The sequence below is a fragment of the Saimiri boliviensis genome, chromosome 5 (assembly GCF_048565385.1).
Source record: "Saimiri boliviensis isolate mSaiBol1 chromosome 5, mSaiBol1.pri, whole genome shotgun sequence".
NCBI classification, from domain to species: Eukaryota; Metazoa; Chordata; class Mammalia; order Primates; family Cebidae; genus Saimiri; species Saimiri boliviensis.
In genome coordinates, this window is record NC_133453.1 from 55,071,075 (window position 1) to 55,647,790 (window position 576,716).

The 576,716-nt window shown below is 33.6% G+C and overlaps 1 protein-coding gene across 1 annotated transcript; it reads right to left on the reverse strand.

The window, feature by feature from the left end:
- Positions 1–156,921: 156,921 nt before the first annotated feature.
- Positions 156,922–473,510, reverse strand: ZNF804A (zinc finger protein 804A). The gene is made up of 4 exons (XM_003921789.3): positions 472,934–473,510; positions 234,068–234,211; positions 173,645–173,775; positions 156,922–171,587 (listed from the first exon to the last, which is right to left on the reverse strand). The coding sequence occupies exons 1-4, from the start codon at positions 473,042–473,044 to the stop codon at positions 168,344–168,346; spliced, it is 3,630 nt and encodes a 1,209-aa protein (XP_003921838.2). The 5' UTR covers positions 473,045–473,510; the 3' UTR covers positions 156,922–168,343.
- Positions 473,511–576,716: the final 103,206 nt, after the last annotated feature.

A 576,716-nucleotide genomic window follows, 5' to 3' on the forward strand; every position in this document is an offset into this window, starting at 1 on the left:
AATGAGAAAATCCCATTTAATGTCTTCTACTATTCACTTTTATTCACAAACATATTCCTCCTCTTTCATTAACAATGCAGTATCATATTACCATCCTTTTTTCCTGAGAACTACTAGTTTGATCTATGACAGACTCTCTGAGTGTAAGTTATTTTACCTGTAAATGGGGTAAATAAAATATTTGTATTACAACAATATTTTGAGAATTAAATGAGTATATTGCCTGCACTTTAATAGTGGTTAGCTACTCACCTGGATGATTGAGAATCATCTTTCATTTTCCTTATGCATTGCTTTCAATCATCTGCTTATATCTCTTTTAATCCACATTGTCTTCACCCCTATTGCTGCTGCTTTAAGTGTATTTCCTCAAAATATTACGGGGTTAATAATCTCAGTGGCCTTCAATAGAAAGCATTTCTTTTTCTCTCATGTTAGAAGTCCTCAGATGCTAGTGGATGCCTGTATCTTTTGTTGCATATGTTTTCACATTTGGTACTTAGGGAATAATCAGTCCTTCTTTGGGACATGCTGTTTTTGTTACAGAAAGAAATGAGTAGGTGAAAGGAGGATATATCTAATTGACACTTAAAGTGTTCACAGAAGTGACACACTTTTACTCCATTCACATGTCAGGGGGCCAGACAATAACAGGGTCAACTCATTCAGTGGGCCAGGGAAGCACACTTTCCTAACAGGGAATCACATCCAGTCACATGGCAATGAGTAGGAATATATAATTTTCCTAGATTGAAGAATAAGACAACTTACTATAATCAGGTTCCATTCCAGTCTCATCCAAGTTATGGTAATAACCTTTAACAGTCCTCTCTGTCTTTACTTCAGTCTTACAGGCTTTCATTCTATTCTGTCAAAAATAAAGAATAAGATAAATTAAACAAATTTCTAAAACACAAACCTTTTCATACCACTCTCTATTTAACATCTTACTTTGTTTCCTCCATCACCTTAAGACTAAAATTTACATTCCTTTTGTGGACTGAACTTCGAGTTTACTTACTTTGACCTGTTGACTCTGCTCCATATGTTCAATTCTATATTTTAAATAATTTGCATTACTTTTATCTTCATGATTTTGCATAAGTTTCCCCTCTACTTGAAATGTCACCTTCTCTCATGTCTACTCCTTTTGTTTCTTTTCAAGGGGATAGGAGGTGAAGATAAAAACTTTAAAAACAAATGCACTTATTGTGCTTTTGATGACTTTCTAACCATTCAAACATTGTGATAGCCATTGGCATAATTAAATCTTTCTTCCTTAGGAAACAAGTCAAAGATTTCTACCAGTTTCAATAAATGTTTGCATCAAAGAATATTTGGCATTAAGCTTAACAAATAACACAATAGAATCCAACTTGGACCCTAGCAGATCATCTTGTCATTTTCATGGTGTTAAATTGCCAACTTTGATTGAAAATCTAAGTATTAATAGTATTTTCACATTTAACTTGTCGCCATCCCTACTTTGGGAATGCAGTAAAAAATAGCTTTTAATTTTTTATGTGCTACTTGAGGAAATATTTTCCAATTGAGCCTAAAATTGTCAACTAACTAATTGAGATTCTCTAAGTATATATAATATACTTTTCCTGTTTCCTGATCTGTTTTCTATGCTATTGTTTTTCTGCCCTTGGTACTCAGTTTCACTCAGTTAGCTGCTATTCTTATTTTTGATTTATATTCCAAAAGACAGTTCACACTGATAAAGCATTTACTAACTTAAAAGCAGATTTTAATCATTATTATAGGTTCCCCAAACCACCTCATGAGATCGGTTCTCTTATTATCCATGTTTAATTGATGTGGAAATTGATTTAAAGATATAATTAATTAACTTGCCCAAGACGAGGTAACCAGTAATCTTTAGGAGGATAACAGTAGTCTCCGAGGAGAATAATTAAACATTTTCTTTGTTCCTTGATTCTGTTCTAAACTAAGTAACCAACAAGACAAAGGAATAATAGATGGAAGCTAACCCATCATCTTTGTTCATGGTGAAGTCTAAGTTGGAGGACAAAGCTTAATATTCTCAAACAAGAAATTCTACTCATAATAAATTTCATTGTGTGGCAGACATACACATATTATTAGCACAGTGATGAGGGACCAGGACAGATCTTAAGTTTAAAATAGCCTAGCCCAGTTAAGTTTACTTAGACTATTAATGTTAGGAGATTGCCTGCTAAATTCAAAGAGGTTACTGCCAAGAAGAAACTCCACTGTAACTAAAGTATACATGTCTAGTGATTTACTTCAAAATTTGCCAGAAAGCTATGATTCTGTGGCTCGCAAGGGCAGACTAGTACAGGATCAGAGAAGGAACAGTGGAGTCCCACAAGTTAAGATTCCTTAAAAGAAAAGGCAAAAGAAAACCTCTTGAAGTAAAGAAATATAACTTCCAAACTATGATTATTTTATTTTTTTCTCACACCTTTCCACCCCCTCTGTTATTTTCAGCTGATGACTTTGCTTCATACTTCATTGAGAAATATTAATAACTAACAATTAAGTTATACCTACCCAGGGCCAAACACTGTTCTAGGAGCTTTATACATACTGAGTCTTAATGAAATAGAAGAAATCAGGCAGAAATTCTCTGTACTACATAATGCCAAATCTACAAAACTACTTTTCTTTTTAATTATGTAATCTGCCTTGTTTATATCACAGTCAATAAGCCTTTCTCCCTCTAAAATAGGTCAAACCTACCACTCCAACCATTCATGCATTTTTGTAGTTCAAATATGCCCTAACTCTCCTAAGAATTTTACTCCTAAAATGATTTTATTTTTATGGTGGAATCATTAATAATTTCCATGCTAATCAATTATGACCATAAATCTCCCTTTATCAAAATAATTTTTCTTAAATTGTATGTTTTTAACTTTACTTTAAATTGAAAAAAAAGAATACATTTTAATTGAAATGTGTTTTTATGCACTTGTTGTTTTAAATATATTATATTGTGGAATGGTTAAACCAAGCTATTTAACATATACAGTATCTCACATACTTATCATTTTTTTGTGGTAAGAACAGAAAATATACTCTTAGCCATTTGGGAACATAATACATTGTTATTAATTACAGTGACTATGTTGTACAATAGATCTTTGAATTTACTCCTCCTATATAAATGAAATTTTGTGTTCTTTGACCAATGTTTCCCCCACTCCACCCTACTCTTAACCCTTGGTAGCCACCATTCTTCCTTCTTGTATGAATTCAACTCTTTGAGATTCCATATACGAGTAAGATCAGTCAGCGCTTTTTTTTCTGTGCCTACCTTGTTTCACTTAACATAATGTCTTCCAGATTTATCCATGCTGCACAAATAAAAGGATTTCCTTCCAAATTTTGTATTTTGAAGGACTGATGAAACTTTGTTGCCATTCCTTTGACTTTGGTGATATTAATTTAGCCTCAATTTACTTTCCTATCAGTTATTCCAATGAAACTAATCCTGTCAGAGCCAGTATATCAAATTCTGTGTTTTTCTTTTGGTATATTCCTTAGTCTTAGTATCACTTGCCTCATTTAGCATTTCCTCTCTTAAAACATATTTCTTTCTTAATATGACAGGTTCACATGACAGTGTTTTTTCTGATTTCTTTTTTATATTTTACTCAGTGACCACATATGAATTATCTTTGCTGTATTCTGTATCTCCTAACTAAAGCTTACTGTCAGGGTGCCTGAGAATACATATCTAAACCCACCTGCATTCAACCAATGATTCTGGAATAAGCAATATGCCTGTGTCTTCAAAATATCTATCTAATATTTTGAAATGTGTTTCAAATAGTTTTTTTCTAACTAATTCCTGAATACCTCCAATTGTTTTTTATATTGGCATGCACAATAGCACATTCTTGATTGCTTGTCCCTCAAAAATGCTTCTTCCCATATTCTTATCTTACTAAATAGCTCACCATCAACAATGCTGAAGAAAAAACTCAAGTGATTTTGATTATTTTTGTTTTCTTTTCATTAAACTGCTATGTCCTGTGCAACCAACAAGTCTTTCAGTTCTCTCAAAGTATAACTCAAGCCCATTATCCTTCTATCTCCACTACCATCTTCTTGGTTTAAGTTGCAAGTATTGGTGTAGTAGCCACCTAATTAGATTATCTGCTTTCCCTTCTGTACTTTTACAGTCAGTTCTTCACATAGTATTGAAAAGGACCATTTCAAAATATGTTTGTACTTCTATGATAAAAAGTCTGCTAGTTAAAGAAAAATGTAAGCACCTTTTTATAAACTACATGATACCAATTATTTAGCCACTGAGTAAACTTGGGCTTTCACATGACATTTTATCATTTGGCTCACATGCAATATGTTCAGAGAAGCTTTCTCTGGCCATTAATTAGATGGTATTCTACTCGTCAAATCACTCTGTTATATCATTAAGTTTATTAAGAGCACTTATTTACTCTCTGAAGTTAGAATGTTGATATATTTGTTTACATATTTTGTTGTCTTTTCCCAATAGAATATGTAATCTAAAGTGACAAGAACATTATCTTGATATTAGATTAATATCTAGTTCATATATAACCATAGTTCCAGTAGCTAAAAATAATTTGGCATATTGTAAATACTGCATGCTTTTTTACTGGGCAAATAGATGAATATGTATGTACAGTAGTTGGAAGAGTGTATGCAAGAAATAGCTTCACTTTTGCTATTGTCATGAAAAAAGAATTATTTAGCAATGTATTAATGTTTTTAGAGTAAAGGTATTACTACTTGAGTCATGTGCAATTCGAAGGCAAATAATATATTTGTGATAATAGCTTTTGAAAACAGTATTTAAACTAAGACGAGGGATTGAGTTTTAAAAAGTAGGAAAAAAATAAGCAAGATCATAAAGATAATTAGATACTTGAATAAAATAAATAAAACACAAATTTTTAAGCAAATTACTTATTGGATATATGCTTTAAGCCTTCTGACTAAATTTTTTTTTTTTTTTTTTTTTTTTTTTTTTTTTTTTTGAGACGGAGTTTCGCTCTTGTTACCCAGGCTGGAGTGCAATGGCGCGATCTCGGCTCACCGCAACCTCCAGCCTCCTGGGTTCAGGCAATTCTCCTGCCTCAGCCTCCTGAGTAGCTGGGATTACAGGCACGTGCCACCATGCCCAGCTAATTTTTTTTTGTATTTTTAGTAGAGACGGGGTTTCACCATGTTGACCAGGATGGTCTCGATCTCTCGACCTCGTGATCCACCCGCCTCGGCCTCCCAAAGTGCTGGGATTACAGGCTTGAGCCACCGCGCCCGGCCTAAATTTTTAAAGTTATTCGACTTAAGCATAAAGATAGGCAGACAGTGAGTAGTGTCATGCTTACATCTACAATTTGTAGTGTTGCTGGGGCTGAAAATTCTTTTTATTTATGTTTTATCTTCTAAAATTTACTTTAATTTTTTTTTTATTATAGGATCTGGAGTTCATATGCAGATCGTGCAGAATTGTTACATAGGTATACAGGTGCCATGGTGGTTTGCTGCATCCATCCCCCCATCATTTACGTTAGATATTTCTCCTAATGTTATCCCTCCCCAATTCCCCCAGCACCTGCTGTCCCTCCCCTAGCTCCCCCACCCACAACAGTCCCCTGTGTGTGATGCTTCCCTCCCTGTGTCCATGTGTTCTGATTGTTCAACACCCACTTACAAGTGAGAACATACGGTGTTTGTTTTTCTGTTCTTGTGTCAGTTTTTTGAGAATAATGGTTTCCAGCTTCACCCATGTCCCTGCAAAGGACATGAACTCATCCTTTTTTATGGCTGCATAGTATAAGACAGTTATTCTCTTAAAACATCTTCCAACAAAACATTTTCAAGACTAAAAAATAAATTTAGATATCTTCTATTAGTTATTTTCACTTTGTTTTTTTACACACAAAGTTAGTAAACTAATTGAATTATGTATTTTATATGTTGCATAAACAACATGTTTAAAGCAAAAAGGATTCCTTAATCCTCTGCAAAGAAATTGTAAAAAGATTCAGGACCATTAGAAAAAAATTCCTTCAATTTGACTTGAAATGTAACCATGACTTTTTTTCAAGAGAAGAGTGAGTAATACTTTAAATCCCACTGAGAGAGAAATAGGGCATATTTTTTGAGTTTTGCAGTATGGATGCCACTGATGGCATATTGATAAACAATTGGAAGGAAGGGAGAAGATGGAAGGAAGAGAGATTGTAATAGATTGAAGATTCAATGTTGACACACAGAATAATTCTGATTCACCAATTGCCATGCATTCTTGCATGTTGTATTTACTTGGGCTCAGATTCTGATGGACATTTTTCTTTCTTTATCTACTGTAGCTGCAAGCATTAATTGCTCCTTATATTCTGCTGTTACTCTTCACACCTATCTTTCTGTACTTGCATACATTGTCAAATCCAGAGTCATGTAACTATCTTTGGTTTTCTTCATTGTCTTTCTATTATCTAATTACGATTGTTCTATCTCTAATGTAAATTGTATATATTTAAATGTAGTACACTAAATTATAGTATTTTAAGAAGCTAAATTAGGTAATCTAATCAGCCCATTTGATCACAAAAAATAAATGGTTGATAGCATTACTCTAAGACTTCAGTTATAATTTCAAGTATTCTATGATTTGCTATCAATGTCTTTTATTGAAATTTTCAAATGGTATGAAGAGTTCAAAGCTAGACTAATAAGAGTTAAATATAAACTGATAAATAATATATACTTAGGCAAGTAATATACCAATGCATACAAATAGTTTTAAACCAATCATAATTATCTGGGTTAACATGAAATACAAATGTATAATTGTCATCTCAATATATGCATAGTACCTAATTAATATCAGAGAAAATCAGGCCAATTATTTTATTGATTTATTGTAGGAAAATTGAGTTAATATTTAAAAGAAATTACAGAGAAGAGATACTCTTAAACAAAAATTTGTTGTTTTGTTTATTTTAATTTTATACTTTTGAAAGACTGAAATTTTCCTCAGGGCTATTTACATAAATATATATTCATGTGAAACCTCCTAGTTTATTTCTCATCACAAGCATTCTGCTTAACTCTCTTAGGAAGAATCTCATTAAGAAAATGTAATTGCCCCTAATTTTCTATCATTATAGATAGCACTGGATGATATAAAATTAATGCTGTCCCAGTACACATCTGAAACTCAAACCAATCAAGCTTTTCAGCTGTTGAGGTACATTTAATTGACAATATTTAGCTAAAGATAAAATGAATGATCTTTGACATTCTCAGTATAATAACTCAACATCCTTCAAGCAACACAAGAAAATGATTTCTTTTTTTATGTGAGTCATATCTTGGATATTACCAACATATAAAACCTGTGATCCCAGCACTTTGAGAGGCCAAGGAGAGTGGATCAAGAGGTCATGAGATACTGACCATCCTGGCTAACGTGGTGAAACCCTGTCTCTACTAAAAGTACAAAAATTAGCTGAGGGTGATGGCGTGCGCCTGTAGTCACAGCCACTCGTGAGGCTGAGGCAGGAGAATCGCCTGATTCCAGGAGGAGGAGGTTGCGGTGAGCCGAGATCTCACCACTGCACTGCAGCCTGGCTGAGGAGGTGGGGTGGGGGTGGATGCCTAGTGACTTTGTCATTGATAAATATATTGCAGATTGTTACTTTATCATTCTTTTCACTTCATCACTATATAGTCAACCGCTAATAAAGATTTCTTCATAGGAAAACTCTGATAGAAAATTGTGTACTTTGTCAGTTACACTGGATAGGGTCCTGGGAAGGTGTTTTGATTATCCATTTTCCAATCCTCTAACAATTTCGAGAAAAAGGTAGGGAAGCTTCCCCATATTTTAAAGTTCTGTTTGAAGAAAAAAAAATACAAACCTCCACACAAATGGACACATACATGCATGTGTGTGGGTGTATATGTGTGTGTAACATATTTTGTTTTACTTTTGATAATCATACAAAAAAATGTAAACATTTTCGGAGTCACTTAAATGATCAATTTAAATCAAGTGGTACAAAGAAACTTCTGTTATTTTTCATTTACAGTTACACCGGTTTTATTATCAACTTAGTGTACATAGTAAGATATAAATGACAATATAGATGGTAAAAGAACAGAGGTGCTATTTTAAGGAAAACAATGTATTTCAAATGAGTAAGGCCAAGAAAAGTCATACTTTGCTTAACACATATTTTGATTTTGCAATGCATTACATAGAAAAAAGTCATGTTTAAAAGCCTCTCGTGTTAAATTGATGTTACTTAGTATTTTTGGGTTTATTAATTTGTGTTAACATTAAGTAAATTAAACTTAGTTTTATATTTCTACATAATCAGAAAATACTACAATTAAAATAATTTGAAGCAATACTGGATAAGCAATGAAATACTTCCCCTTTAATGTTTAGTGCATATATTGCTCAAAGAAAGTAGCTTACCTACATATGAACACAGAATAGGTTGGCTAATGATTAATAGGTTTGACATTGTCCTTGGTGGGTGATAGATGCATTAAGCTGATTGTACCAATCACTTCACAAGGTATATGTATAACAAATTATTATATTGTTCACTTTAAATATGTATAATTTTATTTGTCAATTATACCTCAATGAAGCTGAAGAAAATCAAACTCAAAAAACAAAAACAACAAACAAGATTAAGAAAAGACAGAAGGGGAGATATTTTCTGATCTGGTTCTCATCCTCAATTATGTACGTATGTATATCTGTCTATCTATTATGTTTATATGTATCTATCTATATCTTATATGTAATTCAGTTATTTAATTTAGTCCCACACCATCTAACCAAAGGTTCACATTTTTCTGAAAAGGTCTTACGTAAGTTGAAGATTTGCTAGATGACACATAAATGGAGAAAAGTAAGTAAATTGCCTTGATGAATAAAACAATGACAATACCTTTTATATTTACTTTTCATTTATGTGCAATTCTTGATGGCATTCTTCTGCTATTTAACATTATGCCTAAGTTGATAAAAATATTTGTTTTTCTTTTGTTTGGTTTTGTTGCAAACTATATCATTTGTTCCTTAAGCAGCTTCTGTTTCTCAGTATTATATAACAGAGTGGCAAAATTCATTCTAAATCATATCTATTGAAATTTTACTTAGAGATCATATTATGATAGACAGAAGAAAATGATATTTCACATAATTTCACAAGTGACTCTCATAGAAGTTTCTCATTTAAAACTTGACCAGAATCATCATGTTTACCTGACCTCCTTTCAAGAATCCCTTGAATGAAAAAAAGTTTATTTATGTTAATAACACACCATCAAAAATGAAATAAGTAATTATGCCACTGGTAGATGAGAAGATGTAAAGAACTTCTATAAAACATCAAAAAAGATAATACTTTATTGAAAAATGAATTAGGACAGATGAAACTATTAATATCATCAAAATTAGCCAGCACAAAGGAGAGTGTACTTCTCAGCTTCTCACGAGGAGATGCCCAAAGGATGTTAACAAGCTGGTGAACAGGGTCAGCATTATGGTCATCATCTAAGAGATAATGGATGAAGGGACTTTTCGAAAAACAGAGTGTGGCCTGTGCCTAACCTTCAAACTCAGATCGCCAATCAAAATCAAGCAATAAAAAGAAACAAGAGGTGTTGGGCAAAAGTAGGAGGAGTAATATAGGCATTAAAATGCAATTAAAAAAAAAAAAGAAATACTATAACCAAGTCTGGGGAAAGATCTGGTTTTCAAAATTAAAGTGCAATTTTAAAAACGCATTTCTGTGTATTAATTAAATCACAAAAGCTGTCCCTTATGAGTTAAACTATATAAGGGCATTCATTTTACTGTTATCTACATATGCTTCTTAAACAAAAGTGTGTTAATTAGAACACCTTGCTCAATCCTATGCAGATTCCTACATCCCTACATTCCCATATTTTTATGGAGGGATCAGGGTCATGGAAAGTCACTTACAAAATTATCAAGAAACTTTTGTTCCCATATCCACATTGTGTAATTTTGTTATTCACATATAATAGCAAAGCAACAATGATTACCAGACACTTCAGGGAAGTAACCAAAAAACAATACACAATACACAATACACAATAACAAACTAACCGATGAACAAGAGGGTCAAAAAGCAGCTACCCTATCAAAATTTAAACATAATATTTTTAAATAGTTTTTATATTAGAATAGTTTTAGATTTACAGAATTATTGTAACAAGATGCTACAAAGATATTCTGCTATACTCCATACCCAGTCATCTCTATTATTAACATTTTACATGAATTTGGTACATTTGTCACGATTGAATCAACATATTAGCATATCATTATTAACTAAAGTTTATAATTTATTTCAGTTTTCTCAGGATACTTTTTCTAATCTTTTATTGTTGTTCCAGGGTTTAATTCAGATTATCACATTACATTTAGTAGTCATGTCTCAGGTCTTTCCTTGTGAGAGTTTCCCAGGTGTTTTTTTTTGTTTGTTTGTTTTTGAGGACCCTGATAGTTCTGAGCATAACTAGTGAGATGCCTTGAAGAATATATCTCAATTGGCATTTGTATGAGGTTTCCCACCTGATTAAAGTAAGGTTATTTGTTTTGAGAGAACAACTATAGATACACATTGTCATTTTCATCAGATCCTATTAAGCGTAGATTCTGTCAATGTGACCTATTACTGTGATGTTAGCCTTGATCACCTGGATTGAGATAGTATTTGTCAGTTTTCTCTACTGCACAGGTGCTCTTTTATCATTTTCCATTTCCATATTGCACTGTTGGGAAGAAAGTCACTGTGTACAGCCCACACTTAAGAAGCAGGAAATTATTGTCTAACTACTAAAGGACAAAGTATCAAAATAAATTATTTGGAATTCACAGAGATTTTTCTCTTCTCCTCCATTTACTCATTTATTATTCATTCATTGATATATACCTAATAGTATGAACTCACAGACATTTATTTCATACGCTGGGGTATAACTTAATACTACTTATTTATTCTATTGTTTAAATTGTTCCTAGTATGGTCATTTGTGACACTTTCAGTGGACTCCTGTATCTCTTTGAAATACTGCCATCATGGTTTAATTTATTTGTTTCTTTGCTTGTCTGTTTGTGGGTTTTTTTGGTTTTGTTGTTTGTTTTGTTTGTTTGTTTGAGGCAGAGTTCACTCTGCCACCAAGATGGAGTGCAGTGGTAATCAGTGACATGTTAGCTATCTCTATAGTTTTGTCTTTTTTAGACTATCATATAATTGGAATTATGTGGTATGTGGCCTTTTCAGATTGTATTCTTTCAATTAGCTATATTAATATACCTTAGAGAAAACTCAAACCTGGTATTGTCTGTGTTCCTCAGGCTTGTTTGTTTAATTTTCTTTGGATAAATTAAATGTAAATATTTATTTAAAAATAGAATTCTATAAGAAACCTAGCAACTAAATATTTCAAATATTAACATTTTAATAAAAAAGAATAGAATATTTTTATTGGATATATGAAAAATATTATTTTAAAATCTCCAGTTATATATCTTCCAAAAAAAAAACAGTTTCAGAAATAAATCAAAATTGCTTTATCATTTTTCAATTCAGCCAACGTACTTGACTATATAGGCCAGACTTATGTTTGTTAACATGACTTGTTGCTACAAGGGACACGATTTCATTTTTTATGGCTGCATAGTATTCTGTGGTGTATATGTGCCACATTTCTTTATTCAATCCACCATTGATGGGCGCCGAGGTTGATTCCATTCCTTTACTATTATAAAAGCATGACAAAGAACAAATGCATGCATGTGTCTTTTTGGTATAATGATCTATTTTTCTTCGTATGTATCCAGTAATGGAATTGCTGGGTTGAAGGGTAGCTCTGTTTTAAATTATTGAGAACTACTTTTCATGGTGGCTAAATTAGTCTACATTCCCACCCATAGTGTTATAAGCATTCCCTTTTCTTTGTAGCCTTGTCAGCATTTGCTGCTTTTTGACTTTTTAATTACAGTCATTCTGACTATAGTTCTCCTTGCAGAGATATTTCAATTCCTTGGTCAGCTGTATTGTCCGGTATTTTATTTTCTTTTTGTGATTATTGTAAATGTGAATGTATTATTTATCTGACTATCCACCTGGACAATATTGATGTATAGAAATGCTACTCATTTCTGTACATTAATTTAGTATACTGGAACCTTGCTAAACTCATTTATCCATTCTAGTAGCCTTTTGGCAGGCTCTTTAGGGTTTTCTAGGTACAAAATCATAGACTCAGCAAAGAAGGATAGTTCGACTTTTTCTTTTTATGTTTGGATGCCTTTTTTTTTTAATTTATCTTGCCTGACTGTGCTGACTAGGACTTCCAGTGCTATGTTGAATACGAGTGATGAGAGTTCCACTTCTTAAGGAAAATGATTCCACCTTTTGCCCATTCAGTGTGATGCTGGCTGTGAGCTTGTCATAGATGTCTCTTATTATTTTAAGGCATATTTCTTCGATGCCTAGTCTATTGATGATTTTTATTATGAAGAGATGTTGGGATTTATTGATGATTTTTATTATGAAGAGATGTTGGGATTTACTGAAAGCTTATTTTATATCTATTGAGATGATCATATGACTTATGATTTTAATTCTGTTTAGGTGGTCAATCACCTTTATTGTTTTGCATATGTTGATTCAACCTTGAACCCCTGGAGTAAAGTTTACTTGATTATGATGAATTAATGTGTTGCTGAATTCAATTTGCTAGTATTTCCTTGAGGAGTTTTGCTTCTATGATCATGAGGGATATCTTGTTCTTTGTCATATCTCTACCAGATTTTGTTGTTAGGCTGATGATTTTCTCATAGAATACGTTTCACAGGAGTCCCTTTTCTTAATTTTTTTTTTTTAATAGGATTGTTACAAGTTCTTCTTTATACATCTGGAGTAATTCATCATGAATCCATCTGGTCTAGGTATTTTTTGGTTGGCAGATTTTTTTTATGACTGATTTAATTTCAGAGTTTCATACTGGTTTATTCAGAGTTTAAGTGTCTTCCTGATTCAATTTGGAGAGATTGCATATTTCCAGGAATTTATCCACTTCCTCTATATTTTCTAATTTGTTTACATAGATGTGCTCAAATTGTTCCCTGAGCATCTTGTGTATTTCCGTGATATCAGTTGTAATACCATTTTTATCATTCCTGATTATACTTATTTAAATATAGTCCTTTTTTCTATGTTAATCTAGCTGATAGTCTACCAATCTTGTTGAATTTTGAAGAACAAATTCTTCGTTTCATTGAACTTTTTTCTCCTTCCCTCCCTCCACTCATTGAACTTTTGTATGTATGTTTACATCTCAGTTTCATTAAGTTCATATCCTATTTTAGTTATTCCTTTTCTTCTGCTAGCTTTGGGGTTGGTTTGCAAAAGTGTAAGTAAGAAGTAAAATATATGTGCATTAAACAGAGCCTATTTAAACTGTCTTGGAGGTGATAAAAACATCACACAAAAATGTTTATTGTAGAAATATCAGAACCCCTTATCTCAAATTAGTTTAATTTTAAATATTTAGATTTCTTTCTTTTATGGCAAAGCAATATTTTTATTTAAATTTTGAAAATATATTTCTTATTTAAGTATGTTCTGGGATGCTTTGCATGTAATAAAACTTTTTAAAGTGGATCTACTCCAAGTTTAATTATATTAACATAATATCAATAAACATTTCAAACTAGAAAAGTTGTAAAAAATAGGAATCTAGAGTCGGAAGTAGCCTTAATGTTTACGTAGCCCAATCCTTTCATTTTACAGACCAAGAAATTAAAGGACAGTGAGAGTACTTGATGTCAACCCAAGATTATGACAACAAATTATCAGCAAACCTAGGACTTGACCCAGACCTGGCAGGGGCCTGGCATTTAAAATCAGTGCTCCTCCCACTATATGAAACAGTAGCAGAAGTGTTTGTAACAATATATTACTAAATTAAATCTATAGGTTATTCTCATTTCTTAGGATTAGTTATGTTTTTATTAGATTTCTTTTTTTTTTTTTACATATTTTATTGTATTTAAGGTTTTGAGGTACATGTGAAGAACATGCAAGATTGTTGCATAGGTACATACACGACAGTGTGATTTACTGCCTTCCTCCCCGTCACCTATATCTGGCATTTCTCCCATTGTTATCCCTCCCCAACTCCCCACCCCTCACTGTTCCTCCCATAGTTCCCCCCCACAGACCCCAGTGTGTGATGCTTCCCTCCCTGTGTCCATGTGTTCTCGTTATTCAGCACCCACCTATGAGTGAGAACATGCAGTGTTTGGTTTTCTGTTCTTGTGTCAGTTTGCTGAGAATGATGGTTTCCAGGTTCATCCATGTCCGTACAAAGACACGAACTCATCGTTTACACATATTATTTTTATTTCAGTATTAGAACCTAAATTTAACTTTAAAAAGCATGAAAGACAAATTGCATGTTAGCCGGGTGCGGTGGCTCACGCCTGTAATCCCAGCACTTTGGGAGGCCGAGGCAGGTGGATCACGAGGTCAAGAGATCGAGACCATCCTGGTCAATATGGTGAAACCCCGTCTCTACTAAAAATACAAAAAATTAGCTGGGCATGGTGCCGCATGCCTGTGATCCCAGCTACTCAGGAGGCTGAGGCAGGAGAATTGCCTGAACCCAGGAGGCGGAAGTTGCGGTGTCCAGCCTGGGTAACAAGAGCGAAACTCCGTCTCAAAAAAAAAAGTATGTTAAAGGCATATTCATTTTCAAAAAAGTCATAATTTTGAAAATTCAGATTTAAGTAAGTCAAATAAAATCCAAGTTAAGTATACAACAAATTAAACTTCTAATATTCATCAGTAGGTCTCCTTAATTAGAACTTTTATGTGGAAAGAGACAAATTTTGGAAAATGTCCAAGTTATCTTTTTGTCATTTTCTGCTCAAATCAATTAAAAGACTCCTAAAGACAAAACAATTGCTATTTATTGTTCAGTGAAATTAATGTTATATTAATTATATATAATGTTTTTCATTGGGACACATTTAGAATAACAACACATTAATTTTTTAATATTATAGATTCCTAGTATTTGTACCTCAAAATGCTGCAGTATAATACCCCAATTCTTGCTATTACTTACCAACATGGAAGTACTAATAGTTTAATTTTATGTCTTTAAAAAATGTTTATAATATGTTGTTTTTAAGTAGTCACATAATTATGTGACTATTGTTAATTTTCTAATTTTAGATTATTTTATTTATTCCCAGAAGAAACTTCATAACCATTACCAGTCATTCCCACACATTCACTCCCATCCACTCCCTAAGTTCACAGCAACCATTAATATATTTTGTGTCTATATGATTTGCCTATTCTAGAAATAGTGCATAAATAAAATTATACAATACGTGCTCAGACTAGCTTCTTTCCTTTAGTATAATGTTTTGAAGGTTCACCCGTGTTGTAGCATATATTAGTATTCTATATTATGTTGCAAAATAGTACTCTATTGTATGGATATGCTGCATTTTATTGATTCATTAATAAGTTTCCTAGATACCTTTTAACAGGTTGAGAAAGTTCCTTTCTTTATATCTATATTGAGCATTCTTATTATAAATTGATATTTCTTTTTCCACATTCATGAAACGATGTGTTTATTTATTCTGTTAATATAAGGCATTAAATTTATTTTATGTATTAAACCAATCTTAGATAATCAAGATAAGTGTCATTGACCATATCACCGTTACTGGATTCAGTTTGCTACTATTTTGATAAATATTTTTGTGCCTATATTCATAAGAACTATTCATCTGGAGTATCAACTAATCAAGATATCTTTGGTTTTTATATCAGGGTAATACTGACCTCATAGAATGAGTTAAGAGGTATTTTCATTTTTTTTTCTATTTTATAGAAGCATTTCTAAAGAATTGGATTAATTTTCCTTAATACTTGGTGGAACTCACCAGCATAGCCAGGGGTGGGGCTGGACTTTTCTTTGTGGGAAGTTTTACATTTGTGAATTTAATGTATTTACCTGTACAGTCTATTCAGATATTCTGTTTGTTCTTGAATCAGCTTTAGTAGTTTATATCTCTTTAGGAATATCTTCTTTTCATCTAAGTAATCTGATTTGTTGGCCTACATTTATTCAAAGTACTCAACTTCAAATTTTTTTGAAATGGAGCTTTTGTGGAACTCCAAACCTGATGTGTCTCTTCCAGTTTCTGTTAGGTCACTGGTCTGTACAGCTGTCATATTTGAGAAGCTGCCTGTTCAAGGATGACATAGAGCTGGAAAGATAGAGATTGTGATAGAACAAGCTAAAATGCCCTAAAGCTAATAATTTTCACTTAATGTAATTTGTATCAAAATTTTCCAGGAATCCCATTATGATAAAACTCTCTCAATAATGATGGTTATTAGTAAACCTGATGTATAGACATTAAACAACAACATATTAAAGGTAATCATTAGATTCAAAAAAAGTCTAAGACCATTAATCATCTGATTGTAATTACTTTTGAAACATGTGAATGCAATAATTTTGGCATTCAAGTTTTAAGACCTAACGTTCCAGATGACATTATTTTATCCTTAAACTTATCATAATAACAAAACAAAAAATTTATCTCACTTTAAAAATAAAGAAAATAATTTGGGAATCTTAGATTTTTTTTCTAATAAAACTTTATTTTCTAAGATTGAATTATCTATAAACCGTGTTCCTGATGTACTCAGTCTTTTGCATGAGTAACAGTTTGCCTGGAATCAAAAGCAGCTAAAGTTGGGTTTCTGGTGAGAAACCTTTCAGTTAATCTTTTCAGAAGCATTATTAAAATACTATAACCTCCAAAGGAGTCAGTTGGCCTTTGGGAAAAGGTACTATTTTTAAGAAGATCTGGGTCTGTTGGAAATTTCTATGCTACCTCATTTCTACTTTTTTACATAATAGCTATTAAAGTGAGTGGTGCTGTGCTGAATGACTGCACAGCAAAATCTGCTTGTTTTAAATACTATGCAAACTCTACTTCAGATTACTGGCTAATTGCAGTAATTCTTTTCACTGACCAGTGAAATTTCACTCTCCGTGGGAATTACTAATCTCTGCAAAACAGACCATACAACCCTCTCTGAGTATTTATGACCACCCACAACCCTAACTCCCTGAGTTTGTTACTACCTGTTAAAAATCTCCGTGACCTAAAACAGCACTGGCATCTGTGAGTACTCCATGATGACAGCAGATGCAACAGTGTACGTCTTCATTTCTGCCTGCCTTTGAAAGCTTTGTTTGCACAGACAAAAATACAGCTTTTCAATAAAGCTTCAAACACAAATGACATCTATAGAGTGTGATAATTAGCAAACTGAATTTGAAGGAATTATCATTAAAACAATATTACTTAACATTGGCTATATACCTAGATTCACCCCTTATGGTTATTAATGTCATCAACTGATTGCTGATTTTGAAAAGACAAATGTGCTAATTAGAAAAAATACAGAAACCCAAAAAATAAAATTATAACAACCGTAATCTCACTCTATAGAAGCTCCTAATATTACCTTTATTGCTATACAGCTCTTAAATCATGAAATTTTATATATTAATTAGTAGATGAACAGAGAAATGGAAAGACATGTATCTGTGTACATAAGGCATCTATATAAATACATTTATATCTTGCTTTACTCTCTACAAACAAAATTCTGACACTGTATTTCTTGTATTTACAATGGCTGCATGTTATTTCAATGCATAAGTCTACCTAATTTATTCAATAATTTCCTTTTTCCTGTGCTTTAGAATTATTGTTAGTTTGACCAATTATAATGAAGGGTTGGATATCTTTGACCATACATTATGGATAACACTTTGCATTGTTTTCTTAGGAGAAATTCCCAGAAGTAGAAGTTAGGGTCAAGGCAATGCTTAACGAAATGCTGTTGTTAATAGCAGGAGGTAGTTATTCCATACTGTCACTTTATTTGTCCTTGAAATTTGTTCTATGTTGAGTTACCATTTTTATTTAAATAGAAGATAATATTTATTTATTTTCATTTTCAGCTACTTGTAAAGCTTACAGTTTATTTACTCATATTTTTCTTTATGATATTACCTACTCTTAAAGATCAAATGAATTTATGTGTGTAAGGTGCCGTTTTCTTTTCTTTTCATGCTGTTGGTAACACAAAATTTTACACCAATTCAAAATTTTGCACCAATATAAAGATCATTTTATTATCTTTACATTGTCTGTGGGCTTTATAATGTGAATTCTCTATTAAATCCTGGTGTAGATTACTTGTGACTTCTCTTTTTAAAATAAATAAATAAATAAATTTATCCAGAAGTATAGCAATTGTATTGGTCATTTAAGTAATCTACACTTAAAAATTTTGGATCATCAATTATAAATTTTTTATTAAAAAAATATTTTGGGCTGGGCGTGATGTGTCACGTCTGTAATCCCAGCACTTTCAGAGGCTGAGGCCGGTGGATCACCTGAGGTCAGGAGTTCCAGGCCAGCATACATTCAATTTTATATGTGTTTGTCAATTTTTCAGTATTCTTGCTCATTTTATCTGTGATCACCTATCAGTTAACTGAGATATATATTAAAATCTGCCATGAAGATTGCATATGATCCTGTAGTTCTGTTTTTTGGCTTAGAGATCCTGTAGTTTTGGCTTTATAACTTTGAACTTTCATTATAAGGCACAAAAATATAAATTCTAAATTTTCATGAAATGAAAGTAAGAGCAAGAAGAGATGAAAAAAAAAAAAGAAAAAAAAAAGATGATTGAGCAAGGCCTTACCATAGCTGACAACTCTTTGCTCTGCAGATCTATAATAAATTACCTATATTAGTAGTAGGACCAATACCTAAAAGCTCAGTGGATCATCATATGGATTCCAGAAACATATTTTTTAAATGACATGATAAATGGTGACATCAACAAGTTGGCCATTGTGAAGCTCCTAGTGGTCTTTCTCCTCCCCCACCAAAAAAACAAAGCAACAAATACACAACTATATTTTAAAAAAATAATAATTAATGAAGAGCACCAGAGAACAACATAGAAGGAGCAGAAAATGTTTAGAGCACAGAAACCCATATGGATGCATGGAAAAAAAAAGAATCTTGGCCTCTACCACTCCATCCTCCAAGTCAGGATTAGCTCAAACAGGAGGGACTTCACCCTGGAAGGGAAGATGCAAGGGAAAATGGTAAGCGAGAGAACCCATCACCACCAGACACGTGTAGTCTTTGCTACTGGAAACTCCTGCAGTCCTCTCAGGCTCTGTGCCAAGTTAAGGAAGCTCCTAAAAGATGAGAGTCGATATACTGTGCTACCCCTTAGAGAAGGAACAATACTGTTCCCTACCCCAATTTCTATGCTGCTACTGCTCTGTGCCATGTTGAAACCAGTACATCCTATTCCTGGTGCTAGCAGCCATTGCACCCAGAGGCTTTGCTGCCACTGTACCATGCCCACTAGAAAGTGCATCATTCTTGAGCCTAGCTGCTGCTATGCCCTAACACATGGAGTCAAGCTATCTTAGAGTTTTCCATGCCCTCATTCCAGGCCATGGTTTATTCTCCCATTTGTGCCCAAGATGAAGTAGAGGCTTGCCTTTTGGGGACCTAGTTGTGCTCCTAGTACCATAGCTTGAGAAAGCACCCTACCTTATGGGGAATTCAAACCTTGAGCACAACACAATAAAGGCTATTTATGAAAAATTCAGAGCTAAAATTATAAACAATGGGGAAAAACTGAAGGCTTTTTCTGTAAAATCTCAGAAAAGGTAAGGCTGTCCACTCTTGTTACTTCTGTTCAACATTGTAGTGAGCAAGAGCTATCAGACAAGAAAAAAGAATAAAATACATCTAAATCAGAAAGGAAGAAATAAAATTATCTCTATTTGCAGATGATATGATCATATATGTAAAAATCTTCAAAGATTATACATGTACACAAACACATACATAAACTGTTTGAACTAGTAAATGAATTCAGTAAAGTTTCAGGATACAAAATTGCCATATAAAACTCAGTGGGACTTTTTTCACTTTCATTTTAACTATGTACAACAAATTCCCATGACACAAGTTTCCTCAAAAACCTAAAAACAGAAATACCATTTGACCCAGCAATCTCATTACTGGGTATATACCCAAAGGTTTACCTATGTACAACAAACTCCCTGTACCTACATAAGAGCACATAGGGGGAAATCTCCTGGGCATTGATTTTGGCAAAGATTTTTTCCTATATCACATCAAGATCTCAGACCACAAAATCAAAAACAAATGAATGAAACTATATTAAATGAAAAAGTTTCTTCACAGCCAAGAAAACAATCAAGTAAATGAAATGACAGTCTACAAATTGGAAAAAAAAATATTTGCAGACCACATATATTCATATGTCACTTGGCAAGAGGAACACATTCTAAAAAATGCAGTGTTATAAGATTTTGTTACTGTACAAACATTATAATATGTACTTCCAAAGCTAGTTGCTATAGCCTATTATACACCTAGGTTATAAGGAACAGCCTTTTGCTCCTAGTCCACAAACCTATACAATATTATTATTATTGTACTGAATACTACAGGAAATTGTAACACAATCGTAAATATTTGCATATCTAAACACGTAAGAGGTAATGTGTTGTGCTAAGATTTTACAATTACTACAATGTCAGTAGACAATGAAACATTTTTAGCCCAATTATAGCCTTATGGGACCACCATGATACATGTGGCTCTTCATTGACCAAAACATAGTTATGCAGTGCATAACAGTATCTTATAAGTGGTTGATAACCAAAATGTACAAAGCACTTACCAAGCTCAATAGCAGAAAAATGAATAACAATTTTAAAATGGGCCAAAGACCTGGACAGCCATTTCTCTAAAGATAACATAAAAGTGGCCAACAGATAAGTGAAAATGTGCTTAACACCATTAATTATCAGGAAAATGCAAATTAAAACCTCTATGAAATACCACCTTGAACCTTTTACAATGGCTGTTACCAGAAAGTCAACAGATAACACATATTTGCAGCAGTGCAGAGAAAAGGGAATTATTGTACAGTGTTAGGAAGATAAATCAATATAATCATCATGGAAAAGGACATGGAGGAGCAATCTCTCTTCTGAGCATATGCCCAATGGAAATGAAATCACCACCTTGTAAGCATATCTGCACTCTCATGTTTATTTTAGCGTTATTCACAACAGCCCATATATGAACACAACTTAAGTTAACATTGACAAATTAGTGTATAAAGAAACTGCGATATAAGTATTCAAGGGAATGTTATCCAGCTCTAAAAGACCAAGATTTTTGAGACTGGAGGACATTGTGCTTGGTAAAATAAAGTAGACACAGAATGAAAAATATTGTATGATCTCATTTACATGTTGAATCTTCAAAAGAAATAAACCAAATAAACAGAGAGAGAATAAAACAGAGATTACAGTTGAGGGATAGATATAGGGAGATTAGGTCAGAAGATATGACATAGTAGATATGCAGGATGAACAAATCTAATGATCCTATACAACATAAGCATTATGGATAATGCAGTTGCACTGCATTTGAGATTCATGCTAAATGAGTAGATTTTACTCACTCGACCACAAAACACAAAAGGATAATTATGTGAGTTAATGGGACTTCAATATCGTGTGACTGTTTTACTATCTATATGTATCCCATAATATTATGTTGTATTCCTTAAATACACACAATAAATACATAGTACATAGGTAAAGTGTGTTTGGCACCTGTCATTTGTGCCAATAAATGACAAAGCTGCATATACCAGCTAACTCATTTTTTAAAGTAAACAAATAACCTAAGCTTTCATGAATTATTTCCCATAATGGATTAAATATTTAATTGTAAAAAGTTAAAATTGTAAAAATTGGGTGAATAAATTTATTTTGATTGGGCATAACATTTCTTATAAAGTAATACATATATCAAACTGAAATAATAAAAAATAAACCTAAGCTAAATATAAAGTAAAATAGAGCCTGGGTGTGGTGGCAGACACGAGTAATCCCAGCACTTCGGCAGGTTGTGGCAGGAGGACGTCTTTTGCCTTGCAGCTCAAGGCTGCACTAAGCTGTGATTCTGCCTCTGCCCTCCTGCATTCCAGGCAACAGAGTGAACCTCAATTTCTTTAAAAGAAAAAAGAAAGAAAGAAAAAGTAAGAAAATATTAAAACATAAATAGAATAATATTACTTAAATTTCTACTATGCAAAAAAAATCACTTGCAATTTTTTCACATGCATTCTTTAAAAACTTTGTTTATGCATCGTTATATACTAACTCATTGAATGAATACATATTTAATGTACTGCATGCTAGTTAATGGAGATTGGTGATATAATATTAAATAAATAATAAAACAACTTATGTTTAATATTCTGGATACTATTCCAAGTCCTTTATGTGTAATAATTTGTTCAATACTTACTCTAACTTTCAAAGGTACAGTATTTTTATTATATGCAAATTGCAGATGAAGTCTGCAGTGGAACAGATGCTTTTGGTAACGGGACTAAGGTCATCCAGCTGGAAAATGAATTTAGGACATCTGGAGAGATTTGCCATTCTGAGCAAGCATCAAGGGGTGAAGACAAACTAGTAAAAGACATTTATAAATGCTTTGATCTGGTAATTGTAGACCATATATATAGAAATAGCATTAAAAATATAGTTTTACAATAAAGGAATTCCAGACAAAATGATAGCTAAACTTTTAAAATGAGTCAAGGAAGAATAATTCAGCAAGTAGTTATCTTGTATTAAGGACTAGAGGTGAAAGAAAATATGGACATTTGAAGAGTTGTTATGGTATAAACTCTGAATGAGGGAGAAATATGAAAATAAGGATACTTCACGTGTATCTTTATTATCATATTATATATATTGTGCTACATTGAATGGTAATTTGTACATACCTACTGTGATTTACTTATTTGTATAATATAGACACATTTTATCATTTAAGTTTTTCACAAAATATATCTTATTATATTTTATATCTAAAAACATTCCCATTCTTCTATTAATATCTCTCTTCCTTATTCTCCTCCATATTCTCAGCCTTTTGAAATATCAGGGTGTTTTAAGACGTTTATAGACTTATCATGCAACAATTTTAGTTCCTGGATCCCAGGATTATCTATCTTAAATAAACAAATGATCCCATCAGTCTGGTAATTACAAGAAATCTGAAGTTACAAAATATTGCATGAAAGGACTAACCATTTATGTTTATGGATGTTGGTAGAAGATGTTCTTGTAAGTTAGAATTTTTTTCCTGAAAATTAAAAAAAAATGTTTTTGTAAGAAGAGGTTATAATTGTCATGTGAAGCTAAAGCAATTTGAGGCCTGGGATTAATGGATATTTCTGAGTTTCCCTTACAGAAACCAGGACATTACCTTTTTCAGGATCTTTACTCAAAAATTATCAAATAAATATTTATGTCTCTTTGATGTTTTTAATAATAGTGACAAAAATATAAACATAGCTATCATTTATTAAAAATATACTATTTTCCAAATTATGTTAATAGGGCATTAGTCATTTTATCTCCTCTACTAGGGTACCAGCATTGGGGATTGTTAGTGTATTGAGTCCTGCAGTTCCTACTAAATTATATGGATGTCCTTATATAAGCACACATGGATGTGGCAAGTATTGTGTTATATGCAAAAAACAGTTTTCGACTTTCAGTGCAGGCAGATAACATAAATTTCAATAACAAGAATTTTCCGTTTTACTGTATTTCTCATTTAAGTTTGCAAAAGAAAGCCTGAGAATTATTAGTTTTCAAAATTTTGTGTGTATTCAATATTGTATTAATAAAATTTTCATAGCTTCTTTAATCTCCTCATACATGAGAGACTAACCTAAATGTTTAGGTCTGAAGGAAATCACTACCAAAAACCTGCATTCATGCAAGTAATTTAGGAACCTCACTTATATCATCATAAGTGTAACTTCCCTGTTACTGAGACTAAGAATAATAAAAAATTTAGGAGATGAAATTTTGAGTAGTATATGCTATGGGCAATTAACACATAGGAGAATTGATTTTGACAACAGTTACTTTGGTGTTTACTATGAAATGTAACTTTCAAAGAAATTTTTTATTTTTATCATCACTCTGGAAACTTCACCATGGGAGACAGGAATATTAAAACTTGGTGTATCCTATTGTCATTTCATCTCACTGCAATCCCTATAATGAACTATATTGTGTGTGTGTGTGTGTGTGTGTGTGTGTACAACAAACTCCCAAATGCATCCACTAAATTAAGATTTCCCCTCAGATTTACTTATTGTAAGTAATAAAATGGATACATTATTTATTGATAATTAGACTCCTTTCTCTTTCTCAGAAATTAGGTTGGGAAGATGGAAACTGTGTAGTTATTGACTGGTTTACAAACATTTTTCTCCTCCTAACTTTAAGAAAATCATTGAATCATAAACTCTTCAACATAGAATGAAGATATTAACACAGAGTGTTTTTACCAAGATCATGAAAAAGACTTAGGGTGACACTCATCTTCTTAATGTTTGAGGTTCAGAAATAGTCCACCTTTGCAACCCTGAAAATTCCCAAATCACTGGACTATCAGTCAATTTTGATTGCAGGATACCTACTGAGAACATGTTTGATAGCACAGCTCTACTCCATTTATCTCTGTTCTCAAATTGGTGGATCCCTTTCTGATTTTTTTTTCTATTTTATAATAACAAACATACACATGTTCAGACCTTTAAAAATCTCTATTGCTTTATCTTTAGGCTTCTTAATTAATTTGATCTGCCTTTGAAGTTACAGGAAATGAGAAATATGCGACAACTTTTAGTATAGCATAACAAGGGAATCCAGGTTTCCAGCTTCAGTATTTATTTCCCAGTGCAAGAATTTCAATTTGTGATAAATATTTCAAAATTTTGCAGTCGCAGTACCTCCGTCCTTCTAATATTAGATGAATTGTTATGTAAGGGTATGCTAATTTAACAAAGATATCTCAAATACAACTCAAGTAAATTGTTTATTTTTTTCATACTTAACAATCCAGAGGAGACAAGTTCAGAGTTTGCCCCATCATCTTAAGCATGCGGCATTCTCCTCTGTGTTTTAAGCATAAGTTCTGTACACTTCACAATAAATAGATAAGGAAACCTGAAGGAAGAATCTAATACTTTTCTTTTAGAGACTGTGAAGAAACTTGGCATAATTCCTGGTCATAAGCCTTTGGCCAGAAGCTGGTCACATGGCCAAAACTAGCTGTGAGCAATGCTGGGAAGTGCTGTTTCTAGGCAAGCTGCCAGCCTCCCAGACAAAACTTTGGAAAAAGCAGGAAAAATAAATATTTAGTAAATAATCGACAGTCTTTGAACATGCAGGAACTTATTATTTGTCTGTCTTTACAGTGCCTTATTTATATACATAATTTTGTAAGCATATTTAAAATAATAATGATATAAATACAAATTAAAATGATTATAAACAGATAATATACAGAAAATAATAATAATTTAATCTTACTTGATTTTTTATTTTTAAATTGATGTATTATTATTTTACATTTAATTTTAATTTTTTAATTTTACTTTAGGTGGATACTATACCTGGCATTTCTCCCATGTTATCCCTCCCCACCCTCCTCTCCCTCCCCCCACCTCCCCCTGTCTCCCTCCCTTACAGCCCCTGCAACTGCCCCCAGTGTGTAATTCTCCTCTCCCTGAGTCCACGTGTTCTTATTGTTCAACACCCGCTTATAAGTGAGAACATTCAGCGTCTGGCTTTCTGTTCTTGTGTCTTAAGTTTAAAGACAATATTATATGATTTTATTGTGTACCACCAATAGACCCAGTACAAAGCTTCGAGACACACCCAGCTGATCTCGGCCAAAATAAATAAACCAACCTCAGTGGAATGATAGATGTGTGACCATGGCATTAAATGACTTTTGTTTTATGTCACTGAATTTTGAAAAGGTTTTGATGCACATTAGTTTATAAATAGGTACTGTAACAGAAACAGTTCTATAGAAATCAGCATGGTTAGATTATCTGAGTTCCCCAGAGAAACAGAATCAATACAAAATTTGATAGAAAGATGAAAGATAGAGAGACAGATAGATGATAGATAGATGGTAGATTGATAGATTGATAGATAAACAGGTATATATACATATGTACACAGAGTGAGAGATACATATTTTAAGAAATTGACTCATGATTTTGGGACCTGTGAAGTCGGAAATCATTAGGGCAGCCTGATAACTCAGACAGAATTTGATTCTCCGATCTCAGAGCAGAATTTTTTTCTCAGAGAAACCTGAGTTTTTGCTCTTAAGGCCTTCAACTGACTGAATGAGGCCTGCCCACATTACTGCATTTAATCTTTACTTAAAATCAGCTGAATGAAGATGTTAACAATGACAACAGAACACCCTCACTGCAGCACCTAGATTAGTGTTTTAATAAATAACTGGGTACTATAGTCCAGGTAAGTTGACACATAAGACTACCCATGATGATTACCAAGGAAGACAGTTGATAAAATATTGCAATGTAGGTAAGCCCACAGATAATAGAGGGGAAGCAGATTCTTCAATTTATTTTCTCTTGTTGCTCTTTCAGTTTTAGTAGATGGAATTAACTTTGATATTTAAAGACAAAAATAGAAAAATATAAGTTCAGATATGAAATTACAGCTCATCTTCTTGATTAAAATTTGAAGACTGTTTTTGCAATAGAGAGTATAATGAAATTAGAAGCAATGGAGAGGCAGACAGTAATTTGCCCCTTCTTTCCTACAAGAAATGCTTAATAATCCATGCTGAATCCAGTTACTTCATTAAAAAAAAAAAAAAAGAAAGAAAGAAAGAAAAGGAACAGAAAACTAGAAATATGCATAAGATGACCAGCATAGCATTTTATTTTTCTTAATTTCAGGATTACAACAGAGCAAAGCAGAGATAAAATGAGTGGAAAATTGAGCTGAGTATTTTGGAGAATAAGTCAGTAGGAAGGAATTATATTTTATTAATCTTCTTAATAAATTGAGAAACTATTTTTAAACTATAAAATATAAAGCTATTGTAAATTTATTAACTCTAAGGGTTCTAAAAGAAACCTATGCCAATGACATAATCAAGAAAGCTCCTAAATAAAATAATGAAAAATTTGTTTAAAATAAAATATAGTTGAATAAAATTGTTCAGATGGATAGTAATTATACAAATAAATTGTATTATGCATAGCTACAGATCATTTGCGATAGAATAGTAACTCAAATTATTAATTTATACATGGGAAATAATTACTTACATTAATTTGCTAAGATCTTAACTTTCATATGTTCAGAAAGTTAAAATCATGTTCTAATCCTAAGGCTTGAACTGAGATGTGTCTGGCTTCACAGTTTCTCTTTTTTTTATATACTGCCATCCTGTTAACTTTATTTTTTACTTACATTGTCCTTTAAAATCTGGTTCTTCCCTCTTTAGCAACTTCATCTCCTGCAATCTCCACTGCATGAACTGCACTCCAACCATACTACACTGTATTATATTAATAAAATGGGCTGTGAGTTTTACCCAATCTTTGTGCTCTTCTTGAGACAAACTTCTTCCACTTTTCTATAAGGCAGTCTTTCTCAGACTTTAACACAGATTAAAATTATTTGGATGGCTTTTTAGTAGACATATTGATTAATGTCATTTCTATGGTTTTTGACTCTAGGTTGGTGGCCTATTAATTTGCATTACTAAGGATTTCCCTTGCAACTTTAATCCCTCTTGCTTGGGGAACATACTTTGACAAACACTTGCCATATAGGACACATATTCTTCAAGCTTCTATTTGTTATTGTCTTCTCTGCAATTTTCATCTTAGTCCATTGGCTTCTTCTACATTGTAATATAATGCTTATAATGAGATAATTTCTGTCTGTAAAATAAGATTCAGAATTTTTATCTGTAAAATAAGATTCAGGATTATTATTTTTAAAATATTTCTCAAAATAAGTGTTCAAAGTCACATAACTAGTAAGCAGTGGAAAAATGTAAGGCAAATTTAACTATGACAATACAGTATACATACACAATAGAAAAGGGGTGTATGTATGTGTATTGGGATAGCATAGCAGAAAAGAGAAAATAAGTTAAATGTCACAGCTAGATAAATGATACAAAAATAGTGAATATGGCGAAATACTATAGTACTCATGTCTGAAACTGACAATCTACATAGAGAAGATGCTTTTCAGATCTTTGATGTCCTGCATATTTTTGTTTAAAACATCAGAAGATTCAAATTTTTGCGTGCAATAGAGTGAGCTAAATATTTATTCTTAATGAATCTGAACCTAAGTTTGTACTATCTGAGTAGGTTTGAAGAAGACTCTGATAATTGTTTTCTGAAGACTCTAATGAATGTGTTAGTACAAGGTGAAATATTAACTATGCCTAAATTTTCATCCATATACTTTCCTTCCCCAACTTCACAGGCATAACTCTGTTAGGGTCAATCACTTCAATAAAAGTGCATAACTAACCTTCTTGCCTCATTACCTGTGATGTGTGTATTTTAAATAACCCAATGACCATCTTGTCATCTCATTTCCCTGAAACGTATCATAATTATTACCCCTACTGAAAATATTTTTTCTTAAACTCTAAATTCTGTAGTTGAACTAGATTGGCTAGTATAGTAAGAAAAATAGTGATTATATTTGAAAGATTTAGGAGACCCTACTCTTTTTTTCAGTGGTTTATAGTATCATTCTTCAGGACAGCATTTCAAACGCTTACAAAATTGCCTTCCACCCAACACTATACTAAAACACTGAGTCATCAAGCGCTTAAGAATGTCTTCTGCTTCTGATTGATGAAATAGATAATAAAACTATTGCATCCTAAACATTAATCCATTGCCTTACATCCTTCACTGTGAATGAGGTTAATATTGCAATGTTTTGTTGGGTACAATATTGTAAAGTTATATAAAACAATCATTAAATACCTGAATGGCAGTACTTGTGAAGCCAAGATGTCTGAATAAAAGCAAATCTAGATTCCTGCTACCATATTTCTAGTGGGATTCCTTTATCTATGCAGTATTCCCAGGCTTAGAGACATGAAAAAATATTGGCTAAAGAAATTATTAGGGTTTTTTTTTCCAAAAAGTTATTTTTATTTCCTTATCAATATCCTCATTTTCTCATATGACACTTAGAAACCTATCACTTTTACTGACATTACCTCAAAATAATAACCCTCAAAATCAAACCCCAAGTTTGTTTTTCATGAATTGGGAGACTCTGTCTAGAGATCACTTTAACAATGTCATAGAAATTCAGAGTTATGGTTTATATCTTAAAAGTATGAAAAGTTAAGGTTATTATTCTCTTAATTTTTATCCATTCTCATCAGTCATAACCTCCCTAATCTCCTAAGATATTCAAAGTCAGAATCTACCTGACTACATAAACTACAGACCTCAGTAAACCTTTTGTGTCAAGTAATGGCAGTTGATACTACATTTATCATTTTTTTTTTTTTTGCAACAGGATACCAGCTATTGTTAAGATCCCATCCAAAAATATTGATTATATTTCTGTTATCTGTTGCCCTGTTTACTCCATGCAACATAATACCTCATATTTCCTGCAGACTCTGTTATCTTCTTAATCTCTAGCATATGAGAAAAGAGCACTCAATCACACTGTAGCCTTTCTGATAAGTCACACAGAAAAATACCTCTAAATTGTCCCACAGAAGAATCAGAAGACTGAGGCATTTGTCCATTTACAACTAAACACATTTGGCTAAGGGAAATGCTTCTGGGATTTATTTGCATGCAGATTAGAGGTTTCCTATAGCTTGAGGAAGTCAGTGGTGCATGGAACTGTCACCTGTAGCATAAAATTGACAACTGATGTCTAACAAATTATTTTAAAATTAATGACTTTTAAAACAGCACAGATTTATTTTAGCATTTCTGTGGGCTAGGAGTTTGGCCATAGCTTACCTGAGCCATCTGCTTCAAAGACTCTGAAAAGTTGTGCTCAAGATGTCAGCCAGGGCCTTTGTCATCTTAAGGCTTAAATAGAGAAGGATTCACTTCTAAACTGACTCATATGGTTGTTAGTGTTCAGTTCTTTGTGAGCTAATTGAATTAAAGGTATAATTGAACAAAAGGTCTCAGTTTATATCTGACTGATAGTTGAAGGACTTCCTTAGTTTCTTGTCATGAGGACCTTTTCAATATTGCAGTTAGCTTCATCAAATCATTCAAGCCAAGGAAGCAATAGTCAGAAAAATTATGGAAGCAAATTTAATTCATAACCTAATTACAGGAGTTTTTGTTTGTTTTCTATTCTCTAAAAAGTGAGTCACTAGATTCAGTGCATGCTCACAGGGAGGAAATTACACAAGGTGTGAATACTAGACAGTGATATTTTTGTACACCATTTTAGAAATCTGCATATGATACTGTATTAGTCCATTCTCATATGGCTGTAAATAACTACCTGAGACTGGATAGTTTATTTTTTAAAAAAAGAAAGATAGAAGTTTAATTGACTCACAATTCAAAAGGCTGTATAGGAGGCATGGCTGGGAGGCCTCAGTAAACTTACAATCAGGGTGGAAGGGGAAGCAAGCACATCTTCACATGGTGGCAGGAGAGAAGGCGGAAGGGCTACACACTTTTAAACAACCAGATCTCATGAGAACTCATTCACTATCATGATAACAGCAAGAGGGGAATATGCCCCATAATCCAATTACCTTCTACCAGGGCCCTCCAGCAATACATGGGGACTACATTTCAATATAAGATTTGGGTGGTGACACAGAACCAAACCATGTCAGTTATATAAGGTGCTTAAATTGTATGGGCTGAGGAAGTGTGGTCCAGTGCACCAAAACCACCTGCTAGAATTAACTAAATTATTTTAAATGCCTTTTTAGAGCAGATGAATATACAATCTCATTCCACATAAACAGATTAGTGAAAAAAATAGAGGCATAAGGAAAATTCAAGATACATTTACAGAGTGAGATTCTGTCTCAAAAAAAAAAAAAATGTGACAACATCCATTCTTACTTGCTATCTTAACAAACAGAAAGAATATAGGGAAATAGTTATTATCTGTGTATATTCATTAGAAGACACTGAAGTCCAGGAATTGCCTGTGGTTTTATGCTGACTGTTTTACGCAACATAGAAAGGCACATTGAAACAGCCAAACTAAAATAATAAAGCAATTATGCAATATCATTCATTACTTGATTATAATCAAATTAATCATGACTAGCAAAAACACCAATCAAACCACATAAAACAAATTATATGCTAGAATGATTTACAAGTGAGTCAAGCTTAGTCTTGCTTTTAAAATTTAAACTCTCATTAAAGGATTTTTATTTCAGTGAATTTAAGTAACAGGAGAACAGGACATGTACTTCCGTTCTCCTTAAGAAGAATATAGGTCAAATAAAGGATTGAAGCTATGATTTATTAATTTTAATAATGTAGGCAAATTAAAGTGCTGACTCTTGCTTTTTGTAATTTAAACAAAAGAACAACATTGCATGGCCATGCAAAAAATTTTTCCTAGAATTTGTCAAAAGAATATATAACATCATTCTCAAATAATTTCCTACAGACTTGTTTGTGTTTTATCCCAAGACTAGAAATATGTAAAATGTACCAACCTAATTTTGTCTTTAGGATTAATTATCTGGGAAGTAAGTGTTAAGTAAATTCAAATTGCTTAAAAAATCAACTTCACTTTGAATCAACTTATTAATTGTATACATAGATTCAAGAAACGTGTTTTTGTTGATATAGATTAATAGTTTCTAACAATAATTTTAAAAGCCATTCCTTTCAAATAATTTAACTTAGGGATTTCAAAAAGCTGCATTTCTATTATATTAGATATTATGTTTGCTGGTTTGTATTATACTCTATAAATAACCTACTTTCACATGAAAGATGTTACAACTTATTATCCTAGTTAATTATGAGCATTTAAAATTAGATCCTAGGTTGTGAATTTTCTTTATGCCTGAACCACATTCTAATTTTTATTACAAGCTAAATCTCTTAATGTAGATTATACATAATATTTCATGGATTAGAAATGTATTTAGAAAATACCATGAAGTAAAACTGAGTCAACCTGAAGCATTTGCTTCATTGATTAAAAAACTGTGACTTTTAAAGTGAGTTTGATTGTCGGACTTACTGAATAAATTGGATTTTTAGAAATATTTTATAAAGTTAGCAATTTTCACTGGTTTTCTCCCACAAAATCATTTTCAGACAAAACATTCTAAAAAGCATATTAGGTATATTGCTAGAGGTTGCTGCTCTGTATATAGAGCCTATGAGAGAGCATTTTTCCTTATACTACTGATACTAGTTACAGACAGGGAAAAATAGATATCATGACAGGAAGTTCAGAACACATGAAAAAAATCAAGGAATGCATGTTTGGAAAATGCGTATTTTTTCTGTTTCACCTTTCTCAAGTTCAAAAGAACAATGAGTTAATTAGTTCAGGAGCTGAATATTCAGTTCTCTAAAATATGAAGTAATTAGTTGAAATGTCTAGAGGATAATAACTTCATTGAAATATTTGTTTTCAATGTTTATTTTTATTGTTTGCATTTAAGGCATACAACATGTTTTCATATATACTATGACATATACATAAGTGACATAATTACTATAGTAAAACACATTACAATATTTACCATCCATGGTTACTTTTTATGGTGAGAGTACCTAAAATCCTCTCTCTTAGTATATCTTTAATATACAGTACAATAATATTAACTCTGGTCTTCATGGTTACATTACATCTTCTAGACTCATACATACTATATAAGTGCGAATGTGTACACTTTGACCTTCTTATTCCCCATTTCCTCCACCTCCCTGCCTCTGGTAACCACCTTTCTGCTATCTGTTTCTATTAACTCAACTTTTTTTTTTTGGTTCCACATATGAGATTATGCAGTACTTTTATTCTGTGTTAGGCTTATTTTACTTAACATGAGGTACTCCAGGTTCATCTAATTGTTGTAAATGGCAGTAATTTCTTCCTTAATAAGGCTGAAAAATAATATATTATTTATACATATGTATATACACATATTCCATTTTATATATGTGTATACACACACACACACACACACACACACACACACACACACACAATTGACCCTTGAACAACTGGTTCTGAACTGCATAAATCTACTTTTACATGTATGTTTTGCAACTGAATGCAAATTGTTAGGAAGGTGAGAGCCATCTCAGGCTGAAATGCCTTGGACATCCAATTTTACTAATATTTAATAGGCTTTCTTGAATGTTTCTCAGTTTATTGAATCTTTACACTTGTTGCTTTTGATAACTTTGCTAAGTTGGGGAATAGCATCAAGATTAACCAAGCTTCTTACTCCGTCATTCCAAAAGTCCTCCTCCTCCTCATTCTACCTTTTTTTTATCCAGAATTATCTTGCCTCCAAATGTTTTCTATCGCTGAGGTTAGAAAGGCCATTCATGTTGCTGCTCAAATTATTTTTTTTCTTTTTCCTGTTATTTAGGAAATTATCACAAATTATCACAAATGCATTACTAAATATTTTTTAATTAGGACAGTCCATTTTATATTGCCTTATTTCAGAAAAGTAAAATATCTCCTAAATAATCTCCCTGTTTGAATTTCTGAAGCAGTGTTTCAGTATGAACATCATAGAATCTGGATGAAATAAATCTGACCACACCACATATTTAAATATTTAATAGGAACTCTAACACCTCCCCAAATTTACAACCTTCTGCATATCTAAAACTATATTACCTCTCTGCCTCATCTTTTACTCTTTAATTTGTAGTTTATCTTTGAATTACATTGAACAGCATGTAGTTCCTTGCTGTATACCATACCTCTTCAAATCTCTGCAAATGATTGGAATGATTAGATTAAAATGCATCAATTACCTTTAATGTTTATCTCATTATTATTTAGTAACCCTTTAACAGTTGACAAGTATGCACTGTCAAAACACCCACATCTAAGGTTGGTTTAGTCACTTCTTTCACCTCTCCAGTAAATCTTTGTGCATAATATTTCACTATTGTTCAGAAGCCATTTTGTTAAAACTATCACTGCAATGTGCATATTTGCTCCTCAAAGGCACAGAATCTTTTTATTCAAAGTACTTACCTTAGTGCTTTGAGTTTTATTAACGAGTTTTATTAATATTTGTGATAAAATCCAATTGATTTTTGCTGACATAAATGTAAATTATAATTTATTTTTGTATATATATATATATTTACATATATTGCTTTACATCATTCCAACTTTTTAACATTGATTATTTGAATATAAGCCCAAGACTGTGAACTTCATTCGTAAGAAGGCAGGGATGGGCAGATGTACAACTCCATGAGCACAACTATCTTTTGCCTTTGAGGTAAATATAAGTTGTCAAAGGGTACATTAGATGATCCACTGTTCTTTGCACTGAGTTGGAGAAAATTACTAATTTCATTATATACAAGACCAAAACTGCTTGATGTCACTGTATCATATCATCATATCCATTCTTAGTTAATTCCTTCCTTTATTTATTTACTCATTCAATACAGGTACATGTTTCAGTGTTTAAAATATGAAAAAAAAACTTATCTAGATGCTGGAAAATAAAATCATTTTTAAAATAAATAATCTTCATGAATTTCATTTATTTATTAGATGAGATCTCACTCTGTTGCCCAGTGTAGAGTCCAGTGGCACCATCATAGTTCACTGCAGCATCTACCTCTTGGGCTCAAATCCATCCACCTCAGCCACTTGAGTAGCTACCATGCCTGGAAATTTTTTGTATTTTCTCTAGACATGAGATCTCACTATATTACCCAGGCTGATCTCAAAACTCCTGGGCTCAAGAGATCCACCTCCCTCAGCATCTTGAAGTGCTGGGATTGTAAGCATGAGCCACCACAACAGGCCATCTTTATGAATTTTAATACCAGGTGGAGAAAAGTAAATTGAAATGAATAACTGCATAAATACCCATTAAAGACATAATTAAATACAGACTGAAAGTAAATCTATGTAAGATTTTATTCAACAGTCTAAATAATTCAATAAGATAATGAAAAAGATGAAGGTCAGGGGAAAATAACTAAAGCTGTCATTATTGTACATAAAATGTTTGTCTACATAGAAAGTCGGTAGAATAAATAACCAAACAATCATCAAACTATTCCAATAAAAACCTGTTATTTTAATTGATCTAATACAAGTTCCACATATAAAAGCAATAGCCCTCTATTCACAATCAATATAAAAACTCCAGATGAAGAAAGCTTTTAAAGTTTGTTGTTGGATATTGATTAATACCCATTAATATTCCATATGCTGTGAAAATTTTCATTTTAAAAAATGAAAAGAATAACAAACATTAAAAACAGAAAAAGAAATGGAAGAGGTAATTCTTCTAGTGAACGTGGAGTTAAGCGTTCTATGGATTTACTATATAGCTTTGTTACAAATATACACTTTCCTAAGCAATACATTATTTTGCTAATTATCTATTGATTCATTATAATTGTACCAATGAATAGAACCACTGCATTTTACGGGTGTATCTGTTAAAACTTACTAGGTTATACCAAATTACTTTCCAAATTGATTATAAAAATAATTTTGGGATCAGCACGTTATAAGCCTTTTTGACTGATCCAATCAGGAAGATGTAAAATGTCTCATTTTGGTTTCAATTTGTATCTTCTGTTTACCAGCAAAGTTAGCTAATTTTTCTATAATAATTAACCATTTATATTTTCTCTAAAGGAAATGCCTATTCATGTCTTCTGTTATTTTTCTTTTGGGCTCCTTCTTATTTATTGAAAGGATTATTATTGTTCATTGACATTTTTTTAATTTTCCCTCAATTTTCTTAGTATTTTAGACACATTTAATATAGCATACTGATGCATTTATAACAAGAGGGGTCATTGTATATGTAAAACAAAATGTCAATCCCTTTTAAAGTACAAAGAAGGAAAGAAGTAGAGAGAAAATAGAGAAGGAAAGAAGGAAGAGAGGAAGGCAGGTAGGAGGGAAAGAAGGCAGGCGGGCAAGCAGGTGGGCCGAGAATATCACCAAGCAAATCTAGTTATCGGCATCTGCTCTAGAAAGATTCTTTTACTCGTGCATGTATTGGATGAAGGACTGACTTGTGTTCTAATATTTCCTGTCCTTTCCTTTCCTGTCCTGTCCTGTCCTGTCCTGTCCTGTCCTGTCCTCTCCTCTCCTCTCCTCTCTTCTGCTTTCCTTTCCTTTTTTTTTTCTTCCAAGACCCTCAATTCTAATTTTAGCTAACTATATGTTTGCAATATTTATTCTTTGTGCTATAATTAGCTGTCAGTGGATTATGAATAATATTTATTTATTTCATATTTATTTGTTCTTAATCTCAATGGTTTGAGGGATATGCTGAGAGATTCAGATTTTGGTGGTCACTCTTATACAATCAAAAATTAATTGAATTTTGAGTCATTCATTGTCTTTTTCCTTTTGTAGAATAAGATTAATAATAGGTTTTCAATATATGAAATAAATGTGTTAAACAAGTAAAACATTTTGACCTTACCTCTTTCTCACAGATTACCTCTTTTGCTTAGATGACATGCTGTTCTGTTGTTTGATCTTTTCATTAAAATTTTGTTTCAAATATTATTTTAAATTCTCTAATTAAAATAAAATAGTTTTAGCCAAATTTATTTTTATAGGTATTTAAAAATCCAACGGTGTCTGTGGAGATACATACACCTGGATTTTTAAAACTGAATTTTATGAATCTGTTTGTTTCATTTTGTTTTGAGACAGGGTTTCTATCTGTTGCCCAGACTGAAGTGCAGTGGTACAATCGTAGCTCTCTACAGCCTCAAACTCCTGGGCTCAAGTAATTCTCCTGCCTCAGCCTCTTGAGCAGCAGGGACTGCAGGTGAGCACCACCACACCAAGCTATTTTTTTTTTTTGCACTTGTGATTATACAGTATGCATACAATAGAATTAGTAATAATAATACTATACAATTAGTAACCAAAAATAAGACAGGTGTCCTTTACATATTTTCAATATAAGTAAAATACAGTCAATGACTGTATTTATAATGCCATCATGAAAACTGGCATCATATTGAGTCCTCCTTATGATTTTACTTTATAAATCATGTTGATAAATTATTTATATAATTTTTGCAAAAATATTTGAGTACACTTCAACAAATGTCTTATTCACACACAATATTCATATTCACATAATGAATGAATGAATATTGAATATAATATAATTTTAACATAATAAAATTAATATTAGAAGGATATTTATAAGGATAACATATTTTATGTTTACTATGTATAATAGTTACAATGAATACACAAGCATATAATATTGTCTATACTAATACTAAGGTAAATGTATATATGTAAGAGATGGCATATATTAAGTAGAACAATTCTTTCATTATGGGATAAAAGAATAAACAGTCATTTCGTGTTAAGCCATCCACTCTGAAAGATTTAAGAGAATACATTTATCAAAAAAAAAAACAAACAAAAAAAAAACAGCGTATTTAGGCCAGGTGTGGCAGTTCAGTCAGAGGTGGGAGGATTGCTTGAGGCTGGGAGTTTGAGACTAACCTGGAAAACTCAACAAAACCCTAGTTCTACAAAATTGCAAAGCCGTTCAAAAGTGGGTGAAGAATATAAACAGACACTTTTCAAAAGAAGATATATATGAGTCCAACAAACTATGAAAAAAGATCATCATCATCGATCATTAGAGAAATGCAAATCAAAACCACATTGAGATATCATCTCATGCCAGTTAGAATGGCGATCATTAAAAAATCTGGAGACAACAGAAGCCTGGAGAGGATGTGAAGATATAGGAACACTTTTACACTGTTGGTGGGAGTGTAAATTAGTTCAACCATTATGGAAGACAGTGTGGTGATTTTTCAAGGATCTAGAAATAGAAATTCCATTTGACCCAGCAATCCCATTACTGTGTATATACCCAAAGGATTATAAATCTTTCTATTATAAAGACACATGCACATGTATGTTCATTGTGACGCTGTTAAGCATAACAGAGACCTAGAACCAATCCAAATGCCCATCAATGACAGACTGGACAAAGAAAATGTGGCACATATACACCATGGAATACTATGCAGCCATAAAAAGTGATGAGTTCGTGTCCTTTGTAGTGACATGGATGAATCTAGAAACCATCATTCTCAGCAACCTGACATAAGAACAGAAAACCAAACAGTGTGTGTTTTCACTTATAGGCGGTTGGTGAACAATGAGAATACATGGGCACAGGGAAGGGAAAAATACTCACTGGGTTAGGTGGGGGGATGGAGGGAAGCGACAGCAGTGGGTGGGGAGGATGGGGAGGGATAACACCGGGAGAAATGCCTGATGTATGTGACGGGGTGGGGGCAGGGGCAATGGAGACTGCAAACCACCATGGCATGTGTTATGTACCTATGCAACAATCCTGCAGGATGCAGGATGTGCACATGTACTCCAGAGCTCAAAGTACAATTGAAAATAAAAATAAAATTAAAAAAAATAATAAAGTAAAGCCAATTGTAAAAAAAAAAAAAAAAAAAAAAAAAAAAAAAAAAAAAAAAGCTTGGTGTGGTGGTACTCACCTGCAGTCCCTGCCACTCAGGAGGTTATTTGAGCACAGGAGTTTGGGGCTGTAGTGAGCTAAGATTGTAAAACTGAATTCCAGTCTGGGCAACAGATAGAAACCCTATCTTGGGCCGGGCGCGGTGGCTCAAGCCTGTAATCCCAGCACTTTTGGAGGCCGAAGCGGGTGGATCACGAGGTCAAGCGATCGAGACCATCCTGGTCAACATGGTGAAACCCCGTCTCTATTAAAAATACAAAAAGTTAGCTGGGCATGGTGGCGCGTGCCTGTAATCCCAGCTACTCAGGAGGCTGAGACAGGAGAATTGCCTGAACCCAGGAGGCGGAGGTTGCGGTGAGCCGAGATCTCGCCATTGCACTCCAGCCTGGGTAACAAGAGCGAAACTCCATCTCAAAAAAAAAAAAAAAAAAAAAAAAAAAAAAAAAAAAAAGAAACCCTATCTCAAAACAAAAAAGATTCGTAAAATGAATATTGCCTTTTTCTATTAATGTGTTTCAGTGTACATTTGAACAATGATGACCCATTATCAACAGTCTTAAAACTGCAGCATAACTTGACTCAGGCTATTTTTATATTGGGATGGTTATTTTTAGTCAGCATGTCTTGTATGTTACACCAAACTTAGAGTGCAACAATTTTTTAAAAAATTCTTATAAATGTACACATCCTTAATAATCACACCGACACATTTTCACTAGAATTTTAGCTTTCAGTCACATATTACTCTTCCTTCTGATGTTCATCTGTTAGAGCAGAGTTCATGATTATTTCTTCCTACCCACACATAGACAATGCAATGCATTGACAGCTTTCTAATACTGTTGATTGTCTTCTCTATACATGATTTATTACACTCCTAAAAATGTGGGTTGAAATGAAAGGCTAAAAGTTTGTCATCGCACATGATATTTTTTCAAAGACATCTTTTGGGGGATATGTATTTTATGACATTTTTCTTCCTTTTTAGATGCTCACAAAATTGTTCATTTAAAGAATTGGTGGTTTTAGAAGTTGACTTGCCATTGGTAAAAAGGTTTCTATCTATGCTAGAGTATAACAACTTGACATATTCATTTATTATGAATTTGAAAACTCTTTGTACTTGGTCAAGATTTTATGTTTTAGAACTCTCCAAGCACAATAACAATGAACAGCATACACAAAAAGGTACTAATATATCTCATTAAGTTCAACAACTTATCAGGATAGGCATTTTAAAATTTTATTTTTAAAATTAACTTCTCTTTTGAATCCACCAAATTTTAGTTGTTAATATGTCATTGTGTTAAAAGTTGTCAAAACAAGAAGTTTACACTTAAGGATATTTTTTTCTTTATTTTATTTTTGTGGTCATGATATTTGTTATTACTCTCTGATTATATTATGCTAACTTTTTATTCCAGAGGATATCATAATGTATTTAATTGATTTTTGAATGATAATAGGTAATTATTAGAATGGATAATTTTACTAAATATGTATTTTGAATGCCCCAAATGATTTTAATAAAATGTTACCTACCTTTCTGGTTGGTTGTGACAATTTTCCTTTTTGCATAACGTATCATACATGTTCCCATCTTTTAAACACAGGTGGCCCAGGGTAACTCAGAAACAGAATAATATTCCCTATGGAGGCATGGTACTGAAACAAAGGATGTAAAATGAAACACCAAAGAAGAAAAAAAATTCATTTTCTCACATGCTTGTGTTGGTTGGAGAAGACAAGGAATAAAAAGAAGGGGTAGTCAATTTCAGAGAAAGATATTTTCACTCAAATTAATGTAACTAATTTTCTTATTTACCTAAATAACTTAGAACATTATGTTGATAAAGGAAGATTTGGGAAAATAAATAGGAAAAGCATGCCAAATATAACCAATTATATTTATGTATTTCAGGGAAAAACAGCTTACGCAGTAAAAATCTAGACATCTGGGATAATAAAGAGAAATTTTGACACAGAATTTCCAGTGATAAGTTCCAGTAAATGGGAGGAAAATGAGTGAAATAATAGTAAACTTTGTGATGTAGTAGGTATTTTTCAATTCCAGATACAACTTAATTTTAATTGGATGTATTTGTTTCAGAGTCTGTTTATTCAGCTAAATAGAGTTATAGTATTTTGTGTTAGAGTACACAAAATGTCGTGGATGATTTAAAGAATGTGAATTTCACCTGGCACTAGAGTAAGAAGGAATTAAATGTAAGTTGAAAGGTTTTTTTCTGTATTATATTATTTAGCAATTGTTAGTTGATCAAATTGATGATTCTAAACATTAGATTCTGAACACCTTTTTCTTTTTTTTGTTTTTTCTTTTGTTTTGTTTTAATTGCATTTTAGGTTTTGGGATACATGTGAAGAACATGCAAGATTGTTGCATAGGTACACACATGGCAGCGTGATTTGCTGCCTTCCTCCCCTTCACCTATATCTGGCATTTCTCCCTGTGCTATCTCTCCCCAACTCCCCACCCCACACTAGTCCTTCCCTATTTTCCCCCAACAGACCTCAATGTGTGATGCTCCCCTCCCTATGTCCATGTGTTCTCATTGTTCAACACCTGCCTGTGAGTGAGAATATGTGGTGTTTGATTTTCTGCTCTTGTGTCAGTTTGCTGAAAATGATGGTTTCCAGGTTCATCCATGTCCCTACAAAGGACACAAACTCATCATTTTTGATGGCTACATGATATTCCATGGTGTATATGTGACATATTTTTTCTGTCCAGTCTATCATCGATGGGCATTTGGGTTGGTTCTAGGTCTTTGCTATTGTAAGCAGTGCTGCAATGAACATTCGTGTGCATGTGTCCTTATAGTAGAACAATTTATAATGCTTTGGATATATACCCAATAATAGGCTTGCTGAGTCAAACGGAATTTCTGTTCCTAGGTCCTTGAGGAACGTAAAGGACCTCTTCAAGGAGCACTACAAGCCACTGCTCAATGAAATAAGAGAGGACACAAACAGATGGAGAAACATTCCATGTTCATGGTTAGGAAGAATCAATATCGTGAAAATGGCCATACTGCCCAAAGTAATTTATAGATTCAACGCTATCCCCATCAAGACACCTTTTTCTTAAGGCTTACTTTCTTGTTGCAGTATATAAAGGCTTACATAAATAGTAATACCAAATTGCCATTTTCTCTTAACTCTCATGTGTTGCCTCAGGGCTGCTCATTATCATGGTCTGGGTGTGCAACATGATGGTGGATACTCTTACTGAGAACTGTATACTAGTGGGTTCACTTAGATCATAACCTCATCATGACTTGGCAGCTCTCTTTATTTGCTTCTTCAAAAAAGAAAAACTCAAGTGTTGATACAGCATGTGGCATGTTATTTTAACAAACAGATGTTCAGACTGAGAACTTGTGACAGGAAAAAGTCAACTAAACCACTATTGCAATCACTATAATTCATAAACAATACAAAAATTAAAAATTCTCAAATTAATGAAAACAATGAGATAGAATATCTCATGAGTCAATGCTTTATTCACAGATAGCAAAACTTAGGAATAAATTCACCAAGATATGTGCAAAATCTCTATGGAGAAAATGATAATAGTTTAATGAAGAATAAAAATAAGCTCTAAAAATATTCGTAGAAATGCCATGGATGAACCTGGAAACCATCATTCTCAGCAAACTGACACAAGAGCAGAAAATCAAACACTGCATGTTCTCACTCATAGGAAGGTGTTGAACAATGAGAACACATGGACACAGGGAGGGGAGCACTACACACTGGGGTCCGTTGGGGGGAAATGGGGGAGGGACGGGGGGGTGGGGAGGTGGGAAGAGATAGCATGGGGAGAAATGACAGATACAGGTGAGGGGACGGAAGGCAGCAAACCACACTGCCATGTGTGTACCTATGCAACAATCTTGCATGTTCTTCACATGTACCCCAAAACCTAAAATGGAATTTAAAAAAAAATTTTTTTTGAGAAAAAAAAAGAAAGAAATGCCATGTTAAAGAAAGACTCAACATTTTAAAGATTACTGTTCTCCCTAAATCTGATAATGGAGGTATAAGTTGCCAGAAGAAAATAATTTCAGAATAGAACAAATAATAATACAATATCACAAAAATACCCAGATATATAATAACAATATGTAATGAAGTTATTATTATTATTTTTTTATTTTTTTGAGACAGAGTTTCACTCTTGTTACCCAGGCTGGAGTGCAATGGCGCAACCTCGGCTCACCGCAACCTCTGCCTCCTGGGTTCAGGCAATTCTCCTGCCTCAGCCTCCTGAGTAGCTGGGATTACAGGCACGCACAACCATGCCCAGCTAATTTTTGTATTTTTAGTAGAGACGGAGTTTCACCTTGTTGACCAGGATGGTCTTGATCTCTTGACCTCGTGATCCACCCGCCTCGGCCTCCCAAAGTGCTGGGATTACAGGCTTGAGCCACCCGCCCGGCTGTAATGAAGTTATTTTAAAGCAGTGGTTAGAAAGTAACCTTTAATGGCAATATGAGTAATAAATACTTGTAAAGTGCAAGTATGTATAAATTTTTCCAGCTAGTGAATATATTAGAGAGGACAATATAAAACATTTCACCTTAGATATTAAAGTTTTAATACATAAGACCAGAACACAAAAATAAAAGCAACAAAATGAAAAAATAACTGCTATATAAATGTATATACATATATGCATATTATATATCATATCATAAAGGAGTATTTATAGCTAAAATATAAAGAAGCTATGCAAAATATGAATAAAGATTATTACATAAATATGCATAGCTTGTGCCTTGTACAAAGGAGTTTGTTAACTGGCAGAAAGGAACTGAAATCCAGTCTACATTGTGCTCATCAAGACTTGCTGGCATGGGGGCATGTCCATCTGGGGACACACTTTCTTTGTTGGGCAAAGGTGTTCAGTAAGTGGTTCACAGTGGCCATGATGAAAGCAAAGGATATAAACGGAGTTCAAAGAAAAAAACACAAAAATGTTCAAGTTGCATGTAAAAATGATTCCATTGTACTTGTATTTTAAGTAAAGAGATACTAAGTATACAGGAGGAAAATATTATATCTATCTAATAGAATAATATAAAAAATTGAAGTAGCCAAGTTTGATATGGATAAAGAGAAATATTGCCCTCTTTACAATGTTAAATTGGAAATAAATATAAAATTTTTAGAAGTTATCTGTAAAAATACAAAATATATACAAATATTAACTCAGAAATTCATCTCTTAGATATGTATTACACAAATACAGATATATACAGGGAATGATGTACAAAGATTTTAATTGTAGTCCAGTTTCTACAATTAAAATAGAAAAACAACCAAATATTATTAACATAATGGATAATAAATTATTTTACACCAATTTCATGTAATAGTGCCTATATAAAATATAGTTTGTGTTTATTTACTGACATTTAAAAATTAATAAATTTTGGTATGTTAAAAACAAATTTCAAAAAATTGCAATCATCTCACAAGTATTTATTGTGTTCTTACAAGGTGCCAAATACTAAATATCAAGGACAAAGGCCTTTGCATTTGTGTAGTTTACATTTTCATGGGGAAAAATAAGCAATATACATGTAATAAGGTAACAAGTGTTATAAAAATACAATAAAACCTGCAATGTGTATAGGAATGAAGATAGAAGTAGAATTGGTTGTAATTTAAATGGGGTGACCAGGGTAGATTTTACTGAGAATTTGGTATTTGAGAAAATACTTGAAGAAGACAATTGAATAAATCCTACAGATCTCTAAAGAAGAGTGTTTTGCTGCTAGAGGAACTACGCAGTACAAAAACCCTGAAGTATTTGCACGCCTAACTATGTGAAAGGTGAGAAAGGAATGTGGCTGCACTAGAGTGAGGGGAATACAGAAATAACAAGAGTCAAAATCAGTATAGAGATGGGCATCAGAGTGTCTAGAGCTTCCAAGACTTACAAGAGTTGAAAGATGGCGTAATTGTAAAGTGAAAGCTCATACAAAATAATGAAAATAAAATTATGTGTGAAACTATATCCTGACAAGTTAGTTTGATCATAAAACAGCTTATTAAAAAATTTTAAAAATAAATTTTTTTCAACAGTACACAGCTATAAATTACACGTATTTTACATTAAAATGTAAATATCATTAAATGGACAGCAACAATTGGAGAGCTTTGATTAGAAGAATGGCATGCTCTGATTAATTCTGACAGGATCATCTTGGTGAGTTTGTTGACAACCCTGAGATAAAAAGTAGAAATGAAGGGACCAGCTAGGAGGCTGGGGCAGTCTTCCAGGCGAGAGAAGGGGACTTACATCAGGATTTGGCATGATTATACTTCGATAAGGTTTTTTTAGAATTAAAAAACAATAAACAAATCAAATGTAGGTATTCATGTATGTACAGAGAAAGTTTGTAAATTCTTAGATAAGAATTTACAGTAGATGTGCAAAAATATTAACAGTAGATGTGCAAAAATATTAACACATTTCACCTCTAGAAATTTAAAAAAATAATAATTTAATTGATATAATTTAAGTTTTCATTTGGATTTTGCTTAGTTTATAAGAGTGAAGCAAACACATGTAATCAAGTTAAATGTTTATGGTATATCACATTTGACCCCAACTATTTGTTTCCCAATCCATTACCATGCCCCTTGTATGAAGATTATCCTTCCCCACTCTACTAAATGATGAGCTTGATTATTTAACTAATGGAATGTGAGTGGACATTATATATGCTCCAATGCAGTATAAGCTTTATAAGTGATATCATAATTGGCTTCTCTTTGTTCTCTATTTGGCTTATGACAAAGATTCTTTGCTTGGTCAAACTCAGGTCAGGCTTCTGGACCTTCTCGGAAGCCTATCCGTACACTTCCTTGTAAAATCCATTTTTAGCAAAGAACCCTGCAAAGTCACTTTAGCCAGAACCACTTATCATGCATATTTCATTTTCCTAAATATGTGATCAGCTTCCTCATTTACCAGGAGATGCTTGATCACCCTGGCTTGCCTTCAGCAAGAATCCTGTTAAATCAGTTTAACCAGAGGCCCACTTACTGCTGAAATTTCCTCTTAGAATTTTGTACCTACTGATCCCCACCCTCCTTCATGGCTAAAAATTTCCGCTTGCTCAGTGTATTTGGAGTTGAGTCCAGTATCCTACACTGCAAGACCCCTACAATGCAATCCTACATTGCAGAGGTTCCTATATCTGTTACAATGGTCCTCAATAAAATATTTCTCACCATGCTTTAACAAGTATAATTGAACAATTTTTTCCCTTTAACATCTAGACAATAAAAATAGCATCTTCTAGAAGGAAAGCTATTTCTTCATTGCATGTTATGGAATGAGAATACCTGGTGAGAAAACCATGTTTTTGCTATTGTTCTTTAACCTCTTGGCAGAGAGCAACACATCCTAGATATCAGTCAGTTGAGGCAAAGAACATGAGGTAAGGAATGAAGAGGTTACTGATGATTCTGATGACCATTCTATATAAGGAAGTATTAGAAGTGTCTCCTCTCTTATGCAGATAATCTGATACTTAATAAAAGTTTGTACTTGGGATACTTAGGGACATGGAAATATTTTTCTCAATTAAAAAAATGAAAATGTTCTTTACAGTAATGTGAGGACAATTAACTTTATTATGTCTTTAAATATTTTATAGTTATATTTCTCAAATATAGATGATTAGAAAGCAAATAAACAGATATGAAAAGTTTACTCTTAGATTCCTTTCAAAATATATATACTTTGCTAAATTTATTTCATTTTTGAAAGGTTATTTATCCCAGTTCTTAAGTGAATTAATTTTCTTTATTTGTTTTTGTCTGTCTGAATAATAGAAAGTACTCAGCTATTATAATTGGAATATGCTGGCTGGTATTAAAGAAAGAGATTGATTAATTTATTTTGCCTGAAAAAGAGATAAAAAAAATATTTCTCTAACCAAAAATTGTATAAACGTATACATTATTTAATTTATTGATTGATTTCTTGAAGTTACTATTTTTCAGGGAATGGTATTTAGCTAAATTTGCTCTTGGATATCTGAAAGCAGACTTTCCAAAACTTAAATATCTGAAAAGCAAAGATCAATAAGTACGAGAAATAAATTCATTTTAAGCACCAGACATAAATGTGAGATACAAGCTCTAAAGCGAATTAAATTCTCTAGAGCTGCCCATCAGCCAGCCACGATAGGTTTGAAGGTCATTGTTGCTGGCTGTTTGGCTAAATTTCAACTCAATTTCAGCTCTGATCAGTGATTCGAAACTGACCCACACAGATGGGTAACCATGTGGTGCCCCAGTGCATATTAATCAGAAGATTCCCCTACTCCATAAAGGAATAGATCAGATGTTTGAAAAGAAACTGTGTGAGGACAAAATGCAGAAGGCTTGAGAGATGTGCCAAACAATTCTGAGACACTTTGCATATTGACCCTTCACTCTGTGATGCCGTCTTGCCTGTGGGGAATCTAGATCCTACATAAATAATTTTTTCATGCATGAGAGGAAGCGATCAAGGAATAAACGTCCAGTTCAAATGATTTACAGTTACTTTAGCTTTGTAGAACACAACACATCCAAACTTTCTGTTTTATTGATTCTCCTTGGTGAAATATAATTTTTAGTTATTCATTTGTTTTGTGCCTGATTTTTGGTTTGTAGTGCCCTAAGGGTATGAAGAACTAACTAGACATAGGGAAGTAATTGAAGCATGAAGGTACGTGACTTTGAGGATTCTATCTCATTTTGAGTTAAAATTTAAATAACATCTACATTGGTTTAAACAACTTACGTTTCCTCTATTATCTAATTACAAATATCTGAAAATGGTTTCTATTTCCTCGTTATACTTTGCTAAAAATAGCTGTGTATAGGCAAATAAGTGATAGATATAACCCAAAATATACAATACAGAAAATGCTATTTTTATACTTTCTGTTTTTATAAGTTCCTTTATTTCCTCATTAGATGCATTTAAAAGAGTAAAAACTAGAATTTTTTTTTTTTTTTTTTTTTTTTTTTTTAAAGACGGAGTTTTGCTCTTGTTACCCAGGCTGGAGTGCAATGGCACCATCTCGGCTCACGGCAACCTCTGCCTCCTGGGTTCAGGCAATTCTCCTGCCTCAACCTCCTTAGTAGTTGGGATTAAAGACACATGCCACCATGCCCAGCTAATTTTTTGTATTTTAAGTAGAGACCGGGTTTCACCATGTTGACCAGGATGGTCTCGATCTCTTGACCTCATGATCCACCCACCTCGGCCTCCCAAAGTGCTGGGATTACAGGCGTGAGCCACCGCGCCCGGCCCAAAACTAGAATAATTTTAGTCAAAATCACCCAATAAAGTAAAAAGTAGCTGTCCTATCTACATCATGTGAAAAGAAAATATAATTAAAGAAATACTGATTTTTAATTACTTAATATGGATTATCTCATTCCCAAATTCTGACACTCCCTCATTTAGACAAAACTTCCTTTAAAAATGACCTATTCAGATAGTTTGACTAAGTGATCTATAGAAAGGAATTTCACAGTTCTTTACCAAATCAACTGTATTAAATCTTTGTCCTTTTAAATCCTTGCAGTGCAACAAAAAAGCACAGTAGCATTCTGAAATGTAAATGTTCAACCACTTTAATAAATCCTAGAATCTGACTTTGTATACTACTCTGGACTTACTTTTTCCTGTTATACCAGTTTGCTTCTATTGGTATTTCTAGGGTATTTAATTTTTTTTCACCATGCATATATGACTACAATTAATATTCCTATTGAAAAATCACCATTTTCTGTCTCCCAAGTTTTAGTTATTTTATTTTAAAAAATGAGATTTGTTTTAATAATATTCTCAAAGCCAATATGGATAATCATAACTAATCTTTGAAATATTTATCCTTATGGATCTGTTGTGTTGGTAACCTGTGTTTCCATCCAATTTGGAATCACCAAATATTTCATTTTCTCTAATTTGCTTTGGGTTTTAGGGTTTTTTGGTGACTTCTATTTCTATAAAGAATGACATTGGAATTTTGATAAAAGATTGTATTAAATTTGTTGATTGCTCTGGGTAGTATGAACTTCAAAAATTCCATTGTTCTAATCTATAAACATGAGACATCTTTACATTTATTTTTGTTACCTCAATTTCTTTAATTAGTGTCTTACAGTTTCCAGCTACATATATATCTAGACAACAGATATATAAAAAATATTCAATGCCCGTAGTCTTCAGAGAAATGTAAATTAAATCCACAATTAGATATTACTTCACACCTGTTAGATTGACTATTATCAAAAAGATAAAAGGCAACAAGTGTTGGCAAGAATATGTAGTAAAAGGCATTCTTAAACATAACTGGTAGTATTGCAAATTCATACAACTATTTTGAAAAACACTGTGGAAGTTCCTCAAAAACCTAAAAACAGAATTACCATATAATCCAGCAACCCCACTATTGAGTATATGCCCAAAGGAATTGAAATCAGTATGCTGAAATGTGTCTGAACACCCCTGTTCATTATAGCATTATTTACAATGACCGGAATATGAAAACAACTTGAGTGTCTATCAACAGAAAAGTGGAATAAAAATTATGGCATACAGTACATACAAAATAGAATACTATCCATTCTTAAAAAGAAAAAAATAGACAACAGGAAATTCTACTTTTTGTGACAACATAGATGAACGTAGGGACAGCAGGCTGAGTAAAATAAGCCAAGCAGAGAGACAAATACTGCATAATGTAACTTATATGTGGAAACTAAAAAAATAAAACTCATAGAAGTTTAGAGTAGAATGGTTGTTACCAGAGGCTGGAGCCAGAAGAGGTAGACAGGGAAAGAGAAGACTCTGGTAAATCAGAAAAAAGTTACAGTTAGGAGGAATAAGTTTTATTTCCCAGTAAGCTGACTATAGTTAATAATAATGTATTGTATATTGTTTAAATATTTATATTTAAGTATTTAAACAATAATTTAAATTGTATAATGTTTAAAATAGCTAAAAGATAGGATTTTTAATGTTAACCATAAAGAAGTGATACATAGCTGAGATGATGGATATGCTAATTACCCTGATCTGACCATTCCACAATATATATATTTATCAAAACATCACATTGTGCCTCATAAATATATACAATTATTATTTTTACTTAAAAGCAAAATAAAAATAATAATTAAAATTGTAAAATTTTAGTATTCTGTTCCTCATAAAAACACTGTTTTCAAAAATAGAAAAACATAGTGATGGCACCAAATGCTGATGAAGATGGGGAGAAACTGAATCACCCAAGCATTACTGCTGAGTTTTATACATATTTTTTTGTTATGGACTTACTTGTGTTTCCCTAAATTTTATACATTGAAACCCTAACCACCAATTCCAGTATATCTGGAGATAGGGCCCTTATAGAAGTAATTAAGGTTAAATGATTTCACAAAAGTAGGTCCCTAATCTGCTAAAACTTGTGTTGTTGATAAGGAGAGGAAGAGAAACCAGATTGCTCTCAGTTGTGGAAGGGCAGAAGAAAGGCCATCTGAGGTCACGGCAAGAAGCCAGGAAAGCGCTTCATGAAAAACCAACCCTAAAGTATTTTGATCTTGGACTTTCAGTTCCTATAACTGTGAGAAAATAAATGTCTTGTGTTTAATGAAGCCAACATGTCTGTTGCATCTTGTTATGGTAGCCTGAGATTATTAATATAATCTTTTGAAGTGAAAGAGATCCCAATTTTTCTAACTGTATTAGATACGTCAAACATGTTATAGAAGAAATAATGTATCCAAAGATGAAAATCAGCAAAAATAAAAACAGAGCTCTTTAAACCAAAGTAATATATCTTGATCCCTTGATATATCTTGAATAAATATTTCGCTTTCTAAATTTGCTGGTACAATGGAGTTCCCACATCCTTGAACCACACAAGATGTTAAATTCCAGCAGGCATGAGAGGAGAAACCAGAGTTCTCCATAGAGTATAGAATGTGAAAAGCACATGATACAATGGCATGGACCACCCTCTCTAGTGATTGTGAGTCAACATCTTTGTTTCCTTCTTATACTGTGATTTTTGAGAGGCAAAACATGAAAACATCTCTTCTAAAACTGAGCAAATGAAACAAGGCAGGTTGACAACAGAATGCATACAGAATGAGTGAACAATAAATTTTGTCTCCTTATTTTGTGTAAGACATAGTGCAAAGTATCAGGGGGAAGTTTATTTTCTAGAGTTTTGCATTCTGAGAAAGGAAGCAAATGTTTCAAAAATACTTAAATCTAATACTAATAAAATTGAAATAAAATTGAATCAATGCTAAAAAAAATAAGAGCCACTTGTGTGCCCTCTTGCCCCTGACTAATTCTAGTCTGTGGGAAATGTACGCCTTTCTCCCTAGGAAAACCACCTGTATATAACTAATTAGGACTTGAGCTTCTTATAACAGTGAAATATCAATGTAGAAATATTAAGTAGAAGATTGGAAAAGAGAATCCAGTTTCAGAAATATTTACTGGGTTAGAATTTTTAAAAAATGAGGTGGTAGTCCCCTGCATAGAAAATACCTACTTAAAAATAGATCAGATAGAGATAACAGAAACCTTTTACAAAGCATAAAGATATTTTAATAAAGTACAAGAGGAAAAAATTCAGTCATAATGACTAAACAAATTACATAAGAAGGTCTTATATAATCCATACATTAATTTAATCATACATCTGTATGGGCTGGTAATACATGACATGATCAAATAATTCTTGTCAATCTTCCCTTGGACCTTTTCAACATTATGCTGTTATCAAAGTTCTCTGGCAGATGGTGAGGAGGGGAGCCCACTGGCAGAAGGGGGCATGTTTTCCATCATGAAAACCATTGTGTATGTTCATAGCCAAATAATTTGCCTCTGTATAGGGCCAGAACTGTAAGGAAATAAGTCATTTTTAAACCATTAAGTCAAATTATCTTACTAGAATAAAATTACTAACATAAATCACTAATAGAGAATGGAACAGCATGAACTAAGGTTCTTTATAAAACTTGTAAATGGCATGTTTCATTCATTTGTGTACATACTCCCCAAAATTGATCTTTTCAAAATGATTTACTTTATATTCTCAATATTTTTTCTATATATTTTGTACTAAATTTTATTAGAACATACTATTTTTTAGGTAAATTCTCTACTTCCTTTATTCTGCTCTCTCCCTGTCTTTTAAAAATGGCATAAAATTATGAAATTTTATCATATTAAAGGAATCCCAAGTACTCACATATTTATCAATTATAATTTCACTTTTAACTTATTCTGAGAAACAGAAGGAGAGTACAAGTTATCACACAGTGGTACAGATATCAGCTTTCTCCCACTCAATGACTTTTAATGTGTTCATCTATACTTTATTTTTAGAATTTAATTCTGGCATAGAAAAACGATTCATCTGTTCTCTTAGCAGTAGCAGAATATATTCCAAAAGATTAATGGATTGAGATTATTTCCCAAAATATCAACCTTAAAATGTTGTGCAGGAAAGTAAAGCAGATATAATACTGTTCATTTGATGCTAATTTATCTAATTCACCATACATGTACTTATTCTTCACAGTTATTTCATGTTTGATATTGACTCACTCTGAATAACTACATCATTTCAAAACATTCTGAAGTCAGAACTGTTCTTAAAATGTAAGTCAATGTATATATTTAATGCATTCAAAGTAAATGAAATTCCTAAAATTTAATGACAAATGCAACAACTGGAAAACAATAGATTGTTCTTTATTTCTGAATGTATATTGAAAATAAATGTCACAGTTGTCTTTGTGATTATAGTGTAAATAGACAAAATAAGTACATCAAAAACATGCTGAATTGTGAGAAAGCTGTATTAAGTCACATGCTTTAATCAAAATGACTGATATCCTTAAATCCAATAACTTCTTTTCACACTCGTAAGAATAAAGTTAACTTCTTTTTAAGCTATTTGTCAATAGCTCACAAAATTCAAATATTCATATATTTAATGGAGCAATTCTATTTCTATATATAGGTTTTACACATACATTCATACATACACATAAAATATTCAAACTAGCATTTATACACACATGTATGTGTGTGTGTGTGTGTGTGTGTGTGTGTAGTGAGAGAGAGAGGGAGAGAGAGACAGAGACAGAGACAGATGTTCCTTCTGCATTTCCTACTTTTCACTCTTACATATCCCTCTTACAGCTTCATTGATAATTACTTTGCTTTTATCAATCATTTTGTCCTGCCTCTGCTCAGATATGCTATAGCTTTAAATAGACATATTTATGGAGATAGCTATGCCATCGCAATTCTAAACACAACACTGTTACTTTTCACTATTACATATAGAACGTCTCCTTTGAAACTGACTTTGAAATTCAGCACTGCTAATGTATGATTACACATTAATTCTTTCCGATTACTTACACGTATTCATCCTTTATATGCTCAATTTACATTTCAAATTTATAACTGATGGACATTTTTCTACTATAGATGTCTTGTCAATCATTTTCCCTTATATAACAATGTTACAATTGAGAATGGACACCGCGTTTTGGAAACCTCAATACTTAGTGCAGAGTACCACTCAAAAGGTTGGGAGAAGAGCTCAGTGGACACTGTCTCGGTGAAAACAATCTTGACTGGTGAAAACTACAAAAACAGCTGTAGTTTGCTGCCATTTTTCTAAGAACAAACAGCAAATAGAGAAATATGCATTCAAGAATACATATTTAATTTCAGTAAAAAAGAGTGAGAGTCTGTGGCATTTAAGCCACAATCCACTTCAATTTTCTGTTCCCTTTCCCAGCTCATTGTTGCTTCACTAGGCAGGTGTGACCTAAAGACCAGGCACTCTTCCCTCACTCATTACTAGTTAAGGTTATATTTTCAATTGAGGGCTTCAGTTTCACACTGGTAGAGGCATGTTGCTGACATCTCTTAGCCTCAATTCTGAGATGTAGAAGCTCTATTTCAAGTAGATGTGGCCCAAAAGTCTTTGGTTTTCTTACTCCACTCACAGGGCAAAAGTTCTACACCAAGTACAGCAGGCTGAAAATGCTGAGCCCCAATTGTCTCTACTACATGTTGCTCATGAGGTAGAGGTTTCACATTGGGAGGGGCAAGCCAATAAGATCAGAAACTACTATATTTTTGGCCAATACCCTGCTTAGAGAGCAAGAATGTCACTGAGGAGAGGTAGGCTGCTGTCCTCAACCTCAGCTACAGTACAGTAATACACTAAGACTGTCTTTATTTGGAACAGAGAATGGGCAAGTTCATTGCTAAGGGAAACTAAGAAGTGAATCATAGCTCTTTGATACAAATACCAAGAAAATGATAGACCACATAGAAATTTAAAACAGAAAATACTAGGGAAAGGGAAAGTTTAAAAGAAACTTTTTGGGGTCTAACTCAAAATGTGGAAACACCCTGGCTGTGCAAAGTTGCCCACATTTTACTGGATTCAGACTATGGATAAATTTATGCTTCACAGTGTGGCCAAAAACAATACAGCATCTGCTCGCTATTAGTGGAGATTACCAGCTGAATGTGAAACAATAGAGACTGACCAGCAAGAAGCTTAACAGGGAGATCAGGGAAAAAAACAATTTAAAGAGATCCAAAATAAAATCAATACTACTCTGATGGTCAGAGAAATTGTGTGCAAGGCCAAGACTGAACTCTCTAGGGAACATCAAAGGAGGCATACTGTGGGAGGAAATAAATTTCACAAATAAATAGTCCAGCAGTCACTAAATAAATAACAAGCCCTAAAAATGTAAGTTGAATCAGTATTTAGAGTTGATTTAATATATTATCTAAAATGTCCACTTATCAATGAAAAATTATGAGATATTTAGAAAATAAAAAGAAAAAGTAATTTTTTTTTTTTCGGAATAAAAGACACTAATAGAAACTATCTTCAGGGAGTCCCAGATGTTCGACTTAGTAGACAAAGTTGTTAAAGTAGCTATTATAACAATGTTCAAAGAAAGAAATATCACCATGCTTAAAGAACTTAAGAAGGGGGCTAGGCATTGTTCATGCCTGTAACCCCCAGCATCTGGAAGACCAAAATGGGACAATCACTTGATCATAGAAGTTCAAGAGCAGCCTGTGCACCTTGATGAAACCTAATATATACTAAAAGTACAAGAAATTGGCCAGGCATGGTGGCATGCACTTGTAATTCTGGGTACTCAAGTGGCTGAGGTGGGAGGATTATTGGAGCCTGGGAAGTTGAGTCTACAGTGAGCCATAATCATCCCGTTGCACTCAGCCTGGGCAACAGGAGTGAAATCCTGTTTCAAACCAAAAAACAAAAGAAATTAAAAAGAATTAATTTAAGAAAGGTATGATGACACTGACTTATCTAATAGAGAATACTTATAAAGAGATAGAAATTCTAAGAACCAAATTGAAGTTCTAGAGTTGAAGTTTTTATACCAACAAAAATGAGAATTTATGAGAGTAACTCAACAACAGATTTAGGCTGTCAGGGGAGAGAATAAGTGAACACGAAGATAGACTTAGAGTGACAAATTGAAAAACAAAACAGAAGAGAAAAAAACTTAAAAAACAGAAATGAACAGAGCATCTAAGAAATATACTGTAGCTAAGTAAACCAACATACAAGTAACAAGAGTGTAAGAAGGAGGAGAGCAATTGAGAAGAAAATATTTCCGAGGAAATAATGCCTTAAACTTCCTAAAATTTTATTAAAATCATTTTTTCTAGACATGCAGGAAGCTCATTAACTTCAGGTTCGTGTATATAAAGAGACCCATGCCTCATCATATCATCATCAAAATGTTGAAAGACAAAGATGAAATCTTGAAAAGAACAAGAGAAAAATAAGTAATCACATATAAGGGATAATGTATGAGATTATTATGTATAAGATTAAGGAATGACTTCTCAAAACAAAGAATGAATACCAGAAAGCAGTGGAATAATGTGTTTAAAGGATTTAGGGCCAGTGGATTGTCCACCAAGAACCTTATATACAAGAAAATAATCTTCTCCATTTAGAATAAAAACACAAATTCTCATTATCAACAATTTCTAAGATACTTTATTGCAAAGCAGATCCAATTTACAAAACAAAAAATAAATATAAACAATGTTTTGAGGCATAAAGGAAGTAGCATCAGACACTAATGTGATTACACATGAACATACAGAGCACTTGTTATGAGCTGAAATATGCCCTCCAAAAATGTATATGTTGAAGTCCTGACCTCAGAATGTAGTGATATTTGGAAATAGGGTCTTTGAACTGGTAATAAAATTAAAGTTAGGTCATTAAAGTGAATCCTAATAAAATATAACTGTTATCCTTACTAAAAAGAGAAAATTTGGACACAGACATATACAGAAGGAAGGCAATGAAAAGATACAGAGAAAAGCTAGGGAGAGGGACTCAGAACAGTTCTCTTTGTCTTTTGGTCCTTAAAAGAAACCAACTTCGCTAACACCTTCATCTTAGACTTCTAATTTCCAGAGTAGAAAACATATTTTTAAACTCCAGAACAGAAAATAAATTTCTATGTTTAAGCCACTTAGACTGTGCTATCTTCCCACCTCAGCCCAAGCAAATATTAGTGTTGCTAACTGCAGTGCTTGTAGAAGTGATTATGTAGTTAATTATTAAAAGTTATTTAATTGTGAAGTAGAAACAGCAGTTTTTGGGAGGCTCCCATTGAAAAAATATATAATAAACATGTGAAGCCTTCACCAGCAAAATCAAGGTATCCAGGTTCTCACATCAGAACTGACTAGGAGGCTGGTGTGACCCACGGAGAGAAGAAAGAATAGTGTAGTGTAGCGGCTCACCTGAGAACCACACGGGACAGGGAATCTCCCTACTCAGAGCCAAAGGAGGTGGTGAGTGAGCATTCTACTCAGCCAGGAAAACCATGCTTTTTCCATGGAACTGTGCAACCCATAGATCAAAAGTTCCCATTCGTGAATGCACACCACGTGGGCTTTGTATCCCAACCCTGAAACATACAGACTCAACAGTCTTTCAGCGGGATCTGCTTAGGCCTACTTCACTCCCAGTGAGAGGGGCAAAAAGCACCTAGGCTGCAGCTGCCTGCTGTCTAAGCCATTTGAGCTCCTTGACGGAGGGGCAGCAGCCAGCACTGAGATTCACAACTCCTTAACATGCTAAGCTCCTGGGTGGGGAAGTGGGGCATCCATCTCTATAGCTCCAGGCTGTGCTTTTCCCCTGCTGGAGCCAGGGAGGATGGAGGGCTTGGTCCCAAGACTTGTCCTCCACAGCCACAACACACAGGCTGTGGCAGTCTGTGGTGAGAGTGCTTCTTCAGGCACTCTGATGCATCTTTTTCTTCATTGGGCAGGGATTCTCTGCAGGAACTCCAATAACTCCAGCCAGAGGCTCAGGATCAGAACCTAGATCTTCCTGGACTTGAGCCATTAAGGGGAGGGGAGGCCACAGTCTCTGCAGACTACCATACTTAGCCTTTTCTCCCGGTAGTTCCCAGCAATCTGGACAGCCCAGACAAGTAGATTCCCCTGAGCAAGGCACACTCCCTCCACTAAGGGACAAAGTGCTTCATTAAATGGGTCCTGTTCCCAATGTCACCCAACTGAATGTGACTTTCCAACAGGGGTTGTCAGACACCCTATACAGAAACAATTCTACTGATATTAGATTGGTGACCCTTGAGGTCAGAGGTTCCAGAAGAAGAAGCAGGCACCCATGTTTGCTGTTCTCCAGCCTCTTTGAGTGACATCTCCAGGTGCAGAAGTGAGTCAGATGAATAGGGCCTAAAGTGAACCTCCAACAAACTGCAGCAGCACTATAGAAGAGGAATCTGATCATTGAAAGAAAAACAAACAAGCAGACAGCAACAACACCAGCATCATCATGAACAACAACAAAGCCCCCATAAAAACCCCATCCAAGGGTCAGCAATCTCAGAGGCCAAAACTAGACAAACTCACAAAGATAAGAAAGAATCAATGAAAAAATGCTGAAAACCCAAAATACCAGAGTGCTTCTTATTTTTCAAATAATTGCGAAGTTTCTCCATTAAGGACACAGAACTGGATGAAGGATCAGATGGACGAATTGAAAGAAGTAGGCTTCAGAAGATGGATAATTAAAAACTACATTGAGCTAAAGGAGCATGTTTTAACCCAATGCAAATAAGCTAAGAACCTTGATAAAAAGGTAGAAAAATTGCATTGAGCTAAAGGAGCATGTTTTAACCCAATGCAAATAAGCTAAGAACCTTGACAAAAAGGTAGAAAAATTTCTATCTAGAGTAACTATTTTAGAGAGGAACGTAAATGACCTGCTGAAGCTGAGAAACCCAGTACAAGAACTTCCTGAAGCATACACAAATATCAATAGCCAAATTGCCAAGCAGAATAAAGCTTATCAGAGTTTAAGGACCACCTTGCTGAAACAAGGCATGCAGCAAGACTAGAGAATAAAAAGAATGAAAAGGAATGAGGAGCAAAACCTCCAGAAAATGGGGAACTTCATAAAAAGACCAAACCTACGATTGACTGGAGTACCAGAAGGAGACAGGGAGAATGGAAGCAAACTGGAAAACACATTTTGGGATATTATCCAGGAGAACTTCCCCAGTCCAGCAAGACAGGCCAACATGCAAATTCAGGAAACACAGAGAACACCATTAAGATACTTCACAAGAAAATCAACACCAAGACACATAATTCTCCAAGGTTTAAACAAAGGAAAAACTGTTAAGGGCGGCCAGAAAGAAAAGTCAGGTCACCTACAAAAAAAAGTGCATCAAAGAGCAGACCCCTCAGAAGAAACTATACAAGCTAGAAGAGACTGGGGGCCAATATTCAACATTCTTAAAGAAAATAATTTCGACTCAGAATTTCATATCCAGCCAAATTGAGCTTCATAGCAAAAGAGAAACAAAATACTTTCCAGACAAGCAAATGCTAAGGGATTTCATCATTACCAAGCCTGCCCTGCAAAAGCTCCTGGAAGAAGCACTAAACATGGAAAGAGAAAGCCAGTACCAGCCGCTGCAAAAACACACCAAAATATAAAGATCAATGACACTATACCAAATAACAGCATGGTGACAGGATCAAATTAACACATAACAATACTATTTTTTTTTTCTTGAGACAGAATCCTGCTCTGTCACCAAAGCTGGAGTGCAGTGGCAAGATCTTGGCTCACTCCAACCTCCATCTCCCAGGTTCAAGCAATTCTCCTGCCTCAGCCTTCCAAGTAGCTCGGACCAAAGGTGCATGGCATCATGCCCAGCTAATTTTTGTATTTTTAGTAGAGATAGGGTTTCGCCATGTTAGCCAGTATGCTTTTGATCTCCTGACCTCATGATCTACCCCCTCTGGCCTCCCAAAGTGCTGGGATTACAGGCATGAGCCACCATGCTGGGCCAACAATACTAATTTTAAAGGTAAATGGGCTAAATGCCCCAATTAAAAGACGCAGATCGGCAAATTGGATAAGGAGTCACAATCCATTGATGTACTGGATTCAGGAGACTCATCTCACATCCAAAGAAGCTCAAAATAAAGGAATGGAGAAAATTTACTAAGCAAATGAAAAGCAAAGCAAAACAAAACAAAACAAAACAAAAAAACAACAAAAAAAAAGCAAGGGTTGCAAAACCAGTCTCTGACAAAACAGGTTTTAAATCAAGAAAGATCAAAAAAGACAAAGAATGGCATTTCATAATGGTAAAAGGAAGACTTCAATAAAAAGAGCTAACTATTCTAAATATGCATGCACCCAATACAGAAGCACCCAAATACATAAAACAAGTTCTTAGAGACCAACAAGGATACTTAGATTCTCACACTGTAATAGTAGGAGACTTCACCTTCCCACTGTCAGTATTAGGCAGAACAATGAGACAGAAAATTAAAAAGGGTATTCATGACTTGAACCCAACTCTTGATCAAGTGCACCTCATAGACATCTACAGAACTCTCTACCCCGAATCAGTAGAATATATATTCTTTTCAGTGCCAAGTAAATCAAAACACTCTCTCAGATCACATTGCAATTAAATTAAAATTCAGGATTACTAAACACACTCAAAACCACACAATTTCATGAAAATTGAACAACCTGCTCCCTAATGACTCCTGGGTAAATAATGAAATTAAGGCAAAACAATCAAAAATTTTTTTGAAGAATGAGAACAAAGAAACAACATACCAGAATCTCTGGACATAGCTAAAGCAGTGTTAGGGGTAATATTTATAGCACTAAATTTCCACATCAAAAAGCTTAATATATTTCAAATTGACACCCTAACATCACAATGAAAAGAGTTAGAGAGGCAAATCCAAAAGCTAGCAGAAGACAAGAAATAACTAAGATTAGAGAAGAACCAAAGGGGATAGAGACAAAAACACTGAAAACCCTCCAAAAAAATTAATGAACCCAAGAACTGGTTTTTTGAAAAAAATAACAAAATAGATACGCTACTAGCTAGACTAATAAAGAAGAAAAAAGAGAAGAATCAAATAGACACAACAACAAAAAAAATAAAAAGTATATCACTACTGACTCCCAAAGAAATACAAATTGCTATTATAGAATACTAAATACTCCTACACAAAAAAACTAGAAAATCTAGAAGAAATTGATATATTCCTCGACGCATACACTGTCCCAAGACTAAACCAGGAAGAAGTCACATCCCGGAATAGATCAATAACAAGTTCTGAAATTGAGGCAATAATTAATAGCCTACCTACCCCCACCCCCCAAAAAAAGCCCAGAACTGGTGGGATTCAGAGATAAATTCAGCCAGAATACAAAGAGGAGGTCATACCATTCCTTCTGAAACTATTCCAAAAACTGAAAAGGAGGGAATTCTCTCTAATGCATTTTATGAAGCCAACATCATCCTGATACCAAAACTGGGAAGAGACACAACAGAAAAAGAAATCTCAGGCCAATATCCCTGATGAACATTTATGCAAGAATCCTCAATAAATTACTGACAAACTGAATCCAGCAGCACATCAAAAAGCTTATCAATCACTATCAAGTCAGCTTCATCCTTGAGTTGGAAGGCTGGTTAAACAAACACGAATCAATAAATGTAATCCACCACATAAACAGAACCAGTGACAGAAACCACAAGATTATCTCAGTAGAAGAAGAAAAGGCCATTGATAAAATTCAACATTACTTTATGCTAAAATTTCTCAATAAACTGGGTTTTGATGGAACATATGTCAAAATAATAAGAGCTATTTAGGACAAATTCACAGCCAATAACATATTGTATGGGCAAAAGCTGGAAGCATTCCCTTTGAAAACCGGCACAAGACAAGGATGCTCTCTCTCACTACTGCTAATCAACAGAGTATAGGAAGTTCTGGCCAGGGCAATCAGGCAAGAGAAAGACACGAAGTATATTAGAGTAGGAAAAGAGAAAGTCAAATTGTCTCTTCTTGCAGACAACATGATTTTATATTTAGAAAACCCTGTCATCTCAGGCCAAAAACTCCTTAAACTGATAAGCAACTTCAACAGTCCCAGGATACAAAATCAATATGTAAAAAAATCACGAGCATTCCCTTACATCGATAATAGACAAACAGAGCCAAATCATGAATGACCTCCCATTCAAAATTGTTACAAAGAGAATAAAATACCTAGGAATACACCTTAGAAGGAATGTAAAGGACCTCTTCAAAGAGAACTACAGACCAGTGCTCAGGGAAATAAGAAAGGACACAAATGGAAAACCAATTTATCCTCATGGATAGGAAAAATTAATATCATAAAACTGGCTGTACTGCCCAAAGTAATTCATAGTTTTGATGCTATTCTCATCAAAATACCATTGACATTCTTCACAGAATTAAAAAAAAAAAAAAAAAAAAAAAAAAAAAAAAAAACTCTTTTCAATTTCATATGGAATCAAAGAAGACCTGGTATAGTCAAGAGAATTCTAAGCAAAAAGAACATAGCTGGAGGCAGCACACCACCTAACTTCAAACCATACCAAAAGATTACAGTAACCAAAACAGCATGGTACTGGTACCAAAACAGACATATAGACCAACAGAAAACGCAGACCTCAGAAATAACCACATGTCTACAACCATCTGATATTCAACAAATCTACCAAAAACAAACAGTGGGGAAAGGATCTCCTATTCAGTAAATAGTACTGGGATAACTGGCTACCCATATGTGGTAAACTGAAAGTAGACCCCTTCCTACACCTTTTACAAAAATTAGCTCAAGATGAATTAAATACATAAATGTAAAACCCAAAACCATAAAAACCCTAGAAGAAAAGCTAGGCAATACCATTCAGGACATAGGCAAAGGCAAAAACTTCATGATAAAAATGCGAAAGCAATTTCAACAAAAGCCAAAATTGACAAATGGACTCTAATAAAACTAAGGAGCTTCAACACAGCAAAAGAATATGTAGTGAACATGCAGTGAACATGCAACCTTCAAAATGGGAGGAAATTTTTACAATCTACCTACCTGACAAAGTCCAATATCTAAAATTTACAAGGAACTTAAAATTTTAAGAAGAAACTAAACAACACAATTAAAATATGGGCAAAGAATATGAACAGACACTTCTCAAAAGAAGACATTTATGTGGCCAACAAACATGAAAAAGTTCAACATCAGTGATTGTCAGAGAAATGCAAATCAAAACCACAATGAGATACCATCTCACACCAGTCAGAATGGCCATTATTAAAAAGTCAGGAAACAAGAGTGTTGGTGAGGCTGTGGAGAAAGAGGAACACTTTTACACTGTTGGTGGGAATACAAATTAGTTCAACCATTGTGGAAGACAGTATGCCAATTCCTCAAGGATCCAGAGCCAGAAATATCATATGATTCAGCAATCCATTACTGAGTACATACACAAATAAATATAAATCATTTCACTATAAAGACACATGCACAAGTATGTTTATTGCAGCACTATTTACAATAGGAAAGACATGGAACCAACCCAAATACCCATTAATGATAGACTGGATAAAGAAAATGTACATATTCACTATGGAATACTATGCTGCTGTAAAAATAATGAGATCATGTCCTTTGTAGGAACATGTCTGAATCTGGAAGATCATCCTCAGCAAACTAACACAGGAACAGAAAACCAAACACCACATGTTTTCACTCATAAGTGGGAGTTGAACAGTGAGAATACATGGACACAGAGAGACTAACAACACCTGTCATGGTCTATTAGGAGATGAAGGGTGAGGGGAGGGAAATTAGAGGATGGATCAACAGATGCAACAAACTACAATGGCACATGTATATCTATGTAACAAACTTGCACATTCTGCATGTTTCCCATTTTTAGATGAAATTTTTAAAAAGACATGCAAACAACCAACAAACATAAAAAATGTATAATTGTATTTTTTTTCTTTTTCATATTTATTGATTTTAAAGCAATTTAAAAACAATATGTAGGCTGGGCATGATGGCTCCTGCCTGCAATCCCAACACTTTGACAGGTCAAGGTGGGCAGTTTGCCTGAGATTAGGAGTTTGAGACCAGCCTGGCCAAGATGGTGAAACCCTGTCTCTACCAAAAATACAAAAATCAGCCAGGCTTAGTGGCACAAACCTGTACTCTCAGATACTTGGGAGGCTGAGGCAAGAGAATTGCTAGAGGCTGAGAGGCAGAGGTTGCAGTGGGCTGAGATTGCACCACTGCACTCCAACCTGGTGGCAGAGAAAGACTCCATCTCAGGGAAACAAATAAACAAACAATATGTATACAGTTGTAGTGTTGAGACTAACTAAATATGTAAACCTGTAATGTACTAGAGAATAACATCACAAAGAAGAGGAGAAGACTCTTGTGTGAAAAAATTTCACAAGTTTAGAAAACAAATTCATAAGAATAATTAATAAAACCAGAGATGGTATTAAGAAAGTTACTACAACAAAGTCTGTAAGTATATATTCCCTTTGCTTAGCTCCTTTAGAAGGCAAAAAAATTACTTACAGTCAACTATTGTCTTCCATTTAATATATCTTCATTTTGTTAATTGTTTCCTTAGTTGGACAGTAGCTTTTTAATTCAACATAGTCTCATTTACCTATTTTCGTTTTTGTTACCTATACTTTTGAGTCCTTAGCCATAAAATATTTGCCTATACCAATGCTCCTAGAATTTTTCCCCTATATTTTCTTCTACTAGTCTAATCATTTTGAGTCTTACATTTAAATCTTTAAACCATTTTTAGTGTATTTTTGTGTGTGGTGAGAAATAGAGACTTGGTTTCATCCTTCTGCACCATTTATTTAAGAGGAATTCCTTGTCTCTCTGTTCGTTTTCAGTGTCTTTGTTGAAAATCAGTTGGCTATAAATACATAGATTTATTTATTGGTTTTCTGTTTCATTTAGTTCTGCTCTAGTCTATTACTTCTTCTTTCTTCTAATTTTATATTTGGTTTGTTTTTATAGCTTCCTGAGATGCATCATGTGGTTGTTTATTTTAAATTTTTCTACTTTTTTGATGCAGGTGTGTATTGCTATAAGCTTTTCTCTTAGCACTGGTTTTCCTGCATCCCATAGGTTCTAGTATGTGTGTTTACATTTTCATTTGTTTCAATATTTTTTATATTATTTTCCTATCTTCTTCCTTATTTCTTCATTGACCCATTGATTGTTCAGGAGCATGTTATTCGCTTTTTATGTAATTAAACAGTTTTCAAAGTTCCTCTAGTTATTGATTTCTAGTTTTATTCTATTGTGGTCTAAAAAGATATTGATGGAATTCCATTTTTTTTTTTTTCAATTTGTTGAGACTTGTTTTCTGTCCTAACATATGGTCTATCCCAGAGAATGTTCCATGTACTGATGAAAAGAATTTGCATTCTGCGGTTGCTGGATAAAATGTTCTGAAAATGTCTGTTAGGTTCATTTAGTCTAAAATTCTGTTTAAGATAAATGTTTATTTATTGAATTTCTGTTTAGATGATCTGTTTAATAGTGAGCATGGAATGTGGAAGTTCTCAATTATTACTGTATTGAAGCCAGTCTCTCTCTTTAGATCTAATCTAAATCTAAATCTTTCGCTCGCTCTTTAGATCCAACACCAGAGCCTAGTGCTCTGGTGTTGAGTGCACATATATTTAGAATTGTTATATTCTCTTGCAGAATAGATCTATTTATCATTATATGATAATCTTCTTTTTCTCTATGATTTTTTTGACTTAAAATCTGTTCTATATAATTCAAGTAGAACTACTCCTGTTCACTTTTGGTTTCTGTTTGAATGCAATATATTTTTTCTATGTCTTTACATTCAGTCTCTATTTTTACAGATGAAGTGAGCTTCCTGTAGGCAGCATATAGTTGGGCAATGTGTGTGTGTGTGTGTGTGTGTGTTGTTTTTAAAAATCAGTCTATACCTTTTCATTGGGAAATATAATTCATTTATATTCAAGGTTATTATTTATAGGTGATGCCTTATTTCTGTCATTTAAAAAAATGTTTTCTTGTTGTTTTGTGTATTTTTTGTTCCTGTCTCTTTCTCTTGTTGTTTATTATTATAGTTTGTTGGTTTTCTGTAGTGATAATATTTGAGTCCTTTATCTTTCCCATTTTTATGTCTCTATCCATGAGTTTTATACTTCTGTCTTTTTTATAATAGTAGATAGCATCCTTTCACTTACAGATGTAGGATACCCTTAAGAATTTCTTGTATGGCTGGTATAGTGTTGATGAATTTCATCAGTTTTTGCTCGTCTTGGAAAGATTTTATTTCTTCTTCATTCCCAAAGAATACCTTTCCTGTGTATAGTATTTTTGGCTGGCAGTATTTTTTTTCTTTAAGCACTTTGAATCATTTCATTATCACCCAGCCTGTAACATATCTACTGATAAATCTGCTATTTTTATAATGAGGGTTCCCTTGTATATGCCTTGACACTTTTGCTGATTTGAGAATTCTCTCCTCGTTTTCAACTTTTGACAGTTTGGTTGTAATATGCCTCAAAGAATACATTTTTGGATTGTATCTATTGAGGGATACAAGACTTACAAGGTTTTCAGGTATTATTTGGTTAAATAGATTTTCTATGCCACTGATCTCTTCTTTGCCTCTTTTGAATGCCCAAAATTAAAATTTTTAGTCAGTTTATTACGTCTAATATGCCACATAGGATTTTTAAATTATTTTAAAAATTATTTTTTGCTCTGACTGTATTATTTTTAAAGACCCATATTTAAGTTCAGAAAATTTTTTTCTGCTTAATATAGTCTATTAATGAAGCTCTCAATTGCATTTTTTATTTTATTTATTAAATTCTTCAGTTCCATGATTTCAATTTGGTTATTTTTTGTAGCTATCTCTTTGTTGAATTTCTTATTTGCATCTTGAATTATTTTTCCAATTTCTTTATATTATTTGTCTATGGCTTTTTGTATCCTACTGAGCTTCTTTAATATTATTATTTTGAATTATGTTCATGAATTTACAGGTTTCCTTTTCATTGGAATCTGTTACTTGGAGAATTATTGTTTCTTAAAAGTTTTCCTGTTTTCTTACATTATCATGTTTCTTATGCTCTTATGTTCATATCTATTTAACTCATGTAAGAGTCACTTCTTCCAGTTTCTTTCATTGGCTTTTAAGGGGAAATATTTTTTTTCCCAATAGCTATATATATACTGTTAGTTGAGGATGACCCTTCAGCTTTGATTCTCAATTCATGCAGTAGTATCATCTCCTTTGATTTATTTGGCTATAAGAAGCATCAATAGTGCCTGTGATTTATTCAGTGGCTTAGGCTAAGTTGCTAGTGGAGGTTATGATAAGGCTTTGCTGGGGATGAGGATATAGGGTGGACTAGTTCTCAGGCTCCACTGATGAGAACAGCAAACTGAGCATATCTGTTCTTTGGCACCCAAGTGGCATATCCAGTCTCTAAGGTCAAAAGGTCATTAGGGTCAATATTTTCACCTCCATTTGGATTGCTTAGATGCCAGCAGTGACAGGAGCAGGCAGAGTGGGTGGACACCTTCTTGGGCTGCTAGGTGGTATTCATGGTATTGACCATGACAGTAATAGTGGTGGGCTAATCCTGAGGATTTCAGGTGGAATGCATTGCTACTAATAGTAGTGACAGTGGGATTGTCAGTCAGTCCTGAGGCCCCCCAGGTGGTCGCTGTAAGTGGTGCCAGTGATGATGGTAATGTTGGCAGGTTGGGTGGGTGCCCAGCCTCAGGGCCTCAAGAGGAGTATGCAGATGCCTATGATAATGAATGTGGTAGGGTAATTTCCAGGTTCCTACATGATGCACTTGGCAATAGATGGGGTGATGTGGGTCTGTCATCAGGCTCTCCAAAGTTGCATTTAGTCACAGTCTATGGTGAGTAGGGTGGGCCAATCTCCAGGACTCCAGATGGTGTGCTTCCATACCTGTGATAGGTGGGCTGGATCTTTTGTCTGGCCTTTTAATGGTGTACTTGTGCACCTAGGGTTGCAGATGGGGTGAGGACAGGTGCTTCCTATGCTTTCAGACAATATGCTTGAGCTGATGGGGTTGCTATCAGTGGCAGGGGCCCCAGAATGGTGCATGCTTTGGCTCTTTTTGTCCCAGGGCAGCCTCTTCATTGTGCTATGCTAGCAATTTTCCATATATATTTAGAATCTTCCCTTATAACACATATTAGTTGGTAATAAATTCACTCAGCTTTCCTTTGGCTGAAAAGCCTTTCCTTCCTTCATTTTTCAAGGCAGTTTTGCCCTGTATAATTTTGAGTTGAGAAATTATTTTTTATTGCAGTATTTGAAAAGGTCACTCCATTTTATTTGGGCTTGTATGGTTTTACAATGAAAGCCTACTGTTTTTCACCTGCTTTTTTTTTTTTTTTTTTTTTTTTTTTTTTTTTTTTTTTTCCTGTATGCGACTTGTCATCTTTGTCTGGGTTGTCTTCATATTCTCTATATCTTTGACTTTCAGCAGTTTAAAAAATAAAATATCTGGGTGGTGTGCTTGTGTGTGGTGTGTGTGTGTGTGTGTGTGTGTGTGCATGTGCACACATTTATGTGTTATGTATGTTGTTTGGGGTTCTCTGTGATTCTAGGACCTAAAGTTTGATGGAATTTTAAAAAATTATTTTTGGAAAGTTATTAGACATTCTGTTTTTAAATATTTCTTCCTCCCCATTCTCTCTCTTCTGCAATTTTGATTACATACCTGTTACAACATTCTTTTCTTAATTGTTCCACAGCTTTTGAATGCCTATTTTATTGTTTTTCTTCACTTTTTGTCTCTGTGTATTTCAGTAAGACAATTTTTAATGACTGTATTAGTCCATTCTCATACTACTATGAAATACCCTAGACTGGATAATTTATAAAGGACAGATGTTTAGTTGACTCACAGTTCTGCATGGCTAGGGAGGCCTCAGAAAACTTTCAATCATGGCAACAGGCAAGGGAGAAGCAAGCACCTTCTTCACAGGGTGGCAGGACGGAGTGAGTACCCACAGGGGAAATTCCAGGCACTTATAAAACTATCAGATCTTGTGAGACTCACTCATTATTATTATAACAGAATGTGGGAAACCTCTCCCCCTGATGCAGTTACCTGGTGCAATTACCTGGTCCTGCCCTTGACATGTGGAAATTATAGGGATTACAATTCAAGGTGAGATTTAGGTGGGGACACAGAACCAAGCATATCAACAACCTATCTTCAAGCTTCCTGATTCTTTCTTCAAATAGGATGAGTACTATTATGAGACTTTCAGTGTAATTATTCATCCTTGTTACAGCTTTGATTTCTAGCATTTCTATTTGATTTTCATTATTTCTGATTTTCTAAAATTTCTCATAAAATTATGACTACTAACCATTTCATTAGCACCTTTAGCATATTCATAATAGTTATTTTAAATTCCCTGTATTATATATCCAACATCTATATCCTTCTATGAGTCTGATTTCATTATTTAAATGTTGAAAGTGAGTTGGAATTTTTTTTGGACTTCTGTGTTTCTTGTGATTTCATATTGAATGCTGAATACTGACTTCTGGACATATAACAGCAGAGTCTCTGATCTGAAGTAAGTAGCAATCGTGCTGAAAAAGGGCATACTTTTTGACTGCTTGATGAATATTGTGGGGGATTTTGTCAATTTAGACAAGATTTAAGCTGAGTTTGGGTATTTTGCTGCTTTGGTTTCTTTCAATGGATCACCTGCAGAAACTTCTAGAGTTGCTCTGTATAGCTAGGGATGCTTTTTTAAAAAAAAAAAATATTGTTTCTTTTCCACCGTGAGTTCATATTTATATGTTTCCCAGAGTCTGTCTTTGTTTATGCTTGTAATCTTCTCCAGGGGTAAAACATATTACTCATGACTGTGTTCTTGAGAAGGTAATGATGGAAGTTAGCTGAAGTTTTCTTTTATTCTTTCCTTTTCCAATTTAGGCAGGACTTGTTTCTTTGTCCAAATAATATATTCAAGAACAAAATCAAATACAAAATTCTCTCCATGAAGATCTCTTTTTCCTTTTCTTCTGCTGAATGTCTGTTTTTCCTCTTTTGAATCTCATATAGCTTAATTTATCTTCCCCTTGGTGAGTTCCACATCTTATTTTCTGATACACATGCATAAGTTTTATCTAATCTTTGAGGTGTAGGGGCTTTAAGAATTTACATTTGTTTTGTATATCTTAAAATTCTTAAAGTAGATGAATACACTTTGTTAACAAGAAATACCTGCAGAATGAGATCATCTTTAATATAATCTAATATGTGATACATATTTGGGAAATTGCAATAACGCTATTAGTAGTTCTAGCTTATGCTAGTCATCATAAAATAAATATTTTAATGTATAATAAAAACAAATATATGAAAAGATATCTGAAGATTGAATCATACACTTTCTTCATAAGTTATTAGGTTCATGCGTTAGGCTAATTACTTTATTAAATCAAAACTTCTGGGTCACTCTATGTAGGGTAAGTATTTAATTTTTTAAGAGGGATAGCCTCACAATGTATTGCTGACTCTGCAATGCTACCACATTTTATTTCTTTACAGTGAAGAAGAAAGATGACATAGTACAAATATTTGATTGATATTGGAGGGGCACTAGAACTCCCATAATAGTAAGAGTTGAGCACTTTCATTATGGATTAGCGCCAGAAGTGCACATAATATACTACAAACTGATGTCTATTCTCTTTCCTCCTTTCCATTAGCATTCATATGCTATTTCATTGTTCATGGTGTAGAAACTTACTTTTTAATTATCAGTGAATAAATTTTTGTACATGCAAAAATCACTTATGCTTTTGTCACAATCACCTTTAAAGGACTACATTATTATACTGGGTGTGTTCTCTACGCATTTAGAGGCTGTGACTATTTGAAATATAGTAAGTATGTTATCTGTGTGAAAATTGATGCAAAAAGTTTCATGCTTAGAGTATTTTCAGCATGAAAATATGAATTCCATTATAAAATAATATAAGAAGGAAAATATTTGAAGGAGTCAGCTAATTTATAAAACATTTCACAATATGTTTTTGTTTACTTCCTGGAAAATTTAAATGTATTACTGGGAAGTAAAATAAATTCACCTATTAGGGAAGTGAGATACATACTATTTGTAATAAAAGATGAATGAATTTTGTTTACTATGAAGAAAACACATGAAAGAAAAATAATCTTTTGAGTAAATTCATCAAAGCAACCATTACAAAATGAAAAAAGAACTACAAATTATACATGAAGTATATTAATTTATAGGACTTTTTATCTAACTTATGCTACATGGAATGATTTATTTCAAACAAGTTATTGATACAAAAATCCAAACACACTTTTCCTAAAGAAATGCACACACACACACACACACACACACACACACAGAGTTTCCTTTTCCCTTTCTCACTTTTATTTTTATTTGTGTATTTATTTATTTGTTTTGAGACAAATTCTTGCTTTATCACCCAGGCTAGAGTGCAATGGCACTATGTCGGCCTACTGCAACCTCCACTGGCTGGGTTCAAATGATTCTCCTTTCTCAGTCTCTGGAGTAGATGGGATTACAGGCACATGTGACATCATCACACAGAGTTAATTTTTGTATTTTTAGCAGAGTCAGGGTTTCACTATGTTGGCCAGGCTGGTCTTGAACTCTGGACCTCAGGTGATCCACGCACCCTCAGCCTCCCAAAGTACTGGAATTACAGATGTGAGCCACCATGCCTGGCCTCTTTCTCACTTTTAAAATATGTTCTATAATGCTTAGTGTTGTCCCATGTGGAAATAAATTACTGTTGTACTAAGATTACCACCATCACTTTACAGTTATTTTATATGTACAAATTTATTTTGAGTATATGTTCATCTGAATATACCTGCTTATTACTTTCAGCTCAAAATTGATAAATGTCTTGTTTCATTATCCTAGGTAATTTAAAATGTCTTCATCGTGCTTTTCCTTAGGGCCTCTCTTTAGGTAGATTGGGTGTCATCGTCACTTATGACAACAAATATAACAGTGAATGTGAGATTCCTATAGATGTGGCAGCAGTTAGTAAAATGTAAAATCTGCTGTCTTTGTAGTTATTATTCTTTGGCATTTCTACCCTGATAAAATGGTGCAACTAATTTACGAATAGGCAGTTTGCCATTCAGACAGATGGCTCGGACTGCAGTCCAGAGATCATGTATAGTCCAAAAATGCTGGTGTTGACAGGATTTTTAGACATAAAAAATCAAATGACTGTCAGTCTCTTCTGAAGATATGTCATCACTAACCCACTACTTACTGGACTATGTTCTAATACAATTTTTTATTCCCAGAAGGAACGATTATAAAAAGAAGCATTTTAATGAAAAATAAAAAGTTGGGTTTCCTGTTTCAAACAAGGCAATATTTTATCCAAAAAAGGTAATAAATTCAAACTATATGTTACTGGTACATATAGACACTATCTTAATTTATACTGTTGTTTTACTATAAAAGGAGACCATTCTGCTGAAAATACTTCTGTTTTGATGATTAGCAAGGTTAATGGCATTTGGTGCAAACCCACTAGTGTCATGGGCCTTTCGTGAAAAAAAAAAAAGAATTGTTATGTGATATTCTAGTGAATTTAGGAGAAAAGCTGTTTTATAATTCAGAGGATATTCTACTTCATCTAAATATAACTATGTCTAGATAATAAACTCACCTTCAAAGTTATTTGGGATTACTTAAGAAATATAACTTTTCAAAAGATTGCTTAAAGACAAAAATGGGTAAAAACGAGATAATATATTTAATGTGCATACATTAAAATAATCATTTTCAATTTCACTGCAAGATAAACAAAATAATAAGTACTGAAAAATAGCAAATTTTGGAATCACATGCAGGGTTATCAGCATTTGTAAGCATTCAGCATTAGAACAATCATATCAACAGGCAAGAGTTAGTAAATAGAGACTAGTAAATGGATACTTCATTTAAGTAATCACAGTTTTTAATCTCCTCTATGAAGTGGAGGATGGGGAGGGATAACATTGGGATAAATGCCTAATGTAGGTGACGGGGGATGGAGACAGCAAATCACCATGGCATGTGTGTACTATGCCATAATCCTGCCAGATCTGGACATGTACCTCAGACCTTAAAGTATAATTTTAAAAAAAGGACTATCATCTTGACATCTGCTTCAGCATAAAATACTGATGAACTAGCTACAGTAGTGGAAACATAACAGTTTGTAAATAAACTAGCTATACTTACCAAGAAAAAAGCAAGGATATACTCAAACAAAATCAGAAATAAAAGGAGAAACATTACGACGGATACCACATAAAACAAATAATCTTAAAAGACTAATCTGGACAATTATATGTCAAAAATTGGATAATCTTGATGCCAGAAATTAGATAACCTGATAGAAATGGATAAATATCTAGACACATACAACTGAAAAAAAACTGAATTATGAAAACAAAACAAAACAAAAAAACCAGAAAACCTCAACAGACCATCAGTGAATAAGAAGATTGACAGTAAAAAGAAGTCCCCTATCAAAGAAAACCCTAGGATCTGATACTTACACTACTGAATTCTGCCAAACACTTAAGAACTAATACCATACCATTTCTCCATAAACTTTTCAAAAAATCCAGAAAGAGGAAATATTTTCAAACTTTTTGCAATGCTATTATTAGCTTGATACCAAAACCAGACAAGAACAACATAAAAAAAGAAAACTACAGGCCAATATACTTGATGAATATAGATGCAAAACATTATCAACAAAATACTACTAGCAAACTAGATTCAACAACACATTAAAAGAATAATTCACCATTGTCATGTGGGATTTATTACTGGAAAACAAGGATGGTTTGACATTTGTAAATTGATAGCTATAAGACATTACAATAACAGAATAAATGAAAAATCATGTGATCATTTTACTACATGCAGAAAAAGGGTTTGACAAAATTCAATATGCTTTCATGACAAAAACACTCAAGAAGGTATAAAGGAAATGTACTTCAACACCATAAAGACAAATATAATAGTCTTACAACTAATATTATACTGAACAGTGAAAATCTAGAATTCTTTTCTCTAAGAACTAAAACAAAACAGGGATGCCAATTCTTGTCACTTCTGTTTAATATAGTACTGGAAGTCCTTGACAGAGCCATAAGGCAAGAGAAAGAAACAGATTGCATCAAAATAGGAAAAGAAAAGCTGAAACTGTCACTATTTGCTAACAACACAATTTTATATAAGGAAAACTGAAAATATCCCATCAAAAGACTGTTAGAAATGATAAAGAAAAATGTAGTAAAGCTGCAGGATATAAAATCAACATAAAAATCAGCAGTGTTTTTATACACTAACAACAAACTTTCTTAAAACTTGATCAAGAGAATAATTCCATTTATTATAGATATAAAAAAATAAAATACTTAGAAACAAATTTAACCAAAAAATTTAAAGACCCCCACACTTAAAACTATAAAACATTAATGAAAGAAATTGAAAAAGAATTACACAGATGAAACACTATTCTATGTTCATGGATGAAAACAACTAATGTTGTTAAAATGTCTATACTACTAAAAGCCAACTACAAATTTAATGCAATCTTTGTTCAAACTTCAATGTCATTTTTTTACAGATATAGAAAAAAACATTCTAAATTTCATATGGACACACACACACACACACACACACACACACACACAAAACAAATAGCTAAGGCTCGCATGAGCAAAATGTATAAACCTGGAAGTATCACACTATTTTGCTGCAAACTATATTACAAAGTAATAGAAGTTTAAACAGAAGTGTACTAGCATAAAAACAGACACATTGACAAATAAAATAGAGCCCAGATGTCTGTAACTATGGTCAATTAATTTTAAACAAATGTGCCAAGAATATGCAATGGGAAAAGAACAGTTTCTTCAATATATGGAGTTGGAAAATCTGGGTATTTCTATATGGAAGAATAAAATTGGAGCACTCTCTCATTCCATGTAAAAATCAAATCAAAATAGGTTAGAGACTTAAACATAAGATCTGAAACATAAAAAGTATCAGAAGAATACCACATGACATTGGTTTAGGCAGTTTTTTCTTTCTTTCTTTTTTTTTTTTAGATTTAATCTCAAAATTACAGGTAACAAAGGCAAAATAGACAAATGAAATTACATAAAATAAAAAGGATTCTGCACACCAAAGGAAACAACTAATGGGGTGAAGAGACCACTTATAGATGGGGAGAAAATATTTGCAAGCTAAAGTATTAATATATAAGATATATAGGAAAACTACAGAAAGAAACAAATTTCCTGATTGATTAAGAAATGTCAAAAGACCAGAACAGGCATTTCTCAAAAAAGACATTTCTCAAAAGAATCAAAATAATCTTCTTGTCAGAAGACAGATACAGAAAAAAGTTCTCAAAATCACAATTAGGGAGACAAAAAGTAAAATCACAATGAAATGTCACCTCACACCTGTCAGAATAACTAGTATCAAAAGACGACAAGTGTTGGTAAGGTTGCAGAATAGGGAGCCCTTGTCCACTGTTGGTGGAAACGTAAATTAGTACAGCAATTATGGAAGGCATTATAGAGATTTATCAAAAACCTAAAAGTAGAATTACTGTATGATTCAGCAATCCTATTAAACTCATAAAAGCAGAGTACCTTGATGATTTTCAGAGGATGAGGGATGTGGAAAGTAGAGAGATTATATTCAAAAGGTACAGGGCCTCAGTTAAATAGGAGGAACAATTTGTGTTTTTTTAGATTAATTGCAAAATGTGGTGAATAGAGCTGATAATTGAATACTATACCTTCAAAATCACTAAGAAACTAAATTTCAAATGTTCTAATCACAAAATGTTAAATATTTGAGATAACAGGTGGTTAATTAACTTAATTATTCCACATTAATATATACAATTATAATTTGTCAATGTGTAATAAAAATCACGCATTTGCCAAGAAAGTATTTTTCAACTTTCCATTAAATATGAGATTAATATATAGTTCATTTTTTAAAAGAATGCTTCAAGTGTTTTTTATTTCTTGTCATAATACCCTTATTGAATATAAGATTAAGAATAGTGAAACTGTGAGGCAGGAAAATTTGTTGTGACGATGAGCACTAGGGGTACTGAGTATATGTGACTTGAGCGTGTAAGAAGTTTGCAAAAACAAGTGGCTGCTTGTTTTGGATTTGGTACATATTCATTGCTTTAGGACATTGGCACTAAGCATGGCCACAGATTAAGAAGATGGATTAAAAACAGAAAACAGGTTGATTGAAAAATAGAAAATAAGTAAAGTTAACATAAAGTAATATTAAGCATCAAATTTAGTCAGTGTTCCTGAATAGAGAAGACCAAAAAGCAAATTATCACTTTTTCATACATACCCCATTTCTAAAATTTTAGGAACAGAATGACCAGGTCTCTGAAGGACAGTTTAGAGACTTATTTCAAGAGTTGGATGGAGTCAAATCATATGCAGAAAATATCACGTATTCATGTTGAAGAAATTTCATATAGTAAGTAAAATCAATTATCATGTTAATGTTTCTAGGTAGGCATTTTGTTCTTTAACTCTAAAATTTTGATTTAATACTTCTATAAGCTTTAAGCAATTGTATTATATATAAAAAAGATGTGTTAAAAGTTTGCTGTAGTTTGGGAAAATTACAATTGTGAAAAAAGGAAAATGCCTCAAATAAGCATGTTGATATAGTTTGGCTCTGCCCTCACTCAAATCTCGTCTTGAGTTGTAGCTCCCATAATTCCCTAATATTGTGAGAGGGACCCAGTGGGATATAACTGAATCATGGGAGTGATTCCCCCATACTGTTCTGATGGTAGTGAATAGGTCTCATGAGAGCTGATGGTTTTATAAGGGAAAATCCTTTTTGCTTGGCTCTCACTGTTCTCTTCTTTGTCACCATATGATGCATGCCTTTCACCTTCCACCATGATTGTGAGGCTTCCCCAGCCACGTGGAACTCTCAGTTCATTAAAACTCTTTCTTTTGTAAATTGTCCAGTCTTGAGTATGTCATTATCAGCAGCATGAAAACAGACTAATACATATCTCATGTTTAAAAAATAGAATAGCTCTTTGAAATATTAATTATTTCTTTCATATATATATATATATATATATATATATATATATATGCAGGAATGGGATTTCTGGATCATACAGTACTTTTATTTTTGGTTTTTGGAGGAAGCTCCATACTATTCTCCATACTGGCTAAACTACTTTCCATTCCCACGAACTATTAGAGATTCCTTTTACCTGCATACTTGCCAGATTTTTTTGTTTGTTTGTTTTGTTTTGTTTTTGTTTTTTTGATAATGGCCAGTCTAACTTGGATGAGATAATAATCCATTGTGGTTTTGATTTTCATTCTCTTGATGATTAATGATACTGAATTTTTGATTTTTTTTTTTTTTTTTTTTTTTTTTTTTTTTTTTTTTTTTTTTGAGACGGAGTTTCACTCTTGTTATCCAAGCTGGAGTGCAATGGCGCAATCTCAGCTCACCGCAACTTCCGCCTCCTGGGTTCAGGCAATTCTCCTGCCTCAGCCTCCTGGGTAGCTGGGATTACAGGCACACACCACCATGCCCAGCTAATTTTTTGTATTTTTAGTGGAGACAGGGTTTCACCATGTTGACCAGGATGGTCTCGATCTCTTGGCCTCGTGATCCACCCGCCTCAGCCTCCCAAAGTGCTGGGATTACAGGTTTGAGCCACCGTGCCTGGCCAATACTGAAAATTTTTTATATACCTGTTGATTATTTGTATGTCTTCTTTTGAAAATGTCTATTCAAGTCTTTTGTCGATTTTGATTGAATTATTACTCTGTCCTATGGAGTTATTTGAGCTCTTTATATCATCCATACATTAAACCCCTATCAACTGCATAGTTTGAAAATGTTGGCTGGGCATGGTGGCTCACACCTGTAATCCCAGCACTTTAGGGGGCCAAGGCGGGTGAATCACCTGAGGTGGGGATTTTAGACCAGCCTGACCAACATGGAGAAACTCTGTCTCCACTAAAATTACAGAAATTAGCCTGGTGATACATGCCTGTAATCCCAGCTACTCGGGAGGTTGAGGCAGGAGAATCGCTTGAACCAGGAGGTGGAGGTTGCACTGAGCTGAGATCCTGCCATTGCACTCCAGTCTTGGCAACAAGAGCAAAACTTCATCTCAAAAAAAAAAATTAACAAAACAAAATAAGATAATACGATATATATACTTTCTCTCCCTCCACAGCTTATCTCTTCACATTATTGTTTCTTTAGCTGTGCAGAATCTTTTTAATTTGATGTAATCTCATTTGTCTTTTCTTGTTTTCGTTGCCTGTACTTTTGAGATCTTATTCAAAAAAAATTCACATCCAGTACAATTTCAGTGTTTCTCCTATGTTTTCGTTTGGTAGTTTTATGTCTTACATGTAAGTCTTTAGTGAGTTTAGAAATCATTTTTGGATATAATGAGAGATAAGAGTCTGGTTTCATTCTCGTGCATGTGACTATCTAGTTTTTCCAACACCATTTACTAAAGAGGCTGTTGCAGCACTATTCACAATAGCAAAGACATGAAATCAACCTAAATATCCATCTACATATAAATTGGTAAAGAAAATGTGAGTATTATTCAGTCATAAAATAGAATGAAATTCTGTCATTTACAGCAACATTAGTGAACTTGGATGACATTATGTGAAGAGAAGTGAGCCAGGCACAGAAAGACAAACAAACACCACATTAGCTTATTCATATGTGGAATCTATAGAGTAGAGGTTACCAGGAGCCAAGAGCAGAGAATTTATCAGGAGAGTTTAGTACAAAGTTACAGTTAGAGAAGAAGAGTAAGCTCCTGTGTTCTATTACACAGTAGGGTGACTACAGAAAATAATAATCTAGTGCACAGTTCAAGATAGCTAGAAGAGAAGATTTTGAATGTTGTCACTACAAATAATTGATAAATATTTAAAGTGACAGATATGGCAATTACTCCCAGTTGATCATTATGCAATGCATACATGCTTGAACCATCACACTCTATCACATAAACATGTATGATTATGTTTCATTTTAAATTAAATAATAATTAATAAAATAAGGCTGGGCACATGTTTCACATCTGTAATCCCAGCACTTTGGGAGGCTGATTTGGGTGGATCACCTGAGATCAGGAGTTTGAGACCAGCCTGGCCAACATGGCAAAACCCTGTTTCTACTAAAAATACAAAAATTAGACAGGCATGGTGGTGTGTGCCTGTGATTCCAACTACTCAGGAGGCTGATGCAGGAGAATCACTTGAACTCCAAAGGTGGAGCTGTCAGTGGACCGAGATCATGCCACTACACTCTAGCCTGAGAGACAGAGTGAGATTTCATCTCAAAAATAAATAAATAAATAAATAAATAAATAAATAAATAAATAATAAAATAAAATAAAAAGCCTGTCCTAAGAAAAGAATTGACATGGGAGTGTTAGAATATATTGGGCTCCATAATGTCCATGTAAATTTTCAAGTCCATCTCTTATGGAAATTATACCAAAAAATGGAATATTACACAAACATACATAAGAATTTTCAACATGCTTTTTCATCAAAACTAGGAAGAAGTACAATTCAAGATTGCAACATGTAAATCCTATCCAAAAGGTACAAGATCAGGGGGTGGAGGTTGCAGTGAGCTGAGATCACACCATACATTGAACATCACACACACACAGACACATACACACACACACACACACAGACGCACATATACATTAGTTTATTTCTACATATACACATATGTTTATTTATACATATACATATATATATATATATATATATCAGTTTATTTATCCACTCACTGATTGCACTAGTTTACATTATCACCAGCAGTGTGAAAGTGTTTCCTTTTCACTGAATCCATGCCAATATCTATTATTATTATTATTATTATCATTATTGAGACAGAGTGCCACTCTGTTACCCAGGCTAGAATGCAGTGGCATGATCTTGGCTCACTGCAATCTCGTCTCCTGGGTCTAAGCGATTCTCCTGCCTCAGCCTCCCGAGTAGCTGGGAATACAGGCACGCATCAACGTGCCCAGCTAATTTTTATATTTTTAGTAGAAATGGGGTTTCACCATGTTGGTGAGGATGGTCTCAATCTCATGACCTAGTGATCTGCCCACCTCGGCTTCCCAAAGTGCTGGGATTACAGGTGTGAGCCACCACACCCAGCTCTATTATTATTTTTATTGTGATCATTCTAGCGAGAGTAAGGTGGTATTGCATTGTGGTTTTGATTTGTATTTCCCTGATTATTAGTGAAGTTAAGCATTTTTTAAGTTTGTTGGCCATTTGTGTATCTTCCTTTGAGAATTTTCTATTCATGTCTTCAGCTCACTTTTTGATGGATTTAAGACCAAAAGGGTCAATTTCTATGTTTATCGAAAAAGTAAAATAAAGTAAAAAACTGTCTATGGGACTATTAGATTGGTTTCATTTGCAGAAAGCAGTAAGGTCTGTGGCTCCAGATAAGTGATTTTTTTTTTTTTTTGATGTATGTGTGAAAACAAATCATCTTAGGACAGTTCCCTGATACCTCGCTGCCTCTCAAACTGGGATATTCTAGCAAATCATTTATTTAGAAATAAAATTCAGGTAATTCAATTTAAACAATCAGAAAAGAAATTAGTATAGCATCATGCATGGATTCATCACAAAGGTATATTGAACAGTATCAAATACTATTAATAGATGAGGAACATTTATCAGAAGAAATACACCCATCTAACAAATAAGTGTCATGATTAAATGTTTTTCTATGAATTTAATATAGCTAATGGAATAATGCTTCTATGCTATTAATGTTGGCAGTACTAGACTCACTTTCCTGGAGAAAGAGCTCTAGGAAACTTGATAAATTTCCATAACGACAGCAACAAATAAATAATAAAACAATAAAAATAAAGCACTATTTGAACAAAAGCCCTTACTACTGAAGGCATTAAGGAACAACCAAGAAAAGAATTGAGAAGCCAAATTTATTAACAGAAAATAATCACATTATAGTTTGCTGGATCTTTTCACAGCCTTCCTCTACCTCTCCCAAGAGAATATGCCTGTTTATAAGGCTTAACATTTAATAGAGAAAAAGACTTAAGGAAGTATTCCTAGGCTTCAGAGAACAAAATCTCCACTTAAGAGCAACCATATGTATATCATTATCATCTTTACTCTCTTCTCCCATATGACAAGTGCACTATGACTTTTTATGTTACTTAAAAATGCACTTTGTTTTTGTTTTCAATTTCACATTGCTAAAAATCAAGTCATATTTCCTCTTCTTAGTTTTTTTGTTTGTTTGTTTTTGTTTTTTGTTTGTTTGTTTGTTTGTTTTTCGTTCTATTTTACTTGAGCTTAGTTTGCAAAAAATTTTCTCACAATGAGCTTTCTAAACTGGACATTCTCTTTTAACATAGCCCTTCAATAACTTAAACCAAAAACCAAGTGTATCTGACTTATGCATATAAGTCTGCTATAAGCATAAAGCTATCAGAAAATAAGGCTATCAGATAATCAAGGTTAAGACATGTGCCTAGACAGCTTTATCTTTCAGGCATTGTCAATTCACATCATTTCAATCGCTCTGTTTTCTACTGCGCCTTGCAGTCATATTTGATTTTATTCTAAAATAAAATGTAAGAATAAAATAAGGCAATTGACTTTTGGTTATATTTCCCCTTCTTCACAATGCTGTAGATTTTTTTTTCAATTAGGAAGCTAACATTTATTCAATTAGAGTAATGCATTAAGGACATTAGACAAATTTGCTCAATATGAAGCCCAGTGGTTGTCTGTTTGTTTTCTTCTAAGGATGTTGAACACGTCCATCCAAAAATCACATATTTTTGTTTCTATTATATGTTCTATTTTTATCTCAATATTCAATTATATATTGCTAGTAAATAGAATTATGACTAAATTTTATTTATTAACCTTATATCTTGCTACTTTGATTAACTCACTTATTAGTTCTAGTGTGTTCTTTGTAAATACTTAAGGATTTTTCAAAAGTGTTCCTATCCAGATTTTCCAATACCATTTATTCAACAGCTCTCTCTATTCACAGATGGCATTTGTAGACACACAAGCAAATGTAAACAAATAAATTTTGCTTAGCTGTATAGATATGAATAAAAAATCACATACAAAAAGAAACACTCTGGTCTCAGCTTTGTCCTACAAATCATTTACCTTCAGTAATTAGTGTAGCAATATCTTCTAGATCATCAAAGAAGCAAACTATAAATTGAGGATTTTGTATTTAATATTCATCAAAATTCTTCTTAAAGTATAAAGGTATTGAAAGCTTGAGGTCAGATGTGGCGGCTAATCCCAGGACTTTGGGAGTCTGAGGCAGGTGGATCACTTGAGACCAGGAATTCAAGACCAGCCTGGCTAATACGGTGAAACCCCGTCTCTACTAAAAATACAAAAAAAAAAAAAAAAAAAAAAAAAAAAAGCTAGGCATGGTGGTGGGCACCTTTTACCCCAGCTACTTGGGAGGCTGAGGCAGAAGAATAGCTTGAACCCAGGAGGCAGAGGTTGCAGTAAGCTGAGACTGCACGACTGCACTCCAGCATAGGTGAGACAGAGTGAGATTCTGTCTCAAAAAAAAAAAAAAAAGTAAATAAGTAAATAAAATAAGATATTGAAAGCTTAATACTATATTCTTATCAAGGTTAAAAAATGGCATTCTCATATATTGCTGGAGGAAAACTTGATACAAGAATAATAGCAAGGAATTTTCGGCATTATCAGAATTACAAGCACTTATGCCTCTTGACTCTGATGAATTAAAAAAAAAAAAATCCAACCGTTGATCCTAATGTAGGCCAACATCAAATTGTTCATACTCAATTTATATTAGGAAAATGCTAGAATAACACAAAAGTCCTGGTGTTTCACATGCTACCATGTTAGCATTTTGTGCAATCAGGAACCAGCAGCTGAAGACAAAATACTCTAGCTGAGCACATCATGCTCCTGAGAAACAGTATTAAACACAACGCCCAATCACCCTAGATCCTTCATCTTGGTTCGTTTTGTTTTATAAATGTTTAATTTGTGATTCTTGCTGATTTTGCCCATTTATCCTTCTCCCAGTAATTGAATAACCTCAATTCTTTCTTATTCTCCTTTCTACATTTCTTACTTTCCCTAAACTTTAATATGGAAAGTTCTTAATTTACTATTAATTAATTAGAATTTAAGAAGTATTTAAAATTTTACCAATAGTTTACTTGTCTTGTTATTTCTTATATTAGCACTCTAGTTAAAAAGGTTAATTAATTTGGAACAGTGTGCATTTAATGCCATTTTTTCTATAAGTATTTACTGTCAGTGTCCAATGTTATAAAATACAGGGTTTTGCAAAACAGGTATTAGGCTTTTCTTTTTATAGTCGATTAAAATAGTCAAGTCCTGCCTTCTTCTCCTGTTTTTTTTTTTTTTTTTTTTTTTTTTTCTGATTTATCTAACCTTTGAAACTCAGTTTGTAGTAGTTTTCTCACATTTCGAAGTATTAGAAAGCAGTTAAATTATCAGAAAACAAAGGTTGGGAAGTGTTTTTGGGGAGATGTATCACTTCACTTCAAATCACTCTATTTAGATGGGTACTGCTCCTTGCACTGACATTTATATTAATTCCCAAAAGAATGTTCAAGAAAATGTGAAGAACAAATAAGGCAACTGGCTTTGGTTATTTTTATCTTTGTTTGCGATCATTTAGAAATTCTGCTTAATCAGGAAGAGAAGCTTTCTCAATCTGAAGTCCAGTTTTGCATTAAGGATGTAAGGCAAATTTCTGATTTAATTCTAGCAGTGACATAAAAATATTGAAGGACAACCAAGTACATAATAGTACATTAACTTAGATGTGTTGGTAGACATTAAAATATATTTTTATACTTTAGTAGTTAATTTTACTGTAATTAATGTTAACTCTTCTTGAGTTGCCTTTGAATCTTTTAATTTCTGCAATTATGCCATTAAAATTATTGTATTCAAAATTGTGTCAGAAACACAAAAAAGATTGATTGCCACCAGTGGATAATCAGCAGCTTCCTATTTGCAATTGAATTTTGAGAACATGATTTAAAATTTATCTGAAATCTCTAGACCAATTTCACATTGTTTGCATAATTAAACTCTCAATAGCTGTTAAATACTAAAAGCCTGCATGTGTAATTTAGGCACTAAATTTGGTGTCATAAGCTCTTTTACCATGTGCATGTGAACAAAGTGCCACCATCATTAAAAGTAATTCTGTCTACTTTCATTATTGTTCTAATAACTTTGAAATCTCCCTTGGCAATATCATTGGATAGTAAAGAGGTCGATTAACCAAAGTTCTTGGATATCTGAACATAGATATATTCTCCAGAATACAATAGAGGGTCCTCTCTTCCGAGTTAAAAAAAAAAAAATTCTTAGGCTATATATACACATTCTAGGGTGCCTATCAAGTAGTTTATGACACCACATTATGGGTTGATTGAAATTTTTGACAACTTTTAGTTCTTGTAAGCCTATTTTATCTGCATCTATAGATATCAACATGCAAAAGAGGTAGACTTTCCTCAAATTTTCAGCAGTGCAGAATGGATAATGATTGAGATTTCTCCTTCATTCTAAGACAACCTTTAGCCAAAGTTACACATCTCATAAATATCTCCTGTTTCTAACCTATTGTGTAGAACATTTTAAATATTTGTATGTAGTCATTTTAATTATTATTTAATAATAATATTACATGATTTAACATATATATGAATATTAAATATTTCCAATGATCCCACTTTTAAGCCAGGTCTATAGAAATTCTCTTGTCTATGTCATTTCTCTCTTATTTAGGCAATTCCTTTGACTGAAATTCCCTTGCTCATATTCTTTTTCACAAAGATAAAAATGTTTAGAAAATGATATCTTACCTGAGCTACTAAGTTTTACAATCACGTAAAGAGAGAGGGGTTTTTGACGTTGAAAGTTTCATATCTGAACTTTCAATGAAATTATTCAGAATTTGAAATAAACTGTATTTAAATTGCCTTTTAATGTGGTTTTATCTTTTCTATGAAAAATCAAAATTAAAATAACATATTACCAATATTTTCCAGAGGTAGGCATTTTATCATGTTTCTTGTGTAATTTCAACAGTGTGTGCTTGACCTAATGTGACTTTATATTATATATAATAGTGAATATGGATACATATTTAGATTAACTCTCTGTCAACACTGATTGTGTTTTCAGATTTCTCAAGAAATTACATAATCTTAAACTTGAATAGAATTCATATTTTAAAAATAAATTTATAGTACATATGATAATACTCAAATGCATTAAGTGAAAGGAGAACCCCTCAAATTTATCTAGTACAGTTATAAGAGTTTTGAACAATATTGAAACATGGATTTATTGTATTTCTCTAGATCTTTTAGTGAAGGATTTTAATGTAACATATTTAATAACTATTATTATTTTGCTATTATACTTAAGTATATAATACTGTACATGTATTATTTAAAAATACAGATAAATGTGTGCAACCATACAAATATATGCAGTTTATTATACTCTTGTATACTGAACCCCAATGGATTCTTAGTTTCATTTGACCAAAAGCAATAATACATCAATTTTCATATTTTAAAAATATATTCATATATTTTCACCAAAGAAATAATGTTGAAAAAGTAAGCTGTTAAGCCTAGCTGAACTAATTGTTATTTTAAAAAAAAAGCAATATTTTTAATGTAAAACATCAGATGACCTCAAAATGGGAATGAGTAGGACAAAGAGGACAATATTTTTCTAAAAATGTTGCTAATGTTCTTGACTAGTATTATATGCAGGGAGGACAGATACACATTAATTCTATAGATTGCTAAAAAGAAAGTTAAAATGCATGTTTAAATTGTCAAAAGCAGCTGACAAAATAATAGAAAAAATATGCAACCATTGAGGAAAATGTATTGAGGAAAATGACAGTACATAGACAAAGCAACATAAATCTAGTGAAACATATCTCAAAACAGGAGTCAAGCAAAATAAAAACATAAAAGTGATAAAATTCAATTTATTGTATCAGGAACCATAATAAATGAAGATGAGTTAAATTTGTCTATTACAGGTACAAGATTTTAGCTAATATGTAGTTTAAAATTTAATATCGTACTTACAAAGGAAATTCTGAAGTCAATGGAAGACTAAAGCAATAAAGATAACCAAGAAAATCAGTAATATCAAATAGAATATTTTAAAATTCTATTTATTCTGCTATTTTTATATCTGGTAGAACAGTAATAATTCTAGTATCAGAATAGAATTCAAGACAGAAAATTTACAAAGATCAAAATAAGGATATCACATTCCAGTAATTCTAAAGGCTTAAATAGAGGAAATGACAAAATTGATGTTAAGTTAAAGCTCTAATATAAGTGGGTGCAGTGAATACATAGATACATACCAATAACTAATAAATAGTCAAAAATAGATATGGTAATAAAAGAAATTTGGTAATAAAAGCAGTACCATTAGATTGAAGCTTAGTATAAGTGATAATCATTTTGTTTCCTTACGTAAGTATGTAATCAGTGTACAGCCCACTATTTCAATTGTAAAACATAGTTATTGATATCCAATGCTGCAGAATAACCATGGTAAATAGATTAAGCAATAGAATGTTTCATTCAGTGGTATGTTGATCATGAGTTAGATTCTATTCTCAAATACACGTAAAATTATATGTTAATTAAATAATATGTAAGCCATTTTATACGACTGAGATTTAAAAAGCTTTGTTTCTATGAAAATGAGTTAAATACCTTCAAAAGACTCAAGAAAACATTCTGATTCATTTTTTAAAGATATCAAATAAGATTTGGTTAACAGAACTGTAGAAAATGTACAATGAAATTTAAAAAATTTAAATTTTTCTAAAAATACGATTGCTTAAAATTTATATTCAAGTTTTGATACCATAGGGAGAAAAAATAACTGAAAATTGGAGATAATATATTTGGGGTAGTTTTGTAGACTGTAAACCAAATACAATAATAAACATAGACCAGGAAAGTGTATGAATCAAACAAAAATATTAATATTAATGAATACTACATGGTTACCCTATATATATATATATATATGACATTCAAGTTACATAAATTTTTGTTTCTTATGATTTTCTTTTTTAAAATATTTAAACCATGTCATGTTTAATAAAAATAATTTTATTTAATTTTAAGATTTAATTTTATTAAACATGATATGGTTTAGATAATTTACAATATTATAAAAATTTATAATATTACTAGTTGCTGAAAATAATGTATATGGCTTTTGAATATTTATATGATTGCTGATGGATATACATACATTTGTACAATATACATAGGAATTAATTTATTAATATATACCCAGAAACTTTATGTGATTATGCTTTGTTTCACTGATTGTTATTCTCAGAATCTGTTCCTGAGAAAACATAAAATTTAGAACAAATATCACGAATAAAGAGGTAAACTATAAAATATTAAAAACAACTTATACCCCCAAATTCATAGAATAACTACCTATAGTAAGATATAATAGAGTCAAATTAGAGTATATTTGTGAAAATGTAAGTGATACAATTCTACATTAAAAAGCAAGAAAGAATTGAATATAGCACAGTGGTTGGCAAACTTTTTACATGCCAGATAGAAAATATTTTATGCTTTGCTGGCCATGCACTATCTTTTGTAACTATTCAGTTATTCTGCCCTATGCTAAAAACAGACAAAACTAATACATAAACAAATGACTGTGGCTGTATTTCAATAAAACTTTATTAACAGAAAAAAATCAGTGGCTAGATTTAGCCCCAGTTAACCTAGTTTGCCATCCTTTGATAAAGATAATTATTTGTAATATAAAAATGCCAGAAAAAAAGCACAAATATTAATTGTGACTACTCTAATCTGTGATGTTAGTATGGATCTTTAAAATATTTTACTAACACATAATACTTTAACCCTTATTTTAGTCTGCAAGATATTCTAATGAGAATTAACAGCAAATTATCAGAGGATAGATTATTAAAATATCCTCAATATCCTAGACACACTTAGGTGATTTCTGTATTTCTTAGACACCACAAATCAAATATCTTCCCTACACGTGAAATCTCTCAAACGTGGCCACCAACTCTACAAACTTGCTTAGATTTAGTCAACTCTTCCATCTTCCGTAAAGACAATAATTTCATGTCTGCTTCCTGTAACTTGTTTTACATGTTCTCAGACCGTACATTAACTTATATCCTTTATTTCTCCAGAATATTTAAGATCTCTCGTCAATTGGATCTTCATCTCCGGCCACTTTTTTTTTTTTTTTTTTTTTTTTTTTTTTTTTTGACATGAAATCTCACTCTGTTGACCAGGCTGGAGTGCAGTGGTGCAATCTCAGTTCATTGCAACCTCCATCTCCCAGGTTCAAGTGATCTTCCAGTCTCAATCTCTTGAGTAGTTGGAATTACAGACATGTGCCACCACACCCAGCTAATTTTTGTGTTTTTTATAGATATGGGGTTTCACCATATATGGCAGGCTGATCTCAAACTTCTGACCTCAAGTGATCCACCCACCTCAGCCTCCCAAAGTGCCGGGATTACAGGCATGAGCCACCGCACCTGGCCTCCAGCTACTCTTACACATGATAAATTCTTTCCTTATTTAAGTAAAATATTTTTCTTGACCCAACCCCTAGCTCAAACCTACTTTACAGTTATCATCTTGTTTCTTACTTTCTACTTTCTATTCAAAAGCTGTTCCTCCAGTTGTCTTAAGGAGGTATAACTTGTCAATCACTAATTCAGATTTAGAAAATGGGCTATTTTTTATTTTTAGAACTGGCTTCTAACTTCTGACTCACCCAGTCTGCTTAATGACAGATAACTTAATTGCTTTCAGTTAAATTTAGTCCAATCCAGTGATTAATGAATCAATTTGAGATGTATAAATTAGGCACAGTCTAGTTAAACCTTTCCGTTTTTGTTCTCTTCCTCAGGCTCCAGGCTTTATATTCAGGAATGACAGAATGGATGAGTATATAATTACTCTCCTGGCACCAAAGGCTTCTAAATCTGAGTCTATCATGCCAGCATCATTCTTGTTGTCCCTGTATCTATTAATGTGGCATGCATGTAATAGTTACCATTTCTAACTGCAACCTAGACATGGTTGTCGTGTGATATAGGAAATTTTTCTTATTTCTCTTGTTCCAGAATCCCTAAACTTTGGAAAGTAGGTGAGTAAATTCAAACTGCTCCTATGTTTACCTTTTTATTTTCTTCAACTGCGTAGGGAATAGCATTAAAAATGAAATCCATTCTTCTGATTCACGTAAGATACCTAGTTTCTACTGCTTATCACCTAATTCATTAACAATTCTCTTCATATTTCAAAAGTCAACATGTTAAAATCTTTTTTCCCCATCTTTAATGATTGTACATACTACCTCATTCACATAGTGAACATATGTCTTGTGCTCGTCTTTTTTTCATTTACCACTCACACCTTATAAACCTTGATGCAGCCATGTCTCTGTTCACTTATCTGCTATAAAATGACATAAAACACAGTACCTTTCAGTGTCCCTGAATATATTTCGCTTGAACATTCATCAACATCCCTTTTGCATTTTTACCTTATTATGGAAATTTTCTAACATATACAAAAATATAATGGTATAATGGTTGCAGGACTTTTCCTTCGTTCAGGTAAAGACAGGGTTCTTGACCATACCACAGCCAAAAAAATTTAGGCTCACAGATAGTTTAAAGGGTAAGCAAAGCAGGGGCTTACGGGGTGAAAAGGAAGAAAAGGAGGAAACAGGTACTCTCGTAAGTCCAGAGTCCCGTGCTGGAACGCTTCCCACCCTCAGCTGCAATCTCTGTTTCCACACAGCAAGAGAGGGGGTCAGGTTCCTCCCTGCTGCAAACATTGTGAACTTCCTGAGGCTCCACCTCAGTGGGTAGGCTGACTGGAGTTTCTGCAGGGGTTCCCTCCCACCTGACTATCTTCATTCTCCTCTCTAAAGAAGGACATCTAATTGTGGTTAGATTAAGGATAAAGAAGACCAGTCTTAACTGCTTCCTGCTGATAGAGGGTGCTGTTCTGGAAAAACGGCAGCCAGAGCTTCCTCAGAGGCCTAAGGGTTCCCAGCAGAAGGGGCCATCATCTGAGTCTTTAGTTACATGACTGTTTATCTCTTAAATGTTTGAGATTTTTTTTTTAGAGTCAAAATCCAAAAGAGGGTATACATTTCAATTTGTTGATCTCTTACGTCTGTATTAATCTATAGGTTCTCACTTATTTTTTTAAATTTTTTTTTACAAATTATTTGTTGAAGAAAGTGCTCATTTCTCTCCACTTTTAAGCAATAGTTTTTCTTAAATTCTTGATGAATCATTTATTTGTGTTTCCTATAATTATCTTCCAGCTTCTATTTTCAATCTTAGCATTTCTTCCATCTTTGCAGTGCAGAGCTTAAAGGTCTGAGAGATAAAGAAGATCCAGCAAAGAAGATGAGTCACTAAAAAGAAAAAAAAAAATTTTTTTAAATGACTTTGTTCTGGAGGCAAAGAAAGGAAAAAAAAATTTAGAGAGAAAAGAAACTGTTCAACTGTGTCAAATGCTATGAAGTCTACTAACTGAAGTACTGATAACTATTGGATTTAAAAACAGATTTTTGAAGACATGAAGAAGACAGTTTCAGCAGCTTTTTAAGTGTGGTGTAGAGTGGATTTAGGGATAAATTCAGAGTAATTAAAAATCGTCCATGTAGAAAATCTTTTTGAGGAGTTTTACTGGAAACAGAATTGAGAAATAGAGTAATGGTTGTAGAGGAAGTTGGGGCTAAGTGCCCCACCTTCATTTTTTAAGCAAGATAGTTCACCATACGGTGATATGAAAGCCCTGAAGTGGAGGAAAAGATTGTCAACTCAAAAGAGAGGGAGGTGAGAATAGTTTTGTCCAAATTTTTGAGTAAGTGATAACTAATGGACATTTAGTAACAAAGAGGAAGATTTGGCAACAGATCGGAACAGAGAGAGTCAATTCACAGTAATAGAAGAGAAAGCACTACTTGCAGGTTGGTAGATTGATAGTAAAAGAAGCTTTCAAATTTTCTTTTTTTGAAATGTTCAAAGTGAAAGAAGTCAAGATGTGAGAAGAGGTACTGGAGATGTGCAGAAATCTGAAGAACAAATGCAATAGTTATCTAAGAGAATAAGAAAGTGAACAAAGTAAAATAATTGAGTATAATTATGAACCATCATAAAAGATCTATCTGAATTTAGTAATCATGGAATTAATGTGTAAGCAGTTAGTGTGATTTAATTTTCTACAGTTTGATCAACTACATTGGTCAAATGTATATATAAGCAGGGAGTTGGATAATTATAATTGTCATTTTGTGAAGCACAAATGGGAAGAAAAAAGAAATACATGGACACAAGGAAGTTGAGGTAATACTTGAGTTGTAAGTATAATTATCTATAATGTCTGAGCTGGGAAAGGAAAAACAAGAGATGGCATGAAGGAAGTTGGGGATTGTATAAATATAAGGAGATGAATGTATTGTAGGTCACAATGAAATGGAAGGAAAGTGGCCTATTACAGTATAAGCACATTAGAAAGTTGATTCGTAGTTGAGATTATAGAGATTGCAATTATAAATTTTAGGGGAAAACTATCCAAGAGTACTTTCTATGATGATGGAAATGCTCTCTTATTTGTTCTGTTCAATACATTTGCCATTAGCCATATAGGACTATTGCAGACTGAAATATGGAACTATAAATCCATTCCTAAAAGCAAATCTGGGAACTATATTTGTCTTTTTCCTTAATGGCTATCCACACATGTGCTCTGTTCCTACAATAGCTTTCCTTATTTTTCTTTATATTTCCAGAGGAGGCATCAAGCCTCAGCCTAGAGACAACTGCTATTTTTCCTATTCCCCTTTCCATAACTGAGTCACCTGTATTTCCAATGTGTTTATATAGCATATGTAAAATGCATTATGTTTCACTGATCACTTATCTCTTTCCATAATTTGGCTAATATTCTTGGAAAGAGATGTTCTATTTTAATTATAGCATCCAGAGCATCTATTATGATGCCTAGAACTTAGGAAGTATTTAGTATATATTTGCAAAAGAAAGTCAAAAGAAGATAGAATTAAGAAAGTAAGGAGAGAGAGGGGAGAGAAAAGAAAGACAACAAGAAAGAAGGAAGTATTTTTTTTTAAAAAAAAAGAAAAAATAAGAAAGGCAGGAAAGAAGGAAGGAAGGAATGAGATGGAGAAAAGAACGAGGGAGAGAGAAAGAAAAGGAAGGAAAGAGAGAGGGAGAAAGAGAAAGAAAGGGAAAGAAAAAAGGAAAGGAAAGAAAAAGACAAAGAAGAAAGAGAAAGAAAGAAGGAGGGAGAGATGGAAAGAGGAAGGAAGGAGAGAAAAAATGTTGGACTGACAATGAAAATTAATAGAATTAAATTATGGCTAACTCATATAAAAAAATATTTTCTTAAAATTAGAAGTGCTCACACAAGGACTGAGCTGTCCTGTGATAAAGTGAGTTCACCGATGAAAGTATTTAAATGGATACTATATAAGTGCCTGTGAGAAATATATAAAAGATGGTTTTTATATTAGATGATAGGCTTAATTGTGCAAGTTCTGAGGTCCTGTATGAGTTCCAAGGCTTTTCTATGACAGATTACTGCAATATTAAGGATTCATTAGAAAATATTCCTTTTTTTTTTTTTTTTTTTTTTTTGAGATAGGTTTTGCTTTCATTGTCCAGGCTGGAATGCAGTGGTGCAATTTCACTCTCTGCAAACTCTACCTCCTGGGTTCAAACAATTCTCCTGCCTCAGCCTCCCGAATAGCTGAGATTACAGGCACCCACCAGGCCTGGCTAATTTTTTTATATTTTTAGCAAAGATGTGGTTTCACCATGTTGGTCAGGCTGATCTCGAAATCTTGACCTAAGATAATCCACCCCCTCAGGCTTCCAAAGCGCTGGGCTTACAGGAGTGAGTCACCACACCCAGCCAGAAAATATTCTATTTCTGTTTTTTCACTTTTCTACCTTGCCACATAGTCTTCCTTGCCAGTGACTCACAACAAAAATGTAGTTAAAGATTTCTACTTGGTAACATAAAAAAATTAAGCTTCACTGATTTGAATTTTAATAAATGACATGAAGTAATAAAGAAGCATATACATTTTCTGATGATAAAATATTAAAATGTTTGTTTTAAAATTTCACCAATAAGGTAAATTTACTCCCACAAGAATTTTAATAATTTCTGACAAAGTTTCATATGACACAAAAATAATGTCTCTAGGTAGCTACTGTCAGTCAAACATTAAAGTCATAAGAAATTATTGAGTAGAGTGACAGGAAAGATAATTTTTATGAAGATTGATGATTATATTAATTTTAACATCAGAGAAAGAATGACATGTATTGGAACATTTTTACTTATAAAATAACTAAAATATCAGAAAAAATTGCATAGAAACAATAGAGGGATGAAATCAGAATAGCAGCTCCAGAAGAAGCTGACATTTATTAAGGAACAGGGTAACCTCTGTTGAAATCTTCCTAACTTTATAAATTTGAGGCAAAAATATTCTGTTTAGTGCAGCGAGAGTTTGGAAAAGATGTTTACTAAAGATAATTAGTCTTAATATGATAGTTTTCCGTTAAATGTTAAATGCTATATTACTGACCTCTTCTTGATGGAGAACATAATTAATTTTTCAATGAAGAAGATGTACTTATCTAAAACATTCCACATTCACATAGTTGTTTGTATAATTAATGGAATCAATTTGTGATAGATTATAGAAAAGGTAAAAATGACACAGAATGAAAATCAGAAAGAGAAGACCGATTCACATATACCATATACACACACATGCAAGCATGATGACATGTTCATGATAGGCTTGTGCCTGCATGTGTCTGTGTCTGGGTGTGTCAATTACATGTTCTCTCCAAAGGGTTTCTGTATGTTTGTGTGTCATCATACAATTATATAATTCTAAAACGTATTTGCAGATATTAAATTAGCTTTAAATAAGAACACTAATATTGTGTCAGGATTTTATCATAATGCATATGTATTCTGAATAGCCAGCTTTAATTTGACAATCGCTATTGATATCACAACTCTGTGTTCCATTATAATGTGATTATAGAGTGATAAGTGCTTTGAGAGCTAGAGTGAGTTTGGGAGCATTGACCAGGCTGATAGCAATGGAAGTACTCCAAGGAAATCAGATCCTGAATATCGTCTGAAGTTTGGGTCGCTGGGAGTTGCTGATTGATTGAATGTAAGGTGTTGAGAAAGTGAGGAATCAAAAATTGCTCCAATATTTTAGACTCTTGTAAAGATATCTAAGAAATAGCAAAGTACTAGTCTAAACAGTTACCAATATCAAAAAAATCAACAAAACCTGAGCTAAATAAATAATTTAAGTGATTACTTACTGAAAAAGTTATCAGAAAATAATATCCTATAAAATGCAAAGTAATTATACTTGCTCATCCATAGTAGGTAAATGTTTTATTTGTTTTCCTGTCTCCTTCCAGGATTTTGTCTCTGACTTCCTACAGTTTGCATTTGTTATGTCCAGGTGTAAATTTTTCGGTGCTTATACTACTTGTTGTTCATATTCATAGAGTTTCCTGGATCTGTAGTTTGGTGTCTGTCATTAATTTTGGAAGATTCTTGGCATTTCATTATACCAAATGCCTTTTCAATTCTGTTCTTTTTTTGCTTTTTTTTTTTTTTTTTTTTTTTGTATTCCAAACACACATTATACTTTTTGAAATTGCCTTATACATTTTTGTTATTCTGTTTTGTTCTTTGCATTTTATTTTCAGAAATTCCCACTTACATTTCTTTATTTTCACTGATTCTACTCTCATTTATGTCCAGTCTACAGACAAGGCCATCAAAGCCATTTTTTTTTAATTTCAATTACAATGTTTTTAATTTCTATCATTTGCTTTTAACATATTTTTTAAATGACACCTTGTCCTTGGGCCTTCAAAGTGTTTTGTAGCTTTCTCTCTCCCTTTAGGTAAAACTGGAAAATGCTGAAATCAGGAAAATGCTTTTTCCCTTAGGTGAAATAAAGCTCTGGTAGGTTTTTTTGTTTTGTTTTTTTTTTGTTTGTTTGTTTTTGTTTTGTGTTTTTTTTTTGTTGTTGTTTTTTTGTTTTTTTGTTTTTTGCCTGGGAAATTAGCCTTTTTCATGGAAAACATTCTAAGCCTATTTCAATTACTTTCTCTCTTACTCTGTCAGAGACATGAGATGACCTTTATAGATTTTCACCAAGAGACCTGATGTGGTCCCTGTACATAAAAAACCATGAAAGTTTTCCCATATCTTCTCCCACCGAGAATTGCAACCCAGAAATTTCCCACTCATGCTGCTTCACAATGAACCCCCAGAAACTCCTCACAACTAGCATTTAATGTTTGTACGAATTTATAGTTCTAGTGGCTTACACTATAGGTAAATTAGCTGTAACTCTGTGAGTTGACTTGTATCTTCTGATTTCAGGACAGTGCCTTGCTTTGCAATCTAAGTTCTAAGAGATAGGCAAGAAAAATTGTTTTTCAGTTTTTTCAACTTTCTGTTTGTTCTAAGGATGGAAGTGATAAACTTCTACCCTCTTCTTTTAGTGCTGGAGATGAATCTAGAAGTCTGTACAATCTTTTTTCACACAGCATTTCCAAATCCAGGACTTTATCTTTAAAACATGAATGAAGAATTATACAAAACTGCCCAAAGGGGTATGTAGAGAATTTCCATTGAGGTATTATTTAAAATAGAAATATGCAAACAAAATAAAGCTAAAGACCAAGAGATGAATGTGAAGCGGCTGATAAATACAAGTATACTATATATCTGTTAGCATCAATTTTGTGTGATAAGGTTTATGTTATATCATCAATGTTTTTAAAGAGCATTTATGTTTACTGCCATATGATTTGCCTGAAAAATATATGAGTGGTCAGAAAAAGAAATACGGGAAGGACATTTTTTCTTTATTTTTAAATAGATTTAGCGAGATTAAGAGCAGTTAAACTTAGACATATATGCAATGGGGAAGACGAGTTTAGTGTAGCCATTACCAGAATCATGTACATTGTACTCATGAAATAATTTCTCATCTCTTCCCACCTGCCATATCCTTCTGAGTCTCCATTGCCTATTATTCCACTCTCCATGTCCATGTGTACACACTGTCTCCCACTTAGAAATGAGAACACGCAGTATTTGACTTTGTGTTTCTATGCTTTTTCACTTAAGATAATGGCCTCCAGTTTCATTCATGTTACTTCAAAAGATATAATTTCATTCTTTGTTATGGCTGTATAGTATTCCATTGTTTATATACACACACAATACTTATATATATATATATATATATATATATATATATATACACACACATATATATACACACACACAAATACATGTGCACACATTCTTTTTTATGGCTGAATGATATTCCATGGTACAGATACATACATACATATATATACACACACACACACATATGTATATAACATATTTTGCATATATATAACATATATATGTTTGTGTATATATATGTTTTGTGTGTATAACATATTTTGTATATATAATATATATATGTGTGTGTGTGTGTGTGTGTGTATATAATATTTTCCTGATCCAACCATCTGTTGATGGGCACTTAGGTTGATTCCATATCTTTGCTATTACAAATAGTGTTGTTATATATATATGAATGCAGGTGTTTCTTTGAAAGAATAAATATTTATTTTCTTTGTAGATATCCAGTAGTGGAATTGCCACTGAATGGAATTTTTTCATCTTTTATACTTTTCTGTTTCACTAGTTTGTTTAGTATTAAACCTGATTTGTTTCTGCAAGTAGCAAAATGAGGTAATTAAAAATTATAGTGTGAAATTCAGGCAGATTGAATTAGAATTAATTGAGGCCATATATTTATTATTTTTGTTTGCAAAATTATGCTTCTCTAATAACAATTTAGAGCTCTCAATGGAGATGTCTGTTTATTTTCTTATTTTCAAGAATAAGGAGTTACATTAACTATATTCCTAATTTACAATGAGTTGAAATTTTAAATGAGAGGAAATTAAAAGTTTAGTTAAGTTTTGGTTTAGGTCTGCCTATGTTGCTCAGTCTGGTATCAAACTCAAGGCTTCAAGTGATCCTCCTGTTTTGACCTTCCAAAGTATTGGGCTTATAACTGTAAGTCACCATGCCTGCCATTTTTTCTTTTCTTTCTTTCTTTTTTTTTTTTTTTTTTGATTCAAGGTTTTATTATGTTGCCCAGGCTAGAGCTCAGTGGCTATTCATAGGTGTAATCACAGAGCAGCCTGGAACTCCTGGTCCCAAGTAATCCTACCATCTCAGCTCTCTAAATAGCTAAGACTACAGGCATGTTCTCCTATGCCTGGCTATAGTTAAGGTGTTTTAAAATCCAAAGTCAGTTGAACTTTCTAATCAATCTTTTTCCATCTGTATAACTTATAATATTTAATTTAAGTTTTTATAATTTTTTATTCTGTATATCACTTTAATTTTCAAGCAGTGAAACAGTACATGAATATTTCAATATCTGAGGGAAATCAATCATGACCTTGATTATTATTTCTCAAATTATCATCATTATCATAATTATAAGCTTTTATATTGTATTTTATAAAATCATGAGAGTTTAAAAAATAGGACCATTTTTCCAAAATAGTACATATGTAGTTCATATCACCATAATATTAGTAAATTGCTCACCATAGTAACTACTTTTGAAATTTCACTTAATAAACTGCAAATGATATTATTTTTTAAAATGGCCACAATAATCAAGAGATCTGGCTATCTTTTCTCTTTACTTGAGGTGAGTATTTGAGACCTCAGTAGTTTTTTGTTTCATTTATTCCTTGCTTTTTCCGCATTTATGCAAAACAAAGATGAAATAGGGTCTCAAAATATTTCAAAAATCCGACCATGTAAAAGCTTTACTTACATATCTTCAATTCAAAAGGCAGAAACCCTTTTGCAAAATTCAGTGTTTATATATTCTATGGACATATTTATGCAAATATTTGCAAAGCATAGGCATTAGGAAATAATTTAGCATTAGTAAACTCTTCATGAGGCATATTACAAATCACTGTATTCATTTTTAGAGCATTAGTACAAGAGTGATTAAAGTGAAGAAATTTTTTCTAGTGGACTGAAGGAGTGAAAGGTTAATGGCTTAATGAAGTCTTACAAAATAAACAGTAAGACTTTTGCCATCTTTCAACCAATTGGTGGTTAATTAACAGGTAATAAAGTTTGCATTTAATACACAATCACATATCAATAAAGTATAGTAAGAGATTATTTTAGCCGACGTCATGCATTACTTGAACTACATGATTTCTCTGCAACCATACAAGCAAAAGAATATTGGACAGGCAGAAATTAATATTGTTATACTATGACTCTCTACATAGTCATTTCATGATACAGGCATGTATTTCCAACCACATAAGGTAAAGTTAAGAACATGTCACAAAGGCATAGAAGGAGAGGTAACTGGAGGTTAAGAGGAAGGAGAGATCCAAAGACCAATAAAGTCATTAGTTCAAGGACCTATGCTGATGAAACTGAAGGCTCAAACACCAACAGGCTTGAGCTTGAACTTTGTATCGTAAAAATTCTACCGGATACAGCAAAAACTAAGATCTGAGGTGTCGAAGTTTATCCAGGGAAGAAAGGGGTTGTGATATATAGGGATTTGAAGTTTATAAAGATATATGGGCAAATTAAGCTCTTTGTTATGTTTGGGGAAAGTTAGGTTAGTAAAGATTCTTAGGTATTTTTTTAAAGGAAATCCTAGCAAGAATATTTATATAATTGTAGAAATAGCTAATTGGAGCCTGAAGGATACTAAATTACAAAGAGTTGGAGCCATTCTTAAACTCCATGTTAAATGAGGAATGTATGGGATGGGATGGAATAGGATGCCTTGGTTAATTCAAAGGAATTAAAGAGCATCATGCCATATTTTGTGTCTGGCTCCATGATTTGCTTATAGGATGTCATTGTGGGGGACTCTGGATGATCATGGATGAATCCCACAAGCAGATTTCAGTATTGATGTACGTGGTGAAATTCATAAATTTAACATAGGATGTAATATGTCCTACAGCAGAAATTTTTGTTGTAATAATGGAAAGTTACTATTTTTGATTACCAGTGTAGTCAGCAACCATCAACATTGAGACAAGACCCTCCACAAGTAAAAAATTTACAATTTGCTAAAGGCTGATATGATTTTTCAGCAATTAAATATTTTTAAATTAATATATGTACATTTTTCAATATAAGACTGTCAACATAACTAAGGTAGACTACAGTATAGTATAAACATAACTTTTATATGCATTAGATAAACAAAAAATTCTGTGACTTGTTTTATTGTGATATTTGATGTATTGTGATAGTCTGGAACTGACTGCAATATCTCTGAAGTATGGCTCTATTAGCATGTTAACTTATATAACAGAGTAACAGTTGTTGTAAAAGAGATCATTTATTTTATTTACAAGTAGAGGTGGTAAAGATATATAGTCAAAGCTAAATAAGTTAAAACATGTCAGTGTTTAAGAACATAAAGTGATTATATGCTTTCTATAATTAAATCAAAATAATACGTAGCATAATCCCCCATTAATTAGTGTTTTTTCTTATGTTTTTGAAAATGAACTATTTGATTTCATTAGTATTGGTGTATAATAGCTGTATTTGTAAAATAGATTTTGTATTTAGAAACAGCTTAGAAATTATTATGCCCAGTCTGTAATACAGAAACGACTTCTACAGAATCCCAGAAGTGTGTCTTTATGAATGTGTGTGTGTGAGGAGGGGGGTGAGCAGGAAGTAGAACGAAGGAAGGAGCTGTCATTCCATCTCTTTCTTAATAACAGAAACTTCCATGCTTCAAATAAAAACCAATTACAATCTTCAGTCATATAATTGCAAAAAGTTCCTTCTCATAATGAACAAAAAATTGTTTTGCTGGAAGTTATAACCACTGGCCCTAATTCTGCCCTTTGGAGTTAAGAAAACAATCTAATCTCTCTTCCATATGGTTCTAATAAAAGTATTTATTAAAAAGTGGAAAATTTTTATTTTCTTGTGCTGTAAGGGAATAGAGAGAAGAGCCCGAGGGAATTCTTTTTTGTTTGCCTGAATGCCAACACGAACTGCTTTTAAAAAAAATCTGTGCTATAACGTGGTCAGGGATCAACGTAATGAATACTGGTGCTATAAAAATGACTAGTACACAGGAAACACAAAATCAAGTGCAGGGAAAATCATCTTGGGAATTCAGACTAAAAGGAATTCTGGCTACTGAAGAAAATACAGTTCTTCAGAGGATTCACGCAAAATTCATTTTACCTTTTTCAGAGTCAGAAAATCAGGGAAAGTTTGTCAGAGCAACTTTAGAAAAAAATCACTGAAACCAAGTAACATTTATTGAAATATCCAAGTGTATATATGTATCACTTGGATTATAAGCAATATTTAAAATATTTTATTTGTAGTACCACAAACCTGTAGCAAAACTAAAGAAAACAAGACAAAAATATATATGTATGAAACATTTAGATGTATTAATATTAACCTTTTGCTGTATTTTTTTTATATTGGTGTATATTATAGAATATAATATTAAGAATAAGGTTTACCAGTGTGTTTTACCCTCATTCTATTTCACTTACTTTCCTCAAAGATAACCACTGCTTTGAAGTTAGTTACATATTATTTCCAATAATATTATTATATTTGCTATTTATATATTTATGTATTCATAAAAATGTTATTTTTTGTATTTTATAATGAATTGAGCAGTATCAAATTAATTTTTCTCATTTAATATTCTGTTTGTATGGCATGCATACTGATACATTTAATTTTACTATTACAGAAAATTATAATGAAATTATTTATTCATTTTCTTCTTGATGGATAGGTACCTGCAAATTATTCCCACTACAGATATAGTTACAATAAAAATTGTACAGATTATAAAATCATATTAGTCAGTACATTTATCTCTACAGAAATCTCTTTATTAGAGCATTTCTTTTAGTTTTTACATGATTTAGTATGTATTATGTAAGCTATAATTATATTTGTATTTGGCCAGAAATAATTATAATTTAATACTTTTTTATAATTCTGTATACAATTATAAAAATTTCTATTTGGGAAAAATGAATCTTTGACAATCCTTATTTTCCTTGTTTTGTGGTTATAAAATGGTAGTAGGTTATTAATCCTCACATCTTTTGCATGGAATCTTCTATTTTGGGCATACTAAATTATCAACTTCATTATATTCTGCTTAATCTAGGCCTGGAGCAGACAACTGAATGAATTTAATGTGACAGGCAATGAAACAAGCATGATTTGAGAAATATTTATGCTCATTTTTGTGGCTTCTGACCTTGAACTTCTGCATCTACCACAGTCTGGGACAAGACCCAGGCAAATTCACTTTGAATCATTTGGAAGTTCATACTTACTGGCTTCTCTGGCTCTGTACAGTTAGACTGAGGTGGATTGCAGGGCAGTTCAATCTTGTGGTTGAAGGGTCAGATGTAGAATAATCTTTGCAGCCAGATATTTTATAGTTCAAATTAGGGTTCCAGCAATTAATAGTTTGTGCCCTTGGAGAAATCATTTAACCTCCAAAACTCAGTTTCCTATTCTACGAGCTAGAAATCATGATTTCAAGTTTAGCCCAGTGGTAAATGATAATGATAGATAATATATATTGAATGTTTATTTTTTCCAGGCAGGACAGTATGTTATTTTAATAAATATAAATATTTAATGCTTTCATAACATTATGAAGTAATTGTTCCTAAAATTCTTTTGAACAGATAGGAAATAGAAGCACATAGAAACAAATTAAATTGTGGGAAGTTACAAAGCTACTATATGGCAGAGGTGGAATACGACCCAAGATATCCTGGATCTATGGCCATCAGTCTTTATCTGTTGAAACAGTGTGTCTCTTAACTTGAATCATATATTAGTCCTCTATATAAAAATGAATTGTTTACAGCCTACCTATACTCAGAAACCTCTGAAGTAGAGGTCCACCGAGTAAGTTTTATTTATTCAAATAATAGTGGAAAAAAATATTACTTTAGGGATCTTAAACCAGGTATATTAGCCTGAAAATTTTCCTATTTCACAAAAGGCTTTGAAAAATGGTCTTAGCATTTTGAGTCTCAAATTTTCTCATTTATAAAATGTAGAAGTGAAAACATTGTACTTTCAAGCCATCTTAAAAATGTCTATTAAAGTCGTACATATTTTCATTAAACTGTATACTTAATTTATGATCTTTCTGCTGTGTTTTTATAAATAAACTCATAATTTACAAATGTCATACAAAGGCAACAAAAGCCAAGATTTTAATATATTTTTTAAACTGACTGTCTTACAACTTTTATGTGATACATAGGAGACATTCAATTTTCTTCTCAATACAATCATTCGATTTTATGAACAAATTGCATTTCTAAACAGGGCTTTATACCAACATGTTTTTTTAAATTAAACATGACTATATTTATTCATATCTTCCATCATGAAATTCTGAAAATCTCTTGATTGTTTCTTCACAGGAAAACATAGAAATGTAGTCTTTTCTCCAGTGATTGGTGTTTAAATCTTATAGCTGAATTTCAATGTTCTTTTTGTTTTATAATTTAACTGTAGTGACAACATTAATATGACATTTTAAATAACTTTGGAGAATACAAGTATAAATATAAACTGCATGAGATTTTATCATTGCTGGGAGTGGTTCTATAAACTTCATTAAAATAAAGCAGGGAAGAAGGGAGGCGGAGACATGAAAATTGTATTCCATGGTATATATGTGCCACATTTTCTTTGTCCAGTCTATCATTGATGGATATTTGGGATGGTTCCAGGTCTTTGTTATTGTAAATAGTGCTGCAATCAATGTACATGTGCACATGTCTTTACAATAGAACAATTTATAATTCTTTGGATATATATACCCAGTAATGGGATTGTTGGGTCGAATGGTACTTCTATGTCTAGGTCCTTGAGCAATTGTCACATTGTCTTCCACAAAGATTGCACTAATTTAAACTCCCACCAACAGTGTAAAAGTGTTCCTATTTCTCCACATCCTCTCCAGGATCTGTTGTCTCCAGATATTTTTTAATGATCGCCATTCTAACCGGTGTGAGATGGTATCTCAATGTAGTTTTAATTTGCATTTCTCTAATGACCAGTGATGATGAGCATTTTTTCATGTTTGTTGGCCTCATAGATGTCTTCTTTTGTAAAGTGTCTGTCCAACAGCAATATGTTTTTTTTAAAAAGATTTTTTTAAAAAATACACATGTTGGTGAAGAGTGTGAGATCAGTTACAGATTTTCCATATTATGATGCTTACTGTGAAGAACTTTGTTAACCTTCTTACTGCTCCTGATTTGACAAATTTATTGGCAATGAAGTGCAGAAATCCAAGAAAGATAACAACCTCAGTATTTTGGCCTGAAATTTCACGTTCAGACATACATACTTGATGCTCATATATGGTCTCTTGGATGCCCACACGTGAATGCCATCTGTTATATTGATATCATGTTAAACAAAATGGATTTACATTTTGGCAGTTTACACAGCACCAAGAATAACATTTTTAAAACAGGCATTAAGCCCATTTCAAAGGCTGAAGCTATTCTTTTTTAACTAGAATGTATCTGCAGATTCTGGAAAAATGATTTCTTAGAGTTAGGGAAAAAGAAAGATGTGATTTACAGCATGATTTGCTTGCCAAAACAAGTTATAAATATGCATTAAAGTATTAAAATTATATAAAATTTCAAATGGCAAGAGCATAATAAATCAAACAAAAGAGTGCAACCCACCCTAAACCAGGAAGAAGTTGAATTCCTGAACAGACCAATAACAAGATCTTAAGTTGAGGCAGCAATTAATAACTACCAACCAAAAAAACTCCAGGGCCAGACGGGTTTGCAGCCAAATTCCACCAGAGGTACAAAGAGGAGCTGGTACCATTCCTTCTTATACTATTCCAAACAATCCAAAAGGGGGATTCCTCCCTAGTAGGCCAAAAAGAAAAAGAGAAAATAAGGAAGGTGAAGAGATAGGGAAACCATCATTACCAATAGGAAGAGAGGCAGTACCTCTCGAAAACTGTTTTGAACTCCAATGACTCCACAGATGAATGGAAAAGGAAACACCATTTAATGTGCATATTGGAGGGCTTATGGACTAGGGTCAAACATCTTAATTACTCTAAGCTGTTCACGACAGACCAAAAGCCAGATGGGAATCCCTCAGCCTTTATGAAAAGGCTGAGAATGACAGTAATAAAACACACCTCCTTATCCCCTGATTCTGTAGAGAGACAGCTGATCCTAAAGGACAAGTTTATTATACATGCAGCTCCCAATATTAGAACAAAACTGCAGAAGCAGGGGATAGGACCAGACAGAACCTAGGAAAACCTCCTGAGAGTGGTCACCTTGGTCTTTTATAAGAAAAAATATTAGAGGCCAAAGAGAAAGAGAGGAAACACAAGAGAAGAAGAGGCTCTAGTAGCTTCTTTGCAGTTTTGCAAAGTCCAGGGTCCTCAAGGTGCATCTACTAGTTGCTACCAGTGTGACAAGTTAGGACACTTTAAGAAGAAATGCTGAGGGAGCAAGAGAAAGCCACCTCAACCCTGTCCAGCCTGTGGTGGGGACCACTGGAGATCAGACTGGCTCCAGAGATGAAGGTCAATGGGTTCAGAACCAGTCTCACAGACAGTCCAACAGGACTGATGGGTCCCAGGACTCAAACCCCTGGCTCTGGTGGCTCAAACTGCCATTACTAGACAGGAGCCCTGGGTGATTTAATTTCCTTCTGGAAATTGAAGGAAAGAGGGCAAACCTCCTTCTGGACACTGGAGCCAGGCTTTCTCTTCTCCTTTCTAATATAGGCCTCCCCTCTTCCCTTAGCATTACCATGTTGGGAATCTCATATTTCAAGACAGTTCTCACTTGTTTGGACAGTCACTGTCAAAGGACCTATCTGAGTTTTCCCATCCTCAGGTCATGGTATTGCAATATGTATAACCTACTGCTCTGTGCCCCAACTGATGAAGCTTCTCATAAAGGCACTGAAGCTTTTCTTAATTTCTTAGCTGACAAATGATAAAAGGTTTCAAAATCTAAGGCACTGCTTTGACAAACCTCAGTAAAGTGCCTGGGTATAGTGTTGTCTGAAGGGACCATAGCATTAGAGGAAGAGAAGATTAAGCCTATTTTCTTTTTCCCCCTCTCTAAAATCCTCAAGAAACCAAGAGGATTTGGGGGCATTATAGGATTTTGTAGTCTATGGATACCTGGATAGTAAGATGGCTTGCTCCTTATATCACCTCATAAACTCAAATGGCTAAAACTCATCTTCTAACATGGGAAACTGAAGCTTAAAAAGCCCTTAAGCAGCTAAGCAAGCTTTACTTAAGGCACCAGCCCTCAGCCTTCCCAGAGGGAAGGAATTCAATTTTTATGCATAAAAAGGGGAAGGAACGGCCCTGAGAGTTTTAACTCAGGACCAGAAACCAGCTCAAAAGCCATTGGGCTACTTTTGTAAGGAACTTGATTTGGTGGCTAAAGGATGGTCAGCATGACTCTGAGCCATTGCCACAGGGGCCCTACTGGTACCAGAGGCAACTAAATTAACCCCAGGAAATGGCTTAACTGTTTTTACCCCACATGATATAACAGTGTCGCTGTCTTCTAGAAGTCTTTGGCTAACAGGCTCTTTAAATATCAGACTCTGCTGCTAGAAGGGTCTACAATCTAATTAATAACTTGCTCTTTGTAAATCCAGCCACTTTCTTTCCCAAGGAAACTGGGGAACCTGAACATGACTGTGAACAAGTTGTGGTACAGACCTATGCTGCCAGGGAGAATTCTGGGAAAACACCCCTAGAAATTCCAGGCTGGATGCTCTTTACAGATGGAATTTCCTTTGGAGAGCAAGGCATCTGTAAGACAGGATATGTAGTTATCACTCTGAATGATGTTACTGACAGTGTGCCTTTCTGTCCAGGTACAAGTGCTTAACTAGCTGAACTGATAACTTTTATAAAAACACTTGAATTAAGCAAGGGAAAGGTAGGTAATATCTCCACTGACTCCAAGCATGCTTTCTTATTTCTTCATGTTCATGTTGCCATTTAGAAGGAAAGACAAGTTGTTATCATAATGGATTCCCTATAAAATACCACCAGGAAATTAACAGGTTGTTATCCTCAGTTTACCTTCCATGAAAGGTAGTAGTGATACATTGCAAGGGACATCAAAAGGGAACAGATGATGCAGCTGGAAGAAACAAGTTAGCTGATCAGGCAGCCATGTCAGTGGCATGAAAGCCTCAGGATCTTAACCCATTCAAAGTCCTTCTAATCTGGGAAGGCTCTATAGGAGAAATTAAGTCTCAGTACTTCCCTTCACAGATAGAATGGGTCATCTCTCCAGGGTACACTTTCCAGAACTCATGATGGCTACAATTAGAGGATGGCAAATTCCCCTTGCCCCACCTCCAGTGGAAAGTCCTTAAGACTCTTCACCAAGCTTTTCACTTGGAAAAGGATAAAATCTATCAGTGTGCCCAGAGATTGTTTTCAGAAGACAGCTTATTTAATAAATAGCCAAATAGATTGTTAATGTTTGTGAAGTCTGTCTGAAATGTGGCACATATACACCATGAGATATTATGCAACCATCAAAAACAATGAGTTTATGTCCTTTATAGGGCCATGTATGAACCTGGAAACCATCATTCTCAGCAAACTAACAAAAGAACAGAAAATCAAACACTGCATGTTCTCACTCATAGGTGGGTGTTGAACAAAAACACATGGACACAGGGAGGGGAGCATCACACACTGGGGTCTGTTGGGGGGAAATAGGGGAGGGACAGTGATGGATGGAGAGTTGGAGAGAGATAGCATGTGGAGAAATGCCAGATATAGGTGAAGGGGAGGAAGGCAGCAAATCATACTGCCACGTGTGTACCTATGCAACAATCCTGCATGTTCTTCACATGTACCCCAAAACCTCAAATGCAATAAAAAAGTGCTATAATACACACTTAAAAATAATAATAATAATAATTCCCTCAACAGGCAGCTCCTTCCTTCTCAAACACAAAAGATGGGAAGGTATCCAGGGAATAACTGGCAGATAGACTTTAGTCACGTTTCAAAGACAAAGGGCATCCATTACCTCCTGGTATGGGTAAATAATTTCACTAACTGGGTAGAAGCATGTCCCTGCTGTATAAAAAGACGACTGAGGTAATAAAAGTGTTAGTTAACGAAATTCCCCACTTTGGGTAGCTCATCTATACAATCCACCGCATTTCACTGTGAAAGTAGAAACTCACTGGAGACCCTTCTCTCTCAGCAGAGAGCTATTCTCTTTCTTTCACCTATTAAACTTCTGCTCTTAACCTCACTTTAGTGTTTCAACATCCTAGTTTTCCATGGCCATGAGACAACAAATCTTGGGTATTTACCCCAACAATGTTTAATTGACTCACAGTTCCACGTGGTTGGGGAGACCTAAGGAAACACAAATATTTCAGAAGGGGAAGCAATATAATAACAAATACTGGGGGAATCTGGAGAAAAATGGTATACACATGTTGTTGTGAATGTAAATTCATACAACCATTACAAACAACAGTAGAAAGGTTTCTTAAAAAATTAAAGATAAAAATACCATATGATCCAACAGTGGTATATATATCCAAGGGAAATAAAATCAGTATGTTGAAGAGATAACTGCACTTCTGTGATTATCACAACACCGTTAACAGTAGCCAAGATATGGAATCAACCTAATTATCCATTAATTGTTAAATGGATAAAAAGAAGTGTATATATAGATGATGGAATACGATCCATGTATACACGGCAAATTAAATTCTGTTATTTGAAACAACATGGATGAACCTAGAGAACATTATATTTAAGAAAAAAAAAAACGACAGAGAGCACTTGATCTCACTCACATGAGATCTTAAAAAATTAATCTCATAGAAGTAGATGGTATAATAGCGGTTACCAGATGCTGGGAAGAGTAGGATGGGAGATGGACAGAGGTTGGTCCATAGGTGCAATGTTATAGTTGGTTAGTAGCAATAAGTTTTTGTGTTCTATGGCATAACAAGTCCACTATAGTTACCAATAATGTGTTATATATTTCAAAATAACGAGAAGTGATAATTTTATATGTTTTCACCACAATAAATGACAAGTGTTCTAGGTGAGGGATATGCTAATTACTCTGATTTGATCATTCTGCAATGTATGAATGTATCCCAACATCATCCTGTATCCCCAAAATATGTATAATAATGTGTCAATTAAAATATCTTTAAAAATGTATTCTAAATGACCACTTTAACCCTCAAATTATATATTTTGACTCCTCCAACTGAAAATATTTCAATGATGCCATTATTTCCCTACTTAGTTATTTTGAGGGCTTGCCTTACTCATTCACTGCTAATCAACTTTTTTTTTTTGACGGAGTTTTGCTCTTGTTACCCAGGCTGGAGTGCAATGGCACGATCTCGGCTCACCGCAACCTCCGCCTCCTGGGCTCAGGCAATTCGTCTGCCTCAGCCTCCTGAGTAGCTGGGATTACAGGCACGCGCCACCATGCCCAGCTAATTTTTTGTATTTTTAGTAGAGACGGGGTTTCACTATGTTGACCAGGATGGTCTCGATCCCTTGACCTCGTGATCCACCCCCCTCGGCCTCCCAAAGTGCTGTGATTACAGGCTTGAGCCACCACGCCCGGCCTAATCAACTTTTATAAAAATCACTTTAGGTATTGCTCCCAATATTTATATGCCTCACTTTGAAAAATAAAGGCTAACAAAATAATATGTGATATGTTATGACTGCAAAAAAAAGGTTTTTTCACCTCAGAAGTATCATGACTAGTTAATGTCATACCTAGACACATTAAAAATAAACAAATAATGAAGAAGATGCCTTTAAGTAATAAGTACAACTATAACCATGCTGTCAATACATGCTATTTTGTTTATTTAGAAGAAGTGGGGCATAAATTTTTAATGAAAATTTGAGCTAATTGTATCCTATAATATACTGGATTGTAGCACCAATGATGTGACAATGAATACTGCAGAGGCATTGCAAGTATAGATTAGATAGTAATGGGTGAAATCATTATTTTCATAATAAATCTAAAAGATTGATTAAGCCAAATATGATGACATAATTCTCATGTTACTTGTGCTATTACTAGGTGTATTATGAGAGAACACATACTCAATACTAAAGTAACGAAGCATAGAACACTGTTTAAAATATTGTGTTTGTTCAGAATTGTTTAAAATATTGTGTTCAGATGGTGTAGAAATCATTTGCTCCAGCTCTGGTACTAAAATTGAGCATATCACCTTGGCTTTGTACACAAATGCTATGAATGCAAATCCAAGTGTCTATAAAATACTTCTAAGTCATTCAAGTTTTTATACCAAAGGATAATTCAGGTGAACTTCGTTGACATTTTCCTCCATTCTCATCATTTGTATGTTCTGCCACTGGATGTTGTTGCTTGAGCAATCCATGGAAACACTCCTGCAAAGTACTTCATTTCACTGCAGTTGACGTGTATGAAATGGAAGCTCTTATGAGATGTCACTAAATTTATAATTTATAATATTTGATATTATTGCTATGACAGATTTTAGGATAATGAAGGAGCAAGCAAAGTGTAAATTAAAAAGATACAAGAGTTTAGTCTGTAAGCATTTTTATTTGAGAGAATAGAAGGAACACGAACTAGAGAGAAATGAAGAAAGATAAGCTGGAGTTTTATAGAGGATTAATTATTTTGTTGTCAATGTCATCATTGGGGAGGGAAAAATTATTTTACCCCCTTACGTTTTGTCATTGAAGTCTGATAATTAAACTGACAGAAGAGAAATTAACAGGAGAAAGGACAAAGTTTACTCATATATGTTTGTAGGACCTTGCAAATATGGTGACTGGAAGAAGTAACTACAAATTAATTTATATAAAATCTTAATGGGGAAGGAGAGTGAGGAAAGGAAAAGTTATAGAACAACAAATAATTTCAGGACAAAAATTGGAGTCTTTAGGAGAGTAGATAGAAGGTATGACTCTTGTGACCATGTTTATTTATACTACTACTTATCAGAGTGCCAGCTTCTCTTCAGTGATGGGAATCAGTTTCCTCAGCTCCAGTACAAGAAGCCTCCATTGAAGAGAAATTTAAGAGAGTTGAACTTAATATTCTTATTTTGGATTGTTATGGGTACATAATTGTTGTATATATTTATGGGATACATGTGATATTCTGTTACAAGCATATGATGTGTAATGATCAAAGTAGGGTAATTGAGGTTTTCATCTCCTAAAGCATTTAGCATTTCTTTGTGGTAGGAACATTTCAATTCCCCTCTTTAAGTTACTTTAAAGTATATTTTTGTATTTTATTTCACCCTGTTGTGGCACTTGAAATTTTTTCCTGAAAGATTCTGTCTTTAGGCAGATGTTCTAGGGGTGGGGACACAGGTCAGACAAAATCTCTTGCTGTATCTGCTCATTCTCAAATGTCTTCAGCTCAAAATAATTTTTATGTCACAATGGCATATTCTGGATCTCTTTATCATTTTATCATATTGCCAATAGAACTGACTTACACTGTGTGAATAAAAATGAAAGGGGAATATATTAATCATGTTTCTTGCTGTCATCAACATGGGACACCTTGATTTCACATTTATTGTTTTCCTGAGGTGATTTCTATCCAAACATGATAATTAATAATCCTGATTTTCGTAACAGTCTTGTCTATATTCACCTGTTTTTCTTTCCAGACATTTAGTCAGCAGTATAGGTAATAATAACACAAACAGGAATCTGTAATAATCTAGTAATCTTTAGGTTTCTTCCAGTAGTTTATGGACTTTTATTTTCAAACATTTATGTCAAGAAAGTGTTCTAATGAATGGAAGAAACTATAGACAATAGTATATCCTGACAAAATATACATATACAATGAGAAATGCAATATTCTCTCCTTTATCAATAATTTTATACTGCCTAAATGACTTGTATTTTTCACTGAAACCTCTTAAAGCATTCATGATTTTTAGTCACTGAAAATAGTGTAATCATACAGAAAAAAATCCAAAATCATTGACAATGAACTTTAAAAAGAAGAATATAATCTAGTAGAATGACTTATTTTCCTGTCATTGGTATTGCAGTCGGCTTATAAAATTAATCACAAAATTAGTACATCAACGTGCTGATTATTTTGTCAGAAATTTCATGACATATGGAAATAAAACCTGGGTGGAAATTCATTTCCATCACCTGGAGAGAAATATATGAATTACTGGAACAATCTGTTAATTAAAAATTCTACAATGTCCAGTAAAGCTATTTAGTTCTAAATTGCACAGTTTCTAGGTTTGAGCAACATGATAAATTCAATGTGATTAGAAGTTCTTTTTCTTTTGTGTCTCAATTGTTTCTGAGTGCAATGAATTTGACAAGTATCCCATGAGTTACCCCTAGAGCAGATGCTCTCTACATTGTCCTTATCAGCTGTCCAGAGCTCTTAGTAAATGAAGACAAAACAATTTCACACTTGTCCTTAAGATTCTCAGACACACTATTGCATTGAATTATTTTCAAATATGTTATTATTTTCAGAAAGCAAATGTTCCAGTAAAAATACATAGCTATATGAACAGTTGCATAGGGTTCCAAAGACTGTAGAGTTGCTTTTTAAAAGTCTTTAAAACTCTGTAATAGTGGTTTATGGTATCTCTTCTCTTTATAATATACTTTTTTTTTCTAAAGACAATATCATGAAGCATACTAATCTATTGAACAAATTAAATTGTTCCAAGAAATAAGTTTCATTTTCTACTCTGAAACAACCCATTAAACAACCCATAATTTGTTAAGGTAATGCTCAGAAATTGCTATGTTTTACTGCAAATACTTTAATAATCTTGAACATGACTATTTTAATATCCTCACCTGTAGTCTACTGGTTTAGTTTTACTTTAGCAGACAAAATAATGAGAGTAGAGTTAAGAAGATATCTTGAATTGTTCTATAATCCTCAGTTTACACAGAACAGTAAATTACATTTTACTAAAAGCAGTAGATTAATAGTGAGGGCAATTTTCAGAGAAGGCAGACTGGATTTCAAGTTCAAGGGAGTAAAAATGTTCTTATAATGCAATAAAATCTTCAGCAACTTAAAAATGCTTTTAGTAAAAACACTTAAACTATTGAAATGAAATCCACATTAAAGATTACAATTGCATGTTGAAAGGGCAAAAATAATATCAGTTATTTGCAAGTATTTTAGAGAATAATATTACTTATTAATAGAAAATTAAATCAATTTCCACAAGCTAACAAGTAAATTATCAATCCCTTTGCTCACCTTTCATTCTACTCTATTTCTAATTCAGTATTTTAGGTGGTTTAAAAAATGTAAACCAATGGCAACAATTTATAATTGAATTGTCCTTGTAAATATGTAAATATGGCATTTGCAGTAAAAAAGAAAAGATTCTGCTTAACTTTTCAAGACCTTCTCTTTTCCTCATATGCATATTTTCAACCCCAGAATGTATTCAGGAGATAGCAGCTTGAAAAATCAAAGATGTTCAACAGATGTACACCCACATCCCTAATTTAATCATGAAAAGACAAAGAATAAAGCATGATTCTGTTTGCCTTCAAAATTTACATCATTCAGATTGAAAAATTTTCCAGAAATGTTTACTTGATATTTCTGTATAGTTGAACTACCTTTCCATTTAAGAATAATACCAATAATTGAATATAATTATATAAAAATTTTTAAATAAACATGTTAATATTTTCTGAATGGTGCTTAGGCAAGATGCTAATGTATTAGATTTGTCTTAGTTTATCTTCTTTCAGAGGACACCTAAAGGCAGGGTTTTCAGAGAAAGTTGTTTACTTAGAAGATGACCGTAAGAAAAGTCAGTAGAATACTAGGAAATATAAAGAGAACAAGGACAGTAAATTATCAAGCAATACCACACTAGGTAGCTGGAACTTTATCCCACACAGGAGCTCTGAGAGCCAGTACAGAATATTGACTTTAGAGTCATTCTGCCTGTGGGGCTGGAAGGCTGATTGATTATTGGTTGAGTGCTATTTGAGAGAGATTCGTTATCTATCCATCTGACTTTGCCAGCCTGGCCACATGCATGGGTAAGCTGACCTCTTTCCACCAGGAAAAAGTCCTGTGTTATTTTTTTAATGTGTTGACTTAACTAAACTACAGTTTCCAGTTATTTAGTAAAATATGAATATAAATACTGCTCGTAAGGAATTTTGCAGATGTAATTTAGCAGACTCTTAGTTGACTTTAAGTAAAGATTATCCTGGATAATCAGGCTGATCCTGACTAAATCTGTTGGAAAGCTTTACCTGTGAGCCTGAAGCTTTCCTGAAAGAGAAGAAATTCTGCCCTTATGCAAGAGCTTTGACCCCACTCATGTGTTCCAGCCTACCATGTTTTTCCTCGCTGCATTTGCCTGCCCTGTACATTCCAGATTTGCTTGGCCAACTCCTGAAATTGTGTGAGCTAAGCCAATGCTAATCACACACACACACACACACACACACACACACACATAAATGTATATATATGATTCTAAAGTTGAACTCTGATTGACACTCCTGACAAACATGCATTTGCTGGCAATTGGAAATTGAGCTGATGTACATGGAAATGAGGTTTAAAGTGAGCACAGGTGGGGCACTTATAGAATCCTCAAACTAAGCAGATGCATTCATACCCCATATTAAGTTCTTTCTGATTAATTTTTCAAGATGACTGCTAGTGACATTCTCTGAAATACAGATTTACATTAAGAGATTAAGTAGGATAAGCTATAGGAAATATTTCTGTTTTGGTCCTGGGGAGGCAACTGATATTTACTATCTTCCCCCTTTGCCACCGCCTACTCTAGGTATTCCTCCTCTTAATGTCAGGTGCTGATCTCTGTTTCTTGTCTTATAGTGTAACCCAGATTTTGATCCCTAAGGACTGAGGCTTTGGTTAACATGTCCTTGCCATGCTGTGGTTGATTTGTCACTAATCATTGCTCCAGAAGTAACAGTGGTAAGGGTTGAATTCCTATCTAGAGAAAGACAAGTCATTGCTTCAGATGTTGCTTTTTTGAGTCTCCAATCAAAGGTGCTTTGATATCCTCTAGCATGAGAAAGAAAGTCACTTATAACAGCCCAGAGAGGTTGTGAAAACCTAGATGTTCAAGATTCTCAATTGCATTCACTGACGTGTCTCTATTTCAGATACCACTATCCCTATCAGGATCATTGCTTTTATGTAGAAGATGCATTGGTCTAGAAATGCATTTTTTCTGTTTTGTTTTGTTTTGTTTTTTTTTCATAATCAGATATTAGGAAAGTTTTCTGTGCACATTTCCCTCCAGCTGCAGGAAATGAGGCTTTCCTTGCTGCAGAGCCTATGACCTTGACTCTGAACTCTGAATGCGTATTTGGTCAATAGATGACATTTTTGTTTTTTCTCTTTTCAAGAACTCAATGACAGTTAACAACAAAAAGCTCTATCCTCTTTATAACTTTCTTTCTCCCTGCAGGGCTTCAGTGTTAGAGATTTTGGGTAAAGGAATGTGTCTTCTTTTATCTGCACTGTATCAAACCATCATGCCAGAGTTTATTACCCCTTCCTTGTCTTTAATAATATGGTCCTTTCTAAAATAAAATATCTGGCCAAAAAGTGATCAAATTCTAGAACCCAATCCTGAGGTTTTGCTTCCCAGCATCACATACAGTACTGTTTTACTATGGTTTCACAAATATCAGAACCCGAGACAAGAATCTAAGTGCTAGCAGTATATTCAGGATAACAATGATAGGAAAGTGGGGAACTAAAGAAGAAAAACCTTCAGCAAAATGCATTATCAAGGAAGTTATATTTGGGAGGTAAAGCAGACCATACACCTCAGAGTCATTCTCCTGGAGAAGTAATGAATTATACACCAGTTTATGTCACTCTTTAGTTGTGTTGATGGAGAAAGACCTTTATTTCTTAGAATTTCTGGCTTTTCATTCATACTGTTGGTGCATTTTTCTTTCTACGAGAATAAACTCTTTTACAAAGAGTCAAAGATGCTGGCCGTTGGTAGTCACGAAGGCCTGCAAAAATCAGTACAAAATATAAACAATATGTAGTAATTAACTAGAGAATATGGACAGGGCATTCATATCAATCACATTTATGTTAAAAATACTGTATACTCGAGATAATATTTGTCAACCTTTAATTCAGTTGGAAAAGTAAAATATGCAATTGTAGTAATTATTAAGAAAGCACAATAACAACTTTTGAGAAAGTCATTGGAAACTAGTATTCATGATGGATGATACAGCCTTAGGAATAACAATGTGATCAGCACAGCATTACACAAATGTTAAAGGAAACTGAAATTCAAGAAAGTCTATATTATAGTTGATACATAAATATCATTGTGCATATGGGGAAGAAGAGATGCTTTAAATAATGTACACAATAATATAAGCATAAAGGAGATTCTCACGGAAGTGGTCCAAATACCACAATATTTTTCTTTAAAGTTTTCTTCATATCTCAGACTCATAAAGATATTGTGTTGTGTTTCCAAAAATGTATAATCTACTAGGAATACATATTTTCTACAGAATGAGAAGTAGAAAAGTGTTTACTTTTAATATAGATGTCCTTCCTACAACTATACAGAATCAACTCTAGTTTTTGAGGTCCTTGAGATAACAGTTTTATATAGGGCTCCTGTCTATATAAACAATTATTTTCAAACTGAAGTATAATATGCATGTATCTATGTGAAGAGTAGTTAAATGACAGATTTGGATAGCTAGAATAGAGGTATTTAAGAATTTGTTTATTGTCCAATTAATGCATGTGAGCACTATCTGTAAAGTATAGGAATTATTGTTTACATCCAAATATAAGAACCATGTATTCATGTTCTTTCTCACTAAATGTGTGTATCTCCCATCATGACCAAAGAATACCAATGCAGTTATTATTCATTAATTCATGCCACAGATCTTATGAACCTGTTTGTATTAAACCTATAATACAGATCTTCTTGCCTTTTCAGTTCCTTCTAGGATTCACTACCAATGCTGATTACATCAATACTCATGGCACTTCATCATCCACCATAAAAGCTGGTTTCCAATGATTCTCTCAAAAGTTGTTACTGTATTTTCTTAGTAATAGCCATAGATGGATGTCTTACCAAAAATAATAAGAAACATATGAATGAGAATTCCTATTCTGGCCATGTTAAATTTACCACTGAGGTTTCATAACTATGTAGAAAAAACATCTTCCAACCATGTCATCTCTTAAATTCTTTAGGACATAATCACTTCATTTTTAGAATGCAATCTTTTTCAGTGATGACCACACCTTAGTCTTCCACAGGACAGGTGGATAGCTGTGGGCACAGCAAAAAGAGTGGTCTCATTCAGGAAGTAATGTTCAACCCTTCTTTGTCGTGGCTTAAGACTGACTAGAGAGATCATAATATCGCCCATACATATTAAAGTCAAGAAAGGATAACAAATTAAAGAGTCTGTTGGCTTTGTGGAACAAGAGTGTCAAAAGCTTTCAAGATAAATGACACTATGTTTGAAAACTACTTGACACATGACATGAAGTCTGCTGAATGAATGAGCTGTAAATATCACCAGTTAAACTATACAAAGAGAATTAGGATAACTTAACCCTCAGATATTTTAAACCAAGGTGATACTCCAGTGAAAACATGTGTGAGTAGAGGCCAACCAAATACCTCACACTCAAAGCTCTAACCAAAGAGAAAACAGTAGGCAAATAGCCCAAAGTTCTGAATGAATCTTGTGTATAACTTTGAGAGTAATACAAAACCGGTATGTTGGTACCTTTCTGGTTACTCAATAGCACACATAATTCCATAAAAGAAATACTGTCAGTGGAAGCATTCTACTTACCAGGCCACCCTATTGGATGTGACACATGTCTATGGAGCAGAAGAATAACTCTTAGGCCTATCAATATCCAAACTCCTAAGGATATATTATATATTTCATATCTAGGAGTATAAAAATAGGAGCACAGAGTATGTCTCAAGGGGAAACTTGGGCCCAAGTAGTGAGGTTGGTCTACTGTCATTTATGGAGGTGACTTTATTTGACCAAAGCAGTCTCTAAAGGGAGATGACAGCAGGGACTATTTGGGAACAGAAATCCCATTACCTGAGGTTATTTAATAAGTACTTTATTTTAGAACAGCAACATTGGCAGGAGATCAAAATATCCCTTAAAGGAATCTTTAAAAAAATATTTTATAACTTAGTTGTAGGTACAAAATAATAAAATTGGCTTTTACATTTCGATTATATATCTGGCATATCTACTAAACCCTCTTATGAATAAACCACTTCGTGAAAACTTTGATCTGTTAATCGTATGAATTTTTTATTTTACATTGAACCAACTGTAAAATCTTTGAAGAATATCCAACATGGTCATGATATGTTTATTTCTATGAATTTTTAAGCTTATTCTGCTGATTCTATGTTTATGATTATGATTGTAATTTATACAATAGTATTACATTAGTTTTAAAATAATTTAGACTGGTTTCTATTTTTCTATTCTCTGAAAAACAAGATGAAATATTGCAGTTATCTGCCTCCGAACATTTGTTACAGCTAACAATAAAACAGTGAACTTTTTCTTATTTTTTATGGCAGAATTTATAATAATAATTTGCTGTTTTTTAGTGATTCTGTAAAATTCAATCACCTATAATTTTCTACGATATTTTATAGTACATAAACTAAATTTAATAGTATACAGTTCATGTTGCTTTCCTTTTAATTTTGATGTCTTTGCTAATTTTAATTACATAAATATTCTAAAGTAATTTTATTTCTTTTTAAATTATTGGCTCACCTCTTAAGTTTTAGCTAGTTTGAATACAACTTCTCTTATTTACAGTTAACACCTTTTTTTTTGTTTTTCAAGTTCACAGCTATGAGTGGAAAGTCACATTGAATACTTTCTTATTAGTCAAGGTGTTTATATGTTGAGTAATACATCTTGATATATGTTATCAGATTAAATGCAGACTTTAATATTTTTTAAGAAGACAGAATTTGTCATTAGCATTGTCTCACTCTTAGCAGTGTTATTTTGAATATGCATGACCAAATTATAATTAAATGATTGAATTTCTCAATTATCACATTTTTTAACTTGTAGAAATTATTTGGTGCACAAATCATATATCAAACAGGTTCTTATATGTATAACACATTATATGTAGTCAATAGGTTGAAAAGAAAAAATAATAGTCTATAAAATATGAGGCCCTTGTCTAAAGTCTTTATGGTAATATCTGTGTGTTTGATGTTGCTGGTATTCTAATATCAGAAGATGAGATTCTATGCATCTGCAATACAAATTAATTATGCTTTCATTACATTCAACTTACGAAATGTAAGTATGTTGATGACACTTGTTTATGGTATGAACATTAACCATATTTTATTTCATAGTAATAATTTTAAGGAAGTATAAATATTTGGCAATAAAATAATATTGCAATATATTGTTTAATGTATCTTAATACCTAATTCTTAGAAAATTAGTGGCTAGTGGTTTATGTTTGTAATAACTCCATTAAAAATGAGAAGAATCTGGATAAACTATTTCTGATCTGATAAGTAAGACTGCTTTTTCTGTAGCTTTTCCAAATTTCTAACCAAAGCTGAAGACGTTTCAAGTTAAAGATGAAGAAGGACAATGGCAGATAGGTTTTATTCTACCCGATGCAGACTACCCTGTTTAGCATAGGAAAAGAGCAAAGCCTGAAAGAAAGAAATAAAGAAGAATACGTAGTAAACTTTCCACAAACCTAGTTCTTAGAAATTTATTATTAGATTATACATAATTACTTGAACTACACTCTATATTTTATTTCCATGAAATAATTTTTGTTGTGTTGAATTTGTGGAATTTTGAAAAAAGTTTTCCCTTACAAATCATCTCTTATTTGAGCTAATTCTTGAAAGTTTGAATAAGTCAGCATAGTTTTTAATCCTCTCAAGATGTCAAATAAGTGAGATGCTTAGGGAATGATGAGTTCCTTGAAAAGTAGTCTGCATAAAATAGAATGATTTAGATTATCTAATTCTATGCTATTACTTAATATAGCTATATGAAAACGATTGTCTAACAGCTAAATCTTCTGAAGCAGTAAAACTCAGAATTTATAATGGATTTATACAGAAACAGCTGTATAAATCCATTACAATGACAGTTCTAAATTGCATAAAAATAGTGCAGAACAATTCACCAAAATAAAATTTAATCACATCTCTTCCAAACAGCAAATATGTGTAATTGTTGATTAAAAAATTAAGTCCAACTAAAAGAAAATACAATATTATTGTCTTTACTTATTTTAAAGTAAGTAACATTAGATAACAATCTAAAAAAAAAGAGCAGGTTAATTTAAATATGTGTCAAAAGAAATATAGTAAACCATATTGATTATAACATTATTTTTTATTATTTATGAATCTTACATTATGCAGATAATATAAAGAGATTTTTAAAGAATCACCTAAAGTCAAAATAGCAAGTTTCTAGCAACGTACTCATAGAAAAAAAAAATGTTTAGCACGTTCTGAAAAAATAAAAACTAGGTTATTGTAAAATAATGAAATTGTAGAAGTAATATTAAGTATACAGTTTTATATGATTATAAGTTCCATACTGTAACATAGCTAATTGCAATGAGATGTTTAAAGCATGACAAGAAAATATACAAAATTATCTAAAGAAAATTTAAACAAAATTGAAATGTAAGTGATTGAGTCATGACCTGGCAATGTCTTGCCAATGTAACTGCACAGTATAATAGTGTAAATTACTTGTAACCATGAAAGAATTCTGAACTATCGTGACTCAATCTATTTGGAAACAAATATAACAATGTTAGTGTTCTCACTAAAGGCATTAATTTCCTTAATATCCGCAAATAAAATATTATGTTGTAAAAAGAGAAAAGTTTTTTTTATTTCAATTTAAAATGAAAATTTGAAGAAAGATACATGATTTTTTAAACTTAGTTTTTCATTTTTGTGGGTGCATCATAAGCATATGTTACAAATATTAATTATCAGATAAGATTGAGCTTATTCAGGGAAGTTGATTAATAGGTAGAAATATAGGTTTGGACAGAAGAAATAATCCTAGGGTTAGATCGATCAGTAAGATGACATCGTTTACAATAATATATTGTATATTTCAAAATTGCTAGAAGAAAAGAATTAGAGTGTTCCTAGCATAAAGGAAAGACAAAGTGATGGATATTACTAAGTATACTGATTTCCTCTTTAGAAGTATATAAATGCAGTAAATTATCACATATACCCTGAAACTATGTGTATCTATTATACATTAGTGAAAAATATCTAAGCTCTTAATTATCAAAATACTATGATAATTATTAATGAAACCGGTAATATTTTTACATATAATTTTTAATGCAATAACAAAAGTTTAAAATTAAACATTTTTGATGCCAATTTTTGAAAACCTAAACCTTGTTAATCTTGTAGATTAAATAACAAGTTATAATGGCAGCTAGGGAGCCTGGGATTAAATAAAGAGCTAAATAGCTGTTAAGGGACACTCAAGTCTTCTCTTTATTTTCCGGCCTTCACATCTCATTAATTGCCCCTACTGTAATTCATGTTTAGTAATAATCAAATACATGATTTCTGCTGCCCTTGTGGGTACAAATAAACTCACAGATAGGTGGGTACCCCAGGGAAGAAGGTTAGTTGGAATTGTTAGCCATCACCACTGACAAACCCGTCCAAAGGGTGAAATGTGCTATGGTAAAGCACCTATAAGTACTCCGCTGTAAACCCATCAGAAAAGTTGCCCATTAGCTTTTCGTGAGGTAAAAACAACATACTCTACAGGACCTCAACCAAACAAGCCCAAGAGGACCAGAAAGAGACCTTTTCTTGTCTAATATCTCTCTTTTGCCCTCTATAGATAATGCTGGATATTGGGCCAACTAAAAAGGAAAAAAATACTTAAATATTCAGAATTCATTACTATTATCACAGAACATGCAAAGGAGATTTGGAATTGAGAGACTATAAATTGGTAACTGACACAACTGTTCAATAAACTAATATAAACCTGTTTCAATTCTCTTGACATCGAATATCTGTACTGTAAGCAATTTTTAATGCTTTTTGGAGGTTCCAACTGTATCTGGACCAGGTTTTTAATGACAATTTTTCTCTTAGCATATGAATAATCTTATTTGAATTTACACATAATGTTGATTCAATAGATCACTTTGCCCTTTTCAAGAGGTCATACTCACTTAAGGAAAATCTATGCAAATTAACTCATATGCCCTGCCCTGCAGTTTGAATACAGATGCATAGCATTTTAAGGTAACAATTATAAATCTCCTTTTATATAAGAGGGATTAAAGAAGTACTTCATTAAAGAATCCCAAGAGGCAAGAAAAGCACAAATTTTTTAAAGATACTTTTAATTTCTCTTTTTCTGGAGTCTATCATCTTGCTACAGACTACATTGTGTTCACCCCATCATCCCCTCACCCCTCAAAATCATATCTTGAAGACCTAACTGTCAGGGACCGGTCCAGGACGGCACATCTGCCGGGGTCTCTCGACCTGCAAGAGGGTCCAATACCTGGAAGAGAGAGTATGCGGAAGAAAGGGAGACAGAAAGCAAGGCGTCTGGAGGGCTGGATAGGCCGTGCCTAAACAGCGAATTTTATTTTTCAAAAGCCAGGAATAAATACACTTTCTTTGTTCTGGTTTACGTCATTGCAAGAGGAAATGCAAATCTATACCTTACATGGCCTATACAATAGAGAAGTCAGATACACAATCAGTGGTTGTAAAAAGTAACAGAATTTCCTGTGATCACAAAGCTTGTTTACATCCGGACATTATTCCTCCTGGCTGCAGGTATTTCTGGTTTGATCTTGTTTTAGAACTGAGATGTGGAAAGGTTTTCTGGTTTTGCTCATCAGAATATCTTTTAATCAGATTCTCCTTTGTCTGCTCCTGACTCAACTTATCTCAACTCCCCCTATTCAGGAGTCTCTGAGTCAGGGATCAAAGCCATCCCATATGGTGGCATTTGCTTTGCAAATATCCCCACAGTTAAACCATTATCTAGGGTACAAGGCAGCCAGGCAAGTAAAGAAAAGGTTAAAGCTATACTTAAAGAAAGTCATAAAGATTAAAAGCAGAAACTGGTTGCTGGTAGGGAGTCACTCTGTCTAGCAGCACTGCATAGTTTTAAGTCCAAACGATATAGTGGTTGACATTAGAAATTGATCATCCATCTTTCAGTTCCTTTTTTCCCCGATAGCTCGACTGCCTCCAGTAGGAAACTGTGTTTGGGATCAAACTCATCGTATAGTGAGACCCACGCCTTTTGAGGGTATCACACGGGAATGTTCCCCACACCTAACTCTTAATGTAAATGTATTTGGATATAAGTCCTGTAAGAATGTAATTAATGAAATTAAATAAGATCAAAAGGGTGTGGCTCCAATCCAATAGAATCAGTATTTTTATATGAAGAAACACCAGTTATTTTTTCTGTCTTTTCCCTGGCATTTCCCAAGAAAAGTTTATGTAGGAACATAGAGAAAACATGGCCTCCTGAAAGCCATAAAGAGAGCCCTCATCAAAAGTCAAACTGGCCAAAACCTTGATCTTAAACTTCTAACCTCTAGCAATGTGAAAAAATAAATTTTTATTGTTTAAGCCACCCAGTCTCCTATTTTGTTGTGGTAACCCAAGCAGACTAATACATCCCTGAATTAAATTGTTTTCATTTCAAATATTCATATAACTAATATGCAATTAATAGCTACTTTATTATATAAAAATCATTGGTACTTCAAAGAAAATATGGCCTGTCTATATCTTTTGAGGCATTCACAGTCTTGTGAACTATCACAGGAGAATTACATAGCAGTGAAAGATGTGAGCTATAGAACCAGCTTTTCTCATTTCACATGTGTGGTAAAATTAGTAGTATGGCTTTAAGCAAAACATGAAGTCTATACAAAGATATTAAACAACTATTTCTAAAAACAGATTCACTCCTTAGAATGGATCACACTGTTACTCCTATTCTGAAGGATATTCTTCACAAATGTTTTGATAATTGTTCCATTTATGTTGACATAGAGTCAGTCTTCTGTCTTGGATCTTTCAATAAAGTGGGAGTTCATAATCCTCCCATCAACATTCAAAGCTTCCTAATATTCTCAGGTTATCTCAAGAGAGTAAATGTTCATAGTCAGTGGCATATTTTAACTAAGAGACATTTTATTAATCTTTAAAAGTCATACTTTATAGGAGTGTGTGCAACAGGTAAGTACAATGTAACTACTTAATAATCACAGAATATTTTTAACCCTTAGTCATGATTATTATAGGAAACCTCCTCCTCAATGCAAAACTAAGGAGAGTACTGTGAGTTGCTTTTTTCCATAAATTAATGTCATTATCTGCCAGCATAACTTCAGTCATTTATTAATTGCCATGTTAAGTTAACTTACAAGATAATTTAGGTTACTATTAGGACATTAAGAGATATCATACTAGAAGATATATGAAATAAGTTGGGATTTCTGGAAAGGAACTACATGAATAGGAGAGGAAAGCAACCACAAAACTAATATCTAAGCAAAGATGTCCATTTATCTAAATCATTATGCCTTATGTACATCATTAAATTTCAGGTGATAAATGATACTAGGGAAGAATCTTAAAGTGTTTCTGTTTAACTGTATCATTTTATAATGTTAATTTTCTTTTTTCTGTTTTCTTTAAAAGCTTATGGATATTAAACTTATAGGTAAAAGTAATGAATACACTCATTGCCAAGATACACAATATCTATCACAAAAACTACTCTAATTTTTCTTCAGTTGAGTGATACAAGGGTGAAATTATACATTTTGGGAGCATATTTTAATTTGATAAGTTACATATTTTTTATTATAATGGGTGGATTTATAATTAAAACTCAGAACTAATCATTTGTTTTACGTAAAACCAAAGCAATCTATATCCCAACTCAAGACTGACAAGCTTCTGGACAGCAGAAAACAAATGAAAACATACATTCCTATTTTAGTTTCTGTGTTTTCTGCAGCATACTTGCCAGACTATTTAGAGATATTCTAGAAAAATAACACAGACACATGAAAAAAGGAAATCCCATTTTTCTGACCTGAGATAAAATAATTTAAAAAGTCTTTTGAAAAAAAGTTTACCAAGGCAAATGAATAATATCATAAAGTCCTCGGCTATACTTTAATATCAATATAATATACTTGGAAGTTTGCAAAGAATGATCATCTCATATGTTTCATCTAGAAAATGCTTATTATTGAAATTTTAAGACTGTAATTATTTTTATTTCATCTTGGAAACTGAGAAAAACTAAACATGCCTATTCTAAAACTCTAAAAAATAAAACCATAATCTTCTTCATTGCAACTGTATTTTTTTTTTCAAAAAAAAATAAATGATTTGCTCCTGAGATAAACACAATAATTTTACATTTATTCTTGGGCTCAGTTTAATATAAATTAAGATATTTTATTAATTCTAGAATTTAATACATTATGTTTCCCCCATGGCAAATACTTTAAACAGAATAGCTTATACCACTAATTAAAACAAATTGATGACATATGAGAACAAAATAAAAAGATAGTGTAAAATTTGTAATTTCATGCATTGTTTAGAAAAATCATGAAATGATTCCAGCAGATGCTGTGGTCATTTACAGCAAGATCCAGACACTATTATAAATGATAATCTTCCGGGAAGAAATCATAGCAATAGATTGCCCAATTCATTTTCTTCATTGATTTGTTTAGTGATGTGTATGCCATAGTTGGAATGTTGAAGTGGTGAAGTTAAAATGAAGTGAGAGGGAGAGGTGAATGTGGAATCATTTAAAGTGAAGGACATATGGGTTAATTGATAAAAATTCATCTCAAAATTCTTTGTGATGCAAAAATTTTAGTTCACCAGGAGCCATCACTGAATGATGCTTATTATTTATAACTGTTATGAAACTTATAGTTTAGATAAGATAAAATTGGAAACCAAAATATAAAATATTCAACCAAAGAAAATGTATTTTTTACTCTGTGTTACATGCTACTTAGGTATTTTAAAGTAAGAGACGTCTGACATTTCCTTCCTTGGCATGCATATTTGAGGCATTAAATGAAGTAATTTATTTTGATTATAACAACTTGCTTGTTGCCACAGTTCTTGAAGATTCATGTGTTTTCCCCATAGAAGTTCATTTTCACATTGCTAACTCTCCCTACCCTTAGCCATCCATTCTTATCCTGGGAATGAAAGAATGTATACTGCATACATGACATTAAATACTACCCTATGGCTGGCATGGTGGTTCACACCTGTAATCTCAGCCCTTTGGGTGCCTGAGGTGGGAGAATCACTTGAACCCAGGAGTTTGAGGCCAGCCTGAGCAACATAGGAAGACCATGTCTCTACAAATAATTATTTTTAAAAATTACCTGGATGTGCTGATGTGCACCTGTAGTTCCAGCTACTCAGGAGGCTGAGGTAGGAGGATCACGTAAGCCCAGGAGGTCAAGGCTGCAATGAGCTATGATCACTTAACTGCACTTTGGGCTGGGCAGAACAGTGAGAACCTATCTCAAAAAAATTACATATTACCCTAATATTGTAAAAACAACAAAATACTAGAATTTAGCTATAAACGAAAGACTTAGCTTCTGAAATTGGGGACATAGACACATATTTAAACAAAAATTGCAACTATTTCTCTGGGACTAACACTATAATTTAAGGCTAGGCATCTTTGGCCTTATGGAAAACTGCAACTTGCTCAGAAGACAAATGCTTAAGGAGCTTCAGAAGGGAGAACACTGTCAAAACCTGTCATAATGCACCAATAAATCAAATCTGCCTTAGCCAAGGTGATGTGCTGGGTCCATGAGGACATAATGTACACCATGCATTTAACTACACAGTTTGTGCTCTCTTACCACTATGTCAGACTACTCTCACTTTGCTTAGAATGGAGACCCAGTCAACTATCATATATTATGAGTTGTTTCATTTCAATCCATTGCAACTTCTTTATAAGTCATAAAGTAATAAGTTTAAAACAGATCCGTCATTCAGTAAGTATCTCATTTGGCAACAGATATAATATTATGAGGTAGTTCTATTTACAAATTCCCCATCATAGATGCTGTAGAAGTGGTCTCACACCACCTCATTTCCCTCAAGGCAGAAAACTCACAGATACGTATTTCTGCTATATGTGCTTATTTTCAGATTTAAAGTTGTTAGTTAACATGTCTGGATTTTAAAACTTCCCAAAGGCCGGGCGCGGTGGCTCACGCCTATAATCCCAGCACTTTGGGAGGCCGAGACGGGTGGATCACGAGGTCAAGAGATCAAAACCATCCTGGTCAACATGGTGAAACCCCATCTCTACTAAAAATACAAAAATTAGCTGGGCATGGTGGTGCGTGCCTGTAATCCCAGCTTCTCGGGAGGCTGAGGCAGGAGAATTGCCTGAACCCAGGAGGCGGAGGTTGCGGTGAGCCGAGATCGCGCCATTGCACTCCAGCCTGGGTAACAAGAGGGAAACTCCGTCTCAAAAAAAAAAAAAAAAAAAAAAAAAAAAACTTCCCAAATATTCCCCAACATAACCATTTTCAGAAGAAATAACTTGCACATTTCTCTACAACTTTTCCTAATTGGACTTGAACTTGTGAAGAATTAGTATCAACATAGAAATGTTCAAATTCTTCCCCTTTGAAATTAAAAAAAGAAAATTTAGAACATACAATTTTTACACTAATAATAAAAATAAACGGAATTAGATTATCCAAACATTTAAATACATGAAGGACAAACAACATGTGAATAGATCACTGATTAAAATTGTCAAAATGAGATTGTTTACTTGTAAGGTAGTCTAAGGAGAGATTGAAATATCCTAATATTTGTGATCATGATCACTCAAGATATCTCTAAAGTAATTAATGTAGCCTCAAACAAAAGCATTAATCTTTCTATAAAGTGATTTTCATCATTTTAGAAACTTTAAAACTGTTTACAATAGCAAAGACCTGGAACCAACCCAAATGCCCAACAATGATAGACTAGATAGGGAAAATGTGGTACACATACACCATGAAATATTACACAGCCATCAAAAACGATGAGTTCGCGTCCTTTGTAGGGACATGGATGAACCTGGAAACCATCATTCTCAGCAAACTGACACAAGAGCAGAAAATCAAACACCGCATGTTCTCACTCTTAGGCGGGTGTGGAACAATGAGAACACATGGACACAGGGAAGGGAGCACTACACACTGGGGTCCATTTGGGGGAAATGGGGGAGGGACGGGGTTGGGGAGGTGGGAAGAGATAACATGGGGAGAAATGACAGATACAGGTGAGGGGAAGGAAGGCAGCAAACCACACTGCAATGTGTGTACCTATGCAACAATCTTGAATGTTCTTCACATGTACCCCAAAACCTAAAATGCAATAAAAATAAATAAATAAATAAATAAATAATAAAAAAATTAAAAAACCGTGCACTATATTAATTCAATAGTCGACAGTCAGAAAAACGTACATTTTTTCTCGATTTTAAATACATTACATCCCTATATTCAACTAAAATAGTGAAGAATATTTTGATGTTTTATGAGTTTACTGTAAAGGTATTTGCTCAGATTTCTAGTATTTAACAAACAATATAAAAAAGACCAGAACTCTTTGCACTATCAGAGATATTGAAGTGCTTCAGGTAATTACGTTCTGCTTCTCTCATAATTTCCATAAATATAGCTAAAAGTACACAAACAAAACAAACAAAAACAGAAAAACTATGTAGCTAAGGAAAAAGAAATTTCCTATAATTGTATTCATTAGTTGTATGGACCATATTGTTAGTGTTATAAAAACGCTGAGAGGCAGCAATACTAACGAGAACAGTTTTACATGGTTAAGAAAAAATATGTGGAAGTTGTAGGAAGAAGATAGGACAAACTATTCTGTTTATGGAAACATAAGAAAGTTAATTTGGTAGTAGTTAAAAATCAGATGTTGATAGCAATTAATAACGAATTTTTAAGTCAGTGGCTTCCATGGTGAAAGCCCAATTTTAATATTCCTAGTACGGCTATAACACAGCATAAATTGTTGAAAGGACATATTTCAAATTTATTTTCTAAATGTATGACTCTTGGAGAAAATCTCATAGTTAATCTATCAATACTGAGTCTGCAGTTTGGTTTATTAGAACATATATGTTGAATATTTGACTAAACAAATGAATGAGTGAAAACGAATAATTTCCATTCTGTCTGGTTTGTAGCTATGTGGAAAGAGAATCATCCTTACCTTAATAATAAAGGATAAGTGATAAAAACAAATTAGTAAAATTTTTTGAAATAATAAAAAACCTAAGTTCTAGTTTGAAATCCGTGAAGGGACAGCAGAACAGAGTTTGCAACCATTTGCAGTCTCTTTTTCTCAGAACTCAACTGTATAATGAGTTGGAGGTTGACGTGCAGATGGATTGCTTAATCTCAGGAGTTCAAGATCAGCCTGGGTAACATGGCAACAGAAAAAGGAAGGAAAGAAGGAAAGAAGGAAGGAAAGAAGGAAGGAAGGAAGGAAGGAAGGAAGGAAGGAAGGAAAATTCGCAGAGCATGATGCTTGTGCCTGTAGTCCCAGCTACTCAGGAGGCTTATATGGTAGGATTGCTTGAGTCTGAGGTGGAGATTGCCGTGAGACAAGATTGTGCCGCCGAACTCCAGCCTGGGTAACAGAGTGAGACTCTGTCTCAAAAAAAAAAAAAAAAAAAAAAAAAAAAAAAAAAAAAAAATTCTTTTTTTGTTTATTCAAGATTTCACTTTCTTCTTGATTCTATCTTTGGAGATTGTGTGTTTCTAGGAATTTCTCCATTTCCACTAGATTTTCTAGCTTGTGTGCATAAAGGTGTTAATAATAATAGTTTCTAAGGATCTTTTGTATTTCTGTGGGATCTTTGTTGCTTGTGACTGCAGTTGTTTGGATCTTATTTTCTCGGTGAATCAGATAGCAATTTACTGGTCTTGATTATCCTTTCAAATAATGAGTTTTGGTTTGCTGGTTCTTTGAGCAATTCAGAGGTCTTAATTTTATTCAATTGTGCTCTCATTTTAGGTTTTTTTTTTTTTTTTTCAGCTAGCTTTGGGGATAAATTTTTTTCTTTTTTTCTTTTGTAGCTTTTTAGGTGTGACGTTAGTTTGTTAATTTGTTATCTTTCTAACTTGTTGATTTAGGCATTCAGTATTATAAACTTTCCTCTTAACATGGCATTAGCTGCATTCCAAGGATTATCATATGTTGTGTCTCTATTTATATTTATTTCAAAGATTTTTAAAATATCTGTCTTAATTTTGTTGTTTACCCAAAAGTTATTCAAGAGAAAGTGGTTTAATTCCCATGTAATTGTGGGAATTAAACCACAATTCTGAGTGGTCTTCTTGGTATTGATTTGTATTTTTATTCCACTATGATTTAAAAATGTGGTTGGAATGATTTAGATTTTTTTGAATGTTCGAGGCGTGCTTTACTTCTGAGCTTGTGTTCAGTTTAGAGTGTGTTCCAAGTGCAGATCAGAAGAGTGTGTATTCTGTAGTTGTTGAGAATTCTGTGGATGTTTATTAGGTTCAATTGGTCAAGTGTAAAATTTAAGTCCAGAAACTCTTTGTTAGTTTTTTTTTTGCCATTGATCTGCTCACTACTGCCTGTGGTGTGTTGAAGTCTCTCACTATTATTGTGCCCTTGCATATGAAAATCTAGAAAAAACATAATAAAAAGGTAACTACAGGCCAGGAGGTATATATAGATGCAAAAATCCTGAACAAAATACTCACAAATTGAATCTAGCAACACATTACAGTGTTAATTTACTATGATCAAATAGACTTTACTCCCAGGAAGCAGAGCTGATTCAACAAAGGCAAACCAATAAATATGATTTACCACATAAACAGAATTCAAAACAAAAACCATTTGATCATCTCAATAGATACAGCAAATGCTTTTGATAAAATGTAATATCCTTCATGATAAAAATCTTCAGAAACCAGGCATCAAAGAAACATACTTCAAAATAATAAGAGTGATTTATGACAAACCCACAGCCAACACCATCCTGAATGGGCAAAACCTGGAAGCATTTTCCTTAAGAACTGGAACAAGACAAGAATGCCTACTCTCACCCCTATTATTCAACATAGTACTGGAAGTCCTAGCCAGAGCTACCAGGCCAGAGAAAGAAACAAAAGGCTTCCACATAGAAAAATAAGAGGTATAATTATCTCTCTTCACAGATGATATGATTCTGTACTTAGAAAGCCCTAAGGACTCTGCCGACATGCTTTTAGAGCTGATAAAATGCTTCTGCAAAGTTTCAGAATACAAAATCAGTGTACAAAAATCAGTAGCATTTCTACACAGATTCAATATCAATGTTCAAACCGAAAGCCAAGTCAAAAACATGATCACTTTTACAATAGCCACACACACAAAAATGCCTAGGTATATAGCTGACAAAAGAAGTGAAATATTTGTAGAAGAGAACTACAAAACATAGCTGAAAGACATTATAGAAAATACAAACAAATGGAAAAATACTCCAAGCTCATGGACGAAAGAATCAATATCTTAAAATGATTGTACTGCCCAAAGCAATCTATGGATTCAATGCTGTTCTCCTCAAACTACCAATGTCATTTTTTATAGAATTATTTTTTTTTAAATTCTAAAATTCAAATGGAAACAAATGAGGCCAAATAGCCAAAGGACTCACAAGTGAAAAAAAGATAGAAGCATCACACTACCCAACTTTAAAATTATACTACAAGGCTATATAGTAAACAAAACATCATAGTATTGGCACAAAATACTTACACCGACCAATGGAATAGGATAGTAAATCTAGAAATAAAGCCAAATGCCTACAGCCATCTGATATTCAACAAAGTTGACAATAACAAGCAATGGGAAAATGACAGTAAAGCATAACTGTGATAACTGGTTAGTCATGTGCCAAAAAAATGAATGGACCCCTGTTTTTTACCTTTTGCAAAAATTAACTCAAGATCAATTAAAGATTTAAACATAAAACCCCAAACTATAAAAATGCCACAAGAATACATTGAAATACCATTTTGAACATCAGCCTTGGCAGAGAATATATTACTAAATTCTAGAAAACAATTTCAGCAATAACAAAATTTGACAAGTGAGACCTAATTGAACTAAAGAGCTTCTGAAGAACAAAAGAAACTACCAACAGAGTAAGCAGACAACCTACAGAATAGGAGAAAATATTCACAAAACATGCATTTGACAAAGGTCTATTATCCAGAATTTATAAGGCTAAAGGGTGCCAATGTAGAGCTCAGGCTGTGACTTCAAATAGTGCAATCTCTAATCCTTAGCAGCTTCCACATTGCGTTGAGCCTTGGGTGCACAGAAGTCAAGAATTAAGGTTTGAGGACCTGTGCCTAGATTTCACAAGATGTATGGGAATCGCTGTATGCCCAGGCAGAAATTTGCTGCAGAGGTGGGGTCCTCATGGAGAACCTCTGCTAGGGCAGTGCAGAAGGGAAATGTGGAGCCCCGACACCAAGTCCCTACTGGGGCACCACCTAGTGGAGCTATGAGAAGTGGACCACCATCCTCCAGACACCAGAATGGTAGATCCACTAAGAGCTTGCACCGTGTACCTGGAAAAGCCACAGACGCTCAATGCCAGCCCATGAAGACAGCTGGAAAGGAGGCTGGACCCACAGGGCAGAGCTGCCCAAGACTATGGAAACCTACGTTTTGCATCAGCAGGACCTGGCAGATATGAAGACATGAAGTCAAAGTCAAAATGATCTTTGACTTCATGACCTGGAGACATTGAGTCAAAGATCATTTTGCAGCTTTAAGATTTCACTGCCCTGCTGTATTTCAGGAGATGAGCATTGGGTGAGCTAGCAAAGCTTCATCTCTATTTACAGCTATTCCCCATATTTGGCATTACTGCCTGAGCCCCACCTCCTGTTACATCAACAGTGGCATTAGATTCTAACAGGAATATGAACCCTACTGTGAAATGTACATGCAAGGGACCTAGGTTGCATGTTTCTTATGAGAATCTAATGCCTGATGATTTGTCATTGTCTCCCATCACCCCCAAATGGGACCATCTGGTTGCAGAAAAACAAGCTCAGGGTTCTCACTAATTTTACATTGTAGTGAGTTGTAGAATTATTTCATTATACATTACAATGTAATAATAATAGAAATAAAGTGTACAATAAATGTAATGCACTGGAAACATCCCCAAACCATCCCTCATTCTATCCATAGAAAAATTGTCTTCCATAAAACCTTTTCCTGGTGGCAAAAAAAGTTAGAGGTTACTAGTTTAAGTGACAATATCCCTTAATATCTCCAAATATTTTTGTGGATATAGTTTTGGGGATAATATCCCCGAAACTCAACCTCCTTTGTAAAGCTAATGAGAGGCCACCAGGCTAGGAGGAGGAGAGAGATCTGAATTCTGACAAAGCGTAGATATAAATAATTACCAGTCATTATTCTGGAGGTTCCAAGATATGCAATGTCCCCAGTTACTCCAGAAAATAGTATCACTATTGTACAACCCAAGATTGGCCTTTTGAAATATCTTTTCAAGTTTTTTGCACGTCTGACACCCATGGCTCTACCTGGAATCACCAACTCCTTCCATGGCCCCACTTAGAAGCAACTCAGCGAAAAATGACAACTTCGATTTCCTATGATTTTATCTCAAACCCAGCTAATCAACAGCAAGTACCCATTGCTTAGCTACAGCAACTTCTTCCTGCAAACTACCCTTTGAGAAACACTGAAACTATGAGCCTTCAAAATTAATTTGAGTAATAATTCTGTCCCTTGTATGGTGTGGTCAGCCTCACAGCAAACTTTCACTACTTTGATGGTGTGGTCTTTGTGCAGTGGGCACGAAAAACTTGTTTAGTAGTTGAAATACACTTGTCTCCTTTGCTATTTTCAGCATATCTCTAATCAAGGGAGGTCTTCTCTAATTCTTCTATTTAAATTTTCACTCTTCTTTCAAACCACATATACCTATCCTCTCTTGATTATCAGATAGTAGTAAAAACATTACCTGAAAATATTATTTGAAATATTTCCAATAAGTTTTCAATCAGTTTTCAATCATGGTGACTTTGAGATCTATTGACTGTCAAGCTATAAATGAGTCAGATTTACCTACATGAATCTATGGTCTGTCATAGTCATAAGTCTAATACATAACGGTTTTTAATTGTTAGAGAAGAAATGAAAAAAAAAAAGAATAGCATTTTTCAGAGTATGGGCTAGTTTTCCAATAACTTAAATGTGCCTTCTGTATACTAGAAATAAAATTGTACAAAGTAGTATATACAATTATTTTTATTATAACTGATATTTTCTGCAAAACTGTGAATTTTCTCATTTTTTGAAGTTCAACTGAAAGCCTAGTGGCTGGAAAGGGTAGGCAAGACAGTAGGAATAGATAGAGAAGAACTTTAATCTTGTCCACAAGATTAAAGCCTGCTGCAGAAATTTATATATGTAACAAGGAGCTGAATGTTAATCACCAAGAAAATTGAAAAAATGTCACCAGGATATGTCAGAGACCTTTATAATAGCTCCACACATCAAGCTCCCAGAGATCTAGAAGGAAAAGATGGTTTCATGGGCCAGGCCCAAGAACCCCCTACTCTGTACAACTGAGGAACTTTGTGCCCTGCTTACCAGGTGCTCCAACCATGGCTAAAATGTATCAAGGTACATCATGGGCCATAGATGAAGAGTGGGCAAGCCCCAAGCCTTGGCTGCTTCCATATGGTGTTGAGCCTGCATGTACACAGAAGTCAGGACTTAAGGTTTGGTGACCTCCACCTATATTTCAGAGGATGTATGGAAACACCTGGATACCCAGGCAGCAGTTTGCTGCAGGAGCAGAGTCCTCATGAAGAACCTCTGCTAGGGCATCATAGAAGGAAAATGTGGTGTTGGAGCCCCCACACAGAGATCCCACTGGGGCACTGCCTAGTGGAGCTGTGAGAAGAGAGCCACCATCCTCCATACTCCAGAATGGTAGATCCACTGACAGCTTGCATCCTGCACCTGGGAAAGCCATATACACTCAATGCCAGCCTGTGAAAGCAACCTAAATGGGGACTGTACCCTGCCTAGCCACAGTAGTGGACCTGACCAGGCCTGTGAGAGCCCACTTCTTGTATCAGTCTTACCCGAATGTGAGACATGAAGTCAAAGGAGACCATTTTGAAATGCTAAGGTTTAATAACTCCCTATTGGATTTTGAATTTGTATAGGGCCTATATCCTTTCTGTTTTAGTCAATTTTTCCTATTTTGAATGGCCGTTTTTACTCAATACCTGTACCCTGTTTGTATTTAGGAAGCAACTAACTTGCTCTTGACTTTATAGGCTCATAGGTGAAAGGGACCTGCCTTGTCTCACATCAGACTTTGGACTTGGACTTTTGAGTTAATGCTTGAATGAGTTATTACTTTGGGGGATTGTTGGAAGGACATGAATGAGTTTTGAAATGTGAGAACATGAGACTTGAGAGGGGCCAGAATTGCTCCATGTCCCCACCCAAATCTCATCTTGAATCGTAATCTGAATTGTATTTCCCATATGTTGGGGAAAGGACCTCCTGGGAAGTGGTTAGGTCGTGGGCATGGTTTCCCCAGGCTTTGTCATGATAGTGAGCTCTCAAAAGATCTGGTGGTTTTATAAAGGGCTTTTCTCCCTTTGATCGCAGCACTTCTGTCTCCTACTGCCATGTGAAAAGGAGGTGTTTGCCTTCCCTTTCACCATGATTATAAGTTTCCTGAGGCCTTCCCAGCCGTGTGGAACTGTGAGTCAATTAAATTTCTTTCCTTTGTAAATTACCCCATCTCTGGCAGTTTTTATAGCAGCATGAGAACAAACTAATACAATATTCATCAAGAATATATTATTATATTCACTATGGAACTGTATCATTACAATCGAGCAGATTATTCAAGTTCTCATTCAAATTACCTGGAATTCTTTATTGCTACTTCTTACTTTAAAATTCTATTTTAGCAGCAGTTTCTATCTCACTAGTTTTCAGTTAATTTCATTCAAGAATAATTATTAAGAGTTTTAATGCTTCAAATATGCCCATTCTTTGTTATTATAATTAACGAATAGATTATATTTAAAACTTTATTAAAACTAAAATGTTCTTCTTTTTTTCAAGGATATTTTTCTTATTCTCTGCTTCTTTCATATTACTAAGCCCTTGTATGGATTAACACCAACTTTAATCTTTGCTGCAGTTCAATAATCTCAATTCTAAGTCCACATAAATCCTGTCTGCTATTAATGTGTCAACAAACAGCTGCTTGTTTATCCCAAGATTCCTAGGTTTTTATATTTGATTTTAATTATCATTTTCTCAAACTTAATGAGTTATATACAGGTGCCCTTCTTAAGACACAATCGAGCTTTTTCATTAATTAATGTACAGCAAATTTAAAATATTTAATTATAACTCTGAACATTTTGATATACAGATTCCAATGCCCTTCAACATGCTGTAATTTGCAAAATAAAAATGCTGATAACGAGATAGGAATATCACAGTGGTCGCAAGAGGATAGAAAATTCCAGGCAGCAGTTTCGCATGACTAGTGAAAGGGAAAACTGTGGAAACAGCTGCATAAATTAAAGGCTGATAAGAAGTTGAAAACAATGTGAGTCAAGCTAGCTAAGAATGGGCCAAATATGGTGCTGGATTTGACCTGGGTTTCACGTAGGACCTCTTTAACATATGAAACTCATTAACATAGGAAATAACACACTACCAGTGCCATGACAGTTCTGGAAACATGCATGTTTGGTGTAAAAATGGGAAACACCGCATAAATATTCCACCTCTTGGTTAAAGAAACCTGTAAAAATAGAAACTCAAATCATTGCTGGGCATGATACACTCTTGAGTACAGCTGTACTCCCTTTCTTGAGTGTGTTCTTTTGCATTGCAGTACATCTATGTACTGTCACTATTACCTGACTAGACCTTGAATCTTGAATTCCTTCCTCTGACAGTGTCAAGAGCCTGGACATCAGCAGGAGGTAAGGTCCTATTGGAGTCTGGGGACTCCTCTAGCCCACCAGTACCCATAAGTCAAATTCTTCCTGGACTAGAATGATTTGTGTACTCATTGTATTAGGTTTCTCCAGAGAAAGAAAATCAACAGGATGTATAAATATATATACATTTATTTTAAAGAATTGACCCACTCAACTGTAAAGAGAAAGACATTTATTTTAAAGAATTGACCCACTCAACTGTAAATATGCAAGTCCAAAATATGCAGGATAGGCCAACAGGCTGAAAATCCAGGGAAGAGCTGCAGTCCAAGTCTAAAGGTACTCTGCTGGCAGAGTTTTCTCTTGCACAGAGGAAGCACCTCTTTGTTCTAATCAAGCCTTCAACTGCTTGCAGGAGGCCCACCCACATTGTGGAGTATCATCTGCTTTACTTGAAGTCTGCCTATTTAAATGGAAATGCCAACCAAAAAACACCTTTAGAGTAACCTTCAGAATACTGTTTGACCAGACATCTAGGCACCATGGCCCACCAAGTTGACAGGAATAATTAACAATCACATTCATGCTCTCCTGAAATCCTTTATATTTTAAATATGAAGTATATAGACTTTGTAATTGTTACAATCATATGTATCTATGCATCTTTTCTTGTTCAAATAGTGAGAAATATAAGAAATAACCACTTACTTTATTTTGGCATCTTTAAAATGGCAAAGACCCTTTGTCTATAGACTCACTTTGCAGAGAGTATGAAGTAGTTTTGCAAACATCATTTACATGTACTAGATTGAAAGCTATATGAAGTTTGCAGGTAGTAGGCAATGTCACAGAATAGAGATCACAGAGAATTCCCTTTCCTTACTCTTTTCATGAAAATGCCCCAAACATAAACATCTACTGTTTGAAAGTTACTGCAGTAGAAAATGTACACCATTAAAAATACATTGTGATGGCATTTTATAGACTGTTGCTACTTCATGTTTTTTTCAATAATTTACCAGTTTTTAGCATAGGTAATATTATAATGATCAATGTAATTTGAGTAATCACTAAGATAATTGGTAGGAATGGTCTGGGATAAAACTATGATGTAGAAGCTTTTAAAACATCATTCTTAATACTACCTTTCAAAATATTTTTTTATTTGTCAACATTTATACCAACCTCTCAGATGATTTTTTTTTTCAATCATTTTATTGGTTACAGTGGATTTCAGTTGTTTTCAAAATTATTTCACTCAGCACTATAAGTTCTGTGTTCCAGAAAACCATTCAGTCCTGGCTAGCACCAGTAACTGATTAAATAATGACTCTTGATGTTGGCAGGGGATCAAGGGCAGAGTTTATGAAGAAAAGTAGGAGAACATGAAGCTGTAGCACTCAAACTTTAGATTTTATAACTTTTCAAAAAAAGATTTGGCAAAGCCCCACGTAAGCATTTTACTACGTAAGATTACAAAACAAACAAATACCCACACTGCTGTCATCACTATCAGTTAATAGAAGAAATCAGAGTTTAAGATTTAAATATGGCAAAATATGATATTAGATTAAAAGACAATCCTTAAAATTATGAACACTGTATTTTCTCATTTGATCACAGGTGGCTAAAAAATTCCCCCAGTGACATATTGACCTATATTGGTAAATTCTGCTTTATTTAATTAATAAGCTCTATATTTCTTTTCCATCAGATGAGCCAGCCTCTTCTCCTCAGGAATATATTATTTATTTATTTATTCATTTTTGACAATGCAAGCACTTTTTTTTTATTATACTTTTACAGAATGAGAAACGTCTAGGTGAGTAACACTTGGGGTAGGGGAGGGTATGTAGCCATAATACATTGGAACTTCTTAATACTTTAGGATATATGTGGCAATACAAAAGACTTTACTCCTTCTTAAAAAAAAAAAAACTGTTCATCTGTACAAATATATAAACTATTGCCTATTTCAGGTGCTTTTCATATTCTATGGAGCCCAGGGATCCTGGGATCAGAACTCCTGTTCAAACATAGCTGACAAATGTTTAATTATCTTCTAGTCAAATACATTCAAATGGCTTCCTTGAGTCTCACAACAGCAGTGATGAAAAAATGCACGTGCCTTTCTGAGGTCTCCACTGACACATATCCCTGAGATCTGCCACATCAAATATACCAGCGAGGTTAAGCTCATAATACTACAGGATAAGACACAGTGAATGAGGCTTGGATAAATGTTGTCACACAGCAGTATTACAGTGGAGAGACTTCAAAACATTTAAATTTCAAATAAATATTAGTCTTAGACATGCAGCAGCTTTCTACATGTGTTGTTAAAAGAGCTTGCTTTCTGTGAAAAAGATCCTGTAGGTATTTGCTATTTAAATCTTTTCAAGTAATTAGTCCCTATGGTGCCTTCCATTTCAGGCTCCAGCTGTTCATGCTAATGAGATGTTACCTGATGTCAGGAATTCTCATCCTCCAGCATTAAGTGGTTAACCAGTAATGGGGTGCTTGAGAAGTTGCACACATAAAGGGAGGTGATGAACAACTTAAACTTAATTATCATTGCTTTTATCTTTTGAAAAAAAGCAAAAAGAAAAAAGCAAGTGAGAGCTATAGTATTAATAGTGAGTCCTTCTCCGATGAAACATATTTTAAAACTAGAAGGAGGAAAGGAAAAAGTTAACATTTTAGCTATAATTAGAGCAAAGTTATTTCTTTAGATATGCAACCTGATTTGGGAAAGTATTCTCACAAAAAAGATCAAATGTTTACAAAACATCACCTCTTCACTCCCATTTTTATGTAAAAATCTCTAGTTGACCAATGTAAAAAGCCATAGAAGGCAAGTCCTGAGTTCTGCATATAGTGTACAGTGCCATCACAACAATGTTTTGCCTGACTTGGTCTAGCAGTGAGTGTTTTACAGCTTTAGAAATTGATCATTTATGTACAAGTCTTGAATTTAGTTCTCAATTTATAATACAAAGATGATACACTGTCACAAAGGCACATTTAATTAATTCCAAATAGATAAGCTGCAGAGCACATTCACATAAAATTGTAATAAAACTAGAGATAAAGTTCAATTTAAGAATATATGAAAATATTGAACACCATTGTACTAAAATAGTTACTATATGAGTAAATCAAATCAAAAGAAAAGTGTTTCAAGTTTGTATATAGGAAAAGTTGCATTTTTATTACTAAAGATAAGTTTTATTATTAAACAAGAACATTTAAATTAAATTAAGTAAATTTTAAATGTAAAAACAAGAAGAAAAGTGCAATGAGTTTCTTTTATATTGACAAATATAAAAGAAAATTAACAAATTACAAAATACGGAAAAACTGACAAAAATACAGAGATAGATACTCTTAAAGTGGTTAGAAAAAGGTACAAAGAATACATTGAAAAACACATATTTTTTAAAAAGCATTATGAAAGACAGAAAAGAAACAAAATATACGTAAAGATAAAGAATGAGATAAAACTACATACAGATAAAAATGAAAATGTTGACAAAGGAAGAAGATGAGTATATTTGGTCAATGAATTTAAAAATATAAATAAGTTATTAAAATTTTGACCTATGAGGAATGATAAAATAGATATAAACTCAAAGATGAATAAACATTATAGCCCAATGTATATATAATTGTATAAGGATATTTTTGTGTTGGGAAAGTCTACATATTAGTTTGTGTTTGCATATATGTACACAGATACAGATCTAGATGCGTGCTTTCACAGACAAGAAAACAACCTACATAATTTCAAACATCAGGCAATGTGGTAGGGTTTGATAAGGAGAAGAGACTTCCACATTTTTTTTATGGTTTAGGTGAAAATATTTTTAATTCTTTTGATTTTTCATTCATTAAAAATCATATTTAAAAAATATACATCTGGAAAACTGTTGCTAAGTTACTCACCTGAATTTTACGTGTGGAGATCTTAGTTCTACTTATTATTATTATTATTATATAGCTCATACCATCACTAGCAAAATCTTTTAAAACAAATTTTAAAATCTCTGCAATTGCCAGGGCCATAGGAAAATTTTCCCATTACCTTCTGAAGGTTTGCTGAAAAATCACTGACAAGAGGCAGATTAACAGGAGAAAAGGAATTCAAATGTATGTAACGTATACATGGGAGTCTTAAGAATGAAAACCCAAAGATATAGGAGAAACCGTCTGTTTTATGCTTAGGTTCAACAAATGATGGGCAGCCTGGTAGAAATATGATTGGGGAAAAAAGGGGATGATCTAATGTTAACAGATGGGAAAATCCAGCAAGGCCTTTCTGTCTAGATTCTTCTTGGTCCCTCTAAACATATATATTTTTTTCTTCTGGGTGTGGGGTAGGAGGGCTTCTTTGACTTACAGTAAAACATGGTAAGTTAGATAATTTATCTATGATCAGTTTTTACACAGAAAGAGAGAGGACGATTAGAGTAACATTTTTCAGGTTTTATGGCTAGCTTTGGGAGAGGGTGTTCTGGTTTCTATGATCCGTTTTGGGGAAGAAGAGATTCTAACAGGAGGGCAGCAAAAGGTGAAAGAAAAATTTTGCCTCTGAGGCCTTCATTTTGGAGTATTCTTTTCTGAGTCCCAACACAATTATACAATATAAACTAGGGAGAAAGTGTGCAGGAAAATGATGAGTATTGTACTATTTCTTAAATATCCTAAAAAAATTCCAGTCCTGAAAAATCAACTGACATTGACTCAGCAATAGATCTAACATCATGATGAAGTTTGCTATTAAAATCTGAAAAAAATAATTTGTAAAGTCATATAAAGATTTGCTATTTCAGAAAAATTGGGAACCTATTGTTTACAATACACAATTCTAGAAACCCTTTTTGTCTTTTTGTTATCAGTTCTGGGTAATTTTGAATAGCCAATAATTTCTCCTTAGCTAACATACTATCTTCGCTGACAAATCATACCAAGATGACAGACTTCAGCTTTGTACTTTCAGAAACTTCATACTCCTTCTTAGCCAATTTAGTTTCTCTGTATAGCTCTATAGATATATAGGTATAGAGTCAGAGACACAGAGAAATGGAGACAGAAAGAGTGATCATTTCTTTCCAGATAAGCATAGCTTGATTTAGAGATATCCAAATCAGCAGATCATAGAAGACTATCAGTAATCTACATATTGAATTAACAAAGATTAAGAAAAATGTTATTCTTAAATTTAGAGAAATAAGGCAGAGACTGTAAATTCTGAGCCATTACTTTTTAATATTTTATGTTTCCCAGATAAAGGCAAACAAATATTTATTCCTTTTATCTGTTATGTAATTCTGTTAGAATGCACACCAAAAATCACAAACAAAAACAAAAAACCTAAAGGCTCACAGGAAACTATCACTGAGAAGAATTTAGCTTCTGGAAAGACAAAGCTAGTATGGTGTTTGAGCTAGACATTAACATAAAGTGAAGTCTTAAATTGTTGCAAATTTTGATGGTATTTGTTGTTTTTACTAGTTTGACTATTTATTTTATAGACAAGAGAGGAGTATTTCAGGAAATAGTGAAAGGAATAATTAGTACTTTCCGTGCTCTAAGGGTCAGTCCCAAAGTTTTCTACAGCTTCAGTATTAGAAAACACAGTAATCTTAGAAAATTATTTGGAAGAGTCAAACCTAAGGTTCTATAAACTTAGTTTCTGATGTTCTACCTACTTCAGTAGATGTTTTTATCCATAAATATTCCAGAACAGTAACTCACTCTTAATTTCTTCTTAAATCATATTTACAACAAACATACGAATATCTAAATCATATGTAATTTTGTTAATGACAGGAGAATTTTATGAAGCCTCTATAAATAATGCTAAAAATTATTTTGATGGTGTTTTTAAAAAGTAAATCTCTGGTATTCAACTTACAAATTTAATATTTGCTGAGGCAGTTTCATAGAGAAGAAAGAAGTGATCTGTTGATAATGGTCCCAAGGAAATAGTCACAGGAGGAAAAGTGAAAGAAGCTGGGACTGTTAAAAAATTCATACTAACCAAGGAACTTTAGTGCTGTAGGAAGTCTGTTATTCTATAGTAACAAGGTTTGTAAAATAAATAGTGACAATATTTCCATGAGGAAAATTAATCACTATCCATATATACTTATAATTAATTCTTCTGGGAAATGTAGTGAAATGACATTGAGTACTTGGTGCTAGATTCTTCATTAAAGCAGCATCATTGGGACAAGGCACTAGCATCCATAATATGTAAAGAACCCAATCAACTCAACAGCAAAAAAAAAAAAAAAAAAAAAAAAATCAAATTAAAAGATGGGCAAAGACCCAAATAGGCATCTGTCAAAGGAAGAAAGAAATATGAATTACCAGTGTTATGTAAAAATATTCAACATCACTAATCATTAGAGAGATTCAGATCAAAACCACAATAAAATGTCACCTTACCTCAGTTAGAATGGCAATTATCAAAAGGACAAAAGATTATAGATGCTGGCGAGGATATGCAGAGGATGTGTAGAAAGGGGAAGTCTTAAACACTGTTGGAAATGTAAATTAGTACTGCCACTATGGAAAAATTATATAGATTCCTCCAAAAAATTAAAAATTGAACTACCATATGATCCAGGCAATCCCACCACTGGGTATATACCCCCAAAACTGAAATTAGTATGTCAAATAGATATATGCACTACCATGTTTATTGCAGTATGATTTATAATAGCCAAGCTATGGAATCAACTGAAGTATTCATCAACAGATGAATGGAGAAATAAATCCTCTATATATTGAATACTATTCAGCCATTAAAAGAATAAATTCTTCTCATTTGCACCAAGGTAGTTGAACCTGGAAGACATTAAGTGAAGTCAGGTAGGCACAGAAAGATATATGCTGCATGATATCACTCATATGCAGAGTCTAAAAACGTCAATCTCATAGAAGTAGAGAGTAGAATAGTGATCACTAGAGGCTAGGGAATTGACTAGATGGGGTAAGGGGGAGAGGTTAGCTTAGGGTTACAGGATCACAGTTAGAATAGAAGAAATAAGTGTTGGCATGCTATTGTGAATAAAGGTAATTAAAATTAATAATATTTGGTAGTATATTTCAAAATAACCAGAAAAGATGATTTTGAAAGTTCTCAGCAAAATAAAATTATGAATCTTTGAGATAATAAAAATGCTGAATACTCTGATTTGATTATTATACAATGTATATATGTATTGAAACATATCACTTTACTATATAAATATGTACTATTATTTTGTGTCTATTTAATAAATAAATAGATACAGCCCATTGGGTAAGTTTTTTGCCATTATACATTTTTTATTTTTGCTAATGTGAATTAATGGCTATTCCAAAGCTGTCTCCACACATATTTTTATGAGTAGGTGTTCAATTTTTAGAGGAGGATCCATTGGTATAGTTCCTATTTGAGAGTTCAGCTGTTTTTCTGAGAACCCACAAATTTATTTGGTTCTTAAATTATCAGTTTCTAAGGCCCACTGAAAATATTTAAACATGTTTAATTTGTTAAAGTCTACAAATTCCCATTATTATTTAGTTCATTAAATCATTTATTAACTTAGTCTGTTTACGAAAACAGGATTTTTTTCCATCAGCTCTTGGGGCTGAATAGCACTTTCTTCTGGTTTGTGGTGTTGCTGTAGAGGCCCTCCTCATTGAAGTGGTCATTGAGCCGAAGCCAAACTATTAGATCACTGAAGGGTGGCTGTCTCTGGACTTATGATTGGCAGAATGTAAACAGATATCTCCCAAATACAACACTATCATCAGTGAAAGAGAAATAGGAAGAATCAAAATAGGAGTACACAAGCTTCAGGAAGAGATACTCTTTTCTCCAGCCATGTACTTACATGACATGATACTCACAAAGTTTAGCATCACACTCATATAATATCACTCATATGACATCACACTGTCTACAAAAGAGAAACGCTTACAGTCTAGCTCTATTATTTCAGAACAAGGTAAACAAACTAGATTTCAAACTTAGAGATAATATTAAAAATTGATGGCTGGCATGTACATAATCATATAGAATTACCAAACATTATGACTCACCTCCTTCCTCAAGGGGATAGACAAAATGCATCCTGATCACAAATTCTGATCGCCTAGCTACAGCCCAGCCTGCTATTAGCTTGTTCTTGAGACTTTCAAGGTAAGTTCAATATTGATCTTTGGCTCTAGCTAAATTGAGTTGCACTTCTGAACTTTGTATCTGGAAAAGTACTGATTGGTACAAAATATTATTTAAAAACAAATCTAAAAGGCAAAAAGAAAGATTTTACATTTTATCAGTAAATTACATTTAATTAATTACATATCAGTATTACATTTAATCAGTAAATCTTAGATCTAATATTTTACATATTGTAATTATTCAGAGACTTTCATTCTCTTTATAGGGAATTTCTCCATGAGCTATTTGGTATAGTGTCATGATTCACAATCAAACAGAGTTGAGATTAATGTACTCTTTTACAGTCTTCTGATTTTAGTTGAGTTATATAAAGAGTGGGAAATCTTTGTTTTTATTCATACAGCAAAAAAAAAAAAAAGAGAGAGAGAGAGAAAACCAAAAATCACTGACTTTTATAAGATTCTCTAGAGAATTGAGGTCACAGGACAAACTCCCTCCCTGAAATCTGTAAAGACAATCACAACCATAATCAGTTTACCTGAAGCAAAAATAGCTGGAGCCAGTGACTTGTAGGAACATTTCATGGTAATTTTAAGGAATTGCTGTAGGCTGAGTATAGATTAGCTTGACAGAGAAAAAGTTATAGTTGCTTACTTACGGAAAGTAACCATTTTTAGTCTTACTGTGATGCTATATGAGTCCTTTTCACACTGCTGTAAAGGTACTATCAGAGACTAGGTAATTTATAAACAAAAGAGGTTTAATTGACTCACAGTTCAACATGGCTTGGGAGGCCTGAGGAAGCTTATGATTATGGCTGAAGGCTAGGGGAAGAAAAGCATGTCTGAATGTTGGCAGGTGAGAGAAAGTGAGCAAAGGAGAAGTTCAACACTTTATTCATTTTTATTTATTTATTTATTTATTTATTTATTTATTTATTTATTTACTGTTTGAGATGGAGTCTCATTCTATCATCTAAGCTGGAGTACAGTGGTGCAATCCTGACTCACTGTAACCTCTACCTCCTGGGTTCAAGTGATTCTCCTGTCTCAGCCTCCCAAGTAGCTGGAATTACAGGCATGCACTACCACACTGAGCTAATTTTTATATTTTTAGTAAAGAAGGGGTTTTACCATGTTGACCAGGCTGGTCTGCAATCCCCAACCTCAAGGTATCTACCCACCTTGGCTTCCCCAAAGTGTTGGGATTACAGGCATAAGCCACTGTGCCCTGCCAGCCCCACACTTTAAATCCATCAGATTTTCTGAGTACTCATTCACTGTCATGAAAAAAGTATGGGGAAAACCACCTTCATGATCAAATTACCTCCCACCAGGTTCCTCCCTCGACATGTGAGGATTGCAATTCAAGATGAGATTTGGGTGGAGACATGGAGATATTAATCTTCAGATTTGCTTGGATTCCAGCAACTCTACCAGCTCACTGTGAAAACTGGAAAAAAATACATCCTTTTATATTTTAGTCAAAAGGAAAGGGAAAGTATCCATTTTGAAATACACTCAGAGAAAAAGTAGTCATTGCAAAATAAGTTTAGAGCTGTCTCCAAACAAATATTTCTCCAGGAGAAACTTTTTATTTTTTTATTTTTTTATCAGAGTGTTGTCTGACTTGAAAGAAAAATAATTAAATAACTCTAGACCCCTCTATAAATTCTGTGTCATGTAATAGGTGAAAAATCTTGAAATGCTTCGGAGTCACAGTCCAGTGACCCAGGCTCACTAAAACTGATATTCAAAGTATTGAATTATACAGAATATTTCCCCTCCCCAACACCTTAATGCCCCATCTACAGAGATTCAGAACAATAATGATGAATTACTACCAAAACAGACAATTTAAGGAATTCTTAGGGATAAACAAAAGCAACAGGGGAGGGAAAAATGAGGAAATTGAAGCCTCTGAACCTAAATCTATAGCAAATATTGAACACAGTCCAGCACTAGCCAGATAAACAAAAAAAACCTCACAATAAAAGCCTAATTACCTGAATTTCTATTACTTGATGCATGATGTTCAGCTTTTGTCAACTATAAGCATGCTAAAAGACAAGAAAAAACATGACCCAATGAGACAAAGCAAACATCAGAACCAGACTCAAATATAAAATTTATTTTATACTGATCATGTAGAGAATTTAAAATCACTGTGATTAATATGTTTCATGCTAATGGAAAAATAGACAATATGCATGATCAAATGGTCGACGAAAAGTGAGAGATTGAAATAGTAAGCAAGGATTGGAAAGAAATGCTAGAAATTTTTTTAAAAAAACCTTCAATCAAAATTAAGGATGATTTTGATGAGTATATTAACAAGCTGACTATCACTAAGGAAAGTATTAATGAGCCTGAGGGCATGTTAAAAAAATTATCCAAACTGAAAAGCAAACAGATAAAAGATATACTCTTTAAAAGGACAAGAATAGCCAAGAACTGTGGGACAATCACAAAAGGCATAACATGCATGTAATGGAAATGCCAGAAATAAAAGCAAAGAAAGCAGAATAGATATTTGAAATAATAATGACTATTTTCAAAATAGTGTCTCAGTATTCAACAATTAATTAAAGCAAACTTGTTGATAACAGGCTAATGAAAAAAACTAGCTTGAAGAAACATTTAGAAAAATTTGAACATATTTCAGGTGACATAATATTTAAGGTGAGAAAATAGATGCTTATCTTTAAGATCAGAAACAATGCAAGGAGGCCCCCCTTAACACTCTTATCCAACATTATACTGGAAGTTCTAGCTAAAGCAATAAGACAAGAAAATAAAGTTATAAATATTAGGAAAGAAGATACAAACTTGGTTCACACATGATACTATTGCTTATGTAGAAAACCCCAAAGAAGCAATGAAAAATTTAGTAAACTGTCAAAGGTAGCAGGGTACAAGGTTAATATAGAAAATTCAATTGCTTTCCTATATACTAACAATAAATTATTGGAATGTGAAGTTAAATAATATTACTGTGTTAGCCTTCTTGGACTGCCATAAAAAAATCATAGATTAGGTGGATTAAACAACATGAATTTATTTTCTTATAGTTCTAGAGGCTGAAAGCTTAAAATCAGGGTCCTCTCAAATTGGATTTCTCCTGAGGAATGTCTCTTTTTGCTTGCAAATGGCCGCCTTCTTATTGTGTTTTCACATAATTTTTTTCCTGTGTGAACACACTTTTGATATCTCTTCCTCTTTTTTGTTTTTCAAAAAATTATTTATTTTTTATTAGTTGAGATGAGATTTCACCGTGTTCCCCAGGCTGGTTCTGAACTTCTAACCTCAATCTGATTTCCTCAGCATACCAAAGAGCTGGGATTACAGGAAGAAGTCGTGGTCCCTGACTTCTTCTTTTTATAAAGACACAGGTCCTACTGGATTTGGGCTTTGCCCTTATAAAATCAGTTAACCTTAATAATCTACATAAAAGTTATATATTCAAGTACAATCAAATAGGTCTTCCACCTGTGAATTTGAGAGGAGACAAATTGGTCCATTAACAATCGCTTACATCAGCACAGTAAAGATGTAATATTTATGTATAAATCCAACAAGATATACAAAAGATCTATAGGAAGAAATTACAAAACGCTGTTTGAAGAATCAAAGATGATATGAATAAATGAAGAAATGTTCATGGGTAGGAAAACTCAAATGCTGTTAAGATGTCAATTTGCCCACCTGGATCTATAGATTCAATCCAATTCCAAACTCCCAGCAAGCTAGTTTGTAGATATTGATGAACTGTTTCTAAAGTTTTCATGGAAAGCAAAAGACTCCAAATAACCAGTACAATACTGAAGAAGAGAAGAATTAAAGAATCAACACTACCAGACTTTAAAAATTAATGTAAACCTACAGTAACCAAGTCAGTGTGGTAGTGGTGAAAGAATAAACAAAGAAATTAACCAAACAGAATAGAGAGCTCAGGAATAGATCTATGCAAATACAATCAACTGATCTTTGACAGAGACTATTAGGCAATCCAAATAAGTCAAATAGTCTTTATATTGAAAATGGGTCTGGAACAACTGGACATCGATATGCAAAAAACAGAATACACAGACTTTTTGCTTACACATAAACTGATCAAGAGCATATATTACAGAAAGTTTCTATATACACCCTTTTCCTAGTACACAATTTCTCCCATTTTTAACCACTTGCATTAATGTAGTATACTTGTTAAAATTAATAAACAAATATTGATGCATTATTATTAAAGTCTAAAGATTACATTAAAGTTTATGTTGCATTTTATAATTCTGTAGATTTTTGCAAATGCATAATGCCATCTATCCATTACAGTATCTACAGGATCTATACCATTATAGTATCTAATCAGTTCACTGCTCTAAGAAATCCTCTAATGATTTATCTATTCATATGTTAGCTTCCTCCCCTGAACCACTGACAACCAGTGATCTTTTTACTTTGTCTACAGTTTTGTCTTTTATAGGATGTCATATGTAACTAAAATAATAGAGCATCCTTTTCATACTGGCTTACTCACAGAGCAATATGCATGTCAGTTCCTTGCTGTGATTTTCATGACGTTGTAGCTTATTTTTTTAAACACTGACTAGGACTCCATCATATGTATATACTACAGCTAAATAAACACACACACACACACACAGACTCTTTTGTACTGATTGAGCATGTGATTTAGAAAAATTACTTAATGTCTTGCTTCAGCTTACTCATTGATAAAATGACACATTAAAATACATCTCATAGTATAAACGTCAAATCTGTTAAGGTTTTATAAAAGTACTAACCCTTAGTTAATGTCAGTGTACTATGAATGACATGTCCTTATCCTTATCATACAGACCTATCAAAGAGGCTTTCTTTGAAAGAAAATTTGGCCAAAATGAAAAACTCAATTTCAGAGGATATAAACAATGAAGAGGATTATTATCTCATGCAGTAAGAGTTATAGGAGTAAGAGTGGTGCCCTGGAAAAAAAATGACTATTGGGTAGACATCCAGGAAGTGTCCATAACTTCTATCTTATCCAACATTTTGGCATTATGTGAAATATGCTATTACTGCTATAATTTGTTTCAAAACTAGCTTAATAATATGTGTTTGCCCCTTCCTAAACAGCTTTGTGGAATTACAGAGAATTACCATAATGCTTTTTATTTTAATCTCCTCATCTATTTTTGCCTCCAGAGAAACAATGATGCTTTTGTTGACACACAGTTGTGCCTGATTTTCAATCATATTATTTCTTGCAGTATCTCAGTTGGGGTTGCCAGAGATTGATAGCAAAGTAAGAACGCCATTATTAAATCCATTATAGTTTTCTAAAAGCATCAGGAGACTGAAGCTAAAAAGAATAAAAGCTATATGGCTTTTCTTAAAAACATTTCTTTTTCCTTTTTTTTTCTTTGTGTGTGTGTGTGTGTGTGTGTGTGTGTGTGTGTGTGTGTGTGTGTGTGATGGAGTCTTGCTCTGTCACTCAGGCTGGAGTGCAGTGGTGTGATCTTGGCTCATTGCAACCTCTGCCTCCTGGGTTCAAGCGATTCTCTTGCCTCAATCTCCCAGTAGCTGGGACTACAGGCGAATGGCACCACACCTGGCTAATTTTTTGTATTTTTAGTAGAGACGAGTTTTCACTGTGTTAGCCAGGATGGTCTCCATCTCCTGGCCTTGTGATCCGCCTGCTTTGGCCTCCCAAAGTGCTGAGATTATAGGCATGAGCCACTGCACCCAGCCAAGTATTTCTTTTTCTAAATGACTATTACCAATGCTGTTATTTTGTATTCATTTAGAATATACTTTTATGCCCAAACTGTTAAGGGTAAGAAATCGCTTCAAGTAAAAGTTAATAAATTTTGGATTTTGGAAAACTTATATTTCAGATGAATAGAATCATCTTTAATTGTATATTTCTAGTTTGTTAATTATAAGGTGATTTTCAACAGAGAGTCACCTAATACCTACTCTAATCTGTGTATAAGGCATTGATGTTCCCTCATCATTAGAGTCAAGAGGGTACCAGAACTGATTACTATTATGGTCGTATCTTCTCTTTTAAAAGACTTGAGCCAATTATTTTAAGTCAAGTAAGATTTTTTAAATTATTATAATTTATTTTTATTAAATATAATTTCAACTTTTATTTTAGATGCAAGAAGTTCATGTATAAGTTTGTTGCTTGAGTGTATTGTGCGATACTAAGGTTTGGGTAAAAAAATGATCTCATCATTCAGGTAGTGAGCATAGTACACAACAGGTAGCTTTTCAGCCCTTGCTTCTCTCTCTCACTTGCTCCCCTAAGGGTCTCCAGTGTCTACTGTGCTCATCTTTATATCCATGTATACTCAATGCTTAGATCTCACTTATAAGTGAGAACAAGTGGTATTTGGTTTTCTGTTCCTGCATTAATTCACTTAGGATAACAGCCTCCAGTTGCATTTATGCTTCTGTAAAGGGCATGATTTTGTGTCTCTTTATAGTTGCATAGTCATCCATGGTGTATACATACCAAAGTTTTCTTATCCAATCTACCATTGATGGACACTGATGCATATACCTAGCCAGCTATTCCAGCACCATTTATTGAATAGGTAGCCTTTTCTCCATTGCCTATTGTTTGTCAACTTTGTTGCAAGTTAGACGGTTATAGATGTGTGGCTTTATTTCTGATTTATCTTTTCTCTTTCATAGATTTATAAGTCTGTTTTTGTATCAGTATCATGCTGTTTTGGTTACTGCAGCCATATAGTACAGTTTGAAGTAGGGTAATGTCATACTTCTGGCTTTGTTCTTTTTCCTTAGATTTGCTTTGGCTATTCAAGCTCTTTTTCAGTTCTATGTGAATTTTACAATTGTTTTTTATAATTCTGTGAACAACAACATTGGTAGTTTGATAGGAATAGCATGGAATCTGAAGATTGATTACTTTGGGTAATATGACCATGTTAATGATATTGATTCTTCCAATCCATGAGCATGGGATGTTTCTCTATTAGTTCGTGTCATCTTTGATTTCTTTCAGCAATGTTTTGTAGTTTTCTTCATAGAGACCTTTCACCTCCCTGGTTATTTGCATTCCTAAGGGGGTGTGTGTGTGTGTGTGTGTGTGTGTGTGTGTGTCTTATAAGTGGCATTGTATTCTTGATTTGGCTGTCAGCTTGAATGTTATGGTATATAGAAATGCTACTGGTTTTTGCATATTGGTTTTCTATCCTGAATCTTTACTGAAGTTGTTTATTAGCTCCAGGAGACTTTGGGTGGAACCTTTAGGATTTTCTAGATATAGAATAATTTCATCAATGAAGAGAGATAATTTGACTTCTTTTTCTATTTGGAAGCCTTTTATTTGTTTCTCTGGCCCGATTGCTCTGGTTAGGACTCTGGTACTATGTTGAATATGACTAGTGAAAGTGGGCATCCTTGTCCTGTTCCAGTTTATAAGGGGAATGCTTCTAACATTTTCCATTTAGTCCAATTTGCGTTGAGGGTTTGTGTATTTGAGATATGTTCTTTTGATGTCCAGTATTTTAGAAATTATTATAATTTCTTATTAATTGTCCCAGAACCATAACACATAGTGGTGGGTAGAGATCTAAGTTAGAAAAAATAATGTAATTTTTGCAAAATATTTTATTTATTCAATTAGGAATCATTTAATTCAGCTTCCTGTTAATAATGGGAGAAATCTCTAAATTACAGGGAGATTGGTTTGTTAAAGACCGTATTCCTAGTTAGTATGATAGTAAGAGTATAAACATTATGTTCCTGATTCACTCCCAGGTTAGGTTTTTCTCTATCTACAAAAGAATAAGCAACTGTTGTACTAAATGAATAACAAAAAACATGTTAGTTTGTGTTAAGTGGCCTATAAAGAAACTTTTTAAAGATCTAAACTTTGTTATCAATTGAGAGAATTCTAACTTACAAGGCTTTAGTTCTCTTTTTCACTATTTCTCATAAACTATCTCCTCTGTGTGTCTGTCCATCTCTCTCTGTTCTAATTGCTTTTGTTGACATTTTATAAAGAAAGGCTTGCTAATACTTTCAACAGGTTAGGAAAGAGGATCACAACGTATTCGGGTATATTTGTGTATTCTTCTTTGTAGTATAGACACCCAGTCTTATTTATCCATATAAGTGAATGCTTTTGCTGTGATCTCACCATTTCTTCACACCCTTGAAATTATTATGTCTGTATCTATAAACATATGCATGCAATTAAATCAAAAGATGTGTTAAACAGATATAATTATTTTTGCATTTTTTTCTATTGTGATTAAACTATGTATTCCAAGACATATAAACACCTTTTGTTCAAATATTTAAGATTAATATTTTCCTTGTGCTTTATTCTGGAAAAGATACTGAAGACTATTAGAGGAAGTAACTAAAATTTAGAAATAAAAATAATGTGAACCAACAATAAGTAATATAAACAAATTTACATGAAATTAATGTAAATCAAAAGTTGTGAAGGGTCTGAGATTTTGCCCTTCTTGAAAGTTAACAAGTAAGCATGCACAGTTTTCTGTATGTAATAGAAGTATGAGACAATTCAGCAATGAGGGGAAATACTTATTACTTAAAGCAGTATCAGAACTATTGTGCAGGTTCTCTGATTGTAGACTCTGACAGACTAATGTCAAACAGACCTAGGTGACACCGGCACACCATCGGTTGCATTAGAACAGAGGAATGCTGATTTAAGGGCACCTGATTTTACCTTTTTTCTTTTTTTAAATGAACAATAATCATGCCTACCTTTTGCTTCAGAAGAAGAAACTGCCACTATCCCCCAAGGGTGTTCAGTATTCTAGCATTCTTGAAAAAAACAATTTAAAACCAGAAGTTACTGTCTCACTTAGAAGGAATGCAGGAATATAAAAACGACATGGATAATTGCTTCTCAATATCTTCTACTTTACAAAGATGATATCTTGGGGTCTCCTTGTAGAGTAATTATTGGAAATTTGAAGATGGAGAGAACATCGAATAGACACCATTTGAGAACAAAAGAGTGCTAGATGATTCTAATGATGTTGGAAAGGTAAACTATAAAATAACAGTAGAAAATAAAGCAGTTATAGCAGACACTGGACTTTTACTCTTTGTGTGTGCCCTCCATTCAGATTCTATTTTTTTATTTTCTTTCTGAGGTCCTGTAATTTTATTTCTAAGGACATGAACTGGCAAGTCTGTTCATAGAACCTCACTCGAGATACTGGTACCACTTTGCCTACACTTGCAGAGTTGGAAGAAGTAGGGAGTTTGATTCCTGATGGCTGCTCTTAGCCAATCATAGATTGATGCTCGAATTGAATGGTCACTATGCTTCTAATCAAGATAACACTCAAATGGAGCTTACATTTCCATGTTTTCCTGAGGAATCAGGCCGAATTTACCCTCAGAATTTTCTGGAAATAATATTCTTCTTGACTTCTTCCATTCCTTTCCTGGTTTTCCCTATTTTCTTCTTAGTTTCCTTCTGGAAGCTCTTTTTTTAAATAAATCATTTACACACAATTCACATCTCAGATTCTCTTCTGGTTAACCATCTGAAGACAGATAGGAAAGATAAATGAAAGAGATAACTACACATTTTTATTAGTGCTACCGTATACCTGTAGTGTGTAAGAATTTTATTTCATTCTTACAACAACTCTATGAGACAGGTATTATTATCTTTCCATTTTACTTATGAGAAGCCGAGGTTCAAAGAGGCTTAACTAACTTGTCTAAGTACTGAGCTAGTAAGTGTTTTAGTCTGCTTAGGCTGCCATAACAAAATGCCATAGAGGGAGTGGCTTAAAGGCAGAAATGTATTTTCTCACAGTATGAAGGATGGAAGTGAAAATCAGGGGGCCAGCATCCTCAGGTTCTGGCGAGGGCTCTTTTTTCTGGCTTGCAGATGGTTCCTTTCTCACTGTGACCTCATATGGCATTGAAAAGGAGAGAGATCTCTCACTCTTCTTCTTCTTATAAGAATGCTAATCCCATTATGAGAACTCCACTTCCATGACCTAATCTAACAGTAATCACCTCTCAAAGGTGCCATCTCCAAATACCATCACACTGGTGCTTGAGGTATCAGCATATGATTCTAGAGGGACACAAACTTTCAGTCCATTGCAGTGGTGAAGCTCAGTTATAGAGCTGTCTCCTTCCAAAAACTGTGTTCCTAAATATTTAATGTAAGTCGTAAGAGAAATGTATGTCTTTTTCCCTCCTGCAGAGTTTAGAAAATGTAGTTCAGCGTCTAGGCTTCTGAACTGTATTTTTGTACCAAGTGAGCAGCTCTGAAGAATATTTTCAGGAATATTTTATTCCTGAAATAGATATACTTTAGTTGGAGGTACATGAACAGATCTTGAAATGCTAGATCAGGCGTCCCCAAACTTTTTACACAGGGGGCCAGTTTACTGTGCCTCAGACCGTCGGAGGGCTGCCACATACGGTGCTCCTCTCACTGACCACCAGTGAAAGAGGTGCCCCTTCCTGAAGTGTGGCGGGAGGCCGGATAAATGGCCTCAGAGGGCCACATGCGGCCCGCAGGCCATAGTTTGGGGACGCCTGTGCTAGATTATCTAACCTATATTTGAAAATCTGTTATCAGTTTCTTAGCTTTCCTGCATTTTTTGCAAATAGGTGTACCTCAGGTAAATAGAGGCCACTGAGATGAGCCATTCTGAGTGTTCAAAAACAGTCTTTCCAAGGTGCAAGGGAAAACATACATTTTCAGAAATAATGCTTAGAGACTGGATCCACCCATGGATACTGAAAATTAATTTATCTATGTGGATATTTTGCTAAATTTTGAGTCACTGGCCGACTGATTGACACAGAAGCAAATTTTTTTTTTCTTTTCTTTTCTTTTTCTTTGAAACAGAGTTTCACTCTTGTTGCCCAGGCTGGAGTGCAATGGTGCGTTCTTGGCACACTGCAACCTCAGACTCTTGGGTTCAAGCAATTCTCCTGCCGCAGCCTCCCAAGTAGCTGTTACAGGCATGTGCCACTATACCTGGCTATTTTTTTTTTTTTAAAGAGATGGGTATTCACCATTTTGATCAGGCTGGTCTCGAACTCCTGACCTCAGGTGATCCACCTGCCTCAGCCTCCCAGAGTCCTGGGATTACAGGTGTTTGCTACTGCACCCGGCCAGAAGCTGAATTTTAACAAAATATCTTTGTTTCAGCAAAAACTAACTAAAATAACTTTATTAATTCTTAAATAAAAATGTTTTCTAGCTTCCTTCCTACTCTGAACAGGAGTTTGCCTTTATTTGCTTATAGTACTTTGGTGAATAATAAAATAGAAACCTTCCAGTCTAGTACAGATGCAACCATTCCACAAAGAATTAACAAGTTCAAACTTCCGTGTGTGCATGGCACATCAAATATAACTTATTTAAAATTATATTCTTTTTAATGGCCAAAAACCATTACGAATTATGACAAATTATAAAAATGTCTTAAGGTATAGTTCACTAATAGAAAAAGTCAAAACAGCAATAAGGACGGTAAGGAGAACAAAGTAAACTTTTCTGTTTTCTAAGAAATAATATATAAAATTAATCTTGCCATAGAATTTTTCTTAATATTTTGTTTCATTGATAAATTAGTAAAGGGAGAGATATATTATTAAATGAAATAGAGTACATCATATAAATTTGAAAATGAAAAAAGTCCTGACTTTATAAATCATTGATAAAATTGTGACTGATTTTAATTGAATAAGTTATCTCTATCTAAAGAATGTTAAATAAAAGGGAATATGGACCATTTGATTCTCATAGCATGATATTAAGTACAATATATTCAACACATTAAGATTTTTGTGTGAATTATATAAAACAGATATCCCATATAAAGTTAAAATATTAGGCCTTTAAAAATGTCTCAGATTTCCTTATGCCTATTTCCACTATTTTTTTTTTTTTTTTTTTTTTTTGAGACAGAGTTTCACTCTTGTTACCCAGGCTGGAGTGCAATGGCGAGATCTCGGCTCACCGCATCTCCGCCTCCTGGGTTCGGGCAATTCTCCTGCCTCAGCCTTCTGAGTAGCTGGGATTACAGGCACGCGCCACCATGCCCAGCTAATTTTTTTTTTTTTTTTTTTTTTTTTTTGTATTTTTAGTAGAGACGCGGTTTCACCATGTTGACCAGGATGGTCTCAATCTCTTGACCTCGTGATCCACCTGCCTCGGCCTCCCAAAGTGCTGGGATTACAGGCTTGAGCCACCGCGCCCAGCACCTATTTCCACTATTATTCAACTAATAATTTTTGAACATATGAATACCTACAGTCTTTTTTCATATTGTACAGTATTAGTCTTATCCATGTTTCCTTATATAATTAGGTTTCCTCACATTCAACTGTATCCTAAAGGAAGCATGAATAATGATACTAAAGAAAAATAATTAATGTTATATTTGTTTTACTAGGAAATTTCCAAGAAAATACATAAATAATATTAATGAACAACATGGAACTGCTTTACAGAATTCAAGTTCAAAGGATATTCTAAAATACATTAAAACTCTGTATTAGTATACAAGGAATCCAAGTTGCACATAAATTAATTGATAACATGATCTTATACCTAGTCAAATCTTCATATAGAATTTAAACCTGTTTTTGTAGTTTTTACAACCATAGTTCTGTTTCTTTCTGCCCCTTATTAGGTATTCTAAAAAGCTTTGCGTATATTTTCTTGCCAACAATTCTCTTTTAAAGTCAATGCAGTATGGTTTCTAGGTCTACCATTCTTTTAGAACTGCTATATCAGACTCAACAGCAATGGCTTAGGTCATGAATGAAGAATGCATAATTCTCATTTACTTAAATACTTAGAGCTATTGGCAACTCTTAACATACTCTTTAACTTAACACTGTCTCTTGCCACCATTTTCAGGGTGCTATAATTTTCTAGTTTATATTCAAGCTCTATTGATGCTTTCTGTGTCCTCTGTAGTTGTTTCCTCCTCTTCCCAAGCTTAAATGCTGGTTGCTACTTCCAGGATCCACTTCTCTCTGTAGTCTATACCTGTTTTCAGTGGGTAATCTCAAATCTTGTAAGATTTTAATTAAAATAAATAGAGTGATGATTCCAAAATACATTTCTTTAGTATATATCCCTTTTGACTTTATAGCTGTATGATAGATTTTTCTTTTTTTTGTAGAAAGCGATTTACTTAAAGAGAGAGAAACAGGAGAAGGAGAGAGAAAGAATCAGCTAATTCTCACACTGAGTGGGAGAATCCAGAAAGATGGAATCCGGGAGAGGAAAGCAGCTTCTAAAAGAGTGTTAGGGATTAGAGAGAGACGGAGTTTAGAGGAAAAGACAGGCTTCCACTAGAGAGTGTGGAAGGGGACTCCAGAGGGAAAATTCGGGAGACAGAAAGACAGCTTCCACAAAGGGAGTATTCCTGGAAGGGCACCCAAACATGGAGTCTCTATAATAGATTATTTTTAAATAATCTGCATTTAATATGTCTTCAGAGTAGTTGAATTCTAGATTCCCTATAAAACTGATTTCCAAGGAGTAATGTGTAACTGTTAAGATATGCTTTAGGATACCATTAAACTTACCATCACTACTGTTGACAATTTGCTTACCAAGATTCAGATACATTTGTTCTCAGATCACTTTGTTCATGTTGCATTTGTTACTATTATTACATAATTTAATTCAGTGTTAAGTGAAATGATGAAATGTGAATATAAACAAGTAGGGTTTATTCCTTAGCATGCTTTAGAAATTCTAAATTAAGTTAGTTGCTAAATATATTATTTTATCTGTGGTGTGAGTATAGCTATATAAGATAGGATAAAAATAAATAATTTAAAAACACAATCTTAATTTTTTCAGAAATGTATTTAAGTCCTCAGTACATTTTAAATAAGAAATCCTAGAAGTCCATAGATAATTTGATTATGGATTATATAGAATAAGATGACCAATAACTTCAAAGGATTATGTAAGAAAAGATGACCAATAATGTTGAATAAATTCAAAGCAAATGCATTGGACCTATAGCACAATATTAGTAAATTTAAAATGCAACAAGAAAATGTGGGTTATATATGATGCTTATACTGTGCCTGTGTGCATATGTGCCTTAATGTGTACTTAACCACTTTCAGCAAGTGATAGTTTCAAACATGTTTTTATTGTTTTAGTTAAGAGTTTCTACCACAGGTTGAACTATTGATAAGACTGCTCTACTTACATATTGTCTAGGTCCCTCAAATTTCTCTTTTGTCTTTTTATTTTGAGATTATAGTAGATTCACATGAAGTTGTAAAAAATAATACAATATCCCATGTACCTTTGGTCTGGTTTCCCCCAATGGTCACATCTTACAAAATTATTGTATTTGAACGTGTTATCTTCCCTTCCCCAGCTTTTGTTCACTGTCTTCCACTCCTATCTTCTGTCCTGTTATTATTTATGAATAACCACATCAACCTCATTGTGCAGGCCAGAAACCTAAATTTCATTTGTAAATCCCCTTTTGCCTTCCTCCAAACTTCTCCTATAATATCAACCCCTACAAGAGTTATAGATTATCTAACCTTTTGATTATCCATATATTACTATTTCTACTTGCTAGCTGCAACTTGCAACTTCCTTTACTTTTAAGGTTCCTCAACAACCACCAATGAACACACACGTACAAATCCACTTTTATATAATCCTACAGATATTTCTAATCTGATACTCTCCAAGGGAGTTATTTACTTTGCTATTTAAAAACTATTAATGACTATCATTTTACACATAAATTCCTTAATGAGCTCTCTGACTTTTGCCTTCCTTTTCTCTTGCTCCATTTATCAAAATTTCTTTTTGTAATCTTAATGTGTCAGATGCTATCTCAACATATTATGTTTATTACATTTATTATATTACTCAGCCCATTTTATGAAAATTACCTATTTGTTTTTCAAAGTTCCCCTTTAGACTCTTAGCTCCTTGTTGATAGATTTTCTTTCTATTCACTGTTTATTCTCCAGAGCCTAGGAGAGTGCCTGGAACATATTAGACTTAAATGATCATAAGAGACAAGTTTGCCTATAAAGTCATTTAATTGAATAGGTGCCTCAAATATGACAATAGCATGGTTATAGCCAGCATGGTAATACATGGTTATATATTAGGCATAGTTTATCTCCTTCTCCTGAGCACTCATCAAACCTGAGGACAAGTGACCTTGGCTAAAGAATTATTTATTCAATAATTTACTAGAATAGTTATCATGCCATTTTTCTGGTATAACTATGTTTGCCTCCTTTATACTGGAAGACATAGGGAAACATGAGATTTATTGATGACGTAGAAAAGGAAGGTGTCTTATAGTTTTCCAGTAATTGGGAATTTTTTCCCATCTTACACTATAATGTACGTGAGATATAGTCCACTCCATTTCTTGACTGTGACTCTAGAAAGACAGAGAGTAGTGTTTCATTAAGGAGAAAGCATCCAGGAATTCCATGCACAACCATCAAGCACCCCTTGGGAGACGTGCATGTATGTGTTGTGTTCCATAAAGTAGAAGACTGTTAGAGAGATGAAACTCATCACAGACTTCCTGCAGACGTGGAATACAATGCCTCTAGATCTTTGAAAATTCACTTTTGTGAAAATAGGAGTGATAATGAAAATAGGAGGGTAGACTGCCAGGTTCTTCTCTGTTTGCTAGTCCTTACTGAATGATTTGGACTTCAGAACATTTGTTGTTTGCTGAAGCAGGAGTAAAAGTTTGTATCTCTCAAAATAGTATGAAGATTTGAAGATATTTTGAAAGGATGCAGCATACCTGAGGGCAAATGAGCCAGGTTAGGAACTAAAATATTACCTCTTTGTGAATGAGATTCTTTTTTTCTTTTTAACCAGGGAAAATCATACTCAGTGTCTGATTTAACATTTATACTCCCACTTTGTAATTTCTTCTTCTGCCTCAAAATGTCCTAAGCCATTAATTAAGAAAGCCACATACTTGTTTCTTTCCAAAGGCATTACGGGACAGTGTGACATAGGAACAGTGTGGCCTGCTTTACTCAACCTCTTGACTTTGACTGTAACAGGAGAGTAGCCTTGTGAAGGGGAGAATGTTCAGAAGTTGCAGGCAGTTGCTACCATATAGTACAATGAGCACTGGTTCCTGGGAAGGAAGAGAGAAAGCATTCAGTACTGCAAAGCAGCTTCCATTTAGCAAATTTTGAGATAATTTTCTTAAGCCACTTTCTCTCACTAAGTTCAGATCTCACATGTAATTTAATTTTAGATTTGTATGCTGATATGCTATAATGACTTATTTTTTATATAGAGTTTTGTTTTTGTATTCTATCCAAAACTCTCTATCTGTAGCCAATTTTTAAACTTCATTGTTAATAAAGTCTCATTCTAATAAAAATGGATAAAGCAGTTCTTAACATAGATGAAACCTCTAACAATTTGACAGTATAACCACAATGAGCTTTAATAGCTACCTCTAACAGTATCTACATGTAATTATACACAAATGCATTGCTGTAGAGTCTTTTCTATGCTAACACGTTTAGGCAAAGATTATCTATATGGAATAAAAATGTTATATTATGTTTGTTTAGCTATTTTAAAAGATAGTGTCAAGACAGTGTTATATATTAGCACAGAGGATTGGCAAGCACATAATTAATCCTTAGATACTATAAAATGCAATTATAGTTGCTAATGTGTAAAATATATTTAAAATATTACATTGTGTTTCACACTAGCTAAGAAATTGTATGGGCTCACAAAGGTCATGGTCTTAAAAGTTGCATTGCAGGACAGAAAATAAAAGATTTCACATCTCAGAACATATTAATATTTCTCCCATTGTTTTGTTTCAGTACAACTGTTCCAGGAATAGAAAGACATTTAATAGAAACTATAATCTGTTTGAGACTTATCGTTTTAATGTGAAGATTGATTCTCTGCCAACTGACCTAAGTTGAAGTAATAGTCCCTAGCAAAATCATTAGATTAAAAAGCAAGTTGAATGCAGTAAGAAGATTAATCGAAACTCAAAGCATTAATTTGAAATATAGTTGTCTTCAAAGATGCATAGAAAACATGGGTTTCAATTTTAAGGCATCTTAAATGTTGAATTTTTAAAAACTCAAATCTCCTTGAGTTTAAAATGTTATAATCTTCTCAGTCAAAAAAATATAAGGGGAATTGTTCAACGGGAGGATGATATGCAATATAAGTCAATAAGCATTTAGAACAAACATAATTTACTCAGATACAAGAGTTGATTTCAACAAGTTCAACTAGAAGAATCAAGGCACAGTGTCTAGGTTGCAAGTTTAAGCACTAGCAAGATGTTGTATTTATTAGAAAAAACAACAGGAACAAAACCCAGACAGCACTTAAATACTACAGAACACAATAGAGTGCCAACAGAAGCTAGGAAGGAACACAGGGTCTAGTCTTATTCTCAAGGGGAATGTGAACTAAGTAGAGTAATCAGGGAGCTTAGTCTATGAGAGGGTTTTCCAGTTAGAACCTAAGCAATTGCACTAAGCTACTGGAGCAAAAGGAAAATGATTACATGATTACTCAAGTTTTGCTTCTAGTTAATTGAATCTTGGTTCTTGTAAGGTCCAATAAAAATTCAGGTCTGGGTAGAGTTGTTGGCTATGGAATTAGAGATAGTAGAACCTATTTGGAAAAACCTAAAGGTTTAAGGTGAGGGCCGTCATAAAAACTCCTTTACCTAATACACGGGCCCTTTGCAAAGAATGTATGTTTTATGTCTATACCATCAATAAACATATTGAAAAAAGAAATAAAATTAATACAAAGTGAAATAATTAAAATAGTCTTAATTAATACAAACTCGTTATGGAAGGTAACAACACTAAACAAAGTATGCTTTGTTCAATTGAAATGTAATACGATCTATTTTTTAAAAATCTAAAATACATTATAAAATATTCTAGATACTGTGAAGAAAATAGGATAATAAAGGTATAGAAAAGCAGCAATTAAAACCAGAATTCTTTTTTTTTTTTTTTTTTTTTTTTTTTTTTTTTTAAAACAGAGTCTCACTCTGTTACCCAGGCTGGAGTGCATTGGTGCTTTTTTGGCTCACTGCAACTTCTGCCTCCCAGGTTCAGGTGATTCTTCTACCTCAGCCTCCTGAGTAGCTGGGATTACAGGCACCTGCCACCATTTCTGGCTAATTTTTTTGTATTTTTCAGCAGAGAGGGAGGTTTTATCATGTTGGCCAGGCTGGTCTCGAACTGCTGACCACTCACCCCAGCTTCCCAAAGTGCTGGGATTATAAGCATGAGCCACCACACATGTCCTAAAACCAGAATTTTTAAAAATAAAAATATTAATACTAGTTAAATATGTAAACACATATATTCCAAATAATGATTAGCACAAAAAGATACAATCGATAAAAATAATGAGGTTATTACAAAATAACATGTTGGTCCAAGTGTTGTGGGTTATTGTTAAGCTGATAAAAACAACAGTTTAGGAGATTAAAAAAGAAAATAAAACGTGATTATTTAAAAGTCACAGTTTAGGATATTAAATAACAAGAAAGCTGATTATACTTTTAGTTTTCTACTGGGAATTTCCAGGCTCAAGTAGATCCAGAGCTCACATTTTTGAAGGTTGTAAAATTAGGGCATGTGCCAGTCAAAAAATGCTTGTATCCATAAGTAAAAGTATCTTGCTGTAGGCATTTGGCTTGGAGAGCAATAACATCTTTGTGTAAAAAACAAAAAATGATCTCTTCCTCTGAACCAATGCCTGCCATTTTGGATGGGGTGATAGGGATGTAATCCACAAGGCTGGTAGATGGTGGCCTATATTTCAACCAAAATCAGCACTTTGGAACTAATTGCACAGTCTTTGATTAAAGCAGGACTTTAGGCATCAACTCATGATAAAAATACGTCTCAATCCTTTATCCAATTTTACTTGTGAGAGAAGGTAAACAGCTTATTGCAAAACTTCCCATAGGCAACATTCTCTCCAAGTACACAGAAGTGACAGTGAATTAGCTAGGCAAAAAAGTAGAGAGAAAAAAAGTAAATAAAAAGATGAGGAATGAGGAACACAGGACAGTGGTGAAATGCAATGTTGAATATAAATTCAATCTATTTCAATTGATTGATTAGTTGAAATTTATTATTCTATTGATTAATAATGAAATCTCAAACTTTGGATGGCCAAATTCAAGATTTTGCATGTCTGCTTTCCTTACTAGGCTCCAACATCTGAATAGCAAGTGTGTTCTATTCACATCTCTGGCCCTTAAAATTAGTTTAATGTCTGACACATAATAATATGTTATGTTTGGTAGCAAATATTAACAAATGATAGAAAGATGATAGACACAGGATAGATTACATAAATAATAAACAGATAGATTATACTTAGGTAGGTAGGTTAAGTTGATACATTAACATTAAGATTAATCCAGTAAAGTTTGTACCTTCCTCTTGGGCCAGGAGAAAGAATTAAAGTTGTGCTTTAATTTTTAGTAGTGGAGTTCTATTTCAAGTGATCTATAGTTTCATTAGAAAACTAAGTTCTATGTATTTAACTGTTTTGAAGCTTTATTTTGTTTTGAAAAATTATCTTTTTATTTAGGAGGATTTAGGACTTGTTTGAAGTAAAAATAGGTAACAATTCTGGAACCCTAGTACAGTCTTCATTGATTTTAATTATATTTTTTTCACTTCATTTTATTCTTTACTTAAAAAAATCTATTAAATGTTGACTATGTGTTTCATCCTACAGAGACTCAAAGAGCTCTCAGTCTAGTGATTTTGACAAACAAGGCAATATATTCAACATAGAGAATACTTTATAACAAAATGTGTGCTCGGCATGTTACAGAAAGAGAGAAGACAAGATGACATCTCATCAGCGAAAGAGAGAACCTGGGAGAGAATTCCTAAAATAAATTGACACCTTGAATTTTGGCTCTTTGTGGTTATCCAAGTGAAGAAATATGTAGGGAGTAAGGCATTGTGGAAGAGCAAAACATTTTTACACAAGCTCGAAGATTTAGATGAGTAGATTAGAGTGACTGGCCCAGAGGGGTGCTGGAAGAAGTGATCCTGAGAGACCAGAACCTACTTCAGCACAGATTTTACAAGACATGCTATGGACTGTGGTGTTTGTCTTGAGAATAAATGCAAACTCTGAATAGGTTTTAAAGTATAGAAATGTCATAATAAGACTATATGTTAAAAAAAAAAAGGGGGAGACTAGGAAAATGGAGACACTGATTTAAAACAGCAATTTAGCATATGGAAAACTACAAGCAGGAAAAGTGGAAAATACTTGAAAAAAAATTAAAGAAATAGAGCCAAAGTGGTTCCTTGATTGCTTTGATGTTGGCATAACCTGATGGTTTATAACTTGAATAATGATTTTATTATGATGACATCCACAAAGTTTACAAACACAGAAAAAAGAATAGATTTTGGTAGTATGTATAAAGTAAGATGATGAGTTTGAGTTTTGAGTTCAAATACTTAGAAGATACCAGGTTAAGATGTCCTGTGGAGAGTTTGATATAGGTCTTCAACTTATAAAAAAAAAAAAAAAATTGGAGAAAATGTGTAATTGACACATGCATCATAGTTGAAGCTGAGGATGAGTTTCCTTTCTATTACCCAATGTGAAACCTTTGTTAATTGGCTACAGTTACTTTCTACATTTAGGTTTCATTGCATTTTCCAAATAATTCATCCTTACAATAACACATGGTATGATAATGCCTGTAACTAGCAGACTAGAGATGGTGGGTAAGAGATAGCACTGGAATCATTTAAATTTCCAAAATATATAGGATGTACAACAATTTATGCTAGTAAAGAAATGGAATTTTTTCTCCAGGATACAACTTACAGGCACACTGTCAGCCAGCATCCAAAACTGCTTTCAGAGTATGACTGGCCTCATGGCTTGACTCTTGCTGCCATTAATATGGGCTTGCCTGGTGGTCTTCTAACAGCCTCACTGCCTAATGACACCTCTCTGACTTACCTGTTTGGTTGCTCTGGTCACTGGTGATCTTCCGCCCATTGGCCTGATTCCTTTGATTCTGGGGTTAGTATTGTCGGAAAAAATGAATATGTGTATCTCACCATTCATTCATTCATTATGAGTCCTTGACACCTAACAGATGCCCAGACCATGTAAGCAATATCTCAGCAAAGTATCAGAAAACTGGATGAATTGTTTATAATCAGACTGATTTTGACAGTGATTAACTAGATTCAAGTTTCTTGTCCAGACCTGGTATCCATGAGAACCAATTATTTTATCTGTCAAGCTGAGTTTTGATTAATCTTAACTGAGAACTCTTCTCCTCAAAGTTTTTAGAAATTCCTGTTGCATATCTAGCAATCAGGTGTATTCTCCTACAACTAAAAAGTTAAGCATACCTAATCATATCATTTAACAAACAAGAGAGAAACGGAATTTCAAAAACGTGAATGATATCATGGAAGAAGAAAAGGAGACACATATACACAAATGATGTCTGCAATAACGTAAAAAGGAGAAAGATCGGGAAACAAAAGAATTATAGGATTAAAACAAGAGGTAAGAGGTGAACAACCAAGATGATAAAGGATAAAAAGAAGAGGAAAACATGAATGTTTTAAAGTCAAACACTTGGTTTGGTTTTTTTTAACATCAAAAACAATTCTGCTTTGACAAATTAAAAACAAACTGGGTCAGCATTCCCCAGTAGATATCCCCATCTATTTTATCTTCAAAGATAGTTTCAAATATTTTGCCTGAGGAAAAATCATCCATTCCAATTTTAGTTTCCATGATTGAAACATATTATCTTACAGCATTTGAGATGGAATTGAATCCCTACTATTTTTATCTACTTATTAGTCAATTATTAAATGATATACTCAGTCTTTCATAAGCCTTTTTCAGGTGAACATTCAAATAAACCAGTGATTATTATGGCAAATATCATGAAAGTAAATGACCTAGATTTTTCTCTCTTATTTCTCTTACATAAGATATAATAAATATTGATTATTTTTATATGGGAACATACATTTAGGTCCCAAATTATTTAGGATAATCCAGTTTTCCATGCTAGACATGTGAAATATTTCCTCAGTACAGCATCATTTAAAACTTGCTTTCCATCCAGAGCAACTCAATTGGGCTCTGATACCCTGGATTTATTCCCAGGCTACTATCATGTGCTATCATTTGCACATGGTGAGGACAACCCACTTTAACAGGCATTTGTACTTTGTCTTGCAATGGTATGGACTGGGGAAGGTACAAGAAATGTTCTTGAGGAAAGTGTGCTATTTCTTAGTTCTCTATTAACTCATTGTAGTTTTAAGTACACATAAAAACACTTGAGTGAGCAATCATGCAGAAGTTGTTAAAAATAAAGCAGAAGCTGTAGTCTCAGCACTTTGGAAGGCCAAGGCAGGCTGATCACCTGAGGTTGGCAGTTCAAGACCAGCCTGACCATCATGGAAAAACCACATCTCTACTAAAAATACAAAATTAGCTGGGTGTGGTGTTGCATGCCTGTAATCCCAGTTACTAGGGAGACTGAGGCAGAAAAATCACTGGAACCCGGGAGGTGGAGGTTGCTGTGAACTGAGATGGCACCACTGCACTCCAGCCTGGGCAACAAGAGAGAAACTCTGTCTCAAATAAATAAATAAATAAATAAATAAACAAAGATAAAATAAATAAACCAGAATCTGGAAGAGTGATACAGACTTTTTAACTGTTTCTGGGTGACTTTTTTTTTTTTTTGAAAATATAATACAAGCATAACTACTAGAAATAGTTGCAGATAGAAGGGCTATTTATTTACTTTCCATCCTCCTTCCAGATTCTCAATTAAGAGTTAACATCCTTATACAGATTGTATTTATGCCATTCATCCCAATATATTATATAACAGACAGTGACGTATTAAAGTTAAACCTATTCCTTAATTCATGCCAACATTTCCAAATATTTCCCACAATAATTAAAAATGAACACAATAAATTTGAGAACTTAAACATTATAAGCACTTACATTGCTTATTTACCATTGCTTGTCTATTAGTCCTGTTCTAGAGTTCCTGGGGAATACTACATACTTTGTATATTTTTGAGCTATTACCCAGCCAAATACTAAAATTACTTTAACATGAATTTATGTGGCTTATTATCTAAAAAGGAGGCCAACTGTTCAGGAAATACAGTAAACTTTGGGCATAAGTAACATACGAAAAAACAGAAAACAAATGGACCCTCTGTTATACTATTCTAAAAGATGGTATCATAGTTGAAATATAGGTAGAGCTCCAAGGATATTTTGGTGGGCCTTGGAGATTCAGAGATTCCTGTGTATGAGAAAAGTAATATAAACTCAACACCTACTGTTACTATACATTCCTAAAACAGTGAGAACCAACTAAAAACAAAAGTTTGATTTACTTAAATAGTTAAACAAAAATTTATTGCAAGAGATATTTTTCACTGAATTTACAGTTTCAAGGAACATGGTACAAAACATAGTGCCATCAGCTTTGTCTAAACATTAAATAGTTGCAAATACACAAAGATTAAGAAAAACCCAGAGAGCATACTTTACAACATAAATTATAGTACTATAAATATATTTTATGTACATTATACATACTCTTAACACATAATTTTAATATACAGCATATATTGTATTGATTTTCAAACTATTCAGTGCTTTAATAGTATTATATATCAGAAACTTAGGGATTTATTTGCATCATTACACTTACAGTAAATGATTTCAAACCAATGAGGCCATGTATCAGCCAGTTTATTTCCACCAGTTAAATAGCCAAGTACCCACATTGATGAACACTTACGCATATAGCAATAGTTTTCACAAGAGTAGTTTCTTTTTCCATTATGGTGATGACTAGAAGAGAGGCTGCAAAGGGATGACAGTAGGGTGTGGGGAAAGCAGGGAAGGAAAGAGTGAATGAGGTAAAGGTGGGAAAGTCAGATGGCTAGGATGAAGAACAGAAGCTGGAATGATGGGCATCTGAGTAGGAGCAACAAAAGTTGGCTGGTTCCCAGGACAAAGCCTGGGTCCTACTGGTCCTACTGAGAGCTGAGGTAATGAGGTTCTGGTGAGAGCTGGGATTTGGGAAAGAAACTGTTGGTGTGGCTGAAGCACTTTAAAGGTTCCTGCAGCTGCCGCTGCAGCCGCAGCTGCAGCAGCCGCTGCAGCATGCTGCTGCAAAACAGTATGATGGATAGTGGTTACAGAGGTAGAACATAAGGACTGCTGCAAAGGCAAAGGCTGCAGAGGTGTGCTTGGGGGTGGGAGGCCAGCTGGAGGAAAGGTAAATTTGACCTTGTTGGTCAGCATGTTTGGCTGTAGAATGTGCTGGTAGACCTCACATGGTACATTTTTGAATTTGTCACTGTTTTCTAGTGGAATCAATAATGCCTGCTCCGGTAAAGCTAATGGAGCCAGGATTTGCTCAGTTGTTACAAAGGTATGACCACTGACATGTGCTTCCTTGAATGGTAATGGTGGTTGTGTGTTAAGGATTCCTGAATTATAACGTAGCCACTCAGTTGGCGTCTCATTCATCTTTCCTTGTGGAAGGGCCTCAGCCAATTCATAATGGCAAAGATAGGATTTAGGCTGTGACTGTCTAAAGTTCCTTCCAATGTTAGGCACCTTGAAAGGAATTTGCTTTTCATTAAGATTTATATTCTCACTTCTTTCTTTGTGTTCAAGCAAAGTACTGTCGATTGCTTCTTTTGTTGGGGCACTAGCTACATAGAGAGATGTGGTGGGATCATTGGAAACATCTGACAGTTCACCAGAAGTGGTCTCCATTTCTAAATGCTCAGTTTCACCGTTCGTTTCAGCAAGAAGGAGATTGCTAGGGTGCAAAGGCAGTTTGTTTCTTAATTGGTCTGTTTGTTCTGAGTTCCTTTCGACTTTTGCAACTTCTTGTGGTTTCATTTCCTCTTTTTTGTCTTTGCTTATTAACGTATCTAGAGGATTTAGGGAAGAATTGTCTTTCATGGGATTATCGGTATTTTCTTTGAGTTCTAAAGTTTCAAATCCAGGGTGGAATTTGCCTCTTTTTCTCCTTCGTTTCTTTTTAGGCTTGCAGGGAGCAACTGAAGTACTTGGGGGCCTCAAAAATTCTTCTGGTAAATGATTCTGTCTATTCAAACTTTCATCTGAAGAATAAGAATGTGAATGTTGTCTGCGTTTTCGATAGAATCTTTCTGATTCATTCATGACAGAATTGTAACCTCTTTTAACAGCCTGATTCTGACTCACACATTTCATATCATTGTGAAGAACTAAGCGTCTGTGATCCTGACTACAGCTTGATATTTTGGCTTTCCAACAACAGTAAGTTCTAGAGTATGTTAAATTATGTTTCCCAGAATGTATCATTGTTGGGTTTGATTGTCCATTTAAAAGTATTGTGCTCTTTTTACAGTGGTTTTTAGAGCTGATAGTATCAGAAGTGTTGCATTCAGTATTCTGTGTTTTACACGTTTCTTCATTTTCACTTAAGGATATGGATTCTGATTTGAGCCTTTTATCAAGTAACTGATGTGAGTCTAATAATTGCTCTGCAGCTAAATACTGCTTTTCTGAAATTGGTTCCAGTAGATATTTCCCAGCATTATCAGTGTAAATATTCTCTGCTTCCATTTTGCAGTGAGTTTCCGATTCTTTGGTTTTCTGTATTTGATGACGCTGACATAACTTTTTTCTTTTTTTCTTTCTTCTACTTTTATGGAAACAGTATTCATGAGTCTCTTTCAACCTTATTTTGTTGTATTTTTCATCTAGAGTGTGCTGTTTTATTTGACTTTTAGTAAAATTATTATACTTTTCTGTTTGTCTGATCTTACAGGAAATGTTTTTATACCTCTGACCCATATTCTCATTTTTTCCAGAATTACAACTACTGAAGAGAATATCATCAGCCAAAAGAGGAGGAACTTGGATGTATTTATCTTTGCTACCTCCAGTTTCATAATCAGTGAGTCCTTCTATAGATACATCCTTGCTATCTGAAACTACTCCCATACAAATGCCTTCTTGCTTCTGCTGAGAATAAAGATCTTTTAAGGGTGGCTTATTTTTATCTAGTTTATTGTTTACTTTACTAGACTTGAAGTCAAAACATAGAGGATTGCAGCTATAGGAAATTGATGGTTTAGTGGTTGTATAAACCAGCATTTCTGATGGCCACTGAAGAACTGTAGATCCGTGTTTGTTAAGCACAGGTACAAATGGCTCACATTGTCGTTTACAGAAATCTGTTTTCTTATGTGAGGTTATATTAACCTCTTCAGTATTTGAAGGGGTCAGTATCTTGGGACCATTTTTATTTTCAACCTCAGTTGTGGATGCCTCGTTATTCTTAACATTTTCTTCTGTGGGAGCTTGCACAGATATGCAATCATTAGACATGTCAAGAACTGTGGATTTATTTTCTAACAACTCAGAACTGTTACCACTCGCAGGTATGTCTTCATTAATAACATCTTCCAGTAGTTTTTGATCTGCTAATGGGACTGAATTTTGACAATTATCTGCATCAGAAGATAACTGAAGTTGAAGCTTACAAAATGAAGGTAATAATAATGTATCGTTTTCTTTAGAGACTTCTTTTATCTCTCGATTTTGAACAGTTTCTTTGTCTGTACACATTGCCTCTGGTGGATGAAAAGAGTTAGTTTTCTCCTCAGAACTCAAAAGCACATCTGTTGGTGAAGAATGTTGAAGATGACAAGCACTGGGGACAAATCTACTTTTTCTGCTAAATCCTTTTCCCGCTGAGGCATCATCATTGTATTCAGAGAAGGCTGCAGCTGAGGACTCTAGCTTCACGGATGCTTTTTTTGGAAATGCAAAAGAAAAGCCGATTTTGTGTCTGTGAATCCCCTGGGCTTGATCCCCAACTTGGTTATTTTTTGCTGTATCATTATTTGCGCTTTCTGGATCTGCAGCAACAGTGGTAGCATCTTTAGTATTCTCTTCACTATGCATCAAAGTGTATTTGAAATCTTGCTGGTTATTAACTGAATCCACAACTCTATGGGAAATGTCATTATAGTTTTCTCTCACAGTAACAGTTGTTGATTTGAACATGGGACCACTTCCAGGAGCACTAGAAAAAGAAACAAAAGTGTGTATTAAATAGCACACTTTTGAGAAAAAAACAGAAAAATATTTACATCTTAAAAATGTCATTAAAATATATTTTCAATTTTTTAAATATTTGTAACAGAATTGCCTTCATATTGTGTAAGTACTTTTACTCGTGCCACAGTATCATTTACTTATTGGTAACTATTCGGAATAACTTGGAGATACTGTCCTGATGTTCCTTTATAGCTCTTAAGAGCACTGTTGAGGATATTTGTATGCTCTCAACCAGTGCTTTATGACCAAAGTTTCCTACCTTCATGGCCTCTTCAGTGTTATTTTGGAGTGTTATATTCTCTAAGGTAAAATTACTTTTAATTCACAGATACATAACATCATTGATGCTATATGGTAAATATGACGAAAGTTCTAAACAAAACCCTTAATCATGACTTCAGAAAAGCTGAGAATTCAGTTCAACAATTCAATCTACCCAGCATTCACCAAGAGTCTACTGTAGCCCAATTGATATGTTGCAATGCAAAGGTAATTAAGAGATAGTACTAGTTTGATGAGAGCTTGAATCTTTTGAAATTGCTAGTCTCAATATTTAAAATTATCCTCAATTTACACATTATATCATAATGTACAGTAAATACAGGATAAAAGACAATTCACTTGAAATACAATTTATTTGGAATTACATTACACTGTAAATAGTGAGTTGTGATGAAAAAACCATACTGACAAACATACAAATATAAGAAACCCCTATATCTTATCCTTAACAGAACCATGTGTGAAAAAAATTCCCATGCTATTCTAAAAATTCAGCATTTTAGATGATTATAAGTGGACAAGAAAATTTTAGTTGGACATTTTCTTTAACCACTAACACAGTATATTGCTCCATGGTTTTATCTACTAAGTAGCAGAAAGACTTTCTGTTCCCATCTTTTAAAGCATATAATTAATGGAAAAATCATATATGCATGGCTATGTGCATATATAATGTAAAATATGTGCTTTATACTGAGGAAAATAATTTAGATATTGATTTTTTGTTTATATCATTAGCTCTATTTCACTTAATATAATAATTTATATTTGCAAGTGCTACTTATAGAGCATTAAATTGCATAGGTAACATGATTCTTTATAGCTAAAATTTGTATCTTTTTTTATGCATTACCACACAAAGTAAACATATCTTGTTTGTATAACTGAACAACAGTATTGTCTGTTTTTAACAGTTCCATGTAGGATTCCAAATACATATACATTTTAATTTGGTTTGTACAAATTTGGCACCCCTAACAATGTTTCAATATATCAGTGTATCCCCTAACATTATTTAGCAAATAATAGATTTGGAATGAAATAATCTTGAAATAGGCAATAATAAGAGAGGCCTTATTTATTGGAGAAACAAAGACTTCTCTTTTTTTTTTTTAACAAAAGTCTTCTTTTAATAATGTTGCCCTGGCTCGAATGTAAAGTCTGAATTATAACACTTTTCACATCTAATAGTTGATCACCGTTAGATGCAGGTCAAAGTTTAAGAGCTGTGAAGCTCTAATAGCCCAGATACAGTTTATTCGCAGTGCAAGTAATGTTGATCTGCTTCTCAAGCAAAATTCTTAAGCTTTTTAAGAAAAAGAATCTTAAGCATAATTTTAAATAGAAGTTCTCCAAATTTTTATTGTAAAAGGAATCTCTAAAACTATTTTTGTAAAAAGGGTCATAAGATACTGCCTTGCTGTCTTCCTCAAACAAATGTTTGAATATCACCAAGATGGAATAGCTTTCAACTAAGATAGCTTAAATAACAACGTAAAGTTTAGTTTTTTAAATCCAAAATTTCAATAATTTTGGTTTTTTATTGAAATGTGCATTAAACAGATGTTTGCATAAAATTCTAACTCAAATTATTGTTTACAGCCTACAGAAGGCCATGAAAACATGTGTGCTTTATTCTGGGTACAGAAATAAATAGACTTGTGCCCTTTATTTCTTACACCCCCATACCCCTTTTATGGTCATGTTTTTAGAAAACTTAAAATTTCATTGCATACTAACCATACAGTTTCCTTTCTTAGCTCAGCCAGCTTGTGCAGGCGTTGGAGTGCCTTTTCCTGTTTTCTTTCGTCTTTCCTAGATTTAGATGCTACATTTCGAGCAAATTCCCTTTGTTTCAGTTCCTTGAGCCTCTGTTAAAAAAAAAAAATGGAAATGATTAATTGTATTTTGGTCTATAGCAGTTTTAAAGTTTCATTGTTATTGTTGAAAGTTTCCAATGCATCATCTTTGACCTTGTCAAAGGTAAACACAACATTCATGACAACCCATTTCTAACAAAAATATTTTCTTGCATTTTGGCTTGAGAAATAGCCAACGCATATTATTACATTATAGTAAAATTTATATCTATGCCTTAGGCAAACTGAAATTGAAAACTTTAATCTCCTTATTGACTGTTTCCTGCTATTTCTCTACCTAATTCATATGAAGCATTTATGTCTTATAAACCCCAAATTTCCACAAAAAGTTCAACTTGCTTATGTATATCAGTTATATATCTACACAAGTTTTCTTATACTTGGATGTACCGTACATTAGAAAGTTATCTAGTCGTGTGTGTGTGTGAGTGAAAAGTTTATTAGGAAAGTAAAGGAATAAAAAATGGCTACTCCATAGGCAGAGCAGCCCTTTTTGTGTGTTCTAAGAGTAAATGATTTACGTTAATCCATAAGGCAAATGATCTCTACTGATGTGATTTAAAACAGTCCTTTCTCTCAAATAGCAGGCACATTTTCAAAATAATTCAAGATATTAGAAGAAAATTAGTACTGTTTTTCTAGAAATTCTTACTACATTGGGCATTATTTTTCATCTGTGTTAAAGAAGTTCATTTTCTGGATTGATGGCCAGAAAAACAGCATGTCAACTTGAACATAATTGATAAATAGCCATGTGTGTGGTATAATTTTAGAGACATCAAAGTTGTCTTATGCCTCAAGTATTTTCACTATGTACTTTCATGATGTGTACCATTAAAAATAGTACCTTAAAAATAATTAAGGTACTATTTTCCCTAATGGTTCATGTTGTTATGCAATTGTAATATGTTTGAATCTTGAGTAGGACTCGAAGATAATAAGATTTATACTAGTGATATAGTGAGGCTGTGTCCCCACACAAATCTCATCTTGAATGGCAGCTTCCATAATTCCTATGAGTGCTGGAAAGGACCCACTGGGAGGTAATTGAATCATGGAGACAGGCCTTTCCCATACTGTTAATGTGAGCATGAATAAGTCTCATGAGATCTGAGGGTTTTATAAAGAGGACTTTCCCTGCATATGTTCTTTTGCCTACCCCCATGTAAGACATAACTTTTCTCCTCCTTCACTTTCCACCATGATTGTAAGACCTTCCCACCCTTATGCATCTGTGTGTCAATTAAACCTCTTTCCTTTATACATTACCCAATTTTAGATGTGTCTTTATTAGCAGCATTAGAACTAATATGGTAAATTGGAGCTGGGTAGTGGGGTGCTACTGTAAAGGTATCTGAAAATTTGGAAGTGCCTTTGGAATTGGGTAGCAGGCAGAGTTTGGAACAGTGTGGAGCACTGAGAAGACAGGAAGACATGGGAAAGTTTTTAACTTCCTAGAGACTTCTTGATGCTTTTAACCAAAATGTTGACAGTGATATGGACAATAAAATCCAGGTTGAGGTGGTCTCAGATGGAGATGAGGAACTTTTGGGGAACTGGAATAAAGATTACTTTTGTTATGCTTTAGCAAGAAGACTGATGCCCCTACCCTAGAGATTTGTGAAACTTTTCTAAAGAACTTTCTAAGCAGCAAAGCATTCAAGTGGTGATTTGGGGGCTGTTAAAAGCTTTCCATTTTGTTTATTCACAAAGTTATGGCTTGGACTTAGAACTTATGTTTAAAAGGGAAGCAGAACATAAAAGTTTGGAAAATTTGTAGCCTGATGCTGTGATAGAAAAGAAAACGCCATTTTCTGAGGAGAAATTCAGGCTGGCTGTGAAAAATTGCATAAGTAACAAGGGGCCAAATGTTAATCACCAAGACAATGGGGAAAATGTCTCCAGGGCATGTCAGAGGTCTTCACAGAAGCCCCTCCCATCACAGGCCCAGCAGATTAGGAGGAGAAAATGGTTTTGTGGGCTGGACCCAGAGCCTTAGTGCTTTGTGTCATCTCAGGACTTAGTGCCCTGCATTCTAGCCATGGATAAAAGGGGCCAATGTATAGATCAGGCCATTTCTTTGGAGGGTTCAAGCCTAAAGCCTTGGTGGCTTACACATTCTGTTGAGCCTGTGAGTGCACAGAAGTCAAGAATTAAGGTTTTGGAACCTCTGCTTATATTTCAGAGGATATATGGAAATTCCTGGATGTCCAGGCAGAGGTTTGCTGCAGGGGCAGAGCCCTCATGGAGAACCTCAGCCAGGGCAGTGCAGAAGGGAAATATGGGGTAGGGGCCCTGAAACAGAGTCCACAGTGGGGCACTGCTTAGCAGAGCTGGGAGAAACGGTCATGTCCTCCTCCAGACACCAGAATGTTAGACCCACTGACAGCTTTCACTGTGTGCCCAGAAAAGCCAAAGAAACTCAACACCAGCTCATGAAAGCAGCCAGGAGGAGGTATTTCCTGTGCTGTTCTAGTGATAATAAATAAGTCTCATGAGATTTGATGGTTTTGTAAAGGGAAGATCCCCTGCATCTGCTTTCTTGCCTGCCATCATGTAAGATATGACTTTGCCCTTCCTTCACCTTCTATCATGATTGTGAGGACTCTCCAGCCATGTGAAACTGTGAGTCAAGCCTTTTTCCTTTATAAATTTCCCAGTTTCTGGTATGTCTTTTTTTGCAGCATGAGAATGAACTGATACGACTAGTAATATTTTAACAAACTAATTGGATAAAGTTTTGATAAATATCTTATATGTATGCCCATATATGTACCAGAAGCTTAGAACAATACCTGGTATATAAAATGTCTGCTTCATAAATATTTTTAAATTATTGTGTGACTCATTTAGATCCTCCAAATTAGAATATTTTCCATCTACTTTAAAAAGTTAGTAACTATGAAAAATGTTAAATAATTCTGGATTGTAAATCTTAATTTATCCTACATAGCATAAAGTAGCTTGAGTGATATATAACATTGACATAGTTTAAGCTTCAAATGATACCTAATATTTTAATTGATATGATTTATAGAAAGTGTCTTTGTATGTGTATATGTATGTGTATATATATATATATATATATATATATATATATATTCATCTATATCTATGTCATTATTTTAGAATAATTTTTGAATTATACAGAGATATTATAGGAGTGCTTATTTGTGTAGAAGGTGACTTTTCAGAGTATAATTTAGATGATAAATAGATCATATCATAAATGTCTCAATTGTACAATTACTTCACAGAAAGCAAAACTTTGAAATCTTTTCCTTGATATCATTATTAAAAGTGGATACAATTGCCAGGCGCGGTGGCTCAAGCCTGTAATCCCAGCACTTTGGGAGGCCGAGGCAGGTGGATCACAAGGTCAAGAGATCAAGACGATCCTGGTCAACAAGGTGACCGTCTCTACTAAACCCCGTCTCTACTAAAATACAAAACCCCGTCTCTACTAAAAATACAAAAAGTTAGCTGGGCATGGTGGTGCATGCCTGTAATCCCAGCTACTTAGGAGACTGAGACAGGAGAATTGCCTGAACCCAGGAGGCGGAGGTTGTGGTGAGCCGAGATCGCGCCATTGCACTCCAGCCTGGGTAACAAGAGCAAAACTCTGTCTCAAAAAAAAAAAAAAAAGTGGATACAATTACATATATGCATTAAATTATTAATTGATTTCAATACAACCAATGTAGAATTACGAAACTGTGGATTAAGAATATTTTGTTATAAATTTTAGATATAGAACTATGTAACAAATCTGCATGATCTGCACATGTACCTGAGAATTTAAAGTAAAATAAATATTTTTTTTAAAAAGTAAAAAATTTATACAATAAAAACCTATAAAACACTGATGTAAGAAATTCTAAAGGAAACCAGAAAATGAAAATATATTCCATGTTCATGGATTGGAAGATTCAATATTGTTAAAGTGTCCATACTACCTGAAGTAATCTACAGATTTAATGCAATTCATATTAAAATACCAATGATATTCTTCACATAAATAAAAAAATCCTAAAATTTGTATGGAACCACAAAAGAAACAGAATAGCCAAAGCTATCATAAGCCAAAGGAACAAAACTGGAGGAGTCATATTACCTGGCTAAAATTATAATATTGAGCTAAAGTAACCAAAATGGCATGGTACTGGCATGAAAAAGACAGACCAGCAGAATAGAATAGGGAACCCAGAAATAAATTCATACAGCTATAGTAAATTCATTTTCATTAAAGCTTCAAAGAACGTAAATTGAAGAAAAGACAGTCTCTTCAATAAATGACACTGAGCAAACTAGATATCCACATACAGAAGAAAGAAATTAGATCCTATTTTTTGCCATATACAAAAATCTCACCAAATGGATTTAAAGACTTAAAGCTAGTACCTCAAACTATAAAGCTACTAAAAGAAAACACTGGGGAAACTCTTCAGGACATTGGAGTAGGCAAAGACTTCTTGAGCAATACCTCATAGACCCAGGCAATCAAAGGAAATGGACAAATGGGATCACAACCAATTAAAAAGCTTCTGCACAGAAAAAAAAAAAAAAAAAAAAATAACGAACTGAAGAGACAACTCATAGAGTCTGAGAAAATATTTTCAAACTATCCATCTGAAAAGGAGTTAATAACCAAGATACTCTATAAGAAAAAATCAAATAATCAGATTTAAAAATGGGAAAAATATCTTAATAGACATTTCTGAAAAGAAGATGTAAGAATAACAGGTAAATGAAAAGGTGGTTAACATCAATGACCATTGGAGAAATGCAAATCAAAACTACAATGAGACATCATCTCCTTCTAGTTAAAATGGCTTTTATCCAAAGGACAAACAATAGAAAATACTAGTGAACATTGTGCAGAAAAAGGAACCATTGTACATTGTTGGTAGGAATGCAGATTTGTACAATGACTCTGGAGAACAGTTTGGAGATTCCTTAAAAACCTAAAAATAGAGCTACTATACAATCCAGCAGTCCCACTATACTCAAAAGAAAGGAAATCAGTATATTATAGATACCTGCTCTCTATTTATTGCAGCACTATTCACAATAGTACATATTCGGAAGCAGCCTAAGTGTCCATCAACAGATAAATGGAAAAAGAAAATGCTGTACATATACACATGGAGTATTATTCAGCCACTGAAAAGAAAGAGATCTGTTTCTTTCAATACATGGATGGAACTGGAGATCATTATCTTAAGTGAAATTATCTTTAGGAGCTAACAAAACAGACTCATGGAGACAGAGTAGAAGGATGGTTAATAGAGGATGAAAAGGGTAGTTGGGGGTCTGCAACAAGAATAAAGTTCTACCTCATATGTACATCTAGAAAGTAATTTTGAAAGGTGAATAATGAAAACCAAGTAGAGGTAAGTTCCAAATAAGGACATTTGGTCAATGACGGACTGCTTATATAAATGTGGTCCCACCAGACTTGCCAACGTGATGAAATCCCGTTTCTACTAAAAATACAAAAATCAGCTGTGCATGATGATATGTGCCTGTAGTCCCAGCTGCTTGGGAGGCTGAGACAAGAGAATTACTTGAACCTGGGAAACAGAGGTTGCAGTGAGCCAAGATCATGCCTGTACTCCAACCTGGGTGACAGAGTGAGACTCCATCTCAAAACAAACAAACAAACAAACAAACAAAAAGGAAAACAAACAAAAAAAAAGAAATGTGGTCCCAGAAAATTATAATGGAGATGAAAATATCCTGTTGCCTACAGATATTGTAGATGTCATAGAATCATAAGGAAATGCACTATTTTTTCTTTGTTAAAATATGTGATACACAAGTAACATTGTGTTACAATTGCCCACAGTATCTGCTATAGTAACATGCCATACAGGTTTGTAGCCTAGGAGCAATAGGCTATAGCATATAGCATACATGTGTAGTAAGCTGCACCACCTAAGTTAGTATAAGTACACTCTATTATTTTTGCACAGTGATGAAATTGTGTAATGACATATTTATCAGAATGGATTCCAGTTGTTAAGTAATGTATGACTGTAATATTTTTTAGAATACCAAGTGGAAATAATATCATTTAATTTTCACACAAATAAATCTATAAGACATTATCAATGAAACTTATGAAAACATCAATGATATTTCTAAAGTTTCCTCAACAATTTACTGTGAATCATTTGTAAGGAATTCTTAGTGATAAATGTCAAGACAGAAATGGCAGTTAGCAAGAATTAGAAAATTAGAAAACTATTAAAAGTAATTTGTGATGTAAAGTGATATAGCAATTTTATTCAAAAAATATAATATACACTGGCATATAATTCAATATATGCTTTGGAAATATGCAAGTTGCAAATGAAAAAGTGTAGAGAACTCAATATTTTTTGGTTATGATACCGTCTCAGAGGGTCTACTCTACTTTTTAATGTATTTACTTCTCTTAGTTCTATATAGAATCAAAGTGTCATAAGGGCAATGTAGATCAGACTAACATTAATTATCAGATATATTCTCAGGAAATGCATGATTCTGGAAACTTTATAATGATTCTAGCCTCAGATTAGTGGATAAAGTTGAGAGATTAGCAAAGGTTTAATCAATGTAAGGAGGAGAGAGAGACAGAGAGAATGCAGATTCACCAACAATAAGAGAAAATATAAAAAGTAACTGTATATTAGTTACTCCTCAGTTTGTGCTTTGACATTTAGGTTGATTATGTTGTTTTACAATTGCCAAGTAAATTTTCATAAACATCCTTATACCTATACTTCATATACCTGTCTGATCACATACCAAAGATAGATTCCTACAAAGAGGACTGCTGGAGTGAAAGAGATATGTGTGCTCTTCTTGAGGCTTTTGATGTTTTCCAAACAGCAATTCATTACACCATTTTCACACTACTCTCAACATATATAAGAATATATACCATGTCCAATATTGGGTAGCATCACTCAATGTTTTAATTTATTGTCAATAAGTGATTTATCATTAATGTTTTGCTTATAATTTATTTGTTTACTATGAAGGCTGGGATTTTTTACATGCATATTAGCCATCTGTATTGTTCATTTGGAATACTACTTCTTAAAATTGATTATGCAATATATATATTACCTTGTTTGATAATGATAATAAATATGTAACTAGACAAGGCTTGCATTATTATCCATATTTAGAAATATTAAAACTGAAGCTAAGTAAATTTGAAAGACTTGTGCAGAGTTAAATGAAAATGGTAGATCTAGTACTGGAATCAAGACTTCCTGGATCATACCCTGTGATCTATCTCCTATATTTAACCTGCTGTATGTTACTTAAGCTGCCTAACTCTTCAGATCTGGCTGATTTCATTGTAATGCATATATACATGTCTCTTTTATTGTGTGCTCTTTATTTGTCAGGTGCTATTCTAAGCATAGTTGATATGTCTGTGACAAAGTAGAAACAAATTCTGCTTTTAAAAATAAAATTTTTATTATAGTTGGGAGGAACAGATATTAAAACATATAAACAAGTTAATTATATAGAATATCAGGCAGTGAAAAGTGCTGTGGATGAAACAAAGCAGAAAGGCCCAAAGGACATGTAGTGAGGGAAGGTCTAGCAATTTCCAATAGAGTGATTAGGGAAGGTGTATGAATTTCCTATTTCTATGTAACAAATCACCACAAATTTAGCAGCTTAACCAACCCACATTTATTCCATAGTCAGCATACCTGTCCTTTCTTCAATCAAGATGTTGGGTATGGTGTATTCTCATCTGGAGGATTGTCTGTGGAAAATGTCCACTTCCAAGCTTTCTAAGGCTATTGGTGAAATTCATTTCCTTGTGGTAGTGGTAGTAGGAATGACAGTCTGGGCTTCTTACTGGTTTTCAGCAATTAGAGGCTGCCAGCAGTTTCTTGGCCCAGGGATCTTTCACAAAACCCGCTTTATACATGACAGTTGCTGAGACCAGCTCAGTTGTGGAGACCCCAACCCAGGCGGTGTTGAAGGAATTAAGAAAGAGTAACAAAGATAGATTGTAAAATGGGATTAGAGTGGGATGTCAGGGGACTGACGGCATTTCCCAGCTGAAAGCCCAGAGAGGACTCTGACCTACATATTTATTCTTTGTGAACAATGATTATTTTTAATAAGCAGGTGCTCAGTGTTTCTTTATAAAATAAGGATACACTAAACAGGCAGATAGTGCCTGTTCACTACTAAAATAGAAATAAGCTAGAAAGCACTCCCTGCGAGTCAGCAGTAGGGACAAGGGTATATATCCTGTGTTTTGGGAACTGGCTTAACTAGTGCATGACCAGTACAAATTGCTTACTATTCTAGCAGTTTTCTGCCTGGGGGTGGCTGCGTGTTTCTTGCCATTGTCCCTCAGCAAACAACATATCCTCCATCACACACACGTTAAGACCTTCTCCCAACACAGCTTATTCAAAATTATCAAGGAAGAGTCTCTCTCTCCATTCTGCTAAGTATATAAAGCAACCTAGTCAATGGAAAACTATCTCACCCATTTTTCATATTTCATCAGTTAGAAAGAAGTCACAGGTTCCACCCACATGCAAAGGAGGGGAATTATATAAAGGTATGACCCACTGGGAGTACTTTAGAGTGTGTTCACCATAGAAGTCCACATTGAGAAGGTGACATTTGAGCATAGACTTGTAAAAAATGTGAAATAAGCTGAACAGATCTCTCAGGGAAAATTCTCCAGACAGAGAGAATATTCAGAGTAAAATAATAATGAATTGCAGGTCTTTTTTTTTCCCACTGCTCCTAGTTGCATGGTAACACAGATGCTCTTTAGCTGCAAGTTTTTTTTTTTTTTTTTTTTTTTTTTTTTTGAGACGGAGTTTCGCTCTTGTTACCCAGGCTGGAGTGCAATGGCGCGATCTCGGCTCACCGCAACCTCCGCCTCCTGGGTTCAGGCAATTCTCCTGCCTCAGCCTCCTGAGTAGCTGGGATTACAGGCACGCACCACCATGCCCCGCTAATTTTTTGTATTTTTAGTAGAGACGGGGTTTCACCGTGTTGGCCAGGATGGTCTCGATCTCTTGACCTCGTGATCCACCCGCCTCAGCCTCCCAAAGTGCTGGGATTACAGGCTTGAGCCACCGCGCCCGGCTAGCTGCAAGTTTTAAAAGAGTTCTCTTAACCACAGCATTGGGCAAGTGACATTTGATGAAGGAAAAGAAAACTCAACCTGGTTTACAGATGGTCCTATGTGACATGCATGCACCACTTGAAATAGACAGCTGCAACACTACAGTTCTTTTTTTTTTTTTTTTTTTTTTTTTTTTTTTTTGAGATGGATTCTTACTCTGTTGCCCAGGCTGGAGCACAGTGGCATGATCTCAGCTCACTGAAACCTCCACCTCCTGTTCAAGAGATTCTCCTGCCTCAGGCTTCTAAAGGTGCATGCCATTATGACCAGCTAATTTTTGTATTTTTAGAACAGATGAGGTTTCATCATGTTGGCCAGGTTAGTCTCAAACTCCTGACTTCAGATGATTCACCTACCGTGGCCTCCCAAAGGCTGGGATTATAGGCATGAGCCACTGCACCCAACCTACTGTTCCTTTTTAGGACTACCGTGAAGAGCAGTGATGACAGGAATTCCTCTCAATGGGAAGAACATCAAGTGTAAATTTTGAAATTCACATCAAATGTAAATTTTGTTGATTGATTTTGGAAGGAGAAATCGCCAGGTGTAGAATTACACACCAATTCATGAGCTGTGGCCATTAGGTTGGCTGGATGGTTAGAAACTTGCAAAAAACATGATTTAAAACTTGGTAACAAGAAAGACTAGGTATGTGGATAGACTTCTCTGAATGGGAGAAAAACAGAAAGACATTTGTGTCCCACATAAATGCTCATCGAGAGGTTATCTCAGCAGAGGAGAATTTTATTAATCAGGTTTGACCTGGCTATGGCCATTACTGTGTGCTCAATCTGCCAGCAGCAACAGAGACTGTCACTGATCCCTGATACAGCACCATTCTCTGGAGTGTTCAGCCAGCTGCCTGGTGGGAGGTTGAGTACATTGGATGGCTTTCAGCATGAAAGAGGCAGTGTTACCTTCTTCCTGGAAGAGAAACTTATGCTGAGTATTGATTTGTCCTCCCTGCACCCAATAATTCTCACAAAACTATCATCTGTACACTGCCTTATCTGCATTTATGGTATTCCGCACACAACATTTCTCTAATCAAGGTACTAATTTCACAGCAAATGAAGTATTGCAGTGGATGCAGGCTGAAGAAATTCACTTCTCTTACCATGTTTTCTATTATCCTGAAGAAACTGGTCTGATAGAATGGTAGAATGGTCTTTTGAAAGTTCAGTTACATAGGAAACTCTTCAAAAGAGCAAAGAATAAGTGAAAAAAGATATTTTGCTCTCTTTATATGCTAAAACCGATACTTTACACTAAACACTTAGTTTAATGTACCATGGTGGCTGAGAATTCGGAATACCATAATATATATAACCCTCCCCTACTGGTGGATGTCATTTGTTTCTCATTATTACAAACAGGTATATAGCGGTGAAGTATTTTTACATGTATCTGTGTACATGTGCAAATATCTCTAAAGAATAAATGACTTGAAAGGAAAAGTTGTTGAAACAAAGTATATATATGCATTTTGAATTTAAATTTTAAAATAAATACTGTTTGATTACCCTCCTATACCCCAAGAAAGAAAATTGAGTTACAACTCCAGCCAGGTGGCAATACCAGGCAAGGTTTTGGTAAGATGCTCCAGAAGGCTGTATATGTTCTGAATTAGCATCCAATATATGATGTTGTTTTCCTTATGGCCAGGATTCATGGTTCCAGGAATCAGGAAGTTAACATGGGACAGGCACACTCCCTATTACCACTATTGACCCACTTGCTAGCAAATTTTTTGCTTCCTACTTATGCAACCTTATGATCTGCTGGCCTAGAGGTCTTAGTTCCAAAGAAAGGAACCCTTTCATCCGGAGACATATTAATTATTCCACTGAATTGGAAGATAAGACACAGTGGATTAAGCTACAGCTATCCACTTTGAGCTGCTATGTCTCTGAATCAACAGGCAAAGAAGGGAGCTACTGTGCTGGGTGGGGTGATTGACTAATTACTAAGGTGAAATTGGACTGTTACTGCACAAGGGAGGTAAGAAAGATTATATCTGGAATACAGGACCCCATAGGGCATATCTTAGTATTACCATGTCCTGTGACTGACATTAATGAAAAAATACAATTCAGGCAAGACTAATAATGGAAACGACCTTCAAAATGAAGTCTCGAAGCATCCTACTAGTCAAGGAATGACTATCAGTTGAGGTGCCTGCTGAGGGTTAAGGCAATGGGTAATAAAAGAACGCATTTGTAAATACTGGCAATAACCATGTGGCCAGTTACAGAAATGAGGACTTCAATTGACATAAGAATATTTTCCTCATTTTACATAAATATTTGTGTGTGAGTGTGTATGTGAGTGTGTGTGTATGTGTGTATGTATATATACTAGTTGCCCCTTATCTGCATGGGATACATTCCAAAAGCCCTAGGGGATGCCTAAAACCATGCATAATATAAAATACTATGTTTAGTGATTTTTCATATATATATACACACCCCCCATGATATGGTTTAATTTATAAACTAGGCACAGTAAGAAATTAACAATGAGGGAGAAGAGCATCACACACTAGGGCCTGTTGGGGGTGAGGTAAGAGAGGAACAGTGTGGGTTAGGGAGGGATAACATGGGGAGAAATGCCAGATATAGGTGACGGGGGGATGGAGGCCGGAAACCACCTTGTCATGTGTGTACCTATGCAACAATCCTACACGATCTGCACATGTACCCCAGAACCTAAAGTACAATAAAAAAGGGATTAGCAATGATAACTAATAATAAAATAGAACAATCATAACAATATACTGTAATATAAGTTATGGGAATATATTTTTCTTTTTTTCCAAAATATCTGATTGTACTATGCTTATCTATTTTTAGAATACAGTTGACTGCGAGTAACTAAAACTGCAGGTAAGGAGAGACTACACACACACACACACACACACACACACACACACACATACACACACATTTGTTTTTCTTTTCTATCTTTTTATGTGATGACATAATATGTATTGAATTACAACATAGTATTTAAGTGTGGTTGATTTTATATCATAGTATTAAAGTTATGGGATTTTAAGGAGAAAAGTGAATACTACCCAATGACTTTGAATTATCCTCTGGGGAAAGGATTGGTATGTTTTGGGTACTATGCAGGATAGTTGTATCATGTTAGACAGAGTGTGACCTTGTTATTGTGTTTATTTGGAGATTAAGTTTGGGTTAAGGAGATGTGTATGGGTGCCAAGTTAACTTAGAAAGAGGTGAACTTGTGATGATTAATTGCATGTGTCAGCTTGACTAGGCGGTGATATCTATATATTGGTCAAACACCAGTCTATATTTTATTATGAATATTTTTTAGATAAGATCAATATTTAAATCAGTAGACTTTTAGTGAAATAGATTACCCTCCATAATGTGGTAAGCTCCATTTAATCAATTAAAACAGAACAGAAAAATCAGAAGGTTCTTAGTCTTTTTTATTTTTTCAAACTCTTAGGAATAAATTTATTGAAAGGTTTCCAAGAATTGTACTCTGGCAACTACTAATATTACTTAGAAAAATTAAAGACCTAGATAAATGAAAAGATGTATTGTAATCACAGATTGGAAAAATTTAGTATTTTTACATGTTAATTATCTTTAAATTTGCCTATAGAATCAATCAAAATTCCAGCAGAGCTTTTCATGGAAGTTGATAACTTGATTCTAAAATTCATAATGAAATGCAAAGGACTAGCCTGGAAAGTCTTAAAGATTAAGAAGAGTTGAAAACAACTTGATTTTGAGATTTACCCAGAAGTGTCTTTAATAGAATCACTGAAATACAACAACAGCCTTTGACAGATTACTTAGGCAATTTTTTTTTTTTTTTTTTTTTTTTTTTGAGAAGGAGTTTTAGAATGTCGCCAGGCTGGAGTGCAGTGGCATGGTCTCGGTGGGTCTAAATAATTCTCTTGCCTTAGCCTCCTGAGTAGCTAGGACTACAAGCACGTGCAACCACGCCCTAATTTTTGTATTTTTAGCAGAGACAGGGTTTCACCATATTGGCCAGGCTGAAATCGATCTCTTGACTTGTGATCCACCCACCTCACCCTCCCAAAGTGCTAGGATTACAGGCATGAGCCACCACCATGCCCAGCCAATGTTTCTTAGAGTCAAATTTGAGATTTTTCTTATTTACAGTTGAATGTAATCTTATCTCACATATTCACTTACACCTGGATAATTCTCCTTATGTTTTTAGACCTCTGTCTCCTCATATGATATGTAAAATTCCTTTCAGTTTTTATATTCTAAATTTTATATTATAAGTTATTCTAAGTTTTATATTGTGTTTCCAATGCCATCTTTCAAAATAGAGTTAGTGTGAAATAAAATACATATTTCAATTAACAACAAGAAGTACCTTGTTAAATGTTTTCCCTACCACAAGTAAATACATTACTTTCTTGTTCCAATTTTTTGTTTATAGTTTCATATTTCTTAGTAAGTTAATATATTTTCCACTATTACTGTTTCCACAGGCTTAACGCTTCCTTTGAATCCCAGAGAGTTGTTCCTGTCAAGAACTATTTTTATGTGCTTTTGAAAAACCTAAGTGTGATTTTTGCCTTGTAGAGCAGTAGTACCCTCAAAAAATCACAACTCAATCACTCTATTTCCTGAATCGATTCAGCTCTCCTCAATGACACTATGCAGAAGGTTCTATTAGAATGTTAGCAAATATCTTTCTTCAGAGAAGGTTAAGATATTCTAGTGGATGTTATCACACTTTAATGTGCAATTTTGTTCTAGTCATTATTTAATCAATGGCATTATGCTGAGTGAACCTGTGGACGACTCTAAAATTTCCTTTCCCATTACTACCATGAATGTGTATCATTTAGATTTTTCTCATGGCGGCTTTAAAAGCATCTAATCTCTTAATGACATATCAGATGTGAACAACATCTTTCCCCAAGGCCTCTCGTTCTTTAGATTCCATTAACTCAAGTTTCTCTTTGTGTACAAAATCTCATTCTAGTTCTAATATAAAAGTCTTTGCAATCTGTGCATGTTGTCTGAAACTGATTTTCTGACCATTCAGTTCATTTTCTTAAGTGTTGGATCAGAAGTGTCTCATGCATTGTAAGTGCTCATGAATACTTTTTAAATTGAATGCACATGGGATGGCAGTGATTAACTTCTTCATAGAATAGGAGGCTTTCAAAATTTGCTAACAAAAATATTGGATAGTACATTGATAGTAATAGAAACTCAAGTGTAAGAGGTATTGATGCTATCATTTTTTTAAAAACAATATACAAACAACTAGAATGCCCAGTGATTGAAGAGACATGGCATAACTTTATACAGATATACTATGCAGCTATTACCAGTAATGTTAATAGCTGTAAAATATTTGGGATATTCTTTGACCATAATGTTATTTTTTAAATGCAAATATTTTACAATGTATTCAAAAGTATCTGCCTCTACAGGAATAGAACAAAAATGCCAGAAAATATGTAAGATGTTAATCTATCTCTCTTTGTAAAGATGGAATAATTTTACTTTTATCTTCCACCGTGTTATTTCCCATTTTATTCTGACTAGAATGTTTTACACAGATAAGAGTTTCTTAAATTTAAGTTTAAAATATAAAAATAAAATTTATTGTAAAACCAAAATAAAAATATGTCTACTTCAATTATATTTTCATATATATGACTTAATAAATAACTAGGTTATTCCAAAGATTCCAAATTCCTTGAACATATTGCAAGTAAATCAATATATCAAATAAAATGGATAAGATCAAGCTGGTGAATTTTTGTTTACATAATTTTTAAAACCATGAGATATATGTGGGTTAATTAACATTCTAATCATTTATTTGGTGTAATGGGAAAATAATATATAGACACAGTTGGGATAGCAGTCTGTAAGAAATATAATATTATACTATATAAGTTTAAATATATCATTTATTCTTTTTATCTTTTTCAAAAATGTTGAGTATATATAGTTACAAGTGATTTATTGCTTAATATAAAATAAATAAATTGTAACAGTTTAGCAAGTGTTTTCTTCTTCTTTATAGAGGAGTTTAAACCTGGTGTAACTTTAGATTTCCAATTCTTAGATATGTAATAAAGGTGGAATATTAATTCCTGTTATTAGGAAATTTGACTTGTGATTTTTAAGTTATGTTTACAAATAACTTCAAATTGATTTTGGACTGGGAAGTATGTGAAGGATTTTTTATTTGGTGGGAAGCCATAGCTGGGATTTTCCTAAATACAAACTAAATTTGTCCCTTGCCAGAACAATGGAAGTTATACCTAGAGAGTCTCTTACAAGATATATTAGTTCTTATTTGTGAAATGGAGCTTCTAACCCACAGAGGCTTTCACATCCACCCACATTATCTCATCTTTCTGCAATTAAACTATAATTTGGAATACCAGAGAAAAGAGCCTTAAAATTACTGTGAGAATACAAGGACTCCTACTAAAGCGGATGTGAGATGCTGGCATGTATCCTTCTAAGTTGAATAATCATTCAAAAATGCATGTGTGGCAGGATGGGCCAGACCAACATAAGCTGCGTTTTCTAGGCAATGAGACCAGAGCCTCTGACCTGCATCCAGCCTCCGACTTGCGTTCCAGAGGCCATATGCAATTATGAGGCAGTTGTTGCTAGTGGACTTGCTTTATTAGAAATGCCATTCAGGCTGAAATAATGAACTCTAGAGAAGAACTTGAAGCCATACAAAAAAATAAAGTATACTGGCAAAGGTAACTACATAGATACATATAAAGTCAGTATAATTTTATTTTAACTCTTCTTTCATTCCTATGTTCCATTATTCAATAATTATAAATCTAAGACAATATATAAACAATGAAAATATAATGTAATTTATAACAATAACTACATAAAGAAGGAGGTATAAAGTTATGTCAGAGTAAATTTTGGAATATAAGTTAAGCTAAGTTTGCAAAAGAATGATATTGGACACCTACCTCACACCATTCAGAAAACTTAGCTCAAAATTGATTACAAACCTAAATATAAAGCTAATTCTATAAAAGTCTTAAAGGTGAGTATAGGGCTAAATCTTCATGGCCTCAGATTTAGCAATGGTTTCTTACATACAATACCAAAAACATGAGCAACAAAACATACATATTAATGAAACTTCATTAAAATTAAACAATTTTGTGCCTCCAAAGCCACAATCAAGTACTTCGAGAATACAACATAGAGAACAGGTAAATTGTTTGCAAATAATATATCTTACGAAGGCCGAGCATCCAGAATATGTAAACAAAAAGACAACCAATTTTTTTGCAGTAGGCAAAAAGATTTGAATAGACATTTCTCCACAGAAAATTTACAAATGGTAAGTAAGCATATGAAATGATGTGCAATGTCATTAGCAATTAGGGAAATGTGAATCAAAGCCACAATTAGAAACTATTTCACACTCACTAGGATTGTTAAAATTAAAAAAAGAATAGAACATAATAGATGCTGGCAAGGATGTAGAGAAATTGAAATGCTAGTTAATTGCTGTTGGCAATGTAAAATAGTGCAGCCACTGTTGAAATAGTTTGGAGATTCTTGAAAATTAAACATATAATTACTATATGACCCAGCAGTTCCATTTCTAGGTATACGCCCGAATTGTTTGAAAAATGGATATTCGAACAAGAACTTTTACACAAATGACCATAACAACACTATCTGTAACAGCCAATATGTGGAGACAACTTAAGTTACAATCAATAATAAATGAACAAAACTGTGATATATCCAAGTAATATACAATATGGGTGCACCATAAAAATAATATTATATGGGAAAGAAGCCAGACCAAAAAGGTCATATAGTGTATAATTCAATTTACACGCAATAGTCAGAATAACTAAATTAATAGACACAGAAAGATTAGTGGTCACCTGGGGCTAGGGCTATAGGAAAACAGCAATTCCTGTATGAAGTTTAAAGAGTTGTTTTTTAGGGAGATGAACATTTAGAACTAGAAAAGGATAGTGCTCACACGATGTAAATGTACTAAATGTCACTGAATTATTCTCTTAATTATGGTGAAATTTTTGGCGTATTTCACCTAAAAAATTACAAATGTCTTTATTTTCTCACCTTTTCTAAATATAATCTCAATTTTACACAAATGTTTTAAGTGAAAACAAAAGCGGTAAGCATTGTTTCAGATCATAACAAAGTTTTCAGAGGAGAATTTGTAGGGAGAAAAGGAGAAAAATAAAGTAAGAAAGAAAGAAAATGCAGATCAAAAGCACTCGGTTTTTTTAGCTTACTCACTGTAGCATTCAAATGCATGAATAACAAGAATATAATCCCATTTACAGTAGCCACAAGAATACCTAAGAACATCTCTAACCAAAGAGGTGAAATATCTCCACAAGGAGAACTACAAAGCATTATTGAAAGAAATCATAGGTCACACAAACAAAAAAAATTCAATGCTTATGAGTTAGAAGAATCAACATGGCTAAAGTGTCCATACTGCACAAAGTAATCTATATAGATTAAATGCTATTTGTATCAAACTACCTATTAATGCCATTCTTTGAAAATTAGAAATACTATTCTAAAATTGATATGGAACCAAAACAGAGCCTGAATAGCAAAAACAATCTTAAGCAAAAAAGAATGAAGCCAGGGATATCATGTTACTAGACTTCAAACTATAGTATAAGGTTTCATTAACCAAAACAACAAGGTACTGGTACAAAAACATAGACACATAGACAAATGGAAGCGAAGAGATAACACAGGCATAAAGCTGCACCTACAGCTGTCTGACCTTTAAAAAGCTGACAAAAATAAGAATGGGGAAAGGACTCCTTATTCAATAAATAATGCTGAGATCGCTGGCCATCTATATGCCAAAGAATGAAACTGAACCCCTATCTTTCATCGCATACAAAAATTAACTTAAGATGTATTAAAGATGTAAGACTTCAAACTATAATTAGCCTAGAAGAAAACCTGGGAAACAGCATTCTGGAATTGGCCTTGGGAAAGAATTTATGACTAAGTCCTCAAAAGTAATTTGCAAGAAAAGCAAAAATTAACAAGTGGACCTAATTAAAAATAAGGAGCTTCTGTACATTAAAAGAAGCTATCAACAAAGTAAACAGATAACCTGCAGAATGGGAGAAAATATTTACAAAGTATACATCTGACAAAGGTCTAATATCATGAATCTACAAGGAACTTAAACAAATGAACAACCAAAAAAAAAAAATCCTATTAAAAAGTGGGCAAAAGACACATCCAGACACTTCTCAAAAGAAGATATACAAATGGCCAACAAACACTTGAAAAATGTTCAACATTACTAATCATTAGGGAAATGAAAATCAAAACCACAGTGATATACCATCTCTTACTGGTCAGAATGGCTATTATATAAAAGTAAAAAAAAAAAAGAGAGAGAGAAAAAAAGCCTCTGGCAAGGCTGTGGAGAAAAGAGAATGCTTCTGCACTGTTTTTGAGAAGGTAAATTAGTTCAGCCACTGTGCAAAACAGTTTGGAAATTTCTCAAATAACTGAAAGCACAATTACCATTTGACTCAGCAATTTCATTATTGGGTATATTTCCAAAGGAATATAAATCCTTTTACCATGAAGACACATGCACGTGTTATGTTCATTGCAGCACTATTCATAATAGCAAAGACCTATGTGCTCATCAACCGATGTGCCCATCAACAGTTAACTGGATGAAGAAAATGTGGTATATTTATGCCATGGAATACTACACAGCCATAAATAGAACAAAATCATGGCCTTTGCAGCAACATGAATGCAGCTGGAGGTCATTAAGATAAGCAAATTAATGCAGCAACAGAAACAGGAAATACCAAGTGTTCTCACTTAAAAATAGGAGCTAAACATTTGGTACTCATCAATACAAAGATGGCCACAGTAGATACTGGGAACTACTGGAGAGAAGGAAGGATTAAAAACTAATTGTTGAGTACTGTGCTCACAACCTGGGTAATGAGATCAAATCTCAGCATCACACAATATATATATGTAACAAATCTGCACATGTACCTCCTAAATCTAAGGTAAAATTCAAAATTATAAAAATAAAAAACTTTTAAAATCCGAAAAGATAGAAAATGAAATTACTGAGACCCAAACTACTACATTGTTTTATTCCTCTTTTGTTTTAATAAATAAACCATGAACAGTCCAGAAGATTGCTTCTGATCTGAACAATTGCAGGGATCACATAAATTTTTGGCATAGCATATATGTAAAGCACATATACTGCCTATTACTCAATAGCAGTTGTCTTCTTATTAAATATCAGTTTCTTTCTTTTCCTTATTGAAACCGTATGGCTAAAAGGTAGAATTCTATGTATTGAATACAAATCTCAATTGAGATTCAGATAATTGACACAGTGGTTACCTTATCTTGAAAATTAAGACAAAAAACTTTTTCAAAAATGTGATTTAAGAATGTGGCATTATTGCTTAAAGGAATATATACCATGAACATTTTAAATAAAACCAGCTTAAAGTTGGAATAAATATTTCTTTATCAATAAATATGGTGACATTTCATTTGTATAATATAGATATCAAGTGAATTTCTGAAGGTAGAAGACTTTAGAATGCACTTTATGTTTTAGAAAAGCACTTTACATTTTGTTTGTGTTGTCAATTTGGTTTACGTGTTTTGAAGCAATGGATCATATATCTGTTTTAATAAGTTTAAAATTATTTAAAATACATGCAATTTTTTGCCTATTTATATAAATAATTATAAATAAATGCCCTCAGCAGCTAATAAAGTAATTAACTTGTCTTTTGAATTCATCTGTTAATTTTGCTACATTTTTCTCAATAAAACCAGTTGGGATGATGCCAGTCTCATTTCATTGTTTCTGTCTGTTGAAAACAGACTTGTTCCTAATATAACACTACAATAGGCCAGATATGAATTCTAAAAAGACCTAGGGAAAAAATAGCAGTTCATAACTTAATCAGCTTAAGAGTTTGAACGGTTTCCAAAGGAGCTATTGTATAAAAATTTCAAATTATGGAACTGTAAGAAAAAAATAGTGGTGGCATTTCACCTCCAAAAACTGAAGTTAGCTGTTAACTTTCTAAAGTCACAAGTCTCAAGACAGAGCGATGCTTTTTACCTTTATTTTTATGACTCCAGTGCTAATCTGTCCTTTAATCTTTTACTGGATATTTGCTTAAGAATAACCAACATTAGGCCGGGCGCGGTGGCTCAAGCCTATAATCCCAGCATTTTGGGAGGTCGAGACGGGTGGACCACGAGGTCAAGAGATCGAGCCATCCTGGTCAACATGGTGAAACCTCGTCTCTTCTAAAAATACAAAAATTAGCTGGGCATGGTGGCGCAAGCCTGTAGTCCCAGCTTCTTGGGAGGCTGAGGCAGGAGAATTGCTTGAACCCAGGAGGCGATAGTGGCGGTGAGCCGAGATCGCACCATTGCACTCCAGCCTGGGCAACAAGAGCAAAACTCCGTCTCAAAAAAAAAAAAAAAGAATAACTAACATTAAATTGAAATAACAGAGTAGCAATTTGCATTCAAGTATAACCCAGTTTTGTATAATCATGAATAAATTGTAGAGTTGTTTATTAGTAACATGTACTTACCAGTGAATTCCTTAAAGTACATTTTATAAACTGTTTCATCTTTTAAGTACAATATATGGAACTGTTTAAAATTTAGTGGTGTTGATGAGGAGTTGGAGTTTTAGAAGTCTGCTAATCTTAATATTGAATAAACCTATTGATTTTAGCTATCTTATAACCCGTGGATGCCTGTGGTAGTCTTAATAATATCCCCCCTAAAATGTTTATTTCCTCATCCCCAGAACCTACAAACATATTACCTTACATGGCAAAGTGACTTTGCAGTTGTGATTAATTTAAGAACCTTAAAAGAATATTGTTTTAGATTACATGGTGAGCTGTATGTAATCGAAGGGTCCTTAGAGTGAGTCTGAGTCAGAGAAAAAGATGTGGTAATTTATCAAATCTTTATGATTTGATAAATTACATTATAAATAAGTCTGTATCCTATCTATTAAATGTAAACTTCCTATATTTAATGTTTTTTTGGAAAATCAAAGTAAAATAATAAACATGATAATGTTTCCCAAACTACAAAACGTTAATGCAATTACATGGCACAATTATTGCTGTTATTATCATTTAAATGATATAACCTTTGACCATTTGTATCTGCAAGCCTAAATATCTATCATATTCCTTTATTTTAGCGTCAATAGTATAATAGTTTCTATTCAAATCTCTCCTCCATTGAAGGTGTATGTTAAACTTGTTACAGTTCTATCTTGTCTCTATTGAGTCACAACTTAATTCAACCATGTGATTTGTCTATTTCTGAGGTATACAACACTATTGAAGATGCTATAGAAGCAAAGTGATGGAAAAAGGAATGCTCCCAGCAATAAAAGTATAATCGAATAAAATATGTTGTATGTGGAATATGTAATACTTTTTTCAGAAGAGGATGGCATATTCCCAATAAATAATTTACAAAAAATTGTAAATAAGCTTTGTGTCATTGTCAAAAACAAAAGACAACCATCTTTAATAGATAAAAGGAGAGCCATCACAGACAAAAGTATATGAGAATGTAGAAGTAATTTTTAGAGTTTAACATAACAAATATAGGATGGTGAGAGAATGTGCCAGTTTTATACAGCTGTGTAAAAGGTCACAAGAAACTAAATGGCTTAAAATAATCCAGGTTTATAAGTCACAGTTTCACAGATGAAAAGTGAGGCACAGTGGCTGTGTTCTCTCCTCAAGGCATCTAAGACTGGGATCAAAGACCAAGTTCTCATCTGGAAGCTCTGGAGAAATATCTGCTTCCAAGCTTATTCATGATGTTGGCGGGATTCAGTTCTTCATGGCTGGAGTTCCCAAATACCTGTTTTCTTGTTGGTTGTCAGTCAGAGACTTCCCTTAACTACAGGATGCTGCCTCATTCCTTGTCATGTTGCTCCTTCCATCTTCAAAGCCAGCAATGGAGAATTTCTCATGTGTCAAATTCTTCTCATGCGTCAAATCTCCAACTGCCTCTTTTGAAACCAGCCAGAGAAAACTCAGTATTCTTAAAGGGCTAAGGGAATTCGATTAGGCCAGATGGGATAATGTTAAAGTTAGCTGATTTAAGATATTAATTGTATCTCCAAAATTACTTCACAGTGGAAAATAATGACTGATTGAAGATGTGTGCACATTAGGAGTACTGGTAATCTTGATGGCCATCTTAGAATCCCACCTACCACAGAGAATATAGCAAAGATGACATTAAAAAGGAAATGTTCCAGGCACGGTGGCTCATGCCCATAATCCCAGCACTTTGGGAGGCTGAGGCACATAGATTGCTTCAGCCCAGAAGTTTGGGACCCATGTGGGCAACATAGCAAAACTCCATCTCTATAAAAACATAAAAAATTAGACAGGCCTGTTGGTGTGTACCTGTAGTCCCAGGCACTCAGGGAACCTGAGGTGGGAGAATTGCTCGAGCCTGGGAGGTTGCGGGTACTGTGAGCCGTGATTGCATGACTGCTCTCCAGCCAGGGTGACAGAGCAAGATCCTGTCTCAATCAAACAAACAAACAAATAAAAAAGAAAAGGAAATGCATTTCTTTTAAGGATAGAAAGGCTTGAATATTATGTTCAAATAGTTGAATTATATTCTATACATAGACACAATGGGGGCAACTTACCCTCCTGTATATTATTTTCTGAATCTTATAGAGAAAACCAGCAATTTCAAGTGACTTGAAACATGTCTGATAACCTCAAATATCTCCTTTTCCTTTATTTCCAATGGTCAAATATGACAAGTAAATGCACTTTTAAACGTTAAAACCATCACTGTTCTTCCAACCAAGAAGATTGGCCAGAACGTAACCTGATGTTTGAAGAACTATGAATCATTGAAGGCCAATGAGATTGGATATACAAGAAATACGGTTAAGGAGCACAGCAGTCCAGAAGACTGAGGTAAGAGTGGTGATTCAAAAAAAAAAAAAAAATATTCAGAGAATCAGCAAGCTGCATCACCAAGTACATAAGTGATGAATGAGCTTTGATGTAATTATCAGAGGATTCAATTTTAAGTTGGAATTCTGAACAGCTAGAACAGTGGTTCTCTTTCAGAAAAACAAAGGCCTTTTCATTTAGTAATAGTAGAGGTGATCATTTTCTTTAGATTCACCATAAAATCACCCTAGACGGAAACATGCCTATAGACACATTGTACTCATAAACACAAAGCCCAGAGTCCCTATGCCATTTTCTTTAAGATTCAGTTCAACGAAAAGTAACAATGGAAACAAACATATTACAACTGTCTGTATTAATCATACAGGTTCTACTACAGAAAAAATAACACATCACCTATAAAGAAATAAGAATGAAACTGAGATAACTGGTAACACTGAATGATAGAAAAGAAAAGTGACACATGCAGATCCCACAGGGAAAGTGATTTGAAACCAGAACTCTAAACTCAGGCAAATGTTAAAATCAAATAAACCATTTTTAAACGTAGCAGAACTAAAAAAAAAATGTTGTTATATGATTATCCTAAATATAACATTTTTTGTTAGGAAAGACCACTGTAAAAGAAAAAGAAATAGATAAGAAAGGAAAACATTAAATAAAAGAATCAGTGGTGGTTGAGTATTATTGAAAAGAATCAAAGAAAGCTTACAAGAAGTTAAAAGAAAGTCCTTTGAATCTTGAAGCCAGGGATAGTCTGTTTCAAGCAGCAGGACTTAGTGACAAAGGATTACTTTCCTTTCTTTATGTTCAGTTACCAACTTGGTTCGGTAAAAAAACACTGACTTAATCATAATGACATATATATACACACACATATTCTCTCTCCCTCCCTTCCCCCCTCTCTCTCTTTCTAGTCTAGTGTTGAGTGTAAAATGATTCAACCTAGAAATAGTGCATTGATAATTGTAGTTGCAGAACAGAATAATTTCAACCATGTCCTTCTAAAATGTTCAAATTAACATAACTATGAAGCAGGAAAAATTTAAATTGCAGGCTATACTAAGATTTCTATCTTCTGTATAAATGGGTCACTAGATAATAATGTTAGTGAATCCAGAGAGACAGAAGAAAGCATTATCTACAGTTATAAAGACAATGACTAGATATCATATGAATGGATAATAGTGTATTTTATAAAAATCATAGGTGGGTGGGGAAAAATGTGAGATAAACTAAATTCTTTATCTTTCATAAAGGGACATCAGAAAGTAGTCTAAAATTAATAAATCAATTAAAAAGACATATTTGTAAATAATGTATCATTTTAATGATAAGAATAATGTTTTAAAAAATTAAATTTTGTTTCCTCTCAGATATGAGAATGAGATTGAGAGTAATGGGCAAGAATTTCATCTATCATTTTGGATCATTCTATATGTTTCGGTATTTGTAATTTTCCTACTAACAACTTGAAAAACCATTTTACATATAAAAATTACCACAAATTCAAAGAATTCAAAGATGGCCAGGAGCAAACTTTAGAATGCAAAAAAAAAAAAAAAAAAAAAAAAAAAGCTATTACATGGTAAAACTTAATTATTCCTATAGAATACCGATTGTCTTTCTTGCCTTTAAATATATACTGGATCTATTTTAAAACCTGGCAACGATGGAGTTTCATTTCTCAGTTTCAAAGAAAACTGATAAACTCAGACTATAAGCAAGCCCTCTCTCTTGGTCTTATAAGACAAGTAGTACCAAGACTAAGGCATGCCTTAAAATTAATGATTGATTAGTAATAAACTAACGACTTAATTCTGTCATTCTTTTACAGGTAGTTTACACTCTTAGAAGATTCGAACTCCTTCTAAGTTGATAAAGTCTTTCTTCATTTACCCAAAGAAATAGATTTTACACCCAGAATATTGTGTCATGGTAAGTATACTGTGATAATTGTGCCTGTTTCACAGGCAAAAATGTATAATTAACTTTTAAATGTGTAATTAACTTATAATGCCATGCATTAGAACCATGGTTGATCAACTTAATCAACTATTTAGCCTGTGTCTACACCTCTAAAGTATGCCATCTGATAGTATGGAACTAGGTTTTAACAAAGCTTTGTTCAAACTCCTTATTCTACAACACTTTAACTGTTTAACTAGTTACCTTATCTGTAGCATGCAAAATACAGCTGTAATAAAAATTAAGCTATGCATGTTGTTGTTTTCTTTGCTGTTTCTACTTATTTTTGTTTGATGTATATTTATCAGTGTTTTATAGTTTTTAGTATACATATCATTCACCTCTTTAAGTTTATTCCTAAGTATTTTGTTATTTTTGATGGTGTAATAAATTGAATTTTTAAAATCTTCCTTTTAGAGTAGTTTGTTGTTAGCATGTAGTAATGCAACTAATTTTTGTATGTTGATTTTATATCACGCAAGTTTACTGAATAAATTTATTAGCTCTAACAGGTTTTTTTCTGGATTCTTTTGCATTTTCTATATTTGAGATTATCATCTGCAAACAGAGGCAATTTTAATTATTTTTGTCATATTTGAATGTATCTCATTTCTATTTCTTGCCTTATTGCTGTGGCTAGGAGGTCTAGCATCATGTTGAACAGAAATAGAAAGTGGGCATCTTTGCCTCATTTCAGATCTTAGAAGAAAACCTTTCTATTTTTCAACATAGACCATGATGTTAGCTGTGGGCTTTCAATATACAGCTTTTATTACGTTGAGGTAAGTTTCTTTTATACCTTATTTATTGAGAGTTTTTATCATAAAATTGTGTTAAATTTTGACAAATACCTCTTTAATGCCTATTAAGATTATGTGATTTTTTATTCTCCATTATCTTAATGTAGTGTATCCATTACATTTATTTGTTTGAATATATTGAAACATTCTTTCATCCCATGAATAAACATTACTTGGACATGCTATATGATCCTATTAATGTGCTGTTGGATTTAGTTTGCAAATATTTGGTTGATAATTTTTGCATCTTTGTCCATCAGTTGTATCAGTCTCTCATTTTTTTTCTTACAGTGTCTTTGATACAAGCGTTTGTATCAGGATGATGGTGGCCAGGAAAATGTATTTGGAAAGGTTCCCTCTTCAATATTTTGAAAGAATCAGGGAGAACTGGGATTATTTCTCTATAATGTTTAATAAACGTGAAGTTAACCGGTCTTGAGCTTTCTTTTTCTGGGAAGATTTGGATTACTCATTCAATCTTCATATATGTTATTGGTTTGCTTGGGATTTCTATTTCCTCTAGATAAGTTCTGGTAGGCTGTATGATTCTTGGAATTTATCCACTTTTTCCATTGTTTCAATTAATTGGCATATAACTTCTCACAGTAGTACTTTACGGTGTTCTTGGCTGGAGGCAGTGGCTCACACCTGTATTCCCAACACTTTGGGAAACCAAGGCAAGCAGATCACTTGAGATCAGGAGCTAAAGGCCAGCCTGCCCAACATGGTGAAACCCTGTCTCATGAAAATTACAAAAAAATAGCCAGGTGTGGTGATGCGTGCTTATAATTGCTGTAGTAGCAACTCGGGAGGCTGAGGCAGGACAATTACTTGAACCCAGGAGGAAGAGGTTACAGTGAGCTGAGATTGTACCACTGCACTCCAGCCTGAGTGACAGAGGAAGACTCTGTCTCAAAAACAAAATAAATGAATAAACATAAGAAAGTGAATAAACATGATACATCACATTAATGAAGAAAAAAAGACATAATCATTTCAGTAGATTAACAAAAAGCATTAATAAAGTAAACATGTCTTCCTGATAAAAACTCTCAATAAATCAGGTATAAAAAGACTGAATTTTAGCACACTAAAGGCCCTATGTGACAAATCCACAGCTACTATTATACTGAAAAAAATAATTTAAAAGTTTCTTAAATTAATCAAGCATTTTTTAGTATTTGCTACTTGTATGTGAAGACAGTGATTGAACTAACAACTAGAAATAAAAATAATTGTATTTATCGTTAAAAAGTATCACGTTTTCAATTTAAAGAAAAACTTTACTTTTGCAACATTAGAAAAAAATCACAACCTAAATGCTTAGTTATATCAATTTGTAAGAACATGAGGCATAATTTGCACTTGACTTTCATTAACAATATATTATCTAATTTGTTTATATTCATCTTAAACAGAAAAAAATAAGATTCAAATTTTAGAAGAAAAAATAAAAAATATAAAATATATTTTAAACGTTACCCTTGTCTTTGAAATGTATTATTTTTCCAATTTATTTTAGAATGAACTAGACTATTACATGAGGAGTCAATATGTAAGTATATTTTTCTTTCTACTTTGTTATTGTAGAACATAGTTTCTTCTAAAGTGTTTCAACTAACATTTTCTACTTAGAAAAACAAAACTTTTATTTTTTAATCACTCAGAATCCATAATATCTGCATTTGAGCACCCATGAAAAAGACCATACTTTTGAAAAATGAGTGTGACTAATTCATTTACAAATTTCTTTCATCATTAGCAAGTAAAATAAAAATATATTCTATACATTTAAAAATGTATCCTCTGAAAAATACATTTTGGAAACAATAAATGCACTTCTATGCCTCTCAAGTCTGTGAGCCTCATACTCACTTCAGTGAGTGATCTGTCTATTATTAAAACTGCTAAAGACAAAATTTCATGCCTACAAATAGTCACACACATACATATTATATTTAAATACTTATAAAATGGGCTTTTAAAAAGTTAGAACTTCTAGTAAACTAATTAAAATAGAAAGTGGAAGCCCATTTAAGATGATAAATATGAACCATGTACCATATATTAAGTCAAATCTTTAAGATGATGATTGTAATTATATAAAAATATTCAATAATCTTACCATTTGTCAATGATTATTTTAATAAATATAAAATTAAACACATATTTAGTACAAAAACATGTTTAACCACACTTGCAAATGCAAGGCTTATGAATTACATTATAATGACTTCTAATAATAAACATTATCATAATTACACAATTACAAGTTTTACCATTTTGTGTGCATGTAAAAAATTTATGTTGTAAATAACCAAAAATTTTTCACATTTGTAAAACTAGAAATGATGGAACATAGAAGTACTTTTCATAGATATCTCTTCTTTGGAAGAAACGAGAGGAGTTAGGTGATGAGAAAACAATACAATTAATATACTCTTCTCTCCTTAAGAAACTTCTGTCCTATATAAAAGTAAACTATTAATTATTTTCAAGTTCTATCTTTATAAGCTACTTAAATTCAATCTAGAGAAAGGTAAATATAAACAAATAGAATTTTCCCAAATTCTTCTTCAGACCCTTTAATCTGTGTATTATTACCTATAAAATTTTCTTACACTTTTTAACAAATTTGCAATTACATAGGAATCCTTTATCACCTCCCCAGGCCTAGTATAGGTATAAACTGGAAAGGTAATGAATTTAGGTAACAAAATTGGTGACTTTGGAGTTGGCATTCTATATTCCATGAACAGGTTATTAAGTAATTTTTAACACAGACTTCAAAGTAAAGAGCTATTGAACTGGAAAAGACAGTAAAAACATAATTTTCTTCACTGTTCATCACTGTTATATTCACTATTAAAGTATCTTCACAGTCTTTTTGCAGTTTATATGAAGTATGATAATATAACTCACTTATATGCAGATAGCATCGCAAAAGCACATACAAGAAATTTCTAATGCTCTGCCATTCTTTATCTGTATGTACATTAATAACACAAGGTTAATATAGTATGTTTTCAAAAATAAAAACTGACATGTTTAAATGTTAAGTTAAAATAGTAAAACATTTAAGTGGTTTATGATTTATACCCCAAATATACAGTAATAAAAGAAATGACAAAAATTTTGAAAAATGAGCTATCTTAGCTGAGAAGCCTAGCAATAACCCTGAAATGTTAAGGAGCAGAACTAGAGCCCAGATCTTGGTTTGTAAAAAGCATTCTCCAATAAAAGTCCTCATGGCCTCTGGGAGAAATGGATGATTCTTGGCTTGAGACAGAAAATTAAGAGCCTGGACTATATTCCAGTGTCATAAAGAAAGAAATTTCTATAAACAAATAAAGAAACAAGCAAACCAAAAATGGAAGTATGGGGTTGTGTTAAAGGAATACCAAAAAAATGAACAAAGTTCCTAATGGCCAAATCTGGAATAATTTGAACAAGAAAATATGGTAGTATTAGATTATAAATGAAAGTATAAGATAAATGTCTATACTGATTATAAATTAATGATTGAAACAAATAAGCATGGGAGAAAGATCAAATTCCCTAGGAAGATAATTTCCAAATTGTTATTTCTGTAGATACTTTCTTTTGAGGAGGTAGATCATAATACTTTACTCACTAATCACAAGCTACACATAGTGACTTGATTCAAAAATTGCTGTATGGAAAGGGGAAAGGAAACAGCAAGTTTACAGAATCCTGACATATTCGTTTGTCCAGGCAACCACGTGAAAATCAATCATGACAATTTGTGATAATAATACATGCCCTTGACATTATGTAATAAAAGTAACATTTTCCTCTCTGATATTTCTTCCTCTCAAAACAGCCCTTTTTAATCATGAGAAAATCATTAGGCAAATCCCAGTTGAGCGAAGTGTACCAAATAGCTAATACTACCCTTATGTATAAACGTAACTACAAATATCCTTAAAAATGGCTAACATATATCAAAAAGATAGTGCAACATGAGCAATTGTACCTACTCCAGGAATTTAAGTCAGAACTAACATTAAGCGATCAGTTAATAAAATCCACCACATTTATAAGTTAAGTGAGATTAATAATCATATCTACACATGTAAACATAAGATAAAATGTATAAAATGCTTCCTAATAAAACTATTTACAAAAAAATGAATAGAATAAAACTCACTTGCCTGATAAAGAATATCAAATCCGAACTCACAGCAAATACCACTTGTAATGGTGAATTTGGATCTATCTCTTATTTTTATGTGTAAGGATGACTTTTATTCTACATTTTACTGTATTGACAAACTAATCTATCAAGCAAGAAAATGAAAATATATAGCTTGTAAAGAAAGAATTAAAACTGTCATTATTAACCAATAGTGTTTTGTCTATATGAGAAAAACAGCTAAGAGGTAGGTTTTCAAAACAAGGAAATGCAGGCCTATCCTGTCAAATTTCATTACAAACATGCTAACCACAGACCTCCTGGCAAACAGGCTCATCATATTTGCTAATAAGATAATACAACTTTTATTTACCGAAAATTTTTGGCATGATGAACCTGGTTATTCATTATTGGCTATGACAGATGAAGCAGGAACCTATGATTTATGGGGGCATGACTCCCTGGAAAATTTCAGGTAGAACTCTCCCTATCTGAGTATAACATGAAGATATTTCATGATATGAGTGGCTCTTTATGTGTAAGTGATACGAATCACACATATTATTTAGACTTCATATATAAATTTGGGACATAAATGCATCATGTAGGAAATTAGAGTACCTTGGGAGCTGTGTTAGAGGTCCCAGATTTCTTACTGCTGCACTTATTATCCATGATTATTTGTATTCCTGAAATTATTAGAGATGATTGATACTAGGTAAGACCTGTATTGTGTGAATCTGGCTTGAGAATCCATCCATTTTTATTATTTCAAACATTCAAAAATTTGCAGAAAAATTATAAAAAAGAGATGTGACAAATAATATTACACAATGTCCAATATTTTAATACACTACAGATTTCAGTATTTTATTCAAATATGTTCATAGTATGAATAACAATGTGTTTTTATTTTAGCACATATAATATTTCTAATTTAACTTTATTGCATTCTAATTTAACCTTATGCTGAAGGAATAGAGAACTATATATATTTTTAAAATGAAAGTCAATGCCCACATAGAATAAATGCAGAGCAAAAACAATACTTTTTGTAAAGGGAAAGATTATTAAGATGCTGAACTAAAGACTACATTTTACATTTACTTCAGACTTACCTTTTTACAGTGAAATTCCTAAACACTTTAAATTTGAAAACAGAAGATAATCAAGGTTGAAGTAAAATCCCATGGTATTTATTTTCTAGAGCTGAGAATTGCAAGTACATTTCCTTCTCTTACTTCAGAATCATTTTAATTAAGTGACTTGAGAGACTTCTGGGAAAGATTAGGCACAGAATTATAACTGTGTTTTCAGACTAGTATCGAGTGGGAAAATAGCACAATTCCTTTGAATGACCGTATCTTGGTATGTATTTATATCTCTGTTTTAATGAGTACCTAGTTCCCTGATTTTGGTGTGTATGATCTCTCTGTTTTATTAATGATTCGGTATTCATTTGAACATTTGAATATTAGAGTCTGTGAACTGACTTTATTCATAACAATAATTCTATCTTAAAATGCTTCTTAAAGATTCATATTCAAGTTATTGAGTTATTGTTTAATCAGGCTTTGAGGTCCCTTTCCTTTGTTCCAAATACATAAAAATATAAAATAGAGTAAGTTAAAAAAAATATATAATTATCTCTATGTCTCTCTCCCTCTCCCTCTCTCTTTCTCTCTCTCTCTCTTTCACACACACACACACACACACACACACACACACACGAGCATATAGAACACCAATTGTGTTGTTTTGTGTATTATAAATAGATGGAACTCAAATTTTAGGTAACACAGAGAAGGTTGGTATGAATTTGTACATAAAGATAAGTCTATTAGCTTAACTTATAAAATAATTTTATTAATATAGTAATATATAAATGTGTATTAAAGATCAAGGGTAAGGAGTATATAATAAAAATATAACCTAGATTTTTGAAACTAGCCAAAAATAAAAAGGTAGTAGAGATACATAAAAACAAGCCAATAGAATTTAAAGGAGGAAAAGTAAGCTAATAAATATATTTTAACAAATAAATTTTTATTAGTAAAAATGACTACAAATACATGAGTAATGATTAAAATATATGTATTCAAGTCATTTAAGAGACAAAATATTCATATGAAAGCATGTAAATTTAATAAATTTGGCATATATGAAGTAATATTAACACATATTAAACAAACCTTTGATTAAAGATCAAAGATAACAAAACACTGTTTTTTAAATTTTTTATAGCATCAGTAACTGAAACGGGGTAAGCTTTGTTCCCTTTCTATATCTAACATATCTTATGTTTAGGAACACTTTGTTAATATCAAAACATAAACTTTTTGTAATTAATATGGTATTATTGTCCCCAAATAGAGTGTCATAAAATGATAAAAAATTTATGACTGGATCTTTTTATTTATGGAAGAATTTTATGAGCACAGCATTATGAGCACTTGCCAGGCATTCTGAATCTACTTCTTTCTTATATTTAAAGATCATCCAGTCTCTTGAAAGAATGGAGATATAGACTCAGTTATCATGTATCAATTAGACAGTGATCCAGGAAATAAAATGAAACTATACCTAACACATTTTGTAAATAACAAAAAAGGTTCAATGTGTATCAAATAATTGATGCACACTCTCATCAATGATATTTCAAACATGGTCTTCACAAAGTCAGTGAAGAGTCATACAAAATATGAGCAAAATTCAACCCTTTTTAAATGTTGTGTACTTCACAAAGAATTCGAGAACATTATCCATTATTAATTAGTAGTTTTAAAATAAAAATGTAATAAGATTATGAAATATTTTAGAATATCTTTATTTTCTCATCTTTCATTGGTGAAATTTAGTCCCTCGGGGCTATTGTAGGCCGTGTCTGAGCAAAGGTTTGGGAAAGTATTAATTTAAGTTATAAAATAAAAGTTTAAACACCTGCATTTGAAAATTTAACATTTGATGCATATAATGATCCTAGCAATTTGCAGACAATAAAAATGATTATATGATATACTTCTACAACAAAAGAATTGAATCTTACAAGCTTATAAACTCAGTGCTTGAAAATTTAGAATGTAAATTAAAATTCTATAATGATACAAGCATTTAAACAACAACTGAATATATAAATGATCGGCAAATTGCTTTGAGTCCTAAGTAGGTTAGGACTTATACTAAAGCAAGTTACTTTACCAAATTTTTCATATATCAGGGAGCAAACACATTTAAAAAGTATTATCAACAGATAAAAATGTTTATTTTTTTACATAATGTTACCTAATTTTTAGAATGGAAGTACTTTAATATATAATTGTAGATAATGTCTTTTATGTATTAAATTGAAAATTAAAAATGAAATATTTTCAAGTGACTATCACAGCATATTTTACATAGTGTTTCTAAATTTTAATTTAGGCGTGATAAATGTTTATCCCGTTACAGTGGAAAAATATAATATATTATTTTTAACTACAAACTTTAGCCTCTAGCTTTCCTTTATATAATTTTTGCTTTATGAAAAAAACAATAAAACCATAAATATTGATTATAACACAGACAATAATGGAGAAAATATAATCATAAATACAACCAGGCAGAATTAAAACATCCTTATGATAAAGAGACATGAGGTAAGACCTTCAGGTTTGTGTGTATATCTGCTTTAAAATAACAGGGCCGGGCGTGGTGGCTCATGCCTGTAATTCCAGCAATTGGGGAGGCCGACCAAGGTAAATTACCTGAGGTCAGGAGTTGGAGACCAGCCTGGCCAATATGGCGAAATCCTGTCTCTACTAAAAATACAAAACAAATTGCCAGGCATGGTACATGTGCCTGTGATCCCAGCTACTGGGGGGCTGAGGCAGGAGGATCACATAGTGAGGCAGAGGTTCCAGTGAGCCGAGATCATGCTACTGCACTCTAGCCTGGGCAACAGAGCAAGACTCTGTCAAAAAAATAAAAATAAAAATAAAGGCACAACAATGTGAGGAACAGAAAGTGGAGGCAAAAAGCGGTTATGGTGTCTTTCCTCTTCTCTCATTTCTCACTCTCTCCTTCACTCATTCAGCCCACAGAGTCTTTCAACAACCCCAAAAATGCACATTACTCTTGTTTTTCTCCTACTCTGAATGCTGGCACACCATGGGGCTGGGCTTTGCTAAAATTACTGAACAAAGATTGGTATTTTAGAAACATTTTTTCAACAAATATTTATTAAGTGACAAAAATTTGAGAGGAAATTAGTTTCTATATGACATATTAATATTCTTTCTAATAGAACCTCATTGAAAAGAGAAAGATTAGTGTGGAAATGTTGCTTTGATTTCTAAACTAATCATTATAAAATAATGATGAAGAGAAGTAAGGCAAGTTCCTGCAGAAAACCTATGCTACCCATATATAAAAAAATTCAGCAGTAAACTGTCAAATACTTTTTTGTTTTCTCATTGTAATTTATTTTTGTTATTTCCACAACTTGAGTACATGTTTCTACTATGAGTAGTTTTGATTTTTCTAGAAATACTGATATCAGGTCATTTTTTTGTTTTAGGATGAACATTGCAGTGTGACTAATGGTTTGGTCAAGGTCATGCCAATTTATACTTTTAAATTAATGAGCTTTTAGATAACTAAGAAAGACGCTATTCCTCTTTAAAATGTAAATATTATTAATCCTGGATAAAATTAATTCTTTGCCTATTGTTAGGTATATAAAGAATCTGGACAAGACTAACAAACAAGAAAATATGTTCTCTGTTAATTTAGTTTCAGTACCCTAGAGTCTAGGTAGAAAAAATGTAGGACTGTGCTTTGAAATTAGAGAATAAAAGTGGACCCTTTGTCAGGTAGAGTGGAGGCTGAGAAAATAGAATAACAGTAAGTGGTTCCCTATAGACCTGTAAACATCAGAAATATGTCAAATGTTGGGTTTTTCTTTTTTACTCTGTAATTTCTTTCTATTATTTTCAAATAGCAGAATTCAGCAAAATTTTATTGAACATTCCATTATGAGTGTAACTACATTGAGGAGACTTCTGAAGAGCCCTCTGCCACCATGGGTATAACGTAATGGAGTAAAAGACATAACTGTCTGAAGAAGATACTCTGAGTTCAGATACCAGGACTAAAACCAGAGTATACAGCAAGACTAAAGTGACAAAGAACAATCTGGGCAGCTTTGTAAATATTTAACTATATATTAGAAACCATTGCAATACATTTTTCAGGGGACATTCCTGTCACAAGCATAGTAGGAGCTATGGAGAATGTCAGCTTGGCATTAAAGAAAGGTAAATTTCCAAAGCCTGCAGAAACAAGGTTTCTGAATTATATTAATTTGAATTTTTTATACACTATCTAATTGTGGGAAATGTAGGAACTAAACCAAGATTATGGTTATATTGCTTACTATTTTACCTTTTGTTCTCACAATGATGGCATCCATGATGCAAAACCTCCTTAAGTGTTGGTATCTGTGTGTGTGTGTGCAACATATAATGTGTACAAGAAAAACATGTAGATGTATAATATGTAATATATATATAAGACATATATACTACAATGCAAATTTTATGTTATATATATAATAAACCAGATATAGAATATCATACATCAGATATAACAAAATATTTAAAGAATTATATAAAATATCAATTTTTTTTAACTAAAGGGAATTTTAAGGAATAACTAATTTTGAAAGGAAAGCAATTTATTCTCATGTGACTGTTTTAATATGTTTAAATTGTAATCATTTTAATATGATTACAATTAATCATTATTTAGTAGAGTGAAGTATCTTTGAGAATTATAGTTGAAAAATAGAAAGTAAATATATAATTGAGAAAAAAATGGCTTCCTGCAATATATCCAAGATTAATGAGGTTTAAAACCTCTGCATGCTTTCATTTTCTCTTTGCTTCTCATACATTCTCTAGTGTCATTCAGTTCCAAGAAGCATTTGCTTCTAAGAAGCAGAAACTGAACTCACTTCACTTTTGCAGTCTTACTTGAATCTACTATGTGAATGACATTTCAACTACAACACTGTTGATAGCTTTCCTTAAGGATTCCAGGGCAAAAGAGCTTCTGCAACCCAGAGCAATGTCTGTGGTGAAAACAAATTTGGGGTTACAATCTAGCATTTCTTCTTGTCAACATGTCATATAAGCTTTTAGTAAATATATTTGTTGACTAAGACAAAACAGTTATATTTTTAAAAAATACCAGTCTACTACAAAAATAAGTTTTTTAACATTGTGTGGAGGATTTTGTTAGCAGATTTTTGTGACTTAAATCTTACTTTCTTGATTGGAACATATCATGCTAATGATTTGACCTTTATATTTCCCAAGGAATATCACTAAAGTGATATCAACTTCTCCACATTAATAACAGCTTATTTTACAAAAATACAAGTAGTTATCCTGGACTGAGCAAATGGGCAATATTTTCCAAATTGATACAAAAACACTTAGAAAAGATTTGAGCAGGTGTGAAAATGGGGGAAGAATTGTGTCATTTCATGTTTAAGTTTCCTATTTAGTAAAAACCATATGAAGAAAATGATTTTTGGATTAAGATAGGTGCTGTGATCGATTTTTGAATTTAATGTCTTTTACATGCATTTCTGGTGTATATTTGGATACAATGTATTTAGTGAAGCATGCAATTGAATAAGAACCAACATTAAAAAACAGTGACAATGATTTTCCTACCAAAAGATGCACTCACAACTGTATTTGTGTATGTGTGGAGGTAGCTTTAATATACAGTAATATATATCTATATCTGCACTTAAAGAAGCAAATGTATGTATGTTAACATGCATATTTTCAATATAAAAATATTTCAAATGTTATATATGTTTTTATTTTACTTTAAGTTCTGGGATGAATGTGCAGAACATGCAAGCAGATGTTATTTTTTTACTAGTAAAATTTCAGTAATAATTTACCAGTATACTGGTAAATTAAATTTACCATCATATGATACATGGTCCTTTAAGAAATTCTTTTGAAAATAATAAGAATAAAATTGCTTATAGAAGTTCTGACACATGTGATCATATTTTAAATTTCTTTCTAGAAAATTAGTACACCAGATCTTAATTAGATTGTTATACATTTTATAAAACGAAGAAAAACTAACATAATTTCTGCATTTCATATTCATTTTTAGAGACTTAAAACAAGGCTAAAAATTTAAGTCTGAAGTATCAGTACCCCAGAATTTAAATACTGAAAGAAACTCAACTTAAACAATAGAAATGTTTAAGTAAAAAAAAAAAATGCATGAAGAGAAATTGTGAATCCATTAACATGATTATTATGAAAATTTTGCAAAAATGAAAATACATGCTGTTGACAATGATGGAGTAAATAATGTGGAGTGCAAAATTATATGTATCTAAAATATGCATACATACACAGAACAAAAAAAAAAGGTTTGTGTTTAGGGTAAAAGAATTTTTTTTTTCAGATCACAAATTGGTTATACACACATACACACAAACACTTTTTATAGAAAGTGAAAAGAAATAGCACTTCATGAAATATAAATACCTTTAAAAATTTAGTCTTTGAACAAAATCAGTGTATAGGAGCAATTTGATTTACTAAGAAAAGCAGAGGATATTCTCTTCCCCCCCTCATGTTCTATCTTTTCTGCTATTATTTCTTTTCATATTTCTCCAAAAAAATTTAAAAGAAATAAACAACAACAACAAAATTCCTGAGTTTCCAGTGCCCGAAACTCTGTTCTCTTTTTTCTAGGCAGCATTTAGAACTTAGAATTAGTTTTTGACTCCATGATTCTGACATACTGATATTTGAACTTGATGGCATTGTAGTATAGATTCAGGTAAAATTCTTCAATGTTTGTATTCATCACTTTGGAATGAGATTCTTATGCTTAGAATATACACCAACAGAGAGATCAGAGAACCAAGCTGAGCAAGGGATTTAAATAATAAGAGGAATGTTTTAGTGGAGCCCAGAGTAGAGCATACCATGTCCTGAAAATGGTTTCTGCATGTGCTTTTCAATGGCCACACATATATTACATCTCTTACACATTTGATTTTCAAAACCTAGGCAGACAATGGAAATGAGTGGTAGAATTTGAGGTGGGGATTAGGAAAAATTCATGGATAACTTCACCTGAAATTCTGCTTTACTTCTCAGGTAAAATTTTATAATTACTTTCATGTGCTAATTATCATAATTAAATATTCATATTTAAATATAACCCAGAGTAAATTCTATGCAGAATGACTTTACATAGCAAAAGTTTTCAAATTATCCTGAAAAAATGTTTAATTTTTAAATTTTAGGTTCAGAGGTACATGTGCAGTTTTGTAATATAGGTAAATTGCATGTGGTGGAGGTTTGCTATTCAGATTGTTTTTAACTCAGGTATTAAGCATAGTACCCAATAGGTAGTTCTTCAATCCTTATCCTACTCCCACTCTTCACTTTCAAGTATGCCCTGGAGTCTGTTGTTTCCTTCTTTGTGTTCATATATACACTATGTTTAGCTCCCACTTATAAGTGAGTTCATGTGGTATTTGGTTTTCTGTTCCTGGGTTAACTCACTTAAGATAGTAGCCTGATATGGTTTAGCTGTCTCCTCACCCAAATTTCAACTTGAATTGTATCCCCCAGAATTCTCACATATTGTGGGAGGGACTAAGAGGGGAGGTAACCGAATCATGGGGACTGGTCTTTGCTGTGCTATTTTTGTGATCGTGAATAAGTCTCAGGAAATCTGACGGGTTTATCAGGAATTTCTGCTTTTGCTTCCTCCTCATTTTCTCCTGCTGCTCTCATGTAAGAAGTGCCTTTTACCTCCAACCATAATTCTGAGACCTACCCAGCCATTTGGAACTGTAAGTCCAACTAAACCTTCTTTTCTTCCCAGTCTCAGGTATGTCTTTATCAGCAGCATGAAAACAGACTAATATAGTAAATTGGTACCAAGAATGTGGTGATGCTGAAAAGGTACCTGAAAATGTTGAAGCAACTTTGGAATTGGATAATAGGCAGAGGCTGGGAAAGGTTGGAGGGCTCAGAAGAAGACAGGAAAATGTGGGAAAGTTTGGAACTTCCTAGAGGCTTGTTGAATGTCTTGCCCCAACATGCTGATGATAGCAATATGAGCAATAAGGTCCAGGCTGAGGTAGTCTCAGATGGAGATGAGGAACTTTTTGGGAACTGGAGCAAAGGTGACTCTTGTTATGTTTTAGCGAAGAGACTGGCAGTATTTTGCCCTGCCCTAGGGATTTGTGGATCTTTGAACTTGAGAGAAATGATTTAGGGTGTTTGGCAGAAGAAATTTCTAACTAGCAAAGCATGCAAGAAGTGACTTGGATGCTGTTAAAGGCATTCAATTTTATAAAGGAAGGAGAGCATATAAGTTTGAAAAATTTGCAGCCTGACTAGGTGATAGAAAAGAAAATCCCATTTTCCAAGGAGAAATTCAAGCCAGCTGCAGAAATTTGCATACATAGTAAGGAGCCTGATGTTAATCCCCAAAACCATGAAGAAAATGACTCCAGGCCATGTTAGAGAAACTCATGGCAGCCCCTCCCATTACAGGCCTGGAAACCTAGGAGGAAAAAGTGGTTTTGTGAGTCATGTCCGGGGTCCCCATGCTGGGTACCGCCTAGGGACTTTGTGACCTGTCTCCCAGCTGCTCCAGCCATGACTGAAAGGGGCCTGCATACAGGTTGGGCTGTGGTTAAGAGGGTGCTAGCCTAAGCCTTGGAAACTTCCACATGACATTGAGCCTGCAGGTGCACAGAAATCAAGAATTGAGATTTGAGAACCTCCAGATAGATTTCAGAAGATGTATGAAAGTGCTTGGGTACCCAGGCAAAAGTTTGCTGCAAAGGCAGGACCCTCACAAAGAACCTCTGCTAGGGCAGTGCAGAAGGGAAATGTGGGGTTGGAGCCCCCTCACATAGTCCCTAGTGAGGCACCACCTAGTGGAGCTGTGAAAAGGGGGCCACTGTCCTCCAGACCCCCAAAAGGCAGATCCACTGACAGCTTGCACTGTGTGCCTAAAAAAGCTGCAAATACTCAGTGTCAGCCCATGGAAGCAGCTTGGAGGGAGGCTGTACCCTACAAAGCCAGAGGGGTCAAGCTGCCCAAGACCATGGGAACCCACCTTTTGCATCAGCATGACCTGTATTGCAGACCTGGAGTCAAATGAGATCATTTTGGAGCTTCAAGATTTTACTGCCTGGCTGGATTTCAGACTTGTATAGGCCCTGTAACTCTTCTGCTTTAGCCAATTTCTCCCATTTAGAATGGCTGTATTTACCCAATACTGTGCCCCCATTGTATCTAGAAAGAAACTAGCTTGATTTTGGTTTTACAGGCTCATAAGCAGAAGAGACTTGCCTTGTCTCAGAGGAGATTTTGCATTGTGGAATTCTGGGGTAATGCTGAAATGAGTTAAGACTTGAGATACTGTTGAAAAGGCATGATTGATTTTGAAACATGAAGACATGAGACTTAGAGGATCCAGAGGTAGAATGATATGGTTTGGCTGTGTCCCCACACAATCTCAACTTAAATTGTATCTCCCAAAATTCCCACGTGTTGTGGGAGAAGTAATTGAATCATGGGGGCCAGTCTTTCCTGTGCTCTTTTTGTAAAAGTAAGTCTCACAAGATGTGATGTGTTTACTGGTGTTTCTGTTTTTGCTTACTCCTCATTTTTTGCCACTGCCATGTAAGAAGTGCCTTTTCCCTCCAGCCATAGTTCTGAGACCTCCTCAGCCACAAAGAACTGTAAGTCCAAATAAATATCTTTTTCTTCCCAGTCTCCAATATGTCTTTATCAGCAGCATGAAAACAGACTAATGCATAGCCTCAAGCTCTGTCCCTGTTGCTAAAAAAGCCATGATCTCATCCTTTTATGTGGTTGTGTAGTATCCCATGGTGTATATTTACCATATTTATTAATTCTGGTCTACTTTTGATGGGCTTTTAGCTTGATTTCCTGTCTTTGCTATTGTGAATAGCGCTGCAATAAATGTATACATGTGTGTCCTTTATGGTAGAATATTTATATTCCTTTGAGTGTATGCCCAATTGTGAAAGTCAAATTAAGTCAAAGGTTAATTCTGCTTTGAGTTCTTTGAGAAATTACCAAACTGTTTTCCATGGTGGCTGAACTAATTTACATTCACAACAGCAGTGTCTAAGTGTTCTTTTTTTTCAGCAAACTTGCTAAAGCCTGTCATTTTTTGACTTTTAGCCTTTCTTACTGGTGTGAGATGGTATTTCACTGTGGTCTTGATTTGCATTTCTCTAGTGATTAGTAATGTTCATTTTCTCATATACTTGGTGGCTGTGTGTATATCTTTTTTTTTAAAGTGTCTATTCAGTTCTTTTGCATACTTTTTAATGGAATTGTTTTTTTCCTTGTAAATTTGTTTAACTTTTACAGATTCTGAATATTGGACTGTTTTCAAATGCATAGTTTGTAAGTGTTTTCTTCCATTCTGCAGGTTTTCTATTTAATTTGTGATAGTTTCTTTTGCCATGCAGAAACTCCTTAGTTTAATTAGATTCCACTTGTCAATTTCTGGTTTTGTTATACTTGCTTTTGGAGTCTTTATCATAAAATCTTTGCCAGGGCCTAGTTACAGAACGGTATTTATTTCTTCAGTTATCTTCCAGGGTTTTTTATAACTTTTTATGTTTTACATTTAAGTCTTTAATCCATCTTGAGTTGATTTTTGTATATGGTGTAAAGAAGGTTGATCCGAGGTGTGCAGCATTATTTCACGGTTCTCTATTCTGCTCCATTGGTCTTATGGGTCTGTTTTTGTATCAGTACAATGCTGTTCTGGTTACCACAGTTTTAAAGTACAGATTAAAACTGGGTAATGTGATATCTCCAGCTTCGATTTTTTTTTTTTTTTTTTTAAGTACGATTGCCTTGACTATTTGGGCTCTTTTTTGGTTCAATATGAATTTTAAGGTAGGTTTTTTTGTTTGTTTGTTTGTTTTTTGTTTTTTTTTTCTAATTCTGTGAAAAATATTATTGGTAGTTTGATAGGAATTGCACTAAATCTGTAAGTTGCTTTGGGAAGTACGGCATTTTTAACAACATTGATTCTTCCTACCTATGAGAATGAAATACTTTTCCACTTATTTGTATCATCTCTGATTTCGTTGAGCAGTGTTGTATAATTCTCATTGTAAAGATCTTTCACCTCACTGGTTATCTGTATTCCTAGGTACTTTATTCTTTTTGTAGCTATTGTGAGTGGGATTGTGTTCTTGATTTGGCTCTCAGCTTGGATTTTTTTTTTTTTTTTTTTTTTTTTTTTTTTTTTTTTTTTTTTGAGACGAAGTCTCACTTTGTCACCAGGCTGGAGTGCTGTGGTGTGATCTTAGCTCACTGCAACCTCTGCCTCCCAGGTTCAAGTGATTCTCCTGCCTCAGCTTCCTGAATAGCTGGGATTACAGGCATGTACAATCATACCTGGCAATTTTTTGTATTTTTAGTAGAAATGGGATTTCATCATGTTGGTCAGGCTGGTCTCAAATTGCTGACCTCATGATCTGCCCACTTCAGCCTTCCAAAGTGCTGGGATTACAGGCAAGAGCCACCATGCCTGGCTGGGCAACTTAGATGTTGATGTATAGAAATGCTATTGATTTTTGTACATTGAGTTTGTATCCTGAAACTTTGCTGAAGTTGTTTATCAGATCTAGGAGCTTTAGGGCAGAGACTAGGGAGTTTTCTAGGTATAACATCATATTGGCTGCATAGAAGGATACTTTGATTTTCTCTTTTGCTATCTGGATGCCTTTTGTTTCTTTTTCTGGCTTGACTGCTCTGGCTAGAAAAACACATCTAGTTTCATGTTAAATAGGAGTGGTTAATGAGTACATCCTTGTCATCTTCCAGATTTCAAGGGGAATGTTCCCAGTATTTACCCATTTGGTATGATGTTCACTGTGGGTTTTTGATAGATGGCCCTTATTATTTTGAAATATGTTCCTTCAATTTCTAGTTTGTTGAGGGTTTTTAACATAAAGTGGTGTTGAATTTTATCAAATGGCTTTTCTTCATTTATAAAGATGATCATAAGTTTTTTTTTTTTTTTTTTTTTTTTTTTTTTTTTTTTTTAGTTTTGATTTTATGTATGTGGTGAATCACATTTATTGACTTACATATGTTGAACCATCTTTGCATCCCAGGAAAAATGTCTAATTGATTGTGGTGGATTAGCTTTTTGATGTGCTTTTAGATTTGGTTTGCTAGTATTTTTGCATCTATGCCAAAGGATTTTTCATAGATTGCCCTCACAGAAGAGTTGGGGAGGAATTATTCCTCTTTTGTAATAGTTTCAAGAGGAGTGATACCACCTCTTCTTTATATGTCTAGTAAAATGTGGCTTTGAATATGTCTGGTCCTGGGTTTTTTCTGGTTGATACACTTTTTATTATTGATTTAATTTCAGAACTCATTATTGATCAGTTCAGGGATTCAATTTCATGCTGGTTCAATCTTAGGTGGTTGTATATGTCCAGGTATTTATACATTTCTTCTGGCTTGTGTGGATACAGATGTTTGTAGTGGCTTCTGAAGACATTTTGTATTTCTGTGAGGTCAGTGGTTACATCCCTTTTTTAAATTTCTGGTTGCGTTTATTCAGATCTTTTTTTCTCCTTTGTTAGTCTATCTAGTAATCTATCTTATTTATTCTTTCCAAAAAACAAATTGTGGATTTGTTGATCTTTTACGTGGCTTTTCATGTATCAATTTCTTTCAATTCAGCTCTGATTTCGGCTATTTCTTTTCTTCTGCTACCTTTGCAGTTTGTTTTCTCTTGTTCCTCTAGTTCCTTTAGTTGTGACATTTGGTTGTTAATTTGAGATCTCTCTAGTTTTTTAATGTTGGCATTTAGTGCTATAAAATTCCCTCTTCGCACTGCCTTATCTCTGTCTCAGAGATTCTGGTATGTTGCATCTTCTCATTAGTTTCAAATAGTTTCTTGATTTCTGCCTTAAGTTTATTATTTACCCAAAAGTCAATCAGGAGCAGGTTGTTTAATTTCCATTTAATTATATAGTTTTGAGAAAGATTCTTAGTATTGATTTCTACTTTTATTTCAGTATGTTGCAAGATTGTGGATCATATATTTTTTTTTTAATCTGCTGAGGATTGTTTTATATGACTGTGAGTTTGTGTCATGTGAAAATGAGAAGAATGTATATAATGTTGTGTGGAGTAGAGTGTTCTATAGATATTTATTAATTAGGACCATTTGGTGAAATGTTGATTTCAAGTTCTAAATATCTTTGTTAATTTTGTACCTTGATGATCTAACATTTTCAGTGGGGTGTCGAATTCTCCCAGTATTATAGCATGGTTATCAAAGTCTCTTTCTTCATAGGTCTTTAGGAACTTGCTTTATGAATCTGGGTGCTCGTGTGTTGCATGTGTACATATTTAGCATAGTTATATCTTCTTGTAATCTTCTTGTTGATATGAGCCCTATACCATTATGTAATACCTTTGTTTGTCTTTTTTAAAATATTTGCTGTTTTAAAGTCTACTTTGTCTGAAATTAGAATAGCAACCCCTGCTTTTTTCTGTTTTCCCTTTGCTTGGTACATTTTTCTCCATTTGTTTACTTTGAGTGTATGGGTGTCATTGCATATGAGATGGTTCTCTTGAAACCAGCATACCATTGGGTCTTGCTTTCTATCCAATTTATAACTTTTTGCCTTTTAATTGGGGCATTTAGTTTATTTACATTCAAGGTTAGTATTGATACTGATATGTGTAGATTTGTTCCTGCCATGATACTTTCAGATGTTATTGCACAGACTTGTTTATATGTTGCTTTACAGTGTTACTGTTTTATGGACTTATGAGTGTTTTTGTAGTTGCTAACAATAGTGTTTTCTTTATGTTTAGCACTCCTTTCAGGACCTCTTGTAAGGCAGGTCTGGTGGTTATCTGGTGGTTACAAAATCCCTCAGCATTTGCTTGTCTGAAAAGTATCTTGTTTCTCCTTTATTTATGAAGCCTGGTTTGGCTGAATGCTTAGTAATTCTTTTAAGAATGCTGACTATAGACCCTTAATCTCTTCTAGCTTCTATGGTTTCTGCTGACAAGTTTGCATTTAGCCTAATGGGGCTTCCATTATAAGCAAACTTCCTCTTTTCTCTAGCTGCCTTATTATTATAGTTTTTCTTTCATTTTAACCTTGAAGAATCTGATGATTATGTGTCTTGCAGATAGTTTTCTCGTTTAACATCTTATTGTCTTCATTTTCTTAATTTGAATGTTGGCCCCTCAAAGTGAGATTGGGAAAATTTTCATGGAAGATATCCTGAAGATTTTTCCAGTTGCTTGTTTTCTCTACCTGTCTCTCAGGGATGCCACTGAGTGATAGATTTTGTTTCTTCACATAATCACATAATCAGTAGTTTCATTCATTCCCCTTTACTCTGTTCTCTTTATTTTTGTCTGACTGAGTTAACTCAGAGAGTAGATCTTCAGGCTCTGAGATTCTTTCCTTAGCTTGGTCAATTCTGTTGTTGGTACTTGGAAATGTATTCTGAAACTCTTGAAGTGAGTTTTTCAGCTCCATCAGCTCATTTTGATTCTTTCTCTAAATAAACATTTTACCTTTAATCTCCTGTATCATTTTATTTTATTGCTTAGAATTCTTGGATTGGGCTTCAGTTAACTCCTGAATGTCAATTCATTCTTTTCCATATGGTGAATTCATCATATTCTTATGATAAAATTTAATTTCCATTGTAATAGTATTTAGAAGTGAGACCTTTAAGAGATGACAAGGCTATGAGAGCTTCTGCTTTCATGGGTGGCTTTGGTGTTGTTATAAAGAGTGAATTGGGCACCCTCTTGCTCTGTCTTTTCCTTCTGCCTTCCATCATGGAATGACACAGCAAGAAGGGCCTCACAATATGTTGGCTCCCTAGTCTTGAACTTCCCAGCTTCCAGATATGTCAACCAGTGAATTTCTACTCAAAATACATCCCTCAGTCTAAAGGTATTCTGTTACAGCAGCACAAAACACTAAGAAACATGAAATCTCCAAAAAAAGGTGTCTCTCCACAGAAAAATTGATTACTAAGACACAAAAGAATTTCAACAGATGAAAAATTGATGTTAATAGGTTACACAATCAATTATGTTTGCCTATATTATAACTACTCCAAATTTTTTTTTGCAACAATGTTTGTTACTAATAGCTCGAAAAAGCATGGATGAGCAAAATATCCAGTAAAAATAGTTTTGTACAAAGAAAAGAAATGTTTATTGAAAATGAAGCTGCAAACTTCACTATGTCATGCTTTCCTACAGTGTAACCATAATAAAGAAGTCCATTTTTTATCATTGAAATGAGTTAAAGACTGTTGGAACACTCCTTTGCTCTTGGAGATACTATCTGTAGTATTTTTAACCTCAAATTACCAAGATTGCAAATATTTGTATCCCTGAATAAAGAATGTAGATTAATTCTCATTCTCTCTCTGTCTCTCTCTCTCTCTCACACACACACAAATGTATCAAGTCATCTGATTTTCTTTGTTTCTAGTACTCCATGAGGAGTTTGTAGTAGGATAGACATAATATGTTAACATAAATTATCCAGGTTATTGTGAGTGAGTTATATTTTAAATGCTAGTTGATGACTTCTAAGTGTAGTTCATCTTATTCTTAAATATAGGTAAATATTATGATAGGTAAGCATAATAAGTGAACAATTCCATAGACTGTTTACTTCTCATTTATTCATGATCAAATTTGATATAATTTGGAATGTTCTGAAAATTCAGGTATAGTTTGGTGTTTGGCATAGCTTAAAGAACAAAAAAAATTTTATTATCAACAATAATAATAGTTCTCATTGGTAAAATGTGTAACCATGTTTGGTGAAAAAATTCTATACATCACAAATGTAAAGAGACATTTTTGCTTTCTTATTTTTTAAAATAAATTACTTTCCTATTTCCCTGAGCTATCCTCCACTGAGTTGTAGAAAATGAATAGTATTCCAACACATTTTAAATACATAATTTACAAATAATAAGTTTTTTGAGATAACTGCTAAGTATCTTCAATTTCTTATTTATGATCCTCGTTCCTTCCAAATATTCTTAGTTTGGGGGGCATGCAGGGGGCCAGGAGAGGGCTTATAAGTCCTTTCGACAACCAAAATCCTTATACTTTCTACATATAATACCTGATTCCTATAATCACTTATTATATTGCTGCCTCAGTTTCTGAAGTCAGAAGCTAGTATAGCCAATTGTATATTTTTTACAGCTTTGATTGAAGACTTAGTAAGCCTCTTCAGGTAACTCAAACCCAACTTTATTTTAGTTCTCACTGGAAAAATAGACATCTCTGAGTCTAGTGCCCTCAATCCTACTTTTTGGTTTACCTGCATTTAATCTACCTGCATCTCTTTGTTATCCATAGCAGGACTGCCAGTTCTCAAATAAGTTGTCTCGTGAGTCCCCTCAAGAGAGTGAAAAATAAATTCTTGGCAACATCAATGGAAAATTTAAACACAACAGTCCGGAAAGTTCAACCAACAAAGCTTGTTGCATAACACATTCTGCTGCCAAGTTGAGATTGATATTGGCTGAGTTACAAATAGGTTTGGAGCAAGTGGCCCAAAAGACATTTTCTGTCCAGAGTCCCTACTTTCTTTGTATCTTTGAAATGCATCTCCCCCTCTTTGGGTCATTGCTTAGAGAGAGGACAACACACTTGCTTAACTGAGTCTCTCCATTCTCTTTGTTTCTCTCTTTATTTTCTTCATATTTTTTTTTCAACAAATATTCTGGAACAAGAAGAAATGTATTTCACTATTCTTCTATATCATAGAAGGATGGAACGTCATCAAAGGGCAACTATGTAGTAACCTCAGTATCCTTGCCATTTTGACTCTCTTTTCCAACCGTGGCCTCATACTATAATTTTCAGGAAAGCTTCAAAGAAAAAAAGGTAGCATGGAATTATACCAGACTCTGGGATTACTACTTTTGAAAACTCTCTGGTTATTCACATATTCAACTAGAATTAAAGTTTTCTTACTCTTTACCATGTCTAACTCCTACCACAGAGAGTGAAAATCTTAACATCTTAGTTTCTATAGATGCCAGGAGAATTGTAAATATATTACAAGATAATCTTTTCAGCAGATAATTTAAGGATTGGTTCTTGATAGGATTAGTAGGAGATAAAAATTTTGATCCTCAGGATGTACTGTTCTCAAATCTCCTCTTTATGGTAATATTAGATTTTGTATATTTTTTCCTGTGTGAATTTTCTTCTTAAAAATTTGAACTTACTAAGAATAATTCCCAGAAGATATCTCAATTTCTTTAAAGTAAAAAGAAGTATAAGTGAATCTATATGGAATAAAATATACAATAAATTTACAAACTATTTCCCCAAACAGATTTATTCTGAGAAAGTATATTTGTTAAAGGATGGTCATTAACAAAGTGCATTAAAAATAAAATAGTAAAATAAAGATGTACAGTTTCACTGATACCACCAACCAAGTCATCATGTAAACTATAAGAAGAATATACTTCCAAGAGTTAATGAATCATATTAAAATAAAAATAAATATGCCCCACTTTGACTCTAATTGGTTTTCTTATAGTTTTTAAAAATGCAAATAAAAGTTTTAGTGGTCAAAAACTCAACGTGGTAGAATTTTTATTGGATTACAGTGCTTAGTTGAATTTATAAAATAAAATCTGTAAAATCAGATGCATTTTATCTCTTGTATTCTTTTTTCTTTTTGGGGTGATGATTATATTTAGGTAATAGGACAGAAACCTTTGCTTACAGTTTTGGTTTTTTCTCCCTACCTTCAACAGGGGTTGACTCAATAGACAGCCTTCCTCCTGAAAGAAGATTGCAGAAGGAAGGGAAGGAAGAACACATAAAATTGACTTGGAGGAGGTTTATGAAAATGGCATTCATTTCAGCTGCTAGAACTGATTCTTTTATCCAGAGTCTGGTACATACTCAAGACAAAATCCACAATTTAATTCAATTCCAATTATGGCTTTAAATGAGAAATGTCAAAACATGACAATTTTTAATTTTTATTTTTGAGATGAACTTTCCCTCGTTATCCAGGCTGGAGCGCAATGGCGCGATCTTGGCTCACCGCAACCTCCGCCTCCTGGGTTCAGGCAATTCTCCTGCCTCAGCCTCCCAAGTAGCTGGGACTACAGGCAGGCACCACCATGCCCAGCTAATTTTTGTATTTTTAGTGAAGACGAGGTTTCACATTTGACCAGGATGGTCTCAATCTCTTGACCTCGTGATCCACCCGCCTTGGCCTCTCAAAGTGCTGGGATTACAGGCAAAACATGATAGTTTTATAATTAGCCACATATACGTAAATATGTGTGTGTGTGTGTGTGTGCGCGCACACACACACGCACGCAAGCACATGTATTTCTTGGGACATAACTATTTTTGGGTTTGAGGGCTCTGTAGGAGCAAACTGTATGTCTTTAATTTGTTCATAGAGAGCAGTGCTCTAAATGGTTAAAATAAAAACCATCAGAACTTCAATTAGATTGAAGTACACACCACTGGAAGATATTTGAAGTGATTGTATTGTACGTTACCTTAACAGTATCTCCTACTTTTAATTTATGCTTTAGCACATTTTTTTTTCTCACAAATGATTATTTCTATTACCAAATATCAAGAAGTAATTCCTTTAAGTGTCAGATCACCAAACAGCAGTTTAAGTTATTAGGAAATGCTCAAATTTGGGACTAAATCTGTTCCATTTCTACAGCAATAGAAGTCCCTAAAGAAACAAAACATTCCAACAACCTGGCCTGAACTTGACTTCCTCTAGGGCAGAACAAAACAGCATGCTGCAAAGCACTGAATCTTGACTTGCTGAAGTGAAGGTCATTTCAGTGCCTATTGGGAGGTATTTCAGTTACATTGAAACCACTAAAGCAAAAATCAAGATGTTTGAGGGGCAGCAGCAATAAGGCAATCATTCCCTTTTCTATCTCTTCATAGCATCAATGTGACAAATCTCTTACAGGGAAAATCACTCTGAATTGCCCACAGTCTACCAGGTGAGAGGACAGACATACCTACAGCTTTTCTTTAAGGGCAGATGAACAAGTCTAGAGGAAATTTTTTTCTCTTTACCTGATTCTGAGCTTTCTCTCTCTCTCTCTTTTTTTTTTAAATATATATCAATGACTAAAATTCAGAATGATACACCTTTACTGAGAACTATTTTAATTATCTTGATACATGAAAGAACCACTTAGGGCCGGGCGCGGTGGCTCAAGCCTGTAATCCCAGCACTTTGGGAGGCCGAGGAGGGTGGATCACGAGGTCAAGAGATCGAGACCATCCCGGTCAACATGGTGAAACCCCGTCTCTACTAAAAATACAAAAAATTAGCTGTGCATGGTGGCACATGCCTGTAATCCCAGCTACTCAGGAGGCTGAGGCAGGAGAATTGCCTGAACCCAGGAGGCAGAGGTTGCGGTGAGCCGAGATCGAGCCATGGCACTCCAGCCTGGGTAACAAGAACGAAACTCGGTCTCAAAAAAAAAGAAAGAAAGAACCACTTAGAAAGTATGAAATTGAGAATTAAGTTCATGTTGATGATTTATGAAGGACAGCCTCTCGGTACATTGGTGTTGCTATAAAGGAATATCTGAAGCTTAGTAATTTATAAAGAAAAGAGGCTGATTTGATTCACAGTTCTGCAGACTATACAAGAAACATGAGGGCGACATCTGCTTCTGGTGAGGACTTCAGCCTGCTTCCACTCAGGGAAGGGGTGCCAGCGTGGGAAGATGACATGTCCAGAAAGGGCACAAGAAAGAGGGAGGTGGTTTCACGCTCTTTTTAACAAACAGCTCTGGGGAGTAAATGAAAACTCCTTGCCATGAGAATGGCACCACATTTCATAAATTATTAGCCCCAGAGATCCAAGCACCTTCCTTTAGATTCGGAGGGCAAAAACATCCAAACTCTGTCTGACACATAGGTTTTTAACTATACATTATACTAGTATGAAGAGTCACATTTACTAGGCCATTGCCTTTATACTTCCATCTTTTAAAAAGTATCCAAATACGTTGCCGCTTTTCAACAAACATACATATTCTGACCATATTATTTATTATCCAAATAAGGACTTTCCATAATTAAATTAGTACAGTGGTAGAAAGTAAGGCCATCACAGAATACTGAGATCTATAGTTATCCTTAAAGTACTGTATCTCCTGTTATGTAAAGCTATTTCCCATGTTTTTACAATAATAATTTAAACATTAGTGCATATGTAGTTTAAGATAATGATTTGCACTTAACATTTCTCTGCATAAAATTAAATTTTGTATGCATTAATAAAATCCTGTGCTTCTCTGGGTTTTTGAATAAAACATGCTGTAAGAACGTAAGTGTGACAGAAATTTGAGCATTTTTTACATTAATAAAAAAAAGCCTTGTTTGGGCAGGTGACAAAAGAGAAAGAGTCATGAAAATACATCACTGTCTTTTGATTTTTCATAGAAAATTCTATTTTAATATTGATTAAATTCTAACAAAATGAAATTTGAAACAAGACTACTCTCATAATTAATGAACAGGGGAGATATGTGCATCCTTTTTTTTTTTTTTTTTTTTTTTTTTTTAGGAAATGGTGAAAGACTTGAATGGCACAGGGGCAAGTTAACAATAGCATTAATTGGAATTCTTCATTTGCTACTGAGTTAGTATTTACCTGAAATTAAGTCAGCTTCTATATCTGTAATACAATAGTTGCAGAGAATTTGATATAATATTTGTTTTATTAGATTTCCTGGCTTAATGATTTAGCATGCAGTATTTGATGTATGATATGATATTGCAATCACATAAAGCATTATATACTAAGTTGAATAGCTTTGATCCCCCTATGTAGTCTAAGAACTAGAATATATTTCACATGGTTACATCTCCTATGGTATCCCATCACCCTATATCACCTCTTGAAGTAACCACTATCCTGAGTTTTGTATTCATCATTTTTCACTTTCTAATAGCGATTTATCACTTATATCTGTAACCTTAAAAATGAAAGCATTACATTTTGCTTTACTTTGAAGACTAAAAAGTGAGTAGACTCTGCAACTTACTGTTCACTATTTTTATTTATAAGATTCTTTCATGAAAGATTTACCTACAGTTAATTTGCACTGCAGAATAATTTTTGCATTTTGTGAATATATCATTATTTATTCACAAATTTTGTTGTTCATATCTATTCGAATATTAGAGATTAGTTTTAATATATTAATGTATGAATTTACAAGATTGTTTTCCTGAGTTGCTAACTCAATTCATACTTTCAAAAATGATGTGTAGTGTTTCTATTTATCGACATTGTCACTTGATATTATCAACTATTTTTTCAACCTGGCAGTTGTAACACTGGAGCTTATTTTTGACTAATTTTTAATACACACATAAGCCTTTAGTGTTTCCTTTTTTGTGAACTACGCTCACATTTTTTTGTGAGGCTAGTTCACAAAAAAGGAAACACTAAAGTTTTCTACTGGATTATTTCTGTTTTTCTTTTCTTTTCGTTTTTGTTTTTTTTTTTTGAGACGGAGTTTCGCTCTGGTTACCCAGGCTGGAGTGCAATGGCGCGATCTCGGCTCACCGCAACCTCCGCCTGCTGGGTTCAGGCAATTCTCCTGCCTCAGCCTCCTGAGTAGCTGGAATTACAGGCATGTGCCACCATGCCCAGCTGATTTTTTTTTTTTTTTTTTTTTTTTTTTTTTTGTATTTTTAGTAGAGACGGGGTTTCACCATGTTTACCAGGATGGACTCGATCTCTTGACCTCTTGATCTACCCGCCTCGGCCTCCCAAAGTGCTGGGACTACAGGCTTGAGCTACCGCGCCCGGCTTTATTTCTGTTTTTCTCATGCATTTATATTTCTACAATAGAATCTTAGTACTAAATCCTTCTTGGTTTTGTAGGTTGCAGATATATTTTCCCAATTTCTGGCTTGCCTTTTTATGCTATTTATTATAAATGTCTAGTAATAAGTATCATATTACATATAGTTAAACTTATGAAACTTTCACACAACACTTTGTGTGTTCTGTATGTTTTGTTTGTTTGTTTGTAATTGAGACAGGTCTTTCTCTGTCACCCAGGCTGCAGTGCAGTGGTGCGGTGCATTCATGGCTCACTGCAGCTTTAACCTCCCGGGCTCAAGTGGTCCTCCCTCCTCAGTTTCCTGCATAGCTGGGACTACCTGCATGGGCCTTGGTGGTCAACTAATTTTTGTATTTTCTGTAGATACAAGGTGTTACTATATTGCTCAGGCTGGTCTCAATCAATCCACCCACCTCAATGTTCAAAAGTGCTGTCATTAAAAACATATGCTTTCAATATCTTCTACAAGTTATACCTATATACCCCAATGTCATAAAAATAATTTCCTACATATGTTCCTAAAATATATAAAGTTCTGACTTGCATTTTAAACTCTTCAATTTTAAACTCTTCATATGACATTGATTTTATTTGTTAATGAAGAAAAGATCAATCTCTTTTAAAAATAGGGATAATCCATCATCAAATAAAAGTTTTGGAAAGTATGCCCCTTCATTATTGACCTGCTCTCTGCTTCTGTCACTTAATAAATTTCTAAATATAGTATCTGTGTCACAGGTCTATAGTATGCTCCATTCATCAATCTGTGTATACCTGTATCAACAAAACACACTTTCAGAATGTAGGACAGTATGTAATAGTCTTGGTAACTGTTAGGCCAGATCTCACCACTTTTTTGTTATTTGTTCAGGACTGTATTTATTCTTATATATAAATTTTGGAATTGGCTTGAGAAGTTTATTACAAAACAATATTGAAGGTTAGACTAAAAGCTTTGTTGAATCTGAGGTCAGTTTTGGGGCAAATTGATGTCCCTATGATTATATATATTTTTATATGTATATATGAACAGGTTTTTGTCTTTCCATTTAATGCATTTTAAAAACAATTTTCTAACTTTCCTAATTTGAAGTTGTGTGGCATTTTTAGGTTTGTCATTTAGTATCACATATGGTTTATTGTTCTTCTGATTGGTATTTAATTTTATTTTCTTTCTCTCAAAATTTGTTACAAGTCCAGAAATGCAATATAGTAGCCAGACAACTTTCCAAATTTTTATTAGACCATTATAGGATCTGTGAGTAATGATTGCTTTGTTTCTTCACTTTAATGCCTATTTTGTTGTTGTTCATTTGTTTTTGCACTAAGACCTTAGTATTGTGTTCAAGAATAGTTGACATTCTTGTCTTACTTTTAATCCTAAAAAGAATGTGTTTGGTGTTTCATGACAAAGAATGATGTTTCTTCATATGTAAGTTAGATAGCTTTTGCCAGATTAAGTAACATTTATTCTTGGTTTAAAATAGCTTTTCTTTTTCTTTTTCTTTTTTTTTTTTTTTTTTTTGAGACGGAGTTTCGCTCTTGTTACCCAGGCTGGAGTGCAATGGCGCGATCTCGGCTCACTGCAACCTCCGCCTCCTGGGCTCAGGCAATTCTCCTGCCTCAGACTCCTAAGTAGCTGGGATTACAGGCACGCACCACCATGCCCAGCTAACTTTTTGTATTTTTAGTAGAGACGGGGTTTCACCTTGTTGACCAGGATGGTCTCGATCTCTCGACCTCGTGATCCACCCGCCTCGGCCTCCCAAAGTGCTGGGATTACAGGCTTGAGCCACCGCGCCCGGCCAAAATAGCTTTCATATACATTTACTGAATTTTATAAAACAAATACCAATATCATGAAAGATATTTATAACATTTTAATGAAAATATTTAGTTTTAAACACATTTTGTTTGTATCTTAGTTTCCTTTAATAACTAGTGAGCTTTCTCAATCTTTTTCAAAAGAAATTAGAAGTAGGTTTTCATTCATTCTTAATTCTTGAATGATAGTTTTCTGTGTTCCAATTCTAGATTATCTGCTCCACTCTGTTTTGAAAACCATCTATTTCTTCACTCTGGGTATATATGAGATTTTAGCTCTTGCTTTCCTTGTGAAATGGTCTGAGTAATTTCTTGATAAGGGTCTTCCATTTTCCTACTTTGTTTTTCTTCATCTCTTTTTATTCTACTAGTAACCTGAACTAAAATATTAAATTAAGTAATCTGTTTTCTTAAACAATTTAATTTTAAATAATTACAGTTTGCTTTTAGAACATTTCTAAATGTTCATTATAAAACTTTTCACAGTCCTTCTAAAAGGTTCTTTAATGTTATTATTGTTATACTTTTTACTAATTTAAACATTTCATACATACGTTTATATTGTATTCTGTATGTAATGTCCCCAATACTCAAGTAACTTTTTCCTGTTAATTCTCACTTTCGGTGATTTTTCTCTTGGTATACATATTTTTTTTTTTTAAGATCTTTGATTGTGAATTCCTGTTTTGTTAATAATAGCAGTGGAGAATCTAAATTGTTTGCTTTTTTTTTTTTCTGGAATAATTTGTATATTCCAGTTAAAATCTAAGGGCAGCTTTCATTTTAACCCAGAAATCACCTGCTGTCCACAGTTCATTTTCCAGGTTACAAAGTCACAGTGGTATTTACTCTTCATTCAATTTCACTCTTTATAGGTGACTATTACTGTAAGCCCAGGTTTTAGGCAGTAAATTCATACTCAGCCTCCCAGGGTGGTGCTGGTAGTGGGGGCTCTTTGGAGATATCATCCTTTCTAGGAATTCAGCAATTGAATTAAAAACTTGTTTTGTGGAAGATCTACTTATTTTGTAGTAGAGGAGTCCTTCAGAGTATCTTGTATGCTCTGCCGATGAAAGTGAAAGTTCTAAGCCATTTCTGGAAGAGTTATTTGCTCTTAAATTATATTCTTACATAGAAAAACAATGTAAATCTAAACTATATCAAGATTAAATGGTTTTATGCATATGAAGAATTTTGTAGAGTGCACATATTATATGTCAATTGTTATTATTATCATCAGTAGCATTACTCTTATGAAGGATGGATATTTATAAATGTTCAAATAACTCATTCATCTTATAATAGTCACACCATCTTCATATGCAACATACTCCTTAAAAATAGTTTCATCTATGTGTAAACCCATAAATACATTATTTTATTTTCTAAAGCTCTTACTGACCATAAAATTGTATATTATTACAAAATCTGAAAATGAATTTTGACTCTAGCCTTTTTACATTTAGTTATATGAGCAGCATTAATTGGGTGTCTAAATTATATACATATATACATTTTAAGAAATGGTGAAAGATTTGAATGGCACAGGGAAGAGGTGCATATTAATGTGCATTCTCTCATTCTGTACCTTTGATAGGATAGTTTCAGAGAGTTTAAGATCACGATATTGACTTATTTTCATGATATTTCCTTGTTTAATAAATTATGTAGTATTTGATATATACAATTATAGAAAGCATTATATACTAAATTGAATAACTGAGGCCACCATCCAGTTTAAGAATTGGAATATGTATCACATGGTATCATCTCCTATGGTATCCCATAAGCCTATATCATCCCTTAAAGTAACCACTATCCTGAGTTTTGTATTCATTTTCCATTTTCCAAAGAGAGATTAATTACATAGATCTGTGACTTAAAAAATGAAAGCATTACATTTTGTTTTATGCTGAAGAATATAAAATACAATATCTCAAAATGAATTTTGACTATAGCCTTTTTACATGTATTTATATGAGCAGCATTAATCGTGTGTCTAAATTGTGCAAGACACTTCACTAGATACTGGGAAGATAAGGACATGTAAAAAAGAAACCCTGTCCTAAAAGGGTTATAATCCAACATCTTTTGAGTTACAAAGTTAAAAAAAAATCAAAGAAAGAGACAAATTTGTGAGCTATTGTAATCATATCTGTATCCCTGTACTTCTTTTTCTTTTTAACCCTCTGTAGGCAAGTCTTAGTGATAAGTGCTTGAGAGATTTTAAAGTTATGCAAAAAGAATGTGGATGAAAGGAAACTGAATTTCCTTTGAAGTTTAGGGTTCAAAGCAACACATAATTCTGTCATAACATATTTGCAAAGATACATGAGGCACTCACAACAGCTCTTAGGTCAAGATTACCTGGATGTGCTTTGGACTCTATTAGCCTGCATGAAGCAAAAATAGATCCTCACTGGGAAGCCTAAATAAAGGATGGCCTCAAAGGCAAATTGTCAGTGTCCCAAACATTCTAGGATAAATTTTAGTAAGTAATAATAATAATAACGTATTACCTACTGTGCTTTTACTCTTTCGCATGTACTCTCCAATGCATATTAATGTGCATTCTCTCATTTAATTTTCCTAATAATAGACAGTTGAATTCTTTGGGCCTTCGATTATTTAACCCAAGGTTATATGGTTGGTAAGAGACAGGGTTAGGACTCATTCCATTAATAAATTCTCCTCCCTTTCTCCCTTCACCTGTCAGCCTTTGGAATCATATCTCTGTAGGGAATGAATGCATCAGATGTATGGACACTTTGCCTTTTTCTAATTCCATTCAAGAAGTGTTCAATTCCATGTAAGTACCCATATGACATTTAAGTGCTGGTGATATGGATTTTGAGTATATAGGTTGAGTGTCCCTTATCTGAAATGCTAGGGCCAGAAGTATTTTAGATTTCAGAATTACTTTTACAGATTTTGAGATATCTGCATTATATGTACCCAGCTGTGCATCTCACATCCTAAAGTCCAAAATCTGAAATGTCCAAATGAGCACTACCTTTGAGCATCATGTCAATATACAAAGAGTTTCAAACTTCAGAGCATTATGGATTTCAGATTTCCAGATTAGGTATACTCAACCTGTACCTGTTTCTTGTAAAGGTGTTTTCTAAGGGAAACCAAAAAGATTGCTTTGATCTTCGGATAGCTTAACATTTTATGAAGAGATACTTTTTTGGTTGCAAGTATTAATAAGCATTAGCTAGAGTTTTGGTTTTGTTTGCTCATTTGCTTTGTCTTAAGTATATTTATTAGGAGTTAGCTGAAGTATCACTCAAAACTCAAGGATAGACTCTGCATAAAAGTTCTATGAAAGACTGCTTTTAGGAATCTGAAGGCCATTAGAAATCAAAATTGCTATTTCCATACTCTCTTTCAGTTGTCACAGGGTCATGTATAACTAATTCTCTTGTACATTTGTCCTGTACTCTCTTTATGCAAACCAGCTTTCCTGGCTTTTAAATGGACTTCACCACTGAACAAATCCTACATATTTAAGTGTCAGGTTCAGGCATTTGCAGACAGTAGGCATGTTTGCTTTTAAATCCCATCCCAATTTCAAGTTCTCAAAAGAGAATAATCTGAATTGTCTACCTCCAATCTGTTTCTCCTTCTACTTCATTCAAAGTGCCCAATGTGTTAGAGTTATGTGGTAGAAGTATAGATTTCTGGTCATAGCAATGATGTATTTGCTCAGAAATAGGAGAGCATTCTCTAGGAAGACACACTCAAAGAGGCACTATTATCCTATGAGGAAGGCATAAAAGATTATATAGATTTTAATGTTTTTAGTTATTGGAATATCATATCATGTTGAATTAATCAATTAGAACTGTGCTGTCTACCAAAGTTTATAAGTATTTTGATAGAGTAGCTGTTTTTAGGATTTGATCACCCCGAGCATTGTCAAAGGTGAATCTCTAGAACACCAAAATAGCAAGCCAGATCCAGTCCAAATTCTCTTTAACTTCTTTGCATAAAATATATATAGTACACTAAGTTTGCTAAGAATAAGACACTGAAAATGCCCTTGGGCTAACTTTTACGCTGTATCTTCAAGACAACCATATGGCTAAATGAAGCATTCCTTTGGAAAAGATAATAGGTATTCTTAAAATACTCATATAAACACACACACACACACACACACACACACACACACACTTCCAAATACCTACCTTACACAATGAAGAACATGTGTAATAACATATTCAGGCTTTTAGATACATAGGAAAATCAGAGGAATGATTTTCTCAGACTTAACCAATTCAGAAACAGCATTCCAGAATTATTTGATAAAACGAATGCAGTAACATTATCACAAAATAATACTATTTCCTAATAAATGTTAATGTTCAAATCAAGCAATGATATCTTTATCTGTATGTATTTTTATGTAAGAAAAGGAATATTTTTATCAAAACCTTTCCCTTAACCAGTGGGCCAACAGATCTACTGCCAGGGGAAAGAAAAGCAAGAAAAGATCATTAAGCTAAGTATGCATTAATTAGTGAGATATGTAACTGAAGGGTAAATTCTTCCCTACACCATCCTCTCCAAGCACAGTGTAGTTGGTATAAAAGACTGCAAGTATTGGCAGCAAAAGCAAGTACGCACAATTGGTTCATTATTATTTACTCTGGTCACTTTCTCTACTTTTCTCTCTTATAATAAATAACTCTAATAGAACAGAAAGTTAGTGCAGGTTCAAAGGCTTAAAATGTGCTTTTAAATTAACACCAAAATGTATACTCTGCATGGTATTTGAAGGTGATGGCTAAAATATAAAATGTTTATAAATTAATGCTAATAATGTATATTGTATCAAGTTAGTTAAACAATGAATGAAATTGCATTGGTAAATATAAGACATACTAGAAAGCGAAATTTGTATTAATTACATTTATAACATTATCACTATTTTAAGCTCATTTACATAGAGTATTGTTGATTTAAATATTAAAACAATACATTGGAGGACAATAAGAGGATCATCACTTGTAGAATATTGTTTTCTAAACACTGTTACTCGTTAAAGGCAATTGAATGGTATTTCTTTATGTTGATTATTTATTTCAGACTTTGCTATTGGTGCTTTACTTTTTTGAAATAAAAAAACGATTTTGCTATAAGTCATCAAATTTTCATCCCCAAAGGACATATTTCAAAACTGTAAAGCAAATTAAATAAAATATCATATCATATTCATATAGTCCACAAAATTAAAAATATTACACAAGTACAGAAATGCCAGGATTTTTGCACTTCTCTTTCTTACCTGCTTGTGAGCATGGTCATATGAATTAATGTGATTGTCAAACTCCTGATGCTTATAGTACTGCTTGTCACAGAGTTCACAGTAAAAATTGGCCCTCAGATCTTCCAGAGCTTTTGCTATGGTGTTTTCCTTCTCAGTGTAGTCCTGAAAAATAAAATTTCAAGGAAGGATACAATTAGCTCTCCCCTGTGTTTACTTTGTTCTAACAGTTCTCAACTATAGTACAATAATTAGATTTAGAAAACAGAATACAGCAAAGGAAAAATAAAGCAAATATTAGAAAAGCAAGTTAGAATAAATTATGACTTAAAACTTAGAAGACAAACAGAAGAAGCCAAGATAAATAACAGATGGCACAAATGTGGAAGAGAAAAGCAAACTATAGAAATATGTAGAAGTCCTTGATTGAATAAGTTCCTATGCTAGGTTAGCATTAAAAATGAAAGTCACATAGATAACTTGATTCAACGGTGGATCCCTGGCAATGACTCAGTTAATATAAAACTCTTTTATTCTGAACATCTAAAATGTGTTCTGTTTGAAAAGGTCTGTATTTGTGCACAAATATTCAAGTTTTGTATTTGCTTTTCCTTAATTATCTATATAGTAACTTATTATCCATTCCAACTAGGCATTTAACTTGACTTTTTTATCCTGACCCGTATCGATTTAGAATGAACATTAAAATAATCTCTCTTTATTGGAAATTAAAACACTATTCTGCAAGTTAATTGAGTTATTTATCTAAACTGAAAAGGATTAAACTGCATAAGCAGATTGTTTTCACCATATTCACGGAAAATAAAGACAGTGATATAACCAAACCCCTGAGAAGATGAACATAAGCCAGTCATCATTAGGTTTTGTTTACAATGCATAAAATGGCCAAATGTTTGGCTGTGGCTTTTAAGTTACTTGCTTTTTCATGCTTACTTAAATGTCAAGTAAGTACATGTCACATATAATGGCAAAATTGAAGCTCTCTCTTGCTTCCTCTGGCCACATGTGATCTCTGAACCTGCTGGTTCCCCTTCCTCTTCTCCTATAAGTGGAAGCAACCTGAGGCCCTCACTAGGTGTAGAAAGTGTTCAATGTTGCCAATTCTTACAGGATTGGACAATGTTTCAACATGTAAACATTATTCATGATGTGAAGATCTAAACTTCAGATCTCACTGTAAAATATATTTCTAACTTCCAGATTCTCTTATATACAACTCCTTTAGAATTCAGAATAACTAGGCTGGGTGCAGTGACTCATTCCTGTAGTCCCAGCACTTTGGAAGGTTGAGGAGGGTGGATCACTTGAAGTCAGGAGTTTGAAACCAGCCTGGCCAAAATAGTGAAACTCCATCTCTATTAAAAATACAAAAATTAATAGGGTGTGGTGTCAGGCCCTGCAATCCCAGCTCCTCAGGAGTCTGAGGCAGGAAAATTGCTTGAATCCGAGAGGTGGAGATTGCAGTGAGCTGAGATCGTGCCACTGCCCTCCAGCTTGGGCGACAGACCCAGACTCCATCACACACAAAAAAAAAAGAACAAAAAAAAAAAGAAAAAAAATTCATAATAACTATATATTCAAATCTCTTATATACTACTATAAAACATATGTTTGGCACTGGAATTTAGAGATAAAATGTTGTAGTTTTCTATATGCCAATGGCACTTATCCTCCCTAAATACACAGATTAGAAAGGACTCATAGTTGATAATTAAAGCCATTTGTTTAAATCGCTTCTACAATACTGAAAAGTGGTTCAAAAGTGATGTAATATATTACTAATACTTTACTTTTGCTACTTCACTGTATATTTGTGCATACATCACATATAATAAAGTTCAACATGATTTGGGATGCATACTTTGTAGTAATCAATGAATATATTTTTCATAATACATAGCTTACTTTCTCATTTTAAAGACAATGATCTATTGTTATGTTTTGTTAGTTTTATCAACTGCACAACAAAGGTGACTGCTATAGTTTAGATACTTTCCCCTTCCAAATTTTATGTTAAAATGTGATCCCCAGGCCGGGCGCGGTGGCTCACGCCTGTAATCCCAGCACTTTGGGAGGCTGAGGCGGGTGGATCACGAGGTCAAGAGATCGAGACCATCCTGGTCAACATGGTGAAACCCCGGCTCTACTAAAAATACAAAAAATTAGCTGGGCATGGTGGCGCGTGCCTGTAATCCCAGCTACTCAGGAGGCTGAGGCAGGAGAATTGCCTGAACCCAGGAGGCGGAGGTTGTAGTGAGCCAAGAACGCGCCATTGCACTCAAGCCTGGGTAACAAGAGCGAAACTCCGTCTCAAAAAAAAAAAAAAAAAAAAAAAAAAAAAAAAAAAAAAAAAAAATGTGATCCCTAATGCTGGAGATAGGGACTAATGGGAGGTATTTGGGTGATAGAGTGGATCCTTCATGAATAGATGAATACCCTCCATGGAGGATGGAGGTGAGCAAGTTCTTACTATATTAACTTTACTGAGAGCTGATTGTTAAAACGAGCCTAGCACCTTCCCATAGCTTTCTCTTGCTGCCTTTGTACCATGTGAGCTCTGCACCCACAGGCTGCCCTTCTTCCATCATGCGTGGAAGCAGCCCGAGACCCTCACCAGATGCAGATGACAGCACCATACTTCTTGCACAACCTGCAGAACCATTAGTCAAATAAATCTACTTTCTGTATAAATTACTCAGCCTCAGGTATTCTTTTAGAACACAAATGAACTAAGACAGTGATAAATCACAAAATAACTTCAATTTATGTATAATTCCATCAGTTTCAACAAATAATGCAGCATTTCTCAGCAAATTTGTGAATTATTCCTACTTATATTAATTGATTGCTTCCAATATGTTAAAAACACTTAGTTTAAAAACATTAAAGTAAGTAATATAGATCTAAACTGCTTACTGAATTTTCAGTAAAATCTTCAAAATAATACTTTATGGATCATCCAATTTAAAGGAAACAAAAATTAAATAATATGATGTCATGGTTAAAGTGTTTGAGGTAGACATAACATTCTAATCAACATAGGAAATGGAAATAATTTTGGGATTAAATCTGAATTAGCTCTCTGAACAATGTTAAACTAACAGACATTTCATGGTAAACTAGTTGATTTTCCCCATTAATTATAATTATAGTAAAGCTACTTCCTCTCAATAAGTTCTTATTATGTTGTAAAGTTTTTTTTTTTTTTTTTTTTTTTTTTTTTTTTTTTTTTTTTTTTTTTTTTTAATGAGATTGAGATTCCTCTAGAGAAGCAATAATTGTTTTCTGTTTACTCAGTCTACAAAAGTGAGAAGGTTTTAGTGGAACAGAATTCTTGGTCAAATTACATGCTTTAAAAATATTAGCCTCAGCCTAGATTTGAAGATAAAAACAGTAATTTAAAAGTAACTATAGGTAACATTTATTTAGTGCTTATTCAGTGTCAGTCACTGATGAAAAATTTGGATGTATTAACTTATTTAATTTTGATTATTTTCACTTCCTTACTTTACAGATGGAAATAATGAAGCACAGGAAATTTAAGCAGCTCCAGGATATAATGAGTAAATGTTCAGTCCATACTTAATTGTTTCTAAACTTTTAAGCACATAAAAAGGAGAGAATAGTATTATAATGCCTATGTATCCACTAATCAGCTTCAACAACTATAAACTCAGGATCAGTCTTGATTTATCACATCCTATCCCATCTCATACCCTTTCATCTTACCCAAATAATTTTTAAATACATTCCCAGCTTTATATAATTTTATCAACAAATATTTCAGTATATATCTCTAAACTAGAGGAACTTTTAAAAAACAAAGTCACAAAAGCAGTATCAGACAGAAACAAAAACAGTAAAGAAACCACAAATATTTTTTATTGTCATCAAATATTCCAGTCACTGTGTGCAAATTTTCTATTTCTCTAATATTTCAAAATAGGTTGTTAAAAACAAAATTCCGCTAAGGCCCATACATTGTCATTTCTATGCTTCTTAGTCTCTTTTACTCTGCAGTTCCCCATCTCTTCATATTATTTCTCCTTATAATTTACTTTTTAGAAAAATTTTTTTAAATTATACTTCATATTTTAAAACAGGCTAATAACTATAGAAAAGTTACAAAATTATGACAAGACTCATAATATTATTTTTATAGTTAACATTTTGATATATTTTTATTTTTTGTTGCTTTCTATCTCTAACCTCCTCTAAGATATTAAAAGAAATATAGCATGACTGAAGTTAAGTTTGCAAGTGATAGCACAGTTACAAACATATTTGAACCAGACTTTCAAATAGATGTTAAGTGCAATTAAGGAATCAAGGCTGTGTTCTAAAAAACATCAGTGGTGTAAAGACTTCATTGTTGTATGTGTATCTTAAGGGAAATGAGTCATATGTATTGTTATTGATCATACATTTGAAAACATATATGTAGAGAAAATCAGTCCTAGTTAGGCTGCCATGTTCCATGACCCCTCTCTTTCATTGTGGTTAATGTTGAAACAGTCACTGACTGAGATTAGAAAGCACTCATTAAATACAGACATCCCACTGCAGAAAGTAAGAGACACATTTGAGTGAGATGAAAAAGGAGCACTGCTGTTCTTATATATGCAATCCAAAAGGTTCACCCTCTGTCAGGTAGAGCCATTCTATGTTGAACTATGAACACAGCTTCTGTACTGTGTCACAGAGAGTAAAGGCAGAAAGTGAAAAGGAAAGACACTCTTTCTGCAACTAGTCAGGTCATTCTAACTCAGCACATTTAATGTATATATAAAAACAGTACAGTTTGAATGCTTATCTTTAGGAAAGCAGTATGCATATAACTCCAAATTATAAAATCACAAATCTTAATTGGTGACCACAGCAACTAGGCAGTACAATATATTTTGTAGACAGTGAAGTGAGGTAGAGAAGTTAATGGTTTACCCACACCCCAAGGACAATCCATCCCCGGATACTAAAATATGAATAGCACCAAAATAGAACCTTGAAGAGAGCAACATTATTTTCCAATGCGATGCAATTCATAGTAGCCTTATCATAGCATATGGTGTCTTTCCTAAGATATTCTTAATTGGGTATATATAAGTAACCTTTCCTGACAAGCGTGAGCTTCTTCAAGGAAAGAATTTGTACAGGTTTTGTTTATTGGTGCATTTCCAGAGCTTTTAAGAGAGCCCAGCATTAGCAGACACGCGACAAATAACAAATAAATAACATCAGCACTGCACTTTTTGTCTTGAAAATGAGTACAGAGGAAAGAGGGTCAATGACAGCAAGATGATGGAAAACAGGACTCTAGTGCTTATCTACTGCGGAAACTTCAATTTGAACAACTATTCACACACAAAAATACCTTCACAAGAGCTAAGGAAACCAGATGAGAGATTATAACACCTGCATATAGTACAGAAACAAGAAAAGACACATTGAGAAATGTAGGAAAGATAGTATTACATTATCCATGCCACCCTTCTACCAACTCCAAGCAGCAAAGCATGGAGAGAGAGATCTTCTGCATGGGGAAGGAGAGGGATGTGAACACAGGACTTTGTTTCAGATCCCAACACCAGGCCTGTCCCAAGAAAACTAATGCTGAACAGGGCCCCAGATCCCCAGATTCCAAGCCAGCACCAGTGGACTGAGCCTCTAGATCTGCCCTAGCACCAGGTTAGATCTGTAGCCCTAGGCTCCAGGCCTGAGCAACAGACTTGATCTCTAGTCGGTTCCATCACTGGGCTGACCTCAGTAGCCCCAGGCTCTGGACCTCATCCAGCGCAAGGCTGGCCACAGCAGCCTCAGGCTCTGGATTGCCCCTACCCTCCAGCCAACCCCAGAGGCTCAAGGCTCCTGAGTGCCTCAGCACTGAGCTTGGCCATGGCCCCAGGTTTTAGGCCTGCCCCCACTAAATGTCTACTGAAGCCCTAGTTATCAGGTCAACACCTACAAAGTCAACCCCAGGCAATCCCCTGCAGATACAGGATCCAGGCCCAGCTATTCCCATGCCAGTGCCTGTGGCATCAGGTTCCAGGCTGGTACCCAGAGACAGGGCCTCCAAGTCTACCCTGGCACTAAGCGAGTTCCCATAGCTGCATAATCCAATGTTTAAAAACATTGAACTCAGACGCAGAAAGAGAATGGTGGTTCACAGTGGATAGGGGTGGGGGTTAAGGGTTTGGGGAAATGTTAGTCAGATAATACAAAATTTCAGTTAAGAAGAATAAGTTCAAGAGATCTAGTTTCACAATATGGTGACTATTCTTAATAACAATGTATTGCATTCTCAAAAATTTCTAAGAGGGTTGATTTTAAGTGCTCTCTCCACAAACAAATTAAAAGTATCTGATACAAGGCATATATTAATTAGTTTGATTGGGACATTGTACAATACGTACATATTTCAAAACAACATATTATTCTTGGTAAATACATAAGAAGCTGTCAATTAAGAATAGACTTTAAAAAAGAAAATGTATAAAAAGCAAACAGAACAGAAATTATAAGTACTAGATTTATACTTTTAAAATAACCGCTCATGGTTGGGAGTGTGGTATCCAGTCATTTCAGGAACACCTTTGTAGCTCATACCAAGCTAATGTACAAATTACTATTGATTAATAGTAGTTGCAATCACATACATTCTTGCATTTCTGCTAGAAATATTCTATTTAAATTAGTTAAAATTGCAAAGATATAAATAGATTGGAAACTGTTAATACATAATTATTTTAAATGTTGAAAAATACCATTTGTATGTAATTAACATTTAAAATGCTCTGGAAAATCAATCTCTACTTTCTATTGCTCCTTCAAGGATAAAAGCATCTTTGTGATTTATATGTAGTATAAATTTCATTTATAATTTCATGAGAGAAAGTAAAAACACAAACAAACAACATCAGCAAAAAAGATTAATCAAGTGAGAGAAGAAAATTGTTCTCTTCTGGAAGAATTTCCAGACAGAATAAATTCATTTGGAAATCCATAATCTATATTTCCTGTGCAACAGTACATATCTTTTATTCCTCTCATTGCTTAATTGATTGGCCAGTTTTCAGCAGCTTCATGCAGTACTACTTGACTGCATTTTTAAATTAATTGTTAATTATTATGGGTACATATGATGTTTTGATACAAGCATGTAATGTGTAATGCTAATGTCAGGGTCATTGGGTATCCATTACCTCAAACACTCATCATTTCTTTGTGTTACAAACATTCCAATTCCACTCTTTTAGTTATTTTAAAACATACAGTAAATTATTGCCAACTGTAGCCATCCCGTTGTGCTATCAAATATTAGAACTTTTTCATTCTATCTAACTATTTTTGCACCTATTAACCATCCTCACTTTTTATCCTTGCTCCCTACTACCTTTCCTAGCTGCTGGTAACCATCTTTCTATTCTCTATCCCCATGAGTTAAATTGTTTTAATTTAATGCCATTATGACCTCCAGTTCCATCCATGATGTCTTAAATGACAGGATTTCATTTATTTTTGTGACTGAATAATATTCCATTGTGTGTATGTACCACATGTTCTTTGTCCATTCATTATTGATGGACATGTAAGTTGATTCCAAATCTTCGCTATTGTGAATAATGATGCAATAAACATAGGAGTGCAGATATCTCCTCATATACTAATTTCCTAGCACTGAGATTGCTAAATCATATGATATTTCTATTTTTAGCTTTATAAGGCACTTCCATACTATTCTCCATAGTGGCTGTACCAATTCAAATTCCTACCAATAGTGTGTGAGGATTTCCCTTTCTTTACATACTTTCCAGTATTCATTATTGCCTATCTTTTGAATGAAATCCATTTTAACTGGGGGAAGATGATATCTCATTGTAGTCTTGATTTACATTTCTCTGATGATTAGTGGCATTGAGCATTTTTTCATATATTTATTAGTAGCCTAGTTCCATTCTTTTGCAGTATTAGCAGTCTAGTTCCATTCTTCCGTATAGATATCCATTTTTCCCAGCAGCAATTGCTTAAGAGACTGTCCTTTCCCCAAAGTTTGCTTTCGGCACCTTTCTGACTACATTATGCCTCAGCCTATGTTGAAATATCTTTCACTTCCTGTCCAAGAGTCTCTATAACTCATGGTACGGAAGCTAACAATATCCCACTCCATACTGACAAATGAATAACCCTGAAATTCTGAGAAACTGATACCACATGGGTCTGCTCTTGACCACTGTGGATGGTGAGAGCTCAAGTGTAAATTATTTTCTCTATTATTTCCCAGGCAGGCATTTTGAAGATACATTTCTAAGATTTTAAAGAGGGTCACAGTGAGATGAAACACTAGTTAATTGTAATAGTGGCAAACAATATAGCAATATATTTGTTTTCCTTTCTTACCTTTTCTACTTTTCTGGAACTCCATTTCTGCTTTCTGGAATCACTTCTCAAATATATTATCTACACACACACCTTTGTCCTGGGCTCTACTTTCAATAAACACTGGACTAAAAATGTAAAGTTTCTGTTATTTTCTATGAATATCTTTCTGAGAAGCTATGTTTCCTATATATAAGATGTTATTCTTCCTCAGTTAAAAATGTCCCAATAATTCCTCACAATTATTAGCATAAATACCCTTATAATGACCTCAGGTCCTATGCTACTTGGTTCCTGGCTACAGCTGTGTCATTTTGTATCATGCTCTCTAACTCACTTAACCACCAAGATTTCCTTAAAGTTTCTGAAGCTTTCATAACTATATGCCCACTTTGACACTTGGACTTGTTATTTATTCTTCCTAGAAGTTCTTATAACAGATGTTTGCATGAGAAACTTGTTCACTTCTTGCAGATCTCACTTAAAATGCCATTTGCTCAACTTCCCTTATCATTTTTCTTGAAGAGAAATACTTTTTAATTGTTGAAGAAACAGTGATAGAATACCTTTTGGCTATATTAACAATAAGGGAGAGACAGAGTATAAAGATAAGCATGTGGAGAAAGTGGTTATCATATTGTGATGTAAGAAATATGTCTTTGGTCTTTGTCCCTTTTTTTTTGCCACAGAGCTGCTAAAAATACTTTGATTCTCCCACAGTGATGAGTGCCTTTTTTATGCTAATGAGATGATTGGTGGCTGGGTGCTCCTAAGTAGCTTCAGGATGGGAGTTGGTCACTAGAAAGATCAAGCCATGATTGGAAGGTTGGATCTTTCGATCTCACTCCCCAGCCTCTAAAGGGGAGAGAAGGGCTGAAGATTGTCAATCATCAATGGCTAATGATGTTATCATTAATGTTGACATATTGAAACCTTCATAAAAACCCCCTAAACTATGGAAAACAGCAGTGCTGGGAAGGTAATGCACCCACAGAGGACAAGCAAGCTCCACCACCCTTCCCCATACTCTGCCCTATCCATCTCTCCACTCTAGCTGTTCTGAGTTTTATCCTTTGCAATGAACTAATAATAGTGAATAAACTGTTTTCTTAAGTTCTTAGAGTCGTTTTTGAAAATTAGCATACCTGAATAGGAGGTCTTAGAAACCCCAAATTTAGAGCCAGAGGTCGGAAGTACAGATGGCTTTGACTTGAGACTGACATTGAAAATGGGAGCAGTCTGATGGGACTCAGACCTTAACCTGTGGAGTATGACATTAACCCAGTTGGTGTCCAGAGATCTGGAGGATTAACTAGTGTGAGGAAAAAAAACCCACATGTATGATGTCTGAAGTGTTGTGTGTAGAAATACATCTCTGCAGTAATAATGTTAGTTTTTATCTCATTTAAATCTTTTCCCTATTTGGCAATAGGGCAACTGTTTCTGGATGATAAAAAGCTTTGCTATTGTCTCATTATAAATGTCATTTTGCTCTGAAAGGTCAGGTTCTATTATCACAAAGGCTGAAGAATGGATCATAAGATGATTTGGAAGAATATAAAAGGAACAAATAACAATTGAGTAGAAAGTCACAATTTTATCAAAAGTCACAGGTATACTGAACAGAATTTTACTAAAAACATGCATTTAAATGTAAGGTCTTTTGAAAAGATTCTAGAGAAATGCAAACTCATCTACACTACCATCAAAGGTAAAGGCAGAGACCAAATACTAAAAAGTCTCTGTATTGAATATCATATCTCTATGGACTCCTGGGGTGAGCTAAATTAAGTACAACCCAACAGTAAAAAAGAAAGATACCTTAATGTTCATATTTCTGAGAACTAGATAAAGTAAAGTTGTTTCTGAAAAGTGTTATCTTCTTTAAGAAATAGTTTCAAAGCAAGAGGTACAGTCATAGGTTTTAACTATTTCTCTTCTGTGATTATTTAGCTGATAAAAACTATTGGACCAACAGCATGGTCTCTAACCTTAGAATCGGTTCAGGTACAAAAAGGATAGTTCCCCTAAGCCTCAGCCGTCACAGTAAAGGTTTGGCCATTCTACTTGTCTATACTTATCATCATCAAGACAATGCCTCACTGGGGACGTCAGTTTTATTTTTCATCAATGGAATCTAATGAAAGATGTAGCCTGTTACCAGTACTTATGAGACTCTCTGGGTAATCTAAACTAGTAATTAGCACAATTGGACAAGGAATTAGAACACCAACATAGATTAGTTCCCTTTCTGTTAGGAAAAATCTGAAGAACAGTATATTGTAATCACTGACAAAAATTTAACATCACCCTGCATTCTCTGCATAATCAGGGCTGTGGGGGGAATTTAATCTTTTAAGGCAAACAATAAAATGTATATCAGGTTTTCCAAAACTGAATATTAGCTACGGTGTGTTGTATTCTAGTGCATATACATAAAATGCATACATATTTTTTAATATAAAATTTTTATATAAGTAGATTCAGCAAAGACTCTCACTGTAGACTGTAAGTGATAGTAATTTTACTTATTTCAAATTAGAAATCTCTTACATTTATAAGCATTGACCATTTTCTCTGAAAGGTGGAAAAAAGACATAATGATCTGCTGTATATGTGTTAATATCTTAGTTTTAACAATAGTTTTGGGTAAGGCAGCATGGTTTACCTAGTAAATTCTCACTGGTGGTCCTATCTTGAATTTGCTCAGAAATACACACTGAGACGAGGACCTTAAGTGATTTATTTTAACCACATGAGTGCTTTGAGATTTCAGGAAACACTGGTAGAAGAGAGCAAGGTGAGAGAGAGTAGGAAGCAGAAAAAGACCTCTAGTTTCAGCTCTGACATGTACGAAGCTTGAGGGTTCCTACATCGGTCCCAATTTAAAAAAAGCAAAAACAAAAACAAACAAACAAAAAAAACCTATGAAACCTGAAAATCAATTATTTTTCTTAGTATTATCAGAGAACAGAGGTCATGGGGTAAAAATACCATCTTAAATTCCAGAGAAACAATCACATTCAGAGAGATATATAAACTAAGAAGTGTTTATCTGGAGCAGAAGCTGCTGGAGCCATGAACTGGTAGGAACTCTTAAATGTTAACTTTGATAAACTGCTGTAGGCTGACTGTGGTCCAATGTGTTATATATAGAAACTCTGCTTGGCTGCGATCTTAAAGGGACACCCCAAACACTTTTATGGGCATTCCTTGCATGAGCCTTACCACATTCTCATGATGATGATATGGGAAAGAGTCTCTTACGTCCTTCGCAAGAGAATGGGAGTAATAACTATTGTGAAATAAGCCAATAGCCTTCTCTATTAATAAAGGCCTGGTTCCAAGAGATAAATGTTTTCCATAGCTCAATTTAATTACTTTGTTTCATCCAGGGAAAGGAATTTATTTGCAGTCCAGACCCCATAACCTTTCTGAACCACTGGAATTGAGGAAATGATGGCAACATTGTCAGCAGAACTGAGGGCTTCAAGAAAACTGATAGGAAACTCTGCAGCAAAAAAATGAAGTAAAGGCCTGGGGGAGAAAAAACGTCTGTATCACAGAAGAAACAATTACGACAGTCAGAGCACTGAGACATACAGACATTAAAAGGCTAATATTTAATCTTTATCAAAGGCTGAAGATCTATTTATCTCACTTCCTACTGCCTGACACATTTCCAGCTTTTAACAGAAAGTACACTAACAGTTAAGGAAAAAACAGTCTGAAGAGAAAAATTAAACATTATAGCAAGGCTCAGACACTACAAAAATGTTGAAATTATCAAAGAGGAAATTTAAAGTAACTATGATTATCATGGTAAGTTTTCTAAAGGAAAAATTAGACAACATGCAAGAATATACAAGTTACATAAACAGAGACAGAAACCCTAATAAAAAAATAAAAGAAAATATTAGAAATTAAATATACTTTAACTGAAATGAAAAACATCTTCAATAGATTCATTGGTTAACCATGTGCCAATAGAATCTGGGTAAAAAGGAAGAAAAGAAGCAAATAAGCAGAATAGAACATATGAGAACTTGAAATGATATCAAAGGATATAAGATATGTGTATTAAGAATACCAAAAGTTGGAGAGAGAGAAGCGGAGCAGAAGAAAAAGTGGAAATAATATTGTCTGTGGACTTCCCCAAGTTAGTAACAGTTACGAAACCACAGATCAAGGAAGCTTGGAGAAAACCAAACTAATAAATAAGGACACAATAGCAACAAACAGATAAGCAAATCAGAATCAAACAGCAGAAAACCAAAGAGAAAAAATCTTAAATTTGTATTTTTTAAAGGGAAGAAAATGTGTTCCTATGGAGAAGTAAAGATAAGAATTACAATACACTTCTCTTCAGAAACCATGCCAGAAAGAAAAGAATAAAATGAAATATTGAAAGAAAAAACAACAACCTGGAAGTCTTCAGGAAAAAAAATGATGTAAGAAGTGTCACAGGAGGAATCAGTGAAGGTTAAGCAGTATATTTTATATTTTTAGCATCTTAACTGATCCAAAAGTTAACTGTTTTAAACAATAATACTGAAAATGAAGTGGGTGATTATACCATATGTATAAGTGAAATGAATCACAGCAATTTAAGAAGAAACAGGCAAATAATTAGGAATACTCTCTTGGAAGGTAAACTGGACTACATGTGAAGTATGATAGTGTTGTATGATAGTAGGCTTAGATTAGTAAAAATGTACACTGTAAACTCTAAATCAACCACTAAAAATTATTAAGAAGTATAATTGATACCCTGAGGTGGAAGATAAAATTGAATCATTTAATTGCTCAATTAAAACTAGAGAAGGTAGGAAAAAAGGGAAAGAGAGAAATGAAGAATACAACAAATACAAAACATGGTAGATATTACTCCAGCTATACCAATGGTCACTTTAAAAGTGAGGGGTCTAGGGATACCAATTAAAAGCCAACAAGTGTAGGAGTGAGTACAATAAGCCAGACTATTTGTGTCTAACAAACCACTTTAAATATACACAATCACATAGGTTAAAACTAAAAAGATGAAAGCCATTTAAGACTGTGTTACCATTACTAGAGATGGCAGAAAAAGCTTGTCTATGCTATAAACTCTGGAACTTCATGTCGAACACAAATTTCAGTGTTTTAGGATCTACAGGGCAAGGGAATTACGTAAATTATCCAACAAATCCCTTTAAAGGTTGATGGCAGTTTGCAGTGGGCATTTGCACCTGGAACAATTTTAGGTTTTTCATGCTCAAGAATGGAGTGGTCTCTTGTGCTCAAAGATTAAGTTCCCAGGAAGAGTTCAGGTGATGGCAGCTGGAGGCCAGGACTGTATACATGGACATGATAACTGCTGGTGAGTACGAATGGGAAACCAAGAGCATCTGCTACACCGACTGAACTAAACTCAAGGCAGGAGTTTTAAATAAAGGATAAAACATGAGTTAACCAGAATCTGTGCACTCTGGAAGGATCCCTTAGTAGAAACAAAATTTTCATAAAGCAATCACATCTCTACCATTATGGTGCTCACTGCCTGAATGATCCTTCTTATCTAGAAACTATACATACAACTTGTACATGATCCCAGAATGACTACTCTGATAAATCTATGGAACCGATCTTGAGGTATTTTTTTTTCTTTTTCCTTTCTTTCTTTCTTTTCTTTTTCTTTTCTTTTCTTTTTTTTATCAAGACTAAAGGTTCTCAGAGCTTATATGTGAATTATTTAATATTTTCTCACTTTAATCAAATCTAATTTCATGCAATTGTAATGCTTTTCTATAAGTCACCTCTTATTCTTTTTTCATTGTTATGTATTTTAAACATAGCAAAAGACAGACTAAAAAGTTTAGAACCATTATTGTATTATTACATAAAAATGGAATTGAAAGGGCATAAAAATTTTAAAACCAAAATACCTTAAAGCGTATTGTGCCTATTCAATAAAGCTATTTTATCTCTCATAAAGGAGCTAGTCAAACCTCATCTAGTAACTGACTAGAATGACTCAATTCAACAATGGCCACCTGATGACCAAGATGGTTTTATGAATTTTTGGGGATTGGATGAGAAATTTGTATATTTTCTAATATTCTGTTTGGGAAAAAGGAAACCTAGGAAGTTTTGCATATTTCTTTAAAGATATATCACTAAAAATAGATTCATAAAAAGAGGACATAAAAGCACCTTAAGAATTTCTATATAAGACAAATGCAGATTTTAAAAAAGATGAATTCCAAATTAATTTTATACTATTTCTACTATTTCCTAAAGTCATAAATTTCCTTTAAAAAAAAAAAAACAAATTCCTAGCTACAAAAGGAAACTATCTTGCTGAGGACAAAATAAGGTAAAATAATCGTTCTCAAAACTTTTAGCTTTGTGCATTTTTAGAAAATATTTTCTGAAACAGCAAGTATGACACTGTAGGTGTCACATCACAGGGGTTCCCCAGATGCTTTGAAAGATCATCATGCAACCATAGCTTCCATAATAAGAGGAACAATATATAGAGACATGCTGTCTCTCCCATTAGTGACAGCAGGCCCTGACCCTGTAGTTAATTCTGCTTTGTCTTGAACTCCAAATGGGAGTGATAGTCTGTGCACTTGATACATTGTTAGCACAGCAGGGAAAGCCCATTTGGAAATAATCACATTTCAGTTATCCAAAAGAAAAGGGATATTTTGAAAGAGAAGCATTTTAACTTGAAAAATTTACAACTAAAAATTGGATGGCGAAGATACAGTGAGGAAGCAAAGGACATTAATATTTATCGAATCTACAAAAGAGCACTACATTCAAATTATCTCAGTTCTGACAATATTAACCCTCAGAAAAATATTATTATCCCCATTTTACATCTGATGAAAACAAGACAAGTAGGGGAAAGATAATTTGCCTGGAATGTTAAACTATTTAATGCAGAAGTTTGACATTTAGTTGGCTCTTGCTGAGCTATCTTCTGACCCTCTGTCTCTGCCCGACATTGCTCTCAAGGAGGGTAGTTAGTCCCCTAAAAGAATTGACACAGCAAAAAGATATATCTGAAAAATATAAATTAAAAATTTAAGAATAAAGTATCTTTTTAAATGTAAATTTAATTAAAATTTAAGCATATGATAGTACAAAATACTCCTATCTTTTAATTTAAATGTATTATTGCTGGTCAGCCAGTGTATTTAAGAAGATGATATATTAAATAGTAACATTTATATAAGGCTGTACAAATGCTACAATAAAACTAAACTAAGCTTAGGGAGATGATTAGTGATGCTGTTTTCCTAGTCATTATACATTGTTAAAAATCCATTCATGAATATAATGCATCATGCTACAATCACAGTGGCATTAATTAAATAATGGAAACACTATGGGGTTTTAAAATATTTATAAGATGTAGCTGTAATTAAACTCTATAATCAAAATGTAGTATTCAAGTATCATTTTAAAAGATGGTTTTGAAATTCTGTTTAGTAATAAGAATATTTAGTTAGAAGACATTTTGATAGCCTATCTGTGCTGAGAGTAGAATGATCTTCCACCATTATTCCTTTTCTAGTAATTGTTGGAGTGAGTTAGGATGAGAAAAAAAAATCAGGAATGAATTGCTTTTCCTGAAGAAATAGAGAGATTTCACATTTCTAGGGCTTGTATAAAGACAACATACAGGGATAAATGGCAAAAATGTTAAAGATAGTGAAGAATTATACCCAGATAACTGAATAATAGAGTTCAAAGGGAAAACATGTACAGAGAGAAAATCATAAGGCAAAGATAGCCGAAAACCTTGAGAATCAGAAAAACTCATTGAATTTTCAGTTGTTCACTTGCAGCATTATGGCAAAACTTCTCAATTTTTCCCAATGTTATATAAATTTCAACTGGAACATGGTCGAGAAATGGTGGTGTTTCAGGGGTAAAGCAAAAACTAGATACCTAGGGTCTACTTTGAGTAGACACAAGGTCAGAGAAGAGTAGAGTGGTTAAAGAAGGAAGTTAAAGTTATTATTGAGAATAATCATTTAATTCTTATTAAACAATTTAATTTTATTCTTAAGCTGAATAAGAGATGACTGAGAGAAATAAATTCTCCTTTACTTTTGTTAGCTGGTGTGTGTGTGTTGGAAGAGGAAAATTGGTTGCTGGGTTTTTTGCCATATATAAATAATGGTGTCAGTAAAGATTTCTGTTTTGTTTTCTTTTTACTAAAAGAAATAATCTTTCCATGATACTGAAAGACTTAGAGAGCACACAGCATATGACACATGAATTAATTACAAATGACATGTCTAATTTAGAATATCAATTTCAATTCGGCTTTTAACATGTTATTTCTTGAACACTGGAAACCAAAAGTTTGATTTAAAACTGATTTATGCAGAGAATAAGAAAAAAATACTTAATATTTAAGTCTCATTGACTTCTTTTTTTGAGACAGTGTCTTACTCTATTGCCCAAGCTGCAGTGCAGTGGCATCGTCTCAGCTCACTCTCACTGTATCCTCCACCTCCTGGGTTCAAGCGATTCTTGTGCCTCAGTTTCCTGAGTAGCTGGAATCACTGGCGAGTGCCACCACGTCCAGTTAATTTTTGTATTTTTTAGTGGAGATGGAGTTTCACCATGTTGGACAGGCTGGTCTTGAACTCCTGACCTCAGGTAATCCTCCAGCCTTGGACTCCCAAAGTGCTGGGATTACATGTGAGCCATAACGTCAGCCTTGAGTCTCATTGACTCTTGTTTGTCATATAACTAAGCTCCATTCATACCTTAGAGAAGTAGCTTTCAATGGGTTTATCTAAAGAGTCTATTCCAATAATCTAAAATTTCTTATTAGGATGAATTAGCAATTGTGTAGGCAGGCAGACTTAGATATTAAGTTAATCGACACCTCAATCCAAGTTAGAGGGGTTGGTTTTGGTTCCTTATTCTATTTCTTTTTAAACAAATAACTCATGTCAGGCCACTTTTGAAAGAGATTTTATTGAGCACTGATAAATGTTAGTTATTTAAAAATCAAAAATACTCAAAATTCTTCAACCTTTGCAGAACAAAGTTTTCATTCTATTGTATTTTTTTTTCCTATGGCATTATTTATATGTATTAATCATTCTGTTAAGATAAATTTATTCTATATATTCTTACATCATTAATTCATTACTCAGGGTAATGAGGGTACCAAACACTTTTTAAACTGTATGTTGAATTCTGGACAATGCACTTTTTTCTTTTTGTACTGCCGAAATTATTTTATGCTATGGTTTTCTTGAAGGAGAGGACAACCTGTTTATAGTTTCTTTGTACTACGAAACAGCTATAAGTCAGCAACGGGTATCCTATTGATAAAGAAATATAATTTTTCACCTGTGAATTAATAGTTTACTTTTGGAAATACATGTTGAATTGATAATATTTTAAAAATCTGAGAGTGTGTAACATTGCACAGAAGTCCAGATTTTTAAATTGCATATAAGTTCTCCAAAACATTATTTTAATGTAATGATATAATACTCTAATGTAACAAAATACTTTGCAGCTATTAAAATAATAATGTACATTTATTTATTGGCATGTATACATGTAGCATGACATCATTTATTTAAATTGCATGCACATATACATAGATGTCTATGGAAATGTTTATAGTGCTATGTTGGTGCTTTGGAGTTGTGGCAGTTAGGTTAGGTTTACCATTTTCTTTGTCTTTTAAAGTAATTCTTAAAGTATTTAGTAACAGGTATGCAAAAATATGGGAATGTTAGTTTGAATAATATAATGAAGATTATATGATACTTAAGTGATCACTTCTCTGGACATTGGAAAAAGCAATGACCATGGAACCAATACAGGACTTTTAGCCGAGGTAGATTACATCATATCAATGGATAAATTATGAACGCACAGTTTTCTAACACAGAAAAAATCCTCATGAAAACAATATATTCCCTATGTAATCAATTTGTAGACTTAATCTGCATGCATTGTAAGAACAAATAGAGCATTGTGTGGCTGATATTGAATTTTTTTCTATACTGTAAATAATGCTTCTGGTTTTTAGTATAAAATTGCCTTATTTTTGTTATGGCTATACTCTGATACAATTTTCTATATGGTTTTTATGTTAGCACAAGCTATTTTAAGTAATGCATACACAGAAAAATATTAACGTGGTTTAGATTGTGTTTAATAAAAATATGAATATTTAATGTCTTGCTAATTTTGGGTTAGTCTGTAAGTTGATCTGACTTTCTTGAAGAAAAATTTAGCAAAATAAAGACATTTTCTAGAAATATCTATAGAATAATCACGATATCAATAACTGTGAATATTTATATAGCACCTACTACTTGCCAGGCTCATTTCTAAGGTCCTCACTTCTCATAACAACTTCATAACATTGGTTCCTATTATTATTGTCATTTTAGCTATGAATGCACTGAGACACAGAGAGTTTAACTAACATGCCCAAGGTCAAACAGCTCATTGGTGGCAGAATCTATCTATATTCAAAGATAAGTAGTCTAGCTTTAATGTTGTGCTGTCTTGACTAAAGCTGATGATAATGGGTTCTAATAATAAAAATGAACACAATCCATGATCGCCCAAGCCAATGGACTATAGAATTTAATACAGAATCATAAAAACAATAAAAAAACTTCTCTGTCTTAAACGCCAACCTGCTATTTTAGTAGTCCCAACACCCTGAAAGTATTCCCCCGAGAGAGCCTGTTACGTGCACTCCTGCATGCCCTTTTTATGGGCTACCAGGTCCTGCCTTCAGAAATGTCTGCTGCTGGAGCGTCTCTGCTTACTGAGCCATGTAACCAGCCTTTTCCTGCCGCTTCTGCCAGGGCAGGCTCCCAAAGGCTCTGGTGATTATAGTAAGGCTAATAACTCTTGTCATGACCAAAGCCCAAGTGGAGGCTTCCACTGGCAGTGGATGAGAACAGAGCTATTCATGCCAGGCATCTTCATGAGTGGAGAAATGCCTGTACATCTTGAAGAATATGTTCAGTGAGTCTTCATACATGGGCTTATTCCAGTGAAGAAATCATATTCAAATAAAATTAAGCATCTATATGTAAATACTAAATAAAAAGTATAGATCTCTTGGCCAACATGGTGAAACCTCGTCTCTACTAAAAATGCAAAAAATTAGCCGGATGTGGTGGCACATGCCTGTAATCCCAGCTACTTGGGAGGCTAAGATAGGAGAATTGCTTGAACCCAGGAGGCGGAGGTTGCGGTGAGCCGAGAATGCGCCATTGTACTCCAGCTTGGGCAACAAGAACGAAACTCCATCTCAAAAAAAAAAAAAAAAAAAAAAAAAAAAAAAAAAAAAAAAAAAAAAAAGTATAGATCATAGTATTTTTCTTCATATCATGTTTGTTTTTCAAATTTATAACTTTTTAGATAATTAAATCTTTCTGTAGACAATTGCTTTCTTTCTTTGTCTTTAGGAACAAATCACTACTGGATTTATGCCTTTTACTCTATCAGTATGTGTCATAAGTGATTTTAGTTTCTCTTTAAAATATTGAGACATTATAAACAGATAAATGAACTTAAAAATCATAGAAGTCTGAAAATATACTTGAGAATTGTATACATGCTCTTGCTAAAAGTAAAGAAGACATCATATCTAATGTAACTAGAAAATATTAAAATAATTAAAATCAATGCTAGAAAATATGCCATTTGTGGTCTAAACTAGACTGAAAAATGGTGGTCACTCTGCTCTTTGTCTAACCTACTGTTAACTAATCACTATATTAGATTCTGAGTTTACGAGGAGGAATAATAAGGAGGCATGTTTCTTCCTGGCATCAAGAAACATAAGAGCTAGTGAGAGAGTCACACAAATAGATGTTGTTCATCTAGTAATACAAGTAATATAAGTACTATGGTAAAGATGTCACAAGATTCATTGCAGCACAGAAATGTAAAGGCAGGCTTCTGAAGGGCATGACTACTGAACTGATCTGTAAAGAAGCGGTAGTAATTATCCAAGAAATGCAATGTGTGAACAGATTTCCAGCAAGAAGCCACACTTTTGAGTTTGTACATAGTCACGAAGACTTGAAAAAAACTTGATGCAGTAAGAGAACAAAAGCAGTTTGATATTATTGTTGCTTAAAGTATTATGCAGGGTATGGAAGAGATAAGGATAGGGCGAGGTGTAAAGGCACAATCAGAAAGCATATGACACACTAAGGAGATTGCAGTTATTTAGACTATTTGTATTGATATAATCAAGAAGAGAGATTATGAATAGGGAAACTTGTGAATAGACTATTAAAGTTGCTTAAGCAAGAGAGAGGGAGTCTATCATAAAATATTTATATATACATACAAATCATCTATATTTATATATACTACCTATCTCTCTACCTACGATATCTATGTTCATTTCCAAGACTAGTATTTATATTGATTTCAAGAACACAATTCTATAATACATTTATATTTAAATAGCTAATAATGAATGAGTTTAACCTTTGAGGATGCTGTTTCAAATGTTCTGTAGAATTACTGTTATATTTACTCATGGTAATCATACTGTCCCACTGTAATTCAACTTCCCTTATTGTTCTTCCCTCTAAGGCACTGATTCTGTATCTTGTCTGTCGTGAGCTATTCCAAGTGTCAGCAACAGGGTGTGTGCACAAACAAGTCTCCAGGTTTGTGAACATGAACAGATTTCAGGCCAGAGTGGCAACTCCTTTTTAGGAAGCTCCTTGCTATTAGTAACAGGCAGCAAATGAAGAACAGACCCTGTCATAATGGCCCTCATTATCTATCCTTTTTCTCTTTCCCCAAGAAAGACTTCATTGCTATTAAATAACTTAATTTTAAAAAGCAACTACCATGTGCCAAGCACCATGTTAGGCATTTCTGATTTGGCCTTTACAACAATCCAATAAGTATTACTAATTCTCCCTAATACATTAAGGAAAGAAGGTCTGGAGAGATAAAGTAGCTATTCCAAGTTTCCATGGTACTAAGTGGCAAAGTTAGGATTTAACTCTGCCTGCATGAATCTATTCAATTTCCATTTTCACTTTAAAACTTCTGATGCCCCACCAACCATCATCTATAGAACAAAGATCTTATATATTACTGTGACATACAAACACTCCCAGAATCAAGTCAGGGTCTCTTTCCAGTTTAAATTCTTGAGTACTTTTCCACAAACTTATCAGCAACACCAAACAAATTGTCCCCAGATACTCCATGAAACTTCAACTCTGTCTCTCCATTGCTGCTCCTCCTTCCACAAAATGTTCTCCACCTGTGTTGGAGTCTGCTAGTCCTTTATGATTCCACTGAAGGTTATCTCTTTTTTCATCATTTTCTAATCTTTCATGCCTTCTTGTGTTAAATGAATTATTTCTTTTTCATTTGCATTCCATAGTTATGACAGTACAGTATTGAAGTAGAAGGTGGGACTTGACTCTGGAGACAGGGCTTGGACTCTGGATCAGATTAACAATTAGCTGAAACAGGGAAGAGTTAAAAACACCTCTTCGTAAGACATGCCTACCAGTGTCCTGTCAGTTTACCATTTCTATGGCAACACCTAGAAGTTACTGCCCCTTTCCAACCATCTGATACCCAGGAGTTACCATTCTTTTTCTAGAAATTTCTGCATAATCTGCCTTTTAATTTGCATGTAGTTAAAAGTGGATATAAATATGACTGCATAACTACCCCTGAGCTGCTACTCTGGGCACCCTGCCAATGGGGTAGCCCTGCAAGAACCAGTACCTCTGCTGCTGCTGTACACTGCTGCTTCAATAAAAGCTGCTGTCTAACAATGCTAGTTTACCCTTGAATTCTCTCCTGGCGGAAGTTCAGAACCTTCCCAGTATAAATCCCAATTTTGGGGCTTGTCTGTCCAGCATCAGAGTTATAAACATCTTCCTGGGTCTTCTTCTTTCCTGTTAATTTGCTGAGGAAGGAACAATTTAACGTTTAAATTCCTAACACCTAGTTTTGTGCCTGCCAAATAGTAGGTAGTCAGTTGAATTTTCATGTAAGTTGAATTATACAATTCAACATGACTTACATATGACTTACGTAATTCAACATTCATAAGTTATATGAAAATAAGTATCATTCACATGAAATCTTGAATTTCATAATTGCATAATGCAGGGATTTAAGTGAATAGTCAGGGTTTCAAAGCTGAGACATCCAGACTGACATGCAGAGAAATTGAAGCATGTATATTTCTAACAGGAATGTAAATTTACAAAAGCAATCATAAATATTCTATGGTGACAGATACTTTCACTGCAGGCTTCAGATAAATTCTACAGATTACTTTCAAAGCAATTCAGATCAAAAAACAATCATGAAAATGAGAAATAGTAGACTGAACTCTTCTTTGTTGCATGTTGGACTAGAATTGAATATATCTGCATGAACTTTTTATGAGAGAGAGAGAGAAATGAAGGTAAAGGGAGCAGCAAGACATAGAGAGAGGTGTGTATGAGAGATACACATTTTCTAGCTCTAGCCACTAAGAGGACTTAAAATAAATGGCATCATGGTAGAAAACAGGATACACATTTTCTAGCTCTAGCCACTAAGAGGACTTAAAATAAATGGCATCATGGTAGAAAACAGAACAGCTAGTTCTCAGATTTTAGTCCTATGTCAAGCCTTATGGCATCTTGGAGAAATAGTTGATTCTGTAGTTAAGGGCATAAAAGGAAAGATATATCTGGAATATCATGTGTGACAGCAAGTAAGAAAATATGTGAAAAATGATGGTACATATCATAAATTCATAGAAGCCAGCTTGAAGAATCTTCCAGTGGCCAAATACTGGACACATTTAGCATCAAATAAACAGTTATTATTTGATGTAAATCATCAGATATAATAGGAATTTATGAATATATTGATATAAACATGTAAATAAATGGTAGAGATAAAAAGTATTTTTATAATATAATGTAAATTACTAAATGGGGAAAGGATTTTGGAATTGGAAAAATCATGATTTCACAACCATCACAATAGTAATTGATTCATGCAAGAATCATTAACAGATGCTAAAAGAAGTGAGTGGAAGTTTAATAAAAACTGAATTCTACACAGTCTCAAAATATCTGTCCCAAAATATTCATTACTTATGAAGGAAGCCATATGCATTTTGCAGTATTAAACCTGGAAACAATCACTTTTAACATAAGTGATGAGACAAAGTGGCATCTTGTGCCTCCTGATATAATGTACTGAGAATTACATTCCATCACTTCCATGATATTCTCATGAAAGATTCAAGAACAAATCAAAATAAAGATTACATGTTGAAAAGAAAATGACTTAAAATTAACAACAAATAAACTAGAAATACATTACCTAAAACCAACAAGGCATCAATATTTTGAGCTGCATGTTAAGCATGGTAACTTCTGGCCACATGTAGCTATGTAAACTTCAATATAAATTAATTAGAACATATTAAATTGCATATTCTGTTTGGAGGTCACATTAGCTACATTTCAGGTGCCAAACTGTGGCTTATAGTGACAGTGTGGGATAGTACAGAATTTTGGGCAAGCAAACATTTCTGCTGGACAGCACTGATCTGGAGATCTAGACTCTACAAAGAACTCCAGCATAAAGAATCATTAAGGAACCTAATAGAAAATAAATGTCGATGGATAATAATGCATAATCCACAAAAATGGGAAGCCTAAATGACTAACACGAAGCATAGAAGTACAAAGTAAGACAGTACAATATAGAATGGGCAATTAAAAAAAAATACTTAATGCCAGTGCTGAAACAAGTGTGAGAGGACAAAACTTTGGGATACTGCTGGTGTGAATATAAACTGGGACAGTTACAGTGGAAAGCAATTCTCCAAGAATGTTCAGTGAAATTAAGTATGCATGTGCCCTGTATCTTAGGAACCACAATGCTGGAATAATATTTCAGGTGAGTTCTTGCATAAGTCCAATAAGATTTTGGGGTTACTTGTGGCAGCATAAATTAGAGAAAATCTAAACAACTGCATTTCTGGGAGAATGGATAAGTAAAATATTTACAAATTCTATTGGCAATGTGCAACAGAATGAAGCATCAACTAGATATACAGAATCATGAAAAAAGTATAAAACAAAATAACTTTTGGTAAAATACCATCTATATTGTAAAACATTAAAATGTATCAAAATTATAGATTGTACAACATTTATACATATGTAAGTACATTTATTAAGCAATTTACAATAGATGTCTATTGGGAGTGAAAAATGATGGTGGAGAGTAAAAATGAAAATGATAAAACAAAATAAGAGAAGATCTTTCATAAATTAATGATAACAATGTGGTATAAACTGGGAGTATGATTAACTCGTCTCCTGATATCTAAGTCCCAAAATAAAAGAAGATAACTGGACCCAACATTTAGTCTAAAATATTTCTAATGATTAAATAATCTAAATTTTTGTCCCAATTAACCAATTTCATTACAAATAATTTGTGACACCTTATAAATTAAAAAAAAGGTGTTTCCTTACGGAAATATTCATTAAGAATAAGCATTTAAAATGTAACATGGTATAATAGCTTCTGGAAAGAGCTTCAACATTTTTCCAACTTAAGTTCTAATTATAGTTTTTCTATTGATCTTTTGTACTGTACAGACTTAAAATAAGGGTTGAATCCTAAAGGAGACATAGAAGTCAGCATTCTTTTAAAACATAGCAAAGTCCTGCTGTGCCTATAATTGCAAAACAGGAGATATTTGGATACCTAGGACCCCCACTGGGAAAGCACCATGTTGTGATAGGCCATCGATAGCTTCTTATAGACTGGAGAAATGGATGCTTGATTATGATGTGGATAAAAGAGATGGACAAATTGAAAAGTTAATTGGTAAAGCTAAGTATACTTTGATGAATCTATAGATCATTGAAATGAGACTGCATAAAACCCCTACAGAGAATAATGAATTTTTGATTAATTTTGAATCCTTGAAACTCCTCATTTTCTACATATGGTAAGACTGAAAAACTAAAGTTTCCACTCATGTGTGATTTCCAGTGTTAAAAATTTAGAAAGACTTTTTGACTTCTATAACAAGAAATGCAAGGTTCTATTTATATTCATGGCATTATCCAGGAATCTGAAACTGATGGAATATTCTCAGTGGAAAGGAAAACTCTTTCCAAAATTGCACTGTTTCCATTCTTCCATTCCGCTCAGTGGTTTTTCGCTGTTGTAGTGGTTGCTTTATTTATTTATTTTTTAAGTGAGGCCAATGACCCAAAGAAGGATATCCTTTTCTTCAATGTGAGTGATTAATTCAACTAGAGACTATTTAAATCAGTATGTTCCAAATCTAAATCTAAACATGCATAGGATCGCTTGTCAACAGGCAGTTCCTGATTCATTAACGTGAGCTGGGTCCTGAGATTCTAAATGTCAAAGATGTTCTCAAGGAACACAGATGCCACTGAAACGCAATTTGAAAAACAAAAAACAAACAAACAAACAAACAAACAAAAACAAAAAAAAAAACACACACATAAACTGAAATCAGTCAGACACATAATGTTGTACATGTTTAAGAAAGGTTTTCCAAAGCATTTGAAAATAATAGAAAACATCAATATCACCTTTGGTTGAAACTTCTATATAACAGAACCAACGATCAGTTTCATTCAGAGAAAGAGTGCTTAAATCACATGAGTAGGTGATATTTACTCAAAATAGATACAAACATACACATACATAAACAATAGGGGAAAAAATGTAAAAAAAAAAAAAACAACCTGATTTAATATTAATTCTCAAAATCCAAAGGGGAAGCATTATTAGTACTAGCACCAATCATTCATTGGAATATAAATTTACTTATTAACAATATGCATGCATATAAAGGTGGGTGTATAAATAAGCAGTGCTGCACCTTTAAGGGAAAATCTTGCTTTCCTCCTCTCGATTTTTAGAAGGCAATATGCCTTTTTATTCTGAATGTAACTTTCAAAAATTTATGAAATATACCAGTGTTTTCTGTCAGTGTATTCTGGAGATTTTAAAACACTTTGTTGCAGAGCTTTATTCTAGCACAATAACCATATTTTTGCTTCTTTACCGTTTAGCTTACTCCTCCAAGTTGAGACTACAGTTAAAGAAAGTTTATATTTTATTGTGTCGTGTTAGTTTCTCAGAAGCATTTGGTAAAAATTATAGCCATTTGTCTACCCAAGCTAGATTCCGATGGAACTCTTCAGTGCTTCAGAGAACCAATTCCATTCTATAGGAGAGGGAGAAAGGTGACTCATTACGAAATATCAATATCAAAGTTTGCTGACTAGATATCTCAAGATACTCTCACTTGTGTACTAACAGTTTTCTTTTTAAATCCAATTCACCACTCATAAACTGACAAAAGGATCAGAGTTACTTCACTGCTTACTAAAATACTGATACTTATGTTAGCATTTCACATCATTGCTGCACACAAATTCCTTACTTAACTCACCTTCCAAAGAAAAATGCCTGTCTGAAATGATAAAATAGTCAGGCAAAAATATAATTACTGCTATCTATAATCCTGCTTACCATTAAAACTTTGAACTGATACTGTGTCAAAAAAATCCTCAGACTTCACCACTGAAGAAAATCTCTCTATTATTAAATGTGAGACTTGTGAGTTAACCAAGAAGGTCAGATATTATATCTCAAGGTAAAAAATTGGTTTATAATATTTTAAAACTTGTTTCAAGCCAGACTTCTTACAAAAATTAATCAGGTATATTACAAAGTTTATCCATTTAATAGACACAAATTTATTAGCACTTTATGAGTAAATGGAATCTGAAAATAAATATATAATTGTTTCACACTAGAATTACACTTTACATACATTAAGTAGCATTTACAAAATATAAAATTGTTGTCAAATAGATTAAGACTGTTGTATTTTGTGTGTGTGTGTGTGTGTGTGTGTGTGTGTGTGTGTGTGCACCTGTGTGTGTGTTTTGAGACAGGGTCTTGCTCTGGGGCCTGGGCTGGAGTGTAGTGGTGGGATGCAGGCTTGACCATCTGGGCTCAGGTGATCCTCCCATCTAAGCCTCTCCTATAGTTGGGACTACAGGTGAATGCCACCATACCAGTTAAGTTTTGCATTTTCTTGGTAGAGACAGGGTTTTGCCATGTTGCCCAGGCTGGTCTTGAACTCCTGGGTTCAAGCAATCTGCCTGTCTTGGCCTTCCAAAATGTTGGGATTATAGGTGTAAGCCACTACATCCAGTCTATTTTCTTAATTTATAAGTTTTAAAGTAGGAAAAAATTCTAATGAATTAAAAAAATAAGAGAAAGTTTTAATCTCCAAAGATTAAGAGATTAGTCTATGATTTACCTAATAAAACTAATCATTTCAGTAAAATGATTTATCATATTCCTCACAGCTTATTTGTCTACATCAGATAATATGACTCTAGAGCTCCTTTTCCGCATAAGTTGAATGGTAGCTCACTGAAATCTTTTTGGAAGCAAATTAGAAATAATTGTCATCTTTGAGAGGAGGGTAAACATTTGATAAGGTATTGTCCTGAAAATGCCTTCTGATACAACAAAATACATTGCTTGAAGAATCAAAGATAGCAATTCTTATACTCTTATCTTTAAAATGACAGTGGCCAGGTTAGTAGAAAGTTTTAAATGCTATTTAATGTCTTCTCTGTCTATTTGTATGAGTAGTTATGATAATTAAGTCCTTCGAAATTATTTATTCTAACATACTTCTCACATTATATAAAATACTCTACCTTTTACATAGAGATTAATACTTTGATGTTCTTTTCTGAGACCTCAGTTAAATCTTGCCCTCATCACTTATAATCTGAGTCTAAAAAAAGATAAGTATGTAGTATTTACTATACTTCTTGAAGTATAGTATTTGTATTTTTAGTATTTGTAGTATTTACTATACCTTTTTGAATATTAAATTGTATATTACTCTAGCTACTTAATTCTGTCAGAAGTAATGTATACATGTATGATATAAATCTAAATACACTCTATCTAACATGATATATGTGATAAAGTTTATTTAGATTTAGATTATATATATTATATAATATATGATATATACGATAAAGTACATTTACATTTATTATACATTATATAGTAAATACATTTACATTTAATGAGATCGAATTTCATTGTATTAGTTTTTGTTTGTTTGTTTGTTTGTTTGTTTTTTGAGATGAAGTCTCACTCTTGTCCCGTAGGCTGGCTTGCAATGGTGTAATCTTGGCTCACTGCAATCTCTGCCTCCCGGGTTGAAGCCATTCTCCTGCCTCAGCCTCCCTAGGAGTTGGGATTACAGGTGCCTGCCACCACGCCCAGCGAATTTTTGCATTTTTAGGAGAGATGGGGTTTCACCTTATTAGCCAGGCTGATCTCAATAGTTTTAGGTCACTAAAACTATTCTTAAAGGAAAATCATACAAAATTACACTTAAATGAATTTGCTTTTCTTGAATTTTATCAGTTGTATACATTCTGATACTGATCTGTCACAGTATACTTCATATACTTCCTGAAAATCAAAATTTGGTTGCAGTATATTTATTTATTACTTATGTACTATGTCTCCCATAAAATTATTTATTATTTTGTCATTATCATGATTACATTTGATGAAAACTCGTATCACCATTAATTATGTTTTATGCAATTTTTATATTATTCTTGGTAAACTGTTAAATAGAATAGATAATAGGAGGAGATTATAATGATGCTGTATCATCTATCTGAACATTGAATTATTTTATTGTAAGTAGGTACTCTCAAGGAAAGAAACAAAAATTTTTTAAGATATTTGGAATATTAACGTGTAAACAGCCTGACTTGAAGCTGACAGACAGGTTTCTATCATATACTTATTACCAGGTGAATGGATATACTTATTGTAAGATTTTCATAAAATGAAACACCAGTCAACCATAAAAATGAATAAATTACTAATTCAGTCAATAATCTGGATGAATTTTGTATATATTATACTAAGTGAAAAGTACTAGACACAAATTGGTTTATATTGATTCCATTATCTGAACACCTAGAACATGTAAAAGTAATCTACTTATTGTTTGCCTGAAGCAGATGTTTGATGGAAATCCTGACAGCAAAGAAGCATGAGTATATATCCTGGGTAGAGGTAACTATTCCATACTATAATTGGGGTGAAAGTTACACATATATATATATATATATATATTTGTGTGTGTGTGTGTGTGTGTGTGAAAAGTTATCGATTTAAACAATTAAATGCATGAATATTATTATTCATAATTATTCATAAATTGTACCTCCAACATTGATTTTTAAATGTTTGAAGTGAGTGTATTAGGGCGCACTTTCTATGTAAAAATATAACTGGATTTTCAACATTTAATATTATACAATATCTATTTCAATGAAGAGACATAGTCATAAATATCTCATTTTTAATAAACCAGATCAATTAATTATCCACAGTTTAATAGCATTAATTATTCACACTTAGTTAAATATGTTGTGTAGGACCTTTATAGTAGAAATGACATTTAACAGCTATAGGTATTTAGACACAATGACTAGTATGTTTTCTAAGTGAATTGATAGACTCCTGAGCTGTAGGGAAAAAATATATGATCAAGAAGATTTAATACACATGACAAAATTAAGTAAAATATATGCAAAAGTAAATGGTCTCCATAAATGTTGACACTCAGGACTCAATTGTTTCCTAGGTCATGCTATTTGTCATTTTTCAAAAACTTGTTTTTAGTACTGTTACTATATAAAAACATATATTTAGTGTAAAAAATAGAAGAATGAACAATAACAGTAGCTTTGATAATACAATGTGTTTTTACAGGATTTTCTGAACTTTTTCAATTTATAGAGTATACTTCAAATAAGTAATCAACTGAGGTTCTAAGTGTGTATTAATAAACTCTCAATGACCTAGCAATAAATTCTAAAAATAAAACTTCCAATTTGAGTGAAGTCAGTTAATGAAAAGCAATGTCACAAATGTCTTTTGTGTTTTTAAGGAATAAACGGTTAGGAGACCATGAAGATATAAACATTTCAATAATTTTTAAACAATTTTACGAATATAAAGAAAATAATTATGGCTCACTAATTTCCATAAAATTAAATCTGAAAAAAAATTCATGTCCTAACGGAATAAATTCCTAGTTCACAAATAAGAATTGTAGGAAGATCTGAAAGTCTAATTTTAGAAATTATTTTCTCATATGACAGTATTATTCTTAGCTTCTTTTCATTGGGTTACAACATGCTCCTCTGGCTCAGCAAAGCTCATTATTAACCACTTTCTGAAGTCTACTTCTGTCAATTCAGCCATCTTAGCCTCAGTCCAGTTCTGTGCCCTTGCTGGAGAAGTGTTGCAATCATTTGGAAGAGGAGCAGTACTCTGGCTTTTTTAGTTTTTTAATTGTTTTTGCATTGACTCTTTCTTACCCTTGTGGGCTTCTCTAACTTTGTTTTCATTTCCTTTTTCTTTCTTTCTTTTTTTTTCTTTCATTCTTTCTTTTGTACTTTAAGCTCTGGGGTACATATGCTCACCCTTCAGGATTGTTGCATAGGTACACATATGCCATGGTGGTTTGCTGTCTCCATCCCCCCCATCATCAACGTCAGGCATTTCTCCCAGTGTTATCCCTCCTCAACCCCCTGCCACCAGCTGGTCCTCCCCTCCCCTGGCCCTCCACCTCCTAATCTACCCCAGTGTGAGATGTTCCCCTTCCTGTGCCCATGTGTTCTTGTTGTTCATTACCCACCTATGAGTTAAAACATGCGGTGTTTGGTTTTCTGTTCTCCTGTCAGTTTGCTGGGAATTATGGTTTCCAGATTCATCCATGACCCTGCTAAGGATGTGAGCTTATCGTTTTTATGACTGCATAGTATTCTATGGTATAGATGTGCCACATTTCCTTTGTCCAGTCTCTCATTGATGGACACTTGGGTTGGTTCCAGGTCTTTGCTATTGTAAACAACACCATAATGAACATACGTGTGCATGTGTCTTTATAATAGAATGATTTATAATCCTTTGGATATATACCAATAATGGGATTGCTGGGTCAAATGAAATTTCTATGTCTAGATCCTTGAGAAATCACTGCACTGTCTTCCATAATGGTTAAACTAATTTACACTCCCACCAACAGAATAGAAGTGTTCCTATTTCTCCACATCCTCTCTGGCATCTGTTGTCTCCATATTTTTTAATGATTTCCCTTCTGGTGTGAGACGGTATCTCAAAGTGGTTTTGATTTGCGTTTCGCAGACGATGAGCATTTTTTCATGCGTTTGTCGGTTGCATAAATGTCTCCTTTTGAAAAGTGTCTGTTCATGTCTTTGGCCCACTTTCGAATGGGTTTGTTTGTTTGTTTGTTTGTTTCATGCATATCTGCTTTAGTTCTTTGTAGTTTCTGGATATTAGCCCTTTGTCAGATGGGTAGATTGCAAAAAATTTTTCCCATTTTGTTGGTTTCCGGTTCACTCTAATGATTGTTCCTTTTGCTGTACAGAAGTTCTGGAGTTTAATTAGGTCTGATTTGTCTATTTTGGCTTTTGTTGCCAATGCTTTTGATGTTTTAGTCATGAAGTCCTTGCCTATGCCTATGTCCTGAATGGCATTGCCTAGGTTTTCTTCTAGGGTTTTTATGGTGTTCTTATGTTTAAATCTTTAAACATCTGGAGTTAATTTTTGTATAAGGTGTGAGGAACAGGTCCAGTTTCAGCTTTCTGCGTATGGCTAGACAGTTTTCCCAGCACCATTTATTAAATGGGGAATCCTTTTCCGATTGCTTGTTTTTGTTTGGTCTGTCAAAGATCAGATGGTTGTAGGTGTGTGATGCTGCTTCCATGGCCTCTTTTCTGTTCCATGAAGTTGCCGACCTTTGAATGGAGTTTGTATAGGGTCTCTTTTGTTGATGTTTTTGTTGTTGCTTTCTGTTTGTTTGCTTTTAACAGTCAGTGCATCTACAGGGCTGCTGTAGTTTTCTGTGGGATTACTCCAGACCCTAGTTGCTTTGCTTTTTTTCCTTTATCTTGGGGTATCGACAGTGAAGACAGTGAAGCAACAAAGACTAACTGCCTGCTCCTTCTAGGAGCTCCACAACAGGGAGGTACTGATTATCTCTCCAATCATCTTCCCACTTTATTATCTTCATTGCTATGACCACTTCTCCAAACATTCATGGTTTTACTTGTCTTCTCACTTTCCTTTCCTTTTGCTTTAAATACAGTATTTACAATGTTGATACTGCCCTCCTTTAACTAGAAATATTAATTATGTACTGATCTGCTACAATGTTAAATAGCTAAAATATTTAAGATATATTTCAATCTCCTTAATCAAGCATAAACATCATATAAAATTTCATGCTTCCTGGTCTCAACAACCCTTCTCACAACTAAAAACTTACCATCTAATGATTAAAAAGTACTGATAGCTATGCAGGTTGTTTCAAGCAGCCACACTGTTCCTCCTCTGAGTAAAGGAGTGAGAGAGAGGTAAAACAACAACAACAGCAAAAACAAAAACTCAGACAAGAAAGAGCATGACGAGACAACACTTTGAAAAGTTTAGTAAGTAAGGGGGAGATAACTGTAACACTGTGGGAATCTAAAGTAGGCTTGAATGATTGATTGGTTAATAAATGAGACAGTTTTAAGAAGATAAAAATGAACACTGAACATTGATAATAGTAAACAATAATAGTAAAAGTAAATACCTAGAAAGGGAGAAATCCCAGAACTTAAGAGTTGGAACTTCCACTATCTTACCATTACTTAGAAACACAAACTACTTTCTTGAAATCTTGAAGTTCTCTAATGGAGAAAGTGCCAAATGATAGACACAGCCCCTCAAAGGATAAAACTATGTTCCTAATATTCCCCTCCAAAGTTAAAACTGTATTCCAAATGTAAGAATTATGTAGGATGGAGAGCAAGGCAAGTAGGTGCTAAAAGAGATAGTCACTGGGGAAATTAGGTACCATTGCTGCCTAGTGGCTTACTGAATCCATCTGGGAAAAATTTCCATGTTCTTTGTTTAAGCTAATAAAGTTGTAGCCTAAAGTTGTATTCCATTAAGGAATCTCCAGAGTCTTTTATTGCCTGAGGGAAACTAGAATCAGCAATGACGAAAATGGGATGGTGAAAGATGTTATGTTCCTGGCTCTATGCTCACAATGCATTTTGTCAAATGACAGCTTATATACTGTACTTGTATATTTTAAAATGACATTTTAGAGATTTAAGGCAGTCGGTGTTTATATGTATTAAAATAAGACAAATTGACAAGAGATCACAAACTAACATGCCACAGCAACACAAATACAAAAACCAAATCAAATTATTTGTGGTCTTTTTAAACATGCACCCAGATCTCATTTCCTCATCTTGGTTAAGTCAATGTGATAACATTTCATTAATTGTAAGATGTTAACTATCTGTATTACACATTGAGATTATTTTTAAGGTTAGTATATTCATTTTATATAACAGTACTCCTTATGAATTCTAACCAGGAGAAAATTTATTATATCCTATGAATCTGTACATTAGCAAATTTAAAGGACATAATTAAATTAATAACTGCTTTATAGTTATTAAATAAGACCAGCATATATACTGATTTTACAACCAATCTCTATTTTAGAAATATTTTTGAAAATATTAATCATGAAAATAAAATAAAGTAGCTACATATATAGAAATTCCCATAAATGTGAATTTATGTTTAACAGATTTAAAAAACACATACAATTATGAGCATAGCACAATATCCTCATATAATTTATTTATTTTTTCTCATGAAGGCCAACATTTGAAAAAAGTTACAGGTTAAGAATAATAACTCCATGTGAGGGCTTTATTTTTAGTATGTATTTTTTGAGAAAATATTGGATGGAGAAACCTAATATGGATTTGGAAATTATTTTATGTAATTTATTTTTTTTAACAGCATCTATCAGTACTAAAAAATAGGTCATGTGGATGATTACTTAATTAGTGGATAATGTGGATTTCTGAACTTCTTACAACTTCACTGTAGCACTCACTGACTTTCAAATTCTGGCAATTGGTAATTACTCACCAGAGCACTAACGTTCATGCTAACATATTTGTAAATTTTACATTGTTTTGATTGGATAATTTCTTCCTCAAGCATAATTCTCATTTTCTATAACGAAGATATTCTTGTAAATTCCAAAGCAAAACTCAGAGTTGAGGCTAGCAATGTCTGTTCCTGATGGTAACAATCTGATGCAGACAAGGGCTACAGGTATCTAAAAACGTCAGGCCCTTCATAGGCCAGAGTCTCCCCTACACTTAAAATTCTACCTAAACAAAGGAAATGCTTAAAACTATGCCTATTAACCCAACAGATATGCAAGAGCAACTACCCAGGTGACTGAGAGCTCATTTACATATGTCAAATTAAGTCCCCATGTTTTAAAAAGATGCCAGAAATATAAGTGGATTTTAAGTAGGTCAGGAAAATCTACTCAGGTTTAGAAAGGCTTCTCAGCTACCAGACAAGTGATTATATCCCAGGCAGCTCATGAAAGCCAGAAACTGCCATGCTGTGCTGAATAAATTCTTCTCAATGACCTTTCCATGACAACTTTTTCATTTCCTATAATGTGGAGACAATTAGGTGTTAAATTACGTGTTTGTGGAGCAAAGCAGCAACCTTTGAAGCAGAGGTTTTACTGAAGAATATATTGGGTGAATATGTAAAAATAGCTCCTAACAAGTAATAGAGTTGTACAGTGTTCAGGTCCTTAATTTAACAAATGAGAAAACTGACGTCTAAATAACTTCTCTAACTTATTGAGTTCAATATAGCAATTTTGAATCAAAATAATACTAGAAATCAGAATGAAATTCTCAGGCTAGTGACTTTTTAAATCAACATATTAGTTTTGTACTTTTAAATAATTCAGGATAGGCATTTGTCTTCCCAATGAATGATTCACATAGTAGCAATGTATTGATATATAATGGAACTATCTCAAACATGGACATATCCAGAACTGTATGGTAGTTTCTACCTTTCAAAAGATTAATAACACAAGTTTCCTATCCTCAGGGAGGCCAGCATTCAGTAAATGCACATTCTTTTGAGAACCATTTATGTTTTGGTACTATTTTAGTTGCTGGGAACAGAGTAGTAGACAAGACAGAAAAAAAAAAAAAAGCTACCTTTCTCATTGAGCTTAACCAATAGTTGCAGTTAACAAACATGCCATAAAGTATATAGTACGTGTCTCAAGCACGTAGAGGCAAAAACCCTGAAGAATATACTGAAGGCATCCTGGAAGAGAGATGATCAAAGAAGAGCTGATTCTTGATTAAAAAAAAAAAATAGTAGAGGCCTAAAGAAAGGTATATGAGGAAAGAAAAACAAGGTATGTTTGGGGAACCATAATATATTTTAAATGGTTGTCATAAAGGTGAGTTGAGGATTTCAAAAGATAGAATAGACCTGTAGTGGTAGGCAGGTGTCATATAATATTAAATCTTGCTCTAAAAACCCTTGGACAGATGGATAAATAAAAATTGTGAATAAATGACATAGTAAAACTACATACTTTCATTCACTTCTTAAATTTCTGCTTTAATCAGAATAGAAAGGATCCATGTCCTGCTCTTAAATTCTGCCCCTGATACTGTTACTTAAAAACTCTTAACTCAGGCAAAATCTTCTAAAAGGTGACGAGATTCTCAACTAATATTTGTCACCGTGTTTTTCTTTCTAGAAACATCTTATTTCCTATTACTTTAAATCCTGCCTAATTTTCAATGTCAGGCTCAAATCTTAATTCTCCCTCAGTTTCCTCAGATCACCATTCAGAAATAAGCACCTGACAATTTTGTCAACAGGTTTTCTCTTATCAGTTATCTTCATATGAATAATATATTGATTATAATATATTATTATTATCAATATCTTGAGGTTAGAGACCACTTTTATACATTTTTTTTAAATTCTCATAGTGTCTACCAGAGTAACTTACAATCTATGAAACACAATTTTAAACTACTTTGTATGAACAAATACTTTTCTGGTTAAAATGAACAATTAAATATAGTAAAATTCAACAATAATGTAATGTCTGACATTACTCCACTCAAAGCTGACTATCAGACATCTGGATATTCCATGGAGTTTCACAGATGGTATTCACCTCACTATAACACAAATGAGCAGCTTATATGACTGAATATTTATTTTGGTATTTTGTTAGTGTTATGCACTACTAGTGAGGTGGAATTGTTTGAGTTAAACAGGGTGCCTTGTTTTTCACTAGTTCTTATTTCTTATTTATTTATTTTTATTTATTATTATTATTTATTTTTATGTACTCTTTACTCTCAGCAATGTTATCAAACATAATAAACCCATGCTGCTTACATTTTATGAGAGTGGGAGAAACTCTATTTCATCAGGTAAATAACTCCAGACAGTCAGGGCAACAGCCTCACAATCGATAACAATCTTCCTACTTTTCTTAATCATGTTTTAGCTCTTTTTCCTAGAAAGAAAACTCTTTTTCAATGCCAACAGCTACCTACCTCCCAGCAGGTAGAGCCTGCGCATGTCTATTTTGGATGATACTGATAGGAAGTTTATCCCCTTTTTCCCCTTTAACTGAAGAATTCGCTGGCCACTGCCCATGTACTTTACTAGGAAAGTATCCTTCCTCCTCCTCACTTTCCCTATGTGATCTTTCAAGGTCAAATCTGACACAGAGAGCTGTCAGAGAAGAGGGGAGAATTAAAAGCTTCTTTATTCCATTGTGTGTGTTTTTTAGTCTTTACCTTAACTGAAACTATTAAGAGGGAAGAAAAAGGATACGCAAAGAATTGTTTTCTGCTCTCCTTGAGCTCTTTCTCCTTACCCAAAGGTTTCCCTCTACACTTTTCTCTCAGGGACTCTGATCAGATTTCATAGAAAATCCCAACTCGGACAGTGTGTGGTTGGCAAACTAGATACAGCAGGACTAGAAATGACACCGCCATTTTTTATTTTAGTTGTTTATTAGCTGTTCTCAGATATATTATGAAGCTTGTAGAGCCTGGTAACTAATATTCAAATCTACAAGACAGTGAATATAGAAGAGGTTTCCTAAATATACACTTAACAAAACTGATGATAGTTTGCCACTAGCACTGCTGGAATGCAGAGTTTTAGATTAGTATGTTATTTAGATATTTGTGTAAGTCATAGATGACTAAAACTACAATAAATGACTTATAACTTTGTGCATGTTTTAATGATTCTCCAGTGATGGGCGATTGTGTTCTCACCTTTTCTAAAAGAATAGAAACTTTTTTGTAATGCTAGTTCTCTGCTGAATTAATATGCAAAGCTAGGAAGCAAATTCCTAAAATACATTTTTTTTTTTTTTTTTTTTTTTTTTCTGAGACGGAGTTTCGCTCTTGTTACCCAGGCAGGAGTGCAATGGCGCGATCTCGGCTCACCGCAACCTCCGCCTCCTGGGTTCAGGCAATTCTCCTGCCTCAGCCTCCTGAGTAGCTGGGATTACAGGCACGCGCCACCATGCCCAGCTAACTTTTGTATTTTTAGTAGAGACGGGGTTTCACCATGTTGACCAGGATGGTCTCGATCTCTCGACCTCATGATCCAACCGCCTCGGCCTCCCAAAGTGCTGGGATTACAGGCTTGAGCCACCGCGCCCGGCCTAAAATACATTTTTAACTGCCATGTTGTAAATTTTGAAATGTTAAAATATTTATTAAGATAAAGGTTGCAATCCTATATAGAGTCATTTTCACCAAATGTTGATAATTTATTTTCTTTATTATTACTACATTTTTAGAGATAGAGTCTCACTATGTTGCCCAGGAGTTCAGTTACTATTCACAGGTGTCATTATTGCATGGTGCAGTCTCAAACTCTTGGCCTTAAGGGACTTTCTTTCCTCAGCCTCTTCAGTAGTTAGGACTATAGGCATGTGCCACCACACTAGGCTTCAATATTTAAATTCTGTCTCAATGCTGGTGCTATAACGCATGCACTTTTATGCTTTGTATATTTTAATGAAATTAAAAAAAGGAAAGAAAAGAAAATTAATTGTATCCTAGGTATGTAGAAGACCATGATACTAATAATCTTAACAACATATGTTTGACTAGTTTAGGATAAAATTGAAAATAGGTTACCATTTGTTCTTGATTCAATTTACTAGTGAATTTAAAAGGTGGTTTTATCTGTGAAAGACTTAGAAAGTAAATTACTGTGCAAGCCTACTGACACTATAGAGCATGCCATTGGTATGCAGTACAGCTGGTGCTTATGTGTCATTTCCTTGTCAATGATTTTGATGTTGTATACCTGATGGGCTTGGCTGAATCCTAGCATTTAATTGTAAACATAATTTGCCACCTTCATAGTGTGCCATCCCCAAAGTAGAACATCTGACAAATGTGCAAGCAGATTTTTACTGCAAATTTGAAACACCTCAGTGCCTGTCATTTAGAAATTCATCTGGAGATTCAGTATCATATTATTACTCTCATTTTGAAAGAGTCTGTAAAAATTAATGTTGAGTGTGGAATTATATTGTAAAGAAAGTACTATATAGCATTTGACACTTAATGAAAATTTCTTATATATATATAAAGACACATTTTAAAAGAACTTTTTATTTAAACCCATTTCTATACTCTTATTCTGGTGGAAATCCATATAGTAGAATGGTTTTTAGTATATTTGATCAATTTTATGAAAATAAAAGTCTTTAAGAAACATAATTGGAAGAAAAAAATCAATTATGACTCAGATTGCGAGTAAATCTAAAAAAATGAGTACATAATTATATATACAAATGTGTGCACTGGTGCCAGAAACAGCTGTGAATATATATAATTGATTTGTCAATAATCTAAGATTCAGATGAATCTTACAATCAGATATGATAATCACCTACAGCAGGCATTTGCAAATTCTCTATAAAAATTGCGAATATTTTAGTCTTGGCAGATCATACGGCATTTGTTCCAGCTCCTCAACTCTGATAGTGACAGAAAAAGCCAATCATAGACAGTACATAGACAAACAGGTATGGCTGTGCTTTGATAAAATGTATTCATTAGACTGGATTTCGCTTGTGGGCGATAGCTTGTCCGTTCATAATATACAGACAAAAAATGAATATGTGTTTTACTTAACAAATGGCTCAAGTCAAACATTTGTTGAGAATTAATTGCCTAGCCCATTTTGCTATTTGAATTCATTGGGGCCTTTAATTTGAGAGTTATCATAAATCAAAATGTTTATATTTTGCTATGGTGTTTGGAATATTAAAGATTTAGATTATATTCCTGATGTTTATAAAGCAAAATATATGAAAAAAGTATCTGGAGAGTCAAGTTATTGATAGTATTTGAAGAGATTACTGTATGTATATATATATAAATACATATATAAACATATAAAAACACATTTATACATTCACATATAGACACACAGGGATAATTTGTTTGTAGCACTTTTAACCTCCACCTTGAAAAGCCAAGACTCATACTGACTATTTTACCATGAAATATGTAGTACATATAGTAAATGTATACATATATAGGTTCTCATATAATATTTAAAAGTAAAATATTGACATATCAAAATGAATTAGATGGCTACCTCCTAATGACTTGTAAAATGCTTCAAGTGTCTCCTTTCAATGACTAAATAAATATAACAAGAATAAGCAAATTTTCTAAATAGACATGCAAATATTTTCTATATTTTAATTCTTTAGGCCTCCTAGGCAATCCAGAGTATTTTATCTTTTATCCTGTATTACTTAATATTGAATTGTATTGGTAGACATTAAGTACATGTTTTCTTTCCTCCATTCACTTTCTTCTACTAATTCTTTCTTTTGTTGAGTCACTTCTACTTATGTGTATATTATATAAAAATTATTTTCAAAGTAAAATAAAAATAATACTTTTATCCATTTACCTATGTGGGAGGAAGGACTATTACAGTACGGTATAACAAAATTAATACACTATATTGGGATTTTATAAAATTATATCCATTATACCATATACAGTATAATATATCCATTTTTGAAAGTGTTTTCCCTAAACATTCCCTAACCAATATTCTTTCAATAATAAACTACTTCAATTATTGATTTTGGTATAGCTGTGAAATCTTTGTTAGACCTTTCATTGCATTAAGATTGGGTTTATGAAAAGGAGCTAAGTTAATATTTTATAATACCTTAAAAAATAAAAGTTAAGAAACTCAGAGTATTATTTTGTATGTATATGACATATATATACATATGTGTATGCATATATATGTATACACACATGTATATGTATACAAATATGTATATATACATATATACATATACATGTGTATATATGCATGTATCTATGTAATATATGTATATGTGTATATATGTATACACATATACATATATGTGATATGTGTATATATACACATATCACATATATACACATATCACATATATACATATATGTGATATGTATATATACACATATCACATATACATATATTACATAGATACACGCATATATACACATGTATATATATCATGTATATATGTATATATTATGTATATATGTGTATTGTATATTGTATATATGCTTATATTTGTTCATATTAATATTTTTGAAATATTTAAATAAATGAAAAGTATAGATTCTATACTGAACTAAGTCTCATATTATCAGTAACCGTAAGTTTTGAATTCAACTCATGCCATAAAGTTAAGAAATATTATCCTTTTCTTGATAATTTTGTGATTTAAAGAAAATACATGTTTAAAATATAAACAAATCAAATGATAAAAATGCCTCTAGTATGATAGAGTTTAGAACCAAACAGTAATTCAAATTTCATTTGTATTCTGAATAGAATATTAGATGCAAGTCTATTTCTTGCTCTTTCTCTAAGTAATATTGTTCTTTGTACAAATATACAAGGGCAAAAGAAACAGCTAAAAAAAGAATGCTTTAATAAGTGTTTTTCCTAGTCTATACAGATATATTGGAAACTTAATGATAAATCGTACTCTGCCACAATGGCAGAGTTTTTCATCAGTCTGTAATTCAAACCGATGGGGGGAAAGAAAAAAAAAAAAAAAAAAAAAAAGGCTCTATGGGGCTTGCTCTGTTTAATGTCAAAAAGTAGAAATATTATTGAAGGCCAAATTAGCTTTCTTGAACTTTTTTATAACAGCATTTTCTCACCTTTTCTTCCATTACTGGAGGTGATTAGACAGGTGCTTTATTCCTGATTTTGAGGATGGAAAAAAAAACAACCCTAGTTCAACAGCTAGCCTTCATTTATTCACTATTCATGCTGAGAATTATTTTTCATTGTATTTTGATAGAAAAACTTTACATGTATTAATATCTTTCAACATGTAGCTTCATCTATCCCTTCACCCCCTTTCATTTCCTTCTTTCACTCAAAAGAAAATGGCAAACAATTAAACCAGGTTGCTAAATTTGGTGCATCCAAACTTCACAAGTTGATAGCATAATTATTTTAATAACTACTTTAAATGTAACATGGTGACAAGTTGACACTGAGGTTTGCGTCCTGCAATTTTATTTTCTAACATTCTATTTTTATAGGACTGGAATAGCAATATGATTAGAGTGAATGCTACAATCTTTTCTTTGTTTCTGATTTAAGTCTGATACACATATTTAATGTAGACTTTTCTTCAAAATATTCAAGGTAAAGACTATGCTAAATTGGACATCTATCTGAAAAGAGGACAGAAATAAGACTAGTCATGCTAACATCTCCTCATCAGTGAAAATCAAATACATAAACATATCATTTCCTTCTAGACATTTGATAATTCAATAGAATTTCATATAAATATAACAATGCAATTTCTGTTCTATTTAAATAATTTAATATACTTAATGTTTATCTTTTTAGTCACTAACAATCCAATGAGCAAATTAATTTCTTCTTTTAGAAAAGATCTTTACCCATTTTAGTAAAACCCAGATTCAGTGAAATGTTAGAATGTAGCATCGTTTTTAGTACTTTTGTAAAAATAAAAGTAATCCTTTAGCCTAAGAATACACAAATTGTAGGGTGATATATATATATTACATATTAATATACAATATGTATTACTTAATGATGGTGATACTTTCTGGGAAATATTTCTATATATTAAACAGTGTGACTATGTTAAATAATATCTACAGTTATTACATTTATATCATGACAATTTCTCCTGTTATTTTATCTGTCTTGAAAAAAATATTTTTTGCTCATCATTTCTGATTTTGATGATCAATTAGTAGCACCTATCAAATAATAAATAATCATATTCCCAAATTAAATCAGTTTTTAAAAATGTTGATGAAATATTTATATCCAAATTAAATAAGCACACATTTTTTATTTGACTAAAATTGTATGCATTCTGAAAAATATATTAAATGTCAATATTTCTATTATTGATCCATCATAAAGAGAAATAAAGACATGGAAGGAAAGGGCTATGATGGATAAGAGTTTGAAATTTCTGCCAGCGGAAGTTATAAGTATTTTCCTTCCTCCAGTGCTCTAGAGAACTCTCTGTTCTATTCTAAGTTGCTCAGGGGTTGCCTACTTACTTATTCAATGCCATTTATTAATTGCCTTCTAAAGTCAGTAGTGATGGATACAAAAAATAATTATTCATCTGACTATAAATATCCCAGGGAACCAAAGTGGATGTTTTTTAAGTCCCTTTGATATAAATTTATCTTCTATGTTTGTTTGGTTCAGAGATGATTAAACATTTTCAAAGTCCTAGTTCAGCTTCTTGATCCTCTACAGAATTGTAGAGGATATGTGCAAATGCTAAAATCCTCACTATTGATATAATAAGCTTCTCTCTCGGTTACATTCATAATTTCTTATAACAGACATACTTCCTGGATGTCTCATAGAAGACAAAGTCCTAGGCTTAGAAACTTACTAACCCAGTATTTTTCTTTAATTCTTGCCTCATATTCAAATAAATGTCAAAATCTCCAACTCCTCAAATATTTGTACATCTCTCCTTAGTTCAATTGCTAATGGCTTCTAGCTTTCACCTTTAAACTATATATCACTAAAAAGAGGTTAAAATCTTTCTGAAACCTTTGTATTTTTAAATTTCAAAACAATTCAAATACTTCGACCAAAATAATAAAGTGACTATACTTTTTTTTCCCCCGAGATCTCCTTACTTTTACTTTGGTGTTATTCTTGAGGGAAACTCTGAAATATTTAGAAAATGACTATGAGGGCTTGAATAGTCTGCTATTCCCAACTAAAGTACAGTATGTGGTTTAAGATTGCATTCAGTAACACACATTTATCAAGCATATTCCAAAACTGTATCTCTAGACATAAATATCTGACATTACCAAATAAGCATATGCAGTACTAAGACATTATACCATTTGCAAGTGAGACAGAAGCACTGTTCAACTATTAGAAATCTTAAGATTTCTAAAGAATGTTCTGACTACATAGATACAGATCTTTCACATCTAAAGTTTGCTTTCATTTCTACTATCACTTTTTTTTTTTTTTTTTTTTTTTTTAGACGGCATAGAGCTCTGCTGCCCAGGCTGGAGTGCAGTGGTGCACTCTCGGCTCATTGCAACCTCCGCCTCCCGAGTTCAAGCAATTCTGCTTCAGCTTTCCAAGTAGCTGGGATTACAGATGTGCGCCACCACGTCCAGCTAATTTTTGTATTTTTAAGTAGAGACGGGGTTTCACCACATTGGTCAGGCTGGTCTCAAACCCCTGACCTCGTGATCCACCCGCCTCAGCCTCCCAAAGTGCTGGGATTATAGGTGTGAGCCACTGCACCCAGCTTCACCTATTTTTCTTAAAAGCAGAAAAAATATCTACCCTGTTAAATCTGATAAAGGGGCTCTTAAGGAAAATTGTAATTCAAGGAACTTAAGCTTTTTTTTTTTCTTGTTTATTAGTATGTCTAGATAAATGCTCTGAATAACTGTAAGGAATCTGTCCTCTAAATGCGGTCCCTGGACCACTAGCATCAGCCTTACATAGGAACATGTTGGAAATGAAACCTCTGGGGACTTTCCCACATCTACTAAATCAGAAAATCTGAGTGTATATGTAGAAATATGATTTTAACAAAACCTCCAAGTGAGTCTTATGTATTCCAGATCTGTCTGGATTTAAAGACAGATATAGCTAATCCTAGCAGTGTATGGCTATATTTATAGGGTGATTTTCTTCTTCCTGTTGCTGTATAACTCACTTGATTTAAGGATCAAGCTTTTCTTTCCCATAGATTTTCTGAGTTGTATTTCCTGGATACATTAAACTACTCACCCTTCTTTGCTTTTTTAATTTTTGTGAATTTCCTATCACCTATTTTCATAAAATTCTTTAACACTTGTCTTTTGGTTTCTAATTTATAACTCTTTAATTTCTCTGCATTATCTAGTTTCTGCTCCACTTTATTCCTACTTCGAGACTTTTCAAACTTTAATGTGCATATGAAACAACTTAAGATCTTGTTAAAATGCATATTTAATTCAGTTACGTGAGTGTGGGACCTGAGAGTCGGCATTTCTAAAATGTTCCTGGATGATGTTCATGCTGCTTATGCAGAGACCAGACTGAGTAGCAGCATAATTATTTCAGATGTATCCAGACACAATTTACCAAATGTTTAAACAATGATGCCAAATATACTGTCTTCAATAGGTTTAATGGTGGCCTCTACAAAAGACAAGCCTACCCAGGACGTGTGAATGTCACCTTGTTTGGCAAAAAGGTCTTTGTACATGTAATTAAGTTAACGATCACAAATTGAGATCATCTGGGATTTCCTGAGTGAATCCTAAATACAATGATCAAATGTCTTTGTAAAAGACAGAAGAGGTCAGGTTTGGTGGCTCATCCCTGTAATTCCAGTACCTTGGGAGGCCAAGTCAGGCAGATCACTAGGTCAGGAGTTTGAGATCAGCTTGACAAACATGGTGAAACCCTGTCTCTACCAAAAATACAAAAATATTAGCTGGGTCTTCTGGCATGCACCTATATTCCCATCTACTCAGTAAGTAGGTTTAGGCAGGAGAATTGCTTGAAACCAGGAGGCAGAGGTTGCAGTGAGCCAAGATGGCACCACTGTATGCCACCCTGGAGGACAGATCAAGACTCAATCTCAAAAAAAAAAAAAAAAAGAGAGAGAGAGTGACAGAAGAGAAGACTATGTGAACACAGAGGAGGAAACCATATGAAGGCACATACAGAGATTTCAGTAATGCAGCTCCAAACCAAAGAATCCCTGGGACCATCAGAAGCTAGAAGATGTAAGAAAATATTCCTTCCCAGAGACTTTGGTGAAGTATGGTCCTGCCAATCCCTTGATTTGGGAATTGCAGCACCAAGAGAATACATGAAGAAACAAATTGCAATTGTTTTAAACATTCAACTTTTTAGTATTTTTAAATGACAGTTCAGGGAAATTAATAAACTATCACATGCCCAAAACCTATAAATAAATGTTTCTTTCTTGTGTAGGTGTTATTCAGCAGAATTCAAATTTTCAACATGAAGGTATCTACCACATATGATAATTCACATATAGCTCTGGACAATATTTGAAGATGCTTAGATAAAATACAAAAACCTGTGCTCATATAGTTTAAATAGAGAAGAAAGAGAAAGACAATAAAAATAATAATATAAATAAATAAATACCAGGCTGAGTGCAATGGCTAACACATGTAATCCCAGCACTTTGGGAGGCCAAGGTCGACAGACCACAAGGTCAAGACATTGAGATCATCCTGGCCAACATGGTGAAACACCAACTCTTCTAAAAATACAAAAATTAGGTTGGTGTGGTGGCACACACCTGTAGTCCCAGCTACTCTGGGGGCTAAGGCACGAGAATCGCTTGAACCTGGGAGAAGGAGGTTGAAGTGAACCGAGATTTTGCCACTGTGCCACTGCTTTCCAGCCTGGCCACAGAGCTAGACTCCATCTTAAATATATATATATATATATTTAAGGCAATGTTAGAAAAAAATGCTATGCAAAAATAAAGCAAAGCAAGTGATATCAAAAGTACAATAAAGAATGATGAGTGTTACAATTACAAATATGGCAGTCAGGGTGGGCATCAATGAGAATATGACATTTGAAGAAGACTAGAACATAACTTGAAGGAGATGAGGAAGTTATTCATGCAGTTAACTTATGAAGAGCACTTTAGGTAGAGGAAACAGGCACTTCAAATGCTGAAAGGCTGAAGGGGAAGTAACTGACATGCTCCAGAAAAAATAAGGTGCCAATGTGGCTCTAATAGGGTGATAGTAATAATGAAACTAGTTATAATGGCAAATGTTAATAGCTAATATTTATTTATTGCTTAGTTTACTACATTTCAGATAACTCATATGGGTTACTTTAATAAATGTTCCTATAACCTCACTAGTCAGTGACTTATACTCATTTTACAGATTGGAAAGTTGAACCTGAAGAAGTGAAATCACTTTCCTAAGGCTAAATAGCTAGCTGGTGTGGAAGTCCTGATTTACATCTGAAGTCTGAGTACAAAGTTAATCCTTTTGATCAGGACACATTAATGATGCCTAATTGGATGACATTAAGAAATGTTATTTATTTAGAAAATTAATAGCAAATATTTAAAAATAATTAAAACTGTATGAGCAGGAAATTCTTACTTTTACTTTCTCATATAGAGGTTAGAAGATAGTATTCCAATAAATGAAAAAGTTGAGTAATGTAAATTCAGCTACTTTCCTTGCTCTCGTCAGAGAACTGAAGTTGTATACAGGGTAAACGGTCACCCAAAATCTGGAGAAAGAAGAGATTTCAGAGGCCACAGTTGAAATCTGCTTACCTGAAGCACTGCCACTAGACACATAAACTGCTATGAACAATTAAATAGTAATTTAATTTTGTTAAATTAGTTGTGTCTGAATGTGAGTTAGCACATGAGTTTGAAACTTCTGGCCACAGTCTTACCAGTCTCCACACATTTGTGGATTTTACCTTACAGGACACAGCATGTTTACTAATGAAGGGCCCAGAAAAAACTCCCAAGTGCTTTTAAACAATGAAGTACATTCTACATAACCAAGATTTACTTTCCAGTGGAAAAGACTTGAGCAGAGCTTAATCCCACTTGGGTAAGATTTAATCCCACAATTGTGGAAGATACACTTTCTTCTGCACCTTACTACCATGAAAACGAGTCTCTTGAATAATTAGAGCTTAAAGAGCTACAGCTAGAAAAATGAGGACAACAAAAGAATTTGAAGCCTCTGACACCTACAGCTACAGCAAATGTTAAACACAGACCAACTCCTAGCAAAATTAACATACAACCTCACACTAAAGGCCTATTTCCTTGTTTCCATCACTCCCAACAGGATGCCCAGGTTTCAGTAAGAAATTACAATGCAGACAAAAAGCAAGAAAATCTACACTCTGAAGAATCCAAGCAAGCATCAGAACTATACTATTATTTTATGCTATACAGATTTTGGAATTACCAGACAAGGAATGTAAAAGAGCTATTATGTTGTAAATGTAATCAAACAGAAAAAAATATATGCAAAAGCAGATGGTTTATGTAAGCAGAAATGTAGAGACTCTAAGAATCAAAAGAAAACACATGAAGTCACAAATGCTGTTACAGGAATGAAGAATATCTTTGGAAAGATCATCAATAGACCAGAAACATCCTAGGGAAGAATCAGTGTAGTTGAAAATGTATTAATAGACAATTAGCAAATGAAAATGCAAAGAGAAAAAGAATGACAAAAATAAAATAGAACATTAAAAAATTGTGTGACTACTTTAAATGGTGTTAACTTATGTTTAATTGGAAATCCAGACAGAGAACAAAGAAAGAAAAGAGCAGAAAAAAATGCTACAAGTAATTATGGCCAAAAATTTTCCAAAATTTTGACAAATATCAAACTTCAGTTTCAGAAGTTCAGAGAACACCAAGCAGAATAAATAGCAAAAATTCTACACTTAAGCATTTATTGCATTCAAACTGAAGAAAAATAAAAACACAAAAAAGCCAAAAGACAAAATGCCATACCTATTAAAGAACAAGAATAAATATTGTAGGCAATTCTCAACAGAAAAAAGGCATGCAAGAAGAATTAAGTGAAATATTTAACATGTTGAAACAACACGTTATCCTAGAAAGAAATCTACACTCTGAAGAGAAGGAGAAATAAACTTCAAAACAGAAAGGGAAATAAACATTCTCAATATAAAAACTGATTAAAGTCATCACCAGTGGACTTGTACTGTGAGAAATATTAAAGACTTTTTCAAGGACAATAAAAATGACAATGAAACAGGTCAGAAACTCAGAACTACATTTTAAAAATGCAGCAAATACAGAATAAAGATAAATAATATATTTTATTTTTATTATTCTTAATTGATAACTGACTGATTAAAGTAATAAATTGACCATATATTGGGTGGTTATATATAGCTTATAAATAAATAAAATGAATTCTAGCAATATCACAAGTGATGGGAATGAGAAATTAGGTATGCTTTTTTATGAAGTATCAACACTACATGTGAAGGAGTAAGATGTTATTTGATGATATACTCACACTAGTTAAAAATTTATATTGCAGGCTCAGTGTGTTGGTCAGCACTGTGGGAGGCTGAGGTGTGTGGATCATGAGGGCAAGAGATTGAGACCATCCTGGCCAACATGGTGAAATCCCATCTGCACTGAAATACAAAAAATTAGCTTGGTGTGGTGGTGTGTGCCTGTAGTCCCAGCTACTTGGGAGGCTGAGGCTTGAACCAGGAGGCAGAGGTTGCAGTGAGACAAGATCACACCATTGCACTCCAGCCTTTCAACAAAGCAAGACTCCATCGAAAAGAAAGAAATAAAGAAAACATTATATTGCAAACTCTAAAAAATAAAAAATTATACAATATTTTCAAACTTCAACAAAAGTAAACTAGAAAATACGATATAGCTAGAAAATCTACAAGTATTTAGAGATCAAAAAACACACTTCTAAATAACAGATAGGTCAAAGAAAAAGTCTCCAGAGAGATTTTTAAAAATATTTTGAAAATGAATGAAAATACAACTTAATGTGGGAAATATGACTGAGGCAGTTCTTTGAGTAAATATATAGCATTGAATACATATACTAGAAAAGTGGATAAAATCAGCAATCTAAGCTTCAACAATTAAAAAGAACAACTTATCCCTAAATAAGGCAGAAGAAAATCAATAATCATACCTAGAAAACACTTCAATGAGAATTTCAGCAAGACTTTCTGAAAGAAGGAAACCAATAGAGAAAATAAGAACATCAAAATCTAGTTTTATGGAAAGCAAGAAAATTCATAAATGTTACCCAATTAAACCAAGACAAAAGACACAAGTTACATATTTAAGAAGTGAAAGAGAGGTCATCACTACTAATCCTATAAATTTTGACAAGATAATAAGTGAATATTATGAATATTTCTATGCCCATATCTGATAACTTAGATAAAATAATATCTTAAAAGACACAAACTACCAAAACTCACACAAACAGAAAAAAAGTATAGATCATATGCATAAATCTACACCTATTGAATATATAATTAATAACCTTTACAAAAGCATCAGGACCACATGGATTTCACTTGCAAATTCTTTCCACTCTTAAGGCAATTGATGGTAATCCCTCCCAATCTCTTCCATAAAGCAGAAGCATGGAAAACAATTGCTGACTAAGTGCAGTGGCTCAGGCCTGTAATCCCAGAACCTTGGGAGGCTGAGGCAGGCAGATGGCTTGAGCTCAGGAGTTTGAGACTAGGGAGCAACATGGTAAAAACTTGTCTCTAAAATAAATAAATAAATAAATAAATAAGCAAGCCAGCCAGGCATAATGGTGTGTGCCTGTGGTTCCATCTACTTGGAAGGTTGAGGTAAACAAAAAAACAAGGTACATAGGAAACAAATAGCATGATGAATGCAACAGTACCTCACATCTCAATACTAACATTGAATACAAATGTCCTAAATGCTACACATAAAAGACCCAAACTGCAGAATGAATAAATACTCACAAACTAACTATCTGCTGTCTGCAGGAGATTCATCTAACACACAAAGACTCACATAAACTTAAAGTAAAAAAGAGAAAAAAGTCATTTCATGAAAATGGACACCAAAAGCAAGCAGGGGTAGCAATTCTTTATATCAGACAAGACAAACTTTAAACCACCTGTGTTTAAAAGAGGCAAAGAGGAAAATTATATAATGGTAAAAGGCCTTCTCCAACTGGAAAATAACACAATCTTAAACACATATGCAACTAACACTGGAGCTCCTAAATTTATACAACAATTACTAATAGATGTAAGAAATTAGACAGCAACACGATAAGAGTGAGGGACTTCGATACTCCACTGACTGTCACTAGAAAGGTCATGAAGACAGAAAGCCAACAAAGAAACAATAGATTTAAACTATGCCTTGGAACAAATGGACTTATCAGATATATACAGAACATTGCATCCAACAACCACAGCATACACATTCTATTCAACAGTGCATGGAACTTTCTTCAAGATAGACCATATGATAGGCCACAAAACAAGCCTCAATAAATTAAAGAAATTTGAAATTATATCAAGCAGTCTCCCAGCCCACAGTGGAATAAAACTGGAAATCAACTCCAAAACAAACATTCAAAACCATGCAAATACATGGAAATTAAATAACCTGCTCCTGAATAAGCATTGAGTCAAAAACAAAATCAAGATGGAAATTAAAAAATTCTTCTAATTGAATGACAGTAGTGACACAACCTATTCAAACCTCTGGGATACAGCAAAGGTGTTACTAATAGGAAAGTTCATAGCCCTAAATGCCTACATCAAAAAGACTGAAAAAGCACAAGCTGACATTCTAAGGGCACATTTCAAGGAACTAGAGAACCAACAACAAACCAAATCCAAGATCAGCAGAAGAAAGGAAATAAGATCAGAGCAGACATAAATGAAATTGAAGCAAACAAACAAAAAGATACAAAAAATAAATGAAACAAAAAGCTGGTTCTTGGAAAAGACAAATGAAATTGACAGTCCTGAGCAAGATTAACCAAGAAAAGAAGAGAGAAAATCCAAATAACCTCACTAAGAAACAAAACAGAAGATATTACATCTGACACTACCGAAATAAGAAAGATCATTCAAGGCTACTAAGAACACCTTTATGCACATAAACTAGAAAACCTAGAAAAGGTGAATAAATTCCTGGAAATATACAGCCCTCATAGATTAAATCAGGAAGAATTAGATACCTGGAACAGGCCAATAACAAGCAGCAAGATGGAAATATCAGTTTAAGAATTACCAGCACACACACAAAAATTCAGGACCAGACGGATTCACAGCAGAATTCTACCAGACATTCAAAGAACTGTTACCAATCCAAGTGACACTACTCCACAAGACAGAAAAAGGGAACCCTCCCTATTCATTCTATGAAGGCAGTATTACCCTAATACCAAAACCAGGAAAGGAAATAACTGAAAAAGGAAACTACGAACGGATATCCTTGATAAACATAGATGCTAAAAATCCTTAACACAATATTTGCTAATCAAATCCAACAACATATCAAAAAAAATAATCCAACAGGATCAAGTGGGTTTCACACCAGGGATGCAAGGATATTATAATATAAAGAAGCATTTGACATGGTAATTTGTAAATTAGCATTTCAATCTTGCTACTTGTTATTGGTCTGTTCAGGGTATCTAATTCTTCCTGATTTAAGTTAGGAGGGTTGTATCTTTCTAGGAATTTATCTATCTCTTTGAGGTTCTCTAGTTTATGCACATAAAGGTGTTCACAGTACCCTTGAATTATCTTTTTTCTTTCAGCTGTGTCAGTTGTAATTATCTCCTGTTTTGTTTTCAAGTGAAATTAATTGGATTTTCTCTCTTCTTGGTTAATCTTGCTAATGGTTTATCAATTTTATTTATCTTTTCGAAGTACCAGGTTTCTGTTTCATTTATCTTTTGTATCATTTTTTTTCTTTCAATTTCATTTATTTTTGCTCTGATCTTGGGTATTTCCTTTCTTCTGGTGGGTTTAGGCTTGGTTTGTTCTTGTTTCTTTAGTTCCTTGAGGTATGACATTAGATTTTCTGTACTCTTTCAGTCTTTTTGATGTAGACATTTAGGGTTATGAACTTTCCTCTTAGCACTGCCTTTGTTGTATCACAGAGGTTTGTTAGGTTATGTCATTATTGCCATTCAGTTAAAATATTTTTTATTTGTTTTTTAAAAATTATACTTTACATTATGGGGTACATGTGCAGAACATGCAGGTTTGTTACATAGGTACATACGTGCCATGGTGGTTTGTGCATCCATCACCCCTTCATCTACATTAGGCATTCCTCTTAATGCTATACTTTCCCTATCCCCCTTACCCCCTGCTATCCCTCCCCTAACCCCCATCCCCTGACAGATCCTGATGTGGGATGTTCTGCTCCCTGTGTTCCTGTGTTCTCATTGTTCAATAACCACTTATGAGTGAGAACATGTGGTGTTTGGTTTTCTGTTCTTGTGTCAGTTTGCTGAGAATGATGGTTTCCAGCTTTGTCCATGTCCTTGCGAAGGACATTAACTCATCCTTTTTTATAGCTGCATAGTAAGTCAATGAAGATCAAAAGAGACAAAAGGCATTACATAATGGTAAAGGGATCAATGCAACAAGAAGAGCTAACTATCCTAAATATATATGTGCCCAATTCAGAAGCACTTAGATACAAAAAGCAAGTTCTTAATGACCTACTAAGAGACTTAGTCTCCCAGTTAAAATAATTTTTAAATTTCCATCTTGATTTTGTTTTTGAACCATTGCTTACTCAGGAGTAATTTCCATGTATTTACATGGTTTTGAATGTTTTGGAGTTGATTTCTACTTTTATTCTACTATGGTCTGGGAGACTGCTTGATATAATTTCAAATTTATTTAATTTATCATTTGTGACCTAAAATATGATCTGTCTTGGAGAAAGTTCCATTCACTGTTTAATAGAATGTATATTCTACAGTTGTTGGGTAGGATGTTCTGTAAAGACATGTAAGATCATTTGTTCCAAGGTATAGTATAAATCCTTTGTTTCTTTGTAGACTTTTTGCTTTGGTGACCTGTCTAGTGCTGTCAGTGGAGTACTGAAGATCCCCATTATTACTGTGCTGCTGTTTATCTCACTTCTTAGGTCTATTAGTAATTGTTTTATAAATTTGGGAGCTCCAGTGTTAGGTGCATTTATTTAGGATTGTGGTATTTCCCTGTTAGACAAGGCCTTTTACCATTATACAGTGTTCCCCTTTGTCTTCTTTAACTACTGTTGCTTTAAGGTTTGTTTTGTCTGATACAAGAACAGCTATTCCTGCCTGCTTTTGTTGTCTATTTGCATGTTTCTTTTTCCACCACTTTACCTTAAGTTCGTGTGAGTCCTTATGTGTTAGGTGTGACTTTTGAAGGCAGCAGATAGTTGGTTGGTAAATGCTTATATATTCTGAAATTTTGTGTCTTTTAAATGGAGCATTTAGGCCACTTGCATTCAACGTTAGTACTGAGACGTGAGGTACCATTCCCATTCATCATGCTATTTGTTGCCTGTATACTTTGGTTTTTGTCTTTCTTTCAGTTGTATTTTTGTTCTATAAATCCTGTGAGATTTAAGGGAAAAGGAACAGTTAGTAGAGTGAACAGACACCTCACAGAGTGGAAGAAATCTTCACAATCTACACATCTGACAAAGGACTAATATCCAGAATCTACAATGAACTCAAACAAGTTAGCAAGAAAAAAGAGAAACAGTCCCGTTAAAAAGTGGGCTAAGAACATGAATAAACAATTCTCAAAAGAAGATATACAAATGGCCAACAAACATATGAAAAAAATGATTAACATCACTAATGCAAATCAAAATCACAATGCGATATCACCTTTCTCCAGCAAGGATAACCATAAACGTAAAATTAAAAAGTATTAGATGGTGGTAGATGTAGTGAACAGAGAACACTTCTACATTGCTGATGGGAAACTAGTACAACTGCTGAGGAAAACAGTGTGGAGATTCCTTAAAGAACTAAAAGTAGAGCTACCATTTGACCTAGCAATGCCACTTTCTTGCAATGCCACTATCCATAGGAAAAAAAGTCATTATTAAAAAAAGATACCAGCACATGCATATTTATAGCAGTACAATTTGCAATAGCAAAAATGTGGAACCAACCCAAAGGCCCATCATTAAATTAGTAAATAAAGAAAGTGTATTATAAATGTATATATATATATATATATATATATATATATATATATATACATATATATGTTGGAATAGTACCCAGCCAGAGAAAGGAATGAATTAACTGCATTTGCAGCCAACTGGATGAGAATGGAGAATATTATTCTAAGTAAAGTAACTCAGGGATAGAGAACCAGACATTGCATGTTCTCACTCATAGGTAGGAGATCAGCTATGAGGATGCAAAGGCGTAAGAATGACAGAATGCACTTTCAAGATTCAATGATAAATGATGGGAAGGTGGTGAGGGATAAAATACTTCAAATTTGGTGCAATGTATAATTCTCAGATTATGTGTGCACCAACATCTTACAAATTGCCACTAAAGAATTTACTCAAGTAACCAAACACCACCTGTTCTCCAATAACCTATGGAAACTAAAAAAAGTAAAAAAAAAAGAAAAGCTGTACAAGTGGCCAAAAGCCATATGAAAAATTGCTCAGCATCACTAATCACCAGAGAAATGCAAATCAAAATCACAAGGAGGTACCATCTCACACCAGTCAGAGCGGTTATCATTAAAAAGTCAAAAACAGCAGATGCTGGTAAGGCTGCAGAGAAAAGGGAACACTTACTTATACACTGTGGGTGGAAATGTAAATTAGCTCAATCACTGTGGAAAACAATTCAGAGATTTCCCAAAGAATTTAAAACAGAACTCCTGTTTGACTCAGCAATTCCATTTCTGGGTATACATCCAAAGGAAAATACACCATTCTACCAAAAAGACACATGTACTCATATGTTCATTGCTGTGCTATTCACAATAGCAAAGACAAGGAATCAACACAGATGCCCATCAATGGTAGGTTGGATAAGGAAAATGTGGTACATATACACTGTAGAATACTATGCAGCCACAACAAAGAATGAAATCAAGTCCTTTGGAGCACCATGGATGGAGCTGGAAGCCATAATCCTAAGAAAATAATACAGAAACAGAAAACCAAATACCACATGTTCTCACTTATAAATGAGATAAGCAATGAGCACACATGTACATAAACTTGGGAACAGACACTGTTGACTGCTAATTACTAGGATTGGGAGGAAGAAGGGATGACTGGGTTAAAAACTACCTATTGGGCACTATGCTCACTACATGGGTGATGGTATCCATACTACAAACCTCAGTATCATGCAGTATTCCATTGTAACAAACTTGCACATGGATCTCCTGTACCTAAAATAAAAGTTGAAATTAAAAACAACACAAAGACAAAAACCCCTAGAATATAACATAGGAGAAAATCTAGATAATCTTGTGCAAGGTGATGACTTTTTACATCCCGTAAATAAATAATTGATAAACTGGACTTCACTGAAATGAAATTTCTTTTCTGTTAAAAACACTGTCAACAGAATGAAAGACTAAACCACAGTCTAGGAGAAACCATTTGCAAAGGATATACTGGATAAAGACATTCTAGGTAATATATTCAGGATATCCAAAGAACTTTTATAACTCAATGAGAAGATGATCAAACTAATGAAGAAATGGGCAAAAGATCTGAACAGGCACCTCACAAAAGAAGACACACAGATGGCAAAAAAGGATGTGAAAAGATACTCAACATCATATGTCTTTAGTGAATTACAAACTAGAAAAAGATGCTGCTACACATCTATTAGAATGAAAACAGTCCAAAACACTGACAACACCAAATTCTTACAAGAATGTAGGGCATCAGGAGCTCATTCATTGCTGATGGAAATGCAAAATGGTACAGCTACGATTGAAGGAACAGTTCAGTGGCTTCTTACAAAAGTAAACATACTTTTATCATATAATTGAGCAATTGCATTCCTTGGTATCCATGCATATGAATCAAAAACTTAAGCCCATACAAAAACTTGCACCAAATGTTTATAGCAGCTTTATTCTTAATTGCCAAAACTTGGAAATTTATCCTTTGATGGGTGCATGAATAAACTGTGGTACATTTAAACAATGGAATGTTATTCAGCACTAAGAGAAAATGAACTATCAAGCCACAAAAAGACGTATAGGAACCTAAAATACATATTATTTAATGAAATAAGCCAATCTGAAAAGTCTACATGTTGTATAATTCTAACTATATAACATTCTGGAAAAGGCAAAATCATGAAGATTAGTAAAAAGATCAGTGGCTGCAAGGGTTTGGAGAAAGAGATGATTTTGTAGGCCAAGGAAACTATTCTATATGATACTGTCAGAGTGGATACATGCATTAATATATTTGTCAAAACTCATGGAATATGAAACACCAAGAGTGAACTCTAATGTAAACTATGGACTTTGGTTTATAATGATGTGTCTGCATAAGTTCAATGATTGTAATGAATATAACACTCTGATTTGAAATGTTGATTGTGTGTATGTGTATTGGGGGCAAGGATGGTGAAGTAGAGGATATATGTGAACTCTGTGCAAGGGACAAGAGATTGGAAGCTTATTGTTAGCCTCTTTTAAGAAAAACAAAATACTAACCAAGAAGTTTATATCCTGCCAAACTAAACTTCATAAATGAAGGAAAAATAAAAGTCTTTCCCAAACAAACATTCACTAACAATTGTCATCACTACACTGATCCTACAATAATTGCTCAAGGATTTATAAAATGGAAATGAAAGGCTGATACTCACCACCAGCAAAGGACATAGAAATACAATGCTCACAGATCCTATGAAGCAACTCCACAATCAAAACTTCAAAACAACTAGCCAACAACACTAGGTCAGTAACAGAATCTCACATATTAATATTAACCTTGATGCACATGGCCTAAATTCCACAAAAAAAGATACAGGGTGGCAAATTGGATTTAAAAAAAAAAAAAAAAAAAAAAAAAAAAAAACAATCATCTGCTTTCCATAAGAGATGCACCTACTGGCTAAAGATATATTCAGACTCACAGTAAAAGGATAGAGAAATATATATTATGCAAATGGAAAAGAAAAATGAGCAGTAGTAGCCATTCTTATACCAGATAAAACAGACTTTATACCAACAACACTGAAAAAGAGACAAAGAAGGGCTTTATATAAAAATAAAGGACTGAATACAGCAAGAAGTTTTAGCTGTCTTTAGTGTATATGCACCTACCGCTGGAGAACCTGGAACCATAAAACAAATACTGCTAGACTTAAGAAAACAGATTGATAGTAATAAAATAATACTGGGGGACTTTAGCACACCACTGACATCAATAGAGACACTGAGGAAGAAACCAAAAACATATGGACTTAAACTGGATATAGACCAAATGGGCCTAATAGACATCAAAAGAACTTAATACACAAAGAATTGCAGAATATACATTCTTCTCATATTTGCAAAGACTATTCTCCAAAATCGACCATATAATTGGCCAAAAGGCAAGACTTAAATTAAAAAAATAAAAAATAAAATTGTACCACGCATTTTCTCAGAGCACGGTGAAAAAAAAAGTTGAAAATAAATACCAAGGGCAACTCTCAAACCTACACAAATACATAGAAAATAAACATGTTGCTCTTTAACAACTTTGGGGTAAACAATAAAATCAAGGCAGAAATAAAAAAAATATTTGAAATAAATGAAAACAGAGATACAACATATCAAAACCTTTGGGATACAGCAAAAGCAGTGTGAGAGGAAAGTTTGTAGCATTAAATGTCTACATGGAAAAGATAGAAAAATCTCAAATTAACAACCTAACATTGTAACTCAAGGAACTAGAAAAACAACAGAAAACCAACTCCAAAGATAGCAGAAGAAAAGAAATAAAGATCAGAGCAGAAATGAATGAAACTGTGATTAAATAAAGATACAAAGAATCACTGAAACAAAATGCTGGGTTTTTGAAAGGTTAAACAAAAATCACAGACTGCTAGCTACACTATTAAATGCATAAGAGAAGATTCAAATAAGTACAATCAGAAATGGTAAAGGTAACATCAAAACTGTTACTGGAGAAATACAAAAGACCATCAGAGGTTACTATGAATACCTCTGTACACACAAACTAGAAAACGTTGAGGAAATGGATAAATTCATGGAAACATACAGCCTCCTGAAATTAAATCAGAAAGAAGTAGAAGCATTGAACAGATCAATAGCAAGTAACATTATTGAATCTGTTATAAAAATTATCTCAACAATAACAACAAAAAAGCCTAGGACCAGAGAGATTCATATCCAAAGTTTACTAGACATACAAAGAAGAGGGGGCATCAGTCTTACTGAAACTATTCCAAAATATCAAGGAGAAAAGATTTTTTGTTAACTCATTATATGAATCAGGTGTCACGCTTATACCCAAATCAGGCAAAAACACAACAAAGAGAGAGCACTATAAACCAATGTCACTGATAAACATAAATGCAAAAATCCTCAACAAAATGCTAGCAAACCAATTCCAACAGCATGTCAAAAAATAATTAACCATGATCAAGTGGGCTTTTTCCAGGAATCCAAAGATGTTTTGCCACTCACAAAACAATAATCATAATTAACCAAATTAACAGAATGAAGTTCAAAAACCATATGATCAGCTCAGTTGATGCACAAAAAGCATTTGATAAAATCCACCATCCCTTCATGCTAAAAACCTTCAACAACTAGGCCATAGAGAGAATGTATTTCAAAATAATAAGTGCCATCTCTGTGACAAACCCACAGCCAATATCATGCCAAATGGGCAAAAGATGAAAGTATTTCTCCCAGGAACTGAGACAAAACAAAAATGTCTGCTTTACTACTCCTATTCAACATAGCAGAAGTCTTAGCCAGAACAATCAGATAGAAGAAAAAAATTAAATGCATCCAAATTAGTAAATAAGAAATGAAATTATCTCTGTTCACTGATTACATAATCTGATACTAGAAAACTCTAAAGACTACTCCTATACCTGATTATTGACTTCAGTCAAGTCCCAGGATACAAAATCAGTGTACGAATATTAATAGCATTTCTAAACACTAATAACATTCATGCTGATGACCAAGAACTCAATTCCATTTACAATACTCATACCAAAAATAAAATAAAAATAAAATACTGAGAATGTATTTAACCAAGGAGGTAAACAATATCTACAAAAACTACAAAATGCTGATGACAGAAATTGTAGTCAATACCAACAAATGGAAAATCATTTCATGCTCATGGATTTAAGGAATCAATATTGTTCAAATTATCATTCTACTCTAAGTAATCTACAGATTCAGTACAATTTCTATCAAATTGCAAACATCATTTTTTTTACAGAGATGAAAAGAGTATCCTAAAGTTCATATAAAACCAAAAAGAAGCTGGACTAGCCAAAGCATGCCAAAGCAAAAAGAACAAATCTGGAGGCATCACATTGCCTAACTTCAAATTACACTATAAGGCTATGGTAACAAAAACAGCACGGTACTGGTACAGAAATAGACACAAATCATTTGAACAAAATAGATAACTCAGCAATAAAGCCACATAGCTAAAACAAACTGATCTTGGATAAGTTTGACAAAAGTAAACACTGGGAAAAGGACACCTCACTCAATATATGGTGTTGGAAAAATTAGCTAGCCATATGCAGGAGAATGAAACTATCCTATCTCATTACATACAAAAATTAACTCAAGATGGATTAAAGGCCTAAACCTAGGACATGAAGCTATACAAAGGTTAGAATAAAATCTAATAAAAAAACTCTCCTTGACATTGGTTTAGGCAAATAATTTATGATAAAGACCTCAAAAGCAAATGTAACAAAAACAAATACAGACAAATGGGACATAAACTAAATATCACAGCAAAAGAAATAATAGACAACCTACAGAATGGAAGAAAATATTTACAAATTATGTCTCCAACAAAGGCTAATATCCAAAAACCACAAGGAATTCAAAGAAGTCAATGGGCAAGGCACCAAAAAAACTATTAAAAACTGGGCAAAGGACATGAACAGATATCTCTCACAAGAAGAAATACAAGTGGTCAATGAAACACATAAAAAATGCTTAGCATCACTAATCATCAGAGAAATGCAAATTAAAATCAATATGAGATATCTTACACCAGCCAAATGGCTTTTATTTAAAACTCAAAAAAACAACAGATGTTGGTGGGTATGCAGAGAAAGAGGAATGCTCAGTCACTGTTGGTAGCGATGTAAAATAGTTCGACCTTTATGGAAAACAATATGGAGATACCTCAGAGAACTAAAAATAGTACCACCATTCAACGTAGTCTCACAACTAGATATCTACCAAAACAAAAAAAAAAGCCATTGTATAGAAGAGACACCTGCGATTACAGGATTATTGCAATAGTGTTTACAATAGTAAAGTCATGGAACCAACCTAAGCTTCTGAGTTGACTGGATAAAGAAAATGTGGCAGAGAAGCAGAAAATCAAATATTGAATATTCTCATTTATTAGCAGGAGCTAAACAAAGTGTAAGAATGAACATAAAGATAGAGAGAATAGCCTCTGAGGATTCTAGAGGATAAGAGGGAGGAAGAGAGGTGAGGGTTGAATAATTACCTACTGGGTATAACGATCAATATTTGGGTAAAGGGTATACTAGAAGCCCAGCCCCAATGATTACACATATATGGTGGCACAAATAAGCACATGTACTTCATGAATTTTTTTTAAAAAAGTGTACCAATATTAATTCCTAGCTGGACTATTTTAATGTCAAATAATATTAGAAATTTGCTGTGAGATATTTGCAAACTGTCTTCTATTATTACAATTTGTCTGTAAATAAAATTCTAGAAATAAATTTACTTAAACTAAAGAAATACATTAGGAATTATGGCCAAATTTGAAATAAAATTTATATTCATATTCAAAATTAATCAATAAGAATTTTGTAGTAAAGTAATCAATGTTATTTCTTTTTAAACAATAATGAAAGAGGAAACAGTTTCTCTTCAGGACATTCTTGCTAATTTATTATGTTCTAGTGGTTTAATCAAAATATCAGATTCAAAAGAAATCAGGAGAAAGGGCAACGACTTTGGACTTCTATTAATCTGCATTCCAAAGACTGAGCCTTCTAATTGCAGACTCTGAACGAAATTAAACAGACTTTTAAAATTGATAAAAAGGACTAAAAATATATTTCTTTAATGGTACTATTATAAATATTTAGCCAAATAAATGTTTAAAATGCTTAGCACACATTCAAAAAGCCTAGTTCAAAGTGGGTTTTCAGTTTTAAGTGTAGTTCATATCCTTTGTCTTACAAAATACAAAAAGCGTAATTAGGGAATTGCTTATAAAATGTTTCAATATTTTTTTAATAGCTGAAAAACAGAAGAACCAAAGAACCTGAACAGGAGAACTTATTTATTGGCTTGAGAATTCCAGTGAAAAGCAAGTTCACAATTCTTCTCCTACTATTTACCCACTAGAAAGGATTAATAAGAAAAAATAAGCAATACAGAAATCTAAATGTAAATTTTTTAAAGGTATCTGTCTTTCATTACCTTTAGAATTAGATTTTCTTTAGAATTACATGATGTCCTTTTGCATGTTTTTTTTTTTTCCTTACTTTCCAATTCTTCCATATTTTTACTGATTTTCACACACTGGGAATTTGAGACACCTCTGACTTCAGCTAGATCTACCTCTGACCTTAGGCACATCCTAATATGACAAGTATTGATCTTTTCTGTTCCAAATTCTGCTGACTGCATCTAACACAAAGTATCTCATTTCAGTGATATAAAGATACAATCTTAAGAAAAGTCGAATTGCCCAGCTGATTTCACTGACTTCTAGTTTCATAATTCCTGTCTGATAAATGTGTACATTTATATATGCATATTCATGTATTTTATGTGCAGTATCTATTCTTAATACATCTGAAATTATACAAATGTGCTTGTATATGTATATGCACATATACATTTATATGCATATGTCTACCTATTTATTTATATATGTATTTTGCCACCTTTTTGTTCTTACTGATCTTAGCCAGACTTGAATTAGATTTTCATAGTTTATGGTGAATGGCTTTTATGCAGCATGGCCATAAAAATGTTAACATAGAACTTAAGGTAAAATAGACTCTCTTCATTTTAAAATTAAAAATATTAATAACTATTACACCTCCATAATAATATCATGAAAACCAGTGGTGTGATGATAAGAGTGGTTTTAAGGGACAAAAAAATGTATAGTTATTCATGGCACATTATTACACTATCCAAACATGTAGTTGGATTTCATTAGTACTTCATTATATTAATTGCACTCAAGCACACTTAAAATAATCACAGAGTACTTAGACTTGGAAAGCTCTTAATTTTTAAAGTAAGTTACTATTAATTTATGCAGATTTATATGTCAACTATTTTGTGGTGTATTATTGGATAATTAATTATATTCCTGATGAACTTAGATAAGTAATGGGTAAGTAAGGGGATAAGGAAGATAGGTAATTTGTAGATACCTGGGAGTTTTTATTCATTGGGATGGAAACCCTACAACAGCAACCTTGTAGGGATACTAGGTCAACACCACATGGATTTTTGTGAGCAATTGAAATGTCTATGTGAGAACAAACTTTTACATATGTAATATGAATATAACAAAGATAGCAAATGTGAGGAAACAGCTGATGTTAAGGGGATCAGTAGGTAGGGAAGCTTGTCTCTCAAGTGACCTGATTTTGGATGCACTGGCTCAGCTTCCACCTAACTCTCAAGTTCAAGGTTATCCACCAATGATGGAGGTCTTAAATGTTCCTTTCTTAGGGCTTATTTTGTTGTATTTATAATGCCTATGTTCCTGGTATGAATCATATTTAAGCAGGTATTTGTTACATGTGATGAGTTAAGAAGTGAAATAAGTTCAACATTTCAGAGAGAAATCAGCTGTAACACTTGCCTCAGGAGGCCAAAATGCATAGCAAACATGAGAGTTTCACACACACAAAAAGACAGCTGAAGTCTTGGGAAATTTTATCCTACTGTACAGTTTTGTTCAGTTGCAAACTTAAAATAATACCCTGACTGCTTCGACCTTGGGATGTGCCATACTTTTACAAGTAGTTCCAGCAGTTTCAGTTACTGAAAGTAAAGCCTTTTTCCTACTACTGTAGGTATATAAAAACAAACAAACAAAACTTTTGAGAGATTGCAAAGAAAATGAAGAATAAAGTGTATGCCATCAGATCTTCAACAAGAATAATCCCCAATTTACATTATTAATACAGTAACATAGTATGTAATACATATTCCTGTAAATATGAGATGACAAATAATAATAGATAAATATACATCTAGCTACATGAGATTTCATGCCGCAAAAAATGTGTCGCTGCTGAAAAAGTTTGAAACCCAATACTCTTCTGGAATAGTTATCTTAGATAAGACTGACTTCAATACTTAAAAGATAACATAGTTCACCTTACTGAAGCTCTGTTGAGCCCCACCTAAAACATGGAAGTACAGTGATTCATAAACACCTTCTCATTTGTTTCTCTGTTTAGCAGTAATGTTCTGACAACCAAATTGAATCTTTTCATGATAATAAATTCACTAGTAAATTATATTTAGAAAGAAAACTAGAAAAATAATGACATTATTTGGCAATAATAAAGCATTTAACATTTTATTCAATCTAAATGTGGTGATTACCTTAAAAATTATTTCTTATGGCAATGCAATACTGCCGAAGAAGGAGGCTGTTTCATCAGAAACGGGCAAATCACTTTCTGTAATTCAAACAAGGATACCTTCAATGCCTAAGCAAAGGAGGGACAATAGTGATGTCATCTCTTAATGAGCTACAGGTGGAGCAATCAGTGAGCTACAAAGACTTCTAGAGCTTAGATGTGCTATGGAAAGGGCACTGTGGAAGACATGGCTCTGCCAAAGTTTGAACAGATGCTAAAATTTTAGGCTTACAAGAGAAAAGAGAGAAGCTGATTCATTAAGGTTTTCCATTCAGAGATAAAACAGGAAACCATAAAGGCAAAACAACAGGAAAAGGGCCAGAGAAAAGCAACTGAGACAGAAGGAGATTGGTTTCCAAATTTAAGTGCATCTTTTATGTAAGCTGACCCTGTAGCTCTGCAGAACTACCTTCTGGTCTAATAGGAACAACAACAACAACAACAACAACAACAACAACAACAACAACAAAATAATAAGAAAGAAAGAAAGAAAGAAAAGGAAAGAAAGAAAGAAAAAAGTGAAAAAATACAGTTTATTTTGTAAAGATTACTCAGTATATCATAACATTCTTATTGCTCTCCCAAAAGTATTTTCTAGAAGTATATTAATTTTCATGGTCATGTCTTTAATGGTACTTTAACAGATAAAGATATCTGCCTAGTTTATAATAAAACCTTGGAAGCTTATGATAATCACTAACCACATTCACATTTTTATGTATATCTCTCTAAATTTTGGGCCAGATATTGTGGCCTACCCCCTGTACCCTATCACTCACAGTGGTAGTTTATCCAATTAAATTGTAAGATTATCCACTCTAAAAATGCATTACCTAAAAACAAACAAGAACTCACTCTTTTATAGAACTCTTTTTAAAAAATTAAATAATTTATTTACGTATATATTGTTCTTCAAAGATTTCTGAACACACGTTTGAAGTCACACTCTGGAGAAAAAAAAATATTGCTATTATAAAAGAAATATGGGCCAGGCCATGGTGGCTCACACCGGTAATCCCAGAACTTTGGGAGGCCAAGGTAGGCGGATCACCTGAGGTTGGGAGTTTGAGACCAGCCTGACCAACATGGAGAAAACCCATCTTTACTTAAATAAAATACAAAATTAGCTGGGCATGTTAATGCATGCTTGTAATCCCAGCTACTCAGGAAGCTGAGGTAAGAGAATGGCTTGAACCTGGGAGGTGGAGGTTGTGGCGAGCTGAGATACCACCATTGCACTCCAGCCTGGGCAACAAGTGTGATTCTCCATCTCAAATTAAAAAAAAAATAAAGAAGAAAAAGAAAAACAAATCTGAACAAGAAATAGAGTAGAGTAGACTGAGGAGCACGCTAACTTGTCTACAAGGTAGTCAATACAAATCAAATTTTTATGGTTATTCCAAACTTCAAAGACTAAGAATCTAGAGAGTGGAAAAAGTTCAGGAAAAAAAAAAAAATCCTTGTTGGAAAACTGTATCAGTCAGGGTTCTCTAGAGGGACAAAACTAATAGGATAATGTGTGAGTGTGTGTGTGTGTGTGTGTGTGTGTGTGTGTGTGTGTGTGTGTGTAGGAGTTTATTAACTCATAGGATCAAAAGGTCCCACAATAGGGCATCTGAAAGCTGAGGAGCAAGGAAAACCAGTTCAGGTCTCAAAACTGAAAAACTTGGAGTGTGATGTTCAAGGGCAGGAAGCACACAGCATTAAAAAAAGATGTAAGGTGGGAGTCTAGGCCAATCTAGTCTTTTCTCATGTTAGTTAGTTTGTTTGTTTCTGCTGCTTTATATTCTACCCCATACTAGCAGCTGATTGGATGGTACCCACCCAGATTAACAGTGGATCTGTCTTTCCCAGACCACTGACTCCAGTGTTAATCTACTTTGGCAACACCCTCATAGACATACCCAGGATCAATTATTTTTATCCTTCAGTCCAATCAAGTTCATACTCAGTATTAACCCTTAAAAAACTAAATGTCTAAAGTAAAATATCTGTGCTATAAGCTAATGGTGTCCTCCACCAAAATTGATATGAAGTCCTAACCCCCAGTACTTTAAAGTGTGATCATATTTGAAGGTAAGAACTTTAAAGAGGTAATAAAGATTAAATAAGGTCAGTGCAGTGGGCCCTAATCCACCAACTGGTATCCTTATAAAAGTTAAGATAAAAACACAGATATATATAGAGAGGGAAGAAGATGTGAAGATACAGGAAGAAATGGCCATCTGCATGCCAAGGGAAGAGGCCTTAGAGGAATCTATCTTGCAAACACTTTGATCTCAGTTTTTAGCCTCCAGAAGTGGGAGAAAGTTAATTTCTGTTGTTTAAGCCAGTCTGTGGTTTTTGTTATGACAGCCCTAGAAAACTAACACAATCCCTTTCATCTATTTTTCTCTCTGCTCTGATTACAAAGAGGAAAATTTTCAGAAAGATTATTTTCTCTTGCACAAAAATGATACAAAAAAGTAGAAGTTACAGTGAGCTAAATCCCTTTTTATAATTACCAAGATTTAGTCACAGATGAGCTTAGATAAGGCAACTGGATTTAATAACAGAAAACATGTGTACACAGGACTTTTGACTCCAAGCAGCCAAGATGTAGTGTGGTACCCACAGGAATTCAGAAAATGCAAATTGCAAAAAAAAAAAAAAAATCCAAGTTTTTTTCATAAAGTAGACTGAGTGCCTAAACCATTGTGTTATTATCAAGAAATTATTAATGTTTGGAATGTAATAAAATGATACTTTACTTTTTTTTTTTTAGGTGACAATTTGGTAGGAAAATATAAATGAATTAAATACATGTTAAATGTAATTTAACAGTTATTCTCTCCTGTGGAAAAGTATAGCTTATTTTTCCTTATTGCCCAATGAAGGCATCATATGACATAAGCATTATACCTAGGAGAATATATAGCAGCATTTCCTTGGCCCATTCAAAGACAAAATATAACAGAAAATGTCAGATTACTAGGATAAATTTGTGCACAATCATATGCATGTGTCATTTCCTGCAATGATGTCTCTGTTTCCCCACATTTAGAGTTCTGGAAGGAATACAATGTGTATTCTGATTGGCAAGATTTAAATACCAGTGAGCAAGGGTTCTGCTAATCTCCAAGGATGAGAGATTACACATTTCCAAGATTCTCATGCAGAGAAGGACAAGGACTCAGAAATCATCTCCCAAGTCAAACTTCATGGAATTTATCTCTAAGCTGCTGCTGTTCTCTGAAAAGGACACAATATACATGGGTCCTTTTCAGAAGACTAACCCATTCCTAGAGGGAAATTTGAGATGCAAGGGGATTGAATAACTAATTGGTGTTTCTGTTGAAGTTAAGGACAGAGCTGTGATTGAAATGCAAGTGTCTAGCCTTCAGTTTTCCTTCTCATTGCACTCAATCCACTGTTGAAGAGAATTTTTAAAGAGTAGCCAGAACTTTTAAGTTAAGACCTAGCATTTCTGGTTTCAAGATGTTCTAGGAAGGGATAATTACTCCGAGATAAAAAAGATTTTCTTCGTTTCACTTCATCAGTATAAGAAGCTCTGGTGTCAAAAACCTTGCCCCGGAGTTTGCCTTGATTCCCATCAGGCTTAACCTCTGAGTTTAGAGCCATTTTTCATTTTCTGTTTCATTTTATTTACCACTCTCCATCTGTGATTAAGGTTCTAAAACAGAATAAGCACAAATGGAAAAACAAACAGAAAAACAGGAACTACTTTTAAGAATCATTCCTCAGTTATCGGATTTTTTATCTGTAAAAGACAAAATAATTTCTAGGCCTATTTTACCATAACTTTTAGAAAAATGTTTAAAAGTACAGCATATAAACAATTATTTACTAATTTCAGTAAGAATTAAATCCTTCCAGTAGTGATGTCACCGTTGTAAGTAAGTTTAAATAATTCTTTTTTTAAATTATTTATTTAATAGCATCAATGTGTCTTTTGCAGTGAAATTTTTGCTTTGGTACTACATAACATGAGCAGCTGCAAAACCTGACATCCTGTGTGGAAACTCTTTACTGGGCATGTTGTTAATCAGTATTAGGTAGACTTTATAATGGTGATAACACACAGTCTGAACTGTACATGTAGTCAGTATATACATATTTGAGAATGTCTAGAATGGTCATGAACCTGTGAAGCTTGGGAGCCTGAGGAACCATGGTATCTAACAGCAAAAATTACTGCAAAATTTACTTGTAATGAAAACTGTCTCACAGAACTCAGACTTTTGAAACCCTGGAGCATATATTGGTTTCCTATTTGCTGCTATAACAATTTTACACATTTAGTAGCTTAAGATATAGCAAATTTATTATCTGACATCTCTAGAGGTCAGAAGTTCATAACATATCTCACCAGGCTAAAATCAGGGTATCTGTGGGGTGTGTCCCATTTTGAAGGTTTTAGTAGTGAATCTGCTTTGTTTTTTTTTCCTCCATTTTCCAGCTTCTACAGGTCAGCCCCTTGGTTGTCACTCCCTTCTACCTCCAAATCCAGCAATAGCCATTCAAGTATTTCACATTTCAAATCACTCTGATAGAGACTCTTCTACTACCCCTTTTGTAATTACATTTGGCTTTCCCTATATTAATGTCAGCTAACCAGCAAACTTAATTCTATTACAACCTGTAGATAGCATTTCCTTTTTCCATGTAACCTATTTATAGATTCTGGGAATTAAGATTTGTGCATCATAGGATGCCATTATATCTCATATTTGTAGAAGAATTATAAGTAGAAATAGCTCTAAAGCAACAGAAATAAATAAAGTCGCTATAATAGTAAATACCTCCTAGGAAAAAAGAAAACAAAACATAGCAAGAAATAATGAAAGTAGGGTGCAAATCATTCTACTATAAAGACACATGCATACATATGTTTATTGTAGCAGTGTTCACAATAACAAAGACTTGGAGCCAGCCCAAATGCCCATCAATAATAGATTGGATAAGGAAAATGTGGCACAAATGCACCATGAAATACTACGCAGCCATAAAAAAGGATGAGTTCATGTTCATTGCAGGAACATGGATGAAGCTGGAAACCATTATTCTCATCAAACTAACACAGGAACAGAAAATCAAACACTGCATGTTGTGACTCGTAAGTGGGAGTTGAACAATGAAAACACATGGACACAGGGAGGGGAACATCACACACCAAGGCTGTCAGCTGGTGGGGGGCTAGGGGAGGAATAGCATTAGGAGAAATATCTAATGTAGATGATGTGTTGATGGGTGCAGCAAACCACCATGACACGTGAATACCTATGTAACAAATCTGCACTTTTTGCACATGTATCCCAAAACTTAAAGTATAATTAAAAAAATAAAGTAGCTATAAACATCTGCAAAATAAAATCAAATGAAAGTGGAAGTGATCTACGGCTCAAAAATTACTGATGAGAGGCCAACCCTACTTCAAAGCCACATTGGTTGTCATGCCCACACCTGGAAAACCTGCCAATACAACCTCAACTGGCAACTTCAGAATATGACACCCTAGTGACTTTAGAACCACCAGAGTATTTTTGTAACAGTAGAAGAAAGGGAAAACATGTTATGGTAGGCAGAGAGAAACAAACGAGAAGAATTGGTGAAACCGTGTTGGTGGATGTTGAATTAGAAATTCCCTAATTTATAATTTTTACTATATTTACTCCTGTAGTCAGTTATCCTTAACTGACTCCAAAACATAATAATCTTTATTTACTTTAAAAAGATGGAAAATGTAACTCCTTTCCTGAAGATGATGATTCAGTAGGCTTTGGGGTGTTGAGGTACATACAATGCCAAGTCTATGAAGCTCTGTCTATTTTAGTCACTGAGCTTCTTATATTCCAGGTCTATATAATATTCCTCTCTAACTCCAATATCAATCACAGTCGCTGAAACCTTAAATGTCCTCAATGAATTTTAGTATAATGACTGCATATAATAGCACATTATTAAAGAATGTCTAGTGTTGCTCTGGAAAAGGATTATACCTTAAAAGGTAATTTCCGGCTATGATATTTTCCATCGCTCTGCAGGGACCCTAACTATTTGTACATCTTGTACTAATGTTGAGATTTTTAAAAATAAATTGTGTCAGAATTATAAAATGGCTACAAATTGCAGTCATTCTCTGAAACGTCTATCTGTAACTTGAGTGTATCCCTGTCCCTCTCAGTCCTCTAGTCCTGATTTATTTTCTTACCACCACTTTATGCATATATGTCAGTTTGTTAATGGACTCTCTCATTACTCTACCATACACCCAACAAGAAGTGAAATATTGTTAGCTTTTTCCCCATATCTTCGGGGAAAATATAATCATCTTTATAAAAGGAGTTAAATTTTCTATGCCTTGGATCCAGAACAATGCCTCCTGAGAGGTATGTGTTCAATGAATATTTATTAAATGAGAAAATTATATAACGTGACAGAATAAAATCATTTTTTTAAAATTACCCATAACAAATTTTTGCATGTCAAAAGTTTCTTAAGGGAAAGCAAAGCAAGAAAATTCTCACATGTAACAGGAGCTTTAACACAACTACTTTGCAACATAATGTTAGAATCAGGCTGAAGCTAAGGGTATGTATTTTTATCGCATTGTAGACTCTTCTAAATTGCAGAGGAAAAGTCACATTAAAAAACTAACATAATCCTTTTAAAAACATTATTTCAATTACATTTTGTAAATGAGCTATTAATTGCTTATACCACAATATGCTGTTCAGTCAATTATCTTTTGATACACACAGAATTTAGCTTATATTTTAATCAACTCACAAAATCACTCCTATGGTGTTGATAAACACTATGGTTCCTCACAGCATAGGAATAAGTCCAGGAAGGAAAAAGAATAGACAAAAAGGCTATGGGAAACTGTATAGAACAAATAACCCACTAAACACATTTTATGAAATCAACAACAACAACAACAAGAGACCAAATAAGAGATAAATGAAGCGTGAAGCTATAAATTAAAGGACATTTTAAAAATTTGATAAACAGATATGTGGACCTTATTTAAATTTTGAATGGTTGTATGAGTTTGTCTTGTTTTTTAACTAGGGGTTATCTTCCTTTAGGTAGCAGTAAAGAAAAGTGTAGATAGCATGTTTTCAGAGTTAGGATATTGGGCATTGGTATGAGGTAAAGATAGAAGTGAAGGGAATGACAGTGATGCTGAGAGAGCAGTTCAGATACTTCATCATGTCATTTAAACCAATAGGAAAGGAAAACAGCAGAAAGGGCAAAAAGAGAGTCAATAATCTGGAAAACATATTTAAACTCTGGAAGTCCTTCAGAGGTTTAGAAATAGGTAAAGTTGCAGTATAAACTAAGACACTGACGGGTAAGTAGGTATTATGAGAAATTAGGATAAACGGCATTATAATTTTTGAGATGGTATATTTGTGGGCTCAGCTGGTTACTATGTGAATGGGTAGTTGAAGAAAGTAGAAGAGATCATTAATAATTTGGGGGATGAAAAATCTGTAAGATATCTTTTGGGTAGGAAGGATGACTCATTAAATTAGCTACAATTGAGGTGAAATCAATTTTTTCTGCTAGTGTGCTGGAATAATCATTAGATTCAAGAAGTTCTCAGCTCTCTCTTACATCCAGATCTGCACGAAATAGAGCTGTGGACATTGCTGACCATAGATGCCAATCTTGAGGTAAATGCCTTACACATTGAAATATAATTTTAAAAAGATAAAGTAATGAGTCCCACACTTCCAATATGTGTCAAGGATTTTTTTCTATTCATTAATTAATGAGCAAAACAATGAGATGTTCAAATCAGTTTGAAGAGGGTTTACAAGACTAAGCAATATTAAGATAACTGGATAATGTCCAATAAGTGCAAAACCCTCATCCCTGGGGTGCTAGTTCCATGTGAAAAAAATATACAAGTTAGCATAGCATGAAACTTTACTAAGACTGAGACATTCAATAACTACAACATAAAAAGTGAACTAATTACATCTCCCAAGACAATCCTCAGGTGGCTTTCGCTCTTTTTATGACAATGGAAGGTGTCTCATCCAAATTTCCCTTAATTCAAAATGTATGAATAATTATTTTGACAGAGGGAATAATTGCTCATACTAAAGTACTAACTTTTACCCAGAGGTTTATAAAAAAGATAATGAGGTTTATATAAAACAGTCAACAAAACCTAAACCTCCGAAGTGTCATCTAATCACTCAATAATGACAAAAGCTTTTTATAAAACAAAATTAATAATAGATTATTTAGGTTTTTCCTATCTATACTGTTGCCATCTTCATTTAAGCCATTATAATGTCTTTCTCCATTTGTTCTTCTTGTCAGTCCAGATTTGTTTCAATGCCAGATTTCTAATTTCTCTCTCAAAGAAACTTTCCCTCAACTCTTATAGAGCCACCAGAAACTTTCTATCAAAAAATTGTTCCTTTTTATTTGTTGCATTTGTTACTGCATATTTCTTCGATTGTGTGCATATTTATTTATGATTGAATGGTTCTTTTTTAAAAAAATAATAGACTACATTAGAGTATAAACATTATCTCTTTTATTCCTCCTGTATTTTCAGTGTCATTTTAAAGGTGTCTGGTATAGAGAAGATGTTTAATAATTACTTGTAAAAAAAATAAATGATTCTAGCTCTATCAGTTTTTTGAAACACTATCAATAACTACGAAGAAATGTAATCATACTTCTAGGCAAAATTTTTCTGGAAGGTAGAGTTTTATAAATTTTGGTGTTGTTGACTCAGCCCTGAAATACTAAAATCTAACTGAACGAAGACTTACCCACATATCCAAACATCTAGTGGTGTACCCCATTAGCCATCTTCATTTTTGGTAATGAAAATTAGTGTGATTTTTTTTATCTTGTTTCATACCTAGGAAGTGCTTGAGCAATACAAATCTTTCACCATGACATTACAGGTACTAAGTTTTCAAGCTTCTGTGGATAATTAAATTATAGGATTTTGCTTAGGGGAAGTTGTCTGAGATTATTAAAAGAAGAACAATTTGTTGTTTATCAATAGTCCAAACTCCCAAAAACAAAGGGTCTTGTAAAAGTATTTATCAAAATTGGCTCAGGAGTTCATGATAATATGAAATTCATATTATTTGATATTTCATATATAAATATTATATATATCATATTATATAATAATATATTCATGTTATTGCTATAACATAGTGCTGTTTTCTCAAACAAAGAAGTTTAGAACCCAGAAATGTCACCAGTCACTCTACAGTTTCATAGTGGACAGCTAAGAATAACGTAAAGAATATTTACTCATTCTTTAAGTTATAACTTTCTTTCACAATGATTGTTACTGCACTGCCATGATGGAGATTCTCCCATCTTCATTGTTATTGTTTCATATAATTGCTTCCCAAACTGGGTGAATAACCTGTCTGCTTTAACATAATCTTCTTCAAGATAAAGTCATTTCAAAAGAACCTATGAGAGCCCAGTGAACTGTTTATACATTTTTGTGACAATTTAAAAACTTTACTTAAATACATAACAGCCTTAAGGTCTTAAAACTAAATTTAAAGACTACTGAGAAAATTGTACATATTAAACATGCTCATATTTACACATTTACATTATTACATACAAAAGATAAGAAAGAAATACTAAGAAATGCAGATCATGATGACCATCTCAAAATTATTCTGGGGTGCAGTGGCTCAAGCCTGTAATCCCAGCACTTTGGGAGGCTGAGGCGGGTGGATCACGAGGTCGAGAGATCGAGACCATCCTGGTCAACATGGTGAAACCCCGTCTCTACTAAAAATACAAAAAATTAGCTGGGCATGATGGTGCATGCCTGTAATCCCAGCTACTCAGGAGGCTGAGGCAGGAGAATTGCTTGAACCCAGGAGGCGGAGGTTGCAGTGAGCCGAGATCGCGCCATTGCACTCCAGCCTAGGTAACAAGAGTGAAACTCAATCTCAAAAAAAAAAAAAAAAAAAAAAAAAATTCTTACATAATTACTAAGGCAATCCTATCATTAAACAAATACAAATGTATTTATTTTGATTTTTGAAAATTTCATGTTTATGTAAAGTGAAAATAAAATCCAGCATTAAAAAGAAAAAATGAAAGTAATCAATCTCTTCCCTCATTAAGTGTAGTTGCTTTGTTTTTTACCACAATAATGTTATTGACTTCCAGAAGGCACATAACAAATGCTTTAGCTTTCCTACTATTTGATTTTATTCACACATCTTCCTACTCAATTTGACCCTTCTCTCTCATTAACACTACCTCAAATAAGGCAAAAACATATCACAGATAAGACGGCTTTCACAGAGCAAATATTTTTGATAAAATGATTAAAAGTAGAACTAATTTTTCTTCAAAAAGCTTCACCAGCTGCTGAAATGGACCTTGAGAAAGATATGAAGAATCCGTTCTGCCACAGATGGAGAAAATAAGAAAAGCACTGAAGTCAATGCACGGTTTCACAATTTCTGACCAAATCAATAAAATGAACAACAAGAAGTTCCACTTTCTCCACCTTTTCCCAGGCAAGATTTTTTTTTAACTTACCCCTGAGAACCATCTACAAAGAAATCATATTTTCAAAACACAACCCTCTATTCTTATGTAATAAAGAAGTATATTGTAACATGATGTGTTTTTCATGTTGCTGCGGACAACACACACATGCTGTACACCAGGATTTTTGTTTGCCAACCTGCACATTAGTCAGCACTTCATTATATAGTTTACCAAATAGATGTAAATTCTGTATATTTTTATTACGTTTATGATTCAGTAGCGAATACCACCTCATTATGTAGTTTACCATAGAGATGTAAATTCTGTATATTTTTATTATGTTTGTGCTTCAACAGCAAAAGCAGTTGATCAGCACCAAAAAGGCCACAGAATAAGTCTTATACATTCCCCATACTATTTACATGTAAAATAGGATTCCTTTCCTAACATTTATTTAATACACAAAATACATAAAAATAGGCAAGATTTCCAGAAAGTTGATAGGACAGACAATTTTGAACAAACATCTGTGGAGAAAAGTAGACTAAGTATTTTTGTATTTTTTCTTGACATAGTTCTCAATTCAGATCCAATGTGCAGATGAAGTGAACAATCAGTAGTGCCCTAAATTCTACCATTTTGTCTCCTGACTTTACATTAACACTTAATACTAAATTTCAGTATGGTTGACTCCCCTCTTGCTATTTAATACTAGCTTGCTAGACCTGTTAATCTTTGATAATTTTTTATAATTAATTTTTTATTGCATTTTAGGTTTTGGGGTACATGTGAAGAACATGCAAGATTGTTGCATAAATACACACATGGCAGTGTGATTTGCTGCCTTGCTCCCCATCACCTATATCTGGCATTTCTCCCCATGCTATCTCTCCCCAACTCCCCACCCCCAACTGTCCCTACCCTATTTCCCCCCAACAGACCCCAGTGTGTAGTGCTCCCCTCCCTGTGTCCATGTGTTCTCATTGTTCAACACCCGCCTATGAGTGAGAACATGTGGTATTTGATTTTCTGCTCTTGTGTCAGTTTGCTGAGAATGATGGTTTCCAGGTTCATCCATGTCCCTACAAAGGTCACGAACTCATCATTTTTGATGGCTGCATAATATTCCATGATGTATATGTGCCACATTTTCCCTGTCCAGTCTATCACCGATGGGCATTTGGTTGGTTTTTAATTTTTTTTTTATTTCAATAGGTTTTGGCAGAACAGGTTGTTACTGATTGCATGAATGCTTTCTTTATTGATGATTTCCGAGATTTTGGTGCATCCATCACTGAGCAGTATACATTGTACCCACTGTGTAGTCTTTGATCTGTCACCTTCCTCCCACCCTTTCCCTGAGTCCCCACAGTCCACTCTATCATTCTTATGCCTTTGCGTACTCACAGCTTAGCTCCCACTTATGAGTGAGAATATGCAATGTTTGATCTTACATTTCTGAGTTACTTCACTTAGAATAATGGTCTTCAGTTCCAACGAGGTTGCTATGAATGCCACTATTTTGTTAGACCTATTAATTTCAATCAATTACTTGGTTCCCTTCTTGACTATTATTAGCAGGTTTTTTCTCTCTCTAATGGTTTAATGGTGTGTCAATTTGCATGAAGACCATAGGCACTGATTCTCCAAGATTTCCATTTGTGTTACTGTATCTTCACAGCAGAGATAAGATATGGATATTGGTTGGAGAGAGAATTAATGACCAAGTTAAAAAAAAATGCCTGAAAGGACTGTTTAATGTACATATGATACAGATATCAGTAATAGTATTTTTCTATTTGCTTTTTAAAATAAGCAAATCAATTGTAATATAGAGAAAATTAGTCAAATAACAACAGTCAAATAATATCAATCACAAAATTATAACTCAATGCATTTTCACAAACCAAATATACATGTAAGTGGGTGTATACACACACACACACACACACACACACACACACACACACACACACATATATATATTTATGTATGAATGTATTTTAAAGTAGCCCTTAGGTAATGCAAATGAAAACTACAGTGAAATACCATGTCACATCCATCAGGATGTCTATAAAAAAATACAGATAATAACAAGTGTTGGTAAGGATATGGAAAAGTCAGAACCCTCATACACTGCTCATGAAAATGCAAAATGTTGCTATTGCTTTGTAAGCAGTCTGAGAATTTCTTGGAAGTTTAAACATAGTTATCATATGATCCAGAAATTCCTTTTCTAGGTTCATACTCAAAAGATTCAAAATATATGTCCATATAAAAGCTTGTACACAAATGGTCATAGTGGCAATATTGGAAATAGCTGACATATAATATATACATATTATAAATATAGCTAGTAAAATATTATTCAACTATTAAAGAGTGATATAATGATATATTCTACAGCATGAATTCTTCACAAAATGCTAAATGAAAAAAGCAAATTATGAAAGACAAGATGTTTCACAATGCTTTTATAACAAAATTTCAGAATAGACAACTCTATAGAGATGGAAAATAGACCATTGGTTGTATAGGGCCAGAGCGAAAGAAGAAACAGAGTGGACTGCTAATGGGTATGGGTTATTGTTTTTTTCATCAAGGGTAGTGATGAAAACATTCTAAAATTGCAGTAATAGTTGCACAACTCTGAAAAATATGCAAATTACATTTCAATAAAGCTATTACTCAAAAAAACAGAAAATCTGCTTATCTCTTTTGAGAGAACTGCAATATCATTTTTATGTTTATATAATATAATGGAAAATAACAAAATATCAAGAAATAGAACATTACCGTTGCAGCAGACTGACACCAAAGGAATGCCAAATGATCTGATTGTTGTTTCACCACACAATGGCATGAACCCATTCCCTATTGCCTCTCCCTTTGAGAGGAAGTGAGACATTTGCCTTGCTTATGACCAGTAGAATATGACAAAGCTGATAGAATATGGCTCTCATAATTCTATTACATTATATGGCTAAAGTAATCAGGTGTCACTCCTGAGATTATATTGTCTTATTAAAGACTCTGTCTTAGTTATTCTCACTTTCCTACTGGTCTTGATAAAGTAAGTGGTCATCATCTTAACTTGTCTATGGAAAAGTCCACATGCTGCAGGTAGTGTCTACAAACTGAGGGCCTCAGTCCTCTAACAGTAAGGTGGTGAATTCTGACAACTTAAGTGATCTTGGGAGTAGAGTTTTATCCAGTTGTTCCAACAGATGAGAAAGGCCAGTAGACATTTTCTTTTTCTTTATTTTTCTCACTTTAAAATTTTGAATAGAAATGGGGTTTCACTGTATTGTGCAGCATGGTCTTGAACTCCTAAGCTCAAGTGATCCTCCCACCTTGGCCTCCCAAAGTGCTGGGATGACAGGCATGTGCCACCCCACCCAGCACAAGGAGATATCCTGACTGCAATTGACATCTTAACTGCAGCCTGAAGAGGTCCTGAAGTGAAGTTCCTACCAAAATCTGCCTGGACTCCTGACTCACAGAAACTGTGATATATTAAATATTTGGGGATTTTTTAGGCCACTAAACTTGTGGTGATTTGATATGCAGCAATATATCCCTGATATTTTCTCCTCTCAAGCACTACAACCTTATTGTCACAGATGACCAATATCTTCATTTCTCAACTGTTGAAATAGGATTGACTATTTTAAAGGCACATAGTTAGAATCAGACTATAAACATTTTTCCTGGTGTCCAGTGCCCAACACCATGGTTATGAGAGCAATTTATTTTATGTGTAGTATTACTTTGTTCATCTCCATTACTGTATGGCATACCACTGTGTAAATAAATATACCAAAATTTATTTATCCGTTTTGCTGTTGATTTACATGTGAGTTGTTCTTAGTGTTTGAGTTATGTTGCTCTGAATATTCTTACTCAGATACCTGATTTTGGGTGAAATACACACAAAAACACATATATTTCAATTGAATATATCTATAGACAAGATTTTGAGTCATATAATATGTAGTATTTTTATATTCATAATTGTTGACTCTGCCGGTTTTCCGCAGTAGTTAAACTCACACCAGGAGGGTATAAAAATTTGGGTTTCTATATATCTTTTATTTTACAGATAGTTTTGATTTTAGATATTTGGTAGTGCCAAACTATATTTTCCATGAAAAAAACTCACTATTATATTATATTGTCCTCTGAAATTTTCCATGTCAAGTTACTTGTTTATAATTTATTTTTCTCTACTGAAAGCAATATTTTCTTTTTGAGATGGAAACTTTGTCTGCTTTTATATACAGCTATATACCCAGATTTCATAGTGTTTCATAAAGAATACAAATATTTCCTAAATGAGTAACCTACTGACATAGGTAGTCAGTTCCTTCTCCCAATGTACATGTTTAAAAAAACACTTATAAATGGAATTGAAATGCAATATATGCCTACTAATGCTGAAACAGCTTACTTCAATGGCATTTTTTTTTTTTTTTTTGCAGGAAGTTTATCATTTACTAGAGGACAGAAGATGCAATAACAAGTAACAATAATATGCAATAAAGTGTGACATTCTTTTTTTAAATTTTTTAAATTTTTTTATTGCATTTTAGGTTTGGGGGTACATGTGAAGATCATGCAAGATTGTTGCATAGGTAAACAGATGGCAGTGTGGTTTGCTGCCTTCCTTCCCCTCACCTATATCTGTCATTTCTCCCCATGCTATCTCTTCCCACCTCCCCACCTCCCCATCCCTCCCCCATTTTACCCCAATGGACCCTAATGTGTACTGCTCCCCTCCCTGTGTCCATGTGATCTCACTCTTCAACACCCCCCTATGAGTGAGAACATGCGGTGTTTGATTTTCTGTTCTTGTGTCAGCTTGCTAAGCATGATGGTTTCCAGGTTCATCCATGTCCCTACAAAGGACGCAAACTCATCATTTTTGATGGCTGCGTAATATTCCATGGTATATATGTACCACATTTTCCCTATCCACTCTATCATTGATGGGCATGTGGGTTGGTTCCAGGACTTTGCTATTGTAAACAGTGCTGCAATGAACATTCATGTGCATGTGTCCTCATAGTAGAATGATTTATAATCCTTTGGATATATACCCAGTAATGGGATTTCTGGGTCAAATGGGATTTCTATTTTTAGGTCATTGAGGAATCGCCACACTGTCTTCCAAAATGGTTGAATTAATTTACACTCCCACCAACAGTGTAAAAATGTTCCTATTTGTCCACATCCTCTCCAGCATCTGTTGTCTCCAGATTTTTTAATGATCGCCATTCTTACTGGTGTGAGATGGTATCTCAATGTGGTTTTGATTTGCATTTCTCTGATGACAGTGATGATGAGCATTTTTTCAAGTTTGTTGGCCTCCTGTTTGTCTTCTTTTGTAAAGTATCTGTTCATATCCTTCACCCATTTTTGAATGAGCTTGTTTGTTTTTTTCTTGTAGATCTGTTTTAGTTCTTCGTAAATTCTGGATATCAGCCCCTTGTCAGATGGGTAGACTGCAAAAATTTTTTCCCATTCTGTTGGTTGCCGATTCACTCTACTGACTGTTTCTTTTGCCATGCAGAAGCTGTGGAGTTTGATTAGGTCCCATTTGTCTATTTTGGCTTTTGTTGCCATTGCTTTTGGCGTTTTGGTCATGAAGTCCTTGCCTATGCCTATGTCCTGAACGGTTTTGCCTAGATTTTCTTCTAGGGTTTTTATGGTGTTAGGTCTGATGTTTAAGTCTTTAATCCATCTGGAGTTAATTTTGGTGTAAGGTGTCAGGAAGGGGTCCTGTTTCTGCTTTCTGCACATGGCTAGCCAGTTTTCCCAACACCATTTATTAAACAGGGAATCCCTTCCCCATTGCTTGTTTTTGTCAGGTTTGTCGAAGCTCGGATGGTTGTAGATATGTTGTACTTCCTCTGAGGCCTCTGTTCTGTTCCATTGGTCTATATCTCTGTTTTGGTACCAGTACCATGCTGTTTTGATTACTGTAGCCTTGTAGTATAGTTTGAAGTCCGGTAGTGTGATGCCTCCTGCTTTGTTCTTTTTGCTTAGAATTGACTTTGCTATGCGGGCTCTCTTTTGGTTCCATATGAAGTTTGAAGTGGTTTTTTACAGTTCTGTGAAGAAGGTCATTGGTAGCTTGATGGGAATAGTATTGAATTTGTAAATTACTTTGGGCCGTATGGCCATTTTCACGACGTTGATTCAACATGGAATGTTTCTCCATCTGTTTGTGTCCTCTCTTATTTCGTTGAGCAGTGGCTTGTAGTTCTCCTTGAAGAGGTCCTTTACGGTCCTTGTTAGTTGTATTCCTAGGTATTTTATTCTTTTTGTGGCAATTGTGAATGGCAGTTCGTTCTTGATTTGGCTCTCGTTAAGTCTGTGACTGGTGTATAGGATTCTTCTGGCCAATTTTGTGAAAATGTTAAAACATATCCTACTCACAAAATTTAAAATTTAAGAAAAATAACATCAAATGAGAATATGTATTTTATAGTACTCTGTGTAGTTTGAGTTTGAAAAGTAAGTGAATTCTTACTATAAAATAAATGGGAAGCACCAAAACTCACACAAAATTTGTTATTTGTTATTTGTTATTGTAACTCCCCTTAATCATTTGGACCACATCTTATTTAGTAATATAATTTGGTGGAGAGTTATTAAACCAGATAATTTCTAACTTGTCTTTCAGTTGTTCTCCTCTATAACTTTACACATTGAGTGGATGGCAAAATGTAGGTTGATACAGAATAAATAAATTGCATAAATACTGAAGCTTATTTATCTAGTTAAAATATGATAATCTTACTTCACTCACTAGACATAATATGGGAAACTCAAAATTAAAGCTTTGAAATATATATGTATCTGCTTTCTCCAAAGGAAAAATCATGTCTCTAGTTTTGCAATAACAAACATTCTACTTGTTCTTTCAAGCTCAGATTCTAAAAAATGCTTTTTTGAAGGTCATTAATAATGATATCTTACTTGGCAAACATCTGAGCTCTGATTAACAAGCCTCGCTAACATGAATGCAAAGAACATAGTTCTGACCCAGAAATATGTACCCCTATTTTTATTTCCTTCATATTTCTGATCCAGAACTATGTGCCCCTATTTCTGTTACCTTCATATTTCTGAGGAATATCCACATCTCTGGGCTATCATAGCTTTCTTTGCTCTCCTCTGCCACACCACCATGTATTGCTTTCTGACAAATGCCAATGGATTGGGATGCTAATTTCTCCTGTTTTATTTTCCTATATAGAGATGTTGTCTTTGCAAGTTTGTAGGTACTAAATATCTCAGACCTTCCATTTCTTCACCTATATAAATAAATAAAATATTCATAGGATTTCTAGGGGTCTATTAAATTATATTATTCATCACTTCAGCATGTTGGGATATCTGTTGTGCTCTTGGTAGATTTCAGTTAATTTTAATTCTGGAAACATAAAATTGAAATAAGTTTTAATACTAATCTACCAAAGCCCTTCTTTTGAGAAAATGTTACATAGGTCCTCAGAATAATGAGATTAGATAAAGCTCAGATGATATAAAACAGAATTTATGTTGTTGGGAGCCTGCTGCCAGAACTTACATTTTGCAAGCCTGATTCATAACTTACAGAAGTGTGTTCATTCCTTAAAGGAAGCAGCCAGAGCTTTGCCAAGAGAAAGTGTGCAATTACTATAGGTCATTCTCCGGAGGCACTTAGCAATCAGAAGGATCAGTAAGTGGCTGTGAAGCAGAGGCAACGTGATCGAAGACAATATTCCCTCCCTCTACAGAAGACATGAAAGTACTATAAAACATATGGATAAAAGCATAATCAGAATGAGAGTATGATAGCTGAAATCTGATACATCAACCTAGATACAGGGTATTCTTCACTCTGTAAATAATGGTGATGCTCTGATTCTTTTGCAGTTATATGCACACAGTTAAAAGTGGGTGATTAAGACAAAATCAACTAAAGGGTACATTTATTAAATAATTTTTAAATACCTGCTTTATTATGATCACATGAGAATCATATAATTTGTACAAAATGTCAGGAAAGTTACAAAGTCATTTGTAAATATAAACCTAATTATTTTAGTGAATTTAACAAAGGTAGGATAATTATAGTATTTTAGTTTTATAAGACATGCTCTAATTTCCACAACTGAAGATGTACCCCTTAATAACCCTTTCTATTTTCTATGACAGTGGCTATCAAAAAAATGTGGTCCCAGGCCGGGTGCGGTGGCTCAAGCCTGTAATCCCAGCACTTTGGGAGGCCGAGGCGGGTGGATCACGAGGTCAAGATATCGAGACCATCCTGGTCAACATGGTGAAACCCCGTCTCTACTAAAAATACAAAAAATTAGCTGGGCATGGTGGCGTGTGTCTGTAATTCCAGCTACTCAGGAGGCTGAGGCAGGAGAATTGCCTGAACCCAGGAGGCGGAGGTTGCGGTGAGCCGAGATCGCGCCATTGCACTCCAGCCTGGGCAACAAGAGCGAAACTCCGTCTCGGCAAAAAAAAAAAAAAAAAAAAAAAAGTGGTCCCTAGACCAGCAGCATCAATGTCACCTGAAAATATCTTAAAAATACAGTTTTTCAGATCCCAGCTCAAACCTACTGAAACAGAAATTAAGGGGACTCACCCAGTAATCTGTGCTTTTACAAGCTTTCCAGATAATCCCAATGCACCCTAGCATTTAAGAACCACCATTCTTTGAAATTAAATTTTATCTTTCCTTTATATGTACCCAAAATTCCAAACTACAGATCTTCACAGGATGTATTTTCAATGTTTCATAAAGTCCACTGAGAGTTTTACATTAGTATAATTAAGAAGACATACATGAGGCCAACAAACATATGAAAAAATGTTCACCGTCACTGGTCATCAGAGAAATGCAAATCAAAACTACATTGAGATATCATCTCACGCCAGTTAGAATGGCGCTCATTAAAAAATCTGGAGAGAACAGATGCTGGAGAGTATGTGGAGAAATAGGAACACTTTTACACTGTTGGTGGGAGTGCAAATTAGTTCACCCATTGTGGAAGACAGTGTAGCAATTCCTCAGGGATGTAGAAATAGAAATTCCATTTGACCCAGCAATCCCATTACTGGGTATATATCCAAAGGATTATAAATCGTTCTACTATAAGGACACGTGCACATGAATGTTCACTGCAGCATTGTTTACAATAGCGAAGACCTGGAGCCAACCCAAATGCCCATTGATGATAGACTGGATAGGGAAAATGTGGCACATATACACCATGGAATATTATGCAGCCATCAAAAATGATGAGTTCATTTCCTTTGTAGGGACATGGATGAACCTGGAAACCATCATTCTCAGCAAACTGACACAAGAGCAGAAAATCAAACACCGCATGTTCTCACTCACAGGCAGGTGTTGAACAATGAGAACACATGGACACAAGGAGGGGAGCACTACACACTGGGGTCTGTTGGGGGGAAATAGGGTAGGGACAGTTGGGGGTGGGGAGTTGGGGAGACAGATAGCATGGGGAGAAATGCCAGATATAGGTGATGGGGAGGAAGGCAGCAAATCACACTGCCATGTGTGTATTTATGCAACAATCTTGCATGTTCTTCACATGTACCCCAAAACCTAAAATGCAATAAAAATATTTCTTACAGCATATTAAGTTTTAAGCAATGGAATAATTTCTGAGTTTTAGTCCTAAATTTCCTGAATCTTAAATATATCAGCAATTTCTCAAAAAAAACGTATAATTATAACATTGTAGTATAGCGGTCTTTTGATATCTTCCGAGGAAGGGTTTCAAAACCTTGCAGATACCAAAATTCAAGGATGCCGAAGTCCCTTACATAAAATAGCATGATATTTGCATATGCTCTATGAACATCCTCCCATATACTTTGAATGTTCTGTAGATTGTTTATGGTACCTAATACAAATGTAATGCTATGCAAATAGTTGTTTTCCTGTATTGCTCTTTAAGTTTGTATTTTTTATTGTTGTAATTTTTTTTATTGATTGAATAATTTGATCCAAGGTGGTTGAATCTGCTGGTGAGGGATCTGTGGATGTGGAGCACGAACTGTAATTCTAATTACTTTGTCCTAGTTATATATTTGGTTTACTATTTATGTGGCTGTAATAATTAGAAAATACTTAAAATGTTGCATCTTATATATTGCAGCTTATGAAACATGACAGAAGGAATTAAAAAGAACGCTTTAGTAGCGAACAGATTTGGATCCACTAATGACTGCCTTATTTATTTTCAACAATTTTAGATTACTTACAATTACCATTCATGTTTTTTTCCTTTGAACTTTTTGACAAGATAGACTCTACATATTATTCCTTACATTTTACTTAGAGTGTTTTTTACTCTGAAGATTGAAATTATAATTTTACTCTTAGAGTTCAAAAGCAAAAATGATTAATATTGTAAAGACTTATCTTTAAGTAGCCTGATCATTTTAATAAAGTGAATGGTGCCTTCTAGTTTCTTTGACACTTTGTAGCAAATATACGTAATCTAAAATTTCCCACCTTAATCATTTTGAAGCATATAGTTTTGCAGTGTTCAGCACATTCATAATGTTGTGTCATCTCCAGAACATTTCACCTTGCAAACCTGAAACGATACCATTAAACAAACTCTCCATTTTCTCCTTCCACAAACCCTTGGTAACCCTCATTCTACTTTCTGTTTCTATGAATTTAGCGACTTTAGGTAAGTCATGTAAGTGGAAACATATAGTTTTTTTTTTGTTTGTTTCTGGTTTATTTCACTAACCACAACTTCTTCAAGGTTGATCAATTTTGTAGAATGTTTCAGAATTTCGTACCTTTGTACAAGGTTAAATAATATTACAGTGTGTGCATATACTCCATTATGTCTATCTACTCATCCACCAGTGGACATTTGGGTTGTGTGTTAGTCAGAGTAACTATAACAAAATATAGTCAACCAGGCATATTAGACAAAAGAAATTTATTTCTCAGATTTGGAGGCTGGAAATCCAGGATCAAGGTACTGTCAAGGTTACTTTCATCTTTGACCTTTCTACTTGGCTTGTAGATAGCTGCTTTCCCTCTGTATCCTCACATGGCCTTTTATCTGTGGTTGCATGCTTCTGGTATGTCTTGCTGTTCTTATAAGGACACCAGTCTTACTGGGTTATGGCCTATCCCTATGACCTCATTTAACCTTAATTACTTAATTAAAAACCTTATCTCTGAATTCAGTCCCATTGGAGGTTGAGTCCAACCTCCACATTTTGCACAGAATGCTATTCAGCTCAAAGCAGGCTGCTTCTATCTTTTGGCTACTGTGAATAATGTTGCTATAAACATGAATGCACAAATATCTCTTTGAGACACTGCTTTCAATTATTCTGGATATACCCAAGAATAAAATTATTGGACCATAAGGTAATTCTCCTTTTAACTTTTAAGCAACCACCATATTAACGTATTTTTATAAGACAGTCATATTGCCCAGTACAGATACAGACAGAACAGCTATTTTGTTGGATAATCTTACTGGTTTCCAAGTACTCGAAGACAAGGTTATATACTCACTCTGAAATAGAAGCCTCAATTAAACACGTTAATATTTATGCTTCCTAATTTTAAAAAAACTGTATCATTTTTAAAAATCTTAGAAATGTTTTGGGTATATTTATGATTATTTATCTGTGCTTAGTTCTACACACAAAGAAGTGTCATTTAAGTGATGTGATGATACTATACAAAACTTGCAGAGTTAAACTTTTATTTTTTAATATTTTAATCTATTAAGATTCAAAATATCTGAGTAGCCATGTTATTACCAAATAATAATTTTTATATTTAATCATAAAAATAATGATTTAACAACGAATTATTTCTATGTGTCTACCAACATAGAAATTTTAGTAACAGAAACTTAACAATAAAGTAATAAGCATGTTTGCATGCATAAATCATTTTTAAGTAATATATTGTATGTTGATACATGTTGTAGAGCAAAATTAATAGCTGTTTATTCTTTAAAAGAAATACAAAAAACATGCTGGTATTTCATTCTACAATAACAATTTATTTCTCCTATTCTAGCCAAATAACATAAAGTCAAGTGTTATATTGATTTTTCTAAGTAATATTTCTGTAGCAAATATTACAGATATATAATTGTACTTAAAATTGGGAAATTCACAAAGACCTAACATTAAATATCATACTATTTATTGTGAAAAATATTTTAAAGTCTCCTCAATGGTGTGAGAAAGTAATAAAATTGGAAGAATTAACTACCAGTTTCAGTCTTTTACCATAGTAGTGTGACTTAGCAGAATGTTCCAATTTACTCCTGTATGCTTATTCAGCCCAATCAGTCACTAATATGCTTCTGCAGTCAGAGATAAAATTGGCTTACTCACAGTAGTTACATGGCTCTACAAAACAATTCAGAAGATAATGTCACCAGCAAAACTATATTCTTACAAATATACCAATTAAAAAGACAAATATACTGATTAAAAAGATAGTTCAGAATCTGGTTTGAAACAACTTACTTGTGTACCTGTAAGAATTTTTCACATAAAATTAAATTCACAGACATTTTCTTAAGGCAAGGAAATAGTTTTTTAAACAGTTTTTGTTTTCTAAATAAAATTTCTAGTCATTTACTCTAGAACTTCAAAATTTATTTGGAGCAGTTAGATTTTTTTAAATGATTGTCATAAATTGTATGAACTAAAACATTCAGAAATTAAAAACAGTATAAATTATATGCACATCTTTTTTTCGTAAAATATTATAGCTACTTTAATTTTTGCTATAATTTGTGACTGAAAAATGTCAAGGGGATGATTTGGTTCTATGAAAACAGTTTTATTATCTCTTGCTTTTATTTCTTAGTCTATTTATAAACATTAATTTCTGACTAGTAAAGAAGATGTGCCTATATAAATTGCTGTTTTGTATCTTTTCTAAAAGAAGAAGAGGAAATCATATATCTGGATTACACAGCATACAGCTATTGATGGTCTACTCTAGGCATCATGGGAAGGGCACTGCCCAGTTGCTGACCAATTTCATATGTTCAATTGAATTCTGAAAGTTAAATCACACTTTTTTCCTAAGAGTGTATTCTGTGGTTAATTACTCAAGAAAATTGAGGTGATATGTTTATAAGAGGAAAATGAGGAACAAAATACAAAATACTGAAACTCCTTTGGTTTGTTTTATGAGTCCTTTAACTTAAAGTGTCACATTTAGACATATTTTTGGCTATAATTAATGACCACTTAATCAAAATGTTCTCTCAAACCCACATAAAGATGACTTAATGACTATTTTAGTAAGGATGCATTTAGTTTGTAGACCATAAAAAATGAATAAAAGGCATGATTTTCATGTTTTTATGTATTCAAAAGTTGTTTTTATTTTAAATAAAGTCTTCTGTATTTAGTTGGATTTTATACCAGAGATTAATTGAATTCAATCCTTTAAAACAAATTGAGCCCTGAATATGTTGTTGTTGTTGTTGTTGTTGTTGTTATTGTTGTTGTTGTTGTTTTGAGATGGAGTTTCGCTCTTGTTGCCCAGGCTGGAGTGCAATGGCGTGATCTCGGCTCACCGCAACCTCCGCCTCCTGGGTTCAGGCAATTCTCCTGCCTCAGCCTCCTGAGTAGCTGGGATTACAGGCACGCGCCACCACGCACAGCTAATTTTTTGTATTTTTAGTAGAGACGGGGGTTTCCCCATATTGACCAGGATGGTCTCGATATCTTGACCTCATGATCCACCCGCCTTGGCCTCCTAAAGTACTGGGATAACAAGCGTGAGCCACCGCGCCTGGCCCTTTTCTTTTTTAGTTTTTAGTTGTTAATATCTTTTTCTAAAAAAAATATTTATTATACTTAAAGTTCTGGAGTACATGTGCAGACCGTGCAGATACATGTGCCATGGTGGTGGTTTGCTGCATCCATCGCCCAGTCATGTATATTAGGTCTTTCTCCTAATGCTATCCTTCCCCAATTCCCCCAGGGATAGCGATTCAAAGTAGTGAATAATAAGGCCTTGTTTTAATTGAGGTGCGCATGAGAGGAGAGTGTGCATTGGAGACAGAGACCATTAAAGGAAAAAACACTTTGAAGAAAAAAAAGTAGAGCAATAGAGGGTGGTAGAGGAACACCTTAATATTAGATATTCAGGGAAAGTAACTAATGGCCTTCATACTGGTGGGTTTCATTGGGCTGTTAGAAAAGCCTAACTTGAGATGGCGTGGCAAGAATATAAAGGGAGAAAGTCCTAATAGTAATATTTAAAGAAAATTCACTTCATATAAGAGCAGAGAAACTAACAATATTAGAAAAATACTCAGTTACATCAGTTCAACCTGTGCTTCTCTCATCATATGGCTGTCAACGCGTCTTTTTCTTTTGTGTATGTTTGTCTCTGTGTCCAGATTTTCCTTGTTATAAAGATCCTGGTCATATTGAATTAGGGCCCATCATAAAGAGCTCATCTTTGCTTGACTACCTCTGTAAAGACCTTATTTTCAAATAAGATCACATTCTAAGGTATTGAGGGTTAAAACTTCAATATATCTTTTTGGGGGACACAATTCATTCTGTAATATCTTAGATCTAGATGGTGGTCATGAGACTTCAAATAATGAGAAAGATTTGAGAAATATTTAGGTGGAAGAAATGATTTCATGTACATGCCAAAAAAAGATAATATTTAAAATTGTTTGTTACATTTTTAACATATTCTAATGACTAAATGGCTAGAAACAACATTTCTGATTCAAAAGAGACCAAAAGCTTTAAGACTTCCTTTACAGTAATTTAAAAAGTATGCTTGAAATGTTCTCCTTACAACTATAAGCTTTTGAATTGTTATATTATTTTCTTATAAATGTTTATTTGCAAATTCATTTTCTAACTGGTTAGAAATAACTGCAATATTGAAATTGGGCAGAATTGATTGTAAGCTCATCATTGATAAACAACAAATAAAAATAGACAAATAATAATTATTTTACTGGGTCATTGTTCTCCTTTGAGTATTTTATATAATTTATGACTAGATAAATATTTCCAAAATTTTATATACTACTTAGGATAGATACCTTATACACACTTCATTAATCTTAACTATCATTTATTATTATATATAATAAATATGTGAGCTATTTGGCTTATATCAATCTATGGCAATTATTTCAAATATAAGTAACAGAATAGTCAAATATTTACCATTTAGAAAGACAAAATATTATTTTAGTTGTACAAACTTTAGATTTTAGTTTCAAGATTCTCAAATATTACATAATTCTTCTCCAAAGACATGTATATGCTTGATAAATTTTTCTTTGTAAGATGCATGACCTTATGAGATATATTCACTTTGACCCTAGATTATAACAAATGTTTTATCTGTTTCACACATCACTGTATTCCTTGCAGCAAAAAAAAATGTTTAGTGAATAGTTTGATGCTTGATAAAAATCTGTTGAATGGATGAATATAGACATAGGCAAAAAAAGAAAGAAAGAAAGAAAGAAAGGTATTTTATTATGGCTATTCAAAGAAGAGAAATCAGAATTAAAACAGGTTTTGGGTTGGGGTATAGTAAGAAGGCAGACAGGGACAATGAAGAAGACAATGTGAAAAAAGCAAAAAGACATCATGGACTCTGAGAGAAATAAATTCCTTCATCCTCCGTTCAGCATCTAAGCAATATATCAGCAGTTTTGAGGAAGTAATAAACTATAGAATATGCTTCCACTGGGTTGGAAAGATTTAAAACAAGGCATTCTTGAGAAGATATCAAAAGTTTAGTTTTATAATTCCAGTCTCAAAACCTCATCAGGAACCTGAAGCAAATAGCAGTCAAAAATAATGTCAGGCGCATACATCCTAAAAGTTCATCCCAGTTCTAGTTAATAGACATGACCTTCACAAATATAAAGAATTTCAGACACTCCTATCACCTACATTCTTTGCACATATTTTCATTGTGCCACTTAAAAATATTATCCCAAATTTATTTGCACATCTATGTTGATATCTAGAGAGTTGAGAACTTGTTTTCGTTTTGTTCAGTTATGTTTTGTTATTTCCTACTTGGCCCCTAAGTCCATTGCACAGTGAATGGCACACAGAGGATTCAATAAATAAGTCCTGGATTGATTTTCCCAGTATATTTAAAACTATATACTGGAATAGACTATGATTAGTACTAAATTATATTCCTGCTATTGCCTTAAAAACTTGCAATGCTATTTCAGTCACTTTTTGTGCATCAAAATAACCTGTGCATATGCCTGAAAAGAGTTCTTAGAGCTATAAGCTCCAAGTTTGAGCCCTACCTGGCTGAACACAATTTGATTCACAAATTTATCCTGAAATTCAAAGAAAGAGATAAGAAAACTGAAGAAAAAGCAATTTTTCTTTTCATAAAACCTTACTACATTTTTAAAAATGCAAACTTGACAGACCGAAAATATCCCAACTGTGCTTGCCTGTATGCATAATGGCTTTATACCACTTTTACGTTTGTCAAAATTTCTATAGAAATCACAGAACAGCTTTATCTCTTGACTTTCAGACATACCTCAAGTAAAATATGCTGAGGTAGTAAAACTAATTTAAGTTCTATGAAAAGTATTTCCAGTAAGAACTCAAAAAGCAGCACATTAGTTGGCTTTCTAAAGCCTACTGACTTATCTGATATTAACACAAATAAAAATGTAGTTTTAGTTATACGGCCAAGAATAGAAAATTAAATGCCAGTTAAATAGTAGCTAACACTTAGATGTGCCACGTGCCAACCAGTAAATTAAACCCTTTTCAGATTAGAACATTGAAGTTTGAAAAATGGAAAGAAAGTCTCAGACATTTGATGACGCCTTGGAGTTTGTAGTCAGGCAACAAATAGTGTATTTTGGGAGAAAAGTAAAAGAAAATCTACTATAAAACCTGAAGAGTAGCAAACAAACTAGTCTAGAGACCTTGTTTTAAGACTTATTTAGCCCCAATCATCTTTCTTCCAAGCACATAGCCAAAAACAGCCAACTCTTGATGGATGTCTGCAGTCTCCTTCCTCAAGTCAACTCTTGAAGCAAGAGAAGAGTGTATGGCTTCTGGTTACCTTTGTCACAGTGAAATATGAAAGATATATTACCATATATTTGGCCAGTATAAAATATAGTACCTTATAATCCATATATTATGCCAACTTAAGTTCTGCTTTAAACATATATAAAGACCTCTAAAATTTTGCCAATACAGTAAAGCCACAGTTCAGAAATTACATTATTTTCAAAGTGAAATCTGAAATTTAACTTAGTTCTATTATCTCAATAGAAAGTTATGCATATTTTAATTCAATATATATATATGTCACATGCATGTACTTATATATTACATAAATTATGTCTCCATTTGGGTAGTATATAAAGTCATCTGTTTATTTAAAATTTGTTTAAACAGTCATGTTTATTTAAAATTTCAATTTTGCATAAGACATATCATTCCTAAAAATAAGTTAAAAAAATCACCTACTATCCCTATTGCATAAGGCAATTTGTATGTTTTACTTTTACTGAATATAGAAAGACTCTTAGTATTCATATTCCATTTCTTTAAAAAGTAGTTTAAAAATTTTGGAATAATTTTAGTTTTACAGAAAACGTGCAAAGGTGGTATGCAATTTATCTATGTACCCTTCAGAAGTTTTTTTCCTAATGTCAATACAGCTCATAGTGATGCAGTTAAAAAAACTAAGGAATTAATATTAATATGTTATTAATTCAAGTACAGACTTTTTTGCCCATGTTCTTTTTTGTGTATGTAAGACTTCAGCCCAGGATACATTTCGTTTAGCATGCTATACTTTTTAACCATGCACTATTTTATAAGACAGGTGTCCATAGTTTTATTTTCAATAACAAATTTTTTTAAATAATTAGTTTCTTGTGATTATTTTAAAAATAATGCCTGCATATTATACAAATTATGTATAGTACATATTATACATAGAATTGATATACAGTACATAAGGCAAGCAATTTATAGCTTACATGTCATACTGATTTCTTGTAGAAATTCTATGTAAACAAGCATAGATGTGTTATGAGAAATAGAACAGTATTTATAACTGTGAAATTTAAAACTCTCAATTTTGCTAAAATTCTATTTTTAAGTTAAAATATACCCAATTATTTGTCATTCATAAATGCAATGGGAAGGCAATATAATGTTAGTTATATTGTGTCACGTCATTAGTTATGTCATAATATAGAGTAATATTAATAAGTGTAAAATCCGTTGTTTAAAAGCTCAAAATAAGTTTAAGTGAATGAGAATGTAATTTGATGATGTCTCCTACAAAATATTAGACCTGATAAATAAAAATAATTACTTATAACTTTGTAACTTTATTGTTAAGCATGTCAATACAAAGGCAGACAATCTGCTTGAAGTTCTGGCATTATTACTTACAGATTGAGTAACCTTGCAACTATGGCTTAGTCTCCTTGCCTGTTAAATTCAGTTAATAATAGTATCTACTTTATAGAATTGTTGAAATAGTAAACTCATGTAAAACACTTAAAATAATGACTTGTAAATAATCGGTGTTGTTAGTAATCATTTTCATAAACTAATTTTATATGTAAGTGCCATCACTGATGCTTATTTGTATCATCAGAACATTTTAGTATTACCTCATGTGCTATTTTGACCAATATAATTTTCAATCCTCATGTCATAAAACTAATAAATACATGTTTTCACCTGAATCTTAATATTTATCCCCACTTCAAGAGAGCCAAATCAAGAACGAACTGCCATTCACAATTGCTACAAAGAGAATAAAGTACCTAGGAATACAACTAACAAGGAACGTAAAGGACCTCTTCAAGGAGAACTACAAGCCATTGCTCAATGAAATAAGAGAGGATACAAACAGATGGAGAAACATTCCATGTTCATGGTTAGGAAGAATCAACGTCGTGAAAATGGCCATACTGCCCAAAGTAATTTACAGATTCAACGCTATTCCCATCAAGCTACCAATGACCTTCTTCACAGAACTGGAAAAAAAACACCTTAAACTTCATATGGAACCAAAAGAGAGCCCGCATAGCAAAGTCAATTCTAAGCAAAAAGAACAAAGCAGGAGGCATCACACTACCGGACTTCAAACTATACTACAAGGCTACAGTAATCAAAACAGCATGGTACTGGTACCAAAACAGAGATATAGACCAATGGAACAGAACAGAGGCCTCAGAGGAAATACAACATACCCACAACCATCTGATCTTCGACAAACCTGACAAAAACAAGCAATGGGGAAAGGACTCCCTGTTTAATAAATGGTGTTGGGAAAGCTGGCTAGCCATGTGCAGAAAGCAGAAACAGGACCCCTTCCTGACACCTTACACCAAAATTAACTCCAGATGGATTAAAGACTTAAACATCAGACCTAATACCATAAAAACCTTAGAAGAAAATCTAGGCAAAACCATTCAGGACATAGGTGTAGGCAAGGACTTCATGACCAAAACGCCAAAAGCAATGGCAACAAAAGCCAAAATAGACAAATGGGACCTAATCAAACTCCACAGCTTCTGCACGGCAAAAGAAACAGTCAGTAGAGTGAATCGGCAACCAACAGAATGGGAAAAAATTTTTGCAGCCTACCCATCTGACAAGGGGCTGATATCCAGAATTTACAAAGAACTAAAGCAGATCTACAAGAAAAAAACAAACAAGCCCATTCAAAAATGGGCGAAGGATATGAACAGATTCTTTACAAAAGAAGACATACAGGAGGTCAACAAACATATGAAAAAATGCTCATCATCACTGGTCATCAGAGAAATGCAAATCAAAACCACATTGAGATACCATCTCACACCAGTTAGAATGGCGATCATTAAAAAATCGGGAAACAACAGATGCTAGAGAGGATGTGGAGAAATAGGAACACTTTTACACTGTTGGTGGGAATGTAAATTAATTCAACCATTGTGGAAGACAGTGTTGCGATTCCTCAACGACCTAAAAATAGAAATCCCATTTGACCCAGCAATCCCATTACTGGGTATATATCCAAAGGATTATAAATCATTCTACTACAAGGACACGTGCACACGAATGTTCATTGCAGCACTGTTTACAATAGCAAAGACCTGGAACCAACCCAAATGCCCAACGATGATAGACTGGATAGGGAAAATGTGGTACATATACACCATGGAATATTATGCAGCCATCAAAAACGATGAGTTCACGTCCTTTGTAGGGACATGGATGAACCTGGAAACCATCATTCTCAGCAAACTGACACAAGAGCAGAAAATCAAACACCATATATTCTCGCTCATAGGCGGGTGTTGAACAATGAGAACACGTGGACACAGGGAGGGGAGCACTACACACTGGGGTCCGTTGGGGGGAAATGGGGGAGGGGCGGGAGGTGGGGAGGTGGGAAGAGATATCATGGGGAGAAATGACAGATACAGGTGAGGGGACGGAAGGCAGCAAAGCACACTGCCATGTGTGTACCTATGTAACAATCTTGCATGTTCATCACATGTACCCCAAAACCTAAAATACAATAAAAAAAAAAGAAAGAAAAAGAAAAAAAATATTTATCTCCACTTAATTCTTTATGAATCCCTAGAAATACGTGATAGTATGCCAAAGAGATGACAAATTTCCCCATAGTAGTGTCTACAAGGACTCCTGACAATGTTTTCCTTTAAAATTCTCCATTATGATAGCTCTTCCTGCACAATGCTAAGCGACAATACATCCCAGGTTTTGCAACGCTTGAAACAGAAAGAGCCCATCAACAAAACAGAAGAAAGCTAAACATAAGGGAAATCTTCAAATGGTTTCTCAAGTTTTTCTAACTCCCTTCAAGAAAATCAGTGAAACTCCAGACAGAAAGAAACTGAAATGCGTATTTACTTAAGCTCTAGAGGGATCAGCAAAGTCTTTCTGCTTACATTAGATATTTTAAAATTGTTTTGTTTGTTTTCCCACCCCTACACACAATCACTTTGAATCTCATGCAAAGATGAAAGCATAAGTACAGCATCCTCCAGAGAACATTTTTAAAAATACAAATTAAACATAATTTCCAAACTAGCCAATGTTTTTTAAGGTGAATGTTCTACTCTTCAAACTATAATGACAAACAAAAGAACTTTTAAATCTTTTGATTGCATAGTGATATAATTTTCCATAGATATCTACTGTCATTTAAAAAGACTGAAAGAGAAAAGCATAAGAAACCTAAGTGTAAAGATGATGTGGTCTTTAAATTTAAAAAAAGCCTAAGTAAAAAAACACTAGTAAAATAAAATATTTATTTAATAGGAACAGATATCTCAAGGAACCAGGAAGATTAATATGGAGGTAGTTGCAATAACTCAAGCAGTAAGTGATGAAGGAAGTGTAATCTGTACATGCTTAATAGGTGAGACTTAGTGCTTAGACTTTGTAGAGCATGTGAAAAGGAAAATACAGACTTTGTGCAAGGATTTGAATCAGGTTTCACTTTTGATTCATGGAACAAACCTGAAGTTGACATTGACATGAATTTCAGTTACCCTCTGCAGATCACTTCCTTGATCCTCAACTGAATTATGAGAGTAGGATGCTGTATTTACAATATTAAGGACTTGGCTACATGGTTAGATGGTGATAAAATACAGCTCTGGAAACTGAAAGAGTTTATCATGTAAGATGAATTAATATGACAGCTCAGCATGAGAAAGTAAGAATTTAGTAGAGACCTTGAGGGTTATGGAATGTTTAGACTAAACATTGCAGGAAACCGAAGTTGCTGATTAAACTTACATAAAAATAACTGTTTAGAAAGATGGAAGACAGAGCTACGTTTTAAAGTTTTAAATTGTATGGCACTAAACTGCTCATTTACCCAGTTGTCTCTTGTGTGTTCAACATATCAGTTATAAAAACAGGGAAAAGTTTTTCTGAGTATCTTATATACCAAAAATGATAATATAGAAATAGAAATATATTTATAAAAATAGACACATATATCTATACAGATCCACACTCATACACATACACATATATATTTAAATGTCTGTCTATATATATATATGCATCAAGATCATTTAAACATTTCCTAGGGTATTACTTAAAAATTGACACATGAAATACTACATGCACATACTAGTCTTGCTGTATACTCTAGGCACTCTTTTATGAATATTAGATATAAAAATTATTGAATCATTTAATTTCCTAAAAATAATTGAATAAAAGTTACATTACTTTTAAAACCTATAAAAATTATACATAAAATATGAGAAAATATTAAGAGAAAGTATTCTACAAGTATATGAATCTGACATAGGTGAAAACTCAAAATTTTGTAGTTAAAGAAACATACATATTATAAATTTAAGCAAATTTTAGATAGGTGCAGTGGCTAACAGCTGCAATCTAACAATTTGGAAGGCTGAGGAAGAAAGATCATTTGAACCCAGGAGTTTGAGACCAGCCTGGGCAATATAGCAAGATCCCATCTCTTAAAAAAAATGAAATAAAATAAGAAATTCAATGAAGTCCTTTTAAAATAGTAAGAACGCACCTTCAAAAATGAATAAAAAATTATAATATGTAATTCTATTGAATTAGAAGTTTGAGTAAGAAATGAATATTCATAAATACTGAGGGAAAATAACCCTGTAAACAAAAGCACATTTAAAATATAGCTTCAGGGTATTTCCCAAGCCAATATTTACTTGCGTTCTTACAGTTTGTTCTTGCAAGGGTTAGATACCATAAAGCAAACTAATATTTTGTTAAACATTTAATGATATGTATATTATGAAGAAAATATGTATTTTTTGAGACCTATGACTCTAAATGAAAATAAATAGTATTTGTTTCAAATATATTCTCTCCTCTCCTAGGGTTAGAATTCAGAAAAATATCTAGTTGTTACAGCATTTTAGGTCATTCTAGACCAAAGCAACTAATTCAGCTAATCAAGAATGCATTTGAAGAGAATAAAGTCAGAGGCAGTACACATCTTTTCCTAATGTATCAAGAATTGACTAGTTTACATTAATATGGGCCTTAAAATATTCATTGCTAAAAATCAGGGGTGTTATGATTCATTTTATTCATAAATCTGTCCCCCTCTATCAGTAAACTCATATATCTCAACACTGCTTCTCTAAGTTTAAGAACAGAATGAGAGTAAAGAATCCGTTTTCATTGTGTTCCAAAACTCACAATTATATTCAAGGAGAAAAAAGAAAATGACAATATAAGAAGCAGAAGGACTTATCCCATGGTCCCATAAATATGTGAATAACACAATACAAAAATAATAAATATGCTGAGAAATATAAAATATGAACATGATTGCCTTACAGACCAAGTGAAGTGCATTGTTGGGATGCAGCCCATGTGAACTATTGAGAAGACTAGATAGAAATGAATATTTCATTTATAGGAAGGAATCATATTATAGAAAGTTGGCCAAAACTGACTCTAAGTTAAAAGGAGAAGCCCTAATATTTTTCTAGTAGGTCAACAATATAAGGTTATCATCGCCGGGTGTGTTGGCTCAAGCCTGTAATCCCAGCACTTTGGGAGGCCAAGGTGGGTGGATCACGAGGTCAAGAGATCGAAACCATCCTGGTCAACATGGTGAAATTCCGCCTCTACTAAACATACAAAAAATTAGCTGAGCATGGAGGCACGTGCCTGTAATCCCAGCTACGCAGGAGGCTGAGGCAGGAGAATTGCTTGAACCCAGGAGTCGGAGGTTGCAGTGAGCCGAGATCGTGCCACTGCACTCCAGCCTGGCACCTGGTGACTGAGTGAGACTGTGTCTCAAAAAAAAAAAAAAAAAGAATACAGATAACACTGCATACCAAGTACTACAATGATAAGGATATAATTCAAAGAAAAGCCAAGCTGCAACTATTCATTTGATGTATTTCAATCCAATATATCTACATTCACATGTAGAATAAACAAAACATTTATTTCTACCTTTAATTTAAAAAACGGTTGTAAAGAAACCAATAGGTGAAATAAGGAATAAAATGAACCTATAAATAAGTGCTCAGGACTAACACATACGTGAACAGTGACAAGGAGCATGAGACAGGCACTAGACACTTAATAAAAAAAATGGGGAAACGGTTATGTAAGTGAGTTCAAAAATTATACAAATATTCAAATCATAATATATTTACAAATTGTTATTTATCAACCCCACATATCTTCACATGTTAGTATGGGTCTGTAAATGAATACAATTTATTGCTGAGTATTAAATGTGCTAAATGAGAACACTATAACTAAACTACACAGTATCTGTCAATAATGTCTTTTTTCAGTGTTTAGCAATTAAGGAGTACCTAACTTTATTGAAGTTAGCTATGAACATAGCCTGGGGACAGAACATGAGATAAGGAGCCTTGGGGACATTCTTAACTATCAAACTTATGTCACAAGTAAGGTTACCAGAAGAAATACAGGATGCTAAATTTCATTTTATTTTCAGATCATAAAGACAGATACGGAGATAGAGTGAGAAAGATAAATGGGTATGTAGATAGATAAAATGCGTATTCTCCATGCAATACTTGGAACATGCTTATACTAAAATAAGTATTATTTATCTAAAATTCAAATTTAATTGGATATCTTTTATTTTAATTTTGTAATCTGGCAAGCCTAGTCTCAGAACACTTAGCAAGGAAAAACAGGAGAATTTTATTCTTCATCCACATGTTAATTTAAAACCTATTTTATTCATGAAGGCTCCTGTGATAATCTCACGTTTAGAAATCTTCTGATTTTTTTGAATGTCTGTCAACATAATCCAATTACTAAATTGGATTCAGAAAGAGTGGTCAAAGAGAAGTTGCTAACATTGCTGAGTGAACAATCCATAACACATTTTCACTGCTATAGGTAACATTAGAATGTTAGGACATCTACTAGATTTCGACAGAAGAATATAGAGCAGTGGTGGTACAGTATCACAGGCCATCCAAGATAGGCAATTCTAGGCCTAGAGCATTAATATTTAGCTGCTTTTGCCCCATTTTTTAAAACATTGGTCAGAGATGCATTTTTATTTTTTGTAAATTTATGAGGGAATTGGTATTGCACAGAGCTAAAAATAATACATGTATTTATGATATTTCATCAAGCATTGTTTTTCATATTTTATGTATGGCTAAGTTGAAGTTCCTCTGTCATTCTAGGACAACATGGAAGGAGGAATCCTCTAACCCATAGCCTATTGCCTTGAGAAGTAACCTCTCCATCACCTCATTACCCAAATACAAACATCATCAGTTTTTAAAAAGTTTTCTTCTTGAAATAAGAATATTTTATATTAAACAAGTGTGAAACTATAAGGCAAATAAAAGAACCCCAACAAATCATAATGTTAACATCAGGTCATCTCCTGGGCCAAGAGTTCATGATCATGGACTCATTACTTCTACTGAGTTAACATAACATAAAATGTTTTCATAATGCTCTTCTCTAATTCATTTTTACCCCAGCAAAAATCAACATCTTATATATAGCAGGGTATCCTTTTCCCCATACCTTTACCAAAATTTATCTTTTTTATTGTAATATCCATGTTAACAAATGTGAGATAACCTCATTTTGGTTTTGATTTGCATTTCTTGGATGATTAGCAGTGTGGAGTGACCTTTAATGTGACTGTTGATCATTTCTTTGTGTACTTTGGAGAAATCTCTGTTCAGATATCTTTCCTATTTTTTTAATTGGATCATGTTTTCCTATTAAGTTAAAAAGATTTTATATATTTTGAATATTAAACTTTATATATTTTGACTACTATCAGATATGGCTTGCAAATATTGTCTCCCATTGTGTTTGTAGCCTTTTTGTAAAATACATTTGATTTACTTTCAGGGACACATGTTCATGTTACATGGGCATGTTGAGTACTGGTGGGAATTGGGCTTATAGTTCACTCATTATGCAAATAGCGAACATTGTGCCTGATGAGCAATTTTTCAACCCTCCCACCCCCTATATTTGGATTATCCAGTTTCTATTATTTGCTTCTTTATGTCCATGTGTACTCATTATTTAGCTCCCACTAGTAAGTGAGAACATAAAGTATTTGTTTTTCTGTTTCTGATTTAGTTCTCCTAGGATAATGACCTCCAGCTCCATCCATGTTGCTGGAAAGAACATAATTTTATTATTTTTATGACTGTGTAGTATTCTGTCATGTATATATGCCACATCCCCTTTATTCAGTCAACTGTTGATGGACACTTAAGCTGGTTCCACGATTTCACTGTTGTGAATAGTGCTGCAATGAACATATGAATACAGGTGTCTCTTTTATAAAATTATTTCTTTTCCTTTGGGTAGATATCTAGTAGTACAATTGCTGGGTTGAAGGGTATTCCTATCTTCAGTTCTTTGAGAAATCTCCATACTGTTTTCCAAAGAGGTTAAACTAATTTACATTCCCATCAACAGTGTATAAGCATTCCCCTTTCTCTGCATTCATGGCATCCCTTTTTTTAAAATTTTTTTATTAAAAAATATATTTTGGCTACTGTAACATGATATCTTATTGTGGCTTTAATTTGCATTTCTCTGATGATCAGTGATGTTGAGCATTTTTTTCATGGTTTTTGTTGGCTGCTTGTATGTATTCTTTTCAGATATGTCAGTTTATGTACTTTGCCCAGTTTTTAATGGGGTTGTTTGTATTTTTCTTGTTGAGTTAATTTGAGTTACTTGGTGATTCTGGATACTAGTCTTTTGGTAGAGGCAGAATTTGCAAATGTTTTCTCCTATTCCATAGGTTGTCTATTTACTGTGTTGATTATTTCTTTTACTGTGCAGAAGCTTTTTAGTTTAAGTAAGTCCCACTTGGCTATCTCCTTTTTGCTGCATTTGTTTTGGAGGCATTTATCATGAATTCTTGTATGTTGCATTTTAATTGTATTTCCTTTGAATGCAGAATCCTGTTAGTTTGATGCAGTATCATGTGCCTTATTTTGGTTTTGATACCTATGTCTTTAGTGCCCTATCAACATATCACTGCTAAAGCCAATGCTTAGAACTCTTACCCTGTGTCCTTCTAGGTGTTTTGTGATTTTTAGGGTCTATGTTCAACCCTCTAATCCATTTTTAGTTAGTATTTGTGTATGGTATAAGGGCCCAATTTAAATTTTTTTAATGTGGATATCCAGTTTGCCCAACATTTTTTGAAGAGGGTATTCTTTTCCCATTGTACATTCTTGACACCCTTGTCAAGGTTATCAAAAATTTAAAAATAGGACAACCATATGAATTAAAAATCCTACCTCTCTGTATACATCCAAATAAATTGAAATACAGGTCTTTGAGAAATATCTGCTCTCCCATGTTGATTGTAACATTATTCACAACATTTAAGACATGTAAGCAACCCAAATGTCCATTGATGGTTTAATGGATAAGAAATATGTTACATTATTACAAAAAAATATTATTGTCTTAAAAGCAGAGGAAAATCCTTCCATTTGTGACAGCAGGGTGAACTGTAGGCCATTTTTGCTAACTGAAATAAGCCAGATATAAAAAGGTAAGTACTCCATGATTTCACTTATATGTAAAATCTAAGGTAGTCAAACTCATAGAAACCTAGGGTGTGGAGCAGTGGCTTCCAGGGACTGGGGAAGCAGGAGAGGTGATACACAGAGGTATTAGTCTAAAGGTACAAAGTTTTGGTTATACAAGATGAATAATTCCTAGAGGTTTACTATAGAGCATAGTGCCTATAGTTAACAATAGTGTATTGTGTACTTAAACATTTGCTAAGATCTTGCTTTATGTTCTTATAAAAATAGTAGTAATAATAAAGAGGATGGGAGAAAACTTTTGGACATTATTGGATAATTTTATGATATAGATTATGGTGACATTTTTACAGGTATATACTTCGCTCCAAACTCACCAAATTGTATATATTAAAAATGTGCAATTTTTGTATGCCAAACATATCTCAAAAAAGTAATTTTTTAAAAAAATTAGTGCAACTATATATGTGTGCATCCGGGATTTGACTTTCCTGATCAATGTTTTCAATGGCAATTCATTGTGAATAAAACCAATGAACTTTTTCAAAATGAGATTTAATGTATTAATTGGCATAGCTCAGGATATAATATTGAAAATATGTATTTTTGCCACATTAAGATGTGAATAATTTTTATTCCTTATTCAGTGAGAGCTAAGGTGAGTTTGGCAACTCAGTTATGCCATGCTGTATTGTGAAGAAGATCATTTTCATTGACATTATCATGTATTCATATTGCTTTACAGAATCATTTAAAGAAAGTGATAAGGCTAACTTATCAATCCTCAATAAATGTAAATCACAAAATTTAAAAATAAATCACAAGTAAATATACATCCTAAAATATTAGTACAAAGAAATAACTAAACATTGAACACACATGGAAGCGAGTATGGGAAAAATAGACACTATGGCCTACTAGATAAGGGAGAGAAAGATGTGTGTACAGTGAAACTGCCTACTAGGTACTATGCTCACTACCTGAGTCCAATATACTCATGTAACAATCTAACTCCTATATCTAAAATAAAAGCTAATATTTTAAAAAATTTAAAATTTAAAATATTTTAAAACAGAATCTAGTGGCAAACATTGCCTGATATGAAAATATTTTGTGCTTAAAACAAATAAGAAATTATGACATTAAAAACAATTTAAACCATATGTTCTCTTTTTATTTCTGCTTAATTAAATAAAAGTACTTTAAGTTATTTATGAAATATATAATGGTGTGATCAATTTATCTGTATGTAAAATATACTCTAAATATAATATTGTAAAACATATTTAAATTACACTTGCTTAAATGTTTTTCAAAACATGAGAAAAATTTATTGTTTCAATTTTGAGAATATCTGTACATTTAAAAGTTGTTTATTTATTTCAAACACTTCTTACTTGCATTTCTGTTTTGTTTTCCATGTATTTAAGTCGTCAGACGCTAAAGCAGAAAAGATTGAAGAATGGAACTTTTCTACTTCTTGAAAAGTGTAGCTAAACTTTTTATTAATGTTAATACTTAACTGGTTCAAAATATTGCTAACTAGTAATGGAGTGGATCTGAAAATATGTTTTAAGGGTATAAGATAATATATTTGTATACGATTCTGCAAGAGGGGTTTGGGTCTTTTCAGAGCATCAGGTAAAACATGCAATCTATTGTCGATTGTTCGAAATGAACTGAAAACTTTATCAGGTTGATTTCTCAAAAATACATTCTTTATTATTCAACCATAAAATGAATGAAGTCCTGCCATTCACAACAATGTGGATGAAAATAGAGGGCATTATGTTAAATGAAACAAGCCAGGAACAGAAAGACAAATGTTGTACATTCTCACTTATTTGTGGGAGCTAATAATGAAAACAATGGAACTCATGGAGATACAGAGTAGAATAATGGTTACCAGAGTCTGGAAAGGGTCATGGGGAAGCAGGGAAGTGGGGATGGTTAATGGACACAAAAATAAAGTTAGAATGAATAAGATCCAGTACTGAATAGCACAAGTGAGTGATTACAGGCAATAATAATTTATTGCACATTTGAAAATAACTAAAGGAGTATAATTGTAATGTTTGCAACACACAAAAAAAATGATAAGTGCTTGAAGTGATTTATAGCCATTTACCCTACTATGATTATTATGGATTGGAATCCTACACCAAAATATCTCATGTACCCAATACATATACACACCTATTACGTATCTACAGTTTTATGTTTAATCGATCTCATAGAGGTAGTGAATATAATCTGTTAGAGGCAGGGAAGTGTAGTGAGGAGGGAAGATAAAGAATGGTTAGTAAAATGGGTCCAAAAATACACTTAGAAGAAATAAGGTCTAGTGCTTGGTAGCATAACAGGGCAACTATAGCTACCAATGACTTATTTTATATTTCAAAATAACTGGAAGAGTAGATTTGAAATGTTCTCAACACAAAATAATGATAAAAATTTGAGGTGATGGATATACCACACATCCAGATTTTATCGAAAATGTATAGTTACTATGTTTCAGTAAACATTAAAGATTAGAAAAATGTGAAAAAATGTATCATTTTTGATTCATGATCTTTAGTGTGAGAAAAATAACTTAATTTTTAAGAAGTATGGAAACAAAACTTTTATTTAATAATGTCAAATTTTGTTGTATTCCTGACATAAAAATACCAACACTATTTGATATTTTTATGGTATACATTAATTTCATTCTTTGTTAAAATTTATTTAATCAATATACATTTTCCAGTATTTATGCTAGGGCATCTAGGGCATAAGGGCAAAACATAGAACATGATTTTTGCCCACAAGTAGTAATAATCCAAGTTTTCTTTCCTTTTCTTTTTCTTTTTTTTTTTTTTTTTTTTGCTTCAGACATTGGTTCCACATCTGTGTTAAGTAAAAAAATAAAATAAAATTCTAATAATGGGATATTTGTTAATGCCTGGAGAAGAGAAAAAATAAATATGCATAAGTTTATGTTCTGATTGTACATTTGGTTGAATAATTTTTTTTTCTCTATAAATAGGACTTAGGCTTTTGTTCTTCATATTTTGCACAAATAACTTAGCTCATATATGTTCCCTGAAGGATAATGGTAATTCTATTCTTGAAAAAACACATCAGTAAAACATTGATTTAAATAGGAACACTAAAATAAGTAAATAGTTGATTCTGAAAAATTATTAATATCCTAATTGATCTTTAATACTGAATACATTAGCTCTTATGCATGGCAAATGTCTCAGCAAAACTCATATTTATGGAGAATCCATCCATATGATTGTTCCAGTCTTATGATTTGAATTAGTGTTATCTTTTTCTTTGTAACACCAGGAACACTAATGTAGGGCATCGTATCAGATTTAATGGTTTTATATTCAACATTAATACAATGCCAAAATATCTGTTATTCCTGAGTAAATAATGGGCATTGTACATATTATCTAATTGTACTACAGATGTAAAAATAAGTATAATACACTAAACATGATTTTATGCAGCAGGCATAATGGTAAGTAATATAAAGTGTTGTATAATAACTCAATTAATCGAGCAACGGTGTTTTTAAAAGGCACTTTTTTCCCACTGAATAGATATGTAAACAACTTACCTATGGTCAAACAAAACAAAACAAAACAAAACAAAATTAAATAGACACATTACATTACTGTAATCCAGTCTTTCTGTCTATATTGTCTGAAATATTTTTGTTCCTCCCATATGATTAGGACTTGAGGTCACAGATGAAAAATCTACTTAAAATAATAATCGGGGGTTAATTGCAAAAACAAACTACATATTTATATGGATAGTTGTTTGGGGGACAGAAAATGTTGGAAACAAAGTGGCAGTTTTGTTTTGGAATTATTTAATTCACTTGTATGCACATGTAAACTAATACTTAGGTTAGTTAGTATTTTTCAGAGAAAACTTTATTATTGTTTTTGGAAACATTATGTCTTTGTTTGGGTTGCTATTAATAAAACAGCATAAAATGGGTAGCTTAAAAAAACAAAGAAATTTACTTCTCGCAGTTCTGGGTTATTGAAAGATCAAGATCAAGGTGCCAACAGATTCAGACTTTGGTGAGGGCCTGCTTTCTGGTTCATAGATGTTCCTTCTTGTTCTGTCCTCACATGGTAGTGGGGGCAAGGGTCTCTCTAGGTCCACTTTATAAGAGCACTAATAACACCCTCTTGTTCATGAAGGTTGCACCCTCATAGTCTAAACGCCTTTTAAAGGCCTACCTCCTATTAAGTAATATTGCCTTTAAAAGGCATTTAGACCAAGGGTTAGGCTTTCAAAATATAAATTTTGGGGAGACACAAGCATTCAGACTATAGTACATTCTATGATAATATTATGTACTTATAGTGTACATATTACAAAATAAGTACATAATTCAAAATAATTGCAATGTGTTGGTTTGGTCCTTGTAATAATCTGTGAGTTCTAAAGGGCAGTTATGGACACCTCTAATTAGTAGATAAAGAAATTGAAGAGCAGAAAAGTAAAGGCATTTACATAGGCTCACATGGTAAGGAGATGGGAGATCTGAAATAGAGCAGTTCTTTACTTCCTGTGTTATTTATGTGCATTAACAAATGGTTATTTTATGTAATGTAAAATGGATTCATTTTAATGCTTATTTTTAAAAAGATGTTACCATATGAATCCAAAACTAATATATAGATGTCACTATAATGATGACCACACATTACTTACAGGATTCTCTAGGCAGCTAATTACTTCTTATACTACTAAATTTCCTTCACCTTAGGCTTTTATAATTTATGTCTATTTTGAATGCTATATATATAGTGCTCCTAAAAACACTAATCAAGTTTACAGCATTTCCAGTTTATTCTGCTACAAATTAAAATAAATCTCATTAAGAATAAACTAAATATAGATGTATACAAAATATACTACCATTAAATATTTTAAGGCTTGAAAGTGTATTTTTCTCATTTTAATATTTTAATATTATATGTGGAAATTCAAAATATTAAAGCCTATATTTTCTAATTTGATATTTATTAAGCCTACTAAATATGATATCATGTAATTCATTCCAAATATGCAATTTCATTTTGAATTTTAAATTTTATTTCTGTGATTTTATCTTAATATTCTTCATCTTTCATCTGTTTAAAATATTATTGCACTAGTAATATACATGAGTAAACCATTTACTTTGAAAGCTCCCCAAATGGAAATAATCAAAATTAATTTTTACCCAACCATAGTTCAAAAGCATCAATTATGAACAATATAAAGTGAGTCAAGAATACCATTGCTATTAGAGACAAATAGATGCATTCCAAATAATTCTGGAAATAGATTTGATAAAAACTTGCTGATTGATTGGATATTAAGTGAGAAGATTCAAAAATAATTGAGGGATTTTGGGTTTGAACTCAAGTTGGGTAGATAATGGTGCTGCTGATTGCACTAGGAAAGATTGGAAAGGATTTTAGTCTGGTGATCTAAAAAGAGGAAAGAGAGGCAGATATAGAGTACTGCATAGGCTATGTTAAGGTCAAGTGATTATTAATGAATGAGACAAAAACCATAAATTTTGCCAACTATTTATTATAATCCAAAACAAGATGGCAAAGATATATACCAGAAATTTTCAGTGATTGAAAGAGAAAATTCTTCAAAAACAAGCTGAATATTAGGTTGGCTAAGAGTAAAGTCTCACGAACCTAAAACTGGGAACTATGAGATTTTTTTTTTATGTGTTTACAATGTGGTTCACTTTCACCAGATTGAGATCTGTTCCTATTAGACTCCTATTGTCTTAGAAGTTGGAAGCTACATATATAGTTTTATATATATACACACACACACACACACACACACACACACACACACACAGTTATTTACTATATGTATACAATTATTTATTTTTCTATATTTTTTCTCCCAAATCCTAGAACCTAATAGGTGACCAACGAATATTAATAAATATTGATTGGTTAAGTGGCTGCAAAGCATGTTCAGAGGCAGTTAAAGTCAATGTGAAAATGCAAAAGAAAACTTAAGAAATAAAATAGTTACTGCAGGTTTATTTATTTTTATCTAAGTACCATACAATATGCAAAAGTATCTTATTCTTTCTATCATGTGATAGGTTGTCAAAATCAACTTTGTTCTATCTGCTTTTTATTCCTACCCTATACTTTACTCTTTTCAAATACCCACAAAATGTATTCAAAGGCAGCTGTCAGATACTTTCGCCTGAATACAAAAAACGAAATTGAATACAAGAAAGGGAATATATTACCTGAGAATTTTAAGGCATAATTTTTTTTCAGAATTATGGTAATTGAAACATTTGCACAGGTTTAACAATGGAGAATAAGAAATAGAACAGCTTTTCTTTCTTTAAGCTTATTATCATAATGATTGAAATGAATGCACAAAAATACTTGTCTGTATAGTTACACACCGTATCTGAGACAAAATGATTAAAAAGAAAGATTATTTCTTTCAAAATATGTAAATTAGTATCTTACACTTACACCAAAAGGGCTACTTTATATGAGCAGACTTTATGTCATATTGATAAGAATCAATATCTAAAACTAAACATAGAATAAAAAATAAAAATTGGACTGAACATATAAATTAAAATGACAAAATATTTGTTATAAACAAGTGCAAATTGATAACTACATTGCTTCTCTATAATTTGAAAAATGTTGCTTGATCTCCAGAGGGCAAATAAAATTCTAATTACTTGTACACCAAAACAGAAACTATTGAGGCACAATTAACATTTTGCTTCTAGAAGAATGACAAGTTTATTACAATGTAAAGTCTATGGTAAACTGTATACTATTAACTATTTAACAGAATGGGCAGCCCAAGATATTACCTGTATATTTGTCTATATATTTGAGTTTCTATTTTTAAACACTAATATTAACATTCAGAACCTCAGCACTGTAGCTATAATAAGTAATTATTCCTGCCCAGGGAGAGATGTGGCCTTTGCTCTAGGCTCTTGAGAAGTAATCTCTAATCCTTTGAAATGTCCTGCCTGATAAAAGTATCTTTGTTTAGCCAGGGGTCATGCCAGATATTGTTGTTTATGGTGAGGACTTTGAGTCATATAGTAACAGCTCTGTCTCATAGAGATCTAGAGGGGCTGAAGTCTGAGAATAGCCACATGGGCAATCAAATGTGTTTACGTGAATGAAGCCCCAATAAAAAGGATGGAAACCAAGCCTCAAGTCAGCTACCCTCACTGGCAATGTTTTGTGAATCTAGTTACACATCATTTCCAAGAAAGTTAGTGCTGTCTGCGACTTTACTGAAAGTGCACAACTGAAAGCTTCAGGGTTTATTACTTTCTTAAACTCTACCCACTACAACTCTTCCTTTGGATGATTTAATCTGTATTATTTCAATAAAATAAGTTGTAGCTGTAAATATAACAGCTTTCAGTGAGTTCAGTGAGTTCTAGTGAAAAATTGAAACTGAGAGAAATCTTGGGAACATCTAAAGTTGCATTTTGTGTCAGAAATGGAGACTCGAACTTGCAATTGGTTTCAGAAGTGAGAGTGTTGCAAATTATTTCCTAACTTTGCAATTAAAATTCCTTTAATTTTGATCTTTATAATTTCATACTTGACATATAATAACTATATTCATTGATCATTTAATCCTTGCACTACACTCCAATTAAGTATTATTGTCTACTATACAGATGAAGCAAAGGAAATAGCTGAGTAATCTCCTCTAGGTCCTAAAGCTATCTCTCGCAATGGTGAAGATAAATGCTTATTCATCCTGATCTTAATTAAATTTTTTTCTTTTCTTTTTTTTTTTTTTCTTTTTCTTTTTTTTTTTTTTTTAAGATGGCATTTCACCATGTTGGTCAGGCTGGTCTTGAACTCCCGACATCAGGTGATCCACCTGCCTTGGCCTCCAAACTTAATTAATTTTTACATTCCATCTTCGCAGTTGAAATCCCCCATATCAACTTCATGATTTTCAACATATTAAAAATTCAAAAAGTTAAAAATAAATCGAATATAAGACATAGAATGTTATTAAAATTTTAAATTTACGAACTATATTACAAATACTTTAATGGAAAACTTTTCTCTTGCCCTAACAAATTAACATCTATCCGAGCTCTGTTTCTCAAGGTTATAATCTTTCTAAAAGTTTCCTGAAGCTTTACTTAATCACAAGGAAAGACAGTTTTGGAAAAGAAATAGATCTGTACTTGGGAAACAAAAAAATTGTCTTCCAAAATATTCTGAGTTTTAAGACATGTTCTTCAGAGTCATAAGAAAATCAAAGTGCAGTCTTTGGATAGTGTTCACTAAGCAGATTATGTAAGCACCATCAAGAGGCAAACTCTGCCGGGCGCGGTGGCTCAAGCCTGTAATCCCAGCACTTTGGGAGGCCGAGGCGGGTGGATCACGAGGTCAAGAGATCGAGACCATCCTGGTCAACATGGTGAAACCCCGTCTCTACTAAAAATACAAAAAATTAGCTGGGCATGGTGGTGCATGCCTGTAATCCCAGCTACTCAGGAGGCTGAGGCAGGAGAATTGCCTGAACCCAGGAGGCAGAGGTTGCGGTGAGCCGAGATGGTGCCATTGCACTCCAACCTGGGTAACAAGAGAGAAAACTCCGTCTAAAAAAAAAAAAAAAAAAAAAAAAAAAGAGGCAAACTCTAAGGCTGCTTAACACCCTTATAAAACTTGCTCATCTGCCTTGCTTATTTCTGTGACTGTATACATCAATTGAGCATTTCTAAAACATGCTCACCTACTCACCTAGTGCTAGTCACATTATATATATATATATATATATATATATATATATATATATATATATATGATTGTACTTTAGGTTCTAGGGTACTTGTGCAGATTATGCAGGATTTTTGCATCGATACATGCATGGCAATGCGGTTTGCTGCCTCCATCACGCCATCACCTACATCTGGCATTTCTCCCCATGTTATCCTCTCCCAACCCTACCCCGTGCTGTCCCTTCCCTAGTCCCCCCTAACAGACCCCAGAGTGTGATGCTCCACTCCCTGTGTCCATGTTTTCTCATTGTTCAACTCCTGCCTGAGTGAGAACATGCAGTGTTTGATTTTTCTGTTCCTGTGTCAGTTTGCTGAGAATGATGGTTTCCAGTCATCCATGTGCCTATAAAGGACACGAGCTCATTGTTTTTTTTATGGCTGCATAGTATTCCATGGTGTATATGTGTCACATTTTCCCTGTCCAGTCTATCATCGATGGGCATTTGGGTTGGTTCTACATCTTTGCTATTGTAAACAGTGCCACAAGGAACATTCATGTGCATGTGTCCTTATTATAGAATGATTTATAATCCTTTGGATATATACCCAGTAATGGGATTGCTGGGTCAAACAATTTCTATATCGAGGTCCTTGAGGAATCGCCACACTGTCTTCCACAATGGTTGAATTAATTTATACTCCCACCAACAGCGTAAAAGTGTTCCTATTTCTCCATATCCTCTCCAGCAACTCTTGTCTCCAGATTTTTTAATGATTTCCATTCTAACTGGTGTGAGATGGTATCTCAATGTGGTTTTGATTTTCATTTCTCTAATGATTGGTGATGATGAGCATTTTTTCATATATTTGTTGGCTGCATAAATGTCTTTTTTTGAAAAGTGTCTATTCATATTCTTCACCCACTTTTTGATGGGGTTGTTTTTTTCTTGTAAATTTGTTTTAGTTATTTGTAGATTCTGGATATGAGCCCTTTGTCAGATGGGTAGATTGCAGATTTTTTTTCCCATTCTGTTAGTTGCTGATTTACTCTAATGATTGTTTCTTTTACTGTGCAGAAGCTCTTTAGTTTAATCAGATCACATTTGTCAATTTTGGCTTTTGTTGCCAATGCTTTTGGTGTTTTAGTCATGAAGTCCTTGCCTATGCCTATGTCCTGAATGGTTTCTGCCTAGGTTTTTTCTAGGGTTTTCATGGTGTTAGGTCTTATTTTTAAGTCTTTAATCCATCTGGAGTTAATTTTTGTGTAAGGTGTTAGGAAGGAGTACAGTTTCTGTTTTCTGCACATGGCTAGCCAATTATCCCAACACCATTTATAAAACAGAGAATCCTTTCCCATTGCTTGTTTTTGTTCAGTTTGTCAAAGATCAGATGGTTGTAGATGTGTGGCATTGCCTTCGAGGCCTCTGTTCTGTTCCATTAGTCTATATATCTGTTTTGGTACTAGTACCATGCTGTTTTGATTACTGTAAACTTGTAGTATAGTTTGAAGTCAGATAGCATGATGCCTCCAGCTTTGTTCTTTTTGCTTAGGATTATCTTGGCTATGCCAGCTCTCTTTTGGCTCCATATGAAGTTTAAGGTGGTTTCTTCCAGTTCTGTGAAGAGGGTCATAGGTAGCTTGATGAGGGTAGCATTGAATCTGTAAATTTCTTTGAGCAGTATGGCCATTTTCACAAAATTGATTCTTCCTATCCATGAGCATGGGATGTTTTTCTAACTGCTGTGTCCTCTCTTATTTCCTTGAGCAGTGGTTCGTAGTTCTCCTTGAAGAGGTCCTTTACATCCTTTCTTATTTGTATTCCTAGGTATTTTATTCTCTTTGTAGCAATTGTGAATGGAAGTTTGCTCTTGATTTGGCTCTCTTTAAGTCTGTTATGGTGTATAGAAATGCTTGTGATTTCTGCATATTGATTTTGTATCCTGAGAATTTGCTGAAGTTGCTTATCAGTCTCAGGAGATTTTGGGCTGAGATGATGAGGTCTTCTAAATATACAATCATGCCATCTGCAAACAGAGACAGTTTGACTTCCTCTTTTCCTAATTGAATACACTTTATTTCTTTTTCTTGCCTAACTGCTCTGACTAGAACTTCCAATACTATATTGAATAGGAGTGGTGGGAGAGGGCATCCTTGTCTAGTGCCAGATTTCAAAAGGAATGCTTCCAGTTTTGCCCATTCAGAATGATATTGGCTGTGGGTTTGTCATAAGTAGCATTTATTATTTTGAGATACATTCCATTGATACCTAGTTTATTGAGAGTTTTTAGCATAAATGGCTGTTGAATTTTTCAAAGACCTTCTCTGCATCTATTGAGATAATCATGTGGTTTTTGTCTTTGGTTCTGTTTATGTGGTGGATTATGTTTACAAATTTGCATATGTTGAACCAGCCTTGCATCCCTGGGATGAAGCCTGCTTGATCGTGATGCATAAGCCTTTTGATGTGCTGTTGTAATCGGTTTGCCAGTATGTTATTGAAGATTTTTGCATCAATGTTAATCATGGATATTGGCCTGAAGTTTTCTTTTTTTTCTGAGTCTCTGCTGGGTTTTGGTATCATGATAGTGTTGGTCTCATAAAAAGATTTGGGAAGGATTTCCTCTTTTGTATTGTTTGAAATAGTTTCGGAAGGAGTGATACAAGCCCCTTTTTATATGTGTAGTAGAATTTGGCTGTGAACCCATCTGGACCTGGACTTTTTTGGTTGGTAGGCTATTAATTGCTGCCTCAACTTCAGTCCTTGTAACAAAATGTACATGAGACTTATTAGAGAAGATGGTGACTTGAGGAGTTTTAAGAATATATAGCAAATAAGAAATTCCACTTATGGATTTGACTGAGACACTAATGCAGCATGGTATGAGACTATGCGTCCTTTGCAATATTAACTTTAGACAGGTGCTGAATGAGTTTCAGGATTCATTTACCAAGTCATGAACAAAATTATCACAGATGGTAGATTAAAATACAGAAAAAATAACAAGTAATAAGTCTTATAAGAGAATTGTGTTTCATCCTATTTCAATTAATTCAACAACTGTGTTAATTTTTTTGAAGAAAACCTATGTTTAAACATAGAAATGGATGTTGGAGAATGTCTGCACTGACTCTAATCATAGGTAGTTTTCAATTATTTGATTATATCTGACTTAGAGCTAAGGCATACAGACAGAGACACAAAGGCTAAAACATAGAGGACATGAAGAGTAGGGGAGACTATGTATTGGGAAATTAAGTGGTTGTGTGTGGAGGTAAGCTATGGTGTTTCTGTATTTGGCAACAGTTCTATAAAGAATAGTCATGATGCCCAGCATGGTGTCTCAAGCCTGCAATGCCAGCACTTTGGGAGGCCCAAATGGGTGGATCAGTTGTAGTCATGAGTTCAAGACAAGCCTGGCCAACATGGCAAAACCCTGTCTCTACTAAAAATACAAAAATTAGCCAGGCATGGTGGTGAACACCTATATTTCCAGCTACTAAGGAGGCTGAGAAAATTCATATGACAAAGTTTAACACTATTTCATGATTGAAAAATAGCTTTAAAATGAGTAGTAAAGGAAATTTTAAATTTGATGTAAGTACCAACATCTACAACAAACCTTATTCTTAATAAACAAATGTTTAATATATTCTCTTTAAAAAAGAAAAAAGACACAAGTACACTCATTAATACCACCACCATTTAGTATAGTACTGGAAGTCCTGGACATTATTTAAAAAAAATTCTAAATATTGGAAAGAGAAAAAAAACTTGTTATTTATAAATGAGATCATCCAATTAGAAAACTAATCATTGTTAAGTTAAAAACACACACCAAAAACTGAAAAACTTCATTAAAAAAAGAAAAAAGTTCTGAGTTATATGTACAGAATGTGCAGGTTTGTTACATAGGTATATGTGTGCCATGGTGGTTTGTTGCACCTATTGACCCATCATCTTGGTTCCCTCCTCCCACCCCCCAAAAAGGCCCCGGTGTGTGTTGTTCCCTTTCTTGTATCCATGTGTTCTCATTGTTCAACTCCCATTTATGAGTGAGAACATGTGGTATTTGCTTTTCTGTTCCTACATTAGCTTTCTGAGGATGATGTCTTCCAGCTTCATCTATGTCCCTGCAAAAAACATGGTCTCATTCCTTTTTATGGCTGCATAGTATTCCACAGTGTATATGAAACCACATTTTCTTTATGAACACTTATTTTCTATTGACTCCATATTTTCATAAAATAATTGTCATTTAAACATCAAAGATAGCAAATAATATCAAACAAAAGCATGTTAAAGAAAGGGCAGTAGACAAAACTGTCTCCCAACTGGTAGCCTAAGAAATTTGCAAGGTCAGGATCACATCAAAATTATGTTGCCCTCGACTGTGTTTTTCATGCTGTAAGCAATAAATAATGAACTTAAGGTGCAGCCTAGCCATTAATGGGCATGTGTATGTGTTAGAATGAAACTGGGGGAAGATTGAACATCAAAATGGAAAGACCATGACATGTCTCAGTCAGCCAAGCTTTCATTCAGGATCTGGTAAATCTCCTATCTTTCAGGATACTTATATTTCATATTAGATTGTTATGGGCTACAATGAAATATAGAATTAAATCATCTACTCCGTGTTGTATCTCTGTGCCTGAGAAATGGTGGTGGCTAAAAGCATTACGGCAATTTTTAAGCATTTTTACTTCACCATTTCCCACAAACCTCTACATGCTTAGTTCTGTCCCTAGTAAACTATGCATAGTTAGATTACTTTCCTCATCTTGACGTACAGAATAAAGACTATGAATCAGCACTGATATAAAGACTGCTCCTGGAAAACCACATAACAACACTTAATTTCAATGCACCTAACAACAAAGCATTATATTATATGAGAAAAAAACTGATAGAATTGCAAGGAAAAACAGATTAATCACTATAATAGTTGGAAACTTCAACATCATTTTGTCAGACATGGACAGATTGAGCAAGCAAAAAGTTAGTCAGTCAAACTGACACTGCTGAACTCAAAAATAGCATCAATCAACTGAATATAATGAACATCTGGAAACAACGTTAGCAAAAAATAGCAGCATACTCATTCTTTGCAAGTTCACATGGAACATTCACCAAGATGGACCACATTCTGGGCAATAAAACACACTTTGACAAATTTAAAAGAAAAGAAATCATATAATGTTTACTCACAGATGACAATGGAATAAAACTTGAAATCAGTAACAGATGATACCTGGAAAATATTTAGAGATTAAACGACACACTTCTAAATAACACATAAGTCAAAGAAGAAATTTTATGAGAAAAATTTTTAATATTTTAGACTAAATTAACAAAATTTACAAAAATTTGTAGGATACAGCAAAAACAGGGTTTAGAAGGTAATTTATAGAATAAAACACATATATTTAAAAAAACAAAAAGATCCAAAACTCAATCATCTAAGCTTCCACCTTAGGAAAATAGAAAAAGAGGAAAAGCTGGAACATGCCCATTTTGCTGTTTACTCAGGAGGCTGATGCAGGAGGATCTTGAGCCTAGGTGTTTGAGGATACAGTGAGATATGATCAAACACTGCACTACAGCCTGGGTGACAGAGCAAGAGTTTCTCTAAAAATAATATCAAATCAATCAATAAATAAAGAGGAGCAAATTAAATACAAAGTAAGCAGAAAAAAAATAATTTGACTTACTAATATTAATAAAAAAAAGCTAAAATCAGTAAAATCAGTAAAGAAAGCTAAAATACAGAAACCAAAAGATGGTTCTTTAAAATATAAACAAAATGGATATGTCTCAAAGCTAACTGAGAAAAAAAGGAAAGTGCCTACAAATTGCTAAAGTTAGAAACGAAAGAGGAGACATAACCATGTATTAAATAAACACTAAAAGAATAATAAAGTGATAGTATGAATAAATTTATGCCCACAAGTTTGATAACCTAGAACAAAGGGACAATTTTTTTAAAAGATACAATTCCCCAAAATTCGCACAAGAACAGACAATCTAAATTGTCCTCTATTAAATAAATTGAATTAATAATTTATAATCTTCCAAAAGAGAACATACAAAGCCCAGATTGGGTTAAACAGTCTACCAAATATGTAAGGAAGAAATTATAGCAATTCTCTAAAATCTCATTCACAATATCAAAGCAGAAATAATGTTTCTTAAGTCATTCCATGAGGCCAGCACTTTCCTATTACTAATATCCGACAAAGATAAGGAAAACACAGAAAAACAACTACAAATTCAAAAACTCCCTTCGAAATTATATCAAATCAAATCCAACAACTGATAAAAATAATTATACATCATAACTAAGTATAATTTATCCTACACATAGAAAACTCATTTACAATGCAAAAATCAATTAATGTAATCCATTACATCAACAGGTTACAGAAGACAAAAAATCACATGAGCATAGAAATAAATTTAGAAAAAGATTTTGAGAAAATTCCAAACCCATAAATAAGAAAAGCTCAAAAATAAAATAAGAATGGAGAGGAGCTTCCTCATCTTGATAAAGAATATTCACAATAAACTTACAGCTAGCATCGGACTTTATGGCGAGAAACTCAAAACCTTCTGACTAAGATCAGGAACAAAACAAGTATGTCCCCTGCTAACTCTCACTTTTCTACATAATATTGGAAATTCTAATTGATAAGACAAGACAAAATAAGACAAGATATACTGATTTGGAAGGAACATATAAAACTGTCTTTGTTTACAGATGACACAATCATCTATGTAGAAAATACAAAAGAATCAACAGGAATGACAACAGACATGGAACTGATAGTCAATTACAGCAAGTTTGCAAAATAAAAAGGGTTAATATAGCAGTTAGTTGCTTTCCTATATACAAGCAATGAACAAGTGGGGATTAAAATGAAAAACACAATACCATTTACATTAGATATCAGCATATCCCAAAATAAAATACTTAGGTATAAACTTAAAAAATGTATATCTATATGAGGAAAAGTATAAAACTCTGATGAAAGAAATTAAATAATATATAGTAAATGGAAATATATTCCATGTTCATGGATGGGAAATTTCAATATATTTGAGATGTCACTTCTTCCCAACTTGATTTATAGATTTAATGCAATTTCAATAAAAATATCTGCAAGTTATTTTGAAGACATTGACAAAACAAAGTTTATAGGGAGAGGCAAAAGACACAGGATAGCCAACACAGTAACAATGAAGAACAAAGTTGAAGGGCTGACATCAATCAACTTTAAGATTTGTTCTTAGCATATAGTAATCAAGACAGTGTGGTATTGGTGAAAAAACAGACAAATAGATTTAAAAAAATCATGATAGAGGGTCCAGAAGTAAGCCCACATTAATATAGTCAACAGATTTTAAGCAAATGAGAAAAGGAAATATAATGGCACAAAAAAGCATTTTCAACAAATTATGTTGGTACGACTAGATATTGACCTGCAAAAAAAAAAAAAAAAAAAAAAAAAGACTTTAAACACAAACTTTACACCCTTCACAAAAATTAAATCAAATAGATTCCAGATCTAAGTGTGAAACACAAAACTATAAAATTCTAGAATATAACATAGTAAAACACTCAGATGATGAGCTTGGCAAGACATTTTTCAATACAACACCAAATAATCCACAAAAGAAAGAACTGTAAAGCTAGACCTCTCCCAAATTAAATATTTATGATACTTGAAAGACACTGTCAAGATAATAAAAATACAATTCAAAGATTAGGAAAAACATTTGCAAATTATATCTCTGATAATGGTCTGTTATCAAAATATACAAAGAAAACTTTACAATTTATGAAAAAGAATACAAATGACCCGATTAAGAATTGTTGGCTCACACCTGTAATCCATCACTTTTTTGAAAGGCTGAGATAGAAGAATCCTTTGAGGCCAAAAGTTCAAGATCATGGAGAACAGCCTGGACTACTCTATGTAGTCCAGGGCATCATCTTTACAGAAAAACAAAACAAAACAAAACAAAAAACCAGAGTGGTGCATGCCTGTAGTCTCAGCTACTCAGGCAGATGAGGTGAGAGGCATCACTTGAGCCTAGGAGGTTGAGGCTGCAGTGAGACATGAGTACACCAGTGCACTCCAGCCTGGATAAAATAGTGAGACTCTCAAAAAAAAAAAAAAAAAAAAAAAAAAAAAAAAAAAAAAAAAAAAAGAAAAAAAAAAGAAAAGAAAAGAAAAGAAAGAAAATGTGTTAAAGACTTTAGCAGACATTTAACTGAAGAAGATATGCAAATGGAAAATGAACATATAAAAAGATGCTCCACATCATACATTACTAAGGAAATCCAAGTTAAAACAACACTATTAACACCACTGCATATCTATTTGAATGGCCAAAATCCAGAACACTGACAATACCAAATGCTGACAAGGATGTAAAGCAATGGGAACTCTCACTCACTGCTAGTGGGAATGAAAAATGATACACCCACTTTGGAAGACATTTTAGCAGTTTCAATGCAAAGTAAACATAATCCTATAATACCATCCAGTAATCATGCTCCTTGGTATTTACCCTAAGAATTTTAAAACTTATGTCCACAAAAAAAGGTGAATATTGATGTGTGTAGCAGATTTATTCATAATTGCCAAAACTTGGAAACAAACAAGATGTCCTTCAGTGGGTAAACAGATAAAGAAACTGTGGCACATCCAGAGAATGGAATATTACTTAATGCTAAAAAGAAATGAGATATTAAGGCACAATAGACATAAAGGAAACGTAAATATACAGCACTAAGTAAAAGAAGCAAATTTGAAAAAGCCACATAATGTGATTCAAACTATAGGACATCCTGGAAAAGTCAAAACTAGGGAGACAGTAAAAAGACCAGTAGTTGTCAGGTGTTAGGGGGAAGGGAAGGGTGAATAGATACAGTACAGATAATTTTTAGGAAAGTGAAAGTACTCTGTATGATATGATAGTGGTGGATGCCTGTCATTATACATTTGTCAAAACCCACAGACCGTACAACACCAAGAGAACCCTAACACAAACTGTGGATTCCAGGTGATAATGATGTGTCTGTATATATTTGTCAATTGTAACAAATATACTACTGTGGTAAGGGTTGTTGATAATGAAAGAAACTATGCATACACAAGAACAAGGAGTATGTAGGAAATTTCTGTACTTTTTGCTCAACATTGTGGTGAACCTAAAACTATTCTAAAAAGAAACCTATTAAAAATAGTAGCCAAGTTAAAGAAAATTGTCTTTATAGTCAATTACCTAGAGGATACTATAAGCCTATTAAAATTAAAGAATAAGTAAAAAATCCCTGAGATTTAGCTGAATCTTGACTTAACCAAAGTAAGCTCTTAAAGAATTTGCTCAGGTAATGACAACCATATTAATAATTATATTAATAGTAGTAGTTACTATTAATTAGTCACTTACTGTGAGTCAAGACTAATGCTAGTAATTTCCAAGGCACATATTTACACCATGAGTATTTAGGACCAGCATGCAAAGAGAAATTCATGTTATGATAAACAAACAATAATGGTCAATTCCTGATCATCCAGGGTAATTTATTTTTGTGTTTGCTTTTGAATAGTTCAGTGTGCCATATGGATTTCCATAGGCTTGGCCAGAGACTATAGTGTTTTATGTTGGCATCACACATTTGTCAAGATATCTAGACACTATAGTAATAAGTGCTATATAAATACATAGAGTTGAGGAAAAATGTGTCAGTAACAAAATGATTTCTACAGTCCATATTCAACATTTGATTAAGCAACTCATTTCCATCAGCTGAATAAATCTATTTTTTGTTCACTTTGCATTCAATGATTTGCACAGCAATATGATTTTCAGATTACTTTGGATGAGTAAATTGGCCTACAAAAGATAACACTGAGGAAATTAGAATACTTAATTTTGAAAACAAGAATCTGACTTAACTGAACTGAGTGATTTGAAATCATGGATTCCTTTTCAAATGAAACATTTTTAAAGATGGTTTCACTGTTGACATATACTCATGTTTTTATGGGAAATCACAATCTATTCCTTCCTGAGCTGAGACCCTTTAGTTTCAGGAAGTAACATTTTGCTTTAAAAATTATTTTAATTAACAAGTAAAAATTATATATATATTTATAGCATACGACATGATTTTTAAATATATGTATACATTGTGAATAGTTAAATCAAGCTATTAAAAATATGAATTACCTCACATACTAATACTTTGTGTTGAGAGCACTTAAAAATTATTCTTTTGGCCGGGCACGGTGGCTCAAGCCTGTAATCCCAGCACTTTGGGAGGCTGAGGCGGGTGGATCACAAGGTCAAGAGATCGAGACCATCCTGGTCAACATGGTGAAACCCCGTCTCTACTAAAAAAATACAAAAAATTAGCTGGGCATGGTGGCGCGTGCCTGTAATCCCAGCTACTCAGGAGGCTGAGGCAGGAGAATTGCCTGAACCCAGGAGGCGGAGGTTGCGGTGAGCCGAGATCGCGCTATTGCACTCCAGCCTGCATAACAAGAGCGAAACTCCGTCTCAAAAAAAAAAAAAAAAAAAAAAAATTATTCTTTTGGTAATTTTGAATATATACAATGTATTTTTATCACCGTGATGTTCAACAGATCTCTTAAACTTGTTCCTCCTGTCTAAATAAAATTTTGTGTTATTTCAACATCTTCTCAATCCCTTAACCCTCTAGCTTCTGGTAACCACCAGCCTAGTCTTTGTTTCTGTGACTTGGTCTTCTGTAAATTCCACATGCAAGTAAAAGCATGCAATATTTGTCTTTCTGAGTTTGGCTTGTTTCACTTACTGTTATGTCCTCCAGGCTCATCCATGTTGTTGCAAGTAACAGCATTTTCTTTTTTCAAACGGCCAAATAGTGTTGTATTGTGTATAACAAAAATATAGCATATATAATATTTTACTTTTAAAGGGAAGAAAAAGAGACTAACACAGTGTTATTATTTTTTTCTTAGCAAGCTAAATCGAGATCTCTTTTTGAAAATTATGCTGGCTTATTTTTCATGTTTCTATTTAAGGATAGAAAGAAACTTTTCCTCCAATGTCACAAGTGAAATAAGAGAATTATAACAGTTATCCACATGGCTCAGATTTCTGTACTGAGGAATTAGAATACCACCCATCTTCAGACAGTCTGTCAGACCAGAAGGCATCTCTAGGTGCAAAGTCCTATCATCTTCATTACCCATTCTGAAATCACAGGCTTAAAGCTGGAAACAACATGGATATTTGCTGATTCTTGCTGGTAATCAGTTTGATAAAGCATAGTAGCAATAATACACATTGATCCCTGTCATTTAATAAACTGAGTTTTCCTACTCATTGAGATTAAAAGCATCAAAATATGGCATAGCTCTAAGTGAGGAATCATCTTTAATTTTTGTGTACCATCTCGTAACATGGAGGAATTACATGGAACTGGAAAATAGTCTCTAAAATGTTATTAACATTTGTATCCTCAGATGCCCGTTCATATTAGAAATTCAGAAACGTTTCTAGAATTGGTTATTTCTATTTCTGGTGATATGATGCCTTATGTCTTCCCTTTTTATGAAGAGCAGCATATTTAAATACTTCCTTCATTTTTTAATTAATAGATACTTCATTTGAAAACTCTACTCACAAGCTTTACTCAACTAGAATATTTTTAGGTATGAGTTACCTGACTGCTGTATGTTGTTCCCTGTTACTGCATCTGGTTATCCACAGTTGATAGGCACCCAATGTTCTTTTTAATATATTCTTAATTCACAGACTGTGTTTGCCATTTACCAGTTAAATGCACTTGGACAGATTATTCCATGAGTTTCATTTGCAAAGTACCAATAATAACAATACCAAATGAAGTTCTGAAAACAAGCCATTTAAGATGGGGTCTGCCATACAGTAGATACTCATAAACTGGTAATTTCTGTCGCTGTATTTGAACTTAAGTAAAAGTTTTTAGTAGAATTAAATAAATGGCATTTGGCATTCAGTTATTCCCTATTAAATCATTAAGCATTGCATACAATACTTTTGCTATGAAAATTATTAACTTCCTGGTATATAAAAGTATTTCTTGTTATGTTTAAAATGTTATCTCTGGAATATTGTTGTCTTAGATCTGTAAAGTAGTACTGAAATAAATAGAAATGATTTATCAAATATACACAAACAGCAAAATACAAAATAGAATGTATCTTATACACAGTAAATGGAATAAATCAGGCATCATGAGTTAGTACAAAAAATAATGAGGTGTAATAAAAGTTCAGCTGAGTACTTGAAGGAGTCTATTTCATTCCTGTAGGAAGAGACTGACAATATTTAATGACTCTGATATGTCTGGTAATATATTATCACCTATGACTTTAATTGCTTTGATTAAATTTTAGTACTCAGACAATTCCTTCATATCGCTTCCACTATTTACTTAATGAATAATACATTCTCTTGGAGAAATATATCTTCTGTGTTATGCCAAGCTCTGTGAGAAAGGTTAATGTGGTATTTTATAATGCTCGAGATGTGTTAGGGAGCGAAATTTTATTCAGACAAACAGAAATGCCAGGGCATTTTTAATAAGACCCTAAATGAAATGCTAACATATGTTCTGAAAAATATAAAGTTCCTTATAAGGAAATGTTATTTTTTTTCTGTTATTTTAGTTACAGATAAGGTTTACTTTGGTTAAATTACCAAGGAGACTATTTTCCAGCTCCATATAACTCCCCTATGTTTGTAATGCTAGAGCATTCAATTTCTAAATTTTGCTGTTACCATGTTGTATTAAAATACATTATACTAAAAACAATTGTTCTTTTAATGTTTTATACAGAGGCCTTTCTTTTTTAAATTTAGGGAATATGGCACTAGCACCCTTAGATCAAAACTACAAAGTTTATATTTTTCCTAAGACCTAATCCATTTATTCAAAGGATAACTATGTATTTTTACAAAAGCATTTTTAAAACATATATTTAAATAATAAATGTAAATTACTGGAGTTGTGTGGCAGAAAGATGAATATTGAATGTGATTTTAATAAAAAGAACATTATTAGCTAGCTTAACTATTTTTATAAGTGTTATTGATAGATGCGATTATGAAATTATTTATTTTCTCATGAGAATGTTAAATCCTTCTTAAATTTAATCCAAAATTCTGGTTTCAACCTTATCCAAATTGAAATACATGTTTTTCTCTGAATTTCCACAGTTTTCTGATAATGTACCAGAAGTTTATTTTTCCAAATTTCAATTCAATACTTTATTTAGAAAAGATAAAGTTATTTTTACCTATTCAGAAATACGTTCCTACAGAAAATGAATTTTTTCATTTTATATGAAGTATCTTAACACCACAATGAAGTATATCTCTAGACACCTATTTGAAGAGCTAAAATAAACAATGGTGACAATACTGAGTGCTGAAAAAGATGTGAAGAAACTCATGTATTGCTGATGGGATTGTAAAATGGCGCAAACACTCTGGGAAATGGGAAGATTCTTAAAACTCTAGAAATACACATGGCATACAATCTAGCAATTGTACTTCTGGGCATTTATCCAAATAAATGAAAACTTATTTCTACATGAAAGTATGTATATTATGGTTCATAGTAGTTTCATTTGTAATAGTCCCAAACTGGAAACAACCAAAATGCCCTACAGTGGGTGAATGTTTAAGCAAACTATGGTACATTCATACCATAAAATATTACTTTGCAGTAGAAAGCTATCATCTATAAATGAATACAAACAACTTATATGTATCTCAGGAACATCATGCTAAATAAAAAAATTCTAAGTCACAAGATTCAGAAACTATATGATTTCTTGGAATAACAAATTATAGAGATCTAAAACACATTTGTGGTTACCAGGGGTTAGTGATGATGAGTTGGCAAGAGGCTACTTTGGCTATAAAGGGGTAGCACTAGAGAGAGCTTCTTCCTGATGAAATAATACTGTGTCTGATTGCAGTGGTGTTTACACAAATTTACCTATGTAGTAAAATGGTATATAACTACCCACACTTTATATCTTGGTTGTTTTCTGATTTTCATATTATAATTCAGTTATGGAAGATGCAACCAATGGGGGAAGCTTGATGAAAGGTATACAGGACCTCTCAGTAATATTTTTGCAATTTTCTGTGAATCTATATATATTCCTAAATAAAAGTTTCAAAAAGGGTAATTACAAACAAGTTAGGCAGTGGGAAATTATTACTATAGTAGGTAAAGTCTATCGAAATTGATGTTAGAGTTATATTATTTTAGATTTTCTGTATATAATAAAGTGTTACATACAGAATGATAATATTGTGTATTTAAATTTAATTAAGCAGAGAAGATCATACTGATGCTGGTTGACATAGAAATATGATTTAAATATGTTCTTCACAACCATAACAGTTATATTAAAAAATACTCAACTCTTACATACTTCAGTAGCTGTCTATGTACACTTACAGCAACCTTACATCTAAGCACCGTAATTCTCTTCTTATAGGAGATAAAAAATGGATTTAGACAAGCTAAGAAATTTCTAAAGGTCATTCTATATTTAACAGGCAAATCAATATGCAGAACTAGTCCTAGTAGCTAATCACTGTGTCTTATTCTAATATTTGATAGTGTGAGTTTTAATTCTTAAAAAAAATTATAAATGTCCATAGGAATAACTCTACGTTTTCACCAATTTTTAAACTATCCCACATAAATGAGAAATGCACCTGTTTCACCTTACTTTTATCTTAAAATTTAAGCATCAGCTTACTGACTTAAAATTACTACATTATTTCATCTCTCCAAGCCTTTCCACATATTACTATTCCTGCTTATAAAACTACTTTGCTATTTCACAAATTTCTAGCCACATTTCCACATCTTTTTTTGTGTCACCTCTGTAACAGTCGTACATTTCCAATGCTGCTTTAACTCCTCATAATTCACGTATTTACATGTCCTTCTTTATAGTTAGATGGTGGACTTATTTGGGGTAGAATTATTTCCTATTCCTATTTGTAGAATCAGAAATAAGCACAAGGTCTGGTTTAGCAAGAGTTTGCTGAATAACAGAGTGACTATTATTCAGTGACTACTATTCTTTCAATCTACTAATATCAATAGTATCTTAATATATTTTCTCAATTAAGTTGTTTTCCAGGCAATTTTACATAATGCACATCCTCCCCAAGCTTTCTCATGCTTCTGTGAATTTCTGTATTGGGAAACTCTCTGATTATTTGCCTGTCTTCATTATTAGGTAATCATATCACATGCATGATGTTCTGTTTCTGCTTCTTATAGAAAATGTCATTATTTCAAAATCATGTACATTCTTTAGTTGCAGCAGCTATCATTTCCTCTTCACTTAAAACACAAATAAATATATAGAGGGCATTAAATCCACATATTCTACAGGCAGTACTTCATTTACTTACATAAAGTAATAAATGTAATTCAAAGCCATTTCTTTCATCTTTTCAGAATTTATAGACAGTTTATTAATGCGCTTCTTTTACTAGAAGCTGCTTGAAGCAGGATTACAATGGACTTTTCCTGGCCCATAGCTTAGCAAAAATTTAATTCACATATGAGTGTTAGGAGATTTTGATGAGAAAGAAAAGTATAAGTAAAAGAATAAACAAACTATTATCAAAGATACGTAACAACTGCCAAAACTATATTGAACTTCACAGATTCTACAGTATATAAGAATCTTCATTAATTTCTAAGTATGTTAGTTTTCACCTCAATATGTCAACTGATTTTTAAGAATAAAAGAGGTTTTTAAAATGTATCCATTACTCTGTGTATCTGGTCTTCTAATCTACAATTATTTGAACAGAAGCAAAATAAATACTTTCTTGAATATAGAAATCCCCAGAAACCTACATCATTGCAGACCAATCTCGTGACCAAAATCATTACAGTTTTCCTAGACATGACACAATATTATATGGAAAATAGTTGCTGTTTTCATAGTGATCAAAGTGTACATTTAGCAGAGCAATACGTAGACTGAAAACAGTCAAGACTTACCTGAAATGAACAGCTTACTTAAAAAATGTTTTCATTAGAGTAACCAGTGTTTTTTAAATTCAGATCAAAACACTAATATGTAATGGTTGAATGGTATGCCTATAAAATGATGAAACTGATATCCATGTAGGAAAATTAGTCTCAGTATTTATATTTATAATATGGCCCAAAGTAACTTCTACATTGTGTGAAAAATGAAATGACATTTTAATCCAAATATAGTTGTTTTAATTTTTCTCCCAATTTCTAAAAATTAAAACATTTTGAAAATCATCTTATTCTAATATTGAGCCATAAAATGACTACTTCTTCCATCTGGAGAAAATTCTCATATGTCAATCACAGTGATAAATGCCAGTCTGTTGCTAATTATGTGATATGTGTCAGTAATTTAGATATTTTAAAATTTCTGTCATATAAACCTTTCTCTACTTGAATATATCATTGATTTAAGTGTATATTATTAGAATAAGTTTCTATTAAATGAAAAAGGAATATACTATAATGTGTGTATGCATCTACTTTACCTTCTGTGATAATTTTTAACATTGTACAGGTTTATTTAAACAATTATCCATGTTCCTTTATGCTTTCTGTAAAAATTTGTAGTAAAACTAAGCCTAGCCTCCAGATTCTGTATTATGCCAGATGGTGTCTTTACAGTAATATATTCTTAAATTGGATGATTACTTTAATAGCCTAGGCAAAGTAACACTGTTTTGAATGGCTGCACACTTTAAATGAAGCCTAAACTTTCCTGTAGGGTAAATACTATCAACATGAAGCAATTTTAAAATTTGTCAGTGATCTCCAACGTTGTCAGAGTTTCACATCCTGATGAAATTTTCTTGGGGAGAATAATTTTCATTTATGCATTTCAGGGTTAAATTAGTGATCACATCTACAAAAGTTAAATGACATTTCCAATTCTGAGTATAGTCATTGTAATCTCAAAGTTATAGTTATATAAACCACAAGTGATAACTTTCATTGTTGAACATGTATCAGTTGTATTATTTGACTTTCAGAACACATATTTAATCAATTCATAAGTCACTATTTAGTACAACAACCTCATTCTCTAAGTCCTGTCAATATAACTCTATTATTTCTGCAGTAATTATAAATATAATTGATAATTTAGATTCATTGTGTTTATTTATCAAACAAGTCATCAGAAACATTCACATATTTTGTAATGTATTCACGTTTTCTAGATAACCATGTTTAACTCAAAATTCCAAAAACATAAACTTCTCAGATGTAAAATTTCTATGTGCACCATGTATTTATCAGCCATTTTAAACACAGCATAAAGAAGAACATTTTAAATTATCTGTTGATTTACTTTCACTATTCCAAGAATTAATTACTAAGCAATATTTTTTTTTGCTGCAGATGTAGACACATAACTGATTAAGTAGAGAACATGAATTTATTTTTTCACAAGATTTTTTTATGTCAAAATGATGTTTCTTTATCCCCCACCCATACACACACACCCACACACTCTTCTCAGAATGTAGTGTCTATCATTCCACTCTTTATCTCGATGAGAACAACTCTTTTAGCTTCCACATATGAGTAAGAACATGTAAACTTTGTCTTTTTATGCCTTGCTTATTTCACCTAAGATAATGCCCTCCAGCTCCACTTATGTTGCTGCAAATGACATAATTTCATTCTTTTCCATGATCTAGAATTCCATTGTATATATATACCACATTTCCTTTATCAGTTTATTCATTGATAGACATTAGGCTGATCCTGTATCTTTGCTATTTTGAATAGTGCTGAAATAAACATGGGAATACAAGCATGGTTTTGATTTGCTGATTTTATTTTCTTTCAATAAATATACACTAGTGAGATTGCTAGGATGTACAGTGGTTCCAATTTTAGTTTTAGCTTTTTTGAGAAAACTGCACACTGTTCTCATGGTGTCTGTATTAATTTACCTTCCCACCAACAGTGTGTAGCAGTTCCCTTTTATCCACATCCTCATCAGCACCTGTTATTTTTTTGTAACTTTAATAATAACCATACTAACAGGGCTAAGATGATATCACTGTGGTTTTCACTTGCATTTTCAAGATGACTAACGGTGTTGAGAACTTTTTAGATGCCTGTTGGCCTTTTGTATGTCTTATTTAGAGAAACATCTATTAATGTCCTTTGTTCACTTTTATTTTTTTTTAACTGTTGAGTTGTTTCAGCTTATTGTATATTCTAGATATTAGTCCCTTGTTAGTTTGCAAATATTTTTCCATTTAATAGGTTTTTTTCCACTGTTGATTGCCTTTTTTTTTTTTCTTTTTTTTTTGCTGTGCAGAAACTTTTTAGTTTAACATTGTCCCATTTGTCTAATTTTTGTTTTTAATTGATTGGGTTTTTGAGATCTTAGCCATCAAATCTTTGTCTAGGCCAATTTCCAGAAATGTTTCCCCTATCTCTTCCTCTAGGAGTTTAGTAGTTTTGAGTCCAGGTTTAAGTCTTTCATCCATCTTGAGTTGATGCTTACCTATGATGAGAAATAGGAGTCTGATTTTATTCTTCTATATAGGTATCGAATTTTTCCAATATCATTTATTGAAGAAAGTGTCCTATCCTCAATGTATGTTCCAAAATTCAGTTGGCTGCAAATATGTGGATTTATTTATGGGTTCTCCATTTGATTGCATTGCTTTATGTGTCTCTCTTTATGCCAATATTATGCTGTTTGGTTACCATAGACTTCTAATATTATATCTTAAAGTCAGGTAGTGTGATGCCTTTAGCTTTGTTCTTTCTCCTCATGATTGCTTTGGATAGTTAAGCTCTTTTTGAAGCCATACAGATTTTAGATTTTTTTTTTCTATCTCTGTGAAAAATGGTAGTGGTATATTGATATACTGAATCTATATATTGCTTTGGGTAGTATGTTCATTTTAACTATTTTATTTCCTCTGATCAATGATTATGAGATATCTTTCCATTGGTTTGTGACCTTTTTAATTTTTTCATCAGAGTTCTACAGTTTACTCCTAGAGGTCTTTCATCTCCTTAGTTAAATTCATTCCTCGGCTTTTTTTTTTTTTTTGAATTATTATACATGAGATTACATTTTTAATTTTCTTCTTAGCTACTTCATTATTGGTATGTAGAAAAATTACTGGGTTTTGTATGTTGATTTTTGTATATTCAATTTTCTTGAATTTATTTATCAGATCTAAAAGTGTTTTCTTGGAGCCTTCGGGTATTTATATGATAAGGTGTCATAAGTAAAAAGGAACGATATAATTTCTTATTTTCCAATTTGGGTGCTACTACAGTTTACTTGTTTCCCTACCCACATCTCATCTTGGACTCTCATGTATTGTGAGAGAGACCTGGTGGGAGGTGATTGAATTGTGGGGGCAGGTTTTTCCTGCTCTGTTTTTATGACAGTGAATGAGTCTCAGGAGACCTGATGGCTTTAAAAATGGGAATCTTCCTGAACAAAACCTCTTCTCTTGTCTGCCACCATGTGAGGCATGCCTTTCACCTTCTGCCATGACTTTGAGGCCTCCCCAGCCATGTGGAACTGTAAGTCCAATAAACTCCTTTATTTTCTAAATTGCCCAGTCTGGGGTATGACTTTATCAGCAGGATAAAAACAAACTATATTAGTTCCAAACAGTGGTACACTGCTGAAAAGATACCCCAAAATGTGGAAGTGACTTTGGAATTTGGTAACAGGCAGAGGGTGGAACATTTTGGAAGGCTCAAAAGACGACAGAAAAATGTGGGAAAGTTTGGAACTCCCTGGAGACTTGTTGAACAGCTTTGACCAAAATAATGATAATGATATAAACAATGAAATCTAATATGAGGGAGTCTCAGACAAAGATGAGAAACTTATTGGGAACTGGGGCAAAGGTGTATCTTGATAAGTTTTAGCTAAGAGACTTGTGGTATTTTGTCCCTGCCCTAGAAATCTGTGGAACTGTGAACTTGAGAGAGATGATATAGGGTATCTGGTGGAAGAAATTTCTAAGCAGCAAAGCATTCAAAAGGTGACTTCAGTGCTGTTAAAGGCATTCAGTTTTATAGGAGAAAGAGAGCATAAAAGTTTGGAAAATTTGCAGCTTGGCATGATAGAAAAGCAAATCCCTTTATCTGAGAAGAAATTCCAGCCATCTGCAGAAATTTGCATCTCCAGGGCATGTCAGAGACCTTGGCGGCAGCCCCTCTCATCACAGGCTGGAAAGTTTAAGAGAAAAAAAAATGGTTTCATGGGAGGGACTCAGGGTCCCTCTGCTGTGTGCAGTCTAGAGATGTGATGTCCTGTGTCCCAAATGCTCCAGACATGACTAAAAGTGGCCAAGATATGGCTCAGACTATTGCTTCAGGGTGTAAGCCATAAGTCTTGGCAGCTTTCAGGTGGTATTGAGACTGTGAGTGCATAAAAGTCAAGAATTGGGGTTTGGGAACCTCCGTATAGCTTTCAGAAGATGTATAGAAATGCCTGGATGCCCAGGCAGAAGTTTGCTCCAGGGGTAGAACCCTCATGGAGAACCTCTGCTAGCTTGGTGTGGGGAAGGGCAAGAAAATGTGAGGTCTGAGCCCCCACGCAGAATCCCTACCAGGGTACTGCCTAGTGGAACTGTGAGAAGAGAGCCACCATTCTCCAGACCCCAGAATGGTAGGTTCATTGACAGTTTGCACGGTACACCTGGAAAAGCCACAGACATTCAACACCAGTCTGTAAGGCAGCCAAAAGGGAGGCTGTAGATTTCAAAGCCACAGAGGTAGAACTGCCACAGAGGTAGAACTGCCCAAGACCATGGGAACCCACCTCTTGCATCAATGTGACCTGGATGTGAGACATGGAGTCAAAGGAGATCATTTTGGAGTTTTAAGATTTGACTGTCCCACCAGATTTCGGACTTGCATGGGATCTGTGGTCCCTTTGTTTTGGCCAATTTCTCCCATTTGGATTGGGTATATTACCCAGTACCTGTACTCCCATTGTATCTAGGAAGTAACTAACTTGCTTTTGATTTCACAGGCTCGTAGGCAGAAGGGGCTTGCCTTGTCTCAGATGAGTCTTTGGACTATGGACTTTTAAGTTATTGCTGAAATGAGTTAAGACTTTAGGGGACTGTTGGCAAGACATGATTGGTTTTGAAATGTAAGGACATAAAATTTGGAATGGGGTTGGGGCAGGATGTGGTTTGGCTGTGTTCCCATCAAAATATCATCTTGAATTCTCATATGTTGTGAGAGGGACCCAGTGGGAGGTAAGTGAATTATGGGGGTGAGTTTTTACTGTGCTATTCTTGTGACAGTGAATGAGTCTCATAACATCTGATGTTTTTTAAAAAAACAGGAGTTTCCCTGCACAATCCCTCTTCTGTTGTCTGCAACCATGTGATACTTGCCTTTTGCCTTCCACCATGATTGTAAGGTGTCCCCAGACATGTGTAACTGTAAGTCCAACAAACCGCTTTCTTTTGTAAATTGCCCAGTCTCAGGTATGTCTTTACCAGCAGCTTAAAAAATCAACTAATACAGGTGCCTTTTTTTTGCTCTTGCCTGATTGTTCTAGTTGGAATTTCAATTACTATGTTGACTAACAGGGTGAAAATTGGGCATTCTTCTCTTATTTCAGTTCTTAGAGAAAGCGCTTTGAGCTTTTCCCCATTCGGTATGATGTTAGCTGTGGGTTTATCACATATTTCAAAATAACTTTAAGAGAGGACTTGAAATGTTACAAACAAATAGAAATGATGAATATTTGAAGTGATGGACACCCTAAATAACCTGACTTGATCATTACACATTATATGCATGTAACAAAATATCACATGTACTCCATTAATATGTACAAATTTTATTTATCAATAAAAATAAATAACATACATGTTATTACTATACTCTAAAAGTGACCATGGCTTGTATGCCAACTTATATGTAATGCAATAACTCTTTTCAAGTTCTTGCAGTGGATGGCGGCAAAAGAGAATCTTACTTGTGTGAATTCAGAGTATCTTTCTTCTCCCCTATCTTGTATTCACTATGAAGAATTCTGGTTTTGCCAATTTGGAGCCTGGACATTTACTGTAAAGGATTTGAAATAGGTAAGGTGAAGCACTGAGATGCCTTCAAAGGATGTTGAAAAATTGTTTTGGAACAGCAGGACAGAGTTACTGGTGAGAAAACAACAAAACAACAGCAAATAAATCTAAAAAATAAAGGAATCTGGAGAAGGATAAGAGCAAATAATGGAAAGATATTTGGAAAATAATTAGAAAAAATTAAGAAAACTTAAAAATAAATGAAAAGGTTTCAGGGCAGCTGCTGCGCAAGAAGGATCTTGAGAGACAGACATACAAAAACTCATTTTAAGAAGCATAGTAATTTATAAATAGCATTTCCATCAGCCATTTTTTCAATAAATTGCAGTAACTCATTATTCAAACTATTTCTTTACATCTAATCAGTTTGTCTTTATATCTGATACCCTGCCAGAATGGGACACTTGCAGTGTATGGGTTTATTGTATTTTGATTTTAGAGACGAGTTATGACAGGGTTTCCACCTAGGCTCTTCATGAGTGTTCTATACTATGGTCAAAAGAGGACAGCTGGAGGAGTACAAAATTTACTAACATGTACAAAGTACAAAAAAAAAAAAAAAAAAACACATCTAATATTAAATAATCACAAAAAAATATTTTATTCTCTTCATTTATATTAGTTATATCCCAAATATTTCTACATTCATGTTTATGCACACAGCTGCATGTACACAAATATACACACACTCAGACCAACTACAGTTCGTCTTAAACTTGCTATTAGTATTTGTTTTGTCTAGTATTTGGCTCACATAGTATTTGTCTTGTGTAGTATTAAAATCCAAATAACTTAAATTTAATGACTCTCTAATATTCATGCCATGTATTCAATAATTTATATGTTTTGATATCCTTACACAAAATTGAGATATTTAATTCACTCTGTCTTTTGTTGAAATATGAGCACATTATTGCCATCAGGAATTATTTAAAGAAAAATTCCTGTAACCTTTACTACATTGCAGAATTTTATGTTATGTTCCTTTTAACCAATTGCAATTTTTACTGATTTTAATAATCTGTAAATCATGAGGAATTCTGTAAATATTACATTGATTATTCAGATATTATTGCATTACTAAAATAACATAAAATACTTATATCAAAATTTTAGCTAGACAAAATAGAATATAAGTTAATATTTGCAATACCGTTAAAAAATGTAAAAATATTTTTCTGAGGAAAATACATAAAGAAAGTACTACCAGATATTAATAATCATGAAAATAGTAAGGTATGTGATTATAGTTATATTTCTTAAGTTTATGATTCCAGAGTCATAATTCTTCTTTGGTTTCCTTATTGTTCTATTTTTGTTTACTAAAATTAAAAGTTATATAATGCCTTCTGATATTTCTTCTAAGTAATTTAAATTAAACACAACTCACAATTTACAAGTTACAAAACTGATAGGAATAATGGATTTTGGATGGGCTCATTCTCCCAAATGTTATTCTTATATGCATTAGACCTGTTGGCATGAAACATTGTTAGAGCCTCTGCTTGAACTTAATAATTCACTGAAAATGTATTCTTTGAATGCCTATTATGTGCTAAAATCTGTATGAAGCAACGCAGATTTAATTAAAAACTAACAATGTGTAAATATTGTAATTATTTATCAGTCTACATACAATTTATAATCAGCGTTTCTTTTATAAATTAAGAATCTACCAAAATACTCATCAGAATTGATAAAGTTATAGAAATATTTAAGAACATGATAAAATAATTGCCTTTTAAAAACATTGCCTGTGCCTGGGTACAGTGGCTCATGCCTATAATACCAGCACTTTGGGAGGTTGGGGCGAATTGATGGCTTGAGCCCTGGAGTTCAAGATAAGTTTAGGCAACATAGCTGGACCTTATCACTACAACAATTGAAAAACAAATCAACTGAACACAGTAACACATGCCTGTAGTCCTAGCTATATTTGGGAGGACAACTTGAGACTAGAATTCAAGGTAATAGTGAGAGCTATGATCATGCTGCTGCCCTCCAGCCTGGGTGACAGAGTGAGACCACATCTTAAAAAAAAAAAAAAAAAAAAAAAAAGTGGCACTTTTACTCTTCTTAGAGTAAGTGTGAAAAAGTATAAAATGCAGTCACAAATGTGGGCATAGTTTCAGAAGTGAAAACTTTAACTGCACTTTAACTAAACATCATCAGTACACATCAACTTGTGTCTGTGTCTCCTAGTCCTCATTACCCAATTATAGGTCTTGTCCAAGTTACACTCATTCTATAGGTCCAGAACAGTCAGTTCTCAAGCTATTTTGAATGAATCATGCGTAGCAGAAAAAGTTATACTCAGGAAGCTTTTGAAATTCTGTGGGAAAGTGTTCAAGGTTTACCTTAGTCTACTCTCGTGGGACACTGGGTATTTAAGTTCTTAGTCTGGCTACCAGCCTTACATGGAAGAAAGCTAAAGCCAGAGAGAAACATTTACTAACCCCGACCTTTTTGAAGACTCATCCTTCAATATTTATTTCTTTTGAGTATGAAGAAGGTATAAAGGAAAGCAGTAATGCCAGATTTCCTTTCTCTCTGTCATTTATAAAATTTATCCAATCTTGGGTTATTCCCAGTAAGAAATATTTACCTGGGTTACCTTGAGAGAAAAATTGTGTGGTCCTTATTATTTCTTTTAGTGCTCACTCACAACACTACAGTAACCATTTCACTCTTCACATTCACTGCTCTGTGAATGCTTTGCTAGCATGTTTAGATAATTTCAGTTATTGGCTGTATCCTATCAGTCACTTGGAATAATTCACAAGCCACAAAAGTCATTCTTGAAAATATGCAATGGCAGCTTTTTACTGAACAGATGTAAATATATGTTAACATAAAAAATAAAACAGACTATGACAATTCTAAGATTTAAAAATGTAGCTCTACATATATGAATAGTAATGCATATTTAATAATTTATAAACATTAAAATAAAAGGGAGACATTTAAATGTTGGCAGCCAGGAATAATGTGTGTATGTGCATATAATTTTTTTCTGCTGATTTTGGATTGTCATAGGGAGTAAGATGAACAGAAAGCAATGCAAGAGGAAGGTACTAGACTATTTCTGGATGACTTTTATATTTTAATTCAAATTAGGCAACCACATGGAGCAGATAAACCACTTTCCAGTGTGATTTAACAATTGACCACCCTATAATATACAAGTTATTCCAGTTAATAAGAGGCATTTAAGTTAAAACACTAAAGTACAGTAGAATAATTTATTATAACTGTTAAATATTTAATTCATTTACGTCCACACCAGTGTTTTTAAACAAAATCTTATTGAATAGCCTCTTTCTTAATAAACATCAGCATATTGCTTAAAAGTCTTAAAATGACCTTATTTAATTTCCCATGTATATTATTTTTAATATGCAATAACCCAAATATGAATTTAATTTCATCTGACAAGATATATCATTTCCTCTTTTGCATTAAGGACATTTTTTCTTTGCCTTGTACCTAATATGCATTTTAATAAACACTACAAAAGGCTACATTTAATAGCTGATTCTTAGCTATCATATAGTTACTAATGAAATATTTTAGAAACAAATGCATTGTTAATATTTTCACTGTCCAGGATTTTTAATAATAATCCTGTGATATAACCTATACTTTAATTTTGTCTTAAAATATTCTCCCAAACTGACAATTAGATATTGCTGTATACATGTTGGTAAATGGCACATAGTAATTTTTTCAAGACCTTATGATCTAGAGAGGAAAATATGAAATACAAGTACAACTATGCAGACAAGTATCATTAGAGTGCCATATACAACCTACTATCACTCATGGAAGAGAGATTTGTTTTTTAGATGGTTCATGTAAGTTCCTATATAAGTTCTTTCTTCTGATCAAGTCCTCTGTTGAATTACGTTAGGAAATTTTTCAGTTTAGTTATACTCATCAGCTCTAGAGTTTTTGTTTGCTATTTTGCATAGTTTTTGCCCTTTGGTGATATCCTTGATTTGTTCCTGTGTTGTTTTTTTATTATCTTATAAAATTGTCCATTTTTGTTTTTTGTAATTCACTGAGCTTCTTTAAAACAACGATTTTGAGCTTTTGTAAGGCAATTTGTAGATTTCCATTTCTAAGTTAGGTAACTGGAGATGTATTTATTCATTTTTTAATTGAACCATGTTTCCCCAAGTCTTCATGTTCCTTGTGGTTTTCATTAGCGTCCCTATACTTGAACAAACAGCTACCTCTCCCAGTCTTTACAGACTGGCTTCAATAGTAAAGGACCTTAACTAATCAGCCCAGCTTGAGGGTTTAGTTCACTCCTCAATGATTGTGACAAAGATGGCTGTTTTCTTCATGATCCGGTTCTATATGTTGCTCTAGGAGTCATTTCTGGGCAAGCCAGTTCTCCATATTCTCCACTGACTTTATACACGCACCTAGTTCCCTCTGTTGTATTATATTTGCCTAATATAGCTAAATTGAATGTTGTTTCCTGTGACTAAAGCTTCACAAAAGTATCCAAACCATGGTTCAATTTCCACCATTATATAGGCACTTACATGAACCATCTAAAAAACAAATCTCTCTTCCATGAGTGATAGTAGCTTGTATATGGCACTCTGATGATACTTGTCTGCATAGTTGTACTTATATTTCATATTTTCCTCTCTAGATCATAAGGTCTTGAAAAAAATAACTATGTGCCATATACCAACATGTATACAGCAATATCTAATTGTCAGTTTGGGAGAATATTTTAAGACAAAATTAAAGTATAGGTTTTTGTACATTGATTTTATATCAAAAAACTTTACTGAAGTCATTTATCAGGTCTAGTAAGACTTCAAACTATTAGAATCTTAGAAGGAAACATAGGAAACAGCATTCTGGACACTGGTCTTGGGGAATAATTTATGACTAAGTCCTCAAAAGCAATTGCAACAGACACAAAAATTGACAAGTGGGACCTAATTAAAGCGCTTGCGCACAACAAAGAAACTATTGGGAGAGTAAACTGACAACTAGAGAATGGGAGAAATATTTGCGAACTATGCATCTGACAAAGGAATATCCAGGACCTATAAGAAACTTAAACAAATCACCAAGCATTAAAAAAAAATAATTGAAAAGTAAGTACAAAACATAAACAGATGCAACTCAAAAGACATACAAGCAGCTGATAAACATATGAAAAATGACAAAAATCACTAATCATTAGGGAAATGCATTATTAACCATTACAGATTAAATATATATTTAATAATTACTAATTATTTAATACTAATTAAATGCATTATCAATTATTAATAATTAGAAAAGCACTAATAATTAGAGAAATGACTAGATATCTCACACCAGTCAGAATGGCTATTATTAAAAAGTCAAAAATAACAGATGCTGATGAGGACATGGACAAAAGGAAACAGTTATACACTGTAGGCAGGAATGTAAATTAGTTCTACCACTGTGGAAAGCAGTTTGGAGATTTCTCAAAGAACTCAGAACTACTATTCCACCCAGTAATCTTAGTATGAGTATATATCCAAAAGAAAATAAATCATTCTACCAAAAAGACCCATGCACTCATACGTTCATTGCAGCACTATTCACAATAACAGAGACATGAAATCAACCTAGGTGCCCATCTATAGAGAACTGGATGAAGAAAATATGGTAGATATACACTATGGAATACTATTTAGCCATAAAAAAGCATGAAATCATGTCCTTTGCAGCAACATGGATGTAACTAGAGGCCATTATCCTAAGAAAACTAACACAGGGATGGAAAACCAAATAGTACACATTCTCACTTGTAAGTGGGAGCTAAATGTTGGGTAAACATGGACATAAAGATGGCAATAATATACACTGAGGATTACTAAAGGAGTAAGGGTACATGCATTGAAAAGCTACCTATTGGTGACAGGAACATTTGTATCCCAAACCTCAGCATCACACAAAATATTCATGTAACAAATCTGGCATTACCCCTGGATCTAAAATAGAAGTTGAAATTATAAAATAAAGTAAAAATTTATTAAAAAATCATAATTATTTCCACATACACACTCCCCCCAAAAATTACCTATGTACACATATTAAGAGTGACTAGGTCAATGATTTTAGAGAAAGGAAGAAAGCCTCTATTCTAAAAAAAGTTAACATTCTTCAGTGTAAGTTTTCCATACTATATTTGGATCTGCAAGTTCAGTCATAATGAGTCAATACAAGTGATAAAACAGTAGTCAATTGGTAATCTTGAATCTCATTGTTCCCATGACGTTAACAAACCTGAAATTCCAGGTAAAGGATTTTCACATAAAAAAGTGGCACATGAGGACTCCTGGTAAGCTGCTATGTTTTACTAAAATTATTGAAATACACATGTAAACTCTGCCTGGCTTACTTCTCATAATATTCATTATATTCATGTAGTTCTAGCTCTACTTTGTAGAGCAAAGCAGTAAATGCTCATCAGTATGGAACATTTTTTCTACAAAAATTTGAAATATTTAAACCCATGATGTACTAACACACACAAAGTTGGATATTGTGGATGCCAGATTTTCAGTGAATTATGAAACACAGAGTGCAATAAAAATTATTACAGATATATGGTCTAATATATATTCCTAAACCACAGCTGTCCTGATAGTCAGGCATTTCAAAAGATAGGGGAAGTTGATCTGAAGACTCCATACCTCACCGAAATGTCAGGCTAGACAACTGTTAGTCACATTCATGTCCTTAAAGCAAGAGACTCACTAAACTATAAATTTAGAAGTTAACAGCAGCACTCCATCATCAAATGAAAATGGCATATACAAGTTATAAGTAAGTTATATGAAGAAATGGCCTCAATGTCCCTAGTCTGCACTTCTGCTGTACTGCCTTCTCTGTCTATGATCTCACAAGGAGTTTCCAAAAATTAGTTAACAGAGAAAGACGACTAAGGTCTGGTTTACTGATGATCCTATACAACATGTAGGCATCACCTTAAAGAGGACAGCTGAAGAACTACAGCCTCTTTGTGACACAGTCCTGAACAACACAACTGTTCACTTTGCTTGAAAGGAAAAGTGGCTAGATGTGTGATAATATACCAACTCATGGCCTGTATCCACTGTTTTGGGTGGTCAGGGACTTAGAAGGAACATGGTTGAAAAATTGGTGATAAGATAAAGAAGTCTGTTGAAGAGATATGTGGATAGATCTCTCTGAATGGGGTGGAGGACAAGAAGGTATTTGTGTCCTATGTAGTCACCGAAAGGTGACCTCAGTAGCAAAGTCAAGTGAATACCAATCAACCTCTTTCCTCAGCTACTCCTCTCATTGATCATAAGAAAGGGGCCATGGTAGAAGAGATAGAGGTAATGTCAAATGTCAATCTGTTGCTCAATAACTTTCGTGCAATGAAAGCCATGATTTTTTGTGTTTTAAGCCACAAACCAATTTTATATCATCTCAGCACCTGAAATAGTCATTTTCCAAGACACATAGTCATTGTATTTATGTGTGTGTGTGTGTGTGTATGTGTGTGTATTTTTGTGAAATTGGGAGTTGTTTTTCTTTAAAAATAGTCTATATAAACTATCTGAAGCAAACTTTTAATCATGTAGCACAAACCTACACTGCTGGGAAAAAGAAAAAAGCAGGTATCGTATCATCAGAAAACAGTCATCTCCTAGCCCCTTGGAATACTACACAAATGACTGAGGTTATAATTGTAGTTGTACTATGAAAAAGAAAGTGTATCTCTACATAGATATACATAATATACACACATAGCCTACAGAGGCAAATTAATGTACATAAACATGACTTCATAAAAATGACACATAATTGTAAATTAAATATTAACTGTAAATTGCTGCCTGAATTTCTCCATTTAGTGTGCTATACTGGATACTTTTTGACATATGTACATGACTGAGCAAAGTGACATTAAATTTATTGTTAATCAGAATAATGTCTTCATTATGAACCAGGTAAGTTCTGAAATCAAAGTTTCAAGGTGGCAGTTAAAATTTTCATCAGGGTACTCTTTATCAGAATGATTTCATAAGTACAGAAGTGAAGAAGGGAGTTAGGAGTAGAGAAGAGATCAGGAGTCAGGATTAGAAATTTAAAGTGGCAGAACTGGAAAAACTAAAGGGATTATTCAAATTCAAAATCAGAAATTGATGAATTAAGTTTGAGGTATCATATGCCAAGGGATGACTGCCTGAAGAGATTAAAAATATAAAATGCACATAACTTCTAACATAAATACTTCGGTTCTTGCATGTAAATTCATATCTGTGACATGTAACAGCTTTTAAACACTTTCATTCCATTGTCTCATAAAATCAAAATTTGACAGACTATTGAAGGAAATTATAGATAAAAGGTTGTGATTATGCAATTATTGATACAGTTAACACATATTAGCGCATATAGACTTTTAATTCTTAGACATAGCAGTAAAAACAAGGTTCTTTAAAAAGAAAACAAGTATAGTTTTTATTTTTATGTTTATTCTACAACTGGCTTACAGTGATTTTCCTTGTAGCTCTTATTTTAAGATAGAAATGCAGACAAATTTCCTAAAAGACCTATAATTACTTCAGATTTACAAGGATCTTAACTCTAAAGAACTCCTTTTGATGCTAAAGTGCTTTATCAAATGAATAATCATTAAGTATCTCCCCTTATGCACTCAGAGAGTCTTAATATTAATGCAAGAAACACAAATTTTGGAATCATATAACTTTAGTGAGGTAGAGTGGCCTTACAACGACACTCACATAACTCTAATTGTAGTAATTTGTTAGTGGTTAGCAATTCTACAGTAATAGCCTTTTCCCAGAGAGACTGTACTATGAATTCATAGCATTTAATTTGCCTTCAGATTGTTATGACATTAACTTGGAGAAAAAAATTGAACCTGATTTTTAAGAAAATCAAGCTGTTAATGGCGAATTGATTATTCTAGAAATCTAGTGGCCCTAAGTCTTGGCTTTTTTCCTTTAGATAAAATGTTCCCAAGGCATAATAAAATGACTGAAAGCAGTGGCAGGCCGAACAGCTAACCTCATTTGAATCAAACTAGATGTTAATTTGCCCTCTTAATCATAATTTCAGGCAACAATATAAAATGACTAAAACATAATTTGAAAAAAAGACATACATCCAAATTATTTTCGAAACGTTTTATTACTGAAAGAAACGGAAAATTTATTTTAGCAGAACGGCCAGCAATTGCCTTTCACTATTGTCTTATATACAATATCATTCTAGTTATTCCCCCAAATAATACCTAGAAACATTTCATGTCTTTGGTTGTATTCTGTTCTGAAATGATTTTGTGGCTCTTGGTAGCCTATTTACTATAAAACTAGAGATTTTATCAGGGTTAACCACAGTTTTACATTAAAACACATGCAATTAAAACAATGCAAACACTAAAAAACAGCCCACTTCTTTTTTTAACTATAATTTATTTATTTTAAGTTGACATATAATAATTTTACATATTTATGGAGTTCAGTGTGATATGGTGTCCTTTGGCACATTAAGCGCAATATAGTTTAAAACAGTGTATTTTATTTTTCCAAATAGTTAGAAAAGAGGATTTTCAGTGTTCTCACTACAAAGAAATAATAAAAGTCTAAGTTGATGAATATGCTCATTACCCTAATTTAATCACTATACAATGAATACATATATCAAAACTCCTCTTTTTTCTTCACCCTTTCATCTTAACAGGGAAGGAGGGTAATTTCCAAATAATACACACATAATTCACTTACTGTTTATAAAGTTTGCAGCTTCTTTGCTAATGCAGTTTTGACTTAGATAACAATGTCCTCTATCAAGTGACAACTGCCCTCTTCCCCATATACACAAAATCTTTATAATGGCAGTTTCTACTAGTTTTGTATTTTTGTTGATTTTCTTTTCCAGAAATTGCTCTTTAGGTCGTCTTTGTCATCCAAGGTTGCCTTCCACTGAATTTAAAGAATGAATCTTGGCTGCCTGATGTCATTTCATAAGTCATTCTTTTATTATTTAAGCCCATATAAAATATATGGTGTTTATTATTCCACTGTCAATCATTTCGTTTTAACTTTCATCACTTTGAAATGGACTTCGTTAGATTCTTAGTATTTGGTTTTGACTACAGCCTCCCTAGATTCTTGTAATACAGAGGACTTAAGTAAGCTGTAAGTGTCCTGAAAACCAGTTTTTATTCAAAAATATTTTTCAGTAGACAACACTGGAAATTAAAGGGCTGATAGAAGGATGTCCCACCAATCTATGTACTTAAATTTATTCATTCACTAATTCATGAATTCACCAAAAACACTTTTGCATTCAATTAGGTCTGTTAGACATATAACAAAAATGCTTGAAAACAGTTTTAGAAGAAATAAATATCCCAGATTTACAGTAAGGCTACAAATATGGCTTTAGAATATTAATATTATTCTTATAATATTACATCAAATACCTCACCATATTTTCTAATAACTATGTAGTTTAGAAATGGATGGAAGCAACATAGGTTAAAAAAATTGTGGTACAGATAAGCACATAAACCACATATTTCTTCTCCCTTGCACATCTCTTAAGGGCAGGGTAGCACAGTTTTTAAGAGACTGTGGGCTCTGGTGCCATATTGTTTGAGTGGGAATACCAGCTCCACTACTTACTAACTGCATAGCTCTAGGTATTTCCTACCTTTTCTACAACTCCAGTGTTTTCATCTATAAAAAGTTGATAACCATAATAATAACAGCATCTATATTCTGCAGGTTTGTTACAAACCTTAGTTCACTTACAATATTATTATTATTTTATTTTTATTTATTTATTTTTTATTGCATTTTAGGTTAGGGGGTACATGTGAAGAACATGCAAGATTGTTGCATAGGTACACACATGGCAGTGTGGTTTTCTGCCTTCTGTCCCCTTGCCTGTATCTGTCATTTCTCCCTATGCTATCTCTTCCCACCTCCCCACCCCCCGTCCCTCCCCCATTTCCCCCCAACGGACCCCAGGGTGTAGTGCTCCCCTCCCTGTGTCCATGTGTTCTCATTGTTCAACACCCGCCTATGAGTAAGAACACGCAGTGTTTGATTTTCTGCTCTTGTGTCAGTTTGCTGATAATGATGGTTTCCAGGTTCATCCATGTCCCTACAAAGGACGTGAACTCATCGTTTTTGATGGCTGTGTAATATTCCATGGTGTATATGTACCACATTTTCCCTATCCAGTCTATCATCGATGGGCATTTGGGTTGGTTCCAGGTCTTTGCTATTGTAAACAGTGCTGTAATGAACATTCATGTGCATGTGTCCTTATAGTAGAATGATTTATAATCCTTTGGATATATACCCAGTAATGGGATTGCTGGGTCAAGTGGGATTTCTATTTTTAGGTCATTGAGGAATCGCCACACTGTCTTCCACAATGGTTGAATTAATTTACATTCCCACCAACAGTGTAAAAGTGTTCCTATTTCTCCACATCCTCTCTAGCATCTGTTGTCTCCAGATTTTTTAATGATCACCATTCTAACTGGTATGAGATGGTATCTCAATGTGGTTTTGATTTGCATTTCTCTAATAACCAGTGATGATGAGCATTTTTTCATATGTTTGTTGGCCTCCTGTATGTCTTCTTTTGTAAAGTATCTGTTCATATCCTTTGCCCATTTTTGAATGGGCTTGTTTTTTTCTTGCAGATCTGTTTTAGTTCTTTGTAAATTCTGGATATCAGCCCCTTGTCAGATGGGTAGACCATACTGCCCAAAGTAATTTACAAATTCAATGCTATTCCCATCAAGCTACCAATGACCTTCTTCACAGAACTGGAAAAAAACACCTTAAACTTCTTATGGAATCAAAAGAGAGCCCGCATAGCCAAGTCAATTCTAAGCAAAAAGAACAAAGCAGGAGGCATCACACTACCGGACTTCAAACTATACTACAAGTCTACAGTAATCAAAACAGCATTGTATTGGTGCCAAAACAGAGATATAGACCAATGGAACAGAACAGAGGCCTCAGAGGAAATACAACATACCCACAACCATCTGATCTTCGACAAACCTGACAAAAATAAGCAATGGAGAAAAGATTCCCTGTTTAATAAATGGTGTTGGGAAAACTGGCTAGCCATGTGCAGAAAGCAGAAACAGGACCCCTTCCTGACACCTTACACCAAAATTAACTCCAGATGGATTAAAGACTTAAACATCAGACCTAACACCATAAAAACTCTAGAAGAAAATCTAGGCAAAACCATTCAGGACACAGGCATAGGCAAGGACTTCATGACCAAAACATCAAAAGCAATGGCAACAAAAGCCAAAATAGACAAATGGGACCTAACCAAAATCCACAGCTTCTGCATGGCAAAAGAAACAGTCAGTAGAGTGAATCGGCAACCACTTACAATATTATTTGGCATTAAACATTGAGGTTTCAATAAATGTTGTCTACATTATTTTTAATTTTCTGTTTTGTATTTTAGTTGCTCTCAGTGACCCTGCAATGAAAATATTTTATATGACAATCATGGCAACACTAGCTTGATTTTTAGAACTACATTTTTTCTTACCCTGCCATATCAGTCAGTGTAACATAGAGTTCCCTGTTAGAACTGCTTAAATACTGTGAATATAAAAACTGGCTCAAGGCCTGAAGTCCACATTGACAATGAAGGTATGCATTTTGGCAGCAGCTTTGGTAATCTTTTGTGCCAAATTTCCTGAGGTCATCTGGTTATCTGGATTCACCATTTAATTTTCTTTCTAATCAATGCATTATAATGGGGCCTAAATATTAACTCATTGAAAACTTTCAGATTGGTATTACTTAAGCAAATCTGTTCCAGTATTTTTAAGTTGATTCTTACAAAGCTTTAAATGGCTAGAGAAGGCTTCAGTAAAGATGTCTGGAGGATTTGATAATTCTATTTAGATTCAAATTAGTTTTATTTTGTCTGATCTTATTACTATTCTGATTGTACCATTATTGCCAATTATAAATATAGCGATATGTTGTTAGCATTGTGTAGTGAACACAGATGTTTTCCTAATCATTATCCAGTCCTGCTTTCTTTAGTTGTAGAATTCATTTTATTCAGGTGTCCACCCCTGTGTACCATGCACATAACTTTGCACTTCAAGATAAAGTGAAACAATACCAAGTCTCAAGAGTGGGCATGGTCTATTCAGTAAATTAATATTCCTGCCTTTGACAGGTACATGTATATGCATGGGAACTAATTCCAACCCATTCAAAATGACAGCAATTCAGCTGAATTTTTTTTTTTAAGTTGTTGTCTTCTAGGAGAAAATAATAAATATATTTTTATCTCTACCTATGGATAGTATTGCATCTGGAGGTGACACTTAGAACTTCTTCAGACATCTTATTACCAGCTAAGTATATAGCGAACTCTGAAAGTTTCATACAGAGAGATGCAGAGAATTTGGGTCATACCTGAAATACTTGAACTGCTGAGTCAACAAATCTCAAAGTCTACCATATCCCTGCAATTTCTATTGTGTGGTAATAAATTCCCTCACTGATTAGGCCAGTTTCAGTGAGAGTCCCCCACCATTTGCAGTGCAAAGCATCCTAAATGACACAGGATGAAAAGGATATTAAAGACCATCTAGGTGTTCCTTCACAAAACAATTGAAGTTACAAGGGTTAAGGCAGAATAAATTAACTCAGCCAACAGGAACCTTTACGTCCAGGCTGATGATAAATCACATAATTTAAATGGTAGTAGTGGCACTTTCCTTCCTCTGTAATATTACTGATACTGTTTTTAGCTGTGTAAGATAAGTTATCAAGCTTTATAAGTTCCCTATATATAAAAATGAATTTGGAGGATTAAAATTTAGCTTAAAAACTTTGACTATCAACCTTTTATAACTGTTGAACTCTTTATGTTCTCTGTACAGCAAACTAGACTGTATAGATCATATACATTATTATGATGTAATGGGATGGTTACTGTCCCAGCACATCTAGAAGACTTAGGTTATAGTATCCATTTTGAATTTTTAGTGTGCAAACCTTACTGGGAAATCCCCTAATTCCTCACATAGGAAAGTGAGTAAGTTCAAATTAAATCTGAATGCTTTATCTCCTTTTAATGGGAGCTGAAACTTCAATTTTCCGAATAAAATTATCTGTAAAAAATCCAATATATATGAGATAAAAAGTAAATAGATTTGGTTCGAGTGGGAGCAGGGGATTGAGACCCACTCAGTTGAGTATCAGCGTCACACTGATGAAACATCTCTGGGGAAACATTTTTGTTTCACTGAGGATAGTTTAAAATCCACTGAATTTGATGATCTTGAAGTCCTCTTCCAGATTTTATGTTTTAAGATCCTAAAAATCAAATGGAAAACTAACTTTTAAAATATTATGAAGTGCAACATATGCTTGATGATGTTTCTTATGTGTGTCTGCCTCATTTTCATGGTGATAATTTCACATTATTTAATGTGAGAAGGACATATAAACCCGATTTTGATAAGTATTACTGTGAGTTACTGTATCTTGATAAATGCTTTTTCAGTCTTTGTAACATCCCTCATTAGCCTAATCATGAAAGTCATCTCCTGTGGATGATATATTATTTTCTGATTCTAACTAAGTACTTGAATTTATATATTAGTAAATTAAATAAAATTGTAGAACTAGCAATTTATTACGATTTTCTAGCATTTAATATAAGTAGTAGCTGTTCTTTAATCAACTAAGAAATCAAACTCACCTACTCATTTGGATTCTGTAAGTGTCTCATAGAGATTCTATGATCCAGAAACAAAGGCTAAACATGTAATGCATGATTCAACTGCTTCTCATCTTCGTTATCTCTTCATATAATAGAAAGCATATTTTTTGAGCTTCATTATTCCCTTCACAAATATCACAAGTTCTATGATTTTTTGTTGACCTCTTAAATCACTCTGAAGTGCTATTAACTGTATATCTTGTGATAATAATAACTGCAATTCTTAAACTGTTGAGATTTATTTTACTATAATTAATTTAAAATACAGTCCCTTCTTCACACATGTAGAGGTTATCTTTATTTGTTCATTACAAAGATTAGTCTTATTTTATATCAATGTCATTTATGCTAAATTACTGAGGTCACTATTTTAAACAGTGAATAATAAAAAAACTAAAATATCAAAATATTAATTTTTGTGATTTCTAGGGTATGGGGTTCTGGGTGGTATTTTTTTCATTACATTTGTTTCTACATTTAAAATTACTTGTAACAAGCAAATATTTACCTATAATCAGAAAGAACAGATACTTTAATCAGCATATTTAACTTTATATAACCCATTTGATTACAATTATGTAAAAATTATATTCACAGCAAGAATACAGGAAGAGGGAATAAAAAATAGTTAACAATTGTTGGTTTGGAGTGATTAAGTAGGAGTAATATTTTCCTGCATATCTTCATATTTCATATTTCTGTGAAGAGCCATATGATAATTTATAATAAATCTGTATTGTCAAACTTTTAAAATATTGGTTACTTGCCCCGTTTGAATCTTATAAAATAGTTCAATGAGAATTGTGCTGAATGATATTGCATTTTCTGAAATAATAAGACTTTTACAATAATTTATGTGTGTATGGTGGCATTCCCAGAATATCTCATCCTTTAGAACAACCTTATAGACCCCAAAAAGCCATTATAAGCAATCCCAGACAATCTGGAACTTCCCAATAATAAGCCAAAATCTCTTACATTTATTTCTAACTTGCCCTCACCCACCCCTCCTTTTACTAGACTTTGGACTTTGATTCTACATACATAAGATTTCAGTCCTAACTTGTATTCGATGTTGTTACCTGTTATTTTTCAGCTTGTGAAATCTAACTTGCCTTAGCACATAATGCAATTGGTCTTTCTCTCTCTCTCTTTTTTTCTTATTACACAGTCTCTTCGTTGAAACTATTATTTGACCTACTTATTAGCCCCTTAAAAACTAAGTATTCTGCCCTCTAACTATGAGGGTGTCACCTGACATGGGAGGCTCCTATATGTATCATATTCTGCTAAGAGCTGCAGTGCCTCTGAAATTACCATTATTATAGAAGTGTAGAAATGAAACTTATCCATCAGTAGTAATATAGCAACCCAATGGATATTATAATGTAATTGGTTTGCTGGTTAGAACTTATATAACATTTATAAAAATAACAACTGATTTATTAGATAATATAAACATTGGGAACAAATAATAAAATAGTCATCACTGTTCAGCAAATGGTACAGCTTAATTTCTGTAAGATAATAGGCAGAGGATGTAATTTTCTCAATGATTAGAAAAAAAATATGTATAAATCCTAAAAGAGAAAGAGACAATACCATGAAAAACAAGAACAAGTCTAAATCTACCTTTTGGTTACAAGTTGCTCTAAATACCTGCTATAAGAAGTCATTCCAGATCAGGAACAGTAGCTCATGCTTGATATCCCAACACTTTGGAAGGCCAAGGTGGGAGGATTGCTGTGGCCAAGAGAGTTCAAGACTACCCGGGTAATACAGCAAGACCCCGTCTCTACAAAAATGTAAAAAAAAGAAAACTGAACATGATCATGCCACTGTACTCCAGCCTGGGCGACAAGAGTGAGAAACTTTCTCTAAAAAATAATTTAAAAAAAAAGTTTCAAAAGTCATTCTACCTGTTTTGTTGATAATCTGTATCTCTCTATATATTTCAAAATAATAAAGTAAAGTATTTCCATTCCAAAAAAAAAACAGGTAGGTTTGTAGGTCTGTAGGCATGAACAGGAGTTTTGCCTACCCACCCTCACAGTCTGCAGCCAATAACTGAGTTAAGTTTGTAAAAAAGACCAGCCCCAAGGTGGGGCTAACGTTACAGTGTAATTCATACATCCATAGAAACAGAGCTTCCCCACAGACCAGGGCAGTGTTAGATTCCAACTGACATGGGACCTTTGCTTAGCTCCTTCTGTCCTATCTTTTCTTCACTTCCTCTCTCTTGAATTAGGTTGTCAGAAAAATAAAGAATTCTGAGATTAATCTGAATTTCAGGAAAGAACAGAATATTATTTTAGAATAAATATATCCAAAATATTTCAAATAAACGTTTACTATTTATCTGAAATTCAAATTTCAGGTTGGTGATCCTATTTCTGGGAATAGTTCTTCAACAGATTATATGTTCTTGAATTTTTGTCTCAGGCTCTGCTTCTAGGAAACTTAAACTTAGATAATGCCAATTATACACTCTTAGGTTATTTATCATGTTTTCAAACTATATACTCTATAAATACACACTTGTATCCTGATCAAATTATATAAAAATATGCATCTATCTGTATGTCATATACCAAAAGTATTAAAAATATGAAGGCATACATCATCATATAAAAATATACTCTGTAATGATAAAAACCAAACTCCTAAAAGAAATCACTCATGGACAAGAGAACAGAATTTGTGAAAGAATTATTTGTGGTGGTCTCCATTTGACACTACAATTTTTATATCATTTGCAGTTTATAACAGAAGATGTTACTTTAGGAACTCTAATAAAGACTAAGCCAGGCACTGTGGCTCATGCCTATAATCCCAGTACTTCAGGAGGCCAAGGAGAGTGGATTATTTGAGGTCAGGAGTTTAAGACAAGCCTGACCAACATGGTGAAACCCATCACTACTAAAAATAAAAAAAAATAAAAAAAAAATAGCTGGGCGTGATAGCACACACCTGTAATCCAACCTAGTCAGGAGGCTGAGGCCAGAGAATCACTTGAATCTATAAGGTGACGTTTGCAGTGAGTCAAGATGGTGCCACTGCACTCTAGCCTGGGAAAAAGAGTGAGACTCTATCTTAAAAAGAAAAAAAAAGTTAGTTCCATCATTGACTTTTTTTTTTTTCTTTTTTGTCCATAGAGTTGTTGGGTCTTCATGAGATTAGCTTTTTAAAATTTTATTTGGCTAATTTTATGCTGATGTCCACTGACTCTAAGCTGACATTATGTGGCGCAAAGAATGAATCTAGGAGGATAAAAATGTACAAAAAAATAATTTATCAAGAGGGAAATACTAGCTACCTGAACATTTTAAAAATAAAGAAAAAATAATGCATAGGCGTATATAGGAGCTATTATCTTTTTTAAGTGGATTTAAATTTAACTATATGTCATATCTGAGGCATAAACTGACTGGAAGTCAAAATTAAGAAATTAACATTGAATTTTCCTCCTGGGAATAGAGATAAGTAACAGGAGCCATCTGTAACATATCCTGCATATATGAATACTTATTTTGAAATGGGGCTACAGAGAAATGTGAGCTCTTGTAACAAATAGGAATTATGAGTTTGGGATTATAAAATACAATGCAAGTAGAAATAATCTTGGATTTCAAGGCAAATGATGTGAGAATTAGCTTTTTAATGACCTTGTAGAAGCCAGTATGGACATTAATTTATCTATTTATAAAATGAGGTGTATGCCATATATGCTTTTTAAACACTTTCCCACTCCTAAATTATATGACCCTTTATAAAAGATAATTGAGAATGTCTCATTCTAAAAAAAAATATTTTTAATCCTAGATTTTTCTCTGCCAATAAAATGAATATAATATGAAGAAATAAAAACCCTGCATTTTAGTAGACAGGTTTGGCAGATGTGCAGAAATAATATACATGTTCTAACTCCACCATGAATTATTTCTGCACTTACTTCTTCAATTTTATATGATGACACTTCTTATATTTGTATTATCACAATTGAAAATTTCTACTGCTATAGGAAAAATACCGAATAAAATATTTTACAAATATTATATGGCTGTCAAAACTATGCAATTTTACTAGCAGTACTATCTCAATTTTTAAACTATTCATTTTATAGAAAGTGATAGCTATATATATATATATATATATATATATATTTATTTGTCTGAAAGCATACTAACTCTAAATTTTTATATCCACGATAGTCAGGCGAATCCTACTTGGTACTTGTGCTGGCTAAATGCCATGAAATAGCACTTATTATTACAATGATATTGGTAAATATTTAATGTGACCTTAATTGGTTAAAAATAGATGTGATTGTTAAATGGATCCTTCAATGAATAATTAAATACGCTTATGGGAAAATCAATAAAATAGACAGATTTCTGGTGCCAGCATTCTTCAGCTTTCTTTGAAGCTATAAAAACTCAGCATCTACTGTGTAACATTGAAAGGACATAGGATGTTACACATAAATCCTGGGGGTCACCACAAAACCAATGTCAAGTGTCAGAAACTATAAACCTCTAGTATCACTCAGTAGGAGTAATGTTTATTATTTTAAATGCACTGCTATGAATTTTTTCCAGTGGATAATTTCTTGTCTTTGTGCTCACAATGAAGGCCAAATAGACAGTTACGGCCGGTTGGCAGGAAATCTACATCTGTGAATAAACTCTCCTGGGATCTTATGAAAGACCGTAATGAATTCAACACATGGTGCTAGTCTTAGGGCCAGACACATTCACACCATGACAGAAGACAGGTTTTTCTAATAAAAACTAAGTGCTGAATCAGTGTGTGTGAAGTGTTGTGGCTATTCACTGCTCTTTCCTGCATTTAAACAAACACACACATGCATATACACTAATACACACACTAGTGAATATTTATAAAGACACATATTGTTGAACAACTGTTACTTGTCTCTAGTTGTCTCCTACAATAAAATTTTATGCTATATTTTTCTAGACAAAGACACACTAAAAAATTTAAAACATATCAAGCTTTTAGTAGACTACATAAACTTTTTTTTTAAGAAAAAGTAACATTTGACACATACCTTTAGAAATTTTCACTTATAAATCATTTTACCAATTGTAAAGGACCTTTCATTGCTTCTCTCATAAGAAACTATGGATTATTTCTCTGTGTTCTATTCTGTTTTAGCTCTTTAAACGGCTGTTTCTGAGATTGTAGGGATCACTGTGCTCTTACAGGCTTGGAGAGATATAGAGAATATAGTATTTATCTAAAAGATAAGTAATAAATACAATGTAAAATAAAATAACTGAGTCATACTAGAAATGCACAGATGTTTTCTTACTTTATCCTTCCCTTACCTGTATTAAAAGACATGAATAAAAGCTAATTCTAAATAGCATCATCAGGTTAAAAATGAAAGTATATATTAATATTACATCCAAATAATCTAATATTTTTAGAAACATTAGATATTTTAGATAAAAGTATCAGTTTGTGGTGATGTGTATTTACATACAGGTTTATGTATAGATTCAATTTTGTAACTAGTTTGTCTCAACAAAGAAGATTTTCATAAATAAAAATGTAAAATTCAATAAGATCTAGTTGTATAATTATCAATATTTGTTATATATGTAAAATATATAATTTTGTATATCATACCAATTGACTTGGAACAAAAGGAACATAAATCCTTCAGAGTACCAACTTATTCTAGTATTGGTTGTTTTTCCTAGTTTCTTATAAAGAAGGGGGTAATTCTGGAAAAAAGAGATAGGCAATGGTTTTGGAGGTTATTTGCTGATGAAGTTGAAAGATCAGAGAAAAATTCTATTCTCTTCTCTGACAGAATCTGTAGATACTAACATAAGCCCTAAATATCACCTCATAAAACTTCAGTGAAGAAAAAGCATGATTATCCCTTCAAAAGTCCCAACACAAAACTGCTATGCACAGAAGTGCCATACAGATGGAGTGAACCCCTCGAAATATATCTTATTTTCAAAAGTATCCTCACTAAATATGCCTTCTTTATAAGTTTTGATCACTAAATATATCAAATGTAACAAGTTATTATGGGTTTTTTCAATACAAAATAGGCAGTATATGTTTTTCCAGAATTTTTTTCAAACAAAGATTGGTATACTCTATTTTTAAACCTGTCCACATATTGTGGTTTCACATGTATGGTTATATAAGCAAATACAAAACAGAATACAAGAATGGTACTTTCCTAAACCACTCGAAGCAAAATTAGACACATTTCCAAAGATATGTTCTCTCTGTCTTAGGAAACACCTTTGGTGAAAACATTACTGACCAATGTGTCTTCACTGAAGGTTAGGTGCAAAGGGACCACTTCAATTGTTTCATAACGATGACATTCAGTAAATATTTGTTGATTTAACGAATGGCTTACTAAGGCATGATAAAAGCTGTTCCCCTTTCATTATTTCTGTAATATTTTCTAAAGTTACCTGTGAAGTCATAAGAAATTTCCATGTGTAGAATTTCTCTTCCAGGTTATAGCATTTTAGCAAAAATAAGCATTCTATCTGAATTCAACAGGTTGTTGCCATTCCTTGTACTCATTAAATAATAGATTATCATATTATTCATATAACCCCATATAGAGCTTATAAGTGAATGAGTAGAATATGAGGCATGTAGGATTTGATAGATGACATAATGGAATAGTAAGCACATTACATAATCTTTTTTGATGTTTTTGCAAAGTACATTCTGCTATAATACTCAATTCAGGGTCCAATAATACAGCAAATATAAAATAGTCTTGTCACCATTTATCTTTTCCACATTTGTGGCAGCTTTAATATTTGTATTATACAACTTTTTTTTTTTCCTGAGACGTTCTTAATGCAATGCTGCATTTTCATCGGTAGAGCAAACTAAGTTTTAATCAAAGCCCCCCTGCAGGATATTGATTATGAAACTTTATACTTCTTAGAATTCATGTTATTAATTAGAATAGTCACACATTTCTCAATTTTAATGGTTTTGAAAAGATGTTTCAAAGTTGATTTACACAAATTATTTTATTAAGATTGTTCCATGAAATTCTAAGATATTTTGCTTCTATATATAATTCAAAGAAAAAGGGAAATCATGCCATCTAATGGCTAACTGCCTGATTCTTCTATTATTACATTATGCGCTGTTTTACTTTAAGCTATGGATTTTGGGCCATAAGTTACATTCCAACATTACATAAATATGAGAAAATAAAGAGAATCTAACAACATTCTAAGGAAACTCTTCCAAATGTAGTTCCTATTATGACAGCCCTGTTGAAGAGCAGAACTTTCGATCCAAACAGGATTAATAAAGAGCTAAAGATTTTGTGTTTATAAAAAACTCATTAAGTATATATTACATATTTATGTATAGTCAAGATTAAACCATCTACTTCTATAACTATTATCTTGTAGTCCTAAAGCATGGCCCTAATATTATAACCACATCTAAAATTACTCGTATCTTCTTAAAATACATTATTTTTACTAAAAGCTTCCAAATGTATTTTCTTATTAAATTCTTTAATTTCAGGGCAAATTAAATTAGTCTAGTAGTGTATATCTTTAATAGATGAAATAATTACAGTTCAGAGACATAATGCATTTTCAATGGTTACAAAACTAGTAAAGTAGAAGTCTAAAATTTGAACACTAGACTGCTAATATCAGGATTATTTTTCTTTTATTGTGAGCAATTTTTCAACAATGTTACTTGAAGGGAAATAATCTAGAAGACAATTGAGACAATTGTATCAGAAATATTGTATTTGAAGTATTGTTCAATATATGAATATTTTTAGGTGAGATCAATATTTCTGATGGCTGGAGCAGAAATGAAGGAGAGATGTTCAGACTTCCAGAAGAATGAACAATGTAAACTAACCTATCAATTCAAAGCTTGATGGAATAACACAGGACCTAATGGATGTAATATTTCTTGTGTGTAGAATATTCCATATTCTACTAGTATGTATATGTGTTGTTAAATGTTATTAAATTATTTGTTTCTACTCTAAATATTATAGATTAAGATCCATATCTGTTTGCTTCTACAAATGTGTTGATTATTAGGTACGAAAGATCCAGAACTTCTGTCCAAACAAATCAGAAATATTCTGATAGTATGAGATATACACTGCAGTCGAATTCATTTCTTTTAACTTTGCTTAGAATAGTCAGATATTTAGCATATCTCAAATTGGAATTTTAAAAATAGGTTTAGAGTATCATTAAATGCATTTTACTTTTCAAGTTTTTAAAAATGTTCCTTTTAGCACAAAGAAACATTATTATTTCCTTTAATTGTTCATAGTACTTTATTCATTCAAAAAAGATTTTCAAGAGAGCAAATATAGTTTCACAGTCCTTGTCAAGTACACATTAAAAATGGTTTGAAGTATTATATATTGAGAAAATGTAAATCACAAAGTTGTGGGAAATAGTTAAAATAGTAAAATAGGTAAGAATGCCAAGTAGCCTAACTTTCAGTTTAAGTATTGATGATGTTTTAGGAGGCTGTCTGAAAAAAGAAATTTGGTAATCTTAAATCATTTTTAGTAAATTTTTAAGTTTATTCTTTGAAATATTATAGATTATGTATACCAAATATTAAAATATATTGCTGTACTTTGGAGAGAGACACACACGCAGAGAAACAGAGGGAGGAAGAGATTTCTTCAATGATACATAAATTTTGCCTATAAATCCTGCCCAGCATCCTAAGCAGAGAATAATGAATTGGGGAGTGTGAGGGTGTATATAACTCATTCTACTGCTATAATTAATATATATATACATATATATATATATATATATACATGTGTTATATATTATTTATGCTATGACTTAGAAATGCTTATTTATTGCATATTTATAAAACTGCTTTGTTTTGTTTTTGTTCGTTTTTGTTTTGAGACAGTGTCTCACTCTGTCGCCCAGGCTGCAGGGCAGTAGCGTGATCTCGGCTCACTGTAACCTCTGCCTCCCTGGTTCAAGCAATTATGTGTCAGCCTACTGGGTAGCTGGGACTACAGGTGCACACCACCAGCCCAGCTAATTTTTGTATTTTTAGTAGATATGGTATTTCACTATATTGGTCAGGCTGGTCTTGCACTCCTGACGTCAGGTGATCCATCCCCCTCGATCTCCTAAAGTGCTGGGATTACAGGCATGAGCCACTGTGCCTGGCCTATAAAATTGTTTTCACATTTGGCTGGTCTTTCTGAAATTTTTTTACTGTGGTAAAATATGCACAATAAAAAATTTCCTGGTTTTACAATTTTTAATTACATAATTCAGTTGTATTAATTACATTTAACAAGAACAACAATTTACTCCTAAAACTTCATAACCTCAAACAGAAATTCTATAACCATTAAGCAATGATGTGCCTTTCCTCCCTTCTCTCAGACCCTCAGTAACCTCTAGTCTACTGAGTTTTATAATTTCAATTTTAAACATGGTAGTGAATTTTAGTCCTTGTGTTATGTCTTTTAAATAAGCATAAATCACAGTTTATATATTTACTTCTTCAAAGATCACAACATATTGACATCTTTCAGCACTCACTATTGACTTACATGTTGTACTGCCCTGACCCAATAAATCTTTTAAATTGATCACAATGCTGAATAAACAAAAAATAAGTTGGTATTGATAGTTGACATCTTCCACCAATATATACATTAATATTTTTTCTAATCTTTGACAAAGCTGACAATAGCAAGCAATGAGTAAAAGACTCCAGATTCAATAAATAGTGCTGAGGTAACTGGCTAACCATATGCAGAACACTGCAACCCTTACCATTCAACATATACAAAAACTAACTCAAGAGGAATTAAACATTTAATTACAATAACTAAAGTATAAGAATCCCAAAAGCAAACCTACAAAATATCCTTCTCAATATTGGTCTTGGCAAAGAATTTTTTTATTAAATCCCCAAAGCAACCACAACAAAAACAAAAATTTATAAGTGATACCTAATTAAACTAAAGAGTTTCTGCACAAGAAAAGAAACTATCAACAGAGTAAACAGACAACCTACTGAATCAGAGAAAACATTCACAAAATATGCATCTAACAAAGGTGTAACTTTCAGAATCTATAAGAGACTTAAATTAATACACAAGAAAAAAATTATGAAAGGAGCAAAGAACATGAACAGGCACTTTTCAAAAGAAGACATACAAGCAGCCAACAAATGCCACATCATTAGTCACTAGCAAAATGCAAATCAAACCCACAATGAGATAACATTTCACACCTGTCAGAACGGCTATTATTAAAAAGTAAAAAAAAAAAAAAAACAAAGAAAAACCACAGATGCTGTCAAGGCTGAAAAGAAAAGACAAACTTAAATACTGTTGTTGGAAGCATAAATTAGTTCAGAAACCATGGAAAGCAGTCAAGAGATTTTCAAATGAGCTTAAAACAGAGCTATCATTCAACTCAACACTCCCATTACTGGGCATATACCCAAAGGAAAATAAATCATCTACCAGAAAGACTCATAAACTTATATGTTCACTGTTTTTCTAGCCACAATAGCACAGACTTGAAATCAACCTTGGTGTTCATTAGGATAGATTAGTTTTTCCAAAAAAAGTGTGGTACATATAATGGCAACAGCAGCCTGTCCAGAGCGGTGGCTGAGAAGATGCTGGCTGCTGTGGAGGAGGCACAGCTGAAGTCCCATGAGGCAAGAGGGAGCTGGAAAAATGTGGGAGCCCTGCCCACCTGAGTTGGTGGGGCAGAACCCCTAGGGTCTTGGGTGTAGCTGCAGCCACCCAATGATGGCTCTGGACCCAGGCATACATGTACTCTTGGGGTCCTGGGAAACCCCTGCTCCTGCAGGCTCAGAAATGCCTACTTCTGTTATCTGGCCTCTCCCCACACCCAGCACCTACTCTAGTGTAGAGCAAAGTTGTGGCCAAGCCCAGGCATTGTTGCAACCTAGCCGGGTTGGAGGGACTCACTTGGAGCTGCACTGATATGCCACCTCAGCCGCCTCCAAACTTTGGGTGCCAATGAGCATGGGAAGGAGGTCAGGATGGGCTGAGGGAAGGTTGGCATGGGACCGCAGGCACCCCTCAGCATGAACAACCTGGGTGTGATGGACAGGATGTTGATGGTGGGAGGTAGACAGATTCCTAGGCTGAAAAAGACAGCTCCCAGATGAAAACACCTTTAAGCCATGGATGGCCTGAAGTCTGGAGGCCTGAAGTGGGCTGCCTGTTCCAGGTAGAGTCCAGGGCCTGGAGTGAAATCATATAGTGTTTTTTCCTGGCCCACCTATGGCCATCCATGGATCCATCTGCATGTACTTTCTCCTTTCTGAGCCCGTAGAAACCCTAGACTCAGCCAGTCATACAAACATTGGAACATCCTGCCTGTGGAAAGGAGCTACCCATTTTGAGTCTCCTGAGAGCTGTTCTGTCACTCAGTGAAGCTCCTCTCTGCCTTGCTCATGCTCCAATTGTCTGCATATATCATTTTTCCTAGATGTGGGCCAAGAACATGGGACCATACAAAAATAGGGACTGAAAGAGGTATAACACAGAGCTGAAACATGCCCCCACCCCTGCTTGCCACATTGCAGATAACAAGGAGAGAAGACCTGCGGCCCTCTAGGGAGCCTAGACCTAGGGAATCTCTGAGCCAGGGCTGTGACACTCTCTTTGGGGTTCTATAGCTCCTGGCATCTCTAAGCTTCTGGGTGTCACTGCATTCCCCTCATCTAGATGCAGATGCCGGCAGCAGAAACCACTTGTGGCACATCTGATCTAGCAGCAGCCTTTCACGGAGTCAGCACTTGTGCCAGCACCTGGAGCTGCTTGGCCCCCGATATCAGCCAGCACGCCCGGCTGTCCACAATGGCCAAACCCCACGCTCACTCACCCCCATACCCATCGCTACTTCATACCTCACTCACTCTTGGCAGGTGTGGGATACGGGCTGGTTGCACAAGCTGAGAATAGCCTGCTAGGCTGTATGGGCAGAAGAAGCCCAGAAGGTGTGAGCAACACTCAGACAGAAGGCACCACTGGCTGGTGAAGCAACACTCCATAGATCCCATGACCCATATACACTAGGGAATACTAGGCAGCCATAAAATAAAATAAAATAATGTCCTTTGCAGCAATGTGGTCATAGCTAGAGGCCATAATCCTAAGCAAATTAATTCAGAAACAGAAAATGAAACACCATATATTCTCACTTATAAGTGGAAGCTAAATATTAAGCACATATGAGCATAAGCATGGGAGCAATAGACATTTAGACTACTAGAGAAGAAACAGAGGGAAATTTACCTATTGGGTACTATGGTCACTAACTGGGTGATGGGATCCGTATCCCAAAATTCAGCTTCGCATAATATATCCATACAACAACTTGCATATGCGTCCCCCAGCATGTAAAATAAAAGTTTAAATGTAATAAAAAAAGAAAATAAAAGAAAACAAAAATGGTTCTTCAGCTTATAAATACACAATATTCTCTCAAAAAAACAACCAGACTCCATATATACTTGGACTGTAAGGTTTATATGCAACAGCGTTCTTCTCCAAAAATTAGATAGAGCTTATAAAACAAAATAAATTTAGTTTTATAATTTTAAATTTCTTATAGCTTTATTAACTGGGTAGTTATTAACAAAGAAAGCATATTCATTTACATAAATACAATGTTCTACCCACATATGCTTATTTATGTACTCCTACAGTGAGCAAACAAAACATTAACAAAGAAATTCAGGTATTTTGTTCTTAGATGTCTGTGTTTATGTACCTTTTTTTCTATCTTCCTGGAACTTAAAAATATCCAGTACGAATTTGTGCATCACTCATTATGCCTTAGGCAAGGATGGTTGTAAAGCCATAGCTTCAGAAAAAGCCACTTCCTTATCAAAAAGAATCACTTTATAGCCATCTGCCTGCTTACAGTTACATCTGGCTAGACATATTTTAAAGGAAATGCAAACTAAATATGGAAGAGAAGATCAAGGTAAGAGACATTATTGGTAGTCAATAAAAGTTTACCAAATAAAACATAAAACTCACATATGCCACAAAAGAAACAATAGAGGATGTTATCTACAGCAAGGGACAATAATGAGGCTCCAATTTGATATTATTGAGGCATTAAATAGAACATGTGATAAGAATCCTGACATTATTACAACCAACACAAATTAAATTTTTTGCTATATTAAAGAGAAATGATAGAATATTTTACTTAGTATATTAAAATACTTATCAATGTTCTCATATTCTTGGATAGACCTACTTATGGCACTCATGCATCAACATTGTACAATTTTACGTTTTACCTCCTTCATCCTCTACCTAGCCTTTATTCACATACAGTTTTCCATTTAGCAACTTGGCTTTATGAATTGTTCTTGCTATCGAAGCTCAAGCAGAAAAAAAAAAAGATACAGCCCGAAATTCTGTAAAATCAGTCTTTGGGGCAGTGATGCAGGGAAATAAATAAGAACAATAAATGATGGAAAGGTATTACCATGAAAGCAAGTGAAAACACCTGCATTTGAGCTTATCATTTATTTGACCTCCAACATTAAGAATATGTTGCAAAAGTAGGGGGGGAAAAGCACTAACAGCTCAAATGTAAAATTTTGCTGAATAACTTCCCAGTTTAAAGTTGCATAGAGAAACAAAAGTTTATTTTGGCATATTTGAAACCTGCAGAAAACAGTGTTGAATATCCCCCATAAAACTAAATTAATAATCATGAAATGAAACAAATAATAATGTGGATTTTAAAAGCATACATTGAATTGCTCATTGTGCTGATTACACAAAACTAGCAAACGGCATTTGCAACACACAGACATAATACAAAATGCTAAGGAAAATTAGATAAAATAGATACTGTAATTCTAATAAAACACATGCTGCAGTTCAAATAAGAAAAACAAAAACTAAATTGATGTTTCTATTTTATTTTATTTTTTGAGACAGGTTCTCACTCTGCTATTTTATTTTTTGAGAGAGGTTCTCACTCCAGCATGGAATGCGGTGGCACAATCACAGCTCACTGCAGCCTTGACTTTCTGAATTCAGATGATTCTCCCACCAAAGCCTCCAGAGTCACTGGGACTATGGGAGTGCACCACCACACTGGGTTAATTTTTTTATTATTTTGTACAGTCCTGGTTTTATCATGTTTCCCAGGCTGGTCTCGAACTCCTAGGCTCAAGCAATCCACCCACCTCAGCCTTCTAAACTTTAATTATATTAATCTAACTTACCAGGGGTGGAAACTCATCAGAGAACACTTCTATAAGAGTAAATGTCACAAAATTCAGATTGATTTGAATATAGAATGATAGAGTTAAAATAATTCATTTTGCTTGTTTTTCTCATCTGTAAACTCACTGTACTACAATTGCCTATTTACAATCTGTTATTTTAATGAAGGAGTATGCAGTGCCACAAAGGTTGGAGACATTATCTGCATCTCAAAAGACTTTCTACCACATGAATTAATTCTCAAACAAAAAAAGTCACACACACACACAAAATCACATGTGGCTAATTCTACCACATCCAGGGCTGATTGTATAACTGGGAGTACTCCAAATTAACATGTACATACAGTACAATGATTACTAAATTTTAAATGATTAGAATATGCTACTTAAAGTTGAAATACACATTATCAATACTCAAATATAATGTAATGGGATCTTTGGGGTGCCACTTCATCAGCTGGAGACCTCTGTGGCCAGCGGTGCCTCTGCTTGAGCATTGCTCACACCCTCTGGGCTCATTCCACCCACTTGGCCTGGCAGGAACCATCCCTTTCAGCCCAGGAATGTGTCTGCCTCCTGCCATCAACATTCCATCCATGGCACCCAGGCTGTTCATGCCATGGGGTGACTGCAGGCTCATGCCAAGCCACACTCACCCCCACCACTGATCTCCCTCGCTAAGCTTGTTGGTGCCCGAAGTTTCAGAGGGGACTGAGTCAGCGGGGGGTACAAGGGGTGACTGCCATGTCAGTGCTGCCCCAAGCATGCACACATCCAGCTGGATCCCAACAGCACCCAGGCTTGGCTTCAAATTTGCTCTGAAATTTGATCAGGTTCCAAGAGTGGGTAGAGGCCAGAGAGCAGGAGCAGGAACTTCAGAGCCTGTGAGGGAATGGGGGCTTCCTGAGAGCACAGGGATATCTGGGTCCAGAGCCACATCTGGGCAGCTGCTGTTATACTGAGGAGTATGGGGCTCCTGCCCCTTAAACTGGGTTAGAGGCAGGGCTCCCGCCAGTTCCTGGCCTGTCAGCTACACGTAGTGTGCAGCCTGGGCTGCACCTCCCCTGCTACAGCTGGCATCTCTGCAGTGGCTGCTCCAGATGGGCTGTGGATGCCATCAGTAAGAGTAGCAATTGCTTAGAACTTAAACCAATAAATGATAATAGGAGTTTGTTAAGAACATTGCTCAGAATTCCTGGCATATGTTTATATTAAAAGTCAGACCTGTTTTTAGTTGCTATATTATTATTTTTAAAATCTCTATAGACCATGCACACCACATAAATCCACCCATAGCATGCTACTTTAGCACAAGGATAATGTCACTTTGGTATCAGCTCTTTCTTGTTAGGCAGAAATTAATTCAGAGTTCTAGCACTGCTGGGGCTGTCTTTTCTGTTTGGTAACATAAGAATCTTTTAATATTTTTCTCACAATCTGCTGCTTTTAGTGGGATTTTCTTTGTGGCATAGAAGTCTCTCCTTATCATGGGATCTTTGGAGTGTCGCTTTTCCAGCTGGAAACTTCTGTGGCCAGTGGCCCCTCTGCCTGAGATTTGCTTGGGCTTGCTCGAATCATTCCACCCACTTGGTCAGGCAGGCTGCACTTGGCCTGTGCTACTGGCTTGGATCTCACACCTGTCAAGGGCAAGCCAGGCATGTAGCAGTGAGGGGTGTGTGAGTGAGCATGGGGTCCAGCCATGCATGCCAGCACTGTAGTGGGATGAAAAGCCAGGCATGCCGGCTGTGGTGGGACAATCAGCTTCAGGTACAGCTGGACTAAGCACAATGCAAGCAGCTTCCACTGCTGACACCAGGGAATGCAGTGGTGCCTGGTTGATTGTAGATGCCAGCAACAGCAGATCTGCAAAGGAGTTGTCACAGCCCTGGCTCAGGGGAGCTCCTATGTCTAGGCTCCCTGAAGAACCACAGCTCTTCTCTTCTCTCTTATCTCCTCATCTCCTGCAACATGGTGAGCAAGGGACATGTTTCAGTCCTATTTGTGTTACAGTTCTTTCAGGCCTGCCGCTTGATGGGTCCCAAGTTGTTGTCCCGCATCAGGAAAGAATGAGGTATGTGGACATGAAAAGGGTGAGCAAGGCAAAGAGGTGTTTTATTGAGGAACAATGTGACTCAGAGGTGACCTGCCAGTGTTAGCTCCTTTCCACAGGTGCATCACCCTGCTGAGCGTCCTGTTCTCAGCAGAGAAGAGATGCATAGTCTTTTCCGCAGCCAGGTGGCTCTTTTTTGCTGGAAGGTCATCTCAATGTCTGTTCAGATCTCAGCAGCAAGGAGACCCACAGTGGGTAGGTCCTCTCCACAGGCAAGTCCTCCCAATGTGTGTTCAACTCTCAGCAGAGGAGACCCACAGTGGGGAGTTCCTCTCCACTGGCAGGTCATCTGTTCATCTCCCCAAGTCTGACTAACTCTGGAGCTTTTATGGGCTTCAGAGAGGAAAACATGTGGGCTGATTGGTCCATGAGTGGCTATGGGTGGGCCCAGGAAAAGCATTGTAAGTTCTTACTCTAGGCCTGGAAAACAGCAGCCCAACTCAGGCCTTTCTTTGCCTAAAGGTGGGGTTTCACTGGGGACCCACCTGTTTCTGCCCAGGAGCCTGTCTTCTCCCTGCTGCCATTAACCTGCCATCCACAGTGCCCATGATGTCCAGACTGTTCATGCCAAGGGGTGCCTGTCTGCCCATATCAAGCCACACTTAGGCCCTCCTCTGCCTCCCTTCCATGCTCATCAGGGCCTAAATTCTGGAGGGTGCTAAGACAACAGGGAGTTGGCCTTGAACAGTCAGTACTGCCTTGAATAAGTGCTCACTCAGCCAGGCTGCAATAGGGCCCAGGTTTGGCCTCAACATTGCTCTGAAATCAGAGCAGTTGTGGGGAGTGGGGAGAGGCCAGACAGCAGGAGCAGGCACTTCCAAGCCTATGGAGGCAGAGAGGCTTCCTGAGCCCCTGGGAGTGCAGAGATGCCCAGGTCCATGGCAGCAGCTGCGTAGCAGAAGCTGCACCTGGGAGGGCGGGTCTCCTGCCCCACCAACTTAGAAGGGGCGGGGCTCCATCTGTCCCCAGCTTCCTCCAGCTCCACAGAGCATGCCTCCTTGGCCATGCTTCCCCACTACAGCTGGCATCTTTGCAGCAGCAGCTGATACACACAGGCCCCCGCTGCCATCACAATGACCAATATACCTTGACTATTGGTTATTTTTGTATTTTGTGTTAATTTATCATTTGTATTATGAAAACATCATCAACATCTTCCACCTAAACCATAGCTAATCTTGTAGCATACTTCTCCAAGTAAATATATTTTATCTAATTTATTTTTTTGTCTTACTCTACATTCAACATTTTAATCCACATTCTATTCTGTGGGATCCGTTGATTGCCAATTGATAGTACTAATTTCTACTATAGAATCCTACTATTTGTATTGCCACTAGACATGTTTCTTTTTATTTATTTTTTATTATTATATTAAAATCAGAAATTTTATAAGCAAGTCTCACTATATATTCATAATTATGTGAATGATTAATTTTTATATTTTAAACATATTGTGTGTTTATCATATCTCTGCACATTGGTATTTGAATCTGTAAGAATACATTAGGATACTCTTTCTGTCTGGGTTCTCCTGAATATCATTGAGATTTTCCTCAACTGTTTCCATCCTACTTCTCTTCAGTATCTAGTGTTACACATACATTTTGGTATTTCTGTAGCATTCAGCACCCATTAGCTCATGTTAATATTGTGTTCATTGTTTTTCCTGACAACACATTTATCCTTGGCTTGTGAGGTGGGCTATACTTTGGTAGAAGATTATTATTTGGTAACAGTAGGCTTAAATCGAGTAACACAATGCAAATGCTTTTCTCCAGCATCATCCTGTATCTCTGTTGGCCATTTATTTCAATCTGTCCCCAAATCAGGACATTTAACTTGAAAAAGTCATGCATGGGTTCCCTGTTCTCTTATGTCTTTCAAGTACATTTAAAATTTGCAAAGTTGCTACAGTGACTTTTCATCAGAAAGAATTTCTAAGTTAATCAGAAAAAGTGGATAGTAGAAAATGGACATGAGATAAAACTAAGCAGTGTAACACAGAAAGTCGTTCCTATATTAAACTTAATTTAGTTTTGTATATCAACACTAGAAATGCCAGTGTAGTACATTGTCTGGTTTTCAGAATGCCTACAATAAAAATCACTCACATGATTTAAGCTGATTACTTCAAAATTATATTAAACCACATAAAAGTCATCTTCTTAAGTACTGAAGTATATAACCACTTAACTTACACCATTTTAAAGAAATAATTTTCTAGACAGTTATAAAATACATCTACAAAGCATATGATATATATTAAAACAGTGAAAATGAGTCAAATCTGTGGTTAAATTAATTCACAAACTAAGTAATTATTATTGTGCACCTGACCTTATAAAAAATAAATATCTAGATCTTCAGATCTTCTAACATGTTAAAAGAAAATACACTGGGTTAAAACTACTGAGTATGACAGTCAGATAGTATAAATTATTTAACATTACAGCCCTAGACTAATCACTAGGTTGTAAACTCATACAACTGTGGTGGGACCAAATTCCAATAGAAACAGGTTAAAGAATTATATAATTTTAAAACTGAGTTTATCAGTATAATAGCAGTAACATAATTTAAAGAGAGCTATAACATTGAAGAAGGCATTTTTCCCACAGTGATGTGCTTTCTTCTATATCATATTGAATGTTATTTTAGTAATATAACTTTGATATTACTTAAAAGTGATTTTTTTGCCTTAATGAATAACAACTATTACTTAATATTTATAAACAAAGATTTAGGATTATATTTTGAACTTTTCATACCTTGATATTATAAATTATATGAGTCATTAGATCAACTTATGCCCTAAATATAACCAGTTGGAATTTATATTTTGTCTATTTGTCTAGTTTTCTGTATGTTCAGTATTGTTGACGATGTAGATAATTTTCAGAATCTGTTCTATCCCAGATGACCCTGTACTGTCTTCACCACTCATGGTAATCTCATTTCTATTTCCGAAGATTGATCAATTAACCCAATTCTGGCCAAGGAAAGGGAGACAGTGAGTCAGCCACAAACAGGAGGAAATCATCTATCTTTATCCTCTAGACATTATTATATGGTCTGGATGTGACTACAACAATCAACATCAAGAATGACAATCTAGAAAAAAAGTGTGTTGTTGATTATTTCTCTTGAATCAACTACCTGAAACCAATCTAAACCCTGTGATATTTATGTGGCATCATAAATCCTGTACAGTTTGAGTACATTGATTCTGTGTTTATATTATTTGTATCCCAAATCATCAGAACAGATATATCTGATAATAATAGGACAAATTTTTTTTTGTCTTTTTTGTGCTATTGCTTTAGTATAATCAATGGTCTTAAAAAGTTCAATGCTTTTAACTCCAAATATTATAGATTTACCTGTTCCTGAATAACACTTTCAAACCAACTGAGTAAGGTTAAATAAATAATATATTTGTTAGTAAAATCAGTTTATTGTTGAACCTATTTACATTTATCTTTTTAGTAGAAGTAGACAGTTATTTAACGGTGGAGTTTTTCTTAATGTAAGATGTACTGAACATAGAAGGGTTACCTCTCCATTTCAGAACTCTAAAAGGTCAAAAAACAGTGTGACCCTGTAAAGTTCAAGATACTATTGATATCCTGAACCATTTTGGATGCAGATTAATAAGGAAAGTATGGTCATGTTAAAATATAGCTGGCATTTTTATTGACAGATGATACAATATACAATGTCACAAACAGCTTTCAGAAAAATATTCATATTTATACTGTTGCCTATAGAATCTCACAAAAATACTCATATTGTATATGATATTGTATTGGAAATTATTAACATATAATACAACATTATTTTATTTTAATAATCTCTATCAATTTGTTCACTTTATTAATTTAGATTTAATTATAAAACAAATATAATATTGTAAATAAAAATAGATTTCAGGCTTGATAAAACATTAAACTATTCTTTACAAATATTCATACAAAATCCAGAATTGTGTGTGTGTGTGTGTGTGTGTGTATGTATGTATATGTGTGAGTGTGTCTGATTAATGTTCTTTAAATACTTTTCAAAAATATTTCTAATGTTTGACCTTTAAGATTTTGAACAAAACTGAATCAAGATATCTATATCCTTACTAAATAATTCATATTTTCACTGTAGAATATATATTACAGTAAACTTAATACTTGACATATTTTTCTCAGCATATTTTCATTAAAATGGAATTCCCAATAAAAATCAGGGGATAGAATTACATCACATTTAGTTAATAAACTAAATTATTTGTAAGGAATCATTATAATGGCTATGGCCAACAAGATTTTGTTACTTTCATGTAAATGTGAAAATAATTCTTAAGTAATGTGAGAAGTTATAAATATACATATTGCCCTTTATAATATTTTCACTACTGAGTTACTGAATATTTTTTTCATAAATGTTATTAAGGTTTTGATAACTAAATCTTAAAGTAAACAATTGAAGTTAGTACATACATTAACGTATATATATATATATATATATATCTTATATAAATATATATTTCATTCTATATATATATTTCATTCAATGAAGAAAGAAATGACAGGAATAATAGGGGCAGAATGTAAATGCTAAATACAAGGTACTATGTTAGAGATCTGAATTTTTTCTCTTACTAGCTGTGAGACCATCAGAATATTATTAAATATCTCTGTGCCTCATTTACTTCCTCCACAAAATGAAAAACTTAAAAGTATCTATTTAATAGCATTATTGTGAGAATTCAGTGACTTAATAGAAATGAAAAATAATCCTAGTAGTATCTGCTACATAGTAAGGTTCAAACATTTTTCGATTTTATAAATAACAAAACAATCTAGGCATCTCAGTTTTTCTCTATATGCAGTGATTTAATTAACAATTTATTTTAAAAGAATTATTAAACATGTAACAAAATTTAAAAATATATATATGTATATATCATTGTAATAGTTATTTAATAATGGTAGGATTTGATGTACTTAGTTTTGTAAAAGAATAACTACACAAAAATAAATCAAATTTATTGCTTTATATTGTGGTGATATGACAATAACAGCAGTGGTCATAAAAATAGTACTTTAAGATAGTCATAATAGGATTAGTAATAACAATAATATAAAAAATATACGTTCAATGCTTTCAATATGTATGTATGTTCCTGATGTATATGTGTGTATGAACATGTCTCTTTCCATGTATGCACATATGTAAGTATATATATGCACCTATGTGTATATATACATACATAAATACACACAAACACTCATGCATACACAGCACATACTTACATACATACATGTATTTATATGCATGTACAGCCATGTTCACATATATATCTATAACTATATACACACACATAATTAAGGCATATATAAGACAACAGATTAGCTTATGATTTTATCTTTTGAGTGGGTATGGACCATTGATACTATTTTATGTTCATGAGTTAATAAGTAAACTTTAGGAAGACATTTGTAAGACTTTCTTTTTTATTGTTTAATTAAAAAGTTTTTGGCCGGGTACGGTGGCTCACGCCTGTAATCCCAGCACTTTGGGAGGTCGAGGCGGGTGGATCATGAGGTCAAGAGATCGAGATCATCCTGGTCAACATGGTGAAACCCCGTCTCTACTAAAAATACAAAAATTAGCTGGGCATGGCGGCACGTGCCTGTAATCCCAGCTACTCAGGAGACTTAGGCAGGAGAATTGCCTGAACCCAGGAGACTGAGGTTGCGGTGAGCCGAGATCGCGCCATTGAACTCCAGCCTGGGTAACAAGAGCAAAACTCAGTCTCAGAGAAAAAAAAAAACAAAAAAACAGTTGACAGAGAATTTTACTTTTTTTTAACAGGTTAACTTTTCATAATTCTAGTTTTTTTAGACTTGGAAAGTTTTTAAACTTTTTTTTTACATTGTTATCTATATTCCTATATTCTGTTCTCTTAGAAAAACATGCAATTTTTAAGTTGAATCAATATTCTTTTTCCTTCACACTTATATATTCTCCAGTGATACCCATCCTATGACTTGTCTTCTCCTCTCCCTCTCCATTCTCTTTTCTCTTATCCTCTGCATTTTAAACTTCTTTCCTCTCATTATTCCTAGGTATCAAGAAACTAATTCCACACAAACTAAAGCTTTGTTATTATTTGTAGAGTTAATTTTGTTTCAAATTTTGTCTCTTGCTTCCCTGTGTCATTATTTTGTTTAATGAAAAATTATGTTCCTTTTTTAATTTGTGGTTTTCTGCTACTGTTCCTTCATTTACAAGCCTTCATATGTCGTAGTGATACATTTTCTTCTAGACTTTGTAAGCAACTTCAAATACTATATTTTTACCCTTACGTTTTATGATTAATATGTTTCTACAATTTTAAACTAAGATGAATCTTAAACCAATCAATTAAAAGGATAATGACATAAATATTTTAAATTTCTACAATGTAATGTTTCACAATTTTTTTAATATTAAACTGTTGCATGAAGATGAAACAGTACACAGAAGTAGGGAACAGACACCAAAGTCATAACAAATTATTTTAAATATTAAAATTTCTAAGAACAAAAACTTGCCATTTGAAAATGGTCAGAGTTAAATTTTATTTTATTTTATTTTATTTTTTAGTTTTACTTTATGTTCTGGTGTAGAAGTGCAGGCCATGCAGGGTTGTTGCATATGTGCATATTATATCTGGCATTTCTCCCCATGTGATCCCTCCCCATCCTTCCCATCCCCCACTGTCCCTCCCCAAAACCCCACCAACTGTCCCCAGTGTGTGATGCTCCTCTCCCTGAGTCCTCGTGCTCTCATTGTTCAACACCCACCTATAAATGAGAACATGCGGTGTTTGGTTTTCTCTTCCTGTGTCAGTTTGCTGAGAATGATCATTTCCAGATTCATCCAAGTCCCTATAAAGGAAACGAACTCATTGCTTTTTATGGCTGTGTAGTATTCCATGGTGTATATGTGCCACATTTTCTTTGTCCAGTCTATCATTGATGGGCATTTGGGTTGATTCCAGGTCTTTGCTATTGTAAATAGGGCTGCAATGAACATACATGTCTTTATAGTAGAACTATTTATAGTTCTTTTGGTATATAACTAGTAATGGGATTGCAGGGTCAAATGGAATTTCTATTTCTAGATCCTTGAGAAATTGCCACACTGTCTGTCACAATGGTTGAACTAAGTTACACTCCCACCAACTGTGTAAGAGTGTTAATATTTCTCCACATCCTCTCCAGTATCTGTTGTCTCCAGATTTTTTAATGATCGCCATTCTAACTGGTGTGAGATGGTATCTCAATGTGGTCTTGATTTGCATTTCTCTAATGACCAGTGATGATAAGCATTTTTTCATGTTTGTTAAAGTAGTCTGGCTAGTGGTCTTTCTATTTTGTTGATCTTTTCAAAAAACCAGATCCTGGATTTATTGATTTTTTGAAGGGTTTTTTTGTGTGTGTGTCATTTCTGCTCTGATCTTAGTCATTTCTTGTCTTCTGTTAGCTTTTGAGGTTTTTTTTTTTTTTTTTTTATCTTGCTCCTCTAGTTCTTTCAATTTTTGTGATAGAGTGTCAATTCTAGATCTTTGCTTGTTTCTCATGTGGGCATTTATTGCTATAAATTTCCCTCTCAACGCTGCTTTAAAGGTGTCTCAGAGATTCTGGTAGGTTGCATCTCATTCTGATCGGTTTTGAAGAACATCTTCCTTTCTGCCTTCATTTCATTTTTTATCAAGTCTACACTCAGAAGCAAGTTGTTCAATTTCCAAGTGGTTGTGCAAATTTATGTTTCTTGACCCTGAGTTCTAATCTGATTGTGCTATAGTCTGTTAGACTGCTTGTTATGACTTCCATTCTTTTGCATTTTCTGGAGAGTGATTTGCTTCCAATGATGTGTTCAATTTTAGAGTAAGTGCAATGTGGTGCTGAGAAAAATGTATATTCTATGGATTTGGGGTGGAACATTCTGTATATGTCTATTAGGTAGCTTGGTCCAGCTCTGCATTCAAGTCCTGGATGTCCTTCTTAATTTTCTGTCTCATCGATCTGTCTAATATTGACAGTGGAGTGTTGAAATCTCCCACTATTATTGTGTGGGAGGCTAAATCTTGTTTTAGGTCGTTAAGAACTTGCTTTATGTATCTGAGTGCTCCTGTGTTGGGTGCATATATATTTAGGATCATTAGCTCTTGTTGGATTGATCCTTTTACCATTATGTAATGCCCTTCTTTGTCTCGTTTGATCTTTGTTGGTTTGAAGTCTGTTTTATCAGCGACTAGGATTGCAATCCCTGCTTTTTTTTGTTCTCCATTTGCTTGGTAAATCTTCTTCCAACCCTTTATTTTGAGTCTATGTGTGTCTTTGTATGTGAGATGGGTTTCCTGAATACAGCACACCTATGGGTCTTGACTTGTTATCCAGTTTGCCAGTCTGTGTCTTGTGATTGGAGCATTTAGGCCATTTACATTCAATGTTAATATTGTTATCTGTGAATTTGATCCTGCCATTTTGTTACTGGCTGGTTTTCTTGCCCATTAGCTGACTCATTTTCTTCACTGCATTTTTGGTCTTTGCCATTTGGTGTGCTTTTGCAGTGGCTGGTACTTGTTCCTTTCCATGCTTAGTGTTTCTTTCAGGAGCTCTTGTAGGGCAGGTCTGGTGGTAACAAAATCTCTCAGTAATTGCTTGTCTGTAAGAGATTTTATTTCTCCTTCACATATGAAGCTTAGCTTGGCTGGATATGAGATTCTAGTTTGAAAGTTGTTTTCTTTAAGCATGTTGAATATTGGCCCCCACTCTCTTCTGGCTTGTAGGGTTTCTGCTGAGAGATCCACTGTGAGTGTGATTGGCTTCCATCTGTGGGTAACCTAACCTTTCTCTCTGGCTGCCCTTCGTATTTTTTCCTTCATTACAACCCTGGTGAATCTGATGATTATGTGCCTTGGGGTTGCTCTTCTTGAAGAATATCTTTGTGGAGTTCTTTGTATTTCTTGGATTTGAATGTTGGACTGCCTTGTTAGGCTTGGGAAGTTCTCCTGCATAATATCCTGGAGTGTGTTTCCCAGCCTTGATTCATTCTCCCCGTCATATTCTGGTACACCGATCAAATTTTAAATGTATCTCTGCATTTGCACACAAAAAATTCAGAACTAACATGAAAAGAAGGAATGAAACTCCAATAATTTAACTAGCAGTGAGACAGTTTGCTACTTTCAGGTAACACAAAATGTCAAAGTAAAACTACTGATTTATAGAATGGAATTCTTCATTATATTGCCTACTGTGCTATAAGACATTCCAATACAATCTTTTTACATTTTCTTTAAAGTCCGTCCTTGGAGGTAGTGGCAGAAATCCAGTTTTACCTAACAAAGTCATTTATTTTCCTCCAAATTGTGGTCCTATCACTAGTTTACCTTCACCCATTTTTCTTTGGCAATCTATTTTAAAGATAGTAAACCATAAAGCAATAAAAGAAGCACTAATGAAGGAAGAGACACACAAAGTGATACTTAATAGATTGTCAGCTCATGAGGCAATTTGCAAGCTGTGGCAAGACAAGTTATATGCACACAAAAAAATCAATACTTATTGTACCCTCCTTTCCTGCTACAGTGCAATTTATCAGTAAACAGGATACTGTCACATCTCATAGGCCTTGGGAAACTAGGTGCGCTAGCCAGCAATATTTATTGTAAATAAACTTCATCAAAGCTGAATCTCATTTCAGTAAAGCACAGCAAAGCTTTCATGGCAATTGAATAATCAAAATATGGTAAATTTGTAACTTGAATTGCATTAAAGATACCTGAATTAAAGACAAAAGCTATCTGGGTACTACAAAGGTTCTAAACATTGAGAAGGAGGAGCTGCAGGATAATTGCAAAGCATACAGAATGATGAGTTACCAAACACATTTGAATATCAAGCACAACAATGTCTTTTCCTTTTTTTGAAGAAATGTTGGAATATGAGAATTAAGTTGCCTCTGGCTTTTCTCCCTTCCTTCTTTTCTTTATCTCTCCTGTTTGTTTCCTTCTCATCCTTTCATCACCTTTTCCCTTCCTCCATCTTTTATTTCCATTTCTCCTTTTCTCTTTTCTTTCCATAATTCTTTTTCTGTACTTTTCTTGTAAAAACATCTATACAAATAGTTATCTGTTGCCCATTTGGCAAAATGCCATGGCTGCCTTCTCTGTCATTTACAAAAAAATAAGTCATCCTTGTTTTTACAAATCTACTATGCAACTGAAGTTCAAGAAGTAAATTTAATAAATTTTAAATGCTTAAATTTCTTGTCATCATCTAGAATCCAGAGATTTTGTGAATGCTAATATATTTTATAATTTTATCACAAAACAACTTATCCAAATAAAAGGTCAGTGATTTTTTCAGATACATATGTATCTTTGAACAAATTTCCACTAATTTTAAATGATCATCTGTTAGAAACTTAAGACATGGGATACACAGACTAAGTAAAGATATTATAGAAATAGCCTAATAATTGCCAGTGGATCTGCCATCTCTCTGAGGACCTCTCCAGTTTCTTCTGTGAAATTCTGAACTCATGGTCCAATTCATCTACAGTTTCTCACTTATCTGTATTTTTTTAACTTTTGTATCTGTTAGGACCATAGAGCATAAAACACATGCAATAAGCAAAGATATTACGAAAGTAGCCTTTATTTATCTTCATACTTCTACTCTTCCCATGCTGTTTCAAATATTCTAGTGTCATCACTGAGCCCAGCTTTGGTGAACTAGTTCAATTTTCACTCCTGCAAACAGCTTCTTAGATAATCCGAAGGCTTGACCAACAGCTCACAGGTACAGTATTTAAGTTCACCTGCTCTGAATACTTTAATGTTGCATAAATTAAGAGAACCAAGACATCAGTCCACATAACACTTTAAGTTCATCTTATGAACAACTGATTTAATCTACCCCTGCTCAATGCACTTAGCAATGAAAGATGCATTATTTTAGAAAAAGAACAATAGTACACTTTCCTAAATCTCATAATCTGAATTAAATATTACAATGAACTGAAATGGAAGAGAACAACAAAAAGATATGTGGATCTGAAGACAGAGACAAGTGGGACTACTGGTTCACAATTAAGCAAGGGAGATAAATATGGCTCTGCATGGATAGCTTATCAATCAACTGACAAAACAATGGTGGCATATGGGTATAAAGATAATTCAACTTTATTCAATCAATATCAAGTTTTATAAAGGGACTGACTACCAAAGTGTGCCTGGATATTGAAAAAGTGTAAGGCTTCTTCTGTACCCCAGAGGAATGCTGTTAATCACCCTAGACTCTAGGAAATGGAGGAGAACAATAAATACCAGAACCTGAAAAGTTAGGGTCATATAATACAAAGTAGGTCACTTCAGATAAGATACAAAGCCAATCTCTCTGCAGGGACTCTCCAGTCTCTTTTAACTACTCAAGGAAGAATCCACAGCAATATATAATTCAGCCTCTCTCTATTTCTTCTGACTGGTCCCTGGCTGAATTTCTCTATGATTCAACACAGATAGTAGTGAAAAGATAAATAAAACTATTGAAAGGTTCTAAACAGGTTAGTTTCCTTGAATAAGAGCAGACATGATGAAAGTGGATAGAAAGAGGCAAACATAGGGGCTGCACAGATGGTGAGTAAAAGAATTTATGTTCACTGATTCAAAACAAAACTTTAGGTGACACACCCTATCGAAGGAAAAAGCCCAAAAGCCTGAACTGATCACTGTTTGGGGCCCTGACTTATTGTATGAACTTGATCACTTTAGAGAGGCAGGAAAACCAGTTCTAAGAAGATCACTGCTACCTAAACAAATCGATTATTGGTTGGACATAAAATCTGTAATATATGTGATATTACTGCAGAAAAGGAGCCCCAGGAAGATGGTATAACCTGGTTAGATTGAGAACCATAGCAGATCAGAAGAAAGCAAGTCCACTAGGCAAACAGGAAGAGAGCTGGGAGGAGAGAGGGGAAATGTGCATGCAGACACCCATCCATTCAAGATGAATCTATAACCAAAATCCAATTTTTAATCAAAAATTAAAGAAAGAATAAATAAGCAGTAGAAGATGTCTTTAATAGGTATATGAGCACAATGTAGAATGGTTTAAAATAAATTAATTTAGGGTCCACAAAGACATAAAGAAAAATATAGCATCCATACAAACAAGAAAATATTGAATTATATTAAAAAGGCATAGACTATTAAGTGAAATGTTAAATCTTCATAAATAAAATATATGTAGTCATTTAAATAACCCACTAGACACTTTAATATCTAACACCATCACAGTCAAATAGAACATCAGAGAACTAAATATGGTATATCTTCCAGAATACAATATAGAGAAAAAAAGGAATAAAACCGTGTCAGAACCATCAATAGGCATAGCTCTGAAATGGACAGGATCTAACATATGTCTTAATAAAGTTCCAGAATAAAATAAAATAAAGGGTGTGATAGGGATGCTCGATTTTCTAGGGAAAAAAATGAGAGTTTTCTAGAAATACAATAACTGGAGTACTCTGATTAAAGATGCATACCATGTACCGGAAAGGTTAATTAAATCAAAACAACATTAAATACATTGGGCTAATAGTACATAACATTCAGAATAAACAATAAAAATAGAGCTATCAGACAGAAAAAGAATATTTATATAGAAAGGAAGAGCAATTAGGCTGACAAAAGACTTCTCTTGCAATACAAACACTTCCAGAAAATTATGCAGAAAATATCTTCTAAATGATTCATGAAAATAAGTGTTAAGCTAGAATTTTAACACTGCTAAACTATCATTCAAAACTTAGTGGAAAATAAATGAATTTTCATATGAACGAACATTAGTATCATTTAAAAGCCATAGAGCATCACTGAAATAATTAACAAAGAATACAACTTAGTAAGAAAATGGGAGAAAACAAAAAAAAAAATGCAGGCTTACAAAGTATTCATATTTGTCAGATAAATGTAAATAACTCAAGTATAAAAATAATACAAATAATTATTTTTCCTTAAAGAGCTGAAACGAATTTACAGAAAAATAAAAATATTCTCTCTCTCTCTCTCTCTCTCTCTCTCTCTCTCTCTCTCTCTCTGTGTGTGTGTGTGTGTGTGTGTGTGTGTGTGTGTGTGTGTGGTGCCAACCAAGTCATTTAGGAGGATTACTGATACCTGATTTAATGGTATTTGATGTAATTTTAAAATCTTCGGCCATAAAATGTTTGAAAATAGTTTCCTTATTAATCTGTTTTTGGATCTATTCAATTATTTTTCAATTACTCATGAGCCATTTTCAACATTTCATGTGGATAGTGGATTTATACAGAACCAGGGATGGAGGCTCCAAACCACATTGCCATGTATGTACCTGTGCAACAATCCCTCACGATCTGCACATGTACCCTAGAACCTGTAGTGCAATAAAAAATTAAAAAATAAAAAACATAAAGAACCAGTATGGCAAAGAAGGAGATCAATAATTATTAGAAATTACTTTTTACCAGTCTTGCCTTTCATGTTTTGTTTGTTTCTTTTTTGTTTTTTGTTTTTGTTTTTGAGACAGAGTTTCACTCTTGTTACCCAGGCTGGAGTGCAATGGCACGATCTCGGCTCACCGCAACCTCCGTCTCCTGGGTTCAAACAATTCTCCTGCCTCAGCCTCCTGAGTAGCTGGGATTACAGGTACATGCCACCATGCCCAGCTAATTTTTTCTATTTTTAGTAGAGACGGGGTTTCACCATGTTGACCAGGATGGTCTCGATCTCTTGACCTCGTGATCCACCCGCCTCAGCCTCCCAAAGTGCTGGGATTACAGGCTTGAGCCACCACGCCCTGCCGCCTTTCATGTTTTAAGAAATATGTATTATTCAATGAAGAGAATATTGAACCTCAGAAAATAATTCAATATTTTTTCTAAGAAACTATGGCTTATAAGATATAGAGTATGATTTGAAACTATGTCTGTTCTTTTAGAACCCGCAATCAGAGCCATAAACAATAAATAATATAATATGTAAGAATAAACATATTTATTCTTACATATTATACTGTACATATTGTACTATTGTTTAATACAATGTATAATATTGTTTAATACAATAATTGTATTATTGTTTAATAATACAATATGTAAGAACAAATGTTTATTCTTACAATATGTAAGAAGAATATGTATAAATAGATTACACAGTATATAAGAATCTCACTTGTATGAAGTACCTTATATGTCACCTGATTATGAAAGACTCAACATCTCACGTGGCTATATTTCCGGAAAATACATATATATATATATATATATACTCAGAATATCTGCAGGAATATAGGAGTTGTTATATACCCTTTGGAGACACCACCATGTTTTTAACTATTTAAATATATGTGTGTGTGTGTGTGTGTGTGTGTGTGTGTGTGTGTGTATTGTGTTTCATAATACCATTTTTCACACAACAAAGGAAGGGTAGCAAAGCAGAGTTGTTACATTCATTGTCAACAACCAAAGTGGATGCTCCCTCACAAAACTCAGGTAAGTGGGTTGTATATATGTGAAAGGGAAGGTATGAGGCTCAGTATTTCCTCAGAAGAACTGGTTCCAAATGCAAAAATGGTGTTACTTAGATGTTCTGCTGACAAATGATGTTACTTAGATGTTCTGCTGACCAAGAAAGATTAAATGGCAGAGCTCATATTGTAGTCTCTAGGCCCACCAATTCAAGGGCAATAGTATTTACAATATTAATGAATTAAATTCAGAAATTATACTTATTGTTTCCATTGACATAATATATCCTCTTTGAGTTTGTAGACACATTGTTCTCTCTGGCTATTTATAATATTATAATAAGCCACTTCACTAAGGAAGATTCTTTGCCCTTTAGTTAATCCTCTACAATCTTGATCACTGCTCTCAAGTAGTATAACTTCGCAAACATCTCTTGAAGTAAATATTTTCATTTCTTCAGGAGCCTATTGAAGCATAACTCATGAGTTTTTAAACCTTCTCAGTGGTTCCTGTTGTTTTTAGCAACTAAATTTCCTACCAAGTTTTATTGTGAAGAAAAAATCATAGGTTTTCTTCTGATAATTAGTGGCTAGACAGAAGTGATAATAGTATTTCAGTTATATAATCGACTGTGGTATTGTTCTGGTCAAATGCAATTGTCAAAAAATAAACAGGTTATTATATTTTATTTGTAACTTATTATAAATGTAAACACAAACAGTATTTCTGTTCACAAACAGTGAACACAAATGTCTTTCTGTGCAAGACTTATTTCATTAGCAAAAAGTCCTCCGGAATAAATTTCAAATATCTCACAATTAAAAATGATAGGTAAGTGAGGTGATGAATATGTTAATTAGTTTTATTTCATCGTGCCACATTGAATGCATATATCAAAACATCACACTGTATGCCATAAATGTATACAATTATAATTGATCAAACATTTTAAAAAATAAATGTTAACACAGAAAATAATAGGTCCTTTGAGTTGTTAGAGATGTCCTAATTAATCTTTTTAAATTTATATCTGAGATAACTAGAGCCCTGTTTATGTAAAGTTGATTGTTACCTTTTTTAAAAAAAAAAAAAAAACCCTGAACAAAGCCGGGCGCGGTGGCTCAAGCCTGTAATCCCAGCACTTTGGGAGGCTGAGGCGGGTGGATCACGAGGTCGAGAGATCGAGACCATCCTGGTCAACATGGTGAAACCCCGTCTCTACTAAAAATACTAAAAATTAGCTGGGCATGGTGGCGCGTGCCTGTAATCCCAGCTACTCAGGAGGCTGAGGCAGGAGAATTGCCTGAGCCCAGGAGGCGGAGGTTGCGGTGAGCCGAGATCGCGCCATTGCACTCCAGCCTGGGTAACAAGAGCGAAACTCCGTCTCAAAAAAAAAAAAAAAAAAAAAAAAAACCCTGAACAAGAATATACAGAAAATTAGTTTACAATCCAAGAGATCACATTGCCTCAAAGCAATGAGTACTGATTAAGGATCTTGATCTTTCAGTATTTTGAAATAGTTTTAATAATAATTTGAAGATATTTTGAAAACATACCCTTTTTATTTTGGTTAGATACATTATGCAATAGATATTTATAAATTTTAAATAATTTTCACACAAAAAGGTTTATTTTAATCCTTACAAGAATTCTCCCAAATGGGAATTAACATATGTATTCTGCACACTACAAATAATAAGCTGAAATTTAAATGTATCTGGAACTGGATCAAGTTACAAATAAAACTTATGAAAAAAGAAGCTTAATTCATATACATTTCAGATGTTAACTCTTTAATGACATTTTCTAATTTTCCTAATATATTTAGGAATTTATATATAAAAGGTCATTTTTATTATGTAGTTATCCTAGAGAGCAATTTTCTATCCATGTCATAATTATGTTCATATTGCTTCTAGGATAATGTCTTTGACATAGTAGATTCTCAGTCCAAAATTTCAGAAGAAATATATCAGTATATGTCAAAATGTGTGTGATAATCTTTCTCTAACATAAAACCTAAGATTCTGGCTAACTAGGTCAAATGAGTAATAAGACCTTTTAAAAACCATTAATTACTTACTGACGTTTCACAAATGCAGAAAATTTCTGAGGTGAAATAAAGTTACTGAAAGTTAATGAAAGTCTATACACTAGATCTGAATCTTAAGAGACCAAGAAAATATTAGAGTGTATTTTAACAACTAAATACAATTCTAGTTAATAAATAATTTAAACAAAACAGGTAAGACTATCTTAAAAGCAGCATTTACTAAAATGTAGCCTAAAGTACTAAAATTCAAATTATAGTCAAACTCTTTTAAATTTCTTACCTAAATACAATGCATTTTAAGGTCAATACATTCCACAAAATAAATTTAAATGATCTGCTAATTTGAATTATTTGTCATTTTATACCCTCAATGTTATAAACACCTGAAAGTTAAATGCCTCTTCATCATAACCAAAACCAAAATTTAAAGGTAATTAACAAAAACTATGTTGCATGAAATTATCTCGTGGGACTATTTTCTAAATGGACAGTTTTTCGCAATTCAATTTTTGTAACAATGTATTTTATACACATATATTTCCCTTAGTTAAGATACTCTAAGTAGTAAATTCTGATATTGATGCAAAGAGAATAACTAATAAATTTCCCATGCACATGCAAATTATGATAAGACTATGGTCAATGCAATATTAACATGTCAAGTTAATTGGCTTCCTTTGCCTCTAGCTAATTAGCAGAAATTATATTTTATGCAAATTTGCTTGAGATGATAGCATACAATTTTGAAATTCAGAATTTCTGCTGATCATAAGAAAATACATTCACAACTGGTACACAACAAAGTCACCACAAAATCATTTTAACATAGTGTTTAACAGTATTACACCTTATAATTAAAATATGGAGTGTATAGATACAAATTTTTATCTTAGATATTAATTGTATATTTTTCTATTGCATATGTTATTCCTATTGTATTTGATTAGCTACAAATTTAGAGTACATGTATTTTGAAGCTGGTATAATAGATTATCATACTGTATTTGTAGGAGTAACATACTTCTTAGTATTTCTGCATAGGCTTTAGAATAAATATGTTTTTCTAGCTTCTGAAGGAAGACTATATTATGACACTAAGTAATAAGACTATGTTGAGATAATCAAATATAATATACAATATTAAAATCCATAATTAAATGTACATTTGTATTCAATTATACTTTCTTACACACTGAAATTGCTCTGTATGTATTTGTTATTGGATAAAGGAAATGTTTGGGGAAAAAGCAGTTGTATCAAATGTACAAATATCTTTTGGAAAGTAACTATGATACTCAGAATTTTGGTTCCCATGATTTTTAATTTTTGGTGTTAGAGACACAGTTAGTTGCATGGTAAAAGCGATTTTGCAGATGAAACCAAATTTAATTGGTTGATATTGAAATAGATTATCCTGGATTATCTAGATGGGTCCAGTATGATTATCTGAGTCCTTCAATGTGGAAGGAGGAGGCAGAAAAGGAAACCAGAGGTACGTGGTAGAGGAGGAATCAGTGAAATTCAAAGTACAAGAGGGACTCATGCAATGCCCCTTTTCTGGTTTGAAGATACAGACTAGCCTCAGGAGAAAAAAAAAAAAAAATGCAGGCAACTTCCAGGAGCAGATAGTAGCCCCCAGGAGCCTGACAACAAGAAAATAGAAACCTCAGTCCTACAACCTCAAGGAACTGAATTCAGCAAACAAACTAAATAAGATGAAAGAGAGCCGGGCGCGGTGGCTCAAGCCTGTAATCCCAGCACTTTGGGAGGCTGAGGCGGGTGGATCACGAGGTCAAGAGATCGAAACCATCCTGGTCAACATGGTGAAACCCCGTCTCTACTAAAAATACAAAAAACTAGCTGGGCGTGGTGGCGCGTGCCTGTAATCCCAGCTACTTAGGAGGCTGAGGCAGGAGAATTGCCTGAGCCCAGGAGGCGGAGGTTGCGGTGAGCCAAGATTGCGCCATTGCACTCCAGCCTGGGTAACAAGAGCGAAACTCCGTCTCAAAAAAAAAAAAAAAAAAAAAAAAAAAAAAAAATGAAAGAGGCTTATTCCCCAGATCCTCCAGACAACAGCTGACCCATTCTGATACCCTGCCTATGGCTTTCTGAGACCCTGAATCCAGGTATGCTGTGCCGGACTTCTGACCTACAGAACTGTGAGATAATACATGTATGTGGTTTTAAGTTGTTAAATGTGTAGTATTTTGCTGTACAGAAAGAAAAAACTAATATGGTAACTCAATTGCTATCTCCAAATTGGAATGCCCATATTCATGAGTTATTTCTGTAGATGAGCTTCTTAGGTGGAGAATTGATATTTTTCTCAGAAGAACCTGAGATACAGGCATAGAATTATCATACTTCCATAAGGGATGATCATGGGCATCTTCCTGATCATAAAATATCACATAAAACCAACAATGTTAGGTCTTTATAACTAAATGCTAGTTCCTTATTGTCATCTCTAACTGCTTATCCAGTACTAGCTACCTTTTAAAAACCTTTGAATTATCATCTTTAAGAACTCTGAAATGTGTTGCCTGAAGTATTTTAAATAATTCATTTAATACTAAGAGTTTATGTTTGTGTTTGTATAAATATTAATGCAGATGTCTCAAATATATATAATACAGCTTCAAATTCTCTATATTTGTGATTAAAGAAAGTTAATCTAGTTGATACAAGGCTGTGCTTCTTAAAAAATTATAATTATAATCAGATTTTAGAGATATTCCATAATTCTGATATACTATGCTGGCTTTTAGTTCTAACATATTTACATTCAGAAACGTTTATATCAATTGTTTTATTATTTATTTAACGTAAAAGTAATTACAATCTATAAATAGAAAAACTGTGCCTACAAGAGCTGGGGAAAAGACAAAATATTGTTATGTTATGAAGTAGCCATTGCCATAATAAGCTTTCCTCTGTCTCAAACACTTTCTGAACAAGAAAAATGTAAACATGATAGCATTGAAACTGACACAAGTGACTGTGTCAAGTTATTCTTCTCTGTATGATGCAGCTAAAGAACACAAAGATGAACTGAGAAATCAATGTTGTAGCTGCAAAACAATAAATAGAAAATTATTGAAGTTCTTCTTAAAATAATTGATCATGTTATGAGATTATTAGATAAAAAGCTTGAGTAAAGAATTGGGAATAGGTTTATCAATCTTCCAAATAGCTTAGGATCAGAATTAAGAGGAAATATGTATTCTTTATAGTTACGATTATATTCAGAATTATAAATAACATTTAATTTATATCAAATTATGTCCATTATACTTGCATAGACTATTAAGCCACGTGTTTTAATATTGTGTAGTTAATAATTTATACTCTTCAACATACATGATGAATATCTAATTCAATCATTTATATTTCCATAAGAATCTCTGACATGCATAATTCTGTTCAGTGCTTATTTATTTCCATTGATTTACTTAAGCTTTATAAGAACTCTTCTAAAAGTAAAATACTTGTATTAATAGTTTGTTTCACTTATCATTCATTTAAATGATAAATACATAGTTTTATCATTCTTTAAAACCTAGTCACTTAGCTCTAGTTTATTTCACTGCCATTCTTTAAAACCTAAACAATTGTCTTTACAAACTAGGTAGGCAACAGTGGTAAAAAATAAAAAATAGTTTTTGTCTATACAAAAGAGACAAAGTATATCTTCAAGCCAATTTCATGAAACTAGAACTTTGTGACTTCAAAAATTATTTCCTATTGTCTTCCATATTCTAAATTTTTCCAGGAAGTTTCCTTTTCTTCTGTAACCTTCTTTCCTGTAGTCATTTACCCTGCTTTTTCACAAATTTTGAATTAAGCTATGTGCTAAGAAGGAGACTGAGAATAATGCTGGGCTCCCATAGCAAGCATTCTTTCACGTTAGGGCCATAGCCTATTTATGATACCTGCCTACAGCAGAAAACAAGGGAATAGCAATATACATGCATTTGACATCCCTGTCCTAAGCAATATATGCATCAAATTACCATTATAGTTGTTTGTAAATTATTGATCTTTATCCTAATTAACTATATTTTTCCATTGCCCAAATAAGATTTATATAGGCAAATGCATGTGTGGTATTTTATATAATACCCTGATATATAGAAAGGTATGTTCACGCAGATAACTTTTTATCCTACTAAAATTTGAAAGGGTTACATAGAAAAGTTTGGGCATTGGGAATTGTTCAGAAAACAAAATGAAGCAGGGAGGTAAATAGTAATGTTCTTTTAGTGACACTGAGTTTCATTCATGTTTTTTTCAAAAATGCCATTATAGTATTTTATATTCTACTAGTTTAATTATGATATAAAATGAATAAGGACACCATTACTGTGCAGTGTCTAACTACCACATGATAGAAGTCATTATAGCAGAATATAGAAGGACATAAGGCAGACACCAAACCCAGATTTTACCTGATATTACAAGTGATTCCAGATAAAATGTAGCATCACAAAGCACCATGAAATTGAATAGGGATTCCCTTCTCTTTCCTCCCCACAAATGAAAAATGTATATAGGCAGCAACTACAGTATAATAAAAATAATTCCATATTTAATTGGAAAGATGAAAGTGGCTTATTAAAAATGAAATTATACTCAACATTTTCATGAGAAAATAGCTAGGAGATAAAGAGCTACAGAGATGTGGAGAGAGCACATAGATGAATATGGTGAAATAAGTAAAATTTAAGTAGAAGCAGCCTTATGAAGATAGAATCTCTCCCTAAAGACTCAGTATTCATGTCATTCTGCCTGGAAACAGCTTGATTTAACGTCTTTCTTCATTCTAAATATGTTTGTTTTCAATTTCATGTTATCAGGGCACAAGGTTTGTGTTCATAAGTACATATCTAATAAAGAATTTTAGTATTTTAATCAATTACAGTAATACTTCCTCATGTTTAAGAGAAGCTTCCCACAGGTGAGTTTTGAGACCCTCATGATGTACATATTATTGAGTGTTGGAATCAAAAGAAGAAAATACATTAAATCTAAAAATATTAACATTATTAAGGATCTAAAAATGTTTTCTAAATATTTACTACATGACAATTCAAAGTAATGTGTAATCTGGAATTGGAATCTGGATCAAAACAAAGGGAGAAGTACAACAAAGTAAAATAAAAATGTCCATTCAAAATAATTTTGGACTAGTGGGAAAAAATATATTATATGCAGTGTATATTCGAACTAATGTGACTGTATTCGTGAGGTGTCACTTTTTCAGCAGGAAGCCTCTACAGCTGGTGGTGCCTTTGCCTGGATTTTGCTCAGGCCCACTGAGCTTATTCCACCCACTCATCCTGGCAGGCTTAGCTCAGCTCTACAGGCCAAGATCCCACCCTTGTCAAGGGCAAGCCAGGTACAGAGCAGTGAGGAGCACATGAGCAAGAGAGCACAGGGTCCAGCCCCAGCACACAGCCAGGCACACCAGCTGCTGTGGCAGGGCAGGCAGCTCCAGGTGCCAGCACAGGCATTGGTTCCATGCAAGCCTGTGACTAGATCTGATGCACTGCAAGTGGCTTCTGCTATAGGCACCCCATTTGGATGAGGGAAATGCAGTGGTGCCTAGGAACCTGGAGATGTCAGAAACTACAGAGACCCAAAGAGGCTGTCACAGTCCTGGCTCAGGGAGCCCCTCAGTCTGGGCTCCTAGAAGGGCCACAGCTCTTCTCTCCACCTCTTGCCCATAATGTAGCAAAATCCAGGCAAAGGCACCACCAGCTGTAGAGGCTTCCTGCTGAAAAAGTGACACCCCACGAATACAGTCACATTAGTTTGAATAGATACTGCATATAATATATTTTTTCCCACTAGTCCCAAATTGTTTTGAATGGACATTTTTATTTTACTTTGTTGTATTTCTCCCTTTGTTTTGATCCAGATTCCAATTCCAGATTACACATTACTTTGAATTGTCATGTAGTAAATATTTAGAAAACATTTTTAGATCCTTAATAACATTAATATTTTTAGATTTAATGTATTTTCTTCTTTTGATTCCAACACTCAATAATATGTACATCATTAGGATCTCAAAACTCACCTGTGGGAAGCTTCTCTTAAACATGAGGAAGTTTTCATAAATAAAGAATAGCAATGTTCTATCTTAATATTCATTTAAAAATAAAATCACTAATATTCTTGTTGTCAAAATGGTTCATTACAAATTTGAAAGAAAACTTTGTTTTTTTAGAAAAACATATAGGTTCATTGCACAAGATACTGTTCAAACTACATCTGGAAGGGCTATTAACATACTCAATGGGAATAAAGTAATCAAAGCAATAGTTCCGAAAATCATATCAATTAACATAGCAGTTTAAAATAAATTATTATCTACTAAGAACTCACTAGGTGCCCCATGCTTTGTGACTTTATTTAATAATTCTGTATTGTCAGGAGTTCAGATTGTCTCATACAGTTTTCTCTAGATATCCCATGTGTAGCAGTTCCTCCTTTATATTATAGATTTTATATTTTATATTATAGCAGTTCCTCCTTTATATTATATGCACAGTAGACCACGTTTCTAGAAAGCAAGCACAAATGGCTCTATCTTTGAATCTTCACAGTGCTTAGAAGGACATTTGTCATGCTATGAGAGATTAATAAATGAATAAATGAATTTTTTAATTGAAGAATTGTGTTCAGTACCTAGTCCTTTCATTAACTTTAGTGAATATGGGCACAGAAGACAAGAGGAGAGAATACAGGCAGTGCTGGGATGCATACAAAGTTTTCTTCAAATATTTGAAAGATCTGTTTCTGAAATAATTTATTGACAAGCTTTCTGTTTTATTTCAGAGGGTCTAAGAGCAACCTTCAGTTGATTAAGGACAGCTGAACAGGTAGATAATTTTTTTTTAATTAAGTATTTCACAGTATCTTTAAAAGTAGTTGGCAGGAATAATGTAAAACAGATTAGTCAAAATAAAAACATGTTCTATTCTAGTTGAATCTGACTTTCTTTAAATGGGAGAGTTTAGACTCTACTTTCATGCAACTTTGGAAATGTTGTGTGTTTTGTGGACTAAACCAGGAATTTCTTAATTACATTAAAAATACTAATGAGAAAAGGAACTTACCTACTCTTTTTTGTTTGTTTGTGTTTGTTAAACAGGGTCTCACTGTCACCTTAGCTGATAACAGTAGCAAGATCATAACTCAGGGCAGCCTTGAACTCAGAAACTCAAGTGATCCTCCCCCTTCAGCCTTCAGAGTAGGTGAGACTACAGGTACACAAAATCACACCTGGCTAATTTACCTCCTAATTTTTTAAGATTCTGAAATTCGCACACTTTTCCCTGTTTAGGTCTGCCTCTGGGCTAAATATAGAACTGCAGATCATCTGACTATCATATACCTCAACTAAAAGGTGTTTACTACTTTCACTTTTCTACTCATACATTTTTTTATGCCTAATTATATTTGAGGAGGAAATAATAATAAATTCCAAAAGGAGTGAATACATTAAGTTGTAGTTATGTATTTACAGGAAATATTCATTCATACAATGATATACTTAAGAATATGGCTTCTGGAGTCAGCCATTCCTGAGTTTTGCTCCTAGTTCCATCCCTTATTAATATAGTTTCACTTTGGGCAATTTATGTATATATGAGATATTGTGGGTTTTTACAATTTTCATAAACTGACAATAACATCAATATCATAATTTGTTTTTATATATGGGTATCTACATGTTTGTTCTATATATGTGTGTGTTTTATATATGCATTTGTTTTATATATATTTATATATAAAACACAAGAACTGTTTTGGAATTTTTTTAATTAAAAATGTGCATATAAAGTATCTGACCAAGTGCATAACATGTAAGAGTTGTTTAATAAATGCCAAATATTACTATTAGTAATATTAGTGAGATGAGGACTGGGAAATTAAATATACAAATGAACAGTGGACAGACCGTATATGACAATACAGTCTGACTGCAATTGCTGCAGCAATCAGTCCAGCAAACCATGTCTTAACCTCTGTAGTAATAAGCCCAGAATGGTCAGGACATGGTCAGTGACTGTTAATTTCCCTAATTTTTGCTTGTTTCAAACTTAAGATCAACCAGAAAGAGCCATATATTCTCACTAAGCAAATCACTTTATTGACTATTCTTAGTTTGATGTTGGGGTTTTTATTGGCTCTTATTTGTTTGGCATCATTGGTGGAATCAAGTCATTCCCTCCTTTATTTTTGTATTCTTTTTGGGTATTTTGTTGTACTATCTAAAATCGCTGTTTGTCATAGGAAAATTCTGAAGTAGAATACAAGCAAAGGTCATGTATAGCTCCTCTCTGTGCTGTGTCTGCGGAGTAATAACTGATTCTTAACTGGACCGGTGTACGTTCAGGTAGATTTTTTTTGAGTTTCCCATAACCTGATAAGATCCTCCTCTGGCTCATTCTTCTTTGTCCTGAAACCTATGTTCTGATACTTGAAAAGCGTTAACTCTCATTTTCCAACTGCTAGGGAGCACAGATTATTAGTCCTGCTCTTGGAAGCAGCCAAATGTACATTAGCTAGCCAGTATGCCAAATGTACAAACGTAAATTTCAACCAACCATTTCCATTTGTCATAGTCTAAATCTAAATCCGCTTTTCCCCCAGAGTCTGAACGCATTTACAAGCAAGTTGTTGAATTTCTATGTAATTTCAGTTTTGAGAGATCATCTTGGTAATGACTGATTTTCACTCAACCGTCTCCCTAGAATATGGCTGGTATAATTTCAATTTTTAGTTTTGACTTACTGAGACTTGTTTTGTGGCTAAGTGTGTATTTGATCTTTGAGTATGTTCCATGTGCAGGTTGCAATATTATATATTCCACGGATTTTGAGTGGAATATTCTGTAGGTGTCTATTAGGTTCAGTTTATTAAGTGTCAAGTTTAAGTCCAGAATTTGTTAATTTTCTGCCTCAATGATCAGTCTAACGCTGACAGTGGGTGTTAAAATTCCTGCACTATTATTGTATAGCTGTGTAAGTCTTTTTCTTAGGTCTAGAAGTACTTGTTTTGTAAATCTAGGATCTCCAATGATTGGTGAGTATGCATATAGTTTAGTAACATCTTTTTAAATTGGATCCTTTGTCATTAAGTTATGCCCTTTGCCTTTTTTGACAATTATTTCAAGTCTATTTTATCAAAAGAATAGCAATCCCTGCTCTTTTTCGTTTCTCGTTTCTGTGGTAGATCTTTCTCCCACCCTTTACTGTGAGCCTATGGGTTTTATTACATGTGAGGTGTATCTCTTGAAGAGAACAGATGAATGGGTCTTATTTTTTTTTCTGTTTGTTTTGTTTTTGTTTTTAATCCAACTTGTTAATCCATGTCTTTTAAGTGGGAAGTTTAGACCATTTACTTTCATGACTAATATTGATGTGTGAGATGTTTATACTATCAAGAAGTTGTTACCTGGTTGGTTTGGAGTTTCTATTATGTGATTGCTTTATATGATCTGTGGGACATGTATGTAAATGTGTTCTTGTAGCAGCAGGTATTATTCGTTTAGAACTCCCTTAAAAATCTCTTGTATGGCTGGTCTAGTGTTAATAAATTATCTAGTATTTCTTTGCCTGGAAATGATTTTAATTCTCCATTTATGAAGCTTAGTTTAGCAGGATATGAAAATCTTGGTTGGCATATCTTTTCTTTAAAACTGCTGAAAATCGGGCCCCAATCTGGCCTTTTCTACTGAGTTCTCTGCTGAGAATTCTGCTGTTATCTTGATGTAGTTCCCTTTGTACATGATTTGAGCTTTTATCTTGGTGCCTTTAAGATTTTTTCCTTAGTGTTGACCTTTGAATCTTTTATGACTATGATTCTTGGTGTGATTTGACTTGTAGCATATCTTGCAGGTGTTCCTAGATTTCACATATCTGGATGTCTACTCCATGGAAAGATAAGGGAAATTTCCTTGAATTATTCCCTCACATATGTATTGCAATTGCAGGTGGTTTACCTTTTTCTTTCTCTCTCAGGAATGCCAATATTTTGTAAGACTGGTCACTTTGCTGATCCTATATTTCTTAATTTTTTTTTTCTCTTTCTGAGTTAGTTCAAAAGGCAGGTCTTCATGCTTTGACATTCTTTCTTCTGCCTGATACAATCTGTTGATACATCTTTCCATTGTTTTTTAAAAATCCTTAAGTGAGTTTTTCAATTATACAGGCTCTGAATTTTTTTTTTTTTTTTTACAATGTTCATCTCTTCCTTCATTTCCTAGACTGCTTTAGATTGATTTGTGTTGATTTTCAACCATGTATTGGATCTTGTTGAGCTTCCCTGCAATCCAAGCTGTGAATTCTTTATTCATCAATTGTAAGTTTCCATTTTGATTAGGGACCACTGCTAGAGATCTAATGTGATCCTTTGGTGGTGTCACTACATTCAGAGTTTTTATAGTGCCAGAATTTTTGCACTGGTTCCTTTGCATCTGGAGATGCTGGCAATTATAACTTTTGCAATCATGTTAAAGAGGATAGGGTTTTCTTTGTCCCCCTCCACACATATTAGCACTGTTGTTTTTTCTTTCCTTTTCCTTTCTCCTCCTTCCTAGGGGTGCAGTGATACTGTCTAGGGTGTTTTGGTTTTGCTTCTATATCCCTATGTATCTCATTATACAGGTTTATATTGGCCTGTGTAGTCTGATCTACAAGCCAGTAGATAGTTTTTATAAGTAAGAGCTAGCTGCGGCAAGCATGGCTGGGAATACACTTGATGCTTGTTTACCAGGAATTATCTATGTTGCCTCAGGCAATGGGTTGATACTTAGAATGCACTATGGTCTGAGCTTTCTGCTCAGTCCCTAGGTGGTGGGGGCCAAGATGGGTGGGGCTGGATCAGGCAAGTCTGCCGACCCACAGCAGAAGCACCAGTGCCAAGGTAAAATACAGTGGTTGGCCACCAAGTGCTCAGAGGCTGGCCTAGGCATGGAGATGAAAAATCTCCTTGGCCTCACGTCATCTTCACGGGTACGGGGGTAGTCTAAATTCCTAATCCAGTACAGTAATTCTCCAGATACCTGGAAATCTGCCTGAGCATGGAACAGAGAAAGCGCCCTGCAACAAATCTCTGTACTGGAGTTGTGGGACAGCTTAGGCTGCTGACCTAAGTGAGCAGGTGCTCTGAGTGCCTGGAGATCTGCCTGGGTATATAGCAGACCAGTTCCCCTTGCACCAGGATCTCTTCACAAAAAAGGGTGAAGTGGGTCAGGCTGCTGTTCGAGTTGAGCAGGTGCTCTAAATTCTTGGAGCTCTGTCTGGGCATAAACCACAGAGGACTCCAATGTACCAACATCTTAAGGGAGCAGGCTGGAGCACCTAGCAATGGCACCTGCAGACCAGTTCCAGGTCACCAAGCTGGACCTGGTTGCAAGTCTCACTGCCGAAGAGAAACTGCAGCTGTAGCAGCTCTCTTCCGGCCCGAGGCTTGCAACAGGTGAGAGTACAATTCCACTGCTGATTGCTGAGGCACTTTAAGTAGTTTTGACTGTGGAAGCCCTTGGCCTCACGTTATCTTCATGGGTATGGGGGGGAGCCTAAATTCCTAATCCAGTAGAGTAATTCTCCAGATAATGGCACTCTAATTTCTGGCCCAAGATTAAAATGTCTGTGTGGTTATACTGCTGAGTTACCAAATAATGGCTAACTTTGTATGTATGTGCTTGTTAAAAATGGCTTCTGCTCTCAGCCTTGGGTCTGGGAAGTATTTACAGCTTTTCCAAGTGTCTTTCCCTTACATTATCTCTAAACCTCTCCCATGTTTGCTCTAGGACTTGAAAAAAAAAAGTGCTCTCCCTCAGGCTGGCTTACTTAAAAGCTCAGTAAAAAGGTGATTCCAGAGGGAGGCCCTCTGCCTCTCTCCTGTACTGGGGCTTCACTTTCTTTCATCACCCACACCTCTTTTTCAGTGTTCTCCTCCCTGGGTTCTGGGATGTCCTTCATAATTCTGGAGGATTCCCTCCCATTTTCCTTCTTGAATTAGAGCTGACAGAGTTGATTTTTATGTTATGTCTTGCTATTTCCAAGTGGCTAAGGCATGCCAAAAGCCTCTAATCCACCACCTTGGGGAAAACAGAAAAACCCTAAAATATTTTATTAAATGGTATCAATATCTTGCTGTCATAGCTAAGCATAGTAACATAGAATAGTATAGTAACATTCTAACTATTGCACTCCAATAATATAGTAAATTTTTCTTGTTATCAACTACTTTCCCATTGGAACTTTAAAAAATAATAAACAAAGTTGTTTATTATTAGCTATGACAGCAAGATATTGATACCATTTAATAAAATATTTTAGGGTTTTTCTGTTTTCCCCAAGGTGGTGGATTAGAGGCTTTTGGCATGCCTTAGCCACTTGGAAATAGCAAGACATAACATAAAAATAGAAAACTATGGCAGTAAGTAAAACTGTCATCAAAGAAAAGTATACTTGAAACTAATTTCCTTTCTATATGGATATTATCACTGTAATCCATGAGAGGACAAAATTTTGAAACAGTACACACACAAAAATAACTTAAGGTTAATGTAATTACGTTAATATAATAATTGTGGCCTTAGAGCTTCTTTTCTTTGACGTTCAAATTTTTGATAGAACACACACGGAAAATGGAATTAACATCTTATTTAAAATGGGGAGAAAATTTAATATATCTTAGAAAGATATGAATTGTTTTACCTGGAATAAAAATGCAGAAAGTAATACAAATGAACCTATAGAAATAATTGTGTTGCTTCTCATCATTAATTTTAAAATAAATATTAGAGATATCTTACATTAATGGGCTTAATATGTCATTTACAAGAGTTCAGAGGCTGAATTGGTAAACAAATAACTTTGATAAACCAGAAGAGTCCATGAATTAGCCTCTCACAGTTACATTACAAACAGGTGACAATTTTGAAGCCAAATATACGAAAAAAGGAAATGTAAATGTATTGTTAGCCTTTTAAATAAAACCCAAACACCAGATAATTGTGATTGACTTTATTTAAGAAAACTAGTCTTGCTGACTGCTGCCCCAGTGTGGTACAATATTAAACATCAGAACTTGAATAATAAAATAAAAATATTTATCTAAAATGTTTCCCTCTTTTGATAATTCTTAAAATGAAAAGCAAGGTATGAAACAGAGTTTAAAGCTCTTTGAGCAATCGGTATCTTGTTTATCTCTTCACACCTTTCATATAACTCTTCACACCTTGTAATGCTTTCATATAACTTGAAAGAGTGTCTTATCTTCATTTACATAATATGTTAAAGCAAGGAACAAAGACATTCTACCTCAGATGCAAATATTAATCATTAGTATAAGATTTAATGAGGACATCATTATAGGATATAAAATGTCTATACAGGATTTTTTTGAGAAACATAAAATTTGAAGTTATTTGTCAAGCATATAATTGTTTTTTTAATAAATCACCATGATGAACTGTTGTCTTTAATATTTTATTTTATAATAACTTATATTTAGAAAATAAAAACTGGTTTAAAAAATTACTAAAGCACAAAAATATTAAAAAGGAAAATAATATGCACACAAATATTGTTTCTACATTGGTATGGGTTATAAATCATATTTTCATAATCTATTCAGTTACTCCGTTTCAATTTCACTTCAATACCATGTAACAGATCAGGCATTATACCATATACATATATATATATATATATATATATATATGTATGTATGTATGATATATAGTTGTATTGCAATCTTCATATCCTTTCTTCGTTCTTGACTTTCTACCTCTAACTCTGACAGTTAAATTTTTGCATATTTCCTTCAGTATTTGTTTTTAGAAGATAGAAGACGGAATTCCTAATTGCACATCCTACATCTTCAATAAAAACAAATAAGTTAATTAACATGATTCAGCTGAAAGGCATTTTAAGGTAGGCTGAAAATTTTATGGTAAAATATTTTTAGAGTCATGCTAGTGTAAGTTATTTGCATGGGTTATTCTTTTTAAAACATTTGGGTATATAGTAGGTATATATATTTATAGGATACATGACTGCATGAGTTATTATTAACACTTGGAACCCATATTGTCAAGTTCTGTTTGGCCTTCCAACGCCTTTTAAAAATTATTGTTTATTTTCTACTTTATATTATATAATATACACTTATTCACATTTTATATATTGATATATATTTATAAATGTCTATATAAGTTTATATACACATATCTTTATAATTTACATGTACATAAATTACAAGAGCAGTTATTTTCTATAAAATTAGCAATTTTTTCAATATGTAACGTTATGATTAGAATAATCAGCACTAAAGTGTTTCTTGATTCTGCATTCTTAACTATGAGAAAAGTCAGAAAATGTTCTGATAGAGTTTTACTTGAATTGTATAGTAAAATAGATTTATGACACCTGAGTTATTAAGTATATTGTAAGAATAAGACAAATTTGGGAAATTTTGAAATTTTTATAATGAGCGTATCTTTTTAATTTTTCAAACCAAATTTATCAAGTATATTGTACATTCTTTACAACATTACTATAAGAGAAAGGCTGCTAGACACTATTTTTATTCCCATTTATGAGAAAAGAAATCCAGTGTTCAAAATGTTAACATGACTTGACCAAGACCATATGACAAATAAGTGACACAAAAGAATAAGAACCTTTTACTATCCTGTATTTTGCATTATAACTTGCTGTCCTTTATAACAGAAAGAAAACAAATAAAAAGAAAAGTAACAAACGTGTAAAATGAATGAAGGAAAATTTTAAAAAGTAGGGCCTTACGTAACACTTTCAGTCAGGATCTCATCTTTTATGCCCTGCCACAGGTAGATGTGCTTTTTAATGTGAGCTTCTGTGTCTATAACTTTTCATCTAGATTTTTACCATTCTAGATAGAGTATTTATTAGAGAAGCTATAAATCAATAAAACAGAACTATACTTGTTTTGATCTTTATGAAAATTCCATATCAACTTATATCTATTCTCTTCAATATATATGACTCCATTATCCATTACCATATCAAGAAAATTTTGCAGTTGTCATTCTAAAAGATCTTGTTTGCAACATGCAAAGAATATAGCTTTATTAGAACACAGGAATAATAATTGAAAATATGATCTTAAGAATGTGCTCTTCAGACTTCTTCCATTCTTGGCACACAAGAGCTTCTATAATTGCTATCCTTAAAATGTGGGTATAAAACGTCCATAGTAGGAGGAAAGAGTTGGGGATGTTGCCAGAGTCACTAATGAAACTTGGCTTAGCCAGCAACTGGTTGCCATACACCCACGAAAGATAATGTTGAAAGAGGAATAAAGAAAACAAAATGGAAGGGGAAATAAGTGAATATACTATCTTACTTCTATACTTCTTTATTCTCTTATATCCAGACTAATGAATTTTAAAAACAATTATGTTTATGAAGATGTTAATATAAAGATCCAAGTAAACTTAACTTTAAAAGATGTTTGAAAGAAAATGTAAAGCACCATCCTTTCTGTTTTGGAGAATAATAGTATTTCCTCAGCTAGTATGTCTGATTCAATAAATAAGATAATATCCACAGAAAGGAAAGCAGAAAATGGAAAGGAAGGGATTTGAATGGAGGGTAGAAATGCTGAGTAAAGGCTATTTGAGGACAGTTTAGGCACACATATTAAAAGAAGACAGTATTACTTTTAGTAAATCATAAAGGTAAGAAACTCATTAGACAATTTAATACCTTGAAAAATATCAGCAACACATAAGAAATTATATAATTAAATTTAATATAAGGAAAAACAATAGTGCCTACAACCATTTCAATTTGTGCATATTTTGGGGCCTTTCTACACAGTAAGAAAATCCTTAGCCATGTAAATGAGAAATATACCAAGAGTGCACGTTCATGTGCATGAATATGTGTGTGTGCACACGTGTGTGCACATGTACAAGCTTGATAAGACAAGTAGACATTAAGAGTTAAAGAAGATAAGATCTCATTATAAAATCGATCATATAGATCAGCGACATTCACTTCTTTTGTTGACATTCTAACAAAGCTGTTACAACAGAAGATCTATTTTATATTAATATAAAAATATTTGATTTCTAATCCTAAAGAGTCAACAAAGGCATAAAATCTATTGTAAATAGCTTATCTCTGTGTTGAAAAAAACATTCTCACTTAACTGCATATGTTGCAATTAAATTCTAGAAAATCTAACTCAAACACTATAAAAAGCTTAGACATATGTTGGAAACTTTCCTGGCAAAGTTACAAATCTTTAATATTTAAGAAACAATTGAATGTCCTCTTTTATACATAATTTGCTATTTTATGCAGTGATATATATGTGTACATATTTCTGGACTATAATTAAAGAATGCAAGTTCTTTTTTAAATAAATATTTCAAGTTATAATTTAAATATGATAAAATGTACTTGTTTTAAGCATACATTTCTGAGTTGACAAATTTGTACACCTGCTCAACCACCACCACAATCAAGATATAAAACATTTCCATTACTCCACAAAGCTCCTTGTTTCAATTCCTAGTCAATTTCATCCCTGGCCCCAAGCAACTGCTGATCTGCTTTCTGTCACTATAGATTATACTTTGTTTCTAAATGCTTTAGTTCAGCATAATGTTTTGGGATCCATGCCTGCTGCTCCATAGATCAGTTGTTTAACTTTATATTAGCAATTTGTACAATATTAAAGAAAAGTATTGGCCAGGAACAGTGGCTCACGTCTGTAATCCCCGCACTGTGGGAGGCCTAGATGGATGGATCATGTGGTCATGAGTTCTAGACCAGCCTGGTCAACATGGTGAAACCGCATCTCTACCAAAAATACAAATATTAGCTGGACATAGTGGTGAGTGTCTGTAATACCAGATACTCGAGACGCTGAGGCAGAAGAATTGCTTGAACACAGGAGACGGAGGTTGCAATGAGACAAGATCGTGCATACTGCACTCCAGCCTGGGTGAGAGAACAAGACTCCGTCTCGGGGGGGAAAAAGAAAAGTGGAAAGACTGGACATTGCTGCCTTATTATCATACTTAGAGGTCAGTCAGTCTTTTCATTAAGTATGATGTAAATTGTGGATTTTTCATGAATATTCATTTTCGGGATGGGAAATACCCCCTCTATTTTGTTTGTTTAAAACCATTATCACAAATAAACTTTGTACAAACTTCTTTATGTATACATTGTGGTGATCACTTGGCTTTTATCCATTATTCTACTATAATGAATAAAATGTTTTTTTGAATGTTAAGCAAATCTCGCATTTATGAGATAAACCTCACAAGTAATCACTTGCTCATAGTTGGTTAGTAATGCTAGTAGCTATGTTCATGAGCGATATTGCTCTGTAGTTTTTTGTAATTTTTTCATCTGGTGTTTGTTTCTAAGGAAGCATTGGCTTCATAGAATAAGTGAAGAAGTGTTCCCTGTTCCTTTATATTCTAAAATAAATTGTATGTTATTGATTGGTACTATTTCTTTATTAAATGTTTATAGAATTCATCAATGAAGTCATCTAATGAATGACTTTTTAAAATTAAAAAAAAATTAAACCCTGAATCAAAGTATTTTATGTAAAACATTTTACTCATGTCCTATGAAATAAAGATTACCATTTCTCCTCCTCCTCCTCCTTTTTTCCTTTCTTCTTCTCCTCCTCTTCTTCCTCTTCCTTCTTCTTCCTCTTTCTTCTTTTTCCCTGCTCCTCCTCCTCCTCTGTACTTTTTTTCTTTGATAGTAATGTGAATAATGTCCCTTACATAGAATCATGATAATTCATTTGTGTTTTGACATATATATGAATTCCAATGTATAGAATTACCAAGGCTAAATTTATATGTGTACTGAGTTACCTTGATCTCTACTTTTCTATCCTCCTCCAAAATAAAAAATTATAAATTTAAACACTCAAAATATATATGAAAAAAGGTCTTACAATCTTTATTTTAATATATCTTCTTTTGTCTTCTTTCTCATCCATTCATTTAATAGGCATTCTGTGAAAATTGTAATAGTTTATAAAAATCAAAAGATTAAACATATTATGTCTTGAAGAACATCAATATCAAATGGAGCAAGGAAACTGAAAAATCGAAACTATATATTAGGAATATCCATAGAGTGTCACAAAGCATATCTGGGAGTTACTAAGGAGGTTAATCTCCTGAATCTCAAAAGTTTAAAAAGGGCTTCCTAGAGAAGATGATGTATGAAGTCAGTCATAGAACATACCTAGCAAAAAGAGGCAATCGAGCTTGTGAGAGTGTGATTTGATGCAAAAGAAACAAATACTATAAACTGTAACTTTAAAGTGGAATTATGTGTCTACGATTATATCTTCTTGCCTGTATCAACCTTATAGGAATGGAGGCCTCATGAAAAAGAGTAAAAAAAGCTAAATGTGAGCATGTCATCCCTGGGAATATGAATGGTGGATGGCAAGCATCAATTATGTGATGAAGATAAAAATATCTGTGATTTTTAAGCCATTAAAAGATCCATTCTTTTTTCTCGCAAAATATGCATAATGAAAAAAAATGGAGGCAAGACATTGGAAACGGTTTTATGAATCACTGTCAGTGACAATCCATAATTGGATTGTCAGAAAGTCACTTAAGGATATGTACATAAAATCGAATAAGTTATAGGTTGTAGTCAAATGTATATAATTGGATTGTCAGAAAGTCACTTAAGATTATATACATAAAATCTAATAAGTTATACATTGTAGCCAAATGTATATACTCAGTAGTTATATAAATGTAATTAGTGATGAAAATTCTTTGGAACTTCAAATTCTGAAGTTTATACTGACTAAAGAATACCTATTAAAATGAATAAAAGCATACCCACAGATCTAAGATATTTTTTATTCCACGCATTATGATGTCTCTGAGAATGAATGATCCTGGATTAGGAGCCTCTATTTTGCAGTCTTTGAAAATTTTCTATGACTGTTGAATCAGAGGTAGACTAATGAACTTTGATGCAAGCTTGATCCACATACAAAATCTGCTTGTCTTCAAATAGAGGTGAATTTTGAAACTCCAAGTCTGTCATCCAGATTGTTCCTTAATCAAAGCTCAGTGGGTTTTTATCTATGGTTGGAGACGATGGAATATATAATAAATGGAAGAGTTATAGTTTGAAAAATCTTTGAAACCTGAGCAAACCTAAGAGCTCTATACTGTTGCACAAGGAAGAGGATCAGAGAACATTTTACAGCAGGGGGGATATCAACTGGTATGCAACAAAAGGGCAAGTTCTCTGTGATGCAGGACATCTATACCATCAAGTTCAGGCAAAGGGAAGTTTCTTTACGACACGGACAAGCTTAACTGACTGAACATATACCTTACCATTACTGGAGGTCATAAGGAAGGAAAATGCCCTTTTCCAGTTTCCTAGGGGTCCAGAGTGAAATGGTATGAAGTTAAATGAAGGAGTAGGATTAAAAAAAAAATTTTTGTGTGAGGACTGGATTAGAAAATTTGTTTGATTCCTGCTTGTATTTAGTTGCACCTTCAAGCTTTGAAAATTATCTGTGACTGTTGCATCAGAAGTAGAACAATGAACCTTGATGCAAGCTTGATCCATATACAAAATCTCTGGATATCAGAGATAAAGTTATTCTGAGCTGAAATATAATTTATTTTAAAAAGTAATTAATTGGAATGAGTAGGTGGAGAAGAAAGGATTTTTAAGTGGTAAAAAGACTATGATAGTATAATGATGGACACATTTCATTATAAATTGGTCCAAATTCTTAGAACATACAATACCAGTGAACTACAATGTAAACTATAAACTCTGGGTGATAATGATTGTCAATTCAAGTTCATTAATCACCTTCATAATTAGAAGTATTGAATGATTTGAAGACCAAAAAAGAAAAAAAAAAAAAGGATCCAGGACAAATAATGAAGAAAAAAAAAAAAAAACAGTGAAGTTCATACACTGCTTTGGAACAATTTTTATTATTACAGGGGAAACAAACACACACACACACACACACACACCCTCAAGCTACAGTGACCCAGATAAGCATCGTTTACAACTTTTATTATGTTGTATTTAAATAGCTAGTTCAAAACAAATTAGCTTAATTATTGTTAAGTGCAATAATTATAAAATACCTTAAAATGCTATTTTCTAAAAATAGAAAAGTCTATTATGCCTGCAGAGTATTTTATAACATATTAATTCTGAGTAGAAATGCACATAACATAAATTTGCTTTAAGATACTGCACTGTCTCTTTTCCTGTTTTTAACAGAATTATTAACAGATTAGGAACCTGGCCATAACTCATTTCAGATGATAACAACATAATATTATGCTTTTATATTTAGAATACAGAAATAAAATGTTAAATTGTGATTAAACAGAAAACATCTTTTGCAGGAACTATGGAAAAGTCTTAAATATAATAATCCAGTCTTTATTGGAAATATTCTCCTAAGTCTCTTTCCCAGAGAGTATCAAGTTTTCATGTAAACACTATGCATCTTTAAAATACTGTTCAGTTTCCTTCTACATATATATATATATACATATATATATATACATATATATATATATATATATATGTGCCAACGTTGGGAAAAATGCTTCATAAAATAATTCACATCTTATCTGCTCCTCATTTTCTATACAAATATCATGAGTTCTAAAGAAACCATCTAAGCAGATAAAAATTGGTCTTTTAAATGAAAAATGCCCCTAGTTCTAAAAGGAGGTTTTAAATTTTAAACTCAATCTACAGCAATTAAACATAAAATAAGACATACTTGAATAATGTATAGATTAAGAAACTGATAGTATTTCAGAAACTGGTGAAACCACATAGATACATCACTATAAAAGTGATTCAAAAATATTCTATATATCATTTAAAAATGGCATTGAATTCAAATAGCAAGACTGTATATAAGAGATAAAGTTTTTCTGAGCTGAAATAATCATAATTTATTTTAAATAGTGATACTTGGAATGAGTAGATGGAGAAGAGAGAATTTTTAAGTGATAAAAAGACTATGATAATATAATGATAGACACACTTCATTATACATTGGTCCAAATTCTTAGACCATACAATACCAGTAGTGAACCATAATGTAAACTATAAACTCTGGGTGATAATGATTGTTAATGTAGGTTCATCAATCACTTTCATAATTAAAAGCATCAAATGATTTGAAGACAAAAAAAAAAGGATCTAGGACAAATAATAAAGAAAAAAACAGTGAAGTGCATACACTGCTTTGGAACAATTTTCATTGTGATTAGGGGGACATACACACCCCCACACATGCATGCACACACACACACACACACACACACACATACACACACACGCAGATGCACGCACACACACACCTAGAAAGCGAATCTCATATGCTCTGTACTAGCCCAAGCACATAGTATTTCACTCTCTGTTTTTCTCTCTCTTTCTCACACACACATACACAAACAGAAGAAAGCAAGAAAATAAAAATCAGTATTTGGCATAGTTTTAGCTCTTTTAATGGGAGAAACATTAAAAAATAGTCATTGAATCAATGAACATTTGATTAAAGACATAATTTTTCAGTCTTATCTACTGTCAGCAAAGTAATATTTTTCTTTCTATGCAATTTATGCAGTGGTGTATGTGTCCATGCATATATAAAAATTAAAAGCTATTGGAAAACAATAAAAATAATTTTCACTGACTTCAACTTTATTTCATAATTCATGTTATAATTCTAAAAATGAATGAGGAAGAGAAAATTGCTTAAAATACAAACCTAAGAGTTTTTAAATTGTAGTGGAATTTAAGAACCAGTGTTGTTTTTCATTTCCAATGAGGCACAATAAATGCAAATTCACAATCTTTCTTGATATTTCCTTAACAAAGCATTATCTATCAACTTTTAAATGACTGTATATTAAGTCTATGATCTTAAGTAACTTACTATAGATCTTGCTGTCTTAAAAAAAACAAGCAAATAATCATTCAAAAATTATGAAATGACATAGTCCCAATAAGAAAGCTCTTGCATGCTTTTACTAAAGGCAATTTAGTAAGAGCAGAATATATACATTATTAAATTCAGTTATATTTCAAAAATTAATATGATATTGAATTATTAAGTTAATGAATCCTCATTGAGCTCAACTTATTAACTAATTGATATGTACTAAAACATAAGGGGTAAAATTCTGCAGAACGTATTGTACTTGCTCTCTTTAATACTTTTGCCATATAAACATAAGATTCATTGTTATTCTGTTATCTCCCAAACTGCCTCTCTATGCAAGGTAGTAATAATATCTTGAACAGCAGTATTTACTTTGCTGTAGTGCTTAATGACTTCTAAATTAAAGCAAGTAGACAGCTGTATAATACTAGTGCCAAACTACTCTTTATTCTTGAAGTGGAGCATCTGGTTTGACTTATTGCTACACTTCCATAGGAAATCCTTTATGGTGTTAGGAAAACAATATGTAGTTGTTTAATATGGAAAAAATGTTTGTATTGTGAAAGAGTAACTGTCTTGTTGAATGCATATATATTACTTGCTCAACAGGTACATACAATGAAATAAGAGGATGAATTACATAACAGCTTAGGTCTTTGTGAAAGTAATTTCCAAAAGAATAATATACATTTCATAAGTAGACTACTATAATTATTATAAAAGGAAAAATGCTGAAAAATTTAACCATGCTTTTGTGCAAGGAAAGATAAAATCTCTGTGAGTCATGTGTTTATACAGCCTTGAGTTTTTTTTAAAAAAGAATATAAAATTAGCATTGCAAAATTTCAAACAAATGGATATTGATTTTCAATGACCAACATAAACAATAATGATAATTTAAGACTGACAAATACCACAAACACTTTCTTTTGGTTTGTATTAGTTTCTTCTTGTTGTAACAAATGACCACAAACTTAGTGACTCAAAATAACATAAATGGATTACATCACAATTCCGGAGGTCAAAGGTTGGAAACAGGTTTTATTAACTTAAATTGCTGTGATGGAAGACTATTGTTCCTTTTAAAGTCTCTAAATGTGAATCCATTTCTTCGTCTTTTTCTGCTTCTAGAGGCCACCTGCAATATTTTTCTTCATCATCATAGCCAACAGTTCAACATCTTCAAATCTCTCTCTCCACGTTTCTTTTCTCCCTGACTCCCTCCCCCGCCCTCTGCTTCTGTCATCACATCTCCTTCTATGCCCATGACTCTACTGCCTTCCTCTTTGCCTACAGGATCCTTAAGATTTCACTGAGCCCACTCAGGTATTCCAGAATAATCTCTCCATCTAAAAATCCTTAATCATATCTAAAAAGCCACTTTTAAAAGTAATAAATTCACAGATTTCAGGATTAATATGTGGCCATCTGAGCGGGGCAGTTGCCTATCTCACAGTTTAAGTGTTTGTTTTCACTAGGATATGCCTTTTCTATAATAACCAAATTTGGGTATGGTTGATAATTATTTAAATTTACAAAATTAATCAGAAATTAAGATATGCAAAAGAATAATAAAAAAATTGTAAAATATTGTTATGTTGCCCTGAGGTATGTAATTCTGTAAGCAATTAATTCTTAGTATCTAGCAAATGATACATTGCATAATTTGTGAACCTGGATATATCAGTTTTATAACTTCAATACTTTTTTCTTTAGTCCATTTAACTATCAGCCACCATCTTGTTTTACTTGAAACTATCAGGCTTCATATAGCACAAGCAGAGTCATATATGTTAAGATACTATCTATATTCTGGGGGAAGTTGGAAAGGAAAAAGTCTTAACCAACTACTGTTAAAACATCTCACTTTTGCAAATTTTTACAAAAATATATGGTCATATGAACACACTGCCTGGGGTGATCTTAGACCTTGGAAAAGTCTCATTTAAATGGGGGCTGGAGGAATTCTTAAGTTTAGCTTTAGACTCTCTTTTTTTACATTAAATATTAAGGTTGCCTTTGCTTTATATTATATATTGTATGTTTACAAAAATGCTAAAATGTATAATTTCATTCAGTTTCTTTGTGGACATTTGTGATTATATATTTAGGTTAGATTTTAAATATTGTATCAGGATACTAAGTGGAACTGTTCGTCCTCAAAATAGGTAACATGAAAACCTTATAATCTGAAGAATAACCAACATTTGGAGCTACTTACCTCCATTCAAGTCACTAAGCCACTAACTACTTTTTATTACACAGACTGATCTCTACTGCTTTCCTTTGTCCAGTTTATTTAAGTAGAAAATTGGGGAAGGGTAGTGTTGTGGCTTCATGTGCCTGATGGGAAATGTAGCAATTTTAAGTAGTACTTCTACAGCCACCTACTTTTTATTTAAAAATTTCCCAGAAGAATCTGCTACAGAGACTAGTAATGTTTGCTAGATAGAAGAACCGACATTCTATTCCCAGGTATGAATTCTGTTTAAGTAATACATACATGTATCTTCACTGACTACAGAAAATACAATTAATAGATTACAGCATGGTAAAGATAGGATAGAATTGATGTAGCTAACTGTTGGGAATGGCAATGCAGAGTGAGCTTCCTGTCGGTTAGGCAAACACCATAGAATAAATTCAGATTAGGAGCCATCTTTCTGACACCCTAATGAAGAGACCTGTTTAAAACAACAACAACAACAAAAGGCTATTAGAAGCAAGATGTTTTGGTAAGCAAAGACGAAGCTAGGTAGAAAGGGTAAAACTTCATTTGGATATGAGAGAATCACTCATCAAAACTACTAAGCATTACTTACTAAGAATTCAGTCCCCTGACCAATATGTTTCCTACATGGAGGCAGTTATAGGTAATCAATGTTAGACTGATAACCTTCTCTATATGACTAAAATTGTACAACTCTGGCCTGATAGGGAATGAACACATTTCTTTGTCTTTCTTTTTTCCTTCTTCTACCCCAAGAAAATTAGAAATTCTGAGGTTTAGAAAGGGAGTATAAGATAGTTCAGCTATTTCATTTGAATATAAGCTTGACAATTAAAACTAAATGCGGCCCAGCAAGGTGGTTCAAACCCGTAATCCCAGCATTTTGGGAGGCTGAGAGGGGCAGATCACTTGAGGTCAGGAGTTTGAGACCAGCCTGGCCAACATGGCGAAACCTTGTCTCTACTAAAACATGCAAAAATTAGCCAGGCATGGTGGTACATCCCTGTAATCTCAGCTACTCAGGAGGCTGAGGTGAGAGAATCACTTGAACCCAGGAGGTGGAGGTTGCAGTGAGCTGAGATTGCTCCACTCACTCCAGCCTGGGTGACAGAGTGAAATTCCGTCTGAAAAAACAAACACCACTAAATGGTACTTAGTAAAATAACTAGAAGTTATCAAATATGGTGAAATCTGCAAAAGTAGGCATTAAAAGTGAGCACATAACTTAGCATTAATAATTAAATGATTGAAAACATAAAACAATAGAATATGTGTACCTTGATGGAAAAGACTGCTCAAACTTTCCTAAAAATAAAATTACTGGCTTAAAGAGTATGAATATTTGAGATTTTTGACAGATACTTCTTCTTCACTTGCAAAAAAAAAAAAAAACAAGCTGTGTCATTATATAATTCTACTGACCTGGGTACCCGTTCCCAACATCAGTATGAAAATGTATTTTTTATCAAGTCTGATATTCCATTATTATTTAAGATTGTTTCTAAGTCAAATAGTGTTTTTGCATCTTTATATTTTATTTTACTTTGTAAGCCAGCTTCTATATGTTTGTTCTTTATATACTTTGCTCCTTTTTATAGGAATCTTTTTGGTTGGTCCCAAACTTTATATGCACATTTTCCAAATCCAAGTGTCCTACATCAAAGGTTTATAAAAGTTAAGTTACTTCTAGTTTAACATATTAACTTCCTTAATTTCAATGCAGACAATAAGCTTTCTGGGGTGCTTTTTGTTTCATAATTCAGTTATCAATTGGGTTAGAAGGGAAAAAAAGAAATCTGCATGTTAAAACTAAATATAAATTTAATAAAGAGATTGTTTTCCAAATTTCATTTTATTAATCTTTGGAAAAGTAGATCGATTTCTACTATAAACCCTGATATTAACTGTATACCAACTGTAAGTTATTAACTGCTTGTTTTCATTTTATTTGGTCAGTGCCAGTGCTACCCAGATTGTTCTTGTTCAATACATTGAAAAATCTCCAAAACTTAGTATTAAATAAACCTAATTAAATATACAGAATCAATCATAGCTGAAGACAATATGCCAGTGACATTTAGTATTATTACCTAGAATAATATATTAATGAAGCCATCGTAACATTTTGCACTTTAGAACTATTAAAATATAAAAATTTAGCACAATAAGGAGTAACTCCAAAGCACCTGTGTTAAGCTTTAGAATTTATTTCCCGATATTTGTTTTCTACTACTGTTTTTGTTTTTGCTTTGGGAGAGCAGGCTGAATGGAAATGCAGATTTCCTATACATGCATTGCTTAGGTATATGGTAAAATTTGCTTTCACTGTCTGAAGACACACTTAATTCAAAGAAACCTAGAAATGTACAAAGTTTGCAAGCTGATTTGGAATGCTTGAATGGCTGCTTATATTTCACAAAATATATAAACAATATATGAACATATAATCCAGAACTATTTAAGGAATTATCCAAAGTGACACCAAATTTCAATATGCTTTAGTTCAACAGTAACATAGTAACTAGAATATTTTCAAAGAACAAAAATATATTTTCTTTACTTTGTGTTACATATTAATTAAATTCAATCTTTGAAGAATATCATAAAATACTTCTCTTTCAACTTTTTATGAATTTTAACAATCAAATATTTTTTAATGTATTTTTGTTTAAAATGACCGATTTTATTTATATCTGATTAAAAATGAATTTCCAAGCTTCTCAATAGCTCTCTTGGTATAAAGAGTTTATTTTTATTACTTCCAACTTTATTATAATAAAAGCAGCTCACTCCAGTCCTTTGGGTCTCCAGGCATTTAGCAGCCTGATACACTGGAAGCAGAATTTCAAAATGATAAATGGATCATTAGTTGCATTGTTTCTATTATAAGTGATAGATGAGTAGACTAAACCTTGGATTTTTTAACCCTTAGAATTTTCTTTTAAATTAAATATTACTTTTGTTCCGGATTACATTTAGAAGAAATGCTTTTGTAAATGAAACAATTTTGTAATGCTCTTTTTGTTTTTGAATCAAGAACCACAAAACACATAAAGGATTGTATTACACCTTCTTATATTTCTAAAAAATATTTCTTCTGAGAAAATAAGATGTTAGAAGAAAATGTTTGGCACTAACATGTTCTTATAAAATAACTGGAGGAAGTATTTACTTTATATTTCCTACTCATTATTGAAAGGGACCTGAAAGGAGCTAGGAGACATCCTATCTTTGACTTAATAGCTAATGACCTTGGACAAGTCATAGCCTCTCTCTGGATTTCTGTATCCTAATTTCTGAATAGCGTTTGAATGAATTATCTTTGGGATCTTACCTAGGTGTAAAAGACTATAAATATAGAAGAAAATAAAATATTACTTAGGAATGTAAGAAGCCATTCACTGAGATTATAGCAGAAGTACACTGAAAACTAATACAGTACCGGAGACCAGGTAGCTAAAAGTGAGAGAGTAAAATGACCATTAAACAGTAAAGAACTTATGAAAAAAAAATTAATGGAGCCCTGGAGGATCAATGCTGCTTTTAAGCCATTATTTTAACCAAAGGTAGCTTGAAAACCTATTTTTTATTATGTTGGCTTCAAATGAAATGTATCGTTTATGCTGATTTTGTTATTTTGTTTTCAATGTGTATGCCTCTAGGTGCTAATTAACACTTTTATGACCAGCACTCAGGCTAATGCTAGAGATATCACAAACAATTGCATTACATACCCTAACAGAGTCTTCTTTCTTTGCCCCGTAGGACATGCACATTTAGTAAAGGCATTGGCTATTTAGTCCAACAGGTAACTTGGAATATTCAGTCCACTTATTTACAGCAGATAGACTACAGACTACTGTCCTAACTGATTAATTTTAATATTGCGGTTTGACTAATATTTTAGAGTATAGCAATAATGATTAACATCAAAGGCTTTTTATTTCAGTGTTACATGCAACTGAAGTTGTGCTTTATTTTGAAGTGTTAATTTTATATTTGTATTAACTATTTTCTATTATTTGTTCATCTAACAACTCTCATCCTGAATTCATTCATTTTGGTCATCTATCTAGTTCATTACAATGTTGTAACAGAACTCTGAAAAATACAGGAAACTTTTCCAACTTCTTCAATTTAGAAAATTTAACTTGAACTCATTGTTTATTTGAGATCTTTCTTTTTTGATGAAGGCATTTATGGCTACAGGTTTCCTTCTTAGGAGTACTGTTGCTTCACCCCCTAAGAAATACAGAAAACATATGGGCAAAGAAAAAAAGTACATTGTGATTAAAATTACTCTCTGACAAGAGATACAATAAAGTAAATGATAAATTGGTGAAGAAGAGGTTTTCAACACACAAAATCAGCAAAGAAATATATCATGAATATATAAAGAATGCCTGTGCATCAGTAAGAACAAGAAATACAATTCAACATAGCAATAAACAAGTGAGCAATGTCAAAGGACAAAAGACATATTTATAACGGTTTTCACAAACTAGGGAAAATAAAATATTCAAAAAAAGTGAATGTCAAAAAATGAGAGAATGAAAAAGTGGTAAGGAAAATTTACATCCCTAATAAGACTGCAATTTGCATGGACCAAGTAAGCAAAAAATATAAATGTGTAAAAAATGTATTATTTGGTATGCAAATACCACAGAAATTCCTACCTACTGCTGTCAGAGAGTGAACAATACAGTCTCTTTGAAAAACATATATTACCTGATGTGCATATACATATCAGGTGAATTTGCATATGTACAGCAACCCAGCAATTTTATTTCTAGGTGTATACCAAAAAAGAAACTCATGGGCATGTTCCACAGTATGCAATAGAAATGCCGCAATTCTGTTTTATTGCTTCTAGATTAGATGAACTGAACCATGTGTATTTTTGAAGAAATGGATTATCAAAGAACATTTTCTGAATTAATATACAAATGTTAACAATAATGTTCTTACTGACAAATATTTAACTTTGAGAAAGAATTTAAAATAAATGTGTTAAAATGGTATTTATTTATTTGTATCTGGATACAAATGTTTTCCAAATTTGAAAAATATGACTTTTGGCATATATTTTAAAATTTTGAGATGTTCTTCAGTTAATTTTTATACTTATTAATATTTGTAATTTTCCATATCTGCTTCTAAAGAATAAATATTTCCATTCAGTTTTACCAGATCAGCCTTAAAATTTTGTTCTTTACATCTTTTATAAACTTAGTAAATGTTGTTTTTTTGCTCTCATAGCCTGTGACGGTTATGCATGAGAAACTCCATGTTTAACAAATATTGAGTAAACAAGTTCTTCCTCTGTTTTAATTCCATCTAAACTTTCCTAGGAACTTGAAAGTCAAGACATCCATATTGATTTAATGAATTCAGAATCCCAAGATTGGCAGTTCTCGTGAACTGGACTCTTGACCTAGCTGAGATATTAACTTGAAGAGCTTCTTAAAACAAATCAATTTCTAATGTCTTTTAGCAACCTGTGCATTCTAAAGGATGCTTAATAATCAAGGCAAATACTGAAATCACAGGGCTTAAGATAAATTATTTAAAAGCATCTTTTCTGCTTACCATACACAAGTAAGATTTATATAATACATTTGCACATACATTCACTATCCAACAAATATCAAGGTAATAATGATTATTAGACTTGTTCAGTGTAGGTACATTGTAGATGCAATTCATTTCAAGGCAAGAGCTCTGACAAATAATACAATTTGATCAGGAAAAAATGAAAGACAGATCAGAAGGTTTTCAGTTAAAAAAAGCCAAATGTTAAGTAACAAAATGTTTCTGTATAAGAATAGAACTTTTTAGGCACAAATTAATTAGATATCTATATAATTAATATGAAACATAAATTCATCTTTCTAGATAGTAGTAAGTCAACATTTTTTCTGGAAAAGTCACATATATGAAATGTTGATATACTGGTTAAATTCAATTAAATTATGATTCACTTTATGTACTAATAAAATAAGTCAAGATAGATCATCTTAATGATCAGAGTTGACAACAAAATGGCAAGCAGACCATAATTAATGAATTTCTTATTTAGCCTTCTCTGGTATTGGCATTATTCCAGACTAGTTTGCTAGCATTAAGCATCTTAATACATGTATTTTGTTTCACTGTAGAACTGTGAATTTATTCACTATAGTTGGTCCTAAGTTAGACTCTGTAAGAAATTTCATTTAGAGACCCACCTGAGATACTATAATTTTATCCATGGGTAAGGAAGTATGCAATTAATTTTAATAAGCATTAATTCTCCATTTCTGCTGTTATATAAAAGTCCATATATATGACAGTCCACCTGGTTTGAATGTCTTCTTTGCTCATATCCAGCATAATTGTTATAATATTGAACAATTCTTTTCTATAAATGACAATTTTGAAGAAAAAATTAACTTATTGGTATTATAATTTAATTCTATCAAAATATTTCAAGGTACACTAGTCATTTAATTATACAATTGTGTACTTATTTAAAACACACCATTCTAGTAATAAGACATCAAGGATAGGTGCTATGCTCTTTAGGCATAAAGATATATCATTTCGGAATTTGTGACCACTACAAAAAATTACCAAGAGGATAGCATGAATAGATGATATACATAACCGTTTATTTGTTGAGCATTGAGGTATATGTCTATGTAATTCAGATGTGGTCATAATAATTTATGATTAAATGGGCATATCTATATGACTAAAAAAATTCTTTTCCTAGAGGAATCACCACACTGTCTTCCACAAAGGTTGAACTAATTTACACTCCCACCAACAGTGTAAAAGTGTTCCTATTTTTCCAAATCCTCTCCAGCATCTGTTGTCTCCAGATTTTTTAATGATTGCCATTCTAACTGGCATGAGACAGTATCTCAATGTAGTTTTGATTTGCATCTCTAATGACCAGTGATGATGAGCATTTTTTCGTATGTTTGTTGGCCTCACGTATGTCTTCTTTTGTAAGGTGTCTGTTCATATCCTTTGCCCACTTTTGAATGAGCTTGTTTGTTTTTTTCTTGTAAATCTGTTTTAGTTCTTTGTAAATTCTGGGTATCAGCCCTTTGTCAGATGGGTAGACTGCAAAAAATTTTTCCCATTCTGTTGGTTGCCAATTCACTCTAATGACTGTTTCTTTTGCCGTGCAGAAGCTGTGGATTTTGAGTAGGTCCCATTTGTCTATTTTGGCTTTTGTTGCCAATGCTTTTGGTGTTTTGGTCATGAAGTCCTTGCTTACGCCTATGTCCTGAATGGTTTTGCCTAGATTTTCTTCTAGGGTTTTTATGGTGTTAGGTCTTATGTTTAAGTCTTTAATCCATTTGAGTTAATTTTAGTGTAAGGTGTCAGGAAAGGGTCCAGTTTCTGCTTTCTACACATGGCTAGCCAGTTTTCCCAAGCCCATTTATTAAACAGGGAATCCTTTCCCCATTGCTTGTTTTTGTCAGGTTTGTCAAAATCAGATGGTTGTACATATACAGAAATTCCATTTGACCCAGCAATCCCATTACTGGGTATATAGCCAAAGGATTATAAATCATTTTATTATAAGGACACATGCACACGAATGTTCACTGCAGCACTGTTTACAATAGAAAAGACCTGGAACCAACCCAAATGCCCATCAATGATAGACTGGACAGGGAAAATGTGGCACATATACACCATGGAATATTATGCAGCCATCAAAAACGATGAGTTTGTGTCCTTTGTAGGGACATGGATGAACCTGGAAACCATCATTCTCAGCAAACTGACACAAGAGCAGAAAACCAAACACTGCATGTTCTCACTCATAGGTGGGTGTTGAACAATGAGAACACATGGACACAGGGAGGGGAACATCACACACTGGGGTCTGTTGTGGGGAAATAGGGGAGGGACAGCATGGGGTGGGGAGTTGGGGAGAGATAGCATGGGGAGAAATGCCAGATGTAGGTGAAGGGGAGGAAGGCAGCAAATCACACTGCCATATGTGTACCTATGCAACAATCTTGCATATTCTTAACATGTACACCAAAACCTAAAATGCAGTAAAAAAAATTCTTTTCGAAGTTTATTGTTATGAAAAAAGGTGAATTTTAATTTCTATCAAGTAGTAAGTATACAAAATAGGTTTAAAAATTCCAGAAGCATAAACTCTTTTAATAATTTTTGTGCAGTCTTTAACAGATCTTCAAACAAAAAAATATAGAAACTTATTAAAGAAACACTTTTACTCCATTCACAATGCTGAAAATATACCATGCAAGCTGCTCTCAAAATACTAACTAAACAAAATAACCAGGGCTAGAGATTATAAGGAAAAATTGGAAAATTATCTTGTCTTAGAAGTATTATATATTAGGAAATCCTTAAAGTTAGGTTATCCGTTGATGTTTTGCTGTATAAAATTACAAATATAGTCAATTGTGTTCAAAACATTTACATAAATTAATCTCTAGGAATAATTTAAGTGGTAAAACACTAATAATGTTACTCAAAATAAGTTGATGAAAGAGTAATATCAAGTGATATACTGTTAATTAAAATAATTCATTCCACTCAGCTTTATATTATAAAAGGTAAAATAGCTTGCAACAAGACTCATGAAAATATATTCATCTTAAATTGTGCCTTTAATCTAGTTACTTATCTATTCCTCCAACTGTCCACATATATTCTATTGTTGACTAAAAATAGCAATTTTATTTACACTATATGTTTCTTTATGTAAGAAAATATATACTAAGTAATTTCTCTAGATTATATTGAAAACATAGATCCAGATCATACCTATTCTTATCTATCTAGATGGAAAATAATACCTCATATAATAATGTTAAACTTTCAGGTTAGCTAATTTTCCAAGGAATCTAATTTATGACTTTGTGAGAAAAAAATAAAAAAGCAATAATAAAATGCTTAATGATAGTGTATAACCTGATGATTGTTTTATAATTTTTGATGTATTTATAAATTTTGACATGATCTTTAAAATTCTATTATTCATACACTGCATTATTGAAATTGATTACTAGGGTGAAAAACTCACATTTTTGTCCTCCCACTTCTGCGAACCTGATTCTTGACATTTTCATCTGGGTGCTCTTGAATTAAAATTTTCAGACATAATTCTGAAAGACTAAATTGTTTTGGTGATACGAGTGCCTTTTAGGCATAATCAAAATATCCTGCTTATTTTAATGATCAGAAGCAATAGAACATTCCCATCACAAACACAACAATCACTTACTGCTGTAATATAATACTGGAATTCAATATGCAGAAGTAGTTTGCATGCCACTCACCCACTCCCATTCGGCAAAGTGATATATTTTCAAATTTACTCTGTAATATAGTGTTACTTATTAATTTAATCAGCTGCTATTCTTCTTGGTTATAAATTCTAAACTATACAGAAATCAATTCTGAATGAAAACCAGCTTTTCACAAAGAATGTTGCGTAATCAAACCAAATGAGAAATAAATGTTTAGTTTAATCAGAAAAAAAGTATAGTTTACCCTCATAGAAGGACGGATATCTACTATAGTAGTGTAGAATTTAGAATATTACAATGGAGCCCCAATTTTTAGTTAAAATCTGGAACCTATATTATGAATAATTCAAACATTTATAAAAATGTGTATCTTCTCCAATTTGTAAGTGATCCAGCTTGGCACATATGCTCCGTCTTTTATAGAACCATTGCTAGTGTTCTGAAAAATGTAATACAGAACTTATCACATCACTCACATGCACACATGCATGTGCATAAACATGGGAGTATTGGAATTTAGATACTTAAAATTATATTTGTACCAAGGTGAGATGAAAGACTTTCACAGAAGTCTCCAAGTATTATATTTACAGCTAACTTGTAGGTGTCTTATAGTATTTTAAGGCTTTCTTTTATTGTGATAAAATATAGCATAAGACTTACCATTTTAACCATTTTACGTGTGCAACTCATTGGCAATAAGTACATTCACATCATTGTTCCACCATTCTTATCGTATTTTTAATCAACATTACATGAAAGAATATATGAATAAAAATGGAGCCAATACTGCTTTAATCTACTGGTAACTGCAAATGTATTAATGGACCAGCATGATTTTAACTATCCTTGTCAATCAATTATGTGGAATTCTGACATTCTTGTAAGGTTTTGGAAAAGCCTGACATACCTAAGAATGTTTAGTCCCCTTAACTAATTGTTTAAATAAACATACTGATTTCTCCAGAATTATCTTGAATTATGTTTTCCTCTTAAAATAAGATTATTTATTTAAGTTTTAAGGCCTGGTAGAATGCTATAATCTGAGTAAGGATGATTTACACTTAATCTAGCCATCAAACAACTTCATTAACAGTTTTGCTGTGACATTTACCATATACTGCATGTGGGGGAGTTGTGTATGTGTGTGCACACCTGAGTGTGTGTTTCTTAATGTGATTCTTTTTTAAATATTGTGGACAGTGCAATGACAATCATGCTTCAATGTAGTAAAACTCTTTGGTTCAAGTGCTGGGTTTAGATGTCATCTTCAGCAAATGTTTACTTTTGTGATATTCAACATGTGTCACTTATTAAAACTTGGCATGGCTTTGAAGACCACTAAATTGATCTTAAGCAGTACCCAAAAGTCAATAAAACAAATGTTTCTTGGAACCATTAACATAGTAAAAATTATGAAAAATGTTACCCATCCTTATTTATAATTTGCTTACCTTGACTAGAGTGACACAAAATACTTGAAAAGTCTTCAACAGTTTCTGGATATTTTACAAATCCTATTAATAATCATTCTGAATGTAAAAGGATGGAGAATATTTCTGCTTATTTTATATTTAAGAGTTTGTTTTTTACTTCATGCAAAGCATTAAAATGAATTTTTTAGATTTCATGTCAAGATTCTATTTTTTAGAAAATTTATTTCTGATACCCCATTACTTCCCAATATTTTATTTTGTAGTGTTTTACACATATTAACTTTTTTATTTTTAATGAATTTTTAGGATAAAACATATGTATTTACTATTGTAGATTTCAATTAAAGAACGACTGATAATATTCACACATTTTTAGTTACCTCTTTGATGACTACAATAAAGAATAGTCTACAAAGTAACTGTTGCTCAAATACCCACTGCTCATTTTTCCAGCAAATAAAGGAAGTGATTTTCTTGTCCACCTAATAGCATATAGCTTCTCATCTGTGTAGTACTGATGTTGATACAAGGGATGGATTGTTCTAAGATCTGTTTTTTCAGTGCAATATTATATTTTTGTTGTGTGGGCACCTCTACTTTAAATGTTATTTTCCAATTTACTTACAGGCAATAATCAAATGGCATTCCCTTCATTGAAAATTTTCTACAAAATATATATCCCGGTTATAGGTTCTTTCTTTTCCTCATTTTATGTTTATGCTAACTTACTTATTCTCCTAATTTACACATGCATAAACACATCTTATACAAATCAATAAAGTCTTATTCAATGTTTTTGTATTGTTCTTATACACTCAATATCATAAGGTTTTCTGAAGGCAACTTAAAAACTAATAAGAAAAACTAATAAGCTGATATGTACATCCCAAAATATATATGGCATAAACTGGTTTCAATAGAGTGCAAGTCTATTGAAGGTGGTAGGCAATTGTTTTACTCAGCAGTATATATAATTTAAAATATCATATTAATATCTAATGCAAAATCAAGGCTCCTATTGGTGCAGAGAATTTATCTCAGCAGGCTCCATTTTCCCAGTCTTGGGTGATCAGAACATTGTAAGATCAAATCTGACTCAATCTTTGATTACAATTCAAACATTATTTTAAAAGAATGCAATTGAAAAACTATAAATTCACACAGTGAAGAAAGGTGTACTTTACAGGAATTGAAATACTTCCTATTTCATGACACAATGTAAAGATGCAAATGCTGAAAAATGGATTACAGCTATTAATATCATACTTATTTCTTGATCTACAGTTATCATTGCACCCTTTCAAGAAACTTGACATGTGAGAGATAGACTATCTCTAATCTCTTAATTTGTTTGACAGCATAACCCTATTAACAAGACTTTCAAATTAAGGGAATAGGTGCAAGCATTTCTATACATTATAAAACGTTATAGAAATATTTTTAAATAAGATAATCATAAACATCCAGATTTGAAAACAAAATTTCTACTTGCTGCCAGTAGATTATATTACACCCTTTTTTAGTGGTACATGCATCCTACTTTGGAGACAATTGAATTAAATAGTGAAATCTATAAGGAAAGAATATTGTATTAGTACTCCTAGCAGAGTATCAGCTACATAGAGGCAATCAATAGACATTTGTTACAGAAATATGGAAATAAATGAATATGTATACATCAACAGACTTGTATACTTTCTCTAGTAGTATAGTGTAATCACTCAGGAACAAAAAGGTAGAAATTAAATTTCCAGATTCTAAATCCATTTATGTTGGCTTGTCCATCTAGAAATATAGATACATGGATACACAACTACATACAAATCTATGCACGTATATAATTATTAATACATGTGCTGATAATGGGAAATAATTTGTTACAGAGATCAATAGGCAAATGAATAGTATATTTTACTTGATATTTGTTATGGTTTATAAATTTTTATCCCAAATCCCTAAATATTAATTAAAATTATCTACCAATGTTAAAAGAAAAAATTTCACCTAGAAAGTTATTTTTATAAGTTATTTTGTATTTTGAAAATATAACTAAAAATTTATAAGATAATATGACGAAACTTTGAGTATTTTATATATGTACCTATGTTTTTTTTCCAGCTTTTTTCTAGTTTTCTGAAATTCCAAAACTGACAAACTTGAATGTCTATTTATATTTGTCTGTTATTTCTGCCTCTGTCATTAGCTATTACCTATTAATTATTATTTATAATAGTAAATTAATGATATAGAAAAATAAAAGCTACTAAAAATCCAAACAACTATGAAATAAACTATAGCTATCTTCTTAATAAACATTTACTACAACTGATAATACCAGTCCTTGTATACTAAAATTATAAAAATATTGATAGGATGCTTATGTTTACAACTGATGAAATCAATCAAGTAATTAATACACGTTTTATCCTACCAATAATTGTGACACTTCTCTACAGAATGTTTATTACATCTATTTCATTTACAATTTTTTGCCTTCCATATGAAATTCTCTCTTCCTGTGTTTTTCCACTTACAGTAATTTTATACTCTCCTTGTAGATGACTTTCAACGGGCTCAAGCAAAAATAATATGTGTGATTCCATACCCTGATGACTAAGCAATTACCAGAGGTTTCAGAAAGGAAGAATCATCAAATCCTGTTATTACTGTTTAATTTATTCTGATAAATAAACAGATGAGCTCATTTTGCCAATTTTTAATGCAGCATAGTTGCTAAAATAAAAATCAAATCACTTATTCCAATCTGACGTCAAAAACACACTATTTTCACAGATAGTCTGCCTCCTGGTGAAAACGATTGCTTAGACATTTCTCCCTTTTATGTACCGATTTACAGAACTAGCAATTTTTTAGCAGAAAATTAAGCAATATATTTAACTCTTATTTGTAGAAATTTTTGTCATACTATATGTTTCTTTTGATTGGTATTAAGGAAAGTTAAAGAATTATTATGCAATATTTGGTACAAAAAACAAATCAGAGAGATTTATAAACTAGAGCTCAATAATCTATCATTAAGTATGATTACTTTATGTTTTTCAAATGTTTCCATACAAACTTTAATAGTTTATATTTTTAAATCAGTGAAATAAGTGTTTATTTTATTATACTCCGATATTCCTATATAATTTTATGATATAAAATACTTAAGAAGCTACAAAATATACTTCCCTAGGGATGCTCACACACTTATTTTAATAAACGTATATTTGATTTATAATTGTATGCATTTTTGTTACCTGTAGATTTAATCTTAACTTGTTTTTAAGGTTATAATGTAAAACGCATTTTTGCAAATAAGTAAGTTTACATTACATAATTAACTGACCTCTCTGCTATAGTTATTCTTCTTTGTAAAATGTGTTTATAGTCTATCATTATTATAGAAATTAATCTAAATAACTATCATTTATTGTGGTTGTAATGAGATCACAACCTAAGTCATAATTAGGCTGAACCACTCATAAGCATGTTAACATCTGGCCAGACATTTACAGTCTGTTCAGTTTTTCATCTGTAAAATGGAGGTGATAACTGTATCCACCTGCTTTAAAATCATGTTTTACATTATGAAAATATTTACATAAAAATAGTAACTTAAAAGAAATGTGATAGAGGGACATGATATTAACTTGCAAATTTCCATTTTAAGGGTACTAATCATGATTTTAATGATAAATGATAATACAGTAATTGTTTCTAGCTTCTTTTATTGCCATTAATAATGTTGACTTCCTTTCTTCTTCACTTCAAAATTTACTACAATAGTTTGCAACATAAAGGCCCTTAAAATGGTCCTATTCTATTCATATAACTTGAAGCAGTCCAGACTATATAGTAACCCTAAATAAAACCACGCAAATATTTATGTATTTTATTTTTAAATAAAAGCCTCTAATTACATTAGAGTTGTTATCTTGATTGAATTATATATGCATATTTATGTGCATATATCTATATGATATTCATCTCTATATATCTTTATACATAAATTTGGTGTTGGAACAAATTAATGAGGACAGAAAAAATAGGAAACCTCTTTATAAATCACACCAAATGTCTGCTCAAAGGCTCCTTCCTGATTACTTTTTGTTCAGACATCACAAGGTGTTTTTCTCCTCCCTGCTCCCATTCCCTGCAGCACATCCAGCAATTAGTAGACAGTAGTTTTAGATGCATCAGCATCTAACCAAAAAGTATATTAAAACGCCTCCGATCTTTTTATTTTCTTATACTCTCCCTGAAATTAGTCTCTGAAAAAGATGGAAGCATAATCTACACATTATGAACTGTCTTACCTGAAAGACAGTGTACCGCAAAGCTCAGTGCTTAAAAAACGGACAGCTTTGCTTATCTTATTCCTTTAAATGGAAGAACCAATAATATAATCCAGAAAGTGGTGGTGCCCTTCCAGCTATAAACAGCTTGCAAATAATTCTTCATTTGCTTTAATGTGAGAACTTTAAGGATCTTATTAGTTAGTAAATACAGTGCTTCAGAACTAGGAATTTTTAAAAGCTGGGGGAAATTTACAATATGAATTGATACAGTTGTCCCTAGGTTTACAGGAGGTTTGGTTAAAGGAACCCCAGAGATACCAAAATCCCAGATGCCAATATTCCATAGTAGGCCCTGTGAAACCTGTGGATATGGAGACTTAACTGTACTAGAAAAATATTTTAGAACATAAATTTTACTAAAATTATATCATATTTTATTAAATAAACTTTTTTCCTAACTTGGTAAAATATGTAATGTACATGAAAGATGAAAATTGGTACTGATATAATCTAGTTAGCTAGTTTCTGTCCAGTTACCTATAATATGAAGAAAAACAAACATTAAAATGTCTTTGTTGAACACTTTTTTGGTAAGTTAGCACATAGGAAATAATGACAATTTTAATTAAGTATTCAGATGTTTATACGAAAAAATGGAAAAACAAAGAAATGAAAGAGAAAATTACTTTTGCAAATTAAACCATGAAGTTTGGAAACAATATTGAATGATTTATATGTGTGTTTCCTAATTCTAAATCTCAGTATCTAGGAGGCATAGCTGTTATTTCTAGGATGAGAGAATGCATATTTTTTATTACTTGTGAGATAAACTCAATAAAATGGAATAAATATAAATATGCATATGCTAAAGTCTTAGTATTCCTATCTATTCTCAAGACATGTATAAATTAAAGATAACATAGATGACCTTGGATAAGATGTAACCTCTAAATACAAAGTTTTCTCATTTGTAAAATGGCAATTATAATAATATCAAATTAAATAGTTGCTGGAATGATTAAGTAACATGCTTTACGTAAATTTCCATCAATGGACCTAACAAAGAATAAGTGCTCAATATTGAGAAATTTTAAAAGTTTGTTGCTTTATTTTGGTAATTTGAAAATACAATTTAGAGAAGATTAATCAAAGGCATTTAGAAGATTTATAAAACTATATTAATTAACTCAACCACACCATTATTAATGTAGAATTGATTCCTAAGTCATCATAATCACAGTATCGGTTAAAATTCTAAACAGTGATGAAAGTTTCATATGTCCAAAAACAACTTAAGAGTACCCATACCACATTTTAAAATAAAATAATTGATATACATTATTTTATTTATAAATCCAGGCTCTCAATTGTTAAATCTTAGATACACTTTTTGTAAAAACACCTTGCATTTATTCTGCCATTCATAAAGCTATTTACTTTTATGTCTTTTCATTTTTCAAATTACATGACGTTTAAATAAAATATTGTCTCAATCATTTGCTTTCTTATTAAACACAATGGTCAGCGTGCATTGAAAATTTTTTAATACTATGAATGCATTATTATACTTAATTTCTACATAAACTAATACATTAAAGCATTGTTGAAAAGGAAATTGGCCAAGTTGACTAAATTTTTTTATGAAGTTGAACCTAGAACAAGACTGATTCTGCTTACAAAATACAGTCTTACATTTCCACTCCTCCTGTAGATGTTAGATTCTAATAAATTTTGAAATTATGTCCTTTAACTATATTCTAAATATACTTTTTTTCTAGTTTATTTTTTAAAATTTATCTTCTGTCTTTTTTATAATTAAACAAATGTATAGCTAGTTTTCTAAAAGATTTATTGTAGGATGAGGAGTGGTGAGCAGAGAACCTAAAAAAATGATGAGGGAAGGGCCTCATCTCTCCAAATATTCATCAGGAACATATCCATTGAAGCCAAACCACATGTATTTTTTTCCTAGAACAGCAAGAGTCACCTGGAGGCACTTAGCAAAGCTAGATTCCTGCACCGTAGCCACAGATATTAAGATTTAGTATCTATTAAATGAGGTCCAAGATGTTGCATTTTCTAAACTTTCAGGTGATATTTATGACCAATTAGTTTTGGAATCTTTGCTCCATAGAACTTTTTTTTTCTGCATAGGGTAAACTAGGGAATCTACTTACAGGCTATATACGAGTACTAAATTTTATGAACAATTCCCTGACCTTTATTTCATTGGATTCCCTAAAGCACCTATTCCCTATGCATTTGGCATCTCTTATGTTCTGTTGGAAACGCACACATCAATGTATTAGCTTTGGAAGGGAAGAATGATACCTCTTCTATAAGATGGCAATAATTGTAAAAATAAATAGCTTTCATTATATGCTGGATGCTGAAGCAAACACTTTCCTTATATTATTTAATCTTTGCAACAATGTCTTTCACACATATGCATCTTAGAGCTTTTCAGTAATAATTAATATAATATATATACGTTCAAGGTAACATTTGGTGTACAGCAGGGACTAAAATCAGTTGTAGTTTTTGCTATTTACAAAGACACAGAAACAAAAAAAGGTTAAATAACTGGCTCAAGTTACACAGTCAGAATTCAAACTCAGGTCTCTCTAGTTCCAAATAGAAAGGGGAATGGTGGAATGCAAAGGAAGGTGTGAAACACGTGAAAACTCGGTGGAAAATCCAGAAAATACTGAAAAACAAATTTACATTTTTCCTAAATTTAGTCATGTTTCTCAGCTAAAAATAACCAAAACTCACTCACTGATAAATGCATAAAATATATTTATTGGAAAGGCATTAGGTGGAGGACAGATTCAAAGGTGACCCTGTTGAATCAGGCTTATTGAGCAACCAAAATTGTAGACGCTTGCACCAAGTTTTGTCACTTAAATATCAGCTAGGAAAAACACAGCTGGCTCTTCAGGCCCAGGAACTTTTCACTGACGATGTATGTGGTGACTGGACACTTGCTGGAACTCCATTTTCTTAACCCTGCTGCAGCTGTTTCCAGTCATCTCCAGGGGACCCTGTGCCTTTGTGCCATCCTGCCGCTGAATGTCCCTTCTTGTATCAGGTGGTTAAGCTTAACTTGCCAAAGGCAGGGAGAAAGTAACTACATTCCTTATTTCACTTTCTATTACTGGGCTTGAGATTGTTAAAAAAAAAAAAAATAGCCAAAAATCACAGCAAATACATCATCTACAGATTGCATTCTGTCATGAGTCCATAAATCCTCAAAGAATGCAGAATTCAAGCCAGGATAGAAAAAAAAGGCATCATTTCAAGTAGGTTCCTGTTACTATCTATGTGTGTGTGTGCTTTTTAAACAGGGTGACCACATACATTATCATCCAAATTAATTATGAGAGGTAAAGGCAGTGCCATTATTAATCATGCCAGGTCAACAGCATAAGTAACAAACTTATGTAACAAACATAACCACCATTGTGCCATAGTGGTTTGCTAAACCCATCAACCCATCATCTACATTAGATATTTCCCCTAATGCTATCCCTCCTCTAGCCCCTCATCCCTCGACAGGCCCTAGTGTATGATGTTTATCTTCCTGTGTTCATGTGTTCTCATTGTTCAACTGCCGCTTATGAGTGAGAACATGTCGTGTTTGGTTTTCTGTTCCTGTGTCAGTTTGCTGAGAATAATGGTTTCCAGCTTCATCCATCTCCCTGCAAACAACATGAACTCGTCGTTTTTTATGGCTGCCTAGTATTCCATGGTGTATATTTGGCACATTTTCTTCATTCAGTCTATCACTGATGGGCATTTGGGTTCCTTCCAAGTCTTTGATATTGTGAATAGTGTTGAAATAAACATACATGTGCACATGTCTTTATATTACAGTGATTTATAATCCTTTGGGTCTATACTCAGTAATGAGATTACTGGGTTAAATGGTATTTCTTGTTCTAGATCCTTGAGAAATTGCCACATTGTCTTTCACAATGGTTGAACTAATTTACACTCCCACAATAGTGTAAAAGCATTCCTATTTCTTTACATTCCCATACAGCATTCCAGCATGGAATGTTGATTCCTGAGTTTTTAATAATTGCCATCCTAACTGGCATGAGATGGTATCTCATTGTAGTTTTGATTTGCATTTCTCTAATGACCAGCGATGATGAGCTTTTATAATGTTTGTTGGCTGCATAAATGTCTTCTTTTGAGAAGTGTCTGTTCATATTCTTTGCCCACTTTTTGATGGGGTCATTCTTTTTTTTCTTTTACATTTGTTTAAGTTCCTTGTAGATTCTGGATATTGACCTTTGTCAGATGGATACATTGCAAAAATTTCTTCCATTCTGTAGGCTGCCTGTTCACTCTGATGATAGTTTCTTTTGCTATGCAGAAACTCTTTTAGTTTAATTAGGTCCATTTGTCAATTTTGGCTTTTGTTGACATTGCTTTTGGTGTTTTAGTCAGGAAGTCTTTGCCCATGCCTATGTATGAAAGGTATTACCTAGGTTTTCTTCTAGGGTTTTTATGGTTTTAGGTCTTAGGTTTGTCTTTAATCCATATTTAATTAATCTTTGAATAAGGTTTAAGAAAGTGATCCAGTTTCAGTTTTCTGCATATGGCTAGCCAGTTTCCCAATACCATTTACTAAATAGAGACTCATTTCCCCATTGCTTGTTTTTATCTGGTTTGTCAAAGATCAGATAATTGTATATGTGTGGCATTATTTCTGAGCCCTTCATACTGTTACATTGGTCTACATATCTGTTTTGGTACCAGTACCATGCTGTTTTGGTTGCTGTAGCTGTGTAGTACAGTTTGAAGTCTCCAGCTTTAGTCTTTTTGCTTAGGATTGTCCTGGCCATATGGGCTCTTTTATGGTTCCATATAAAATTTAAATTAGTTTTTTCCAGTTCCGTGAAGAAAGTCAATGATAACTTGATGAGGGTATCATTGAATCTATAAATTACTTTGGGCAGTATGGCCATTTTCACGATATTGATTCTTCCTATCTATGAGAATGGAATGTTTTCCCGTTTGCTTGTGTCCTCTCTTATTTCCTTGAGCAGTGGTTTGTAGTTCTCCTTGAAGAGTCCTTTGCATCTTTTGTAAGTTGTAGTACTAGTTATTTTATTCTCTTTTTAGCACCAATTATTTTTATATTAGCTTCTTACTGCCTTAGAAAAATAATGAATTTCTCTCTCCCCTTGCTCCATCTCTTTCTTTTTATTTATTTTTAATTTGTAGGATTATGGCCATCCAGTGAAACTTCAACCACTGCGTTACATCAGATTTTGTCAAACTTACTAACATTTTTTGTAGCAAACATAACTGGTATTACATTTGGTGGTCATAAACTTCCTAATTACTTTTCAAATGAATTATTGTTTACATCTCTGGCCATGGCTAAAGATACTAGTAGAATTCTGTGGACTTCAGGAGAAACAAACATTCAGACAGACTGAAATTGACATAACAGCACCCTTACTTAATCAAATTGAGCTTATTTAATGCCAGCTGATACACAAAGATCCATTTGTTTTGTTTTATTATTATCATTTACTTAACCTTTTACTATGGAATAATATGGAAATAGATTGTCTTAAATGTGGCTCTCCAGAACAGCAATAAGCAATAAACTTCATTTGAAATTCTATTACTATCAGTCTACCAGCAGTATGTATTATGTACACCAGAACATCACATATATCCCAGAACATCAACTCCTTTAAGTTTTCACCCATAAAAATTACATCTTTCATGGTGAACCAATAATTTCCCTGTGATTGGTAATACAAATAGAAGTATGTATAGTTTTATGCAATGAATACGCTTTCCCTGGAAATATAATACCAATTGTTATGAAGAACATTCCATTAAATTGTAATAAAGTTTGAAAATTTCAATCTCAAATATTTTTCAGCTATTTTTTCTGCTTCTATAATACGACTTATGGCAATCATGAAAGTAAAAAATAGATTTCAAAATTTCACATATTATTTCATATTTTATATATTCTCTCAGCAAGTAATTATCATTACAGTCCACCTTTATTTTGGTTAAGAATATACTCTGTGAACATTTCAATAGAATTTAATTATTAATTAGCTATGACAATAAAGTCAATTAGTTATTAAGAATCATAAAAGATTTAAGATACTTTAAAAAAGCTAAAAACCGCTTCAATAGTGAAGACTAATACTTTAACAGTGAAGAGTGACATCTAAAGAAGGGATAATTGGTCATTATGTCAGCAATATCTCACTCCATGTATCACATGTGACTGCAATAGATAATGGCAAAAAATAATTACTAGGTGAAGTACACAAATAAAGTATACAGCAAACATGTCACCCCATGTTACCTTCTTATATTGACTTCATGGCTAATAAAATTTAAAGTGACTCTTTGCTAATAAAAATGTGATAGCTACTATATTTGACAATGTAATTAATCTATGGTTGATTACTATGGTTGATTACTATGCCTGTCTTTTTGAAAGCAAGATGAAATGTTATGTCGCCCCCTAGTGTAAATATTAATTTTGTAACATCAGAACTTCAGTAATCCAAGAAGACATTGCAAGGAACTGTAGTTATTAAAAAAAGAATTTCTACACTTCCCAAAAGAGCCAGCTTCCCATTGTTCCATGAACTTTATGAGCCACGGGAATGACTGATATCTGAATATTTTCTTATGATTTTAATCTCTTTATCACCTATAATATTTAAGGCTCAGCACATATTTAAGATTTTATGCATTAAAATTTGGGGATATGGATAAGTACATAGGAAATGCCATGGGTAGTTAACAGCAATTGTCTGAATGTTTGCCTTCCCCCCAAAAACAATGTATATGTTGAAATTCTAAGCCCCAGTGTAATGGTATCAAAGGTGAGGGCTTTGGATGGTAATTAGGTCATGAGAACTCTATCCTCAAATAGATTAGTGCCCTTATAATAGAGGCCTAGAGAGTTCCTTTGCCCACTCCCCCCATATGAGAAGAAGTCTGACTATGAGGAAGCAACCCCTCTCCAGACACTGAATTGAAACCTTAATCTTGGCATTCCCAGCCTCTAGAACTGTAAGAAATACATTTCTGTTGTATGTAAGCCACTCAATCAGTAGTATTTTATTATAACAGCTCAAAAAGAGTAAGATACTAAGAAAAAAAAAAAAAAAACAAGAAAATGTTGACATGGTTCAATAGTAATACTGTCCCAATTATGTAAATCCATACATAGTGAATTTTATTATAATCTCCTTTATCTAAAGATAACGTAATTGACAGTGAGAGAGGTAAATTTTACCCAGGTCATAACACTAGATTTTCATGCTAAATTGGGTGCAGGAACACATTCCTGGAGTGAAAGCAGTCATTCTCTTCTCAACTATAAATAAATATACATTGTCAAGACATTGAGTGTCTTCACCAACCAGTGGTATTTTCCTAATACAAGCTTTTGAAGGAAATAACACAAAGATTATTTTACAGTAATTCCATTGACACTTTCTAGGGGGTCACTGGATTATGCCACTTGACATATTTTTACTAAACAAAGACAGAATCTATATTTAATTTCATCTTTTTGTCCTTGAAAAATATCGGTACACACATCTCATTAAACCCCTTGCTTTTCTGCAACTAGTCTCACTTCCTTCCTATTAACTTACTGACTTAAGATATCCTGCTTTCTATAACCAATCCAAAAGTCTTTGGCACCTCCCAGAGTTTCAGACTTTTTCTACAGTCTTGCCAACAAAACTTACTCATTCTGATGTCTTAGCCTATTTTCTGTTGCTATAAAAAATACCCGAGACTGGATTATACACAAAGAAATTTATTTTTTACAGTGGTCAAGACTGGGACATCCACGGTAAAGGGTTTGGACTGCATCTGGTGAGAAGTTTCTTATTGGTGGGGACTTTCTGTAGAGTCCAAAGGCAGCACAGGGTATCACATTGCAAGTGGACTTATGAGTGACAGCCAAATTGATTTTCACAACAGATCCATTTTTGTAATAACATCCTCCCTAGACAACCCAATAATCTATTAACCTCTGAATGAATTATTCTATTCATGTGAGCAGAGTCCTGTGATTCAATCACCTCCCAAATGTCCCACCTATCAACACTTCTGCATTGAGGACAAAGTTTTTTCAACCCATGAGCTTCTGGGGGACATATTCAAACCATAGCACTCTGCTTTTCATTCCTTAGGTGTTTCCTGTCTGAGTGACAAAAACAAGATAATGTAGATGGGTGCTATGAATGGGACTTCTGTAATCCCCTAAAACGCATATACTGAAATCCTAACTCCCAATGTGATGGTATTACAAGATGAGGCCTTTGGGGGATAATTGTGTCACGAGGGTGGAAACTTCATACGTGTGATTGCTTCCCACATAAGAAGAAACACAATAACTAATCTCCCTCTCTGTCCTCCATCATGTGAGGATACTATGAGAAGACAGCCACATGCAAACCAGGCAGCAGGTCATCGCCAGATATAAAATCAACTGGGAACTTGATCTTGGACTTCTCAGACTCCAGAATTATGAGAAATAAATATTTGTTGCTTAAGCCACCCAGTCTATATTAATTTGTTATAGAAGCCTAAACAAAGGCAAATAGTTAATTTTAGATTTTTTGTTAATAAATTCAATTCCTAGCGGCTGAATCTGGGAGAAAGTCTGTATACTAGGAGTAACCACACCCCTCTGTCAGAACACTTCAGCGGGAGTCAGGAGAGAACTGGGAAGCTCAGAATAAGGGTCATACATAATTCAGTGTCACAGCAGTAGTCAATGCTAAGCCCCAAAATTCTGAATGTCGTCCTACAGTGCCCTCCACCACTCCACTGCTACTACCAACAGTATGATTGTCAGAACCAATCTTATCCTGTATCTCCAGTGACATTGTTCATCACAAGAAGCCCAGAACTCCCAAATTCTTCCTTATTAACTGAACTTCATTCTCCATATGGCTAGGTTACATTCTCTTTTCTGACACATGTCTCTATATTTCTACATTTCCTAAAACTCTTGGACTAGGTCCTCCTTGAATTCATAAGTGTCTTTATCAAAATTTCTGTAGATTCGAACTTTTCACGGAAGTTAAACTTCATTTTTTTTTTTTTTGCTCTAAGTGAAGTCTGTTTCTCCTGAAAACACTATTCACCCTGTATCTCTCTCCAGAGACGGATGTTTTATTCTCAAAGCTCCTTATACTAATGTGCTAATATGTGGCACAAGTCCTCTTTGCTCCATCTTGATGCCCACCTCATTCCTAAAAGTCCTCAGCTTTGAGTCTCATGTCCCTGAAATCCTCTTCTCTTATTGGCTAGTCCATTTTGTAACCATCCATCTTATGGTCAAATGTGAGAAAGCAAAAAGGAGCTCTCAAGAACTGCTGGGTAGGAGCATGTCTGGATCTAAGAGGGAGGCATGGTATTCTCTTGTCAAATATAAATGCTTTCACAGTACACTAACGTCAGACAAGGTCACTCCATGACTGTGATGGAGCTTAACAATAACAATCACGTTTGAGCATGTACATAACCAAAAACACTCTTTTTGTTACCCAATAGCTCTCTCTGCCAGCCATTATGAGCAAAGCTACTTCTCCATCAATTACAACCCTATCCCCACTTTGTTTTTCTTGGCTTCTAGATAAAAAAGCACTAAGGTACTCAACATAAAGTTGGCTCTTTTTTTTTTTTTTTAATCACAGTACCCAATCCAGAATAAAACAGTGCTTCAGTAAACTCTCCAGATAATACACCTCACACAATACCAAATCCTATAAACTACTCCTTATACTCTCTTCAAGATATGCATCTAGGTTCTCCATGGTGTGCAGTTAACCTTGTTCCAACAAATACCAATGTTCCTAAGTTGGTTCAACTAGAGTTGTGTCTTAGTATTTTTGGCTGGTGGACATGACGTAACTCTATACATATTTTACATGTTTCATGAAGAAATTTTCGTTTTGTAAAATGAAAGTCCTTCACTGTATGTACTTCCATTTAAAGCTCATTTTCTTAAATTCAGGCTAACAAAGTATACACTTTTGAAATAAACTTTAAAATATATCTGATATTGTTTGGCTGTATTCCCACCCAAATCTCATCATGAATTGTAGTTCCTATAATCACCATTTGTCAGGGGGGGAAACACCTGCTGGGAGAAAATTGAATCATGGGGGCAGTTACCCTTGTGCTGTTCTCCCGAAAGCGAGTTCTCACGAGATCTGATGGTTTTATAAGGGGCTTTTCTCTCCCTTTGCTTGGCATGTCTCCTTCCCACCATCATGTGAAGAAGGGCATGTTTGCTTCCCCTTCTGCCATGAATGTAAGTTTCCTGAGGCCTTCCCAGCCATGCAGAACTGTGAGTCAATTAAATATTTTTCCTTTATAAATTACCTAGTCTTGGGTCAGCATGAGAATGGACTGATAAAATATTTTATCTAATTTAGAGAGAGGTGGACTTTCTTCAAGTATAATAAACATTTGTGAGATAGCTGTTGGGGTTGAACAGATAAGAATAATGCCATTTTACATAGAGTAGGTTTGTTTGTTTGTTTGTTTGCTTGTTTATTTTTAGATGCTTCAGGTGTGTTGATTGACAGAAAGACTGTAACCCAAGCAAGCACTTCAAATAGTTTCTATAAACTTGTATATAAAATAGCAGAAAGAAATCCACAATAAACTCTATTTTAAACCTATATAACTATCAACATCAACACATCGATTTCCTATTAAATCCGAATAGGATTTACATTTCAAACATTTAGTTAGCTCATTATAAAAGAAATATTACAAGCTGATCTTCACTGTATCAGTCAGGGTTCTCCAGATACATAGGAACAATATGGGGTGTGTGTGTGTAAACACACATATGACTTATTTTAAGAAACTGATTCAGTGATTGCAGGATCTGGTAAATCTTAAATGTGAAGGCAAGACCTGCAGACTGGAAACTCGGGTAGGAGTTGTTACAGAAGTTTTCAGGTAGAATTTCTGCTTCTCCAGAAAACCCTAGTTGTTACTCTTAAATCTTTCAACTGGTTATAAGGCCAACCCACATCATCCAGATTAATCTGCTTTACTTAAAGTCAACTGATTGTAGACATTAAGTGTATCTACAAAATACCTTCACACCAATACTTACATTAGAATTTGATTAAGTAACAGGCTATTTTACATGGTTTGGCTCTGTGTCCTCACCCAAATCTCATCTTGAATTGTAATCCCCAGGTGTCGAGGGAGGGAAGTGACTGGATGACGGGGGCAGTTTCCCCCATGTTGTTCTCATGATAGTAAGTGAGCTGTTACTAGATCTGATAATTTTATAAGTATCGGGCATTTATCCTGCTTGCAATTCTCTCTTCTGCCACCATAGGAAGAAGGTCTTGCTTCCCCCTCACCTTTCACCATGACTGTTAAGTTTTCTGAAGCCTCCACAGCCATGTAGAAATGTGAGTCAATTAAACCTCTTTTCTTTATAAATTACCTGGTCATGGGTAGTATCTTTAAAGCAGTGTAAGAATGAACCAATACGCTACTATTCCAGATGACACATAAAACTAGCCATCATGTTTAATATAAGTAATTTTTCTAATACTGTTTAAGAAAAAATGTTTTCTTATAATTTGAATATAGCACTGCCATCATAAACATTTAGCATATTAAATAGACTTACATTTAGAAAAGTATATAATTTTCTTCCAGTGGGGTCAAACCATTATGAAAGAATTTAGAGTAATACCTCAGGTAATGGAATTTGTTTACTTTGACAACCATGATTGAATTTTAATTATTTAGTACTCCTCTTAATATTATACTGTAATAGGAAGTATACTGTAATACATTTATAAAATTAATGAATCATGGCTACTGGGAGACAATATCATAATACACTATACAGTTATCTCTGCATATCCATGGAGAAGTAGTTCTAAGATTCCCCTAAGATATATATCAAAATCCACAGATTCTCAAGTCCCTTATATAAGTGGTGTAGTATTTACATATAGTCTATGCACATCCACCCTTATTCTTTAAATTATTTGGAGATTAGATTACTTCTAATGCCCAGTAAAAGGTAAATGCTATGTAAACTGTTGTTATACTGTATTATTTAGGGAATAATGGCCAGAAAAAAAAGTTTGTACATCTTAAGTGAGAATACAATGTCCTTTTTGTCTTTTTTGAATACTTTGGATACTAAAAGTATCCACAGTTGGTTGAATCCACACATGAGAACCCGTGGAGATGAAGGGCCTACTATGTATGACAAAGTTTTCTCAGATGCAGTAGATAATTTAGAATGAGATAAAATAGATCAAATGGTTTAGGCTAAAATTTTTAGGAATAGAAACTAATACAATTAAATTTCTTATTGTGATTACCTATACAGGAGTGTTATTAAGAGATACATGTATAATTTCTTCATAAATTTTAGATTATAACTGTTATCTATTTTTGGAAGGATTACTCAAACTCCTAACAGCAAGCCCCTTCAACGGTACTATCTCAGTTAAACAGCCACTACAGGAAATTATTTCAGCACTATATCATTAGTACAATTATTTAAATATGATTTACGTTATCTATAATACTTTTAATAAACCATTTCTCAAATTTGGTATATAAACATATGCTTATTTAAGTATATATTAAAGAATAAAATTACATTCTATATTAATTTTTAAGCTTAAAAACAACAGCAAAATATCAAAAACACCGTAGCTTAAGTAAAAGTTTGCAATTTTTAAATGCAAAAATTTATCACTGTGAAATCCTTGAGTATTTCTTATTATGCAGTGATCCTACATATTTGATCTGGAGAATACTGTTAATTCAGTTTAACCATTATAGGACAAACAAGTACTACAGAAGAAAATATAATGATAGAAATATTTCTATCTCCACATCTGTAAAGTTTGGTCCTTGAACTAAGCAAGGTATGGAAAATTGAAGTGACTTCAGTCGTCAGGAAAGTAACATAAGTAAGTGAAGACTACATAGCAATAGAATGTGGTGTAGATAGTGGAAGATGGAGAAGAGTCTTCTTTCAACTGCATTTCAACCCAAATACTTTAAACCCCATGCAAACCAAACAAACTAATTTGGCAGCCTGAATTTGCCCCTGAATATAACCCCATTAAACCTCTGGACTAGGTCATCCCTGAAATTTTCACTGATCTGTATGTTCAGTAAAAATGCAATTGCAGTCATCACTGACCTGAAAACATTGGTGCAGAAGTGAGAAGTCAAGACATTATGTCACTATTCAAATTTCAGCTATCTAAAACAAGTCAATATTTAATGAACTAACAAAAGTATGTGGTAATCATGAATATTATTTGATATTTGCCTTAAAACATGGCTTACATTTTTGGGTTATAACAATAATCCAAATACCAGTTATTTTCCTTACTAGAATAATATGTTCTGCAAAAAGACATGTAGTAAAATTTCACTAGAGTTCAAAACCAACGGAGCCAGAATATATGATACCTTATGTTCAGAAAATTGAGATACAAGATGGTCTTTTTAATATTGAATATATAAGACTTTAAAAGAAATTTGGGAGAATATATAACTAGATTGTGTGAAGAAGTTTATAAAGTGGGAAAGTTTGAAGATATATTAGGATATCACCCTAATCCACTCTCACCCCTGAGCTCTCTTGAGGTCATTAATCTAAAAATAATACCTTTTCCAACATCACCAATTCACCAACTGATCTCTTTAGTCTTATATGCACACTCTTAAAGTGCCACCTAAATGGGTTTGGATGAGAGAAGCAGCTTTTTAAATTACATTCTCCAAGAGATTTAGAAAATATTCAAGAGAACTGTATAAATAATAAGTTATATTCAATAATGAATACTAAAACAAAAGGCCATATACTGTTTCAAAAGCCTACCTAATTTTACTGAGTTCCTATGTATATAAGGGAAATAAAATAATTTTTTCAGGTTTTTCAAAATTAACACACATGACAATGTAGTGAGTGAGAAGAAACCTACAAACATGTTAAAAGATGTGAATTTTTTTTCAACAGATTCAAAATGAATAATAGCAGCCCAAATGCATCTTAGTGCATATTATTATTTATTTATTAGTATTATTTATTGCATATTATATATACAGAGCCTGTGGTGCCTAGAACAGTGCTTTGTAATTAAGGTACCTCAATAAATTTGAATGAAGTAAATAACAAATATGTTGTGAACCGATTAGTAAATCAACATTTCTTTTCTTGCTGAAGGTAGTATTTTATACAGTGGAAACGCTGGCAGCCTACAGAAGAAATTAGTGATATTTACATACGCAGGATGAGAAGTAAAGTAAATTTAATCAGATTATTCTCTGAATCTGGCATTATTTATCCATATCTGGAGACAATTGGAATAATAAAGTGCCTTCAACGAAATAGATGACACAATACCATCTCTTAATCATATTATCATAATGGTCCCCAGAGATTCCATAATTAAGCATATAAATTATAAAGGAAATATGTCTGGAGTCAGGAAATCTGCTTGATTATATTGACTCACTGCATGACCTCAAAACCACCACTGATTCTTTTTGAATTCCATAATCAGTGAAATAGACATAATGTTATTACGAGATACTAAAATGCTGACCAATTAACAAAATGTAATGAACAAATTACTAATAATTTCCAACTTTCCCAAGACAAATCCTAAATTATATATTAAAAGTGATTAAAGATATATTTACATTTCATTTTAAATATGTCATACACAGATATATCCTGTGTTTATTTAAATATATAATGAAGACAAACACATTCTATAAAATGTTCACTTATTTCTTGTTCCATGAAATTAAAGCTATATGACAGATATGTTGCAGCTTTTAACAGAAATCACGACAAATAGATTAACCTATTTTTCTGGTGGTAAGACATTGCAAAATGAAAATTTATATATTTTTAATTAAAATTGGCAAAAGAAATATATTAAATGCTCATAAATAGGATCAACATTAACAACAGGCTTAGTATTCAAGAATGTTGTTGTTTTATTTTCCAGAACTTTACGTTTGGGTGATACCATATGACTCATAGAAGGGACTGTATATTTTGACTATCTTCTCAATATGAATGGCAGGATTAGTTCTGGATTCAAGATTAAAGCAATTAATCATTGTTACCAAAATATGAATTACCCTGGTTATTCTATAAGTAAATTCTAATTCATAAAAGAAGACTGTATTAATAGCTACAGGCTATCTTAAATTAATCCTATAATTTGTTGAATATTATAAAATTATTTTTTTATTTGAATCTTAAAAATTCTCAAATGGCCATTAAGTAGCTATTGCTAGAAACTAACTAAAATGTCTTGGAGAAATTAAAGTATCTTTTCGCTGAATAATTTTATGTTTAAAGTTGCACTTTCCTGAAGTAAGAAAAAACAACATTTGCGATATCAAAATCCTTAGAATTTAGTACAATTCGAAATACAAAAATGTGATGATTTTAATGACAAAATTCAAATATGTCAAAATAAAATATAAAATAAAGTAGAAAATATATCATAATTATTACTCCATGAAGCTGGGATTAAATCATTGTACATACAAGTTTATCTGTCCATTTAAAAAAATAAAAAATAAAACTGTAAAGAAAACATGGTAAGCATAAATTCTTACTTTAAAATGTATAAAATGGCATATATACCTCTTAAGATGACGTTTGTATTTCTTGTTGAAGTTGCCAATTCTTAGAAGTTTCAGATCCAGTTTTCTATTTTTAAGTGACAGTATGTTTAGCATGTACATAAGTGCTCATAAACAATGTGCTATAAAGAATCATTTTTCGGTAATATAGACAGCTCTTTTTTAAATTAAAATCATTCATTTATGAATAGATCTAGAATCTTTCTGCTATACTTAAAGACAGGCATAAATCTCATTATTTTCCATAATAATACTCACGGGAAAGAATCTAGAAAACACATATAACAGATTAATATATTATCTTGTAAAGAAGTAGTTTCAAGCATAATTGCATCTTATATGAAAATCTACTTTTTTTTCAGTCAGTGCAAATCTCATATACAGGAAATACAAACTTGGGCAGTTTTTAAATCATCTGGAAAGACTAGCTCAGAAGTCCCTAAAGTCTCTTTCATGATAACTAAGAGAATTATGGAGTTATTTCAAAGCCTTTTTATCCCTGTTTGTTCCTTCTGATGTTTGTCTATATTTAGGTTTATTCATCTCATTTAGATAGCTGTTTTTTAGAACCCAATTTACTCACAATTTTGCAATGACAAATCTAGACTTCAACCTACCTTTTGTAAATATTTCATAAAGAATGAATCAACTTCAAACACAAAACAAACACATCAGCATAAGCAAATTCAACCATTGTTAGAACTTAAGATTAACTTGAGAACCAAGAACTTACACAATTTTAACAAGTTGAGATTTGGCAAATAACTCTTCTTTTTCTATAAACTGTGTGTTTTATCACCATTATTGTAAGTATGGAAATAAAATCTTGTGCAGTAAGTTTGCCTTTCCCATTAAGTGAAATTTAATTGAAAAAAATAGTGTGTACCTTCTTCAAACTGAAAGTTTTCTCCCCCCAAATTTTACCTTCCTACATAGTTGACTTCTCTAAGAGGGGCCAGAACAATTTCAATAATTCCTTTAGCCTTTGGCTACTACTCCGTATGGTGCTCTACTAAAGAAGACTGCAGAAGAGTATTTTCACTTCCTTTTGTTCAAAAACAACCAACAACTACATCCACAACAACAATAAAATAAGCAAACTAGCCCTGCCTTTGTGAGTCTTAAGTGGGCTGAAAGCAAGTAGCCAAGAAATTCAAGGTAAAAAGAATGAAATTAAATGCATCAATAATTTACTTAAAACTTCAGATGACAACTTTTCATTCTTGGAAAACACACATCACAGCACATTTTCTTTATTCATAAGGAAACCTATTTTAAGACACATAGAGAACATTAGATTAAAAAATGCTATATTTATTTTTGGACTATTTGAGTCTGTTCTTAAACTTCTACTCTCTTCATTCAGGCTAAGTTACCACTGTGTAAGAAAGGGGAAGGAAGGCTGCTTGCTAATAAACCTGGACTTCCGTGAACCATACATTTGTATATTGGCACCTTACTTTGTCTTTACTCTGCAGTACTAAGCCTAATGAGCGTTTATTCTACTTTCTGTTTTACTTCATGGAGGTGTATATTTCTCCAAAGACAACAACACATGAAAGTCAGTTCTGCACATAGGTTTTGTAGCTAAAGGGGGATTCGGAGGAGAAGTAGGAGCTATCATCCTGCAATATCTCAATGCGCAGCACATCTTCTCCCACCAATCAGGAGTGCTGTTCTGACTAGGATTCTGAAAAATGAAGCTCTGTGGTCCAGTCAGAACCTTCCAGCAACTGCATGGGTTCTATTTATCTCATATTTTCCCTGGTGGCTCGAATGGTGACATAGTGATTGTCCTTCACACATATCACTATGTGTGACTACACAGCCCACTTGACAGTGGGCAGCATACGGTTCTGGAGTCACTCTCTTAAGCTTAGTACTGACAACTTCTCACTAGAGAAGTTTCCTGTCAGTCCTTCAGGAAAGAGCTGGGATTCAAACTCTTTCCGAGACCATCCCTCAATCCCGCCACTTCCTCCTTGTGACCAGCCACATGGTTCCCTGCCTCCACCAGACAGCCACATCCTCATTCACCTTCAGCCTCCTAAGCCAAACAAAAGATGTCACGGGGTCACTTGGGGTTAGAGTTCTTTTCTTTTTAAACAGCTCCTATGGACACAATCTGCTTCAAATAAGGAGAGGCTGTGGTCATCTTGAGCTCTCTGGGGCGAGGTGGAGAGAGACCAGAGCACTGCTGAAGTGTCAGCCAGAGCCATGCATCCCAGCTTCCCGAAGACCCCTTCCTTTTTCTACACCCAATTCTCACCCCACGCCCACCAGTAAATAGACGAATAGATGAGAAACCAAACTGAATCTCAACACCGCCAAAAACTCAGTCCTCCGAACGCCCTCTTAAATACGAGAGAGAGGAAAACAGAAGCGATTACCAGAGTTTTGTTCCCGTTCTTGCCGAGAGGGCCCCGGAAAACTCCCTTGATGTTGCGAAAGTGTCCGTTGCTGAGATGCGTGGAGCTGATGACAATGTAGTAACACTCCATGGGGCAGCCGCCGCCGCCTCCGCCGCAGCCGCCGCTTCCGCGCACCCAGCGCCCACAGCCGCAGCGCGCCGGGGCCGGCGAGGGTGGGCCGGGGACCCGCCGCGAGGGCACGCAGCCGCCCCCGGCGCGTCCTCTGGAGGCAGCGGCTCACTGCACCCCCGTGCGGAGCGCGCCGCGGCGCCCCCGCCCCCGCATGCTCGCCGCGCTCTCCCTCTCAGTCTCTCGCGCGCTCTCTCGTTTCTCTTGCAATGCGCGTAGGGACGAGGCGCCCCGCGGGAGGATCTCAGGCAGGAGAAGTGGGCCGGGCCGGCGAAGCGGGGCCCGGCGGCAGTCAGCGCCCGCGCTGCGGCCCGGCGGAGCGGGGCTGAGGGAGCCGCCTGCGCGGCAGCAGGAGCGGCGGCGGCGGCGGCGGCGGCGGCGGCGGCGGCGGCAGCGTCCCCCGCGCTCGGCGCCCGCACTCGGAGTTGCTGCCGCTGGCAGGCATGAGTGTTATTATAGTGAGCGGCGTTGCCGGTCCATCGCACTGAGCCAATGGCAGGGAGCCACTGGGCTGATACCGAGAGCTGTCAGAGGAGTACATCTGTCACCCGCTGCCTCCCCCGCCCACCCCGCCGCCGGGACCCGCGGCCGCGCCAGCCCGAGCGCGAGTGGGAGCGCCCCGCGCGGCGCCGCTGCCGCAGAGGGCCGGGGACGCGACGGCCACCGCCGAGTGCGAGACTCCGGCCAGGTGGGGGCGGCGGGGAGGCGGAGAGGCCGCGCTGTCCTGCCTGGCGGCCGGCGCGGGGGTGGGGGCGAGGGGGCTGAATACATTAATAATTCAGTGCCGAAGGCCACCCGCTTCCGACCGCGCCGAATCCAGGCCGGGGCCGGCAGCGGCTTCTTCCTCGGGATAATTGCTATCCACTGGGTCTGGCTTGTTTGATTTTGTTATCTAATGTGTTTTTGGTATGGAGGCTGGTGTCCTGTTCAGAGTCTCAGAGGAAGGCGAGGACAGCAAGCGCGCCCCCCGCCCGCCCCGCCGCCTCGCGTCTGTGGGGACCGGGAGTGCTCGTGTGGACAATAGTTTCGGGGGAGGGCAGCTGCGGCGACGCGACTGCAAGTGGGCAGAGGGTAAAAGCAGGGGCTCCCGATGTATCTGTCTCTCCTCTTGGCGTTCCCCCCGCCCCACCGCCCCTGAGAACCCCAGTTCTTCCCGAACTGCGAAAGCCGAGGGGACCAGGACGCTTTGCGGCGAAGACGCCGCCGCCGCGAGCTTGCCTCGCGTGTCTCCCGCGCCTCTCCCGCTGCAGAGTGCTAGCGAACAAAAGCGTGTGCCCTAGAAGCGACCTGAATGGAAAAATCTGCACACGAACTAATGCGTTTGCCACGGAAAGTAGGGAACCGGGTCTGCTGCGCTCCCTGGGGACAGACTTTCTGGTTGGTTTTCAAGGGACCAAGGCAGCCATCAGCCCCGCTGTGCCCTCCCACCCAGTTGATTCTGTCTTTGTGTAAGTTTAGCTCCTCCGAGGTGGTGGAGCGAGAGCATCCCATCAGGTATATATACGACTCATTAGTCGGCACTTAAAAAGATCGATAGCAGGCAGTGAGAGGCTGGGAGATGGTGCCTTCAATGGATTTACTGAAGGCTTTATTTTTCCTTTGCCTTGAAAGGCTTAATTGGTTAAAGCAGATTCCAGACATTCTGATGCCCCTATGTCAGAACAAACGGCACTTTGATATAAACTGTGTTTATCTTGTTTATTTGGGCATCAAGATCGCAATATATTCCATTCTGTGTGTCTCATATGCAGGATTTTATGTAACAGTGGCCCTGCAATCCATAATAAGGTCCTTAAATAAATCTGACAGTTTGATTTCACTTTTTGAAAGCGGAAAGAAGAGAAGAAAGAGAGGCAATAGTAGTGTGAGTAAATTGTAACTCATAGATGGTAAAAGGGGGAAGTGCTACATTTACATAGAGTCATTCTTCCTGTATTATGCTTCAGTTCAAACAAAGGGAAAAAAAAAGTTGGTATGGTTTGATCAAAGCTCATTATGAAGTGTCAGAGTTATTTAGAGGCACTTGGCTAAATTTCTCAGATATCCACTTGGGGGAGTCTGCAAGTCTTGGAAGAAAGCGAGAATTTACAAAACTTTACTCTGAGGAACAGATCACCCAGTGATTTGTTAGAATTCAGTGTGAGCACAGTTCTATTAGAGGAAAAACATTTAATTGATCTACATTAAATATTGCATGGAAATTAAATCCATTTCCGGCTATTGTAATAAAATTGTTTTGTGTTTATATTTTGAAAATGCAGGCATTCTTTGAACAATTTAACTTCGGAAAGAGCTAATAACCTGTATGGTTTCTAGTATGTCTTTTGAAGGTTTGTAAGCCTGCAGTTAGTTATTAGAAAGGAGACAACATTTTTAGTATTAATAAGCTATACCGAGGAAGCTCCTAGGGAAGTAGAATAAGCACCATATGTGAAAGGACCAGATGATGTAGGTTTTTCTATATTGTAATAATGTAATTTAGGAGGTTTTTGCAAATTTTTCTATCAAAATGCTTCAAATGAAATTTTCAAATTGTCATCTACAGCATAAAGCTGAATTTCCAGTTCAGGAAACAGGAAATACAGATACGTGAATTGCCCCATGGAACAGAGTATCATCTATGTGGAATGTCATACTGTGCTTTTAGTGGCAAAGTTTGCATATGTGTATGTATAAGCGTATCTTTAAATCTGCTATTGTGTTGCAAGCACTTGTTATATCCTTCCTATTATTATTTAAATCAATTCTGATTTTGCAAGACTATTAGTAACAATTTTGGAATGAATTGTTTCTGTGGAACCAAGTCACCCTAATTTAAAAAATAAAAATTTTGCTCTCTGTAACTTGGACAATAGGTTTAACGTATGAGGTTAAATATATACCTGCTTATTATAAATATGCAGAATCATTTCTTAATTAGAAAATGTTTCAAATATTTTATGGATTATAGGTTATTTGTGTTCAGTTGCCAACATTCTAGCTGAAAAAATTAATTAAAAATGTAAATAAAGAAGTGTCGTTCGTCTAAAAAACTGCAGTTCATTTGTGCCACAACTTCAATTTTGCCCGTTCTACAACCGCAATTCTCTCTTCAATTCAATTCTCCCTTTTCAGTTGCAATTCAAATCAAGATTCTTTAAATTTTGCTCTTACTCCACTGGTTGTCTTGCTTTGCTTAACCCAAATTTGGATGGTAGGTCTTTGCTCAGCATTGTTCCTCATCTGCTTCTGGCTCACACAAAATTTCAGGACAATGTTGTCACCTTGATATATGAAACCAAGGTCTTGCTCCTTTTCTAGACCAATGGCTAGAACTTTGGGTTCTAAATCCCTTTCCTGATTCACTCAGCCCAGCTCTTCCAGAGGTAGGTAAATCCTCCCTGAGTTTACCTACTGCCGTTTAACACTGTATGTTACCACCTCCACATGCCTTTCCACATTCATATCTGGACTCCCTACTTCCTGTCATAAAAATCTTTGGATACTTTTACTGTGTCTTAGTAATCCACAAATTAGATTGACTTCTGGGTTCCAGCAACTCAGCTTTACCGGAGCTTTTGTGAACCAAATTTTTAATCTTATGGCATCCTGAAATAACAACAACAAAAAATATGTATTCTACCACACTTTACATGTGTGTATGTGATGTATTCATGGTAATCACTGACTGTATTTTGAGATTCAAAATTTTCCCTTTAATGACTGTAATAATCTTAAGCAGATTTTTATAATCTGTTTAACCATATAACTAGATCATTTGTAACTTAGTGTTGCCACTATTTATCACTTTGGTTTACATTCATGTTGATGATCAAATTGGTGCCCAGCACTACTGCTTTTATTATTTTTGAATAATAAAAATTAACACACAATTGTCCGCTCTAAGTTAATGCCAAATGATATCATGGCATGCTGCATGAATGAAGGTGCTACATAGTTAAATTGCAAAAAGTGGTAGAGGAACAGCATCACCATAATGCATTCATAGTCATCAGTCATCATAAACTTCAGGCACTCAGATATCAGTGTTGACACACAAACACTCATAAACAAATCCATGTTTGAGATAGGATTTGATTTCAACAAAGCAATATCATCCGTTGTATTAAATTAAGATGGGAAATTTGGATATTCTGCCTGTTGTATTTTCATTTAGTTTTTTTTTTTTTTTTTTTTGGTTTGTGTTTACATAAAAGCTATAAGCATATGGGGTTGTATAATTAGTTTGATGTTAACATATTTAGGTAAACTTATGCCTCAAGTGAACTTAGTCTATTCAAGAAAATATTTTAAAAAGGTCTATATGATATTTAGTATGAGAAACACTTATCTATACTAATCATGGGATATATAGTGAATACCACAACTGACATTACCTGAAGCTGATAATGTAATTGAATTATTTTATAGGTGATCGTAAATTTTTAAGGTAATTCTTAGGTAATTATATCCTAAAAGTAACTCTATGATCATAACCCTTTTTCTGTATTCAAATTCAGCTGAGTTGAAATGTGGTCCTGTTAAAAAACAAGGATTAATGAACTGTCACTGATTATACCTATATAAAGCTGTTACAAACAGAAGGGCATCTTCTAATCAATGATATGTGGAACCTATATTTGTGTGGACTCTATCACAATTAACACCTTATTACTAACCACTTTAAGGTATCTTCAACTAAAGCAACTTTGGAATATTGGCACAATAATTATTCAGACTCCCTTAACTTCACTTATTTAAGCTTTAAAATAAAAAGAATAAGCAAGATATTATCTTGTGTTTTTTCAAGCTTAATTATCTGATTCTCTGGCAACTTGCCTAGAGCTGATGTTGATTAGGCCTGGCAGAACAGAATACCAGCTTAGCTCCCCACTTGAGGATGTGTGTCTTGAATAGCTGGTATAAATGTAGAAATTGTGGAAATGTGGAAATTGATACAAATGTAGAAAGGATTAGAGAGAAATTTCTTCTTTTTTCTGGGTTCAACCTTAATGAATAGATAAAATAATTTAATTATGCAATATTTATATCTTAAAAGAATGATAAAGCACTTGTTAGGCTGTATAAAATATTTAGCTGATATTGATTTTTTAAAGCATTTTTGCCCCTTACTTTTCAATTCTAATACGTAGCTTTGGGATAAATGTCAAAACAATGTGAACTGGAGAACAAAAGCTACATTTCTAATATGTTGCCAAAGAAAACAGTGCAATTGGATGACATGTAATTAATTTACAAAAAGGAATAAAATTTAGATATACTATTATGAATAAAGAGAAAATATAAAAAATAATGACATTCCTGTGTTTTATGCATTTTTGAATGAAACTTTTTAATAGCTATTAAAATTAAAATCACACATAACATTTTATCTAACCATTGCATTCCTGGGACTTGTTACGTAGAGTAAAATTACCAGCATAAATTGATATTTACAAGAATACTTAATGTAACATTAAGCTAACATTCTTAGCTTAACATTAAAATTATTGAAAAGCTAGAAACAAAGGAACTGATTATTAATAATGGAATGGTTGCATAAATAGTATATATCAAATTATGATATATCATGTTATATTTCATAGACTCATTTGTTAAATTTTGTACACATTGATTAGGTAGGAGTTTTTTAGTTTTTTTACTATATAAAAATGTATATTACAAGCAAGAGAGTAGAATAGGATTTGGTTTTGTGTAAAAAGAAGAACTGTATATTTTTGTAAAACAATAAAATAAAACAGATATACATACAGGTAAGATTGCATGTATTTTGTCATTATGTGTTTCTTAGTGTCAGGTAAGTGGGAGAAGAAAGAACTAGAAGAGAAGGAGAAAGCTAGTAGGGGAGAAGATAAAGCTCACATGCAGGCACCTTCTGCACCTACAGACACAGATTGTTTCCAGGTTAAAAACAAAGTGAAAAGGGAAGCATTTGAGGGAGGAAGATACAAATAGCACTCTAGTTAGGATGTAAAGAACGAATTCTAGGAGATAAGTAAACTCAGGCAGAATATTAAGAAGATACTGAAATGAATACAATTTGTCTAAGACGTTAAATAAAGATGGAGAGGGGGACACATTAGAGAAATTGTTTATAATATTGGGATTAGTTTTAGATATGCAAATAGAGATAGTGAGATGTGCAGGTATAAAATATAGAGTGAAGATCAGAGCCCACTTGGGCGCCATGGGCATATAAATGCCATTTATAAGCAAAGGCTGCATGAGATCATGTGAGAGCTTATGATTTCATCTATAATATTCAAGCTATAACTCTTTTATGAGGATTCTGAATTTTAGTTATAAATATTGATGAAAAAAAGATATTTGTTAATCTTATGTATGATAGATGAACAGCATGAGTGACAATATATGAACAATGAAAAATTTAATACAAACATTACACAAGATACTGCAAGTTATATATTAAAAATTAGATATGATATAAAATTATAAACACATTAAATAAAAATATACAAAAACAATTCTGGCAAGGCTGCAGAGAAAAGAGAATGCTTATACACTGTTAGGGGAAATGCAAATTAGTTCAGCCACTATGGAAAGCAGTTTGGAGATTTCTCAGAGAACTTACAACTAGAATTCAAGTCAGCAATACAATTACTGTGTGTATATCCAAAAGAAAAAAAAATCATTCTACCAAAAATACCCACGCACTTGTATGTTAATCATAGCACTATTTATAATATCAAAGACATAGAATCAACCTAGGTGCCCATCCACATGGATTGGATAAGGAAATGTTATACATATACATCATGGCATACTATACAGCTATAAAAAAGAACAAAATAATGTTCTTTGTAGCAACACGAATGCAGCTAGAGAGCATTATCCTAAGTGAAGTAATGCAGGAACAGAAAACCAAATACTGCATCTTCTCATTTATTAGTAGAAGCTAAACATTTACTACTCATGAAAATAAAGATAGCAACAATAGACATTGAGGACTACTAAAGGAGTAAGGGAGGGAAAAGGGAATAGTTGCAAAACTGCCTTTGGGGTTCTATGCTCAGTACCTGAGTGATGGGATCATTTGTACCTAAATGTCAGCATTGTGCAACAAACCTGCCTTCATACCCCCTGAATCTAAAATAAAGTTGAAATTATACAAAAAAGTATTTTAACAAAATATTTATAGATAAACCTTGCAAGAGTAAAATTAATTATTTTTCTGAAATATTTTCAGCATATGTTCGTATTTTATGTGTTTTTTTACATAAAAAATATTAACTATAAAAATCTAGGAAAATCATAAATTTATCTTGCAAAAAATGAGAATATGAGAAATAGTAAAAATATAAAACCTAGTAAAAATTGAAAAAATAGGTATATGATAAGCCTATGTGTTATCAAAAGGAATGGAAATAATTTAATTATTCCATAAAAGGTGATATTCTGATTAGGAAATCTAACAAAAGATATTACTAGATCTATAGTGACAGAAAAGTTAAAGGAAAACAAATGGATAAGATAGCAGAATTAAATACAAAGAAACTGTAATATTAATGTTTCTACAAATATCATGTAAAATTTAAGACTAAATACACTGAAGAGTACAATCAATGATGAAAACATAACAGTCAAAGGTATTTCTGAAACAAACAACATAAGAGAAAAATGTATAAAGCAAAAGTTGGGGAAAAATAAGCAAAAATCTATAAAGGAACAATTTAGAAAATAATATGAGTAGCCAATAAACGTGAGATGGTGTTGATCCCTTATTTTTTCTGTTACACTGGCCAAACAAAAACAGACTGAAAACTACATACTGTAGTATGCCATGATGTATTGTATAACATTCCCTTACCCAATCCACTATGGATGGGCACCTAGGTTGTTTCTATGTCTTTGATATTATAAATAGTGCTATGATTAACATACAAGTGCATGGGTATTTTTGGTAGAATGATTTGTTTTCTTTTGGATATATACATAGGAACATAGGAACAGGAAACCAAATAACCAAAAAACATGTTTGTTTGTTTTTTTTAACAGTAGTGGTGGCATAAATTGATAATAATATTTGAAAAGTAACTTGATTTTATTTATAAAACATTTTTTAAAAGCACATATCCCATGACTCAGCAATTTTACTTCTTGCAAACTATTACACAGAAATAATATCATGAAAAGATAAAAATATGAGCATAGACATGTTCACCACAGAATGTTTATAATATTTAAATTTGACATATACCAATATACACTGTGAAAAATAACTAGTAAAAATTACTATACATTTATACAATGTTATACCAGAGATAAATTGTTAAAACCTACATATGGCTCTATTAAGAAGGATTTTGACTGGGTAGCTGTGGCTCACACCTGTAATCCCAGGACTTTGAGAGGCTGAGGTAGGAGGATTACTGGTGATCAGGAATTTAAGACCATCCTGGGCAACATAGCAAGACCCCCATCTCAAAAAATAATAAATAAATAAATAATAAGTATTTTCATGTAAGGATATCAAGACCAATTACTATAGTATCATCTCCTTTTGGTATAAATAAGCTAGTTAGGTATGTATTTTTAAACAGATAAGCAGATGGATTTCAGAAATCATAGAAGAAAGGAAGGATGGATGTACAACAAACACTTAACAGTGGCTAACACTGTCAACATTAACTTGGATAGTATTGAGGGAAGGATGAGGGAGATTGAGTGAAGAGGGTCATAAATCTTCAAAGGAGAATGTTTTTTAATAATTTTAAGTGGAGACTAAAGTAGCACCGATCTTTTCATAGAAATTCAGAAATCTTTATGCCAATTTAAATTGACTTATTTAGAATGCATTCGATGAATTTAATTTTCAATTTTATCTGTTTGTTTTAGTATCCCAACAACAATGAAGGCACCTTAAAGGCAGCGACCTTGGCTGGTGTACCCATCATTGCATTCCCCAGGGCCCTGTAGTGTAAGGCCTTAGTCCTTAGACTGTGCTCAGTAATTCTTACTGACTGGCTGAGTTTCAAGAAACTAAAGCAAATGTTTGAAAAAGCAAACACATTATAAAAATACTTGGGCTGGGCGCGGTGGCTCAAGCCTGTAATCCCAGCACTTTGGGAGGCCGAGGCGAATGGATCACGAGGTCAAGAGATCGAGACCATCCTGGTCAACATGGTGAAACCCCGTCTCTACTAAAAAATACAAAAAATTAGCTGGGCATGGTGGCACGTGCCTGTAATCCCAGCTACTCAGGAGGCTGAGGCAGGAGAATTGCCTGAACCCAGGAGGCGGAGGCTGCGGTGAGCCGAGATCGCGCCATTGCACTCCAGCCTGGGTAACAAGAGCAAAACTCCGTCTCAAAAAAAAAAAAAAAAAAAACTTTCCCCCATGGTTTACCTTTTTATTTTAATTCCAGTTCAACAAATATGCTGGCTCTGTATTCAGAAACAATATAACATGAAGGAAATTAGGCTCCCTTTGTACATCAGTGAAAATAAATACCAGATTCTCTAAAAATACTCCCAGACGGCAAAAGCTTAAGGAACATAGCTTATTTTACTTATCTATGCTAGTCAGGGCACATGATATGGAGTCCAAATGGTGTCAGTGACCCAGGATCTTGCTGTTCTGCCATGTTCGATGTGAGGCTTCCATCTTGTAATCGAGGATGTTGCTCTTGCCTCCATCATTGCATACATGTTTTAGCCAATTCAATGGTGATAAGAGAAAGTGGCGGGTATTGCTCTTCAACAGAAAGGCTCCTTAAGAGAAAAGCTGTGAAATTACATAGGACCATTCTCCGCTCTATTTTAGTTTGCTATAACCTTGACAAATAGCCACTCAAAGCTGCAACAGGAGGCTTCAATATGTAGTGCTTGGCTATGTATCCACCTGAAATTCAACAGACACATTTTAAAGAAAGAAAAGAGAATTAATAGGGTTGGTAGGCAACCCTAATAAAGTTTCTAAATTGTTGGGAAATTTTATTTTAGGGATACATATGTGTGGGAGACTGATTTTTTTTCATTCTTCTTAAGTCTTAAAACTTAAGGCCCGTTGATATATATCTATATATGCTTGTTTTGTATATATATGTGTGTGTGTGTGTGTGTGTGTGTGTGTGTGTGTATGTGTGTGTATGGATGTATATATGTGTATATATATGTATAGGTATATATGTGTATTTATGTGTGTGTGTATATATATATATATATATATATATATATATATATATATATATGAGAGAGAGAGAGAGAGAGAGGAGAGAGAGATGGAGAGAGAGAGGCTCACTCTGCTGCTCAGGCTGGAGTGCAATGCTGTGAACACAACAGTCCTGACTACCTGGGCTTAAGTGACCCTCCCACCTCACCCTCTTGAGTAACTGAGAACCCAGGTACATGCCAGCATGCTAATCTTTTTTATTATTATTGTTTGTACAGACAGGTCTTGCTATGTTCCCCAGGCTGATTTTAACTCCTGGGTTCAAGTGATTCTGAGGCCTCGGCCACCCAAAGTGCTTGGATTACAGGAGTGAACCACTGCATCCAGCTCATATTCTAATATTCTTTATTTGATTTTAGAGATACTGTTTTGACTGGGATATATTTTGTGACAGAGATATGTATTAACTCTGCGTATCCTTGATTGCAAGCCCCATTATGAAAAGTTCTCATTTTCATAACCCAACCTTAATTGTAAGTCAGCAACAACAAAACACATACACACACACACACATACACACACACAAATTCAGTATGAACAGCTGAAGTATTCTATTCTGTATGAAACTTTGCCTTGATTTTTCATTATCAATGATTAGCATTAACTATGGTTCAGTAATATTTGCATTAATTTGTTTTAATCTTTGAATCATAGTCTTATTGGTGAGACTATAAGCTGTACTCAAAGCTGTAAAGTGTAGGTTTTCAAACTTCAGTCTGCATCAAATCACCCGGATGACTTTCAAAACATAAACTTTAGAGACAACCTACAGAATGGGAGAAAATACTTGCAAATTATTCATCTGACAAAGGTCTAATACCCAGCATCTATAAGGAACTTAAATAAATTTATGAGAGAAAAACAACCCCAATAAAAGTGGGCAAAGTAAATGAACAGACACTTTTCAAAAGGAGACATAACATACAGTCAACAAACATATTTAAAAAATTCAACATGTATATGCCTATGTAACAAATCTACATGTTCTGCACATGTACCCCAGAACTTAAAGTATAATAGTAAAAAAATTAAAAATAAATAAATAAATAAAGCTTAACATTACTGATTATTAGAGGAATGCAAATCAAAACCACAATGAGATACTATCCCACACCAGTCACAATGGCTATTACTAAAAAGCCAAAAGATAACAAATGCTGGCAAGCTCATGTAGAAAAGAAAACATATACATTATTGATGGGGGAGTAAATTAATTCAAACATTGTGGGAACAATATGGCAATTTCTCAAAGAGCTAAAAACAGAACTACAATTTGACCCAGCAATCTCATTACTGGGTATATACCTAGAGGAATATAATTATTCTACCATAAAGGGATACGCATGTGAATGTTCATTGCTAAGCTATTTGCAATAGCAAAGAAATTGAATAATTGCCCATCAATGGCAGATTAGATAAAGAAACTGTGGTACATACATACCATGGAATATTATTCAGTCATAAAAAGAATAGTATCATGTCTTTTGTGGGAACATGAATGAAGCTGGAAACCATGACATGAGTTTATCTGTATTAAAAAAAAAAAAAAAAAAAAAAAAAAAAAAAAAAAAAAAAAAACCAGCACATGTACCCTTGAATGTAAAATAAAAGTTAAAAATTTTAAAAAGTCATGGAAAAGTTTTAACTCCAATGCCAGAGTTTCTCATTCAGTATGTCCAAGTTAAGACTCCATAATTTGCATTTCTAACAAGTTCCCAGGTGATACTGAGGCTGCTAATTTCTAGACTGCAGACTACATTTCAAGAACCTTCTGTCTGCACAGCCAGGGTTTTGATTGTTGCAAGTTCTTTCTCTGAACAGAGCTGCAGTGTCTAAGATCTCTGTGACTGAAGTGATAACCACAGACTTCTCTTCAAGAGCTGAGAAAAGAGATTTTCATTGATGCCACTACACTATTGAGCACATGTGGCATAGCTATCCTTTCATCATTCAGGCTTATGGTCTGAACTTTTGGTTAAATAATGACCATCATTACAGTATTTAAATACTTTTTTCAAATATTATTTTAAATTACTCAAAATTATCCCACAAAAATACAGCTTCTTAAGTAGATAAGTGTAATGAGAAGGGTATTGCTAAATAGCAAAGCATCAAACAGAAATACTATAATATAGATATTATTTAGAATTCAATAGGAAAATATCTGACACAAGGGTACAATGACAAAATATTTATTTTATTAAAATATAAGAACATGGATAACAGTAACCACTTGACAGGCAGACTGTAAGTAAATATTGGGGTCAAATTTAGAATATTTGTAGGAAACATTTGTGTGGCCAACAGAACAAGTCCAAATAAAACATAAATTTTTTGTGATGACTTCTAGTAACAAAGAAAACAACATGAAAAGCATGAAAGAAAATGAGATATTTTAGATATTAACTTTATTTTGCAGTGTTTTTATTGTATCCATTTTTAGTGGAAAGAGGTATAGTTACAAATATCATCAAACCACATTTTGCAGCATTGATTTTCTCTGGCTGGTTCTGACAAAACGAAGCTGATATGACAAAAGAAAGTGATTATGTTTTCAAATGATTAAAAGTTGTTTTACAAGTCTAGTTTTTATATTGAGGTATTTTATGTTTCATTTTAAATATTACCTGCAAATCTAAGACAGTGTTTAAGTTGGGAGCAGCAACCTCCATAGTAATGGTAGGACAATAGTGTGTCAAACATTCATTATGTAAGAATCTGAAACTAAATGAGTGACTGTTTTAATTAATTTTTTAAATTGATTTATTTTATTTTTAGAGTAGATTTAGGATTACAAAATAATGAGCATAAAGTGCACAGTTCCCATAAACCCCCTTACATTCCTGTCATACAATTTTCCTTATTATCTTGCCTTAGTATGGTACATGTGTAACCATTACTGAACCAATATGTATACATCATTATTAATTGTAGTATATGACTTATATTAGAATTCACTGTGTGTTGTGCAGTTCTATGGGTTTTGATACATGCATAAAGTCATGTTTTCACCATTACAGTGTCATGCAGGGTGATTTTACTGTCTTAATATTTACTGTGCTCCTTCTATTCATCCCTCTCTCCTTACCCCAGACCTCTGGCAACCACTATCTTTTTGCTGTCTCTATAGTTCTTTCACTTAACAATATGTATTTCAGCTTTTCATTCTTGATAGCTTATGCCTTTTTATTATGTAATATTCTGTTATACCAATGTATTCCATTGTGTTTATTTACCTATCTATTGAAAAACACCGGTTGCTTTCAGCTTTTGGCAATTATGAATAAAACCACTATAAACATTGGTAGTCATTTTTTTCTTGGTGGACATACTTTTCAACTCTTTTTAGTAAATACCTAAGGAATCAATTGCTGTATTATAGAGTAAGACTGTGCTTAGAACGTAAGAAACTGCCAAACTGTCTTCCAATGTGACTGTACCATTTTATGTTCCCACCATCAATGGACGAATTCCTACTGCTTCATATCCTTGTCATCATTTGTTATTGTTAGTTTTTCAGATATTAGACATTTGAATTGGCTTATAATGGTATCTCATCATGTTAATTTGCAGTTCCCTGTTAACATATTGTTTTGAGTAACTTTTCATATGTTTATTTACCAACTACATATCTTCTTTGAAGAAGTGTTAAGATACAATTATTTGAACTTCTAGTTCTACATGGAAAAGACCTCATAAAACTCAGTTTCAGATCTTAAAGTTGTCATTTTCTTCTCACTTGGTCTCTGTGGAAACTCTCAAGTTCTGTCTGTTCTTTCATCTATTTCATAAAATTTTTCAGTATAAATAAATATCAAATAAAAACAGTTATAAAATCCAAGCTAAAGAAAAGAGAATTCATCACTTTTAAAACTATTACATAACAATCATTTTTTTACAGTGAATTTCTGAAAATCTCCTGACAAACCTGAAATAAAGTGTGTTAATGGATACAGTTTCAATAGCATAATCATCCCTCATGATCTAACAAGGATATTTTTATTTATAATATATATATAGGAACTATGTGCAGAGGTAAACATATTTATATAAGCTGTCCTATATATGATTACATAATTATATAGAAAAAAATAAATAATTTATCTCAGTCATATGGCTAATTCAGTTATCTCTTGGTTGAAACTTATTTTATCAAATTATATCATTTTAACTGTTACACATATGTGCTACTACTGAGGTTTATTTTGCTAACACAATTAAACTTAATTCAAGAAAATGATTGAGAGACAAGTTATGCATTTTTATTTTAATTATTGAGAATTGTATTTACTGTGAAATACCTTGTGTTTAACACACTAGGTAACCAGCTATGGATATTTTACCTTCCAAGTTTCTGCCAATGACTTATTCCTATATAATACTTGAAGATATTGAGGATTTTTAAAAATATTTGTTTCATCAATAAACATGATAGATTATATTGAAATAATGGAAATTTCATGAAATACTTACCCTTTGTATTTTATTACAACAATTTTGGTGGGAAAATATCATCTGGATGCAGAGAGATTTGATAGGTGTTACAAAACAACATTCTTCCCCGAATCAATATGATGCCACATAATGGAGTTGGGTAAAATCTTTCATATGCATTTATACCTATATATTTGCATAGTTGCTGTCCAGACATCTTGAAAAAGGAGGTCGGGAAAACTGTCACTATTCTTCTACCCTGTATTAAAATTAAAATATAGGAAACATATATAATTAATTATTATAACCTTTTTGAATAGTTGGATTGAAATAATAATAATAACTAAGTCTCCATGTAATTCACTAACTTAAAGTTTCAATCAGAAGGTCAGATTTAAAATACATCAAAACACAGTGATACTAGCTCCAAGATCAAATTTGACAACTTGGGGGGTCACAGATGTACTTTAAGTAAATAGGATTATGAATATAAATGCAAGGATTTTTATAAATTTGGAGCTACATATTATTGATGTGCTTTACTCTTTATGTTTGTGACACTGAGAGGAATGATGGCCAACCTGAAGAAGATACATCCATACCGGCAGTCAGCTGCCAGAGATAAAGGTGGTGGCCAGCAAGGGAATAGGCTGGGGAGAATAGGAGATTCTTTGAGACTGCTTCTTTCCTCAACTCTTAGCAGGGTATTTTGTGCAAGCAACCAGCTCCTTCAGCTGTATCAGGCAATAGCAGGGGTATCAGTGGCTATTGAGATAAGCAATAGGCAATTGAGACAAAAGGAAAGTATGCTCCATTTTTCAGTAGTTATAGTTTAGTCTGAAAGGATGAATTGAGGATACTCATGCTACATTAAGCAGTAGTATTTGAACTAGAATTGTTGTTTATAAAAATATGTAAACTTATCTTTGGATTCTTAGAAATAGTTAGAACTGTGAAACCTGCAAAATATCAGATGTTTAGCTAACAAGCAGGAGGTGGCTTTACCATTCAATTTTTGAATTGCTAGCCAAACTTTTTCTGAAAGGAGGCAGCAATATACTGAAATGATAACCAGATTTTTAAAAAAGAGATGTTTGATCTTTGAACATTTTCAAAGTTAGAAGAAAAATATTGCTAAATGACTGAGAAAATAATCTAAATTATTATCTCTAGTACTGAATATTAAGATACTTTGATCAAAATAAATTCAGCTGTTCAACATAAGTATGAAAATAATCACTTGTAATAATAAAGTAGTGACATTCAGTTTGCCATTAAACAGTGCAGAAGTGTTGTTGCTAATGAGAAAGAATGCTATAGTAGTACATATCTAAGTTGGCAGAGCCATTCATTGAAAAGATTAAAAAACAGAAGTATTCTATATGAGGCCAACAAACGTATGAAAAAATGCTCATCCTCACTGGTCATCAGGGAAATGCAAATCAAAACTACATTGAGATACCATCTCACACCAGTTAGAATGGCGATCATTAAAAAATCTGGAGACAACAGATGTGTGGAGAAATAGGAACATTTTTACACTGTTGGTGGGAGTGTAAATTAGTTCAACCATTGTGGAAGACAGTGTGGTGATCCCTCAAGGACCTAGAAATAGAAATTCCATTTAACCCAGCAATCCCTTAACTGGGTATATATCCAAAGGATTATAAATCATTCTATTATAAGGACACATGAACACAAATATTCATTGCAGCACTGTTTACAATAGCAAAGAACTGGAACCAACCCAAATGTCCATCGATGATAGACTGGACAGGGAAAATGTGGCACATATACATCATGGAATACTCTGCAGCCATAAAAAACAGTGAGTTCACGTCCTTTGCAGGGACATGGATAAAGCTGGAAACCATCATTCTCAGCAAACTGACACAGAACAGAAAATCAAACACCGCATGTTCTCACTCATAGGTGGGTGTTGAACAATGGGAACACATGGACACAGGGAAGGGAGCATCACACACTGGAGTCTATCCAGGGGAAACAGGGAAGGGACAGCAGGGGATGGGGAGTTGGGGAGAGATAGCATGGGGAGAAATTTCAGATATAGGTGAAGGGGAGGAAGGCAGCAAATCACACTGCCATGTGTGTACTTATGCAACAATCTTGCAAGTTCTTCACATGTACCCCAAAACCTAAAATGCAATAATAAAAAAAGAAGTATTCTAGATGTCAATTAAGAGATGTAAATTAAAATTTTAAACTAAAATAACATTGTATCAGATAACACACATACACATACATACACACACATAATAATAAAAGCAGGATTAGGCAGAATAAAGAACAGAAGGAAGGACCAAGCTACCACATGGCAGGTAGCTGAAATCCAAACTGCATTTGCCATGCAAATGTAATAGATGCAAAAGCTGTGGAAAAAATTATGCATTAGTTCTATGATCCATGTCAGTATTATGGCTTCTAGGTCTACAGAAGTGCTTTGAAGAGTCAGCCAATTTCCTACAATGTTCTATTCTAGAGTCACAAGTAGTAGATGAACATTAATACTCAAGATGGTACAAAATTAATGCTTGTAAGCATGCTAGAAGTCCTTGAATATTCCCCTTCGACCTCTCATTAAAACATACACAATAAAAAATAATAAAGAAGAAATTGATACAAAATGTTACAAAAAACTGAAACACAGGGTTGCACAGATGTATATAAAATCGATTTTGAATCCTAGAGTTGGGTTAAAAAATTGTAGTTATATTGCCTATGATACAGTCTAAATTAATAACCTAACCATGATTAAGCAGGTGAAAGACAATTTTGAAATTTTCAGAGTGAAAAAGGAAAGTATCTACAAGTATCCTACAAATAATATCACTCTACAAAAAAAGTGGAGTGGAATCCTCAAATGATTTTGCAGTGCTGCATAAACCCCCCAGAAGTTATTGTTTTCTTAAAGGAAAAATGTTTTATGCAATATTTCCATACCAAGACAAAGCATTCATGCAAAATGGCAACAGAAAACAATTTTATTTATGCAAGGGCAAAATGGGCCATTTATTAAGCTAGAAATACAAGACAGTTTAACATTAGAAATCAAACATACATTGCATCAAAAGGTCAAATGAGAATATGCTTTTCATATAATGCAAATTCATCCCTAGGAGATTTGCTAATGGAAACATCATTCATATACAGTCTAATTGCTGTTATGGAATTCAGAACATATAATTTACCATATAGTTAAGAAATAATTTGCCTGCCATTATTAGGGATTTATGTGTTCTAGTTAAGTGAATTTTCAGTAACCTTCAAATTTTAAAAACTCATTATTTTAAATATATTACATACCTCACTGACTTAGTAAACAGAGTATTTTAATAAAATCTGGTATGTCAATAAATGTAAAATTGTCTTTATGAATATCAATTACTATGCTCTATTACAATGACAACTTAGGGCTGTTTGTTTCGGACCTAGCTGAGAGCTGCATTGTAAGATATAAACAGTTTGGATGAAGCATGAAAAACGTATATTGACAATAAGTGGAACGATTCTTTTTTCCTATGCTCTTGAGTGTTTATATTACTTCTATTTTCTTCAAATCTGCTGACCTGTTATTTTAAAAGAACAAAACTAAAGGCTTTCATAGGTGGACAGGAAACTTCATATTTTAAGTAAACTTTTAAGTTTTAGAACAGATAATTTAAAGAAAAATCATGAAGATACTCCAGAGTTCCCATATACTGCATATCTAGCTTATTTTGTTAGCATTTTGGATTACATTGTTCTCAATTAATTAACGAATACCAATACATTATTTTGAAAGTTCACATCATTAAGATTTCATTAGTTTTGTACATATTTTAAAAAAATTATTACAAGTTTTCACTCAGGATACCATATTACATGTAATTTTCATGTCTCTTTATCCTCCTTTGGGCTCTACCAGTTGCTTATTTGGGTCAGGTTTTGGTAGAATATTCTCAGTCAAGATTTGTTTGACACATTTGTGATGATTAGCCTTGGAATATGGGGTTTGGGCAGGCAGATTACAAGGTTAAATGACATTTTAATCACATTTTATTAAGAGAACATGCTATCAATATGAATTATTACTATTAATATTAATCTTGGTCACCTGCTTGAGGTATTGTTTTTCATTTCTCCATCTAAGATACTCCTTTCCATACTGTAATCTTTAGAAGGATGTCACTATGAGCAGCCAACATTAGCAATGGGAATTGTGCTGTATTTCCTTGAGTAAAGATTTGCTATACAAATTATTTGGAATTCTTTAGCATGGAATATTTATCCATTATTTCCTGTTTACTTAGTTATTCAATCATATTTTGATAAAAGTGTGAATATTTATTTTATACTTTGGCTGCAATCCAATACTACATTATATGCATTAGGCGTATTATTTCAGCATTGGCTTATAGGAGCTCTTTTAGTTGGCTCCTCTGTCCCTGTAATGTATGTCCAGCATTCTGGGTTTTGAGGAGATAATTTTTTAAACACTTCCTTCCTTATGATACTTCAAAAAGTCCTAGGATCAGCAACCCCAGAATCAGCCATCACTCCAAGAACTCTGGATACTTTATTGGAGGATGGTATTAGAATGCAAGTTCTGGATACTAAGCATGCTGTTTGTTACTGGGATGTCCTGGCATATAGGTCCTCTGAGCTGACAGCAAGGAAATGTATGTCCATATATTAACTCACGTATATACATATGTGTATGATTATTTCTATATAAAATGATCAGTATCTACATTTAAGTATCTATATTTAAATTAAACAAGTTTATACTGATGACTCCAATTCTAATCCATTGCTTATATGTAACCTCTCACTTCAACAATAAGAAATCTAATCCCCAACACTTGCAGTCCATTTACTTACTTTTAAAATTCCACTGTAAATATATATTTGCTATGGTTTGGATGTGTGTTACCCAAACCTCATGTTAAGATTTGATCCTTGAGAAATCGCCACACCAGATATAGTATGCACCTAAAGGAAAATTTAAAAAATAAATAAAAATAAATAATAAAATAAATAAATAAATAAATAAATAAATAAAAGATTTGATCCTATTGCTGGAGGTGGGGCCTAATGGGAGGTGTCTGTGTCATAGGGGCACATGCTTTACAAATGCCCTCTCTTGTGGGTAAGTGACTTCTTATTCTATTAGTTCCCCTGACAGCTGGTTGTTAAAAAGAGCCTGGCACGTCCCCCTTTTCTCTCTTTTGATTTCTTTACCACCAAGTGATTTCTGTACACACTGGCTCCCCTTTGCCTTCTGTACAATCTGCAAGGCTATGAGCTAAATAAATCTCTTTTCTTTATAAATTACTCAATCTTGGATATTCGTTTATAGTAACACAGAGTCTATAGTGATAGACAAAGACAATCATTGTTTCAAGTTCATTAAACTTATCCAAATAGAAAATAACTTTATTAATTAGAATAAAGTGTTCACTTATACAGCTTTACTGATTTCTGTCTGCTTGATCTATCAATTACTGGAATAAGGGTTTTAAAGTCCCTCATAGTTAATATTGTCCTTACTTTTCCATAATCAATTTATTTCCAAAGTTACTAAGGTAAGCATCTATTTATTTAGGAAGGATTTAAATATATTTATAATACAAATATATTCCTTTATTACATTCCCCATTTCTTCCTTTGATCCCCAAACTTCTAAATGACTTTTTTAGATTTTATATATTAGTTTAACACTTTGTGCTGTGAATTTCATAAATTAGGTTAACATTTTGTGTTGCTATGTATCCAACACGATAGTAACACACAGCACAGTTTCATCATCTTAAAGAATCCACTGTGCTTCACCCATTCCAATCTCATCCTACCCAAATCCCTGAAAAACACTGATCTGTTTACTGTCTCTGTACTTTGTCTTTTCCTGAATGTCAGATAAATGGAATCATAGAGGGCATAGCCTTTTTTGACTGGCTTATTTTATCTTTCAGAATGTATTTAAGATGAATTCACGTATTTGCATGGATTAATAGTTTATTGTTATCACTAAATAGTACTCCATTGTTTAGACATGTCAAAGCTATCCATTTACCTATCAAAGGACATCCTGATTGTTTCCAATTTTGAATAATTATAAATAAAGGTGTTATAAAATTCTGATGCAGGTCTTTGTGTGGACATAAGGTTTCAGCTCAACTGGGTAAATACCTAGTATTATTATATAAATGTCAATTAATTCAAGTTGATGGATAGTGCTATTCTAGTCTTACTATATCTTTTTTTTTTTCAAGTTAAGGTCATTTATTAGAGTGGACTCTAATTCAATATGACTGATATCCTTATGCAAACAGAAAACTTGATACAAATGACAGAGGTGATGCCATATGAAGGTGGAGGCAGAGATTAAAGTCATGCATCTACAAACCAAGAAACTTCTGTGGCTGCAAGATGCTAGAAGAGGCAAGAAAGGATTCTCCTTCAGGGGCTTCAGAAAGAGCGTGGCCTTACCAACACCTTGATTTCACTTTTGTTTTTTCTCCAAATTTATATTTTAGGTTCAAGTGGTACATGTGCTGGATTTCTTATATGGGTAAGTTGTGTGTCACCAGGGGTTTGGTGTACAGATTATTTCATCACCCAGGTAATAAACATAGTACTCAAAAAATGTTTTTTTTCAATCCTCACCCTCCTTCCACTTTCCATCCTTGAATATCTTTACTGATTTTCTGTTTGCTTGATCGATCAATTACTGGAATAAGGGTTTTGAAGTCTACAACTGTAAGAGTGGATTTTTTTTTCTTTTTTCAATTCAATCATTTTGTCCCTTGTATTTTGACTTTATAATGGAATGGACTCAAACAGTCCTCCCATCTAAGCCTTCCGAATAGCTGAGAATATCAGTGTGTGATATATATATATATATATATATATATATATATATATATATATATATGGCAGTCTATATATAGAGAGAAAGTTTTACCAAATTGCACAAGCTGGTCTTGAACTCATGAGTTCAAGCACTCTGCTACCCTTAGCCTCCCAAAGTGTTGGGATTAAAGGCGTAAACCACTGCACCTGGCCTTTCAATTCACTTTCTTATTTCTTGTGCAATTTCTCATAAAAAGTCCACTATACCACTATAATTCTTATCCAGTGTAAATAAGCACACTCTCCAACATATTATATATATATATATATATATATATATATATATATATATAGAGAGAGAGAGAGAGAGAGAGAGAGAGAGACAGAGAGAGACAGAGACAGAGAGAGACAGAGAGACAGAGAGACAGAGAGAGAGAGAGAGAGAGAGAGAGAGAGAGAGAGAGTCGAGCTCTGTGGCCAGGCTGGAGTGCAGTGGTGTAATCTTGGCTCACTGCAACCTCCACCTCCTGGGTTCAAGCAATTCTCCTGCCTCAGCCTCCCAAGTAGCTGGGATTACACACGTTGCCATACCCAACTGATTTTTTTGTGTTTTTTGTAGAGACGGGTTTTCAGCATGTTGACCAGGATGGTCTCAATCTCCTGACCTTGTGGTCTGCCAACCTCTGCCTCCTAAAGTGCTGGAATTACAGGTGTGAGCCACCAAGCCCAGCCGGGTTTTCCTGCTATTGCTTTATTGCAGTTTGAATATACATCTAAGTTGGCTTGTTGTTTTGGTTTATTTTATTTATTCTGTTTGGTCACTTTCTTTGAGGGTCATGAACCTGGGGTTTGGTTTGGTGTCTAGTATTGTTTGGCCGTGTCCCCATCCAAATCTCATCTTCAATTGTAGCTCCTATAATCCCCACATGTTATGGTAGAGACCCTGTGGGAGGTAATTGAGTCATGAGGGCAGTTACATTGCTATTTTCATGATAGTGAGTTCTGATAAGAACTGATGGTTTTATAAGGGGCTTCTCTCCCCCTTCATTCTCATTCTCCTTCCTGACACATGTAAATAAGGACGTATTTGCTTCCCCTTCCGCCATGACTGTAAGTTTCCTGAGGCCTCCCAGTCATGCTGAACTGTAAGTCAATTAAATATCTTTCCTTTATAAATTACCCAGTCTCAGGTATGTCTTTATTAGCAGTGTGAGAACAAACTAATACAGCATCTGTTATTAATTTTAGAATGTCCTCAGACATCACTGTCTTATGCTTTATAAGTATATTTCTTATGCTCTGTGTTCTCCTTATTCTTTCTGGTATTCCAATTAAATTTATCTTACAAATGTAATATTGTGCTGCAGTTCTTGATGTGCTACAGTGCTTGGATGTTTTGTTATATATTGTTTCATTACTTTTTTCTCTATACATTTTAGCTTGGGAATTTTTCAATGACCTTACTTCAAATTCATTGATTATTTTACAAGCTATGTCTAGTCTACCAATGACCACATCAGAGGCATTCTTTATTTCTGTTAGTCCTTTCCTTTATATTATTTCCTAGGGTTTCCATCTCTTCTTATGTCAATTATACCATATGTTGTTTATTTTCCACTAGAACCCTTAACATATTTATTATAGTTCTTTTAAATTCCCTTTCTGATAATTCCAATATTTGTGCATGGTTTGGATTTGTGTCCCCAACCAAATCTCATGTCAAATTTGAGGAGGGGCCTAATGAGAAGTGACATAATCATGGGGGTGGTTTTCTCCTTAATGTTCTTATGGTAGTGAGTGAGTTCCCATGAGATGTGATGGTATAAATGTATGTGGCACTTCCCCCTTCTGTCTTTCTCTCATGCGGCCTTGTGAAGAGGTGTTTGATTTCTCTTCATCTTCTGCAATGATTGTAAGTTTCCTGAGGCCTCCCAGTCATTCTCCTGTTAATCCTGAAGAGCTGTGAGTCAATTAAACTTATTTTCTTCATAAGTTACCCAGGCTGAAATAGTTCTTCATAGCAGGGTACCATATCTGAGTCTGTTTCTGATGATTGCTTGATTTCTTCAGGCTGTACTTTTTTTTATTTTTGCCATGGCTTATAATTTTATTTTTCTTAAAATGAAGACTGGTAGCAATTTTTAGTCATAAATAATGTCAGGCAATGGAAACGGAGGTGAATTGGCCTTTAATTTTTATGTTACTATGGATGGGAATCGGACTGTGTTTAATGTTTGCTGTAGCTAGAAGTGCTGGTGAATTAAAATTTCTCCAGTTTCCTTAATTTTATTTCCCCTCTTCATTTTAGGGTTCTCTAAGTACTCTTTCTCTGTGATAGTCTGTATCTTGCATTTCTTTTAGCTATAACTCATTGTTATTATGCTGTAGCACTCACTGTTGGTATGGTGGTAAGGTATATAACAGAAGATTTCTACACTTTTTCAATTAAACCTCAGTCTTAGTGGACCCATGTTATAAGCATTTGATCTTCACAATTTTTCTACTGTGATACAGCTTTTTTTCTTCTTCTCTCTCTCCCGTTCCCTTACTTGGCTGTAGTGTTCTCAATCCATTTTCTTGAAATTAGTGTTCACCGCTTAGGTAAAATTGGAAGGCAAGAGATGTCTGTAGTGAGAGGCATGTCCTTCCTTAGATAACTTAAGAATTTGTTAGAGTCTTTACCACAGAGTTTAGACCTTTATTACAGAGAGGGCTCTGAATGCATTTTACAATTATTACTCTTTTCCTCCACATGCAAATTCCATAAGGAAATCTTTCTCAGATCCACCTTGGGAAATGGATGGACATACTGGAGGTAAAGCCCACAAAAGTGTGATGGTTCTCCCTAAAATTCAATGCCCTAGAAGTTTCTCATTCTCGTGCTAGTCTATGCTCAGCCTTCTGTGGTTTGTGACAATTAACATTTAAGTATAGCTACCTCTTTATGGTTCCACTGGCTTCTTCTCCTACTAAGCAGATCTCAGCTAAGACTCTGAATGCATCTCTTCCTCCAAGTTTCAGTCATGATTTGTCTTGCAACTGTATTTATCTCATGGTTCTAAAAAATGCCTAATTTTAAAAATCTTTTTACTTTGCCCATCTGAACCATTTAGTAAACATGGTTGTGGGAACGTTGTGCTCTTTATGCATTAGAGCTGAAAGGATAAATCTTTATTTTTATTAATTTTGTTTTAATGCAATGTCATTTCACTGGAGTGGCTAACATATGTGTATTTGTGGGAGTGGAGATAGGTTTGGGCATGGTGGTCATGGTAAGAGGAACAGGAACAGGTGTTATGAATATTCTTTTCTACTGAGTTTTATAGCATTTGACACTATTCTCAAATAATAGTTACTTTGGAACAATTAGTATTTCAGAAGACTGATCATCAAAAGCATATACTATAATGGAACACATAATTTTACAAAAATGTTTTATCTGTAAGGAACTCACACATGAAAAATTAAATAAAAATGTATAAAGCTCTTTTTTCTGAATAAAGCTGTGAATACTTTTAAGGATAAGAAAAGATATTGGATAAAGTTGGCACATTTTCCTTGAGCATCAGTTTTGTTGGAAGGTTTGGCAAAATTTCTATTTCATAGTAAAACATGATAAATATGATATATTTAAAAAGTGCAAACATTAGTGTGGACATTATAAATAAGACATGAGTCTAGATAAATTGTTTGTCTTAAGATGTGATCCTAAGGTCATCACTTGTGATGGTTAATAGTAAATGTCAACTTGATTGGATTAAGGTATGCAAAATATTGTTCTGGGTGTGTCTGTAAGGGTGTTGCCAAAGGAGATTAACATTTGAGTAAGTGAACTGGGAGAGGCAGACCCACCCTTAATTTAGGGAAAGAAAGCAAATTTAATGATAGAAACAAGAATAGAACTCTCTTTTCCTGCTATTTGAATGTTTCTGAAATAAATTCAATCTTTGTTTTTTGTTTGTTTGTTTGTTTGTTTGTTTTTTGAGACAGAGTCTTACCCTGTCACCCAGGCTGGAGTGCAGTGGCGCAATCTCAGCTCACTGCAACCTCCTCCACTTCCCAGGTTCAAGCAATTCTCACCTCAGCTGGGATTACAGGTGTCCACCTCCATGCCAGGCTAATTTTTGTATTTTTAGTAAAGACAAGGTTTCACCACCTTGGCCAGACAAAGTTTCACCATTTTATATCTTGGCCAGGCTGATCTTGAACTCCTGACCTCGTTCGTGATCCACCCGCCTTGGCCTCCCAAAGTGCTGAGATTACAGGCATGAGCCACTGCACCCGGCCTTTATATTTGATTAAAGGATACATAGATTCAATTTTATTTAAGTTTTTTTCTAGTTCCCTATCATTGACAGAATCTTATGAAAGAGAACTCTTTATCAGTATCCTCATATCCAAGTCTTTAAATAAATTAAGAATTATATTGGCTTTTATAAACATAGGTTTTATTGTTTAATTTTCATTTTACTCTTCTATTTAACTTTCATATTAAACTTAAAAAATATAAAAGTCATTTTAAGTTATAAAGGAGTTTTCTTAAACATGCTAGACTGCTTATGAACATGATATTAAAAATTCATAGAACTACTTGTGTACAAGATAAGTTACCTTGAAGAGTGATTAGTTTTCTTCATTACTTTATGTTTATTTAGGAGAGGTTTTAACTTTTCAGAAGTTACTTAGTCTGATAGTTTTCTGATTGGAAAAGCATCTCTGAAACAGAGTTTTAAAGATGTACACTTTCTAGCATAAACCCTTGTAGCTAAAAGATTAAAGCTCAACACATTTGTTTAAAGGTCCTGAGAATTGTTACTGTCTCATAGTAACAAATTGAACCATTGAATTTTGCCTGTGAGTATCAAGGGCATAACTGTCAAATTCAGTTTAATAAAATAAATTACCTCAGATAATCTGAGTGGGCCTGATTCAGTCAGTTTAAAGACCTCAAAAGCAGAGCTAAGGTGTCCCTGATGAAGTATAAATTCTGCCTGTGGACAGCAACTTTAGCCCATGCCTGAGATTTCCAGCTTGGCTGTACCCATGGATTTGGACTTGTGTGGCCAGCTTCAGAACTTCATGTAATAAATCTCTTACCATATATCCTTACAATTTTGTTTTTTTTTTTTGATGAGCCCTGACTGATATACAAGCAAAACAAAAAAACGTAAATTTTAGCACAGAAGTAATTATTGATTTAATTTAAAATCTAGTTAATAATCAGGATAATTACTAAATAATATTTTTTACTATGGCATCCAAATAAAAATTGTAAAGCAACTTAGGAAAATAACCAGTATTATATTTTATTTTATAAATAAAATATATTTTACATATTACATTGAAGAACCATTTTCATAGAGTAAATTCATCCCATTTTTGTGCATATAACTGCAAATTTTGGCAAATGCATAAAATAGTGCAATCACCACTATAATCAACATTAAAATTGCTAGTCACATAAAAAAATTTCCCCTTGCTTGCCTTTGTCAGTTAACCACTGTTTCCCACTACCAGCAATTAAAAATCATTCATTTATTTTCTGTTCCTATAGTTTGCTTTTTTTTTTCAAGAAATGTCATATCAGTGATATTGTACATCACCTTTTATATCTGTATTATTTTACTTAGAGTAGTGCATTTGTGGTTCATTCATGTAGTAGTGCACATTAGTTCTTTGCATTTTAATGCATTATTCCTTTACATGAATGTATCACAGTTTGTTTAGACATTGTTCAGTAAAACGAAATTTGTGTTGTTTCATATTTTAGTGATTACAATTTAGCACCTGTAAGTAAGCCTACTTGCTTTTTTTTATTGCCTCTTGAATGTACTCATTTATTTTTTAAATATTTACAGAGCTCCTGTTTTGTGAGTAGGTTAATAGTACTGAGGATACAATGATGTGTAAAATAGTCATTGCTCTATAAGTTGTGGTAAAGATGGCTAAACAATAACCTTGGGAGTGGTAGATGGTTAAGGCACATGAGCTTCACACAGTTGAGCACAGTTTGTGGAATTAGGAAATTATTTCTAATTCCACAAGTTACATGGGAATTAGAAATCACTCACATGAAATGGGAGTTTTAAGTTGGTGTCTGAGAAATCCAAATGATTTTTAAAATCAGGAAACCATAGTTTCATAGTTGGCCCTGTCAAATAACATTTTGCCAAGTCCTGAAAACCTGCTGGATATCAGTTTTCTTACCTGTAAAATAATTTTGGATTTGATAAATTCTACAGTTCTTTAAATAGCTTTAAGTTTTATAATATTTTCTAATATGTTTTATGGGTAATGACAACTGTGAATTCAAAACACTTGTCAACAAGGAAAAGGGAATAAATTCTGTAGAACCTTAAAAATGCTATTATACTTCTAGAAACATTAGAAAATCAAGTTTTAGGGTGTTGTTAAAAAACTTTGAAATGAGATCAACATTTAAGTCTCTGAATCCTGTGTTAGTTCACAGATTTCTTAATCTACAAAAGCATGTGTACAACTATTTAGAGATAATTTGTTTTCTAGACTTTTAAGATATTTTTCCCAGCGAATGAAAAGCTCAGTAGAAACCTTAAAATGTTTTCTGTACCAAATTTTGAAGTAGACAAATTAAGCACAGAGGACTGGCTAGAGGGAATAGAAGTAATTATCTATTTTATCTATATAGAAAATTACATTTTCTGAAACAATTCTGGAATGGCCTTCAAATTACATAGGAGCCAATGAAAGGAAAACATTTTCTAAGAGCAATTAATTCATGTCTGATAATTTTCATCCTTCTAGAATTTTATTTCTGATATTCCTCTGACAAAAATAGTTTGCCAATAGTTTCAGATATATTATTTTCAAAGCAGGCCTTATGGGAAGAATTTAAGATAGGAACAATAGAAGCTTCCAGACACGTTATCATGTGTTAAGGAGGAGAGATGCAAATGACCTAGTGGACCTACTCTACTAATATATCTCAATGCCGTTAAAAGTATTGCTCATGTAAGATTTGAAAATTAATTATGTAGATTGTAGTTTTTGTGTATAATAAATTTGAAACAAAATTATTGTAAGTTAAAAAGGCATGTTTCAATTTTTATTTTTAAAATAACTCTTCAATATGCATAGACAATTAAAAATACATTTTCTAGATAGCAAATAGTGTTTGTCAGCTAATATTTGAATTCCTTTTAATCAAAACTCTTACGGTTATAATTATGTAGTTATTTTTTTCCTAACTTCTTTCATTTCTTGGAATTCAAATGCTCATTTTGAAATCTTTTTTCAAAACTTGAAACTCATTTTCTTTTGGATGCAGCATTAAACTTTTCCAAAAAAATACAGTGTCAGACAAACTCATTTTATTCTATGTCTAGTTCCACGGCAAGCACTGAGAATAAAACAGTGAACATTATGTCTGCCTTGAACAACACAGTTCACCCACTTGAATTAATTAAACACATATGCATGTATGCCTGTCAGTGCAAGTGTATGTGTATTTGTGTGTGTGTGTGTATGTGTGTGTGTGTGTGTGTGTCTGTGTGTAGTCACTGTGAAAGCAACTGCAGAGTACACATAATTTTCATTTCAAACAATTTGCATAATATAGACGATTACTTCAGGGACTTTAAACCAGTAATTAATAAGAGAAAACTAGAAATCAACAAGAGAAGGATAATTAGAAATTCTGAAATGTTTAGAAATTAAAGAGTACTAATAAATAATATGTCAAATAAATCACAATGGAAATTTAAAAAATATTAAACAAAAAAAAAACAAGGAAATAAACATATCAAGACTTATGAGGCCAACTTAGTGCTTAGAGGAAAAGTTCTCTCTAAATATATACTTGCATACATACATATTTGCATATATTATAGGTACATACATATATATATTTACAAGAATATTGAAACATTAATAATATAATTTTATAACAGAAGAAAGAAAATAAAAGTTAACTAACTCAAAGAAACCCAATAATAGAAGTTTATAGAGGAAACCCCAATATAGAGGAAACCCAATAATAAAAGTAAGAGTAGAACTTAATAAAATAGAAAGCAGATGTAGAATACAGACCCATGTAAACATTCTTTCCTTTTTTCTTTCATTCATGACAAAAGAAATTTTGTGAATAAATGAATTTTGTGTGGTAATAGCCTTTACTTACTGTGAATAAAACAGGGTAATTACTACAGGTATTAAGGACATTTATAGATAATAAGATGTTTAAAAAACCATATGTCAATATACCAATTATTATAAAATTGACAAATTCTAAGAAGAGTGTTTTAATGAGCTGTGTTTTTAAACAAATTTTTCCATACTTTTCAACAAATAAGGAAAAGGCACTTGTTAAAGTTCAATATTTCTTCAAAATACAATCTCTCAGTAAATGAAACTTACATAATCTGTTATTCATCTACAATAAAAATGTGTCAACATCATACGTAAAGATAAAATATTCAACACTGTTCATATTAACTCAAAAGACACAAGTAATCATTCTTATAATTTTTACTTAATCTTGTATTGGCTTTCCTATCCAGGAGAAAATATCAGGAAAAGAAATATGTTATAAAGACTGAAAAGCACCAGTAAAGCTGTCATTATTTGAAAATGACTTATTTTGTATATTAAAAAACACCCCTTCCTGACATCTTACATTAAAATTAACTCCAGGTGGATTAAAGACTTAACCATAAGACCTAACACCATAGAAACCCCAAAAGAAAACCTAAGCAAAACCACTCAGGATGTAGGCATAGGCAAGGACTTCATGACTAAAATACCAAAAACATTGGCAACAAAAGCCAAAATAGACAAATGGGACCTAATTAAACTCCAGAGCTTCTGTACAGCAAAAGAAACAGTCATTAGAGTGAACCAGCAACCAACAGAATAGGAAAACCATTTTGCAATCTACCCATCTGACAAAGGACTAATATCCAGAATCTACAAAGAACTAAAAGAGATTTAGAAGAAAAAAACAAACAAACCTATCTAAAAGTGGGAGAAGGATATGAACAGATACTTTTCCAAAAAAGGCATATATGAGGACAACAAACATACGAAAAATGCTAATCATCACTGATTATTAGAGAAATGCAAATCAAAACCACATTGAGATACCACCTCATGCCAGTTATAATGGTGATCATTAAAAAAATCTGGAGACAACAGATGCTGGAGAGGATGTGGAGAAATAGGAACACTTTTAAACTGTTGGTGGGAGTATAAACTAGTTCAACTATTTTGGAAGACAGTGTGGCAATTCCTCAAGGACCTAGAATTAGAAATTTCATTTGACTCAGCAATCCCATTACCGGGTATATATCCCAAGGATTATAAATCATTCTATTATAAAGATACATGCACATGTATATTCACAGTGGCACTGGCACCGTTTACAATAGCAAAGACCTGGAACCAACCCAAATGCCTATCAATGATAGACTGGACAAGGAAAATGTGGAACATATACACCATGGAATACTATGGAGCCATCAAAAATGATGAGTTCGTGTCCTTTGTAGGGACATGGATGAATCTAGAAACCATCATTCTCAGCAAACTGAATCAAGAACAGAAAATCAAATGTCACGTGTTCTCACTCATAGGCAGGTGTTGTACAATGAGAACACATGGACACAGGGAGGGGAGCATCACACACTGGAGTCTGTTGGGGGGGCAAGGGAGTGACAGCAGCGGGGTGGGGGAGTTGGGGAGGGATAACAAGGGGAAAAATGCCAGATGTAGGTGACAGGGGGATGGAGGCAGCAAACCACATTGCCATTTGTGTACCTATGCAACAATCCTTCATGATCTGCACATGTACCACAGAATCTAAAGTACAATTAAAAAAAAAGACTGAAAAGCACCAGTAAAACTGTCTTTATTTGAAAATGACTTATTTTGTGTATTAAAAAATCCAAAAGAATTTATATAAATATTGTTAATTAAACCCATAATATTAAATAAATTAAAATTATTGAAAGCTATCACTTAATTAACAACGCTTCTGGATGCAAGGTCAGTATATAAAATAAATTGTAATGTTAACTTCTAACAACAAAAAACAGAGTTGAAAGTAAAAAAGCAATATTATTTACAATAATGTCAAAGATACAGAATATCTCTGAATAACTCAATAAAAGATGTTCTAGACTTCTAAATTAGAAACAAACCAAACCATTTCTGAGAGAAAAGCAGTATCAGCCAAACAACTGAATACTTAAAGATCATTCACTGGATAATTCAATATTGTTAAGATTTTCATCCTCTCCTAATTTTCTCTTTGTTCTGTGGAATCTAACTCCATATTGAGAATGTAAAACACATAACCTAAACTGAATAAAAAAGTGTTACATTTCTTTGGCTCCAGCAATAGCTTTAGCGGTGCTATCTGACTTGGTCAATCCAATCAGAGTGAATCTCAGAATACTGGATTTCAAAAAATTACCAGATAAAAGTGATGTCTTTTCTAGCTGGATATAAATTAAAATAATGTTCCTTCTATGATCTCCTGGCAGCCATATTTTGACTACATCAGGTTGTGATTGGGGGAAATGAGCAGTTTTAGGATAAAAACTATATTCTAAAATGAAAGAATTGCAGAAAAAAAAATGAAGTCAGATTCTCCGCTGAAATCATTAAGTCACTGGGTCAATTCTTGATGGAATTACTTAGTACTATTGGACATTTTTGTTATTTGGGCCAATAAATTTCCTTGATTATTTAAGTTATTTTGAGTTGTATTTTATGTATTTTGCAGCACAACTTATTCCACCAAGAAATTCTGAATCTGAAGTTGCTTGCCATTGTAATGAAAAACAAATACAAAGTCACTAATGACAGGCATACTATGATGATATTTGCTTTATTCTATTTTAAAAGCCAAAGGACAGAGAGTAATCTCTCAGAAGGCTGTCTTCTACCTACACTTTACATTTCACAATCACAGAATACCTTGAAGCTTTGAAGACAGAATGTTCCCTGATAAATTTTGCTTCAGGTATAGTGTCATTAAGATTAATGAAATTCTCATAGAGTTGGGGTGGAAAAAATCCAATCTAAATATTGGAAAATTGGAAGTATTTAAATGAGTGGAACAGAATGGAGAAAGTTTTCCAGGCAGCATCTGGAGTTAGATCAATGACACAGGACAAGGAATAAGAAAAATCATATTCAGAAAAATCAGAAAAAATCCAGCTTCACTAAAGCAAAGCCAATTATTTGCAGAATAATGAGGACAGAAATTTGGAGAATGAAGGTCATAGCAGATGCAACAGCACTGAAATCCAAGTTTACAGGGTTTCATTTGCTTTTGAAGAATTGAGAAACATCATGTATCACTTTGAGAATTGACTGGAAAATGGAATTCCAGTAGGAGTTAGTTACAATTAAAGCATGGGTGATAAATACATTGGTTAGTGTTAAATACATCTTATTTGAGAAGTGGCTGAAGACAAGAAACTCTGGGGCTTGGCAAATCATAGGAAGTAATATACAGAAAAACAGGCTGAGACCAAAATGTTCAGTGACTCAATGAAGAGCATGTCTCTACACATGGTATTCTCTCCACCTAGCATGCCCTTCCTTGTCCCTTACCCACTAAATGTTTCAGCGGCAGCAGTTTTGCAAATGAACCCGGTTTTGAGTGCCAGTTTAACCTCATTAAGCTTCATTTTCCCATTTTCCTCAGCTATAAAATGGGGAAAATAATAGTAATGTTTATTTCTTAGAGTTGTGTAGGACTTAATTTACTATAAGATCTAAGTAGTTAGCACAATATATAAAATAATATAAGCAATAATTGTGTCCCAGAAGTATACATTTTTTCTTCCATAACATTACCTTGTTAATAAAATGATATTAACAATAGCAAAACAATAACAGGTAACATCTATTGAACATCTGCCATATGACAGTCATTGAACTTCTGACTTTACATGTGGGTGTCTAATTTAGTTCTCACAATATATGTATGAACATCTATTGAACATCTGCCATATGACAGTCATTGAACTTCTGACTTTACATGTGGGTGTCTAATTTAGTTCTCACAATACATGTATGAAAAATTGTTATTATACCATTATACATATGAAAGGACTGAAGCTAAGTGTTTAAGTTACTTTCATAATGTCACACAACCAGCAAGTGGTAGAGCTTGGATTTGTGTTCTGGGCTATTGGGCTCTTAATCACACTACGTAGAGCCTCTCATATAGACTGCACTTATAGAAAAATATTTTAATACTTTAATTAATTGTTTACATATCTTTGTGGCCTAAAAAATTTGTGAACAATAAAAAACAACATTTAAATATTTCACATATATTTCATATAACTTGTACATAATACTTGTCGCATAATAACCGCTTAATGAATATCGGCAGAATTGAATTTGACTTCTGGCCCAATATCAGGGCCAATCTAGCATCTGAACATCTATACCTCTTCTTCCAAGGCAGAGACATTTATCAAACATCTACTCTGCTTTCCTCTGACATTACAAAATGACTCCACAATAGTGACAAGCAATTGGATAAATATACAGTTACATTTTTTCCATGTTAACAGGCCAATTTGATGATAGCATTTTTCAGATGGCATAATTAAGTAATTTTCTTCCACTCAAAAATTAAACCTTGATAATATTAAGAAATCAAGTCAACATAATGACATTTAAAAGATACAAGTATACAGTAAAACACCAACTTCGTGGTTAAAACAAATAAACAAAACACATTCTTGTTTGTTTAATATACCAATAATTTACAGCACTGAGTCTAAACATGAGTTCTTGAGGCTTGCTAACCCTGGATATAGACAGTGGAGGTTTTTAAAAAAATTACATTTAACCAATTCTTAATAACTGGAATACAGATATTTACTTTTTTAGTACCCTTTGACCATTCATGTCAATTACTGTGAAATTATATTTTTAAATTTTTGGTTAGTTGTGTATTCTTCATGGTTATGTCATTTATCCATCAGTGATATGTTTGTGTATCTGAATGTGGGCAATGCCATATATATTTACTTTGTATTTTCTAGGTCCCTAATGGGGACCTGTTATTAGCGACCTAGAAAATACTAAGTAAATATACTGTTTATACAAGTTCGACTCTTGTTTTCAAAAGACATCTAAATGTTCAAAGTTTGTAAATGGATGAAACAGTGGTTGTCGACTTAGGATTAAACTAACATATGTCTGCTTACTGGAATTTAGGAATATTAAAACAGAAAAGAGATTCCAGTTTTAATCAATCTAATGTTTATAAGACAAAAATAGAATACAATTTCTCCAAAATGATGACTCAAATCACATATTTTGAGAATGATTGAACATTGCTATAAATATATTTAAAAACTATAAATCCCTCCTTAGTTGTTAAGTGTAAACAGAACTAAATTTCAATAAGACTCCAGCAGGAAAATGCTGCTGAATAAGTTTCTATGACTATCTTACACTTCTTTTTCAGTTTTAAACATTTCATTTACAGGTGATGATATCTTTTCATTTTTCTATTTGTTATAATATTGCTTTATGTGTGATAATTATCCTAATGAGAAAAATATGAGACATGTTTATAAGAATACTACTCTCTAGCCTTTAATTTGAAACCAGTTATAAAAGAAACAGCACTCAAAGGCATTTGAATAGAAAAATTATCCTGAAAATTGCTCAAAGTGGTCCATGTATGTGCATTAAACAATTTTACTCATTTAGTGAATAGCAAAGGGAAAATAAATCCCCATATTTATCTTATCTCTTTTTAAGTATCAATCAGTTGTGTGAAATTGTAAAGCATGCCTTACATTTCACTTATAGTGTCAAGTCTGCTCAGGAATTAAACACAGTTCTCAAATGTTTACCCTTTATCTTATATTAGGTCCATATGCTAGGAAAGTACTGTTTAAATCGGTACAGATCAAAACCTTTCCCTCTAGAACAAAAATATGCACTTAATAATAAACACTTCAGGCAATGCTAGAATATAATAGCTTTTAATGGACTTCCTGTTCCCTCTTCATTCTAAAATTTTGTGTTACTATATTTTACTATCATGAGACTTTATGTCCTTGAAATCCAAATGTTCTAGCTAACACTATAAACCAAGATCCAGAGACTATTGAGCAAGTCCCTGACGTTAAAATATCAAATCATTTGGTTTAACAACTGTCATTATTATGATTTTTTTAAGAAAAATATGCTTTTGGAGATCATGCTTACAGAACATGCTCATGATTTCAAGCCCACACAATATTTTAATTCCATAAGGTGTGTGGGTGGTTATTTCAAATTGACATAGTTTTGTGTTATTTCTTACATGCAAAATTATTATCAGATGGAAGCGAAATTAAATATTCTAAATGTGATTTTAAAAATCCAGTGTTCTTGACTTATATTTCCAATTCTAACTAGCGCTTTAAAGTTATCCATTTTTGGAAAATGAACAACCTTGACGATATCAGTATTAATAAAAAAAGAACTTTGTCAAAATATCTGAATAAAATTCTTGTGTTACTTGGTTCAGTGTATAAATGAGAGAAAATTTGCTAAATAGTCTACACCTTTATCAATTTTTACTGCTAGGTATTGACTGAAATATTTTATAAAATGTAAGGTTAAATTTCATATGAGAGAGCATTGTTAGGTCTATTTCATAATATATTTTAGATATACATTTTAGTAATATAATAAAACACTTGATAGAAAGTTTTATTGTAAATTTTCAGTCATTAAATATCTGCACTAATAGAAAATTAAGCCTCTTTTGTCAAACAAGGACATCACAACATGCATACCAATAACCTAATATACAATGTAGCAGGATACATTCAATAATTCTCAGTAACTAGTATTATAAGGCAACTGGTATATCTCATATTGTGTCAGATATGGTGTTAAGTTATACACATTTTTAAAAATATTAGTGAATTCATAAAATCATAGGGTTTACAAACTAATATTTTAAATACTATTAGGGAAGAATTTTTATGCTGTCATAAACAGAAATTTGTAGCTAAATATTCCTAATGACTATACCCCATCCATAGAAGAGGATTTTAATCATTTTTTGTCTTTTTCTAATCTATTATGGAAATATATACATATCATTAGTGCTTTCTTTTTTGTTTTTTTCCCTAGATTTTAGATAAGAAAATTGATTTCTTAATTTCAAATATTTTGAGATCTGCTTTCAGAAGCTTATTTTTATTATCTCCTCTGTGAATGTTGTTTCTATATTTTCAATGCAATTTTCCATTAAATTGTTTAATCTTTATCACCATATTGGATTTGTTTATATATTATTAATTTTAACTTTTGGTCTATCAACATAATCCTTTTTTTTTTTTGAAATAAAGTATTCTCCCAGTCTATCACAGATATAGACAGTAAGCAGCACAGAGCAATCCATCTCCCTGTGCATGGTGAACTCTTACTAACCAGGTGAACAATGCCACACTTCCACTCCAAGATGATTCTAGGCATCAGTGCCACTAGAGAGTCTGCCTCCAAATGTCACTGAAGACATGAGACTCCTTTAAATTCTCACACATTTATTATCTTCATATTCTTTCTCCATTAAAAAACTGATATCTGTGTCCACATCTACAGGAAGAAAGGTATTATTTGCATTTCTGATCTCCCCCATCTTCTTATAAGACAACCAGTCATCTTCACTCTAGAGGCTAAATTGCTTTAGCTGAAAGTTGAGGGGTCTCAGTGAGATACATTCAAGTCATCATCTTGAATGAAATCCCCAACCATATTGATAATAAACCACGGACTGCAGCGGGAGACAGGCTCCTGAGCAGAATCTGGTGGCTCCCTGGTAAGGCCTCAACTTCAGGCCAAGGAGTTCTAGAAAGCTGGGAGTTAGGCTGGCAGTCCCATGGACAGGAGTTGTGACTCATGGTACCTTTTCTTGGCTCACCCATGACCACCTGTGGACCAACTGGCATGTACTTCCTCCCCTGTGGGGCCCATTAAAGCCCCGGGCTCACCCAGAGGATGCAGAGACCATGGGATGACTAGCTGCGGAGGGTAGCTACTCTCTCTGCTGATAGCAGGAGGCAATAAGACAACCAGATGTGGGGAGGAGCTACCCTTTCTGATGAAAGATTCAGAGACTTGCAGAGACGTCAGGACTACTAGCTGCAGAAAGAAGAGGGCTACCAGCTGCCAAGAGCTGCAGAGAGGATAGGAAGACCCGCTGGCAGAGAGGAGTCATCCACTCCAGGACCTCTTCCCTGATGAGAGGCAGACACGCCATGGACGACCTGTCTAGAAAGGAGCTATCCACTGTGCGTCTCCTCTGAGCTGTACTAACACTCAGCAAAGCTCCTCTTTGTTTTGCTCAACCTCCACTTGTCTGAGTACCTCATTTTTTTCTGGACACAGGACAAGAACATGGGCAAAGGCACCACTGGCCACAGAGGCTTCCAGCCAGAAAAGAGGCACCCCAAAGATCCCTCAATGTTGTTATCTAGTTGGTGTTTAATTGTGCCTTCAGAAGGCCATTTCACTCTTCTATCAATCCAGCTGCTTCAGGATCATGAGGAACATGTTAAGACCAGTGAATTTCATGAGCATGAGCCCATCAATGTACTTCTTTAGCTGTAATGTGAGGGCCTTGGTCAGAACCAATGCTGTGTTAAATACCATGACAGTGGATAAGGCATTCCATGAGTCCACAGATGGTAGTCTTGGCAGAAGCACTGGATGCAAGATAGGCAAACCCATATCTGCAGTAAGTGTCTATTCCAGTGAGGACAAACCACTATCCTTTCCATGACTGAAGATGATCAATATAATCAGCATGCCATTAAGAAGCTGGCTGATCACCTCAAAGAATGGTACCACATAGAGATCTCAGTGTTGGTCTCTGCAGCTGGCAAATTGGACACTCAGCAGTGACCGTAGCCAGGTTAGCCTTGGTGAGTGGAAGTCCATGTCTCTGAGCCCACGTGAAACCTCCCTTCCTGCAACCACGGCCAGTTTGTTCATGGGTCCACAGGGTGATGGCAGGGCTGGCAGGGGAAAAAGACTGTGTGGTGTCCACAGAATGAGTCATCCTATCCACTTGATAATTAAAATCCTCCTCTTCTGAGGTCAACCTTTGGTGAGCATTCATGTGGGATACAAATATCTTCATTTTTTCATGCCTCAGAGACGTCTATCCCATACCTCTTCCCCAAATCACTTTGCCACCAATTTTCCAGTCATGCTTCTTCCAGTCCCTGATCATCCAGCCAAACCACTGGCTACAGCTCATGAATCAATATATAATCTCACATCTGGTCATTTCTTCTTCAAGCAAAACATACAATCAGGTGCATGGCTTGAAGTACTGCACACTGGGAAAGTTTTCTCTTGCCACTATCTTTCCAGGATGGCCTAGAAAGGGGCTAGAGTGCTGCGGCTTTCCATTTTTGGGTGGTGCAGGCATAGCAGGGAGAATCATCTGTAAACCAGGCCCTCATCTTCTCTTACTCTGTCAACTTTGTATCCTTCAATCCAGTGAAGTTGAAACAATATTAACCATCACAACATATGCTGTTCTTTACTCAAATGAGCCACATTTTAAGGCAGGAAAAATAAATGCAGATAACTGAGAATTAGCCTAATAGCTTCACACACACACACACACACACACACACACACACACACACACACAGAGTACAAATCACTACCAAGAATATAAAGAATCTGTCATCAGTAGTTACACTTTATAACCTAGTAGGGAGTCAAACAGCTAATTAACAATGTTGTAAAACTACAGCCAGAAGGAGCATTCAAGGGTACATTTTAAATGGTAACTTATGCAAATACCCTAAAATGGAGACCTGACTACAAGGTATAAAATTCGTATCATCTGGCAAATGATTCTTTATGTGGCTTTTCTAATTTTAATAAAATATTAATCAGACATAAACAATATTTAATAATGCTAACAAAACAAGGTAAAAGTATTATGATAGCACTGTGGGTTGTATAATGTTACCTATCTGGTCTACAATAATTCATAATTTAAGGAGGAGACAACATGTTTTTATGTAATAAGACCTATGTGAAAGTCATGGATAATTTTTAAAAGTCTTTCTTCCTTGGAAAACAAAATGTAGCCTTGAAAAATTAAGCAAATCCTCAGACAAATTATAAATACCTTTTTACAAAACTGGAAATCCCCTTGAAAGAAGCAACGAGGTCCCAGACCCTGACAAAGAATCAGTGGTTTGATAATCCATGTCCTCTACTGTTGGTTGCTCTGAGCATCTGAGTATCTGCACTTCAGAGCAGCCAGCATTTTCTTATTGTTCTTAGAATATTATAGCAAACCAAGGAAGGTATCAAAATAATCTTTATAAAACTAAGAAGGAACAAATAAGGTAGTAGATGTATTGAAAATGACTTAAAAGGTAGGGCTGATATTTTAGAATAACTTGGAGTAGAAGTGTAATAATAAACTATGTTAAAGTTGCATTGCAGTTTATCTTGTCTTCTATTTAAGGTATTCGATTTTATAAAAATCAGTCATATATAATAATGAATTGCATTGTAAATGGCTTAAGAGCTTATTAAGTGTTTAGTCAAAATTCATTTTTATAAAATATAACTTAAAATTTGATGTATTATATTTATACATATATATCTAATAAGTTACAGATTAAGATGCATTAAAAATATGCTTGTGCATAACTTCTGGTAAGTTTATTAAACAGATTGACAAAAACATTATCTTAAATATCTATGTTAAATTATCTATCTATATTTTTATTACTAACTGCTAATTTACATGTCAATTGATTATCATGATACTAATACTATAGTACAACATTTTTTTCTAAAGCACACTTTTAAATGTTGCAATGAGAGATATCTCACATCCTGTAGCCACTATGGCTAATATATTCCTCCCCTGAACTGCAGACACCCAATCATGTATCCTCTGTCATCTCCTAAGAACTGCATCTTTTCTGAATTCAATTTTTAGGACATCATAATAAGAGCTAACTGAACGATTTCGTATTTAACTATTGCCAAAACTCACTTTCTTCCATTATTATATGTGCTGTCAAAATGACAGGATTACCGATTTTTATAAAATGGGTGCTTTCCACCAGGCATATTTACAAATTAAGGGTATATTGGGATCATTTAAAAAAATTTAAAAAGCACACATTTTTTGTATAACAATGCAGTTATGGTTTATGAGCCAAAATAAGTTCTCATAAAAATAGACCTTTATAAGCCTTTATCAACTTTTTATTATATCCTGTTAAATCATACTTCACTCCTGCTTCTCTAATGTAGATCACCACATTTTATCCTAAATTCCTATCAAGGGAATTTAATGAATCGATTGATCTGCATTTTTTCAAAGAAACTGTCTCTTTTTGGGAAACACAATATCATAGTTTATAGTTGAATTGATGCTTTAATTAAAGTCAAAATTCGAGGTTAATACATTGAAATACAGTCCAAACTAAGTTATTTCTGTTCTAATTAACTTTGATTGCTAAATCTATTCCTCTTAGATACAATCTTTTCCACACTGTCCTGATCAAATTAAACGTTGCTAGCTACTATTCCCAAATCTCGGGCAATTCTGCTATTAAATTCATTAGTAAATTTCATTATAAAGACAGGTGACTCCATAAGCCTTTTAAAAAAAGACAATCTTTCCTGAGAAACACAATAGGAATGACAATATATTTGGAGCCAGAAGGATATAATATGAATCCAGAATTTAACCCTTGTTACCTTGGGCAAATTAGTAAACATCTCTTAGCCTTAAGATATTTCCTTGAAATTGGGACAAAAATAATGATATCTAATTTTATTAGGTATTTAATATCTTTTAGAAAATGTTCTAAGCAATTTACATGTATTGTGTCATTTATAGTCACAAAAACCATATGAGATCAGCATTCTTTAATTCCCATTTTCTAGATAAGTAACTGGAGATAATAACTGCCTCTCCTATTCATTGCTATTGAAAATAAAAAAAAATAAGTTAATGAGAATAAAAATGCCTTTTCGGAACCAAGACATAAACATGATGGAGTTTATTATTGTTTTTTTTTTTTTTTTTTTTTTTTTTTTTCTCCTCCTAGCCCTCTTCTCAGCTTTAAAACACTTGGCATGTTCATTAATTGATTGACATGTACATTTATCTGCTTAACCTGTGAAACAATGTCAGTCTTCAGAGAGAAACACAGGATTAAGGAATCTCAGCAGCACAATTTTGCAAAGCATTCTAGGAATACAAGAAAAAGTGAAATAATTGAAGGAAAGAATAGCTTGAACACTCCAGGAGAAGAGGGAAAATAAGCAGCTTCTCTAATTTGATATACAACAAAGATATACAGCAGTGCCACTCTTCTCAGATACACCCACTCTTCACTCTTTAGGCGAAGCCTCTACAAGGAGAGATTTTAATAATATTGCCAAGCAGATAGAAATTACAGTAAAATACACGCACTTGAATTCCTTCCAAGTGAGCCTACTGACCACAACTGAAAATAATAGTGTATTTTGTTTGCCATCCTCTCAATCCTCAATAAATATGGTTTTACAGCTCACATGTAGACACAGAAACCCTCCTCCCTCCCACACACAGGGACCTCAGTGCAGATAGGAACATTTCCTCCGGTTTAGATAGTCTGAGTATACAAAAGCTTTTAGTAAGTAATAAGAGTAATAAGTGGTTATTAAACAATTTAAAGCATCTTCAGCAGAAATTCTTAACAATGCTGTTTCAAAAATAAAAACAATTTGCTTTCATTAGTGTTGAAGAGAGGCAGTATTAATGTCAAAACAGTGTTATTAAACTATCCCAATGGTGTGCTTAAGCCAGAATGCTACATTTAAAGGTTCAGAAATAAAATTTTACATTATTTTTCTCCTGAAATATTTTATAGTTCAGGAAAAATTTTTTATAATAATGTAATGTGAGTCTTAGAAGTAGATTTATAGATTAAATCAGTGTAACCAAGATTCATTCATTTATTAACCCTGAAACTATTTCTTGAGTCAGTGTTAATGTCAGCAGTATCTGTGCCAAGGCTGAGACTTGCAGCTAGGGAAATAAACAAGAGTGAGTAATATTCCTGTCTTCAAGAGGTGCAGAGCCTATTGGAGGAGGCAGATATAAAAACAAAATGTAAATTAATGAGGAGAGAATAAAAAATAGAAGTAAGTACATTTTATGATAAAGTATTTTTCCAGTCATGACTGGAAGTATGCAATTGAGGCTGATGTCATGAAGAAGATTTATGAAGGTTCTACCTGTGATGTATCAAAGGATGCATGTGACTTAGACAGTAAGGTTTGCAAGAGGGAGTGGGCAGTTCCTGAGAAGGCCAGGAAGCAGGAGCAAGATGTTCAGTGAATATAGGGGCAAGAAAATTATTCTGTGTGTGGGATTTATAAAAAGTAGTTCTTGCTTATGATAAAGTAGGAAGCAGGGAGTGGTGGCACTCAGTGTCTCTTGGGTAATTATCTAATTCTTTAACATTGTGGAAAGATCTTTTATTGTTTGCCGTCCAGTCTCCTTAATATTGATGTCCTTAGCCGTAACCATGGTGTCACCAGGTGCATTTAGTTCTTTCCTCCCTCCACTTGGTTTTTGCCCATTGTGTTCTTCTATTCAGAAGCGCCTATACCAATTAGTTAACATGTATCATCCTGTGAATCTCAGCTCAAGTGCCAATTTCACTGAATATTCAGAAGATTCTCTCCCTAGAGGATGTCAGACTTTTTATAGATTTTCATAAAATGTTTCTTAATTTATACTTACTTATTTGCATGTTTATTGGGTTAAAGAATGCTTTTCTCACCAAACTACATCCTCCCTGAGAACAGGAGACAAGTCTAATTTTGCTCTTCAGTGTTTAGTCTAATGCCAAAAACACAGTAGGTAGTCAACAAATATCTGCTTAATGAATAAAATTATAGTTTCTAATATAGTGACTGGTTCAGTTTATACATACATAATGTATAACATATGACATAAAATATATAACGCAAAAACCTTAGTATTTTCATTTGATTTTTTACTATGTATATATTATTTAATATATGAAAGGAAGAGATTGCTTATTTCCTGTCTGATATATATTTTGTGATTCAATTTCATGAACAAATCCCTAATTTTCTTAAAACTGTGATAATCTCCTTAAAAGATTTTATTCCCTTGACTCTCTTGCAGTTGTTAGTGACTAATGAGATATCAGCAAAAGTGTTGTCTGAGATTTCTTAGAAAGTTTCTTAGAAAGTAGACTCAACTTGGTAATGTTCTTATTTTGCTATCATCTTCCACATGCTTTTTCTTAAGAGTTACTTAAAATTTGGACATGATATCTCAAGACATCTTGGATTATGAAGTAATCCTAAGGATGGGAATTATGGGCCAGAAATGGGAATCAGAAAAATTCAAGGACGCTGAGTCTCTGATGACGCTGGAGTCATTTTATCAGAATCTGTGAGTCCACTTTTGTAATTCTTTTACCTGTGAATCAAACTCATACTACTATTACTAAAATTAATCTAGTTTCATTGAATAGATAGTCTCTGAAAGGAGAATGATGGAGGAGCAAATGCTTAGGGGGTAACTTAACAATATTTCAATGACCGAGTATTAAAATAATGATGCTGTATGAGAAAGATGTGCTAACTGCATGAGCACCATGAAGAAATAATCAACAATACAAAGTGATGTACTTCATTTGGAAAAAGGGGGGGCACATTTATTGTACTGCTTTTCTAGAGAAAGGGTTGTAACAATAGGGCCTTTGAGGATGCACCTTTTGGGAGTAAAGATGAGCTTTTAAAAAGATACTGAAATTGCAATAATTAAGTGATGACAAGTGAATATATTTAGTGTTTACAAATGGAATGCTAGGACTCACTGACTCATGTATTTGACTATCTGTGCTGTCACACGTAGTTTTTATTTTTTTCCCACATCTCCTTAGATAATTTAGCCTTATTATCTAATTAATATTAATTATTATCTAAATAAGGCTAAGTCCTTAGATAATTTAGCCTTATATAAAATAATAGTCTTATTATGTAATGTTCCTCTTCATGTACATTTTTTTCCACATTTAAAACTGGTCAAAATTTATATTCATAAATAAAATTAGCAGACAATAACTTAAAGCTTGCTATAAGAGTTATATTGACTATCTTTGAAGTAAAGACAATATAGGCTCTGATACTTTCCTTCAACAACCCCAGTATGCAGGAGGAAGCCCATAACCCAAGGTTTAAAAGAATAGGTGACTAGGATTATATGGATGATATGATTGTATAAGGAAGTGGTATTGTTTTACTGGCAAACTAAAAAATGTTTTAGAAAACAAGGTTCTTTTAAATGGTGACTTCACTAAGGAATAAATCTGTAAACAATTTCAAACAACTTGTCAAGACATGCCAATTCTTAAGTTATTGTTATCCATCATCCCCCTATTTGTATCGAACAACAAATGAACTTTGAAACTGTTAGATGTTAAAGAAGACACACATAGAAACTGAAACATCATATTTTTGTTTAAGGGTAATTCATGAAATAATGTTTTATGCATTGTGCATGTGATTTCTTCTCATTGTGCTTAAAATGAATTTTCACTGCAGTGTTAATCTAGTTTATCAGGTTCAACAGTATGGTTTAAAGGCATCAGCACAGCAGGCTTTGCCCAATTTAACTTATTTTATTATATACCATATATAAGGCAACTCATACAATGAAACAAGACAGCCAACAGACAAAAGAAATAGAGAAAGCAATCTAATAAATAACATCTACATTTTAATGATAGATATTAAATTAAAATAAGAAAACAAATACATGTATCCCAGCAATAAAGTATATTAAACATTTTGAAACCATTACTGCTAATTTTCTCCTGATCATTTACCAAAATAGTTACATTAAGTATTCACCAAACATTGTACAAATATTACAAAAACAAACTACACTCCTACACTTTTACACTAACATATACATACTTATGTCTATAATTTATAAATATAAGACAGAGTATTAAGTGATGTAATACAAAAACACATCGCCAAAATTTCTCCCTTTCTATTTGTTGAAAAAGGATCTCTCTTTATTGCCCAGGTTGAAATGCAGCAGTGTGATCATGGTTCACTGTAGCCTTGGCCTCCCGAAATCAAGGCGGCCAAAGCTACTCCACTCTCAATTTCCCAAGGAAACTGGGACTACAGCTGCATGCCACCAGGCCTGGCTAATTTTTGACTTTTTTTTTTTTTTGAGATGGGGTTTCCCCATCTTGTCCAGCCTGGTCTTGAAGTCTTAGGCTCAAGTGATTCAACCACCTTGACCTCCCAAATTGCTGGTATTACAGGCATGAACCACCACACCCCCAAAATTCATTCTCTTAGAAAATTTTTGTCATTACCATTGTAACATAGTTTAATATCATGTTTTAAAACCTGAATAATCATTTTTTGCATATATTTTAACATGGAGGAGTCTAATAATATTTTCATTTAATAATAATAATTTGTTAGTCACTTTGATACTGTAACACCACGTGTTTGGTCTAGGTTTTACTGCTTACCACACAAAAAGGCAATCATTGAGACAATGAGTATTGCCAGGGAAGAATGCTTTAATCAGGTGCTGCAGCCAGGCAGATGGGAGATCAGTCTCAAATCCATCTCCCTGACTGACTAAAATTGAGGGTTTATAAGGTAGGGAGGGAATGTAATACATGAGTAAACAGTAATTAGGGAAGGTTAAAGAGAAGTTGGACAACAGGAAGAAGGTGGTTGGTGAGGCAGTGGTGATAGGTGAGGAGTCTGGTGATCGCATTGTCCAGATGTGATGATTTGGCAAGTTTCAGTTCCTTGATATTATCTGGGCAGTCCAATGGTTAGTTTCCTGAGAAAGGAACTCAGACAAGACAAATCTAGTTATTTTTTAAGTTTAAATACTGGCGGGATCAATTTCTTTGTTTATCCAAAAGAAAACACAAATATCAGTTCTATGCAACAGTTAAGCCAGTTTAAAATTCAACTTGTCTGGCATATCAGAATAAGAATTAACAAAACAACTAAACAAATATAACATTTTAGAGGATATTAGGGTACCCAGGATTGGCTGTTTATGACTGCTGAATTTCAAAAATTGTATTAGGTAGTAACAATTTTGGGTTGTATTAATCTATGTTTCAAGTAGAAAGCTGTATATAATCTTAGGTACAGTTGCCAGAATCATAATTTTAGCTTAAAATTAAGAATGTGAAGCATGTAACCAAAATTTATTTTAATACATTTCGTACCATATCATATATATATATATATATATGTATATATATATATATATATATATATATATATTCAATTGTTATAACAATCTCAGTTATTAAAGTGATGCACATGCAGAACTTAGGCTAAACTAAATTTCAGTCAACACAGAAAATTTAAAAAATGAGCTAACATAATATAATTAATGAAAATATGAGGTAAATTTGATTATTCTAATTCAGACTATCAGGTTTCTGAGTTTGAAAGTATCCTAAAAAACTATAGAACTCCTATTATTGCTGAATAATTGGCATTTACATAGAAAAAGGATGAGATAATTTTAATAGCAATGAAGAAATAAGCACTACTTAAGGCACAGTTTTAGTCTGGGCATCATTGTATAAAGCTTTTGAGCTCAGATATTTAGGTTGAGACTGAGGTTGACATAAAACAGAAGGCAACCATTTATTCATTTTTCCACTAAATATATTATCTGAACACTAATTTTGTCCCAGTTGTTGATTTAAGCACGGAAGTTTAAGTAATAAATGAAACAAGACCAATCTCTTACATTCAAAGGGCTTATTTCTAGTAGGAAAAAGAAAATATATTTTAAAAAGTAAAATGTAATAGTGTTATTGCCTGAATGGTGGACCCCAAAAATATATGTTTAAGACCTAACTCCCGATATCATGAATATGAAAATGTTTGGAAATAAGGTCTTTGCAGAGGTAATTAAGTTAATGTGAGGTCATTAGGGTGGGCCTGAATCCAATATAATGGATGTTCATATAGGAAGAGAGAAATTTGTAACAGACTAGTATGTACAGTGAGAATGCCATGTGACAATGGAGAAGGAGATTGGAGTTACACAGCTGCAATCCAAGAAACACTAAGAATTGCCAGCAGCAGTAGCTGAGAACATAAAATAGTTTTTTCCTAGAAACTTCAAGAAAACATGGCCTTGCTGACAGCTTTATTGCAGACTTGTAGCCTCTGTAACTATGAAAAAAATAATAAATTTCTGTTGCTTTATGTCACCAAGTTTGTGGTAGTTTTTAATGGAAGCCCTAGAGAAGTAGTATAAGACTTATATAGAAATCTATAGAACACTTTATTTAACAATGGCAAAACACATATACTTAACATGTACCAGTGGAACATTCTCCTGAATAGTTCATATGCTAGACCATAAACGAAGCCACAATAAATTTAAAAAGTTTGTTGTCATACAAAGTATATTCTTGGATCAAACCGAAGTGAAATTGAAACAAATAACAGAAGGAAATCTGGGAAATTCTCAAATGTGTGGAAATTACACAATATATTTCTAGGTAATCAAAGACTCAAAGAAGAAATCACAAGAGAAATTATAAAATACTTTAAGATGAATGAAAATGGACACATAACATACCAAAACTAATGGATTGCAACTAAAACAGTGTATAGAGGGAAATTGGTAGCTATAAACACACACATTAAAAAAAAATTCTTTAGTCAGTGACTCCAACTTCCACATTATGATACTTGAAAAAAACACTAAACACAAAGCAAGCAGAAAAAGGAAATAATAATTAGTGTGATAATTAATGAAATAGATTATAGAAGTACAATAAAGAAAATCAACCATATCAACTCTTGGTTCTTTAAAAATTGACAAAATCTTAGCTAGACTGATAAAGAAAAAGACCAAGAAGAGTAATCTAATTACTGAAATAAAAATGTAATGAAGCATATTATTCCTTACCTTACAGAAATAAAAAAATTATAAGGAAATACTGTGAACAGTTATGTATATGCCAAAAAGTTTTCAATATTCAGATCTCTGTTTTTCTTAAATTCCAATTCTATTGGCTCTCTCTCAAAAAAAAAATAAAATAAAAGTATTTAGCTTTTTCTTTGTTAAAAAAAGTTTGTGTCATTGAACTTTAAGAAGTTAGATAAGTATTTGTTTGCACACCTAGGGGCTCCAAATTATGCTTCAGATAAATTAAGTTTTCTTATTGATAATTTGGATGCTTCCTATACCTTGTTACAGATGTAAATTATCCTGTTATTATTTATTCTTTCAAAATATTACCCACCATGTTCTTTGTGTTAGTGGTGTTTCTAGCCAAAAATGTAAGAGCCACACTAAAGCATATAACATATAATGCATCAGGTTCTTTTTTTAATGAAACAGAAGAAACACTAACTTTCCAAGAGCTAAACCACAAATCAATGGCTACGGCATAACTACATTCACAAGCTCATTTAAACAACACACAGTAATGAGAACTGTTTTAGAGACAGACTAAATATTCATCCTGCTAGGAGCATCTAAACTTATCTGATAAATTAATTTAGTCCACTTTAGGATTACATATTTCCAGTTTGCTAAAGAAATGACTTTTTTGGGATTTTAACAATCTAATTACCTCTGCTTTACATTTAAAATGACAGCAAATTAAATAAATTGTCCCAGAGGAATGTTAGTAATTTTATGAAACAGAGATTGAAGGTTGACTTTCAGGTCTGACATCTATCATATATTGGCCAATTACTAGTTATTTGTGGAGTTTACAGTGTTTTCCTCTTATTCACAAAGTCGCATTCCAAGACCATAGTGGATGCCTGAAACTGCAAATAGTACCAAACCCTTTATTTATTATGTTTCTGTTGTTTTCTCAATCTGATAATTGAGAGAGCTGCTAAGTGTTAAATGGACAGGAAGTGTATATCACGTAGACATGCTGGACAAGAGCATGATTCAGACCTGGACAATATGGAGCAGGATTATGCAAAGTTCCAAAATGATGTGAAACTTAAAAATTGTGAATTGTTCACTTCTGCAATTTTCCATTTAACATTTTGGATCACACTTAACCATGGGTAACTGAAACCTTGGAAAGTGAAACGAGAGATAAGGAAAGACTGCTATAGTTTCAAATATTTGTTTTCTTTATCTGTGAATTTTGTGCTTTATTTTAAGTTAAACTTTATAAATGGAATCATTTTATTTTTTAAGAGCGTGGAGTTGAATTTAAAGCTAAAAATAAACAGGTCAATTCAATCTTCTTTTTAACTAATGTTTTAAATCTTTTGAACAAATTTTAAATTTTCTTATTTTTTATGTGCTATCTAACAAGTGTTAAGAAAATATTTTCATAAACTTTTTGAGATACCATCTCACACCAGTTAGAATGGCCATAATTAAAATGTCTGGAGACAACAGATGCTGGAGAGGATGTGGAGAAATAGGAACCCTTTTACACAGTTGGTGGGAGTGTAAATTAGTTCAACCACTGTGGAAGACAGTGTGGCGCTTCCTCAAGGACCTAGAATTAGAAATTCCATTTGACCCAGCAATCCCATTACTGGGTATATATCCAAAGGATTATAAGTCATTCTATCATAAAGACACATGCACACGTATGTTCATTGCAGCACTGTTTACAATAGCAAAGACCTGGAACCAACCCAAATGCCCATCAATGATAGACTGGACAAACAAAATGTGGTACATATACACCATGAAATACTATGAAGCCATAAAAAGTGATGAGTTCGTGTCCTTTGTAGGGACTTGGATGAACTGGAAACCATCATTCTCAGCAAATTGACCCAGGAAAAGAAAGTCAAACACTACATGTTCTCACTCATAGGTGGGTGTTGCAGCCTCAAGGTTTCTGAGCTGTCTTTACCCCATGTTTTGTTTTGATTCTGGTCTTCTAATACAGTGATTTGTCTCTTTTCAAATTCAAGTATTCAAACTCCAAATGGTCATGAAAATGGAACCTTGGACAATGGCTCCCTTTTAGTGGGGACTCTTAGATAGGCCTTTGACAGAATATCTGACTGCGATTTTCCTCAAAACAATGCCCCCCTGTCAGCTGCAGCAGCAAATATACTACAAAGCTACAGTAATCAAAACAGCATGGTACTGGTACCAAAACAGATATGTAGACCAATGGAACAGAACAGAGGCCTCAGAAGTAACACCACACATCTGCAACCATCTGATCTTTGACAAACTTGACAAAAACAAGCAATGGGAAAGGATTCCCTATTTAATAAATGGTGTTGGGAAAACTAGCTAGCCATATGCAGAAAGCTGAAACTGGACCCTGTCCTTACTCCTTATACAAAACTTTACTCTAGATGGATTAATGATTTAAAAATAAGACCTAACATCATAAAAACCGTAGAAGAAAACCTAGGCAATACCGTTCAGGACACAGGCATAGGCGAGGATTTCATGACTAAGACACCAAAAGCAACGACAACAAAAGCCAAAATAGACAAATGGGATCTATTTAAACTTAGGAGCTTCTTCACAGCAAAAGAAAATATCATTAGAGTTAACTGGCAAACAATAGAATGGGAAAAAAATTTTTGCAAGCTACCCATCTGACAAAGGACTAATATCTAGAATCTACAAAGAACTTAAACAAATTTACAAGAAAAAAACAAAAACCACATCAAAAAGTGGGTGAAGTATATGAACAGACATTTTTCAAAAGAAGATATTTTTGCAGCCAACAAACATATGAAATAAAGCTCATTATCAGTGGTCGTTAGAGAAATGAAATGAAAACCACATTGAGATGTCATCTCATGCCAGTTAGAATGATAATCATTGAAAAATCTGGAGACAACTGATGCTGGAGAGGATATAGAGAAATAGTAACATTTTTACACTGTTGGTGGAGTGTAATTTAGTTTGGCCATTGTGGAGGACAGTGTGGTGATTCCTCAAGGATCTAGAAATAGAAATACCATTTGACCCAGCAATCCCATTACTGGATATATACCCAAAGGATTATAAATCTTTCTACTATAAAGACACATGCACCTGTATGTTCACTGCAGCACTGTTTACAATACCAAAGACTTAAACCAACCCAAATGCCCATCAATGATAGAATGGATAAGGAAAATGTGGCACAAATACACTATGGAGTACTATGCAGCCATAAAGAGGATGAGTTCATGTCCTTTGTAGGGCCATGAATGAAGCTGGAAACCATCATTCTCAGCAAACTAACACAGGAATAGGAAACCAAACACTGCATGTTCTCACTCATAAGTGGGTGTTGAACAATGAGAACACATGGACACAGGGAAGGGAACATCACACACTGGGGCATGTTCAGGGGTGGGGGAGCTAGGGGAATGATAGCAGGAGACTGGGGAATTGGGGAGGGATAACATTAGGAGAAACACCTAATGTAGATGACGGGAGGATGGATGCAGCAAACCAAGATGGCATGTGTATACCTATAACAATCATGCACAATGTGCACATCTACCCCAGAACTTAAAGTATAATAAAAAAAAGGAAAAAAAAGGAAAGAAAGAATAAAAAAGAACAGTCATTATCCTTATCCTAACAGCAGTTAGATGTACCCTTTCAGAGGGGGGATTGATGGCAGCGGTGGCCCATCTGGATTTGCTGCTGTCATGTTGCTGCTGCATTGGGGGAGGTAAAGTTGAGACTACGTGCTCCACAGAGCAGGTTGGAGCTAGGAACAGGTGGAAGCCCTGCCTCCTTCCAAGTTGGAGGAGTGGTAGCCCCACCTTCCCAGGAACAGTTGCAACCACCCAGCTGTGACTGTGGACCTGGGCATCTTTTCACTCAGAGGGGCCCAGGAAGCCTCCTTTTCCCCACAAACTGAAAAGCATCCACTCCCGCTGCCTGGCTTATCCCCACTCCTGGCACCTGCTCAGATATCAGAGCAAAGTTAAGGCTTAGCCCCGGCACCGTCACAACCCAACTGGGTATGTAAAAGTTCTGGGCAGTATTGACATGCCAGACCGCTGCCACCTTGGTCCCCTCTGGAATTTGAGCATCAATAGGCATGAGAGGGAGGCTAAAGGGGAGCTGAGGATGGCTCAGCAGGGGCCTTCAGGTGCTCCTCAGCATAAATAGCCTAGGAGTTGTAAATGGCAGCAGGAGACAGACAGGCTGTCAGGCATAAAAGGAACGGGTCCCCAGTGAAATCCCACCTCAAGGCCAGGGACAGCTTGAGGCCTGGGGGCCAGGCTGTCAGTTTCTGGAACCAATTGAGATCTTACGGTGCCTTTACTGGGCCCACCCATGGCTGCCCATGGACAAATCTGCATGCACTTCCTCTCTTCTGAAGCCCATAAAATATCTGGACTCAGCCAGATTTGTGCAGATGTCAAGATGACATGCCTGCAGAGACGAGTTACCCACTGTTGGTATCCTGTCACATGAGAGGTGAACCGACTCACTGGGACATCCTTCCTGTGGATAGACCTACCTACTTCAGGTCTCCCTTCTGCTGAGGGTTGCAGACATTTGGACAACCTGCCTGTACATAGGAGCTACCCACTTAGGGTCTCCTAAGAACTCTTCTGCCACTGAATGAAGTTCCTCTCCGCCTTGCTCACCCTCCAGTTGTCTGCATACCTCATTCTTCCTGGATACGGAACAAGAACTGAGTACCTGTTGAATGGAAAGACTAAAAGAACTGTATCACAAACAGGGCTGAAACACACCTCCCCCACTCACTGTGTTAGAGGAGACTAGAAGAAGAGAAGAGCTGCAGCCCCAAACCTAGGGGCTCCCCAGGTCAGGGCTGTGACATTCTTTTTGGGGTTCTATGGTTCCTGGTGTCTCCAGTCTTCTGGGTACCATTGTGCTCCATTCGTCCAGATGCAAATCCTCACAGTGGAAGCCACATGCAATACATCTGGGCCAGCCTCAGCCTCACATGAAGCTGGAACCCGTGCCAGTATCTGGAGCTGCCTACCCTGCCACAGCAGCCAGTGTGTCTGGTTGTGCACAGTGGCCAGAACCTGAACTTGCTCACCCACACACCCCTTGCCACTCCACGCCTGGCATGCCCTTTGTAAGTGTGAGATCTAGGTTGTTAGCACGAGCTGAGAGCAGCCTGCCAGGCCAAGTAGGTGGAATGAGCCCAGCAGGTGTGAACAATACTCAGATAGAGGGGCTGATGGCCAGAGGTTTCTGGCTAGTGAAGGGGCACCTGAAGTATCCTGTGACACATCCATACATTTTATGTGCATTTATCAATTACAGTTGGCTATAACTTTGGTAAAAAGACATTGTACATTTACTTACAAGAAATAAGGCAAAGAGATTAGTTGTGTAAAATGCAATCAACTGGCTGTATTACTAAGCAGAATTATGATTTTTATTTCTCTTTGAACTATTCCTCCTGATGGCTTTGACACTATTAAACATGACCTAGGTTCTGGAAATATGTGACATATTTAAATATTGTATTAGATGAGAGTATAATTTAGGAATTTATTTATAATTTTTTTAATTTTAAGATTTCTAGGTCATTTTGTTCTTCTGATTTATTCTGCTTCTCAGCAGATTATTTTAAATTTAGAAAAGTATTTGCTTTGTTTATCATACTTCAAAATGAAAAAATCTATTGGAAATTGTTTAATCACACAATGTGAACATACTTTTTTTTTACTATTTTTGTTTCCTACATATAGGCTAATCTCATTTGAGTATATGAATTTTGAAGCATCTATTCACTGTCTCTAGAGTATAAAAGAAGCATACATAAACTCCAGTTGAAACGTGACTGCATTGATTCATAATTTTCCAACTCTAACTTATTTATAATACCCTTGAAAATACCTTAAAAACCTGATGTCCTCAACATTTTTAAATCATTTGGAATTTTTACATCAATTTGAATTATTACAATACTTATTATTCCATTCTAGATACAGTATAATATTGCAAATTCTAGTGCAAATCTTTAAAAAACATTTTTTTTAAACAGAAGAAACAGAACTGGTTCTTAATGCCATAGAAGTCTCAGGAGTCTTAGATATCTGCACCTCAGATGACAGCATGGGACATCCAGTAATTTATTTTGAAGTCTCTAATTTGGAGTTTGAATAACCTAAAAGTACTTTTCCTTCTCATGATTGACATGTATTTCCTGGACATCATCCAGAAAATACTACTGGTCTTCAGATTCTTTGTCACTTGGCATAGGTGAAGCTTAGTCTGGTGTTTTCTGAAAGGTAGAAATTTTTCTATATAGAACACTTAGAGAATGTAAAAGAACCTCAAAATATTAAGTATTTCATAATTAAAAGCATCCATTAGATAAATATTCATTGATGTTTACCTTACCAAAATCCTGAGCTCTGAAGATAAAATAATGAAGATAAACACTAATGAACCCTACTGCTATTAAGTTTATGGTTTACTGAATGATATGGATATTAATCAATTTAAAATGTATTCAACAGATTAAATGTTTTGAAAACATTGAATTATTTTAAAAAAATATCAATATAACTGGAGAGGTTATCTTAAGGTCATATCAGAAACAATAAACTGTAAGTTAATTAGATGATGATACTATTTCTTCTAAAAGTAAGTTTTTTTCTGGTCTTCCAAGGAAGTCCATTAAATTTTTCTAAGCTCATACTTCCTGGAGATACTTTAGTAGTTATTATACAACCAAACTCTTTCATGAACTACTTCAATGTATCATTGGTGTGTATGTGTGTGTGTGTGTGTGTGTGTGTGTGTGTGCGTGCGTGTTCATGTGGATGTATTTATGCATGTAATTTTGTTATGCCAATATTCATGTTATTTTTTTATTATTTCATTTAACTTATTTTTATAATTTCCATTTTGGTAGTAGTTATATTCATGAGAAATATATCTTAGAGATCCACTTAGTGAAAACCCAAGAAAAGTCTTGAATTTTTTTTATCTTCATTGTTCAAATTTTAAATGTTTGGCATTTTCCATAAGCTATAAAATGCTTCATGTTGACTAGGAAGAGACTTGCCAAGGAGGAAATCACCTTAAGTAATTGTCTTGGAAAAGATGTAAGGCAATTGTTTTGCCTCTTTTCTATTTGTTCATGTTAACAAAATGAATGCACTTATTTATTTATTTATTATTATTATTATTTACTTTACTGCAATGTCTTTATTGCATTACTGGAGCAAGTTGGCTAGACTGTACCCTCTTGGAGAAGGTATAAAAGAAAAAGACCAGTAAGTATCTCCTCTCATTTTTCTCCCTCCCCTCCCCAACAAATGCACAGCAATGTCTGAACACATCTGGTGACAAGAACAATTTGCAAAGTGGTCTAGGAACTACATTATGAACTGTCCCATCACAAGACACACAGTTGGCTTTCTTGTGAGTCAGATATTTTTTACATTAACTGCATCAATTTTTTTGACTACATCAAAGATAGATTTTTCACAAGTAACAGGGCACCAAAGTCACATGCTGGAATCTGTAAGGAAACAAGGTTGTTTGCCACAAGTGGATGGAGCTAAAGCAGGGCTGAGCAGTTGGTAGCAGAGGGCCCAAACAAGCCCCAATCTGGACCCTCTGGTTTCTGAGGCCACTGAAGCCTCACAGAGGGCTGCTCTGGGTTCTTAACTAGCAGCAGAGACCACCTTAGGAAACAGGAATTGCCCAGGTGCAATTCTCAGTTTAAGAGAAAACACGGGGCTGATTACTTGCAGCCAAGAGAGGAGACCCTTGGAAGACACCACATTGGCTCTCAAAGCTTCTTCAAAGCACACGAGGCCTAAAGTAAGTGGGAGGTCCCATCAAGGCTTGGAGAGGGAGTGCATGTGTTGGAAGGTCCTCATTCTTGGGCAGATCAGTGGGAAGGACACAGGCAGCCTATCCAGGCCCGAATTGGGGCACAGCATCTATGGCCACGTGGAGACAGCACTGTTCTGTGATGAAAGCTTCACCTGGAAAAGCTGGGCCTAGCACCTGTGTCCAGCCAGCCCCAAGCTGCTTTCATGTCAGTTGCTGGGTTCTCTAGCCAGGGGTATAATGAGCCCCTCTGATCTTGGTCTCTCTTTGCCCTCTGCTTCATTGAAACTGCAGTTAGGTTGACAAGAGAGATAGTCCCAGGGTCCAGATCATGGGGCAGGACACAGCACTAGACTCTCATGAAGTGAATGCACTTACAAAACAACCGTGAAATTTATTTCCACAGTTCCACAATCAGTCTTGTCCAGTTTATGTAGTCATCCACGAAGATTTTACTCAAAGAAGGTATTTTGTAATGTTGCTATTAACACAAGCTAATATTGGTTGTATTAGTTTTCTACAACTACTGAAGCAAAATACCACAAAGGTGGTGGCTTAAAACAACACAAGCGTATTGTCCTACAGTTTGGGACATCAGAAATCTGAATGGTTCTCACTGGGCTCAAGTAAAGGTGGTGGGAGGCTTGCATTCCTTCCTTCTGGAGGTTCTAGCAGTGATTTGAATTCTTGACTCTTTCAGCTTCTTGAGGCTGCCTACATTCCCTGACCGGTGGCATTCTTACTCCATCCAACCAGCTTTCTCCAGCCAGCAATAGCGGGCCATGTTGTTTTCACATTGTATCTCTGACTCAAACACCTCCATCCACCTTCCTCTTCCACTTTTAAGAACTCGTATGATTACTTTGAGTCTACTGTATAATTTAAGATAATCTACCTATTTTAAGATCAGTTCCTGAGCAACCTTAATTTCATGTGCAACTTTATTCCTCTTGGCCATGTAGCCTAATGTATCACAGGTTCTGGGCATTAGGAAATCAACATCTTTGGGGAGTTCCACTGTTTCTACCATGTAGAGTAAGCATTACATTCTGAATGAATTGTCATTAGTTAACTATTGAATCAGTCTAATTATGTGTGAATAGTTACATAATAGATATTAAAGCAAGTTATCTGTTTGATAACCTACCTATTTAGATGAGTGCCACATGATGAAATACATAAAAGGATTCATAATCCTGTGTGATTTGTGGCCAGAAGAAACAAAACTATTTTTTCAAAATGCTTACCTAAATAAAATTCTTACTGCACGTTGAAAACATTTGTAAAGATTCTTAAAATATCTCAATATTTTTGGTTCATTTATTATTTGAAATAAATGGAAAATGCACAAACAAGAGAAAGTATCATTACCTCTGTATTATAGATAAGGAAACAGAAGCTCACAGAGTTTAAGAAACTGACAGTATAATAAAAAAGGAAGTTTTAATCTTTTCAGACTTTCCATAGAAATCATTCTATTAAAAGCTGAGTCTGGTAAATGCCTGGCTTACCCTAAAGTCAATTTAATCTCTTAGAAGCTAGAGAGAATTATGAGAGAGATTATTCTGTACTTAATTCTAGCCAATGAAAAGTAACTGGCAGGGAAGTTGAAATAACAGAAAATCTGAAATAAATTCAATCTGAACTCTTAAAATTTATTGTTGACAAGGTTGCTTACTTTGGTCTAGTTGAATATACAACCTTCAAAAGGAAAGGGTTTTATCTTTAATTTAACTCAATAGAGATAAATAAAAACAAAATACTGAAACTTACACATTTATGGGACAATATAGAATTCATTAAAAGGAAAACATATGGTAACAATTGATTAAGAAATAAAATTCTAAAGAGGTGGTTGTAAATAATCTTAAGAAAAAAGAAAATAGTAATAGTATTTGAAGAGCCACTCATTGAACATGTTGTAATAAAACATATACACGATGAAATAGAAGGCATGATCATCAGTAATTATAATAAATTTGCAGCAAGCTATGAAATCTTTGAAAGCAAAACTAGATATGATTCTTGTGAAAAAGTATTAAATGACCATATAATAGCCTTTTAAATTATATTTAGTATAAGACAAGAAATGCTAAAATCAATGTTCAGTTTATTTTATGATAATGCTTTATTGCTAACACATCAACAAAAATTATACAAGTTTTCAGCTTTTTCTGGCAAGCTGAATAGCTACCCAAAACAACAAAATTTGACTCAACATTGGTAAAAGTGATATAAAGACTAACATAGCAGAGAAGATTTTAAGAAAGGATGTATTTAGAGAGTACTTAGTTGCTCTATAAAAATGTAAATCTCTTAGCTTGGATAACATCCATTCAAGAATGCTGAGAAAGAAATTGAAGATGAAATCTCTGAACAGCTGTCAATTTTCTTGGAAATATTGGGAAGAGAAGGAGAAGAACTGAGAGATAGGATAAAATGACACAACTGTCATAAAGGAATATGGTAACTTTCCTTCAATTATAAAAGGTGATGTAGAATAAAGCAATGTAAAAAAAGCAATAATTATTAAAATTTGATATTCATTATTATTTAGAAAAATGTCATTTCTTTAAGAGAGAAAGCTCCTCATTGGTAAAAGGAAAAAAATGTAAGTATATGCACTTCAAGTGATAAACCTAAAATAATATAGTGCAAAGGGATAGATAAAGGAAATGATAAAAATATGCCATTGAAAAGCTAGTATAAGGCCGCGCGCGGTGGCTCAAGCCTGTAATCCCAGCACTTCGGGAGGCCGAGGTGGGTGGATCACGAGGTCAAGATATCGAGACCATCCTGGTCAACATGGTGAAACCCCGTCTCTACTAAAAATACTAAAAAATTAGCTGGGCATGGTGGCGCGTGCCTGTAATCCCAGCTACTCAGGAGGCTGAGGCAGGAGAATTGCCTGAACCCAGGAGGCGGAGATGCGGTGAGCCGAGATCGCGCCATTGCACTCCAGCCTGGGCAACAAGAGCGAAACTCCGTCTCAAAAAAAAAAAAAAAAAAAAAAAAAAAAAAAAAAAAAAAGAAAAGAAAAGAAAAGAAAAGCTAGTATAAGTAATACACACTGGTATACCAATATAATTATTGAATAAAATAGATTATGAACCAGAAAGCAATCAATGGGGGAAACTGGAATAAAAGGCAAAATCCAAACACATTAGTCTTTAATATTTTATTCTATGTGCTCTATGTGTTTATTGAAAATAATTACACATTCTGCTTTAGTATTCTATAAGACTTCCATTTGAAATCTGTAGAGACATAGTGTTATTCAAACACCAGTCCTAGAATTACTGGTTATTCTAGTTGCTATGGAACACTCCATGCTGTTTTCTACAGCAGCTGCAGCACTTTACATTCCTGCCAATAGTGCAATAGTGTATAATAGTTCTAATGGCTCCACATTCTTGTTAATATTTGTTATCTATCTATCTATCTATCTATCTATCTATCTATAAAATGCCATCTTGACAAGTGGGAGGTGATATCTAATTGTTGTTTTGATTTTCATTTCCCCAATATTTAATGATGTTGAGCACCTTTTCATAAAAATAGTAGCCATTTCTATGTCTTCTTTGGAGAAATGTCTATCTAAATCTTCTGCCCACTTTTAAATCAAGTGATTTCTTTTCTGTGATTGAGTTTTAGGAATTCCTTAAATATTTCGGATATTAATCCCGTATAAGATATGGTTTGCAAATATATCCTCTAAATCCACAGATTGCCATTTTCACTGTTTATTGTCTCCTTTGCTGTGTAGAAGTTTTTTGTTTGATATTGTCTCATTTGTCTAATTTTTCTCTGGTTCCTTGTGCTTTTAGAATCATATTCAAGAAACTATTGCTTTACCCAATGACATAAAGCATTTCCTCTATATTTTCATCTAGGAGTTTTATAATTTGATGGACTACATTAACAAAATGAAGGCTAAAAATCACATGATCATTTTAATAGATGCAGAAATAGGATTTAACAAAATTTAGCACATTTAATGATCTTGGAAAAAATCTGAATAAACTAGGTATGAAAGGAAATTGCCTCAGCTTAATAAAAGTTACATGTAAAAGCCCACAGCTAACATACTCATGAAAGCAGAAAGGTTTTCCTCTAAGATCAGTAACACAGCAAAGAAGTACACACTCACAATGTCTATTCAATATAATACTAGAAGCCTAAAAAGAACAATTAGGCAAGAAAAATAAATAAAAGTCATTATAATTGAAAAAGAAGTAAAATGACCTCTGTTTGCAGATGACATCTTTTATATAACCCTAAAGACTCCATTAAAAAAAAAAAAAAAAACTCTAAGAACAGATGAACAAATTCAGTAAAGTTGCAGGATCCAAAACCAACATGCACAATTCAGCTGTATTTCTATACATATGCAATAAATGACATAAAAATGAAATTTAAAAAATTCATGGCTTGTCATGGTGGTTCATGCCTGCAATCCTGGCACCTTGGGAGGCCGAGGTGGGCAGATCACGAAGTCAGGATATTGAAACCATCCTGGCCAACATGGTGAAACTCCATCTCTACTAAAAATACAAAAACTAGCTGGGCATGGTGGAACGCATCTGTAGTCCCAGCTACTCAGGAGGCTGAGGCAGGAGAATCGCTTGAACCCAGGAGGCAGAGGTTGCAGTGAGCTGAGATTGTGCCATTGCACTCCAGCCTGGGTGACAGAGCAAGAACTTAATCTCAGATAACAACAACAACAGCAGCAACAACAACAAAACATATACAATAGCATCAAAAAAATAAAATACGTATTTCAGGGAAGTGAAAGACTTGTACAATGAAAACTACAAAGCATTGATAAAATAAATTTAAAAAGACACAAATAAGTGGAAGACACCCGTGTTCATGGATCAGAAGACTTAATATTGTGAAAATGTCCATAAGTACCCATGGAGTTATACAGATTCAATAAAATTTCTATCAAAATCCTTGTGGCATTTTTACAGAAATTAAAAAAATACATAAATTTCACAAGGAACCACAAAATTCCCTTAATAGCCAAAGTGATCTTAAGAAAGAAGAACAAAGATGGAGGCAACCTACTTCCTGAATTCAAAATGTATTACAAAGGCACAGCAATTAAAAAAGTATGGAACTAACATAAAGACAGATGTATAGATCAATGCTACAAAGTATAGAGTGAAAAAAAAACATGCATATAGTCAGCTGATTTTTGACAATAGTGGCAAGAATACACAACAGGGAAATGAGTATTTAATGCTTGATAATGGGAAAACTGGATATATATAGGCTAAAGAATGAAATCAAACTCTTCTATTATGCCATACTAAAAATCAATTACAAAGATTAAAGATTAAACAAAAAATGCCAGGTGAATAATTTATAAAATTGAAATAAAATTTTCCTAAAATTAAAGCAAAAGTAGAAGCAGCGTTCTTGTGTATAGAAATGAATGAAATGGTCAATAAATATTTATTATGGAACTAATATGTTTTAGGTAACAGTTCCTTGAGCTGTAATGATAAGTAAAACAGACATAGTCCCTGACTGATTACCCATAATGGGTTTCCTGAAGTTGAGAAGTGTGTAAAAATCAAATCTAGTAATGTAACAATATCTGTGACTAACACACCAAACCTCATAATATTCAAGTTTATTGTTTGCCTTTAAAGTTATTTTAAAACAGATGGGGAATATAGTATTTACAAATGTAGATTATATAGGTCTACATTTATCTGTAATATAAGCCTATGGTCTCTGCAACTGAAAATTGTCTTTGTAAATTATATACGAATTTTTTAAAGCTGTGTGTCTAGAAACAAACAAGTTTACATAAATAACTATCTGTAATACTCTAAGCAATATTTATTGATTTTAAATGATTATTGATCACTTAGAATATAGTTGCTCAAAAAATATAGTTAATATTAGTAATAAATCCATTTTTACATATTCATTTATTTACTGATCTGATATTTATTTTAAAGCAGATTTTTATTCTAGTTTTTCATAATGTTATTTACATAATCTTTTTGTTTTTTAAATTATCAACTTCTAATGTTAACAAAATGCAATAATTTGTGCACATATTTTAAAATTAAAATAACAAAAAGCTTAAAACCAAACACAGTAATGCTCTGTCCCAGATTCCCTTTTTCTTGGGACAAGCACTTTAACTCCTTTAACTCTTATTGGTGTTATTTACTTTCATATTTTTATGCAACATGCTTATATGTATCTTAATTATATTCTAGATTTATATATTATTATTTAACATCCTATATTGTACTTAGAGGAAGAATTATGCAACTCTTGCACCTCCCTCTATGTGAATACGTGCATGCACACACACGTGCTCACACATGACTTTGCACCATCTTACTCTTTTCCAAATTATTTTTACACAACTGACTTAAACAGGAAACTCTGCCTGCTTTTCTAGTTTTAAATTTTTAAATGGAAACTTTCATTGAAAAATTATGGATCACATACAGCTCTAAGAAGTAATAGAGAGATCCCTTATATGCTTTGCTGTTTTCCCCAACTCGAATATTTTGCAAAACAATTGTGTAATATCATAAACAGTATATTCACCTAAAAGTGATCCACCCGTTTTATTCAGATCTTTCCAATTATACTGGCACTCATTTTTCTGTATGTATGTATGGGTGTAGTACATTCTATAGAATTTTCTATATCATGTGTATAGGCTCCCAATACATTACCACTATCAAGATAAACTTAACAACTCCAAAATCAAGTAATCTCTGTGTTGCTATTTTGTAACCATACCTGCTTCTCTCTAGTCTCTCTAGTCCTCCTGCCTGCTTACTGCTCTAACTGCTGACAATGACTAATCTGTCCTCCACACAAAATTTCCTTCATGTTTAAAATTGTTGTATAAAACGAATCGTGCAGTATATTACCTTTCTATTGACTTTAATCAGAGATTTTATAAACAGTGGGGAGAAATGCATACATTCAATCCTATGCAAAGAGAAGTTACTCATTATTTTGTAGAACCTGCATTATACATTACACATATAATGCAATTTCAGTGCATTATACATTGAAAAATCATAAATCATCTTCTTATGCAATATAGTCTTTCACACAGCATTTGATGACTCTTGATCTCAGTTTCTGTATGGTGTTACTGATTGCTAGCTAACATTTAAGTTTCAATTTTAATATCAGCATTCTAATGATATTTCCAGTAATTGATGCTAAAGGTATCTGGCGTTATTTTGTTGTCGTTGTTTTAATTTTTAGGATAAATTGGAAAAAAAATCCTCTATGATGAGAAGCAACCAAAACAGTTTTCCATAATTGCTAAAACATCACAGATTAGATTGATGGATTTGAGAAATAATATATGTCTTCATATTATTAAGACCTATTTTTAAAATGTGTGTACAATGAAAAAATATTGTAGACTAATATGTTTCTAGTTCCTTTGTTTTTTAAATTTATAAAAGTAACATAAGTATTTAGAATAAATTAAATACATATCTTATGAATTAAATCTAATACTGTATTAGAAGAAATGGTATCATCAGGCCAGAAACTTTAACATTTTCTGAAATGTTACACGTGTGAGATGGAACACCCTACCTAGTAAATTTTAGTAACTGATGAATCCATAAGAAAACTAAGAGGAAGAAAGAAAAAAACAATGAACTATGGACAAAAAATCTGAGAAAGTGTTCAATAAAGGGAGAGCCAGAATGACCATACAAAAGGAAATACATTTTTAAGGGTTTTATTTAAAAAATTTTAATGTGTTTATTTCCTTATCATAAAACAATAAAACGATTTAATAGACATGTTCAGGGAACAAACAGGAAATGTGATAAGTGACTCTTGTGGTACCTTTCAGATATGGGATTATTATTCCAGGACTCTTCTTTCTGAATAGTGTTCTTTTTGCTAAACTGTTTTAAGCTACTGGAAATTCCTTTACAATAATATACAGGGCATTTATAATATCTGCAACATTTACATAGTGCTAGCAAGAAAATATGGAATCTATAAAATAAAATATTATCAGGTATGACTCCAGATTACATGGGCACCTGTGCATTTTTCGTCTTTATAGGAAAGGAAATTTAATATGGAAACAGGGACGGTTATAGTTCTCAGGAGTGAATACAATCTCAAAGAACACAAAACTCATCCATAATGGTGGTGAAAGAAGGGACGTTTTGAGTCAAGAGAATGGTCTATGGGCACTCTCCACAGTTTAAGTGTAGGATACATTTGTATACTCTGAAAGTCTGGGAAGTGGAGCCCTTTGCTTCTGTTTGGTACTTAAGATAAATTATTTGTAAGAGAGGCACGATATCTTCCTTACACCGTCTCCCTAATTCCATATCTGCAGAAATTGAATACTTTCTGTAACCTATGGTATGGACCTGATTGTAAATTCCTAAAGATTTTTCCATACCAGATACCCAACTTGTGTATAACTGTGATCCCAGTTCCATATGTTCTGTAGCAGGTCTCTCTTTGCAAAAATTATGACCCTGAATAATCCCTTGAAAAAAAACTAAGAACTCTACCAAAATGCAAAATTGTTTCTATCTATATCATGAAGCATGGGATTTGAGTGATATCATTTTTAATAGATAACTGAATTGATTTGAGGAAATAATAAAATCTATTTTGAATCTGCATTCCACATGGCCCAATGGCAAGAGAGCCATTTGCTAATGGTCACATGTAATAAATATAAGTAGTGCTTGAGATATTGACTTCTAAAAATCATTTCTAAAAGTATGCCTGTTTTCAAAGTTATGAGACTACTGATCTACAGAACCACTTGTCTACAGATAATAGTAAAAAATTAAATGATTGAGAAAATACGAAAATACACAGAGGAAAACAATGAAGTAAAATAAAATAGGATCAAGAACAGAAATTTGCAGACTACCAACTTTAACCAAAAACAAAGGAAAAAAAAAATATGCTAAAAGAGACTGAGTAACATTGTGAGATTTCAATCAATGAGGGAAAGAAAATTGGTATTTTGAAGGAAAGGAAGTAAGAGTCGAGATGAATATAATTATGTGACAGACACCAGGATAAGGAAGAGAAAATTCACAGATTAATTGCTGTGATATAAAATATCACATGTACCCTGCATATCTAAAATTGAATATCAAAATATTTTTAAAAAACTCTTACCCATATTCAAGTCAGCAGATTAAGTTAGCTGAAATATTCCAAAAGACTGTGGCATACAAGTCTGTCCCTGGAGAAGATTTTGAAACTGCACTAGAAATTCTAAATAAGAAAGAGGTACTTCCTAAGATTTTTCTATCCACATTACTATGACTTAAAAATACCTAAGAATGGGGAGAAATGCCAGATATAGGTGACAGGGGAATGGAGGCAGCAAACCACATTGCCATGTATGTACCTATGCAATAATCTTGCATGTTCTGCACATGTACCCCAGAACCTAAAGTGCAATTATATATGTGTATATATATATATATATATATATATATATATATATATATGTGTGTGTGTGTGTGTGTGTGTGTGTTACACACACACACACACACACACACACACACATACACACCTAAGGAACAGAGCAGCTCTGAACTGTTGAACTGCTTTGCCTAGAATGTAGCAGACATTCTCTCTTCATCCTCTAGAGTCACAATGTTCTTTCAGTATTCTAAACTGATAGTTCAAAAGGCAAAATGTCACACTCAGTTCCATATGTTCCTCACATCTCCTCATATCCTCCCACCATGAAGAATATTTAAATACTCATTACTGTTTACATCCATACTTACATAGCCTGACATAAATAAATCTTTTTAAAAAGAAATATAACAATTTCCACTGATTATGTTAGTTTCTGCAAACCTTAGATAAGCAACCGTATTAGTTCTTACAACTTTGCAGCTAATATTCTAAGGTAGGTGTCTCATGACAGGATTTGATTTATTATCAGAAACTGGTGATTCTTTGGTATGACCACCCTTCAGAATGTTTATTAAATTTCTTCTAATTTTTTAAGTGTTAAGGAGGAAAACGACAATATAGATGATTGCAATGAGATAAATATCAATTTAAAATATATGACATGATTATTGTGAGATATTATGAAAAAATAGTGGTCTCTAAAAATATTCAAAATGAAGTTGTGATTTAGCAATTCCAATTCTGGGTGTATTTCCAAAAGAATAAAAAGCAAGGTCTTGAATAGATATTTCCACACCCATTTATTTCACAGCAGCAGTACTCATATTACCCATAAGGTGGAACCAAACCAAATGCCCATCATTAGATGATTGGATCCATAAAATACACACGAATGTAATATTATTCAGTCTTAAAAAGGAAATAAATCATGTCATCTAATATAACATGCATTAAACTTGAGGATATTATGCTACAACCAATCACAAAAAGACAAATATGGAATAAACCTACTATGTCAGGCATCTAAATAGTGAAATTAATAGAAACAGAAAGTAGAATAGTATTTACCAGGGATTGCAGGGATGGAGAAATGGGGAATTGTTGTTTCATTGGTATAGAGTTTCAATTCTGCTACATAAAAAAGTTCTGAGGATCTGTAACACAACAATGTGTATATACTTAACACTACTGAATTGTACACTTAAAGATGGCTAAGATGGTATCAAAAAGACCAGGACCTTTACTAAAATTAAATGTGGATTTTAACAAGGTAATAATATTATGTGTTTTTACCACAGTTAAAAATATAAATTACATACAATGTATGTAGAAATGGATAGAACACACAGAAGAATCCACAGATTACAAAATGTAAGAGTTGATTAGGACCTCAAGCAGCATTAAAGCCAACATTTAAATTGCTCATTTAAAAACTAACACAGAGGATGAAATGTGCTTTACAGAAGAGCATATAGCTGTTTAGTGGATAAATTAGGTCCAGAATCAGATGTCTTGATGTGGTGGAGACCTCTCCATGTCTCATTAAGATGACATTTCCTTATTTTTAGTACTTTTTAATATTTAAACCATTAAAGCATTTAATATTTAAATGTTTCTTGTGTGAGAAATATTCATAAAACATCTTTACCGATTATTCTACCATTTCAGTGTAAGGTGAAAAGCAGTTATTTTCGCTGTAGTAATTTTGCAAAAGAACTCATTGCTTTCTTGGACATGTTTGTTCTAAGTTAATTATTTCTATTCCTTTGGCATAATTCATAAGAAAGCAAGCTTCATCATGTCAGGTGTTTACCTACTGAAGCTCATTTCCCTCCCTTCAGACTGCAGTCGAGATTATTCAATGCCGACTATTATAAATTCATACTGCAGGGAAAAGAAAAGGGGCAAAATTCATCCTTATGAAAAAAAATCACAATAAATCACACAAAGTAAAATTGCTGAGACCTACAGGAGTTAGTTGGGTTTGGGTTTGCAACATCTATTGCTGTTAACAACAAGTCTTTAACCACAGGCTTATCGAAGATTAAATAAAATAAATCTTAAAATTGTATCACATATTTCTAATATGTTAGATATGCATGTATAATTTCAGGATCATATGCAAGTATATCTATAATATATAACTATAATTATTTAATTATTTTTATATTATATTGATTATATTATATTTACATATCTTTATAAGTTTATATAATCATATTTATATTATGCCACCTGCCTTATGAACCACTTAAATATTATCTTCTACTCAATTAGTTCATCCATTTATAAACTGGAAGCACATTGGACTCTAGGAAGTAGGAAATGTTCTGAATGGAGGTTAGGTGTAAAGAATAGTACTGTCATTTCTTATTGCTTTATATTTTAAAGCCCTTTGTTTTAAAACAATTAGACAAATAAAATTTCATTTCTCAATCGAACATTATGTATACTATTAAGATATTTTCAGTCGGTGACAATTTTTGCTTCCTTCCTTTTGTTCTTCTTTCTTTCTTTTTTATTTACATAATAAGAGAAGAAAGGACAGTATAGAAATAACAACCTAAATAGAAGATGCTGTTGCTTCTGAGAAACATGCATGTATCACAAGAGATCCCTGCAGTTGGAATTAACGCCAGACTCAGATGGAGCCAGTGAAGTTGCATTTGGGCTACTCCTAAGGGGCCAAAGATACCAGGGCCTTTACTGAAACTAAATGTGCACTTTAGCAAGTTAATACTTATTAAAAGTCATGTGCCCTCATTAGGAAATAATTAAATTTTTATAATTAAATATAATTAAAATTTAGCTCTGACTTTATGAGAAAGTACATTTCGAATTATGGTGTTGGTTGCATATTTTAATAAGAAACTTGATTTGCATCTTCATAAAACAAGGAAGTTTCACAAAAGATATAATGATTTATAGCTCCAAAGTGGGGCTGGAAACGTTGGGATAGCAGAGGGTGAATATAGATAAAAATAAGCTTGAGAAAAGGGAGAGGAGAGAAAATGAGCACAAAATAATAAAATAGTTGAGTTTTTTAATAAGTGCCTCCAAATTGTTTGGTCACCTTTTAAAAAATGTCCCAACAGAAAATTTTCCAGAATCATTCTATGTTAACTGCTTTGCCTCACCGAGCATTAGCACTCACAATATTTATTCTCCAAAACTCATTTCTCAAGTTTAACATATTTATAAATGCAAAATTTTGTGGCTCTCAAAGTCTATCACTCGTGCCATTCACAGGAATTTCCCAATTGTTATTCTTTCCTTAGAAATCAGTCTTCCACCATGGCTGAGAGAATATATTCTCTCCATAAATTGCAAGTCTATTTTTTTTCTCCTTCGTCACTTAAGTTCAGAGTCCTAAAACTTGGTCTATCTTCCACTGCTAGTGGGAAAAATGTATTTTTACAATAAAAAATCTTCATAGATTTGCATGCCACACTCAATAGCCATAGCACATTACATAATTAAACATATAAATTAACAACTAGGACTGCGAGCATCTAAGTATATACAGTTGTTGTTGAATTGGGTGATTTTTCACATTCAGGGCTTGTCAAAGGTTAATGAAAACCCAGGTTTATATTTACAAAGTAAAATGGCTCACAGATATATAGGTGGTAGCTCCTCTCATCAGGACAACTTGTAAGTGTCCACTATAGAATATACTATATATATTTCACTATAATGATATTGTATATAATACTATAGTATATATAGTACATATACACATATATACAGACACATACACAAGCACAATCTCCATAGACATTATTATATGTAACACTATTCCCGATAAGTAGGGTAAATCATTTCACAGACCATGTCAAATAGGTGGTTAGCAAGTTTAAAAAAAAAAAAAAAAGGAAAAAATAATAGTAAAACAATAGGTTCAAAAGAACATAATATGTTATAATCAATCACAAAATACATTTTTAAAATCAATATGGTCTGTGATGACTCATCTAAAATTCACTGAAAGCAACTGAAAAGGAATAAAAATGGTAAAAACAGAAGAAATAAAAATACTGCATTTTGGAAAAACTACATGTGTTCTAAGTTTGTGTTCCTATGTCTAGTTTTAAAATGGGTAATAATGAGATTAAGATTTTTTAAAAATTTCAGCCACATATGAAGTGATTCAATTAGCTTTTCTTTCTTTATTTACTTAAAAAAACTTTGCCAGATATTTTCCAAAAGCAAGAAGGAAATTTAATCTCTGGTGTGTGGCTCTGGGTAGAACCAGCAGCTTCTAGTACTGAGGTCAGAAGTAGGAACAGTGGGGACAGGGAACTCATAGGTAAGTTCTATGCTTAGACTTTGCCTAGAGGCATTCTTCATCTTAGGTACAAAGATTTCCTCTTCAGTTTGTCTAGTTCTTCCCCAGTCCCATGAATTGGACTACATGCATTCCCTCTTGAGGCAGTTCCCACTTTCTGTATTGCTCTTTCTGTCTGTCTCTTCCTATTTAATCCCTTATATGTCTGTCCTCCAGAGTAGATAATGCATCATTTTAGCTTATATATATATATATATATTACATGCATGAATTGCTGGAATAGCACTTTCTTCAATTCAAAAGTAAACTCCTTGAGAGCAGGTGTTATGTTGGATTTGTTCTCAGTTATATCTTTCACAGATAACATATAGAATTTCACTAGCATGTAAGACATTTAGTTAATATTTGTTGAAAGGATAAATGAAACTAGTGATTAGGGCTTCAGAGTAAATTACTGAAGACTTAAGATTTATAAGGCAGGTGGTGAAACAGATACCCAGGAAGGAATCAAGATAAAATGATTTTCCATCATTCCATCTTCAGCTCGAGAATCCACCTAAATTGCAGAAGAATCTCCATTGCAACAGAATGGTGTATGAATTCAGTACAGTTAAATGTTTTGTAAGACAAAACGTGATCAAACAGGCATTTGATATGTGGTTAAAAATCGAAGGCTCGTGGCTAATTGTTCAAAGGCTTAGGGAATCTGAGGAAGCTAAATATTGCCATCTAAATATGCTTTCTCTAGATGCATCTTAGTTTTATTTAAAATATAAGAAGGAAATCAGGAACTGGTAAACAATTCTAATTCCTTGAAGAAAATCAATTAAAAAAATTTGTTGATGTAAATCTTAAATGTATTAACTCTAACGGACTTAAATGTTCTGGAAGCATGGTAGCATTTTGATAAATAACTGACTTCCCATTTTTCTTCTTCTGATGACAAAAATCCTTACATATACATACATTTTTAATAGAGTAATTTGACTTATAGAAGTATCTATGGTGAATATTAAAGCTAATGAATAGAAATGGTATATGAATCGCAGACTTGATTCTAACTTAACTGAAGATAATTTCTGAGTCAAAATGAGAAAATTAAGAAAATAAAATGACTATGAGTTAAAGCATGAGGGTTGTTGAGAGATAAAAAGTCAAAATAAGAAAGGACTCATAAGTGCAGAAATATTCTAATTATACTCCCAGTAACTTAAAATGGTGCACATCTGAGGTTAGTGTTTACAAAACAAATACTGTTCCATGTAAATTATACCAGTCCCATAACTTGAGTTGTTCTCCTTGGACACAATTTGGATGTGATTTTACAAAATTCAGTATAAAATTTAGTTTTTGAAGGTTTATACCTGTTTTTACAAATATTTCTATGAAAGGCATACCTAATAAAGAAATACAGACAGTTAGATGTTGCTCCCTTAATTACCCTCTTCATACAGGTGCATTTTCTCAAGGCAGTGACTCAGGTCAAATAACAGTGCAAAATATTTTATGTAAAGAGGACTCAATTGATACAATTTTTTTCATTTCTCAGTTCATTCAGAAAACACTGATGGGTGCTCACCAAGGTCCAGATACTGAGAATACAGAGAGATGAAAGAGCAAGACGTAGAGGCATATGAAATTATGACTATATGAATTACAATAAAAATGTTATAATCTCATACAACTATAGGGTTTGTACAGACCATGAATTTATTTTCCTTTGAAAAAATGTTCATGAACATTACTTTGTTTCAAATCTAACTCTTTTTTTTTAAGAAATCCCTTTTAATTAAGTAATGTACTAAAACAATTAAAACAATATTATTATTGGATTTCAATACACAACACTGTAGAAAAGCTGTGAAACTGTGCTAACATTGATGATATCTGCATTAGAGTACAGTATATAGTTTTTGCCTAGAATTCTTAGAAATCTTCCTCTTCCTCTCTCTCTCTCCATCCCAACTATATAATATTTATCTGTATCTTTATCTCTATCTATCTTCATTTCTTTATCTTCTTTCCTTTAGTGAAAAGTAGGGAAAGCTGTGGGATTGGGTTTGCTCCACAATGGGCCAGGTAAAAAGATATCTGGTTGGTCATAGCATGTGAAAGCATGGGATTGCAAATAGTCACAACAGTCCCTGAATCTGAATCAATCCATTAAAAATATACCCATATTTAAATTACAGAAATAATTCACTCTGAAAGGAGGTCTTGATCACTTAGAGTTTTTAACCACTTAAGTTCCAGAAATACTACCATTGCTCTATCCATCCCCTGTGAGGAAGTATGACAGATAGGCAATGGGAAATCTTTGGGTCTCATTGCTTGGGAACTGTGGACAATAGGGTTTCATGAGTTAGAGAGCAACCACAAATTACCTTGCAGTCTGGCCCTTGTGTATTCTTTACTGAGTCCTGGGTGAGGAAAAAGAAACAATAAAGGAATAAAACAAACAAACAAACAAAAAACCAGAAGAGTGAAAGCACAAGCCATCAGTATGCTAGTGTTGTCAGGCTATGGTTCATTTCATGTATCCACTTATCTGAGCTCATGGATGTGCCCAGAGGTATTTGAGAGTATGTTTGTGAGGGTATTTCTGGAAGAGATTAGCATTTGAATTGATAGATTAAGTAAAGATTGTCCTCACCAATATGAATGGGCATCATCCAAACTACTGAGAGCCCAGATAGAAGAAAAGGCAGAGGAAGGTCAAATTTGCTTTCTTTTTGAGCTAGAACATCTATCTTTGTCCGTCCTGAGACAGGTGATCTTGGTTCTCAGGCCTTTGAACTGAATTATACTACTAGCTTTTCTGGTTATCCAGCTTGCAGAGGGCAGACCTTGGGACTCAGCCTCCATCACCAAGTGAGTCAATTCCTAGAATAAATTTCTTTCTCTCTGTACGTAGTTACCTTTTAAAGCAAGGAATCCACTTTTAAAAATATTTGTTTTTAATGGACATATAATTGTATATATTCATGGGGTACACAATAATATTTTGATACATGTAATATATACTGATCATATCAGAATATTCGAGCATCCATCATTTTGAGCATTTATCATTGATTTGTGTTGGGAGCATTCTGTATCCTCATTCTAGCTGTTTTGAACCATATATGTTATTAACTATAGCCATCCTACAATGCTATAGAACACTAGAACTTACTCCTCCTATCTAGCTGTAATTTTGTATCTGTTAACAAATCTCTCTCTATGTCCTCAGTCCCCTATCCTTCCTAGCCTCTAGTATCTCCTGTTTTACTTCTTAGTTCTATGAAAGGGTTTTTGTTTTTTTGTTTTTTTTTTTTTTTTTTTTTTTTGAGACGGAGTTTCGCTCTTGTTACCCAGGCTGGAGTGCAATGGCGCGATCTCGGCTCACCGCAACCTCCGCCTCCTGGGTGCAGGCAATTCTCCTGCCTCAGCCTCCTGAGTAGCTCGGATTGCAGGCATGCGCCACCATGCCCAGCTAACTTTCTGTATTTTTAGTAGAGACAGGGTTTCACCATGTTGACCAGGATGATCTCGATCTCTTGACCTTGTGATCCACCTGCCTCTGCCTCCCAAAGTGCTGGGATTACAGGCGTGAGCCACCGCACCTGGCCCTGAAAGATTTTAACTTCTACGTATAAATCATATAAATGAAAATATGCAGTGTTTAACTTTCTCTTCCTAGCTTATTTCACTGAACATATTGTTCCCAGTTCCATCTATGTGACTGCGAATGGCAAGATTTTCTTTTTTTTATGGCTGAGTAGTATCCTGTTGTGTATATATACCATATTTTCTTTAACCATTCATCTGTTGTTGAATACTTGGGCTGCTTCCATATCTTGGTTACTGTGAATAGTGCCTTCTTCACTAAGTTTAATCACTTCTAGCTGTTGAATTAAAGTGAGAGGCATGCAACTCTTCCTTTCATTTGAACAGGTAGAGGCCATTGTAGGGTTATCAATTGGCCTAGTTTCAATACTGTTCAGTTTCAGTGAATAGAGTTGCATGAGGAGAGGGAGAAAGACAGGAAATAGCTGGTTGGTGGAGCTGTCCAAGAATATGCATTTATCAATTACGTTCACCTTCTTATATAGATGTAGTTCATGATACCACACTATAATTACATTAGGAACATCGAAAATCACTAATCACAGATCACCATAACATATATAACAATAATAAAAACATGAAATATTGAAATAATTACCAAATGTGACACAGAGACATGAAGTGAGCACATGATGCTGGAGAAACGGCACTGATAGACATTTGATGCAGGGATGCCACAACCCTTCAATTTGTAAAATACACAATATCTGTGAAACACAAAAAAGTAAAGTGCTATAAAAGAAGGCATGCCTGTGTGTGTGTGTCCCCTATCGGTTCACTAGTTCTCTTCCTCTGGATAACTGTACTACAAGTGGAAGCAGGAGGTCGAGCCCTAGGGATGGACATAGAAGCCCTCAGTGTCAGGCATCGGGCCCTTCCTCAACACGTGCGTTGATGATCAGGGGCAACAAAACTGCCACATTGGTCATGGCAGCTACAAAGCATCGCCCAGAAAGCAGAACAGAGTGGAGGAAAATGGCAGGAGTTCTAAAATTAGGAGGAAGTCTAGTTTACGGAATGAATGTGAAACAGTTCTGGGTACTCTAAAAATTTCTTAGAAATTATTTGAAGGTGAAGTAATGCAGTCATTTTCATAGAATGATAAGATGAGCGAGAAAAATAATGCTTTGAAATTTTTTGAAAAAGTTTTTCTCAACATAGTCTGTCCTGAAATGTATGGGTAACACTTCATATTCACTTCAGAACAACATCAGAAATCAGTGACTTAATATTTCATCTCAAAAATAAGAACAATTTTAGATAAGTAGTTTAGGATCTCTATTATGGCATAATGAGAAAACAGCTTTTACCCTTTTTTTTCTCTTTTATATGTCAAACACTTCAACAAATGTGTTATCCTGAACATGCAAATGGCAAGGTTAGAAATACAGATTTAGTTTGTCCCAGAGCAAGGAAATGAATTCCCAGGCAATGAAGTACTCCTTCTCATTAAGGGAGAAGGGAATAAAAGACTGAAGTGAAATATGAGAAATAGCATTTGGTAAGGACACAAACTTCTTTTCCCATACGGCATTATAGGATATACTGGTTTGGAATAGCCAAGACTGGCATTCCAGTACCATTGATTGATAGGAGTCTGTGCCATACTAATTACATAATTTGAGTATCATATATGAGTATAGCTAATATATGAATTACATATAATTTTAAAAAGATAAAGTTATAAATAATGATGATCAAGGACTGTTAAAAATAATGAATTGAATAAATACGAAGAAAAGGACAGTTAGTGATAAGAACAAAATAAAGTAGCCAAGTCAAGAAGTCAAGAAAATTTCAGGAAAAGATTGGTAAACGGAATAAAGAGCAAATGATAATAAAGAATGAAAGGAATTCATAGGCTCTGTTAGGAAGGCATCAAGTAATCTTTGCTAATTAAAAGCTGCAAATGTTTTTAATGTATTTACTCACAGAGGTTATCTTAGACATGTGCACTGTGTATTGGTTGTATCAACCAAGATAACCTACAGTAGAGCAAACTCTAGATGGTACATGAACTTCTTCTTAAAGCATTCAGTCAAGTAGGTCTGCCAATATCTGTCTTACTGGCTGTACGTTTTAAATTGTTTAGGTAGTCCACAGCTTTGATATGCCTAAGCCACCTACTACTGTTTACTTTCAGTGGCTTCTTCTTTTTCTCATTGTGTGGAAGTCTTTTTGTCTTTCCTAACTTTCAACTAGAAATGACCACCCTTTTTCCGATTCCCCATATTCCTACTTCAATCAGTTTATATAAACATGTCTTAGGTAAATTTAACTATATGATGGGCTCTATCAACAGTCTATAAACTATTTGGGAATAGAAAAATTATTATTTATTGTTTCCCAAGATTCTAACACAGGAGTTAGGACATAATACTCGTTTTGAATGAAATATTTATTGAAAACTTAAAGGGATACACTGTTCTTGATATGGCAGAAGAGATGCAGCAGAGCCCCACTTCCTAGTTATTCATCAATATCCATTCTTCTTTTCTTTCATGGCAATATGCTATAAGAGAATCCTGAGCTGTTGCTAGGAATGTATTTCCCACCATTCCTTATGACTAGATTTGGCCACATGGAGTGCTGTGTACAATTTCTTCTCATTCACTTACAAGGGAACTGCTGCAGCACTTTACATTCGATCTCATTCTCATCATGCCGGCTGGAAACCTGACCTTTCACTCATTCTCAACCCAGGTAAATGTTACTCTATGTAATGGCAGAGCAACAGAAAGATAAGAAACTGAGTCTCTTATGATCACTGGAACAGAGCTGTGCACACTCCTTAACCCCAACCTGGAATCTTCATTCACATTCTCGGGATGAAAGAGAGAAATAAATGACTTCGTTTTCTTAGCCAGTGTGTTTCATGTCACTTTGTTACAATAAACTCATATTTATTCTAATTGCTAATATACATATTGTTAGTAAAAGCATCAAGCACAAAATACCTAAGTATGTTTAGAAGATATGTTTCAAGATTTTTTAAATTCATACCTGAGCTAGCAAATTAGAAGAATACATGAGTAAGCTGAGGACTAAAGCCAGCAGTTTCATTAGGGATATGTGTGGATCCCTTGTAGCCTAGCACCTTGATTCTTAGGAAACACATTTATGACATAGGAGGCAGGACATACCAGGCAATAATTCAGATTATAAAAAGCCAATACCCTATTAAAGAGTGAAGTAGAATAAAATACATTTTTTTCTAAAAATAAAAGACATTTTCTCACTCTTTTATAGTCTAGGTTCCAGATTCATGAAAAACAAAAAACAAACAAAAAAAATGATGCCCTCTCCCAAATGTTTAGCTATAGATCTGTATTTTATGAAAATTCTCACTATGGATAAGATCTAACAAAACTCATACTGAAAGATAATTTAATCAAATAATCTCTGGTTGATAATATATGCTCATGCACCTGGAAAAAGAAATACACATTCTATTTGATGGAATGCACTTTGAATGCAGGCTTCAAAAAATTCCCGTAGACAAACTGTCAATGACTCTAAGCTCAAAGAATCAGAACACACATAAGAAAAAAAGCTCTATGAGGAAATTTTAAACATGTAGAATCAGAGCAATGAATATCACAGACACTGTATCAGATACAGAATATAACTCAGAGTGTTGATGGAATAGTCTGTTTCAAATCCTGTCCTCAGAACAACTGACACTTTTTCTCCAGTGTGAGATCCACAAACAGAATTTGACTTCAAAGTCCTTTTTCAATGGGTATCTTCCTGGTCTTGATAGTCAGGTTGTCTCTCCAACACAAATCCCTGCTCTTAATATGATATCAACACATTTTTCTCCAACAGAATTTAGGGGGATGTCAAATTTCTTTCTTTTTCTCTCTTTTTTTTAAAAATTATACTTTTAAGTTCTGGGGTACATGTGCAGATCATGCATGATTGTTACATAGGTATACACATGCCATGTTGGTTTGCTGCATCCATTCCCCTGTCACCTACATTAGGTATTTTTCCTAATGGTATCCCTCCCCAATCCCCCGACCCCCTGCTATATCCCTCCCTTACCCTCTGACCCCACAACAGGCCCCAGTGTGTAATGTTCCCTTCCCTGTGTCCATGTGTTCTCAATGTTCAACAGCCACTTATGAGTGAGAACATGTGGTGTTTGGTTTTCTGTTCTTGTGTCAGTTTGCTGAGAATGATGGTTTCCAGCTTCATCCATGACCCTGCAAAGGACATGACCTCATCCTTTTTTGTGGCTACATAGTACTCTGTGGTTTTTGCCCATTCAGTATATTGTCTGTGGGTTTGCCATAAATAGCTTTCATTATTTTGAGATAAGCTCCATTGACAGACACCTAGTTTTTTGTTTTTGTTTTTGTTTTGAGATGGAGTTTCTCTCTGTTGCCTGATTGGAGTGTAGTGGCACAATCTTGGCTAACTGCAACCTCCAACTTCCTGGTAGAAGTGATTCTCCTGCTTTAAACTCCAGAGTACCTGGAAGTCCAGTCAGGTGCCACCATACCCAGCTAATTTTTGTATTTTTAGTAGAGATGAGATTTCACCATGTTGGTCAGGATGGTCTCAGTCTCCTGACCTTGTGATTCACCCGCCATGGACTTCCAATGTGCTAGTATTACAGGCGTGAGCTCCTGCACCCAGCCTGGGATACCACCTTAGAATCTATTTATTCTCTTCATATTGACTATAGTGTTCCCTGTCTCAAAAAGTTAAGCTGAAATCATAGATGAAGAGCAACATTAAGAGGAACAAAGCAAACTTGAAATTATAACTTTGAATATCTATGACAGAAAGAAACCCCAAACCTAAAATGCAATAAAAAAAATGAGCTAGGAGACACATGATAATTAAGATTGATTTAAAGTTTGTCATGCAATCCAGTTACTTTTAATAAGTTAGAAATGTATTTAACAAGAAACCCCACCAGGACAGACAAAAAAAAAAAAAAAAAAAAAAAAAAAAAAAAAAAAAGAATATACAGAAATGTAAAACCTTTTGGAAAACACTGCTTTTGGCAATTCAAGTAAGAAATTATCTTGCAAAATAACATTTTAAAGTGACATTTTAAAGGAGTTATAATAGAACTTTGCTTCTGTTTTTCAGCTGGTTAATTGTAGCTCTGGATGGACAATTTGACATTCAGAATTGAAGGTAAGTTGGTTCATGAAATCAGTTACACTCACAGCTGTGTTTTTAATGCACAATTTTACTCTGGTAACTGTGTTATAGAATATAAAGTATTTGGAAACAACAAATACATACAAAATTTTAATAAACCAAGGTTTATTGTGGGCTTTCATGTCTATTATACATAGTTACTGCTAAAATGACAGGGACTCAAGGAGATTTTCTAAGAAACTTTGGAAATATACATAATGCAGTACTAATTTCCTTTGTTTTCACCACAATTTTCAAACTTAACTATGTTGATATAAAATAAGATACTAAATTGAAATATTATTTGTTTAATTTTGTATTGAGTTTTCAAACATGATTACATTGATAAATGGACAATTTTGAAGATTTTTAGACAAAACAGTTTGTCAGGAATGCTTACATATATTTATTTTTCTGTGTATATTACTGGGAACTAACCTCATTCTTTTGCTTTGGTTACATAGTCAATAAAGATAGATTATCTTAAAATGACAAAATACTACATATCTACATACTACACATGTATGTATTAGTACATACAATTACATACTACATATCTACATAGTACCCTTGGTAATATATACTTACTTACCCATGGTACAGATATTTTGTGGGAGTTTTCTTTCGTTTGAATAGTATGCACATACAAAACTGAAAGTCATAATTTATTTGTTAATTCAAATAAGTAAATAATTGGAGGAAAGAAGGTTTAAAAAATTGAAACATTATTATATTGATATCAACCTAAACACCTGTTTCCTTTGACATTTACTCATTAAGTATTGAATGTATTGGGTGCTATGAAAATTACATCTATTGAGCCGGGCGCGGTGGCTCAAGCCTGTAATCCCAGCACTTTGGGAGGCCGAGGCGGGTGGATCACAAGGTCAAGAGATCGAGACCATCCTGGCCAACATGGTGAAACCCCGTCTCTACTAAAAATACAAAAAATTAGCTGGGCATGGTGGCGTGCGCCTGTAGTCCCAGCTACTTGGGAGGCTGAGGCAAGAGAATTACTTGAACCCAGGAGGCGGAGGTTGCAGTGAGCCGAGATTGTGCCACTGCACTCCAGCCTAGTGCCTGGTGACAGAGTGAGACTCTGTCTCAAAAAAAAAAAAAAAAAAAAAAAAAAAAAAAAAAAAAAAAAAGAAAATTACATCTATTGATAATATATGGCCCTTGGCCTTAATATATACTTTGTAATGTGAGCCAGTGAAGAAAATGAAAATAAATAAATATATAAAATAAGCACAAGGAACCATATCAACATAGTGTAAAGTAACAAATCTAATATTGTAAAACCTGTGGTTATCTGATTTCAGCTGAGTGGAAATCAGGGCCGTACGAAAATGTTGAAGACTATAAATTCAAGTACAAAACCTTACAAAAGTATCCACGTACATTAAAGCACCACTGTAATAGTGCTACTGGTTTGTTTAAAATAAACATTTCTCACTATATTTTGGTAAATATATTTGAACAGATTTGGAAAATAGGAAGCATACAAATAAATACATACAAATAATCGTATTTGAAACACTACAAACATTTAACATTACACTGTCTTTATTAGAGGTCTTCCTCTGATACCTATAGGCCATTTTAACACTACTATACACAGTTGTGTGTCTAAAGCATCTTCTTCTTATTAAATTTTGAAAATGTCTTATTTTCCCATGCAGTGTAGTATTTTCACACATGCCTTATGTACTAGAGTGAGGAGAGAATCCAGTAAGGTATAAGTACTTAGCTGTTTTTACATGTGCATGCATGTGTTTATATTTGGGGGTGTGTATACATGTGCACATGCACACATACATGGCTACATTATGTATGAGTTTCTATATATCCATAAATACATACCTAAAAAACATTTACCAGAATCTTGACTTTTCTATATATAACAACGTGTCACCCGCAAACACAGACAATTTGACTTCCTCCCTTCCAGTTTAGATGCTCTTTATTTCTCTCTCTTGCCTAATTGTTCTGGCTAGGATTTCATTGCTAGGACTTCATTGAGTAAGAGTAGAGAGCGGGCATCCTTGTCTAGTTCCAGTTCTTAGAGGAGAAGCTTTCAGCTTTTTCCCATTCAGTATGATATTTGTCGTGATTTTGTCATATAGGGCCTTTATTATTTTGAGGTACTTTCCATTCATACCTAATTTATTGAGACTTTGTATCATAAAGGGATGTGGAATGTTATGAAATGCTTTTTCTGCATCTACTAAGATTATCATATTACACTTTATCCTTAATTCTCTTGAAGTGATATATCATGTTTAATAATTTGTCTATGTTGAACCATTCTTGCATTCTTGGGTTAAATCCCATTTGATCATGACGTGTTATTTTTGCTGTATTGTTTTATTCAGTTTACTAGTATTTTGTTAAGGATATTTACTTCTATGCTTATCAGTGATATTAGCCTGTAGTTTCATTTTTTTATGTTATGTCCTTGTCTGGTTTTGGTATCAAAGTTTTGCTAGCCTCGTAGATAAGTTAGGAAGAGTTCCCTCGGCTTCAAATTTGTTGAATGATGTGAGAACGATTGGTATTAAGTACTTTTTAATGATTCAGTAGAATCCAGTTGTAAAGCCATCCAGTCCTGCCATTTTTCTTTCTTTCTTCTTTTTTTTTTTTTTCTTCAACTTTTAAGTTTTGGGATACATGTGCAGGATGTAAAGGTTACAAAAGTAAATGTGTGCCATGGTGGCTTGTTGCACAGATCATCCCATTATGCATGTATTAAGCCCAGCATCCATTAGCTATTCTTCCTTGTGTTCTCCCTCCCCAAGTCCCCAACAGGCCCCAGTGTGTTTTGTTCCCCCCACGTGTCCATGTGTTCTCTTTATTCAGCTCCCACTTAAAAGCGAGAACATGAGGTGTTTGGTTTTCCATTCCTGTGTTAGATTGCTGAGGATAAGGGCATCCAGCTCCATCCATGTCCCTGCAAAAGACATGATCTCATTACTTCTCATGGCTGTATAGTGTTTCACAGTATTTATGTACCACATTTTCTTTGTCCAGTCTATCATTAATGAGCATTTGGGTTGATTCCATGTCTTGCTATTGTGAATAGTGCTGCAGTGAACATACATTTGTTTGTATATTTACAATGGGATTATTTATATTCCTTTGGGTATATACCCAGTACTGGGATTGCTGGGTCAAATGGTAGTTTTGGTCTTAGATCTTTAGGAATCACCACACTGTGTTTCGCAATGGTTGAACTAATTTAAACTCTCACCAACAGTGAGTTGGTATCTCACTACAGTTTTGATTTGTGTTTATCTAATGAGTAGTGATGTTGAGGATTTTTTCACATGATTTTTGGCTGCATGTATGCATGTGTGTCTTCTTTTGAAAAGTGTTTGTTCATGTTCTTTGCCTACTTTTTAATGGGATTATTGTTATTATTATTTTGCCTTTTGATTTTTTAAAATTCATTTTGGATTTTGGATATTAGACCTTTGTCAGATGTATAGTTTACAAATACTTTCTCCATTCTTCATGTTGTCTGTTTACTCTGTTGATTGTTTCTTCTGCTTGCAGAAGCTCTTTAGTTGAATTACATTTTATTTGTAAAGTTTTGGTTTTGTTGCAATTGCTTTTGGTGTCTTTGTCATGAAATATTTGACATGTACTATATCTAGAATGGTATTTCTTATTCAATAAATTGATTCAAGGATAACTGGATAGCCATATGGAGAATATTGATACTGGATCCCTTCCTTATGCTATATACACAAATCAGCTCAAGATACTTTAGTTACTTTAATGTAAAACCTGAAATCTTTTCATTCTTTTAAATTTTAAAGACTGTATTAAAGAACATTTGTAAATGCATATCAAATATATCTATCTGCAAACATTTTATCATAAAAATCATCCAATCTTCATCTTAAAGATAAAGAAAATGGGATCCAGAAAATTTAAGTAATTTACAGAGATAGACGTAAAACCATGTAGAATAAGGAAGGTGTCTTATCCACCTTACATAAAAGATGTGAATATATTACTATTTTAAAAAATTTCCACTGCTTTCATAACAAATTACCATTAGAGGCTTGAGCAAAACAAATATATTATCTTGGAGTTCTGTTAGTTGAAATTCTGACATGGGTCTCAGTGAGTTAAAAACATGAAGTCAGCAAGGCTGCATCCGTCATGGAAGAATCTGGAGAGATCCCACTTCCAGGCTCATCAGGTTGCTAAGAGAATTCACTTCTATGAGGTTGCTGGAATGAGGTCTTGGTTTCTTCTGCCCATGGATAAGGGGGTTGATCTCAGTTTCTACAGGCCTCCCACATTTCTTGCTCATAGGTATCATTCCTCCATATTCAAAACCAGCAGTGGTGGTTGGAATCTCTGTCATACCCCAATCTCTCTGCTCTCCCTCTCTACCTCATCTCTTCTCATCTTTCCTCCTCTGCTGCATCTCTCCAACTCTTGCATTGATATTCAGATATTTTCTGAGATAAATGAACACTTTTTTACAACTATCATATTTTGTATTAGAATTATCTCAAAGTATAAGGCAACTTGATTTAATTCTGCCAAATATTTTGGTTTAAAATTTTTCTTTCATTTTTTTGTCCTAAACTAAGCAACACTAAAGTCAATCAGGTAGCATATCAATAAGAACACAGGCTTTTATATATTGTGTTTCAATTTTCAAGTGTATGATGATTTTGTTGTCAAATGCCTCCTAGTATGTACTGATACCCAAGTATATGGTTTGAAGGTTGGTGCTACTTAACATACGTGAACAGAGAAAAGATTTGTCTTGGCTTGTTGTGGTGATTTTAGAGAATTTGCCCATTGCAGTGGCTCACAACTGTAATACTAGCAATTTGGGAGGCTGAGGCAGGAAGATAGCTTGAGCTCAGGAGTTCAAGACCAGCCTGGTCAATATAGGGAGGCCTGTAACTTGTGCTACAGGTCTGTGCTACTATGGCCAGATAATTTTAAAAAATTATCTGTAGTCCAAGCTACTTGAGTGGCAGAGGTGGGAGTCTTTTTTGAGCCCAGGAGGTCGAGGCTACAGTGAGCCATGCTCATATCACTGCACCCCAGCCTTGGTGACAGAAACACCCTGTCTCAAAACAAAAAGTGAAAAACGAAAATAAAAGACCAAATTTGATAAAGGAAAGGCATTACAATATTGAGGTTGTTAATAATACTGTCTAGCAGTCTACACAAAATCCCTAGCAGTCTCATCTGTATCCATGACTTCAATAATAGCATACAGTCCTTAGACATACAAAAATCATAGATTTCTATTTTGTATTCAAAATCCAGCAATAAGCTTTCTAGTAGACAATTTCATCTAAGTACTTCACAAGCATATCAAATGTTACACTCTTGCATCCAACTTTATTAAGAGCTCTGTCATCTGTCTGGTTGTCTAATCCAGGAATTCAGAATTCTTCCTAGATTTTTACTTCAGAATTTTATTTTTCTGTGTATCATGTACATTCCCACACTTAAATTTGATTCTGGAAAGCCTGTGAATGAACAGACCCTGTCTTGCCATCATGAGAAGACTATGTAATTCTAGAGTTGCTAATATGACTAATATGAACTCAGTGATTCGATCAGGAGTGGGAAAATGTCTCTACTTAACAGAGATGCTATAAGATAGATAATCATAATTTTTATTCTAGAATCACTAGCAGTAAAGTTGGCATAAATATCTGATAATAAAACCTAGATTTTAAAAACTGAACTGAGAAACCTAGAAAGAGAGGCACGCTGTTGTGAATTTCACCCTGCCCTAAAGCCGAATCCAGCTTTTGGAATTTCCAGTTAGAAGAGTCAGTTAATACCTCTTATTTACTAAGCTGATATGAATTAAGGTAATGAAACTTGCAACTAAATACTATTTAAATATAGATCTTATCCAATCAATTATAAATTTTAAACCTTATATAGCTCTCAAATCCAGGTTCTCTTCTCTGATGTTTCAGCCTCCTTACCCTGCTTATTCTTGCGCCGACGTGTTCTTCCGCAGGCACCGCCCTTTCCTTCCTCAGGCACCCCAGGCACCGCGGCACGCTATCCTCTGCGTTGCACGTGTCTCTGTTGTCTGTAGTGCAAAATTTAGATACTGATGCATGAGATATATTGCTCTCATAACATTGCCTGCTCATTTGTCAAGACGTTTCCTTTCTACTTAGTATTCTCTTCCATTTAAATCATAGTGAAACTATACTCTTTCCTTGGTCTTCCATTCATTCATGCTTTTGCAGAGTGTTTATGTTCTGTTTATGGTGTCTTACGCTCCTGCACATCCACCTAGTGTACAGCTGCCCCTCATATAAAAGTCCTCTGGAGAAGAGTTCCCCTAACCCCGAGATAGTCTTACATGCTCTGCAGCTCTGTATGCTCCCACTGCATTTTGCATTTCTTTCCTTTATAGTAATTGTTTCTATGCCTGTATGATGATTACAAACATGGATTGGGTATGTTTATCCTTTGTATCCTCTGACATCTAATGCCTATTTTTAAATAAGCTGAATAAATTAATCAACCGTATAAAGGTCTAACTCTCTAATAAAATAACTAGATTCTGAATGAATCATGAAATTAAATTTGAATGCTTATTCGGATAAAAGGGATTTCTGCAGGATTAGGATAGGAGGAAGATTTGGCCTTACAATATTTAATAAAAAGCAGCCTGTGATAACAGATGAAATCCCTGGATTCAAAAGATAAAAAAAGTGGATTCAAGGTTGGGATTCCCACATTACTCCCTGCTTGACCTTAGGCAATCTTTTAATCTCTCTGAGTATTAATTTCCTAAATGGCAAAAAGAAAAGATTTTTTCCTACTTACAGTAGGATTATTGTAATCGAAAGCGATGAATGTAGTGAAGTCACTGAGCACTCTGAAGACAATTATACAAATATAAGATATTCATCAATTATGAAGATGGAAATTTAATATACCATGAACAAATCATACAAAGAAATAGCCTGAGGTCTTGGATTCTTTAAGAAAAAAATGTGGAAAATATAAATCAAATGCATGAAGACAGGGAAGAATACATGTATTTTAACTCCATGGTGTTAAAGTAAATTTTCCTCAGCATTACGTTGGGAAATACAATGAATGTTTTATAAGTCATTTTGTGCAATTCTTCTTAGAAAATTTGTATTTATTATTTCTGCATACATTCTGCACACATCAGCTATTTGAAATACTATAAAGACCTCTTCCAATGTTCAGCACTCATCCTCTGGTGGGAAACAGATCTCTAATATAAAGATAATACCCAATGGTTAAAGGTCATTTGGATTCTTTGAAATATCAAATGTCTTCAGTAGATAATAGTATCACCAAGAAACTACAAAGCCTCCATAAATATTTATTTTTTGAGACTTAATAATTATATATTTGACATAAACATTTAATAGGAACTTTCACTACAATGGGTTTGAAATAATTTAGGATTACCTAGTAACTACAGAAAAGATAAAGGAATTGGTAACATAATAGGATATCCACATATTGTAAGTAAGCATAATAGTAAACTTTAGCTAGCTGACATCAAAACTTTATTTGAATTTATTATTTAATCTTTAGAATCTCATATGTTACAATATTTTTGTTTTAAGTCAGATAACATTATTAAAATATATAATCTGATTTTAATAATAACATGAATTAGTGCTGGTGATATTTACTGCAGTACCACCTTATTAACATGAAGTCTAGCTGGCAACAACTATAACATGCTTTTATAAACATGGTTATAAATATATTTAAAAATCATTTAAAAATTCTTTCAGCATTTTCATATTTCCATTTTGAAGCCAAGGTAAAATTATCATGTTTACTTTTGGTACTTTTAATGAGATGAAATAAAGTGCAATTTAAGCAACAAATCCCAATTAAAAATTCCATATAACAATGTACTCTTAACAAATTATATGAGCTAAATGATTAGTGCCACTCTGATATCTAGCAGTTTATACATATATTTAGAGGTATAATTAATTATGAGCCCAAACTCAATTTGGGCTTGAGTTTCTGCTGTGTCAATATTAATTTTGATTTAATGTATAAGTCTTGATATTTCTGACAAATTCCTTATCTAGCAGAGAAGTAAAATGTATACCTTAAAGAGGTTTATTAAAACCGTTAATACACACACATACAATGAAGTTTAAAAGTATTTTGGTAATGAAAGACAGTATTGTTATCAATTTTAAGAGCTTTTATGTCTGTGTCTGGTTGAGGTCTTTAATAGTTTTGTCCTGAAAAAATACCCTGGGCACAAAGGAATCATCTGAAAAACTAGACAGAATTAAATTACTTTAGCTGTCATTTTATTAACTGTTTATGCATCATCAACTTTTATTTACATATCCACAGATAGCATTCCCCACTCCATTTTGTTCAATTAATCATTACTTAGGATGCACTGTGTGCCAGAAAAATGCCCTAGGTCCAAGGGACCTTTAAGGAAGTGAACAGGAAAACAAAAGCAGGAAAAGAACTCAGCATCCTCCTGGAATGCATCAAGCAGTGAGGATGCAATTATTAATTTAAGAATTACATAAATTAATGTTAAGTTGTAATCAGTATATGAAAATAATTATTAAGTAAACTATTATTTCTAATAAAATCTGATCTGGTTAAGAAGATTAGGAAAGAATTCCTATGACTAGAATATTAATGCAGAGATTTAAGGGATGTATAACAATTACAAAGGTGAAAAGGAGTGGGTGGTAAAGGGAAGAAGAGTGTTCTGAATAGAAAGAACAGCATGTGCAGACTTCCTGAGCCAGAGAAAGCTGTATTACGTTTGATAAACTGAATAAGACCATTCTGGCTGGAGCATGGCAAACAAAAGAAAGAACACTACAAAAGGAGAATATTTTAATCTATTGTAAGTCTTCTATGCTATTCCAACTCAGCAATACTTCAAAGTCCAGACCACCAATTTCTGCCAGTTGTTCACTTTGCATCAGTAGCTTGACTTAATTTCACTCACATGATGGTTAAATTATATTCTACACATACATTCCTGTGACAGCCCAATATTAGTCCCCAGTACCTTCCATAACTTTCGGATCAAGAAAGAAAACAAAGGCCTATCCAGACTTTCTTCTCCTCTCCTCCACTCCAATGCCAGTGCACATTCTCCATTTAGGATGTCTTGGTCCTTCATTATGCTAGAAAAGACCATTTGGCCAGACAAAATTTCTCTCTTGCATGTAAAAGTATCTCTCTGGTATCTCCAAAAGCAAATGGCAAAGATGTCAAACTTTCCACTCCAAGAAAATAATGCAAGCTTTTGTTTATATTCGAAACACATGTTCAGCCTAAGCTTTGCTTTCATGTAAGGACAGTCTAAACAACTACAAGAAATCCTCCTATGTTGTATATACTGACACTTTTAGTAAATTTAATTAGATCCTTGAAACCATGTAGATCTGAGTGAAGGCCTATAGATCCCTGTTATCCATAGAAGTAGTTTTCTCTTTCTTGTTATAGGGATGAATTGAAAGATGGATAGTCCTACACTTCTATACTTCTATATTTAGCTTCATCATCTGTAGAAAAATGCCAAGTTTGTAAGTTCTAGTAGGTTTTTTAGATCATGCTAATTGGAAAACAGCCAACTATATCATCTTTGATGACTTCCCATTGAAGTTCATTCTCTGCCTTATTAGTTATGACTCTGCATACTTCTAAGTTTGCATCTTACTTTATTTCAAACCATACCAGGAATAACATTCCAAGTTAGATCTATACCCAATTCAAAATTAACCTTGGACAAAATTGTGAACTATGCAAAATTATTCTTTGTGACTCTATAAACCAAGACTTGCAAAATTTAGATCCTTTGATGGTACTCTCTTCTTTAAAGCCCTAACACTGATGCTGCTCCTTAATAAAATTCATTCCATACAGGGATTTTTGAATCTTGTCATTCTTTGTATATTTATTGATTTAAAATCTTCTATCAGAAAAAGCTTTCTCTTGATTAATGAATAGGTCATTGATTCCAATTTTATTCAATGATTTATCATTTTTACTAGCATTCCTTATTTTGATGGTCATATTGTCTTATATTTTGCTAGTAGAGCCCCATTAAGTGGCCTCTGTGTTCTTTAACATGATCCCATTCATCTTTGAGTCCTAACCTTACTGTCAGGCATGACAAATAATATTTCTGGCATAGCTTTTTTTTTTTTTTTCCAGTCTCTGGCCTGGAAACAACTGGTTCTCACAATAATAATTGCTTTAGAGAAAAGCCATAAATGAATGTTGAAATTAATGTTAGAAGTTTGAGAAGTAGGGAGATACTGGCATAGTCCCAAAGCTCTCCCTCAAGCATCTTCCCACAAGCTGTTTATCATTTGCAATGAGAAAATTGTAACTTTAAAATGAAGTTACGGTTATTACACTACCTTAATAAAGTGATCAAAGTTGGTCCATCACCAGTAATGGACAAATCAAAATCATGTATCTTCTGATATAAAGCATCATGAAAGTGGTGTTTTTCAAAAACATATAGAAGCACATCTAATCATTAGGAAACATCACATAAACCATAGCCAAAGGATAATCTCCTTATAAAACGCCAATCTCACAGTACACAAAAGAAACAGAGAAGATGTTGTAAGATTAAGGAAACTAAAATGACATGACAAATTAATATAATTTATAATTTGGACATTTCTTTTGCTACCAACAACATTATTGGAACAAATGTCAAATATGATTACATGCTGATGATTATATATTATTTAGTCATTGTTATTTTTCTAATTATGATAAGTGGATTAAAATTATATAAAGAACAAGCAAAAATTCTTTGTATTACTTGTAATTTTTTAAAGTCTAAAATTGAATATTACAGTTATAATGAAAGATAAAATGCAAAGGAAAATATTGAAAGTCAATACTTTTAAAAAGTGTAATTGCTACTCAGAATGGCATATGCAATGAAGCTGAACATCACAGAAATGCTGTGTGTTTTTAAAAAATAACTTTAAATAATTAACAATTCCCACAGGCAGCTAATCATTAATTAATTTAATATTTTTATGTAATTCTATTGATCATAAGCAATTTTTTTCAATTTTTATGTTGCTGGATTTAATTGGAACTGTATTGGAATTTCTGTGGGATTAAAAAAATTTTGGGAACTCAGAAAATAAGATAATTGGACCAGGTAGTAAATTAAAATATGAAGAAAACAGAGAAGAAATCAGTGCCTACTAACCAATTTCAGCATCTTACTGACATTAGCAGAAGTTGCAAACTACCAGGATACATATTTTTGGGGCTTTTAAGCTCAGAGGGACTATTGCTATTAATTACTTATAGTCCAAGTTGACAAAACTGAAAAGAAAAAAGAATAATTTAAAACAGGTTATATTTCTCATTAGACTTTTTAGACTTTCTTCTCCCACAAATGACGGCACATAGTTTTCTTCCTACTTCTCTTCTGTCTACAACGGTAGGGCTCAAATGGTCATTGATGTTTCTTACCAGAGCAACCTGTTCAAGAAAAGAATACTGCTAAACTTTAACAAATGATTAAGGGTTTTCAAAAATACGTGCAGTAAGATATGTATTTTTCCTTTAGGAATTTGAATGTTTTCTCTAAGCATCACAAAACGTGAAATAAAGATGGCAAATCATACATCCTGGTAGTTTGAAACTTGGTAAATAATTGTAGGAATTTTGCAGCTACCACTTAGTATAGGAAAATATAAAAGAGAAAGTTTATTTTTAAAGGAATTCTTAGGAAACTTAAGAATTTTTTTAAAAAATCAGCCAAAATGATACCAAAATTAATTATAATGGCACACATATTACTAAAGATAAATTATATGTATAATTTATATAATTGTATGTGTTTAATAAATATTCTATGTTTACTTTAACTGGTAGTTTTTCCTTGGCTATTTTCCCATGTACAAACTAACAGTCTGTTAATTAATCGCTATTTTCTTAAAATACAATTGATGAATATGTTTTGCTCTAAAATTATACTAACACTACTTTTTAAAAGATTCATGAATTATTGCACATTTTATAATGTAAAAAATGATTTATGTAAACTGAAAACACTTTCTTGAACTTTGGCTCTATTTATTCAGTTTTATATTATTTGTTTTGTTTGAATTTTTAAACATAGTTATTGAGATAATTAAAAACACACTGCATCCTCATGGAATTTAGTGTTCAAATTCAAATACATTAACTTATATGCATTTTATATGCTACTATATAAATTAAGTAAAATACAATTTTTTTCTCAGGTGTTTTTCTTAAGTGATTTTTTAGTTCCCTTCTAATTCAATTAAATTAGGCCAAAGCATTTCATTACACACTGGTGAGGGTGTAATCGTCTGTGTTTTCCTAGTATTCTTTGTCTTCACTATATTGACAGAATTTCATCTCCCTTCATCTTCACAATCATATTTTGTTTAGGCTTTGGTTCCTGGAGAATTCCACAGTCATCTGGAAGCTGTTTTTATTGGTCAATCAGGCAAATGTTGACTTATAATTCAGAAATACACTGGTGAGGCTACTGACCTCCTACCCAGGATAAATTAGTGCTTACTGATAGTACTGCTCTGGAAATGGCAACAAATAATGGACCATGAAGCTCAAGGTGGAAAAGGTACAATATAAAGTAAAATGAGCAGAAAAAAATTACAAACCAGTGGAATTAATGCATTGACTATTTTCAAAAGGTCTGTATATTATTTAAGATAATTAATAAAGTGAGTGACAAGGAAAGAGGCTAGAGAACAAGGTCAGAAAAGTGAAATTTCAGAGTTGTTGCATCAGTTCTAGTAGCCGTAAATTTCTGGGTGTGGCAATGGGAGAAGTAACTCAGAGTAGTGGACAAATTATCAGGAAATGAGGTAGTCACAGATAACAAGTTAAATATGTCATACAGGTAATGGAAATCTAATGTCCTTGTATAGTAAGAGAAGAGTAACACTGAAACAATAACTGTGAGTCAGGAAAGGATGGCCAATTCATGGTTTCACAACTGAAGGTCCCATTTCCTGAGCACCCCTGCAGTTTTGGGCAAACTGGGACAGTTGGTCACTGGCTTAGGTTGTGTTCATGCTGTTAATAAAGACATACCTGAGACTGGGCAATTTACACAAGAAAGAGGTTTGTTGGACTTATAATTCCACATGGCTGGGGAGGCCTCACAATCATGGTGGAAGGCAAGGAGGAGTGTCACATCTTATGTGGATGGCAGCAGGCAAAGAGAGAGCTTGTGTAGAGAAACTCCCATTTTTAAAACCATCAGATCTTGTGAGATCCACTCACTATCACAAGAACAGCATAAGAAAGACCAGCCCCCATGAATCAAGTCCTTCCATAACACATGGGAATTATGTTAACTACAAGATGAGATTTGGGTGAGGACACAGAGCCAACCTCTATCAGTTACCTTAAGTGAATGAGATATGAGACCAGCAGTGAAGAAGTTAGCAGCTTCATAAGGAGAAAAGATTTAATAGGAAAAATCTGTGATTGTCAGGAAGTGGCAATGAAAGTGAAAAGGAAAACTTCTCTCTTCTTATATGTTTGACTTGGGATAGTAAAAACACAAACCTACCTTGAAAAGGCCAGTGAAGCAGTTTTTTCAGAGTGTGTAATGAGGATTAATTAAGTCAAGACTACATAGGAATGCTCTGACAGTGTTGAAGAAAAAGCAAATGTGCTGGGGGAAAAAAGCGGAAGTCAGTGAGTGCATAGTTCAAGTGTTTTGAAAAGAGATGAAAGGACGGAGGAATAGAAGAGAGAATATCAGTGAATTTATGAAAGTAATAGGGTTTAAGTGCAGGTGACATATAATGAGCAAAATGATAAATATTGACTTTGATGGTGACTGAGGTAAACATGGAGAAGCACTAGAATAAATTATTAAATCTCTTTATAACAATAGCGCCCTAAAACTATGGTCTGGAATGTTTTATTTGATCGTATGTTGGCTTTTGAGTCTCTACCTCTTTGGCTGTAAAAGGTCGTTTTTCAGTGATATTGAGAGAGTTCCTCCAACTTTCTGAGTTGGTGTTAGCAGAATCAGAGTGTTTGCTTCCTGAGGCTGAGGCTCTAGGGAGGGTAGAAGTGGCTGTTGCTTTGGTTTCACTGCAGGAGTCCCCGCTTGCTCTCACCTATGTCTATCATGTGGGCTAAAGTTTACCTATTAAGAGGTAGACAGCTTACCTGGAATTCATTAGTGTGCTAACAGCGAATGCCCAGTGCCGAACTCTGCTTTTTCATTTTTATTTTGGTCTCTGGGGTGTATTCCACAAGAAGTTGTTGTTTATAAATACTTTTATTTTTTCTTTACCTTTCTGGTTCATGTTGTAAACAAAAACAAAAACAAGCAGTCCATATTATGACATGCTCTTTAAAGTAGCAGTTTTACATTGTAGAGATCTCAAACAATTTTAATTTGCATGAGAAAATGACAAGGCCTTGACTTTCACACACTTAAAGTGACTTTTGTATGTGCATTTCTGCCATTCTTCTAGATGTCATAAGGGAAACTGTTGCTATTTTATGATTTGCTTAGCTTTTTACAGTTTTGGAATGTTTTTGGAAAATGAATACTAGGGAAATCACGTTTGTTAGCTACTGAATATTTAAAGATGCTGCTCTTCATCATGCTGACATAATAGGTAAAAACACTGCTTTTTGATTAAGGGGCTACTGAATCATTATTATAATTTTTCACATTATCTCAAATTAATACTTGATATCCACAGTTAAAATTGCTTGGAAATTTACATGCCATCTTATTATTATTAGATCTTTGAGATGTGGTCAAACATTATTTACTAAAAAAAGTTAGTAGATTTTTCTACTACCTAAGGATAAGTTTAAAGCACAAGTGTTCAATAACAGAAAATAAAACTTACTTGAGCCACCACCATTTTATTTTTATTTTACGCAAACAAACAACTCTTTGGTAGATACAAGATTGAAAGAGAGCTTAATAGAATTATGTACCTGTGAAATTATTACCAGCTTTGACAGAAATGCCTCTGAGAAATTTAACAACTTAATTAATGTCAAGGTATTTTATATGCCTTTATAAATAGAAAAAAAAGTCCAGAAGGAAAAATCTTTGCACATTAATATTTTGCTATTTAAAAATTCCAAGCATATTGACTTTTATCTGAAAGCCATTATAAAATGTATGTTCCATATATTTAATAGAACAGATGTATAGGCAGAGAATATGAATAAAGCACAGATTTTTAAAGAGTTAATTGTGAAAATTAAGGGAAATTATCAGTTAAGACACGGTGAAATTAAAGAACTATTGACTGTCTTCCAAAATGTTGACATGTATTTTCTGGGTGACTTTTGTGTTGCCTTGAGTTTGGATGTGAGCATTAAAGATTCAGAAGTGTAACAATTTCAGCTTTTTTGAAGTTGATGGAAATTTCAAAGATGGACTCCACTTAATCAATGCAAAATTGTAATGTGAATTAATAAAATTACATTTTCAAAACAACACAAAATACAGACAGTAATCCTTGTATTGGCCAAAATATTTTCTGCTTAGGGAACCTATGTGGGAAAATAGATTATAATACAAAGAACAATTTGAGTGAATAATAAATGTAACTGTTATCAGAACCCAGATTCCTGTGCATGCTTGATGAATATATTTTCTTCTTATGGCAAGCAATCCTCCAGGAGAAGTGAACTGGTAATCTGAAAGTGAGGACAAGGAAATCGGAACAGCGGAAGTGTGTTAATTAAACTGAATGTTTCCAGAATAACAGAGTCTTTGGATTCGTTTCTGGAGGGTGGCCTTACCAGTAGCAAACAAGTCTGTGGTGAAGGTCTGCTGCCCTCTGGACTTTTTTTGGAGTCATTGCCGATGTTGGTTTTTGGAGAATTATTGCTTTCATGGGCCTGAGAATCACCACCCCTCTTTCTGAGGGACACATTTTCTCTTCTGATAGATATTCAATCTGGTTGAAGTCTAATTTTAGAAACTTTGATGTCACCGTAACTCTTTACATTGTATTTCCAAATATTAAGAGCCAAGGTATCAAACATGACACTACTGGCAATTGAGGCTGGGAAATTATTTGTTATAAGTGCCTGTTTTGTGAATGTAGGATGCCTAGCAGCTTCCCTGAGCTCTCCTCTACTAAATGGCAGTAGCAACTGCTAAACAAGTTTGGTTGTGAAAACCAAAACTGTCTTCAGACATTGTCAAATGCAGCCTGGGGAGAGGGGCAAATATATCCCTGACTGAGGACCTTGATTTAGTCTGATGAATTATATATTTGCTTTTTAGATTAGAAAGCAAAAGGACACCAAACTTCTATATATTTTTTGACTTCTTATAATTCTGTAGTTGCCAGATACAAACAGCATCATGTGCTAATGGCCTTTTATTTTCTTTTTTTCTTCTTGGTTTTTTTTTTTTTTTTTTTTTTTTTTTTTTTTTTTTTTTTTGAGATAGAGTCTCACTCTGTTGCCCAGGCTGGAGTGCAGTGGCACAATAGTGGCTCACTACAACCTCCACCTCTGTGGCTGAAATGATTCTCTTGCCTTAGCCTCCTGCCTAGCTGGGATTATAGGCACACCACTATGTCAGGTTAATTTTTGTATTTTTAGTACAGGTGGGGTTTCACCATGTCGGCAGGCTGGTCCCGAACTCCTGCCTGAAGTGATCCACCTTCGGCCTCCCACCTCCCAAAGTGCTGGAATTGCAGGTATGCGCCACCATGCCTGGCAGCTAATTGCTTTTTCTTAACCTTGTGGCTTTTAGTATTGAATTTGGTCTATACTTATGAAAGATAGATTTTTGCCTGGAGCATTGGCTCATGAAAGACCACCATGGGAGAACGAGTTTGAGAGTTTAAGATCAGCCTGGGTAATATGTCTCAAAAAATGAAATAAAATAAAAATTTAATTGGCCAAGATGTCTTCTTTAAAATACCCCTTTCCATGTTGATTACCAAAAAGACACCAAAGGAAGTAAAGGACAAGCCATATTTGCTTTTGAAATTAGCAAGGAAAAAATACTAAAGATATTATCAGTTAATACTGTAGGCAATTTGGATGGAAAAATCTTCAGAGTATAGATGGAAATTTGAAGAAGAGAGCAATTCAGGTTATATCCTCCCACAACCCAGTAGAAAGGAAGATAAGGAAATGTATAGAGCCAGGCAGTTGTAGTAATAACATGTTCGTAGGAGTCTACCCTTTCTCTTATGAAGCAAAGACAGAGTGCTGGGGCTTCGTATATGAAGACCTATTACTGAGCCACAAACAAGAGGGTCACTTTTTCTTTTTTCTTCTTATTCTTTACAGACTTTTTTGAGTCATTTATTTTCTTTCGTCTAATTCTTTTAACCAAATGTTTAAGGTGTTTAACTAGTTATTCTAAATTAAGCCAGCAATATGTGAGTAGAAAAACTGGAAAGATTTAATGTTTCCCTGAATCTGCTAAAGTATAACTTAGTATTTTCTTAGACTGAATGTACACATAAAATTTGAAATGCTTATTTAATAAAATTAACTCTATTCCTTACAACTTAATTAATATACATTTGCTACATTCTTTTTCCTTTCCTCTCTCCCTTCCTTTTTACTCTTCCTTCCTTTTCCCCTTATTCCTTATTTTCTAAATGATTTTTATAGAATTATATTTGGAAGTAAGTCTTCAATTTTATTTCAAGTTTACTTAACTTCTATATGTTCTTAAATGTAATTCATATGATAACACTCACATTTTCTATCTCTCTTCTTCTGCATCAATACTACTACTCAGCTATAATTTTATGTCTCCTGATGATTAGGATCTTTATTTCTTCCTTGCTCTTCCAAGAGCACATTTTAATTTCTCAGTGTATTGTGTTTTGATTAAATCAGTGTTATACTTTGTTATCTATTAGTGATAAGTCAAGAAATATTTACTGCATTTGAACTGTATGTTAGACTCTCAGCCAGATGGAATTGGATGGCCTTCATGGGTTACCTGTTAAGATGAGAAACATTATTACCCAAATAATTGTATACACAATTTACTGTGATTGAACTGAAAATATTTAATAGAAGGAGCTGTCATGTAAGGCATAGTATATTGTATTAACTACTGTTACCAATATTTCTCCTTTCCTATGCTCATAGTTTTTGTCATAAGATTTGTTTTGGTCAAAGTAATATTAAAGTGTGCCAGTTCCAGGTTCATGCAAGCTATGATTCTCTTCACTCCTTTCTCCAGCTTCTATCAGAATGAGAACTTTGTTCTATATGGCCCCTTGTCAAGAGGAATAAGAAATTTAATAGGCAGAGGTAGCTTATCTGACTTCAGTGTGGGAACCTGAGATTCAATCACCTCAAGAGAACCAGTCTTGTAAGCGTGATAACAAATGCTTATTGTTTTAAGCTGTTGAGAATTTTGGTAATATATTTTTTGTAAAACAAAAAAGGGGGACTATCAATTTAATTTTTTAAAAATACGTGAGGAAAATGTAGCAGATTATTATACAAGTACTGCCACATGAAAATGTACTTTGATATCACTTTGAATATAAGGATGATAAGCATTTCTTTTATTATATCTATAGTAATTTGTTTATGCTTTTCCATTTAAGTATTTTCAAAATTCTACATATCATCATTATTTCTTCCATTCCAGTTATAATGCAATGTCAGGGAGTAAAAGGATTGGTTAAAGCAATTCTTTAAGCAGTACTATGCTGTTTCTTCTTTCAATCAGGGATTTGCAGATATGAGAGATCACATCATATCAGTTATAAATATTATAATCAACACACATATTATAAAGAGTTATGTAAAAGTAGATATTAGAAGGGAGTTCAATGGTATAGTGTTACAGGCAGAGTGAGAAACTCAGATTTAAAAGGCATATAATTTTGATTATGTTGACGTCCCTTCTTACTGCTCAGAAATTATACCGTGTTTTATCAATCAAATTTTTCTACCACTATTCTAGTTGGCCATTTTATGTATTTTTCTCTCTCTTTTAAACTCCAACATCTCTTCATACTCAGCATGTCACTTGCCTCCTATTTCAATGAGAAAATAGAAGCAATTTAAAGAGAACTCCTCAACCTCTCACTTCCACACACTTACGTGTGTCTGTGTCCACATTCTGCATTGTCTCCAGTTTTATGAACAAATGTTCTATACTCTCAGTTGGAATCAAACCTGCTATCTTAGGATTTTTTCCTCCAAAAAACCCGGATCCTGAAACAATGCATCACTTCCTGGCAGTCTCTTTGGGAAGTGATCCTAGGAAAGAAAGTAAAGGAATGGGGAAAGTGGGGGAAGAAAAGGAGTCAAATCAATGAAAATATTTTAAGGAGCTTGTTGCCACACCGGGTATGCGGGGTTAATTTACTGGGGATCCTTTGAAAGATGCTTGGAATTGTTTCACTAGAACATTGGGAAACTGGAGCATTGACCAAGAGATCTACTCTAGTAAGTTCCCTGGAGTGTTTTCCTTGTACTTTCCCCTCCTCCCACCACAACAATCCTCATGCCTCCAGGTTGTGCCTAATTTTAGTAGAGGATCTTTTGCAGTGCCAGAGAGTGGTTCGAGGAACAAAGCTATTCCATGCAGCATTTACTGCAGCTGTGGATGAACCCGGCAGTTGAAAAGATATGCATACGGCAGGCAGTCAGTATCCGCTCCAGCATCCATTCTTCAATCGTTCCTCCTTGTCTGCTCAAAAAAATGCTCCACAAACTCGCTTCCTCTCTTTTTCCATTAATTTTTCCTTCTTTATTGGCTCCGTTTTTAATCAGTTTAAAATAAGTTGTTAAATCTCCTTTTATTTTTCCTTGTTCTCACTTGTCTTTCTACCTGCTGGCCTATTCCTTTCCAGCCTGCTAAGAAAAATTCCCTGAAGCAGTTTACGTAGTTGCTGTCTCCAATTTTCTTCTCAATTATTCAAATCAGAATTTTGTTTCCATTGTTTCATTAGAAATGTTCTAAATAATCAATCATTAATCGCCACCAATAGCAGTCCTCTGTGCTCACCTTATTTAACTACAGTTCTCTTAGTTATCTCACTTCTATTAGCATAGTAGCAAAATTAAAATAACTCCCTGACATAAATATTCAACTTGGCCTCTCTTCTAACCCCTAGACCTAGTTATTTAAATGTTTACTTGATCACCTTAACTGGATATCTTAAAAGTATCACAAACTATACCTAGCCAAGATCAAATTTCTAAAGAAGTCCCACTTCCCAACCCTCCTCTTTCACTCACTGTTCAAATCAATAAATAAAAATTCTAGGTATCCACTTGCTCAGGAAAAAAGAGAGAGTCAAATTTTATTCTCTCTTTTTTTCATCCCTCACATCTGAGATTTTGGCAGAATCAGTCAGATTTAAATTCAACATATATTAAGATATCAATACTTATCAAAATATGCATTGCCATCAATTTGCCACAGCCCACCATCTTTCTGGTTAATGAAATAGCCTCTAAACTGGTTTTCCTCCTTTTTAGTTTGTAGTCCTACGCAATCTAGTTTCAACACAGAAACTAGACCAATCCTGTTAAGTAAATATTATGGTATGTTACTTATTTACTTTTCCAAAATTATCCCAGGACCTATAAGACCCAAATGACCTGACTCTCTAGCCTAAGCTTCTATAGCACTCACTACTCCCCAGTTTTCTCTGGTGAAGACACTGACTTCCTTGGTTTTACTCAAACATACTAGACATACTTCTGCCCAAGGCTTTCGTCATTTTACAGCTCTTTCTGCTTTAAATACACTTTCCTCCATAAATTAATATATTTACAGGGCCCATTTCTTCTTTACCTGAGGCCATTAATTAAACGTCACCTTTTGATTAAGTCCTTCCAGGCCACTTTATCTGAAATTGTTATAGCTTCTTACCCCCTCGTCAATACATTCGTTTCCTTTCCTGTTTTATTTTATTTCTTCGAACTTATCACTATCTACCATGCAGAATAATATACTTATTCCTTGTATTTATTGACTATTTCCTCCACTACAACACAAAATGCAGGAGGCCAGGATTTTTTTTATCTGTATTGTTTTGTCTGTTTTATTTACTGCTGCCGAATTTTACACATAATAGGTCAAATATATACATATATATATATATATATATATATATATACACATACATATATACATGTATATATATGTATGTATATACAAATATTTATTTGTATGTATATATACAAATATATACATACATATATATATACACACACATACACACATATCTATCTTAAATAAATGTACATGTAAATGAATTAAGAATATACCAATAATATTAATAATTGAATGTATTCATTTTCAAATTGTTTGTTGTAAAACTGTTTCTATCCTTACATTTACTTCCCTTAGTATCTGTAGTTAGTCTTTAGTGTTACAAATATTGTCAGTGCTATTCTTTTTTTTTTCCCCTAAGCTAGAATTGTCAAACATGTGTTTATTGTGCTAGTCCTTTCAAATTTTGTTTGTTTGTTTATTGCCTTACATAACTGGAAAACTGTTGACATTTATGTTAGTTGGAATTCTCTGAGAAACAGGATTAGCAGTGGGAGAGATTTATTAGGAACAGTGCCTGTTAGGGGAAATGAGGGGAAGTGAAGAGTCTGGCAGACCTTTCAAACCACCCTGTAGTTTTAATTTCAATGGAAAGTGTTTTAATTTCAGCTGAAGAAAGGAAAGTTAGATGGAAGTGTATTAGACTGCAGTGCAATTCTAAGGAAGGTTTGTCAAGGCTATCAGAGAATTCTTAAACCAATGGCACCCCTCAGGGGAGTGCCACCTCCCTCAGAAAGAGACGTGCCTTAGTATCCCATTTGCATTCAGCCCCTGGATAGGAGCAGCCCCTGCATCATGTGGCTTCAGCAGGATCGCAGTTAAGGACATTAAAGAGCAGCAACTGGGGGCATCAGCAATTACACTCCTGGCATAGATCACTGAGACACATTATTATACCATATCATATTTGATTTCTATTATATGATATTTTGCTTTCTAAAAATCAGTAAATTTCTTCAAATTTCCTTAAATTAATTTTACTGTTATTTTCAAATTTACCTGAGTTAATAATTTGAATAGAAGATGAAAAGTTGCCACATCACATTATTTGAGGTACCTGAAAGGCTTCTGTTTTGAATAAAAAATAAGCAAAGACAATTTGCTCTATCACCCAACACCAAACAGCTGTCCACTGTTTTCCTGCTCTTTGGCTTCTCCTCTGTATTTTGTCAACTGTCATGTCACCAGTTATAACTGCCTGCATCTGCTGTGTGCTTGTTGGTTTCTAGTCTTGGCAGTGAGACTCCACATTCTGACCTAGGACCCAACTGCCCAGATGGATGGTTCGGTTCCTGTATTGTCCCTTTGCCCAACGTACACTGGGAACATGTCATAATGAAAACGTCATTCTTCCCTTCATCCTCCACCTTCCAACTGCTTGGAATATGGGTATGAGGTCTGGATTTGGATTACGGGTATGATATCTGGATCTGGATTATGGGTATGATGTCTGGATTTGGATTATGGGTATGATGTCTGGATTTGACAGCAGTCATCTTGCGACTATGAGGTGATAAGCATGAATACAAAACACGAAACTCCAGGAAAGAGATGGAAGAAAGAATTTAGGTCTATAGTAACATCTTTGAATAATAATATCAGGCCTAGGCTAACAAATTTGGGACTTTCTATCAAATAAGAAAAATAAACCCTCATTAGTTTAAACATTTTGGTTTCGCTTCAAAAAGACTGAAGATATTCTAATTTATATACTAGTGAAGAAATAGGTGGCATTATTTAGGTTAAAATAAAATGGCTATAGCATTTTCATAATTTAGGATTTGTATCACAGCAGAAATGTAAATATGTATTCCATATATATAATTTTCATCTCTAATTACTGTATAGTAGCATAGAGGGTGTAATCTAAATATCTAAAATTATGTAAGAATAAAACTGAAGCTGAGAAAATTGGACTGTTTTTTCTTCTAAGTGTTGAAGTTGGATCAAGTATCTGGAACTTCAGGCTCCTTCTTACCTTTAGAAAATACATATTTTTATTTCAGAATAAACAGATAGCAAAATTAAACTACTTTAAATGCAGAGTTTGATGAGTTTTAGAAATGTATAGTCATGTAAGAATGACCACAAAATATAGAATATTCGATCACCCCAAAATTTCCTACGCGTCCCATTTGCAAACATTAACCAATGACTGTCTAATTTTGGAATCTCTAGAGTGTTGTATTAAGGGAATCATACAGTCTATAGTCTTTTGTGTCTGCCTTCTTTTACTGGCACAATTGTTTTGAGATTTCTTATGTTCCAGGATGCAATAATTGTCCATTTATTTTTATTGCTAAGTAGGAGTCCACTGTAGTCCATGTTGTTTTATATATTTCAGTATATATTCCATGGTGTTATATGCATTCCCAAGTTAATGCATATCTAGTTGTTTCCAGTTTGCGGCTACTGTAGTAACATTACTGTGAACATTTGCATGTAGCTTAAAAAACCAAAAACAAAAAAAGAAACAACAAAATCCAAATTTCTTTGCCATTACCCAGGCAACTGTTAATCATTAAATTAAACAATTTAATATGTACACCTAGTGTTATATGTCAAACACTGATATTATTCCCCTCAAAAGAAATTAGATATTGAATTTTATTGAAATTCTGGGGAGGAAACAATACGTGAGTAATATTAAGCAATTTTCATGTATAGTGGCTAAAAAGGATTATAAATTAAATATGATTCTTAAAATATAAAAGTAAAATGGATTATAGTAAAACATGCTTGAAATGCATGCAGATGTTTGCTGGTTTAGAGTAAATATTGCATGTTCATAAATCAAATTCGGGACACTGTGCTCTTACATTTTTGTCAATACCAATCACAAGATATGGCAGAAATAGAAAAGCTGTTTAAATTTTGACACCACAAAATTGAACCTGGACTTTGCATACAATATTAAATATTATAGCATTTTCAGAAAATCTGTAAGAAAGTAGAAATAAGAATTTTCTTTTAGGAACAAAGGGTATAAGAAGGCTCATATGTGTATAAGATGTAAGCGACAATAAAGATGAGATAAATGTACATCCTTATTTTCTTGGTTATTACAATTTTACCTTCTTTAGATTGATATATAATACTTGTGCGTATTTCTGGGGTACCTGTGAACTTTAATACATGGATACAATGTGTATTGATCCAATTAGGACAAAAAGAGCAGCTGTCATCTCAAACATTTTTCTTTTCTTTGTGTAGGGAGCATTCCAATTACTCTTCTTTGGCTTTGTTGGAATATACAATCTATTATTGTTAACTATATATAGTTTCCCTGCTGTACTATAAGTGCTGTACAGAATACTAGCACTTATTCCCTCTACCTAACTGTATTTTTGTACCCATTAACCAACTTCTCTTTTTCTCTCTCTCTCTATTACCTTTCCCTTCCCAGCTTCTGGTAGCCACCATTCTACTCCATCTCCATGAGATCCAGATTTTTAGATTCCCCATTTGAGTGAGAACATGTGATATTTTTCTTCTGTGTTTGACTTATTTCACTTAACATAATGAGCTGCAGTTCCATTCATGTTGTTGCAAATGACAGGATTTCATTATTTTTATAAGTGAATAATATTTTATTATATATAAAGACTACATTTTCTTTACCTTTCATCCACTGATGTTTCTTTAAAGTGTTGCAAACAAAATCAATGCTAACACAGGTGGATGTACTTGAGTTTTGTACTTTTAT

Bases quoted from the DNA above. Each gene is read 5' to 3' on its own strand.
- ZNF804A (XM_003921789.3), bottom strand. From the start codon at position 473,044: ATGGAGTGTTACTACATTGTCATCAGCTCCACGCATCTCAGCAACGGA. The intron at 234,212-472,933 runs GTAATCGCTTCT...TTTATTTTTCAG, and splicing joins AGAACGGGAACAAAACTCTG to GACTACACTGAGAAGGAAAA. The intron at 171,588-173,644 runs GTTAGTATGCAA...TTCTTTTTCTAG, and splicing joins CTAAGAAAGGAAACTGTATG to TGCTCCTGGAAGTGGTCCCA.